At 40.8% G+C, this 534316-nt stretch overlaps 4 protein-coding genes across 13 annotated transcripts in view; 1 reads left to right on the plus strand and 3 right to left on the minus strand.

Moving 5' to 3' along the window:
- Positions 1-100558: 100558 nt before the first annotated feature.
- On the minus strand, positions 100559-127829 carry AXIN2 (axin 2). Of its 2 annotated transcripts, none has more exons than XM_073311627.1 (10): positions 127000-127829; positions 119714-119854; positions 112625-112727; positions 110316-110456; positions 109529-110016; positions 109139-109318; positions 108595-108825; positions 107809-107904; positions 106374-106541; positions 100559-102324 (listed from the first exon to the last, which is right to left on the minus strand). In XM_073311627.1, the coding sequence occupies exons 1-10, from the start codon at positions 127821-127823 to the stop codon at positions 102198-102200; spliced, it is 2499 nt and encodes an 832-aa protein (XP_073167728.1). In that variant the 5' UTR covers positions 127824-127829; the 3' UTR covers positions 100559-102197. The 2 variants fall into 2 exon arrangements, with proteins under 2 accessions (XP_073167728.1, XP_073167727.1); XM_073311626.1 differs by having other exon boundaries at positions 109139-109321.
- Positions 127830-127889: 60 nt separating this feature from the next.
- CEP112 (centrosomal protein 112) lies at positions 127890-485308 on the minus strand. Of its 9 annotated transcripts, XR_012154913.1 has the most exons (28): positions 484852-485306; positions 482854-482972; positions 478833-479023; positions 477160-477329; positions 462701-462797; positions 459854-459928; positions 444473-444520; positions 444266-444343; positions 417507-417593; positions 411564-411663; positions 409607-409725; positions 406713-406856; positions 395195-395349; positions 394704-394833; positions 392645-392737; positions 391525-391584; positions 383715-383794; positions 335370-335505; positions 326929-327036; positions 306510-306692; positions 270271-270501; positions 237019-237081; positions 232091-232240; positions 204051-204140; positions 188182-188283; positions 184570-184634; positions 183081-183135; positions 127891-127977 (listed from the first exon to the last, which is right to left on the minus strand). XR_012154913.1 is itself a non-coding variant. In XM_073311624.1 (27 exons), exons 2-27 carry the CDS (start codon positions 482951-482953, stop codon positions 127950-127952), a joined length of 2883 nt encoding a protein of 960 aa, XP_073167725.1. In that variant the 5' UTR covers positions 482954-482972; positions 484852-484945; the 3' UTR covers positions 127890-127949. The 9 variants fall into 9 exon arrangements, 8 of the variants coding, with proteins under 8 accessions (XP_073167725.1, XP_073167719.1, XP_073167722.1 ...); XM_073311624.1 differs by lacking the exon at positions 183081-183135 and having other exon boundaries at positions 127890-127977; positions 484852-484945; XM_073311617.1 differs by lacking the exon at positions 127891-127977 and having other exon boundaries at positions 182907-183135.
- A 14538-nt stretch (positions 485309-499846) lies between these two features.
- APOH (apolipoprotein H) lies at positions 499847-514321 on the minus strand. Its single transcript, XM_073311392.1, has 8 exons — positions 514261-514321; positions 511578-511754; positions 510650-510746; positions 505332-505408; positions 502976-503164; positions 502106-502285; positions 500886-501083; positions 499847-499911 (listed from the first exon to the last, which is right to left on the minus strand). The coding sequence occupies exons 1-8, from the start codon at positions 514319-514321 to the stop codon at positions 499847-499849; spliced, it is 1044 nt and encodes a 347-aa protein (XP_073167493.1).
- Positions 514322-532792: 18471 nt separating this feature from the next.
- Positions 532793-534316, plus strand: part of PRKCA (protein kinase C alpha) — a 324685-nt gene continuing 323161 nt past the window's right edge. Inside the window, exon 1 of the mRNA XM_073311390.1 lies at positions 532793-532818. Within this exon, the coding sequence (XP_073167491.1) occupies positions 532793-532818 (26 nt within the window). The remainder of the gene's footprint in view (positions 532819-534316) is intronic.

Here is a 534316-nt window from a genome sequence, read left to right on the forward strand (position 1 = left end):
ACCCCTCTGTAGTTGCCTAAATACTTTTGAAAATCTGGTCCAAAATGTCCAGTAAATACAAAGTCTAATCTGCTTGACAGATCAAATGTGCAACACCTTTTTGGTTCAAAAAACCAATTTGATCCACTGTGTAACCCCAGGAATTAGCCAAGTTTTGTTTCAGAATAGAACGCTTTATCCACAAGAGCTGAAAATAAGCTCTTCTGCACTTCCTGAGTGATACCTTCCTGTTTACTAAGGAGTAGATTGTGCTACCCTTATACATGCAGAATAGTAACTTACTTCTTGAGGAATCCCACCAATGTCAATAGGACAACTTGTGGAGCAAGGTACTACTTGATGTGAATAAGAATATCACAATCTGTCCCTAACTTGGCATAAACCCAGATAATGTCTCTGTTTCTTGGGATGTGCACTGGTGAAAATTCTTCTATTCCCAGACTAAACCCTTCATATTTCTTTCAGATCACAAATCTGTAGGAAAATTCCTTTAGACTTGGATTTCCGGCTTTCGTCATGTTACTAAACTGCTAAGCTTGGCTTTGAAAAGGAGACAGCTTCACAGTGTCACTAGCAAACTGTGTGCTCGGGTCCAGACAGCCCCTCTCAAGTTGTGATTTGTGGCTGTCTGATCATTTCATAGCCGCAGCACCAGTGTCCGCACTCTTCCTGAACTGGTGCCATCTCTCCATAGACCTGGACAGGGGCCACTGAGCTCACTGTGAATTTGGAATACTTTCCGGAGAGTTGCTCCTCCCCTTGAAAGCTGGCGGGGAAGTAAATCATCCATGCAATCCAACAAGACTGTATGAAATTCTATGGTATGGTAAAACCTATCACAACCACTGAATTCAACACATTGGCTTGCTTTCTTCCTCTCTTTTTCCATTTTAAAGAATGATTTTGATTTCCATGCTTATGTTTAGAAACATACGTTAGAAAGGCAGGTGTGTTGTCTACATTCAGCTGGAGCCTTTTGCAAGATGGCAATATTGACATCTGCTTCCCTGGATTATACTTGTTGAGAAATCGCCCTGTTCTTGTTTTGCGGGATGGCAGATGACCACTTTCTCCACAGTAATGAATACCGATCTGATACTCAACAGCTGTTTAATCTATCAAAGGAAAAACAAGATCCAGTGGCTGGAAACTAGGAAAGGGTAAGGTGGAAATAAGGTGAAAATGTTTAACCATGAGGGTAACTGATGAGAGAAACAGTTTCCAATGGACGTGGTAGTTTTTTCATCGCTTGGAGTTTTTTTAAATCAAGATTGGATGTCTTTCTAAAATACACAGTCTCGTTCAATGCATTGTTAGCACAGGCACCGACTTGCCCTTCTCCTTGGGGGCCCTTCACCTCTGCTTTGAACCGAGGCCCCAGCCGCACTCCACCCCTTCCCCCAATGTCCTGCCTTGGCTCTGCCTCTTCCTGCCCTCCCTCATCAGCTGAGGAGTGTTGGGTGGGGGGGACATCTGTGGCCGGACCCACTAATTTTTTTCCAGGGGGTGCCTGTGGTTGTTGGGCTTGACGCAGGAATCACTGGATGAAATTCTATGGCCTCTATTACACTGGTCAGACTAGATAATCATAATGGTTCCTTCTGGTATTATTAAATCTATGAAGCATGTACTGGGGACTTTTAGAATACTCCTTCTGCTCGTACATTTTGGGCAACCTGGTCACAGCAGCAATATGCCTGGCTCATGATTTACTAGACATCACTGTCAAGCTTGGCACAGCACCTATGGGCTCCCTTGTGGCTCACCTGCTTTCAAGTCTCCCAATCTGAGCACCCCAGAACTATGAGGCTCCCAGACGAGTCTCCTCTGACAAGACCTGGAGAAAAGCTCTGTGTAAGCCCGAAAGCTTGTCTATCTCACCAACAGAATTTGGCCCGATAAAAGATGTTACCTTCTTGTCCCGCTGATATCTGGGCACCAACACGCCTACAACGACGCTCCATAAGTCCTCTCCAGTCATCTGGCCATGTCTGTTTCAGAGATCTTTCCTCATATTGGCACATGTGCACTGTCTTTGTACCTCATTTTCTCCTGCTATGATGCACGTCTTCCAGGTCCTCTAAACCTAATTCTCGCTTTAGTTCTCAGTCTGCTTATCCAAATAGTCCAACGAGAGTAAGTTGTGCCGATACAGGTTGTGACAGAGAAAATGGATGTTTACTGGAACCTGCGGGGAAAAGTCTGATGCATAGAAAGATCGGGTTGAGTGTGTGGCAGTCTATCTACCAGATTTCTAAATGATTTGAGCTGAAATTATCCACTGTGATTTTTTGGAAACACTTCTAGTGCTTAGGGCACTAGTCTGGAACTTCATAGGGTTGTTGAGAAGATAAATATATTAAAGATTGTGAAGCACTTTGATATCTACCGATGAAAAACGCTAGATAGGTTGTTTATTATTAATTATTATTAATTTAATTTACAGTAGAACCTCCGAGTTCCGAACACCTCGGGAATGGAGGTTGTTCTTAACTCAGAAACGTTCGTAACTCTGAACAAATGTTATGGTGGTTCTTTCAAAAGTTTACAACTGAACGTTGACTTAATACAGCTTTGAAACTTTACTATGCAAAGGAAAAAGGCTGCTTTCCCTTTATTTTTTTTTTAGTAGTTTAACATAGTACTGTACCGTGTTTGCTGTTTTTATTTAATTAGTTAGTTAGTTGTCTCTCCTGCTGCCTGGTTGTGTATTTCTGGTTCCAAATGAGATGTGTGATTGACCAACTGGTCGGTTCTTAACTCTAGTGTTCGTGACTCTGAGGTTCTACAGTATTACTCACGAGCAAAGTGTCCTGGATTTGTTTTGTTTTTCTTCCTCACAACTTCTCTGTTTCTCTAGTGATCCTGTATATTACCTTATAAATGGTGGCGTGCTATGTGCATCCTTCATGCTGTCATTAAGCTTCTCAGGAAGCTCTGCACGAAGGTTGCTCTCCATTTATACATATATTTTTTCCCCTGTTCTCTCAATCCTATTTTGGAGGGCAGCAAATGCCTTCACATCCTGTCATGATTTGACCTTGTATGTCAACATGCATTGGCCGGCCCTGTCTAGCTATAACACGTCTTACTCAGGGGAGATCTGCAATAGGGATTTAGGGGTTAATCTTGCATTCGTGGGGCACCCCAGACTCCTACTGAAGTCAATGAGAGTTTTGGGCACCCATGGAGAGCAGGATTAGAGACCTTCACTTTAAATATCTTAGCTAATGAAGTGCTGCTATGCAGAGGGTGGACCAGGGAGTCTGATACCACAGTGACAGGAATGGTGTAAGAACCAGAACAGACTAGAACAGGGAGGATAAATAGTAAGAGGAGGATGGACCCTGAAGTATCTGGAGAAGGGGCAGCTGAGGCCCTGACTTCATCAGGCAACTACGCTGAATCACAGTGCTTCCTAGGAGAAGAAGGGTGCAGTGATTCGGTCCAGTGTCCCACATTAGCTGGGTCGGATAGATAGGTCCCGAATACATGTAACATAACACATCCAATACAAAGAATACATAAAATAGGAACCAGGGCATCAAGCTCTCTAAATACCAAAAGCTGTTTCTCACAGCATGTGTGGGTCTCTGTGGGTGGTGTCGTCACTTTGTGTGAGTGGGTGTGGTTTCATGTTGCGTGTTGTGCTTGTGCATGTTGTCCTGTCATTTTTTATATGTGTGTGTGGCCATGTGCTTAGCTTGGGTACAAAACCTTTCGCTTGGAGTCAATCTGAAATCCCCAGAAGATTCAGAATGAATCTGTGTGGTCTGGTGATTCAGACCAAGGAACTGGGAGGCAAAGCAGGGAGGGGGGGGGTATGGTGGGGGAAGATTCCTGTTTCTCCTTTGGGCTGAGCCACCAGCTTGCTCTGTAGCCCTGGGCCTGTCACTGACCATTTTGTGTCTCAGAGAACCCCAGCTGGAAAAGTGCATGTCAGGGTAAAAAAAGAAAAAAGAGACTGGAACCTTCTCCCTGGACAGCCAGATGCTGCATCCCAGTGTTGAGCTTTCCCTGGGAAATAACTTACAAAAAGAAACCGAACCAAACAAAGCAACTAAATATCTCAGCCCTGCTGCTTATGTATTTTGTAGGGTTTTCAAACATCTTTGTGATGATTCTGTTCTCCCAGCGCCATGTCGAAACGTTAAATGACTTGAAAGCCCAAAAGTAGGGGGAAAGAAAAGACAAAGGGAGTTGTAGAGATGGCAACCGGGGGAGTGTTGGGGTTTTTTTTTTCCATAGGCCCCAGTAACCACATGAAAGCTCTTAAAAAAAACAACCCTATTCTCCCTAGCAGTTCTAGTGGTGCAGGTAGTAAAGGCTGGTATTAATTATCCGATTGAGCTTATTGCTGCAGGTGGAAGCTGTCAAATGCCAAAGCACCTGGGTGGCCAGTCATGCTGGTTTACACCTCATCAGCCTGGCATCCTTCTTGGTGCCGGGGGACGGGATGCAGAGCAGGACAATTCTGGAGGAGACTGCGCCGGGAAATCTTCAAAAGGAGCCTTGCAATCTAGAGCCACCTGGAACCACATCTATCTATCTATCTAAACCCGTTGGAAAGGGGAAATATTTGTGTGACACAGACACCAGGCCTTTCAAAAGCCAGCACAGTGGGTGCTCCAATTAGCAGTGCCACTAAGACAGACAGACATCGGCAGGGGTCTTAAAATAATGGCTCCTTTTATCTGGTGATTGGCAGAGGTGAGGTGACAAGTACACTCACATTTTTATGTGTGTGTTTGTTTGATTTTGATACACAAACCCCCCACAATACAAGAAATGGAATGTAGTGATTCCACTGAAGAGTGACAGGAGCGTAGCAATCCTTCACCCAACCTGTCTTAGCATAGTTATTAAAGGGCCTCCTTGTTTGCCCCAAGTCTTGACAAGTGAATGGGTCAGCTTCGTTTCCCCAGTCCAGAAGGCAATCTCTGTCTTTATGGACCAAATTTCCCCTGTAGTTACCATGTGGGTGAATCTATTGGCCCTTATGTCTTGGCTACCTAGATGTTAGAGAGGACAGGCAATCTCTGGGTTTATCTGAATGCTCTGGTGTTTAGTGAGAGACCAGCCCTGCCAGGTGTCACTCTCTCCCACGCTGAGCAGTCCTCGGCTGCTTGAGGGTCAAGGTCCTATTCAGCATGTAAAAGGGTAGCAGACGTGGTCCATGATTTTGTCACTTTTCTCTGGCCTGCATGGCTTTTCCAGCACTGGACAGCTTTCCCATAGATAGATCAACCTCTCAGTGGCTCTTGGAGTAGTCTACACTGCAGCAAGGAGCCAGCCACCTGGCCCAGGTAGATAGAATTTGTGTTAGCGGGGCTCATGCTAGTACACTAAAATAGTTGTATGGACAGTGCAACAATGGTGGAGGCTTGGGCTGGACACCCGAACTCAAACACAGGGGTAGGGAGGGTCTAAGCTTGGGTGGCTAGCCCAGCTCCTGCTGGTGCCACAGTGTCCACACAGCTATATTTAGTGCGCTCGCACACGTCTCTCTGCCTGGGCTGGGAGGCTCGCCCCCAGCTGCAATGTAGGCATACCCTTGGTGTCTTGAGAGATGGACTCTGCATTACTGGGTCTCTTGAGAAGTATCTTTAAAAACCTAAATGAAGATAACAGTCCCATGGCTGCTTCCATTGAAGTCAGTGACAAAACTGCCATTGGGATGTCAATGGGAGCATAATGAACTCCAGCGAGAATTCCTAATCCTATTTAGGTCCATATGCTCAAAGGGATTTAGTTGCCGAACTCCCATTTGGGAATTTCCCAGCAGCAAGCCATATGATTCTTTCCTACTTGTTGATCAACTCATCGGGAAAGTTAATTATGCAAATTATTTAAAGGGCCAGTCTTTTAGAATTTGCATGATGTTTGTAGATGGTCTCTTATTGCATTGTGTTATACTTCATATTTATTTTAAAACAGGGGAAAAAATCCTAAATTGTTTTATGTGTTCTTCAGTGATTGCAGGCTATTTACCAGCTGAGCTTAAATATGAGGCCATGAGAGCAAATCATTGTAGCATGCTTAAAATGATGCAGGAAAACATGAAATGCATTTCTCCAGCAGCTATCAAACTTCCTGCTAATCTGTGCTGACACCTTTTGAGCATCAAGGTTAAGAGATGATAAAGAAAATGGAGCAACTGGGATCAAGACAAAAAAGTGAATTAGTGAATTAATGAAGAAAGATCTTGAGAAAAATGTCTTTGATACCTAAAAATAACCAATGGTTCGCATTAGTCTGGAAAGCACATTTACAATGCGGGGATAAGTACACACAGCAGAAAAGAATATATAAGAGGGGAGCTGTACCAGTGAGTGCCTAGGGTGAATTTAACTGACAACAGATCCCCACAGCCTATGCTACTGAGTTTAGAGGGTTAGAAGGTTAAAAATCGTGGCATTTAGTGGAAAATGCTGGCAGAATGCTCAATAATAAGAGATGGGTAGAAAATTACTTACCTGGGAATTTGAACGGAGCATTTTAAGGCTGGATTCTGCAACCCATATTCATATTGAGCAGCACTTATTCAATGGATAGGCCCAAAGGGCCCATGTCTTATTACCAGCATAGCAGGGAGACTTGTAAATCTTGTGGGATGTGACTTCAGTGCGACCAGCGTTCCCTCTAATTTTTGACAGGCTGTGTGCGCAAAAGATTTCTTCTGTGCAAATTGTTGTGCTTCTGTGTAAATTTCTGTGCGTGCGCTGTTTTGCCATGTGTGCGGGGTTCAGGATCTGTGTGCGCACGAACACGCGCACAGCTTAGAGGGAACGGTGGGCGTGACGACTCCTGTGTGTGCTACTCAGCCTGAGTCGGGCTGGCAAAACCTGACCCTTGTCTAGGCAGAGTACAAGAATCAATTTCTTGATGGATGGGTTGAGAGGAGGGGAAGCAAGTCCAAGTTTCCAAGACCTTTCAGTCTTGTTCACAGACAAGTGCATTCCTGGGGGCCATGTTATAAGTAAACAAAATAACATTTTCTCTTCTTGGCCTTGGCACATTTGGCCTTGGCCTGGGCTTTAATGACTACTGTATGTAAGGCACGGTAACTTTGCGCTGTATCTATCAATCTATCTTAGAGTTCTGTATTGCCACACACCACCTGTAGAATCACATAATAGCGACAACAATAGCAAAGTCCCTACTGGACTTCATGGGGTCAAAACTCTGCTTCGGGTAAGTTGTTGTTTTGTTTTTTTGTTTTGTTTTTTTAAATTAGCAAAATCTTTAAAAACATTTTTGGGTAGCGGGTTTAGGAGTAGAAGGGGGTGTCAGTGCTGCATGAGCATCATGGTGGGAAAGCTTTGTGTTGTGCGTATAGCAAATATCACATCCTGTAGCCCGGCAACACACTGGTTACACACAATAGATTTTACTTGTTTGCAGAGCGCGTGTGCATGGGGGAGAGGAGAAGGTAACAGTTTGTGTTTGCAGAGCGCGTGTGCATGGGGGAGAGGAGAAGGTAACAGTTTGTGTTTGCAGAGCGCGTGTGCATGGGGGAGAGGAGAAGGTAACAGTTTGTGTTTGCAGAGCGTGTGTGCATGGGGGAGAGGAGAAGGTAACAGTTTGTGTTTCTTTATTGAAAATTCTTTCCGGGCGGTGACCAGGTTTGGTGTGAGGAGGTACAACTCCATTCATTTCAACAGGTCCCAAAAGGAAGTAGAACCACACAGTTCAGAAAATTCCCTCTCCTCCCTTTTTTAGAGTCTTTAACTCGATCTGGTAACTCACGTGAAAACTACAAACTGCCTTGTCTTGACTAGGATTTTACCTCATGTTAGTAAACTTGAGTCCAGAACACTCCTGTCTTCCTAATGTAGACACAGCCTGTGTGTGTCCTCTGTCAGTCTTCCCTGAACTAAACACAAATAGCTACCTGTCGTCTCTGAAAACAAAAGTTTCAGTACACAGAAAACAAAGGTGTATCAGCTACACAGCTAAATACACAACACATAGCAGTTGGCAACTACTTGAGGCAAACCAAATCCATTTTTAAAATGACTGTGTTGTGATGCTAAAGATCAAGCAACAAATACATGTAAGATAAAGTTTGCTGAGGGTCTTAGTTGTGCATGAAAAATATAGATTGTTGTTTTAAGGAAAGGTTAAAAAAATGCCATCAAATATTTATGATAGAACGTTACAAAATTAAGCAAGAGGGAAGTGGCTTGAAGTCTTCTAAACACATTAAACTTGTATGCTGTTGTTCTAAGGAATGGTTTAAAGAAACTGAGAAAGTAGAGTCGAATCAGGAATGTATTTAGATATGTGTTTGACTGTGTTTTTTGGGAACCAAGAATCTGGTACATAAACCATTTGTAGAGTTAAGCAATAAAGACTGAAAGGGAGGGAAATTCCTAGCAATTTATGACTGAGAAGAGGCATGCATGCCCCCACACTTACCCAAGCAAGGAAGCAGTTAATTCCTAATAGAGGCATGAGATGTCCAGTTTCAGCCCTGACCTGGGGCCACAGGGAGCCTGGACACCAAATGCTTTAGGCCCACCGAAGGGTTATACTTCTCATCAGATATTCTAAGTTAGACTCTGTTGTCTCTCGTTGTTTTGGTTTCTCTTAGGTCAAATGAGCTGGCCTAGGTTTGGCAAGGGAAGACTGGTTCCTACCCCTCTGTAAGCCAGTCAGAGCAAAGAGGGTCCATGCTGAAAAGCATGTGTATTAAAGAGACCATGGCCCAGCCCTGTAAGCTGCTCCATGGCAGAAAGTGGATTTCCCCAGCCATCTATTTCCTCATCACAGGGGGTATCAGGGGCAGTACAGAGATGATGTAACAGCCCAACACCACTACCTCCACATCAGAGCCCCAGCACAGGGTAGCCCATGGGCAGCAGTGGGGCATGTCGGCGGGAGAGGGAAGTGTATCCAATGCGCTCTGGGTTGCGCTATTGGGAGCCCTTTAAGACAGGGTAATTTAGAGCACTCCTGATGGCTGCTCTTCCTTATGCCAGCCAGAATTCAGGAGGCAGAAAAGTGGGGTAAAACCACCTCTGTGCCCTCCTGGGCCATGCCCCTTGTGAGGTGCAGCACAGAATGTGTCTCAACATTTTGTTTCCCCTTTGGTGTGTTTCTACCTCTTTGCAGGTACCCCGTGCTACAGTCTCAGGCCACCAAGAAGCAGAAGAGTCTGAGGCAAAGTTGAAAGCCTTTAAACTAGCCAGTATTTAATTGTCATGGAACTCCTGCCTAGATCACTGTTGTTATTATGTACCATGGAAATACATGAGTATATAGGGAAAAAATGGATGCCTCATGCACAGTTGTTGTTAGCAGGGTTCTGGTGACAGGTGCGGGGCAGGGAGGGGCGTTTCTTTTAGTTTAAGATCAGTGTTCTAACCCTGTGCATCTGAGAACCATGTTAGCAAAACCATAGGCTTTCTTGAGGTGAGGGCCTACAGTATAGTTTTATCACAAGATTCTGAGACAAATCTGGATTGTGCCCAGAACTGGTGTTTATGGAGGGAGTTGGGAGTACAGTAGATGGAGCGTTTCTGTTAAAAAGGAGATGGGCTGGGATTGGGGGAAGAGATCGTTCCAGCTACGACATAGTAAGAGGGGTGGCGTTCTCCAAGGACTCTCCTACTTTCAGTCTCCATAAAACAGCTTGTAGCTCAAACCATTTGCCACTGGAAAATGCACAGTAAACATCACACCGACCCTTCTACCCTTCCATGGTGGAGGAGGTGGTGCCCTTGGGTTCTCGCCCGCTGTGGGCTTGGTAGCATTGCATCAACCTGTCCAGAGACCCCAGGGGTCCTGAATTGCCTTCCCCTACTCTAACTACTGAAAGAAGCACTCCTCCATTCTGAAGCAAATCAATTCAGCAAAGGTTCTCCCACCCTTTGAGAACAGCAATTTGTTCCTTTTTAAAGAAAAATTAATTACAGCACACAGATAAATGCAAGAACTGCAAACAAACTGATGACTCCAACTGGAAAATTTGGCACTTGGAAAACAAACAAGAGCAACAACACTGTTGTGTGTCATGCCAAACTCTGAGAAAGACCTTTGAAATGCCGATTTTTTTCACACTGTGGTCGGCGGAGCGGCGGGAAACAAGTTCTCTGCGTTTTGTTGGTTAGTAATTACATTTTTCATATTTTATTTATTTCCTCAAAAGAAACAAGTAATTATTACACCGTCCTTTCCCCATACCACTTTGGAAGATTTATCAGTTATAATCTAGGAGAACAGCCCCATGTTAGACTTCAAATGCGTCTCATTAAAGATATTTTTTAGGACGATTGGTGGAAAAACAAAGAACTGCTGTGCTGTTGTCTTTTACTTCTCTTTAATGTCGGGTTCAGAAGTAATGACTGGGAACAATCATTCTGCAAGCCTCTCTTTCTCTGTGTTTACTCATTAAACATGAGATCCAGGTGCTCTCATGGGGGGAAAGCTCATTCTAATGTTGGCTTTAGATTGTAAAAGTCTCTTCACTTTTGCTAACGAGCATTGCTTTGCAGGAAAGGGTTTGGGGGGGAAAATGTGGGACCTGCCTTAAAATGAAATTCCTGCAATCCTGCAAATGAGCTCATGGGTGGTGGTCTTGCTCTGGAGAGGCATTCCACTGAAATCAGGTGGATTGCAATGGCATAAGGACTAAGCATTCAATTAAGTGTTGCAAGGCTGGGCCCTCTATGTGCTTGTGCATGTTATCACATACAGCCACAGCTGTGACTGAGTCGGGCCTTGCTCGTTTATAAGAAAGAAAGGGAATCTGGCAGGACATTCTCTCTAAAGCCCCCTCTGCTTTGGAACTTGCTCCATCACTTTGATCCATAATTGCCCTGGTTTATTGACCTTCAGGGCATACTGTAAGCCCCATCCTCTACTCTAGTGTGAAGGCTCTAAGGGCAGATGGTCTGAGTAACTTTCTTCCTTTTATGCTGGATTATTGTTGGTTGTGATGAGAGTGGATTACATGGGATTCCTCGAAAGAGATGGGGCTGTACGATTTGGTCTTTCAGCAGGGTTTGGTCATTTACTGGAGGACTGGTCTTTTTCCATGGCTGTTGTGAGGGAGTACGGGACAGGCACTCCTTTTGAATGGATGTGGGCATAAGTCTAAAAAACCACATTAAAGTAGAGAGGCAGAATGAGGGAGTGGGCAGAGCTCAGGCTTGGGAATCAGGCACTCCAGCCCTGACATGCTGTGTGGCCTTGGGTAAATCGCATCCCCTCTGTGATAATATTGCATCAGCGTGTTGTGAGGCTTAATTAGTTAATGTTTGTACAGTGCTTCCAACATGTCTAGTACTATACTAGTGTTAAGAGTGATTGCCATTATAACTAGAGCTGGCCCACCAAAAAAAAAAAAAAAAATCTTGCTGAAAATTTAAATGAAAAGAAAAACCATTAGTTTTCATCACAGTTTTCAATGGAAAATTATAAATTTTCAGCAAAGAATGAAAACAAAACTTTGAGTTATAGATAGGATGACTCATGGCCTGGGGTCCCTGGCTGGACTACATCTCCCATGGTATTCCCTTTCTGCTGGCTGAACCACTTCCTGCATCATGGGCGATGTAGTCCAGGTGGAGAACCTGGCACATAGCGGATAATAAGGAACCCGAACTTCAATTCACAGGAAGCAGTGCAGCAGCATTTCTGAATAGAATTTTTTTCAGTTTTGGACAAAAACTGAAAACTTTTCAGTCTTCTGGCATTTGATTTCTCAATGAACAGTTGAAATTTTCCAAGGAAAATGGACACTTTTCACAAAATTTTTTATTTAGTCAAAAACCCAATTTTTCCATCAAAAACAGTTTTGACAGAAAATTTTCAGCCAGCCCTAACTAGAACACTGATGCCGGTAAATCTCAGAGGTCTGAGCCTCATTTCATTTACATTGACTTCATACAGGTGTCACTCCATTCATTTCAAGTGGGAGAAGCACCAAATATATTTAGAGGGTGCCAATGAGTCTCTGAGCAGGTGAGAGCATCTGCCAACCCATATCAAAATCCAGGATCGGGACTAGAAAGAATCAGAGTTGCTTAGATACATTGCTTCATTTAGGAGCTGCTCTATTCCCAGGAAAGTCAGTGGCATAACTCTCATTGACTTCACTGCTAAAATACCAAACCCTTAGAGCCATCTGAGGAATCCTACTGACCTAGAGCCGTAGCTTTTTTAGTTAAATATCATGGATACTTGTGACTCACTGTAATGTGTCTAACCCAATTTAACTGAGCCACCTACTTAAACTTTTCCCTCCTCCTTCAAAAAAGGCTCTTGATAGGAAGATATCAAGGGGAGTCATCAGGATCCGATTAACAAGCTGTGTTCTTAATTCTTGGTGTTTTTGGAGGCTGCCTCTTTCCCTTAGCAGTCCCCTTTCATTCTGTTTTTTATAGCTGACCTCATTACTGTTGTTAATACAGTCCCCGCCCCCTTTCTCCTCCCATAGCACTTCTGTAAATGTTTTTGTTCTTTGTTCTACTTCACTGTCCCTTTGAGGTTCCCTCTGATGTCTAGTCAGTGGTATGTTTTCGATAATTCTTCCTTGGCATGTGCATCTTCTCTCCAGGTATCCAAAATCAGGGCAATGTTTATCTGAAGGGACGCTCATTAGAGTAATGTATAATTTGCACTGCCACCTTTGGGACTGAGTAGTGGGTGCATCTGAGTCAACAGATGACCCACATTTAAACAAAGAAGCAGCAGACCTGCACTTTCAGAATGGCAAGGTAAAATCTCAGCCCAGCTGTGTACGGACGGCTTTGGCTGCCATGCGCGCAACAGGGAGAAAGGGCTGGTGTTGCAAGATATTTGTCATTTGGATCCCATTTATGACCTGGTCTTGTACCCACTGCAGTCTAAGTCTCAGTGATTTCAGTGGGAGTAGAAAGAGGCTCCTGGGACGGGGCTGATGCTGCACAATGTGGGTGCGGAGCTGTGCACACAGGTGCAAGGCAAAAAATGATCAGCTGAACAAAATGAGCCACTGCTTTGCCGCAGCTGAGTTACCCCTGAGGTCTGAGAGAGGGGTGCACGGAGCTCAGTGGCTCATCTGCATGCTGATGCTTGCACACAAGTCCATGCCTGCCCAGACATCACCATTTTCCATTCAAACCCCACTCTTGTACTCTTCAGAGGGATCCTCAAGTGCCCAAGGGACATGGGCGGAGTGCAGAGCAGCTGGGGAGGTGAAATCCTCTGGGCTGGAATAGCGGGTGCAGCCCCCATGTACCAGCTGCATGGAATTTTGGGGCCCACAGAGCTTCACAAAGGTATATTTGGAGCCCTGCACTGGGCCCTCTCCCAATATGGGCCTTCTGTGCTGGACTATAGAGGGTCTCTGCAGAACCCCTTTGTGTAAAATGCACAGTGCACAAACCGTTCAGGCAGGGGGCTTTGTGTTGGCCCTCTGCACTGTGGATGTATTTCACTCCCAGCCTGAAGAACATTTCTTGTGTCCATTTCTGCTGGAGGACGCCAGCTTGGTGCTCCTTGTGTGCACCAGGAAAGGACTTGCCAGACTGTCAGATGGCTACACTTGGCCTTTTCGGCAGCACCTGCCACCCAATGCTCTGCAAACTCCTTTACAATGTTAAATGGATGGAAGCTGACAGCATCATTGAAAGGCAGGTAGCATCGTGTTCACTTTTGGAACATGGTGGAACGCAAGGCAGAGGAACGTTAAATGTCTTGGCCAAAATGAGACACAGTCAATGGCCAAACCAGAGCTAGAACTCAGGAATCCTGGCTGCTTTGATCATCTCACGACTGCACAAGAGGCTATGAATGTTTGACAAATTAAAGAAACATTTGCAGCGGGATGGGGGTAAAACGGAGCTAAAAAAGAAGGAAATTAACTGCTTTACTGCTGCCTCATCTGTCTGGTATGTGGGACAAAATACCCTCAGTGCTCCGCCATCTACCAGATAGATCATGTTTGAAGTGTTGATGTCCCAATTGGAGGTTGTTACTGCCATAATCCAGAGTCACACAGAACTGCAGGGCCGGCAACAAAGCAGTTACAATGAGGCACCCTGAAAACAGATCAAACTCCTCATAATTGCTATTTGCTGCTTCATTCTAGAATTCCAACTTACTGCCAAGGACAAACTCTGGAAGTGTTTGCAAGTGTTCTCCTCCAAGTGGTATTAATCTAGCTTGCCGCAACTTGCCCGAGAAAATCAGCGCCTTTCATACCTACCTAAACTGACCTTGCATACCTACCTAATTCACCTTGCATACCTACCTAAATTGACAGAGGTTTTCTCAGTCAAATGTACACATGCGCCGCTTGACATTGAGCCGCATCAGCGATCATGTTGCCTCATAGCTTTAGAAGAGTTTGGCACCAACCAAACATTTTGCAATGAGGAAATTTCATCCATCTTAAAAAATGAAATGCAAAGTAGGAGGTTTGGCCCATCTCTAGTGAGAATCTTCAAAGTGGGACTTCCCCTTCTGTGAAGTGAAGTCTTTCAAGAAGGAATCCCCCCAAGCAATAACAGCTCTCAGAAGGGGTGCCAGCACCCGGGAAAATCAAAGCTTTGAAAATAAGCCTTCCCATTGATAGAAGTCTTTGCAGAAGCCTCCTCCTACCTTCTCTGATGCCTTTCAAGTAACAGCAAGTTGGAGACTATATAAAAGGCTCCTATCAGAAATAGGGCAGAACCCCTTCTGCTGGATCCCGGCTTGAACAGGAGGTCTGGGGTTTGCTTGAGGTTGCCATGCAAGCACCAAGACCAAATCTGAGCTGGCCTTTCGTCTGACTAACACACTAAGACCTTGATCCTTGTACTTGGGTGGGGGAGGAGGAAACACTTATCAATGTTTTCCAGAGGAGGCAAAAAACAGAATCAACTTCTATCACTCCCTCTCCCCAACTTCTAAAGAACAAGAGTGACAATAAATTCTACTTTCCCAGGCACACCCTTTCCAGAATGGTCCAAGCCTTTTTGTTCTTCCACAGATTGCTCTTCCTTAGTACCACGAATTTCCCTCTGCTAGGCAGGATGTCAGACCACAAATTAGTTTTATTTTGATTTGGTTAGGCCCCCCATCTTCATGTATAATTTGCTGAATTAAAAGGAAAATTGTTTCTTGTTCTCCAGTTTCTCTCCTTGTACGTAGGCTTAAATAATTATCTCTACCAAGCAGAAAAAGCTTTCCATGATGAAAAGACCATGAGTGAGAGAAGAGAGAGTGAAACTTCATCTTTCTTGGGTTCCTTTAATGTGGTCAGGTGATGCTACTCAGCTTCCTGTTACCTGTTGTGGAATCTGTCTTGCGGGCTGGATCATCACCATGTCTGCATCATGAAGGAGGTTAAAAATAAATAAAAATCACCCCTGATTTCCTAAGAGATCACCTGAAGAGTGCCAAGCATTGCTCAAATGCTTCTCATGGACTAAGCTCCATGAGCTCCATCCCTTTGTGTCGGAGATCCTCCAGTCCCACTTCAAGTGTCGGACTGAAATGAAATGCCAAAAGGCCATCTCCCATTCCATGTGATGTGTCCCTTTAATCTCAGTCACCCAGAGCGCTGCTTATTCCTGCTCTTTTTGAGGGTGAAATTCACCCCTGTGCTGAGAGTTTCCCCTGGTTCAACAAGGTGCTTAAGCACATGCCTACATTAAAGTATGTGTGGATTAGTTCCATTGGCTACCTAGGCCTAATGCTGAGCTCATGCCTAATTATAAGCACATATTTGTTCCATCAGCTTCAATGGGGCTACTCACCTGTGTAAGGTTAGGCTCAAGCACCTTGCTGAATCAGAGCCATGCTCAGCTTTAGACCTTTGCGCTGCTGACCCTGAGCACGAAGGGGTGAAATTCACATAAGTGCTTTGTCTCTTCTTGCTCTGGAAGATTTGGTCAGAGCCCACCTTGAGCTGCAAGATTGTTACTAGGACCTTCGCCTTCACAACAGCAGCAGTAGCCAAAGCTCTGACAGCGACATGTTTAGCTACGACGGTTCTGTGACAAGGCACCGTGAGTGAAAATCTTGGCCCCATTGAAGTCAATGGGAATTTTACCAGTTAATTCCATGGTGTTTTTGTTTTTGGAAGTGAATGACATTGTGGCTATCTGCATGTTCAATATGTTTCTGGGCCACTTCTTCACAAGATCGTTTATAACTAAAAATGAATGTTTTCCTTGCCTTCAGCCTGTTTTGTAATTCACCTACAGAAAGTGTTAAGGCTCTTACCTGTGGAAATGTAAATTCTTGATTGTTTATGTACCTATTTTGTATTTCTCTATTTGTCGGCAAATCAAGTATTTCTTCTTCTGGCATCCTGCCAGGGTTTTCTGCATTTACGCCAAGTTTATCATCATGAAAATATACTCAGATTCATGGTTTGTATTTGGCGAGGACACAGGATTAAGCAGATCTGGATTCTACTAGCAGCTCTGCCAATATTTTGCACTGTTCCTCAGGGAATTGCCTTATACTCCATGGAAAAATTCCTGCCTTAACTTGTCTGTGCCTCAGTTTTCCCACCTGTTAAATGGGAATAATATATTGACCCACTTTCTCTCTCTATTAATCTCTCTATCTACCGTGTATCTCTGGTATTTATTAGAGCTGGAAGAGAAGTAGTTTTCCTGTCCCAATTCAGGACAAAAAGTCAAAAACTTGAAAAATTTTCTGAATTAAAAATCCAAAAAATAATTTCAGTTTGTGTCAATTTGAAACCATTTCACTTTGTTAATTTTGAAATGTTTTGTTTTAATTTTGACCTTTTAAAATTTTTCTACTACAAATTAAATTAAATTTCTGAGACAAAGTGAACTTTTTGTTTCAAGAATGTCAAATTGAGATGTTTTGACAATTTAATCTTCAATGGGAAATTTATGAGAACTGATAGTCTCCTGCAAAAGGTTTTGGTTTTGAAATATTGGCATTTTTCAACAGGAAAACTTTCTGTCAAGAAATTCCAGACCAACTGTAACATTTAAAGAGGTAAGATGGGATTTTTCAAAGTGGCTTAGCATTGGTCTAACTCTAGTGCTGTTGAATTCCCTGGTAAAACTTACACTAAATTAAATTGGAGTTTGGCCAGTAGGCAAATGTATTGTTTGTAGGTGCCTGAGCACTTTGGAATCTACAGATGAAAAAGCAATGTACATATGCTATTTATTATTATTAAATGCTAAATTGTACAGGAGCTGCATTTATATTTTACACCCCCCTGAACTGGGAAAACCACAACACCCACCTGAGAATAAAGAGGAATTAAAGAGATGGAGTTTAAAAAACAAAGTTTAAGATGCAGTAATTGGCAAGATGACCAGGCTAGAGTAACAATAAAGAAGAGATGGTATCATCACAGAGGGAGATTCATGTGTAGGGCTGAGTTCCCCTTGTTATACTAAAGTTACTTGAGTCCTGAAGATTAACAAATCAGATTGTTATCCACTCTGCAGACACAATGTATAGGAGACTATGTTGTACTGCCAGACTTTAAGCAAAACTCCACAGTATTTCATTAATATGCGCTTACAAATTCTGGCCCAATAAACCCCACAGATGATACATTTTTCTAACCTTTGTAATGAACTTCATTGTTGAAAATGACTCCAGCTTGGACAGTCTGTAACCTGATAAGTTAGCAGGCACCTTTATGACTTTCTCACCCTTATATCACATCTAAATGGGTGATGGTGTTGGCGGTAGGGAAGTGGTTACTAAATATTTGTCATTTGAACCTGATCTGTCATTTCCTCAGACGTATTTCTTTGTAGAAAGATTATTAAGAGTAACACGTCTCCAGTAATGCAATCTGTCACTGAATCAAGGAGCCATATTCTGCAGGTGACTCCTGTGGGGTCAAAGTCTGAGGAACAGGATAAGGGGATAATAATGCATTTATCTAAAAATGCATTTTGGCCTGATTACATAGCCAAATAAAAAATTAACCAGTTTTATCTTGTGTCATCAGATTAACAGTTCTTCCACATCAGCTGGAGAGGCTAGTAGGAAATCTTTAGCCTTCTTAAGACAGGAGCCCTATTAGGGAGTTTCCCATGTCATTTTTATCTGCTAGACTGCTCAGTGGAATCAAACCACTAGTGTATTAAGGCCAGAAATGTTTTCTCAGGATGACATGATCTCATTTGTCTGAAGAACTTCTGACCCAAGACGAAGCATTGTTTGGTGTCTGACACTGAGAACAGAGCAGGTCCCCCACACACTTAATGATACGCATTCTTCCCAGCCACAGTCCTGCAGGGTCTGGTTTCAGCTGCTTGTTGAGTGGTATTTATTTGTCACAGATCCACCTCTACAAACGCATGTGAGAATGAACAGGTACGGGGCCTTTCATCTGGTGTCAGTCCAGCATAGCTCCACTGAGTTCAACATATAATTGACTTCAATGGAGCTACACCGATTTACACCAGCTGAGGATCTGGCTAACAGTTTCTAATCAGCAAATACCGGTTTGATACAGTACAATTTTCAGGGTTTTTTTTGTAATGGAGGAAATCTTGAGGGGAGGGGAAGGTGAAGCGATAATGAGCTACTGCATGATCAACCGCAAAAAAGGTATAACAGATATAGACCATTAGAAAAGAAAAAGGCTTTAAATGCCATCTGATATTTTAGCTGAAAAGGGCTTTATTAAGTTTAAAAAAAAATCTACATTTAACAATATAGAGTACCCAGTCCTGTAGATTTCCACTGCAAACTCCTCTGAAGTAAACTACAAAGGATTGCAATGTTTCTTCTTTCAGACTTTTTTATATGAACTTTTTTTTTTTAAGGCGCCATATCCCAGTGAACTATCCTCCATTTCTTTTTCTTGCTGAAGCTGCAGATGTACATTATGCTAGTGTGAAAAAAGCTAATTAAACTGCATAGACTCTGCAGGAGGCAGAGAAGGCCTGCAGTGCACAGGGGATGATTGATTTGGACTGTCACACAGCTCTGCTGGGTGTCATAACTTAGTGACAAATAAAGGATTACAGTGTCCCAGAGTAACTCTCTCCCTTTTATTGTTCACCAGACATCAAAGCACAAAAACATATTAGCATTTTTAATAAGTAGTTAGGTCAGTCAGGGCTTACAGTTTGGAATTACTTTATGTAAAACTAAAAAATGAAAGAAACCCCAAACTTATTGGTAGATTAAAAAATATAATGCCCACAAGACAGGAATGATTCCTCCATTGCTTTCAATTGCAATTGCATTATTTGCTTCAATGTGTGTTTCCAGATCATTGTCTGTGAGCTAGATTGCTAAAGGGGGGCGGGGGGGGGGGAACTAAAAACAAAAATAAAAGTTGCACACATCGTATTCAATAACAATTACTGAACTTTTAGTTCTAGAGATTTGTGTGGCACGGTATTTGTGCATTGTTCATGAGGAGCATATTGTTTTCCTCTTACAATTTAGTGCTATAAAATATTTTTCAAAAAAAAAATCACCTTATCTTGAATGAACCGATATCCCTAAAAACTTTAAAGTGCAAGTTTTATGTTAAAAAATATGATTTGAAGGTGTTTACCTTAAATAAGCAGATCTTGGATATTAAAATGTAAACCAAGACGGAATAGTGAAGTTCATTTCCTTATCAGTAATATTATTAGCTCAGCATAACTGTTAACGTTTTTCTTTGAAGTGGGCAGAGTCCTTTTTGATCGTGCTGTTCTATTCCACAGAACTAGATGAAATGACCTGATTACAATATCATTTGCATATGGGATGTCAATTCTATACTGGTCTTTTGAAGCACTGTGTATATGTGTGTTGTTATACACAGACATGTAACTATATATCTCCAGGTTTCAGAGTAGCAGCTGTGTTAGTCTGTATCCACAAAAAGAACAGGAGGACTTGTGGCACCTTAGAGACTAACCAATTTATTTGAGCAAAAGCTTTCGTGAGCTACAGCTCACTTGATGCAACTGATGAAGTGAGCTGTAGCTCACAAAAGCTTTTGCTCAAATAAATTGGTTAGTCTCTAAGGTGCCACAAGTCCTCCTGTTCTTTTTATATATCTACAGATGTTTTTTACACACACACACACACACACACACACACACACACACACACACACACTCTTAAAAAGTATAATGGTCGTAATATTAAGACTGAAATAGTGCCTCCATTCTTAAATAGAGATGACCAGCAGCACCACAACTTGCTGCTATCAAAGATCTATCCTTACATTTCCATTATAGACCATGTTCCCAGGAACTCAGACCATAAATGCCATACGAGGCTCAGACTAAATCTTTATATACAAGGTCTTTGGCCAGAAATACCATGCTTTACAGCGCAGTTGATCAAAACAAGTTTCTCAGGGACAGATTGAGAGGTGATGTTTAATGGGGTGTGGTTACTTGTTGTTCAGTAGGTCTATGGGCCTGTTCCCATACACTGAAATAGGCTTGGGATCAGGCTATAAAATGGTGTAATTGATATGCTATGGTGACAGAAAAAGATGTAAATTACAGCAGTTTAGACTCCCATCTGAATCCTCCCCTCTGTAGTTGAGTCATAGAAATGTTGCAAACAAGAGAGGTTGTGTTGTTTAGATACTGCTCTTTCACCTCTAGCACTCAGGCACATCGTTGTTAATGAAATAGGCAGCGGACATATTTTTGTTAATGACTGCAATATTAACTGGTCCCATCTGGCCTTCTGTCTGCCTTCATGACACACCCCAGTTCCTTTGCTTCTGCTTAAAATTTATGCTTCCTTGAAACTGCTCTTATGCAGCGCATACCACCACCAAAGGCAAGGTGCCATCAGAGACATTTCTGAGGACCTGAACTCCCACCTTGTAAATTTAGCTTGCAGGACATTAAAGGATCCCACAGTCACTTCTGCTGCCTGTGCAACAATGGCAGGTTGCAACATGACATGTTACAACAATATTGTATCAACTAGGCCACTGCTACGTCCTGGCGCTGTGAGCTGCGGTTTGGTCCCCGACATACGTGGTACTTTCAACAGCACAGAATTTAAAAGACTCAGCGGCTGAATTCTAGCAGTGGAACCATTTACAGCTCTTTTACAACAACAATTCACTCACTAGTGATTCATCCATTAGATTCAGTAGATGTGGACATTGTCAAGATGTAAGAGCGTCTTAATAGAGTGCTTGTCTTGTGATTGCAAGTGGGAGGAGAGGTGCCCACATAGATCACCTCCCTGCTCATTCATGATTGAATAACATTCTTCTGTCAACTACAGCAACTGCCTACATGGGAAAGTCGTACTAGGAAAGTATTAAGTGCATTTTTAGCTGTCTGTTTATGCAATTGAGCAGCTGGAACTAAGGAAGGGAACCAGCATCATGTGATCAGCCGATGCTGGATCACGAGGCTATATTCCATGGACCACCAGTGGTTCACGATTCGATCTTGGGAACTGCTACAATAACCGTAACAGCTCTAGACCAGATACAGTTTGCACATTATCCTCTTTTTTTAATAATAATTTCCCCTCTTTTTTATAGTAATACCTTTAATATTCTTTAATATGAAATCTTGACTTTTTAGTATGAAATGATTTTAAAACAAATCAGAGGACATCAGGACATTCCATCTGACAAACTGGCACATAGATCCTAGTGTGATAAGCACCTTAAAATTACGTGTGATAAATAAGAGAGAAAAATTGACAAGCAAGCAGCCTTCGGAGTCTGGCTAGCATTTTCAAAGACAGGGAAATTCTTCTGGTTAGAGATGAAACTGGTGTCATTAATCCATCAAGCTGTGTGTACACAGGAAGCACTGTAGCTGTTGCTGGGACTTCCAAACACTGAGTGGTCAGACTTAGTACATCACAAGTCCTAGAGTACCTGGGCAAGGTGGAGAGAGGGTTTTGATGAAGGAATTTCAGACTGAATTTAATTTCCTGTCTGTCTGTGAATCAAATCAGACCTTTCATTTAACTTTAATTAAAAGTTTTGTAGAGATGAACTTAAACGCAAACCCACCAGACTTCAGGGTCTTCAAATCCAGATGAAGGATCATAATTTTGCAGTTTGCCCCCTTGCTAGTGTGTTTTGTTTTGGTATATAACTTGGTGCATGCTCATGCCACAATGCATTTCAATCATTGTAGTACTGTGGGCTACAAAGGCAGGGGAGGATAGTCTTCAACGTTACAGATAAGCTGAAAATCTCAACAGGACACAGGATCTGAATATGGGAGATTCTTAATCTTAGCAGGAGTCAGAAAGTCACTTCTGTGTTTGTAATACAAAAGGCTATTTGCATGAGAGGATTGTCACATGTTTCAAACCTCAATATACTTACTCTGCACAGTTTTTTAACAAATAACAAAACAAACCAGGAGGGAGACAGTGGTGGCAAAGCGAACTGATTCATCTATTAGCAGTGTCAGCATTATTTATGAATGTCACTTTGCATTTTCCAACTTTTTTTTTCCCTTCTTTTTTCATTTTTGGGGCTTTGGAACTCTTTTCGCTCTGCAAAATTGCAGCTGCTGATTTACAGTTGTGATAGTGGAGGTTCTTGGATATTTGAAAATGATGGCTAAATTTGTTTGTTCAAGTTTTTACTGAATCACTTGTTAGTGTACAACTAACATTCCACACCCAGGACTAATGAAAGCTCCTTTCTTCTATGTCAAAGTGATACTATGTCAGAAATTTCCCCACACGCACACCAGTTCCAGTTATCTGATTGATATATTTAGACATCACGCATGAAATATGCCTTTATTCATGTACTTGTGCCTATAAACTGAAGGGGCCCTTTTATTCTGATAGAAGAATCCAGCAGCTCAGTCCTAAACTATAAGATGCCGACCACAGTTAAGCTGGCTATCGGCCAAAAAAAAGTCTTATCTCTTTGAGTGAAATCAATGTAAGAAACCACAATAGTGAATTTTAAAAGCTACATTTTGGAAAGAGCACTGATGATGATATTTTAAAATTGGGACCAACAGCTGACAGTACCCAATGTCTCACACACACTTTTTGTTCTGAGTAGAACCTACATTGGGTGCTTTGTACCATCTGTTAGCCAAATTCTTGGATACATGGTTCCTATAGCTGCCCGCTGGAGAATAAAAGGGCGGAATTTATTTGACCCTAGAAATCATTATTGGAAGGCTCTGCACTTAGGGCCACATGTTTCATTTTTATGCAGCACAGAATGTAGAAGCATGTAATAAGTTACTAGCAAAAGAGAAAGCAAACCTGCTGCACAGGTGAAAAGGGTTTCAGTGGCATGATCCCATCCGGGAGGTGGTGCTGTCTTCCCAGGACCTACAGAGGGCCTGATTTCCAGAAATAGCCTCTGGTGGTTGCAGGTATGTTTTGTGCCGACAAATAATTGTGGTATATTTTTGTGCCCACCATGGGTGGCAGGTTGCATAGGCTGGGGGAGGCTAAACAGCTGAGCATGGCCCCGCCCACTGCTTACCACCGCTCCCTGTGTGCAGCTTCAGTCCTTCAGCCCCCAGTGCTCTGAGCTAGGGGGACTGTGTCCATGGGCTACCCGCCCTCCTGGCGCTCTGGGGCTGGGGGGCTAGCCTGGGGCGGGACTGGGCTGGTGGCTGCCATGGGGGGGGGGCCCTCTGGGCTCCGGCAGGGGGTGGAAGGGGCAGGGCCTCAGGTGGAAGGGGCAGGGCTGGGGGCTAGCCTCCCCCAGCCAGCGGTTCATGTACCACCCATGGTGCCCACAAAGATGGCGGTGATTCTGATGTATTAATGAACACTTACGTTGTGGTAGCACAAAGGAACCTGAACCAGACTGGAGTATCGTCATGCTTGGGCACTTTGCTAACTTGCAGGAAAGGACCATCTCTGTCCCAAAGAGCTTACAACCTACAAGACATAGCAAGTGAATGAGACAAAGAAGTGAGGAGGGAGGTGTCAGGAAAGAATCGTGGCATTAGGTATCTCTGCCTAGGAGGGAAATTGGGCCCATTACCCAGAAAGTTCCTCTGGGAGGTTCCTGTGGGTTAAAAGGTGGGACGAGTAAAACACATTTGCTTCATATGCGACCTTCAGAAAAGCTGCCTAACTTCAGCCAGAAAAAAGGAATGTATATCAGAAATATCCAGCTAGACATGCTGCTGCTTCTGAATGCCAGCGTACTGGCCTCTCCATGCGCCCACTGTCTGTGTGTGTGAGACTTCTTTGTAGAGAACAGCAAAGTACTCAGGATACTTCTTTGGGAACAAGCCTGTGCCCTGACTTCCTACCGCTGGAGCTATCCTGTATGCTAGAGCCAGGGCTAAGCAGCCACTCCACTGGCACGTAGCACTCTTCTCGGTGCTGTAAGTGTGGGGGTTTCAAAACTCTGACGTGACTTAGGAGCTTTGGAAAGTCCACTCAAATAATAAATAACAGGCCTGAAGTCTCTGCCATTTGGGGAATAATTTGACTCTGTATCTTGTTGTATAATAAAATAGTGCCTTTAGCAGGGTATGGGATGGTCTCAGGAGGACAGGGCCTTGGACCCATAAGCCACTGGTCCTAATGTAACATATCTTGGGAGTGCTTAAGAGTTTGGCTGAGGATGCAGGGTCCTGTGTAGCAGAACCAGACTTGGAGTAGTTTGCATCTCGGATCCATTTTATCCCAACAAGGGAGGTTTGGGAAAGTTTTAGATAAAAGGTTCCCATTTTTTCCCACCTCCATAAAAGTCAAACAGGGCAGGCTGCTTTAAGTTTTGATTTTGCAAAATCTTGTGAGTCAAATTTAATCTTGCAAAAGCCTGGGCTGGTTTGGATTTAAGTTTCATTTTAATATAACCCACCAAAGTTTGGAAGGATTCAGTCAAAAGGTTCTAGCTCTGGACAGTCTCAAGTAGCATCTTTACCGGCTGTCACTACTGTTTAGTGACCTCCTGTGTGAAATGCACCGATGGCCTCAGTTTACACATCACAAAACCCTAATCAAAACTGGCACAAACTGGCAGCATTGCAGGCAGGCACTGCAAAGAAGCCAAGGACTGAATACACCATGGAGACCCAACTACCCTTACAACAGTAGGGGTGGTCAGTCCAGGTTCTGGATGAAGCACACTAATGGGTGGGAAAGGGAATTTGTGTTGCTACTGCAAGAGTTGCCCTAGCCGTGTGGATGGAGGATTTCAGTCTTTAGCTTCCATCTGGCTTTCGGTGCTTTAAAATGCCTCCAGCGCTCTAGCTGCTTCAACAGAATGTTCTGCTGGACTATTTTTAGTATTTGCTAAAAGAAATTCAGAAACATTTGTGTTTCCGACACTGTGTGGTTCAGAAGTATTTCGCATCAATGCCCAATGTACAAAGAATAGCTTCTAGCTAGACAGTTCAAGATGAAAATAAACATCTTGATAAGGGGTCTATGAAAGTGTCTAAGCATGATAATGTAATATATACTACAGGAGGTGTAGAAGATAACTAGTGCTTATCAGCAATGGGGGGAGCACATAACAATATCCATGCTTATGTGCTAAGCATATTACAATTTTTTTAAACTGAGTTCAAATGACAAAGAATGGAAAAGCTAAGCAGACTTGGCTCTGTGCTAAACAGACTAGCATGATAGAGTGCTAATTGTACCCAGACTGGTTTCACCCTCAAAAGACACTTTTGTCTCTATGAATTGTCTGCATAACCTACAAATGTGCCATTTCCAAAAAACATTGTTCTGTAGGCAGCAATGCCCAGGTTAATCTCATCTGTCACCATGCTAATTACCTCTCTGAAGGTGTTTCACATCAGCATGGGACATTTCAACACATATGCTGCAAGTGAGTGAAGGGTGGAGCTGGCAGACTTAAATCCACGTTTCCAAGATCTGGTCGGCTTGCATCAGACCTTAGTTAAAAATGCAATTTCTATGTGACTTTAATTACAAATATTGAATCAGTTAGTTAAGATGTTTAAATGATTAAATTAGAGTTAACTGTAAACAGCTTTTGGTGCCCGACTGCTGTTTCAGCCACTTCCTGGTCTGAAGACAATTCCAGCTCACTGGAAAAGTACAAACAATTTATAGGCCAGACCCTCAGCTGGTGTAAAATAGTGTCGCTTTCTTGACTTCAGTGGAACTCAACTGATTTGCATCAGATGAGGATCTAGCTCCTAGGAAGTGCATCCCTTTCTCTTTTGGTGAAACTTGGAGCAAAAACCAAAGAAATTTCCAAACAAAAAACCTTATTAAGAAAGAGTTAAAGTTGGACATTAATGCTTTGGGGAATTATAGTCAACGTGAATGAGTGTTTTTGTATGAGAATTTTTGCGAACATTCATTTGGTAAAGAAGGATGTGAAACATTTTAAAACTTCTGTTGAACCAAGAAATACTATTGCTCTTAAATATATATATATATGTCAGTGTAATGTTCAGTCCAAGAGGTACAGGGTCTGCTCCTGGTGCACTCTACAGTACCTTTTTTGTCTAAATGGGCAACTCGGGATTCTTCTGGCGTAGGGGAAACCCTGGCTGATTCAGAGTCAGAGTAGAGGGTATGTCAGAACAGTTTGGGGCATTGTGTAGAGTGGATGTGAAGGCCAATGATCGTCAGCTGCTACAACAGCCCCTTGGAAACCATTGCCAGCTGGTAAAAGCTATAGTTGTCCTGAGGCCATTCTGACTTGAGCTGGCACTGAAGGAAGTACAAAAAGTCCCCCCCTTATCTTGGGTCCTGCACTGCACAGAGCTCCGCTGGACCTGCAGATTGGTATCACAGAGCCTGATTTTGGTTCTGTTTACACCAGTACAAATCAGGTGTAAATCAGAAGTAGTAACTTCAGTGGAGTCCGTGGAATTGCAAGTCAGCGGCATAAGTGAGAGCAGACTGGTATGCATGGAGAACAGAAAGCTCCGCTTCACAGTGTAGGTGAGATACTGAAGGGAGAAATAGCCTTGTTTTTTGGATTAAGCTACCTTCCCCTCTACAGGGTCAGCTACTGTATCAAAATGAGGAGGCAACACACATTTGCATGAATGGGTGATCGTTCCTGCTTTGCATTGCATGAATAAAGACATAGTCAGTGGGATGTCCAAAGGGGCTCTGACCTTCCCTAATAACTATATGAAAATATATACATTAAAATATTCTGCTGCAAGATCACAGCGACATCTGAAACTTCTTTCAGGCTTTCCTCCCCCCTTCCCTTTTTCTCATCTCTTTTGGTTCTTTGGCCCATATGTTGCTAATTTTCTGTCTTTTCAAAGCACTCTGTTTCATTTAAAGTCAGAATACATTCTATTCATCACCAATGAATACTAGGGGAAAAAAGATCTCACAAAGGCCCGTGTTCCCCTTAATATATAAAATAAATGAGCAAAGCACTGTGGGTTTTTTTCCCCCTTTAGCTTATTACTTTTTCTTAATCCACTTTTTAGCTCTACTGTGTGAGATCACAGGAGGGACTTAAGCAGTCCCTTCTAGAAAGGCTCCCGCAAGAAAGAAGTTCCTCAAAAATGCATGTCTTTGTAGTTAGATCTGCTGTGTCGGACTTCAGCAGAGCTAATTACTGGCCAGCAAGCTGGTGCTTTACAATGGTGACATACAGAAGTACCTCCAAGGACTGGATTTGCCAGGCGACTGTTTTCGTATGTTGCCCATCATGTTTGTGAGAAAACTGTCCTTTCCCTTTTTGCTGGGGTATTGCTTAAAGTCCATTAAAATCAGTGGGTGGAGCAATGGAGAAAGAACCTGGCAGTAATATATGTGAAGTAACAATGTAATGGATCACAGTCAAGTTACAAGTGAAGGATATACTTTAAAAAAATTATAACTCAAATGAACATGTGAGCTGGTATATTTTAAATCATATAACTATTAAAAAACTCTGCTGATGGACGGGGCCTTTAAAAAATAATCACAGTATAAAATTTCTTGACCAGTGTGTTAAAAGATTGACCGTGCAAAGGGTTAATAACAGTCTTGCTTTGTACTTTATCATCTCAGTCTGTTCTCACCTCCCAGTGAGTAACCGAAAATGTTGATCACTCACAAACAGTCAACACCGGAGACAGGTTTGGACCCAAATCCACAACACACCTAGCTGTCCAGATAGACACAGCCAAACCAGGAGCTAGACTTTCATGCCCAGTGAGTCTTTCTTCACAGAACCTCAAAGCGCAGGAAAGTGGCTGGGCTTGTGTTCTGTTATAAACTTGAAACTCAGTTTTCTGAAAAGTTAAATAAGATTCACAATCTGTGGAATGACTCTGAGCCCGAGTTTCAAGCAAACCTGGGGCTGGACTTCATGCTGCCGTGGGACCAAACACCCAGAGAAACAGGGACCAAGTTGCAAATGAAGAAGGGCTGAATCTACCCTGTGCCTGGGGTTCTGGGCGATTGTTTTACTCCAAACCCCATGAAACTCAATGGATTTAATTGAGATTCTGAATTGCCCCAACACTCCACCCAAAATTCAAGCCGGGTGAGAACCATGTGGACGGAAACAATCAAAAAGGTTCCCAAAAACCCTTTTGATGTTAAACTGCTAGTTTCTCTCCCCCAGCTCAGACAGAGCAATGATCTGAGCACAGAATTGGAATTGGGACCCACTGAGTTCTAATCCAGGCTCTGACACTTTCCTTCTCCAGAGATTTGTGTGAGTCACTTGTGTCAGACTCTGCTTCTGCCTTTCAACTGTAAGCTCTTTTTGGGCAGGGACCTGTTATATGTTCACTTAGGGAGCACGTGTGAGACTACATAGCTAATAAATAATCATAATAAAAGTTTCCATCAGCCGTATAGGGTGCCTGTTTTCGTCTGGCAGGACTTCAGAGTTGAACCTTCGTCAGTGTATGAACAATGCCAAGTAATCCTCATATGAGAGAAATTATATTACTATCTGGGGTATTTTCAGCACAAAAGTGAATTCCTGACCAAATAAAAAGGCTTGAAATAGTCTGAACTTTGAGATGTAAATTTGAAAACAACTCTGGTTATTCCCAGCTGACACCACTACCTTTAATGCTGACATGTATTGTCTCACTGTGTCCTTATAAAGAAAAGGAGTACTTGTGGCACCTTAGAGACTAACCAATTTATTAGAGCATAAGCTTTCGTGAGCTACAGCTCACTTGGTTGATCTGCCTATCCATCTGTTGTCTCTTGTCTTATATTTAGATGATAAGTTCATTGGGGCAGGAACCGTCTTTTTGTTCTGTGTTTGTACAGTGCCTTGCACAATGACTAGGACTCCACGGTGCTATGATAATACAGATAATAATACTAATAATGTAGATGCATGTGCCTTCAGAGGAAAGTTTCTTGCTTTGCATCAGTGCATCAGGCAGCCAGAATTAAGATAATGCCTTTGAGAATGGAGATGAGGGGCCCAATACTGATCTTGTTGACGCTGGTGGAAATCAGGAGTATCACCAGCGGAGTTGCACCAGATTCACTGCCTAGGGGTCAGCTAGTAAGCAGATGCTAATACAATAATGCCATTCCACAAAGTGCCCCTCATGTGGGTGGAGCTTCTGTAATGACACCCTCAGAGAGGGAAGGCCGCTCAGAGGGACATGTTCATTAAAAGGTTCTTTCTCAACAACAGGCCCCTAATGTTGCTGGAATGCAAGCCACTGTGTCTCCTAATTACTAATGCAGGGGAGTCTTGGGTCTTGTTCCTGGCTCGGCCACTAATGATGTTTGACCTTGGGCAATTAGCATAGCATCTCTGGGTCTCAATGTACGCCTTTGAAAAATGGGAATAATAACTATCTCCAGGGCCAGTCCAAGGCTTCATCAGTATATGCTGATCAAGTGCTTTGAAACACTTGAGTCAATGTCCCTCAATAAGAACAGCCATGCTGGGTCAGACCAATGGTCCATCTAGCCCAATATCCTGTCTTCTGACAGTGGCCAATGCCAGGTGCTTCAGAGGAAATGAGCAGAAAAGGCAATCACTGAGTGATCCATCCCCTGTCATCAGGGCCAGCTCTACCATTTTTGCCACCCCAGGTAGTGAAAAAAACCTGTCGTCGCCAAATGGTCGCCGCGGAAACTCTGCCACCCCTTTCTGACTGCCGCCCCAAGCACCTGCTTGGAACGCTGGTGCCTGGAGCTGGCCCTGCCTGTTGTCCACTCCCAGCTTCTGGCGGTCAGAGGCTAGGAACGCTCAGAGAATGGTTTTGCATCCCTACCCATCCTGGCTAATAGCTATTGATGGATTTGCCTTCTTTTTTGAACCCCATTATAGTCTTGGCCTTCACAACATCCCCTGGCAAGGAGTTCTGCAGGTTGACTGTGTTTTGTGTGAAAACATACTACTTTTTGTTTGTTTTAAACCTGCTGCCCATTAATTTCATTGTGTGGCCCTTTAGTTCTTGTGTTATGTGAAGTAGTAAATAACACTTTTTTTTTTCTCCACAGCAGTCAAGATTTTATAGACCTCTATCATACCCTCCCCCCCCTTAATCATCTCTTTTCCAAGCTGAAAAGTCCCAGTCTATTTAATCTCTCCTCATCCAGAAGCTGTTCCATGTTTAGGCAGCATTCCCCCTTGATTTCAGAGAGATCTTCTGCTTCCAAACTGATGGGAACACATGCTCACAAATGTGTATTGTTAATAACTCTTATGTTGCTATCAGTATCCCTAAGCAAATGTGCGTTGTCCTAATCGATCTCATTATCACATTCCTCACCTGGTTGCTTCTGATGATGTTTACCCCATTCCTTTTGACCAGAGAGAAACAAAACCACTCTTAACAAAGTACATACACTTAGCAACTGACTCTTCCATTTTGTGCTGCATTCTACACACACGCAATTAATTTAACACCCAGCTGGCAGTAAAATTAGGTGCTTCCTGAGCATTATGCTTTTTAAATTGCTTTTTTAATGCTTTCTGCCATATCAGGGCCATCCTGCTGAGGGAAGGTCTAATATCCTCCCCCAAATGCAACTCTTCCCTCAGCATTGCTGGGACAAGGAGAACAATGTCCCTGTTGTAAATGTTACATTATATCAAAAATTCCCAACAGGCGCTCCAGAATCCTTGTAAATCTTCCATGTCCCGAGGTGGTTTCAGATCCCCAGCTTTTAGATTCTTTAAGCCTTGCATTATATTAACTTTCATCAGAGGTGACTCATGGTGGTGAGGGGGCCATGCAAGGTCAAATCCTCCACCCCAATTTCTGCCAGGGTTTATATGCCCTGCCCTGAACCCCATTGCCTACCACCAGAACCTTTAAACTGTGTCTCTTTCCCCCGCCCCCCATCAACAGTTACACATTGTTGCTGGCTTTAATGGCAACACTGTTCAGAGCTCAGAAAACAAGAGCAAAGGAGTGACCACTCAACCTGTTTGCAGAGACAAACAATGCAACTTTTGGCTTGGCGTGATGTTGCTGTCTTCAAAACAGCTATGGGTTCCATCTCTGTGAGCTGTGAAACAGAAATGGATGGCAGGCATCAGAGTAAACAGAGATATAATAAGCCACCATAGTTTTCTTAACCTACAAGGGAGGTGAAAAAAAGATCCTATAAAAACCATCCCATGTCTGATTTTATTCCATGCATCCATGGCTATTGAGTCTCTGTGATTCCCCTGTTTGAGATTTAGTTGCAACATCCCATTTGTTAAGAGCAGATATGTAAAGTCTCCCTGGTATTCAGGTTCATTTAAAGATTTACATTTCATATTTCCTTGCTCTTTTTCTGACTACATACATAAAACAGAATTGTAAATGTTTAGGAAAATCAAAGCTATTCTTGGATGCCTGCAACTCCGCTAAGTTTGTATTCTCTAATTTGTGCCATGAAAGGGAGAGGAAATCAGGGAGTGAAGCTTGCAGTTTGCTTTTTGAGGTTTTTCCTAACTGCATTTCCATTGAAAGTTGGGGTTCAGTTTCATGTTTCCCAAGGCAATTTGGAAGTTTTGTCCATAACTCTTTCCCTGTTAAATCCAAGACAAAATTACAGGACGCATCTGTAGCCAGCTTCACTATCATTTCACAGAGCCATAGTGGAGAGCTTTAAAGTTAATTGCAGTGGGAACTTGCTTTAATGTATTTTTTTTAAAGATTGCTCTACCTTTTGGTCACTATGTGGCATTGATGATGCACTGGAAAATTCTTCCTAAGTAGCTATTATTGTAAACTGTTCAGGGCAGGGCCTGTCTACTGCTCTGTGTCTGTACAATGCCCCATTCTTGGTTGGTGTTGAGGCACCACTGTAATAAAGATGATTAATAATGCTGTGGGCCTAATTGTCAACCCTTGCTCACACTGGTCACGTGAGTATTACCATTGACTTCAAGGGGCAAAGGCTTCCTAGTCAGTCCCTGTATACACCAGAGAAAAGCTAAAACCAGCATGCAGAACCCCTACAAAGTGTATGTGTGTGGAGAGAGAGAGAGAGAGAGAGAGAGAGAGAGTGTGTGGAGGGAAGGGGTGGGTAGGAAATTAGATGAACCGCTAGGTCAGAACTGAATATGGCTGAGTCCTATTCTTCTAGCTGTTTCTGTTATAGTCAACATCTCCTGAGAATTTAGCCCCATAATTCCAGCACTTGGGTATCAAACGATGAACCAAATTCCAACCTGGAGTAAGAGGAATTTTCAGAGGCCGGTTTCATCATCTCTGAATTTATCTCAGTAATTTTTTGTGCTCCATCTCTGAATTTGAATTGGAAAATTAAAATCTCCCGGAATATCTGGGATTGTTATTAGGCACGTTGAAATCTCCTCCTTTGCCCATGGTTCCCTCTCAGTGAGAAAGGTGTGCTATGCTAATGGAACACTTATAGAAGCAGTATGGCTTAGTGGATAGTGCACTGGACTGGGGTTCAGGAGAAGTGAGGTGTGTCCCTGGCTCTGCCACTGACCTATTGGGGGAACGTGGGCAAGTCAATTCATAACTTGTTTCTCCTAGAGCTGTGCAGGAATCAGAATTTCCATCCTGCAGATAATTTTGTTTCAGATCTGAACAAAACCTCAAATATAGAATAGAAATTTTTGAAAACTTCCATTTTGCAAGAACCAAAAACTGGTTTGAAAATTTCAGGGATGGTGAGATGGCTGTCCTGCCAGGATGTCAAGCCAAACACCTATCCAACAGGTGGTTAGCTTGGGCAGGCAGGCAGCTGGGGAGCCAGCCAGCCAGCTGAGGAGTCATGCAGCCCAGAGAATTGGCCACTGGAGAGCTGGGCAGTCTATCTGCCAGTGGCACCCAGATGGCTGGCATTTCAGCCTGCCTAGTTTCCATAAAAAACATTGGCTGAATCAACACATTTCCTGCAGAACACTTTGAATCTGTCAAATCAGCATTTTCCAATGAGAAACTGTTCCATCAGAAACTTTTTGGTCAGCCCTAGTTTCCCTATGTGTAAAATGGGGCTAGTGATAGCTACCGCCTTTGTAAAGTGCTTTTGAAATCTATGGCTGAAAAGTGCTGTATGTGGGACTAGCTGTTCCTGTAACCAATTATCCTTAGATATTGCTGGGTAACTCTCCTAGTTCTTCATCATTCAGTTTTGTTATCTCACATTTGCCATTTTGAATGAAGCAAAAATATGTGTGTGTTAAGGCTCAACATACTTGAGAAAAGGCATGGCCTTCAAGAGTTTCTATGCTGGTTACACCACGGCCTGCAAAGCACGTACTGGACCATCACTGGCCAGCTGTGCTTAGTGATGGGCATATTGCAGAGCTTGAAAGAAGCCGTCCCCCTGACCAGTTTTTATATAAAAATATGTTGAGTGTCCCCTGTAGTCTAGCTGGCTAAGCCTAGCCAAGTGGGGCAGGCCGCACATCTTGGTAAAGTTAGTGGAATTTGGTATGGTACTTTACCTTTGCAGGTCAGCACTAAAGGAATGCTTTGCACATATGAACTATCTCAAGCTCACCAAACAGCTTATTAGTTTCAGGCAGTGGCCCCTGGATTCTTATGGCCTTGATAACTTTATTAAATTCAGCCCCAGCTTATTCATCCAGCAGAATGGCCTTAACAACTTGTAGATATTTTAAAGTAGCCATCCTTGTGGCGTGATCGCTTCCAGACCTTGCTGAGAGACACGCATGTGTTTGAAATGCCTGCTTTCCTTCTCCATTTCACCATAAAGTAGCCAATTTAATTTTGCACAATACTGGTTGATAACAACCATGTGTGTGTGTCTTCGACATTTATATACTTCAGAGAAGGTCCTGCTTGGTCAGTGTGAGATAATTTCACAAGGAAAAATGGAACCAGATGTTCCTCCTTTTTATTTGGCTTCTCAATCAGACGATCTCATTTCCACTGTCAATCTTCACTCAGGTTTTCCGTTACCTTGAGGAAGGGGATATCTTTACACTTTGTGTTTTCACTTCCAACGTGCCTGACAAGAGCGTGTGGAGCATCTGAGGGAGATGGTTTCAGCTTAGTGCCTCCGAGATCATTATTAAGCTGTAATGACGCTTGAGAGAGACAGAGAGGGGAGGTGTGTGGTTTGGGGGGCGGGGGAGGAATTCCAGAGGAATTACACCTCTCAGAATGAACCTGCCTGCTCCACTGAGTGTGACAAATCAACTCCATCAGCAGCACCCGAAAACAACCATTGTGGCAGCCAGAAATAAACACTTCAGATTTTGAAGTCCCGAGCCAAATATTTGTGGTCCCCTGGCCCATCTGCAACGCAACTGCTGGACAAGGAAATCTTGGGATCAGCCAGGGATATACCAGAGAGAGGGGACGTGCATTTTAGGTGTGATGGCCCCTACCTTGGCTGACACAGCAGTGACTGAACTGGGGATCTTCAGAGTGCAGAGCCTGAGCGGCTGCAGCTTGAGCTAAGCCTCTCTTAGGTTATGGCTACCCTACGAGCCGGGGGTGCGAGTTCCATTTCATGCACACGTACTCACACTAGCTCAACAAGCGAGAGTCTGGGTATAAATAGCATCTGTACGATAGCATGGGTGGAAGCACAGTTTAGCCGTGCCAAGTATGTATCCGCAGGGCTCAGCCGGGTTTATATTCACCCCATGCCACCGCTGCCCCTGCTCCTGGTGTCTATGCGTCTGTTTATACCCACGCTTCCTCTCGGGGAGCAGACACAAATGTCTGAACACAAGCTGGGACTCACACCCCAAGCTCGTAGTGTGGGCGTGGCCTAAGCGAGGGAAGAAGTGGTTCGTGAAGCATTCAATGGTGTGAGTTTCAGTGATACTATGTACCAAGCTGGGGTGCCTGCCGGAGAACATCTCTTCAGACCACAGGCTCCACGCAGTTTGGAACGTCCGTCAGTCACTCCCCGAGACTAGCACAACAGGGGATGCTACTGGTAGGAACTGAGGTGCATTGCCAGAACTGTGGATGGTGGGTGCCTGACACCTGCCCATATCATCTGTCTATGGCATAGAGTCGTGAGGACTGCATGTGTGAGTAAGGGTTGGAGAATCAGGCCCCAAGGAAGGCAGGAAGGTTTCTGCTCTGCAAACTACAATGAAAAGACAAGCAAATCCTTAGATCTTTAGAATAGACATTATTGGATGGGGTTCTACACAGAGATATTGCAGGCTGTGAACTGCTTGCAAACTATTGGAACAGAGGGATATTGGAGTTGCTGAAGTGATAAAACTGGTGGCATTTGCATCAGCTACAGTATTGAGGGAGAAGTGAAGAGACAAGAATGACAGGGAGATTGCAAGCTTTTGGAACAAAGGCTGGTGAAATTGCCGTGGAAGAATGGATGGAAGAAGGGATGGGACTAGGTACTAGAGAGGAAAGACAAGAAGCTCTGTTTGTCCCATGGAATTGTTGGCGATGGGGCATCCAGGAGAGGTGGACCTGGACAGAGGATGGTTGCTCAAGCCAGACAGGGAGACCTTTGAATTGTCAGCTCAGAGATGGTAATTAAAACTGTGTGACTAGATGAGACTGCAGAGTCACAGAGCACAAAGGAGAGGGCTGAGGGCTCCTGGAGAAAGGAGACATCAGCCTTGTTGGAGACAATACATAGATTAAGCAATGGAGAGGAGGCCCTGCAATATGGCCAAGAATGGGTCATTGGTGACTACATTAAGGTCAATTTCAGTGGAGTGGAAGCAGAGATCGGAACACAGGGATCCAGGAGGGATATATGAAAGAGGATGCTGAGATTTCTCCAGGGCCCTACTAGAGCATTGGTGTGCAGTCTGGAATACCTGAACAAGCCATCTTCTCTTTTCCTTTTGAATTGTGAATTTCTGAAGGGTTAGCCTTCATTATTCCTGCCTTTCTGTTGCTGTGTATGACTTACCCTGCAACAGCATAAGCTGTAGTGACTTTACCTGATGAATTTATATGCAATAAGGCCATGTTCGCTTGTTGGTTTGTTTGCTATGTTACATCTAAAGTACATTCCTAGTCCTGCAGGTAGAAGAGAGATCCCACCTACCTCCCATCCAATGGGTGCTACCATCCTGGAAGCTGAATTCCTGGAAATACTGTCCCACAAAGCAGTGCTTGGGGCAGTGACACATCAGCACCAAAATTGCTGTAGCGAGCAAGACTGAACAATGAATAAAATGCAGTAATTGCCCTCCAGCATTCTTGCAAGGCTCTGAAGTTTATATGCTGTCTCATTGAAAGGTGCTTATGCTTTGATACCTGCTGTTATTAAACTCCATTCTGAGAGCAGCACCTCTTCATGATCCTCAAATTACTCACCACCTTGTGACGTATTGGCAGCCTCTTGCGCTTGGCCTGTCTTTCTCTCCCCCGGCAAGCCTGTGAGGCACTTGGAAGGAGGCAGACTCATTGGGCAGGATACACAAAGGTAAAGGCGCCTAAGTCCTGCTTTTAGGCGCCACTGTGATCCACAGAATGCCTGCTTGGCTGCCGCCTCACCCTGTAGACATCTAAAGTCACTCAGCGCCTACGTGTTTGCAATAAAAGTTCTCCAGGTGCCTCGGTTTCTGCCTCTGAGCGTGTGCCTGGCTGCCTCGCTGTCAGGACCCGGGCTAGAGCTGCCAACTCTGGATCCATTCCAGGAGGTTTCATCACATGACGTAATGGCATTAATGTCTGACCTACTCTACTCTAAAACTCATTCACTAGAGAGCCACCATTTTGCCTTTGGTGGAGATAAGGGGCATGGTATGAATCATAATTTCACATTGTAAGCATATTGCATAAATAAACAATATTGCAAAAATCTCCAGCTGTAATGTGAATCTCTTATTTTTAAATAGCGAGATTGGGTTTAGGTTACTTTGCTTATTAAGGCATGTTTAAGTGCTAGTTAATTCCATTATTTAAAAATACAGAAAATAAAATAACGTACCATTAGACAATGGCAGATATAGCAAAAACTCACTGATTAAACTTAAAATCAATTTCCGATGCCATCACTAGATTTTCTTGAAACATGCCCTTTTTTTGTAGTAATAATAATAATAATTAATAATAATCTGAGGTGTTCATTTCTGATTTTTCAGATTCCTTGTGTTTTGTACATTCCACAGGCTGTTAACAGCTTGTCTCCCTTCATGTTTGACAGAAAATGCATTCCGCTGTAAAGTCATTGACTTTGTGAAGCCAGTTTTTGTAGTCAGGGTCTTTACACCAGTTGTCACTGTAACAACAATTGTACTTTTTCTTTTTTACGGTACCTTCGGAGCTGCTTTGTTTTGAAGAGCCTTCACCGTCATCCATGTCTGTGCTTTTCTTTTGAGAGGGCGAGGCGTTGCAGCGTAGCATAGACTGCAGCGACAACACGAACGTGCCTGCGTGTGTGCATATATCAGTTACAGTGCACAGACTTTACGTCATGACATAAAGTTGACGCCACACAAGGTAAAGAAAAATGCAGGCACAGGGCAACTGATGGGTAGGCAAATGCACGTAACCGTGGCATTTTAAACACCAGCTGGACTACTGTATGGATCAAATTCAACATTTCAGAATGCCCTGTGATTTATCTCCAGGGTTGCGCTCAGCAGTTTCCTGCAGATTTATATTTAAATTCTGGAGACTCAAAGGCAATCGTGGAGGGTTGTCAACCCTAGCCTGGGCACCTATCTCCTGCCTAAGCCCAGAGTGATTCACGAACTAGGGAAAGGTAGGTGTTCGGCCCCGTAAATGGCATGCAGAGCCTGATCCAGTAGATCTATCCATAGGCCGCCTAATTCCACACAAAACAGTTGAGGTGGCAGGGGGCAGCCCTGCGATGTATCCTTCAGTCTAGTCGTTAGGGTACTCCGCTGGAACACAGGAGACCTCCAGTTCAAGTCACCCCTGTGCCTGATGAGGAGAAGGAATTTGAACAGCGATCTGCCACCTCTCAGGTGAGGGCCCTAACCACTGGATTATAGAGTCGTTCCAGCTCTTTCTTTGGCCCAATTAATATTTAATTGTTTAATTAAAGTGGAACAACATCAATAGGAGGGACTGAGGGAGCCCCCAGCCCAGGCTGTTTTTTGTGTCGTTAGGTGGCCTCTGAGCAGGCCCCATATGCGATTTCGGCAGCCCGATGCATATATTCCCCAGTTTGTGAATCAAAAGCAGAGATAGGAGCATCCCTGCAGCCTGGACTGAGGTGCTAAATTCCCAGAGGGGGCGAGGCTTGGCATGCAGAACTCTCATTGGCATTTGCCATTGGCTAGCTTAGGTGGCTCCATGTCCAGCATGCTAGCGTTGTAAATCCCATTCTAACAGCAGGTCTACGCTACAGGGCTAAGTCAACCTGAGTTATGCAACTCCAGCTATGTTATTCACGTTGACGTACCCGAGGTCGACTTATTGCGATGTCTACACTGCACTGGGTCGATGGGAGAAACTCTCCCGTCGACTTACCTTATGCTTCTCATTCCGGTGGAGTACCGGAGTCAACAGGAGAGCGGTCAGTGGTCGATTTAGTGGGTCTTCACTAGACCCGCTAAATCAACCCCCAGAGGATCAATCACTGCATGTCGATCCCCTGGTAAGTGGAGACAAGCCCTAAGGTGCCTATGTCTCCCCATTTATTGTATAGGTTTCAGAGTAACAGCCATGTTAGTCTGTATTCGCAAAAAGAAAAGGAGGACTTGTGGCACCTTAGAGACTAACCAATTTATTTGAGCATAAGCTTTCGTGAGCTACAGCTCACTTCATCGGATGCATACTGTGGAAAGTATAGAAGATCTTTTTATACACACAAAGCATGAAAAAAATGGGTGTTTACCACTACAAAAGTTTTTCTCTCCCCCCACCCCACTCTCCTGCTGGTAATTGCTTATCTAAAGTGATCACTCTCCTTACAATGTGTATGATAATCAAGTTGGGCCATTTCCAGCACAAATCCAGGTTTCCCCCCCCCCCCGCCCACACAAACCCACTCTCCTGTTGGTAATACCTTATCTAAAGTGATCACTATCCTTACAATGTGTATGAAAATCAAGGTGGGCCATTTCCAGCAAAAATCCAGGGTTAAACAAGAACGTCTGGGGGGGGGTAGGAAAAAACAAGGGGAAATAGGTTTCAGAGTAACAGCCGTGTTAGTCTGTATTCGCAAAAAGAAAAGGAGTACTTGTGGCACCTTAGAGAGAAAGTGAGCTATAGCTCACGAAAGCTTATGCTCAAATAAATTGGTTAGTCTCTAAGGTGCCACAAGTCCTCCTTTTCTTTAAGAGGAAATAGGTTACCTTGCATAATGACTTAGCCACTCCCAGTCTCTATTCAAGCCTAAATTAATTGTATCCAATTTGCAAATGAATTCCAATTCAACAGTCTCTCGCTGGAGTCTGGTTTTGAAGTTTTTTTGTTGTAATATCGCAACTTTCATGTCTGTAATCGCGTGACCAGAGAGATTGAAGTCTTCTCCGACTGGTTTATAAATGTTATAATTCTTGACATCTTATTTGTGTCCATTTATTTTTTTATGTAGAGACTGTCCAGTTTGACCAATGTACATGGCAGAAGGGCATTGCTGGCACATGATGGCATATATCACATTGGTGGATGTGCAGGTGAACGAGCCTCTGATAGTGTGGCTGATGTATTGTATAGGAGCTTTGGCACCTAACTCAGGCTTTGTGGCTCGCATTGTTGTTCTTATGGTTTTTCTAGGCACTGTAATGCTCAGCATTGCAACTCCTAAGTTCCTTTGTGGATCGGGGCCATGGAGCTCAGCCCCTTGTAAAGAGGGAGTCCCTGGCCTCATTCAACAACTGCCTCTTGGTCTGCTTAAGTAGTGGTGATGATGGGCTTCAAACATGGCCCATGTTCTTCTTGCTTGGAAGGATGAAGGCCTTGGGGTTGGTAGGAGGTTATGGAGATATCCTCAGAAACCTGTCATGGCTCTCGAGGGGAAAAGAAGACATTTGGCTTTGAGGAGGAAGCATGCATTCTGTGTCTTCCTCTTTTGAGTGGAATATGAGCACAACACAAGTATGTCTTTGTACGCAGCGTGTTCGGTTCAATCATTTGGAATGTGCAGGAATCCTGCATACCCAGTAAGCCGATTTTCAGGGTCATGCCTGTTGCCGTAAACACTATCTGACACGTGGCAAAGTACTGGAATGGGACATGTTCTCCAAGCAGCTGGCAAGGGCTACACAAATCCCATTAGTAGATGGCATGTCAGCCAATAAGCAAAGGCCCCTGTATAAAGGAGGCTTGAGGATCACCATTTCCTGTGAATTAATCCAAAATGGCTTCACTCGACATCACCCCTTGCAGGGAAGACAGCAGGAGCTCATGCAGCAATTCCTTCCCAGCATCCTCGTCATCTCTTTTCTCTCTGCGAGCAAAGTTGAAAGTATTTCTAATGAAGATATAGAAACTGCCATCAATTTTTAAAAACTCTCTCTATGCAATTGTCAACTTCCTATCAAGCTGCAATTTTCACAGCCATTAAAATAGTAATAATTTGTCACACCGCGTCCTTTTGATCCCGTAAAAACAGGGAGAAGGCAAATCCTGCCAGAAACAACTGGAGGACCCTGGTCTGAATGCGAAAGAGTGACCTGTCTAATTCTAGCCACCTGCTTATCCTTTCCCAAGACCATCTTTTGGTCCCACCGAAGTCAACAAGAATTTCATCTTTGATTTCAGTGGAACAAGGATGTAGGAACCTTAAGGATAGAATTTGGCCTCTCATGCCCCAGTGCTCCCTGCTCGCTTCTTCTCAACCTGTCTCGCAACTCATCCAGACCAGAAAATATCCAGTGTACTAGGCCAAGATACTGAGGAATATAGGGGAGAAGATGAGAATCCCATAGTGATCTGAGGCTGCAGCTCTAAATGGTCTGTGCTAGGCTGCTAGTGAAAAAGAATGAGCAGAGAAAGGCTTAGTCAGAGCACAAGAATAGTACCCAGGAACTTCTTTCTTTTAATCCTGGCTATGACATGGATTCCCTCCGCGGAACTGGGCTAATTACTTATGTCCTGATCCAGTGCCCATTCCAGACAATGGGAACCTTTCTGTCTGTTTCATTGGGTATTGGATGAGTGCCTTTGGCCAAGGTTTTCCAGCTTGGGTGCCCAAAGTGAAATCTACATAAAGGCACTTAAATAAGGGGCCAGATTTTCAGAAGTGCTGGGCTCCTTCAGCTTCTGTGAGCTTCAGTAGAAGATCTCCTGTGCCACCTATTTTGAGGCCTAGATATAAATTTAGATGCCTAACTGTAGGCAACCAATTTTGGAAAGCATGTCCTTTGCCTCTCTGCCTCCATTCCCTCATAACATGAAGAGAATGAGCCAGGCTCCTGGCTAGAAATCGGCACCGCTTTACCCAAATCACTGCACCCATTTATACTAGCTAGGAAAGACTCTGGCTCCAACTAACTAGTCTATTTACTTTCTTATACCACACAAGCACTGTGCTATCTAAGCTCCTTATTTACTGCTATCTAGTATGAGTGTTGGGAGGGTGTTTGTAACGTATTCTTCAAATGAAAAGCACTAAGTGATGACTGTTGTTCTTGATATATTATTGTGTCTTTTTTATGACTTAGGCTCATATTAAGAGCTTGGTCCAGTGGCCTTTGAAAGACACTCATTGACTTCAAAGAGCCTTGGCTCAGGCCCTAAAAGGTTGTTGTTTCATGAGCTGTGTATTTTCTGAGCATAGCTTTCCATTCCCTGGCAGTGCTCAGGTAATGCGTTAGCAACACCTGGACCAGATCCTTAGCTGATACAAATGTGTCTCTTTGTTGGCTTCAATGGAGCGATGCTGATTTACACCAGCTGAGGATCTGCCCCCTGGTCTTTCCGATTACATGTACAATACATCAAAGCTCTTTTTTTCTAAAAATGAAATATACAGTACAATTTCATTGCAAATGTCTGTAATTAAGCTACCTAGCTGCTACGGCAATAGGCACTATAAAAATAATAAGATAAATATTCCAGCACAGTTTAATTCTGATGAAGCTGAGCTAAAAACCTTTCCATCATTGCTCATTACCGAGGCAGCAAAATGTGCTTAATAGACTATCTTACCGAAATTAGTGAAAACATTAAACTTCCCCAAAAAGCTTTCTTTTGAAAAGTTGTTCTAAGCAAGTTTCTAAAATCTCAGAAGTATTAAATCCTCATTAATAGAAGCTCAATGTATTTATGGTGTCAAAAATGTGTTTTATAAAAGCCAAAAGCGGAGGTGCACAAGTTGCCTCATTATCAATAATCTAGCATCATCCCTTTTATGTGTCATTTCTTTACACAATATACTATCATTTATGACTTTTAGCAAATACATCATGGCAAAGGATTACTCTCATCAGAGGCAGTCTTTGAAAGGGATATGCTAATTTCTAGAGAGCAAGAAAACATCAAAACAGTGCCAGCAAATAGCCAAGGGACTTTCATGTCTTAATATCCCTCAGAAGTGCTTTATCTCCTAGTGCAACGTGTATCATAGTATAAACAGGAAATGAAACAGCCAAGGCATCAAAGAAGCACCAGTGCATGGCTGTAATTTTAGATCAGGTTTAATAAAGGTTATCTACAGCAGGCTAATCAAACAAAAGGGTGTATGTTTTAAAGCGCCATTTGATAATTTTCATTTAAAGCTCCCGATCAAAGAGATCCTAACAATGTCTTACTGACTCTGGATAGATCCTTTGCCTCACTTTTCAAAGTAGCTTAGCTTATTGGCTGTAAAAATTGTTTTGATGTTCTAATTTTTTAGGTGGATGAGAGATCAGAAACTGCTCTGGTTTCATGTACGCCTTAATTTGTAAAGCAACAGAAAGCGAGTTGGAAGCAAAATGAGCGGATGCATCAAAGGTCAGGAGGATCCTGTGAGTCACCTTTGCAAGCTTGATTGAACAGAGTGAAATACACACCACAAAGTTCCCGCCCCCAATCACAGACATGCATGGTTTCTGTAGTTTGGACCAGGCCATTGACTGACTAGTAAGAGTTAAGGTAAAATATCTGGGATGTTAGAGGGATGGGAAAGCAGAATGAACTGGCGGCTGGGACTGATTGATTGAGAAAAGGTCTGTGAGGTCAAACTGGTTCATGGCTCTAAGGATCTGCTTCTTCTGTGGCTTGTACCCATGTCAGTATGGTGTAACTCCACTGGCATTGCTAACACGTGATGTGGTATGCAGCTTTACCAAATACCTGTGTACTTGAAATCCATTGTGGCCTCGGAAGCACAAATGACAGGGCCAAAGACCAAATGTTCATTAGTGGCCACGGATTGTGGGTGCCTCTGCATTTTGGGTGCTCAATCCAAAGCACCCGGGGTCTCATTTTTAGAGATACTGTATAGATTACCACTCCAGTGGAAGCAGCTGGTCTTCAGTATCTCTGAATATCAGGACCAACGTATCCTGAGAAATGGAGACACCCAAAAGTTGAAGACACTTTTGAAAATTTGGGCCTAAATGTCTCCAGACAGCCAAGAAGGGTGAGTGTCTAGTCTCTTGTAATGAGGAGGACTGAGGAAGGATTCTTGGAATCCACTCCCTGCCACTGCAGTGAGCCTAGATGCCTTCCTGTCAACCATTTTCCCATGAGTAAGCTGGGCTGTTGGTTCTGAGAGGATGAAAAGGACTTATGGGTGTAGACTCTGTCTGGAGCTAGAAGGCAATAGGAGGGAGCAGCACTGGAAGCGTCTCCTTTTGTTGTGGTTAGAGGCCAGGTGCTGTGAGAGAGCTTTCCTCGCAGCCCTTAGTATGGTTGGGCTGAAATTTTGGCAGATCTGGGCCCTTTAACTCTTTGTAGTTTGGGTCCTGCCCATTGGAGACACAGTGCAGCAGTTGAGGTCAGCTGACCAGCTCTTGATTTAACTGCAAGGGGGCTGCAGGCAAGGTGATTTCAAAGATCTCTCCACTCTGGAAATAGCTTCCTCCTCTATGCAAGAGAACCCAGATCTGTTGACCTTCTGGTACATCCAGTTCTGAAGAAGTGAGTGGGATACGCGGTAGACATGGGGGTGGATTAGTAATTTCAAGCACAGGGACGATGTGGTCACATGACTCCTTCCAAAAAGCCGTGTGCTGAGGAGTGTTTGTAATTTCATTACTAGGGGGGTTTCTTTTGGTAAGGTTTATTATTTTTCATGCACATGAACCCAAAGCACCTCAGGGAACATTTTTTAAAAAACCAAATAAATAAATACTCCATCCCTGGGTGGACTTATATGAGCCAGCTAGAAATGTGCTGACTACCAAAAGTTCTCATTCCCGTGCATTTCATGAACATCTAGAAAAATATCCCTGATGTACTCATCATGTTGCTTATAAAAATTCCAGACCTTGAATATATACATTCAACCTTGGTTTGTTTGTTTGGGTTTTTTTTATTATTAATCATTCTTATTATTTTTAAATGAATTGTAAATTGCCTAATAAATGCTAGTTGCCACAAAAATCCAATGATCAGACATGAAAACTGACCATTAATAACAAAAACCAGGACCAGTTTCATGAAACGTTCATGGATACTTTTAAATTAAGGATATGCTTCTCCAATAACAAACGGTCACTATTCCATAAAAAGGCGGGGAATGGCTCTTTCTGCATTTTGCAATAGTAGAGTTTTGCCATATTATTTGGCAGAATAGTCTCTATTTTATATATATATATAAAAAGAACCAGAACCTGTTTTCATTTAAAAACAAAAACAAAAACCCCCAAATCACAGGCACTGTACTTAGAATTTCTATCTCAGATACTTAGCGGCTAGATACATGTGATATATCTGGGAACAATACAGATTCTTTCACTTTTCTAGGTACCTGGTTCCAATACAGACCCAGGTAGTGACCAAAATATCAGACACTCTTTTAGTGGCCTGTTTGAAATGATATGATTGGTTCCCAATCCAGCTACTGAAGGACAATAGGCTTCCAGATCATGGGGGGAGGGGAATCCATAACACTTGGTGCAAATTGCCAACCTTCTTGGCAGTCCAGGAGAGATGAAAGTGGAATCTTTCTTCTCATCAGAGCCACGGTCCTCCATAACAGGGATAAGGACAGGAAGAGGTCAGTGTTAGGGAAGTTTGCGTTGTTGCTGCCCATCATGTACCTGTGCTATGAATAAATAGGGCTTTTCAGGGCTGCCAGTGCAGTGATTTTCATGAGGATTGTTTTAGAACAATTTGATTTCTAAAGGTTTCTTTATCAGTCTAGATTGTCTAAGCAGTGGCCCTGCCCCGTGTCTTGTACCCTGTGCTTTTCATTTAGATTAAGAGCCAGCTCCCCTTGATACATGTAGGAAGATGCCCATTGATTTCAAAGGGAAGTTGGATTCCAACCTTAGGGTGACTTTCACCCGTGTGCAGAGGGCCCACGCAGGTCCTATGCACAGCTCAAGTACCACAGAAGCCCTCCAATGTCTTCACCTTTTGTGGATTGTCTGAGCAGCTTGCAATTTCCTGGATTTAGGCCCTGATTCAGCAAGGTACTTCAGCACATATCAAACTTCAAGTGCATAAGTACTCCTATAGACATCAGAGCAGTATCTGTTAAAACAGAGCTGTGTGATATATACATCCAATCCAACCGAAACTTTCTGGATATTGAACACTAGCAACAAACTGCTCACAAATGACCGACCTAGCCCCCCCATCCTGAAAACATGCATGAGTAGCTTGATGGATGTGAGCATGTCCATTGAATTGAATATGAGTATTTGTTTGTGTAGAGTTATTCACCTGTATAAGTATTTGCAGGATTGGGACCTACAATTTATTTGTAGGAATTTTTTGTCCAATAATTTTGTGTGTTTGAATTTAGGGCTTCACCTGAGCAGAGGGATCATCCCACACAGATCCAATTACAGGATCAGGGCCAGAATTAATTACATTGATTACAATTTGTCAGTGATTTATGATTAGCTGAGTACTGTAACTCCGTGAGTGGATGCGTGAAAAATCAGAGCAGGTGGCAAATAAAATATTCTCATCCCCAACCTGCCAGAGCTCAGTAAATAGTGTTCCTAAGTCCTAAAATTATCCACGATGGTCTCCATAATCTTTATGGGGGAAAATTAAGTCTTCAAAGAAGGAAGCAATCTAAACCATCCCTGATTCAAAGCAAATTGCCACATGCCGACAAACATTTCAAATGATAATATTTTGCTAACGCTCCATTAAATCATGGGGTAGTTTTTCTGTATTTCCTTGCCCATTGCTCCCCCATCTACATTCACACAGGGAGTTGAAGGGAGGAGAAATTCCCTGTTGAAAAGGAGAAAAAAAATATTGTTTTTATTTTGTATCATGCTGTAGGGTAGAATTTGGACTCCGTCATCCTATTTCCTACTAAAGCTGTTTCTTCCAGACACCTTCCAATCATTGCTGACTACTAGGATACCTGCAGCTAACCAGGAGCTGTCACCTCTCTAATCAGTCTGTCATCTTACACACTGTAATCAAAAGAATAGTGCAACTGCACTGTGTACCTTAATAGTCTTTTTATGGGGGTGCTGCTGCACCCTTGTATGTTGCTGTGCTAATGTGATTGCTTAGATTACAATTCTACTTGTTACATTTATTTGCCTTAGGCAGCTATCACCTTGGTAACTAAGGCCCAGATCCCCAAAAGGTATTTAAGCTCCTAACTTCCATTGAAATCACTGGAAGTTAGGAGCCTCAGTACTTTTGAGGATCTGGCCCAAAGTGCCAATTGTTGATGGTCTTGGAATAAAAAGATTGTTACTTTACGTTGTGCAGTTTCGCTGGGCTAACTACAGCGTTAGCGATGTCACAGTGTGTGTGTAATATCGCAGGGAAAGTACAGCACAATAATAATTCTTCACCAATGAAACTTGTCACACCACTAGGTTGGGGCATGATCAGTACATTATTGTCAATCATTTACTGTTTATCTTTTACAGAAATTTCTTTCAACACCTGAATGACACTTGTGCTCATGGGTGGGAGGAGAGGAGGAGAGGCTAAGTCTGGGAAGTTTAAAAATTAAACCATTCTGAGTTATTTGAATGTACAGTAAAGAGACCTGATATTTTTGAAGATTTTTTTTTTCATGCTCATGTCATTCAGAAACAGCTGGGCTAAGTTTTGTAGAGCTTTCACTAGACCAATCAATCAATAAAGTAAGTTTGAGGGCTGATAGTATGAGAAATTCCAGGCCAAGTGGATGGTTTTTTAAAAAGTTGCAACTCAGATGTTTGGAAGTGAATGGATCTTTGAACTTGTATTTAATGGTGGTCCTGTGGCCACATCTTGTAGTAGAGGAAACATAAGCTAGGTTAATTCCTGCAGCCTGAGAACCCATTGAAATCACAAAGGGTGGCATTCTGGCCCCAGAGAGGCTAATGGCAAAACTTCCACTGAGTTCATTGGGGCCAGGATTTCATCCTACATATGTATTTGTCTCTGGAATTCTGCAGCTCAGGATCTGAGGGACCTAGCAACATCTACAATTGTGTTAAAACCCCACGCTGATTGCTTTTCTGAACAGCATCTATGGAACTTCTGTCCTTGGGTGGACCCTTGCAGACGGGGGTTTTATTTCAACCCTTTGCAGGATGCCTTTAAGAAAGCTTCACTGCAAAACCTGGTACACTGGGGTAGGGAGGATGCAATGCTTTTGTCTTTAAGTGGGGTATGGTGGGATTCTTGACTCTGCTATCTAATATCGCTATTATCAAGGAACTTAACTTCAGTGTTAGGCTTGGAGAAGGGCAGATGTAAGTCCTGCCTTTGTTCTAGCTGTAGTTAGTCCCAACAATGACACACAAGGTCTAGGATGGTAAAAGTGCCATGGAGCTATTTTATAGGTGTTTACTCAAGTCTAGCTCTGTTTCCTTTTTAATCAGCCAGTTGCAATGTGAGCGATTCAATGCAGCCCTGATTAACTCCGCTCCACTTAACCAAAATGCCTTTTTAGCTGTGGGTGTAGTATGGCCCTAGCTGGCATCTTGTCACCATGCTGGGTCTCCACAGTGGGCCCTGTGTCTCTCTCTTCCAGACACATCAATACTTAAGAATGTAACTGGTACCCTGCTCCAAGCTTGAAGGACTCAGTGTAGAGACTTGCCAAAACCCGCTGCCTGGGCAAACCAGCTCCCTAAAGTTTTTCTGAAGATCTTCCCTGTCCTGTGGATTCACACATGGCTGGATCCTCTCCCACATCTTCAGAGCCAGGACCCATGGGAGAACGAGCAGGACAAGCGACACACCATCTAGTGTAGCAGAGCCAGGAGAAATGGAACATGCTTAGAGAGATTCCCAGTGCTCGCTATGGCAAATAGAAAGGAAACAGCTCTGGGGCCTCACCAGACACAGTGAAGAGAAAATGAATTCTGAACAAAGTAATTCAAGTCCCCCTTCTATCCTCCACATCCAGTCTGTCCACTTTGCCCACCCCCAGTTCTGTGCTGGTTTTTGAGCCATCTGGTCTATGTGGGACATCTTCACAATTAATGTTTGCAAAGTGCTCTTGCTTTTGCACCTCACTGACTGCCACATGTCATGCGACGCCTACATCCAATAACATTCCTTGTCCATTATTTGCACCTACAAGACAGGAATTTTACATTTGTTTATTAATTAACAAGCGCTACATTTAAACCAGAACACAAGACTCAAACCTCCTTGAACTTTTGGGGAGTTGGAGTCCAATTCAGATCCAAACTTCACAGCTCGATCCCATATCTGTAACATGGATTCAAAACCATATCTAGGAATTTCCAGTGATCCATCTAGCCCAGTATTCTGACTCTGACAGTAGGCAGTACTACCTGCTTCAGAGGTAGATATAAGAAACCCTGCAGTTAAAGGATAACCTGACCAACTGAAAGTTTCTTCCTGACCCCCGTCCTCCCCCCACACACACATTAATTAGAGTCTGGTTTATGCCCTGATGCATGAGGGTTTTATCCTTTCCAGAACCATAGGTAAATCCAGATCTAGATTTTACTCTTGGGCCCAAATTTCATAGTATAGGCCAATTTCTAATTTTAACTGCCGTGAAGACTGGCATATATCTATGCCACTAGATAAAACATACACTGTAAATATTTTCCCGTGCAATTATAAAATTAACAACAATGATAGAAGAGCTTTCACATCAGTCCAACAAATTCTACCATGCACAGCGACATATAGAGACATTCAATCATAGGACTCAGCTCCTACCCTGCAGTTTCATCCAGTAGTGAAACCCAAAAGGGGCTTAACTACTTTAGCAGTGTATATGACATTAAGCGGTTGAAGAACAGAAATGGCTCAGGAAAGATCAAAATACATATGTGTCGCTACCGTAACTCCTTTAAATGTGCATCATGTTAAAGTAACCTCAAAACAAAAAGAAATGGTTAGGTTCAAAGTTAATTTCAAAATAGGTTTACTTGAGGAGGAGGGGTCATCAGTATTTTATTGATTATCATTTATTAAGGGACAACAGACCCTGCCATTCAATAGACCCAAAGAAAACAAAACATTATCTGCTTGAGCAAGCCAGTTGCCGTTTTTTAATGTGTGTCAGTTTGCTTATTATTTGTGCCCTCAAACTCCCATCACCAGTCAGTCCATCCTTTGGGCAGAATTGGGCTTGAATTCAAAATGTGGATTCAAACACCTCTGAACTTGGGGCATGGGCGAGAGAGGTCAGATCTGCATCCAAACTTTGCACTAGGCCTGGCCTCTGTAATGTGCTGAACAAAATCCCTGAGCTAAACATCCCTCTCAAACGTAGCGAGTATTTGGAGCTGGAGCTGAGCTTTGTTGCTGTCAGTCCATCACTGGCCATACATGAAGCTTGGTGTTATATTGTACAGAGCTGTTTGAAATGTTCGTAACAAAGCTCAAAACCACCTGAAATGATAGGGGATCTACTCTAGTTCAGCTTTAGATCAGCTTTCTGTGTAAAGCTTGACTCTAAGTGCTCTAAAATCCACATGGTTACCCAGATTGCTTTGAAATGTGGTGGGCCATGGTTGTGGAAAGGTTCATTAAATTACCCAGAACTTCTGGGCAGATTTGTGGGGTTTGCATCAAAATCCCGTAACATCTGCCATTCTCGCTGGTACTGACACCTGGCTAAAACTCAGAAGTTCCAACACAGTTTTGCTTTCGGAGGTTAGGTTTGTTGGTTTTAAGGGGTGCAAAGCTACCTGGATGGAAGCCAAAGGCAATTTGGTGTGAATCCCTGCAAAGCGTGACTACCCCCACCACGAGTTCTGTACAACTGAATTGTGTTACATTTTATTTCATATAATGTCACCGATCTTTCTGGGTGACAGACACGGTGTAATTAATATGGCCCCTATGACAACAAAGAAACACTTCCTTTTCCCTTTCCATGCAGCTCAGCAGCTTCTCATTTCTTCGGGATTTCTCTTTTAAATCCAAACTTTATCCATTTATTTTTAGAATCTGAGTATCAATAGATCCTGAACTGGCTCCAGATCCAAACACCAGGGCTGTTTGGGTTTGTTGCTCTGTATCTAATTCTGGAACCAAATGTCCATGAAGTTTGACTCCCAGACCTAACCATCGTCCTGCCCCTGAGCATAGGGAGTAACTTCAAAGGAAACAGAAAAGGAGTACTTGTGGCACCTTACAGACGAACAAATTTATTTGAGCATAAGCTTTCGTGAGCTACAGCTCACTTCATCGGATGCATTCAGTTATGCTCAAATAAATTTGTTCATCTCTAAGGTGCCACAAGTCGTCCTTTTCTTTTTGTGAATACAGACTAACACGGCTGCTACTCTGAAACCTGTCATTATTCAAAGGAAACGACAGCTCTCCATTCTGCCAATCCCCACTTTCCCCGCCCCCCATCCCCCAGGTCCAACTGTGCAGGAGGCTTTGGGCTGGTGTTCTCGTTTGTGCACATCTCAGTTTTTTCAGCAAACTCAGAGAAATCCACATCTCACTCCTCACTGGCTAATGGTTTCCTTAACACTGTAACTTCAAGCCCCGACAGCGGTCCATAGGAATCTAGCACTGCTAACTGTCCAAGTAATGATTAGCCAGAGAGACAATGATCTAATACCGATTGATGTGGAGGCCAAGATAATGTAATTGAAAAACTGAGTCAAAGGTGCCGCAGTATTTCCCCTGGTGCTAAACAGCATCTTTTGGAAGACAGTCTGTTCTGACTGTGACAGGCATGCATAGAATTCCAGAAAGAAAATCCCTCTTCTCCAACAGAAGGGTAAGCATTGTATTTCCAAGCTGCTTTCTTCCAGCACTTCTAACCAGCAAGGGCTGAGATCAATTAACTTACACTATGTTTTCTGGCCAAACTTCTCAGCTGTTACGGTGCTGTGCAGTCTACAAAGTGTGTGTGTGTGTGGAGGGGGGGGGGGATATACAAGTTCTGTCGGGATAGGAGAAATGGTTCTGAAAAGAAATAAATCTGACCCAAGTCTTCACCCAAACCTGAAACCCAAGCCACTTTCTCTGGAAATCAAGGAACCATCCAGAGGCATTGTGCCCATATGATAGCTCCTCCACCACCTCCTGTTCCAGGCTCCAGTGGAAGGGGAATGCCCAACAGAAAGGGTGTGTGGCTGGGGTAGCCCTACATACTGGCAATCCCCGTATAGCCAGGTGTGACGTAGTACTGCCCTGACGCTACCCTGCTGGAGACTGGAGACTGCTTCAGCACTTGGATTGGCCCCAACCCTGAGGTGTGGAGGGGCCTGTAGTGGTGGCTTACAGCTACTCTTGCATCTTCCTCTAGCTCCTGCCATAAACACAGCTCCGAGGGATCAGAGAAGGTCCTTATTCCTGGCTAGGATAGGATGAAGAACAATGATGGGTTTAGGTCAACATTTTTGGGGCAGGATAAAACTCACCTTAGCTGCAAGTGTGTTCAGTTTTCTGCTGCGGCTGCTGTGGCTTTGGGGCTCCCTAGTGGAAGCCCCATATGTGTTCCCTACTGTCTGGGGCTTCAGACAGCTGACCCTGCATGCAGCCTGCATCTGACAGAGCTAGGCTGGCACCTGAGCAGGGATTTTTGAAAGTAAACCCAGTTATATTCAGAGTTTGTTCTCTCATTTTGTGGAATGGGGCAGACTGGACCTGAGGGGCCATTTTAGCTGATTCACTGAGTTGACAGTGCAGTGGAATTACCAGCTGACAGTGGGAAAAGCTGCTCCTGATGTATTTCTAACCTGGGTGGATGTCGGAGGTACTAGGAAGCTCGTAAGGGAGCCGTTTTTTGTGAGCATTCCAGCCCAGTTGTGCAACCACTAGAGGTTTGGGTTGATGATGACTGTAACTTGGTGCTTTCAGTTTGCTACAGAGGTTCATTCAAATACTTTCAGCAGTTTGGACCTACATGGATGGCAGAAGCTCCAGAGTTTTACAATAACAATAAGGCAGAAGGGAGCATGTTGAATGGTTTTGATACAGAGCCATAAACCAATCCCAGGGTCCACTTCACACCAGCCCCAAGGTTCACTCAGAATATTCACAACCCTCAGCAAGTCTTTCAGTGAATCTGGATGAAGCTTCAAGTTTGTAATGAAACCCAACATTTTGCATGGCTTGATTGCTACATTGCCAACATTTTTGCACAAGTCTTGCTTGGATAAATGTCTGAAACTTTTACCGTCGTATTAGCACTGGCTTTTGAAGTTCACTCTCAGGCAGATTAATTCAAGATGCTTGGGATCTGGATGCAATGGGTTGGATGGGGCTCAGATGCAGCAGTGAGAAAAGACCAGTTTGGGAGATATCAAGAGAGAGAGGTGTGCTCTTCTCTATCTTGTTCATTGAGAAAGAACATGGAGCAACAACCCATCTGTCCTGGATGGACTGGGCAGTTTGGGTTAGAAAGACCAATACATCTTCCAAGGGCAGCCCTGTGTGTAGCAATAAGATCTAGGAGTCCATGGGACAGGGCTGAATGGAAAAATCTATTCAAGGGGATTAAAATGCTTTGAAGTTTTAGTAGATCAGGGCTATGTTTTGGTTTAATTCAATTCACCCTTAAATTTGCCCCTAACTGATATAAAATAAAACCAAGAAACCCACCTGTGGTATGTACGAATCAGCTGAGAAGAGATTATATATATATATTTTTTTCACAGCCTTGACCTTCTTTAGTGTGTGTGCTTATTTGTACTGCTGAGCAGAACCATACAATAACAAATATAACAACATGAAGGGGGCATTTCTGAATGGTTAGCAACATCTGCAGCCTTGCAGGAATGTGTCAGAGAGTTAATTATTGTGTTCAACTGTAATTCTATCATCCCTGAACATAAAGTAGTTTGTTTGGGGTTTTTTTTCCCCCTTGCTGAAGATAAAGGAGTTAAGTTTAATCATTAAATCTCCATCTTATTCCATGTAGGTCAGGCACTGAACCTAAGTCAGACATTATAGCATTTAGCAACCTTATCTCCTTTACAATAAAGAGCAAGCAGGAAGCTGACTGTGTTGTATACTTTATATATATAAAATTTATTTAAAGAAAAGCCATCTTAAAAATGGCTGGGAAGGAAGGAGATCCTCCAAACAGCTGCTTCGGTAAACAGGATGAAATCAGATAAAGAAATTACTGTACAAATATTGCCTCATCTCCAAAGCTCAGAACTTTTTTTTTTTTTTTTGCTTTTGCTCTTTTTTATCTTTGAGAAAGATAATGAAAGAGGAAGCTTGAAACCACATTTCCATTGATGTTTGAATACACAACTGCTGGATTTAAGAACTGGAGGAGATCAAAGAGAATGGTTTTCATTCCGATAAAATTATACCAGTTCTGGTACAGGGTGATGGGCTCATTTATGAACTCTGAGTCAAACAGTTGTTAAGGAACCTTTTTCTACGTTTTTTCTTCTTTCCTTTGCTAAGCACTAAATGAAAAATGCCTGGAATTCCTAAGAATTAATTAGGAGTGTAGCTAATAATGTTATAATAGATACATAGTAACATTGTTCATCTCTTTTAGAATACTGTCTCGGAGAACAAAACATCTGTACAATCGAAGGGGAATAGGAATGTCTGTTCTTTTGCTACTGTGTGTTACAGTTCACATGATATGAAAAGTTAAACAGTACTCTATTATAAAAGTATATATTCTGAAACCATGCTGCAGTGATTTAATTTTTTATTAACACATAATCTTACATTGCCAAAAATATGGTAAGGTTTAAACTAATCAAAATGCTTTCTCTTTTTTTGGTTCCACAGCAAATGTGTTTATTATTGAATGTTTAAAAAAAAATCTCAGTTAAGATCTATATAGTATGCAAAAATGACATATCCATGGTGGAATGGGAATTTTAAGAGCCTCCTCTAATATTAAACAGGCAGATATCCCACGCCTGTGCAAGGCTTTGTTGGCTGCAATGGAACCCCGTACAGACATGGGCCTTTGTCAGCATGGAGTTCATTGTACAACTGGGGAGTAAGTCTTATATCGGGGTCCCTTATATTGCAGTCAAGGTAAAGTGTCATTTTGATCGAAAGCCTCCTTTATAATAACTTCACATTCGTATGTCCTTAAGGATCTGGAAGTGCATTAAGAGCTTTGCTTACTCAGGAATGACTTCACCCACCACTGCAATGCAGCCACCTTTGGAGTGGAGTTGGTAAGTGTGACGCTACCAATCAACTTAAGAAAAGTAAAGAAGATTACCCATATACAATTTTACCCATATACAGTTTTAAAATATAGGGAGAATTGAAGAAGGCAGCTTATTATTACTTGAATTTGACCAAAATTCTCAGTTTTTCTACAATTGCACTATTACTGGAAGAGTACATACCTCCAGAATGCCCCCTGTAAATTACAAGACAATCAGCCTTGCCCAGGGTTAAGCTGCTCATGAATGTGGCCCACAATATTGGTGATGATATATTCCTAATATGAGATTTATTTAGAATATGTATAAAAATACATGGACATAACTTTAAACATGAATCAGAGTGGAGACTATGTGAAGCTCTTACCTCTTTGTCATGGGGTTCTGTGTAGAGTGTCCCTCTACTGAATGTTGACATTGCTAGCAGGAGCAGCAGAATCCTATACTGGGCTCTGGTAACTTGAATGGTTTAGGTTTCTCCTTCAAAGTAGCAAAATAAAAGTCCAGAGATGATTGGGAGGGGGTGAGATAATATCTTGTGGAAATTTTCTTTCTCCCTTCTTCTTAAATTTCAAAATATGAAATTTCATAAAAACGTCAAGCAGCTCTATAGCTGGTCAAAAAAGTAGGGGGAGGGAGACTGAGAATTTCAGTACAATTTTTCTAAACTTTGACATTTCATCTGGGTTTTAAAATTAAAAAAATTTTGACTGGATCCTATGAAAGGTAAAATGAAGAAGGAACCTGGTGCTAAAATGTGAAGATCTGAGGGATCTGTCTATGTACAGCTTATGAATTCTGGTTCATTTCATGAAATTGCTGTATCATTGAATGCCTCAATGTCTAGTAAGTCAACCATGGGCTGACAAGGTCTCTGTCCAGTGTCACACTAGAAGAACCTACGGCACTAACAAAAGAAATTGTTAACCTTAAAGCTTGTGCTCTGGCAAGGCAATGGATATGCTAAGGATAATGTGGTTTCAAGAGGAACAAACGCACAGGCTTTTGGAGGGAGACGGAACTTTTTTCACTGTGGGACCAGTCAAAGTCAAAGGAAACTGGCTGGAAGAGAGCAAGCGAGAGAGAGAGAGAGAGAGAGAGAGAACAGACTCATGTTCCAGAGGAGAAGCGTCCGAGACGGGGGACTTGCAATCCTGAAAGGATGCTAACCCAAATCCTGAGGAACACTCCAGATTGGTGAGGAAGATAAGGTAGGGAATGACATATAGATGTTCTATTGCTTTCTCTAGAGCTGTACGTTTCTTCTTTGTCTGAAGTAAAGAGTGATCTATTTGGGAACCCTGTTAGCAAAGTCTGTGGATTATGTGCTTCAACTATCCCGTGTCCCCGGAGAGGTTAACTGTAACCCAGAGTGCCCTGGGAAAACATGTGATTAAGCTACTGAGGAGTCTGGGGGAGCTGGCACTAGTTTCAGGATCCAGGCAGTTGGTCCCTGAGGTCTCAGCTCTCAGAAATGGGGGGCTAGACAGGGGATCTGCACCACAGGAATGTGCTTAGAGCGGGATTCAGCTCAGACTCAGGAAGCTTAAAGCATACGGGTCCAGCATATTGGGACCCATACACAGCAGTCTGGTAAGAGTCCGGAAGGGGAACTCGACTAGAACTGTGACATAAGCCTTTCTCTTCTAGGTCACTACTTCAGAGCCAGCCTAGGTCTGGAGTCAACTGTTTTGTCCACTGAATGTCTGTTCAAAGGCTTGTGTGAAGTGAATTAGTGGTCTTCACTCTGTATCAAAATGTGCCATAAGCAATCAGCACCCTGGTAGACTCAGAGAGGCAAAGGGCTGAAATGGGCCATGGAGAAGGAATATCCTCTTACCTTTCGAGGATCTGAATTAAAGAACATTCCCAATTATATCAGTTAGGATGTAAATGTATAGAGATATAATGTCTGATGCCTGAGGGTGTAAACTGACTACTAAATGTTTATGATTCGGAAGAAACTTCTTCAATGAGCACTTTCTGACGCATCTGGCATTGGCCACTGTCCTTGACAGAACACTAAACCAGATAGACTTGAGTCTGAACCTGTCTGGCAATTCATGTTTCTATGTCCCTCTAATGCAGGGTTAAGGAAGAGATGCAGGGAAAAATTTGTGCTCGCCTACCTGTTTCTGTGAATAAACAGGGCATTTTCTTACATTAACTTTAAATTTTCTTGATGTTCCATTGTGGAGAATCTGGTAAAAAATACCCTGTAGATGCCGCCCTGCTGGTCTGAGCACCTTCCTTTAGTTTTTCTGTTAGTTTTTTTTTAATTAAAATCTTAAACAGAATTTGTTTCTTGCAGTTTTGCTGCTGCCAAGATACTTACCAGATGTGGCATATGCCTCAAAGGAGCTCAGAACTGGGTAAGCTCCTAACCCAAATTATTTTACTTGCCATTTCCTTTCTTGGCAAAGGGCCCCATATGAGAGCATCTTAAACCGTCCACTAGAAAGGAAAATGTTATATAGCTTTAAAAATAGTTTGTGTCTGGGCTGGGCATGGAGGGCAGCTAGTGTAATTATAAATGGTGATTAACAAGATCATGCCTGCTCAAGTCACTTGTGACTTGCTGAATTCAAGTTAATGACCATGAAATGCATTATTAATAATACTCGGGCCAGCTGCTAGTACTATGAGTGACATATTTAAAGTAGCCAATGGAAGCCAGTAAATAGTATCATATGTTAACAGTTAAGAGCTTAAGCCCTTCGTTGAAAACTTTACCCCCATGGTGAGTGTTTGAAGTTTGCATTCTGCCTTTTTAATGTTTTTAGAGGCTTCTTGCATTCAGCTCTTTATAGCTTCAACTTCCCAGCTTATTTTTGGAGCTTCAGACCAAGAACTGGGATTTGGAAATAGCGTTTGAGCCTGTGTGCAGTGACCATTTTAAATGGCAGATGGGTACATTCATTTTGCCTAACTTGGGAGCCAATTGAAAACTGTGACTCAAACTTGGACCTGACTAGGCTTGGATTCCGCTCAATAGAAGGTGAAGAAAAGAGCAGCAAAGTGATAAAAATTAAATGGGAAAACAATTTGGCTGAAAAAGCTGACAGAATGAAAAATCAACAAAATGTGTGGAGCAAGTACAATTCATATCATATGTTAAGACACCACCTAACAAATCCATCAGGCGGTTACATTACAGGTGGGAAAAGATTCACAAGCTAGAGTTTTGCAAAAAATTAATTTGAAAGGTTTGCAGAAAGCTCTGACTTCACAAGATTCACCTCGCCCTAATTGAGCTTGTGTCTTCAATGACCTACTACTGTTTCTATCTCCATGTATATCATTTTAATGTCTGTTTCTTCAGTTCTCCCACATCTTCTTGAAGGTTTTTGTCCTTCTCCTTCCTTTGTGTTCATGCAGCTCTCTTTGTTTCCCGGCTTACGTGGATCAGAAGTACCAAAGCATCAGGAGAACGCTTATTAATGAGACCTTTCTAGCTTGATTTTCCTTTTAGCAATGCATCTGAACTTCAGAGTTTAATCTGAACCAAAGTGCCCCCAGCTGAGGGTTGTCCATCATCACTATCCTGGCCAACACCTGAGTTCTAAGGGACCCTATCTAAAGCAATGCATGTGGCATCCCATCCAGCTCCCTCCCTCTTTTGAGCATGTCCAAACATCTCCAACTATCCATGAGCCTGACACTGCCCTTCTCTCCACTCCACATCACCTGTTAGGCTGCAGTGAAACACACTTGCCCGCACCCTTTTTGTGAGGCCCTAGAGTGCCCTACATGGAGACAGCAGGTGCTCGGATGTCATGACGGATAGATGAAAGACAAGGTGAGTGAGGTAATGTCTTTTATTGGACCAGCTTCTGTAGGGGAGAGAAACAAGCTTTCACACTCACACAGAGCTCTTCTTCAGCTCTCAGTGGGTGGACAGATAGCAGGTGGAGCTGAAACCCAAATTTCCAAGGGCAAGAAAGGACAGTTGGTGTCTGCAATGGCCTGCTATTATCATTGTATTGCAGCCAGCCAAGATTAGGGTCCCATTATGCTAGGTGCTGTAAACCTCGTAAGAGACAGCCACTGTCTCACACGTTAACAGACAATGGGCAGGATTGGAGGGAAAGAGGTATCGTGACTCATCCCATGTCACACAACAAATCAATGGCGGAGACAGAATTAGAGCCTAGGTGTTTTGTCTCCCAGTCCTGTACACTATCCACTGAATCATGATTCCTCTCAGAACCCCCTTCAGGCTATGGCTGACTGGCTTGGCTGTAGAATCTGCAGGGTAAGAGAGAAAGAAAGAGTAGATCCCTCCCTCTGATAAGTGCTATACTTTCATCTTCTCTTTTTCCTTTTCCTCACATTCTCTCCTATTCCTTTCTTCTCTCTGCCTTCCTCTTCACTCCTTCATCTCCCCTTCCCTCGTGACCACATTATTCATTCCCTCTGTCACCACCTCTCTCAGTGATCTGCCTTCCTTTTGTTAAGGCCAGTCCTGTGCAGAATTTCACTGGACTGCTTATTCTATGCAATGCAGAATCACGCAGGATGCAGTGTAAAATATAGATGCACAAGTGGACAGATTAATTCTGGTGAGCAACTCGACATGAATGCTACAGAGAAGCTTCATAAGTCTGTGGACCCGTTTGTTCTTACTAATGGTCCATCCTGGTTCACAGCTCTTGTATAAGCTGTTGTTAATGGTAAGAGCTTAGCTCTGAGAATGAAGGAGACTCAGTCGATTGCCAGCTATGTGCCAATGAGCATAGACTAACACAGTGAGAATTTCCTGGACCTCTAGCTTCTGTTGTGGCCCCATTGCCAGCTACCATCCCTGATTTTGACCTATTGCTGGCTGTCGTCTTGTCTGGAAGGCTAGTTCTTTGGAAGCAATGATGAATCAACAACATGGGTAATTTTCTGGAGCTGTTACAGCTCATGAAAAGATATTGACCTTCCAGTTGTGCACATTATGATCACTTGCCAGAGAATGCAAAATACAGTCCCTCTGAAATTCAGTATGAGCTCATCAACATTAATGTTGCATGAGTTTGCAAGCAGATGGCAGGGGACATTCAACTAGTTGGAATGTACTCTATAGTAGTAGACCAAACTTGCATGTGGCAAACAGCTGAGCTTTGGCCTGAGGTAGGGGATACCACTCCCAACTTAACAGCACATAAAGAATGTGTTTACATCCACGGCTATAACTGAACATGACTCAGCCCCACTCTGCAATGACGTAGGTCAAGAGCTAACTTTTTGGGGACTGTAAAACTGTATAATATTAACATCTATAACAAACACCGTATTTTTACATTCATGATAGCACTTTTCATCTTGAAGGATCCCAAAGAGCTTTACAAACTGTCCAGCGATATACATTATTACATATAGTACTGTGTATACAATATTGTTGAAGGGTGATAGCCACTTAGTTAAGAGTGCAACCAGCCTCCATTATATACCATTATTTTAGCCCCCTCTTTGTCCTCACCCCCTCCAACTATGGCTTGGGAAATTTGTTTGACGTGAAAATTGTCATTTTCTACTTTGAAGGTGAAAAATAATTTTTCTACAAAGTTTGAGGAAAATCTGTCAAGCCATTTTTGAGTTATTGGTCATTTTAAAATACCCTGATTTTGACTATTCATTACCGCTTCTGTAGTGTCTCTGTGTCTCCTCCTTGCTCAGAAATGCCCCACTACCACTTCAAACTTTGCATATAGTGAAATCTTTCCTTATAATTATGTATTTAAAGAAACTGGGTTGCACCTGAGCAGTTATTCGTTACGCTTGTTGTGGCTGGTATTGTGATGAAATACGCATTTCCTTGCACTTGATAAGAATGTGCCTGTGTTTATTATGTAGGCCAGCGGCTCTCAACCTTTCCAGACGACTGTCCCCTTTCAGGAGTCTGATTCGTCTGGTGTACCCTCAAGTTTCATCTCACTTAAAAATGACTTGCTCCCAAAATCAGACCTAAAAATACAAAAGTGTCACAGCCACACTGTTACTGATAAATTGCTGACTCTCTCCTTTTTACCTTATAATTATAAAATGAAACAATCGGAATATAAATATTGTACTTTCATTTCAGTGTATAGTATACAGAGCAGTATAAACAAGACATTGTCTGTATGAAATTTTAGTTTGTACTGACTTCGGTCCTGCTTTTTATTAGCCTGTTGTAAAACTAGACAAATATCTAGATGAGTTGATGTACCCCCTGGAAGAGCTCTGTGTACCCCTAGGGGTACTCGTTCCCCTGGTTGAGAACCACTGAATTAGGCAGTGTAATTGCTCACTTCTTTGCTTATAAGAGTTGGGTTTTGTAGTTGATACAGTAGATAGATGATGTAGTAAATAAACACTTAGCAACCTTAACTGGTTGTCGCATTGGTAGCTTTCATTTTTGGAAGGCATGTACTGCATATATTCATCATAAGGTAAAATGCGATCTTGGGCAGAACGCTAGCACAAGGACTGTATGTACTGTATGCATTTATACATGTCCATATAAAAATCACATTGAAGTGCAGCCACCTCTGGGGTGGAACAGAGCAGCTATTCAGCCTCGCAACATTGCACAGCAGTTTAGGGCACAGAGTAAAGAAGATTGTGGTATTCCATTGAAGTTGCAAACAGGATTGTAAATGGATAGCTACTCCGCGGGGTATTATCATTGACCCATTTAGTTTATGGTAGCACCAAGAGCCCTCATAAGGCCTGTACCAACAGATAGTAAGACATTAAACTCCTACCTAATGCAGAACTATTTTAACCCAGAATGTCTGGACATTTGCTTTACGTCTCAAGCACCATTATTTTCACGGGCCCCCTAACACCAGACTGAGCTTTTGGTTCACTACCAGCACAAGTGGAGGAGTGTCACCTACAGTTCTGAATCACCAACACCATTTCCTTTGCCCCTTCTCCACCCTATCCCTCCCCCGCCCCCCGAATATTTCTTGGAAGTCTCCCAGTCATGCTCCCAATGCAGCTGTTCAAGGGAGCGCTAGGCTGGAATCCTGCCCAGCTGACGCATAGCTGCACAAGGAACTGGAGTGGGGAAGAGAGCCCCCTCCCCCATCGTATACCATTTCCACTGGACAATATAGTGCAAGACTTTCCCCTCTAAGTCTAGCTGGCAATGCCCTTTGCAGGGGCATCATTTGCTTTGGGGCAAGAGGGGCAGTTGCCCTCTGCAACCTTGGTTTGCACCATCCCACCAGATTTTTCATAGGTCTATATGGTCCATTATGTTATCCACTCCTCCCCCTTCCTCCCCCCCAACGTTGGGGGATATAATATAACCACATTAATGTTCTATATGCTGACACAGTCCCCCTCCGCCCAGAATTTTTCTAGGACGTGAGCCCTGCCCCTGTGCCATCCAGTGAAGTGGTATTTCTGAGCTTGCCCAATATCCTTACTGGCCAACCCCCATGTTAGCAAACAAGGGATGCATGAGCCACAGCTTCATCTCCCCTTCTCACCATCTTCTTCCCAACAAAGGGACGGGGGGGACTCATTTCCTTCTATCAGCAAACGCCTCCAAAAATTCATTGCAAGGGGGAAAACATCAGACAACTTGCCCATTCTTAGCCTTGTCACCCCCCCTCCCTGACCCCCTTCTATATCAAACACATTCCAGCCATGCCTGTCTGCTGCTACAAAGCCGGCCAGCTTAATAATTAATAGCATGGAGGGTTTACAATAATTAGCCACTGGGATGTTTGCAGTACAAAAGGGGGACCAAAGGCAGCATGGGTTCCTGCAGCGTCACAGATGCCATGGTGACGGGTGCAGTATAAAGATATAGATGGAATAGAATAGCCTTGGAGAGGGGCATGCCAAGAGCACAGCCATGGGACACATGCACAGCACAAATTCATGCAGGAGGGGAGCAGATGTCCACTGTTCCCCACCTCAAACCCAGCACTAGTTGGACACAGGCGCCTCTGGAACTGGGCTCAGACCTTGCATCCAGGTTGGGCATGAGGAATCCATTCCTCACATCTCCCTCACAGTTTCTGTGGGACTTGGCCTTCCGGTCCAGGCTCAGGACTGGGTTATATATTATTATTTTACCAGGCTTGGCACCTCCCGGCTCTCACCAGATATAGGGCCTTAGGCTCAGGAGCACAAGAAACAACATGGACATTTTGTTACATTCCTTGGGTTTGCCTCAAGCTCGAGTAGAAGCGGTGCTTGGCACGGCAGCATGCTCTTGCTTTCTGAGTCTAGTTGGGACGAGTTGGTCATTGACGCATTGGGGGAGGAGCAGGAAGCCAAAACCGTTTGTAGGCAAATGGCAACTTAGATGACGTTTGAGAAGCACTGAGCTTGATTCGCCCCATGTTGCTTGGTTTAAGTGCAGTTACACCAGAGTAACGCTGAAGTCACGGTGGCGAGTCAGACCCACTGTTTCCATGGAAGCCCAAAAGCATGGTAAGACTACACAAAAATAGAGGTTATCAGTATCACCATGGTTTGGATTAGTTCCTGTCATCACTTCTGTGTCCCCTATTTCAATGAACCAAGACTCCTTCCAACCACCGATGCTCCAACAGTCCTTATGTCACCCCTGATCCCAGCTGCTTTTTATCCAGCTGGTTAATAAATAGGACAATCTTAACATTTCATTTATTTTAAAATTATTTGAAAGGTTGCCCTCGCTGTGGGAGAAGAGGCCCAGATGTCCTCAGTACAGGCTCTTCCAAACCTCTTAAAGACAAAAAAAAAATAAAAGTGTATGCCAAGTGAGCCTCATTAAAGTACAGACCTTGTCCTGTTTAGTATGGATCTTACCATTCTCATTTACTCCCTTACTGTATGCTGGTCTTCACCTGCTCTTCCCTGTCCTCCAAAGACCTAATGTTCCCCGCACCAACTATCCCATCGAGTATCAATGTCAGATCACCATTGTGAAATCAGATAGCGCTATCCACACCATGACTCTGAATAAGCCCCTCATGGGGAAGAGATGTACAACATTGTTAATGTTAAGAGAGGCTCAGCCCCTTGCCTGTAATCCCTTTATTATTATAGATTAGTCTTGAAATACTTACCATGACTCTTAGAACATGGATTCTCTACCTGAATGTCTCAGAGCTCTTTGGAAGCGTTAATTAAGCCTCATTCTATGAGGCAAGTCAGTAATGTTTTGCATATGGGTAAATTGAGGGCACAGTTCAAAAGGTCAGTCCAAGATAACACAATATGTCTGTGGCCGAGTCAGGGAACAGAATATAGGAGTGCTAATTTCTCTAGACAATGTTTCCTCCTAAAAGAAGAGAGACCAGTTCTAAAAATCAAGAACCAAAAAACAGCTCAGAAAAGAGGAAATAAAGTTTAGAAAATGACACCTTGAACAAGCTATTTGGAAACAAAGCACAACAGTTAGTTTAAAATTAAAATCTGCTGGTAGGGATACGTGGAATAGGTTCTGTTTCAAACAATGGAGTTTGAAATGAGGGTTAGCACTCAATGTTAAAAATGACCAGAAGGATTTTCAGTGCAAAATTATAATCACCAAAGGTCACAGAGCATAAATAGAAAGACTGTAGAAAACATAAGAGAGGGGATGAGGAAAGGGCACTTAGAAAGGGTGTTGGCTGTGTGGATGCCGATCCGCAGCCGTACTCCGAAAACAAGTTTTGTTTAGTTAAGCCCCAAGCCTAACAAAGCTGAAGGTTCAGGGTTTTGCCAGTTCCAGGTTAAATTGTGACCATGTCACTATTGCCCATGCAAAGCGTGACTGGGTTTCAGAACTACTGGGAAGCAAAAGGATGAATCTGGCTCCAGTGAATGAAAAAACGCAGCCTAAGCTGGGAATGAAGCTGCTAACCTAAATGCACCAATACTTACCTACAATAAACAATGTCACCCAAGGCCCCTCTCTCTAAACAAAAGATGGTGTTTTTCTTTCTTTCCACACTTCTTTTCTCTCCTGTTGATCTGTCCCGTTCCACCGGGTTTCCCAATAAGCCCAAAAATTTAGGGAAGGAATGTGATCTGTCTATGAACTAAAGACCAATTGATGTAACTGATTGTTTTGATGAGGAACGCACACGCTTTGAAGTGGAATCTCTGCATGCGGATTTGTAATCCGCTCTTCTTCACTGAGTAGCTTGGGGGCTACGGATGGGGAGAGCTGCAGAAAGAGAAGTGTGTTTAAAACAAAGTGGAGTCATCCTCTTCCAGAAAAATGAGAAATCTTCAAGACCCAGGCAACAAAGTTGTAGCACTGAGGGAAAATAACGTGGCAACTGGCAATGGTGAGAACCAGGAAAACAGGGTAGTCCACCAGTAAGGTTTAAATAATTACTTTCAGGAGATAGGAGACCTAAGGGCATGGAGGAAAAAGAGGAGTTGGTAAAGGTCTGGAGTGAACCACGGGGCTTTGGAGCAGAGGGGACAGGGATGCATTGGGAATCTAAAAAGAGAGAGAGATTATGGGCCTCAGTAGCAAAATAAGTGCTTATTTCATGGCACTGGCTTTTTGTTCCCTCACAGAAATCTAATTATCTCTCACACCAACATGCTTAATGAATGAACTTGTACTCAGGTTGCTAACCTGTGTTGAAGCCCATAACACCACATCTACGCTGCTATTGTTACCCGAGCTAGCTAGATTAAAGCTACAATCACACTGACAATGTGGATGTAGACTCTGGTTGGGAGCAGGGAACTTTGACTAGCTTCTCTAAGGTGCCATACACAACTACAACCCATTACGCCTACTGAGCTTAAGGTACTTATTAACCCTTCAAAAAACCGAGATGCGCCCCAACCAAAACCCAAGATGTGACCACCCCTGATTTTGCATCTTAGGGTCTCTTCTTAAAGGAGATAGGAGAGAAAAACAAAGACATGAAAATCCTAGACAGTGTGAAATATCCTTGGGTAAGAAAAAGGGGTTGGGTGGAATACCTGTCAGCAGCCAAGCAGGGCTTTTTATCCCACTTCACTGCTTCTTGGTTATGTAGGAGCCTGAGTGTACAGATACCAGTGAGCACATGTCTATATGTGAGTGGTCTATTGACTGACTCTTGCCTATTTACACTATTGTAGTACCACCCTAAAACGCTGCTGGTGGGAGTCGTATATTTCCAAGCGTAAGAACAATAATAACCATTTTGTATTTCTTTAACTACTTTAGGGCTACCCTTGCACAGTTACCACTCTCATTGAGTTCAGGGACTGCATAAGGGCAGAGTTTAGCTCTTGGAATTAAGGGCAGCTGTGCAACCCTTTGATTGTTGTTTAAAATTGAGTGAACAGGCATTATAGGAAGGAATGCTTTGAGTAAATGAGTATTTTGATCTGTATTGTAATGATGATGCCAGCACAGGCACTAAATACCTGACTGGCCCCAAAATTACCATCACCTTCCAGACTTAATTTTTAAGAACATCGTGACTTTTATAACTCCCTCCCAAAATATATGTCCACTGAAATCACACCAATAATGGTGGATTACAGGGGTGTGACTATAGATAATTCATGTCCCAAGAAAGCTAGTTCTACTGATATTGTTCAGAAATGGTTCATTTCCTTAGCTAAAAAAAAAGGGAGGGGTGTGTGTGGAAAGAAAGCAGTAATTGAAAGTCGAGCCCATTTAAAATAGCTTAGATCAAAATCGAAGAATTGAAGCTTTTTTTCCATTGCAGAAATGATTTGGCCTTGAACCATGCAGACCTTGCTTGCTATTCTGCAATTGAAAAGAGTCTTTTGTGAGGATTTTTTAAAGTAATTACTACAAAACACTTCAAGTGGAATTCTGATTGTTGTCTCTTTCTCATTTCATGCTTTCATGACACTTTTGTTCAAGGATGAATCTTTTATGAAATGTCTGTTTTAGGTTACACCCTCCAGAACCTTATTATTTGCGTTAAAAAAAAAAACATTTATTTATAAGGTTTATGAGACATGTTTACATTTGGGCCATTCGGAACAGCCCTCCGAGTTGATTGCAGTTTCAGCTGATGTTCAGCTGGATTTGCATCACCAAGCTGTATGCGCAAACAGCAGTGAGTGAATACATGGGCTTGTTCACTAGATTTCCAACCCTGAGTGACCTGCTCATGACAGCACTAATTAAGAAGCAGTTGACTCTCTCTTTCAAAGTGAAAATGCTGTCAGCAGGAAGAGGAGAAATATCTTTCCTCTGGTAGACAGGTGGTTAGCAGGACAACTGCTGGACAAAAGCTGGAGGAGAACACAAAGCACACAGACTGCCTCTTTACATAAAATGAGACACAGATCTTTGAAATGTAAAAGTTACGCAGCGATCACCTTCTGCAATGAGTGGCAGAAAAATGCCTTTAAGACAGAACCAAATCACACTTCTCTGATTTTTCTGAGGCGGCTTAAGGATCTTTTGATCTCACCGAGGTATTTATTATCATAGTCTATTTGTTACGAATTGTGGCGTTGTTGAGAGCCAAAGTGAATTAACTTTGTACTAAAGGCTTTATAACAGAAAGCCTTTTGGCTTTGTAGCATATAGTGCCTGGGAATGCAATCTCTCATCAGAAGGGGTAAAAAGGAAGTAGGATCATAAACTTGGGAAGAGTCACACCTCCTTAACAATGCCTCAGAAGAACCCAGTACCTAAATAATGCAGCTTTGGCTAATCCATTTATAAAGGTGTAATCAGCAAATTAGTTTTTGGTGCCAGTCACAGCAGTGGCTTCTTTTAGACAATGTTTCTTAGCTACTGGCTGTGATCTGATTCCCTCCATCCCCGTTTTTCACACCCACACACCATCTCCTTTCAACCCACCACTGACCCACAATAAAACGGGGGAATTGGTCTGGCTCCACCTCAAGAAATGCTGACTATGGGGCAGGGAACGCAGGGCAAAATTCTCCCTTTGAATCTGCATTGGTTCAATGGATAGGATGCAGCAAGCACATACCACGCGTACACACTCACACTCACATCTTTGTGTTCAACTCAATGGGTTCCATTGACTTTGTGTGCAACTCCCCCCACCCCCGCCCCTCCTACATCTCTATACACAGAACTTCAATGAGAGTTTCAGGAAGCTGGCAGAATATGCCCTTGAGAGCTGCAGTGTGGCTTGGAGAGGAGAGTCTGGCACACGTATAGGGCTGTGCAAACTCTGCAGGGTTCAGTTCACAAAAGGGTTCGGCCAAATGACCTCTGCGATTTGGGTCTGCAGGGGCTGGACGCGTGACGTATCTTTGCATCTTCACCTGGCGGCTCCAAGATCAGTTCAATCCAAACTTCAAGGGGAGCTCTTCAACAGCTAGCCCTGCTTTATCCTTTTCCCGCCGCAGCCAACCGTCAGCAAGGCCCAGGACCCACCCTTTTTCTTAAATATCTTGATGGGGCTGGTTGCTGGGGGAACCATTTGACGCTTGGGGAGGGGAGGGGGAGAGAAGATGGCTGAGGGAAGGTTCACTGGGTCCCCAGTAGTGGGGGCAGTTGCCCTCAGTCTGTTTTCACTGAGCGGGGGCCGAGGTTCAGGCGTGTGTCAGAGCTGGAGCCCCTGACGCGGCTCCACACCGCTCCAGCCCCAGGAGGCCCGTGTGGAACGAGTGGGTGGCTTCAGTGCCTCCTGGATACGCCACTCGGTCATCGGTGCTGGGGGCCAAGTGCGACATACAAGGGGGTGCGGAGGCTTCTGCCAGAGTCCATGACCTAGGTAACATGCCCAAGGAAGTAGGAGGCTTGGGCGTTGGTGTGCGGGAAGGGATGTCAGGCTGGGATGCTTGCCGTGAGGGGCATGTGGGAGATTATGGCAGCTGGGTGGTGGTATCAAGGATCTTGTCACTTCTGAGGGGTCAGGAAAAATTAAAAGAGGAGGTGCCACCTCCAGGCAGCTAGGCCCAAATCAGTCTTCCACAGCGAGTGTGTCGCCAGAAGAGGAGCGGACTGGAGGCGTAATGGGCATGCGATGGGAAAGGGAGGAAGCTGACTGAGCTTGGCCCACTGTAGGAACCCATTTGGCACATGCAAAGGACTATATCTGCTGGGGGTGCCCATCACGAACACCGTTGTCCCCTCTAGCAGAGCAGAAAGAAGGAAGGGCTCCTGCTCTGGTGAAGGCTCTGCAGCGTGGGTGTTGTCCATCCAGCTTAGTCAGGTGCAGTGTGATCTGGTCCTGTAAACTGATTCTGAGCACACGTCTGGGTCAGTTTTACTGACTTGTTTTCCTGGGTCACCTGCCTCCACTGCTCTGCTGTGAAGCAGCACCAAGCCTCCCACTAAATCACAAAAGAGAAATAATAACTTTCTGTACTAACACAATTTAACTTCGGCCTTCAGTGGCAAGTAGTCTTCAGTGGCAAGAGTTGAGGCAGTGTATTCTAGTGGCTAGATCAGAGGTGGGCAAACTATGACCCACAGGCCACATCTGGCCCACAGGACCATCCTGCCCGGCCCCTGAGCTCCCAGCCAGGGAGGCTAGCCCCCGGCCCCTCCCCTGCAGCCTCAGCGCATGGCCAGCACTCTGGCCTGCCTCTCCTGCTGGGCCGTGTGGGCGGTGTGGCTGACTCCGGTGGGCGGCGGGGCTGCAAACTCCTGCTGCTCTGAGCAGCATGGTAAGGGGACAGGGGTGGGTTGGATAAGGGGCAGCAGGTCCCGGGGGGCAGGGAGAAGGGGGCGGTTGCATAGGGTGGAGGTTCTGCGGGGGGGGGGGGGCAGTCAGGGGATGGGGAACAGGACGCATTGGATAGGCATGGGAATCCCGGGGGGGCGCGGCTGTCAGGGGGCTGGGAGCAGGGCGGGTTGGATAGGGGGTGGGGTCCTGGGGGGCGGTTAGGGGCAGGGGTCCCAGGAGGGGGCAGTCAGGGGACAAGGAGCAGGGGGGGTTGGATGGGTCAGGAGTTCTGAGGGGGGCAGGCAGGGGGTAGGAAGTGGGAGGGGGCAGATAGGGGGCGGGGCCAGGCTGTTTGGGGAGGCACAGCCTTCTCTACCTGGCCCTCCATCCAGTTTCTCAACACCGATGTGGCCCTCGGGTGAAAAAGTTTGCCCACCCCTGGACTAGATCATGGTACTCAGGAGACATCAGTTTTCCCCCAGCTCTGTTACTGACCTTCTGCAATTCACTCCATCTCTGTGTGCAACTGTTTCCTCTTCTGTCATGTCTATTTAGATTGCAAACTCTTCATGGCAGGCATGAGTATGTACAATGCAGCATCTCTAGGGCTAATGTAATATAGCCAACATATAAATAATATTAAACAACATAAGGATCTCAAATGAGTTCGTTCTGTTCTATTAACTGATTCCTGCTTTTAACACATTAATTAATAAATGTTGGTCCAGATTCTGCTCTCACTTACACCAATGTAAATCTGGAGTGATGCCAATGGCCTGCATGGGGTGATTCCAGATTTACACTGGCGCAAAATCTGGTTCATCAGCTCTGTTATTTGGACCTTAAATGCAAAAGTTTTTTCCCTGAGCTCACTAGATGGGCCCCTCGGCTGTCTTTAAAATGGCACAGGCGTGACTGCATTCTTTGCATTTTTTCATTTAGTTTACAACACATTGTTATTAGAATAGTGGTTATTTCCTAATACCCTGCTCAGAATTGTGAAATTTAAAGTGATTACATATTTGCACTTGCCAACTATGCAGTAGCATCTTATGTGAAATGTTTCCTAGTCACTGTCTGCTGCTATGTTAGAACGGGGAAGGGGGGAGGAGGGGAAAGGGTAGAGGGGGAAGCAATTGGGGTGGGGGAAGAAGGGGGAGCTAGTGCAAGCAATTGCTAAACTAGGAACAGGGTCACAATATGCAATATATCCATGTACATCTCGGGTGGGGTTTAAATGGTGCCTAAGGGAGTTAGGCACTTATACCCACATTCCCCAAGGTATTCAGGAGTTGCTCCATCAGTGTTGCAAGGCCTAATGACAATATTTTTCAAGGTATTTAGATGCCTCAAGCTGAAGACAGGCACCTCATCTTTCAGGACCTAAATACCTGTACAAATCTGGCCCTAAGTCTCTTACGTGGCTACGGCCCATTTCCAAAAATGACAAAAGCACTTAGTGGGACTTAGGTGTCTCTCAATGAGACTTGGACTCCTAAGGCCTATGTCCTCAAAGGCATTTAGGTGCCTAAGTCCCACTGAAATATTTTGGAGGATCCGGGCTTTAGGGCTTACAGTGCCGAGTGAAGCAATGGCTAAATACTTTTTAAAACCTGGGCCTTAAAATCCTTAGGCTCCTTTCAAAATCCCAGCCCTAGAGGGTACAGTCTTGGGAATTTCCTTACAATAATTCTCCCAGGTGTATATAGCCCACTTTGACTCTGAGCCCCGTAACCCCTGTCTAGTTATGTTTTGGGTCCTGACCCTCCAGTCCCACAGGAGTAGTGATTACTCACATGGAGCCCAGGTCTGTCACCCATACTTACTGAGTTTCCCTTTGGAAAGAAGAGGCACAAATTCCTCCCAGGGCTTTATGGAGTGCAGCACATTCCCCGCTGCATGGCTAGCGTGTAGAGGTGGTGGAGCCATTGCTCTGCCTATCCCTTCCCTGCCGGCTGTCTGACACTGTTGGTCTCAGAAGGCATGTCTACACTGCAATGCAAGCCTGGGCTCAGACTCAGGCATGAGGCTAAACCTCCCCATTCTGTTTACACACCAAGTCTCTCAGACTTGGGCTTGGATCAAGGGCCCTAGCACCTTGTGAGGCTGGATGGTTTGAGCCAAAGTCAGACTGGGACCCAAAGTTCAAGCCCTATTGCTTTGCATGATACACACAACCCCCATACCCTCGACACAGGTCCTGGTCATTCCCCAAAAGTATCCCACAATCCCGTGGGCCAACTTCCTTTGTCCACTCTATCCCAAGAATATCCCGTCGACTTCAGGGAAATGGAAGCAGCCTGCCGTGGTATAATACAGCAGCTCAGTGAGTCAGTGTTTAACCCTCTCAGAGTCTTCTGAACACCCAGCTGCAAACACACCCCCATCAGAGAACCATCTGTGTTTGCAATGGAGACTGGACAGAAGAAGACTTTTGCAAAGCACGTAGCTTCATGGACAGGGAGCACAGCCAGATTTTGGTAAATCTCTGGTGCAAGGTCAACAAAACAGTGGACTTTAGTAAACATACCAGAAATGACCATGTTTGTGTACCAGCACATAGCGAAGAAGCTGGCAGCACTGCAAATTTACCAGACCGGTGACCAGTTCAGGGAGCAGATTAAGCAGTTCAAGACTATGTACAGGAAGACCTGGGGCCAGAACCTCACCTCAGTGGGTGGCGCATAAGGACCTGATCAGCCGGACTGGCACCTTGCTGGCCCTAGAAACCAGCACGGGGCCTGATGGGAGCTAGCAGCAGGCTCCGTGTGAGGACAGTGAAGTCACTCTGTTGCTGAAATTGGTCCCAGAGGTGGCTTTGGAGCAAAAGCAGTAGGGGCTGTTTGATGCTCCCCCTGATGCGGTTCCTGAAGAAGAAACAGAAGGGGCAGCAGCCAGGCCTAAGCCTAGTAAGTTTCTGGCTCCATTTTAATGTTTATTAATACGGTATTGGGAGGACTGTATGCCACCAGCAACTTGACTCCCCCGTCACCTCCCCACCCCCACCATGTGAAGTTGACAATGGTGACTAGGAAATGCAAACAGTAAAAACACCTGGAAAGTGAATTTTTAGTTGAGAACGCACAGGTTTTTGCTATGGCATTCCTTAAAAATAATGACCTTACGTTGCCGTGCCTGTAAGGATGCTGCTTTTTAATCACTCAATGGAGTAATGAGCTACCTGGAAACAGTGAACTGAGTGGGAGAGGGAAATGCTCTCCATTTAAGAATCTTGTCCATTTCAGTTAAAGGCAGTCCATGCAGTCCATAGGTGACAAAATCATTTGTGCCAAGTTTGACTGGGGTTTGAAATTTTGTCCAGAAGTGACTGGAGAGGCGGGCAGATGATGGAGAGGAGGAGAAGGGGGGTAAGGAGGATGGCTGTTGCGTTCTGTATGTTTGCATGTAGCCATAACAGACCATGTGATTTCTTCATGAATTCTGACCCAATCCCAGGTGCTGATAGCTGCAGGGCTTTCCTGATGTTGGAGTTCCTGATAGGTAGTCAGATTTCGGGGAAAGGCGTATTTCCCCCGGCAGCCTCGGTGGCTGATCAGCCCATTCCACTCACAGACGTGCTGTTCAAGTTACTATACGGTGGAATACTTCAGCTGCATACGCTGCAGGTTTCCCACTGGCAGCTTGGAATAACATCTCGCTTTGCCAATCGGACACCACGAGAACTGTTATGTCCCCCAAAAGGAGGAAGGCCTGAAGTGATAGAAAAAGCTTTGGTAGCATGGGAACTGATGGCACTCCCTCTCTTCCCTCCCGCAACCCAAGAAGTTCTGCAATTTTTAGAAAACAAAAAACTGCTTTGAATGTATAACAGACCGTTGTCTCAGCACGTCTTTCACTGTGATTAACCAGGCTGTGTCCAGGGAGTTTCTGTGGTTTGTAACATCTCTCTCACAATATACTGAAGTTCAGTTTGGAAAAGCAACATTTTGTGTCCTTGAAATTCCACAAGGATTTTTTCTGTGCTCCTGCACTGCACTATTGGAGACAATAACCCTCCGTGTCTTGTCCTGTTCCAGGCCCCTCTGCCTCTACTGGCTGCAGTACCTCTAGAGCTCACCCATACTGCAGCAGAAGCCTGGACCAACATACTTTCATGGACCAACCCAAGAGGAAGCGTTTCCATGATGAACTTATGTTTGAAGTTCTGGTCAAGGCCAACAAGCAGGTCCAGAACCAAAGACAGAGGACTTACAGATGGAGGAAAGGCTGAGGCTGGCTGCACAGCCTGAGATCAGGGTTTCAGGCACTTGTTTTGCAGTTCCTGGAATAGGAATGGTGGCCAAGGGAGGAGGACAGAGTTCAGCAGAAAGAACTGTCTGAGCTAATCTCACCAACAGCTGCAACAATACCAGCTCCTGCTGCATCACTCACGCCACAGCCTGAGTCCCCTGTGCAGTACCCTGGGATGCAGTCCAGAAACAGCTTGGCAAACTCCATGGCAGCTTGGCCCATATAGTTGGGCCCCCTGAGGGGCCAGACAGGGTAACTTTGCCCCATGCAGCCCTCCATATCGACCTCCTCTGTGGATGCCTCCACCCTCTGCTCCTGGTGCCAAATGTGCAGCAAATGGGGAAGGAAAGGGAAGGAAAATGGAGGGCCAGGAGACGTGCAATGATAGAATGTTTCTGTCTCGTACGTGGTTTCACTGTTTGCACTTGTTCATGCACATGCCTGATTGCCTCAGAAACCTCTGCCGCCCCTTTACCCACAGTCAAATTTCCAGCACCAAACTGGTGGGCAATGGACTGGTAGCAGTCTGGGGGAGCCAGATACCAGACAGTTATAACAACCCGCTTCTGGACTGGGATGGCTGCCCTAGTGTGTATTGCTTTAAGCTGGAGGGTCAGGGCAAGCTGCTCACAAAACTTGAGAACTGTAGCTTTCTTCATGCTAAACATCTGGGCCAACTGCTGGTCTGCATGAAAATGTGGTCCCACCAGTCTGTGCTTGTGACCCTGCTCCAGAAGTGCCGGCCCACATAGGAGGCATCGGCGGATGTACTGGCTGTCACAAACAGCATCAGCCAGGTCAAGACTGCTGTGTCTGTGTTCTCCTCATCCTCTTCCTCCTGATCCATAATAAACTCTGTCAGTTGCCTTTGGAAATGCCACTGAAATGCCCACCAGCATCTTCCAGACGCTCTGCCCATTTCCTGACACAGGAGTGAAAGCACAAGCAAAAGACGTTCTTCAAAAGAACTGCACGGAGTGTTCCCGGTGTGGGCATACGGTGGATTTATAGTGGCATTATGGTATTTACTGTCTTATTACCTATCCCTTTGCCAATGGTTCCTAAGGCTATATCTACACTACACACCTTTTAACATCACAGCTGTGCCGCTAACAGGCACACAGTGCAGCCACTGTTTGTCGGAGAGAGCCCTGCCGCCGATAAAAAAACTTCCACCCCCAACGAGCCGTAGTAGCTTGGTCGGCAGGAGAGTTCTCCCACCCACAAAGCGCTGGTCACACGGGCGCTTTTCATCGGTAAAACTTTCGTCGTTCGGGGGGGGGAGGGAAGTGTTTTTTTCACACTCCTGAATGACAAAAGTTTTACCAACAAAACTCCAGTGTAGACAAAGCCTAACATTGTTAGCTTTTTTTGACTGCCGCTGCACATTGAGTAGATGTTTTGAGAGAACTATCCACGTTGACTCCAAGATCTTTTTCTTGAGTGGTAGCAGCTAATTTAGACCTCATCCTTTTATACGTATATAGTTGGGATTATTTTTTCCAATTTGCATTACTTTGCATTTATCCACATTGAATTTCCTCTGCCATTTTGTTGCCCAGTCATCCAGTTTTGTGAGATCCCTTTGTAACTCTTCACAGTCTGCTTTGGACTTAGCTAGCTTGGAAACATGCTGGAAACTTTTACTCGTTCATTAGCCCAAGTGAAGTTAGTGGCCTACTAGTGTGAATCAGCACTACTCTCATTGGTAAGGATTGTAGAAGCAAGGCCCAGGCTGCTAAAAATGACTGAAGCTAATTGGAGTAAGCCTATTGTTTTAACTTTGCAATGATACTGCCCCATTGGTGAGACTTCCTCTGAAATACCCATTCCCCGGGTAGCTAAATACCAGAACAATGTCAACAAATTGGACAAGATTCAGAGAAGAGCAATAACAATGGTGAAAGGGCTAGATTGATTTATGAGGAAGGATTAAAAGAGCTACATATGTTTATCTTGGCTAAATGATGACTAAGGATGGGATATAATAATCATCGGCAAGCATGTGAAGGTATAAACACTAAAGGGGGAGAGGAATTATTGAGAATGGTTCAAAATGGTGTGGGGAAGGGGGGTGATAATGAGGAGTAATTGGATTAAATAAAGGAAAGGATCTTTGTGGCTGAAGAGTTGGAAAAAATTCTTCACGGTTCCATCTATTTGTTGTGGAATAGTCTCCTAGGAGAAGCAGTGGAAGCCCCCTGACTTGAGTCATTGCAAACTAGACAGGAGGACCCAGTACTGGGGAATGTAATGCAGGGAACAGACATGGGGGATTTCCAGCTTTAATTTCTATGCTTCCAAATATGCCATAAAAGAATATTTAGAACATTTGTATCCAGTAATTAAATGACTCTTTGATGTGGGGAAAAATAAGGGGGGAAATCATAATTGTACAAATTATCTACATGCAAAAATTAGGAGGCAAGAAATAGAAACCATTCAACAAAGCTTCCCAAGGAAAATCGTTATGGAGCCCTCAAAGATTGTCATGAAATCCCTTTTCATGCAGCAGGAGCATGAAGCATAATATAACTGACCTTGTGCATATGATACTGCTTATGAGTCACAATCTCTACTCCCTTCATGACTAACAGTGGCTCAGGATTTAGTGGGAATCAAAACAAAGCAATTAGCAGATTTCTTGTTGCCCTAATAGCCTATTATTTGTATGACACGTTCTCTAACAATAATTTATACAAAAAAAAGTTTTCTCCATCATAATTGTGAAAGAAAAAAATCATAGCAATCATATTCCGCTCTGAGGAAGCTCATAGTAGGAAGGTGATATGGAAGGGGGGGGTTCAGCTGTTGTGACCTGCACTGGATGTGCCATGTTTGTCTTTCTTCCACAGGACAGAAGCGACTTTGTCTGTACAAAGTGCAAGCTGGTCTCCATATTGGAAGAGAAGATTGAAGGTCTGGAGCAACAGATAACAACCCTGCGTTGCATACGGGAAACTGAGGATTTCCTGGACGAAACTCAGGATAGGCTTCTAGGGGCACAAAGCTCTACAGATATAGAGCAGGTTGCACAGAGGAGCCAAGAGACCAGTGAAGAAGCTTGGCAACATGTGACCTCCAGAAGAGGTAAGCGGAATGTCCGGGTTCCAGTAACACAGACACAGGTAACTAACCGCTTTCATGTTCTCTCCACAGGTATCGTTGCGGAGAGTGGACCAGATGATATGTCTGGGGCGAGAAAGCAGAAGGAGACTCCGCTGGTTGGAAGGCATGAGATGCGCTGTCCTGAGGTTGGGGGTTCCACGACCACCACCCCCAAGAGGAGAAGGCGGGTGGTGGTGGTCGGGGACTCTCTCCTCCGGGGGACTGAGTCATCTATCTGCCGCCCTGACCGGGAAAACCGAGAAGTCTGCTGCTTGCCAGGGGCTAAGATTCGTGATGTGACGGAGAGACTGCCGAGACTCATCAAGCCCTCGGATCGCTACCCCTTCCTGCTTCTCCACGTGGGCACCAATGATACTGCCAAGAATGACCTTGAGTGGATCACTGCGGACTATGTGGCTCTAGGAAGAAGAATAAAGGAGTTGGAGGCGCAAGTGGTGTTCTCGTCCATCCTCCCCGTGGAAGGAAAAGGCCTAGGTAGGGAGCGTCGAATCGTGGAAGTCAACGAATGGCTACGCAGATGGTGTCGGAGAGAAGGCTTTGGTTTCTTTGACCATGGGATGGTGTTCCATGAAGGAGGAGTGCTGGGTAGAGACGGGCTCCATCTTACGAAGAGAGGGAAGAGCATCTTTGCCAGCAGGCTGGCTAACCTAGTGAGGAGGGCTTTAAACTAGGTTCACCGGGGGAAGGAGACCAAAGCCCTGAGGTAAGTGGGAAAGCGGGATACCGGGAGGAAGCACAGGCAGGAATGTCTGTGAGGGGAGGGCTCCTGCCTCATACTGGCAATGAGGGGCGATCAACAGGTTATCTCAAGTGCTTATATACAAATGCACAAAGCCTTGGAAACAAGCAGGGAGAACTGGAGGTCCTGGTGATGTCAAGGAACTATGACGTGATCGGAATAACAGAGACTTGGTGGGATAACTCATATGACTGGAGTACTGTCATGGATGGTTATAAACTGTTCAGGAAGGACAGGCAGGGCAGAAAAGGTGGGGGAGTAGCACTGTATGTAAGGGAGCAGTATGACTGCTCAGAGCTCCGGTACGAAACTGCAGAAAAACCTGAGTGTCTCTGGATTAAGTTTAGAAGTGTGTGCAACAAGAGTGATGTAGTGGTGGGAGTCTGCTATAGACCACCGGACCAGGGGGATGAGGTGGATGAGGCTTTCTTCCGGCAGCTCACGGAAGCTACTAGATCGCATGCCCTGATTCTCATGGGTGACTTTAATTTTCCTGATATCTGCTGGGAGAGCAATACAGCGGTGCATAGACAATCCAGGAAGTTTTTGGAAAGCGTAGGGGACAATTTCCTGGCGCAAGTGCTAGAGGAGCCAACTAGGGGGGGTGCTTTTCTTGACCTGCTGCTCACAAACCGGGTAGAATTAGTGGGGGAAGCAAAAGTGGATGGGAATCTGGGAGGCAGTGACCATGAGTTGGTTGAGTTCAGGATCCTGACGCAGGGAACAAAGGTAAGCAGCAGGATACGGACCCTGGACTTCAGGAAAGCAGACTTCGACTCCCTCAGGGAACGGATGGTCAGGATCCCCTGGGGGACTAACTTGAAGGGGAAAGGAGTCCAGGAGAGCTGGCTGTATTTCAAGGAATCCCTGTTGAGGTTACAGGGACAAACCATCCCGATGAGTCGAAAGAATAGTAAATATGGCAGGCGACCAACTTGGCTTAATGGTGAAATCCTAGCGGATCTTAAACATAAAAAAGAAGCTTACAAGAAGTGGAAGGTTGGACATATGACCAGGGAAGAGTATAAAAATATTGCTCGGGCATGTAGGAATGTTATCAGGAGGGCCAAATCGCACCTGGAGCTGCAGCTAGCCAGAGATGTCAAGAGTAACAAGAAGGGTTTCTTCAGGTATGTTGGCAACAAGAAGAAAGCCAAGGAATGTGTGGGCCCCTTACTGAATGAGGGAGGCAACCTAGTGACAGAGGATGTGGAAAAAGCTAATGTACTCAATGCTTTTTTTGCCTCTGTTTTCACTAACAAGGTCAGCTCCCAGACTGCTGCGCTGGGCATCACAAAATGCGGAAGAGATGGCCAGCCCTCTGTGGAGATAGAGGCGGTTAGGGACTATTTAGAAAAGCTGGACGTGCACAAGTCCATGGGGCCGGACGAGTTGCATCCGAGAGTGCTGAAGGAATTGGCGGCTGTGATTGCAGAGCCACTGGCCATTATCTTTGAAAACTCGTGGCGAACCGGGGAAGTCCCGGATGACTGGAAAAAGGCTAATGTAGTGCCAATCTTTAAAAAAGGGAAGAAGGAAGATCCTGGGAACTACAGGCCAGTCAGCCTCACCTCAGTCCCTGGAAAAATCATGGAGCAGGTCCTCAAAGAATCAATCCTGAAGCACTTGCATGAGAGGAAAGTGATCAGGAACAGCCAGCATGGATTCACCAAGGGAAGGTCATGCCTGACTAATCTAATCGCCTTTTATGATGAGATTACTGGTTCTGTGGATGAAGGGAAAGCAGTGGATGTATTGTTTCTTGACTTTAGCAAAGCTTTTGACACGGTCTCCCATAGTATTCTTGTCAGCAAGTTAAGGAAGTATGGGCTGGATGAATGCACTATAAGGTGGGTAGAAAGCTGGCTAAATTGTCGGGCTCAACGGGTAGTGATCAATGGCTCCATGTCTAGTTGGCAGCCGGTATCAAGTGGAGTGCCCCAAGGGTCGGTCCTGGGGCCGGTTTTATTCAATATCTTCATAAATGATCTGGAGGATGGTGTGGATTGCACTCTCAGCAAATTTGCGGATGATACTAAACTGGGAGGAGTGGTAGATACGCTGGAGGGGAGGGATAGGATACAGAAGGACCTAGACCAATTGGAAGATTGGGCCAAAAGGAATCTGATGAGGTTCAATAAGGATAAGTGCAGGGTCCTGCACTTAGGACGGAAGAACCCAATGCACAGCTACAGACTAGGGACCGAATGGCTAGGCAGCAGTTCTGCAGAAAAGGACCTAGGGGTGACAGTGGACGAGAAGCTGGATATGAGTCAGCAGTGTGCCCTTGTTGCCAAGAAGGCCAATGGCATTTTGGGATGTATAAGTAGGGGCATAGCGAGCAGATCGAGGGACGTGATCGTTCCCCTCTATTCGACATTGGTGAGGCCTCATCTGGAGTATTGTGTCCAGTTTTGGGCCCCACACTTCAAGAAGGATGTGGATAAATTGGAGAGAGTCCAGCGAAGGGCAACAAAAATGATTAGGGGACTGGAACACATGAGTTATGAGGAGAGGCTGAGGGAGCTGGGATTGTTTAGCCTGCAGAAGAGAAGAATGAGGGGGGATTTGATAGCTGTTTTCAACTACCTGAAAGGGGGTTCCAAAGAGGATGGCTCTAGACTGTTCTCAATGGTAGCAGATGACAGAACGAGGAGTAATGGTCTCAAGTTGCAGTGGGGGAGGTTTAGATTGGATATTAGGAAAAACTTTTTCACTAAGAGGGTGGTGAAACACTGGAATGCGTTACCTAGGGAGGTGGTAGAATCTCCTTCCTTAGAGGTTTTTAAGGTCAGGCTTGACAAAGCCCTGGCTGGGATGATTTAACTGGGAATTGGTCCTGCTTTGAGCAGGGGGTTGGACTAGATGACCTTCTGGGGTCCCTTCCAACCCTGATATTCTATGATTCTATGATTCTATGATTCTATGATTCTATATGAAGAGCGCAACTCCACATTACAAACAAGAACCATATGTTGACTTATCATGGGAAATATGTAAATACAAGCCTGAGCTGATCCGGAGCACATGTTGTTAGTCATGAAGCAGCTATTTAAAATTCCACGGCTGGATCATTAGCTTCACAGTATCCTTTGTAGAAGACAACAGAGAGCAAGTAATCAGAGTGGCACTGGAAATATTCTCCTCCAAAGACATTACATTTAACTGTGTTTTATGGGATCCATCATTTTTGTGATCCATCAGCTGAGTCAGACTGAGGTGTCCTCTGCCTTGGTTAGCAAGATGAGTTTCATACCTTCTGAGCCATGGAGTAAGAATGAAAGCCCTGGATCAGAAAACCAAATGCTCTGTGGGTGATTAGATTTTTAAGAACAGCCAGCCCCGCTTGAGTGTGTAACTGGGGGAATGGGCTAATTCAGGGAATTGGTAATAGGCCTTTGACCTCTAGCTCATCAGTTCAAATCAAGCCTACATGAAATAATGTGGTGACTCTGAGTACAGGCTCAGAGGCAGGATGGTCCAGTGTTCGAGCACTAGCCTCCGACTTGGGTTTACATCCCTGCTCTATCACTTAGCCTTGCTGTGCCATATTTCCCCATCGTCCAACTGGGGAGAACAGCATGTCCCTTCTTCCCGGGGTGTTGTGAGGATAAATGCATTAAAGATTCTGAGTCACTCAGATGCTGTGGCCGTGGAGGCCATGCAAGCTGATCAATAAAACCATTCACCTCTATTCACAGCTAGCTTCTTTGTGGACAAGATTCCACTTTACAAGCTCTAACTGGCACCATGGTTGCCTGTCTCAGCCAAGTAAAAGGGCCACAGAAGCTGTGTTGCCCTTCACCCCCAGAGATGAGGTCGGGGCTGAGACCTGTTCGCTGAGTGGCGTGAGGGCACTTTTGCTGCTGCTGCTGTCTGTGTGCTGCATGAACTGAGGCCGCCAGTCTCCAGATCTGTCCGTCTAGCATCTCTCCCCAATATGGAATTCCCTTTTGAAAGATCTCGGGGGCAGTTCAGATTTTACAGCCCATAAGCGGACATCAGTGAAGCAGGCGAGCAATCTGTGTCTGAGGCTAGGGAGATTTGCTGTGTGACAGCTAGTGGTAGAGTGAGTCACTGTCATTTTTTAAGAAAAACTCGTATTTTTTGTTTTCAGACTTTTTTCACCAAGTCAAAATGTGAACACAATTCACTTGAGTCCAGATCCTCCAAGGTATTTAGGCTCCTAACTCTCATTGATTTCACTGGGAGTCAGGCACCTTTTGAGGGTCTGGGCCTTGGTCCAAAGATCAATTAAGTAGAACCCCACTCACCCACTTTCTCTCCCTCCCCACTCGCAGGACACAAAGTTGAGGATGACGGAGGGGGAAACTACTGCCAACAGCTCAAACCTCGGAGAGGAACTTCAGAGCAATCATTCTGACATGCTGAGCCCCTGAACATTAACAAGGCACTCAACTGATGACCTCTTCTCTAAGGCACAATCCTGCTCACCTTACTCTCAAGCAAGTGGTGCTATTAAAGTCAGCAAGCCAAGTTCAGTCCTGGTATAAGTGGGCGTAACTCCATTGAATTCAATGGCCTGGATAATCTCCCTGGGATCCAAGCACGAAGCCTCACGCTGGGTGAGTCCTACCTCCATAGCACTTTCTCCACCATCTTGAGTATAAGGCAGAGGGCCCTCTGTCGTGGCGCCCTGAGTGCAGGGCCAGGGCTCACTTTGTTCTGTGCCACCGGCACTATTCCCCCTGAAAAACAAAAAAAGAGTTGGGGAGAATCGAGATTATCAAAATCTTGTCGGAAAGAGTGAGAGCTAGGAAGAAGCTTAAAGGAAGCCATTGCTATTGATTTGGGGAGATAACAGAAGGTTGACGGCCATATGAAAGGGGGAGAGAAAATCACAACTCTAAGTACAATAACCAGTGAGAACGAAGGGAGCAGCTCTTATGTTCACACCACAGGCCAGATCCTCAGCTGGTGTAAATCAAGGCAGCAGTGACTGAAATTCTGAACTTTGAAGTCAATTAAATGGTATAATTTACACCTTCTGCAGGTGCGACCCACAGATTGTAGTGGGCTATTTGGCAGATAAGGAGCGCGCCTGCAATTTCCTCTCTTCCATCATCAGCTAATTGTTCTTTCTACTGTTCTTCTTTGTTATTTGTATTGCAGTAGTGTCCCCTATATCACAGAATCATAGAATATCAGGGTTGGAAGGGATTTCAGAAGGTCATCTAGTCCAACTCCCTGCTCAAAGCAGGACCAGTCCCCAGTTTTTGCCCCAGATCCCTAAATGGCCTCCTCAAGGATTGAACTCACAACCCTGGGTTTAGCAGGCTAATGCTCAAACCATTGAGCAGATGCTGTCCAAATGCACAGCTCCTGCCACAAAGAGCTCACTGACTAAGCAATAGATGAAAAGTGTGGTGGAGAGAGAGGAATAAAAGATACAATTGAAGACTATTTATTTATGGAAAGTATCAACTATCTTCAACTGGCTCTTGATCCAGACATCAGCCATTGGCAATTCCTTGTAGGCCTCCTCGCAGAAGAGGATTTTGAGGAGGGGGCAGTGGCACTGGGGTCTAGCTCAAAGAAACCATCAGGCATAATGGAGAGCATAGAAGAGAACAGTAAAAAGTTCCAGGTTTAGTTTGGGGCACTCTTGGCAAATTTTCTCGTAAATACGGGGAGATCTTCTTGGGTTTGGTTTTTAACAGAATGATCTTTTAAGAATTATTCAAACCAAAGGACAGCGAGAGTGTAAAGTGTGTGTGTGGTATTGATACTTGAATTTATTAAGCATCAATAGCATGCTCAATGCTTTAAAAAGAGAAGGTACGGGCACGGTCTCTAGCCCAAAGAGCTCGCACTTTAAGGCCTGATCCCGCAAACACTTACACATGCGTTTAATCGAGATGCCGTTCAAGTTTAATCTTTTATTTTCTTTCCAAATTTGTTATTGTGCTTGTCTTGTTTTTTTTTGTTTTTCTTTTCCCTAATATTGATCTTGTTTGTTATTCAGTCTTGTAATTTATCACGAGTCAATGAGTACAGCTTTATAGTCTTTTTTTTAATTATTGCTTTATAGTGTTTTACAGGGTTAGAGCTGATCAGACAATGTAAAGCTTGGTATAATTGCTGATTCATCATTTGTATTATTACATACAAAAGAATTATGCTAAAAGAATGTTATTTAGGTTGTGAAGTCAACCACCTGAAAAATATGAAATGCCTAGTTTACAGTTCCTGTGCAAACTTAACTTTGTCCCCTTCTGTGTTCATTCTGTGCCTGTTGGTCCCATGAAAAAACTAGCATGTGATCATGTAATTAAAAACTGTATCATAAGGTATATGAACAAGGGGCAAAATTAATACTGATCTGGCCACTGCAAATCTGGGAGCTGCTAACTTTCAAGTGCTTGACTTTGCCATTGAAATAATATCCTTTTAACATTTTTTGTATGTCATTTCCTAGGTTTTTGTTTGTTTGTTTGTTTGTTTGTTTGTTTTAAGAAAAGACTAATTATATTCTGTACAACCCTCTCATTGTGAACCCTTAGTACTGCAGTATCGACTGCTACTACTTGAGATGCAAACATTAGTGGACACCAGGAAAAGGATGCTATCCCAGAGGGGAAGATGGGCCCTTGGTGCCGTATGCTGGGGTGGGGGTCCAGTTCTCTCTCTACCAGGAAGCAGAAGCTCCTGTCCCATGTGGTATTTCAAGAGTCGGGGATGGGCTGCTGGGGCCATGTGCCAAGTCTGCAGAAGGGAGTGATCAGGGTATGAGGGACCTTGGGTGGCCTCTCCCCACCCACACATACCTGTGTTGCTACACCTGATCCAGCAACTCCCAGGCATTCCTAGTGCAGTGGGCTGATGCTGCTTTAGTGGCATAATGGGCCTCCTTAAACTGTCCATATTCAGGTATTATTTTATCATGTTGCCAACATTTCATGAGGAATGCAAGCAAGAGAAGGGAAATGGTATTTGTAATAGTCTATAACTCAGTCAAAGGAGAGGGCAATTTCATAGGACAAAGAAAAGGCATTTGTCTGGCCCCAGGGCTTTCTTCCTGCAGAATTTCAAAGGCCAGTTGCAAACAAGGGAGGTGTTAGAGCTTCTCATAAAAAGGTCATAAGAATCTTTTATAAAGGGAAATGTTAGGAAACCTACATCTGGGGGTTGTTGCCAGCTCCCCTTATAATTGTGACCGCTCCGTTAATCCTGAAATGCCTTGCTCATGTCTGTGTGGGTTTTTTAAATTCTATTTTAATGTCATTTGCTTTGAAGAGAAAAACAATGTCATTCTGAGTGAAGAAGTAATTCACACTGTCTTCAAACTAGCAAAAGCAATTAATCTAACCAGACCCTTAATTCATGTAGACAGAATGGTGTCAATAGTGCTCCATATGGCCTAAAGCAATAGCACCTCAGGCTGAGCTCCCCAGCTAATTAGGGTTGGGTGTGGCCAGTACTTGGATGGGAGACTGCCAATGGAAGCTCTGTAGAAAGTGGTGGTGACTCAGTAGTTGATACTCTGCCTTCTGAACCAGCTGCGTTCCACCCAGAGGTAGCTGCATGACCCTAGAAGAAGTGATGTGAGAGAGTATCTGTGTGTTTGTCTATATATATATATGTATGTGTGTGTCTGTGTATACATGTGTGTATATTTATTTATATATATATATGTGTACACACACACAAAAACACCTATATTCACCTCTAAATTTACCCACTGACTTCAGTGGGGCTGGTCCACCCTCACCATTCTCTTTGTAAGATTGGGCCATAAACTCTGAGATGCACACACCTGTATATCAGTGTTCAGTGGCCTTTATATTAATTGTAGAAAACAGAGAATTTGAAAATAAATGGTTGAAACTGATCTCTTTTTGATAAGAACAATATATTTGTTTAAACTTTCATGTTTTCTATTGAGAGGAAATAATCTTAGTTCTTTCTTTTTTCCCCTCCCTTTTTCTTCTTCCATGTTGACAGCTTTGTTTCACCAGAGAATGTTGTAAGGAACATTGTTTAATTTTACTTTATTTATTTGCATTTTAAACAACCACAATAAAACCTAAATGCTCCCTGGAAAGCTTTATATTGCATGCCATCCAGTCCCATGACATATGAAATGCTGGGGGAGTTTTGCTTGTACAAAAAAAGCAGGAGTGAACCCTTAGTGAGAAGCAACAAATGTTCCTGGGGTTTAAAAGTAAAAGGTTATTAATAACAAATTTAATTTGGCCCATTCTCAGTTGGGGTGGAGGATAGGAGACACTGATTATGCTTTTTAAGTACAACAGGTATTTGGAGACACTAAGAAATATAGCTCTCCAGATCACCAAGAGTTTTTCTAGAATCTGTTGTTTAAATATCTTTGACAAACTGAACTACAAAACCAAAAATCTGTGTGCAGATGAAAGATACCTGTTCTATTCAGGTTTCAGAGGAACAGCCGTGTTAGTCTGATTTCTGTGTGTATATAAAGTCTGCTGCAGTTTCCACGGTAAACATCTGATGAAGTGAGCTGTAGCTCACGAAAGCTCATGCTCAAATAAATTGGTTAGTCTCTAAGGTGCCACAAGTCCTCCTTTTCTTTTTGTTCTATTCAAGTAGACTTGCTTTGTGCACTGCCCACTACAATACCACCACTGTTGTATAATTTTAGAAATATCTCCGTTTCTTTCCTATTTGATTATCACATTTGTTAAATGTTTAAAAAGAAAAATACCCATCTTCATTAAAGAAATGCACTTGGGGAAATCCCTTAAACTCCCCCACCTCACCACTCTGGCATTTGAGAGTTTCTACTATCTGATCTGATCATACAACAAAGGGAGAGGGGCTAACCTTTGCAATTAGCATGTGTCTGCCTCATTTACTGATTTGCCTTATGCTGTTCCAATTTCAGTCTTGTGATGATTATAAAGAGCGGGTGGATGTGGGAAAGGAAAGGTGTCTCTTGCTAGGTTCACAAAGACAGATCTCCAACCCTCAGTCTCCATTTATGACAAACTTGTGCCTGCATTTTGCAGGTACAAATACTTCCATGAGCAACATTTAAATAATCTAATTCCTGCTCATGCACAAGTGTTAACATTTGAAGCCACAGTCCCACTAAATCTGGCAAATTTTGTGCTAACCCTTGCCAATGTACTGGCATCAGACTGTTTAAAGAGTATGCACAAGTGTTAGAATTCTGAGAAGGTGTTTGTGCTGGCTATATCCATGCAGTCCCCCAGCAGAAGATGTCCCCTAGAAAGTCATTCTGTCATCAATATTCATGTGGCTCGGTGTATTCTGAATTATAGACAGAATTGCCACTCCAAAGTGAGAGGCCTTTTCCCATAGTAACTATTTTAACAAAGAAGCAAGTCAAAAGTTTAATAATGCAGAAAGTGAAGCAACTCAAATTGTATCCAGAAAAAAATCCCTGATTTATTGAAACATCATTGAAATGATTTATTAAAACATCATTTTTCCTCTTGATTGATATTTAAGGGGATCAGAAACAGGATTTCAAGGCGGTATTTAAAATCAGCCTGACTGCTAGCTTAATATATTAGTGCACCTGTGTTTCTCATCAAACGTGCTACCAAAAGATCTGGTTAAAAGGACTTTGATCTGACTTTAAATATCCCCAAACATCAGGAACTGGAGGTATTTTAATCTGATTTTACTGGAGCTGCACTGTTTTAGGGAAAACAGAACCCAAAATTAAGTTCATATTTTTCCATCAATCCCTCCCTGCAGTTTCAGTGCTTTTTTTTTTTTTTTTTTCTTCCCTGAAGTGGGGCTGGCAAAGAGCAATCTCTTCAGCTCTTCTGCTCACACAGCATCAGGTGGGGAGGTGACAGTGAGCACGGGGCATCTCTGGAACACAGTCCTGCCATTAAGGCATAGGTCAGAATAATAACTTTAATTGAAAAGGATACCATTTTACCTACACATACAAAGGTTCATGTTGTAGCCTTCCGTCCTTTCTTAGTCTTTATGTATTTTCTGCTCAGCTTGTTAATTCTTTGGGGAAGGAGCCTGCCTTCCTATGTGATTATAAAGCTCCTAAAACACTTTCATTGTGCACTCTTTCTCTATCCACATTGATGTAAATAAACAATATTAATCGTTGTTAGCTGGTCAACAGAACAACATTATACCACTCTCCAATTCTGGGTCTTTGCCTTCTGTGCTAAATCTTGAGTATATAGGGTCGGATCTCACTTGAACCAGTTTTACACCATTATAGTTGCATTGGCTTCTCCTGACTTACTCCTGATTTATATGGTGTAAGAGAAATCAGAACCTGGCCTCAGTACTCCCCTCCCCTCCTCTGCCCCGCCGCCAACTAGCTTAAATAGAAGTCACAGAAGTGGAGAGACCTTCACAGATAGATCACTGTTTCTTAAACAATATAAATGCTTGCAAGCTATCGTCACAATGAAATTGAGTAGAACTGAACCCAGTTTGATTCAAACTAACATCTGTTCCCTTATTTCCACTGTATTCTCTTATCTCTTTGTTATGCTTACACAAGGGAAGATTGGATTCTGATGCTACCTTATTATCAGCACTTTCTCCTACACATTGTTTAGACAATGACCAGGCCAGAGCCTCAGCTGGGGTAGCTCCAGTGATTCAGGGTTGAGAATTTGGCCTTGAGAACAGACCTCATGTTACCAATGCTACCTGGTCAGCAGATGTTTCAATTTGTTTTGGTTTTTATGTGTACTCTGATTCTTTTCCTAATACACCTTTTAAATCTCTCCTGACATGATTTTTAGGCCTATGCTGGGTGGATGGCAGCCTCTGTCATTAAAGACAACGTTTGGGTGGCTCTGAGCCTTGTTACCTCCAAATATATTCAGTTAGGCTTAAGAATTCTGTGTAACATGTACAACTTGTAAGCTTGTTTTCCAGGACAATGCAGGATATTACCAGGTGCTCATATGACCCCCAGTGTTCAGATACTATAGTGATAGCTAGCTAATTAGATACTCCTTTCACTGGTATAACTCCATTGACCTCTTGGTTAAATAACTTTAACTCATACTATTTGGGTTGAATATAGCTACCATATAGAAGGTCTAGTTGATGCCACAGTCACAACCCTAGCTCTTAAGCAACCAAAGCCACCATAATCGTATTACACTGGTGCACGGCAAACTCCATTGCCCCCTTTGTCCATTTCCAATCTGAATGAAAAGCCCTGGATTTCATGGAGGGCTTTTTGAGCTAATCAGATTGGCTAAATCAGTGGATGCCAGATACAAGTAGATAATAAGAGGAAAGAGGTGCCTACATATTACAGTGATGAGACAAGATAGGCTGAATGATCAATTCCCACCAGAGACATGGCAATCTTTTCTTTTCCCCATGTCCCATTGTTTGATGAGACATTAATCAACAGTTTTGTTGTCAGGGAAGGAGGGAGGGTAGATAGTGACAGCAAAAGGTGTTGTTATGCCAACAGAATTGTCAGTTCATTATTGAAGGTAATGTTGATGTCATCCAAATGTTTGTGTCTCTTGAGAACTTGTAGTGAATTCTTACCAGTGTTTTGTTTAAAAAAAAAAAAGGCAATACTGGGAGTAAAAAACCATATTCCAGGCCTGTTCTCTTCCTGAAACCCTGCTCAGCCATCTCTTGGATATTGTGCTATACTTTTGAAAGTGATAAAAAAAACCCAAAAGATAAAGTATATAGGTAGAAATCAATAGAGCCTTTAAACATTGCACAGGAAAAAAACCTGCACTTTTCTGTTTTCTTTCTGAACTCTGTGAAATGCTGGGAAACTGTTTTTAATAAACAAGAGTTCAAACAGTGGGGCTCCATAGCCAACAGTCACGCCTTAAACTCTAAACTTTACATGAAAACTCTCAGATCCCTTTGAACTTTTTTTTTCTCTTCTCGCTGGCAGAGGACTCCAGTGTTTATGCATTTTTTTGAGATTGCTGGTGGGATCATGAGGAGGGTTTTAATATTTTTTTAAACAATCTCCTGCCTTCAGAAACCATTAATGCCCACTAAGAAACATCAAGGCATCGCTTTGAAGTGCCTTCTGGCTACAGCCCTCTTACACTCTTTGGTTACTGTGCAATCAAATAATTAAATGGAGTCTAAAAAAAAAAAATTCTTTTACCTGGTAATTAAACACCCCATGTTGGACAGTTGTGAAGGTTTTTAAAGGCAGTGCAAATCTACAAAGACTCTAAACACAAAGGCTGTACATGCTACAATAAGTGACTAGTTGCTTTTGCCTTATTTTGGCAGTCTCACATAGGGAAGAAAAGTCCCAAATGACTTCTCCTTCATCCCCCAATGATGACCAGCTCACTGTAGTAACTCTCAAAGAATACAGACAGACAGACCAATTCATAGTCCCAAATTAACAATAATGAACTTTAAAAAAACACATTTTCATCAGTTTGTTTTAGGGCTGTCAATTAATCGTAGTTAACTCACGCGATTAACTCAGAAAAATGAATTGTGATTAAAATAATTAATCGCTATTAATCTCACTGTTACATTTCTATTGGCGTTCTATTGTTTATTAAATATTCTTGCTGTTTTTCTACATTTTCAAATATATTGATTTATATTACAACACAGAATACAAAGTGTACAGTGCTCACTTTATATTTTTTTTTTACAAATATTTGCACTTTAAAAATGATAAACAAAAGAAATAGTATTTTGCAATTCACCTCATACAAGTACCATGGTGCAATCTCTTTATCGTGAAAGTATAACTTGCAAATGTAGATTATTTTTGTTACATAGCTGCACTCAAAATCAAAACAATGTAAAACTACAGAGCCTAAAGTCCACTCAGTCCTACTTCTTGTTCAGCCAATCGCTAAGACAAACAAGTTTGTTTACATTTATGGGAGATACTGCTGCCAGCTTCTTATTTACAGTGTCACCTAAAAGTGAGAACAGGTGTTCGCATGGCACTTTTGTAGCCGCGTTGCAAGGTATTTACGTGCCAGATATGCTAAACATTTGTATGCCCCTTCATGCTTTGGCCACCATTCCAGAGGCCATGCTTCCATACTGATGATAGTCATTAAGAAAATAATGTGTTAATTAAATTTGTGACTGAACTCCATGGGGGAGAAATGTATTTCTCCTGCTCTGTTTTAGCTGCATTCTGCCATATATTTCATGTTATAGCAGTCTTGGATGATGACCCAGCACATGCTGTTTGTTTTAAGAACACTTTTGCTGCAGATTTGACAAAACGCAAAGAAGGTACCAGTGTGAGATTTCTAAAGATAGTTACGGCACTCAACCCAAGGTTTAAGAATCTGAAGTTCCTTCCAAAATCTGAGAGGGATGAGGTATGGTGCATGCTTTCAGAAGTCTTAAAAGAGCAACATACTGATGTGGAAACTACAAATCCCGAACCACCAAAAAAGAAAATCAACCTTCTGCTGGTGGCGTCTGACTCAGATGATGAAAATGAACATTTGTTGGTCTGCTCTGCTTTGGACTGTTATCAAGCAGAACCCATCATCAGCTTGGACACTTGGACATTCTTCTGGAATGGTGGTTGAAGCATGAAGGGACATATGAATCTTTAGTGCCTCTGGCACATAAATATCTTGTGACACCGGCTACAACAGTGCCATGCGAACTCCTGTTCTCACTTTCAGGTGACATTGTAAAGAAAAAGTGGGCAGCATTATCTCCTGCAAATTGTAACCAAACTTATTTGTCTAAGGGATTGGTTGAAGTAGGAATGGGTGGACTTGTAGGCTCTAAAGTTTGATGTTGTTTTATTTTTGAATGCAGTTTTTTTTGTACATAATTCTACATTTGTAAGTTCAATTTTCATGATAAAGAGATTGCACTACAGTACTTGTTTGTGGTGTATTGAAAAATACTAGTTCTTTTGTTTTTTACAGTGAAATATTAGTAATAAAAAATAAATATAAAGTGAGCACTGTACACTTTGTATTCTGTGTTGTAACTGAAATCTATATATTTGAAAATGTAGAAAACATCCAAAAATATTTAAATAAATGGTATTCTATTGTTTAACAGCAAGATTAATCGTGATTAATTTTTTTTAATCACACGATTAATCGCAATTATTTTTTTAAATCATTTGACAGCCCTATTTTGTTTGTTTTAAAATAAACAGTAAGGAAGAAAAACGTGGAGATGTGATTTGGCTGTTTTGTCATCTGGGTCATTCCTGCTAGAGCTGGGTCCAAGCCCATCTTGAAAAGCAATGAAGTATAGATCTGGATGTGAATTATCTCCTAACATTTAAGGTGGGTGACTTAATACATTAGAGAGACTACCATGAAATCCTGCATATGAATGTCACCAAAGTTTGATGGTGATAGGATCAAGCCTATTTGTTTAGGCCCATCTCTTTCTAAAGGGCATGAAAGAACTGAAAAGGAATTAAATGACAGGTCCAAAAGATACTGGGGAATGTCAAATATAGAGGGTGTGTTGCTATTTAGAAGGCGTCCAGTAATAGGGGCCTTTCAGGGTGAAAGAGATTCATCAGGAAAATTATTTCTCTTCACATTACCCGTTGAATTAAGCTTTATGAAATTTGCTGGTTTAACTTCCCAGGAGTTTGCTGAGAACATTTTCTCTAGTTCTAGTCTAAACTGGCAAGTTCCTCCCTGAGTTCTGCTTTGGGCTGTGAGTGAATCTTAACACAAAACTCAATCAAAATGTTCATACCTGCTTTTCTGCTTCTGTACCACAAACGCTGCCCAGTTTAACCATTTAATCACATATTCTGAAGTTGAATACCCTCGCCACATAGACAATGGCCTCTCAAAACCTTTTATTATCTTCGCCCTCTTCCATGCACCTGCCAGTTTTTCAGTATTCGTCCTGTAAAAATGATGGTGCACAAGAATATGTGGTTACTCGGTTTGTATCCTACAAACCGAGTAACCACATATTCTTGTGCACCATCTACTAGCACTGTATCTATTTACATATATACATCTATAGAATAATCCTATAAAGTAAATTTCCTTTTCTCCTCCTCTGGTATTTTTCTTAATCAGATTTTTGTAATGAAGTTACACTTCTTGTCCCCTGTGTTATTTCTTTAGGATTGTTCATTTCCACTTTCACTGTGTTCAGTTTCGTAAATGAAGTTGATAAGTAAATTCAAATGAAAAGGTAGCCCACGGCTATCTTAAGCATTTCCAACAAAAATGGACTCAAAAAGGGCTGGACATTTGTATAGATAACAAAGAAAATCCAAAGCTACAACAGTACGGATTTTTTTAAAGGCCACATTTTTGGAAGCATTATAAACCTTATGGACATAAGCCATAAGTGACAAGGATTAGGAAGAAACTTTCTCTGTGAGCTAGTTATTCAATAGCCACCTACTCCCAGGCATACTCTTATGAAGCATCTGGTACTAGCCACTGTTTTGGACTATACGCCCATGAGTCTGATCCAGTCTGGCAATTCCATGTTCTTTAACAAAGCAGGCTAAGCATAAGGGATGAGCATGGTCTGAAGAATTCTGGGTGACAAGAGCAAATCTAGGGAATTTAGCACAGTGCCACAGCTGATCTCAAATGCTGTGGTAGCACGTGGGCAAAGAGGCCGTCTTTAAAGCAGCTGGGGGCCTACGCCATAGAAGCTTTATTGACCAATTTCAACCTTGCTCCCGGGAGTCTTTAGAATCTTGCTGTAATGGTGTCATAGATGCCTAGAAGCTCACATTATCATACAGGTGGGCAGCTGCCCTCTGTGCTAGCTGTATCTTCAAGGGTAGCTCTAAAAGACACTGCTGTATGGGTATCTGGGGCACACTTGCCCACTGAGAGGTACGATAATATGTGTCTCACCCCCCGTAGATAAAAAATCCACTTCTGGCCACCAATAGCATCAAGGAATCCAAGAGCAATCCAAGGTCTAAAAAGCTCCCACAGATAGAGAACCCCTTCAACAGCAATGAAAGGCACCATGCCCAACTTATCATAAAAGTTTTCCCCTTACATACAAGATCTCTATCTCACTTGAGCTGAGCTCCAGCAAGCTTGTTCTGCTTTGGCCGGGCATTGAGAGAGCAGGATACACCATGCTGCCAGCCAGGGCAAGATGGCAAGCAGCCATAGAGCTGCTTCTCAGCTGCATAATGTCTGCATCATAGGCCAAACCGTCTCAATATCTCCCACAGCAGCCTCACTGATGGGGTGTCCAAGAGACGAGAGATTCACCTGAGGCAGAGGAGCAATAGTGCAAAAATCAAAATTCCCCAAGAGTTAATTAGCTCCCCGCCCTACCCCAGGCAGCTCAGCAAAACCTCATGAGCAGCTGCGTGACCAGTTGCTGACAGATCTGAAAGAATCAGCATGGATGCCTAACCTATGTCTATCGCTAGGAAGAACTCATCGACCACTGAGAATAGTACAGTCTGTGTGCTATATTATTTATGGGGGCCACATAGACATAGATATAAAATAAAGATCAGGATCAAAGAAATCAGAAGATGCCAGATGACAAAGATGCTGCCCTGCAACCTTCATCAAAAGGAAAAGAGATCAACAGAATCAAGCCTTGGTTTCTTCAGCATAGACCTAGCCCATCACTGATTTGAGGGACAATGGCTCCTCTCCTTCAAGGTAGAGATATTAACGATATCTACCAAAAATGGGCCCAGTGCCTCCTGCCCTGGCTTTACTAGTCAAGAGGGCCAGTTGTCCATTTCTCCCTGCACTTCTAGAACCTCTCTGAAAGAAAACGACCAAAACATAGTGAGCAGGGTTAAAAGGCCATGAAAGGATGGAAAACTCTCTGCCCAGCCGGAGATAATGTATGTTTCATTTAACCTCTTCCAAAGACAGATCCACCACAGCCAGTCAATCTGCCCAGAATCTTCCTGGCATTGTCCCCAAAGTAGATTGAAGACTCTGCTCAGTGAGAAATTGTTCATCTCGCCTGCCAAGAGAAAGCAGTCCAGATTCTCCAAACACTACACTGCCTGGAACAGGTCTGCTGACAGGGTCCTCACCAGCTGTGGCACTGGAGGATTTTAGCAGCCGATCTCCCTGTACAGCAGCCAATCTGGTTGCCACCACAAGTGGTCTAACTGCCTTCCCATATTCTTCTTCCTCCAAATATACCAAGGTTGCTTCAGAGGATGAGACCACACATTGAGTCATTGCACCAGTGACTGAAGACAATGATTATTATAATGTCCTACTAGGCCTCTAAGGTATCATCCCATAGAGGACTCTGAAACCCAGTTGGCTTCATTAACCTCCTTGAGTGTAACAATTAAATAGGACCTTTGCCCTAATCAGAGAGGGTGCCCATGACCTCGTTTTGGAAGGAACAACAGCTATAGATGATCTAGTAAGGTGCTGTTGCTATCTGCGGAAGCAAGTAGCTAAAAGTGTTCTGACTACAGATTAGAAGGATGAACTGGTAGCATGTACATTATGAGTGAACCTGTGGCTCTCTCAAAGATGAATGAACTGTAGGGTTCAGAAGCATTCCAGACTCCTGCAGGGCCCAAGACAAATGTTGAAAGCTAGAAATCCCAGAGGTTCTTTCTGTTTTCTGAAAAATTTCTTCCCATCAAATCTTATCAAGTAGAACCACTGAAACTATGGAAGGTGAGAGCTAATGGACTGCCTTGCCAATAAATAGATTCTCTTGTGAAGGAGAAGAGGTACATTGCCCAGGGAGGTCAGCACAGACTGTCTTAAACTATGCAACTACTTCAACCTGGTGTCCAAAATTAACATCCTCTCACTACATGATTTCTAGATCCCTACAGCCTAAATGTATCAGAGTGTTCACATAATCTCACAGGGGAGTGTGTAATTTTAACAGCGCATGTAGTTTAAAGGTGAGGAAATGCAGGTCAGGCCTTTTTAAACCATTATTATTAATGCCCTAATGAAATAAAGTGTAAAGGAAGAAATGTCTGGGGAGCCAAGGAGTACAATGCTGCCTAGGACAAGAAGCAGTCAGTGCCCACATATTCATCAATGAAATCACTCACAGAAATCGAGGCCATCACCAGTGCCCTGTGGAATTCAAAGAACCCAAACTAGGGCTGATTTCAATACCCATAACTACTCTGATCTTTTTTTTTCTTTTTTTTTCTGAGGGTTGGAGGATGGTGGGGTGGGGGGGAAGAGAGAAAGGCTTTGCTTTAAATAGTTCTTCAACCAGTCAGATCCTCCTTTGTGTGGGTGTTTCCTGGGCTATATGATTAATAGAGAAAATGTTTGAGAGCGCTGGAATATGATTCTTATTTTAAAGACACAATATCCCTGGTATTTTTCTAAAATGAATCCAGGGTTTCTACTGTTGTGAAATGGATGGATGTGTGTGTTTGATTTAGATTCATTAATGTGATTTTAATGGAAAGTGAAAGAACAGAAAATGAAGCTCCTTGCACAAGCCAAGCAAAATGTGAACACAATAGCTTTCCTTAGCCTAATCCAGGGATACATCTGAATCATAACTTGACGGGAATAAACGGCTTTAGAAAAAGACTTAATGAAGGGGCGGAAAAAGAAGGGTGAAGGGTGGGGAGAGTTGCAATGTTATTGGTGGCGGGGGAGGAAATTTCCACAGTTAGCGATAGCCTCCAGCCTGATAGTTGCCCATGAAAACGCAGGCAAATTAACCGTTACACGCATGGAACTTGCCTATGGGAAGTGGGAGGATAAAGTGAGGAAACCCCCATGCTCTGGGTCATTTTAAATAGGGAAAGGATGCGCTTGTGCGTAAAGCATAGGACAGAAGGCTTGGGAGGTCTTGGTTCGTCTATTCCAGACTCGACTACAGAGTGGTGGCAGGACATTGGGCAGGGCACGTACCCAAGCTGGGCTTCAGTTACATGCCTCAACAAATGGAGTTAGTACTGATCTACCACACAGGGGAGAACTGTGAAGCTTAATTCAAGGGCCTCTGAGAGCGGCCAGTGGATGGTACTGTGGAAAGCCTCTAGTGAATGTCCTGCTCCTCCACCTCCCCCTGCTGCCTGCATGATGCTGAACGGCTGATCGGCGACAGGCTGGAGGTGCTGCCGGGGAGGGGGAAGGAGCTGATTGGTGGGGCCACAAGTGGGTGCTGAGCACCCACTATTTTTTTCCTGTGGGTGCTCCAGCCCAAGAGCACCCATGGTGTCGGCGCCTATGCTCCAGAGCTAAAAGCATGCACTCCAGTTGAGCTAGCGAGCCAATGCTATTGAGGTGAGGGGGCGGTAACAACTCATAGCCTATGTGGGGTCAGCACAGAGGGAAACCTGTAACACACAGTCACCAGTGGGCTACATAGCCACCTAAAAATACATGCTATTTGCACACGGCAGAACAGATTGGAACACGCGTTTAAATTATACATAGGCACAGCTCAAAGAAAAGCCTGGTTACTCACACTGGAAATACTGTCTAAAGCAGTGATCCTCAACCATCTCGAACGAAAGCATCACAGACCAAGGTGTTACCATGTTTGTAATGGTGTTGCACTATCATGGGTCAGTTTCATGTGCTGATTTTCTGCTGCAAAGCAACGCGCTGGATCATGATTATTTTATATTTGGCTAGTGCATGTTCGATCCTAGCTGCTGGAAGAGCATCAGAAGTTTTTCCCTCCTTGCCCCTTCGAGGCAGGGATGCTACATTTTTTTCACTGCTTTGCTTCCTGTGTCAAACAGAATGGAGAGCGCTCAGCTTTACTGTTTATCTGGGCCTGCAAGGGAAGGAGCACCTGTCTAATGTGTGAGGCCGTTCATGACCTGCCGGACCATCTATCTCATGGCTGATCATTATCAGCAGCGGTTGCCATTGTCACGCACCTGAAAAAGCAGGCTTCATTGCCAGAGGATCCAAGGAACATTATGCCATCAGTGAGAACATGCCCCCTGTGACCAAAAGCCACTGTCCCAGCATCAACTGACCTTCTTGAAGGGTAACTCCCCACACTACAACCACAAGAGAAGAAAATGGCGAGGCAACACAACTTAAATGGGTAGTGTGGAAAGGCCTTTAACTGTGTTTTAGTACCAGATTAAAGCCTGGAAGCACATAAAGCCTAGGATCATAACTTGGTTATTTAGCTCAGCTATTGGAGACCGTTATGGTTCTATCTACACATTTTAATTAGGTTGTAACCAAGTTCCTTATTGTTGTTGGAACACAAACCGCCTTACAGCAGGATCATAACTCCCTTTGAAGTGCTCTTGAGCTACAGACTGGGACAGTTGCCCTGGCCACACCACCAATTATAAACCACACTGTAGTTTAGCACGTTCTGGTTTTACCTACTTCACTGGGGTGTCACAAGGTTTAATGAATGTTTAATTCTGGCATGTGCTAAAACAGAAAAAAGCTCAGTGAGTTCTAAGTATTAACAGGGTTTTAGGTTGTAGACCAGTTGTGTCTGCACCATGTATTCTGTTGGCACCATATCTGGGGGATTGTGTTTGCAGAAAAATGTTTCAGACTAGACGCTACCCCTTTGGGAACAACCCCACCCCTCCGCCCCCACAAAAAAATCTGGCCATGGAGGGTGGCTATAGTAAAACAGTTTGGCTAACGAGCATCAATGACTTTTCAAACCAGCCCAGCACCTACTTTGGACTGGCCTTCGGCAGGAGCTTGTCGGATCAGTTTACCAGTCAAATACATTTAAGAATAAGGGCTTTTCTACACAAGAAAGCTGCAATGGCATAACTTGAAACTGCATTTAAACTGATATTGTTAAACTGCAGAAGAAACCCCTACTTCAGTAAGAGCAGCTTATTTTGATTGAGTTAAACCTGTTCTTAATAGCCTTCTTAAGCTAAACCAATGTAAGCCACTCTTATATCCTGAGAGCATCTGTCTTTGGTATGTCTATAAATCAGAGGTGCGCCTGCAACATGGGTAGGCAGCCCCATACTAGCTCTACTGGTACTAACATAGCTAAAAATAACAGTGTTTACAGCAACATGAGGTGTACACACCCACCCGGACCCTAGGTACATACTGGTATTGATCGTCCACATCTTCACTGCTGTAGTTAACCATGATAGCTAGTTTAAAGCTAGCATGCAGAGGCCAACCTGAGTTGCAATCACAGCTTTGAAGGCAGCACAGACAAGGATGGATGGTTCCATCATTAGGGCACTACCCTAGGACTTGGGAAGGTTCGGTCCCTGCTCTGCCACAGACGTCCTGTGTGATCTGAGGCAAGTCACGTGGCACCTAAATACCGTTAAAAATCTGGCTCTTGTCAGTGCCCCCTCTGTGCCATGGGAATAGCATTTCCGTACTTCTCAGTGGTGTGGTGAGGTAAAGCTTGTATGGCACCCAGCGGCCAGTTTAATGAGATTGACTTAATTTCACCCATTAAGTTAGAGCAGTGCAACTTTCTCATGTAGACAGCCATGTCTCATGCTGGTCTCTCATTTCATGGTCACCTTTGCGGCTTGGTTCTCTGCACCCCATGACAAGTTAAAACAAGGTTTCTGAGCAAGTCAAAGTAGCTGAACACTTTCAAAGTGTCACATTAAGGTGGTGTCTAATGATCTCCACATCCCACTTATAATTGAAACAGAAGAGTGTTCACTTTTCATTCATTTTTAAAAGACTATTCAAATACCCTTTCATCTCCGCTAAACAGCCTGCCATGTATTTGAAGCCATTTTATTTTTTGTGCCTACAGACATCTGGAAAAAAAAAAACGGAGGTGAGTATTTTGGAACATTGATAAAAAGATGCAAAGGCTTGTATGGCAGTGAATGACTTCAAGCAGCCTCAAACACATTTATCTTCCCGAGAAGAATTAGGCACAGTGTGATTCATTTTAATAGCAGAAGAAAAATATTACTGTACCATGCTTAAGTTCCTAACTTTTGATGGTAGAATGGGGAAGGGGAAGGAAAAAAAAAACCCCATCTTTCTTCCCCTATGTCGCTGAAGTCTCCCTACCCATCCGTTATGTCCAGCTTATCAATTAAGATGAACCCCATGAACTTCAAAAAGGTGTTTAATATAAAAGACACCATGCCTTTAAATGTGCAACACCACCTGCAGCTTTTTGATTTTTTTAACTGAAAGATTCAGTTCTTAGTTCTGTGTACTCGGTATGAAGTTGAGCCCTTTGATAGAAGTTTTACTGATGTTTTAAATGAAGTCTTTTCATACACACAAAATAACCCAGATACTTTAAACTACATGGGAGAAAAAAAAAAAAAAAAAAGAGGGTGGGGGGAAAAGCAATAGGTGCCCCAGGTATATCAAAAAGAAAAAGATTAACACAACGGACCGAAGGCATTCCCATGATCACTCTTCAAGAGTTACTTGTGTGAGACTCTGAGGCCTGTCGGTGATTGCTTGGAGTTAGATTCATCCTTGGTGTAACACGACTGAAGCCAGTAACTTCCACCAGGGATGATGAATAGGGCCTAATGAGGCTTGTTCATCCCTAAAACAAGTTTCTGCACCATAACGTTAGAGAAGAGGAGCTTGTGGTTAAAGCATCAGACAGGCACCCAGGCAATCTGGATTCAGTTCCTGGCTGTCATAGGCTTCTTGTGGGAACATGGGTCAACTCCCTTGGGCTCCTAAATCACTGAGTGAAAAATCTGTAGGATTTAGGCAATGAGATTTACCTGGAGGAGGATTAAGTTACAGCAATCTAAGGCCACTTTACTCCTGAATGAGACATCTACACAGGGGATTAATAGGCTTTAATTGATGCAGGTTGACTTCACACCTTTAGTTGATTTGCCTTAACTTTCTGGAGTGTCCTCCCCTCTCCCCCCATAGACATGTCCTTAGACTCCTAAGTGCTCATGTTACTTTTGAAAATGGGACTGTGTGTGTGAAAATTTTAGCCTTTAGCTCTTACTGCATCTCTCATAAGAGTAATAGTTCCTCTCCCTGACTCTTTGTCTGTCTTGTCTATTTAGATCGCAGCTATTCAGGGCAGAGATAGCCCATAAATACAATGGGGATCAGAGCTCAGGCAGAATGGTAGAAGATGCTACCATCATTCAAAACCATAAACCTAATACATTACAAATCAGACAATATTAATTTGAAAAATATAAAATTTTAATAAAGGCTACATCTCTTAATTACAATAATTATTGTACCAAGTAATTTTCTTTAAATGAAACTCTTTATAATGCATAATTTACAGTATAAGTAGAACAAAATGCCATCGCAAAAGTCATGAGTACAGGACTTGTAATAAAAGGCATAAAATATATTTATACATAAACCCCTTAAACAAACAAGGGAAAGCTTGAACCCTGAATATAGGGCAACACATGGCAAAGTAACACCATGCAGGCACAGGTACTGTACTGAATAAATTTTAAAACACTAGAGATAGTGTATTATTATTTCTTCGACCATACATTTTCTACAATATATACAGACGTATTATACAAAATAGCAATGGCAAACAGAATGCACAGATTAAGTTAATCAACACAAAACCCAAATGTAGAAATGCAAAGTCTTTCTTGGAAAAGGGTTGCTTTGTCCCAACACACACACACCCACTCACACGTGCACACCCACTCACACACGAGGAAGCTTTTCAAAGTGTTGCAAGGAGCTTAGCCCACAACTCCCATTGGCTTGAAAGGGTGTCATTTAGGTAAGACGGAAAAAAACCGCATCGGAAAATTCACCGTCATATGTGAATGTAGTTTAAATACAAGATGTCCTATCATTGAAGTAGAATACCAACAAACAAAAAGATAGCTAGCTATGTGGAATACACATCTGGGTTTTAACCTGGCTTTTGCAATGTGTCCTTTTGGTGTGTTAACACGTAAATGAAAACTGTCTGGCTTCTCTTACAGCTTTCCTCCTAGGTTTGGGATTTGCTACAGTCTGCCTTGCAAAAGATAGGCACTGGACATAACATGGAGTCCCACACAATGAGAGTAACAAAAAGAAAAAAACCTCACCCCCCAGGGACAGAAACCAATCGCGGTTACTATATTGCATCTAACATATTTACCACTTAAAGACCTTTATTACAAATTAGAGCAGCTTGGATTAAAAATGCACCAAATCTCTAAATGAGTGAATGGCAGGACAAATTTTTTAAAAATTATTTCTTTAGAAAAGGAATTTTATCTTCAGTTGGAGAAATACTGGGCACAGTATAATTCCCCCACCCGACTCCCTTTAAAGTGGTAGGAATTATTAATGCGCTCCTATCGCCGAACTCCCAAGTTGGAGCTACTGGGACATAAAAAATTAACCCCTTCAACACTTTCCCCTTCTCCCCCCCACATCCCCTCTTTTCACCATTGTTAAAGCAGCATATCCATAAACTGGACTTAAGGGAAAACAGACTGTTCAATAAATATCAGTAAGGATTACTGGTAAGGTAAGCTATACACCGTTTCTCTTAGTCCATAGATTTCAGATCCCCAGGAAGTCATATATTATGTATGGAAGTCTCTCAAACGTGGGCTGCATCTTCAATAGCCAACAGTGGTCATGTTTTTAATAAATAGTTCAGGGTTTGTTTTTTTTTAAATCATCTCAGTACCCAACTCACGAATAACAAATGCCATTTCCCGCCCCCCCGCCAAGGCTAATTTGGCAAAATCTTCATAGGCCTCACTTTTTCTTCTTCATTGGTTCAAAACTTTCCTTCAAAAGTTTTTGTTGCTGTTGCTGCTGCTATTGTTGTGTGTCCAAAGACATCTTTAGCTTAGGGTTGTGTCAAGGAAACACAGTTGCCATCAATCAATCCTCTCTACTTTCCCAAGAATCCTTCCTTCATACATGGGCAGAATTGTGTCGTCTTCCCAAATTTCTTCAAAAACTGCACCACAGTCAAATTCGTCGCTTGCTTTTTTGAAATAATACCTGAGGGAGAAGGGGGGAGGGGGGGAAGCAGTTTAAATAATGAAGTGTTACTTTATAATTCTTTTTAGATAAGAGCAGCAAACATTTCCAAAGGGTCCGATTCTCCTTTCACATGAGTGTAACAAGATAACTGACAAAGAAAACCGGGTCCAATACCATTAAAACCCTCCATAACTCACAAGTGATCTGTTCGCATGCATCTGCCAGTATTCGATTTAGAATGGATGCAACTACAGCCAGCCAAGCAGCTCTGAAGAAGAGCAAAGGAATGGAGTATACTGCTTAATAAAATAGGGCACCACAGGGACAGTGCCTTGAACAAGTTATACGTGTTGGCAGCAGATATTTTTAACAAGAGAAAATAAAAAGAGAAAATAAAAATTCTGGAGCACAGTATGGCACTGAGAAGCTTTTATTAAAAAAGGCTTTTTAGGAAAAAAAACCACAAAAAAAACGGTAGCTCAAAGTTTGTAACGTGCTTTCTCCAAAACAAGACTATGTATGTGGCATTTCTCCCTTAGTCCAGTTTGTGAAACAGGGCACCTTGCATTTAACAAAACTAAAACCATGCTTCCACTTTTAAGTTACAGATATGGCTGTGTTTGTTCTCTGATGCTTCGTGCTGGTCGCATGCAAAGAGCAATCTTGGTCAAGCTTGCAATATTTGACACTGGAAGGTCAAGTAGAAGTGTCCTGCATTCCTTCTCTTTTGCTCTGGGTCGTTAGATCATGAAGCCAGTGCTCACCCAGACAAAAAGCGCCCCCACCCCTCTTGTGTCAAACAGTAAGGACCCCTCTATTATCCCGAATTAGACCGTTCAGCTTCTTGATTAAAGGTTCCTTTTATCCCTTTTCTAGCATTCTTCCTTCTAAGGCTGCTTAATTGCATATGCACAAATGAAGGGCTTCCATTCAGAAGGTTAGCATTTAAGGAGCCTGCCCGTCTGCTACCACACACCTCCTCCGATCTGCCCTGCTCTCCAGATCACAAAGTGCTTTTTAAAGAGAGCGTATCGCCAGCAAAAGAAAATCCTCCTCAGATAAGATTTAAAAAAAAAAAAAAAAAAATCCCCTGCTCTGTAATTTTTCAAACAAGGTGTTGAAGGGTTAAAGGTCATAAAACTTTTATAGGAGGATCCCCCAAAAATTTGAACTTGGATTTTTCACTTTATTAAAAACATGGATTGGGCAGTTTTAGAATAATGAGTTTGCTATAAAAATAATATTTAAAAACTAAATACCCAGTAACAATACGTTTTTAATTTATTTTTTAAGGTGAGCTAATCAGGTAGGGAGAGAAGAGGGGTGAGTGAAACAGCTATATTTAGTCAAGGTACATTTACTTTTCAGTCATTCCCAGTTGGATTGATGTACAGCATTGTGTTTTTAATGGTTCGGTCATGAAAATGGTTCTTATTTAAGTTCTTCATATACAGCTTGAACCTACACTCACTAAAGTCAATGGCAAAGCTCGCACTGACTTCAATGGTGCAGGTCAGGGCTGTAATTCCATGAGCCAGTAAGCCCAAAACAAAACCAAAAGGCAAAAACTGTGAATGAGTTTTGAGGACTTTCTCCTGGCTTTCCCCATCCCCACCCCTCTTTCAGAGGGCAGCCTGCTTTCCCAATAACTTCCTCCACAAACAAACTCTGCTGGTGTTTACTAATTTTTTTTTCTTTGAACACTGCATCTTTATTTAAGAAAACAGGCTATGACCTTTTACATAATTACAACCTTATTTCAGAGACAGAAAGAGAGAAGGGGAAGAGAGAGAAGCAAAGCAATATCCTCCCCCACATCATCTTCAAACAAGTTGCTCTGCCCTTATTTGCTCACAGAAATGGGCTTTCCATTCAAACATGTTTTATGTGGCAAGCTTTGCTTCTTTTTCCCCCCTGACATCTGGCACCAATAGAATCAAGTAGGCCTGTGTTGCTGTTCTGAACTGCGGCCATGTTGAGATTACCCGACACCACCCAGTTTGCGTGTGTGTTTGTTTTTTGTTAACGCCATCAGTATTATATTTATTTGATTTTATTTATTTATTTTTAAGAAAAAGACTGAAACAATGTGCTGGGTGAATATCCCGCTGCATAGTCGGACATATGACTTTGGCATTGAAAAGGGAGCAATAATAGAGCTCTTAGGTACCCATGTTGCAAACTGATTCAATCAATAAAGAATTTTGAGAGTCGACCATTTATGCACGTCTTTGTGCATTAAATGAAAGGCAAAAGCTTCAAAGACATGCTTATTAAGTGTGCCTTAAAAAGAAATCAATGCCAGATGTGACCAAAGCAGTCTACTTACTGACTCCCCAGCACAGAGACACACACACTACTCTGGGTAGTACGGCCCTCTTCCCTGAAGGTCACCTGCAGTTTCACTCAAAGTCCAGCCAAAAGTCAAAGCTTAGATCAAAATGATTCCCTGGAGGTACACACATTTGTGTAATTAGTTTCACCTTGTGTCTGTGCAAGATAAAATACTGGGCACCTACCCAAGTTCCTTTTATAAATTTCTGAATTGTCTTTACCCAGGTGTAAAGGGGAGAGATCTAAGCAAAACATTGTTTCATCCTTGTCAGTCACTTAAAAACATTTTCTAAAGTAATTACAGTCTGACAAGGCACAAATAATTGCACCTGCAGGGGCTTTAAGGCCACAGAAGTTTTAATATCATATTCAAGCACCCTAGCATCACAAGAAAGAATTTCATAGGAAACCGAATGAGATGTTCTGGAGGCACTAAATGGCTGCTGAGAGAACGGGGGTAATAGGAGAGACATCCTTTGCACTGCTTGGTTGCCAGTTCACATCCAGTTGGTAGCAATTACAAGCTGTTGCCATCTGATGGCAGTTGGGAGGGATGGGGAATATGGATGTCTCAAAACCCCAGCACCACTGGACAAGCATCCACATAAAACAGAAAGCCACCAGGTTGAAGATTCACTGGTGAAGCCACCTGGGGAAAGTTGTTGTATTTTGACATTTCTGTGACTTCTGTCTCCAAAGGGCGCCCTCTGGCACCTTGGAGGAGTGCCGAATTCAAAACAAAGTTTAAAAATACTTAAACCTGGCTGTTTCCTTTGTAGAGATGAAAGAGTCTCATTGACCAACAGGACATGGTCAGTTAATTGCTGATCAGATCCATTTGGCTAGTACAGTAAAAATAACTGAGGACAAAGCCACTGCAATTGGAATGAACGTTACAAGAAGGCAGCAAACGGGAAACCGGCTTCTAAGCTGCAGATACCAGACACAATCTTAGACCATTAGAATTCCTTATATCCATATGGATGGCTATAAGGAGGAGCGGGAAGATAGGGTTTTTTTAAGTGTCATTCAATGGAATTCATCCTCCAAGGCTTGGTATTTCTAGCTGAAAGGAGTTTAGAAACAGGCCAAGAGCATCTGCAGGTTGTTAACTAGGTTGAAAAGAAAATTCCTGAAAGCAACTCACATCCCCAACCCCAGAATGAATCTACCTTACTTATATGGATGTTCTGCCAAAGGAGGCCAAGTATCTCACAAATATTAATGCCCCTGTGAAGCTGAGAAGTGCCATTACCCCCATTTTACAGGTGGGGAATGGAGGAACTGAGAGATTAAGCTCAAGGTCCGGCAGGAAATCAGAGGTAGAGGGAACTGAACCTAGATCTCTCAGAGTCCCAGTCCAGCCCCTTAACCACAAGAGCATCTTTCCTCTTTGTGGGAGTCAGCATGCAGGCAATAGCTGCCTATGACCAATCAGTGTTCTCTTATGCAGTTCTTGGGGGACAAACGTCGGGGGGAACATCAGCCAAGCTGACTGATCCATGAGACAAGGCCAAGTTCAGGCAACATAGTACCCAAGCCTGCCTCTCTAAGCCACCCTGGCTTTGGTGGGGGAGTTGGAAAAGGACAGAAGAGAGTTCAGTGAGCCAGTGCAGCCAACCTCCCGGAAAAGGTGCTGCAACTTTTCCCTTGTGGGCGGGTTTACAGAAACATATTTGCTGGTTATTTTGGTTCATAGTCTCAGCAGACAAAAGAAACCACGAGATTCTTACCTATAATTTCCCTTTTTGCTCAGCTGCTCTTTAAAGTGCCCAAGTGTCAGGCTCTGGGCCTTTAACATCCTCCTGTAGGGTATTTCTTCTCCACAGAAAAAATAAGTGACAACCAACTCGCTGGACTGGGAGGCGTGAACCACTGGGAGTTTCTTTGGCTCTTTGTGACTGCAACAAAAAACAAAGCATGTTTCTCATTTGGAAACAAAGACATCACAGCTGTCCAATATTTCTACTATAGACAATGGCAACCAGATTGATGCCGGGATCAATTTGAAAGTCCGATGCAACGAAATCAAACGTATGTGCCATGTTTGTATAGCACTTAACACAACAGGGTCCTGGTCCACTTCTAGGCGCCACGCTAATACAAATAATAAGAGGATCTCTAAGCAGCTGAGGCACATTCATGAAATATGCCGCAGAGCACACCTGTGCAGTAGGGAACTGTTTCCATTTTATGGATGAGGGGCAGCGATGACATGGTCTGATGAGGATCAAACAGTAACCCCCAGTGCTTAGGGCTCTAACCATTATGCTAAACACATTTCCATTAAGCCAAATTAACTATTTGCATGTCTGGTCTTCGAAGGTCACAAAGACAACTCGCACCATTTTCATTCATGCAAACTATATGGCAGAGAACAACAGTTTAGTATTTTGCTCCAGGTATACACTCGTTAATGGGTGTTGTTGGAATTTCAAAGCCTGCCATTCAAAAACTGCTCAAAGCACTAAGATTACTTGTCCTGAATGCACAGGTAGCATTACTGTAGCTGGGAACAACCAGGCAAAAATAAAGTGGACCTTGTCACTTGAAATGAGGAACACCTAAGAAATAATAAAAAAATACTACATAACAAAATAGCAACAGAGCAGTGAATGCCAAGGAGCTAAATCCAGAACTACTTCTGAGGCAATGTATACTTGGCATGTCAAAAGGTCACAAAGTGTTAGTCCACAGTAATGTAGTCCTCCTAATTTGTTCTAAGTCTTTGTAGAGTGGCTTCAGAAAAAAAGCTCCTAGCAAAGACAGCTGGTGGATTTAAGGTCAACCAATTAAAAATGAAAGAAAGACTCTAGTCAGGTGGCTTAGTCTGGACTTCAAACATTGCTCATTGCTTAAGATGAAGAGGGTAAAAAAGAAAATTTTAATTATTTAGACCTCTCTGTAGCAGATTTCTTGTTAAAAGAACCATCCTGTAATTAGACTAATCCAATCTTTGTCCACTTTACAGGAACGCAAGTTAAAAAGAATCAGAAACAAGATTTGAAAATATCTTTTTTTTTTTTTATAAGAGAGAACAAAAGTATGTTTGAAAGACTAAACTTCAGATATAAAGATGTCTTCTATTTTCAAAGTGCCATCCATTTAATGCAAGTATAATTAAAGGCCATGGAAATACATGTAATGTGTATATATATATGTACGTACTCTTCTGTAGTTAGACTTGCATTGCAAAAAGGGGCATTTCCCCCCTGAACAGCAGATGTGTGGTTTCGATCCCTCTGCTGATTTGAGGTTGAACATCTGAAGTTGGGGGATAAACAAACAAAAAAAATTAAGTTAAAATACATCTTCTTAATTGAAGTCTTCTGGGGCATTAAGTTTCCTCTTTGCATCAAAACACAATCAAAGGAAGAGTTAAGAATGCTATGGAATAATTTACCCTTCCATATCCAAATGCATGATAAACAACCTAATTCAACACTTGGTATGTAGCTGAGTTAGTTCTAGACAACAAATTAGATCCATTATGATAGTGAGAGGCAGAACGTGGAATTCAAACTATTGAGGACTGGGAAAAAAAAGGTCACTTTTGGGGCTTAGTTACGTTTTGTTGCAATGCGCCTTCCCCACCTCCCATTACAAATCTGGAGCTCTTCCTACACTGGAAGGCAAGGCTACATGCACATCACATAAAATTTCTAGCCACCTGGATGTCTACTGTTAGCTTGCTACGTTCACGTGCCCACCAGCCAGTAATGCCCCTTGGGAGATGGCGAGGAGCCTGAGGGAAGAAGGAAACAAGCAGCCTGAAAGAAGGCTCCTCCATTCCATTCCTAAAGAAAGCCATATTGGCGATTCACACCCATTCCCAGCAGGGGGCGTCTGCCTATCAGAGAGAACCAATAAAATGAGGCACTCAGGGCTGGAAAAGTTCAGGAGACTTCTCACTCTCACTCCCCCGCCCCCCTGCCATTCCCCTTTGTAAGTTACCTTTGTTTCTGAGGCTTGGACACTTCCGCTAGCCTGCGGCAGGCTTCCTCCAGCTGGGCGAGAGTGTTGGGCGGGGTCAGCGGAGGCATGGTGGGATCCTGGACGAACGGGTGGGCAGGCTGTGCCCCGCGTGGGTGACTGTTGTTCCCCCAGAGGTGGTGGCGGGCCATGCGCTCACTGGGGATCCCTTTGGTGGACTCCAAATTGTAGGCCTTCTTTGTGCTTTGTGTGCTGGGGGGCGGAGTGGGGTAGGGGAAAAAGAAGAGAAGAGGAAAGGAACCGGCTTATGAAAGCTGGAAAATATGACTTCAATAGCAGCTCCTATTCTGCTCACTCCCTCCCCAAAGTCTGTCATAACATGAAAAGGGTTTACTGCCAAAAACATGACATTTTTGTGGTTTTTCTGGTTCTGCAGAATGGCTTTTATATTAAACCGGAGGAGCAAAGAGTCTCATTTGTTTTTAGCGATTGTAAAAATAGACAGCCTATGTAATATATAAATATTTACCGGGAGCGATATTGCTGTAGACAGCTGTATATTTACCTATGAGGCTTGTGCTTATTTTGTCTCTCGCTCTCCAGCATCCACTGCCAGACGTTCTGTGACCGATCTGCCTCGCCCCCAGGTAGCTGGAGCCCGGGCATTACGGATAGCCCTGCTTCCCCGGCCGGCAGGGCGACGCCATCCATTACTTTGCCATTCCTCTTCGTCAGCGAGCCGGTTCTGCTAAGGATGAGACACCAGGGACAGGATTCCCCACCCCCAGCAGGCATCGTTAATATCCTGCACTCGTGTCATGACCACACTTCCCAATGGCCCTGTTTTTAAGGGGCTAATTCCACATGGTTTTCTGCATCCATCCCACCTCCCTCTTACTGAGAAATACATTTTGAAAGGACAAGTAGCTCCTATGGAGAAACTCCTGTAACTTACCCAAACTGCTCCAGCGGAAGCTCTGTCCCTTTTGAGTGGCTCTTGCATTTTGAATGGCAGTTGTAGTCGCTGCCCCCAGGACAGAAGCACTGGACCCGCTGTGCTGCCTCGGCTTCTATCTGCTCTTTAGTCTTGGGGATGGTGTGGTGGTGGATGTAGTGGTGGTGGACGTGCTTGGTGGTCTGCTTGGTGATGAATCCTTTACTGATGAGGCTGCAGGCAGCTGGCGAGGCCGCGCTTGGCTGTGGCTTGCCCCCTGGGAGGCGTTCCGGGGAGTGGGAGCGGGGGCTGTGTCGTCCCATGCCGGGTGACTGGCAGCCGGGAGTCTTCAGCACTCGTGACAGATGGTCATCCAGGATCGCCTGCGGGTCCTCCTCATAGCTGCCGGATGGCAGGAGAGTGAGTGGGTGCTGCTGATGCGGAGTGGCTGCTGCCTCCCGATTGGTCTGTGTGTTGGCAGGTAGCTCTGATCCCTCCTTCTCTTCTTCCTTGAAGGTGCAACATTAGTAAGAAATAAATAAAAAGCACGGGGTGCCGGCTGCCCTGGAGCGGGGGCTCTTCCCACTAGGTTAGCAGGGAAAGCAGAGCTTGCATTGCTGCTAGACAGTAGACACACAGGTACTAAGGACAGACCATTAAAGCATGCAACATACAGCTTGCAAAGGAAAGCGGTTTCCCCTTACACGAAGTGCAGGCAGGCCATGCCACTCCCTCCCAACCCCAAGAAAGATGTTGGATCAGCAAGCTACAAGCACCACACAGGCTCCAGAGGGCTTAATCCTCCTACCTCTTTGATTTGCTGTAGCCTCTCCTCCAGACTATCCATCATTTCTTGCTCTTGCTTCAGCTTTTCCAACCGGGATATCAGTTCAGCAGCAAAGGTAGCTGGTTCCACAGGGGTCATTTCCTTCGGAAGACGGTGGGTTCTCTACACAGAGCGGGGACAAAAGGGATAAACCATGTTTCGCAGGCAGTGCAAGCTGCAGAAGCTTAGCTGGAGCAGCATTTCTGGCCCCGCTATGCTTGCTGTGTCTCCATGTTTGAATGAAGAGACTAGCGCAAGTAGGCATAGCCTGCTCTGGATTTTTATGAGCTAGTGCTGTGGTCTCATGGAGTGACATCCTTCCCACTAGCGTTCGCCTTCGGCGGGAGCAGTTGGTCGCACTCCGAGGAACCCCGCTTGTTCTCTCTGTAGTACAACCAGCCCATCAGTAGCTACTCTGAAGTAGAAAATCTTCAAAGACTGTTGTCAAACATCAAATAAAAAAAAAAAACCCTCTGAGGTGGGAGGGAGAGCCTTTAACTGAAGGAATAAAGTGAGTATAAACAGAAAGGAGTTGGAAATTAAAAAAAAATAAGATGGGGGAGAAAAAGGGAGAAAAAAAGTCAAACGGTTGCAGATCAGAGAAGTGCTGGTAATTTATTTCCTGGCTACACACTGGGCACCTTTGAGGTAGTGTTGTCTCAACAGTGTCCTAGATCTCCCTTCCCACCCACCCCCCCCAATCTCTTTGTACAGAAAATGAAGAAAGCTGCTGCAGGCGAGTAGTGCTACACTGCTGAGCTTGGCTGCCTCAAGCAGCTCTATCAAGGGAAAAAGGGAACATCTCCAAATCAAGTGCAGAATACAAAAAGGCAAATGAGAATTTCTGCCAAAAGAAGCAAACATGGGAGAAAAGAGAGAGAGAGAGAAAAACCACCCACCAGAGTTCTTCCTCCTCCTTCCTGTCATCTTCTCCCCCAAAACACACCCCACTCTTCACCCTCACCCCTAGTTTCCCTCTGCCCTTTTTTTTCGGGGGGGCGGGGGAAGGAGGGAAGAAGAGCAGAAAGCTGAACTGCAACTCTTTCACATACTACCCACCAGATGAGGCAGGGCCTCTCTCCGACAACCACTTAGCTCCAGAAATGATGTGAGGGTAGAAAAAGGCCACTCTGCTGGAAATTGTCACTCTTACACAAGCAGGCTCTATTCAGTCCCTGATCAAAGCACTGCCTTACAGAGAAAGTCGATTTGCACGCCCTGGGACAAAATAATCTAATTTACAAGCTCAGGCTACAGAACTTCCTTTATAGAAGGGGGTGAAGAATACCCTCCCCCCCAAAAAATAAAATCCCCATTCAATCCAACATACCCCCCCACACACCAGAAACACTATCTAAAATGTCTTGCTGCTTAAGAAAGAAGAATTTTGGAATATTAATCTCAAGACAAGATATGTTTCTACTTGTCTGTGTAAACAGTTTATTCACTGCAAGAACCAGCAGCACCTTCCTGAAGTCTGCACTGAATTAACAAGTCAATGAGTTAGTTTTCAGGAGCAACACAACTAAAAGAACTGGATTTCCTCAAAACCAAGGCACAAAGTTGTTTTTTTATTATTATTATTATTATTAGAAGGCACATACTGGCTACCAATGTTTCTCTTTTGGGAAACCAGTAAATCCTATTAACTGCCAACTGTGTTTTTGAAGTCTTGGGGCAGTACAGAAAAAGCAAAGCACAACCGTCATCAGAGCACAGAAGGTGTGAAAGTGGTCCGTGTGTGTGTGTGAGTGTGAGAGAGAGAGTGTGTGTTAGGGGGGTGGGGAGGGGAGAAAGTACCCAAGCAGCCATGTCCATGTCTGTACAATCAACCAGATGGGACGTTCCCAGCTTGAACCTAGAAAGTGAGCTCTACTCAATAATCCAGAGAAATGCAAAAAACCTTACACACAACCCACCCAGTGACCTATGCAAGCAAACTTTTCAGGAGTGTTTTAAGCTGATGTTTGGGTTTATATGTTTACAGAATAAGCCCAAAGACCTCAAGCCAATGGCAGTAAGAATAATAAACCAGGTCCCTCTCCATTTCTGTAGCTCTGTTGACTCCAGCTGAAGAGCTGACCCATCTATTAGCTTCTCTTCTTGAGGCTGTCAATCTTTGTATTCAGAGACAAAAGGATGCAACAAGCTGATGAGAAGGAAGTCATTTTCCGGTCTTCCCTGTAAACCCGCAATGATTTCTCCCAGACTCTTCCAGGTGTTGCAATGTCTAGCATTATTAGAGGGCCTTCTCTCCAGCCATTTCTCAGAGGACTCTGCATCAAACTTACCGGAAAATGAGGTAGAGAAACTTGACCATTGGCCTTAACGCTACGATGCATTTCCCTCTGGAGCTGCTTCTTGCTCCCAAGTCTATAAGGAGGGATTCCATCTCTGCAAATGGAAAGATAAGTCACAGTCAACCAGGATATCCTAGGCTTATTTATTTCAACTTATTATTCTGTAAGTCAATGGACCATTGCAAGTACTTTCCAAAACAGAAGACAGAATGCAAAATTATCTGATCATTTTACTGTTCCCAGCAAGCCCCCTCCATGTTCTTTGAAATAGTCTAAACAGACTGAGGGGCCTGATTTTCAGAAGTCCTGAGCACTGAGGATGCCAACTGAAGTCAATAAGTCTATGGATGTTTAATGCCTCTGAAAAAAGAAATCAAGCCTAAGTCACTCGGCCTGGATGTTCAGTAGCTGGGCAAGAGTTGCAGAGCAAGCTACGGCCCCAGTCATGTAGGCAGCTGAATGTGGACAGATCCCTGCAGTCCCACTGACTTCAACAGAGCTCTGCCTGTACACAGACTGTACCGGACTGGGGCCTTACAGTAATAGGTTTCACACACTCATTACACTTGTTCTGTATGTCACCATAGATTGTAGGCAGTTTTGGGGGAGCTTCTTAGGTCTAAAGCACTTCATAGATTGGCAGCATTCTGCAGATAAAAAATTATTGGTCACAAAGGGCTTCCCCCCACGGGTGGGACCCAAGATGCCTCTTCTAACTTCGGGGTGTCATGCACAACCCAGTAAAGTCATTACAAGGTGCAACAACAGAACACAGGCCCCTAAAGCTATGGGACATCATTCTTCTTCTTGGCTATATCAGCCCATTGGGATAAAGCAATAAAAAAAACCCCAGAACACAAAAAAATACCAGACAAAGTGAGAAGAGCTATGAAAATTGCCATCAAGACAACAAACAATTTTTCCTCTAGCAATGAGGTATGCTGTCATCCAGCCATGCAAAGATTTACCCACATTAGTATTAAGAGTATAAAAACAGCCATACTGGGTCAGACCAATGGTCCATCTAGCCCAGTATCCTGTCTTCCGACAGTGGCCAATACCGGGTGCTTCCGAGGGAATGAACAAAACAGGTAATCACCAAGTGATCCATCTCCTGCCACCCATTCCCAGCTTTTGGGAAGGGGTGTTTAGGGACACTTCAGAGCATGGTTTTGCATCCCTGCCCATCCTGGCTAATAGCCATTGATGGACTTATCCTCCATGAATTAATGAACTTTGAACCGGGATAGTCCAATGGCTGAAAAGCATGGCTGCTAATCATGAGTTTCTAGTTTCAGATTTCCCACAAATTTGAGGAGCAACCATAGTTTTTGTGCTCCAGTCTCTCCACCCCCTCAAATCCATAAGAGATAATACCTCCCTATCCAACACGGTACTGTAACACTTAAGTATTAATATTTGTAGAGTGCTCTGAAGTCCTTGGATGTAAGGCCTTATGGAAGGGTAGACTATAAGCTCCACTCAAAACCAGTTGAGAAGACTACACTCCAGAGTGCTATTATGCACTTCTCCCGTTCTGTACCATCTCCCCTCCCACACAACCACTCTTTTCCTCCCCCCCAAAAAAAACCCAAACCCTCATATCTCTCTCACACACACACACCCCATTTTAAGATCTACCACCATTATGGTAGCATGGCACTTCCCACTCTCACAACAGTGAAAGGACTAAGGCCAAGATTTTTCCAAAAAGTGACCAGTGATTCTTTTCGTATGCAGGTGCATGCTTCAATTTGAAGGGGCCAAATTTTCAGAAAGTGCCAAGCATCTACCCACAAGGGGATGGGGGGGAGGGGGGACACGACATGGTGGAAATCAGGCCCCATTACAGTTTCTTTAGTTGAGTACCCAAATGTTGAGGTGCACAACCCCATGTCATCTGTGAAAGTCTTGGCCTAGTGCTTTCTAAGTTTCCATTACAAAGCGACTAATTCACAAGCGATATGGAGTAGCAAAGACTGAAGAAAAAGGTCAAACCAGTTTATTGTTTGAAACTTTGGAAAATCCAGACAGAACAGAGCATTGGTCAAGGGAAGAGACGTTTGGGGCAATGATTTAACAGGGTGGACAATCATCACTGGAGACGGTTATGTCACAAGCAAAGTGAGTTTAGAGTGCTCCGTTCAGTTCCTAATGAAAATCTGCCCTCAATTCTGCCTCAGGTAGGTCTCGAAAGAAGAGCAGCAGCTCAGGCACACAGCCCCATTTGGGAACACACTCTGAAGAATCACGCATAGCATCTGTCTGCACAGTTCCGTACCACGACCAGGGTTATCAGTCATTATCGCAAGCAGTAAACGTTTATGCTCATGATTAAAGAAGGGGCAATAAAACTATGAAAATATCTATTGAACTTGGCTTGGAGGCCCTCCCCCTCGCAACAACACATGAGTACGGGTTGGGTTGTAGCCAGGTTGAGCAGCAGTTATGGGGGCAGATGGGGAAGGATGGGAGAAAATAAAAACCCAGGTCAATGCTCGTCACCTGGATTGGATGAGAGGGATTTTGTTTTTTTGAAGGTTACCAAGGTGAGGATGTTTTAAATGAGACTTTCCATCCAGAGGAATTAAAGACCCCTGCACCTTTTCCATCAGGGTAAAACCGTCTGCCTTCGTATTATTAAGCAGCATGTCAGGTATCCACCTGCCTGGGCTAGTACTGTACATAACACACACACGGAAGCCTCCACAAACACTAACCCAAATGCAACAAAATGGATGGAGGCGAGCTGGGGTGGGGTAGGATAGGGTAGGGTAGAAGATAAGCCTGCCCTGCAACATCCCTGCCTGAAGTCCACGAGTTCAGGGCTCCAATGACAGAGGAGATAGCCGAGGAAGGGAACGGACCCACTGTCTATAGTATTGTTCCCCTCCAAAATCAGCAGAAACATGCAACCAGAACTGCTCACCCCAGTCCTGCTTATCTTGGCCACGGCACTCTGTGGCAAGGGCTAGAAGGACAGCTCCACTGCCATGTCTGACCGATCCCTCCAAACGCTCAGTGCTCCGGTTTGGGGACTACAGCCTTTAAAGGCCAGACCTCCAGCTCCAGCCCTGGGGGCAGTAATGGGAGGATGTGATGGAAAGCCAGTTGGAATTTGCTTCCCTTGGGAACGTAGCTCCTACCAAACTGGGATGATTTGCCTCATAGTAAACAGGCATCTCTCACTTATCAGCCACAAAAGGGGACTGTAGAGCAGAATTTCCATCTACATTTAGACGTGCCTGGTTTGAGTTGGTTTAAAGTTAACCGCTTTTGAGTCGTGTCATGGAAGACTTTTGAGCCAGCACCATTTTCAGTCAATAAGCAGCCAGGACTTTCCGAGCATGGTACCTTTGTTCTTTAAGAGCAGCCCAGGCAGCTGTCAGACAACGGACAACAGTGGCTTGGAAACGAGCATACAAACACCTGTCTAGCCACTGTCAGGCTCGTTCAGAGCCGCAATGAGATAGCTGCAGGTGGAAGGCAACAAAGGGGCGGAGGGTGGGGTGTATACGGCATGGGTAACTCCAGAAAAGGTACGGAAAAGAGGACACCAACATGGACTAGGGAGAAGGGGGCCTGATTCTCTCTTCAATGCAGTTGCATGAGTCAGGATCAGCTCCTTGCTCACTACTGTAAACACAACTCATCAGGAGAATTTTACAGCTTGTAACAAGGTGCAAGATACAGTTTTTAAAAAAGGAAAGACATTTCACTGAGATGGTAAGGTTTCTTAGCAGCCTTGGGAGAATCAGGCCTTCTAAAGAAGGAAGAGAGACAATTTTGTAGTTGGTTTGATGTCTACTTTTAAAATGTAGGCCTTCCACATACAATGGGGAACAGGGGACGATGCCAGGTTTAAGGGGGAAACAAGAATGGGCAATCACTTATTACAGGCAAGATATGCAGCTGGAGTTGGGAGTTTACAGCCAGCTTGGGTGCAGTAAGAAAAAGATATTACAGAAAAATCTGAAGCTGAAATGTGTATAGACCACAGTGACAACTAGAAAGTGCCTTTTATTTTAAAGGGTTAGGCTTTGCCAGAGGTTACAGTGCATAGCACAGGGTTACTATTTGGAGCGAGGAGGGGGTGTTTTGTTTTGTTTTTAAAAACAGAGTTCCTCAGATAGGTCATTTCAATATAACCTTCTCTTCCTCCAGCAGTAAACATTTGCACTCACATTTCTTGGCTACTAAAAGCTGTGGGCTGAGGAGCTACAGAGTTTAGGCACTAAATAGTATAAACATTTCAGCTCCCCAGCCTGGTGCTAAGCCAATCTCTTTCTGGGGGAAACACTAGTTTGAAATCTTCTTTCCAGTCAGCTGCCATTTAAACTGAGCCAATTATCTTAGCCTTTTGACTCAGATGTGCCTGGCCTAACCTGAATGTAGTTTTACTGCTGCTTTGAAATATCAGACTCATGCGCATATGCATTCACTCCCATCTTCATTTGGCAACGGCTCTGAAACAAGCCTCTGATCTTGCCAACATCAAAAGCCTGGTTTGTAAGATAAGGTAATATTTGAAGTTCGCTCAGCAGCATTCCCCTGTGTCCAAAGTAAATCCATAAATAAGATATAAGCAAATAAAAAGAAAAAAAATCCCTTTCCTCTTCCCCTCCCCCAATCAAGAAAGGGAAATTTGCATGATGCTTTGTGGCTATTACAAAATTAGATTTATACTTGACATTTAAAAAACAAAACTAAAACACACAGGGTGTGTATTGTTTGGTAATTTTACCTCTAGTTGCAATTCAATAGAAGATTTTTTATAAAATTAATACCTCACTTTACTGGAATGACTGACATAGGCTTTATGGGACAAATTCTGCTCTTATCAGTATAAACAGGGAGTAACTCAACTAGGAGCTAATTTACATTTTCACTGGTTTAATAGTAAAAGTGAGCCATGTGTTAAAGAGGGAGAGCTACACACTTGCAGCAAGAAAAAACCACCAAGTCACAGCTTGGGACAATGATGGTAATTCACCCAGCAGAACTTTTTAGAAAGACTTCAGAATCTCTAGCAAGGTCTGTTTTCTACATAATCCCCGGCAGAGAAGAGAACTAATCCCAGACACTTTATGCATGTTACATTACAATATTGGCAATAGTTGCTGAAGTTTCTGTAGAGGCAGCTTTACTTACATCAGGCCTTAGCTATGGTAATTTTGTAAGGTTAGCTATTCTACCTCCCTGCGCATGCACACACTTGAGAGAAAAATTAAACACCCCCCACACACCACCACTTCCAGTAGTCGGGCCATTCCCACCCCCACAGAGTAAGTATGGCTAGAGGGAGTCTTGCACTTTCAAAGGTTCAGGGACTGGCTCAGTTTGTAGCAGAAACTATTACTTTTCTAGGTTTGTCTCGTAACACCATGTAAACCTGCATTCTATTGAAATCCACACATGCCCCCTCTACTCTCATTCTCCCCCCGCCCCAAAAAAAACCCCTTGAAGCTCCCAGCAGTTTAATCAGCCAAGCTTCCCCAAGCTCCTCACAGTCTGCACTGGCTATTGTTATGGCAGGAAAAAACAGCCAGGCTCCTTTCATGCACTGCTTTATGGGGAGCTCCTATTCACTTGTTCAAGTAAATTTCAAAGCGGCCTGCTACCCTCTTATCCCCTCTAAGCTCCCCTAGACTAACAATAGGCTGAAAGCGATTCAGTTAAGCCTTTCATCCACCATGCACTTTATTTCTCACTCAGTGCTCTCATCTGTATAAGGCCTACAATTGGCATTGCTGTGAAGAGAGGGTATAATCCTAGCCCTGTGAATCCCAAGTGACCCTACATTGGTCCAGAAATGACTAACCCAATGAATGCTCTGTTGACACATGATCACATACAACTAGAGCCAGTAAGATGAAATAAAGAAGTCACCCTATGATTCAGCTCTTTTATTTAATGCCAATATTGTTCAATAAGAGAATCCGGTGGGACAACAAGCTATTTCTTCCATATCATCAGTTCAAAACACACATGTGCGTTTAAAAAAAACAGCACATTTGTTTGTGCATCTAGGATGTTTTGTAAAAAATCTGCTCTGGTTTCCATTAAAGCGTGTGTACATCATCAGGCAGCAGACTGGTGATTTAAAAAGCCAGCAAGCAGGTCGGGGGGGGGGGGGGAATATACACTCTACTCATCCAACAGAGACATTGAAGGAGTTGCATTTATGAGATTAAGGCCTTGAACACACTATTTTATTTAACAAACACCTTTTCCAGAGGACTTGGTCCATTTCGGTGGCGTGACCTGCACTTCATTATATTGCCTTTCATTAAAGGATCTCAAAGTGCTTTACAGATATTAATGAATTAAGTCTCAGTACACCCCCATGAGGAAGGAAAAGTATCATTATCCCCATTTGAGAAGTTAAGCAACTTGTCCAAGGTTATACAGCAAGTTGTGGCAGAGCCCAGATCTCATGATTCTCAAGCTTGGTTTTTAGCCACAGGACCATCCTTCCTCTCCTCCACAGGCTCTTAAAACTCTTGACATTTTAATCCATAAAGCTCCATTCAAACAATTCTCTGAAAGATCGTAATGTGCAGCTATTGTCCCTGGAGGTCAGTAACCCTGTTAGTGTTGATTCTGACATTACTGGTGAACCCTAATTACAGAAAGCAATTCCTGTAGAAAGTTTTGTGTTTTTGGTTTTTTTTTAAAAATGACAATGGTTTGGCCTTCAAATAAAAGGTGTGAATGAAATATAAATACATTCCATGTGTTAGCAGCAGTATTTCTATTCTATTCTTTCATCATATGGGAGAACACACATTTGCTCAGTTGAGGATTAAAATGAGAATTGTTGCAAAGTGGCAACAAACAAAAAGGGAAGAACTACCCACCACTGTTACTGCACCCAATATCTGGGACAACCGAGTAAATAGAGTGATCAGCAATACTTCTGGATGACTTAAGATGCCTTCCAGTGATTTCATCCAATGGAAAAAGTGGAAACAGTATTAAAATGATAGAACCGTCATGCTGGCAAGTCATTGTGGCACATCAGCAGTTAAGTTTTCGAGAGGTAAATTCCAAAGGACTTTGCTAAAGTGGAATACTTACACGCTACTGTCCGTCATTGACATGGAATCATCAGTCAGGGCATCACTAGATATTTCGCTATCATTTGCGCTAGTTGCGGGGGCAAAAACATAGCCAGAATTCACATGGTATGGGTTAATAGGATCGTTCCTCTTGAATGACCTAGGGACAAGCAAAATAGGGGTTGCGTTATTTTTACATCTGAAAAAAGTACAGGTTAGCATCATACTCATGGTTAGTGTGCATGTAAGACACAATGAATGTCTTTAAAAGCTATCCATCCGCTGTTTTACGTCCAGTAGACGCTCGGAATGCTTGGGTTCTCACAGTCCACAAGAAGTTTATCTTGACAGCTAACACAGAGTTAAGACTGACCAAGAACTACACAGTCACCAACCATTCTCTACATAAAACACTAACATCAAGCAGGTGGCTGAGCACTCTGGACAAGATTTTCAAACGCACCTAAGGGATTTGGGACTCTAAGGGTACATCTACACTGTAGTAAAAAGCCCCAGCACTGAGTCTCAGGGGCTTTGGCTGCAGGAATAAAAATAGCAGAGCAGACATTCAGGCTTGCGCTGTAGCCCGAGCTCCGAGACTCCATCCCCTTTGTAGTGTTTCAGAGCCTAGGCGGCATGCCATCCGTCTACACTGCAATTTTTAGCTCCGAAGTCCCACAAGCCCAAATCAGCTGACACAGGCCAGCCTCAGCCATGCTGCAGGTCTTTTTTTGCTGTGTAGACATACACAACATCCCATTTTCAGAAGCAATTTGAGGCCTGATTTTTAAAGGTATTTGGTGCCAAAAGATATAGTTAAGCACCTAGTGGGATTTTCAAAAGAGTGCTTCTGAAAATCTCAGAAGCACCAAAATACCCTTAAAAATCTGGCCCTTAGAGCACAGAAAGTCATTAGGGCTTGAACCACTAAATACCCAAGACTCTTCCAAAAATAGGATTTAGGTGCTTTTGAAAATGTTACCACCTCTTCTTTCAGGCATCGTAGATAACTGACTGGAACCATTGACATCAGACCAGCTTTAGAATTACTAATAAATAATAGGAGTACTTGTGGCACCTTAGAGACTAACCAATTTATTTGAGCATGAGCTTTCGTGAGCTACAGCTCACTTCATCAGATGTTTACCGTGGAAACTGCAGCAGACTTTATATACACACAGAAATCATGAAACAATACCTCCTCCCACCCCACTGTCCTGCTGGTAATAGCTTATCTAAAGTGATCAACAGGTGGGCCATTTCCAGCACAAATCCAGGTTTTCTCACCCTCCACCCCCCCACACAAATTTACTCTCCTGTTGGTGCTAGCCCATCCAAAGTGACAACTTTGTCACTTTGGATGGACTAGCACCAACAGGAGAGTAAATTTGTGTGGGGGGGTGGAGGGTGAGAAAACCTGGATTTGTGCTGGAAATGGCCCACCTGTTGATCACTTTAGATAAGCTATTACCAGCAGGACAGTGGGGTGGGAGGAGGTATTGTTTCATGATTTCTGTGTGTATATAAAGTCTGCTGCAGTTTCCACGGTAAACATCTGATGAAGTGAGCTGTAGCTCACGAAAGCTCATGCTCAAATAAATTGGTTAGTCTCTAAGGTGCCACAAGTACTCCTTTTCTTTTTGCGAATACAGACTAACACGGCTGTTCCTCTGAAACCTGTTAATAAATAATAAGCACTTATACAAGCCATCTTAACAATATGATCTCAAACTGCTTTTACAAAAGGTGAGTGGCCTGGTGCCCCCTTTACAAAAAGGGAAACTACAAAGCCAGTTTTCAAGGAGTACTCTAACTTTTGGTGACACCTCGAGGTGCCTAGGAGTTCTGAGTGCTTAGTGCCAATTAAAATCAGTGCACCATTGGGGAGGGATAAAAAACAAACAAATAGCCTTGGGTGTCTCAAGTTGGGTATCCAAAAATGGAGAAATCAAGAATTAGCAGACACTTCCGTAAAGTCTGACCTAACACATCTGAGGTCACAGTATTGCAAAGCTAGGTGGAGAACCCAGGTGCCCTGATCACCTAATCACTGGACAATGTTTAGGTCAAAATGATTCCAACTTTTAAGAGTTTAAATTCAGTTACAAACTTTTCAATCTGTGGTAAGTGGTCTGTGCCAAGGGGTTTTCAGACGTATATTTGTTTATATATAAATGCAGGTCTTGGCTGTTAAGCTTTTGAGTTTGTGTATCAAAGCAGAACCTCATTATCTGATAAGGTCTACTGATTTTAATAATTAGGGTCACTTACACAGCACTTGGGGGCCTCAGGAACAGGATAGCATGCTCTGCAGGTTTTTAAATGGTCTTTCAAACTCCCCACCCCCACCCCAACGCTTCTGGGATTGGATGAGGCCAGCTTGATTTAAGTGAGCAGCCCAGCTGCCTTAATGGAAAGCAGCACTTCCCCTCCTGCTAGTATCTCTAGTCCCTTTGTTTCATTTGCCCCAGTTACACACTTTCGACCTCTTCAGTGGTCTTAACTCAGTTCTCTCACAAACAACAAGTTTTCCCTACTCCCCTGCTGTGTTGCATTCCTCTGTTTCACTAGCAAGGGGAAAACATGAGCCTCTGCAAAGGCTTAAGCAAAGGGGTGGGGGGGAGAAGATGGGCCTCTTTGGTATGAGAGCCCTACTGCAAACAGCATGACTGAAGTTCTAGGCCCCGGTTTCAGGCTTGAGCTTTGCAGGAGGCCTTGTTGCAAAGAGTCAGGTATTTAAGCACAGCTGGGATTACATTCTTTTCCAAAGCATGCTAAGTCATTTCAATGGGAAGATCAAGACACTTTTTTCTTAAGTGAAAAAAAAAAAAAAAAATAGAAGATAGTAAGGAATGCCACAGGAAAGAAGTCAAGTCTTAAAGATAAATTAATTCCACATGCTGTGAAAGCCAAGTTATCCTACCACCACCACCACAAAAAAAAAAAGAAAAAAAAAGAAAAAGAAAAAAAGTGTCCTTTTAAAATAATACAACCCCCTTGCTAATACAAGTCAGCTTGTAAGGTTCCAGTGACGTTCTTTAGGCCGCTGCTAGTCTTTGGTAGCTCACAGAAAGGCTGAAGGCTCTACTTTTTATCACTCTACTGGAAACTGTTTAATGTCTTGCTTCTACAAAACCCAGACCCATTAGGCTTATTATTGTAAAGTATTCGGTTTCAAGATGCTCACCATATGTACTGAAGCAATCCTGCTTTTAAGTGAGTCTTAAGTACCGTCCTTTTATTTCATGTTCAGTGTCGCTATTTAATCATGCTAATACAGAAGCAATTAATCATTATGCTGCAACCCTATTAAAAATCAGTAGTGCTATCTAATCACTTAATAGAAAGATGGTTCAGTGTGTGTGTGTGTAAAAGCCCTTCTTCATCTCTCTAAAGTCAGCTTTTAATCTACCCTATGTGAATAAAGTTTAACTCATTGATGAGTACTCCAAAACCAACCCCTCCTCCCCCCACAGACATACTGAACCGCTGTGCAAGTATAATTAAGAATGTCACCTTTCAGAACTTGGTTAACACACACATATACTTTTACTTAGTCTTTAATCATCTTATTAAAAAAAGGCAGAAAAAGATTCAGAATAGCTCCATATAGAAATTCCCATATACTTTAAGAAAACTGATTAGGGCGTTTTTTTTACGCTTAACTTTTTAAAAACTTGACCACACTACAGTAATTGCACCCATATGCATCAAGTTGCCTTCAAGGATTTTAAATTCCTCTGGAAAGTGGAGTTCTCTGATGCAGATTCTGCACATACACAAAAATCTTCAAACTCAATATGCAAAGTGTTTTCAGCTGTCAGGTAGCAGTTGCTCTGGAGCATCAAGGAGAACGACTGATGTTTCTCAGTCTATTCTTATCTCTTATCTTGATGAGATGACACACAGCATGTAGCTCTCTATACATTATGTTAGGCAATGGGTGAAAATCACAGAGGGATTACAATGCGACTAGACTTTATGGGGCTCTTTTCTGGATCCCCTGTTAGAACAATGCAATTTAGGAGCACTTTTGGCTTAGGTGCTGGAACTAGGGGTACTGCAGCACACCCTGGATTGCAGTGGTTTCCATCATATACAGGGTTTACAGTTTGGTTTAATGGTGCTCAGCACCCCCACTATACACATTGTTCCAGCACCCCTGATTTTTGGTGAGCACACACACAGTCAACCTATGGCTCTCAGAAATAAAAAGCAGCCTGGCAGTTTAAACCAAAGACTTACACACAGAAAAAACACTCAAGCAGTGGTTTTTCAAGGCAAGACTGAATCTTACTAAATATTTTACTGAGACACAAGCATCACGGCACAACAGGGGTACAAAACCCCTTAAAAATATACATATTAGCAAAACAACGTTAATCACAGCTTCCATGCTCTAACTGTAGAATACTGCTTCAAACATAAGCTTTACAATGGCATCATTTACTTTGATAATTGAAGCCAAACTTGGTTCCAATAACTTCACACAAAATGAGCTCCATCAGCGAGTTCTTTCAAAGGACAGGAAGCACTTTGAGCCAGCAGAGGGCCATCTGCGAGCCCAAACTTATTTAAAGCAAGGCCAGTCTCACTGATGTTAGAACAGAGAACTTAATGGGAGGCAGATGAGTCCACCTTGGATTGAATAAAAATACATTATAAAGGCAGCACTCTAAAGTTCCATGTACGTAAAACATATGCATGATAAATTCAGAACCAAATACAAATAATGGTCAGATTCCATCTTACATTCCTGGGTCCAACACAAACTCAATGGTTTGAGGGTTGCAGTCGCACAAAAACCATTAGACACACATCTAATACTTTTACAAAGTAGTGCTTCAGGGGAGGGGGAAATTTGAAACAAGCTCAAAGTATTTATTATACATCAGGAGCCCACATACATAACCAATACTTAATACACACCAAATTCCCTTTTTTTTTCCAGACTCTAATCCTATATTTTGTCTTATTATTTATACTTAAATTAAAATTTATTAGGAGATAGTGGCAGATGTAGGCAGTTACACAGGATTCAAAGCACTACCCAGAATGTCCCGCTCCAGGATGGAGGTGTGGTTTGGCCACCACTCAGTGAAGACTCTTCTTTACCAAGCTCAAGTTCCAATCCTAAATGCAGTGAATAGTGATACACAACTCATCCATGCACCCCAGAGCTACCAGCTGGCAAGCCGCGCACACACCCACACCTTTGAACAAGGATAACTTGGAGAAGGGGAAGGAAACAGGTTTCCTGGCCTTTGGATTGGGAAGAATCTCAGCTTGACCTCCCCCTCTGCGTTCTCCATGTAGTCAAGAGATCTTGATTCAAAAGCTATTGAAAATGCAAGAGAAGGTGATCAAAGCAGATAGCATCACCTCACCTCCGGGGGCAGATTTGACATCTAAGTAGCAAAAAATATGCTTCACTTGAAAGAGCTGCAATCTCAAGGCATGATGGCCATCAGTACTCCTGGCCAGGAAGGCAACACTAGTCATGGTTATGAAAAAGTTCTTGAGCCAGAAGCAACTGGTAGAATGTTAAATCCATTCCCAACCAGTCACTGAATTCCAGTGAAGACCAAAAGATAACAGAACATCACAACTCAGCACACTTTAGTCCTGGAGAACAGTAGATGCGGAGCTATGACACTTGGGCAAGAGGGCGAGGCTCTCAGCACTTTTATGTCCCCACAAATAGGCTGCCAGTTAGGCTCTCAGAGCAGCAAACTCCCTCAAATGGAAGAGCACTACAGCCCCCTTCCCTCAAAAAGGACAGGTTTCAGAATAGCAGCATTGTTAGTGTTAGTCTGTATTCGCAAAAAGAAAAGGAGGACTTGTGGCATCTTAGAGACTAGTCTGTAAGGTGCCACAAGTACTTCTTTTCTTTTTCCCTCAAAAAGCTGGTCTCAAGAAGAGACAAGGGGCCAAATACTGCTCTCAGTCAAACTGATGTAAGATGGAGGATAACTCCATAGATCACAGAGGAGTCGCTCCAAACGTACACAGGTGTAAGAGAAGAATTAACCCCCCAGTCCCTGGATCCACTTTGATCACCACAGCCAGGCTGCTGCAGCCTCTCTGAAGGGCAGGAAAGGAACAGAGAGATGCCCTACAACCACCCTCAGAATACAACTGAAATAGAAGCCTGAAGCCCTTTGATGTCCATGAATCACAGAAACTGCTCTCAACATTCCTGTAAACCAGATGTCAAACACTTACCACACTGAAAAACAAACTCCTTGCATCTGTGCTAGCAGACAGAGCATACAACTGAAAACAGATCACTTTGCCCCAGATCTTTATTCAATAGTTCACATTAATGGAAAGGGTGGGGGGAGGGAAAATAAGTTTTCAGAAGACAATTTTAGTCATTTGGAATATGATCATGGTCATTTTGTAAGGGGCTACTTGCCTCTCACTCCACCTTTTCAACAAAGCATACAGCAAAACGAAGGGCTCAGTATCACAGAAATCTCTCTGCCTAAGTGCATAATGAAGACTTTGCCTCTGGTATCGCATAACAGACACTACACACTCTGAACTTGGCATTAAGACACAGATCCAGCTTTTAATAAATTTAACTTCAAGCACACTGCCAATAAGAGAATACCAGACCTACTATAACCCTATTCCTGGAATGGCTACATGATGCTAAGATCTTATGCTCTTGTATACAACTGACTCAAAGCCATCTGGAACGGCTTTGACATGATACCAGTAATGAATGTGATGAGAGAGAGATTTTATATTACATATACAAACTTTACATGTATTTTACTAGGTAGTAAGTGCATACATTTCCTGCTCCATTCCTACACAATTGCATTCCATGTAACCAATCAACTTAAGTACCGGTTAGTGGTGAAGTTGGTGAACTAAGGTTTCATTTTTCATATGCCTGTACAGATGCTCTTTACCGTTACACATCATATGTTTGATAGTTGCTGCAATAATTAATGCATCTAGTTGCTATGAAGTTTTTGGTGTATAAGAACTGAAAGAGCCAATAAGCTTTAACAGCACAATACAGTGTTTCTTCTGTTCAGAAGAGCAACAAAAAACCAAATACCTGAATATTTAAGGTTGAGATAAGCATCTATGTTGAATCTACCAATGGCATGCTTAACTAATAGGATTTCTGGACCATTTTTAAACCTTTTTTTTTTGCTTATGTTGCTAGCTTTCTGTTTTAAAACCATCTAAGACTGAACACCCACTTCTCAAACCTTTTAAAGAATAATAGTCTCAAAGTAATTAAAATCAAAACAAAAGGAGATTTCTGACATAGCGTTTTCTTACCTGTATCCATTCTCAGCCGTTTCTGTAGCTCTGACACTTGCTGTAACCCTCAAAGTCTTGCTGGATAGCCCAACTACAGAAGGCAAGATTTTGTTTTTAAAGTCCACACAGCTCCATTCTTCTTCTTCATTCAAGGTTGGGAGATAGCCACAGACAACTTTTAAGCTCCCCAGTCCATTGCTGTTAATATAAGCAGGATTCTCTCCCCCACTCCTTACATATTCGAGGTATATATCAGAAGTTAAAAACATCTGGTAAGCATTTTCCTCCATCACACTCTGAATTTCAGTCTGTGCCTGATCAAACATTATAGAATCTATCTGCTGCTTCTTGATACTATCTCTTATATAGGTCTTAGTGGCAGGCTTGAGCTGCTTGGAGACAATGCTGTTGTTCTCAATGTACCTTTTGTATATAGCTTTGGCTACTCTTAAAGTTTTGGTATCCTTAAGGTCCATCTGCCTGAAGCCATTGCAGGCAAACCAGAAGTCTAAGGTATCCACACATTTCTCTCTTTCCAGGAAGGTCCGAAAAAGATAGGCACCATCTTGATCCCCCAACAAGGAATGCAGGGATTTGGTCCATCTTGCCAGAGGGGAGTCTGGAGATGCACTGCCTTCCGGCTCTCCAAGACCATCCTCATTCCTCCTTGGGTTGGAAGAAATTGACATGGCCTTGAAGCTTTGGTTTTTCATGACAAACGAGCTTGCAGGCTGTTGGCATGGTGTCTCTCCTTCCTCGCCTGGCACAGGGGGGCGGGGGGCGTCTTCCCTGAAGCTGCTGCTGGGGTCTGGAAGGTGAGTCAGCAACACAGCACTGCTCATGGCTCCACGAGTTCTTCTGGTAGGGTTTTTCCGCCCCCCTCCCCCTGAAGTTCCTCAGCAATCTGCCTCTGTCTCTGTGTGTGTGAGTGTGTGTGTGTGAGTGTGAGTGTGCGCCTCTCTCTCAAGTCAGCAGGAGATCCTCTGAGCCTCCTTTCTGGAAAAAAAAAAAAGAAAAGAAAAGAGTATTGATCTAATCAAAACCAGATCCACCCAACATCAAAGACAAAAAGTAAACAGGCTTTTCAACTCTTCAGTCAAAAAAAAAAAAAAGGCAACGCAGCTATCTACAGTGTTAATCAAAAGTATCAGATATGCTTTTCTGAACTCCCAGCGCACTTTTAACTTCGGGGGGGGGGGGGGGGCTGGAAAGGAAAAGAATTAACCCTTCACTTACACTGCATATCTAATCACAATTTACAAAACCCGTCTCCAGGGAAGACACCCCTCTTTACAAAACTACAGGTCACCTTCTCCCCTCTCAGTGATAGCATCAGACACACAAACTTGGCTCTGTTCTGCTGTCTGCAGGGTAAACCAGTTTTGCGCACACACAAATCCCCCCCCCCCCATTTTGCCTCTTTTTTGTAGATAACTCAAGGCAGGGAACAAGACGTGCCTTTCTCGGCATCTGGTTTCCATTTTACCCCCCTCTCCTCTCACTCCTTAAAAATTTAGATTATGATCACCAGAAGCCCTTCTAGCACAATGCTGAATGCTGTTTTGGAACGGCACGTTCAGAAAGACTTTTTTGGGGGGAAAAAATCACTACAATGTTTCATTTTAAAAACAGTTCTGACTCATTTCAGAAGTTAACTAAAACCTTCCAAAAAAAAAAAAAAAAAAACCAACCACACACCTCCCATGGATTTGGAGAAGTTAAGCATATGCACTTGTTAAAAGTTTGAAAGAGAGAAGAAAAAAAAATCACCAACCCATTTGCCTCCAAAGGCTGACTCACTAGTGACTTTTTTTATTAGAACAAGTTTCCATCATTAGAAGGTAAATGTGAAATTAACTAAATCTGGCTATAGGTTTCACAAAAAAAAAAGATCAATAAAAAGTAAACACTCACTACACGGTTGCAGAATGATTTTTAAAAGCTTCTCTACAGTTTTAATAAAACCTGCTTCCATCCAATAAAAAGCTGGTTTAATAAGCATGTGAAAGGCTCTCAAACTAATCAGAAAGCGTGAACTGAGTTCCTGGCTTTTTTCTTTGCTGCACAAACCCAAGCAGAAATTCACACACACATAAACAAGCAGTTCAATATGTCACCCCTATTATCATCAGTCTTGCAATATCGAGTCCCGTTTGCAGAAAAGGAGGAGGAAGAGAGAGAGAGAGAGAGCCTCCTCCTTGTCTATAATGTACCTGATTGCTGCAGGCATCCCGTGCCTGGGCTCTCATCTCCTCCAAGCTCAGCCCCCTGCTCCCCACCTTAAAGCAAAAATAAATACACCCAACCACCCCTCCTGCAACCAAAAAAAAAAAAAAAGAAAAGAAAAAAAAGAGACCCTCCAAAAATAAAAACTAAAGCAGGGAAGAAACAAATCCAGGAGGCGCCAAGCCCACAAAGGACAATCCTGCCAAATAATAATAAAAAAAACCTGCTCCAGAAATGGCGACGGGCAGAGAAATGAGAGGTTGGAAAGAGATCTTAGAGAGAGAGAGAGTCCTAAGCTACTTGCTTCCTCCGAGTCCTGTGCAACAACTGACCCCTAACTAAGCGTGCAGCGCCTCTTTGGAGTTCACAGGGGGTGCGGAGGGGGTGTGGGAGGGGTATGGAGAAGGAGGGGGGGGAAGAGGAGAGAGAGATCTCATTCTCACCACATCCACCTTTAACAAAAATGCATCCTACTATGTCTGCCTCCCTTTCCCCACCATGCCCATAAAATAAAAGCTTCGCCCCTCTGGCAGATAAAAAGGCACCGAGATCTCGATTTTTGCGACATCATTCAAAAACAAAATAAAACCCACTCCGGTGTCAGCCCAGCCCAGCCCGGCTTGCCCATAGCTAGCACATAAATAGCTTTCCTTAAAACTTCAAAGCCCCAGCGAAGAGCACATCAAAGCGCCCCGGAGAGGGAGCAGAGCGCGGGGGGGCCGCGCGAGGATCACACATACATTCTTTTGCAACTTACCATTGATCCCCGTAGTTCTCTCCGCGCCGCCGCCGCTCCGTTCCTCCTTAAAACAACCCCCCGCCCGCCCCCCTGCCCTTTCCCACCAAAAGTAGCCGCAATGTTGCGCCGCTTGCCCCCCCCCCCCACTCCCCCCTATATTTTCTTCTTCCTCCTCCTCCTCTCCGGCTTTGCAATAGCATCTGAGAGCATTGGCAGAAGCGGGCTGCACGGAATGTGTGAGTAAAAGCAAAAAGAGTTCAGTGCGATCCTCTCCTTCTACCAACCCCCCCCCTTTAAAAAAATACAAAAGATCTGATCCCTCCCTCCTTCTCCTGACCCCCCCCCCTTCTTTCAACTCAGGTCCTGTTTCAAGCAGTCATTCCATGCACCAAATGTCCTCCAGGCTATTCCAACAAACACTGAGCTGTGGGTTTAACTGTGCACATCAAAGTGAAGAACCGAGAGAACGGTCCTGCAAGGGAGATAAGCGCCTTTCTGCAACACCTCCCCCCTCCCCACCACCGAAAAAAAAAAACCCAACAACCCCACCTCACCCACCCCATACACGCCTCAGCTTCCTGTTGCACCATTGCGCCAGGGACTCCCGGGGCAGCCTGGCACACAGCCGGAGATCATTCTTTCCCAAAGGAGGATTTTATTTTATTTTTTTTATTATTATGTTGCGCTTTTTTTTTTTTTTTAAATGAAAGCTTTTAGACTTGGAATTATTTTTTTTTTCCCCCCCATCTCTTGAGTTGTTACTAAGTTGCCAGGACCTTATCAAAGGGAAACAATCTCCAGCCAACTCCCCCAGGCTTTGGAACGTCAGAAGTAAGTGATCCTGCCGCCCCAATCGTGTTATCCCTGCAATGCTGCCGGAGCCTTAAAGGGACAGGCAACCCCCCTTCACCACGGCGGCTGCCGGCTTTAACCCGTTCAACGCTCCCTCAGCCTGTGCCTGCCCCCCCCCCGCGCTGCGTCTCTGCTTTGCCACCAGTCAGACAGGTATCGGTTGTTCTTGAACTCTCGCCCCCTTGGACAATGTCAACCAACAGCTTATTGCATTTATTTTCCTGGTCACCTTTAGTTCGGGAGGAAACGAAATTTGAAATTTTTCTGCGGTATATATATATGTGTGTGTGTATATATATAAACTTAAAAAAAAAACAAAAAAAAACCCCCTGTTTCTGTTAAGAGAAAATGGGTCCCTTTTAATCATCCAAAATGCCTGTTTTCAGGCCGCATCCTAATTAAGCAATATCTGATTGTAATATAACTGGCACATAAACTGAACTCTGGCTTAAGCTGTGTTCACATCCCTCCCTCCGCATATGTGAAATATTAAACAGACACAGAATGGGTTTTTTTAACTTTATACAAAAGGCTTCAATTAGAGATTGGACCCCAAACCCGTATTCCTCATCCAGTCCCCCTTCTCTCCCCCAGGCTTAGCTCTTGCATGACACTTCATCAGGAGGTCTCAACACACTTTATAAAGGGAGGTCAAGTAAATCACCACCCTCATTTTGCAGATGGGGAAAGTAAAACGTACAGGGAGGTAAAGGGACTCACCTAAGGTCACCCAGCAGGCCAGGGATAGAGCTGGGATTAGAACTCACGTCACCTGAGTCCCACATTATAGGCTACACTGACTCCTTTCCCCCCTTACTCAGATATGTTTATTTTGGGGGGAAGGGCAGAACCAGAACACCCCTGTCCTAAGTGGAAGGGCCAGTCCCATTTTCAATGTGAACTTTATTGTTGCAGCTTTTAATGTATTGAAAAAATTTTCCTGTCCCCATCTAGGTAACACAGAATGCATATTTTAGATTTTTTTTAAGGGAATGAACAAAAGCAGGCAAAACTTCCCTCTGCATGGCCAAAACAAGGCAACTGGTGGTTTTTCCTTGAGGGCATGAAGAAACTTTGTAATCAGATTTTCCTTGTTATTTTTTAGATTATGATTCAGCCCAGAGGCCCCAAACAGGTTCACTCACAGTGCTTTGTCCCAGTACACACAAAGGCAGAGTCCCTGCCCAAAGAGTATATGATGTAAAGTCCTCATCCTTCAAATATTTATGCATGTAAGTAACTTTACTCACGTGGGTAGGCTCAATAGGACTATTCATGTGCACTGAGTTGCATGCATTATTACATGTACTTATTTATTTACAGCAGTGCCCCAGCTCTTAAAAAGGACAGTCCAAGGAGCTCACAATCTAAGGAAAATATGTTATGGTCAGAACGTTCCTATATGCATCAAGGGCTGAATTTTGAAAAGTGCTCAGCCCCCATTTGTTCTCAGTGGAAAAGGCTGAACATCAGACCACTGGATTTAGATGCCAACATTTTTGAAAATGCACGTGTGCAGAGAAGTCAGTGTCTAGAATGGTGACTGCTGCAGGGCAGGGCTGGCACTGCAAGGCAATTAAAAACAGCACATGGGCTATGCTTTTCAAACACCAGCTTCTTTTTTGTGAATGTAATTTATGACAATCCCTTGGAAATGCAAAAGCTACATGCAACCTGTTATTAGCCTTTCAAACTAACTTTTAACTACAAGACTTGCATCTCTCTCTGCTCTGCATACATTCCCCCTCTCCTCCCCAAAGTATACATAGTGGAGGCAAGGCAAATAGCAATTATGTAGAATTTCCATCAGCCTGTCTCCAGTACCCGGAGTCTGGAGCAGTCTTTCTCGTTTGTTCACCATCAGTGAAGGCCACTGGCCAGATGTAAACAGTAACTGGTGCATTTTTGGTTAGGTTTGGGAGTAAGTGGGGGAAATACGATGGAAACAATGCTGCTAATACAGAAACGTACTTTGTCCCTGGAGGGTTCTTTCTTCAAAACGACCTTGGGCTGGATGCCCAGCTAGTGCATATCCACTGAAGACAATGGGGCCAGATCCCCACGGATGTTAGTTGGCATAGCTTCCTTGAAATCAATGGGGCCAGATCCTCAGCTGGTAGCTCCATTGAAGTCAAGAGCCACACCCCCAGCTGGTATAAACAGGGAGCCTCCTGGATGTGTGCCAATGTATACCTCCTGAGGATCTGGCCGCTTATTTCTGTAAAATCAAAGCTAACCAACGAAGCGTGTCATTGAAGTGCCACCACTAGGCTTTATGGGCCAGGGGAAAGATTTACATTTCATGCCCTGGTGGGAAAGTTGGTGGAACCCTTAAGTTGTCTCTAATGTTTGGGTTTAATTTACAGACCTGAAGTACCAAGTGCAAGGGGCAAGAAAACATTATAGGCAGGGGACTAGTCAGTGGTGCATATTTTGGGGGCTACAATCAACACGTGGCACTGGGGTATTTGGGGGGATAATCAGCCTGAGGAGCTCGGGCATTTTCTGTGCGGGGAATAATCAGTGAGTGGGGTGGAGGAATGGGGGTGCCATAAGCGCCAGACGGTGGGGGTGGGGGGGGAGGAATAATTGTTTTGTGGAGGGGGGGGGCGTTTATTTCTGAGTGGGGAATGGATGATTACACACACACACCCCTCCCCTCCGTGCCCGTGCATGATACTTTGTCTTAGTGCCTCTCTGCAGGTCCGAGGGTGTCAAAGAAAAAACCCTGGGGAGGAGCGATCTCTCCCAGGGGGCATGAGGTTTGACAGCTCCAGTTCGATCAGGCAGCTGGTGTGTGTCCCTCGGACACTTCCCATTGGCCCCTCGCCCTCCCCCGGCTTCTCTGATTGGACAGTCAGCGGGGCGAGAGCCACATGCCGGCGATTGATACATTTGCAGTCGGGCGTGCGGGGGAGGCGCTGCCTTTCATGAATGAGTCTGCTCCTGGCAGGTGGGGGGAGGCAGGAAGAGGGTGGGTGCTGGGCGATCCCTTGCGATCGGCGGGGAAACGCAAAGGTCAGCCGCTATAAGCAAAGCGTAAGGTCTGGGTGGGTGGGACCTGGAGGGGCAGAAGTATATATGGGAATCCTGCTCTTCTCTGCAGCCCTGTTGCAGGAGGAGTCCCAGGGGAAGGTGTGTGTGTGTCCCTGGTTTTAAACATCAAAGAGGCACTGCCCCTTTCATCCGTTTAAAAAAAAAAAAAAAAGAAGAAGTAGTAGTAAAGACTGGGAAGCAGTTTGAAATAGTGCACCTACCCCTATGCTCCCCTGTCAATTCTACAATCACACCTGTTTCTTTAAGGACCTGAGAGAGGTGATATCTTTCATTGGACCAACGTCCATCGGTAAAGCTTCTGAGCTCCACCAAGCTCTGCTTCAGGTGTGGGAAGGGTAAGGAGTATCACAGCTAAATGCAAGGTGGAACAGATTGTTCCTTACGGGCCTGGTTTTCAGAAGTGCTGGGCACCTGACAGCTCCCACTGCCTTCAGCTGGACTTGAGGATGCTCATCGTCTGAAATCAGGCCCTGTGTTAAATATCCCGCACAAACAATGAAGAAACGGGCAAAGGGCCCAGGCCTGCAAGCACTTACATATATGAGTCGTCCTGTGGAAGACAGCTGCTCTACTCCGCTAAGTTACCTATGTGCTTATGAGTTCACAGCCCCAGGCCCTAACTGATTATACAGGGGAACCTGAGAAAATTATAACAAGCGTGGTCAAGCCGCAGAGCAAACTGGAGGGAAAAAAAACAAAAGAAATAAATATTTTTTTCTCTAATCTCTTTCACTTAATATTAGATGATAGTTGTGACAATAGTAAGTTAAATTATGCTCATTAAAGTGAGAGTGTCCCTGTAAGAATCTTCCCAGACAAGGCCTGCATCTTTTCCTCTTCCCTTTTATACACTTTAAAAACACATTTTAGGTTTGCAATATCTGTAACTAATTGTATTGCTAAACAAGCTATTTCCCTTGACCTGTGGTTTTGAGACCTTTGCATGGCTTCCTCCCAGCCCTGACCACCACCTCTTGGAAGATTACAAATAAGTCAATGAAGAGCCCGTGTTCCAGTGGCCCTAGGCCTGAGCTATAGGTCCAAGGTACTAAGAGATTGGTGCCTCTTGAAGAGCGCATTTGTTGATTAGCTATCTGCTGGCTGAATCTTGAATAGCACAGGAACCGGGTATCTAACACAGTCACATATTAATATATGCATCTCCTGGGCATCATGGGAGGTTGTTGGTGTCATTTCAGTTGAAAACAAAATAAAATTTAAGGGGATTTCCAGTTTTTCCACCCTGGAAGTTGGAGTTCTTCTATCCACAGGGGAGGTACAGTAAGCTTCTCTATGGCTGCCCCACTGTTGTGCTTCAACTCTGAGCTGGAGGAACTCTCTCTACAAGACATGTGGTATTATTATTATTTGTTGTGGTTAGTGCTGAGTCATGGATCAAGGCCCCATTGTGCCAGGCACTACAAGCATATAATAAAAAGATGGCCCCTTCCCTGAATCGTTTACAACTCTTATCTCATTGTCCATTCCAGTGGTGAGATTTTCGATGGGGACACCTGTTGATTAGGGATTAGACTGAGATCACCAAAGTCTTTTCACATAAGACACCAAACAACCATCAGAAGGTAATAAGTAGCTTCTAGATACCTATCTCCTGGACTGACTTTGAACCAGAAATTCGGACATAAAAAGCTCTCTCTCCTATTTACTAACTCTTGTGGTTAAATCATTCACAGGGGAAGAACTGGAGCTCTAAGGTCGTACATGGGTAACATCCATTTAATTATCCAGACTATATACTCTAGTCTGATTGGCTGAAACAGCATCATGTGCTGTACTAGAATTCTGTTCTAGTGGGTTCGAAGCATTACAAACATGTGTGAGACAAGACACGCCCCCTTTCAAAGAATTCTCCAGGCATCATTTTCACAGTTTAGCTTCTCAAAAATGCAATTTTTGTAAAAGTGTATTTTAAACAAATAGTGGCCATTTTGGCAGACAGCCCTCATGTAATAACGCTGCCCTTGCCCTGGAAATGATACCTGGAGGGTGACACAGCACAGGGGCCAATATACAGTAACACAGACTTGGGTTTTTGTTTTTTTTAATATCACTTAGCGCTACTTGACCATCATTGTCCTCCAAAACAGTCACCGTGGGCCACATTTGCAAAGAGACAAGCACACTTTTATGCATGCCCAGTTAGGGACTCAGTTCCCCTCCAACCTCAAGCTGGAATTGGGCTAGATGGGCCAGGTAACTTGGGAAACTCTGAAAGGTTTTACAAACATCTTAGTTCCCACATCCCTCTCCCCCTAAAACCTGGACAGTTGGACTCATCATAAAGAAGGTAGCTTGGTGTTAAGGACAAGCCAGAATATTGGAACCTGGGAACAATCCTGCATGAGTCATGCATGATTTGCCACTGTTGGGTAATGTGAACATCCCCAAGTCATGTCGATGAAAACTTTGTAACCTTATAATAAAATATTCTCTCATTATCATCTGTGATGTGTAAACATGCTGGGTACATATACTGCTAGCGTATACTTAGAACTAGACTGATTAAATAAATAGGCAATGATGGGTACAAGTAGAAAACTTCGAGAGTTTCCTTCATCTTTACCAGTATCTGGCATTGTGGAAATCCTTGTTTATAGCCTACAGGAAAGCTTCAATGTTCAGGTAGCTACTACAGCTACCAAGGAAACTGGATATCTTTGATTTTTCCTGTGATTCACCAACCTACAGTTGAATCTGAATTCCCACACTGAACAGATAGCAAAATTAACAATTTATATTCACTTCATAGCACCTTACGTCCTGCATTTTATATAACGCCACAGTGAAAGTGTCATAAAGTGACAAAAAGGGCTGTTTAAGCAGTGGCAGCCAAACATGCTAACCCCCTCTGACATTATGGACATGGCATTTACATCTAGGGCAAAGAGCTTGAAATCAGCTTATGGGAAAAAAGGGAATTTTTCCAGGAAGCCTCCTTGGAGCAGAGGGGAAAAAATTTTGTAGGGAAAAATATTGTACTTTTTTAGGAACTCAAGTAGTTGATCAAATCAGGTTTCTTCATCTCTGCTTTCAGTGGTTCTGTGTAATGCTAGCAATGAGGCCAAACAACAGTCAGAGGGCCCATTATAACACAAAAATGTTCTAAACCATTGTGTAAACTTTCCCTAGTTAACTTTCAGACATTTGCTCCATCAATGTCTTCTCTGCCCACAAGGCAGTTGCTTCGTTGGCGTCTCACTCTGAAAGAGATGTCTCCAGGTAGTTGCCTTCCCGCATAAAAGTAGGTCAAATGCCACTAATGCTGAATCTCAAAAGACTACACCAGTGCAGTTCTGGTCAGCTCTCCTAACCATAGTTATTTATGGGTATAATCAAACTAAGAGATCTAAATTTGGTCGTTTTAAAAAACTGTTTTCACCTTGGAATATCCCTGTCTGTGATGACATATTTGATCAAGCTGCTTCTGGCCTCCTAGAATTTCTAATGCCTTGTTGCATTTCTCAGCTCAAACCTAGCTGAAGCTGTGCACCTGCTCAAGGACAACTTGATTAGTTGTGACACCTCCCAGTATCGTTGGGAGGAGCAGTTTTGTGGATGTTTCGCAAGATGCTAAATTAGACCCTAGCTCTGATTTTCACAAAAGCAATAGAGGACAAATTATTAGCCAGACCTTCATCTGGTTTAAATTGTGTCATTCCGTGATTTACACCGGCTGAGGATCTGGCTCATTTTTGTTTAGAAGAAAACACATAACCAGCATCCTAAGCAATTGCCTTTTATGGCCAGCATTCGTTTTAAGTGTTCTGCACCTTGTGCTTCCTGGAAAGAACAATGATGTGAAGAGCACCACTGCACAATCACATCTTAAGGCTTTGAGAAATAATAATACCTAGGTCTTATATAGCACTTTTCATCCATAGAGCTCAAACTGCTTCGCAAAGGAAGTCAGTGTGAGAAATATGGCAGCTTCCTGCAATATCTTGGACAACTCTTACTGAATTCAGTTCAACCTTATTGAATTAAGTTTACATACCATTGTGGGCCAGTGATTGTACATAATTCCCTGGAGGATGGAAACCACAGCTTCTCCAGGAATTAAGACCAGTGGAGGGGTGATTAGGCAAATTCACTCAGGTTGTAACACCTCTACAAAGGTACCATCTCCTAGGGAAGCTTGCCTAGACTAGTTCAAACTGGATTCTCCAGAGGCCAACAGACAAAGGGCTTTTGGATAAATAGCCTGAGTTTAAATCATCTCAGGGCTTGCTTTCTGATCCAGTAAACGAAGGAGACCTTCTGTTCAAAAGGGGCCCCAATCATTCTGGGAAAGACTTGGAAAAACTTGATCTATTCATGTGGATGCTTGTTCTGATCTAACAGAAAATGAGTCAAAGGGGGCTGGCAGTTCATAAAAGATGTAATCCTGGAGGCTCAACATGAGACTATTCCAAGGCAGAGGCACAGGAGGCCAATGTGGCTGCCCAAAGGAGCATATTTGAGCTATCTAAAAACCAAAAGGGATACATACAGGGCATAGAAGTAGGGGCATGTCACCAAGGAAGGTGGGACATAATATACCGGGACTTCAGCAAGGCTTTTGACACAGTCCCACAGGACATTCTGATAAGTTAGCTGGAGAAACGCGGGCTTGGCAGAACTACTATTAAGTGGACACATAATTGGTTAAACAACCGCAAACAAAGAGTAACCATTAATGGAATGATGTCAGATTGGAGGGAGGTCTCAAGTGGGGCTCCACAGGGATCTGTTCGGGGTCCGGTGTTGCGTAACATCTTTATTAATGACCTGGATGGAGGACTAGAGATCAACTTTGCAGAGGTCACAAAGCTAGGGGGCTTACCAACACTTTGGTGGCTAGAGCTAAAATTCAGATTCTGATAAATGGGAGAACTGGGATATACATGATAAAATTAAATTAAACGAAGACAAATGGAAGGCGCTGCACTTCAGGAAGACAAACCAAATGCAGAATGGGGGATAACTGACTTGGCAGCACCACTGCAAGGATCTGGGAGTTGTGGTGGATCCCAACCTCAACATGAGTCAGCTATATGATGCTTTTGCAAAAAAAAGCAAATACAATTTTAGGTTGCATTAACAGAGGCATAGCATGCTCTACTTGGTGCTGGTTAGGCCTCAGCTGGAGTACTGGGTCCAATTTTGGTCACCAATGTTTAGAAAGGAGGTAGAGAAACTGGAAAGGATCCAGAGGCGAGTGACAAAGATGATCAAAGGGATGGAATGCAAGCCATATGAGCAAAGGCTGGAGGAACTGGGTATGTTTAGTTTGAAAAAGATGAGATTAAGGGACAACATGATAGCGGTTTTCAAATACTTGAAAGGCTGCTATAAAAAGATGGAGAAAAGTTGTTCTCTCTTGCCACAGGGGGCGGGAGGGACAAGAGGCACTGGGTTCAAACTACAGCATAGCAGATTTAGATTATATCTCAGGAAACACTTCCTAACTGTAAGAACAGTAGAGCAATGGAACAGACTGCCTTGGGAAGTCGTGGCAGCTTCTTCACTGGAGGTTTTCAAAAGGAGGCTGTATAGCCATCTGTCTTCAATGGTTTAGACACATCAAATCCTGCATCTTTGCAGTGGGTTAGACTAGATGATCCTCGTGGTCCCTTCTAATCCTCTGAGTCTAACAGCTGTTATGAACTTGTGACCACAGAAGGACTGACCACTGTCCAGGCCCTTATTGGAGTTGGGCTGATCTCTGTTAAGCTACGTAGCATGTGTGCAGGTTTTTTCTTTGTTTTAGTATGTTTTCTCTGTAATGCTTTCACCCTAAGAATAAATGTGCTTGCTTAGGAAAAGCTGCATGATAATTTACATCTAATGGATAATTATGCCATTTATAGCCTCTGAGGAGAAGGCAGAGCAGGCCTGACTGTGTAGTCAGACTTGCAGGGGAACTCACGGTGTGGGGGGGCGGGGTGCTGCACAGCCTGGAAGAATCCATCAGGAGTAAGAGAGATGCATGTCTCCATCCAAAAGAGGTGACGGCTGAGGAACAGGAAGCCTTCAAGCATGTGCCCTTGCTGGATAGAGGGGGAATATTGGAGCAGTTGCCCTATGCACTGTTGCAAAAAAAGCAAACATCATTCTGGGATGTATTAACAGAAGCATTGTAAGCAATACACGAGAAGTAATTCTTCTGCTCTACTCCATGCTGATTAGGCCTCAACTGGAGTATCGTGTCTAGTTCTGGAAGCCACATTTCAGGAAAGATGTGGACAAATTGGAGAAAGTCCAGAAAAGAGCAACAAAAATTATTAAAGGTCTAGAAAACATGACCTATGTAGGAAGATTGGAAAAACTGTGTTTGTTTAGTTTGGAGAAGAGAAGACTGAGGGGGACATAACAGTTTTCAAGTACATACAAGGAGGAGGGAGAAGAATTGTTCTTCTTAATCTCTGAGGATAGGACAAGGAGCAATGGCTTTAAATTGCAGCAAGGGAGGTTTAGGTTGGACATTAGGAAAAACTTCCTGTCAGGGTGGTTAAACACTAGAATAAATTGCCTAGGGAGGTTGTGGAGTCTCCATCATTGGAGATTTTTAAGAGCAGGTTAGACAAACACCTATCAGGGATGGTCTACTCTAGATAATACTTAGTCCTGCCACGAGTACAGGGGACTGGACTAGATGACCTCTCAAGTTTCCTTCCAGTCCTATGATTCTATGAACTGTGACAGTGAGTATCATTATCCCCATTTACAGATGGGGAAACTGGGCCACAGGGAGGGTAAGTCACTTGCCCAAGGTCATCCAGCAAAACAATGGTAGTCAAGACTTGAACCAAGGTCTCCTGCATCATAGTCAAGTGGCCATCCACTAGACTACTTCTTCCACCTTAACAGGGTTTTTAAGCCTAGTTCTACTCACGATATTTTATTAAATTTATATTTTATTGATTCCCCCCCACTAAAAATAAGGAGAGAACAAACAAAAAAGACTAAAAGAACAAAAATGGAAAGGGAGGGAAAGGAAATGAAGTAAGTGGGGCAAGAGAGTGGGAAGGACAGTGATATCTTGGTTTCCATCCACTAGGAATTAACCAAAGATTTCTAAACAGTTGTACCAAATGTTTTCAAATTTGCCTGAGGTCCCTTTTCTCTGAAACATTACCTGCTCTTTAGCTGCCAAGTCAGCCAGCTTACTCTACCAAGCTTCTATCCATGGAGGCAGTCTGCTCTTCCAACTAAGCTATATAAGTCATTTAGTTACAAGCCCTGCTCTAGAGAAGTAACTCCATTATCAAAAACAAAGAATGATCGAAGTGAGTGTGTGAAACCAAGCAATGAAACTTGTCCCTACTTGGTATATTTTGTGGGTGTATACAACATAGATAGCTATTATTTCACCATGGAATTTGGTGCTATGTATTTTCTACTAATGAAAAATATTGAAAAGTTGGAGTATATCTATAGCAGCTGTTTTTCTTCCCCTGAAAATGCCTTCTGTTATCCCTGTTGAAGAAGGTGTGATGGGGAGTTCACTCTACATCAGCCTCTGAAGGGGTTAAGATGGCTAGGTGCACTGGGAAGACAGCCAGACCTAACTGAACAAGAAGCACAGAGGAGTAGGAGTAGGCTAGATTATAAATCCAGGAAGTTTGCTGCAGAAAGAGTCTGCAGTTGCTCTCTGGGCATTGTAGGGAGAGGGAGTATAAGCCCTCTGCACCGCAGAGGAGCTGTGGGGAAAGAAAGCCTGAGAGGACCAGGTAGGAAGAAGCCCAGGGAAATAGCAGCCCAGGGTAGGACTATGCAAACCTTGGCTGCTTGTTGGGCTGGAAGGGAACCCAGTGTAGAGGGTTGGCCTGGGTTTCCCTGTGAGGTAGGGAAAGTGGCAAAGGAGTGTTGGAGACCCCAACTGGACAGCTGAACTGGAAAGACTTTGTTACCCTCGAAGGGAACGACTATATAGTGATGTGGCCGGAGGGCTGAGTTGTGAAGAGAGCGAGAGAAGGGTCACAGCTTGAATAACTGACAGAAGAGGGCACCAGACTGGTTGAGAGCTGATCCTTAGATCAGCCCTAAGGAGGTACCACCTGCAGGACATGAATCAATTCACAGAAGGGCATAGGCTGTGGACAATATAGCTGCACTGTTTGTTGTAAAGTTCATCTTGTTAAGAGAGAAGTAGTTTGGCCTTCCAAGTTCTGCAGTAAACTCAGCACTCCAGCCCTTCATCAAAACACATGAGAGACATAAAGTGCCTGGCACGTCCATCAATCACCAGGTCATTTTATTCTCTATTTAATTAAGTCAAAATCTCTGGAATCAGTTTATGTGTTGTAAATAACCAGTGCCTGGGTTAGACAGGCAGCCACCTGGGGCTGCAGACTCAGAAAGAGCAGCAAAATGAAAGCATCTCCCACCCCACCAAAAAGCCACCAGCACAGGTGCTGGCTTATGGAGTCCTTGCTCTGTCCCCTGTGTGACTCCCCCTTGACCTTTCTCTCCATGATGCCTCCTCTAACCACCTGAAATACTGAGACAGGGCACAGATGCCTCTGCTGAGCCCCAGGGCTAATAGCATGCCACCTGCTTCCATCGTGTAACATTGAGCATGTTTGCTACCACAGTACATATTGGAAAATTTTAAGCGCACTCTCCTGCCTCTTACTAGCTGGTATGCACAATTACATCCAGCAGCAGGGGGCACAACAGGGAAACTAAGCCTCAGCAGAGGCAAATGCCCCCCAGTTGGGTCATTTCATTGTGCATGTATCTGGAAAGAGTGTGCGACAGAGGGGCATGTGGGAAGGAGAGATGCTCTTCACGAGAGCTGTTTGCATGGCTGCGAGGAGTGTCTACCCTGTTAGGTCAAGGAGAAATGCAGTTGCCTGCCTAGTGAGCTAAAGTCTCTGTTTAGGATGAGAAGTTTTGAGGCTGGAAGGGGAAAGATGAGTGTGCTCCTAGCTGCTGACTGTCTCAGATCCTGTCCATCCTCAGCTCTCTAAACCCTTGTCACCTCGCCTCCAGTGGTGACAAGTATCCTGGCTTTCCTAGGTCCCATAAGGCAGGTCAAAACGCTCCTGCACAATCCCATTTGTGCCAAGCTTCTCTGTACCTTGTTGTCCCCACCTGACAGAGAGAGAGAGAATGTGTGGGTGTGTGAAAAGGGTAGAACTATTTACTCTTCCCACTTTTGTGAAGTGTATCGGGATCTCTGGATGAAAAAGTGCAGGGTGTGAACCATTATTAAAGAATGGTACATTTCTGCATGAGACTAAAGGAAAAAGAGCAGCCCAGGGAAGAAAAATGACAGTAAAATCTAAACCGAAAAGCTGTGTTATTCACACATGATGTCATATGCACTGTCATATGCTATGCAAGCTTCAGTATTCTGACTGGTGGTCATGTTGATAAAAAGATCAAAGGCCTGCAAGTAGTTCAACAGAAGTGTTGGGAACAGACTTGATCAAAATAAGAGGAAGGCCATGTATATAGAAGACATGAGGTTTGCATCGCACATGTGAGCTAATACCTTTGAAGTTATTCCTTCCTTCCTTCCTTCCTTTTTTTTTTGGGGGGGGGGTTAGTTTCACATCATTAGTTTAATAAGTGCAAACCTGATTATCTGTATGTATACTCTCTCTTTCTCTCTCTCTCTCTAAAGCAGTCAGTTTACAAGTGAAGAGCATTATACATGCAGATAGACATTTACAGCAGAGGAAAAAGGATTATGAAAGAGACTCAAATATAAGAGAAGGAAACACACAACTAGATTTATGGGATTTGAAGTTTGTTTCATAAGCGAACATACCTTTGTTACTGAGTCCTACCAGATAGGTCTGATACATTTTTCTCTTACTATAATCCTTTTAACACTTCCAGCCCCCAACACAGAGACATTTTCCTTGACGTTTTGTTGAAAACATTCCCTGCTATCTGCTCACTCTTGGCCGCATTTTTAGACTTAAAAGGGGCACCGTATCATCATTAAACATTCTATAGCAGCTGATAAAGCACACAAGCCCTTTGCTATCTATTAACATTTTTGAACTGTTTCCTTCACCTGTGTGGAATATTGATTGGAAATGAGGTTTGGGGACAGAATGGGGAACGAAGACATTTGTGACCAAGTTTCCATGATTCATTCATTCATTCATTCATGTACTCCTCCCCCGACACAGACTAGCTATTTAATACACTTAACCCATTTAACTAGCTTCTTATTTTACAAGTAACTACTATAAGATGAATTCTTCAACCCTTATGACAAACACCACTCAAGTTTTGGCTTCAGTAGGACTATTTGCATAGGTAAGTGCTACTCCATTGGAGAAAGGGGTGCAGAATCGGGCTCTATGCTAATACTAGCTAGCTATGCTACATACTTTCTGTTCACAAGGTAACAACCAGTGACTGAACTCTCCATCTTGGGGCCAAATTTTGCCCTTGAGCGTGTCCACTTGGGTTCCATTGAAGTGATGTGCTCCACATGCATATCCAAGAGCAGAATTTGTTGCTCGCCTGACGTGACCCAAAGGCCTTTGAAGCCAGTGAAAAGATACCCATTGACTTCAACGGGCTTTGGATCAGGCCATATGGCTGCAATGGCAGAGTGGTATCCAGTGATTCTGTTCAACAGGATAAATAACTGAGTCTTGCCTAATTGGTGGCAGGTACTATGAGTTAAACCTTTGGAGACTACAGACATTCCTGGCCACTTTAATTCCTGGAGGATCTTCACTGGCTCCAGTGTATTCCCATGAGGCATAAATTTGGCTCTTTGGGTACAGATGTGCAAAGGAGACTGTCTCTTTGAGTCTGGATCCAGAACAGTTTTAAGCTGGGTTATTGGTTAGGGTTCAGTGCCCACCAAAACCTCACAAGTTGTTTTGGAGAGATTACAGCCCCAACTGGCAACTAGATCATTAGGCCGGGCATCTCGAGTGGAGGAAATCTCATGTAATCAGCGCTTGTGAAATTTCCATCATGTTATGAGGGCTAAAATCATCTGTCTTTGTTAGGTTTCCGATGTATTCAGAACCAGAAAATAGATCCCTAGCTATCTGGATCTGACCTGAAACAAAACCATGAGCACAGTTTCAAATCTGAGGTTTCCCCTTGATATTCAAAGGCGTTTAGATCCACATACCCTGTTCTAACAAGAGGACACCGGATTTTCTGCTATTAAAAATTAATAAATTTTTTAAATAAATCTGTGTTCCCATTTTATCCTGACTTAATGGAGCACTTCATGAAACAGCGAGAATTTGGCAAGAGAATTGCAGTAGGAGAGCAATGGCAAGTCTAAAGATCAGAAGGTAAAGGGAATGCCATTGCCAATGAGGGGCAGGAAGGGACTAAGGTAACATTCCATCCTGTTTGTTCATGGAAACAGGAACATATTTTCCATGCATGTTAAGGGAAAGTGTTCTTATGTGCATAGTGCAAACAGAGGCCTGGCTTTCCTTCTGAAAGGGCTGGACACCCTGCCTTATGGAAGGGTGAATTTGTTCTGTTTGGTAACAAGAAGGGTCTGATGAGATCTTGGCAAGATTATGGAGGAAGCGAAATATATGATGTGTTACTAGCCTTAACTGATGTGATTTGATGCTGCACTATAATCCCTTTTGTTTGCCGGCTGGCTTCTATAGCTGTGTAAAAAATGGTTACTTAAAAATTCAGCTAAGTCTTACTGAAAATCACAGAAAGGAAAGGAAATCCAAATGTTTTGAGTTTAACTATTAAACATAGTTTCCAGCTCGTGTGCTCAGAACTTGAAATTAAACAAATGAAAGAAACATGTTCCAATGGTTTTATGTAGGCAATAATGTCATTAACAGGAAATAAAGAAATTGGGCTTTGCAGTTGCAGCATAAAACTTAACCCTTCCTGTGCTGGAACGGGTGTGTTCACTGGAAAGAATCAAGAGGCCTTTTTTGATCATGAATAGTACTTCTTTAGCACCATCCATCAAAGTCTTTTACAGGCATTAGGGCAAATTTCACGCCTGTGCAAAGGACCAGCACAATGCCTATCCTCTACTTAAGTGCACAAAATAGGGCAAAAGTGGGGTTTAATGGGTCCATAGACCTGTGCGGACCCTCTTCACAGGGTGAACTTCACCCATCATATGATTTCGATCTCATAGCATCCAGATACGATAGGTAATCCTTTGTAGACAGGAAAACACACACTGGGAGGATAAGTAACTTGGCTCAAAGACATGCAGCCAGTCATTTAGAATTGGGAATGGAATCTAGGCCACCTAGGATGCAAGTGCTATGCTTTAACCATTACGCCATGCTCTCTGCATCTTTGGGCCTAGGCATCCGGCAAAAAGGCGTGAATGAGATGTAGCTGCGCAAATTGTCTTCATTTCAGTAAGTTTCAGTTTCCAGTTGACTGTTTGATCATTTAAAAGCTCCTTGATTAACTGTGAACCTCACCAAATGATGGCGAGCTCCTGCATGGGTTTTGTAAATTATTGTTTTTCATGATTGAACCATCCAGGTACATTAGCAATGGTCACTGACATTCAGGAATAATTAATAAATAAAATGGAGAAATAGTAAGCCTGCTGAATTTGTTTAGAATGATGATGGTGAGCTAGCTCTGGCCAGTCTACACAAGACTTGTGCTGATACACTGAGGCGGTCATATGATGGGGCTGATATTTGGTACAGGAAAGCCAGCAACTTGAAAAATTGTGAGGATTTCTAAACGTGCTGGCGCATATCCCATTTTGACTAACTTCTGCCAATGGGCCTCCCAGGTGAGTGCCAAAGAAGATGGAAATTGAAGCATATCTGGACAAACAGGATCCTGACAGCCAAAGGATGATATTGGAAAGATATTGAAAAGATGAGGGGCCAACCATCAAGTTCTATCTAACAGATTTTACTGACTGCAGGAAGACTTCTGGATGTTAAGGAAAGACCTTTGCACGGTTGTTTGTAGGGACCCTATCAAATCTCAGAACCCTAAAATTATACCTGCTGTCTGTGTTTTGTTTTGTTTCTTCTTATCTATTCAATTATTGTTAGCTGATATGATATGGAAATGTACAAGGCACCAGCCTGGAGAGCGCCTCAGAGTGCTGGAGTCTTGTCTGATTCCAATAATCTGCCTTCTCACAAGCCAGACCAGCAAGGCATCATTAAGATTTTTTTTTTTTAAATTAGGCTGTAATTTTCACTTACTAAGTATAAAAAGGAGTGAGTAGATGACCACTGCAGAAGCAAATCCTCCAAGTGGTTCCACAGAGCAGACCACTGCATGGAGCCCGTTGTACATAGCTAGTTGCAAGATCAGCACCTTTATCTGGAACAAAGCATGTGCTGTTGGAGAGATCACCAGGAGGAATATCACGGGCACCTCTCAATTGAAGGAAGTGCCAGGAGAGCTAAGAGGACCTCCAGCCCCCCGCCCCAAAAAAATAAAAGATAGTGGTTGGATAGTCCTGAAAAAATGAGCTGGTAAAATACAAAGTGAACAAACATGAACAGAGAGTATCATATTGCCAAAGGGCAGGTTCTCCCACCGTTGAGGAGAACACGTGAAATGTGCTGAGTTCAGGAATTCTGTAGGCCTGATCCTGGAATCAGAAATATCTTGGCTAATCCTGCTTGCGCTCCATAGAAGTTGAATCTACTAAACACCTCTTGGAATCTAACCTCTTGTGGCTGATGCTATAAATAATTCACCTGGACAGTCTGCCTTAGAAACAATGGGATGACAGCAGCGACCCTGAGTCTGTGTAGACCAGTATCAGTTAGTAGGAGATTATTGCTGACCCGCAGCCGGCGTGTGCCTTACATAGTATGTGAGAATGTAGTAAAGTTCCACACTAACCAACAGAGGATGGCTTGATTCCACCATCACAAAATGTGTCACTGGCAGGTAAACCAAAGTGGATTAAATATTATCTCTTCTCTACTTATACTTGGAGCCGAGGGAGGGTCCCTAACTACTGTAAAAACAAAGGCGGACTCTTTTGGATAACTGGCCACTGTTGATGATAGAATTTGTGTTGTAAAAATCTGACACACATACACCCCTCTCCCCCCCCCGAATCAAAAGGAGATGGGGGTCGGGCTAACGAACCTCATTTAACCTAAATCATCACTCATTCTGGTTTCTAAATTTGCATCTTCAGACAGAATGAACTTGGTTAGATCCTGGGGTTAAAATCCTAGCCCTGTGGAAGTCAAAGTAAGTTTTGCCATTGACTTCAATGGGGCTAGGATTTCATCCTGGACCTCTAGGGTCAGAAAACTGTGCTGGCCTTTCATGGCAGTGGAAACATGCTGCTGTGGGGCCAGCTGACCTACTTCACAGGTGCAACAAGGTCTGGGGACTCAGTTATAAAGCTGCTGTCTCCCAACGGTTACAACATGATGCCATTTTGCTTTCACTCACTACTTGAAATGAGGATAGTCTTACTGACTTCAGTGGCAGTTTTGCCTGAGTAAGAATGGCAGGATTGGGCCCATTGTCAGCACTAGACAGTTCCTTCCATGTCGAAGGACTGCAAAATGGTAACAAAAGGTTGCACAGCACTGGGGTTGCATTTCCCCCACGACCACCCCAGTTTATCTCAATTCTTCATTAATTTCTTACATGGCCAATGCCCTCCCTGCCAAAGCCCTATTGATTATACAGAAGGTATGTTCTTCCCCTGCGGAAAACCTTCACTAAAGTCCTTAAAAGCGAGGTTAAATAATTAACATTGGCACTTTTGTTTCACCTTTTCAGTAAAGCTAGGGGAAGCTTGGTAAGTGTTGAGTCGATATATCCCCAGACAGGACACACAGATTGCTGTTTGGACATATCTTTTGTTAAGAATCATCGATTTTTTTTTTTAGTGCAAACCATAATATTGAGAGGGAGAGAGCATCCAAAAATTGTTTTAATACCTTCTTTACTGCCTATGATTTCTAATACATTCTTACAAGGCTGGAAATCATTAACCCTCTGTAGCTGTTCTCATGTGGCAGGAGATTGGGGACTTGATTCTCCTTTGTTACAGACTACAGTAATGTAAATCAGGAGTAACTCCATTGAAGTCAATGGGCCACACACCAACTGGACTGAAGTGATGTAATTCCATTAAAGTCCATGAAGCTACATTGATTTACAGCATCTTAGGATCTGGCACAATAGTGTTACATTAGGGGTAAAACTACAGAAAAATCAGACTCTGGGTTTCTCATCCCTGTGTTTTGAATGGAGTTGAAATTAATACGCCTTTTGTTTTCTTTAAGAGCAAATTTAACCTATGTCTCTTGTTATCTTGCCCAAATAATCATTGTGCTTTGGCATCATTGCTAATACCACCGTCACCACCTTGGAAACCACCAACTAAATGTTCCTGCAGCATTTCAAAGTAGAATCAAATAGGTGTTCCTGTAGGGCCTATAGTAACTTTAAAAACAAACATTCCCAGACTTGGAGTGGTAGATTTTAATTTAAAACCAGATATTTGGAACATGGAGGATCCCCCCCCCCCCCGACATGGTTTATTTTAACTAGATCTGACCCAGTTTTGATCACAACAACATGCATTTAAAAGGTAGTTTAGCCCTCGCTCACATTGGCTGGTCAAGCAATGTTCTACATTATTTTTTGCTGCAACCGCATTTAAGGTTTTTTTTAAAAATGTGATTGTACGGCATTGAAATCGTAAAATGAGGTCTAGTGGTGAAAGCACAGGACTGTGACTCAGAAGATATCTGGTTTATATTCTAGGTTGGACCATTGACTTGCACTGCAACCTCTGTGTGCCTCACTTCCTTCCTCTGTGCAATGGGGATAACAATAATAATCTCAATCTTAATGGTTGAAAAATGCCCTCAGGCCACCAGACAGAAGGTGCTATGGTCATGCAAAGCTTTATTATTAATTATCGTTCTATTCTGCTATTGTAGGTATTACCAGTACAGGACATGGGAATTTAAGCTCATCTATTTATAGCCACTAGGTGCTTAACCACAGCTTGCTAGAATATTCTGAGCAATCCAGATGCAAAGAGCTTTGGTAGATCGAGCAAGTGACATATTTGAAAAGGTTGCAAGAAGGGAAACATTTGAAGGTTCGTCTCATTTGCACAGTTTGCGGGCACAATGAATGCATCAAAGACTAGAAAGACTCTTAACATTAATAATAAATTAGTATGTATTTGTGTTGTGGTAGCATCTAGGAGCTCCAGTCATGCATCAGGCCCCCACTGTGCTAGGTGCTGTACAAACAACAAAAAGATGGTCCTTACACAAAAGATTTTACAATCTAATCCCCCCACCACCCAGCAAACCCTTGCTACCTACACAGAGTTTACTACCGTGAATAGTTCCACTGAAACCTATAGTAGTAATGTTCTGTAGATGCCAACAGCTGTGTCTACACCAGCCTTCATTGTGAAAAGCTTCCCACCAGTAGTAGCAGTGGTGAGAGTGCTAGTGTAGACAGGACTTCAATTGGCAGCTGTGGAACTAAGCACCATAAAATCTAAACTGGCTCCACGTAGGTCTATGTGACAGAGTGGTTGAAAGGACTGACACTTGGTCCCACCATTAGTAAAGCTGCACCAGTGTTAGAAATGGAAGGGTGGTGGGAAAGAGGGTTCTTTAGATAAAAGCCTAGTGTAAAAAAGTCTGAGCCTATTCATAAGAGTAATGAAGGCCCCTTCCAGGCTCCCTAAAACCACCCTTTACCCTCCCCAGATCCCTCCAGTTTCCTTAGTTTGTACACTATGTAAAATGTTCTCTTGATGGTTTTTAGACACTGGAAAAGCTCTTACGGTGCTTGTTACAAAGGCAAATTCTAATATACGCTCTCCCTCACGCCCACCCCAAAAAAGGTGTTCCTATAAACTGTTCAGTTAATTAGTAATTACTAATTAGAAACGGTTAGATAATACAGTGATGGGCACTGTAGAAAACCCTACAACAGAGGGATAGAAGATGTAACCTCCTAGATCCTAACTGTGAATTTTATTTCTGCAATTTTCTCTTACTGAGAGGCATTTGTTTTGAGAAATGATCATTTATATTTGGGGTATCTCTGTCTTCTAAAAAGCACCAATAGCTAAAACCCTGTTATAAGTAACACCAGGAGCCAGCACCGGAGAGGAACAGAATAATGCAGAGCCTAGGGGCTGGAACTATGGGTGCTGGGAGTGCTGCCGCACCCCTTGGCTTGAAGTGGTTTCCGTTATATACAGTGTTTACAGTTTGGTTCATTGGCTCTCAGCAGCCCCGCTGTACAAATTGTTCCAGCCCCCCTGCAGCAGAGGTGGTGTAAATCTAAACTATAATCCAAACGGCAGTTCTCAAGGTTATATTAGTGATACATTTATGGGCTTGTTTTCCTCTGGCTGCACATATAACTTCCATTAATGTTAATGAGAGTTATGCACGCAATTCCCATGCACACTGAAAAGAGAATGCTCTATTGTCTTTATCATGCATGAAAGCTTTAGCTTGAAAATTATGGAAATATAGGTTTCCAACAGTGGAGAAGACGAATGGCCCTTTTCTCATGTCATTTGCACCCCATGTATTGAGGTTTTGCGGTCAATTAAATGAGAGCTGTGTAATATGTCTGTCATTCAAATGACATGGAGTTGTTCTTCTCTGGAAAAGCTAGTGCATCTCAGGTCAGACAAGCAAGGTGGTGGCAGTGGGATATACGTGGTCCTTTGGGGTGGGGAATCCTGGATGTCTTGCACCAAACTGAGTAAGCAACCAAAGTTACAGGCACTGTAATTTTCCAAAAGAACTATATTTTGTGCAAATCTAAATTTGCAAGTCAGGGCTTGCTGTGGGCATCTCCTAACATATCTTTTAATGTTGGGTCTGGTTCATTTCCCCCCATCTGTGTAACTGACAATAGACTCATTAAAAGCACACTAGAAATGCTAAAATCACTGCTTATTATTCCAGATGTAACTTTAGACAACAACAAAAATTCCATGGACTTAAGCAATGTGCCATTGTCCTGTCATTACACAAACATGTACCTAACATCAGAATACAGAGCAGCTTATATGAACCTGTTTCCAGTTAATAAAGAATGCACTATTGGTACAGATTAAAGACTAAGGCCTTGTTTACACTCTGGGTGCTACAGGGACACAGCTATGCTGCTGTAACCCCACAGTGTAGATGCAGACTATGGTGATAGAAGGGCTTTTTCCATTTCTGCAGGAATGCCACCTCTCCCTGAGCAATGGTAGCCAGGTTAATGGAAGCATTCTTCCATCAACCAAGCTACATCTGCAGTAGGCATTATGTCTGCATAGCTGTGGTGCTCCCAGATGGGACATAGGTACTATGGTGCACACCCTGGAGCACCGTCACTATGTCAGCCTAAGGCAATGTCTACACTGGCAACTGAACGACAAAACTTTTCTCTTTCAGAAGTGTTAAATCCCCCCTCCCCCGAAAGACAACGCAAATGCCGCTCGTTGGGGGTGGACGTTTTTTGTCGGCAGGAGAGCTGCCAAACAGCGGCTACACTGCGCGACTTTTAGCTGCAAGGCTGTAACAACACAGTCGTGTCGCTGTGTAGTGTAGACATAGCCAATGTTTTAAGGGTAGATCAAGTCTAAGTTCTTAAAATATATTTCAAAGTACGTCGTTTCCACAGTTCCTACAAGTTCATATCTGCCATTGAAGTACATTATAATGACACTCCATGTGAGATGTCTCACATCAGACCACCAATCAATTGTTGATGTGTCAGAGATGATTGTTAGTAAAATGGGCCAGATCTTTATCTGGTGTAAATCTGAATGGTTTCATTGACATCAGTGACACAGAGGTACAGTAATTTATACCAGATGAGTATTAGGTCTGTATTTTCAAGCCAGAATGGTCATAGTATGACTAACAACAATGAATACGATATTAGGTCAGTAGAAATATTAACTAGAACAATTGTGGCCATTTATCCTGGAATGTGCTGAATAAGAATCTATGCAAAATATGTACTGGGCCTGATTCTTCTTTCTGGTACCTTGGTGAAAATCAGGAAGTAAAATTCATTAACATCAGTAGAGTTACATCAACGCAAAACCAGTGAGAGAAGAGATTTTTAAGGCCTAATCCAAAGCTGCCAAAGTCAAAGGACATCTTTCCACTGATTTTTCATGGGCTTTGAACCATAGGCTCTTGGTGTTCCATCATGACAACATAAGGTGCAAATCTTGAAATCTGTGCCCAACTGCAACAAACCCAGTATAGGCAACCACTGGGTGCCATTGGGCAAGTCTTGAAATCTGTGCTAAACTGCAACAAACCCAGTGTAGGCAACCACTGGGTGCCGTTGGGCAAGTCAGTTTATCTCTTGTCTCAGTCACCCCCATCTGTAAAATAGGGATAATGACTCTGACCTCCTTTGTAAAGCCCTTTGAGATCTATGAATGAAAAGTGCTATATGAGCTAAGGTTTGGTTGGGTCTCTTTTTTGTTTGTTTTTTAAATGATAGAGATGGATTTTCTACAGGGCTGATCCCTTCACACTGTTCCGAATGGTTGGGCCAGCCTTCTTTTAAACACCTCAAGCAATGGAGGAGTGTTATCACAGTGCTACATTCTAAACTTCCAGAGGACAGAAGAATGAGCCAACTGGGTTGGTGACAACATTCATAAGAAACATCATTCACCTCAGTAGAAAAGCTTTTTAAAATGTGGATGAACGTGGTTGGAATAATACAAATACTTTTTTCTTCTTGTTTTGGTGTCTGAAGTAATCCAAAAGAAGTCAAGTCTTTGATCTTCTCTTGGCAATATTTTTCTTTTTTAAATCTAGGATCTTACAGTTTGAGAAGAGCTGCGGTATACTCACAACAGAGCCTATCAATACGATGTGGGTCTGAACAAAAAAAATTGGTGTCAGGTTCTCCATTTGGAGTGTTACCTTAAGCTTTGAAGTTTGTAATGATTCAAAAGCATCTAGAGCTGCTACAAATGTTAATAAAATTAAAGCCATCTGAAAGTGAGGCTTGCATGGGCCTTTGAAAGCAGGTCTGTGATCAGTTATTACCCTCAATTACCTTGTTGTCCACTCTTTTAGCTTGAGGTTAAACTCTTAACACCTCTCTTTGAAGTGGTTATCCTTTTATCTATGACCAGACTGAGGAATTTTAAGGGCAATAATCAATGAGAGCTTCATGAGAATAGGAGAGACAAGGCAAAAGAAAATAGAAAATAGGTGTGAATGTCTCTTTAATGGCTTGCTGGAGCTTTTGGGGGGAGTTGAGGAGTGGACATTGTTCTCTGTGATATGATCTTTCTTTCTTTTTTTTTTTTATATAAAGGGGGCCCAGCAATTTCCAAATCACCACTAAAAATAAAGCAAAAGCAATAATTGGGCGGGGGGAGAACAGAGGTGAAGACCTCATCAAAGGAAAGGGGGAAAAGTAATGAAGCACAAAGATACAATTAAAGTATTGGCTTAATCAGGGCTTTGATGTCCGACATGGTACATAATTCTGTTAAAGGGGGCAGAGAGAGCAGCCTGATTCTCCACTCACTCACGGCAGTTTAAGGGCCCAATTCAGCAGCACATCTTTATTCAGCAAGGCACTTAAGGAAGTGCTAGGGTCCCAATGACAAATAAAATGCTTTGCTGAAGAGAAATGGACTTAAACGTACAAGCTTTACTGAACCAGCGCCTAAATAAGGAGTAACAATTGAAATCAATGAAGTTATACCAGTGATCATTCTGAAGTGAGTCATTGGAGCATCAAGCTATTGAGACAAGAAAAAGAGAAATGAGAAAGATCTGTCCCCAGAAGAGGTAGTTTGCATCTTTCTTCCTGGGCCCAACTCGGCCATAGAAGAAAGCCAGTTAGCTAGAGAAGAACAACATACAAACAGGTTTCAGAGTAACAGCCGTGTTAGTCTGTATTCGCAAAAAGAAAGGGAGGACTTGTGGCACCTTAGAGACTAACCAATTTATTTGAGCATAAGCTTTCGTGAGCTACAGCTCACTTCATCGGATGCATACCGTGGAAACTGCAGAAGACATTATATACACAGAGACCATGAAACATACAAACAGACTCCACACTGTCTCACAAGGGCCCTGCGGATCTGGCAGAAGGACCTTCTTGTGCGCATTATGCTGTTTAGGAAAGAAAAGAAAGCAGCTAACTAATGGTTACACGTTTCATTTTTTAGCCCCTTTTCCTTTAATCCCATTTTGAATGCCTGCCTACATCGAAAAGATTAAAACACAGAGGGAAATATCTGTAGAGCTTGCACAGATTTCCCCCTCTAAACCCCAGCAAGATTTATTGAATGATCTGTTTTAACTTAAAAGAGGAGGGGGGAGGGAGGAAGAGCCAGCAGCAGCACTAAATAGGAAGGGGTTTGTGTTTGAAGCATGCTGCTCGCTAGCACAGTGAATCCATTTTGTTGTACTTTTGTCCCCTTGATGAGTGCAGATATTATTACTAATAATACTGGACGAGAGAGATCACATTTTGCTTTTGTTGCTACATCATTATAAAACATTTGTATCACTGTAGCCCCTAAAGGCCAGACCCAGGGACTAAATGACAATCCCTGCCCCAAAGAGCTCATAGTTTAAAGGACAAGATATAACAGGTGGGCGAGTAAGCTGGGGAACAGGGTAACAAATATAAGGGGATGTTGGCAGTTCTCATTCATACAATAGCAATGATCACAACGAGCCACCTTCCTAGCCGTTGTCCCTCCACCAACTCTGTTCTAGTTTCCTCTTTGTCTCAGAGTGGCAACATCCCCCTGTACAACATTTTCAGCTAAACCTCCCATCTCCTAAAATATGTCATGAAGCTGCAGTGGTGCTAGGAATACACCTTTCTGAAGCAGAAGAGCTCATGGAACAAAGATCAGACACATAACTTTGATACTTTTTTTTTCTTTTTTTTCTTGCCTGTGCGTTTTTCAGTTATTAATTCTGTTTCCAGCAATGTACATTTTCCCGGTTTTCAGTGAATGATTTTTATAGTGAGTAGGCAGTGATCTGTTAGGTCAAAAAGACAGGCAGAATCTCAGTTTGGTTCATTCTCCCTATGGAGGAGAATGTTCCAGGGCTTGGCCCTATAACAAAAAGCATTCTGGGAAAATTAGCTTCCTCATGTGGGACTGAGAGTGTAGGGTGGAGGCAGGAACTCTGGAGACTCTCCAGAGTCTGGAGAAAATGACTGAGTGACCTGCTGGGAGGGTCTTGGCCATCAAGCCCTGGCCTAGGGAGTCATGTGGGGAGTGGCCTGGTGAAAGAGTAAAGTGAGTCTGGGGTAGAGAGGACATGCTGCTTCATAGTTAAGGGTCTCCAGGTTGGAAACCTCCACCTCCAGGGAGACCAGTGAGGGGCAGATGGGATTACTGAGCCCGGAGAGAGAACAGTAAGAGACTGAGTACTTGGGTTGCTCCCTATGGATGTGTTTTGCTTATTCCCTAGATGGGGAACGACTGTAATATGGGGTTTGGCCGGAGGGCTAAGCCTTAACTCACCCATCTGCCAGGGGGAAGTGACAGACTGTCAACTGGAAGAGGGTAAGCTGAATCATGTCCAGAGAGGTAAGAGACCTGTTTACACAGTCCAAACAGAGTTCTCTGAAAGGAATGTGCATGCTGCAGGCTCCAGCAGCCATTTTGCTTTTCAGGAAGCTACACGTGTATTGTCATTTGCTACCAGATTTTACCAGGCAACAACCTATTAGAGTTGAGGAAAAGCATTTTAAAACTGTAGTAAATATGAGCCCAATCCTGCAGCCCTTATTCACCAGAGCACTCTCATCGCAGGTGAAATTCACTCCTGGTTAGAGGGCCTGCAGGTCTACATGCCGCTTAAACCCAACGCGGATGAAGAGGGATTTAAGTGGTGCACAGGCCTTGTGCTGGCAGTAGAGCGTGTTGACAATGTTGTGCTGAGACTCTTTTCTGACAGGAAATGTCCATTTGACAAAATGGATTTTTATGTGAAAATATTTCCATTTTTGTGGATAATTTGAGGGGGAGGGGTTGTAAAACAACCAAACTACGTTCTTGGGGGGGTTTTTCCACAAAAACAATTGTAGAAACATTTAGACAAACTGCAAGTTTTTGCTTTAGTTGATGTTTTTCACAGGGGGAAGAAATCATTTCCTGACCAGCTGTAGCCAGCGCTCTACAGAGGGGTGAATTTCCCCCCACCCCGTGTGTGTAAGGGCTTTTTGCCTGAGTGAAGGCTGCAGGCTCAGGCTCTCCATCAATATAGGGTGTCTCACTGTACAACACATCTGCTCCAAGTTAGAGTTAACGCTACAAAACCCCAAACTTTTTAAAAACAAGTTAATTATTTTACATACATAAAAACTGCTTTATAATGTGATTATAATGCCCCTGGGGGGACATAGAACAGAACTGTATGGTCCTCATCTACATTCCTGTTAGCAATCTTGCTATTCAGCTTTGCTTTTTTGATACGAAAAAAATATGGTTTTAAAAAAACACAACCCATAGGTTAAAAAACAAAATGAGAAAGTAATTGTAATGTGTCCTTTATACAGAAATGGTTTTGATACATTTAAATAACTGTGTTTCTTGTATTTGCAAGTGAAAATGGTTGATATTTAGGGTGTTTATGACTGAAGGAGGCCTTAAAATATTGTAATTATTTTTAGATTTTGATAATTTTTTAAATCTTTGACATGTCCCTACATGGCCTTTTGCTTGTGGAGAAGGAATCTATGGGGCACAGATTCCCCTCTATTCTGAGCAAACACAAGTGATTGATTGATTGATTTTTAAGACTAGAAGAGACCTTTGTGATCATCTAGCTATTAACACAGGCAGCAGAATTTCACCCAGTAATTGCTGCATCAAGCCCAGTATTGTCGCAAACACAAGCCTTGGGATTGGTGTGGAGAGAAAAGGCTGGCAATCCCTCCAAGGGACTAAAATGAGGTTGTGTTGAAACATGACCTTGCGGAGTGGTGTTATTGAGCATGATGTTAAATACAATTTAGAAGCCAGTGTAGACAGGGGCTGTAGTGTTTGGTTTTAAACATCATGTCTAGAGTGGTCTAGAAAATGGGGGAGGAGAGAGAGTGTTCCCCCAGAAAATTTGGAGTTTTCTGTGAAAAATTCAAAAACATTTCAATTCTGACATGTTGACACGTTGCCTAATGGGAGCTGTAGTCTGGACACGTCATGCTCCCATTCTCCTCTATAGCCAGGCTACCTAATTGGACTACATCTTCCATGATACACCACTGTCTCTCATCTTGGTAAGGAGGGGTCTAGGTCTCCATGTTGCTGAAACTCCCTTCCCTCTTCAGGAGCTGTTTTCAACATGGCTCAGCCAGTGCACATTAGGGTGGGGGTGGGGATGGGGCAGAATCTCTGGCCCAGATTCTCAACAGTGCTTAGGCATTGATCTGCTCTGCACCATGTTGCAACAACTAATGTGACCAGCTGTCTAGTGAGAGTTGGTGCCTAAGAAGGGGATCCAATTCCCCAGAAGCCAGCAAGCTGAGAGGCACTGCCTAAGCTAGCCAGGTGTGAAATGCTGAGGAGAGGCACCTGAGTGACTGATGGGCCCAGGGATAGATACTGCCCTTTGCTTAAGATCCTCAGCTGTGAACCCTCTCCTGGAGTTAGGTACTTAAGCCAAGCCAGCTGCTTGTTCACTGTGGAGAAGCATCAGGGCTTTGGTGGCTTTGCTGAATGCCAACTGGTGGAAACTGAGACATCTAGGGGACTTAGGCTCCACCGACATTTTCAAAGCTGCCACTCAGCAGCCACCTAACCCTGTAGGCACCTAAGCGGTGGACATATGTGCCTAAAGAGGCAGATAGGCACCTAAGTACCTTTGAGGATCTGGGCCTACAACAGACTCTGTAAGATCCAGGCAGATTTTAAGGTGATCTGTCAGGTTGTGGGGCCAAACCCCTGATTCTTTCAAGGGGGAAGAAAGCCATGCCACTCCACTGAGAGAGAGGGAATCATGAGGGGAAGCTTACAGAACTTAAGGTGCAGCCATGGGTTTTCCCATGAGATGCGGTGAGGCAATCTGAGCCCTAACGTCAGTATACTTCATTCCCATGCGTCTCAGCATCAGACACACTTAACACTTACCCCAAGTCACGTCTCACTGAAAGAGGGAGAGCTCCATTACACGCCAGGAATCGCACAGCCAGACAGGAGCCGCAGGCTAATGAAGCTCAATCCCTTTCCTTTGAGGTTAGCTTCTTTTTCTCCCCACCCAAAATAAATGGTCTTTTCCTGGGTCTTTCCTTAATGGTTCCCTGACCCCCCAGCACACACACACTTTCCATAAGGCATGTGATATATCTTTTTTTCTTCTTCCACTTGATTTAAAATAAGAGCGATGGAGAGAGAAATCCTTACAATTTGCCTCGGGTGTTCATCTCTGAAATAAATAATCCCGTTCATATCACACCCATACTACAATACCCATTTCCCTCCTTAAGACAGAGTCAGTCTTGCTCAGTTGACAACATCTTTACCTCTAGGTCAAATGAGTGTGAGTTCAAGACTGAACTGACCCAGTAGCCAATACAATTCTAGAGGGCAGGTGCCAGGAGATCATCTTAGCCCCAAGTTGCCTCTTGCAGCTCACAAGCACTTGTTCTTTATGGGTTTTATCCCATTTATGTTTTAAAACATCTCTGGGAACGCTGTCTCATTTACCTATTCAGGCAGGTCATTCCACTCTCAAGTTACTCTTGTAACTCTGATATCTGATCCATCAAAGATGCTGCCATTTGGATGAGATGTTTAAACGGAATCCTACTCCTATGACGTCTGTCCTTCTTTTAAAAGAACAGAGGAAGAGGGTGCCAGCCTCCTGAGAAACACCCTGCCTCTCCCAGAGGGATAAGATCTAATGTCCAGGGCTACAGACCACATTAGCTATTACTGAGCATTTGTCACATATTTGCCTCAGCACTCCTTTTGTGAAGGGCTTTGGGATGCCATTCAGGCCCCTCCATTAGGAAGGGAAGATGCATTCATTCTCATGCACCCTCAGCCTTCACCTTGTTCTCAGGATCTGCATAAAGCCTAGGGCCAGCAGGGAAAAACATTCCGCATGTTTCTGACCAGCTCTGATCAAGGATGAATGCAAGAAACTTACCAAGCTCAGGGGCAGTGGCAGCCTGGCACGTCCTGCATCCTGTTGATGCTGAGCATCCCCCTTCCACCGGCGTCTTCCTCTGGGAAGTGTATTGAGGGAATGAGGAATATTCCTGCTGGTGCCACAGCTCTTGCTGACTAAGGAGATCTTTTCCAGGGGAATGGGAATCCCCTCCTCTCTGGAAGCAGTGCTACCCACTGAAGATGTGGAGTGCTGCACATGCAGCTGCATGATTATAACAGTAACTAGCAGCATGGGGTGTGTGCCTCCATTGATAAGTGTGCTGCTGCGCAGCCAAGTTACTCAGGCTGGTGGTGAGAGTGAAGCCTACGAACGACATGCGGAGGTAAGCACGGCACTGGCGTGATGGGAAGAATAACAAGAAGGTGCACATGGGGCTTGGGATCTGCTTCCACCCAGAGCTCAATGGGCTAGTGCTTACAGTACTTATTGCCACAGGGCACCTCCACTTTCACTTGTGCTGGAGTACAGGGCAACTCTGCTGTGCCCCAGGCGAGAACTTGGGGGGTTCGGGGGAGGCTTCTGCGGATGGCGCTGAAATAATGCTGTCCATTAACAGGACACAATCTTGCTCCTGGTCTGTTCCATGTTGTGCTTCTCGTGCCCTCACCTTGTCACTGTTCACTACACACAGGATGCCAATCAGCACTACCAATAAACAGTGGTCCCCAAGAACTGGTGTCTCCATGTGGTATCACTGAAAACTATGCAGATAAATTATACCCATTCGTACCAGCTGGAGCTTTGAAGCAGGAGGATGGTGTTACTCGAAGCAGGGGAGTGTGGTGGCACATCCCAGAAGTGGCTGCATGGGAAAAATGTTTTTTGTTTGTGACCAGCTCTAATAAAGGACGAATGCAAGAAACTTTGGGTGAAGTGATCCTGGTGGCAGCTTGACTTTCAGGGTCTGATCCAGTTCCCATCGAAGTCGATAAAAAATTCCTATATCTAACTTGTTTGGGCCCTCAGTTTGTAATGCTCTTTGACATGATGAAAGCTGCTCTGTTAATAGTGAACACAGAGCATCAGGTTTACTACATTGAGAATCAGAATGTACTTTTGGCCTTACCAAGAGTGCAGCAGGGATGGAGCCATAGTTAATAGTCAGAACACAGTCAGGAGTTCTGTTCCTGGTTCTGCCATAGATCCACTGTGCCCTGATCCAACGGACGTCAAATGGGCTTGGCTCAGAGCCCGTGACTTTGGGCAACTCACTTAGGCACCAATTCACAAAAATATTTAAGCATGTACTTAAATGCTGTCTTGGGTAGAGATACTTTCCTGGACCCAAACTTCCATCCTTTATGGGTAGTTCCATTGAATTAATCGGAGTAAGTGTAGGAAACTCAACCTTCATTTTCCCATCTGTTAAAACAGGGGTGTGTGATATAATATTACTTTGCAGGGCGGTTGTGAGGTTTAGCGACTGTAAAGTGTTTGGGGATCCCTGAATATGGGGGGGAAACATGCTCATAATTGATCATACAAAAATTGTGTTGTGGAATATTTTTAAATGGAAGTGCCAGCTGCTCCTTAGCCAAACTGTGCTACACTGATTCCCCAAGGACACTCTTCTGAGGCTGGGGATAGAAAAGAAAATCAGATGTCATAAATGTAACCATTTCCCCCCCCATGGGTGGGTTTTCAAGGGGGGCCCCAGGACCTGAATTAAAGAAACCTCCTTAACAGGCTATTCATAATAGCCACAGTGGAAACAGCACAGCTGCAGCCCTGAACTGAGAACATAACCCTAAGAACACAACTAGTGATATGTCAGTGTAGCAACTGGGAGAAGAAGGGGAAAGAAGGTGGTGATGTTGATAAAATACTTTGTTAGAGAGAAAATTGGATTAGTGGTGGTAGTCTGGCCATGAGGTTCTTTGGGATGGTGGAAAACAAATCTTGTTCATTTGCCCCCTTTCCCCCCAGCCCAAAGAAGGCCTTGCAGCCAAAACATCAGTCCCTCTAATCTTATTTTCTTTTTTCTAGCATTTATTTTATTAACCCCTTTTCTTATTTAACTGCTATGAATAGCTCAGTGGGTAGCATCCTTCTTAGAAAGTGAAAAACCTCCTTGGAGATGCAGTGCAAGAACAGAAATGCAGACAAACTTCCAGCTCCAGCGCTTAAAAGAAAAGCCCTTTCTGTAATCCTGTCTGGTGAATCCTGACATTGTACACCAAGGTAGCCATGATTTCCAGGTCCCCTTTTTAAAACACGTACAATCAAGGAACTTACCGGCCGACACGCTAGGGAACTGTTCCAGCTTCTTTTAAGCTCCCGTGGGCACACAGAGGAGATTTAACAACAACAAAAGAAAATCTGTGCTTTTTGATGGAAGAGCAAAGTGTCAGCTTAACTACAGTCCCACTACAGAATCCATGCACTGTAGTATGTCACCATCACTGAAATGTGATGCTATGGGCCAGATCCTCCAGCAATCTCAATTAATGCTATACTGAGCTCAATAGAGCTATGCTGATTTACACCAGTAGAGGATCTGTCTCTCATGTCTGATGCTGCATTCCTTGAAGTTCATGGGAGTTTTGGGGTGGTCAGAATTGGTCCCTAAATACATGAGCACTTCTACCTTCCCCCCTCCCCCCTGCACAAACGCACACCTGTTCCGGCAGTCCGAGCCAACAATCAGCATATCAGGCTATTTTATTATTTACATAGCACTGTATAGCAGTGCTGAATGAGGATGTCCTTTTCCATGATGGCTTCCCTCTGGCATACGTAGAAGATTATATAATAAGATTGCACACGGTAAAGCCAACTCTCTGCAGGCCTTATTCTGCTTTAATACAGGGGATGACCCATTGTGTACTAAGACCTAAGTGTTCTCACTGAAGTCAATGGTAGTTGTGGCTACAACATGCTTTATCTATTCATGTCAGACTAAAATTATACTTGAAACATTCTCCCCGGTTGTACATATTTGACAATGGTGTGCCATTTATAAGACACAAATGAACATGTTTAGGATTGTACATATCCAAGGGCATTTATGGGACAGATTCTGGACTCTGCTGCAATGGTGTAAATCCAGAGAAACCCCCATTGGCCACTGTGGAGTTACATATGATCTATGCTGGTACGAACAAGAGCAGGCATTTGGCCCTCTGCTAAAGTATCAGGTACAGTGGCCCCGGATCCTGCTTCCATTGAAGTGAATGGCAAACCTGCCCTTGAGTTGAGTGGGAACAGGATCCAGCCCTCTGTGACATTTGTGTGTTTTTCCTGCCAGCTGTGGTGCAGTGGTAAGTGCATGTTTAATTCAGTCACCATTCATGGTGTAAGGAGAACAATGAATGCGTCTGAGAGAATAATTGCCTCACTGCAGGAAGCTGGAGAGTTCAAGTTGGTTGGCACCTGGACGTTGAATCAGGCCTAGCTCCGATTGGCTATTGCCAGCTCCACAATGGTACTGAGCTGCCGGGGAGAGGGGTGCTTTCAAAGTCACACAGCATGTTAATGCTGCCCACTGGAAAAGCCTTTTGCCAGGAATTGCTACAGCAAGCTTGAAACCCTGAGATCCAGGGGTTGGATCCCAGCATCCTTACTCCTGAAGGGCTGGCCGGAGTGAAAACTAAGGCCCTAATCCTGTGAGAGGCTGAGTACTTTCTGTGAAAATGTTAATCCTTCCCCTACTTTCATTTACAGCCGAGCATGCTCCCCGCCCATCCATTTCCCTTATCCAGGGCCCCATTCTACCCCCTGGAAAGAGATTCCCCTTTACAAGGTGCAGGGAAACGCCACGTTTCCACAGGCTGAGTTTACCCAGCCTCCTTTTGTCAGAGAGGGTGGGATCTTGCTCCCATCTGGGGGGCAGACATTGAATTTGACTCACTAAAATGACCTCAGAGCTGCATGGAATTTGGGAGGCCCTCAGAGGGCGGGAGCATCCATATGGAGGGTCCAGGATCTTGGCATAACTCCCAACTGCCTTGTGGTCCCTGCTGGCAGCTGTACTGAAATCCCACCCCCTCCACCACCACCGGACAAAAATGTGAGTGGTATAGGCCACATCTGCAATATATAAAAGGCTGCACCCAGAGAAGGAACCATATTTCGCCCCAAACTTTGTGCACATTACTAATTATTTGTTAACCTAGTACCAGATATCACATGGTCGACCACATGATCGTTCATGCAGGGCTCGGATGGGGCCAGACTTTGAGCCACAATAAAGAGATGCCGACAAACCCGTTGCTCAAGTCCTGGCCTATGCTGTGTAAGGTCTATAATAACCTCCTACAGCTCATGCCTCTCGGCATCGAGTGGAAATGCAGATCTATTTTTTGAAATAGGCATTTCAAAGCACTAGCAGCCGATCTTCATGCCATAAACATAATCTAAGGAGATGATCTCTCAAGACAGAGCTCTCTTAGACAGTGCATCTTGAGGGGCCAGGAGAAGCAGACAATTAGGTTTGTAAAAGGCTTTGAGAGTCGCAGCTGGAAGGTGCCGTATAAGCACAGAGGGCTGTTGTTAATTATTATGCTAATATATTGTGGGGTCAGGGCTTCTGAACTACACTATACACCAGTGTGTCTCAATCTTTTCCACACCGGGGACCCCCCCCCCCGCAGTATCCTTTTCCCATCTTGTCAGGATCTAGCTGGAACTCTGCTCCCCTTTAGTAATATGGGAAAGGCAGGGTGATCAAGACCTCCACCTTAATCACCTCTGCTATAGACTCTTCCTTACACAGAGCTCCACCAAATTCACTAGACATGGTTATAACACCATCGGTAGCTGTGTTTAGTATGGATGAAAATTTTGCTATAATATTGTTTGGAAAGTGTTTTTAGGAAGTGATACTGTACTATGCTGGCAACAGCAAGGTGGTAAACTCATCTCAACACAACCAGGTTGACAAACGGTTAATAGTATCTTCCTTTAAGGCCTGGGGCGGGGGGGGGAAATGATCAAAAGGACCTAAGTCCAATTTCACAAGTGACATAGGAGCCTAAATCTCATTGAAAGTCACTGTGACTAAGGCATTTTTGAAAGTATACTCACTGTCCGCACAACAGAAATAACGATGGATTTGAAATACAAGTCTGAGCAAAACATGATAGAATGCAGACAGCTCTTGGCTGTGTAGGCAAAAATAAATATATAAAATAAAGTAAAATAAAATAAAAATTGTAGTCATGTCAGAGAATTCTGTTTTAGCCTAAATATCTGCCAGGCTTGAGCCATGGTTCTCTGATATACTTATAACAGTTTGTTTTTCCTATCTACATAAGCAATAAAACATGGTTTGGCAGGAAAAAAAATGAATTACCATGGGGTGAATTGCTAGTGAGGAGCAGCTTGCATGGTGTGGAATGGCTGTTAATCTTATCTGTGTGTACAGTTTATATGAACGTTAAAGAACCAAAGCAGAGGGCACCAGCTGTTGCATTGTCTCACAAATACTCAGTCCCAGCATGGTGCTCTCTCTAAACTCTACGCTCTCACGTTAAACACAAATACTTTTCTGTGGATAGGCATAAAAAACGAACTGAAACATCAAGTGATCACTGATAGAAAGACCTAGCCTTAAGACACAGTTTTCTCCTATCTATCCAATGTCAGGCAAAATAGACTGACGTAGAGATTGGATGTAGAGATCGAGCTATAAAATTTGGATCTGGATCCAGATTTTGAAATCCCTTCCTGCCTTTGATTCAGGAGTTTTGGCTTATTCCATTTGAGAGGGACAGAGTCAGTCATGAAATTCATATCTCGAGTCCACACGCCACAAAGCATTTGCCTAGGTACTTCCCTGAACTGAGGCCAAAAGTTCAGGAGAATTCAGACCTGGGGTCTGGGTTCAGTCCCTTCTCTCCTACTTAGATGTACCAAGAACCATCCAGCTGACAGGTTTTGTTTGTTTGGATCGTTACCCATCTCACCATTCATACTTGCACTCACTTAATTACTCAAGGTGTTTGGATTTGCAGGAGAACATTAAGTTGTGAAGAGTTTCTATCAAAGAGGCCTTAGGGCATTCAAATCTGAGAGCTAAAAGTACCCAACAGGCATCAAAACCTGTAGCTGTTTTGAAAACACAGCTTCAAACGCACACTGGGTAGGGGAAAGGCTTTAACCTGACTGACTGGTCAACAATGCCCTCTCTGAAAGAATTCACTGTTACAAAGCCAGGCTGGGTGCAAGGTCAAGGACTGTGACCTTTCAGAGCATAAACAACAGAAGGAGCTGCAGGAAGTCCCTTGGCTGACATTTACAATGTAAGGTGATTTCAAGACTATTTTAACCACAGTTTTTGGGTTGACACCATGGAATTACTCACCATACTTTGAACTAGTTCCAGAGAGAAATTCTTCCCCTACAATATGCTTTATGGTCTGATCTCCAATCTAGTTTTAATTGTCCCGAGCAATGGAATAGTATATACACCTGATGCTTTAAAATGGCCAAAACTGGAAACAATTATGAGACAAATCAGCTGGGAGAAATAATCAAAACTCAAATATGTGAAAGATAATTGGGAACTGTTTAGGAACATTTTACTAGATACCGAAAAGCAACAATTTCACAATGTAGATAGAAGGTTACACTGATTATAAAACAGCCCACTTTAAACTCAATGTGAAAGCAGCAATAAGGTTTTGTGGATATATATGTATTATATATATATATATATATACACACACACACGCACGATAGCAATGAATATAAATTAGAAGGTAAAGGTAGAAAATTGACGAGGGAAGAAGGAGAACACAAGGAGAAATCTACAAGTAAGAGGGAGTTTTTTAAGTATATCAGTAACAAAAAGAGCCTTAACAATGGTATTGGTCGATTACTAGATGGAAATGGTAGAATTGTTAATAATAATGCAGAAAATAAGTACTCAGTAAACATTTCTGTTATGTGTGTGGGGAAAAAACACACTGCACTGGTGCAGCTTTGCCGCTGTAATGCTTCAGTGAAGATGCTACTACATCAACGGGAGAGCTTCTCCCATCGGCGTAGTTAATACATGCCCACGAAAGGTTATAGCTATGTCGACAGGAGAAGCCCTCCCATCAGCAGAGTGCTCTCTACGCTAGGGCTAGGTCGGTATTACTACTTAACTGTTTCAGAGTAGCAGCCGTGTTAGTCTGTATTCGCAAAAAGAAAAGGAGGACTTGTGGCACCTTAGAGACTAACACATTTATTTGAACATAAGCTTTCGTGAGCTACACGACAAAGTATCTGTCCCAAGGGACTACAATCTAAGGGATTTACCATCAGCAGCTGAGGAGGCAGGACATCTGGATCCTATTCTACAGTGCCAGTGACTTGATACATGGTCTCGGAGAAGTCACTTCCATCTTCTATACAATGGGGTTCATATTTACCCGCCTTTGTGAAAAGCTTTGAGGTGTATGGGTACAAAATGCTATGCAAGTGCAAAGTATTATCACTTGCACAAGAGAAATCTCATTGTGTATGGCTGAGGGCTGCAGAATCAAGATTAAAAGATGCTTCCTGGAAATTTGTGATGCAACCAGCATTTACTGTTGTAAGTTGATAGTGTAGGTCTGGCCTAAGGAGGATGCAAAACAGCAGCTGCTAAAATTAGTCATCTTTAAATCAACAGGTCCAGATAATTTACATCCAAAGAGCTGGCTGAGGAGGTCTGTGGACCAATAATGTTGAATTTTAAGGAGTCTTGGAACACAGGGGAAGTTCCAAAGGAGTAGAAGAAAGCTAATGTGCCAATATTTAAAAAGGGTAGACAGGTTGACTTGAGTAGTATCCCAAATTTGATCCTAGACAAAATAATGAAATGGCCGATACAGGACTCCATTAATTAACATTTAAAGGAGGGTAATATAATAACTCAATCAGCATGGGCTTGTGGAAAACAGATCTTGTCAAATCAATTTTATATAATCTTTTGTGAGATGACAAGTAATGGTGTTGATATAATAAATTAAGACGTCTGTAAGGCTTTTGAGTTGGAACTGAATGACATTTTGACTAAAAAAACTAGAATAATGCAAAATCTATATGGTACATATTAGATGGCTTAAAATGGAGACATATCAAAATGCAACTGTGAATGGGGAATCAAATGGAAGAAAACATAATTACTCCAAGTTGGCAGATGACGCAAAGAGTGGGGGAGTGGTAAATAATGAAGAGGACTTGTCATGGATACAGTCCAACATGGATCACTTGGTAAGCGGGGTGCAAGCAAACAACCTGTGTTTCAGTATGGCCAAATGTAAGGCCATACATCTAGGACCAAAGAATGTAGGGCATCCAAACAGAATGGGGAACTCTATCCTGGGAAACAGTGACTGAAAGAGACTTGCGGGGGAGGGCTGTCATGGTAGATAATCAGCTGAACATGAGCACCACTCCCCCATGTGAGGATGTGGCTAAAAGGGCTGATCATAGAATATCAGGGTCTGAAGGGACCTCAGGAGGTCATCTAATCCAACCCGCTGCTCAAAGCAGGACCAATCCCCAGTTTTTGCCCCAGATCCCTAAATGGCCCCCTCAAGGATTGAACTTGTGACCCTTGGTTTAGCAGGCCAATGTTCAAACCACTGAACTATGAACGTATAAATAGGAAGATTGAGTAAGAGTAGAGAAGTTATATTACCTTTGTATTTCATAGAATTGTAGGACTGCAAGGGGCCTTGAGAGGTCATCTAGTCCAGTCCCCTGCACTCATGGCAGGACTATTATCTAGACCATCCCCTGAAAGGTGTTTGTCTAACCTGCTCTAAAAAATCTCCAATGATGGTCAATTTATTCCAGTGCTTAACCACCTTGATAGGAAGTTTTTCCTAATGTACAACCTAAACTGCCCTTGCTGCAATTTAAGCCAATTGCTGCTTATTCTACCCTCAGAGGTTAAGGAGAACAATTTTTCTCCCTTGTCCTTGTAACAACCTTTTATGTACTTGAAAACTGTTAGCATGTCCCCGCTCAGTCTTCTCTTCTCCAGACTAAACAAACCCAATTTTTTCCATCTTCCCTCATAGATCATGTTTTCAAAATTTTTAATAATTTTTGTTGCTCTTCTCTGGACTTTCTCCAATTTGTCCCCCTCTTTCCTGAAATGTGGTGCCCAGAACTGGACACAATAGTCCTGCTGATGCCTAATCAGTGCGGAGTAGAGTGGAAGAATTACTTCTCGTGTCTTGCTTACAACACTCCTGCTAATACATCCCAGAATGATGTTTGCTTTTTTTTGCAACACCATTACATCGACACTGGTGTGACTGCTCCTGGAATTTGGTGGTCAGTTCTGGTAGCCACAATGCAAGGAAGATGTTGAAAAACTAGGAAGATTTCAGAGAAGAGCCACCAGTATAATTAAAAGATTGGAAAGCATGTTTTATATAGTGAGAGACTTGAGGAGCTCATTCTAGTTAGTTTATCAAAGGTAATGTTAAGGGATGATTTGATCACAGTCTATAAGAACCTACAGAGGGATCAGAAATTTAACAATAGAGGGCTCGTCAACATAGCAGACAAAGGTATAACAAAATCCAATGGCTGGAAGTTGAAGCTAGACAAATTCAGACTAGAAATAAGGTGCACATTTTCAACCATGAGGGTAATTAACCATTAAAACAATTTAGCGGGAGTTGTGGTGGATTCTCCATCACTAGCAATTTAAAAATCAAGATGTGATGTTTTTTCTAAAATATACACTCTAGTTCAACTACAGATATTGGACTTGAAACAGGAATTAATTCAGGAAAGTTCTATGCCCTGCGTTATGCAGGTCAGCCTAGATGTTCACAATGGTCCCTTTTTGGTTTAAAAATCTGTGAATCTAAGCTTCCATCACTTCCCTTGGGGGATATTCCACTGTCTTTATATATATGAAATTCAGGTTACCATTCTAAATTACTTAGGGATTTATTGTTGTAAATTAAAAGAAAGTTGAAGACCTGTACTTCCAGTCCACTCTGCAGACAGCACTCTGAAAGCGCCTACTCCTTGCATTTCAAAATAAGGTTTTCAATTTCAGTTTGGCATTTCTCAAACTTGTTCCACACAATGACCATCTGGCTGAAAACCAGCATCTTCTCCAACAGCAGCAGTGTGAGGCAGGGGCCCTACAGCTCCAAATCCTCTGGCAGTTTGCATCCTGCTCTAATACAGGTTTAATAACCAAGTGAATACTTTTCAGTAAAAATCTGCACCTTTCAGAGACTGAACCAGACCAGAGAACTTTCCTTCCCCAGCTGAAGGAGCTAGCTTTTAAGTCTGAAAAGCAATCCAGCCCAGAGATGAATTAGGGATGGCACAACCCTGTATCCTTAGGCATGTCAGCCTAGGGTGGGCAGCCATTTGGACATTTCCAGATGGGAATCCTACCCCTAACGAACACATTTAATGCTCACACATGGTCTCTGGCTGCTCAAACCCATCTGTTAAGATGGCATCATGCCAACTTGCTAGTTGTTTGGATCTTTTCAGTCGGGGTAATGTGCCAGGAAGTGATGGGTTTAGTCAATCTGCTTAACACCGTGAGCGCTGCCTCAGTGGTCCCATCTACACTACAGTTTCAACTGTCTGTGGGCCACACATTACAAGATTGCGTGCATCAAATTTATAACAGGGTTTGGTGTTGCCTGCGGAGATGTGACCGAGCCATACAACAGGTATGTTAGGGAGGATGTGCTACAGCCCTTATTGATTCCCTATAAAAAGTTAAACACAGTTTGAGCCCATCAGCGTACAGGCAAAACCAAACCATGAGTCCAGTCCTAGCAATACATGTCTATGTGATGTTGTTCCCACCTGTGCAGCCTCCCCTTGACTGGTTGCAGGATTGGGCCTCAACTGTGGGAAAACCCTGGGCATCCCAACACTACATTCCATTTATAACAGATGGGATCTTTGAGGAGGGGCCTTGTCGTGGGGTAAATACATCCCATTTCCCCCCTTTTGGGAGGGTAAAGGGGGGTTATAGCCCTACAGCTAAGTCCACCTGACCATCTGTAGCCTCAGGGCAGTACGGCCTAGTGGCCAGAGTCAATATGACTGCCATTCCTCACAGGGCTGTGTGGCCTAATGCCAAAATCAATATGGTTGCCCTCTCTCACCAGACTGTTGGCCTAATGGATGGGCCAAGGGTGGTGATGTCCAGGGTAGGGGGACTGGGCCCTCCTTACTCCACTGAGTCCCAGTCCAGGGTCATGTCAGCAGCAAGCATACTCACGACTGGGTCAGTGGGGATCCGACGGAACACACTGACCTAGTTCATGGTCCTACAACCAGATCACTCCCTAGTCCCCCTGGGTTGCTTCCTACTCCATCTTCCAGTGGTGCAGTCCACCATTCTCTGGGGCTCTCCCAGGGTCTCCGGCCCGTGAAGCTTCCGATGGTTCTGACACCTCCGGGGGCTGTCCATAAGTAGCCAGGTAGCTGCCCAGATCTCAGTGGACTTGATCCCTGCAGTCTGTATGTATATAGGTTGCGATGTGCTTTAGGATCTCCCAGGAGGGAAGGTGCTATAGACATGCAGAATGTGGTTATTTGGAGGAGGATTCATTTAACTTTGAGAGAGAAATGTTGGGGCATATACAGGCTCTGGTTTATCCTCATATAAAGGCAGAGTGCCAGTCATGAAATTCAGCACTAGATTCAGAGCCCCTCTCAGGTCCCAGTTCAGCAAAGCACTTAAGCACATAGCTAAGAGCTTTGCCGAATAGGGATGGATTTATGCACAGGCTTAAGGTTAAGCATGTGGATAAGTGCTTTGCTGAATTGGGGGCCAAAGGTGCCCCATTAGATTCAAGCCAGCTCATCCTGCTCTCTTTTGTTTCCTGGCTGCCAAACAGCTAGTCCCCACTTTTATTGTTACAGGGTGGGGGAGAGGGAGAGCCCATGATTCTGCAGGTGCTTATTGTTTTTATAACCCCCAAAGTATTTGTATTACAAACTGTAACAACACTGCTGATTAATGGGATAGTTTATGCCTCCAAAAGAGCTGTCAGGAAGTATCATGTAAAAGATCTGCAGAATGGCTCCAAAGGAGGTGCCAGGGGACACTCTAGCCATAATGAATGGCTTAAAAAATGTGGAAATGGGTGTTTTGTGAAAATTGTTTATAAAATAGAAGTGCTGAGGCTGATGGCCCTGGAGACTGAGGTACAGCATGGACAGAGGCCGTGTAAGCGTCCTCACAGGGCCCTGCTCTGTGGCTCAGAGGGTAGTTCAGTTTCAATCACCCATTCAAATCTCCATTCTCTGAGATTTCAATAACCGGAGGGCTGGTTTGTGCCAACTGTGGTGATGGGTTCCATGACACGGACACTTGTCCAGTAAGGACTGGACCAGCCAGGCACGTCTGTAACAGCTTAGAGCAGAAGGAGTGGTTGTATATTGTTCCATGACCGTTTTCTCTTGTGTGTGGTTTTTTTGGTCCCCTGGTTTTAATGCAGTTTAAATACAGCCACAAAAGAGATGCCACTATGGGGCATATGTGACTCCCAGCTAAACAGAAAGCCATGTTGTTATAGGGGTGTGCATTCCTGTGTCTGATACCAGCCAAAAGGGTTGGCCTACGACCTTATGTTTGAAAAGCTAATCTTATAAGAGAGTTAGAGGTGCATGTGCTTAAAACAGAAAGCAGCAGGCTAGATTTGATGAACACTGGAGTGAAATACATGCCATTGAACTAAGTTTCAGTGAATTTGCTTTTCTTCTTTGGAGTGAATGGTGAAAGGATCAGCCTGGCATGAAGGAAATGTCAGCATCACCTTGGTCTTGTGTGACGAGGAGCGGAGGGTTGTAAATACGATTCCGTGGTACAGACTCTGTGCAACACACCGCGTTTGTGTGACTTTTATGACAGAATATCGTCACAGCACGAAAGTGAGAATGAAACCAAACAAAGAGGACAAGAAGGGAGATTGCATGGTATGTCCAGTGTGTATATCCACAAAGCGCATACAGTCCTGGGGCCTTAACATTTTAATTATACATTTTACAAGGGCTCAGTATTGTTCACTGGAAATCACGCTGCTGGAGAGGTGACCTTTTAAAGTTAGAAGGATAGTTTTAAGCAGCCTCAGGCCAGGTCTACATTACAATATTTTGTTGGCACAAAATATGCTATGTCTGTGAGGGATGTGAAAACCCTCCCCCCCCCCCCCCCCAGCGGTCACAGATACACAAACCTCCTCAATGTAGACACAGCTATGTTGATGGAAGAGTGCTTCTGTGGCATAGCTAATGATGTTTGGGGAAGAGGTGTTACTATGCTGACAGAAAAACTCCATCTGTTGGCATGAGCTGCGTCTACACTAGGGGGCTCTGCTGGTATAGCTATACTAGCAAAGCATTTGTAGTGTAGACAAAGCCATTATCTGCAGCTCCTCTCTCTTCCAGAGCGAACTTCAACTGTCCACTACTGGGCTCAGAAATTTTTTTTGTATTAAAGCTAATGTTAAAAAAATTATGTTAATACATAGGTTGAGAAAAGAGCGTCTGTACATCTGGGTATAGTGCTTATATTATCCACAAATACAGAGTTTGTTTTTAAAAGTCATAAGATACATAGAGTACATAATCAGCAATAACCCAAATTTAGGTGAATAAATTTAAGAATACAGTTTAGATATTAGCATCCAAGTATTCGGGTGCGTCACTCATGAGAAGTTGTACAGAGATTTGGTTGTGAGTATCGATGACTGGAGATTGTCCCTCATTAATTGAGAATTAGGGTAGGGTGTCCATTTGAATTGAGCTGTAGCTCATGAAAGCTTATGCTCAAATAAATTGGTTAGTCTCTAAGGTGCCACAAGTACTCCTTTTCTTTTTGCAAATACAGACTAACATGGCTGTTACTCTGAAACCAATCTATCAAATAGGGCAGTAGTCCAATCCCTGAATTGGGAGTGACTTCTTCAATAAACTGGACTGTCCCCTTTGACGAATTTTCTTCCCAAACCAAATTAACTCTTGAGGCCTGATCCAAAGCCCATTTAAGTCAATGGAAAGTGTCTAATTGACTTCACAGAGTTGACGAAAGCAGATAAGATATAAACAAGAGACACAGGGTGACCAGATAGCAAGTGTGAAAAATCAGGACACAGGGTGGGGGTAACAGACGCCTAAATAAGACAAAGTCCCAAATATCTGGACTGTTCCTATAAAATCAGGACATCCTGTCACCCTAAAGAGAGCAGATGGAGTGGAGGGGAGTGAGACATTAAATGTGTGGATACAATTGGCTTCCTCTACCCTGCTTCACATCGGAAGAGATAGGGTAGAGAAAGAAAAAAAAAAAAATGAAATCAAACTTTCACTCCATGGAGTTCCCAGGGATAGTTTGCAAAAACTGTTGATTAATTTGGCTTCTCTGGGTATGTTGCAAATTGGTGCTGACTGCACTATCAGTGGAGGACTGGAATTTCAAAACCATTTCCTTGAGAGTTCCCAAAAGACTCATGACAAGGCTGTCAGGCTTGCTCTGCTGGCTACTATCAGTGCTCCATCTTTGTGGTGAGATTTCATGTCTGACTAATGGGACCCACCTCGCAACTTTCATACTGTTAATTGGAATTAAAAAAGAGGAAAAGCACACACTGCACAGTTACCTGACAATGAGGTTCTTGGCCCTCTAATTCTGCCATTTTTGAGTGCTCTTTGTAGCTGCTTTTACCACCTCATTACCTTGTAGCTGGGGTGGAGCATTTCATTTAATCTTTCCGTAACTTCTGTTTCCTTTTGGGAAATCTTTAGTTGTGCAGAACTGTCTACTGTTTGTATCCTAATTGGTGCTGGGTTTTTGATGCTTTGTGCTCAGAGTCATGGAACTTCAGACCAAAGTTGCTCAGAGTTTCTGAGAATTGACTCTACAGACCTGACAGCTGAGAAAACGGAAGACTGTTCTTTCATTATTTCTGGCCTAGGCACACATGGGATGTGCTGGGAATCATTCAAAAAGGCCTGATTTTGTGAAAATTCCACTCAGATTTGGACTCTGTGTGGGGTTTGGATAAATCCACATAAGCTTTGGTGAAGCCTTTGAACTCAATCATAGAAGTTTTTGAACTTCATCCATAGCTACTTTTAACTAGTGGTGTCATTGCAACTATATACTAAATTAACAGGGGCTTTGAAACCCTAAAATACTAACTCCTTAACACAGATTAACAGTTTTGAGCTATTACAGGCAATCATGCTAGAAGAAATAAATTATCAGTGCGTGGCGCTTTCGGAAGATATGTCTACACTGCATTTTAAAACCCATGGCAGCAAGTCTCAAAACCCAGGTCCTACTGACCCAACCCCTTCCCTGGGCTTCAGAGTCGGAGCCTGAACATCTACACAGCTGTTTTTAGTGCTGCAGTGGGAGCCATGCGTGCTGGAGGGTAAAGAGTCGGGCTGTCAGAGTCACTCCTTTTAAAATGTAGTGTCGACATACCCTGAGCGTTTTATCTGATTTAAAAAAAAGAAAAGGAGTACTTATGGCACCTTAGAGACTAACCAATTTATTTGAGCATAAGCTTTTGTGAGCTACAGCTCACTTCATCGGATGCATACTGTGGAAACTGCAGAAGAGATACCGTGCCCTCAATGACCTTTATCTTTCGAGGAGCCAACTGAGGATCAGGTTTCTAACAATGTAGCAAGCCATTCTGTAGTTAAATTTTTTGGTGATTTACCTCCTTTGGTGTTCAGAACACTTAGAAGAAGACATGAAGAAGGCATTTAGCTGAAACATTTGTCTACAGATTTGCTTCATTCATTCGTTTTTAAAATTCACATGGTGGCAGTTTAGTATTTATTTATCTGAACACTGAACACAGGTGTGAATGTCCGCAACTCCCCAGTGAGGTAGCGCAGATGCTATTATCCCCAATGTACAGAGGGGAAACTGAGGCACAGAGTACACTAGACCTCATGCATGTGTATGTATTACAAAAGTGAACAGGTGGTTGAGCTCAGCTTGAACAGTAAGAAAATAAAAATGGCCATACTGGGTCAGACCAAGGGTCCATCTAGCCCAGTATCCTGTCTTCCGACAGTGGCCAGTGCTAGATGCTTCAGAGGGAGTGACAGAACAGGACAATTCATCAAGTGATCCATTCCCTGTTGTCCAGTTGCAGCTTCTGGCAGTCAGAGGTTTAGGGACACCCAGAACATGGGGTTGCGTCCCTGACCACTGTGGCTAATAGCCATTGATAGACCTAGCATCCAGGAACTTATCTAAATCTTTTTTAAACCCAGTTATACTTTTGGCCTTCACAACATCCCCTGGCAACAAGTTCCACAAGTTGTGACTATGCATTGTGTGAAGAAGTACTTCCTTATGTTTGTTTTAAGCCTGCTGCCTATTAATTTCACTGGGTGACTCTTGGTTCTTGTGTTATTTACCCATTCAGAAATAACTTCCCTATTTGCTTTCTCCATACCATTTGTGATTTTATAGACTTCTATCCTATTCCCCCTTAGTCGTCTCTTTTCTAAGCTGAATAGTCCCAGTTTTTATACTCTTTCATCAGATGGAAGTTGTTCCATGCCCCAATCATGCTCTGTATGTTTCTGAATTCTAATATATCTTTTTCGAGATGGGACAACCAGATCTCCATGCAGAATTCAAGGTGTGGGCATAACATGGATTTATATGGTGGCATTATGATATTTTCTGTCTTATATCTATCCTTTTCCTGATGGTTCCAAATATTCTCTTAGCTTTTTTGACTGCTGCTGCACATTGAGCAGGTGTTTCAGAAAACTATCCACAATGACTTTCTGAATGGTAACAGCTAATTTAGACCCAATCCTTTGTATGTATATTATGTTTTCCATTTTGTTGCCCAGTCACCCAGTTTTGTGAGATCCCTTTGTAATTCTTCACAATCAGCTTTGGACTTAACTATCTTGAGTAATTTTGTATCATCTGCAAACTTTGCCACATTGCTAATTACCTGAACAGCACTGGTCCCACTACAGATCCTTCCTGCTATTTACCTCTCCACTGTGAAAACTGACCATTTATTCCTTCCTTTGTTTCCTATCTTTTAACCAGCTACTGATCCATGAGATCCCTCTATTAGTCAGGGGCATGAGGCATTCTTAGTGGAGGGCACCCTGAAACTTACTATCCCCCTTTAGAGCACATGGCAAAACCTGTCTAAAAGTCTTCTTCGTTAGGAGAGGAGTGAGGTGAGGTGAGGTGTGGTGGGGGAAGGGAGATCTCAGGCTTTGTGGGCTGGAGAGCACTTTAATGTTGGCACTGGATCAAAGGGAGTTTGTAATCTTTGAAAGCACAGTATTACATTCTTTATGCACTCAAAGCTTGGGATAGGAGCAGTGATTATGCTAATTTATTTACATATGTAAGTGCACACACACATGTACAATTTAGCACTTCTATCTTCTTTCCATCTGAAGATCTCATTGTGCTTTATAAACATTACTTTAGCCTCTCAATCTCTTGGAAGAGGCGACTGTTCTCATGTTTAAACAACATGCCGACTGAGTCTGTGGCAGTTCGGAACAGGATCCTGCTCTCCCAGTTCTGTGCCTTAAACACAAGACCACCCCTACCTATAAAACCAACTATGGAAAAGTGTTCAGAGTAACAGCCGTGTTAGTCTGTATTCGCAAAAAGAAAAGGAGGACTTGTGCCACAAGTACTCCTTTTCTTTTTATGGAAAAGTGAAGTACCATCTACTATACTGGGGGGAAGCCCAGTCTTACGTATATATTTGAGAGAGGCCTGTGTGGAATATGTTTCCACTGACCTATACATCCACGTCTGTACTGAAATGTCAGCTCATTCAACACCAGTGAAGCAAATTAGTAGAAGACAAGTCAGCGTACCAAATAAATGCCAAGAGATGTAAGGATATTCCTGAATACAATTAAACACAGCCCGCATAAAGATTCAGGCTCCAACTTTTTTGAGGGTGTGTGTTCATGAAATACTAACGGGGCCATTAACTTAACAAACATGAGCCGCCCCAATCATTCTCTTATAAATCCTCTGGCTTATTTCCTTGTTCCAGGAAGCCCTATTTGAAGAAAGGGACTTTATTCCATTTTATGCAGAAAAAATGGGTGTCAGGGTCAAGAGAACAAACCGGTCAGTTACGAAGTCCAATTTGTGTGTTGTAGGTTTTGCTCCTTGGTCCACTGACGTTCATATTAAAACTCTTATGGGTCTTCAGCTGGGCCAAGCTTTTGCCCTTCAGAGCAACCATCAATCAATCAGTCCAGTTACCGTGCTGTTTGGAATCCTTAGTATATGCAGCCCCAAAGGCACTGAAGGGATTGTACAAGTACAACTAGAGTATATAGGAAAACTTTACCCTAATGCATAATCTTGAATGATTTCCTTGGTCCTTGAGATACAAATGTGAGTATCTGCAATGTAGCCGCTGTGCTGTGTTGTTGATTTTAAGTATTAGAGCACACCCTGTTGTAACCCTGTGCATTTTACATTGCATTTTGCTGGGCAGAGGATTTCCCGCCTGTTGAAGTAGTGGTGGAGACATTTTAAATTTATATTCTTCCCCTCCCACTGAGCTCTAGGTCTCTAGAACATATGGAATAATGATGAGTCAGCCTAAGAAGGGGCCCTTTTATATACATGATATTGTTTCAGGCTAGCATTTTCAAGTGTCTAAATCTCACTGAAAATCAATGTGGTTTGGCCCCTCACCTCCCTTTGAAAATCCCAGCTTTAATGTTAAATATATATTGGTCCGTGAGAACAGAAACTCCTGGTACTATCAACAATAAAAAGTTCAACAGATGTTGGGAAGTGGAGAGGTAGGAAGGCTAAGCAGTTTATAATGCTGAAGTGTAACTAATGAAGGCCTCAGGCCTGATTCTGATACAGTTTACACTAACACCATTTTAATTCAAGTGTAGCTCCACTGTCTTTTACAGAGTTACTTCTTTACTTTACTACTAGAGTAAATTCTGATTTACACTAGAGTAAGAGAGATAAGAACCAGGCCCCACGCCTCTAATGCCAGTGGCTAAACAACTGATCAGCATGTGCTATCATAGTGTACAATGCGGCACTTATTGGCAGAGATTGGTTCATTAATGGCTATTGGTAGAAATAAATTGATCTGTCTGATGGTTTACCACCACCTGTTCTCTGATTGTTAATATCCCTTTGATTATTTCAAAGATTTTGAGTATAAACGTGTCAAATGAAAATTCAAGTTCCTTTGCTGTGAATAACAGAATTATGAGAAGTCACACAAAATTCTCCATTCCCCCATATTTTATCAGTGTCCCTTTGAAGCAAGAAAAGCACGCAAAATCTGGTAACCAAGCATAGCAGTTCATAGGGTAAAACCTGCATCAAGAGAAAGATGGGGATCTGAAATACTCACAAATGGTAAAGCAGGTGCAGTACACAAGACCTGCACTCCTTTATGTTATGGTTCGCTATAATGAAACATATTGATCATGTTGTGGCAACAAATGGTAAAAAAAAAAAAAAGACATTTTGAAATGCAGACTTGGTGGTCCAGCTTATACATTACTCCAAATTCTCAAACTTCACATATAACGACTGTGTAATTGCTCTGTAAGAGACTGATCCTACAAAGTTATCTGCGTGCTCTCATGTGAGAGCACGTTTGCAGGATTGGGCCCTTAATCAGTCCCCTCAATGCTTATCATCCATAAAAGTAATTTCAAATGTAGGAAAAAAAGTTTTACTTAATTATCTTCTTTTCCTGGTTTGAACTGACCAACTTTGTGTCTTTCACGGGCTTTATCAAAGAAGCCGCCAGCACAAGAGTACATTTCATTTTAAGTGGGCTTTAGTTGGTGGATTTAAAACTGATCATGCATTTTAGTTTCAGTAACTTGCAATTTCTGCACTCTTTGATAATGCACTTTAAAGAAAAAACCTTCTTTAATGACAAGGTTTAAAAGAAATGACATTTCTGAACAAAATATCAAAGCTGAGAAAAGACCGTTCTTTTTTTTAAAAAAAGAAAGTATGAATTAAAATGACCTTGTGTTCTGAAACTTTTTCATATGATACTTGATGTTCTATCTTCTCTTTCTACCATCAGAATGAGACCTAGTAAAATTCATTAGCGCCTAGTGCCTTCAGTGAATTGTGATTTGCATTAAGATAATTTTAAAAATCAAATTCCTGCTACATTCTCTATTAAGACTGCTTATCACTGTGGCTGTATATGTTTTTTTTTAAAAAAGAGATCACTGTAACTTTTAACACTACAGATATTAGTGACCACAGATATTTTCTTCCGGTCATAGTAAGTCTTCTCTGTTAGGAGCACAGCCACTTCTCAGTTTGAAACAGCATGAAACATTGAAGTTGTTTGCATAGGATATAGGCAAGTAGCAGAAGAGCTTCCGTTATGCTGGGGGAAAACAAAACAAACCCTTACAACTAAAGCTCTGTTGTAGAACAAAGCAAAGGGGTTTGATGGTGCGTGGGGGTTCTATCCCTTTTCTTCCAACTTTAAGAGAAATAAACATTTGTTACATGTATCAGAAGAACTGTAAGCGGCAGTGAAACAAAGTTTCACCCTGATAAGGGCAAGGACTCCCTCACCACTGGTGAATGATTTGATGTCTTTTTTTTTTAAATTATTTGTGTGATTTTTACACAGAATTAAACAATCATCTTTTCTACTGAAAAAAATCAGTAAAATAATAATGCACAAATACAGCCGTAATCAAGCCACAAAGAAGCCTGTTTACTGTGTTGTAATGAAATCAGCCACTTTCAGCTGACAACTCTTTTGCTAGAAAGTGAACCTCGGGTAAAGGGCCTTGACTAGCCAGTCAGCAGTAAGAGTTACAAGCCGTGAAACCAACTGTTACCTGATAGTTAATTACATCCCGGTGTGATACTTCTTGATCATGTACCAATTACAGGGAAGGCACAAACCTCAACTTTTTTTAAATGTAAGAAATGTTTAAAAAAATTATAGCAATTCATTTTATGGGGTGAACCCCAGGACCTGGTTTAGTTTACCGCTGGCCTCCATAGTACTTTCTCCATAAGGGGAGATCATCTCAATTCTGAAACACTCAAATTGACCACGTTCTGCTTTTCTCCCTCATTCTTAAACTGTTTGTTGAGATCATCACTGATGTTAGCAACCCATTTCCTTAGTACATAATGAAATTCAGATATGCATTCAGTTAGTCTACTCAGGGATCCATGTGCAACGGAGGTTATGTGCATTAGTTTCGCTACTCCACTGATTTCAAGAGCCCTATAACCACTCTGATAGGTGCAAAAATATTAGCAGCATGCTAATCATCACTCATCTCATTTCACTTGTGCTTGGGAAAAGAGGTTTCATCACAATAGATGCTTCTATCTCAGATCCAACACAAAGCAATTTACAAAAGCTAATCCACTCAGTTCAGAATCTGCAACTCAGTGAACTCTTGAAATTTCTTCTGAAGAGCTGAATTAATGTTGCCATATGTCTTTCTGAGTAAACAGTTTTTAATTTTTCTACCCACAACAAATTAAATGTATCTTGGCACATCACTCCTAGTAAAACACACCATCGCCCAAGGCAGCGCTTAGTGGCACCTGCTGCATCACTTCTCTGATGATCTGAGAGCTCTGAAGAACCTTTATCCATAAGCAATGGGATCACTAATTGATTCAGAGAAGGTAGAAAACCTATAGCTCAGCCACGGATGGGCACAGGCCAGGACCAGCCTCACAATTAACAAAGCACCAAGCAAAGGTGGAGAGGTGATGTGTGGAACGGGAGGGTGAAATCTGGCAGAAAGTTGCCTCTCCCAATGGTCCTGCTGCCAAGAGGTGAGGCTGGGTGTAATCTGGTCTGCCAACAAGTTTCCTCCCTCATTTATCTAGATGCCAGAAGGGAGATGATACTGGAGCAGCCTGTGAGCTGAGGGCTCAGCATGTATGCCACAGTGCCCCTAGAGGTCAGTTGCATGGCTGTTGCTTAACAACACAGCCCTTTTCATCATCAAATCTCTTTACAAATAGCAATACATTAATGCTCACACCACCCTTCTGAGGAAGGTATCCAAGGATTATCATCACCATTTATCACTGACAGGGAGAAGTTCAATAACTTGCCCAAGGCCATTGTCAGTAAATTCTTGTCTCCATATCCTGTGTCCAGACCACTAACTGTGTCATGTTTGCCAGAGATACACAGAGGGAAAAACAGCTGGTTTCTTATATTCCCCACTTTTCAGTTTGTGGATTAAAACCAGCTAGTAATGGCCATTCTTGAACAATATGAACAACAGAAAAGAAGAACCCAAGTTTACAAGCTGATGAGTGCCTCCAGGTAGGTGCTGTGTGCTCTCAGCTTCCATTACTTTCAATGTCTCAGAGCCTATAAGCACTTAGGCACCTGCTAAGGTTTAAGCACATAAGTAGCCCCAGTGACTTCAATGGGACTACTAAGATACTTAAAGTTAAGCACATATGTTTTTGCAGAATAGGGGCCCTTATTTGCCTCTCTTTTCAAAATACACCACATAATTCAATGCATTTTCATAGAAAAGAACCCTGTCCTGTGGCTGCCTAGCCTGTGTCATGCCTACTGATGGCCATTAATCAGAAGAGTGACTAAAGGCAGCACTTGTGACGTTTCCATAGTTGGAACAGGATTTTTCCCTGTGAACACATCACGGTATGTAAAACCCTCACAAACATCATGACTACTTCAGCAAATGAAATGTTCAGGGACCACAAACAATGTCAAAACAAAAAAGTACAAAAGAATATTTTAATATTATGTAAACATATGAACATGAAAACAATGTAAAATATGTTTTTAAAATATACTGAATAATAATAATAATAGAAACATGATTTTATCATGTATAAAATTGAATAAAAATGATATTAGGAAGTGATAGCAAAACCAATAGTCGAGGGAATTTAGTTTCGCAGTAAGTAAATTGAGCACAGACACAAACACAATATATCAAAATTGTAAATCTGTAATAAGATAATGGTAAAAAATAATTCAAGTAAGATACAACTCAAAAAACTCTAGCATGAATGATGAATGTGCTTTCATGAGCTTAATTACATTTTCTGTGCTAACAAAACAGCCACTGATCTCACAGTTTAATTTACAAGATCCAAATCTTCAAACCTGCTGAAAGAAGTCCATTTGTCACTTGAACAATTTCCTCTGCTCCAGCAGTTACCTAAAATTAAAATGTTCTCCTTAGTTATATCTTACTATTATTTGTATTAGAAAGTGCTCACAGGCATGAATCAGGATCAGGCCTGTTTATGCTACACATTGAACACATATATATATTACATTCAGTCCCTGCACTGAACAGCTTATCAAGTATCCTCAAACACTGCACAACATTAACAAAAAAGGGTCTGCTAATGAATCAGTGTGAAGATAATACTTCCCTCTGCTCCCCCTTGACTCCCTCCAAATGACCATGAATTTAGTCTTGTGAAAGATTCTGGCCTGATTCTCTGTTAACCACAGAATAGGCTGTAGCAGTACAAACTTCTCCAAACTAGGCTGCCAATGTGGTTTAACCTTAGGTATAGCCATTGGAATACAATAGTAAAGTTAATTTTCCTACCCTTCTCCTCTATTAAGAATGGCACTAAAGTCATTACACACAAGCCACATTCAAATGTGTTATTCAACTTTTGGTCAGTAGTGCCCTGGATCTAAACCTATGACTGGATCTATAAACCATTACCAACCTTTTAGCCAGCTAGTACTCTGTGTGAAAGCACTGACTGGCTGTCTCAGTGGAAACTTTTGGGCCAAAAGCATTGCTGTGTAATTCCATTGCTCGCAAAAAAATACACTGAATCAATGTTTATCTGACAATGGCTCCTATAATACCAGGTACAGAACCAAAAATCTCAGGGAAACAATGTGAACACACACACACACACACCTGTACATATTTTATCATCAGTCTCAACTATAAATATCCAGAATGTTAAGAAGTCCTTTTAACATTCATATTTTTAGACTAGTTTTTATATCTTACATGGTTTTCATTAAAATATCTGCTATTTATATGTGCACATCCTGTTCTTTGCAGAAATCCTGCTGTGAGATATACAATTATCAATGAACCCTATAAGGCCAAAAAAACCTCAATGACCTTGCTTGGAAGTTTCCTTTTTCCCAATCATCCATGTGAATCATTTACTGTAAGGGCACAGAGAATCTTTTTATTGTTGTTGCAACACTTGTAGTCATTTATTTTGGATGGTGTACATGTCTGAAACAAAGCTAAAGATCCTGTACTTTGAAGCTGTAAGCTGTAATATTCAGAACTGCATCATCGTTTTCTATCTTTAAAAGAAGGCAGCATCACCGCAGACCTGCAGCTGTGCACTGTTTCATCATGAACATGGAGGCAAGGCCCAGACTTGTATTGCACCTGCAAGTTCTCTAATCTTGCTCTAATAGCACTGACTAAGCATTGTGGTTAGAAGAGCTGAGTAACTTCTCAAAGAGAGCTTGTTTACTGAAAATAAGGTTCTTTTTAAAGTGCAACCATACTTAAGCATTTTAATTAAGTGGTAAAACTTCAATAGCTGAGACCCACAGGTGTGAAATGGTACAAATTGAGGAGAAGACACTCATTTACCTTCTGGTGTGGTACACATTCAGTTCTTCTTGTAGGACAGATGCTCTCTTCTGCAGAAAGTTTACCTACAAAATACATCCCATATGAAAGAGGAGTATAAAATCTTAATGAATCAATTGGTACTTATTTCACAGAGGCTGACTTTACTGTCTAAAGCCCAGTTTATGCTGGCGAGAGAAATCTCAATAGCACCTTAGTCATGAGCTGGATTTAAGCAATGATGCTTGACCGAAAGTTGCTAGTGTGGTTTCCCTGGCCTGTGTACTCACAGCATTAATCCTGCACCCTATACACTCAGTCAGAAGCCAAAACAGCCACGATAACTTTTTGGACTCAGAGCTATACTGGATAATGTAGCATGTGGACTAAACATGGGACTGAGAATCTGAGTTTTAATCCCAGCTCTGACGCTAAGTCAGTTCACTTCTCTACCTCAGTTTCCTTATCTGAAATATTGTGAAAACAACATTCCACTTTCTCACAGGGTGTGTGAGAGAATTAATGCTTATATTATGTAGCACTATCATGTTAGGACAACTTACAAAGAGCTCATGGGGGTGGGCAGTGAACAATTGTGCAATGCATTTTAAACTTTACTAAAGTTTTAGAAAACTTTGCTGAGCAGTGAATATTTGTTCATTTTTAACAGTTCTTGGTTTGTCACCCCCCCAGGAACAATTAATAATCCTGACAGGTGTAAGGATTCCACTGCCGTTCTCCTCTGATGTTTTCAGACTGGAATTTCAACAATTTTCAAAGACAAGGACACCTGTGCTTTAGAAGAGAACCCTGCTTACTGAATGGTTTGTGACTACTGTATACTGCTGCAGATGAAGCCAGCAGCTACGTGTTTGTGCGTTAACACCCAGTTTTAGGAGTCTGGAGTTACTTTTAGTCCTTTGAAATGCTGCTGATCCTAAAAGAAGCCCTGCAGGTGTATATCAGTTTCAATTTTAAAAAACAATACTCACTGTAAAGTGAAGTATTCTTATATCTGTTCCAATGGAATGCTTCCTACCAGACAAAGTTAACAGTAAACTAAACTTTTAATTGGCCTTTTACTATCAACTGGAAATAGATCATCCTGGTAGATCCTTAACCCTTTATTGGTCTGCAATGACTTTAATCAGATTAAATATCAGTACCACTGGAAATTCCTTTACATGCAATAAATAAATATCTGCAATTGACTATTAACTTGTGCCACCTTTAGCATGTGGGACTATAAAGCTCTCTCTTATGGAAATGTCATATTTCTGTTAAAGACAGACATTGCCAAGGGAAATTCCCATGCATAGCAAAAAATGTTACAAACTAACTTTTATAAACAGAGAATGTAAGTAAATTAAACTAACAACCATTTCCAGGGAGAGAGATGGACGATGTGGTTCTATTTAATATCTTATGTAAAACTATAAGCGGTTTTATGATTTTAAGTAACGACCTCATTTCAAACAACATTTTACCAAATAAATCCAAGCCAAAAAAAGTTGACTTCTGCACACAAAAAACTCGCTTAACAACTCAGATAACAGTTTAACCTTTCATTCCCCCCCCCCCCAACCTTTGGCATTTCATGAACATATGCATGTCTTCGCATTTCAAATGATTCCACGTGGATTATGAATGGCTCCTGAAGGATTCTGCTATCCAGAGTGGAGTTTGTACATCACATCACCACCATACACAGCGTACCCTTATAAACTCAAAGAAATGTAGGGTGGAAAGGATCTAGAAATCATCTAGTCCACCCCCGCGCTTAGGCAGGACCTAGTGTACCTAGACCATCCCTGACAGTTTTTTGTCTAACCTGCTCTTAAAAACCTCCAAGATTTGAGATCCACCATCTTCCTTTGTACCCTATTCCAGTATTTAGGATGTTTTTCTTAATATCTAACCTAAATCTCCCTTGCTGCAGATTAAGTCCACTACTTCTTGTCCTGTCTCCAGTGGACACGGAGAACAATTGATCACAGTCTTCTTTATAACGACCCTTAACATGTTTGAAGACTTATCTGGTCCCCCCCTCAGTCTTCTTTTCTCAAGACTAAACATGCCCAGTTTTTAAAATCTTTCCTCAAAGGTCAGGTTTTCTAAACCTTTTATCATTTTCATTGCTCTCTCTGGACTCTCCTCAGTTTGTCCATGTGTTTCCTAAAGTGCGGCACCCAGAATTGGATACTACTCCAGCTGAGGCTTCACTGGCGCCTAGTGGAGTGGAACAATTACCTCCCATGTCTTACCTACAACATTCCTATGAATACAGCCCAGAATATCAGCCTTATTTGCAACTGCATTACATCAGTGACTCATACTCAATTTGTCATCCACTATAACCTCCAGGTCCTTATCAGCGGTACTACTTCCTAGCCAGCTACTGTGCATTTTCCTTCCTCAAGGCAGTACTTTGCACTTGTCTTTATTGAATTTCATCTTGTTTCATTTGTTACGATAATTTTGAAATCTAATCCTGTTCTCCAAAGTGCTAGCAACCTCTCCCACCTTGGTGTCATCCACAAATTTCATATGTATATTCTCCACTCCACTGACCAAGTCATTAATGAAAATATTGAATTCTGCTGGACCCAAGATTGACCCCTGCGGGACTGCACTAGATACACCCTCCCCTGTAGACAGTGAACCATCATTAATTGTGCTGATTATGGTCGTTCAACCAGTTCTGCATACTCCTTATAGTAATTTCATCTAGATCGCATTTCTCTTATTTGCTTATGAGAATGTCATATGGGGCTGTGTCAAAAGCCTGGCTGAAATCAAGATACATCACATCTGCTTCCTAACTATCCACTACCCAGTAGCCCTTCCAAAGGGGTAAGGGTTTTTTTTTTGTTTTTTTTTTAAACATGATCAGTCATTGGTTTAAAAAAATGACATTTAACAGTTTGTCTTCATCTTTACTATTCTTACTTCTAGGGCTGCCATTCAGATTAATTTACAGTTTCATATATTTTAAGACAAGAAGGAACCATCTAGTTTTATCTAACACATAACACAGGTCTTAGAATTTCCTGAGTTAATTCCTGCTGCAAATCCAAACTAAAATGCTGTGTGTACCAAATCAAATGTCTTTGACAAGATATTATATCAACGCTATTACCTTTATCAACCAAACTTGGAATTAATTCAATGGACTTTTGAGGCAGTACCTAAAAAAGCAAAGGGCTGCTTTATTATACAGGCTGCAAAGGAAACAAAGAGTCCCCCAGGGCATGGCGAACAGAGTTTCTTCTGAAGAAACACTGATAATAGATAGTTGCTAACCATACTCTGTCTTCAGCAGCATATTCTTGGGAAAGAAAAAAAGGTAACAGTTGCAACATCATTGCTGACTTTATTTTCTACTTTCAGCTGGCATTTGAGGTAAATCCCTTGGATCAAGAGAGATGACTCTTTCACTAGTGAGATGAGGGAGATGGGGAGAGGGAGATCCTAGCAGAAAGGTGACGGTGTGATAAGCATCTGACTCTTGCCAGTTTATCACTGACCTCAATCCAATATTGCCAAATTTAATGCATTCATAGTTTCCTTTATAAAAGAGATGAGTGTTATTTAAACCCTAGAATTGGAGACAATTGAGTACTGATATTTTACCTGAGATTTTAAAGATGCAATGGTGTCTTCCAGTTCCTTTCTCAAAGATGCTGGCATCAGACCTTTGAGTTTGGTTTCATATTCTTGTCGTATGTATGTCACCTGAAATTGAATAAAGAGATTTAAATGACACATAACCAATTTGGGGGGAGGAGAGAATCTTCACAGCCAACTTCTTCTTAGACCAGTGTTTCCCAATTTGGAGGCCAGAACAAGACTAATTGGGGGTGGGGGGCAAGGGAGGGTGAGGACACAGAGGAAGAAAGCTGTAAGAACGCAGACCCAGCATTGCACACAGACACTGCAAGCATGCTGCCACCTTTGCAGGTCAAGTGGTAGGCAGCTCCTTAATGTCACCAACCTTCCCTCTCTGCTTCTGCTGTGCCCTTTATGCAACCAGCTGTAGTTCTCATTACTCAGCTCAGCCTTGTATGGCACCAGTTACCATCCCCAGGGCCATGCAGAATTCTGGTGAGTGGAAGAACAGGGAGCGGGTTCTGGGGGGTGGGTGGGGCAGCACGGAGAGGAGAAAGTGTCCCCAAAACACATAAAAGAGCAAAAGAGAAGAAAGAAGAAAAGAAGTAGAGAGAAAAGAAAACAAGAAGAAAAAAGAGGGTTATAGAAAAGGAGTGAGGAAAAAATGGGCAGAAAAAGGAGACATAGTAGGGGCTCTGTTAAGAACTGGTGTGAGAGGACAAAGGAAGGGCCATGTGGCTATCTCCCTCTAATCCGTCCCTGGGAAGCTTTAACGAAAGCACGGCTGGGGACTGGGCAGAGGGCCTCATGCAGTAGCCACTGAAATCAATGAGAGCCTTCCTGTTGACTTCAGTGGGCGTTAGCTCAGGCATTGCTTGTGTCTCACTCCTAATATATGAGACAAAATAACTCTGCATACAGAATTTTTTAAAAAACACTTCGAAGTTAGAAAGTTTTGTAAGGAGCAACATTTTGTGTCTATGGATGTAACTATGTTTTATTTACAGCTTGGCATTTCTTGGACTTCATTCCAGGACTATTAATGCCCTCCAGCTAAGTGATGCACTCAGAATAGTTTAATGACTTGTCAATCCCCATCTAGATATTTTGAGGATCTTGTCTTACTTATTATTACACGGAAAATTTGCAAGACATTCCTTGCACTCTTCACAGCTCATTTTTCAGTCAAATTCATTGCAGCAGAATCAAAATTGTTGATCTACTATTCTTCTAACCAAGCTCTAAAAGTATTAAATTGAGTAGCACCAAAACCTGTCTCCTGAAATGATTATTCTTTTTTAAAGTAATTTCTAGGCACATTATCTGACACTACAGCAATCTCCATATGCTTTTGCTTTCTGCTTGACCTTTCCCTTTTGGCTGCAATGAATTCAAGACTCTGCTGGAGATTCAAATGCTCAAAGAGATTTCTAAAATGTTTGGACTTGGAATGACTCTGTGAGCATCTTCAAAAGACCAATGTGTGATCTCCTTACACATGATTTTGGGTATATATATCAAGGAAATATTACCACCCTAGCAGCTTATCCCAGTATACTTAAAAATATCACTATAAAGTTATGTCTCCATTCGAACCATATAGAGAATCATGAATTGATTTTTGTCTACATAAATGATCACCAGTCACTGAGGGATGGATTCAATACCCATTGAAATCAACAGAAGAACTCCTTATTGGCTTCAGTGGGCATTGTATCAGGCCCTTTAAATATGAAAGGGTGTGTAACTCCCCAAAAGAAATAGCTGCAAGAGTGAAAAAAAGAACTTTCAAAAAGAAAGTGTGATGAATAAAGGCTGAAGTAAAGGAGTTCCATACTATTTCGTTTGGGGTTTCTGACATAGATATGCATTGCTACCATGACATCTTTGGTACCTACCAGCAGTGCCCATAACTATGTCATATGCACTTTAGGACTAATTTATACAAGTTAAGGAAAGAGCAGAACCAGCTGCAGTCATCATTTTCTAATTATTTATACTTAATTTCCCCCTCCTTTTAATTATAAAGTATTATAAACAATCTCCCACCGAAAACTGACTGGGAAAGGGCATTTCAAGAAGCTTGGTTGTAAGCAAAGAATGCAGGAGACCCATGTCTCTCATTGCCTAGGGCATGCTGCCCTGGTGCATTGTTTACATAATACTCTTGAGTCTCAGGGGAGTTTGGTTGATGATTGTTTTATTCAATAGTTTTGGATCATTCGTACTTAAAGACCATGCAACTGGATGGAGGATTACAGCAAGATATCTTTGCAGATGTCTACAATAAGAAGAAAAGTTTCAGGTGAATATAAATAATCACAGAATCTTAGAATCATAGAACTGGAAGGAACCTCGAGAGGAAACTTATCTGAATATCTGCTTTTTTGGATAGGTACCTACGTGTCTAATTCGGATCACATATGTCTATTGTGAATTTAACACATTACACTAGCCAGTCTGATAGTGAACTTCCTCTAATCTTTTGTTTGGGATTTAGCAATCACATTAAGCTGGGGGAAATGTAAGTTTACTGTGTTGCTGTACTGCTATCTAATACAGAGTGTTCATAATAGTCAACTGGCTAACGATGGCTGACTAACAAGAAGTCTATGTCATGACACATATTACATGGTCTCAGCACCAAAAGTAAAATTAAGTCTTTTCCCATAAACTGGATGTTCTTCTTCATGCACCTAACCAGATGAACTTGGAAGGGAATGTATCAAATATGGAGAAGGTGAGTGGACTCTTTAAAATATATGGGAATGCAATAAGGAGTATCTAGGTTAGGCAAACTGCAATGCTCATTCCCACTGCAGTGATTAGGAAAACAGACCTAAGAGATTTAGAACACATTCCTGTTTGAAGATGGGGAAATGGAAAATATTTGAACATTACTGCACTCAAAAGTGAAATATCATAGTGGAGCACCACATGTACATTTGCAAACAGAAAGTAAATGACCCATGGGCTCATTTTATTACAGGGTGGTAGACATTTAAAAAAATGGACATGGTTGTTGTAGAGATGTTACAATTTAGGATTTTTGGGCATGAAAATGATAATTTCTTAAGCACAAGGACTTGTTAATAATCAGCCACCTTTATTCAATGACATCATCACTAAGTGATATTATATCAACATAGATCAACTGGGAGTAGGATTGGGCCTTATATTTTCCCACTATTGTTGTATTCACTAACATCCTAATGTAGCAAAGCACTTAGACCCTGATTCAGCTTGGTCCTTGAGCATGTGATTAGTCGCACTAATCAATTCAACAGGACTACTCACAACTTTAATTACCTTGCTGAATCAGGGCCTTAAGTCTGTGCTTAATTTTCAACATGTCAATAGTTCCACGGACTCCAATGGGACTAGCCACCTGCTTAAAGTTAAGCAAGTGCTCAAGTGCTTTGATGGATTTGGGGCTGACTTCACCAGTGATGGATAAGGGGAAGTTCACTGCCAGACTGACTTCAAAATTTTCAAATGGAACTTCCTTACTGTGCGTTCACACACCAACACACTTCACACTACTCATGTTTTAGCAACAAAATGCTTTAAATTTGCCAGGAAGTTTTGCCATCAGGACCACAAATCAGATTTTACTTTATTTGAAACTGAGATAAGTTTTGACTTCCAGCTTATTTGCAAAGAACACACATGTTTAAACACTTGATGACTAGATATAAATTAAGGCTCACTTAAAGCACCGATTTTCTTTCTTTCTTTCTTCCTTTTTTTTTTCCTTTGGAAAAAGCAAGTCTTGTCAAATATGTATTATACATAATATAACTATCAGTAGAAGGGAATAAAATAGATCTTATGAAAGTTTAGGAGAATTCTGTGCAGAAATGCTTCTCACGTACCAGCAAACGAAGAGACCCCCGCAAAGCCCTTATGTACATAGACAAATAAAAGTTTTTCTTGTGAACTAATTGTAATCTATAGTGTCATGCAAATATAAAGAAATAAAAGAATTGTTTGATATGTTTGTGTGTGTGTGAGAGATCAAGATTTGTATTTTTTAAAAATAAAATAATAGCATAAGTGTATCTAAGTTATTTCTGTGAGTGCTTTAAACATTATGAGGTATATGTACTTTGCCAGGATAAATATCCTTTGAGCCAAGAGCTGATTTAGGGTGGAGTTCTGGATGCAGCAGAACATGCATATTTGTGTTCATCTAACATGTGTTAGACATGTTCTTGGTGAGAGAGGAGAAGAAACAGACAGCTAGAACTGCTAAATGTTTTTATTTTTGGAAGTTAAGAAAAAATAAAAGCTATATTTCACCAATCAGGCAGATTGTGCTGGACAGCTTTTCTAACTCCATATCTAAAGATAATATAATAACGGTGAAATTCATGCACAAAGCTTGTAAAATTGGGGATGCAAGGTCCAGGGAAAGGAATCCCATGGCCCCCACTCTGCAAACAAACCGTGGGATGCCAGTCCAGTCCTTCTGTTACCATCATTTCAGCCTATGGGAATAGTGGCTGCAGAACCTCTATGTCATTCACGAGAAAATTCCTGGTCACTAGATCCATGCAAGTATGGCTACCCAGTTCTATTGCCAGTAGCCTTTTGCCACACTTGCATATTCAGAGACACCCTTCCATTGTGTGCAGGCCCCATTGCAGTCTCCCTCTCCCATCTGCATTGCCACACCATAGATATATAGTGTTGTGACTGGTCTTGCACTAGCCCATGGTGGGGTAAATTTCACCGTACTGATTGCTGGCAGAAATTATGGTCAAATTCTGCGACAGGCCTCTTCCAACCTGCTTATTTTTTACCAGTATAATCTTCAAGTGCAATCTAACTGCATGTTTTCACAAAACGGTTATTCACTTTTCACACTGTAATCCAGCAAAGGCTGAAGAGAGCTGTTCCCTTCTGAGGAAGATAATTCTTTGAAAGTCACAAAGAAATAGGTACCATGCTTTAGAATCCAGATACACATTACTAAGTTGGCTGGAAGGAAATTCTTGAGTACTATTTAAAAAAAGAGAGCGAGACAGACAAAGAAAGAAACAATCCCTGGTAGCTGAAGGATTGTTTGGGGCTGATTCTTAGAATGATATCTTTCTGGACTTCAGTGAGAAGGTGTATGCACCATTTTGCAGTGAAAACTGATCTGCAAAATATTAGACCCTAATATCATGGTGAAGAGGATCTCCCAATAAATTCATTGCTAAGATAGTTTGTCGAAAGTATATTACTTTCAACTATATTCATTAATAATTGCACAATGGGATGAAAATAAGATCCCAGCTGTTTCCTGTCACATTGTGCTAAACATGCTAATAGCTGTTGGCTGAAGTTACTAACAAGATTTACTGACCCAAGAGATTTAAATAGATCATGGTGAAAGTCTAAATTACTTCTTTATAACTAACAGACAACATATAGCTGAGTTTGGTGTACTAATTTTGATGGGGGGGGTGTCTATATTTTTAACATTTATTTTAGACCATGGAAAAAGGACTGAAGAGTGTTTTTTTTTTTTGTTTGGTTTGGTTTTTTGTCCCTAAAGATTTGTCTTTTATTTTATTGACTTGAGTTGCTTACCTAGGACCCACCAAAGCTCTGTCTCCTCTATACCCTTAAAAGATTTTTAAAATTACAATTCTTCATCCCTCAGGAGGGCTTTTACTCTGTTGGATGGGACAGCTCCGTTTTATTTGGTGTTGTGCTAGGTTTACTTTAGTCATGAGAAAGCCCTTTTTCTTGTTCATTTCGATGAGCTGATTTAATCTTTGATGTCAACAGAAGCAATTAAAAGCTATATTTGCCACAGATAGATAAAGTAACCTTTGGTTGGCCACACAACAAGTTAAGAAAAACATAAGAGCTGAACCATCCCCACACTCTCCAATATGAAATATAGGAAATGCTGAATTGCATGGCATAAAATGATGCATTGTCATAATGAGTCAAGACAAACGTCACAGGAGATAGACATTTTGTTAGGCTGTGTATGTGAATTATCCAAAACTAAGCCCTTCATCCTATTCCAAACCCAGCAACTCTTTTTCTACCCCATGTGACTGCCCACCTCCGACAGACTACACTTAGCTCTTCAGTATCTAAGTGTTGTTATTACAATGCAGCCCCAATTTGCAAAATCCTGGATATGTGAAACTCACAATTAATCACAGGTTGGTCACCTCCTCCCTGGCTGTAGTGACCGATTTTCTGTTCTTGCAGGGAACAAGCTCTGAGGGAAACAAAGCTGCTGTGCGGTGAAGCTGCTCAGAGTCTCAGTCAGCTTCGGGGAACCCTGCTAGCTCTCTACAATCAGAGGCACCCGATTATCCAGACGCCCGATTTCATTCAGGTTTCAGGTGTCCTCCGACTCTAAAAAGATCTTAATAGAATCTAGGGTCGATTGCAGATGACGATCCCAAATTGCTTGTCTTGGACCTGGGTTGGAGAGTGCCAAATTCTGGGCTACTCAAGGCACTTTTGGACCCAGAGCCAGACCTGATTCACAATGCACTAGAGTACAAACATTCTTCCCTATTTGGTTCACATACTCTCCTATTCCAGGGATAGGAGGTTGGAGTTACTACCTTCATTGTGAAATGCATGCTGAAATGTGGTTCCTACAGATTTAAAGAAACACGACGATATCATTTGACGACACTATTCTTAAGTTTTCGTTAGTAATAAGCATTAACAATTGCATAAATTCAATTCAACGGAAAATAGTAGAGCAAGATCAGACAGTCCTGTTTTTTTGGCAAATATGCACCATGTTGTTCTATGACAGTAAAATAAATTCAGCTACAGAACCTACCCGGCTCTCACAATTTCAATAAAGCATAAGGTGATGGCATAGCCAACCTTTGTGTTTTTCTCTCTTTAGCTAGTAAATCATTTGAGAGTCCAAAACATCTTTTGCCTCTCTGTTTTACTAACCCTTAAGGACCACCAGTTATGATGTACTGCTCAATGCACAATCTAAGCTTTCTGCTCTAAATCAGTTTCTTTCAACCTGCATCCAAGAGACCCTATTACTTCAGCGGCTTATATTTCAATATCTTTCTGTTCTTACCCCAGATCCCCCACCTGGAAAATCCTCTGTTTGTAGTTAAGCACTAAAGGTCTATATAATTCATAACTGCAAAGGAAGAGAAGCTAGGCAAAACTTTAAAAAACAGCCAGCTGCATATGTCAAGAACAGCATTCTTGAGATTACATGAGCTGGATAGGAATAAAAGCTTTTGCTGTCAACACCACAGAATAACAAGGAATGCTGTGGTTAACAAACTCCCTCCACTGCCCCCCCTCCAGCAGGGGGCCTCCATTGTCTCTGTTGGAATGTTCATGATCCCCAATTCCTTAACCCCTCATCCAAAGGACTCTCACTCTGGCAGAGGACTGTTCCCTTCAGCTCACGTCCATGCTGTTCCATAAACTGGCTGGAGAAGTCACTGTTACGTGTAAGGGGGAAGCCTCAGCAGTGCTTCCAACACCCGCTGATCCGGGGAGCAGACAAATAGAAGTCGAAACTAGCTCATCTTCCGCGCTACTGACCAGCACCACTGGTCCAGCCCTACAAACAAACACCATTAATTCCTGGTTTTGTTAATAGCAAAGAATTTCTAAAACATTATCAAGGTAATTACTCTGAAATGCAGTTTGAATAAGATTCTCTGACACCACCACTGGAATTTATTCATGTGTTACAGCTTTACTTTCCATCTTGTGTTACCTGCTGCATAGTGCTTGCCAGTGTGGAACAATTCAATGGTTTAAGCGTTTGAGCTTGCAAAGCACGGAGAGCCCTCAGGCCTCACTGATGTCAGCTGGAGCTGAGGATGTTCAGCAACATGCAGGATCAGGCTCTATATCTGCAGACTGCCTAAAACTTTCTGGCAAGGCCTTTGTAGATAGTAATCAGAAATTACTTCTACAATCACAATTTCCTCGCCTTTAAGGAGCTCGGTTTTTACAAGCAAACATATTGCCTGTTCTTCAAAGCATCACCGTTGGTAAGATTCTGGTTCTTACCTACCTCAAACATTTCACCATTTCTGCTTAAATTCCATGGTCAGTAGAGAAGGTAAAAATTGCTATACTTGTTCTATTTCTCACAAAGGAGACTGATTAAAAAGGAAACAGCGTACGAGGGTAAAAATGTAGTAATATTGAAGGCCAGCTTATGGCTAGTATCTTGTCAATACCAGCCTTTATCAAACATCGGAAATATGAATCTGTACTGCGTTAAACTCCAACCAGGCAGCCCCATCCCCTTGAAGGAAGGCAGACAAACCTTACTAACCTACCACACAACTCTGGGTTCCTACCCTCTTCTAACCACTGGATAGGCTCAGAGGTGTTTCTCCTCACTTCTTTCCTTCTTCTGAACCTAAGCTCATTTCTGCAAGAAATACCATTTCCCCTTTTACTTCCCCTCATTTGACTATTTGCCTTACCATGGAACCTCTAATCTGCTTTCTCTGAAAGAACACAATTCCTTCATTTATTTCTATTCAAGCAATCATCTAAATCACATAAAATAACGTACTTTCCCCACAAAAGGGAAGGTCTCCCTTTGACTCATCATTATTTAACATGCAAGATGCCAGTAACTGACATTTTCAAATACTGTATGTATTTCTTGCATCTGAGCGCAAATGTTGCTACTGTTGGTAAAAATTCTGTCTCCTTTCAACTATTGACACTCATCTCCTATTTCTCTTTTCAGCAGCTCACTTCATTCCAATAGTCTCACTGCCATGGAGTGTACATGCCTTTGTACTTTTCTGGGAGACTGTACTTTTTACCAGAGTTAATACCTGATTATTAACCTCCCCACATATACCATCAGCTTCCCCTTTTCCTTTCCAGAAATGGCACTGTTGGTGCAAGAACCTCCTCCCCTGCAACTTTTGCCATATGAAACAAGTTTCCTGTATCTTTCAACCCCATCGATATACCATCTTCTTTCAAATCCCACCTCTAAGTCTGTTTTCCTGTGCCTAAACTTCACTTTCTTCCCCTTCTGCTCTATAGATATTATGTATAACAGCATAATTTGATAATATTACTATTATCCAATACTTAATTCTGTAATAATTTAACCTGTAAAGTATTTTATGAAACACTGTTATGGAAGATGCTATATAAAATAAGTTTATTATTTGTTCATATACCAAGTTATTTCTTACAATTGTCTGGGGAGTCATTACAAAATTCAGGACCTGACTCATTTTGAGCAGACTCTGACTCATGCTGGGTCTTTGACTGCTGCTGAGAGTCTAGGAAACAATGGATGGCAAGAGTACTGATCAACTGCAATTAGCAAAGAAGTTGCATCTTTTACTTTTAAACACAAAACTCGCCATGGTAATCTATAGCTGTGTCACCTTGAGTTTAGATTACTTCAGCATGCTCTATGTAGGGCTATTCCTTAAGAACATTTGGAAATTCAAGGTTCAGTTTTGACCTATAGAGTTCTAAATAGTTTGTATCTGCCATCTACCCAAGGGACCTCTCCCTTCATAGAGTACCAGGACTACTGCAATCATCTGAGGCACTGACAGGTGAGTCTACACTCTGATCACTAAAGCCTCAATTAGTTTCCCCAGTGACAGCTGATTGAGTAAATAGGGAGGATGTAGCTAATCAGACAGGGAAACAGGGTGAGTTAAAGAATTAACTGGCCCACCATCCGACTATCTTGATAAAAGGGAGGAAAGAAGCACTAGGGGGAGGAGGACAGGATTATGGTGCCCAGACTGAAGGAGATCCCAAGGAAGAGAGATCTCTTTTCCTCCTAGGGCCCGATGAAGAGAAGCTGAAGATCAAAGGGATTAGCTGTTGTGTTGCACTGTACAGGTGCTGGTGGACGGGACTTGAATAAATTATAGAGTTGACACTAAAAAATGAGAGTCTGAGCAAAACCTGGGCAGGCCAAGGATGGGCGGGGGGGATGTGAACCCCGTCAGACTGACCCTTCATACGATCACACAGGAGACAAAAAGATGAGGTGATGAACGAAAAAGCTGAGTCTTCTCTAGATAAAATGCCAAGCACAGTCTCAGCTCTAACTTGCAAAGTCACTGTTCATCTGCATTTGAATGTGGTTTAGGAAAGAACACTGGTAAGTAAATCATTTGGGTATCGTGAAACTGAAACCACTTTTGACAAAAATTCTGGATGTGGCAACGTTGCCTTTGAAAAACTGCCTATATGGGAACTCTGCCATTAAGATGTGCAGTTCACTTACTCTTCTTGGGCATGTTATAGCAACAAGGAAGGCTGTCTTCTGGGACAGAGAACAGGCTGCCAGGGGCTCAAATGGAGACCCTCTTAGGGTACGTCTTCACTACCCACTGGCTAGGCGGATAGTGATCGATCTCTCAGGGATCGATTTATCGCATCTCGTCTAGACACAATAAATCAATCCCCAAATCAACGCTTGTACTCCACCTCGGCAGGAGGAGTAAGTGGAGTCGACGGGGGAGCCGCTGTGGTCGATTTGCCACCGTGAGGACAGCCAGGTAACTCGAACTAAGATATTCAACTTCAGGTACGCGAATAGCGTAGTGGAAGTTGCGTATCTTAGTTCGAAACGCCCCTCCCCCCCCAGTGTAGCCCAGGCCTCAGAAATCTCACTACCATGAAGTTTGAGAAAGATTTTCTTCTCTTGGATGAGAGGATGAAATGCCAAGATCGCTGCTAAGTGGACCCTCAACGAACTGAGTGACATAAAAAATGTCCTGAATGCAGGCTAGCATTGGTTGAATTCTGTGAGCTAGCAACCAAACTGAAAATCACTTCCACTCGGCCAAATGAATGAACCTAGTAGACTGTTTCCTACTATTAAGTAGCACGGGTCGAACAGCTTATGAACATTGTTCCTCCTTGTCATCTAGCCACACAGCACACTTGCTATGCCAAGGACCGTGGTGCTGAGTCAGTAGGTCAGGATAAAGAGGAAGAGATATGGGAGGTCAATCCAACAGATTAAGGAGGCCAGAGAACCAACACTGTCACAGTCAAGGCACTCCATAAGGTGCTGCTTGAGGTGTAAGTCCCTCACCACCTGAACATATGCAGATGGTGCACCTTTCTTTAGTGCGCCCTTTTGCCAGGCACAACGAACACCACATCTGGGAATCACTACTGAGGACAGCAACCCATGCAATGGAAAATGTTTAAACTGTTTAAATGTGGTGATGGCATCATACCAGGATAACTATCGATCATAGCTGACTTCTACTAACTAAAACTAAGGATACTACTAAACTATCTAACTATTAACTATACACAATAAAATTCCAGAAAGACTGAAACAGAGACGCGTAAGGTAAAATACCACACAGAACGCTACAATCTAGTCCTGGGCAGTGAGAAGGAACCAAGGTGGGTTAGGGGTGCTGCCCTTAAACAGCTAGGGGAGGGGCTATGGGGCCAAAGTGTGTGAGCGCTGACCCCACCCCCCACAGGTACTGCTAAGCTTTGGTGCACTGGGCATGTGCACATCTGAGTGGGATACACGTCTGCAACCACTTGAAGAACCAACATTTCAGAATGGTGCATAATAGCATTGTCTGCGAACAAATACATTAAGTTGGCATGGCAACTGAATGTGGTAAATATCCAGCAGTCATAAAATTAACCAAGTCAGAATAATAAACATTAAACATGAAAAATTCAATAAATGCTGTTGAATCACAGCTCTCAATGATCACTTCTGTTTTCATTTTGTAATTTGGAATAAAATGAAGCAGCTTTGTTTTGTTGAACAGATTTCACTCCAAATACCTCCAACACAACCCTAACTCATCTCATTTCCCTCTGCCTTTATTTTAATCAATTTGAGAAAATGGTAATTAAAGGCTTGGAAATCTGTACTGGCACTCACCCTGACTCCCCTTAATAATATTCATGAATTGTACATAATTGATTTTCTGTCTGAACAGCATCTCTCTCCTTTAAGGCTCTTTTTGCAACATGATTGATGCTTTTACCCTTGAGGATGATTGCTATGGTTTAAACATCTTCAGTGTTGTACAGTAACCGCTGTACTATAGTGCTCACGTAATTGTGAGCATAAGGTGATCTTTTTAAGTTTTTCTTCCTCCTTCCTGGGGTACAAACTTCGCCCAATGTCCTTCCCACTCCAAAATCTTTGGGAGTCCTTTCAAAATGAAAAAGTAAACGGGAGCAACACTCTGAAATGGTTTCTGAGGTAGGGTTCCCATGGGAGAACTTCTCAGAGGTCAGTCTACTATAAGCTTTTTGTATATTTTGCAGTGTGGCGGTTGCCTTTTTAACTTTTTTTTGAAGAAGTGCAGATATTCAAGCCAGAATGTGACTGGGATATCTACCATAGATATTTACATAGGCCCCAATTCAGCAAAAACACTTAAGCACATGCTTACGTCCACCCATATTTAGCAAAGCATTTAAGCATGTGCTTAACTTGAAGTATATGCTTCATTCTCATTGAAGTCAATGGGATTTGAGCATGTGCTTACATCCCTTGCTGAACTGAGGTCATACAAACGATATAGGGACGGCTGCAATAATGATTCAGCTGCCACCTTTATAGAAGCAGTGCGATACAAGAAACAGAATACTTCTCCAGTAAAGTGAAGGATGCAGATCTTCCCATTAGAGAGCTTGAATGTATAGGACAATGTTGAAACTATGCATTTATCAAAGACAATTAAATGCTGCAACACAGAACAGACAATATGGGAAACTAATCTAAAATCAGAAGTCCACATATTACTGGGAAGCAAGAAACTTAGAGCCCTGTTTTAGGAAGTGGTTCTAGTTATTTCCTACATTGGAATGCTTCCTGGATTTCCCAAGAACTTCTCTAGGGTTGTTTTAACGGTGCAGGCACTCCTATGAGGAAACCTAGTATCTCCAATATTCTGAGTCAAATTCTACTGACCTCTCATTACTTGCCCACCAGGAATAAAATTTTAAAATGTCTCAAGTGGTTGGGAAACTTATATTTGGAATAAATGTTCAATATTTCAACAACACAAAAGGTTAGGCATGAGGTGCCCCAAGGTTGCACACGAGAACTAGTGTTTCTTAATGTATTTCTCTGTGAACTGGAAAATGAGGTGAATGACAAAATTTATAGATGATGCAAAATTTCGATTAGTCAAGATTTAAAGAAGACTGAAAACTTTCAAGGAATTTAATAAAAGTAGAGAAATGGGCAACATGTCAGCAGGTGAGAGACTCAGTGTTGAGAAATGCAAGGTAATGTACACTGGAAAGAATAAACTGAAACATTCAGCCACATTGTTGAGTTCTAAATTAAATGTAACCACTTAGGAAAAAGACAAAGACAGTGCATGACAACCTCTGTTCAGTATGCAGTGGTGGTCAAATGCACAAACAAAATGTTATGGTGCACAAAGACTAGGACAGAAAACAATATGGAAAATATTATAGCACTTTAAACAAATCAATAGCTTACCCTCTACTGGGATATTGCATTCAGTTCTAGTTGCCTTAGTACTTTGCAACTGTAATCATCTTTTTACAGCTTTTTTGTGTGGAATGTGTGTGTAAATATTGTATCTGTCTTGACCAATCTAATAAGGAACAGGTTCATTCTTTGTAAGGAACAAAGGGTAAGCTTAGTGAATTCGTCACTCACTTCTGGAGACTGCAGAGTTATAAGGATGTCCCTACTGAAATAAGACAAACACGGAGCACTAAAATGCCACCCAACAAGCCATAACAAGAACCAGCTTTTCATTTTTAATTAAAAGCACAACAAAGTATTTGTTTCATGTCTCATTCACTTATTTGTTGTTGTTATAGAATCAAAACACAGAATTTTCCCTTTTAATGAAAAACAGAAGCCGTTTAACCCCCACCCACTTCCTCCTATTATTTTTTTTAAAGGAGACATGTAATAGCCCAGAAAACTGCCCTTTGTAATGGTGCCAAGGCAAATTTCAACCCTTTATGCAATGCGGCATCGAGACAAGAATATTTGGTAAGCGTAGGAAGAAAGTTCCAAGTAAGGGCCTTGAATATCTCAACTGCCTAACTGGCTGATCCTAGGCTGTATACCGTTATTGCCCCTTCTCTGAACATGTTTATGGGTAGTCTGGCCAAGGAATGACAATGAAAAATATATCAAGATATCCATGTTACCATTGAGTTTCTTGGGAGAAAGACTAAATTAAAAAATTAAAAGGAAAGACTCAAAAAAACATTGTAAGATGAGCAACCTTGTAAGATTGAACTCATTCAACAAAGTCTCAATTGTTGATTAACTTACTGGGGCTAAGAATCAGCATCTTCCAATGCTAATATATTAACAAGTTGCAGAAGCAGCTCTGGACTTGACGGTGCAAAAGTCAATGGGAATTTGGCTTCTACCTCAGGTCTGAAAATGGGACTTAGGATCCCATTTCAGACATTTCTGAACATTACCCAATGCTTAGAAGAACAAGTACAATTTTGGGGAACTCTTTTACAAGGAAGATATAAAAGAATTAGAAAAGGAATGGAAGTTAAGAGTGGACATTACTGAGGTGTAAAGTAGAAGATAAATACTGAAGGTGAATGCCATAAAAACTGCTAGAAAGGTATAAACTGAAACTAAGAAAGGAACAGGTATTAAGGAAGTTCCTAAAAAACTTTTTATTCAGGAGGACATGTGTGGAATGAACTAACAAAGGCACCAACAGAAACTGCAACTATAAAGATATTAATACGTTAAAAATGAGTGAAAAACATACTGGAAGAAAAAAACAGCTTAGGGTAGAAGACTAGGCAAACAGTTTGACACATCTAGAAGAGATGCTTGAAAACACTATTTAATAGTCGGAGAGGGACCTAGGACTCAAAAGAGCTGGGTTCTGTTCCAGACTCTGCCACTCTCACTATACCACAGTGGTCAAGTCACCATAGGTCTGTGTCTCAATGGACCAGTCCCCCATTTGTAAATAGAACAATAATACTTGCTAATCATTATGAATTTTTTGAGATATTCTGATGATGATTATCCCGAAATGTGACTATGCTAGGAAGTACAGATATGGGAACAGAAAGAATGAGCCATAGGCACTTTGGTACTAAATCAGGATCTGAAACACTGCACATGTGTTTACAAGTCAGTACAGAAAAAGCAATAGAGACAAAGGGAGATTCTACAAACTCATCTCTCCTTACATCAGGTCAGTATTCTTTGTGTGAGCACATGATCAAAGACTGGGATATGTGGATTTGTGCAATCTCTACTACTTCTGTATTTTCCTTCATATTTCAATTTACAACATGGTTCTAATGCAGGCACATCACTTTACATTTCAGTGATAATTTTATGTAACAATTCTGATAACAGTATTAGATTAATTTTCCCAATCTGTACATTACAAATAGTGAGCTTTGCTATGGAGCAGACTGAGGAAAAATGAACATTAGGAATCTCTGATTTCACTGACCATGTCCAGAATAACCTTAGCAATGCTAATCATATGGAATCATTTACGTACAATACTCTAACCAGTGAATGCATAAGATCTGCAATAAACATTATATTTATCCCAAGTATTGTCAAATTATAACTCTCTTAACAGAAGTCATGAAATAACAGGTTATAGTAATACCAGAAACCTCCATTCAAAACAATATTATTGCCTAAAAAGCATAATTTAACAGGTAAAGTAGTTGAAATAACATCTTGAAACAAAGAGCATTGGATAAATATTTGCTCCTGGGGTTCAGACAGTTTAATTCTCTTTTATTAACAAAAACAAAAAAGAAAGCTAGAGGAAAATATGGTAGGATAAGATATGCTTTTCTCTTGCAGCAAGATATTAATGTCAAATGTAGAGTCTGTTTGCCCAAGGAAAGAAATCTAGTAGGACAGTACTGTTTACCTGTTCCTGTGTCTCCAACTCCTTGTGCTGCAGCTTCTTTTCTGTAGATCGTACCTGATTGCAATAATTTTCCATTTCATCTTGTAAAGCCTGAAACAATATCAATCAATACAACACACACATTAAAAATTAGAAGATGGAAGGAAAAAACCCCATATAATTGTGTTCAGTTGGTAGCAAAAGTCATGGGTATTGTATACTCTTCAATCTTAGTTTTCAACACTATCAAGAGAGCCACTGACAAACTTATTCGGCCACCCTGACTCTCACTTAGTGCCTTCCTACACAGGTAGTTCCACCGATTACAACAGGACTACCAATGTAGGAGTAAGGGTAGCAGAACTGAGCTCTCTCATCTATTTACAAGTATTGCTAATGTTCATCAAGTTCCCCTTATTCTTTGATTCGTACAACCTGTGTTTTGTTTGTAATGATTTCATGGTGCACCAGCACTTTGACTTAAGTAAAAAAAAAAAAAAAAAAATCTGCTGTCTCAGGAACCATGTCTTGCATCTGCAGTGGAAATGGATTCAACGTTATCTGAACTGTAAGCTCCTTGAGACAAGGCTTTACCTGCTAGTAAAGCAGACAGCGCATATACAGACAAATGAGAAATACAAATCCAATAAATAATTATTGCTAATAACAATGCTAATTTAACTGATCTTTGTCTCGCTCTTAAATTATCACAATTTTTAATAAAATCAGATGAGACACATTCATTATTTAAAAATTTATTATTTATTTGTATTGCTGGACCTCAGGACCCAACTCTTAGACCAAGGCTCCAAAGTGCTAGATGATATAGGAACACACAAAAAGACAGTTCATGTTCTAAGGAGGTTATAATCAAAATATGATAATTCCAACAACTAAACAATTAACAAAAAGGTTTGTTAACGTTATCATTAAATGTTTCAATGCACACTGAATATTTACTTACTAAAGCTTAATTATAGGCACCTGTTTGAACCTGGGCATTGGTACCTCAAGAGTCGACTTGAAGCAAAGTGCACAATGCTTATGCTAGAGAGACACCTTCACAGAGGTGGTGATGGGAGTGGGAGAGAAGCATTTAGGGTTATCTGTAGAAGACTAGGAAATGGGTACACAGCTAGTGTATCAACTGAAAAGTATAGAGCAGGGTCAGGACTGTCTCTGAAAATGGAAATTTAGATCTGACGACACATAATAAATATAATTATATTGACTTTTAAAAATCTAAACAGCATGGACATGCTACTCTAAAGTCTGTAGTAAAAGAGAGATCAGCAAACTTGTGTTCCCTTAATGCATTTTGCAGAGCATGTGGTATGGTATCACATGCTACTCAACACGGAATACCGATAAATAAATGGGAATAATTAAAGGTACTTGCAGTACCAAAGATTTAACAGAAAAAAACTCTCTCTCTTTTCCACAGCACTGAAATACTGTAGTTTCAAATAATTTACAGGATAAAATTGCTATTCAGATAAGATAAGAGGACTACTTATGATAGATCTTGCATTGTTTTGAAGTGATGCCAGGCGTTAACTTTAAAGTATTAAAGCTATAAGACCATTACATATTCTGATGCCAAAAAGTTTAACCAGACCCAGGAATGAACTTTAAGCCTGCCCAGTGGCTTTTACACTATCATTTTTGCTAGATGATGTTGAAAACCAGTCTTTGTAGCCAGTCTTCTGTGCTAAACAGGTCTTGGAGTACAATATATATACATTAATATCCTGAAAAAAATTATTCATGTAAGGTGTGGTTTGTTTTTGTATTTCTGATATGGCAATTTAAAAATAGAGCTATAACTTACGATTTAAAAAAACAAAAAATTATGTCATACTATTACACGAATTTACTGCAAAAAGAAGGGGGTATTTTCATGTACTAGAAAATCAACCGAGACAGGCCATGAACAGGCAATGAACTTAATGAGTATTGTTATTGATTTCAATGGGATTGAGCATATAGAGAAATTTGTTTCCCTTTTCACTAAAATCTGGAATGTCCAATAGCCATATCTGTATTAGCTGTCTGATATCCTACGTACAGGATTCTACCACCATTTTCAATTGAGCAACTAATATCATCCATCTAGCATGTCATGGTGAAAAAGAGAATTAGGGAATTGTTTGTACACTGGAAGGGATCCTCAGCTGTGCTGATGCCACCCACTCACCACATGTATTTCCTTCACTCAGAGCTGCCAACCTTTCTCTAAATGGAAAGTTTCATTCGTTTGGTTTCTGTGGTGTAAAACAGCATGTGCGTGCGTGTGTGCATTGCTTTATTTTATTTTAGTCTTTGAGAAAAATACATCTTTCCATTGGATTCCACTAGGAAAGTCTGGAGCAAATAAATACATCCACCAAGACCGTACTTATAGCAAACACAGCAAAACGTTGGCACCATAGAAGAGAACTTGTAAAGTGCCATCTCATCCATCAATTTCCCCCTTTAGACTTTGTTATTTTTTTTTTAAATGCACACCAATATATTGTGCAGAGGGCATACAGTGAAAAGTGCATGACAATCTGAGGATATGTGGGTTTAACTAGCATACATTTGCTTCTTAAAATGTTGTAAATTCTATTCTACTCTAGATAAAATTACCATTAAACAATTATCCAACATAGAATGTATTGTGTGAGTTTACTGACCATTCCCATTATCTATTGTAACTGTCAGCCCTTAACATGCTTGGGTGTTGGAGAGACATTTAGCTCCTCTGTGAGAGTCCGGTGAATTCATCTATCACTTAAGGTTTTTGAGTGGGGTAGAGTGCGAGCCAACTCCAATACTGGTCACTTCACAGCAGCCATTGTTGTGGAGCAAGGCTGCTCTCTGAATGATTCCGTTAGTTCCCCACATTGCATGGGAAGTGAAGCATCCAGAAGGAAACACCAGATCAAGATAATCAGCATTATTTCAAAGCCCATCCAAAAAAATTAAAAAAGTGTGGGGTTGGAGGAGCGAGATCCTTGCATACCAATATCTCCAGAGAATAAGAATGACAGATAAATAACTTCCTTGTGCAAGATTCTCATTCCTACAGAGTAAGAACCTTGATGGATATCCCCCCAAAAAACGGAGTGTAAAGCTGCATAAAGGGTCAATGAAAAGGACACTTCCAACAGCATAGACAAGGAGGCTTTTATATCTACTCTTACTTTCCTATGCCAAAGGGAGATGTCTCCAACAATGTTACTCTTGGACTATAGTTAATAAGATTTTTGAGACACGAACACTTCAAAATGCAGACTATCGATGCTAGAGACTTGAAGCCGTATCACCTTCTGATTACCTCATTGTTGTGAACTATAAAATGTTTGGTTTGATAACTGGCAAGGCGACTTTTGTTAAAGTATATACTCAGATATATGCTGCTCCCAAATGAGAGTAATGTCCCTCCTCCTCTGATATTTAGTAATTACACTCAAAATTCCTTTGAATGTCTAAAACCTCATATTTAATGAGAACAGCTTGGATGCAATGTCTGCTATTCAGTGCTGCCAAGTTTGTATTGAATTTTGAAGCCAGCCTGACTGAGTCACAAGGAAGTTAAAAAAAAAAAAGGGGGGGGAGGAGGAGGACTATCCAAAGTTTTACTGAGTGTGCGACTCAGAGTAGCTATGAATCCAGGGCTCACAAAGCTCTTCAATCTACCTCGCCTCATGCAGGATGCACTTAAAATGTATTAAACAGTTGACAGCTTATCCTGGGAGCACTGTATAACCTCTCTTTTGGAAAATTAAACACAGGATTAGGGTTCAAAAGTCATTATTCAGCCAAAAATATAGCTGTAGTGCACTCACCCCAGTTACTCAGCAACACAACGAGGGATTTGTTTTATGGAAGTATAAACTTTTATGTTACATCTTCAAAATGCAAAATTCTACCCATGGAATACCGATGCCTACGTTTAATGAAAAAAATCCAGTCTTAAGTTTTGAATCACAAAGGCACTTTCCATTTTTTCCAAATGGAAAACAAAAGCATAACAAATTAGGATTTGTCTGGACACATAAAGTTTGCTGCAAACTCGGGTGTGACTCTACCCCACACTAGCCTGCCATGGACTAACTGTCCATGTGGACTCTGTTGACATGCGTTAACAGTTTGTTAATCAGTTAAACTGTTCAAGGTACAAAATTCATCCCCTTCTCAGCTTTTCTGAGTTGGCTTACATCACTGCTGTAAAGACAGTATTTTTTCAGTTATACTGGCTTTCAAATGTAATGTAAACATGTTTGCTGTTGAAAGTCTACACCATACCTGACCTTGGAAGTGCTTTCTGTTGGCCTGAGAACAAAGAAATGAAATGTTTTGCTTTCCAACCCAGATATCCTACACTTTGAAAAGCACTTAAAAATGTAAATGAGATAATAAGCTCTACTGCAACAATGTGGGTGAACTACAGCTGCGGAAAAAGGCACATATATTAGATTTATTGATAAAAATGGGGAAAAAAAACTATATATTGCAAATGTTTTTGATTGTTAATTAACTGTTCATAAGATGCAAAGAACACGCTAAATTGATAGTCATGGGCCTGATGGAAGAGAGGAGGGACTGTTTTGTGGTTAAGGTGCTGATCTAGGCCTCAGAAGATCAGGGTTTAATTCCTGGCTCTGGCAAGTCGCTCAGTGTCTCCGTAGCTCAGTTCTCCACCAGCTGTAAAATGGGGATATTAACACTGCTTTCACTAATACCTGTGAGACACTCAGATACGATAGGGATATAAGCAGATAGATGGAACGTGAACAGAATATTATGGCTTGGAAAGGCTTTTTTATTTTTAACCCCCACGAACATGGCAGAGCCAGCACAGCTCTGAGCTGGATTACACTGTGGCTTGCATGTCACCAACAAAACTTTTAACTAAATTTTCATTTGGAAGACCAAATTCACTCTTGGTAACTGAGAACCGAGTTTGGAGACAATAGGATTACCAATGTGAAAGTAAGAGCAGCACTTGGCCTACTGGTGGGTGACATTTGAGACCAGAAAAATCCAATGACTTAAATCAGAGGTTGCAATGGTGACAGAATTTGCTGGTTTTTTTTAACTTGTAAACCATATAGTTTTGACTTGGAGTCACAGACATAAATATGGATGCCAGTTCTACAAAGTCACTTTTCAGACAGAAACACACAGTGAGGCATTAGTTACAAGGTTTAGTTGGAAAAATAATAAAAAAAAAAGACCAGGAAGGATCAAATGAACAAGCATACAATGATGATACAAGGAGGTTTTGGTTTTTTTTTCTTCATTTTTAATACATGAAAAAATGTTCTGCTCGTACTTTAACTATAGGAAATAGTTAAAGAGAAAAAACTGTGCATAAAAACACAGTCTTGGAAGAACTGAACAGGCAGAAACCAAAACTGTTTTGACCTATTTTTGCATAATGCAAACTATTGGGGATTTAACTGCTGCAAAACTATTGTATTTTCTTCAGAAACCTTCAACGAAAATTATTTCCTCCTTTATGTACGTTACTGAGCACACAGGCCTTCTTCTTGCTCCAACTAAAGTCAATGGCAAAACTCAATGATTTCAGTGGTACAGAATTGGTCACAGTGAACATGGTATGTGCTGTTCCTCCTCTTCAATATAATTAGTTGAATAAATAAGGAGAGAGGCTTGCAGGGAAGGGAAGACTTTTAAAATGTTCTCCATGCAAGACCTGCTGGTATTCTAATCTTGAAGAGCAGGGTGTTAAACTCAAAAGTCATTGTTCATCAAGATCAGATTAAGCCTGGTAGGGGCATATTCTCTTTTTGATATACATGCATAACTCTTATTGGCTGTAATAGCAGCTATGCATGCACATCAAGAAGAGAACAGACCTCAGTTCTTATGATCAGTGTAGAGTAATACTAATAATAGGGGTAATCATAGTTAGTCCTTTTCATCTTCAAAGGGCTTCACGTACATTACCCAATTAATATAATTAGTTAATGAAAGATGCAGTAATAAAGACTACTGTAATTACCTACTGTTGTCTTAATTATCTCACTAACAATGCCCACAGAAGAGTGCTTCTACTTTACACCCTCAAAATCTGTGCCAACAACAATACTGGAGTACAGGCCTCCTTTTGAATATCTTTAATTCAGATTAAAATCATTTATGGCTTTTCTCTCCACTAACGTGTGAAGAAAAGCCTAACTCTGGAAGCTTGTGGAAAATCTATACAAACATGAACACAAACTACACAGCATTTTGTTCCAGAACTACAAATGTACTTGTAAACTATCTAAAACTGTGACAAAATAGCAATGACCCAACCCTGAGCCCTGTCATCTGTATGTAGAGTGGTAGGTCAGGGACAGTCTAAAGATCACACAGGCAAGAATTCATCTTCTAAGTTGGGTGGTTTCTCTATTTATTTATAGAGGCCAACCGCAACTCCTAGTTGAAAAATAGGTCGAGTTTATCATCACAAGTAATCTCAGGTACTCTCCAACTAAACTTCTGCCCCATCTCTCCTTTTAAGTAATTTTAGTCTTTGTTAAAATATTCCCTGATTAAATAAAATTATGTGATTCTGTGGGTGATATTACATTACAGCAGGAGTTATCAGACTTCATTGCACTGCGACCCCCTTCTGACAACAAAAATTACTACATGACCCCAGGAGGGGAGAGTGAAGCCTGAGCCCTGACGCCTCAGGTGGGGAGGCCAAAGCTGAAGCCAGAGCCCCGCTGCCCTGGGTGTGTGTGTGTGTGTGGGGGGAGGCAGACAAAGCCCAAGCCCAAGGGCCTAGGCCCCGAGCGGGGGGCCTGTAGCCTGAGCCCCGCTGCCCAGGGCTGAAGCCTGTGGGCTTCAGCTTTGGCCCCGAGCAGTCAGGCTCAGGCTTTGGTTTCAGCCCCGTGCCCAGGAAAGTCTAATGCCAGCCCTGGCAACCCTATTAAAATGGGGTCGTGACCCACTTTGGGGTCCCGATCCACAGTTTGAGAACTGCTGCATTAAAGGCGGCTGGGCTTATTATTATTAAAAAAAAACTTGGGAAAATGTCATTACAGGGACCACTGCTGTGCTTCTTGGGTCACAAAAGTATAGCATTTTTTTTTAAAGGGACAAGGATTGAGATTTGGGTCAGATTTTCTGCTGGTGCAAAATTGATGCAGCTCCATTGATTTCAATAGAGTTTTTCCCATTTACACCACCAAAGAATTTGGACCTTGGTTTTTCCCCCTATTGTTCTGCATTCCAGTGCATGATCGTTTCAAAACCTCTGTGCTCAATTTCTGTCTTGTTTTTGGTGTAAAGGAAAGGAAATCTTATGGTTTTAACCTAATACATATGTATGCTGTTCACATATGGCAAAATTCCTTTCTGGTGGGAACTTTTTAGTTGTTGTTGCAACACACCATATATCTAAGAAATTCTGCTTTGATGTTGAACTATTGCTACACTACTCATTAGGCTACTGATTCAAAATGAAAGGCAACATTTCTGTGGTCTGTATAAAAATAATAGCTTTGTTTTCACAAACAAAGCTTCCCCCTCACCCTATATCCAGTGGTTAATATTATTGCAACTGAAAAAGAAAAAAAATTCATATTATTCTGCTCTGAAAATAGTTTGTAGGTTTAATCACTTAAGTTATTCTTACAGACCCAGATTTTTAGAAATATTTAGGCTTTGTGGCGCTCAGCGTTGCAATACCTAATTGAGTTAGAAATCTAAACCCCTTTTGAAAATGAGATTTAGGCACCTACATCACTTAGCTGTTGCAACACGACCACAGCAACACCTAAATACCTTTAAGAATCTGAGCCATAGTCTATAAATAAAATTTGAATTACTATTATGTCTATACAGATAGCTCTGATGATTTATTGTACACCAGGGATAAATATTAAAACATCTGAAACAATATTTTACATTTACATAACACCTTTCTTCCATGGTTCTCTCAGCCTTTTATGAGCAATTAAGCCTCATCACCAATGTAAGATAGACAAGGATTACATACCCTTTACAGATAGGGAATTGAGGCATCGGGAGTAACTGACTTTCCCAGGTCCTGCAAGACAGCCGCAGAGCCGTGAATAGACTCCTGGAATCCTGATATCTAATCTCTTGTGCAAACTACTAACTAATACGGCTTCTCACTGATCAGACATCAATCACACCATGGAATGAAAACACAAGTGTTAACCAGTTAATCTATTTTTTTCAAAAATATGCTCTCCATAGTCTTATATGCCTATAAAAGACCCCCAACATATTTTCTCAGTCTCTGCTACCACCATGAAAAACAAATTTCTTTGGTCAAGAATTAGACAGATTTTCAAAAGAGCTCTGGATTCAGCAGCTCCCACTGAGAACAATGGCTAGATTCTGAGCAAATCTGAAAATCTGGCCCCTTTGCTGATGTGCCAACGTGGAAGCGGAGAGTGCTTGGAAATCTGGTCTTAGCTGTGACTCTTGAATGCTTTTTAAAATTAGGCAAGGGCTCTTTTCTGAGCTTGTCAATACTGCTTCTTACATTTGCCCACAGGAATTGCTGTTGTGTAATGCAAGATTCCTCCCCCTCCACTTGATCATACCACTAGTGTGCAGGGAGGGAAAATAATAAGAGCAACGGCGTCCAAGATCATGCTTGTTCTCTGTAGTAGCAGTGAACGGTGAACACCAAACCACCCATGAAAGAGAGAGATTGTTTACTCTAAGTTTTCTTGAATTTCTAAGACCACCCTGTTTTTATGTTTCAAGACTTATATACAAGTCATGGAAAGGAGGAGAAGGGATGTATCAACAATACACTATATACTTTGGCTGTTGCGCAGCTCAGTCCATCCTTCAAATTTCATCTGGGAATCCAAAGCGGTGTCTTCCAGAGTACTCTGAATACTCTTGATCAAGATTTTCAACATTGTTGGTTCTAATGATGCAAACTCATGTACCATCGCATTCTCTCTCTCAGATCCTGGTTTGTGTATTTTCAGCATTTTCTGGAAACTTTTTGGTTTTGCTTGCACAACTTTTTAGGCCCTGTTTCAGCAAGGTATTTAAGCATGAACCTAATTCTAAACATGCAAGCAGTCCCAGTGAAGTCAACAGGACCACTGGTACTCTTAAAGTTAGGCATGTGCTTTAAGTACCTTGCTAAACTGGGGCCTTAGAGCGTTTCATGCTCAAGGGAATCAGCTTGGAACGTCCAGGGTGAAATAAGGTAAAATACGTCCAGGAAAGGTATGAACTCAAAACAGTAACATAAAACAAGATTTTTTGAGGTGGTGGTGGTGGGGAATGACAGGGAGATTCAAAGAGCAATAATAAACTGGCTTTTACATGTCCTTCTCACTGACCTACAAAAAGCAACAAACAGTGGTATTATCATGTGAAAACACCATTTTGTCTATTACCAGAACGCATTAGAGTTGTCATGATTAAGATATTCGGAATGCTTGTCAGCGATCAGACTCCAGTTACTGCAGTATTTCTACAGGAATATCTTGTTTGTATGCTTTAAAGCAAGTCTTTCCCAAGCTGCATTAGGATCATGGTCAAGAGTACTCTGGGAGAGTTTGGAGGTCAGAGGTCACTGAAAGGAAAGTCAACTACTTAATTTCTTTTCTGCTTTCATTTTGAGGGATGTAGGAGGAAAACACATGGTTTTTCATATATTCTAGATAAAATAGATCTTTTAAACCCAAAGATACCATGACATCCTTAGCATACACTTATGAAGAAAAAGTTCAAAACTTCCAATTTAAACCACTTAGAATGAGAGGATTTACCAAGATTCTGTCGAATGTTCAGCTGACGCATTGTCAAAAACATTTATCACATAACCTTTTGAAGTTTCTTAGCTTCCCTCTAGTTATTAAAGCTTGAATTGCAGAGTTCGTTATCAACCTCAGAGCACACATGCAAAGGTATTTTTTAAAATCAGCCTTTCAGTTTGATTTCAGGACTATTAAACAAAATAAAAGTGTTCCAATCACGCTAAATGTCTAATAAACTATTTTTTATGCTGAATGTGCATAAAGGTAATGTGTGACTGATCCACTAGATAATTTTTTTTTCATTAAAATCATATAAGTAAAGGAAGCTGCAAGGAGTCTGTCATTTTCATAGCAGATTTTCTGTGAAGCCCCGAAGTTAATTGTAAGCTTTTGGTATATGTCAACCTATGCCATAAGCATACCTGGAATATAGCATCATTGGATATATATCAGTGGAACATTACTATTGAGAATGTTCATTAATAACTAACACTATCATGAGATGTTTCAGCACACGTTGGATTTCTCCTAATATAATTCAAAAAGAGCATATATCAGGCTCCTATCAATGGTTCTGAGGTGCTCCTGCCTTATGATAAAGCATATTTATATACCACTTGCTAAATAATTCATTCTTTAGACAGTGGAACCTGATCTTGCAATATATTGAAGATCCTCAACTTCAACTGATTATAATGGAAGTTTGTGGTACTTAGCAGCTTACACATGGCAATCAGCATGTTGCACTGGCCGCAATGTTCTTTACAACCTTCTTTTAAAAAAGTATTCTCTGCTGTAGATTCATGAAGCCCTGATGTTTCAGAAATTTTCAGGAAGCATCTTATGATGTTTTGCTCCTTTTCTAGTCAATATTAAAGGTTCAGGAATTTCTAATCAATGGGCTAATTTGCTTCTTTGTAAGTATAAAATTAAAATGTGGTACTCTGTGGGGCAGATTATTAAACTATCAATTACCACTTTCATTGTCCCTGTAGCCATAGGAGCAGTATTTGTTGGATAAAATAACACTAGGTTCCACTGCACACACAAAAAGATGAAAGTATGAGCTGAATAATGTTTTTACACCTTTCAAAGTAACCTTAATCAACTACATTAAGTTGCAAGGCAAGCGGCTGCTTTTTGAACTGAACAAGAGCTAGCTTGAATCAACTGAGCCTGCACCTTCAATATATGCTCTGGGATGTGAAAGGCAGCAAAGTAATACCTTTTAAAAATTATATCTTTAAGCCAAACCTGCAATAGTTCTTGGCAGCGTAGGATATACAGGAGTTTAACTCAGAAACTCTTTTCTTCAAAGTCTTTAATGAGACCCAGCCCTATTACATTTGTAACCACACTTGATAATGCAATTGCTCCTATTTAAATAAATGGGTGGAAACAGAGCATTCTAAAGTTTAATTTTTTTTAAATCAGGTTGAGATGAAACTCATTTACTTAAAAAGAAAAAGAAAAAATGAAAAAGGTAAAAAGGTGGCCCTCTGCAGCTGGTCAAATAGATTACTATTATCTAATCTTATTAGCCTGAGGAAAAAGAAAACTGTTTTTCAAGAATATACTTTAGAGAGCATTGGCCGTCAAAATATTTTTTAAGACATACTAACATATTGATTGGAAGTAAGCTTGTCCCCAAATCTGTCTGATCTAGTTAGTAACACAAAGTTATGGCAGAGATGATTGTCAGCATAAATTATATGGGCAAGTACATCTGCATTTCAAAATCCTTTTTTGGGGGATTTACGTAAAAAAATTAAATGAAGGGGAAAAAAATCTACTACAGATTTTTTAGATTTCTTTCCCAGTATTTCAGCGATATAGAATATTTGCTGCAAAATAAAATAAAAGAAACAAAGAACAAGCCCCCATGAAACGGATACTTTTAAAGGTCCATCTTTACACGGCTTACATCCTAAATATAATTGTGCATAAATTCCAAATTTCCTGTATAATTCCTTTTTTGAAATTTGCCACACCAATGCCAAAAGTATATTTCATTTCTTGACTCTAACCTATCCTTTTTGGGTGAGGTTATTAAGAAGGTTGTAGCAAAGCAAATTTGGTGTCACTGGGGTCCTAATAATGTTTTAAAAGTCTTTGCTGATCTGGCTCTGAGCTGCACAAAAACTGCACTAGTTTCATTAGCTGATCTTCTCCTACTGATGGACAAAACTCTGTGTCCTTGCTTATTTGCTTAGATCCATCAGCAGCTTCTGATACCACTGACCACACAGCTTTGCTGACTTCCTTGTAGACCCTGACTGGAATCGACAGGACATCTCTTCAGTGTTTTGTTCTTTCCTTTTAAAGAGTTCCCACAAGGTGGCAATGAGACAATTGAGCAGTTGCCTAAAGGCTTTCTTATGTGAGGTTGTGCAGGGACCTTTTCACTCATACGTCATTCAATATATATGTAAGGTGAGGTGATGTAGGCAGCACTACTTTATCACTGAACTAAGGTGTGGTGTGGTCTATTTGCTGTGCCAGTGCTTGGCTGGCATAAGGACTTGCAGTTCAGCCAGCTTGCTGTCATCCAACTTCAAGCAGACAGAAATGATACTGGCAAGACGAAGGAAGCATTTTGAAGGCATGGTGGAAATCGTGTCTTTTCACATTATTGACGTGATTCAGACTCCTTTAGTCCAAGAGATCTGCTGTCTGCGTGTGTTTCTGTGTCCCCAACTGGTGGACAAAACCACCTTTTTAATTTGTATCTATTGTGACCATTTCATAGAACAATAGAATATTAGGGTTGGAAGGGACCTCAGGAGGTCATCTAGTCCAACCCGCTGCTCAAAGCAGGACCAATCCCCAATTAAATCATCCCAGCCAGGGCTTTCTCAAGCCTGACCTTAAAAACTTCAAAGGAAAGAGATTCCACCACCTCCCTAGGTAATGCATTCCAGTGTTTCACCACCCTCCTAGTGAAAAAGTTTTTCCTAATATCCAACCTAAACCTCCCCCACTGCAACTTGAGACCATTACTCCTCGTTCTGTCATCTGCTACCACTGAGAACAGTCTTGAGCCATCCTCTTTGGAACCCTCTTTCAGGTAGTTGAAAGAAGCTATCAAATCCCCCCTCATTCTTCTCTTCTGTAGATTGAACATCCCCAGTTCCCTCAGCCTCTCCTCATAAGTCATGTGTTCCAGTCCCCTAATCATTTTTGTTGCCCTCTGCTGGATGCTTTCCAATTTTTCCACCTCCTTCTTGTAGTGTGGGGCCCAAAACTGGACACAGTACTCCAGATGTGGCCTCACCAATGTCGAATAGAGGGGAACGATCATGTCCCTCGATCTGCTGGCAATGCCCCTACTTATACAGCCCCAAATGCCATTGGCCTTCTTGGCAACAACGGCACACTGTTGACTCATATGCAGCTTCTCGTCCACTGTAACCCCTGGGTCCTTTTCTGCAGAACTGCTGCCTAGCCATTCGGTCCCTAGTATGTAGCGGTGCATGGGATTCTTCCGTCCTAAGTGCAGGACTCTGCACTTGTCCTTGTTGAACCTCATCAGATTTCTTTTGGCCCAATCCTCTAATTTGTCTAGGTCCCTCTGTATCCTATCCCTACCCTCCAGCATATCTACCTCTCCTCCCAGTTTAGTGTCATCTGCAAACTTGCTGAGGGTGCAATCCAAGCCATCCTCCAGATCATTAATGAAGATATTGAACAAAACCGGCCCCAAGACCGACTCTTGGGGCACTCCACTTGATACCTGCTGCCAACTTGACATGGAGCCATTGATCACTACCCGTTGAGCCCGATGATCTAGCCAGCTTTCTATCCACCTTATAGTCCATTCATCCAGCCCATACTTCTTTAACTTGCTGGCAAGAATACTGTGGGAGACCGTGTCAAAAGCTTTGCTAAAGTCAAGGAATAACACGTCCACTGCTTTCTCCTCATCCACAGAGCCAGTTATCTCATCATAGAAGGCAATTAGATTAGTCAGGCATGACTTGCCCTTGGTGAATCCATGCTGACTGTTCCTGATCATTTTCCTCTCCTCTAAGTGCTTCAGAATTGATTCCTTGAGGACCTGCTCCATGATTTTTCCAGGGACTGAGGTGAGGCTGACTGGCCTGTAGTTTCCAGGATCCTCCTTCTTCCTTTTTTTAAAGATGGGCACTACATTAGCCTTTTTCCAGTCGTCCGGGACCTCCCCCGATTGCCATGAGTTTTCAAAGATAATGGCCAATGGCTCTGCAATCACACCTGCTGTCCTTTAGCACTCTTGGATGCAGCGCATCCGGTCCCATGGACTTGTGCTTGTCCAGCTTTTCTAAATAGTCCCGAATCACTTCTTTCTCCACAGAGGGCTGGTCACCTCCTCCCCATGCTGTGCTCCCCAGTGCAGTAGTCTGGGAGCTGACCTTGTTTGTGAAGACAGAGGCAAAAAAAGCATTGAGTACATTAGCTTTTTGCACATCCTCTGTCACGAGGTTGCCTCCCTCATTCAGTAAGGGCCCCACACTTTCCTTGATTTTCTTCTTGTTGCCAACATACCTGAAGAAACCCTTCTTATTACTCTAACGTCTCTTGCTAGCTGCAACTCCAGGTGTGATTTGGCCTTCCTGATTTCACTCCTGCATGCCCGAGCAATATTTTTATATTCTTCCCTGGTCATTTGTCCAATCTTCCACTTCTTGTAAGCTTCTTTTTTGTGTTTAAGATCAGCAAGGATTTCTCTGTTAAGCCAAGCTGGTCGCCTGCCATATTTACTATTCTTTCTACACATCAGGATGGTTTGTCCCTGTAACCTCAATAAGGATTCTTTAAAATACAGCCAGCTGTCCTGGACTCCTTTCCCCCTCATGTTATTCTCCCAGGGGATCCTGTCCATCAGTTCCCTGAGGTTGTCAAAGTCTGCTTTTCTGAAGTCCAGGGTCTGTATTCTGCTGCTCTCCTTTCTTCTTTGTGTCAGGATCCTGAACTCAACCATCTCATGGTCACTGCCTCCCAGGTTCCCATCCACTTTTGCGTCCCCTACTAATTCTTCCCGGTTTGTGAGCAGCAGGTCAAAAAGGGCTCTGCCCCCAGTTGGTTCCTCCAGCACTTGCACCAGGAAATTGTCCCCTACACTTTCCAAAAACTTCCTGGATTGTCTGTGCACAGCTGTATTGCTCTCCCAGCAGATGATTGAAGGGTGATTGAAGTCTCCCATAAGAACCAGGGCCTGCAATCTAGTAACTTCCATTAGTTGCTGGAAGAAAGCCTCGTCCACCTCATCCCCCTGGTCCGGTGGTATATAGCAGACTCCCACCATCACATCACCCTTGTTGCTCACACTTCTAAACTTAATCCAGAGACTCTCAGGTTTTTCTGCAGTTTCATAGCGGAGCTCTGAGCAGTCATACTGCTCTCTTACATACAATGCAACTCCCCCACCTTTAATGCCCTGCCTGTCCTTCCTGAACAGTTTATATCCATCCATGACAGTACTCCAGTCATGTGAGTTACCCCACCAAGTCCCTGTTATTCCAATCACATCATAATTCCTTGACTGTGCAAGGACTTCCAGTTCCAAGTTTCCAAGCCAGCGTCTTCACAAAGGTAGAAAATGTTACAGAGGTTAGAATGTTTGAACAATGTTGGATCAATGCTAAGTGAATTACTGCGAAACCTACTTAGCACATATTAAGCAAAACAGGCCCTTTTAATTTTCTCTTACTTTTTATGTATGTATAGTACCAAATATCTCTGAGATATAGATGACATTTTTTAAATGCAAAAGCATTAAGAACAACAGAACAGGTCAAGTGCTTAAGCCCCACCAGTTTTTCATTTGTGCAATTACATTTCATAGGCAACTTTTTAAAGAAACAGAAGGCAAAACTGCAACTAAAGAAGCCAATAAAGTTTCAGATCATTAGAGACGTGTGCTGGCAAAGCTGAACTCACAACATGGCCAAACTCCACTTGCAAATGTGAATTTTATAGTATACAGGAAGGAGAGGTGGTTTTTGGGTAGAGGGCAACAGGAATGAAAAAACAGTATATAAAATAAATGGAAGAAAACACTTAAAGTGAAGAACATTAAGACTGACAACTCAGACCGCACTATAATCTCTGCGCATCCATCTCCTTCTGTTTTCCAGTGTCTTTTTCTGGTTTGCAAGCATTACACTACTGTGGGTAAAGGCTATATGGGTATTCTGGTAGAGCTGAGGAAACACATAATACCAAGGGGTGAGCTGACTATGGCTGTTTGGCAAATAGTCGTGGTCAAGGGTGTTACCAGGTATGCAGACAATTAGAACCCGCTGATATGATTCAAATTATTACATAGCCTCTCGTAATTACTGCTTTTACTCTGGTGAATTGCAAGTGCTAAACTGTAAAGGATATGAATTATATTAACTTTAGAAACAAAAATATAAGGAATCTAAATATATCCCTATAAGGACAATCTGTCACTTCCCCCCCCCCCCCCAAGGCTAGAGGAAACCATTACATTTCCCAGCTTCTCCCGCAAACCATCTCTTAAAGTTTGGACTGTTCCATAGTGTACAAAGGTTCCAACAGGTGTCTAACATTTGGTGATCTGAATTTTTACTTTACAATTTCATTCAGCTTCTCCCTTACCTGTTAAGAAGCATCAAATGAATTTACTTTTCATATTTTCTCTCATTTGTATTTCTATCTGATCTTCAACATATTATCTTGGAAGTAAACACTAGGCCAGATAGTGCCTGGTGTCTCTTGGCACAGAATCGATGGGGGGCAGTCAATTCCGGGGTATCCTCCTCCTCTCAGTAGGGACACTTCCCTTCATGAGACTTTGCAGGGATGAAAACTGCATGTGGAGAGGGGGTGGAGACAGGGTGAGGCTGTCCTTGCATACTTTTTTCCTTGCAAGTACTGTACTATAATTTGGAAAGTGCCTTTATTCTAAACTCCACTCACATGAGAAAGTGGAAGATATATGGCAGCTAAGGCTGCTCTCTTTTAGTATTTCCTTGTAACTAATCCTTTAATGCTAACGGGACTATATGTATTTCCATTCTGTATAGAAAACAGAGCTATATTTATAAAAATAAAGGCAGTGCCTTCCAGGAATGACAAGACAGTGATACTGGCCACTCACTGCTGATATTAATGTTACGTCTTAAAGTACAATGGTCACCATTAAAAATTTACCATTGGTCAACAGTTACCACTCAGTGGCATTACAGATGCAACAGTTCCCCGATCTATACTTAAAAAAAAAAGAAATTAGCATAATAAACAATAAATATTCATGTTAATAAGGATCATTCTATTCTTCTATGTATTTATCATTTCAAGAAGAATGGTTTGTTCTCTTTTGTCATGTTTTTTGTTTTTTAGTAAGTTGCGACTAAATTCACGAGAACTTTGCATGCACAGAAAAGCCTGCTGTAATACTAGATTTGGTATGTTTCCTGCCCCTTCCTACTAGATCTATTTGAGGTTCAGAATCATAAGCAGAACTATTGTGCCAGCAGAAAATGCTAAAAGGGAATCTGAATATTCCTAAAATCAATAAAAACTTTAGCAAGACATTTTTCATGTATGAAGTTGAAGTCCTCGGTGACCCTCCTCTGCTGATATGCATTCATCGGATACCATCATGATTAGTCAACAAAGGATCACAGCCTATATTACTATGAAAAAGCTTGCAAATAATTTGTTACACAAAATAACATTGTAAATTGTGCATGTGTGTTGCATGTCTGTTTCTCTTTTGGAATACTCCAGTGTAATATGGTATTAGTTTATCTCACCCTTAGGCGGGTACAGTTTGTATATATAAAAAAGTATTGAAGTATATGTTGATAACTAAACCTGGCCCGTATGTTAATTTGCCAAAACCTATAACTTGTGTTATTGTGCCAAGCTTTCAAATGTACCTATGGAGTAATAAATGTTTGTGACCTTATGGAAAGTTTGCTTTGAAGATGTTTATTTGCTTCAGCAATCTTTTGCTGGTGAGTATACAGTTCATGCATATTGTGTTTCCACCTACACTGCCGGAAGAGCCTCCAAGTTGAGGCAGTTCCAGAAGAGAGAAGGAAGAAGGCAGGATTCCAAAAAGTAATTGGAAATGGAATAAAGAACAACCTTTGGAAAGTCAACAGAGTGCTATGCACAGACTGTTTTACAGGTACCTAGCATTTGGAGAACATTATATACTTTATCTTTTTTTTTGTAAGCAAAGTCACAGACTTTTGAGCAAGAGTTCTTCCTCTCAGTACCTATTCCTGATACAAAGGCTGTCTGAAACATGGTTTCTGGGTTCCCCCCTCAATTCTTTCTTTCCAAACCTAGCATTCTCCCCAGCATGTGTGTCCCAGTGCTCTGTGGGAGAGCAGATCCTCTCTGAAATGCAGGGAACAGACAATTGACCATTCTATTATTTTCCCCTGAGTGGCAGCTTTTAAGAAACTAATTTCCTTATATCACAATTTTTAAAACACTTTTTTTCTACCCTTCTTTACTGGTTCATTGGTTAAACTGTTACATGTATCTCAAGCATATTATTTTAGTTAGTAGCCATACGATGACTTTTTATTCACATACTGCTAATAGCTTAGGGCCAAAGGCACTCCAATGGTTACACTAAAGGTGAGTTTGGACCACAATATTTAAATCTTATGGTTTTAACTACTAAAAGCAGTGACCTTCTGGGTTCTTTTACCTTTCTTTTCCCATTCTTCCATGGTACAATTAGAGTGTACTAAGCCATTAACTAAAACTGCAACACTAGCTAGGCAGAATTTTATATTTATAGGTCTTTTTCTTATCTTTCATAATCCTTGCACTGGTAGATACAATTTTGGGTCCTCCCCTCCCGGAACTGGCAATGAATGAAGAGAACTTCATGTCATGCAGTAGGAAAAGCAAAACATTGAAGACGACAACAATAATGCAAGAGAAAGTGAAAATACAACTTCAAGAGCTGCTGGAGAATAGTGGAGTGCAGTTCAGATAGTAGGCAAGTACCAGTTCTAGCCTTTGGTAAAACTTGTAAGTATTATTTCGCTGTTGGCCATGATAAGTTTTTCAATGTGTTGAGACATGAAAAGTCAAGAGAAATGCCAGAGAGCAAAGCTAGCTGCAGGAAAAAAAGATGACTCAGTTCTTTGTCTCAGAAAGCATGTCAATGACATTATAAAGTGCTTACAGATGCTCAGCAATTCAGATTGCCTGATTGGCTGTACATTTGAAACCATGTCATTCTGAAGAGAAGATACTGTGCTGCATGCAATGGAACGTTTTCTTTAACAGGAATGTGTATTACTGTGAAAGGGAACAGGGAATTTTTTTAAATTAAAATGTCAATTAAATTAGATAATTGTGCTTTAAAGTGAACTTTTATGTCAACCTGAAAGAACCTGTGTTTTCACTCTGACACGAATCACAGAATTATAGAATCATAGAATGGTAGGACTGGAAGGGACCCTGAGAAGTCTTCTAGTCCAATCCCCTGCACTCAAGGCAGGACTAAGTATTATTTAGACCATCCCTGACAGGTGTTTGTCTAACTTGCTTTTTAAATATCTCCAATGATGGAGATTCCACCAATCTCCACAGGCAATTTATTCCAGTGCTTAACCACTCTCACAGTTAGGAATTTTTTCCTAATGTTCAACCTAAACTGCCCTAGCTGCAATTTAAGCTCATTGCTTCTTGTCCTATCCTCTCAGGTTAGAGAGAACAATTTTTCTCCTTCCTACTTGTAACAACCCTTTATGTGCCAAGACAGGCTTTTAAGACACCCAAGACAATAGACTCAAGGCAGTTGCATAGCTGAAAGATAGTTCATTCTCCCAAAAACAATAAGCTTAGGCCAAATCCTTAAGTCCACACTCAGGCAAAACTATTACTTATGTAAATGAAAATATTGACTGAGGAAAGACTTCAAAATGTGGCCCATCATAAAGGCGAAAACAGAAAATCCTTGGGATACTCAATAAAAACCTTTTAAATTTTACTCACCACTCCATAGGGGATGAATAACTTTCTTTGCTGGGAAAAATATCACTGGGTCTTTTTCTCATGATGTTTTGAAGGATGATGATCACAGGTGAGCAGCAGATAATGTGACTGAGCTGGTAAATTTTCAGGACAATTTTATAAGGCTGAGGTTCAAGATTTGATGGTTTTGGGCTTGCAGTCTGTTCAAATACTATATTCCTTGCTTAAAAAACACTGCAATGGTATTATTATTAAAAGACTGAAGTTACAAATTTAGAAATACAGTTCCAGAAAATGATGTGTTATGACTAATAAATATCCTGTACAACTATATGGGGCTCTATGTCAAATTGCTCATTAGGGCAATGTTTAGCTACAAACGTAATTTAAATGGACTTGAGACTCCTTTAGATAATCTTATTGCATATTCATCTCAGAAAGAGACTTCTGATGATTGACAGAATTTGGCATGTTTGTGGATGTAGAACCACTAAAAACAATAAAACATATTCTAGCCAGATGGCTTACAGAAAGGAAATCAGTGTTGACTGCAGCAGATGAATTGTTGATCTTTTCTTATGGGTAAAGATAACAGAAACAACAACATTAGCTAACTTACAAAAATCACAGTAAACTTTACACACAAAAATAATTATGAATAAAGTGGTTTCTCATTGGATGAAGAACAGAACAGGTATGTTATGTAGGATACTCAAAACACAGATACTCAACAACATTACAATCCTACTGCATCAACGCACATCAGATAAGAAGGCAACTCAATACTCATTTGACATAAAAGAAGTCATAGGGTACAAAAAGCTGTGATCAATGTTTTCATTTTTGCACTAAACATTGCTTGCATTTAGTAATTCTTTCATAGCTTGCCAGTTACATCATCGTCACAACATTCTGAACCAATGACCATGACATTTTCATCTCCTTAGGCACAAAGAGCATCAGAGGGAATGGTGAACATGTACAGTGTTCCAGTGTTCCCAACGACATTTTAAAAAAACAAACAAACAAACCAACCACAGTTGGCAAACTTGTTGGCATACTTAACGAAGGGACAAAGAATTGAACTCGATGAAGATTCAACTACCTTCTCACTGCTGATGGTAGACTCACCAAAATAAGTTTGAATCACATTGCAAGTTTCCCCATACAGCTCCAACATTAACCTGAAGAAGGGCTCTGAGAAACATAAAAGCTTGTCTCTCTCACCAGCAGAAGCTGGTGCAATAAAAGACATTACTTCATCCACTTTGTCTCTCTAATTGTTGGTAACTGTGCTTTATCTGTTTTCTGGGCTATTGAATGAGCACCTTTCATGGCTACCTACAGTTCCTTGGCAGAAAAATTTGTGGACAACTGACTGCAGTTCCGATAAAAGTTTTCTCTTAAAAATAAAATGTTCAGACAATCAACCAACTTTTAAAAATAAAAACAGTCATTTTGTGAAAGGAGTAATTTGAGTATGAAGCAAGGAAAGAGTCCTCCTAAATGAGTCTCTCAAAAGTGGCACAGTGCACAAGTGTAAATCTACTTTACTAATATCCTCCCAAACCTGATGAGTTTGTCCTCTTTGTTATTGATCATTTGGTATTCTGGAAATAAAATCACTGAAACAGAACAAAGCCAGAGGATAAATGTCCTTCAGCTTTAAAACAGAAAACAGCTCAGCTTACCCTGCCTGAAAGTTTTCTTTCGATAAATGCCTGTTTCACCTCAGCATTTATGTAGCAGCAGGAGATCATTATTCAGACACACCATTTGCTTCCATGGGCTTTCTTACAAAATTAAGCAAAATACTTTGAAAATTTCTTGTTCCTTAACTGTGCTTCCGACATCTAATTTTCAGGGAAAACTTCCAATAGTAGATAACAATTAGTGCTACAGGTGACAAATGTGGCTAACTAATGAATCAACACTTGCGAAACCACTTGGCAGATTATATGATAGAGCAGAAATAGTTATGGCTTCCAAAGTACCCCTCTCAAAACATACAACATAATGCAACCTAGCAGCCTCCTTTCTGAGACACATTAATCGTGTAGTAAACGACCTTGAATATTTTTCCTTTTCCAACCACTGAAGTTGTCACAATTCTCCATTAAGTTTGACTAGATCTACTAGAATTTTGGAATGTGTATATGTTGTTGATTTTATATATTTTTTCTGTTAAAAGGATCCTGACGGTTTCCAAACTCATTCCAATGACAGGACACTACATGTAGATTTAGTGTTGCTTGGTTCCTGAAACTTGCCTCATAGAGGCGAAGAATGCTCTTGGGGTTAAGGCACTGAACTGGAACTCCAGAGATCTGGGTTCATCCCTAATACTGCCACAAACTCACTGTGTATCTTTGGGCAAATCACTAAATTTCACTGTACCAGTTCCCCAAAGCATTAACACTTTCTTTCTCCCATGCTTTATCTTGTCAATTTAGATTGTAAGCTGTTTGGGGTAAAAAACATCTCTCTGTGTTCATGCACTGTCTATCACAATGGGATGCCAGTTTTGGTTGCAACCTCCAGACACTATCTGGAATATAAAGAAACACACAAACACACACTGGCTTGCCCTGAACCTCTGACATTACAGAGTGCTACAGTGAAATTCTAAGATGTATGCAGAAGACAAATGGACAGAATGGTTTAGGAGGGTTTTCCATAGCTCACCGAGGAGCTTAGACATGTTTCTTATAAAAACGTGAAACATTATTTACTTAGCATGGCTGATAAGAAAACAGAACTACAGGAAAAATTAGCATATTCAAGAGGTTTTAAAAAGCATGGCTGTTCCAACGTTCAGTATTTGTGACAGGTTTGTAAATACTACAGGTACATTTTTGCCAACTATGTTCTGGAAATAAGGTGTCAGGCGCCCTAACAAAAATATTCTGAATGCTTTAAATACCCTAAGGCTTAAAATAATTTGTTTTATTTTAAGAAGGAACCAAACATGAAAGGGCAAAGGAGAAGGGAGGATTATCCAAATAAAAAAAGAAGGGCATACAGCCAGCCATGCAGCCCTGTTGCAGAATGTTATAAGATGTGCAGGAGTCTTGGGCTAGAAGGCAGACTCGGAATCCAAGTGCTAAGCCCACAGACTCAGGGCTTGTCTACATGGGGAAATGTCCGGCATAGCTATATTGGAATAATTATTCCACTATAATTTTACCAATATAAATCCCTCAAATAAAAGTGAACAGTGTCCGCTCAGGGACCTATATCAGTATAACTATAGCAAAGTAATTATTCTGGTATGCCTGGAAATTTTCCTGTATAGACATGCCCTCAGACTAACATATGCATCAGAGACAATTCTTTTCCTGTCCCCAGATGTGACAACACCCAGGAAATAAATGGTAGTGATGCAAACAATATATAAGGTGCACAGAGGTACATACTATTTTTTAAAAACGCTACTGTGTTCTAAGTACAACCATTTCTGTCTTGGCCCCATATTTATAACTAAAATATGCTTCTGCATTTTTTTTTCCTTAAAGTAGTTAAGAGACACTGAAGGAAAATGGTCTTTTACAATTATTGAAACGAAAAGATAACGCCATAAGACATTATTTCTTAGAAAACCCTGGAGTCCCATTTATTAACAGACAGCAATTTGGTGCTAAATGGGGTAAAATACAAACTGAGTGTTGCCCTGAAATATTTTGCCAACAGATCACAACATGCTAATGAGATTTTGCCCAACCTTATGAATATTAATTCAGGTGGACAGAGTTCTCAACAGAAACCCTGAGTCAGTGACAAAAATCTACATAAAATAAACGTTCCTCCTTATAAGGAAAACAGAATATATTTTTTATTCAATTCTACCTTTCCCACTTTGTGCTTTCCAGTCTTAATGTATGTTTAGAGCCAATTTTGTGATGTGGAGACTCCACCTAATCATTAATTGCCCCCCCTAAAATCCTTGAAAAACAATTTTGCAGCTCTAAAGCACTTTCCTTAAAAGGTTCCCAGAGCATTTCACAAAACATAAGGAATTAAGGCTCAAATTTCAGAAGTAGCCTAAGAAAATAAGGTGCCCAAATCCCACTGAAATTCAGTAGGAGTTAGGTGCTTAACTCCCTTAGGCACATTCTGAAATCCCAGCTTAAAGCCTCACAAAAACCTTTGCAAGGTCAGCATTATCCCAATATATATCTGAGCATAAGCTTTCGTGGTGTTTGTAACTCTAGAATTCAATTTCTTCGTTAATCTGCCAGAGCCCAAACTAACTGACTTTAAGGGCACAGTGCTTAGGTTTTTTGGGTTGGATTTTTTTTTTTTAGTTTTAGCAAGGGGTGGGTTAGGAATAAGAGTGGTCCTAGGGGAGTATCTGTGTTTTATTAAAAAGAAAAGGAGTACTTGTGGCACCTTAGAGACTAATAAATTTATTTGAGCATGAGCTTTCGTGAGCTACATCCGATGAAGTGAGCTGTAGCTCACGAAAGCTCATGCTCAAATAAATTGGTTAGTCTCTAAGGTGCCACAAGTACTCCTTTTCTTTTTGCAAATACAGACTAACACGGCTGTTACTCTGAAACCTGTGTTTTATTAATGGCAATCCATTTTTTGGATTGGTATTAACATATGATTCAAGCAACTGGTGATTTTCCCAGTTTGTATATTTTTATATAGTACCTAGAATTATTAGGATGGAAGGCTTTTATACCTCATGTGATATACACAACACACATCCACACAGGCTGGGATCTTCAAAAGGGCATAGGGGGAAAAATACAAGCGCATACACCTATATAAAATGCATACAATCCCTTATACATGTAAAGATACATACACAAAGTTATCATTGAGGAGATAAAAACACGACAAAACACAAATCACAAAAGACAGTAAATGTTTTATGTGCAGACTGAATTTAAGTTCTTTGCACAATAAAGCATCAACAGATCTTTGATGAAGCTATTTATGTCAAAGTTTAGGCCAAAATTAGGCCAATACATCGATAATTAGTCACCTAAATATATAGTCCCTATTTCTCAGATATTCAATATCTTATCAGGCCCCTTTCATTCAGGTACTTAATGTTAGACACTGAATTCTGAAAATGTTAGCTTAATGAACTTGATTACCCTACAAATCATAGGATGTGAACATGACCTTGTAACAAGCTGGCCAAAGGACTCTCTGCGACACCCAGAATCTCTTTACTGGCAGTCGATTTCCCAGTATAGGCAAAACAAACAAACAAACAGTTCCTCGGTCTACTTTGGCTTACAGCTCCCAGGGTCTTCCTCCCCCTTTTTACCTCTTCTCACTGCTCCTGGTTCTTGCAGCTCTCAGGCTCTGAGGAGTCTCTTTCTTCCCCTCTAGGGCCAAGTGCCCTCTTTTAACCCTAACTGGGATCAGCAGACCAGGCACACGGTGCACAGGTTCTGCTTCCTCTGAAAGGGCCAGTGGCACCCTGTGACAGACCTAAAGGTGAATTGCGCTACTATGTTGATGGTATAAAGAAAAGAAGATTGATTAGATGGATATATTTATAAAATAAGGATATTTTGGTAGAAACTTGGTAGGATAGTAGACAATCTAGAATTTAAGGAGAAATGCAGAATCACTCCATAAAAACCTTTTGTTTTTTAGACTGTGGGGAAGGTACATATAAAACTTTACTTTTAATGACGGGAAATGTTTTCTCTTTCTCTGTCAATTTCACTAAATTTCTTATTTTGTGTGTCTGACCGAAGGTTTTGTCATCATCACTGGAAGCAAATTCATCTACTGTGACATCCCCATTTGGAAATCACTCAAGTGATCACTCAAGAAACATCTCAGAGCAACTCAGACTCTCTTCAAGAATGTTTTTCCTTTAAAAGGTAATAGTAATTGAAAGGTCTCATGAGATGTCACCTAATTCCGATAAAGGAGATTGCAATATGTCTGTTCCTCAATGTTTGTTTCAATCAACAATGCTATTTGTAGCAAATACCCCTGTTTCTGACAAGTCTTCTGAAAAATTTATTTCATATCATCTATAAAATGCTTCTTTATCTCTCAAGCTCTTCTACCTCACTATATATTATAATGCAGGTGAAGTGACAAAGGCTAGATTTCTAAGAGACCTACTTTCGCAAATGAGCAACTTTATGCTCTAAACACAAATTGGGGGCTAGGGCCTTTATCCAGCAGAACACTTGAGCACATGCTTAACCCTAAGCATATGAATAGTTCTGAAATGTGCTTAAGTGATCAGTGCTTTAAAAGCCTCTTTTCTATGTCTCCAGGCATGTTTAAAAGCAGGTCTCCTTGATAAGAAGTCTCTGTTTGGACATCTGCCCTCATGATAAGGCTCCTTCAGTACAAGGGCTTTAAAAGAAGGACTTGTTTCCAGTGCAGTATTAGTAATGCTAAAACAGACCTACAGAACTCTTGGTAACACCTGGAAACTTTTCTCGCAAACCAAAGGACTCTCATGGAATATGCTCGCAGTGTGAGATCCAAAAAGTTCCTGAGGACCCAGTGCTGCAGCACAGTGCAGAACTCCCCTTTGGCCCCTTTTGGTTACATTATCCATACTTTTCTCATTGTATATTTTTTGCTCATGAGGATGAAACATGAAATATATGATAAATGCACACACAGTAAAGGATTCACATTAAGAAGGTCATACAATTATTCAATTATTAATGTTTGATATTTAGTAGCCACTCAATTATTTCCCATCCTTCCATTTTTACTAGATTGGTAAAATAAATTACTTGATCTTGCCATAAGTTTAACAGTGTAATTTGCTGAAAAGTAACAGATCCTCAGAAGAAAATAGATAAGCATTTTGGGAGACTTTTTTTTTTTTTTTTCAACATATGCCATTCTAGGGCACATAATACATGAGAATTGTTTAATATATGCATATTTCTGATGATTTAGAGCACCCTTTGAAGTCACAAGGTTTCTTGTATATTCAAAAAGTCACTTTTAAGATGAGAGATTCTTGATTAGACTACTACTAATACATAGTTTTCTTCATTTAAAAATAAATTATGTTCCAAAAAATTGTAACATGTGCCTTAACTATATTTGGTTTGGGGGTCACTGAGCTAATAAGAGCTACTTGTAATAATCAGATTTACGTAAGAGATTACAATCAACATCTATATACTAACACCATTAACAGAAGAGACTAGAGAATGATAGCAAAGAAAACTTTCCTCCCTTTACACAAACATACAGGAAAAATATCATGAAACAATTTATGAAAACAAAGTGAAAGGGAACATTGTGTAGACAAGATAGCAATGTCAATGAGAATTTCATTACACAAATTGTTAAAATATGGAGTACAAGATCAGCTGTAGCCTGGTTCTGATAAAGTAAACTTCTGTAGAGCTCTCTCATATAGCCCAAGCCCCTTCCCCTAGCAAAACAGCTTTTTTGTTTAATACAAACAAAAGCCTTTCTTACAAACATAGGAAGAAGAGGTTTCTCCTTTTAAACTATGTTTATTTATGAATTTTAGGTGCAGACCCTCACAGATTAAATGTTGCTAGGTTCAGAAACTCATCTGCTGTACTCTGTTCTAAGGGGAGGAAAATGCTTTAACTAGAAACTTCCTACCATCTGAGCATCAAAAACCAGGAAAAATGCACTTCTGCTTATGTAAACATAATTTCTGAAGTCACTGGGAATAAGGCTATGTCTCAAGATCAGATTTTCAAAGCTTAAAAAAGAAAAGATAAAAGACTGGAGAATTTAACTATTATTTTTATATTATGCAGAAATATAATGAAAGAGTTTGGTACAAAAGAATATATATTTAAAGATGTGCTTAATTCCATTCCTATTCAACAAACCCCTTAAGCATGTGCTGAATTTGGCAATGGATATGTTGCTGAACCAAGGCACTAATTCAGAAGTTGAGCAAGTGGGCCAGATTCTGAGCTAGTGCAAACTAGTATAGCTCTTCTGAAGTCACTGGGGCAGTGCTGATTTACAGCAGCTGTAGATCCGGACCATTTATAAATGCATACAGAATCATGCTGAAAACATGCTTAAATATATGAATGAGTTTATATGAGAATATCTTAAACTAGGTCTCCAAGAAAAAGAACAGGGTAGTTTCAAACATTTGCTTCATGTAAATGGATTGGACTTGCCAAAAAGTGACTTTTTATGCAGGCATATGAACTGCTAGAGGAAAGTTAGATTGAGTCACTGGATACATCAAAGTCAAAGTCCAGTGAATGTAATTACTGAATGCTGTATGAACAAGAATGATACCTGCATTCATTTGCCTACTGCCATGATTTCAAATTTTAATTACACAAAAACAGCTACTAGCATCAGTGACTGAACTCCGCAGATTACCTTGATTGCTCTGTCATTATCTCTAATCATCTGCTGCTTCTCATCTTCAAACTTTTGTACAACATCCTGGAGCCGCCTTTCTGCAGCAAGCTGCTGCCGGCTGCTCTCCTCTGTCAGAGAGGAAATGGTTGTCTTAAGTTCAGCTACAATCTAAAAAGAAAACAGCATGCTAAAACTCCTTGTTCAGTGAGAGGTATGTATTTTGCATGTATTTATACTTGACACAAGAATGGAGTTGGCAAACTCCACTGTGCAAACTAAATATTTTAAATTAACATATTACACACTGGCAAGCATGAAATTCCACACAGAGGAAAGGAATATAATAAAACTGTGAATGGCATAAAACTGCTGAACACAAAATATTTGGAAGAGTTTTCCACTATAACATTCCATAATATTTACTCATCAGAACAAAGCACATCTGTGATCTCAAACATATAAGATGTTTCCAGTTTTCCACTTCATTGAAATGACTTGTTGGGATTTTTAGCAGGGCTTCAGAACTTTCTACAATAACAATATAAATAACAATATAACAATCAAAGAACACTGAAATAAACATGCTAATAGCTCTTTGTCTGTTTGAAAGGTATATCATAGTTGATACTGTAGATAAGAAAAAGTTGTACTTTACATACTTCACTGAAATGTTAAACTCGACAGGGCATCCCTGTGTTGTTGGGAGTAATGTATTTTATTTAACAATAAATTTGAGGTCTGGTTCAATGCCCATGGACTTTTTACATGAAACACCCATGATTTGTTGACTATCTGAAATCTAGTTGTTTTACCCTTTTTATCACTGTAGAAAGCCATATTAAGCCACACTTTGGGGGCATATATTATAGAAAGCTATGCTTAGACACAAGTGGCCTGATCCAGCAAAGCAGTTAAGCACATGCTTAACTTTAAGCATGAGAGCGGTCCCATTGACATCAATGCAACTACTGATGTGATTAAAGATAAACTGCTCTATTAGGGCCATAGAGTCCAATCCTGAAAACACTTAAGCATATGAATAGTCCAGTGATAATATGGTCCAGTAGTACTGTACTACTCACACATGCTTCAGTGTTTGCAGGACTGGGCCCCTAGACTGTGAAGAGACACAACTATTTTAAGGCCACACTATTTAATTTATTTAGGAGAAAAACGGGAGCTTTCAGATGTATATCTGATAGGATTATAAATAATGTTATAAAATATTTTTAAATAAAAATATTGGAATCCTGGGGAGAGGCGAAGGGAAGTAATTTTTTGAATGAACGTATTGTGAATTCATTTCCCTACAGTTTGCTAATGGATGAAAACCAGGAAGTGAGATAGACTATAAATAAAAAGTGAAACTGATCCTGCCCGTTTCAGTCACAGTGGACAGAAATGCCAAAATATACAAATGACAAACTGCAAAATTAACACTTCTTATCTTGTTAATAATCTAAACTTTTATCAGTATCCAGTTTCATATGGACAGTATCCCTTTGAACCCTTATTTAAGTGACAACTGATTAGACTTAATGCTTTCATAATTTTTAAGGGGCAAACTAACTTGTCCGGAAAAACATAAGGGCACAGATATTGGAGGAATCTCTAATTCCTGCATCTACATGAGCAGGGAACATTATGGGGTATAAATATCAGTAACTTCTGTAAAATACAAATGTAAATTAAGAGAAAGGCAATATCTATCAAGAATGATAAATGATCAAAAATGTTCTCCTTTATGTGGAAAATTAAGTTTTACATTATTTGGGTATTATTAGGTGCCTGCAGTAACAAGGAAATTATCTTTGAAAAGGTAAAAAAAGATTATAAATGACCAGATGATATGGAGCAATATAAGAACCTACATAAGAACTTGCTATCCAGTCCTTTAGAAATGTTCAATTCTATATTTAAATACTGAGAGAACGTTTTCTACCAGTAAAACCAATGGGCACAAATGTAGAGCTAATTTGAGCAAATACAACTCCACTAAAAGTTTACAGTCTGAATTCAGCAGCAATATAAATGGTAGAGTGGGTCAGAAAATTAGCACCAAACTGGCATTTACGGGGTATTTAAAATGGAAGAAGAAGAGGGTGGTAACAAATGTAAATTGCACTCGTTTGACAGAAAATACCAAATAAGTATAAATTATATTACTTTGCCATTTACAACCAATGGGTAGTTATATCACTATGGATCTGCTGAATTTTGTCCATTTTATTTTGGGTAACAAAAAATAATAAGTTGGTTAAAATGCAGCAGTAGGAGAGGAAAGCACTGACATACTGGTAGACTTCCTCTACTAGAAGTTTACTGGATTAAGAACCTGGACATACATAAACATTTTAAAAATGTTTTAAGAAAATCTTGACAAAAGTTGACAGACAAGGAATGGCTTTGGGCAGTAATTCTCAGGGAAAAAAATCTAATTGTTTATTCTGTATAAACTTCAGAGAGAATTTCCGGGAATATCCTCTTTGTGTGGGTGTTAAAAGTGAATATTCCAAGAGGCCACAGAGAGTAAAATTAGGCTGATGTCAGCAACATAACCAAATGAAAGTTACAAATGACCTATTATTAACGTTAAGCTACAAAAAATATATTCAAACAACACTAAGGGTCTGATTCAAACCCACAAAAGTAAAGGAATTCAGAATGAAATCCCATCTTTAATTCTACCATTGTGTCAAATAACTGTAGCATACAATGTATGGTCTGTAAAATCAGACACTGTTTAGAAACCCCTTACAATGGTTGTCACAGAATCACCAAAAGTAGAAATGTAAAAGATTGATTAGGTCATCTAGTCCAACTCCCTGTAATAAAGGACATTCCTTATAGTATATTTGTTAATGCAATGTCCAGTCTCATTAAATGGGTCTCAAACCACTTCTCTTGGGAGACTATTCCATAGCCTAATAAATTTCATTACTATGAAGTTTGTCCTGATCTTCAGTTTAAATTTTCATTATCTTAGTTTCACAGTTTTATTCCTTATTACTCATATACTCTCTTTGTAACATCCTAAGCTATTTCTCTCCCTCCTTGATGTTTATACCTTTACATATTCAGAGCTGTTTAGATATCCCCCACCTGCCATAGACATAGCAACGTATTACAGAGTTAGTAGCTAATGGAACTTTAAACTCAGGCCTGAATTTCTTTACATTGATGTCAAACTTTCTGGATTATATCTATCTATTTTTGAGGTTTTCTTTTTATTTCTCTTCGTGGTGACATAACAAATGCAAGAGGATTTTATAAAAAGACTCTTAAGGAAGTTTTTAAAGTTGGCATTCTAGTCATTCATCCCACTTTCATGTAAATGCATGCACAGGAAATATGCATTTAGATTATTTTAGAAATGCATATTATTTATCTAGACATAACTATATAAAACATATTTACAAAGTTTTTTGATAAATGTATAGTGCCCTAAGTTTTTAGTGCAGCAGACGTGAGAGTCCTATCATATCCCACCACGGTATTTATGTCCACAGTTTTGGTGATGTTACTTTGAAAAGAAAGACTTTTGAAGGTAAAAATTCAGACTCATTATTATTAATAAACTGCAACATGTTTCTGGCTTAACAGTAAAAGAGATTATTTGAAACTTCCATGTTACTGCCTAGTATGTGGAACCTTGAAACATTCTTTATATTTGTTGGCATTAAGGGAATATTTGACCAATATTACTTTTGCTGAGAATAAACCTTTATAACGAAACAAGTCTTCATTTGTGGTTGTGAGACTCTTGCTTCTCAGAGAAGAACGATGGCTACATGCAAATCCTCATGACAGTTTTTACACTATTAAAATTTTAACCTTCAATTGCATCTACATATTCTATCATTGTCTAAAACCATGCACTAGGAGCATTTTACTGGTATGCTGTACCAATATACTACACTGGCTAAGTGCTCCTACTGTTGGCGCAGCTTATACGGACAAAGCTGTGCTTTTCCTGGTATAGTTTATTCTACCACTACCTCCTCCTGCACCAAGCAAAGGAAGCTATACCAGTAAAAGCGCAGTTTTGACTCTGTAACTGCATCTACACTAGAGGGTTTTGCTGGACTAGCTATCTCAGTCATGGGTCACACCTCTTCACTCCCCCGATCAACCTAGCTGGTCCAGCAGAAGTCTGCAATGTAGATGTAGCCTAGGTTTCAATTCCATGCACAAGTTAAAATGAAGGTTTAAAGTACTCAAAAGCAATTGTGAAGAATTGCTTACGACCGCCATTTTTTTGATTGACTTTAACTGTAAGGGTAAATTGAATATACATTTTCAGTTCCCACGTCAAGGGTCATCAAAAAACCATTTTACATTAATGAACAAAAACTCCCTCCATTAAGAAAAAGCAGTTAGCTTTTATGTCATGATGTAATCTAGAATTCTTTTAAAATGTTTTGGATGTTAAAAAGCTGTGTCAGCATTCAGCAAAATGATTGGATTGGTTAAAGCCCTACAAACGGTGAACATCAAAACTGCATAGTTGGGCTCAAATCCTGTCATCAGATATGTGGCCAAGAACCACCTTGTAATAGCCTATACACTTTATGATTATGCAAGCAACCTTTGCTGTTTTTACAAGATGCATGTTATGCAGGCCTGCATACAGGGCCAATTTTGCCTGAGTTCTCATTAACTGGCAGTGGGAGTCAATGGTGCTCATGCTCCCGGCAGGATCTGACTCCCAATAGCTAAGAAACAGCAAGCTTAAAAAAAAGGCTTAAACTGATCCATTTAATTTTCTGTTTTTTTTTTTAAGTAATAAAATTTGGGAAAGGCAATTGATATTTGATTTTGGGGGAGTAGCAGGGAGTTTTGGACATAAGAAAAATGAAGTTCCAGAATAGAAGTAAATACATTTTTCATTTTAAGTTTCCAAACCAAGCTTACTAATTTGAGGTTTTTGTTTTCATGTTGCCTACCTGTGAAGATTTGGCCAACTTCTGACTGTATTCCTTTTCAATCTGCTTCAACCTGCTGTTGGCCTGAAATAGACACACACACACAAAAGGAAACCAGATTAGCTCAGATGAAGAATGTGTACAGACACTTTGCCACTGACCCCTACGCTTGGCACCTCATCTACATGCCTATCACTAAGCAGCTGGGATCTGTGCCAATTCCAACGCCCTTTTGTGGCAGCCAGAAAACCACAAGGGCTTGTCTTTGATCTAGGGCCAACTATTCATCACTTAAAAGAGAGGAAAAATTGTACCTCTGCTGCCAATTATTAGAAAAACATAAAGGCTTCTACGGATAAAAAAAAAAGGAGGGGGAGAAAGAGAGAGAAGTTTATCAGGATGACTTCATCTCTGTTTGAGGAAAAAAGGGAAGAAAAAAGCCACAAGTTCCAGTGGAAGCTGTGAGGGTTCAGTGTGACATGTATTATATGATTTCATGTGCCAGCTGATGTCTGCAAGCTCCTTTTGTCAAATCTTACATTCTTTTTTAAGACTGCTGCTATTAAACTGAAAATCAAACCCAAGATGCATCAGAACCATTTGGGCCCTCTGACACACAGCTCTTTCCACCTTCTGGCATATCTTTCATATCTCAAAGATAAGGAATAAAACAAAATTGGAAACAAGGCCACTCTTTTATCACAGGTAATTGAGAAGCAGGTGTAACTGTAATCTAATGAAAAAAAAACACAGCTTTTAAATTCACTAAGGACACAATTCTGAAATGGGTTGGAGTTTTAAAAGCCATTGCTGTACTATATCCAATAGACCTGTCTCAAAATGTTTCCTCATAAATGTTCTGTTAATGGTTCTAGTATTCTGGGTTCTAAAATCTGAGGCTAAACATCTGAGAAAAATGTATCTTTCAGTAAAAGAGTACTCTGAAAGCTGAGTTTTGAAGCAAGACTACAGTGAGCAGCCTTTCAAAGTGATCTTATGCAAAAAGCTCTGTTCACAACACGACAGAGGACAGAATCCATCACAAAGCCTTAATGCAGCAGCTGGCTCTGTGCAGGCAGACCCCAGTGTCAATGTGGAGCACTGCTGAAGCCAATAGGGCTCTGTATGGGCATAGGGGCCCTGTGTGGAGCCAGTTGCAAGACTGGGATTTAAGGCTCCAAATCCTGTGAATGCATATGCATGTATCTTTACTCAAGTGAATTGTCTGATTTACTTCAATGTGACTACACATGCTTAAAGTTGCAGACATGCGTAAGTCTGCAAGATCAGAGTCTTAATGAATATACATTAAAATAGTACAGAAAATGTGAAACAGTTATTCTAGTAGAATATGAAACCTTTAAAATCAATGCCCTTCTAAATGCTATTTTTAATGTAAAATATATTAGTCAGTTAAGAAAATTTATATTTCACCAAAATATTTCATTTTTAAATCCCAAATTTCTTCCGATTTAACTAGTTCAAAGTTCTAAGATGCATAGATGTTTCCATATTTAACTATTGCATGGTATGAAATATCACTGCTCTAAAGGACCATCAGAAACACTTTTCTAGTGAATGAGTATAATTTTTAAGTCCAAGGGAGATGAGAATGTTACCATTTAATTGAAGGACTAATCAAGTATTCTATATCATGATTGGATACGCTACCTCTACATCTGTGCCTAAGATCCTATTAATTTCTCTAAATACTGTACTGTGTTCCTGAAGTGAAGTAAACTAAGATTCTGAAATAACAGGTGAATTACATTTAAAAGTAATCTGTTTATCTAATTTAGGTCATCTACTGAATATGGGGTCCACTCAGTCCTAGTCAATATATGACATAGTCATAGGTTAATTGTAGAAGAATTTGTTGTGTGGAAGCATCTACATCATACAGTTTGTTCCAATCTACACTTTTTTCTGTATTTAACACTTTTTTCCTTAATAGTCTTCTGGTTTCAGATCACTTATTGCCACCACTGTGCATCATAAAATTATTGTAACTGGCTGTTTATCTTTAGGGCAAATTAAAAAAAATACTTACAGTAGCAGAAAGATTAAGTTACTTTTTACTCTCAAAGATTTTTCATACATACATATAGATAGATAGTGTGTGTGTGTGCGCGTAGAGAGAGAGAGAGGTGTTAGCAAGACAGTGCAAAGAGTGTCACATTAGTCTTGTGTTCACTCTTAATCAGCCTGAGACTGGAGGACTTCATCTCTCATACAGTCAACTTTATAACCTCTTGAACCCAAAGAAGAAATCTTAATAAACAACACACACAGCCACACATACCCATAACCTTCACAAACATATTAGAACTTGTTAGTCCACACTGAACCGAGCTGGGGCAGCCAGTTTGACAAACAATGACCAAAAAGATCTGAAAAAGAAACTTGCTAAATGTCAAGGCTTTACTCCTAGCAGAGTAAACCTCTATAATACTGTTTATAGTAACCTGATTTAAAATTAACTCTTGTATTTAATTTTTTAAAACTAAAGACATCCTAACAGCTTTAATAAGATGGAATCAGAAGTGAAAACCAACCCTTAGTAGCTCATTTACTGCTTTTCTTTAAATTCATCAATTTACCCCACATTTTTATATCCATGTTCAAGCCTAAACTTTCTCTGAGTTTTCCATGTTGAAGCCTAAACGTTATATCACACTGGTCAATCAAACTGATTTTTTAAAAAAAACTTATGGTGACACACTGGGGATCCACTTCAATTATCTTATGTTAGTCCAGAATATATGACACAACCCCATGTTGCACAGAACCTGCACCCATACTCATTTGAGATCTTTGACTATGGGATGTTGCTTTGTAGCCTGGGAACGCAAATCTATCCCTTGCCAACACATGGAACATGGCTGTGCAAAAGCGCTTTTACTTAGGCTTTGTGCAGGGTAATTTTACTATGAAGTGCTTACATATAACTATATGTAGAGAATATAGTTTAGGATTTAAATTAAATGTATTGTGACAAATGAGGACACTAAAAATGGAATGGTGAAAACAAGCATCAGTTTTCACGGATTGTTTCAAAACTGGGTCCAATTGCCATAATAGCCCAGTTCTATCGTGTACTATGTGAAACATAAGCTGCTTCTGTATTTAGCATATTTTCTCACTTTCAGGTGATATATATTTCAGAAACAATGATGAAGAGGAATCAAACTGGGTAACAACCCTTTGGACGGTCAGACTGTATTCATTAAGGTCTAACTTCACAGCAATGGACAACAGGGTCAATGCAGTTAATGGCCCTAAAACCTAAGTTTTTATGTGCTTTATGTAACTTCTGTAATTCACATCTGGCTGAAACATCAGCTATTATGTGCATTTTCATAGTAAAAGGGCTTAAATTCAATAAGCCATGGTAGTTTTTGTTTAGTTTCACATGTTTTAAGACAAACTTTAGTTAAAAATGACTTTATTATGAAAATGTTATATGCACTTAGTTTATATTACCAGTGTAGAGTCTTGCAGTAAAACAAAATATTTTATGGCCTTGTTATAGTTTTTCAGCTTTAAAAAGCAACTGTAGGTTTGTAACAAGTTTTCATACATCTATAATCCATACTGTTTATATCCAAACTATAGATGCTACGTAAACCTGTACTGACTTCAATGGAACATCGAATACAAACAATTTAATAGTATTAGAACCACAGCCTCCATTATACGATGTTTAAAATATTGGATACTATGTGAATGAAAACTGAATTTTATTTTATTTTCATGAAATACAATAGTACTATTAAAAATAAAGGAACTTAAAACGTAGCAACCAATTATGGGAACATACTCCAGAAAAGTCCAAAAAACACTGTGCGTTACCAAAATCTTTCATCTACTTTTCAGTAATATCATTGCTGATAAACAAGATATTTGTGTGTAAAGAGAAAACAACTTTTAATCATTCCATTCTTCCTGCATAACTCACTCAATAGAACTATGGTCCTGTTTTAGTGGCATTATAACCACTTACCTTGTGGTCCATTCTGATTAGACCTAGGTGGACTTTTTATTTTTTTCGCAAATAAATGAGAGAATGAGAATGAGAAAATAAAAAGAGTGAGACACTACAGCCTGACAGTTATGGCACTCACCTAAGATGTAGGAGACCCAAGTCCCTGCTCCAATAACAATTTAATTATTTATAAAATGTGGTACAGCTTCAACAGGAGAGATTGACAAAGACTCACACCAAAATATCCTATAGATTGTGTGGCTTGGACACTCTTATGCAATATAGTAAATCCAAGTTCAAATCTCTTCTCCATATTAGGCAAAAGGGGGGGACTGAATCTGTGTCTACCACATTCCAGGATAGAACCCTAACCATTGGGCAAAAGGTTATAAAGGAGGTCCCCGTCCCAGAATTTTATGAATTATTCCTTTGCTTTCGTAAGAATGTCAGTTCAAAAAGAAACGTTTTGACCTAACTTGATATTGTTTTTTAATTCACCAAAACAGTTAGAAAAAAATGTTTGTCATTTGATCCAAAATGAAGCTTTTTGCCTATATTTTGGCATTAGCAGCAAACCAAAAAATCCATTATTTGCCAGCTCTAGTTCTGACATCATAAACACTAGATTATAACTCTCCTGAATGAGTCAGCAACAGAAAGTTACATATGTATGTCAAAGTTTCTATTTATAAACAAATACGTTAATGAGCAAAAGCGGAGAAGAAAGATAATAACAAGTAGAATTGGTTCTGGTAAAATATATCTTTTAGTTTTCAAATGTGGCAGGGTTTCTATGAAATGTTAAGGCTCCTACCTCTGCCTATAACAGCAAGAAATTCCAAGTTTATGATTTTGTCCTTAACTCACCCTGTTTTGCCTGGTTACTGCAGAACATATGGCATTCAAAATCTCCCACTCTTTGGAGACATCAACAAACCATATGCAAAACAAGGTCGGTTAACGATCAAAAGATAAGGTATACAGGTGTAGCGTGCATACTTAGGGTCATATACTGCCTTCAATCCATGGAAGTCATACTGATGCCAGTGAGAGTGGCACAAACACATTAAGGGATATATATTGCCTACAGGTTTCAGAGTAGCAGCCATGTTAGTCTGTATTCGCAAAAAGAAAAGGAGTACTTGTGGCACCTTAGAGACGAACACATTTATTTGAGCATAAGCTTTCGTGAGAATGCATCTGATGAAGTTAGCTGTAGCTCACGAAAGCTTATGCTCAAATAAATTTGTTAGTCTCTAAAGTGCCACAAGTACTCCTTTTCATATTGCCTACAGTTTTTTCCTTCATCCTCACAGATCCAAAGATTCTACTTCTAGGCAAAGAAAATGAGGTGGATAAACACTGGTTTGTTTACTGCTAACATGGCTAAGTTATTCAATCATCACTCAGATAATATTTCAATGGTGGAATAAAGTGCAGGACCTCACTGCATATCTGTCTGCTTTTTAAAATCTATTTTCATCCTCCTTTAAGATTCCTGTGCCATGCAGCAGGTGATAGTGTCTGGGATCATCTACACTAGCAACTCTAGCTTTTTAGCTCTGAAATTGATCTTCCCCATGATGGCATGTGAAGACTGGCTGTAAGCACCCAGCCCTGCCGCCAGAATGTTCAGATTGTCACCAGCAGAAGACAAGCAGCAGCTTTTAGAGCAATCAGAAGAGGCAACATAAGCATTAGCAAAAGCAAACTGCATTGAGGCAATTCTCTTGCATTAAACTATTAAATCAATCACTTATTACATCGAACATTACAGGGATTTATTACTATATTGAGCGATCCTATTCCTCTGTTACAAACTCCACTATGAAGTACATTTATGGGCCCTAATTTTCCATTGTAGCTAAGGAGCTCTTGATGCAAGATTGGTGGGGGCAAAGGAGAAGGCACTGGGGATGCAAAGACCACCCTGTCACCTTTGCACTCCCTCATTCTTTCTTTCCCCTCATCCCCAATCCTACGGCTGAAGATTACTCAAATTTATGTGGACTGCCAATGAACCCCAGGGATCATTTCAGAACCTGTGGACCTGCTGAGAATAAGGGAACCCAACTAGATTCCCCAAGTCAGCAGCTGGGAGGGTGAAGAAGAAGCCACTCTAGCAGCCACAGAATTCCCATATCCAGTAAGAAACCTTCGCTAGGGCTGCTTTGCACCAGTACAACTGTGCAAAGCAGCCCCAATGTAGCACTATGACATTCGATTAGATAACAAATAATTGGGGCGGATGGGGCAGAGACAGCAAAAGGCTATTTGGTGAGAGCTTAGTATTTATATTTGAAATACACATTTTTCTAATTGTGCAAAAAATCCTATCCAAACATTAATGCGTTGTCATCTGTTTAGAGCAGTGTTTCTCATATGTGGCCACAAGGGGCTTTTCGTGTGGCCACAGCCTCCTGGGCAGTGATGGGGGCGGCGAGGAAGCAGTGTTAACAAACATAAAAATATCACTTTTCACAGAAACAGACTTACTACCTAGCAAGTCTTTAAAAAAAAAAAAAAGCCACCCAAAAGCACAAGAAACAACAACAAAGAAGACAAGAACATGCAAAGCACATTATTTGTTTATATTCTGTTTAGGTCCAGCAAAGAACAAAGACAACTGTACGTTATTTTTATTATTGAGTCTGCAATAAAAACTTACATAAGAAAATTACAATGATTTGGACATGTATATTGCATGTTTTTTGTTTTTCCTAAAGTTAATGAAGTATTTTAGGAAAAATTGTCAGAGCGGCCATCAGCAAGAATTGGTGGCCACACTCTAAGGGCTCCAAAAAAATTCTTGAAACACCCCTTGGTTTAGATGGTCTTGAGGAAGTTACAATGTGGACTATCCTAAGGGAAAGGGAGTCATTACTTCAGATAACAGGGACTACAGCCTTAAATATTATCGCCTTAACAGTAGGACTAAAGTAAAATTCCTTTGTAAAGTTGCCTGTAGCTTTATAGTATTCGAAATGTAAGTAGTATGAATATAACCAAATAGACTTTCATCCTATTAATTTTCACCTATCATCATGGTCACCTACTAACTGCTTCAGTCTGCCAAATACTGTTTACTGGAATGACATGACAGAAATCTGCCATTCATTTGCTGTTCTTTGTAGCTTGTAAATCTGGTCACTTGTAAATATAGTCTAATTTGTACATGAAGACAAAAGTATTATTTGAAATGGTCTCTACACAAAGAAAATCTGAAATAATTGGCCCACTCCTTCTCTTACTTGAGTGTAAAGTAAGAGTAACATCACCGATGTCAAGAGAGTTACACAGACATGAATCTCACGTGAGACAATCTGACCTCAAAACTGTATTTAGTAAATACATGGCACTTGGCATCTTCACAGAGCTTTCTGAATACTAACTAACTGATCCAAACCCACATGCTTTCCCCAATTTATAAACCTGGAAACTGGACAAGAAGGTAAGTGCCCCAAGGCCATGGAGTGAATCAACGTCCGTAAGCATCTTTAGGTGCTTCAATACCTTTATAAATCTGCCCCTAGATCTCAATAGCTCCTGGCTTCCACTCCTAGACTATGCTTCCAGCATCTATTTTACAATATCTCTTTACAAAACAAATTATAGCTAGATAAAAGTGAAGTAAAAAAAAGGGCTATGCAAATGACTATCAGTTAAGTCACCTGTTGGTTTTCATTTAACTATTAATGACTCAAAATCCATATGTTATTGCTTTTATGAAGCATATTTCATTTAATAATTTTCATTGCCTAACTTTTACTTTTTTAGTCACTGCCAGCAGAGCAACTGGTATCTTTCTATGAAGAGAAATAGATGTCAATTAATTGATTGGCTGACATACCATCAAATTATTACAAGTCACTATTACACCAAGTCAGACATAAGAACAGCCCATTTTCTTTAATTCTTCCCACTCCATAAGTTTTCTTGTGGACATCCATACCAAGAGGTGCCAGTTTCCTGGGATTTGATTTTCTAGCATTCTGCAGAGTGGTCTGTCATTAATGAATGCACTGTAGACAATCAGAGTACAGAATCTGTCAGAAATTGGCCTTTTCCAAGGTATAAGGATATCGCATTCAACCGTACAAGCAATTTCGGCAACACCTACAATTAAGAACAAATAATGAACTGCTGCTAAAATAATAATTTGCTTTATGCTAGTATTTCCTATTTACTTTTATGAAGAGTATGATAAACCACAACTTCCCAGTGGTTATGGGCTCAAGGAACTCAGTGAATTCTGTAGGGGCTGAGCACCTTCAACTTCCACTGAAGACTATATGAGCTGAGAGCACATAGCACCTACAGGACTTGATGGAACACATTGCAGAATCAATGTATGTTAGAGCAATGATTTTTTTGAATTAATAAAAAAGAGGTCAGATAGGCGTAAACAATATCAATGCAAATCTTTCAGCCTTCAAATAGTGACTTCCAGATAAAAAAATAGTGGTATATAACTGAAGTTTTAATTACTGTAAGTAAATTTAATGGAAAACAAATTAGTTGCTGCAGTAAAAATAAATACGATGGCTAAGAGGTTATGATATTTAAAGATTTAGGGTGAAATCCTGCCCCTCTTGAAATACATGGGAGTTTTGCCATTAATCTGGGCAAAGATTTCATCCTTAGTCTCTCTTTAAAATACAGATGATTTAAAAAGAAAAGGAGGACTTGTGGCACCTTGTGTGGGGGGGGTGGAGGGTGAGAAAACCTGGATTTGTGCTGGAAATCACTTTAGATAAGCTATTACCAGCAGGACAGTGGGGTGGGAATAGGTATTGTTTCATATTCTCTGTGTATATATAAAGCCTGCTGCAGTTTCCACGATATGCATCTGAGGAAGTGAGCTGTAGCTCACGAAAGCTTATGCTCTAATAAATTGGTTAGTCTCTAAGGTGCCACAAGTCCTCCTTTTCTTTTTGCAAATACAGACTAACACGGCTGTTACTCTGAAACAGATGATTTAAAAGGACAGCTCCCCTGAACTCTAGAGGGTGTTTTATGTATATATATCCCAGTGCACTGACAGAGAAACAGGTTTAATAAACTAGCTTAGAACTAATCACTTTTCAAAAACTAGTCAAATAATGGTCACATACAAGTTGATGCTCACTAATTAGCTTGACAGAAGTGTAAGCAAACTTAAAACAAGAAAAAAGAAGTGGGGGAAGGGAGGAAGGGGAGAGAGAAAATGAAAACTTGCTTCAGGGAAGAAGCAACTGTTCTCTGATGTGCAGCAAAGAATTTAACATCAAAGAACTAATGTAAATGGGGCCCATTTACTTAAAAAAACCCCTCCACCTTCTGGAATATTTCTATGAGTCTGACAGCTCTATGCTTTATACCAAAATTCTATATTGCATAATTTGACAGACGTTGAGGGAAAATGACCCTATGATTGGTCAACTCAAGCAATTTTGGTTGCTATTAAGTATATTAAAACACTTTGTACATGATCTGTTTAACTTTTAGAGATTAGCAGATCAGCTCTCAAATTCATCTCACTTGTATGTAAAACTTTACTTCAGTTTCAAACATTGGAAAATATATTCTCTCAAGTGTTTTAGTTGTTATAGTAGATTATTTTCTACACTAATTTGCGTTTCCTTTTTACTCCTCTTTCCACCAATCAGATAACATATGATATGGAAAACTGAACATCTGTGTAAAAGTGAAGATAGCAGACCCAGTTCAAATATGTAATTTGAGCTACCAAAAAGACCATTAAAATTGTTCAATATCCAAAACGATGTTAACAGAGTAATTAGTCAAGTACCAAATGACCTCAAGAGCTCTGAAAGTGAATGATAGAAATCCCAATCTGTCATACCCACAAATCCTATTAATATTCTACTGTAATTCCACGTTAGCAGATCTATAAATCCTATGGCATTTTCTTAATATATTTATGGAAGGAAAAACCCCCTCTCGTTCATGTGCTAAGCACTTTTCATGAGGAAAAAACAAGAATGAACAGAAAAGAATTTGACATTCTACCTTTTCTATGAAGAAATGCCTTTCTGCACCAAACTACAGTTCCACATTTAATGGGGGTCAACTAAAAAAACAAAAAACCTAGTGCAATTTGTGCTTAATGAAAACTCAACTTCCTCTACTGAATTCTTTCCAGTGCTTTATGCCTGAAGAGTCTATCTGACCCAACAGAGTATTTCTAACCGTTATGCAATTAGAGGGGGAAAAATAGACATTGAACCCTTTCCTAATGCTCATGAATTACACGCTTCTACCACAGTCCAAATGCTTCAGGTATATGAAACCAAGTTAATATGGTCACCGGAGTTTATTACAGACTGATCCCCCAAAATTAAATGCTGTACTGCTAAAATGAGAATACTATGTCCAAAATTTTTGCTTTTTTTCATTTTTTTTTTTAGAATAGTTAAAGAATCATTCATCAAAAAAATCACAATTTTATAGACCATTCTCCGCCTTGAATCTGAATAGTAAATACTGTAATATACACCTTCTTAAGCTTCTAAGATTTCCTTTAAACACAGTAGAACTGAAAAGTAAGGAGAGGACATTTTCCTAATTTTTCCTGAGAACAGAATACAATCAAACAAATCAACAGTTCAATGACAATGCCATTAGTTCTTTAGGAAGTTGGCATCCATACGAGTTAATCTTGTCACCTCCATTTACATGAGTTGTCACATGGACTTTGATTTGACTCCTTGAATGAGTAAGCAGCACATCTCATGAATAAGAACTAAAGGACTGGATCTAAGTTCTAAGCAGTTTTAAATGAAAAAATGTTTTTTGGTATATTCAGAGTTGTGCAATTTTAATGAGAAATTCAATCCCATCAACTCTCTGGGCCTCTCGGAATTGATGAAGCTGATTCTGATTCAGTCTGACATTGCTAGCTTGTTCACTTACCTGATTCAAACATGCCTTCTTTATAATAATACCCTAAATTAGTCAACAACTGCCACATATTTACTTGACACAACAAAACAATACCCAGCATGTCTATATAAGCAATTTAGTGAGCAAACAGCAAATTACATTTACCTGAATCATTTGAAAGACACGATCTTCTATAACTAGACTGTGCCAAAAATGTTATGGAGGTGGTTTGTGCATTATAAAATACTTTCCCTTCTTCTCGCCAATATCCAAATAAGATGAATGGTCAAACAATTTGGCTTCTTCCTCACTCTTCAATGAGTGACAATAAATCAGGAACTGCCAGGAAAATAATTCCATCGCCATGCTAGAATTGTACTAGTATATTCTGAAAAAATGGACAATAGCAGGAGCCTAGGGCATGACGTCCCTTTATAAAATGGGACATCAGATGTGGGTGGTAGTACTTTAATTGCAGACACAGAAACATCTTTCCCAATGCTTACCAGTGAAACGACCCTTAGATGACACCCCCAGAAGATTGACAGATTTCACAGTTACTTTACCTACCACTGAAAGACCCTGAAACAGAAAAGAAACCTATATAGGGAAGTCCAAGGCCCTTTATCATCCATAGCCCCCCAAAATAGGTAAAATAAATGTCCAAGCTCTCCCTACCATATTGAAAGGCAAACCCCTGTGCCTGTTCTAGTTTATGGAGTATACCAGGGGGGTTAACCTGAGCCTGAGAAGGAACCAGAATTTATCAATATATATTGCCAAAGAGCCACAGTAATACATCAGCAACCCCCGATCAGCTCCCCCACCCCGCTCCCAGCACCTCCCATGCACTGGCAGCCCCGCCAATCAGCGCCTCCCTTCCCGCACCTCACGATCAGCTGTTTCGTGGCATGCAGGAGGCTCGGAAGGCGGGGAGGAGCGAGGGCACAGCAGGCTCAGAGGAGGGGGCGGGAAGGGGTGGAGAGGGGGCAGGGCCTGTGGCAAAGCCAGGGGTTGAGCAGTGAGCACCCCCCAGCACACTGGAAAGCTGGCGCCTGTAGCTCCAGCCCCGGAGTCGGTGCCTATACAAGAAGCTGCATATTAACTTCTGAAGAGCCGCATGTGGCTCTGAAGCTACAGGTTGGCCACCCCTGGAGTATACTATCAAACTACTCTTCCTCAGATCTTTATTCACCATTTCACAGGATAAGCCTGTAACATGCCAAGGTCCTTAGCAACTGAGAGCATGGAATGCTTTGGCAACAGATTGTAAAATATGGTGAAACTGTACTGAACTGGAGTCAAGTTTGGAAGGGAAGGATTATTATTTTTATTTTTAAGAGTTTGGGGTTTGTTTTCACTGAATAAACTGTGAGAGAATTAGAGACTGAAGTGGCTGTCTACCTGAAGTCACTGCTGCGTATCTTAACTGTACCTAAATCTCGTACAGTACAGTTAGTGTTTTCTTACTTTATTCATCTCTTGTTGTAGACTATCTAGACTCTAGTAGAAGTATAAGAGAGTTTACAGATAGTATGGTATGTTTTCTATTTGAAAGTTTTAAAATAGGGCTGTCGATTAATCGGTTAACTCACACGATTAACTAAAAAAAGTTAATCGTGATTAAAAAAATTAATCGCGATTAATCGCAGTTTTAATCGCACTCTTAAACAATACAATACCAATTGAAATTTATTAAATATTTGCGGATGTTTTTCTACATTTTCAAATTTATTGATTTAAATTACAATGCAGAATGCAAAAAAAGTGTACACTCCTCACTTTATATTATTTTTGATTACAAATATTTGCACTGTAAAAATGATAAATAAAAGAAACAGTGTTTTTCAATTCACCTCATACAAGTACTGGAGTGCACTCTCTTTATCGTGAAAGTGCAATTTACAAATGTAGATTATTTTTTGTTATATAACTACACTCAAAAATAAAACAACGCAAAACTTTAGCACCTACAAGCCCCCTCAGTCCTACTTCTCGTTCAGCCAATCGCTAAGACAAACAAGTTTGTTTACATTTATGGGAGATAATGCTGCCCACTTCTTATTTACAATGTCACCAGAAAGTGAGAACAGGCATTCGCATGGCACTTTTATAGCCAGCATTGCAAGGTATTTACGTGCCAGATATGCTAAACATTCGTATGCCCCTTCATGCTTCGGCCACGATTCCAGAACACATGCTTCCATGCTGATGACTCTCGTTAAAAAAAATGTGTTAATTAAAATTGTGACTGAACTCCGTGGGGGAAAACTGTATACCTCCTGCTCTGTTTTACCTGCATTCTGCCATATATTTCATGTTATAGCAGTCTTGGATGATGACTCAGCACACGTTCATTTTAAGAACATTTTCGCTGCAGATTTGACAAAACGCAAAGAAGGTACCAATGTGAGATTTCTGAAGATAGCTAAAGCACTTGACCCAAGGTTTAAGAATCTGAAGTTCCTCCCAAAATCTGGGAGGGATGAGGTGTGGAGCATGCTTTCAGAAGTCTTAAAAGAGCAACACTCCGATGTGGAAACTACAAAACCTGAACCACCAAAAAAGAAAATCAACCTTTTGCTGGTGGCATCTGACTCAGATGATGAAAATTAGCATGAGTCGGTCCACACTGCTTTGGATAGTTATCAAGCAAAACTCGTCATCAGCATGGACGCATGTACTCTGGAATGGTGGTTGAAGTATGAAGGGACATGAATCTTTAGGGTATCTAGCATTTAAATATCTTGCAACACCAGCTACAAGAGTGCCATGAGAACACCTGTTCTCACTTTCAAGTGACACTGCGAACAAGAAGCGGGCACATTATTTCCTGCAAAGGTAAACAAACTGAACAAGAAATCAGGACTGAGTGGACTTGTAGTTGCTGAAGTTTTACATTGTTTTATTTTTGAATGCAGTTTTTCTTTTTACATAATTCTACATTTGTAAATTCAACTTTCATGATAAAGAGATTGCACTACAGTATTTGTATTAGGTGAATTTATTTAATCGTGCGATTAATCACAATTAATTTTTTTAATCGCTTGATAGACCTATTTTAAAACATTTTGGTATGTAACCTATTGCTTAAATCAGCCTCTGTACCAGATGATTGGAGGATAGCTAATGTAACTCAATTTTTAAAAAAGGCTCCAGAGACAATCCTGGCAATTACAGGCCAATAAGCTAACTTCACTACCAGGCAAATTGGTTGAAACTATAGTAAAGAACAGAATCGTCAGACATGTAAATGAACCAATATATTGAGGGAAGAGTCAACATGAGTTTGTAAAGGGAAATCATGCCTCACCGATCTATTAGAATTCTTTGAAGGAGTCAAAAAAGCATGTGGACAGACATGATTCAGTTGATATAATGTACCCGGACCTTCAGAAAGCCTTTCATAAGGTCCCACACCAAGGCTCTTAAGCAAAGTAAACAGTCATGGGCTAAGAGGGGATGGATGGATCAGTAACTGGTTAAAAGACAGGAAGCAAAGGCCAGGAATAACTGATCAGATTTTACAATGGAGAGAGCTAAGTAGCCGAGTCCCCCAAGGATCTGTACTGGGACCTGTGCTGTTCAACATACTCATAAATCATGTGGAAAAGGGGGTGAACAGTGAAGTGGCAAAATCTTCAGATGATATAAAATTACTCAAGATATTTAAGTCCAAAGCTAACTGTGAAGAGTTACAAAGGGATCTCACAAAACTGGGTGACTGGACAACAAAATGGCAGATGAAATTCAATACTGATAAGTACAAAGCAATAAACTCTGGAAAAACATAATCCCAACGACATATACAAAATGAAGGCGGTATAAATTAGCCGTTACCACTCAGGAAAGAGATCTTGGAGTCATCATGGATAGTTCTCTGAAAACATCTGCTCAATGCACAGCAACAGTCAAAAAAGCTGACAATGTTAGGAACCAGTAAGAAAAGGATAGATAATACGACAGAAAATCTAATCATGACACTACATAAATCCACGGTATTCCCACACTTTAAATACTGCATGCAGTTCTGCTGCTCCATCTCAAAAAAGATATATTAGAACTGAAAAAGGTATAGAGAACGGCAACAAGAATAATTAGGGGTATGGAACATATGAGGAGACAGTAAAAAATAATTGGGACTGTTCAGCTCAGAAAAGAGACAAATAAGAGGGGATATGATAAAGGCCTACAAAATCATGAATGGTGTGAAGAAAGTGGATAGGGAAGTATTATTTTCCCCTTTCCATAGCACGATAACCAGGGGCCACCTAATGAAATTAATAGGCAGCAGGTTTAAACCAAACCTGGGGAACTTGTTGGCAGATGATGCTGTGAAGGCCAAAAGTACAAATTAGATAAGTTCCTGGAGGACAGGTCCATCAATGGCTATTATCCAAAATGGTTGGGGATCCAACTGCATGTTCTGGGTGTCCTCTAAACCTTCAATATGCCAGAAGCTGTAACTGGATGACAGAGGATGGATCACTTAATAGTTGCCCTGTTCTGCTCATTCCCTTTGAAGCCTCCGGTACTGGCCACTGTCAAAAGACAGAATATAGGGCTGGATGGACCACTGCTCTGACCCAGTATGGCCATTCTTTTGTTCTTATATTAATCTTTATGACTTTATAAACACATGCTATCTGTGCATACTCTTAGAGCTTCCCAAAAAGATTCTAAGTATCTTTATTAATGCGAAGTGTGAGAAAACCTAAATATAAGGGTCACTGCCAGCTCCACTTATACCACCAACACATTTCTAGAGTGAATAAAGTCACTAGCTCAAGTCGTTTTCTTAAATACTACATGTTAACACTAGGTAGTAATGTCATTCAAATAAATGAAGCCCATCACTGGCTCATCTAAAAGCTAACCTGGTATGAGTTCTACAGTAGGCAGAATCTGTCAGAATTTGGGGACACATACTCAGCTGAGATAAGCTGCCATAGCCACACTGACATCAATGAAGCTATACAATTTACATCAGCTAAGAATCTGACCGTTGGTCTTTATTAACATATGGTACATGAGTGAAAGGCTATTGGAGAGAGTACAGAAAGATTACAATATGTTTTCTAGATGAGTGTGACAGACTCTCACTTTCAGCTACGTTTTGAGGCAATAAAAAGCAACTTTTAACTAGAAGATAATGATTAAAATAAAAAATCACAAGTCTGCATCATTCTGAGAGGGGTTTTTATTACATGAACTGTAAGTATTAAGAAAGCGGGGTTTGATGTCACAGTGTAACAACAGGTTTCAGAGTAACAGCCGTGTTAGTCTGTATTCGCAAAAAGAAAAGGTGTACTTGTGGCACCTTAGAGACTAATCAATTTATTTGAGCATGAGCTTTCGTGAGCTACAGCTCACTTCATCGGATGCATACCGTGGAAACTGCAGCAGATATTATATACACACAGAGATCATGAAACAATTCCTCCTCCCACCCCACCAGCAGGACAGTGGGGTGGGAGGAGGTATTGTTTCATGATCTCTGTGTGTATATAATATCTGCTGCAGTTTCCACGGTATGCATCCGATGAAGTGAGCTGTAGCTCACGAAAGCTCATGCTCAAATAAATTGGTTAGTCTCTAAGGTGCCACAAGTACACCTTTTCTTTTTACAGTGTAATAAATAGCCAAGTAGAAAAGCCCTACGGTTGGGAAGCAGAGCCAAAACCCCCCAATGCCCATGATCTGAAGTAACCAGTGTTCCTTAGTGAGATTACCTTGGATTACTTTTAATAGTTTCAGATAAAACAAAAGCCTACAAAAAAGAACAGTAAAACTTCATGAGCCAGAAAGTGCTGCACATGTTTAGTCATTGGGGCTGTAAGTCCAGCAAAATCCTAATTAAAAGTAGACTGGAATACATTGCTCAATCATGAAAGCAATTAAAAAACACAAACAAGACTTTTGGAGACATTCTCAATGTTTAATTATTTATCTGTGTTCCGTTCTGCAGCTCTAGGTCAAAATTAACTCCTCTGAACTAAATACTAAAAAGAAAACTCTTTTGGGGATTTGTACCTCATTCATTTTCAATCAAACACCCAAATTCATTTCAAATTCACACAAGAACTGCAACAGTTTCACCTAAATCAGATTTTCTACAAGTTAAACACCCCTCCTACACTCAGATGTGATTGTGAAACTACTTTGATCTCTATTCCCAAATTTATTGCTCTGTGTAATCCATGACAAAATATAACGTGATTTACTGTATCTCTATATGACAGCCCAGCAGCTGAGAGAACTTAGTAATTTAGCATAAGAAAAAAAACCTTCTGGCACCAAAATATACAAATCATAATTGAGTCACTTTAGTATCATATTACAATGAAGCATATGCAGGCTGATCATAAGAACTTCAAAACAATTATAATTCTTTCTCACCCATTTAATAACGGTGGTTTTTATTCCGTGACATGTTCTGCAGCTGCAAGCAAGTCATTTTGGAACACTTTTGTTTTTTCACATTAAAGACTATGTAGGGCTAATAACATCATTTTACCCACTCCCTATTTCTCAACCATCCGCTTCCCATCCTCCCGCTTCTAAAAACAAAAAACTGCAAAATTTCTCAAGTTAATTCCAAAGAAATGAAGGATATCAGTGACAGTGGAGACAATGCATACAAATGCTGCACAAATATAAATGTATGGGGCAAACAGATGCTTTGCATTAGTGTTCACTATTAAATAGAAAACTATATTAAAAAGAAAACCACAGTGAATAATTTAGATAGCCAAATGAATATTTACCAAGCAAGAACATATTGTACAAATTCCATATGATAAAATGAAGAGTTATTTGTTAAACATCAAATGCAGAAAGCCTAAAAGATTAGTGTGCCTGCTACATTACTCTATGGAGTAAAGGCAGCACTCAAGAAGAATAGAGAGATTGCAGAAAAGCTAAATGACATGTGGGTTCACTGAAGTTTTGTTGCAGCCATGTTGACCCTAGGATATTAGAGAGACAAGGTAGGTTAGGTAATACCTTTTATTGGATCAATGTCTGCTGGTGAAAGGACCTGAAGAAGCTTGAAAGTGTGTCTCTTTCACAAACAGACATTGGTCCAATAAAAGATGTTACTTCACCTACCTTGTGTGTTTATCGTAGAGGATGTTGGGGAGATATCTACCCAGACTTATTTATTCCACGTAATAAAGATGAAAGATTGTCAGATGGTGAGATGTCAAAAGAAGAGATGCTGAAGCAAAATGATAATTTACCATCAGATCAGATCTTGCAAATGAATACACTGAAATCTGTGTGGCTCCATACAAGCATGGGGTCCACTCACAAGGAAGAAGTTACAGGACCTGTCCTCTAAATTACACTACCATCAGTTGGTATTCATTCAACAATTTTGAAGGAATTTAAGAATGAACTGGCTGAGCTGCTAAAAAGAACAATCTTGCATCTCAATCAGCTACTACACTGGAGAGTAGCCAATGTTGTCCTTATCTTTATAAAAAGAACTAGGGTGATCCTGGGAATTACAGACCAGTAAACCAGGCAAATTACCTGAAATAATATATTATAAATAGAGAAAAATGGCAAGACAGGGTCAAATCACCACAGCTTCTGTAGATGAAAACTGCACCTCTCCAAACCCTCAGACTTCTTTGAAGGAGACAACAAAATAGTGAATAAAGGAGAAGTTACAGAAATAATTTATTTGGACATTTTAAAAGACTTTGATAAAGTCCTTGATAAGAGACTCTAAAGGAAGTCAAATAGTCATAGAATGCCAGGTAAAGTTAGTGTATTAGAGATACTGGTTAAGTAGGAAAGGAAAAAGACACAGGAAAAAGTAGGCATAAATAGTCATTCTGCAATATGAAATTATTAATTGAAAATCAGCAGTGTAATTTGTGATTAGAAAGGTCAAGATTCATATATCAACCCTAATATTTTCTGAACTGAAGTGCTTACCGATATATGTAAAGGATGGAGTTTTGAAATTTCAGACTAGATTTCCAGAAAGGGCACCATAGGAAGCGTGTAAAGATAATGCAAAGAATTGTGAAGAATGTGTTCCATGATCTTAATATTAACAAATCAACAAATTTAGACCAGGTTGCTACTTGTTGAGAACCCCACCCTCCCAAAACCAAACAAGTTGAGTAATATGAGATGGAGTATATTTAAGCATGTTGAGAGAAAGGTCCTATGATAAAGTCATAAGGCTATGTTCAGAAGTGAAGCATAAGGTAGTGCAAGTTAAATTCCCGTTAACACTTGCTTAGACTTAATTATAATCTGTTGCTCTGCAAGTGAGTTTTAGGCTTTGTCTACACTACCACTTTTGTCAGTACAATTTTGTTGGTCAGGGGTGTGAAAAAACACACCCCCATGACATAAGTTTCATTGGCGAAAGTGCTGGTGTGCACAGCGCTATGTCAGCAGGAGAGTGGCTACACGGGAGACCTTACAGGAGCGCAGTTGCAGTGGTACAGCTGTGCCGCTGTAAGGTCCGTAATGTAGACATACTGGCACAGGACTTCTTGAAGTGTATCTTTTTGGCTTAAATATTCTCTCATACTTGTTCATTTAGTCTTACTGTTCTTTTTCTTGCTTCTTCCTTTTTTCCTTAGGGGTAGATATGTCTCTTGAGATGCCAGTATGGTAGCTTAAGTGGTTTCATTCTCGTTCTAATTATTTCATTTCTTCTAGGGTACTATTTGGCTTCCTTTTTATTTTTTTAAATCACCCTTCCTAAAATTTAGCACCATAATGCTAGCTTTTGGCACAACTCTTCTCACATGGGTATCATAACTGTGGGGTGGTCTAAGGGCTCAACTTCTTGAACAAATTCTTGTGTGTGCATTTTAGAAATAAGTAAAGAGAGCCTCTCCTTGTGCGCTCCACACACAGGAAACATCCACTGAAATTAATTTAAATGTTATTTGCTTATTCCCATTATTGTTAATTACACCTCCTTGTAGTACCCTAAACAAGTAAATGCTTTACATCGACAGAAATGAAACCTTATAACTGTCAACAGTTCCTCCATCTAGCAGCACGTTTTTGACAATGGTCCAGACAGAATATAACAAAGTCCCAGAACATCAGTGTAATTTTCAGTGCTGTGGTATCATTTGTGAATTTAATTAAAGTGCTGTTTGTCCTCCTGCCTAGATCAGTAATGACTATGTTCAATAAAACTGGCCCTAAAGCTGATCACACAGTACCCTAGCAAACAACCCAAATATAAATGATTACAAATGACATTTATATCATTACTCTTTGTTAATAGCTCTCCAGCCAGTTTTAAATCCATGTGGCAGCGTGAAGTACGGGCAAAAAATGATTTTTTTTAAAAAAAAGAGAAGAAGGTATTGAAAGCACAATCCCACTATGCATGAACAAACAAGACTACTGCTCTGAAATATCTCCAGTAAGTCTTTGGGACAGCGCCATAAATGTTGTTTAGTCTCACTTGAGTCAAGTACCACTGAGAGATTATTCTCTAATATTATTTTTGAAGTTTGGTGCAGATTGAAGACTTTTCCAAATGGCTTCCCTATGGTATGATGTAATTTCATTTTTAACAAACTTTTTTCCCCTAGGTCTTTTAAGTTTTGGAAAAGACACTTTCCCATCAAAGCCAAAGCTTCATGCTCACTTTTGGTAGTATAAATGTGTTAATTCATGAATCACTAAGCTAGTATGTTGGAATTGCTCCAAGGCCATATTTAAGTAAACATACACGGATTGTGCAACACAACTAAAACAAGAAAGTTATTGCTCAGAAACAGTAAGGCAGACAAAAAGAAGTGATGTACTCAAGAGATATTACATGTTACAGAACAACAAAACAATAGGGTTATACCCAACTCCCTTTGGTAAGAGTTACAGAACATTTAAATTCCATATGGACAGACGCAGGCAACAGCATCTATACAATGCAGAACCACTTCAATACTTCACTATATTGAGAGAGAATATATATATCTTCAAGTTATGTGACTGATGTAATTGCCCCCAAGAGTAAAATCAGGGTGTCAGTGCAATGAATGGTTAATTTGGTTACTCATATCAAGGGAGATTCACACTACATCTTCATTATGGTCACCAGTGTTTCATATATAAAATTCCTTATATAACAGTCTACTGATCTTAAGGCCACTCACTGTAGATGATGCCATCTCTAGTCTCTGCCGAAGCCACACTGCTCTGATTTGGTTGCTTGGAGATGCCCCTCCCTGAGAGCGAATGGTAAAAGAAATGGGAAGGTAGGAGGGCTATAAACCCTATTTTCGCTAATACTCTAACAAGTTCTATCACATAATATCAAACGACATATATCCATTTCTAAAAATCTTTTTGCTAAAAGGTATTAAAGGAGCTATTTAAACATAAATTTTGCCAATGATAGATAAACTGCAGCAGAAAAATACCTAGGTTACTTAACAGTAGCAGTTTATGATTATATTGCCTATGCAGATCTATGCTAAATAACAGCTGTTAAAAGCAGTTACCCCGAGATAAATCAGCATATGCACCAATGCTTGCACCATCTAGTGAAAAAACTGCTTTTATAAAGGAGGTACAATGCCCCATCCTCAAGAAAGTCCTGTCCAGCATGCAGTCTCTGAATAACAGGGACTGGTTGAGTGGCGGTGTGCAGGCAATATATTTGGGGAGCTTCACTCATTGGAAAGCAAACCTATTTTTCTCCTCCAAGAAATTGCGTCTAAGTATCCTTATTCTTGGAGGCTAAATTAATCTGGGGAGAAGGAATGCTGGAGATGCAGAGATTATCTGGAGATGTACCTGTTCATTGTCTAACTCATACATAATTGTGGCAATGAACTGGCTCTTAGGCAGCTCCAAGCATTTCTCCTTAGAAGACTCAAGGTTGTGCTAGAGTGCTGGAGAAGATGAATAAGCCACGTTAGGTTGCTCATTGCCTAGATGAGGGACAGCTGAAAAATATCAGAAAATGGCTACCGAAGGCGATGAAAGAAACAACCAAGGACAAGCCTGGCAGAGGTTAATGGCTGCAGGACCATAGCCTCACTATGCTAAAAAGGAAAATCCCATCAGTCACTGCAGATTTTAGAGGTGTCCAGATAATAATATGGCTCAGAGAGGAAGTTCACGAATTTTTTGGTGGCTTATGGATGCTTTGAAGTTTGCCCAGAGTAAAATCTCATCCTTCTTTTTGCCTAATAATTACTAATCACACCAAAACAGAGAGGTATCATGCTTCATTAAGAAGTAATGGAAGAGATGCCAATGACATAAATATTTGACAGGGAGAAGTAAACACCAGAGAAAAAATATCCATAGCAGAATGTCAAGAAGTTAATGCTAAAGCAAATAATGACAGCAAATGCTTATACTACTGTTCTCCAGTACCTCCCAGTGCAGAAGGGGCATAAGGTACTGGAGGGCCATCATCAGGTTGGCCAAGAGATGTCTATGAGAGATGCAGTACTCATGGGTATTGTGGTCTCCCTCTGGCTGGTACCCTACAAAACTGTTCACCAAGGTGACCCCAGGGATGCCAGTAAGCCCATTGAGGGGATGGATTGGGAAGGGTCCCCATGGATACGCATAACTCCTGGATATAGGGCATCTGGTGCGGTCTGGAAGATCCTCTTCAGAATACTGACTTAGCGGGGTGTGATGGTATGGTGCCAAAAAGAGCCCTGTATCCCGCTGAACCAGTATTCTGAAAAGGATCTTCCAGACCCCACCAGATGCCCTATATCCAGGAGTTATGCGTATCCGTGGGGACCCTTCCTCATCCTGGGCTGAAAGGGGGAACATCAGCTGTAGGCTAGATGCCAGAGGTCCAGTCAGGGTTCAGTCCTGGAGGACTCTGGTTGCAAGGTGTCTGACCTGTACCAAGGAAGGGGCTTTCACAGAGGTCTGTAACAGGGGAAATGCTAGTTCCTCTGGAACGAAAAGGTCCTCTGGGGAAGAAACCTGGATGGAGCTGGAGAGCTGTGGTATCCAGAAGCCTGAGTTCTCAGGACTGGAGTCTGGAGAAAGGGTCAGTGCTGAGATGTTGAGCACTGTACGGGAGAGGCGTGTAGAGGAACTTCTCTGACCTCAGAGCATGTGTGCATCTCGGTGCCAAAAGGTGTCAGTTGGTACTGAGTTAGACAACTCCTTGTGCAGTGTATTAAAATACCTCTCTGCATGCTACTTCTTGTGCAGTACTGGTGGCTCAGTACCAGAATTGGGTGGTGCCTCAGATATACCTCTTAAGGGATGTGAGGTCTCCTTAGGGTGGGATTTAAGTGGTGACTTACTCCTCTTCCTTGCTTCGCTAGTAGGGGAAAGAGGCTTCTTTTTTTTTTAAGCTGTCCTAGCCTCTGAAGGTGCTCCTGGAGCTGCAATAGCCATCAGACTGACCTGGGATGTTGAGGCCAACATATGGGGAGGGAGAGAGGAAGTGGACCTCACTAGGGCTAGTGAGCATTCCATTAGAAGGAGCTTCAGTCTAGCCTCTCTCTCTTTCTGAGACCTGCCTTTAAATCCCATATAGACCTTCCATTTTGACAGTAGTGGGTGTCTCTAAGGCAGTGGAGGAAGCTCAAATGCCTGTCACTACAGGGAAAAGACCTGTGGCAGGTCTGGCATGTCTTAAACCCTGGGGTTTTTGGCATAACCTGGAGTGCTAATACACCAATAACAGAACTGAAAGAAAAAAGGGAGGGGGTAACGCCCGTTCTAAACACAACTGTGTAAAACTAAGAGAGAAATAAAATAACTGAACAAAATGCAGGAAAAACTAAGAATAAATCATTATATTAAGGAAGGTGGAAAGCTGAGATTCAGTGGACACACAATTGCTCTGTCTCAAACCACAGGCAGTTGAGAAAAAAAATGAACGCTGGCAGGTCCACTTCTCCTTATATGCTGTCGTTTGGGGCATGAGGTGCTGCTCTCCGCAGGCACAGGCCCACAGACACTGCTTTGCATTCCCCAGTCAAGAACACACAGGTGCATGTAAGCCCCATTGTGAAGCACCCTTAGGGACTTATATATACTCGAAGAAAAAACAAGAGCTGCCATTCCATGAAAGTTTTTTTCATCAATGACGCAATGTTTTTGGAAAAGGACCTTAAAATACAAATATCATTTTTGTTTGAACTTTAAAAAGAGAATGGGGGAGGATGCTGATGGGGGGAGCTTCTCTCTGCCCAGAATTCCCTTCTCAAGGATCAGAGAGCTGGAGGAGCAACGGGGGAAGAGATCTTTGCTCTCTCTGACCCCCACATTAGGGAGCAGCAGCAGCAGGAGGGCAGCAGAGTAGGGCAGCAGATTGTTCATTTCCTGTGATACCTTGCAGGAGCAGCAAAAGGTCAACTGAGAAGCAGAGGAGGAAGCAGGTTGCAGTAGAAGGGGCAGGGTTGGGGATTTTCACTGCCTAGGGCTTGCTCAATTGGGGCTAGGGGTTAGCAGCAGGAGGCACAAGGGTGTAGGAAGGTTCTGCTGGTTCCATCTGGTTCTGCTGATCCCAAACTACTGTGCTGATGCATTTTTCCCCACCATCCAGCAGATTTCAGGAGAGACCAGTCCAGTGGCCATTAGAAGATTTCATGGCCAGCAAACCAAGGTGACATTCCCTCTTCAGTGAGCCATTTACGGTCTGGGGGAGGAATAGCTCAGTGGTTTGAGCATTGGCCTGCTAAACCCAGGGTTGTGAGTTCAATCCTTGAGGGGGCCATTTAGGGATCTGGGGCAAAAATTGGGGATTGGTCCTGCTTTGAGCAGGGGGTTGGACTAGATGACCTCCTGAGGTCCCTTCTAACCCTGATATTCTATGACTCTATGCTGGACCAGGGTTCCCTCTTGAGGAACTCCTAGGATCTGCAAGAGCAGAATTTGTCTCCATTACACATTAAGGCAACTAAAAGGAAAGGAAATTCCAACGCAAAAACTTTTGTTAAGGTTGAAATTATATATCTGTTTTGAATGCATATTACCTTAAAAGATTAGTGCTTAAAAATAATTCTAAATTTCCTGAGTATCTAAGTTTAAACATACATAAAATCCAAACATTTGAAAGTATGGAAATTCAATAAAATTTCCAAAACTATCTTAAATGCATCCCATTAGCAATGCTCTGAAGAAATCAGAAAGGCAGTGTACACTATCCACCATATACAGTTTCATTTTGTCATTGACCACATCGGCATACTTTAATCATAATGTTTATACCAACTATGGCCTTTTTTATGGTCGGATACACTCCACAGGAAAACACTGATGTACAAATTCTGTATTAGACAAATGGCATATTCCATGGCAAGGATTTCTCTTTCCATATAAATGGGACAATCCTGTAAGGTGATGAAGGTGCTCAGTACCCAATTGGATTTGGCTTTACAACTGAATGTGCGAACCCAATGATCCAAGTGTCATTAAATACAGAGCTAATAAGTTAACAAATAGAGAGATGAAACCATTTATCTGTGGTGCACATTTCTGAAACTCCACCTGCAAATTAAACTGCACAGGAGCAGAAGCTGTTCAAAATGTAAACAGCACGCTGTACACCTCAAAGTTCTTAGAGAAAGTCCTTTTTTCAAAAACAGCATGTTACAAAATAATTATAAAAGAACACAAAGAGAAGATCGGAAATGGCCATCTCTAGGGACAGAGTTAAGTAAGTATGGCATCTTAGATGAATTTACATATGTTCAATGTTTGTGTTTCTTGTAAGCTTAACCTTATCTCTGAATTTCCTGGGTATCTAACTTTTATTTAAACTCTACCATTCTTGACAGATAATATGAACTCAGAACACTGATATGTGCCTACATCCTGAACTTCATCTTAACATAGTTTACAGAGTTAATCCTGTTGGAGGTATATTTCATGATTGTAATAGCTATAAAATACAGGACTTTATAAGCGTACAAAAGAAAAAAAATTCCAAACAACTGTTACATCATTTAAATCAATAAAACTGAATTGTGCTGCTTTGGCTGAGTTACCTGCCAGCTCACATGCCCAGCTCCACAAACTGAACTGTTTCATAACTGTATTGAAATTATAGCTTTGGTGCGAGAACCAAGCAAAACATATCTCTGTTTTTCCTGTGCTTTTCTAACAGACTACTATAAAGCAAGCATCCTTGAGGCATAATTACATCTGATTTTAATGAAGATACATGTTCCTGCCTCATGATATCTATCAAGTAAACAAAAAGTAACTGTGAATAAGGATACATATTTCACCAGATCCTCAAGATACATATAACCAACCATCTGTCATCCGTGAAATCTATTTACTTAACTACTCACAATTGCCCCCAGCAGTGTAGTATCTGAATGGCTCACTATTTTTAATTTATTTACCCTGCAAGGTAGGGATGTGCTCTTATCCCTTTTTACAGCTGAAGAACTCAGACACGGAAGCCCACATTTTAAAAGGTATTTAGGCATTGCTCTGCTCAGCATTGCCAGGTCTAAGTGACTTAGACCCCTATCCCCCATTTTCAAAAGTGAATTAGGCTTTTAGGAGCTGACGTTGCATTGATTTTCACTTTCTCCAGAGTCCCAGGCTAGCACTTTACTGGACTATTCTCTCTCTTCGTGGCTCTAACTTCATCTTATCATTTTAACTATCATATGTGTTACACAGGGTGTGTGCACACAGACACATACTTCCATTCTGGAATGAAAGTAGCAGTGAGAAAGAAACAGATAGACAGTCCTTAAACCTGAATACATACTTGATAAAAGGAACCAAAATGTCTATTAGACTCTAGGAACGCAGTCAACAAAAATCTCAAGATGGAAATTATTCAAATGCAGGGGGAAAAAACCCTTCAACTCCACACTATATGTATTTGTATGTGTATCAAACATATAAATGTTTTATGAGTTAGGTTCAGTGTTCCAAGGTTGTTTCCTTAGAGTATTGTTAGCATGTCTACTGGTCTGTTAGGGTCATGCTTTCTGAATGCTCATTTTCTTTGCCAAGAAAATACCACAGATGAACGTTACAAACAGCTGTGTTAGCCAAAATTCACATCTGCACGCACTTAGAAATGCAGCTTGCCTCTTTCTTTTAATAATTTCTGGCAAACTTGAAAATACACACAAGCTTTCAATAGTATGTTACACCTGGCTGACTAGTGTTTATGCCATAAGTGTTGTTGATACAACCTATAACATCTGTCACCCTATTGCTGAAATTAGTCATTAGTGCAGCCCACACAACGGTAGTAAGCATCTCTAATGTATTTATTTTTAAACACCCCATGTCGAATATTTTTCATATGTGGGTGTAATTTACAATGCAAAACAGTCATCATATACTATAATAATATAATGAACTGACACATAAAATATGTTCAAGAGGAAGCAAATAAAATCTGTACCTTAAAACTGTGTCTGCTGGGTGGCGGAGCTGTTTAATTTTTTAATCAAATCAGTACAATTGAAATGGTCCACTTCCCAGAAACAATCTTTCATTACTTTTGATTACAGAAATTTGGGTAATCTTTAATGTTGTGTTATGTTTGAGTGTAACAATGGATGTCATGAAAATAAACGAAGCCACAAGGACATGACAAGCAAGTGACCATTTCAGCTCTCCATGCTAATGTCTTGGACTCCTTGCCTGATTTATGTGTAACATGGCTATTCAGATTCTAACTGCAGTAACACTTTCTGTCCTGAACTATTATGGTGGTGTTGTGCACTGCGATAAATGGCTGCCACCTTTCCCCTCAGAGGTGGCTGAATTTCAGTAATCCATTATGTGTATGGTTAGATTGTGCCTATTATGCAAAGGCCTGTGTTAGAGGTGCCCCAACAGAAGCTACTGGGAAGCTCACCTGCTTCAGTCCCCCTTTAGGAAGGAACAGTGTGAGCCTACGCCTGGTCCTTTTTGCATGGTTACACTCATGCTCTCAGGATAGTAAGGGACTGAACTCATGACTGCTCCTACTCACACAGCGGGAAGGGGACGAGACTAGCTGAGCAGAAGTTCATGTGTCCTCCCCTTAACTTGTGCAGCTCTGCAATGATCAACCGCAGTTTAACCCCTGCAGCGAACAGGACTTTCAGAATCTTGTGGGGAAAAGGCCCATATAACTAAGTGCTCAAGCCTGAAAATCTATTTTTACACCATTGTCTTCAATATTACTACTTGTCTGAGTAAGGGTTCACAGGATCAGATCCCAAATTAGCAAGAGCACAAAAAGGTATTAAAAATCTCTTTTCAATTTAATAGAATAAAAGTAAATTACATAATTAAAATATTTTAGAGCATCTTCAGGCAAGAATAAATATAACAAAAGAGCCTCAGAAAGGGCCTGATTCTGACCAGCTACTCCACAGGTGTGCGCAAGCAGAGGGGATACAAGTTGCTACTCCTCCTCCTCTTACTGTGCTGGGGTTTTACAAATTTAGGCCACGTCTACACTACCTGCCGGATCGGTGGGTAGTGATCGCTCTATCGGGGATCGTCTAGTGTAGATGCGATAAATCGATCCCTGATTGCTCTGCCGTTGACTCTGGAACTCCACCAGGGTGAGAGGCGGAAGCGGAGTCGACGGGGGAGCGGCGGCCGTCGATCCCGCGCCGCAAGGATGCAAAGTAAGTGATTCTAAGTCTATCTAAGATATGTCGACTTCAGCTATGCTATTCTCGACTCCTTCACAATGATCAGTAGAACGAGCCAGTTATAGAGGAAGGAGCAGAGATGGAGGGTGCTGCAGCAGACACACTGACAGGAAACCCCAGGCAATTCAAAGCACCCTATTCAGTGCTTTTAATAGTGCATAGAGCAGAATTTCCCCCAAAGAGAACAGGCATGGAAATGTCAAACAGAGCTGTGATTTCTCTGGGATAGAGATGGTAAGCCAGTTCCAAAACATTTACATCTCTAGTAGCTCAGGTTTCGGAAAAACACCTCACAGCAGGGTTACATGAAAATAATGCCAGCTACAGAGTAAGGTCAGTGGAAAATTATGGACTTTTTTTTCCTTTTTGTTCCATAACAGGTGACTTGTTTCTTTTCTTTACAATGTGGGTTACACAGTTTCATCTGGCTGCCGATAAGGACTTTTTCCAGGAAGCACAATATTTTATCCTTCCTATTGATTAATCTAATTTTAAGATGAAATAATTATAAACAGATAGTTACTGTCAGCTTCCCACATTTAAAATTTCACTTAAGTACTATTCCTGAGCAACCTTATAGTCATCAGTGGCTAAAATACTCTAATCATGAATTAAATACTTCTAAAATACACTGAAATTAAAATATTAATTTCTTTATCTTGGAAGGTAAGATGAGACTGTATGTGACTCTGAGTAATAGAAATACCAAAATCTATACAGCCCGAACAAACTAAAACATGTTTACTTAATTATAGAGGGCATCATTTAAAAAAAAACACATAATCAGAATTACATATAAGGGCCTGCCATGTACAAACTAATATAATCTGTATTTAGACCTTCCCTATGCTAATAAAGTGCCATCATCACCCCCCATTTAATCAATACAGAGAAACTGGCAAAATTGGAAACTGGCAAAATCCCCTGCTTGTTTAAGTTTACCATCCATGTCTGGTTTGAACAGTAACATCTCATTAATTCCCAGCCTGGCAATTTGCAATACAAAGTTCAATGGACCTTAAGTATCAATTAATCATCCATCCGCAAGAGGAGCCTGAAAAATAAAGAACGTAACATCTCTTCTACATGAAAATCTTCCTGGTAGCAAGCAACATCAAATTAATCCCACATGTTTCATTACAAGGGATCACATCTGTTCATTCTCATGAGCAGGGTGCTATCAATAAAACTTATTCTCTTAGACCCTTTTTTCCCCATTCTGCATCATTGTTACTGAGAAAGCAAAAGTATGTGAATGAAATGCCTCGATAAATTCTCTTTCTTCTTTAAGGTCTTCTTCACTGAAATTTTACAAAACTTTTCCTATTGTGATCCTGATCAGGTGAGTGCCAATCCATAAACCCCTGAAACCAACACACAGAGAAATCAATATTGCACAGTACATAAGGCCACATGGGAATGAATACCTTCACCTAGAAAAGGAATGAGCCTCTGACAGTTTGGATGTTCATATGATCTTTTCCAAACCAAAACCAGACCCACGAAACCTTCTGAGGTTCACCTAGCAGTTCCTGGCACCATATATAATCAAGTAAATGGAAGAACATAAACCTTAGAAGACAAAACATGAACAAAAACAAACAAACTTTCCTTTCATTTTCTTCCATAACAACTTAAAGGTAACAAGAATTTGCTAAAAAATTCAAAACCTCAGAAGAAAAGTTACTTTTTAAAAGAAGCAGCATGTGGGCTATTATTAAAGTTGTTTTTCTTTTCTTTTATAAAAAGATCTCCAATCCCAAAACCCCACTTGACTTCAATTGTGTCAAAATTTCATTTCAGTTCAGTAAACACTATCATTTTCACTTTTCAGCTGAAAATGGAGATCTCCTCCAAACTCCTTTGGGACCTGGTGGCCTCTTTGCAGAGCCCTGAGCTTGGGAGATGTGCAAAGAGGTGAAATAGGGTAAGAATGAGTAGAGGTAGTTCATGGTTGCTTGCACAGGAATATGCAAAACTTCTTTTCCTCAAAAAATAATTTTGGTCTTTGTTTCCCCCCGCCCCAAGCACATTATCTCCTGATCATAAATTAGAAATGAAGAAAATAGGCTAAATGATAAAAATATTCCCTTAAAATTTAATGCCATCTAATGTAAATTAAAATTAGAAACGTCTACATGTAATTTTATTTGGAAAATGAAAAAAATTCAACTGAAAGTTTAAAAAGAATATTTTTGACAGTAATGGTGATTCAAGACTATTAAATATATTTTCCTCTGAAGTGTTTAAGGATTATTTGTAACTTTAATTTGGGAATGTAAAGAAGTTAACTTTTTTTCTTTTGCTATACTATTAATGTAAAACAAGATCAAAGAAAGAAAATAATTGAGATTCAAATTCCATTTTTAAGCAAAAATGACAACGTCTTCATGAGTTAATATTAATCCTTTAATTATGAATTTCAAAGGTTTAAATACTTTCTGTGACCTTGGCTTTAAATAATTATGCCAAGTGGAGCTTTCCTTAAATTCAAAAAAAGATTCTGAATTGTTGATCATAGCCATTTAATGGCTTCAGGCTGGCAGATTTCCAACATAATCCTCAGAATGCTGTTTAAAATTACAGACCAAGAACCTGATGCAGGTAAATGAAATGTCAATATAACAAAAAGACTGTTTGAACGGTATATGCATAGTCTTATTTTTTGTTGCTGCATATCATTTTGTAATAAAATGTGGAATTTATCACACTAATACATGTTAAAATATTTAAAACAACTGTATGCTTACATACACAAATGGCCTATTTTAAACTTCAAGTAGTTTTCATTTTAGTTTAGCACAATGTTTAAACATGTCCTTTGATGACAATTCTTTTCTTTTCTAAGGAACTGAAAATATTATAAAATAAAATTTAAAGGCTGGTGATCTTTTCTAGATAACTGTATGCTGATTACTCCATTAAAAGCTGCAGCAGCCTAGGTAAGAATTTATTCCTACTAAATAAGAATCCAATAATGGTGATATTTTTAAAACAATAAAAAAACAAACCTCATTACAGAATAAGACTCATCTTGCAAACCCTTATCAACAAGCTTAACAATACTACCACAAATAAGTGACAATTTAGTGAGATTACTCACAGCAGAAAAGTTAAGCACATACACAAGTGTTTAAAGGAACAGAGCCATAGTTATTTAAAAGGCCAGGCTCATTAGTTACTACTCCATCTGCATTAAACACTTAATCCTACAAACATGCACATGAATAACTTTAATCATATGAATAGTCAGATTGACTGCAATGGACCTGAATGAAGTTACTCACATGCGTAACTGTTTGCAGGATCAGGCTCTATATTTAGGCTGGGATGTGTGAAGGAGCTTAAAGAAGCTAGTCACCCATATCCCATTGAAACTTGGTCACCTAGCTTCTCTCCTTTGAAAATTTCAGACTTCAATGTTACTGCTATGTATACTTAAATATCTAGCAATATATATTTTCTGACTTGGTTCTTATGACTACATACTGGCAAAAGATATGAAAGATTCTGCTTTAATTTGGAAGTACAGTCACCAGTACTGTGAACTGAGTATCTTCAAGATTTGTGATTCAGTCTGTGCAGCACCAAACAAACTGGACCACTCCCATGAACAGTCTAGATTTCACCCAGGACATAGAGGTTGGATCCAATCTCAGATGAGTAAATGGATACAAGGAAAGCTGAAATATGTATATGTAAGTTCCTTAGTGCCAACGAACCAACATCCTAAGGGAAATGGTGATGATAACTGACAACACTGGTAAGCGATCACATAAATACGTCCAAAGGACAGGAAATAGAGAAACGTACATAGCAATTTTAAAAAGAATTTGTAAAAATGATATTGAGGAAATTCAAAATACCATCTTTTTAAGCATTACATTATTTAAAATGTCCAGAGATTGTTGAATACAGTTTTCTAAAATATTAGTATCATAACATATAATTAACCATTTTTATTTCTAAATCACATAGCCGTGAGGTTTTCACACTTCTATCAGATTCCATTTCTGTGTGTTCCTTTCCTTAAGTATTCCAAATCTTGCTGATTTGTATCAAAAACACCTACCCAATGCTGAATGAAAGTGAACCCTATAAAAAGGAGTCAACCTTCAGCCAAAAACATCCATACACTGAGTCATACTGTGAATGAACTGGTTGAGCATAAGGTGGGAGAAAGCACCAGTGTGTTTTAAAACATTAATCCACATACTTAAACATTTCATGCACCTCTACCCAACCTTCCCTCCTCCCCACCCCACAAAATTGATCTCCCCTTAAACTGTATTTTGACAGAGCAAAGTACATGGATTAATAAAGTAGGATCTCCCTTGTCAACCCCGTCCTAATCAAGGAGAAGTGATAAACCCCATCCTGGATTGAAGCTGCATTTCAAATCATGCTGTTATTCTGGTCTACCATTTCCCTCTCCATAAACTACTGTATACTAGATTGGTGTTCTGACCCTACTGCTACTTCTGTTAGAGTGTGACACTCTGCTGGGGAAGAAGTCTAGTCAAAATAATAGTAATTATCCTCATGAAATCAGCATTTTGTTATCATAGAAGCCTTTCATTCAAGGACCTCAAAACTCTGAGCCCCTCCAGCCCTAAATGCCACAGGACTTGACAAATTCTGATCGGTAGCAGTTTCCTTTATTTAAGTGACATCACAACTGTTATTGATCTGTATAATTTGTTATAGAGTGTGTCACTTCGGATACATTGTCCCTCACTTGCTATGACCTAACCAGGTTTGTGTAGTAACAGCATGTGAATCTCTTACCTTTTCCAATGTCATCTCTGTCTCTGCAGCATGTGTCCTTTTCAGCTCTAAGGCCATCTTTTCCGACTCTGCTTTAAGCTTATTCACTGCAGTCTCGTGATCCCGAGCAGCCCGCTGCTTTTCTTCTTCCCGCAGAAGACTAAGCTCTACCAACTGTTGCTTCCGCTGAGCATTTACCTGAATAAGCTCTTCTCTCAGCTTGTGGATTTGGGCCTCCATATCATGGATAATCTTAAATTAAAAAAAAATAATGGAAAAACACTTCTCGTATGACTTCTTTGATCAGACTGTCAGCTAGGATAGGGAACAAGCTAGTAGAATTCCCTTTCTCCTCTCCCCTCCCATCAGCATTCATCTGCACTTTAGCATTCTCTTTCTCTCTTTTACCCTGCCTTTGCCTTCACACACAAATGGGAAAAGCTTCCTTCTGGCCAAAGTTTGGATGGAGGCAACAATGCCACAGCAGCCAGCAAGAAAAGCCTGCTTGAGGGCCAAGGTAGAGTTCCAAACTTAGTATCCACTCGCCCTCCCTTTCACTCCACCAGAGAATCAACTTTACCATTCATTTTGTTCATTCTTCCAATCCTGGCTTTGCATCTTCTCTTATACTATTTCCTCTCAATCTCAGTGTGCCAAGCTCCTGCCCTCTCCTTATTAAAATCCCTCCTTAAGACACTTCTTCAGTAAAGTCTGCACACACAGGATGCAGCTCCAGGGCTAGCTAACACTGTTTGTGAACCTGTCAGGCAGCTAGAGGATACAAACATGTGATGCCCAAGGCAATTTTTTTTAGTGTATTGAAAAAAAGATTTTTCTGTATTAACAGGATTTGGGTCAACCAGTACTTCACCCACCATAAATGAAAATCACTTATAGCTGATAGCTGCTGAGTGTAAACCATATTCCTGGCTAGGGTAGAGCATCTAAAAGTGACAATAACTTGTATCAATTTGAAACTGACAGTCTTTGGCAAGGAAATTGTAGGAAGATGGACCTGGATAGTATTCTAGATTTAGTTATGATCTGATAAAGTGCTCATGACAAAGGTTAGCAAGGGCAGCACAATTAATAGAAAAATACTGAACTCAAAACTAAATATAACAGTCCTACCATTCATAAAACCACCCTCATTAAAGACATCCAATCCAAGACAAGAAGAAGAACAAAAAAAGGTAGATATCAAAAACAAAGTAACGCTCAGTCAAAATCATGACTGACCAAAGCAGCTTTGGTGTATGATATGAAGCTTGGTAAATTTGAGTTCTGATGAAAAGTAAGTTTGAAAAAGGAGCATCAACTGTGAGAACTCTGCCACTGATTTCCAGGCACTGAGAGGCAAGACAACCCAACAGACCCCAATTGTCATGAAAGAACACAGACACTTAAACAACAGGGCTCTAGCCCTTCTAAGACTTACAGCATGGTCATCAAGGCCTAAAACTGAAATGAACAGGTAGACAGTGCAGACAATGTAGCTAAGTATATTGACTTTCCTGAATTTGAAGACAAGCCATTGTGTTCTGAACAAGATGAAGCACCTAAAGGTTCCTCAAGGGCCACATACAAGAGAGTGCATTATTGTAACTCAGCCTGGAGATGGCAAAGACAGGGGTCTGCATTTGAGAGGAAAAATGACTGTCCCCCTGACCAACTGCTAATAGAAGACGACACTATACAGGACCATCATTATCTACATACCAAGAAGCCATGAAGAATTTAACAAAACTCCAAGGCTCAGAACTACATTGATAAAGGTGCAGGTGCAGTCTTTCTTTTCTCTGTGAATTCCCCAAACTAGCAGCAACACTTCCATCATGGCCAGATTCATTCCCAGCCAATTCATTCCCATGCATCTCCAAATCTTGGTTAGACTTTAAGAATGCACAACAACAGATGACAGAGGTTGATGAACTGCCAAGACTCTTCTAACCATGTCTCAGGCAAAGGATAACTTTTTCAAAAGTAGCAGAGTGTCTTAGGAGTCTAAGTCCTATTAGGTGCATTTGAAAATTTTACAGAAGAAAGGTCCTCAGATACAATAACAGACTACCCTGATTATAACACAGTCCTTACAGCCCAGGATTTAGGCTTTGCGCAGCTCTGGCATTCAGAAGATGGAAATTACAAAGCCATAGTACTAACAGTCTTGTAGTATTTACTGGGAGGCATTTAATATGCACCTCTTATACGTAAAAAGAAAAGGAGTACTTGTGGCACCTTAGAGACTAACCAATTTATTTGAGCATAAGCTTTCATGAGCTACAGCTCACATCGGATGCATCCGATGAAGTGAGCTGTAGCTCACGAAAGCTTATGCTCAAATAAATTGGTTAGTCTCTAAGGTGCCACAAGTAATCCTTTTCTTTTTGCGAATACCGACTAACACGGCTGTTACTCTGAAACCTTATACGTAACTTATTTAACTAATGTTTGGGGTCAAATTCAGATGTGACATACAAAGGGTGCAGGTTACATGTCTGTAAGTAGGCTTTAGGGGTCTAAATTGTTCTAACTTACACTTGGGAGTGGCTGAAGGTATAAGTTACGGTAGGAGTTGCTACTTTAGATTTACAATTTCTTACACATTCTTCAGTTGTTTTTTCAACAATCCTACTCTTTCCCAGCCCCTCAGAATGTAAGAATGTATATTACTATGATTTTTCAGTGTGAAAAGTACAAATAGACTTACTGTAATCATCTTGAAATTATCTATTTGAATTCAAGATTCTACAGCTAAAGTTTGGTGAGAAGCTTCATAACAAGATTGTATTATAAACTGTCCAAACAAATTCTGAATGGCATGGACTGCAAGTTATTTCTTTTAGATCTCTATTACTTTTCAAATACTTCATTCCCAAAAGGTGTGTGTATGTTGCATGTTTATTCTGTAGTATCTACAATCATCTAAATAAATTATGATTAACATTCTTTCATAATATCTGAGCTCTATGTTAGCATGTAACAAACTCTGAAGAAAAAGGAAATGCTTCATTCACAAAAGTACTAGACAATCTAAGTACATTTCTATCCAAAGTTGATAATTACATCGTAAATACTGCATTGTGCATTGGTGTACGCCCCCAAATTCATTATGCTAATATAAGTATTAACCTTTCTTGGAAAGTTGCTATTCAAGACCGTTTTTTGTTTACACACTTTCTTGATTATTCATTGAATTATTCCATATGTCAAAGTTATAAATTTTCTGTGCATGTGTGGAGAGAGAAAATACATCGCGCACGCGCGCGTGTGTGTAGAAAGTACTTATCTGTGTGCAAAAATATGACCTACTAGCTACACGTTAACTACATCAGCATTATTTCAAACACATGATCAATATAATGCAATCTGCATCCTTTTCTGTTCTTTTCCTCTGTACATGGTTAACTTTTTAAAATTAAATTTGTATACATACTAAAACAGTGTACAATCTATCATATGCCATTTATAATTATTTCAGAAAATCATTATGGCTTTGAGCTAAAGCTAAATTTTAACAGAGTACCTGGCTTTTATTTGAATTAAGAAATGTTACATTGACCAAAATAGATGGTTTTCATTTCTATAGGATTTTGGTCTTTGAGTTCTTGATAGACATATGCAATGTTTATTTTTAAATGCACTGCTCTATTATAAGGCCTGCCTGGAATTTTATTGATTATCTCAATGTATTACTTTTTTCCCCTTAAAAACAAACAAAGAAAAACCTTTAAAACATTACATCTTTCAAACAGCTCCTAAAAAACAAGAAAGTGTGTAGGATTAGAAGCCAAGGCTAACCTGGAGGATTCCAATGAAAATATATTCATAAAACATACTGGGAGCCAAAATGGAGGCCTGGCGAGTTCCAGTGTCATGTGTGATTGTTCCCTGTACCACGCGGTCCTATATCCGATCATTCGGAAATAAAGGCATCAGCCAACTTAGTGGCACAAACCAAACTTTTTGTTCTACAGGGAAAGTAATGGTAGTTAATATGCGAAGGAGCATTAACGTTGGATCGAAGAGATGACAAAAGCAGATTTGGGTCTAGCAGCATAAAAAACTGGAGACGGGGATGAGGCAGAGAAATTAATTAGATTAGAGGAGATTTTTGGTGCAGTGTCACTACTAGTAAGATGATTTAAAGCAACATCTAATCTCTCCAAACTGACTCAAAAATCTTAGATTGACAAGAACTGTCTGTGTTCCCCCAGTTGCCTTAAAGCAACCCACATCCTCAAGCTGGGGCTCTCTCTCTCTCACATCAACAAAGTCACTGGCAGTACTGGATTACAAGAGAACCACTTGCTATGAGAGAGAGAGAGAGACACTCATGTAAACACACAGATCTTAAAACTATCGCAGGAAATGAATGCAAAATTTTACAGCTTTAAGAAACATTTAGCTATGGTTTGATCAACTATTATCAAATATTAAGCATAAGAAGATTAGCCAAAGTTAATAGAAGCAAGAAAACTAAAATGACAGAGAAAGGTATCTCCAGCATTTTCTGCATTCAAAAGACCATGAAGGGGAAAAATTCACACAGCGCAATCAGCTCACTTCGGCAACAGCAGAAAAACAACAACAGTGCAATTATAAAATCTTACCCCTCAAAACTAAAATCTGAAGCCACACGGTTTTCTCTCTTGGTTTGCCTATAAGATTTAGTTGTGGTTGGTCCTGCTTTGAGCAGGGGGTTGGACTAGATGACCTCCTGAGGTCTCTTCCAACCCTAATCTTCTATGAGTCTATGATTCTAAGATCAAATCCTATATTCTGAGTACCGAATTTCTAAACTATTAGCCTAGATGGTCAGGCCTATGTCCATCAACTGTGCCTACAGAATTATTTGCAAGGCTCAAACTGTAAAGAGGATGTAGTTAGAACTCCTATCAGAACTACAACAATTAAGATATACCATTTATTTAAATATTTTTGGATGTTTTCTACATTTTCAAATATTTTGATTTCAATTACAATACAGAATACAAAGTGTACAGTGCTCACTTTAGATTTATTTTTGATTACAAATATTTGCACTGTAAAAAACAAAAGAAACAGTATTTTTCAATTCACCTAATATAAGTATTGTAGTGCAACCTCTTTATCATGAAAGTTGAACTTGCAAATGTAGAATTATGTACAAAAAACTCTGCATTTAAAAATAAAACCATGTAAAATTTAGAGCCTACAAGTCCAATCAGTCCTACTTCTTGTTCAGCCAGACAAACAAGTTTGTTTACATTTGAAGAAGATAATGCTGCCTGCTTCTTGTCTACAACGTCACCTGAAAGCGAGAACAGGCGTTCACATGGCACTGTTGAAGCCAGCGTCACAAGATATTTACATGCCAGATGAGCTAAAGATTCATATGTCCCTGGATGTTTCAACCACCATTCCATAGGACATGTGTCCATGCTGAAGACGGGTTCTGCCTGATAACAATCCAAAGCAGCGTGGACTGATGCATGTTCATTTTCATCATGTGAGTCATATGCCACCAGCAGAAAGCTGATTATCTTTTTTGGTGGTTTGTGTTCTGTAGTTTAGGCAACAGAGTGTTGCTCTTTTAAGACTTCTGAAAGCATGGTCCACACCTCATACCTTTAAGATTTTGGATGGCACTTCAGATTCTTAAACCTTGGGTCGAGTGCTGTAACTACCTTTACAAATTTCACATTGGTATCCTCTTTGCATTTTGTCAAATTTGCAGTGAAAGTGTTCTTAAAAGGAAAAACATGTGGTGGGTCATCATCCGAGACTGCTATAACATGAAATATATGGCAGAATGCGGGTAAAACAGAGCAGGATAGATACAATTCTCCCCCAAGGAGGTCAGTCACAAATTTAATTAAAGCCTTTTTTTTAAACCAGCATCATCAGCATGGAAGCATGTCCATGGTGGTTGACGAATGAAGGGACATATGAATCTTTAGTGCGTCTGGCACATAAATATCTTGTGATGCCAGCTACAACAGTGCCATGCGAACGCCTGTTCTCACTTTCAGGAGACACTGTAATTAAGAAGTGGGCAGCATTATCTCCCATAATCTAAACAAACTTGTTTCTCTTAGCAAGTGGCTGAACAAGAAGTAGGATTGAGTGGATTTGTAGGCTCTAAAATTTTACATTGTTTTGTTTTTGAGTGCAGTTAAGTAATAAAAAAACGACATTTGTAAGTTACACTTTCATGATAAAGAGATTGGACTACAGTATTTGTATGAGGTGAATTGAAAAATACTGTTTCATTGGTTTATAATTTTTACAGTGAACATATTTGTAAAGAAATATGGTATAAAGCAAGCACTGTACACTTTGTATTCTGTGTTGTAATTGAAATAGATATATTTGAAAATGTAGAAAAACATTCAAAATATTTAATAAATTTCAATTGGTATTCTATTGTTTAAACAGTGCAATTAATCACAATTAATTTTTTTAACTACAATTAATTTTTTGAGTTAATCACGTGAGTTAACTGTGATAAATCAACAGCCCTAATAAGGCCATTATGCTTCTGTTTAAACTCTGCTCAAGGAAGGAGAGAACACGAAGTAAACGTGTAAAACATCTGGAAATATATAGCATGATCTTCTTAAAAGAGTGGAAGTTTTACCATTAACTTCAATAGGAGAAGAGTCAAGTCAATGCAGAACACTTTTGCAAAATCTTACATAGAAAACCTAAAAGATGTTGTGATGTACCTGTATACACGGTATGTAATGTATCTCTTTCAAAATACTATATTATTTCAATGGCCTGATCAAAGAGCAATGAAATACATTATTAGTTTGCAATTTCATCATCAAGGAATTGAAGAGTACTCTACATATCCATTAGTATATTCTACATTATCTATAAATATTGGAAGTTTTTTTTTGTTCGAGGATTATGAGACGTGACTGATTTGGTCTTGTAAAAAGTGTACAGAGAGCCTTCAGTGCTTAAGCAGAGTATTTGTCACATCGGCAAAGAGTCCTGTGGCACCTTATAGACTAACAGACATATTGGAGCATAAGCTTTAGTGGGTGAATACCCACTTCGTCAGATGTATGACATGCCAGAAACGTTCACAGTAATAATTAGAAAATATCTTGGAAAAATTATCAATAACTTTTGAAGTTAAATCAACCCTACTGATAAAGGCTCTGTGTTTCATGTCATTTAATGTATTCCAAAAAACATCAACTTTGAACATATTCAGCCCTTTCTTTATCCGCTTACTAGAAGGGAAGGCAATATAAAAAAAACACAAGCAGCTATTACATAGAGTAGGTTAGCACATCATACCACAATATAAAAGACTCCAGTTCAGAACTGACATCTGAAATTCTGTAACCTCACTAGGTCTTAGCACAAGGGGTGGAAAGAGAGAAAATAATGATTTGCAACTCTAGAAACTGCTGCTACTGTGTCTATGACTATCTCACAGAGACTTTGCTTGCCTTCTCCTGGTCAGATGTTAAACATGTTGTCAATTCATCTTAATTAATGGCCTCTGTTTCAGAGCATCCTAGAATCAAAAGAGCGATAGTATTACTGGCCAGAAGTGAGGAATGCCACAGAGTTGTTTGTGTATAACCCAACTCGCTGAAACATTGCATGCATAGTTTCTTCCTCTTTGTGTCTGTTCCTGCTCAGTGCTGTATCACTTGGAAGAAAATTAAAATTCACTTATTCATTAAAACAATTCAATATACGAATTGTCAGCTGACTCTGTAAGGAGGTATTTCATTTGTTTCTACAGCATTGTTAAGGTGCTCTGATACACAGCGACAGATGTGGTAGACAGAGTGCTGCTCATCACACAGTAGATTGTTTGTAAAAGGCATAGCAAACATGGCCAAAGAAAAGAAGGTCTGAGGTCAAAACAACCCTGAGTAAAGAAGTGGAATATAATACATACCATAGGACCAAAGTCACAGGCTGTAATCTGACAGAGAAAATGTCAGTAATCGATGTACTAATGATGCTGCTCTAATGCACATAACTGCACAGGGTACATCCACTGACAGGACAACATTCTTCTAGAGGAACATGGAATAGTCTGTCCTGGTCAATGTACCAAACCATAAGATATTTAGTGCTAAATATCCCAGAAATGACTTCAGTTGAAAATAGGAGTTTACAATGACAAGTTGAATGGCCTCAATTTGCTTTATTAAGTACTGAGATATAGTTAGACATCGTAACATTGTTCTCAACTACCACCAAAAAACACGCAATGTATCAGGCACAAGAGAACTTTTAAAAAAAGAAAACAAAATGCCATTTGTTTGCAGCTATCGGTAAATACAGAGTATATCCATAACAACTTCAAATGCAATCACTTTGGTTTGTGTTTAAACCAAAATTGGTTTATATAAAGCAAGTCTTATCACTACGGTTATCACTCATCATTCTGGGTTCACTAAGTGATGCTAAAAAGACTAAAAATCTTATTCCTGTTGCATGGACTCTACCTAAATAAGGACCTTTGGAACCAGGCCAATGAGCCCAATCCTTGAATCCTGCTGAACTCCATTCAGTACTTCAGGGGCTAAGGGCAAAGGCGACTTTATACTATCTTTGCGACTCCTTGATCTTACAGCCACCTGAAAGCCATTTGGCCTTGGTGCAACTTAGAGCAGCTTCAGGGCTGCTCTAAAGTGCATCCAGCTGTCCATAGTCTCAATGGATAATGCCACAGTAGCTGTCCAGGCACATCAGCTACCCTGGGGCTGCAACAATAGGTGCAAGGGTGATCACTGCTGTTTTATAACACTTGCACTTTCCCATGTGCCAGAGAAATCTTCCATGGTCTGGTTAAGCTAAGTTTGTGGCCTCTTTGTACCATGAGAGTGACACAAAGGGGCTGCAGTAAGGCTGAGGATCTGAACATACATGTTTAAACTACACTCTGTTTCTGTTCTGAAAACGCACGACTTCTCAAACTCCAGATCATTTGGTTTAAACAATTTTGAATTAATAATAGTTAAATGATTAAACTTAAAGAACTGATTTGAATGCCATATTTTAAATATGGCTTCATAATTAACTTATTATCTCCATTTTAATCGATGGTGTTTAAAAGACTTTCTATGCTAAGTTAATAAAACTTCCACATATTTTAATTGAAATTATCTACTTTTACTTGTGACTGGTAAAATTAGAAACTTGTCAATAGGACGAGCCCTTTAATACAGTTATGTATCCTGAAGCTTCTTATCTATCTATGAGAGATTGTACTCTTCAGTTATGATGGTACTAAATAACCTATCAAAGCAACAACAAATGAAAACCAGGTGGAAGGAGTTGATGGCCCAAGAGACAGCCTTGACCATTAACCTCAGCCACTCAACATAATTCCAAGGAAATTTTGTGTCAGGTTAGTTCAGGCATGGGCAATCATTTTCAAAGGGGGGCCACTCCATGAATTTTAGTACATCATCACGGGCCGCACATTTCTACTACATTAACGGAGGGGATGAAGGGTCTGGGAGTGGGCTTGGGTGCAGGAGGGAGCTCCGGGCTGGTGCAGAGTGTTGCAGTGCAGGAGAGGGTGAGGGCTCTGGGCGGGAGTTTGGTGTAGGAGGGGACTCCGGGATGGGTATTGGGGTGCAAGGTCTTTGAGGGAGTTTGGGTGCAGGAGGGGGTTCTAACCTGGGGTTGGGGTGCGGGAGGGGGTGCAAGGTGCAGGCTCTGGCCAGGAGGTGCTTACCACAGATGGTTCCCGGCCAGCAGCGCAGCAGAGGTTGGAGGGAGGGGGCTTGTGGGTCTCCGTGAGCTGCCCGTGCCTGCTAGGACCACACCTGCAGCTCCCATTGGCTGGTTTCCAGCCAATGAGAGCTGTGAGGGCAGTGCTGGGGGTGGGGGCAGTGAACGGAACCGACTCCCCACCCACCAGGGTCGCGCAGAGACATGCCAGCAGCAGCCAGCCGCAGCCACTTCTGGGTTAGCATGGGGCCATGGCAGGCAGGCAGCCTGCTTGAGCCCTGCTGCGCCACTGGCCGGGAACCGCCTGTGGTAAGCACCTCCCGGCCTGAGCCTGCACCTGGGGCCACGGCAGGCAGGCAACCTGCCTGAGTGCCCCGCTGCACTGCAGGACTTTTAGCAGCCCAGAGATTGTGAGGGGGCAGCCAAAGAGCCTGGCGGGCTGGACGGAAATGTTAGGCGGGCCGAATCCGGCCAGCAGGCCGTATATTGCCCACCCCTGGGTTAGTTACTGATAATATAAAATGAAAAGGGGAGAGCGAAAGGGGAAGGAAAAGAAAACAGGGATATGGATTTTTTAAAATTGGTGATAAAGTTTCTGTTGCATATTTAGAAGATATACCCACAATATAATGCCCAGGTAAATGAACCCGATTTCTTGAATAGACATTTGACTTCCCATTTCAGTAATAAGATATGTCTCATTGTAGAGCTGACAGGCTCTTTGCAAAGGAGTGTAGTCTCCCATAGATAAAAGTAATCTAACTCCTAATCATTAAAGGTGAATACAAATAAGATGGTGACCTGAATGAAGTGCAAATGCACAACAATTTAAGGTCAAATAGATTCATTTTAGCTCCTAATAAGAACAGCCATTCTGACCATACTGGGTCAGACCAATGGTCTATCCAGGCTAGTGTCTTCTGACAGTGGTAGGTGCCAGATGCTTCATAGTGTATAAACAGAACAGGGCATTTTCGAGTGATCTAACCCCTGTCATCCAGTCCCAGCTTCTGGAAGTTGGAGGTTTAGGGACACTTGGTGCATAGGTTTCAGAGTATGGTTGCATCCCTGACCATCTTGGTTAATAGCCATTGATGGACCTATCCTCCAGGAACTTATCTAATTCTTTTTTGAACCCAGTTATACTTTTGGCCTTCAAAACATCCGATGGCAATGAGTTCCATAGGTTGACTAAGCGTTGTGTGAAGAAATATTTCTTTTTGTTTGTTTAAAATCTGTAGCCTATTAATTTTATTGGGTGACCCCTTGTTCTTATGTTATGTGAAAGGGTAAATAACACTTTCCTATTCACTTTCTCCATAACATTCATGATTTTATAGATCATATACTCTCTTAATCATCTCTTTTCTAAGCTGAACAGTCCCAGTTTTTTACTTTCTCCTTGTATAGATGCTGTTCCATGCATCTAATCCTTTTTGTTGCCCTTCTCTATAACTTTTCCATTTCTAATATATCTGTTTTGAGATAGGGCAACCAGACCTGCACACATGGATGCTGACTAAAATTACCAAGAAAGCCGTGGCTTCTATAGAATATTATCTTTCACTGTCATCTAGGTTCTTCAGGACTAAATCGTTTAGGATTTTCACCAACACTGCCAATAAAAATGGCATGACCAATACCAACTGTTCCCTAGCAGTACCAGTTCCAGTGAGTACTACCACAATCTGATCCTTCCAAGAAAACAGTGAAGTATAACCAGAGGTGAATAGTGACTAAAACTCCATTACAGAAACACAAGCAGGGAACGCATGTAAAGCACCACATAAAGTTAAAAAAACCCAAACCCTACAGAAAATGCTGCTTGTCAGTGATACAGTCAGAAAACCACAGGAACACTTTTTCCTTCCTTCCCATGCCTAGAATGAAACTCTCTCTACCATATAGAGAAATTCCAGTGCAAACAAACAAAAAAAAATGCTTAATTGTGTATTGAATTTCAGAACAGAAGATCTTAGCCAAATTTCTGTTCCATAACTCATTACTTTATTCAGTAACGTGTAGAAGTGCTACAGAGAAAGACTCTGACGGAAGTCCACTATGTCACTCAACTTTCATTTACCAAACTTATCAGGAAGCAGGGTTGTTAAGACTCAGAAGGAACAGAAGTATGTTGGCCAAGAAAGATGGCCTTGAGGAATGTAAAGTGGAAGAAAATAGGATTCAGAAGGAGTGAGGGGATAGAGATATGCTAATCTACAGGTATTTTGTATACGTATACAGAAGGCAGTAATAATAGTTGGCATTTACATAATGCCTTTGATTGAAGCGTCAGGCCCCTAAGAGAACATGAACAAACCAATCTATCCAACTTTACATACTAACTTCTGATGTGTGATGAGATGGTGGGCCAATTCAATAAAATCAGTTAATATCTTTATCACAGCAGCTTAGACATGTCTCTTCCTTCTCAGCTCACCAACTCAATTATAGCAAGTATTTAGGAAACATGGTAACACTTTTTAAAAAAATGAAACATACAAAATGCTCTTTAGTAAAAAATGTCGATAAATTGTTTCTATGTTGGGGGGAGTGGTAGCATGACAGAGTAGTAGTATCAAGAGGGAAAAACATAGTAGTATTGTGCTAGATAATACCATATAGAGGGATGAAGTCCTGTATCTTATTGTATATAGTAATCAAAATATCCAAATTCTCCTCCTAAAATTATCATCAGGTTAACAGTTTATGAGTTTTCAGCAGCAGTTCAGTCCTTGTCGATCCAAGCAATAAGGACAGAAATGTTCTTGCAGGAATGAACTCAGTGATCACTGAAGGACCCTAAAATCCCAAAGACACTCTTGCTAGAGGAATTTATTTTCACCTGAAAAAATGTGAAACTACGCTGTCTATTCAGCTTTTTGGTCCACAGTTATTGCTAATCCTAACAACACAGAGACTGTGTGTCCTCACTGTCCAATGCAGAGAATATTTTCCTATATTGTGCTCTTATCCCTCTCCTCCTGTCCTTCACCACCAGCAGGAACTACATTCCTCCTTCACCAGAGACCACGGCCCTAACTCCCCAGTCAAACACTGGAAAAGTCCTTTCCCCTTTCAGTGCAGACAAAAGACTTCCCAACCCCCCAAACACACCTTGCTACTACTAATTCTTCTCCATTCCTGTCCTGACTTCCCGATGCAACCCATCTCCCTACTGGTAGTTCAAAACATAAGGGACTAACTCAGAACTGGGTGTTGTGGGAGAGTATGAGTCACCATCCTGGGGCGGAGGTTTAAAAGCATTTCAGAAGCTGGACAAGTTTTTTTCTCATTCACTTTAAAATAGCTTATAGATACATCTTAATCTATTAAGCTATTCTTCTTTGGACGTTTTAACGATGCTTTCATTGAAGTCAATAAAGCTTTGCCATGAATGTCAAGGAGAATAGAAGCAGGCTGTAAGCTTGTAAGCATAGCAGCATTTGTGACATCAAGAATACCACTGAATACTGTTAGACAGGTATTCAAAAAGTCATTTTATTATTTAGCCTGAGTTTGTCTTCAAGAACTTCTTCAGCCTTTTCCAAACAATCAATTGCCTTTAACAGACAAAATCGCTTTTGCCCAGTATTTGTGCTCATGTAAATGTACTTTTCTTTGGAGTTTCACCAAGAGAAAACGCAACTGTTGCACAATGTTTTTGCTTTAGCATATGTGTGGTTAACAGTAGCTATATTTTACCGTAGAGGTGGTTACTTTTCAGTGGAGGGATGCAGTAATTCAGATGTTCACAAAACAGTGTTCATAGTTTATAAATCAGTTTGTATAATGTAAAGCAAAGCCATGCTGATTAATCTCGATGGTGTAACAGAAGTGTGACAGGTTCTCTACAATCACAATCACTGCTGCCCCCCCCCCGCCTCCCCCCCAAAAAAGTTATGTCAAAATAGGACAAATTGCAACCATATTTTGGCAAACACTTTGTTATTAGCATTTAGCTTTAGTGTTCGGATAAGAGGGAAGATCCTCTCATGGATCAATAACTGCTTAAAAGACAGTAAACAAAGGGTAGGAATAAATGGTTAGTTTTCAGATTGGAGAGAGTAAACCATGGGGCTTCCAGGGACCAGTGCTGTTCAACATATTCATAAATGATCTGGAAATAGGGGTAAACAATGAGATGGCAAAGTTTGTGGATGACACAAAATTACTCAAGACAGTAAAGTCCAAAACTGACTGTGAAAAGTTACAAAGGGATCTCACAAAACCGGGGGACTGGGCAACAAAATGGCATATGAATCAATGTGAATAAATGCAAGGTAATGCACACTGGAAAAGATAATCCCAACTATACATACAAAATGATGGGATCTAAATTCACTGTTACCACTCAAGAAAGAAACCTTGGATTCATTGTGGATAGTTCTCTGAAAACATTTGCTCAATGTGCAGTGGCAATCAAAAAAGCTAACAATGTTAGGAATCAGCAGAAAAGGGATAATAAATATCATTATGCCATGGTATGCCCACACTTCGAATACTGTGTGCAGTTCTGGTTGTCCCATCTCAAAAGATAGTAGAAATGAAAAAGGTATAGAGAAGGGCAACAAAAATGATTAAGGGGATGGAACAGATTCCATGTGAAGAGAGATTAAAAAGATTGGGACATTTCAACTTGGAAAAGGCAACTAAGGAGGGATATGACTGAGGTCGACAACATCATGAATGGTGTAGAGAAAGTGATTAAGGAAGTATTATTTACTCCTTCATATAATATAGGAACCGGGGGTCACCCAATGACATTAACAGGCAGCTGGTTTAAAACAAACAGAAGGAAGTACTTTTTCACTTAACACAGAGTCAGCCTATGGAAGTCATTGTTAGGAGATGTTGTGAAGGCCAAAAGTATAACTGGGATAAGTTCCTGGAGGATAGGTCCATCAATGGTTACTAGCCATGATGGTCAGGAATGCAACCCAGTGCTCTGGGTGTCCCTTGCCTCTGACTGCCAGAAGCTGGGAATGGATGTAGGGGATGGATCACATAATTACCCTGTTCTGTTCATCCCCTCTGAAGCACCTGGCATTGGCTGCTGTCAGAAGACAGGTTACTTGGCTAGATGGACCATTGGTCTAACCCAGTATGGCAATTCTGATGTTCTAGCAAAATCCCAACTCCCAGTGCAGGGGTTAATACAGAGGCATTTCAATTATCTCTCAACATGATCTTAGTTTTTTTCACCTTTGCAAATGTCTCTCTGACATCTCTTTTAAAAATGTCTGGTGGGACTTGTAAAGTAACGTGTTTTGATGCTAACTTACATATTTCCTCCATTAATTTTAATAGTATTAAGCTGCTTACAAATGTCAAAGCTCTTCCGTGAGATACTTTAAATTGACTGCTTGGAAATTGTATATGCTCCAAAGACTGTTTAACTACTTGTTGTGAATTTGTTAAAGGTGCATCCATAACTTCTATAACACGTCGTCTGTTGTATATCATCTTTAGGGCTGTCAGTTTTTTACCATCCTACACAGTGAACAGAAATTTACCCCTAAGTAACTCTCTCTTCTTTTGTTTCTCTTCTCTTGCATTTTATACATAGACCCAAGAAAGGGCTATACAACTATATACATACACAGAGAGAGAGATGCACATGCTGCATCTTGTCTTCCCTTGCTCTGCACCTTAAGCATTTTCTTGAAATGTGATTGAACCGTTGACAAATGAAGAGCAGTAAAGAGAAGTCATCACCTGCTTAGCTCCCTCTCTTTTCAATTCATGGAAGAAACTATCCAAAGCATACCTGTAATGAAACCTTCTTTCAGAACATTTTAATAAATAATTTACATTCTAATCTGTTTACTAGCTCTACTTTATATACCTGAGTGTCAAGTTTCCTTTTTATGATAGTGATACTTTATTTCCTCTTTTCAATAACACCTTTAAAGATGAACACCTATTTGCCACAAAAGAGCCCAATAACCAAGTTGTCAGTTAATTACTAAAATTAAGACCTTTATCCAGCAATACATCAATATTCTTCAGTCACCTCCACATAAGATACATCTATCTTAAAATTAGTCTAGATTCTTATTAAAACTTTTAAAAACATCTTGGATTATCTATTATCACAGTTAAAGCCATATTATTCTTCACATTTTAATGTTTTCTCACAGAACAGCAATGAAGCAGCACTGGGAGTATGCATTTTAGAAAAGGAGCCTGCGAGTTTCTATTTGTAACTGTTTTTTTTAATACTTTTGTTCTCCATTAAAAGTCAAAAATATACAGATTGACTCTGCCAGCTACTTTGTTTTATTAGTTTTTAAATGTGCTTTACAATTCATTCTAATATTCTATTTGAAGCTCTCACGTACAGTAAAGCTCAGTTAACATCTCTGGCTCAGTTTCTCCATCTCTAAAATGGGAAGTTGATGACTAGCTTCTTTGCTAGTAAAGTATGTTGTTATAGCAAGTGAGCATACTTTTCTCTCTGAAGGTGATAGGGAATTAATGCTCAGATGTTCCTAACGATTTCAGGCCAAGATTTCACATAAGGAGGCATATAAATAGACACAAAGCTATTTTCAAATATTCCAACATACTGCATGTTTGTGCTGCTTCCCTTTCCAACCGGACCTCTAAAATGTTGATTTATTAGATTTTGTAAATTTGCTGTAAATATAGAATTCACAGATTTAAATACCATGGATTTGGAGATTACTACAGGACCTTCATTGGAGTGAGCCAGCACAGATTAAACATATTGCTAAATATAAGTTGTGTTTGGCCCTGAGAGAGGGCACTGGTTATACTGCCTGTGAGAAACCAGCTTTCCTTCCTTGCCATTGGCTAATGACAAAGTAGTACTGTCAGCTATACTAAAGGAAAAAACATACCCTACCCATTTATCCACTTAGCTGCGGAAAAGTTGCTTAATGGCGGACTGGAAGACAAAAAGATAAATGGATGTAAAATGGCAAATTCTTGAACGTTTTAAAAAGGAAGGACACCCTGGGACTTCTGCTTCAAAAGAAATAAAAAGTACAGACAGCTAAAGGGCTTTGGTGTCATCTTTTTTGTGCTGTAAATCATTTAATCAAGAGGGACATACTCTCTTTTTGACAATAATGTAAGCAGGTGGATGTGAAACTGACTAATTAAATATTTTGGGACTGCTCTCCCTAGTTAGACATTAGATCCAGAAGCCACAGCAAGGGAGCAGTTTTCCATCAGTACATGAACAATTCCAGATAGGAGACTTACATATCTCAGTGATGGTAGTATTTCTAAGACATTCAATAAACGCTTCTTTTGACCAGGAAATATGCCCCATAAGATTTCCGGGGACTGACACACCTGCAAGGTTATAACAAGTTCGCATAAAAAAATTGATTGAATTAGACTGAGGCTATTCAAGCTGTTCTGTTGAAGATTACGCAGTCTTTAACCAAGCATGGAAGCCTCATTCTGAGTCTGGTGAATGGTGTTACAGATGTGCAAAAAGCCGTTTAGTCTCAGTGGAGAAGCCTTTATTCCATCCTGGTTCCTACACCTGCTGGGGGCATCAGTTGGTGGCTCCTTTATGGTTCTGTGAGCACAGGTGTTCTGCTGGCAGAGTTCACAGACTCTCTCACACATTGACCTTAAGTGTGCCAGGCTGTGGCCTCTCTTCCACCTTTTCTGGAACCTGCTCTTCAAGTTTTGGCTGCTCTTCTCCCCTCACCTTTTTATTTGTGGTCCTCCTATCTGTGGATACACTAAGTCCAGAGATTTCCTCATAAACCTCTTTCTGGCACTTGTCAAGCAGGGCATATATGAAGAGTCCAGCAGAAGCACCTCAATCACAGGGATACTCTCTGCGACTGTAGTGCCATTTCCATTGGACTCATATGTACAAACATCCAGACAGAATTCTACTGCACAGCATCTACCAATGCACTACTGTTCTTGCACTCTTTGATTTATTCCGTGTATTCAGTCAACTCCCATTACATTTTCTAATTGATGGGTGGATCTTTGTGTCCTTGAGCAGACGCGTCTTCGGAGGGCCTGTCTACTGAACTAGAAGTCAAATAGATCCACTCTAGTTAGAATAGAAATAATTTTTTTGTATATTGTATTTATTTTACTATAGCCTGACTACTCCTGAGCAGATGGCCAAAAAGTTGTGGTCAGATGTTTGGAATAGTGTATTATCCCTCATTTAATTCTTCGTTTCGAGATGACCAGGGAGCTGAATGAGCAGTTGGGGGAGTGCTTGGAAGAAAAACACTGGTGGGAGTTGGTATGTCAAACAGAACCAACGCTTTTCTGTACTTAAAATAAAACTATGGTCCGTTGAGGGTGTGTCCATTTGTGGTCTTTTGACCTTCAAAAACGTACTGCTGCTAATTTTCTGAACAGCTCCCAAGCCCTGGATAGACACTTCATCAATATGAGCAAATAAAATAAACAATGAGAAGTATGTACCATATTTGTACATATTTATATCCAAAGGCATCTGTAGAGAACAAAAATATTGCTGAATACAGTTTTCAGATAAAAAATGCAACAGGGAAAAATGGTGATATCTCAGATACCACTCCGTGGTTTATGTTGGCAAATGGCAACCAATGCATTTATTTTTTATAAAGAGATTTCATATCTCTCCATAAGCATGCATAATTTCTGCCTTAACAAAAGCCACTGTTATAAAGAAATAGCCACGATTCTGTCAGTTGGAAGCTCTGTGAAACTGGAGTACAGAAAAACGAATGTAGTCTTCCATACAGATTACGTCACTAGAAGCTAGGACTGATTAATGCTTCATAATTTTTTCCTCTCAATCTCCAACACAGAAGGAATCCAAAGAAATATTATTTATCAAAACTAAAAGTTTGTTTTAAAATGCTACTTGCACAATTTTACAAAAGATACCAATCTACTAAGTACCTTAGCACAGTAGTCAGGTAATGCTGGTACTAATTAATTGGCACCATTTTTTTCTTCTCCTCCTCCTCCTCCTCCTTCTCAGAATCTCAGATGATGAAACTGTTTTTTTCTTTTATTGAACCAGCTTGGCCTAGACTAGCTTGTCCCGCAGTGACATGTATATTGAATACAAATCAGACAGCATAGCTTTAAATCTGTGTTGCAGCTCTCATTTCCAATTCGAGAACTGTACTATAATCATAAGCTTCTGGTGGATGAAAGGAAATCAGCTCTCTGAATATTAGCTAATGCCACATTTGCAAGTCCTGAAGAGATCTGTGCTGTTTAAAAAAAAATAGATCATTTCTCGTGAACCTATATATATGAATCGCTTTGTACTGCTCGACTGATAGAAGCGATGCCTGTGCTGGGATTAAACCCTTTTCATCATAAAACCTCATCTGGTTCGGAGTCCAAGTCCATCAACCCTTTTCCCTTTAAAGTCCCGCCTTTGATTCTACATCAATTTATTCAAACCGCAGCTGGGTGGCTGAAAACGAAAGGACAGCATCATTTAAACCAACCATGTTCCCAACTTGAAAGAAGGGCTATAATTAAAAAAATGGGCATAAAAGAATGGAAATGGGATAATATTTTTTAATGGTAGTTCAAAGGCCGACAGATGTCAGAGCCTTTGAAGATGTCAGTACACTGAGCAAGAAGTTGCCATTAAATAGTTTGCCTGAGAGGTGAAGCAGCTTTTTAATGACTAAAAAAGCCCTTGCAGACACATCCTTGTGTTTTTAATTTGTCAGAGTTTCTGCAGTATTTTCTGATTAATGACATATGATTATAACTGCATAGCATACATATTTTTATACTTGGTTAAATGAATACTTTATTCCACATTCCTCTAGAGCTAGATAAGAATAGGGAAGCTATACTAGAGAGTCCAAAACTATTCGGATTGCTTCAAATATTTATGGTAATTTGATGGGACTGGCCAAATACAGTTACTGTGTGTTGCCAGCTTTTGTTCTTTAATGGTGATATTACTAATTCTATCATAATTTGCATATGTTAGATGGGATGTGACTACACTTTTATACCCTTCATGTGCACTTAACCATGTGTGCCTTCAAAATTAATTGATGAACTAAATTATGTCAAATCAAAACAATGTTTGAAAACCTCTTCAACTTACCCTAAAAATGCAAGAGCTGTCAGAGTCCTCAGAAAAGGGAACGTTATTTAGGAAAAAATAGTATTTCTAGCAAGCCACTTATTCCTTCCTATTCAAAAAGAAACAACTATTTTAATTAATGTTGATAAAATCCTCCGCTTGGGTGGAGAACAAGCTATTGAAATATCTTTCATCTCCCTTAACATGTGCATATCATTCATGCTGTAGAATTACCTTAATAACCATTGATAACTGTAGCTCATTATATCTGCACACAAAATAGGAACACTTCCCTCCACTCCCAAGTGTAAACTGACATCTTTAGTGCACTAGTACTTTTGTATTAGTCTGCCATTCTGTTTTTGAGTAGCTATGTGTTTGAGAGTAGGACATCAGGAAGCATAAGCAAATATAGCACTGCACTGCGTCTCACCCTACAGCAGTTATTCAGCAAGTAAAATAAAGATATCATATCGGGGCAAAGTTAATTCACTGTCCTTTCTCCTCTAAAGACCCAAATTCAAATAATGAATTAAATCACAAATACATAAGAATATGATGACTCATATTACTTAATGGATATCTGTTTAGATCACAGAAGCACAATGTCAAGACTGAAACACTGGTACAGTTGTGTGACATCTCTGTGTGTATGTGTGTGGGGGGGTATTAAACCAGCCCCTCGCTTTCATAACAACATTTAAGGTATTTCATAAATTAACATGAGTATTTATATTATATCAAATCTGTACCCCTTTAGGAACTTCCCAGTAATCACTACACTGTTGAACCTGGCCACTACAAACTTCACAGCAATAGTGGAGATAGGTCTTAGCTACTCCTGCTCAGAAGGCACAAGTATATACACTATTAAAGCTAAGGAAAGCTGTTAGCAGTACATACCCTGTTACAAATCAAAACAATGTTAAGAGAAAGTGAGGTTTGTAAAGCTAAGTATGGAAATTTGGAAATACCAGATTTATGTTTTCCTGAGCAACCTTATGTCTGACCCCTTGTGCATCCCACCTGTGCACTGAATGAGACAAGGGTCTTGTGAGAAAAACAACATGTGATCATGTTAAAAAGTATACCATAATGCATATGGACAAGGAGGCAGAATTAAGGTACAAGCATCTGTAAATCTGAGATTTTTTACCTTCTGAGTGCTTGACTTTGCAACCTAAGGATCTGCCTTCTGATAGCACTTTTTAAAATGTAATTTCCAAAGTGCTGTAGTTTTTTAAGGGAAAAGTAAATTCTGTTATGTACCATTATAACACCCCCTCCCCCAAAAATCATGAATCACCAGCAGTGTTTGAACCCTACTCTCTACCACTTGAGCTACAGGACAAAATACATTAGCTGGCAACTGACACAAGGTTGTTATACCAGGCAGAGTAAAAATGGGCTACTGGGACCATCTGCTGGGGCGTGTGCGCGCACAACACACACAGCCTCATGAGAGCTTGGGGAGCTCCTGCCCATGTGCTTCCCCCAAAGGGAGGGTTGGGACTATGAAGCAATGTACCCCACCATATGGGTGTGGTTAAGAGAGTGGAGCCAGGCACAGCTCCCTCCCACACTGACTGCTAGTGCTGATCTGGCAGCTCCCAGCTGTTCCCAGTGTGGTGTGCGCTGTTGCTTCGGTGACTCTTTACCACATACATGAGCAATTATAATTTTTGCCAGCATCTCAAAATATTCTCAGGAACATGTGTGAGGGAATGGAAATGGCAATTTTTACCAGTTTATAATCCATCTGACCCTGAAAGGAATTTCACAACAAACAAAAAAAACTACTTCTCTAGCTATAGGGCTTTCTCCCTGTTGAATTTCAAAGATGTGCTACAAACATCCACGGTATTACAGCTTCTTACAAAAAAAAGGTTGCAAGAATCTTTGTAATAGGGACCGAATGGCTAGGCAGCAGTTCTGCGGAAAAGGACCCAGGGGTTACAGTGGACGAGAAGCTAGATATGAGTCAACAGTGTGCCCTTGTTGCCAAGAAGGCCAATGGCATTTTGGGCTGTATAAGTAGGGGCATTGCCAGCAGATGTTGGAACCTGATCATTCCCCTCTATTCGACACTGGTGAGGCCACAGCTGGAGTACTGTGTCCAGTTTTGGGCCCCACACTACAAGAAGAAGGTGGAAAAATTGGAAAGAGTCCAGCGGACAAAAATGACTAGGGGACTGGAACACATGACTTATGAGGAGAGGCTGAGGGAACTGGAATTGTTTAGTCTGCGGAAGAGAAGAATGAGGGGGGATTTGATAGCTGCTTTCAACTACCTGAAAGGGGGTTCCAAAGAGGATGGATCTAGACTGTTCTCAGTGGTGGCAGATGACAGAACGAGGAGTAATGGTCTCAAGTTGCAATCGGGGAGGTTTAGGTTGGATATTAGGAAAAACTTTTTCGCTAGGAGGGTGGTGAAACACTGGAATGCATTACCTAGGGAGGTGGTGGAATCTCCTTCCTTAGAAGTTTTTAAGATCAGGCTTGAGAAAGCCCTGGATGGGATGATTTACTTGGGGATTGGTCCTGCTTTGAGCAGGGGGTTGGACTAGATGACCTACTGAAGTCCCTTCCAACCCTGATATTCTATGATTCTATGATAATGGAAAGCATTAAGCAATCTAGAGGTAGGGTTTGACCACCAGATCCCCCTATAATGAATTGATTCCTTCCATTAAGGGGCAGTGGTACACATACACCAGCCACTTCATTACAACAGTATGAATTAAATTCACAGTATGGAAAATTACAAATTTTGCCATCATAGATATTAAGGTCAGAAGGGACAATTATGATCATCTAGTCTGACCTCCTGTACAACGCAGGCACAGAATTTCACCCACCCACGCCTGCGAAAAACCTCTCATCTATGTCTGAGCTATTGAAGTCCTCAAATCGTGGTTTAAAGAGTTCAAGAAGCAGAGAATCCTCCAGCAAGTGACCCGTGCCCCATGCTACAGAGGAAGGCGAAAAACCTCCAGGGCCTCTTCCAATCTGCCCTGGAGGAAAATTCCTTCCCGACCCCAAATATGGCCATTAGCTAAACCCTGAGCATAAGGGCAAGATTCACCAGCCAGATACTATAGAAAATTCTTTCCTGGGTAACTCAGATCCCACCCCACCTAATATCCCATTACAGGCCATTGGGCCTATTTACCATGAATATTTAATTACTAAAACCATGTTAACCCATCATACCATCTCCTCCATAAACTTATTGAGTTTAATCTTAAAGCCAGATAGATCTTTTGCCCCCACTGCTTCCCTTGGAAGGCTACTCCAAAACTTCACTCCTCTGATGGTTAGAAACCTTCGTCTAATTTCAAGTCTAAACTTCCTGGTGGCCAGTTTATATCCATTTGTTCTTGTGTCCACATTGGTACTGAGCTTAAATAATTCCTCTCTTTCTCCAGTATTTATCCCTCTGATATATTTATAGAGAGCAATCGTATCTCCCCTCAACCTTCTTTTAGTTAGGCTAAACAAGCCAAGCTCCTTGAGTCTCCTTTCATAAGGCAAGTTTTCCATTCCTTGGATCATCCTAGTAGCCCTTCTCTGTACCTGTTCCAGTTTGAATTCATCCAATTTCATCATCATCAATGGCAAACTGATATCCCACCCCACACAGAAGTTCAGTATCAATAGAACACTATACCAGCCTCTGATAGAAAATATTCTCCTTTAAATAGGATTTTAAGCATGTGAATCAATAATGATAATTTTCTTCAGAAGGCTCACATTTAGCTGCACTGAAATGAAATACAGAAGTTTAAATGTATTGAAAAACTAGTGTTTATGAAAACATTATAAGGGATCTCAAACTTTTTCACAGTATGTACCACAGTTTAATAGAAAATGTCTTGCATGCACCTGTCTTTAAAAAAAAAAAAAAGATGACATCACAAACCCTGCTTTTGACAGCAAAAGGAATTGCTGAGATGGAAAGTATTTAATGTATATTTAGTGTCTTTTGATTAGATTTGGCACACAGAAATCAGGAGGAGGAGAAGCCAGTAACAAGTTACCAACAGAACTATAAGAGCTAACCAGCTCATGTGCCATGAATACTGCTCATTATACTAATCATCATTTCCTCATTGTTACCATGTGTTCCCACCATGTACTTATTGTATCCACCTGTTATGTCTTATCATACACTCATACTATAAGCTCATTGGGGCAAGGACTGTCTTATAGTTAAGTGTTTGTACACTGCCTAACACAATGGTCCTCGATCCTTGAGAGGGCCACTATTATTTGAATTTTTGTAGTGCTTAATCACCAGCAGTCCATAGACCACAGCTTGCAAACATCTGATTATTGCTAGAAATTACAATAAAAACCAGAAAGCCTATGTAAGTCACATAATGACCAATGATTCCTATATTTGATATGTTTTTATATTCTTTCACAAGGGTTGATCTTTGTTTTATTACAAAATAGCAATTCAGTTAATTTTAACGAACAGATGGTCAACTGCTATCAAAGTTAGATAAACACTACGTTTGTACTATCCATTAAGTCTACCATAAAACTAGAATTTAACTTATGAATCCATATTTGCCTCTAGAGCAACATAAAGTTGATGACTAGCTTGTTTGTTAGTAAAGTATTGTATTATAGCTAGTGAACATACTTTTCTCTCTGAAGGTGATAGGAAGTTAATGCTCAGAAGTTCCAAACAATTTCAGGTCCAGATTTCATATAAAGGAGCATATAAATAGACAGTTATTTTCAAATATTCCAACTGCTTGCCTTTCCAAGTGCATGCTTTCTCTCTTTCTCTCTTCTATATTCACTTTACAGATGTCAATACACCAGAAAGCACAGACTACAAAGGAATTCAAGCTGTCAGAAAAAACTTTAAAAGAACCACATCACCAGTATAAAAGAGTGGAGTTCACTGTTCCTGGAATTTTCAGATCTGTTTCAAGTAAAAACACTGCATCAGGTTTTCTGACTAAATCGCAGCTGTTTTTATAAACTCTGTAGAACTCTTTTAAAGGCCTAAAATGAAATATTTGCAATCAGGCCAATTCTTTTTGGCCCCTAAAGTTCCCTCTTAAATGTAATATTTCAGGAGGGCTTTCATAAATATAAATACAAGTGACTATGAAATACATTATTTTAGTTTGAAATATATTGTTTTCCTCCTTAAACAGAAGTCTACAGTCCTCTTGACATCAATTTCTGTCATTTTGTCATGAAAAACACTCAGGTATTAAATATCTTTCACATCAGGCATCCAGGCATGATTCCAATTAGTGCTGAATAGAAGACAAAATGTCAGCCTAATAAGCTTCAATTTGCAAACTCTTTGAGCATTTGATGATATCAACACTTAGCCAACCACAGCTTGCATTGGCTTCTTCTTCACATCACCTTCCTTGTCACAAAAAAGTCTTTCACATCTACGTCAACTGCAGACATTAACAATGTCAGTCATTGGTCTGATTGAGCTAAAAGATCCAAAAATGACTCCCCAGTACATCAAGGGAGAATTGTGATGTGCACAATATTTCCTCAAAGCTAATTTGCTGCCAACATGTATAGTAATGGGGGAAGGGGGCAGTCCACTTTAAAGTCACACTGTGGAAAAAAATGTTTTTTTATTTTTTCTTATGAACTCTACACCAAAAATGTTAAATCACTGCCAGTGTCTCTGACATTTTTTCAGAAGAAAAGAAACATTAATTATTAAAGGAACCAATAAATGACAATCACTTCTTTAAAGGTGAGTGGACCAAGATGCGGCTCTACAGTTTAGTTCATAGTGCAACTATTCATTATCTTATTTTAAGACAATGCATTTTTATAAGTCCCTAATTATTGATAAAATGCTTTCCTGGATACAGAAAAGACTTACGAAACAAGTATACATGAATCAGCCAACTTGAACACATATGTCTAACACAAAATGCTTCTCCAGCCCAAAGGCACTGAATCCCAGACAGAAAACATATGGAATGTTCTTTGCAAGATATTTTCCTTTTGCAGAGCACAAGAGCCCCATCTCATAAGGTCAAGACTCTGATCATGGTGAAGGGGAAGAGAAACAGAAGACAGTGACTGAAAAAAAGAGGGGATGAATCTGACTGAAAACTGGGGTAGCGATGGAACGGTATGCATAGAAGCTGATCTTGGGTCGGAAAAGAAGATGGTTAGCTAATGAACAGGGAATGTAAGGATGGGCAGGGATGTCCTGAGGCTAGGAGGATAGAGCTGAGTCAGCACCACCCATTACAGGTGGCATTTGCTTGAGCAGAGGTGCCAAAGTAGGGAGGTGGCTTTGGATATCTGTCCAGCTGACAGTGGTAGAGTTGCTAAACGTGAGGCAGAAATTGGACCTTTTAGGGAGTTGCTAAAACATGCAGGAGTGTGGTCAGTGGACAAGTAACTGTAAAAAGGATCAACAGTAAGTTATTGGGACTGACATCTGTGCCAGCAGCATCTTCTTCAGAAACACTTAACACCAGTCACACCATCTTTGCCTTAGCTTCTCCCAATGAGGTGGAAAGAGAGTAAACTGGACACTAGGTTTCCCCCTGGGCTGAAGCAGGATGCTGCCTGAACAAAGGATTGCTGAGGTTCCCACCATAGTGAAGTGTGCCATCAGCATCTCAGTTGTAATTTGTTGCTGGTTTTCCACTTGCAGCTTTCTCTATAATACTTTAATGTGGGATTGTGTAGAGCCTTATGCAAGATCTCATATTTCCCAACTGACATATCTTCAGCCAAACTGTGTCAGCTACAGGAGAAGGCAAGACTTTTCATTGGTTTTGTGGTTTCTCTCTCCCCGCATCTTGAACCACATAAAAGAGAAATATAAATAATTGTACCTCTAAAATGTCTATTTATTACCTCATCGTAAAAGTGCCTATTGGACCCACCAGTGATACTGAGTAATAATAGAACCACTTTATGATCTAAGTCCTATTTATTACTTGAAATTAGGAAAATTAGCATTCATATGGATCCTATTGTCTTAAGACAGTGACACTGCCAGAAGAAGTGATGTTAACATTCTAAACTATAGATTGTCATTATTTCTGTCTTGGTGTTTTACTCTTTCATTTGGTCTTTAAAATACCTTCGATTTAGGGTACTGTCATACAAAGCCTTTAATTGGGAGATTATTGGTTCAAATTTGATCTATGGTAGTAGTGAGTGAACGTTATTAATATCTGGCGATCTAAATGGACAATGTTAAAATGATTTCCAGGCTCAGTCCAGTTTTTAGTGAACAAAAGAAAAACCACAAAAAGAACAGGAGGACTTGTGGCACCTTAGAGACTAACAAATTTATTTGAGCATAAGCTTTTGTGAGCTACAGCTCTCTTCGTCGGATAAAAGAAAAACCAGAGTTCAAAGAAAAGTGCCACTGACACTAGCATGTCCCCTATTTGACTATCACAGTAGATAGTGCAGGACTTCAACATGAATCTTGGTCTGCACCCTCTCATCTACAGACAGTTCTCTCCAGGCATTCAGTGGAGCTGCTTGGAGAAGCTTCCATTGCTGCTTCCCATATTGCTGTAGCTGTTCCCTGAATTAGCAAAGGATTTAAACATCTCTCTGCCCAACACCTTCCATTAGTACTAAAGTTCACAATTTAAAAAAAAAGAAAACAAGCCTTTGTCCTGGTTATATTCACTGAAAAAGTACATTTTCAAAAAAAATTAACATAGAACTTCACAAAACTGCCAAACATTTCTGCTTAAGCAACTTTCTTTGCCCAACAAAAAAGTGTTTACTAAACCAGTAACCCTTATAATCCTTTGGAAATGTCAAGTTCCTATCATCAAGCAAGCAGTATTTACAACATACAAAAATAACAGCTTCTAACATGGTCTTCATTAAAAATAACATCCATAATGCAACGTTACGGCCTGATCCTGACAACTGCTGAACTAATGAGAGCTGAGACTTTATGGTACCTCAAGACTGAGGCTACAAAACTGCAATTTGACTGTTTCCTGTGTATTAGCTACTTTTGCTCTCAGATCTCATTCTCTGGCGTACACTTTGGACTACACAGGGGTTCCATTAACAAACTGACAAGCTACCATATGCCAGTAAAATTTGCTTTACCACAATGTTTTTGGCATTCCTACAATTAAAAAGCACTTAGAAACTGCAAAAGTGTAGCAGCATATCATAAATATTGTAGTAATTACCAATTTTTTGTGATGACTACTATACCTGACCACTGAGAAAACATGCTGCACAATGGAACACAGTTTGAAGAGAAAAAATATTTAATATTTATATAGCAGCGTAAGACAGCCTCCATCACAAACAGCCTATAATCTATTATTATTATTTATCTGTATTACCACAGCACCTAGGAGCCATAGTTATGGACCAGACGTGCTAGATGCTGTACCACAACCAAAAAGACTGTCAAGGGCTTACAATCTAAGTATAAGACAAGAGACAACAAATGCAGACAGACAGATAGGGAGGTACAAGGAACAATGAGATAATATCATCAGCATGATAGGCAGTAGTCTCAGCACACCAAACGCTGACCTCATGTTTTTTTGAAGGCAAAGAAGAGTTTTAAAGAAAGATTTGGAGGGTAATGCGTTAGAATGAAAGCAGCAAGTGAGACCATGCCACCGATTTATATAATTGTAACATTTTCCATATAATTCTTCGTTCTATTCTTTGTACATTCAAACACAGTTTGTTGTTTTTGGTTTTTTGACTGCCACTTGTACATTCGGAAGAGGTCTTCACTAAATTGTCCATAGTGATGCCCAGGCCTTTTTTCCTAAGCTGATACAGTTAACTTAGAACCCAACAAATTGTATGGGTAATTCACATAATCCTATCTGATGTATGTATTACTTTGCATTTGTCAATGCAAACAAAAGAATGAAAATGACAGAACAGAACGTGTAGAGGAGGGAAGATGAACATTATAATAAAGGGAGATAATGTGGTGATTATGTTGCATATGAAGTTTGACATTACTATTTTCATTTATTTGGGGCTTTTTAAATTTCAGGACACGATAGGAAGAAAGAGACATAGCAGATAGTACTGTAAAAAAAGCTCAGCCTTGGAAAGGTGAGTGAAAGTAAAACTAAAGGATGGCTTTGAAGGAGGAAAAGGTGTATGGTACACCAGAAGAGGATAGTTACTCCAAGTGCGGGGGACAACATAAAAAATTTATGAAGAGTCATTTGAACTGAGACATAACAATCTTGTATACAAAAGCCATGTCTATTTGCATGCAGTAGAGATAATGAGAATAATTGGAATATATAATGAAACTTTGTCCAGCTGATGGATAATATGGAGCTCATGTTTTAAAACTGGGAACCTAGACTAATCAGGTTTTATGCAAGAAATAATAATTTCTTCCCCATTGGATGTATTGAGTAGATAAAAGAACTACCCACGTGATGTACTTTACCTACTACACTCTTTGCACTCCCTAATTCTCAAATGCAATTTTATATTCCATCTTAATAATTTAACTACACATATAATTTTTTTTATAAAAAAAGACAAATATTTTACAAAATAACAATTATGGTCCAATAAAAACTAGCCAATTTACATCTCTTCAAGTTCACATGATATAAATAGGAAGTCCATTATTATGTAAAGAACTCCAGCTCAGGATCAAGGTACATATAATGTGATGTACTAGTTTCTATGGCAACTACTTTCCTTTTTCTACATATTGTGGATACAATACTAAGTACAGTGAATTCTTTTGTAAGCCAGTTTAACATTTTTAATGAGCAAATTGTAATTTACACATTTTGTTGCTTTTCAAAATTTTCTTTAGTAAAGTATAATAATTATTAAAGTTAATTTTGAGCACCAAAAAGTGTGCTATTTGCTACAGCAGGTAAAATCACTGTTCCTGCCCTGAACATATCATAGTCTAAATTCAGACATGATGTAACAGGTAATGGTCATAAATAGACCAAAAATGGGGAAGGGGAAAGTAAACAACAAGCTGACAATCATAAGACTGCACAGTCACTTATTAAGGCACACACACATTCTGATGGTTCCATCAAATAAGGGTGGAGAGGATTGTTTGTAGCATGTTGAACAGATTTTGGGAGGACACCTAATAAATAGGGGGTAGCCTAGAAGAAGGTACAGAGACAAGAAGGATAGAAAAGTAACTGATGTTGCAAAACTGGTTTCATTTGAGGAGTAAAGAGGGGCAGTACATGGGAGACTAAGGCCCTGATCCTGCAACAAATGCCCCGTGGGCAGATCCCTGATCCTGAGCTAAGGCTCACTGGCTTCAATGGGGCTCCATGTAGCTGCAGCTCTCACACAGAGCTCATTGAAGGATTGAGGCCTAAATTTGAACTCTTATCTCTGTTCAACAGTAGAGGCTTATTGTTAGATCTTTTGTCTGTGCCAATAATCTCCATCCAAACTTCAGCCCTCAGCCTAGAGTGATACACATCAGGAGAAAATTTGTGTGCGTCCTGGAACAAAAACTGGTGAAGTATCTAAATTAGCATTAACAATCATGTTAGTCAAAACATGGTAAATGGCAATCAATTAACACATGGTACCATGTAGCCAAAAACTTTAGTTTTAGAAGATGCCTAAACGACAGCTATTTGGTGCTGAGCTCTTTTGAAAATCTGGCCCTGAGCCTCCATGCAACAGCCAACGTAAGTGGAACAAACATATATATGAATTCAGCCTGAGACCCCACCTGCCTCATTGTCTGCAGGACAAGGTACATATATGTAAGGCAAAGAACAAATCTTCTCATATCTAAGATGTTTTCTGATTACAGAGGAGCACAGAGAATCTAGAAAAAGAGCCAATTATCTAAATTATCTGCTCAAAACAGTTTTATAGCAGTGATTCTCACTCTTTCTCACAGAGTTTAAGGTGAGAATGGATCACCAGATCATCCAGTTGAGTTCCTGTATGCTTTGGGACACCAACACCCGCACACCAAACCCAACAGTGGAAATGAGACTAAAGTAAATGAGACCCACAAGAGACTAAGCTACTATATGCCACAGACAGAGAACAAGACAGGGAGACCAGTGATCAAAGCCCCTGCAATGCAGGGCAATGATTAAATGGGATATACCCATTTGCAGTCCACATTTTAATGTAGGGATTGTCCTGTGAACCAGACGTCCTCCAAGATATAACTGTGTGAACCACCTCCCATCATATGGACAATGGAAAAAAATCCCTGAGCAAACTATAGTAATTATTTACATTAAAAAGAAATAGATTGGGAAATATTTGATTATTTTTGCCTTCTTTTAATGAAATTTAGTAGGAGAAAGGAAACAGAAAGAGCAGTCAGCACCTATATGCAGACTACCAGCAAGTGCTCCACGTACCAAAGTCTGAGAATCCCTGGTTTACAGCATGAGACTCTCTCACTTCTTTTCTTTTTCATTTGAAGTATAAATCTGGTTCTTATACTTAAGGGATTATTACTATAGCACCGGAGAGTTATCAGTCTATTCATATATATGTTCATGTAGTTTTCTTTTTTAATTCAGGCTACAAAACAGAATTTTCTATCTTTTCTCTAGCTGATAAAAGGCCTTCATCATATAATAATGTTATTTCAGGAAGGCTGCGTACATTGGAAGAGACAATATTTTTGGGGGAGGGAGGATCCTTTATTTAAGTTATTATTTATACAGCACCCTAAATGAGATATAAAATAATCATGTTGTCAGGCTCAAAAAACATACAGCCTAACTCAGAAAAAAATAAATGCAGAGCAACAGTTTCAGCATGGGAGAGAATTGAAAGATCATTTGTTCAGAGTCCAATGTAGGAATAATTTAGGAGAGAAGTGGCTTTAAAGGAAAGAAACAGAGAAAGAGCTCAGAAGACAAGAAGTGGGAGGCTGCCCCATATGTAGGAGGACACCACAAAAGGCCATGTAAATCTGCAAATGGCAAAATGGGACAAAGGGAGGAGTAAGGACAGGCACTGGGAAAAGTGCAGAAAGCAACAGAGGGAGTGGGAAGAAGTAGAAACAGAGATTTAGGCAGAGGTGAAATATCTTAGTCATTCTTCCTGACCACCCTAGCCCATTTCTGCTTTTATAATGTCTTTCATATATGGTGTGTTTAGACTTACATACCTACAGAACTAATCTGTTATTCTTTTTTCCTGGCAACTGATGGGCTGGAGACTAACAAACCTCTAAATTATGGCTACATTAATTTTATTGCAACTCAGTGTTTTGAATAATTTTAATATACTATTTTATTGTATTTAAATTACTATTACAGTGATCAATGGTGATGAATTGTGCTTCAGTGTTTGAATTGTTCTTGACCCAGTTAAAAATGGAAGAAAATGGTGGACTTGCACATTATCACCTGGCAACAGAAAGTGGAAAAAGACATCAGTTTCTTCAGCCCCCTTTTTACAACATGACAGTAAAGCAAAGCATTCAGTTTGAAATTAAGTGGGGATGTTCCTTTTCTCCCTACCCAAAAGGTCAAATAGCCAAGGAACAAGCATTAACATTATATAACTTTATACAGCAGCTGGAACTCTGCAATGTTAGAGATGGTAAGGGTATATGTCATAAGATGGGGAAAGAGTGACATTAATTTGATCAAAGAAGATTGTGCAGTTGGTATATCAATGGTACCTTGGTTAGGACTAGATATTAAGATTACTAACCTCATAATCCAATCTGGCCTACTGAGGTGGAAGATAGCATAGAACATTTTCTGTTGTTAGAAACAATTTATTTCTATGAAATATGATTTATTATTTTCTACTATCAGAAGAGTTTTGTTTCTGAAAATCTCATTTTCTACCAAGAATTAATACAATGTGTTGTGAAAGAAAATATACATTTAAAAAAAATATTCAGTGAACTACCATAAACCACATTTTGGAAAATTTACTTAAGGTATCTGTAAGGAACTTCTGAACAATATCCAGAATCAAAGATAAAATTGAAATGCTAAACTAAAAACACAATTTTAATTATATATATACACAATAATGTTTTCCCTTAAAAATACAGAACTTTGGATTTAAAAATATCTATATAACAACATTTTTTGCAGCTCACAGAAAATAGAGGATTTAAAGAAAAAGATTATAAGAACACAGGATGGTACACAAGCCTTCAGATTCTTTTGACTTTTATTGACCCATATGACAGGTTTCAGAGTAACAGCCGTGTTAGTCTGTATTCGCAAAAAGAAAAGGAGTACTTGTGGCACCTTAGAGACTAACCAATTTATTTGAGCATAAGCTTTCGGGAGTTTCCACAGCATGCATCCGATGAAGTGAGCTGTAGCTCACAAAAGCTTATGCTCAAATAAATTGGTTAGTCTCTAAGGTGCCACAAGTACTCCTTTTCTTTTTATTGACCCATAAGTCATTTTACTCCTCCTCAAGCATTACAACCCTAGGTGAAAAGAGCAAAGAAACCCTTCTTAAAAGATATTATTTGAATACTAAAATGGAATATAAATGCCACATAAAAATGAAGGGAACTGACCAACAATATAAAACATGCTATCCCTTTAAATCAAGATGCTTTACCCAATACCATGCTGAATTTATAATACAAGAACCAAACGTTATAATTTTCTTCTTAATTAGAATCTAGAGACCCACCTAAAATCTTAACTAATTCTGGAGACAACGCTTTTTATTGACCAGTAAAGTGTTAATATAGGTTCACATCTAAAATTGTATCTCTCTTTTGTATAGTTATCTTTCACCATAGCTGAAGATCTGACTGAACTTAGACACCTTGGAAATGCAATAAAAATAGAAAAAATCTTTTCAGTAATTTTGCAGAATACATTCTTTTCCAGAGATCCATCAAACTGTCAGTCACTGATGATGTGGTAAAAGCATCTATTTCAAAAATATGCCTCTTTACATAAGGAAAACTGGTACTTTTATACAACCCAGCAATCATGAAACAACTAGGTTCTCCAGACGAAAAGATTCAAGAGATTACCAATTTTTGGATATTCTGATTATAAAACTATATGAAACATCTAGCAGTTGCACTTTTTGTTTAGCTAAAGAAAATGGCCTCTTCTGCTGTGTTGAAGCAGGTTCATACTAACGTAGAGAAACTAAAGACATATCAATCCAGAAATATGATGCCATTTTACAATTATATAATTTACTTATCCCCGTAGCATTTTTGTTTAGAAGTGTTTCATAAAGATGCTGTACATCAGTCCCATAATAGTCCAAAAACATGTATTTTGGGAGCAAAAACGGAGTGCTGGAAAAATACAATAAATGGCAGGATTCAAAATTCCACTGAAGACACCGGGAAGTAATTTTAAATACATATTATCCCCACCGAAAGGTCAAATGTAAATTTTAAATACCTATGTATTTTATAGATGAAGGCATTAACATTTATCAAATTAACATTTGATTTATTCACCAAACTAAATAAATGTATCTTTAAAAGTGGTAACAATTATCAGACAGATGATTATTCTGTGTTTGATTAGAAACAGCTGCCCTAGTCAAGGCAAATGTATTTTCTCTCTTTACTAATACTGCCATGACAGCAGCACTCATATTGTAGAGATATTCAAAAGAAAAAACTTTTAAAAGACTAATTTTTTTGCCATTACTATCTCAACTCTCCATCGTTTAACATATCACTTGTGATAGCATCAGCATTTCATTTTAAATAACAAGCACTCCCAAACTCCATGGTGCCAACCTTTGCCACGAGTGAGCCACAATCTAACTAAATAGGTAGGACAAACATATAGGACATCTCAAGATTCTTTCGGAATTTATTATTCAAGGGTTACAGTCCCATCGTATCTACACACAATAGTACAATGGTAATGAATTACTGTAGGTACATTACATAATCCTGCATATTTATAAAACTGATTTTTATACTTAGTGATATTGAACACATCCTGTATTCACAGTAAGTACTGAACTTCTTGGTATTCCGGCAAATGCCACTGCTTGAGAATACAGTGTTAGGGGTCCAACTGAGAGAATGATATAACTTCGAAGGGATACTTGCAAAGTAACTATATAGTTAAGTGCCAAAAGACTGGTTCCTTTAATTACTTAAGTTTTTTATCCATCATCAAAATAAGTGGAAAAAAGGATAACGTTTAATTCTACTGCAGTCTTCTGAATTTCCTGTTACTGAGCATGCCCACAAAGTCCCTCCCTGTTTTACATAGAAAACAATAATGGTACAAATGGAATAAATCAATATTGTTTCTGTAAGATATTTTCCCCCATAGACTGTTGTTTATCAGATATATTTATATTTACTCAGTTGTTGATTGTATGGATAATGAATCTTTCAAATATAAAAAAAGAAATTAAGAATTAAATCCATAATTTCATTTAGTTACAATATATAGTAAAGGTCAGAAAGAAATATGAGCAATCCTAACACAAATTAAAATGAAAAGGACTTATTGCCAGGATCTTATATCATGTGGGGAAGAAGCTGATGCGCGGAGACCATATGGTGGTTATACCTTCCATACAAAAAAGCCCATTTTGGTATAAAATAATCAATTAATGATAAGTAATTCTAATGCAGACCAGTAAAGTAAAAATTACTTTCCCTTTATTCATTTAAATAAATGTTCTACTCTGAATTTTTAAATGTATTCACTGCAGGCCTTTTATAACATATAGTCTTAGAAAAATACACCACACACACACTCACCCATAAACACACCCTCACAAAATAAACTGAAGCCCCCCACATACATCCAATAAGATTTTTTGAACTGAAACTAATAAAGATCATTTTTCATGCTGACAGTGCACATTTCATCCATAAGTTTGAAGAGTCAAATGCTACCACAGCTGGGGGTTATTCTGCCAAATGGCTTCCAACAGTGACCATAGAGATGGAGAATGGGAGGGGTGCGTATGTGTGTGTGTAGGGAAATAGCAAACCTGATGGGAAGCAAACCAAAACCCAAATCATCTTATCACTGATTATCTGACATATGCAATCAAACATACAATGCAAACATGGAATACAAAATTATTGAGAAATAAAGTCAAATCTTGAAAACAAGAAATTTGTGGGTTACCTGCAGAGATTTAAACAAAAAAGCATATGAATGAATCAGATATATTTCATACGGATTTATCCAGGGAGGAGGAAAGGAGGGGTGAGTGTGGGGGTTGGAGGGGAATAGATACCTTTTTTCTTAAACAAATCCATCATGAAAGAAAATGAGACAAGATTATAAATAAGAGGCCGAGTTATAGCGCACCATGGGATTTTTAATCTGGCTACCTGTGGTTTTCGCAGTTAAAGCTTTATTCAGCAGTGGAGGGGGGGGGGGGGTGAAAAAAGAAAAAAAATCACATTTATATGTCAGTTTCGCAAATGATCAAACAGCGAGCATTAACAACAATGCTGGAAAACGGAAAACGCTGATTATTATATATATATTTTTAATAAGCATACAGCTTTTCAAATGTTATTGATCATTACCTGTGCATCTCGTTTCCGGCATTCTTGAGTTTTATTCTCGTGCTCCGTCATGGCAGCGCGGAGCTGTTTTTCCAGTTTTTCAATTTCCCGTTCGTGATCTCGGACCAGGCAATCCTTCTCTGTGTTGTGCTGCTGGAATAGGTGCGTCTTCTCCTGTTCATGCTCCAGCTTCAGCTCTACTATCTGATTGGACAATGAGGAGTACAGTTCATCAATAGAACATCCTTGTCGTCATGACAACTCGTCTACAGCTTAATTTCCCCCCCTAATTTCATCAAGTTGGCAATTGTATTTTTACGTCATTATTACCTCACCTTTTTAAAACTACATTTGGCTTGAAAGAATTTCTCCAAATAATTTTAATATTCAAGACAACTAAGCAAATCCAGTGCATCCTTAACCAATTTGTTGGTACAAATGAGGGAAGGTTTAAAAAAAAAAAATCATTCTCGCATTCTGTGTATGTTCCCCAAGTATCCTGCTGTTGCTAATCAGCAGTAGTAAGGATTATAAATGGTTAATAATCAGTCTGCTCTCCTCTTCATTTAAGTATACACACAGACAAAAAAAAGCAGCAATTAAATCTTTTCAAGATTTCTTTATGATTTCCAAAATCAAAGCTCAATAATCATCTGGGTTATTGTATATACAGTTGTCTTTTTAAAACAATTATAAAAAAAGCAAAGCTCTATTATCTCGTTGTCAGCTATGGTATACCAACATAAACAGATGTATGTGTTCCAGAAGGGGACCTGCTGTGCAGCAAGCTTGCGCCATGATTTCATAAAAAGCATTCTATTCTCAGGATCCTTTCCCAGTCCACACCACACTGGATACTGTGACCTTGGCCAGTCTTAGCCTCTCTGTGCTAGACTGAATGGCAGCCCGAGACCAAGGGCCTGGTTGCCGCAGCTTTGATACTAATCCTCCCAGACTGTGCACAATGGCACCCTACCTGGCCTGCAAACTATAGCCAGCTAGGCTGCCTTTGAAGCAGGTGATGAATAGGGGACTGCAGGAAGCCAGCTTCCCTAGTGAACTCCAGGCCACACAGCTGCTAAGAACAGTCACTTGGATTTTTCTTCAGTTTTGGTGGATTTCAGGAAGGGAAAAAAACGCCGTTATCAAGAATATGTTGGGTTATTTTCAGCGTGAGAATCCTCCTTCAAAAAAGCTAACAGTAGGAGTCTGCTCAAAATCGATCTTGTTTGTGTATGGAAAGCGCCCAGGCACCTGATCTTAAAGCTACAGCATTCAATTCTGGAAACATGCATTCTGCATCAACGTTAGCTGTTCCGTGATTTTTGTTTTGTTTTATTTTTGTTCAGTTTCAAAACCATTCTTGCAAATTGCTCATCAGTGTATTATGAATTTAAAATTTAAAACCTGTTTTCAACTCTGGAGCTCTCTGATATATCCTGGGGTGTGTTTCATTATCAGAAAAGGCACAAGCAAAAGTGATATTTTAATATTTTAAATGTGTCTGCATCTTTTAGTAAAAAATAAAGAGCTCATTTACCCATGGGTGCAATCCCAGAAGGAGTTTAAAAAAACATTAAGAATATATTATGTGTACTTGACTTGGAATCATTATACAAAGTGCTTTAAGTCAGCCTTGTGTCAGAAGTTTGTGTACATGCTATTTTCTTTTCAAACATTGTGAATATCTATGCCCTTGGTCTCTTTAAATGATAGTTATTCTTACTTCCTAAAATTTATCACTATCCAAATTTTGTCTGAATTTTAGAAAAATGAAGTTTTTACATTTTAAAAGTTCTGCAAATACAAAACTAATACCTGATGAGAAATTACACTTGCAAGAGAGACCTTTATATGTCTATTCACCGTGTATATAAATCTCCTGACTGTATTTTCCACTGAATGCATCCGATGAAGTGAGCTGTAGTTCACGAAAGCTTATGCTCAAATAAATTGGTTAGTCTCTAAGGTGCCACTAGTACTCCTTTTCTTTCTCTTTTCCTTTATTACTTCTGGATTTCTCAGATAATCAATTAATTTAGCCTTTTTGGTTTTGTTTTTTCCACTTCTCCAACCAAGCCACAGAAATAGATGGTCACATCCCCATTTGTGATTGTATTAAAATGGTAACTATAACAAAATCAGTTTTTCCCCCCAAAACCACACATTTCTCGATTTACTATATTTATATTATGCCTGTAAGATCCTTTTAAAAAAAATTAGAAAGGACTGTCCCTCATATTTACAGTAGGGGTGCCCTGGAGCAATAATACAGTTTTAGATATAGAAACAATGTGAGTGTGAGGAGAGTCATTTTATAAAAAGCAATTTGGTTGCCGAAAACTTCCAAGAGCAAACAACTCCCTGTAATTCTGATTTTTATTTATTTTTTTAAAAAGCTTAAAACTGTAGGAAGTTCTCATATCTACCTAATAACCTTTAATAAATAATAATAATTATTGCATACTTGCAAGGAAATATAAGTTTCATTAGCAACTAAAGGTACTTCCTTGTAGTTTGTTTTGATTATGATTTATAATATGAAGTGAATAACTGAACAGCTATTTTACTGCACAAGTGGATCCTCCTTGATCACCCTGTTCTCCTGAACATATTAAGACTTTGGTTACACTACAAGTGCTACTCCATTCCTCCTCCCTTCTTATCTCTCTTTTTTAATTTTGATGTTTTTATTCATAAAAATGGAGATTTAATCTATACCAGCAAGAACAAGAACACCATGCTGTTTTTCAGCAATAACCCAACTCCCTCACCAAGATAAACTGCTTGGAAACTGTATTAATGCTTCATAAACCAGCATGGGGTTCCTACCACTATGTACTTCATCTCAGTAGAAGCAGATCTTTATTTTTCTTCTTTCTAATATTGGGTCCTTTCCTTCGAGGCACTGAGCACATCCTATGAAGGGTACAGCACAGTCAAGTCCTTCAGAAGTTCTACGGGTGTTGAGGGGCCTCTGCACCTCAAAGGAAGTGTTCCACATTTAAGGGTTTTGAACCCTGAGTGCAATATAAAGGCAGGTCAAAGCATGAACAACAATTAACTGGTAATTTTAACAGACTGTTCTTTTTACAAAATATTCTGACAATTGATTAAAGGGTACGGAGCTGATGATGCCATGCACTGCAGATAAACAAGCAACAGAGAATGACACAAAAACTATAGAAGTGGACATCACCTGAAGAAAGACTGTAACATGAGAAAAATCAGAGGCTAAGGGAAACATGCCAGGGATCACAAATGTCTAGAGGAGACTGACTATAGGAATTGAGGAACTGAGGTAAGTGCCCTATCACCGCATTCATATTTAATTACATTACATACATATTGCACAGACGCTTCCCTATTTCCCCCCAAAATTATCATCACACTACATTACTTGCTAGTAACTGGAGTTCTCTGAATAAATGGTTTCTACGCTTCTGAATTCTTACTCTGTGACACATAGTTTTCATTTAATAACTTCCAATTGTTGGCATGTTAAACACTGGAGGTGTGAAATCCTGGCCCCATTGTAGTCAGTGGCAAAACTCAAAATGATTTCACCCTATATTTTAAAATCTTTGTTCACTGGTTGAAATTTAATAGTACTTCCCTATCCCAACTTGTCAGAGAAGGGGAAGGGAGAAAAAAGGAAGCAATTCTTAAGTACCAGCCTGTTACTAAAAAAGAAAAGGAGTACTAGTGGCACCTTAGAGACTAACCAATTTATTTGAGCATAAGCTTTTGTGAGCATCCGATGAAGTGAGCTGTAGCTCACGAAAGCTTATGCTCAAATAAATTGGTTAGTCTATAAGGTGCCACTAGTCCTTTTCTTTTTGCAAATACAGACTAGCACGGCTGCTACTCTGAAACCACCCTGTTACTAAAGATTAATCTAGTAACTGTGACAAGTCATCCATTGATCAGTGAAATAAAAAATTATTGCTAACCCTAAAACATAGTATGTGACCATCTTAGGCAACAATGCATGGCATTGACAAACACTGCTACTTATCAGAGGTGGCCTAATACAGTGGATGAGAACTGTACTCATGACATTTGGGGATATTGTGGTACAGTCTCTTAAGAGGAGAGTTTGCCTAATAAAGGTAATTTCTTGGAGTTTGTCTACACTAGGCACATTTTTGAAAAAACTCCCACAAATGCTAGCACTCATTCAACTGAACTGGTCTCATCAAGCTTAGGTAGACAGCCTGCTGGCTGCAGAAAATGTTTTCAGCATTATATACATTGGAAATCAGAAGTCACAGAGCTCCTACTGCCACTACCAATTGTGGATGTTTAAAAAAAAAATCTCTAGTGCAAACAAGATCTTCTACAGGTGTTGTTTTGACGACTCAAACTGTACTTGGTTTTTCCCAGAAAAGTTAAGCTCATGAAGAAGTGGGAACTGTAAAATGATTTTCAAAACCACATTGGGAGGGACCTGGAGTAAGTTACCTATTTAAGTGCCCCTTTGAAAACCTATTGCTGTCACAATAAAGATTTCACACTGAAGTATGAAAATTCACTTAAATCTACAGATCACAACTGAGGAAATAATAAAATATATCATGATCTGTCTATATATAAAATAGGATTTTTCTAACTATTGTAAATATATTAACTTTATTTGTGAGCTTGTCTCTCCCTAAAATAAAAATAAAAGTTAGTGGTATTTGGCACATCCATAGAGTTTCCCATGAGGTTCTCAAGGTGCAACACAAACATAGAAGAATTCAGCTTTACAACTAGTACCTGAGGTAAGTATAATTACCCTCATATTACTGAATATGGAAAATGAGGCACAAGGTCATACAGGTAGTCTGTGACAGATCCAGACTCAGACATCAATGGTGGTAGTGAAACCCCACACCTCTGAAACACAGGCCATTAGTTTAGGTACCTAAATAGGGATTTTCTTAAAATCTATTTTTTAAAATATATATATATATATATATATATATATATATATATATATATATATATATATATATATACATACATATATTATATATATATGCTTCACTATACACATGAAGTGTGATAATATCTCAAAAGCTGTACACCCTTTGTATGTTGTTTGTGTGCCTGTGTGTAGGTGTACACACACTCATTTATATCAAATAGTCACATAAACATGTACCGTCTGAGTGGGTACATACATGATGGTTTGGTGTGTTACAAAGATTTTATCAGTAGGCGTTTCAGATGGTTGCATTTTGTAGGGCCAGGGAATCCGACAGTGAGTTATAAAGGCATCCTAAACTAGTGACAGCAAAGTCTTTATATAAAACTGCATCATCATGTAGTGTGCATGTAGCACACACAAGCTCTGTAGTCACTCTTACGAAAGTTTTAGAGACTTAAAATATTTTATTAGGGGTTTCTTTTTAATTCCTTAATTTGTAAATCAAGTGCCTTACGTACCATGACTTCAATTGTACAGGGCTCTGAAGGTCTTTGATATAGAACACCATTTAATCTCTAATACCTTCTGGCTTGTACACATAGAAACAAGTACTGTGTGTTTCACTAGAAAGCTAGGAATTTCAGCTTTCTAATGATACAAAGCTCCCATTTTTAATCCAACAAGATGCCAGATATTGGACTTTAAACCTGTCACTGGTGGAGGACTGAATAATGCTCCTCATGGACTCTCACTCGGTATAACTTTTTTTGTTTGGGATAGGTGTCTGTATGTGTGGAGGGGAGAATTCTTCATTTGCGGGGGGAAATAGTTACACTTTTGTAGCAGATGAGTTTAAAGATAAAAATAGGGTCTTTTAACACCGCTCAAAGGTTAGGAATCTGGATGGGCAATTTCCCAGGAAAAAATAATTTCAGACAGGGCATTGATAAATACTGGTTTAAACCCAGCATAAACCAGGAAACTGGGAAAAATAAAATTATTATTAGAAGATCCGAATGAAAATTACTGAGAAATATTTAGCAATTCGATAATAGTTTTGTAGAATATCTCATTTAAATAATATTGAAAACTGAAATATGAGTTCTGACACGAATAACTTCCTTGAGAAAATACCAAACCACAAGATATACAGACATTCCAATGTTTGGTATTATATTACATATATTAGAATTACCCCATATTGCAGTTTTACTTTTTGCAACCCAAAATTAATCTCCAAATCTACTGCCTTATGTAACCACAATTTGAACTAAACTAAACCTAAATGTAATGTGGTGTACATTAACTAAACAATTTTTAACATAGAAAATGCCTTAAACTGGGATTAACCATGATTTTACTTAGTAAAAGCCACCTCTGGTAAATACCATGCCATCCTTGTTTGGAATGTTAGGAATAAGGAGGGGAGATGAACTTAGTGGGCAGAGGGCAAATGAGGCAGTAAAAAAAAGCATGATTATAGAACCCTATGATAAATAAATATCAGTTGGTTCTGGAATATATTACACAGCAGCCTCGCCATGACCACATACATACATCACGTATAACACAAACACACAGTTGTTACGTTTTACCTAACATTTTACTGCAGTGCCCAGCTGTCTAATCAACACTACCCAGTTTTCCTGTATTTTCCCCTATGAAGTACAGGAGGAAATAATCTACTGCCAGGTAGAGGTATTTTCTAAAAAATATCAGCTGTTCTGTATAGGTGCACTTCAGATGAACTAAACTGCACGACACCATCATGTACAGTCTGTGTGGGTACGTACATGAACTGTCATGAAGGCCATCAGTTGCCCACGGCACACAGCAGAATCATTTGCCCCTCATTTCACATTTAGGCTGCTGAAGCCACCTTGTTAAACGGTATACCTACAGAAATGCAATGTTGTTGCAGCCATGCTGGTTCCAGGATATTAGGGACACAAGATGAGTGACTTAATATCTTTTATTGGACCAACTTCTGATGGAGAAAGAGACAAGTTTTCGAATTACACAGAGCTCTTTTTCCAGACCTACTGCAATGCCTGTCTCTTTCACCAACAGAAGTTAGTCCAATAAAAGATATTACCTCACTCATCTTGTCTCTCTAACAGCTAAAGAGACACATTTTTATTCACAAAGACTCTTCAGAAATCAGCTATAGGTTTTTTAATATACTTTTCTGCCTGCCTGCCTTGATGTCCTCCTGTGGGGAGTGAATTTCCAAAACTGGTTTCATTCCCCAGTGAATTGGTCAGGCCATGGGTATTGAAGCTGTCTCTCCCTGTGTTACATTACATCAATATAATGCTGTGTTGAAGTTCAAAGAGGCCACATACACCCTCTGCCTCAAACCCAGTTTGCTGCTGCCCAAAGACAGTCGATGCAGCCATGCAGTCTGTGAACAGAAATCCTGGTTGTTGCCTTTGAAACACTGTACACTGACCTACTGAAACTCTCTGTACTTAGAATGTTGCTGTACCGAACTTACTATGCACATTTGCACTATCCTTGTTTAGAAGCTGAGTTGGAGATCTTGCCAGAGCACTGAGAGAATTGGACTGGCTTCACTATGTTACTGTCTAAATTATTAATATTCATACAAAGATTGATTGAATACAAGGAGGTGCCCTCCACTCGCTCCTTAGCTTGATGTTAACTTAATGTCTATTAGTCCTGTCTGTGAAGTTGAGCTATATTATGAGGCCAAGTATAAAGCTGATATTTATTCTTGAAGAAATTATTCCTGAATGTAGTCTGGACAGCTGTCATTCATATGTTAGTTAGGATGGCTTAAAGGGAGAGTTTGTGTTTCCTGGATGAATTTATTAACTGCAAATTTATGCAGCTTATTGCTGATGACAAGAAAAAATTGCAAGTCTTTGCTAACTCTTTCACTGAGTCCCTGTAAGGCACTGAACTATGCTTTAATGCTTATGCTTTAATTCTGTAGATAAGGAGGAAGGAACAAAGCTGATTACACAGTGACAAGACCAACACAGCCACATACAACCCCTAAGACCACCACCATATAACAGGAAAAACATTATGCATGCACTAGTAACCAGTGGATTTCAAATTACTATAAATAAATGGAGTGTTCTGCGTATAATGTACAGTTCACACAATGACTAAAACGTTAGCGTGCTTGGAGGATAGCATATTTCAAAGAGGCCTTTGCCAATGTTTTCCCCACTCACGACTAGATAGCAGAGACCATTAAAAAAGGAGCAAAAGGGAACAAAAAGCAGAAGGGAGCTCAGGAGGGGGTGCATATTCTATGCTGTAGAAAATCGTAAGGTCTAATTTTGAACTCATCTAAAAAACAGCTGGTATGCCTTTCGTGCCCAGACTTTAAACTTTTTTCCTGCAGCCTTGCTCTAAATTATAGTACTATAACAGACAGCAAATCCTGAGTATGTTTAAATCCTCCTGGTGACCCACGGACATATAGGCCTGCTTAGCCACTGCAAAGCCACAGGAGTAATGTTTGTGTCCAAGAGGCCTTCACCAAGGTTTTCCTCATTTGTTACACCATAGGTAAACACTTGAAGGAACTGAGAATTACTGCATTACATAATGATGGATTCCAATTAAATACACACAATTCATGTAAAGCACGTTAATCAATGTTACTGCAGAAAGTACAATTTAGTCCATAAAACAGCTCAGTGCAAATACTGGAACCACATAAACAGGTGTGGTCAGACCTGTTCACAATGAGGGCCGAGTGGGGAAAAGGTGTTGCCAGTCTTAGCACGGGATCGATGCCTCCTGGAACACAAAGGTACAGGTCTCAGAGATCTGCTAAGACATGGTCCACCGGTCTCAGTTTGCAAAGCACTAGATTGCATGTTTTCCAACTACTTAATAAAGAATATCCATTTGTAATAGGAAGGGTTCGTTGTGCTTTATGTTTAGCATTGTATGTTAATGAGCTCCGTAATCTGGATTTTCTTTGTGCTTTTTTAAAAAAACATGAATAGACAAATCTACATTTGATGAGAGCAGCCAGTGGGCAGACGCAATCCAGTTGGCCCCAGTGAGTACATACAGTCCAAGCCAACTCCCAATTCTGCCTCTGTGGCATGCATGATAGTCCTCCCCACGCAACAGAGATACCAGAGAGACGACAATGCTTGGGGAAGCTTGTGGCAATAGTGTGTGTGTGTGGAGGAGGCTGCGTTCATAAATTTAATAGCTTTAATCTACATATAATTTTGAATTAAATTACAAATTGCTCTGAATTCTCCTTTTATTTTTCAGATTTTCTTCAGCACATACCTCTTCCCACACAAGCTGCCAGAGGAACCGCAAGTAAGTAATGTAAACTAATGGTTACCTCTCTCTCCCCCCACCTGTTTACTCTTCTTCACATTTATTCCTCTACAATAAAAGTTCCTCAAAAGTGTTCATGTCTGGTTTTTAATTTTATAACACAAATTTTAATTTGTGTTCTGAATATGTGAGCACATAGTACGGCATTTTTTGCAGCAAAATTATTGGTACTGTTTCTCATCTCTCTCTGCCTGTAAGATAGGTGCTATAGTTCCCAGGAATCGAACCATAAAGAGCTTAAATGAAAATCACCGTGTAAGAGCTAGGGATAATATATTATTATTAATAATAGAGAGAGAAGGGAAAAACTATAACTAGAAAGTATAAAACTTTCAGGATTTAACTAAAATAGCTTTTCTATAAATAAAAAGTCATGATATTATAGCTACTTCAGCCCCCTCCAGGTTTAGAGCGAAATCCCAGATAGATAAATTAGTGGGGCAGTTGATGCAGTCATAGGCATATGATACATTTATTTACCATTTGCTTTCCCACCACATTACTTTTACATGCACATTTACACATCCACATAATATATTATAAATTATGTATATTACAAACAAAAAATTACATTAAAAAGAACATTATTAAGATTGAAAAGTCAAGCCCTCAAAATTTAGGAAATGTCTGACTTAAGGTTGACTGTGCAACTTTAATTAGCATCCCCCTTGGACATAAGCATGATGATACAGTCTTTAATTACATGTTCAGAGATTATTTTTCCATAGAACCCCTGCCTCATTCAATGCACAGGTGAGACCTACCCTGGGGATGAATCACGGTTGTGTCATAAAGGAGACCTGCTCATTTGTTACAGAAGTTGGAAGACATGCAGTGCATGAGGTATGGGATTGCAGGAAAAGAAAGGATGGTCTCATGGTCAAGAAAGTTGAATGCTACCCTAGGAATTGGATTCTATCCCTGCCTCTGGCAAAGTTCCTGTGTGATACTAAGCAAGTCACTTAAACCAAACTTTTGACAGGTGGTCACTAAAAGCGTGTTCCTCATTTTCTGGGTGCCCAACCTTAGACCGTGGGGTCTGACTGCCAGAAGTGCTAAGCACACGCAGCCAGGGGCTCCAGAATAGGGAGAACCAGGGGGCCATGGCCCTCCCACTTTTTGAAAGTGGACAGGCCTAGCTCGTACACTTCTCGCAAGGCCCCCCCCCATCCTTGCACCTCCTCTTCCCCTGAGCCCCCCCCCCCACGGGCAGGTTGGCAGCTGGAGCCCAACTGGGGAGCCCAGGAACGATGGGGTGCCATGCCATGCACTCTCCACCTGCTCGGGGTGGGGGAGACCAAGAGCAGCCCCCAGCCTGTGTCCCTGCCCTCCAGCCCCTCCACCCTGGGCAGATGGTGTGTCTGTGGCTCCTCACAGCTGTCTGGCCACTCAGCTCTTTCCATGCCCAGGCTGAGGCTCTGAGGCTCCCATTCCCCGGCTAGAGCCCGGTCGGGGTAAGAGCCGCACAGACAGCTATGGGGAGCCACGGACCAGCCACCTGCCCTGGACGGAGGGCTTAAAGGGCAGGGACACGGGCCGAGGCTGCTCTCAGTCCCCTCACCTTGGGCAAGTGGAAGGTCCATGGTTCCTGGCCTGCTCTGGCTTCCAGCTTGGCTGAGGGCTGGACGGAAGGGGCAGGGCCATGAAGGGTGGGGGCCCCTTGCCCCCCCCCACTTTTGTGCAGGCTCCACTGCCCCTGCTCGCAGCTGCAACTAAAGTCATCAGGAGCTATTCTTAAATATATGAGTGCTATATAATGTGAAGTACTCTGAAAAATCTGGTCCTAGTAATCTCAACTGGACTCCCAAAATCAGTAGAAACATTTGACTGTAACCTCTTGTGACGTCATCAACTTGACAGGCCTGTTGTGAAGCTAAATTAATGTTTCTGAAGCATTCAGATACTGTAGTGATGAGTACCATACAAAAGCCTATGAGGAAATTAATAATTCTATCTTCAGAGTAGGCTGTTAATAATTTGTAGTAAATAATGCCTAGGGTCACACATTGAATAGTCAGGAAAAAACAAAATATTGAAAAGCTGCTCATTAAATTAGCACCGCCCATCCTGTGCACTGAATGAGACAGGGTTCCTGTGGGAAAAATAGTATGTGACCATGTAATTAAAGACTATCCTAATGCATATGCACTGACACTTCTTTAAAACTCCTTTTTACTAGCTTAATCAGCACTTCTCTGCATCCCTCTCTCTAATTTATCTAACTTACGCAAGTTAATGTCATGCCTTTTAGTGAGAGAATGCACCTCATTTATTTAAACTCAACCTACTCCTTTGACTTTCTGCACATTTTAAAGTAAGGAATGTTCATGGGCTGGCAAAATTCTTTTACAGATGTCTTGAACATGCTACGTGTGTACACATGTACACACGCGCGTGCACACACACAATTATATAGCAAAGCTTTCATCAAGATGTCCTGTTTCTTTCCTGTCTGACTAAATGGAACAAAAAGACAATTCTAATTATTCCTTCAAAAGTTCTATAGAAGTCAGAAACCAACAACAAAAGTAGCATGAAAGGATTTCCTGAAATACGAAGAGATTCTTTAACAATCAGGTAATACTTTTTCTTGCTTTCCACTTTACTACAGAAGTGTGAAACTCTTACCATTATAGAATGGTTCCAGAGCGGTTAAAAAAAAAAAAAGACAAATACTGTTCAAAATAACCACGCAGAGGGTGTCCAAATGTACAAATGACTCCATTTCACTATGGCAACAGGTCTCAAAACTTTTTCACAGTATGGTCCACATTTTAAAAGAAAGATTGTGAATGGGAGAGAAAAAGTCCATGAAACAAACCACATAACATCCAGCTGGCAACTACAATAGTTAAACAATTGCTTTACACTGAAAAGTAAAAGTCTGTGATATACTGTATTCAGTTTCTAGTATTGCAATCGGACAACTGGGAAAAAAGGTTGCTCACACATTGTTGTGTGACCAACCAGACCTCCAAGGACCACCAATCAGTGTTCTATGGACGAGCAGAGGCCCAGGCACCACAGTTGTGAAATGCTGCCCTGTAGAAAGCCTCGGAGTGAAAGCTGCCCCTGTGCACAAGGTCTCTGCACCACTTAAGGCCTATTTTGAGGAACAGTGGGACATAAGTGCCGCACAGGACTTGAGTTGTCTCTTTGCACAGGAGTAAGTTTCACCTTATATGCACTGCCTTTATGATGTGGCAGTTAATTAAAATATGACAGACTGAAGTGCAAAAGACTAGGTGGGTCTATGTAAAATTCAGAAAACTAGCTGGAAAATACACTGGAGTGGGAAGACATAGATAAGGTAAGAAAACTTACAAGCAATTTTGATCTGGGAGAAGCAAATCCACAACATGAAATAATAATTTAGAGCCTCCACAGATCAATATGTCAAAGGAGAACCTGTTTTTACCTATTTTTTATTTTCATTATTATTTATATTGAGAGAAATCTTTTGAGAGGTGTAAGATCCTTGGGTAAAATGAAAGGGGAAATTATTCTTTAAATGAAGAGACAGTGAAGCAATGTAATTAAAAACTATCAATAAAGATACGAGTACGAACTAATTTTACACTGCATCTGTTTTTTGCCAAAAGTTATAAAGGTTAGGCATGGTCCTCAGGTTTTCTGGCAAGTTAACTACATGGCCCATGCTGTTGTAAAGTTTGGGCAAGTCTGCTTTCAAGTATCTGTGGCTCATACTGAAGATGCTTTCAGCAAAGACAACAGGTAGTTAAATATGCTTTAACTCTAGTTTTTTTTTGTTTTTGTTTTTTTTTTTAAAGAAAAAGCTTCTTTCCTGTGCTGAAGGTCCCTTGAAGCCTGACCATGGACACTGCAACCATTTCAAAGGCAGGAAAGGCTGTGGTCTTCTCTGTGGTGTCCAGTGCCTTTGAAGTACCCATGACAGCTGCTCCCAACAGATAAGAACTTGGGGGTGGGGGGAGGGGGGGATTAATATACTTTAAAATACACCAGCTGTAAGTAGAACAAAGCTGAGCTAAAGTATATTTCTTTAAAAAACCACCAATTTCTCTCTACTGAGAGTTCCCTCAACAGATACTTCAAAAGAGAGTACTTGTGGCACCTTAGAGACTAACAAATTTATTTGAGCATAAGCTTTCGTGAGCTACAGCTCACTTCATCGGATGCATTCATTTTCCACTGCATGCATTCGATGAAGTGAGCTGTAGCTCACGAAAGCTTATGCTCACATAAATTTGTTAGTCTCTAAGGTGCCACAAGTACTCCTTTTCTTTTTGCGAATACAGACTAACATGGCTGCTACTCTGAAACCTGTTAAAAGAGAGTGACGCTGTGAATCAGCTGAAGCTGAAATCAAGAATGATGTGTGGCCGACACTAAACATTGCAGGTTCCTAGGATTTCTCCTAAATTCTTTATTAATTTTAAGTAAATTAAACTGAATTAAAAATTAAATAAAACATGCAGGTATTATTTTTAAATTACTACAAATTACATTCCAAATCCAAAAAGGAAAGAATTAATCATCCCCAAATTGGAAACCTTTCTTTTGTACGTAAAATTAAAAACTACAGAGTACGCAAATTCTAGGAGATACTAGCATATCCCATATACGGGAAAACTGGGCTTTCAGCCTCAAGCCTCAGTAAGAGGCAGATCTTTACACATTTGTGTTGTCCTTACTCACAGTACTAGTCTCTTTGAAATCAATAATCAATGGGATTACTTGTAGAAGTAAGGACCACTACTCATTTAAGATAAAGTTGCAAGACCAGGCCCTATGTGCTCAAGTTGCTAGACAGTCAAAATGTATATTTTTCTTTCCATGTATCAATTCCATTTTACAATAGCAATCAGACACTTGAGGCACAACATTTCAAAGCAATTATTTCATTTTTCAGATACTTAAGTTATTCATACTTTGGCCTGTTATCTTATTACATGACCTGAGGCATGCTATAATCATCCAAAAATGCATTACCTGTTGTATCTTATTGCTCAATTAAACAGTCAACTTTAATCAATATTTTGAAATATAGCTATTTATCCCTAAACAATGACAAAAGATATATGTCCAATAAAACAAGGCAAGGGGAAGGCTGCTTTCAAAAACGGTATAGAATCTCTCCTGATTATAAATAAAGAACAACGCAGAGGAGCGACACAAGCTATGGTAGAGATCACCAATTGTTCATGTTTGCGTGGTTTTAAGGAATATTTACGTGAAATCTGAACAGATATAACAGAGAAAGCTAGTAGGGGATAAAAATGATACATTTGAATATTCTACTGATGTTCTAGTAGCTTGATGCTTAATACTCTTTCCTTAGGTTTCAGTGATGTTACATAAAACGTAGATGTTCTTTTGATACAACAAAAGTGGTAGCGAGCCAAAACAAAATGAAACCACACAAGACCTCCTCCTACAGGATAATATTCAACTTGGTGTTTACCCTAATACTGGTATTGCTAAAGAAAGTCATTTAAAATATTAACTAGAAAATAGGTTTAAATACTGAACTTACTTCTTGTAAGTTTTTCTTCTTTTAACTTTAGCTTTTACTTTTGTGACCCAGATATCCAGGAGCCCTGAATATTGGAAGCACCAAGGTACAAGAGAAAAAATTGCTCACTGGTTTTTCAAGCCATGACATTTTAAAGAATTACTGTTTTCCTTTGAAGTATGACAAATACAGTCAAGGATTTGTCAGGGAAGCATATTTACGCCTTTGGTATTTCCAACCGTGTACATCAAGAGAAAAAATTACCACTGGTCTCAAGTAACAGTAATGTGGTAACATCAGTTTAACTTTTGGCAAACTGCAGACTAGCGTACAGTACTACAGATTACATTCTTAAAGCTATGGAAATACAATCTGTGTGAGCATTAAATGCATATTTTCCTTGCAACTTTTAAGAATCATGCACAGTGGGAGTCTGGAGAATTACATATGGCAGAGTCCACCAAGCATGTAACACTAAACTGATAGGAATGAAGCGTAAAAGAAAACTGCACCAATTTTTGCTAAGCACAATGTTCTGAAAGGCCACATGCTAAGAAGCATCTACCCTACATCTAAAATGCAAAAAAATTTCACTCCAGCTCCTTTATGTCACTCTGATGGTGTAAAGAGGTCATTATAACTGCTGAAACCATCCCCAAAGAATATTCATGTCCTACTTGAGCAGACCTACTGGAAAGGATCTATACCAAACACCTGCAGCAATCACACCTGATGTAAGAAGGATGCTGGGGAGAAGATAGCATAGTTATTCTTGGCTGAGCATAAGTTGGAGCAGTTAGTCCTCACACTTCCCTATTCCCAATTTACACTGGTGGCCAGGCAGGTCCCTTGGACAGATTGCAAAGGTGGAGAGAAACAATAGGGGGATTAAAGCCACCTTTGGCCCTTACTCCATTCCTGCGACGAGCAGAGCTGTGGATGAACATAAAATCTGTCCCAAAATCTTCATTTCAAAATGAACTTTTTCAAGTATCTTTGGCATTTCTGAGCCACTTTACTGAAGAGCAATTTACTAACACTAGCATATCAGAATCCAATGTATGGGATTGTGAACTAATTCCCCCCATTTTAATATGAGCTTTAAAATGAAATCTAAAGAACAATTTAAATTAGTGAATGATTAATTAATGATCTGATTGCTAAGCCAGTATGAAAGCAAGATAAACTCTGGTCTGCAGTTTCTGAAACTGTACTCCAATATTACTACTGCGGAAATTAATGTTGCCTTTTACCAAGATGTCACACAGCAGGTGTTAGGCTACATAATGAAAAGAGTAAAAAATGGGATACCCACTATGGAACACTTACTGCTGAGCATAGCGCTGTTTACTTGAAGAAACCACCATGCTCAGCAATGCAGGATTAGTTCCAAAACTTCTAGAGTCAAATGTGACAACTGATTAAGCAGTGCCCAGCAACATCACACAACTAGTTAAAGACGGAAAGTGATCACAGACTTCAAGTAACGAGGTATAACAGTCCCTCCCGTTTTTATGACATACTATCTTGGTCTATAAAGGTGAAGTAGTAAAAATAATCTTCACACTAGTCAAAAACAAAACCTATTCAACTGGGAAACACAGAGCTTTGAGATTTTGTTTTGACTTTTAGATCAAGGGTTATAAGATCTTCAGACTGTTCTTAGAGTTGACTTAGAACTCTGTCATAATAGAAAAGTAGCCATTTAAAGTCAGCAGACCAACAGTCATTGCCACCCAACTGTACCAGTGGGCACGGAAACCTCATGTTAGTTCATCTTACAAAAGGCAAAGTATGTACCTTAAACAGATACCAAGATGAAGTAAAGCCTTCACTCTCCCAGGATGACTCTACTATAGATGGAGCACAGTAGCAATAACTATCTAATCATAATTGAAAAGTTAGATAAGGCATCCAGATTACAATATGTCAAACTACCACATAACACCAAAGCTGTACAGAGTTTCATCTTAGTCTATATACACTAATTTACTCCATCCCTAGGCTTTGGTTGCATGCAACTTCCTTGCTATCTTATTTGTCTCTGTAACCTCCTTAATCATCAGATCAAGCTTTTCCCCACTAATGCAAGTAACCTCTGCAATGGTCTCTGCATGTGTAAGAAACAAAAACTTATTCCCATGCTCTACTAGCAATAGGGTAAACACATCAGTGCTCCCTATCCATTTACTACAGGTAGCTTTTAATTGTGATGGACAGGAATTGTGACTATGCTTTTACTGATGAGCTCTGTACAAACAGGAGTCCAACTGTGACACAAAATTTGAATTAAAAAAAAAGTGGAACCCTGACTATTCCTTAACCATTGGTAAAATAAAAATGAGAGAATCATAGGTATTTATAGCTATAATTGTTCCAATGTGACAATATAAAGCCGTCATACCTGCATGTTACTACAGTTACATTATATGTGAGTCAAACCCTTCACAGTATACAGTGACATCATGACTGGTAACCATGACAATTCTGTCTGGGGATGTGTCAGACTCTGATTTGAAACCATCTAGTCTCTTTAATTCAATTTACCATCAAAGTGACATATCAGAAGCATTATTGTTCCACCCAAGCTCTGGACAGGACCCTCCTTCAGGACCTAGTAAAGCTATCCCATCCCTGAACTGCTCAACCCAGAGACCCTTCTTGATATAGTGAGGCAACCCAAATGTCACAGAATCATAGAACTGGAAGGGACCTCGAGAGGTCATCTAGTCCAGTCCCCTGCACTCATGGCAGGACTAAGTATTATCTAGACCATCCCTGACAGGTGTTTGTCTAACCCGCTCTTAAAAATCTCCAATGATGGAGATTCCACAACCTCCCTAGGCAATTTATTCCAGTGCTTAACCACCCTGACAGTTGGGAAGTTTTTCCTAATGTTGAACGTAAACCTCCCTTGCTGCAATTTAAGCCCATTGCTTCTTGTTCTATCCTCAGAGGTTAAGAACAACAATTTTTCTCCCTCCTCCTTGTAACAACCTTTTACGTACTTGAAAACTGCTATGTCCCGCCTCAGTCTTCTCTTTTCCAGACTGAACAAACCCATTTTTTTCAATGTTTTCTAGACCTTTAATCATTTTTGTCACTCTTCGCTGGATTCTCTTCAATTTGTCCACATCCTTCCTGAAACGTGACACCCAGACTGGACACAATACTACAGTTGAGGCCTAATCAGCGCAGAGTAAAGCGGAAGAATTAATCCTTGTGTCTTGCTTACTCCTGGCTCCTTACTCCAGCAGGATGTTCGCTTTCTTTGCAACAGCATTACACTGTTGACTCACATTTAGCTTGTGGTCCACTATGACCCCCAGATCCCTTTCCGGAGTACTCCTTCCTAGGCAGTCATTTCCCATTTTGTATCTGTGCAACTGATTGTTCCTTCCTAAGTGGAGTACTTTGCATTTGTCCTTATTGAATGTCATCCTATTTACTTCAGACCATTTCTCCAGTTTGTCCAGATCATTTTGAATTTTAATCCTACTCTCCAAAGCAGTTGCAACCTCTCTCAGCTTGGTATCATCCGCAAACTGTACAAGCGTACTGCCATTATCTAAATCACTGATGAAGATATTGAACAGAACCGGACCCAGAACCTATCCCTGCGGGATCCCACTTGTTACGTCCTTTCAGCATGACTGTGAACCACTGATAACTACTTTCTGGGAATGGTTTTCCAACCAGTTTTGCACTCACCTTATAGTAGTTCCATCTAGGTTGTATTTCCCTCATTTGTTTAAAAGAAGGTCATGCAAGACTGTATCAAAAGCTCTACTAAAGTCAAGATATACCATGTCTACCGCTCCCCCTATCCACAAGGCTTGTTACCTTGTCAAAGAAAGCTATCAGGTTGGTTTGATACGATTTGTTTTTGACAAATCCATGCGGTCATTTATCACTGTATTATCTTCTAGGTGTTTGCAAACTGATTGCTTCATTATTTTCTCCATTATCTTTCCGGGTACAGAAGATAAGCTGACTGGTCTGTAATTCCCCGGGTTGTACTTATTTCCCTATATTTGGCACTATATTTGCCCCTTTCCAGTCGTCTAGAATCTCTCCAGTCTTCCATGACTTTTCAAAGATAATCGTTAATGGCTCAGATATCTCCTCAGTCAGCTCCTTGAGTATTCTAGGATGCATTTCATGAGGCCCTGGTGACTTGAAGACATCTAATTTGTCTAAGTAATTTTTAACTTGTTCTTCCCCTATTTTAGCCTCTTCTGATCCTACCTCATTTTCACTGGTATTCACTATGTTAGACGTCCGATCACCACCAACCTTCTTGGTGAAAACCAAAACAAAGAAGTCATTAAGCACCTCAGCCATTTCCACATTTTCTGTTATTATTTCCCCCCCTCATTGAGTAACGGGGCCTACCCTGTCCTTGGTCTTCCTATTGCTTCTAATGTACTTGTAAAATGTTTTCTTATTACTCTTTATGTCTCGAGCTAGTTTGATCTGGTTTTGTGCCTTGGCCATTCTAGTTTTGTCCTTACATACGTGTGTTAATTCTTTATATTCAGCCTTTGTAATTTGACCTAGTTTCTACTTTTTGTAGGACTCTTTTTTGATTTTTAGATCATTGAAGATCTCCTGGTTAAGCTAGGGTGGTCTCTTCTCATACTTCTGAGGGCTGAATGTGTTGCCTCTGCAATACGTCCTACTCATGCCAGCCTGGAAACACAAACCTGGGCAGGGAACGGAATCTAGGTTTCCCTCATGGAAATACAAATTTGTATTAGCCCAAAAATCTAGATAATGGATTACCTGCAGCTTATGGAGCTATCATATCATTGCTGTAAATCAGAAAGAAGTCCTTTATTTAGAAGATAATAATGCTGCTGCAGCCCATAAAATGGCTCAATCCTCTCAGCCCCCAAAAGGTTTTACTGAAGAGCCAGAGTAGTTGTGAAAGGGAAAGGAACAGAAAAATAAGAAGCTTCCTACAATAAGCAGAAGCAAGCTATTACATCCTGTAAGCCAGAGAGTTACTGTAACTGCCTATCAAAATTAGGCATTGGAAAGGCTTATTACATCTTTAAAATGATAATCTATCAAAACCACTTAAATAAGAATCTTTTCTAAAAACATAGCTCGTGCCAAAAAATGAATAAAAATATTAAAAACAAGACTAGACTAAAACTAAATTATCTAATTTTTTGATAAGAGAAAAAATAGACAGGGGCAGTCAAGCCATTTTATTTTTTTTATAAATGCATTTTTTATTTTTGTAGGGCTGGGAATCCTTTAGGAAACAGTCAGTGCCCAGAGATAGAAAAATAGATGTAGAGGAAACAAGGAGCTTTTGTATTTAATGCATGGCTTTGCAAACAGAGTAGCCAGCTTTGACAGAAAGGAAAGAATGCCAACATAATGAGCGAGTCAGACCAAGAGTAGGCTGGACGCTGGAACTGACTACATAGAAAAGACAAATGCCACCAAATAAAAACGTAGCTGTGTTGGTCCCAGGATACTGGAGAGACAAAGTGGGTGAGATAATATCTTTTATTGGACTTGGATATTGGATAATAACTTTTGTTGGTGAAAGAGACACGCTTTCTTCAGCTATTTGTAGCTCAAATGCTTGTCTCTTTCACCCACACTAGTTGGTACAATAAAAAATATTACCTCACCCACCTTGTCTCACCAAATAAAAATGGCAGACTGACCTGTTGCTCATATCTTTGTTTGAGTTCTTCAAACTGCCAAGAGAATTCTTTTGACTGCTTTTCACGGAGAGATTTTGATCTGCTTAGATCTGATTCCACCTTTTCCATCTACAAGGTAAACAAAGGGAATATTTAGTTTTTAAATGCAGAGCTTCAAAAACATTTTGACACATTTTTGATAGATGATGGTTAATCAAAGACGTAAAGATAAAAGTCAATAATAAAAAATCCCCATTTGTAAGGAAATGAACATATCAGTATGTTGAGGATCATTATTTAATTACACAAATATATCACCTATATCACCAGTTTCTGATTAGCATGCAAGGTCTTATTTTTCATTCAATAGTTGTAACATCCCACAAAAATCAACTGAATATTATATATACATGACTAAAAATACTTTATTTAAAAATATACTGCTTGTTGAAAATTTAGTGAAAGTAATGCTCTGAGTTGGATGCACAAACTATACATTTAAAATACATTTATCTTAAAATCAGTAAAGAACTTTAAACGAGAATTATTTGGCAGCAAGTTCTCTGAAAACAGTCATTGCCTATGAATAATGAGTCACAGATTCCCCTATATGGTAATAAAGGAAGCAATTTCATAACTCAGTTAACAAAGGCTTTTGTATCAAAAGCACAACTATCATCTCTGTGTCACGTGTCCAAGGTTTATGTACATACAATACGATACCGCACTTCTTACCCACCAATTCCTTTTAGATCTAGTTCCTAACCTAAGTAGCAGTACCTCCCTAAAGGGGGCAGAAGAGAGAAGGGGAATATAGCTATCAGGAATCCACTTTCTGCTGCAAGTCCATCAGCTATACCGGAAGAAAAACAACAATGAATTTCTGTACCCCAAGCTAAAATTCCTATTTGGCCTAAAAGAGTGCCCATAGATGTATTTGTCACTGGGCTCAAATCCCACTTCTAAGCCAGATAAGGAGGAGGAAAGTGATCACTAACAATGGGGAAGCCATTTTAATTAAAAGTTATCTCAAGTAAAGGGAAAGATGCATGGCCAGGAATTGTTTTCCCAGATATAGGAAGGGGACAAACTGCAGCACTGAGGGTGAACAGAGGTCACTAGGCTGCAGGCGGAGCACAAACAGCAAGGCCTCTCTTCCATGTCCCCCGAGTAAGCCCTTAAAAAAGGAACCTCGGTTGCTATCACCACCTTCTCTCTCCTCCCTATCCAGTTTAGACCCATCCTTGTAGCCCATTATTTCCCCATCTCACACATCAAAGAAAGGGAGGCCCCTTAGTTTTCCCCAACTAAACTTTACAAAAATGAAAAACTAAAGCAAAATAAAGTCCAAAATATTAACAGAATCATCTTTTTAATATGAAAAGGTTATAAAAATTGACACAGAAAGTATATACAAATAAAGTAATATATTAGATAAACTCTACAAATAAAACAATATGTTTCTGTTATTTAATCTCTAGCACAGAGTATGCATATTGGCCACAAGTGCAATGAGGTTTTTTGATTCTCATTTGCCAATCCCAACAAATACTAGAGCCAAAATATTGTCACAAATTCTGTTTATTCATTTTTTGGCAGTTACTATTTGGCTTTGTAAATACTTTTCTTTTGTGAGTGATGTGTATACAGTGCTTTTAATCTAGACTTCTATAAACCAGTCTGATTTTTCTCCCTTTGTCTTTGATGTAGCATGCAATGTATGCTATTAAAATCAATTGGCTAACACTTGAAGAAGCATGTATGAAAATATCAGTTATATTTATACCCACATAAACACCAATAAATGAAGTTTTGTCACAGGACAGCCACCTAGATCAGGAAAAAACAAAGCTGAGTTTAAAGTTGAAATTGTTTCAGTCACCCATCTAATGGACATCAGATGACTTAATAACCATGAGCTTATTGAAAAATAAGAAGCAGACTGCAAGTAATTTCACAAAGTCATAAATTACATGAATAAATAAACCAAATATCAATTATACTAACTGATAATACCAGACCCCACTCCATTTGTTACTTCCTTAATTAACATAATGAAAAGAGGATTTCCTAAGTTTAATATTTACAGTAACTATTTTCAGAATCCAGTGTTGCTATAGTTACTACAGATTTCATTTTATGATGTCGGTAGGTCATTCTATGCTCTATCCAACTAGGAGAAAGCAATAGCATTTGCTCCAATATTATATCACTTTGTCTTTGGAAGAACGTATGTAGCTTATTTGAGAATTGGGTGCATGTGTGGAGGGGAAATGAGAAAGGACGGGTGAAAAGAGAGCTTCAGTATTGTTTCTCTGAAGTACTACTTGAAGCTTAGTCACTGTAGCATAGTTTCCTACGTCTTACATTATCATTTGCTCTTTATGAACTTGACCCCAAGAGGTTCATAACCTGCAAGCCTCACTGAAGTCAATGAGAGTTTGAAGAGTTCAGTACCTCTCAAAAACAGTCCCTATATTCTGAACTGCTTGATAACTTAGAAGTTTAGAAGGCATGACTGCCACATGCTATCAACATTTACAACATGGTTTGACATGTCTTAGCTGAAAAAAAATAGCCTTGAAATACTTGTTATACAGAAAATTGTGCTACATGCTTAATAAACTGATTTTCTCTGTCAAGAAGGAATGTTCAATTGACATCTGAGTTTTCCAGGTTTACAGGATGAACATATAGGGCCCAATTCTGCCACACTTGTCACACTGGGTAGTACAGTACCTTATTCTGAAAGGAGCCCCACTGAAAGTAAAGGAATTAGTCAACTTGTGTAAATTTGGTATAATTAATCCCACAGAGCTATGTTAGAAACCTAGGGGTAGACTGTGCTACTTGAGCACCTCAGAGTAAGTGGTGGCATTGTGTTTCAGAGCGACCAGACCGCAGCAGCAAGCCTCCCAGCCAGGGTTGACAAACTCAGGATCACACTACTGCACTACAAATAACTGTGTAAACCATGCTGGAGGCTTGTGCTCAAGCTCTGAAGCCTACGGAAGGGGGTAGTCTTCAAAGCCCAAGTTCTAGCCCAAGATGCAACTTCAAAGTGCCATCTACATAGTTATTTTTAAAGAGGTAGCTCAAACCCCGCAAGCCAAGTCTGTTGACCTGGGCTGGGAGGCTCACTGCCAGGCTTGCAGCAGGCTGTGTACATGTACCCAAGAGACTGGAGAGTAATTTGTGACACCCTTTTGTGGGGTGCACCATAATCCTCTCCAAGTGGCCAGTCAGATCCACTGGCTGGAGCTTGCATAGGAAAAATCATTGCTCCATCTATTGTCCGTTCCCTCTCTGCTCTGAAGGGAAGCATTTGGCACATAGCCCTTTGTTCTCCCCCCTAGTGCCAGAGCTGCAATTCAGGCAGATCTTAAGTGGCCATGCAAGGGAAAGGGGGACTCTTACTTGCTTCTACTCCTCTATATGGTCACAAAAAGCTTGGCACGAGGCTCTCATTAAACAGTAAATCCAAAGAAGATCATTCTTAGTAGATGCAACGTCCATTTAATATTCTCCACCAAAACTCTCAAAAATACTCTAATTTTTTTCTGCTATTAGAGACTACTTTCTAAGTAATATCATGATCCTTTGAAATATGCCCATATACTTTGCTACTTTCACTTCAATTCATTTCAATCCTTCACAGACAAATCACCAATGGTAAATGGGCACTTGTGTTAAGGATTTTTTTTTCACAATCATTAATTAAAAAAAAGCACATTGAAAATGTCAGCGTTAAACCAGAAATTGTCAAGGTATTTCAAGGCAAAACTGTATTATCAATCTAATTCTTACCAATAAAGTACAAGAAATAAACAGACATTCTACTGTGCCTAATTAAGCATTTCAAAAGCAAATGGGCACCATTTGGGGAGGTGCGGGGAGCTAGTTAGATGGCTGGAAATTTGCTTGAATCAAAGAGTTGCCAAAATGCTGATTCTCCCAAAAAGGTCAAGTTTTACCACAACAATCATGTGGATCAAGTGTTAATAAATGATGTCCAGATGCAGACGTATTTCTGTTGTACTGTAAGCAAAGTAAGGTTAGACCATACATTAATGGAATTCCTATTATATTATCAACAGTGTAAGTTCTACACATAAAAAAAATTCCTTTGTCAAAAATCTTCTCCTAAACCACTACATAAACATTTACTCAGACAAGCACAGCACAGCTCTCACATATCAAATAATTTGCATAATACTAAAATTTTATAATAGACATCAACAATCAATAGACTACCTCCACATAAGGTAATACTTATCAGCTCTAAATGTACCTATTTGTTCATTGTGTGCCTGATATCCATAGGTGTTGATAACCTACAGCTCTCACAAAATCAATGGGAGTAAAAGGTGGGTAGCACAACCTCCCCCTTTGCCCACTCTACTGGCCCCAAATGGTTCCTATAGTTGAGGTTCAATGGAGTCAGTCCAGATTTACACTGGTTTAATTGAGTGGAGAATTTGCCTCAATACATTTAATTTTTAACATTAAGGACCATATTCTGATGCTCTTATTCATGTTGAATAGTACCTTACTACTTACAGAAGTCACAGACTACTCATGCTGTAAAACTACTCAGAATTCTGCCTTAAATGAATAATATCTGAAATATTCATACAGACAAAATGTTTAACAGTTGGTCAGTTCAAACAATAAAAATGTGAAGTTTTACTGCCTATCTAGTTCAAAAAAGAACTAGATAAATTCATGAAGGATAGGTCCATCAATGGCTATTAGCCAGGATGGGCAGGGATGGTGTCCCTAGTCTCCATTTACCAGAAGCTTGGAATGGGTGACAGAGGATGGATCACTTCATGATTACCTGCTCTATTCATTCCCTCTGGGGCACCTGGCATTGGCCACTGTCGGAAGACAGGATACTGGGCGAGATGGACCTTTGATCTGACCCAGTGTTGCTGTTCTTATGTTAAAAAAAGAAATTCTCAGCTATGAACAAATTTCTTTAAATTAGCGTATCATTTTACACAGTGTTTCACTATTACAGTTTTTCATTGCTTAACCGTAGCGTGTTGAGTGTCTATGAAACTACAATATAATACCCCGATGAGGGAAACAACAATCCAAGTCAGTATGCAAAACACACAAAAATTAAACAAAGACTCTGATACAAACCAATAAGATCATGGAGATTAAAAATTATGGCTATTGCTTAATTCATTTTCCCAGGCCTAAGTACAACAGCACATAGTAAATTACATCTCATACTGCACTGGAACTCCTGTAATAACCAAGCACACCGATAAGCCAAATAAAGAATGTCGTGTAAGCATTTGTTCTGCAGTTCCTCACTTGTGATGGATTTCTCTCATCATTATGTCATTTAACAACCTTGCTAATGTCTTACATATCAGGTGGATAATGCCGTAGGTGGTGGTGGTTTTATATACCAGACACAGGGAATTCTTCCATTTTTTCTCTCTCTCTGTCCCCAAAGTTCCATCTTGTTGTGAGTGTGTCTCAGGTGAGGAGAACTTCCTCCAAAATAGGTCTACACTGACAGCATTATTACAGCGAAACAGCAGTAGCTAGCACTAGACTAGTGACACTTCCTAAGTTATACGTCAAATGCAGTTATCTAAGGCAGAGAATTAAAAGGATTTGGTCTTTGAGTCATTCTTTCTTTGTCAGTAAAAATCAGTTCAATACTGAGCAGAAGCCATTATCTGCATGCCCCAAACTGTAAACTCCCCAGAACAAGGCAGGGTTTTCCTATGTATTTATTCAACTGCTAATACAGAGAGCCCCAATTCTGTTTCAGCTCTCTGGGCGAAACCATAATACAAATAATAAAGAAAGAGAAGATCACAATGACGACAACAACTAGGGCAGCCTGCTATAGTGAAGAGGATATACAGTCAAATTTTCAATGAGGCATCCTAAACTACTCATTTTAAAACTAGCAACTGCAGAAAATAGAGGGTAAATGCATGCAGGTGAGACTATTTGCCTACATGAATATAGGGTTTTGCAGCACCAGTCAGAAAGCTCCTCTGACAATTTGGCCATTAACATTTTCTCTCTTTGGTGAATTAAAATAAATCACAAATATTTTACTGTCTTAGATAGCTTCTATATTTCTTTCTCTACCGTTGTTTCACACCATGATATCTGTTTAAGAACAAAAACAGTCAATTGTTGAGCACTACCCACCAGTTCCATTCAGTAAGATCACAGAAACCACTGTTTGTCATAAGGCAGTCTCTCACTACAATTCAATAAGAATATAAAAACTGCCATACTGGGTCAGACCAATGGTCTATCAGCCCACTATCCTATCTTCACAGTAGCCAGTTCCAGGCGCTTCAGAGGGAATGAACAGAACAGGTAATCATCAAGTGATCCATCCCCTGTCACCCATTCCCAGCTTCTGGCAGACAAAGGCAAGGGACACTCAGGTTTTGCATCTCTGCCCACCCAATACTTTGGATGAAGCTGAAGGTATTATGAACCTGGACTGAGGAGGCATCAGTGAATGAAGCCGAAAGAAAGACCAGTTTGGTTATCTTAAATACATTTTCTCTTTCTGTATTTAACATACAAATGGAATGGTATTCAGCACATAGAAAATGAAAAAAATACATGGCAATTTTATGGAATTCAGTAAAATGTATTTTTAAATTTCCTGGAGCATTTCAATTTTTTGTTTCTTTTTTTTTTTAAAGGAAATTAAAAAAAACTTGTCAAATGTCTTCATGATGAATATATTTTCAGGATTATTTTGGGAAAACTTTTTCTTGAAAACAAGTAAATTTCTGGCTCAATGAAACCATATCTTCAATAAGAATTAAAATACATTTCTCACTTGGAGCAGAAGTAAAAATTTATTTATTTAAGTAATCTTGGAGGAACTAAAGGAGAGATTCAGATTAGAGAAAAATGTAGGACAGTGACTTTGAAATTTTAGGGCCAGTTTTATTGCCCTCATGGGTCTAGTTTGCAAAATAAAAGTTGCCCTTTCAAAACAGACTCACGGCTTTTTTATTTCATAATTCCATTATCGGCTCTCCGTACAAGACTTTTAAAACAGAAGATGCCTTACAGCTCTGCTGCTTTTACACTGAAGACTTTGCAAGAAGCAAAACCAGCATTTCACAACAACAAAAACAAATGTTCAAAATATAGGCTGCATGCAAAGCACTACTGCTTTGTTTCTCACCCATATTTGGTACATATCACACCACTAATATGAATTTAAAAGTTAATGATTTCTGAATAACATATATATATCTGAATAGTATTTATCTCAATTATGTTTATGCTACATTTCATTTCAGTTATCGGTAATTATTTGTAAAATGTTTACTCCTTTTCCATCATTTTACCAAATCAATTTCATACTGAAACAATACAGTAAACAAAAAAAACTTCTCACATAAGAATCTCTCTGCGCTGTACATGGATTATGCAGAAGCAATCCCTTTAAGCAGTTGTAAAATGTTGATTCTTATAGTATCATACATTCGTACAGCTCCTTTCATCCCAAACAATACTGAAGCACAAATAATATTTTACAGAGATCTACTGATGGCCAGAAGTGGCAACTGCAACAAGACCACATCTTCCACTATTTCTGTTGCTCTCCAATGCAAGAGGAAAGCCTCAGAACTGAAACAATCTCTATTTTATAGAAGTGTTCACCAGGATGCTTTACCACCAGTTGCCCCTTAAATCCATTCTAAGTCTCATGCTACATCATCCTGTAATAAGAAACAAGTGGATTTTCCCATTAAAGAGGCAAGTTGCAAGGCAGAATGGATCAGATCAATTCACTAGACTGAGATACCATAAGCATTTTTATGACATTAGTAGGCCACTCCATGTACCTGTGTCTCCCTTTATTTCTCATCCCTTCCCACTCTACTGTTCCTCCTAGCTCCTTCGGGCTAATACATTAATCTAGTTTGTTCTGTAAAATGACTAGCACACTAAGTAGTATGTAAATAAATTATCATTAATAGTAATTTTCAAGTGGGGAAAAACGCTTTTGTTGTCATCTGCTCATCAGTGACCACCATCAGAATGAGCCTGGGTCTGTTCTTATTGAAACCATTGCAAAATTCCCATTAATAGGAGAATGACATGTCCCTAAAAGAATAGCCAGAGAGACAAAGTTGAAAAAGTGGGAAAGTATAGACTTTGTTCCATAAAAGTATATAAACTAACACATTTTACTCTGAATCCTGGAAAAGCTCTAATCAGTAATACAACTGTAGACAGCCATGTAACAATGACAATCCTGGCTTTCTTATAAAGATGAATCAACTGCTAACAGCCCCCTCTGACTTGCTAGCAAAGTCACTACATTGTGAAAGATTTTGATGTAGCACTATCAAGTGAAACATGTTTCTGGCATTATAAGATCAGAATATGCTACCCTACTGAGACAGAGAGTTTCAGAAAGGCTGGCATTGTGACCTTCTCACCTGCTGTTTCATTTCAGCATAGACTTTTTCTGAGTTCAACTCCACCTGCCGCTTAAACTCCTCCAGGGCAGCATCTGCCTGCTGGGCCTGCAGCTTCTGTACCTCTGTCACCCGAGTCAGCTGCTCCTCCTTCTCCCTAGAAAGTCACAGAAAATTTTCAGAGTTCAAGTATCAAATAAAAGAACAAGTGTGCTGGTGTAAAAGAAAGGCCTTTAACCCTATCAGTTTAAAATAGTATTCAGGTTTCAATTTCCTGTCCCAGCTTATGCCAAACTTTCCTCAGTAATACTTTGAAGAACAGAACAGTAACCTGGGTAAGAAGTCTAGAATTATTTTTCACTTTCTCTTATTGGATTTAGCAAGCCTGTACATAGTACGGATATCATGAAAGCAACACCACCTTCAAAGCCCTCAACTAAGTCATGACAGCTTAAATAATACAGCTTTATTGTGCCACATATAAACTCTTTCTTTAATCTTTCCTTCAATAACTATAATGTATCTTCCACTGATATTTAAATGAAAAAAATGCTTTACAGTAAGACTATATTGTTCCATTAACTGACCACGATCATGTCCCCTGTACATCTCTGCCAAGGGAGACAGGATTATTCAACTGCCTGGCATAAAATGTTAGTATCGAGAACATGAGGCACATGGTACCTGCATAGTCAAATCTAGTGAAAACCCTTAATACTATGTTTTAGAGTAGCAGCCATGTTAGTCTGTATTCACAAAAAGAAAAGGAGGACTTTTGGCACCTTAGAGACAAACAAATTTATTTGAGCATAAGCTTTCAGGGGCTATAGCTCACTTCATCGGATACATCAATACTATGATACCTATTCAGCCTTTACAGAAGTGACAGGAGTTAAATTTCCAAGTCTTATTATCCCAAGGCACTATATCTTAATATATCAAAGAATGAATTACTATTTTTAGGAGTCTGTACACATATTTGCATTGTTGTTTTTAAAATATTTACAAATTATCAAGATGTAACAAAACTATCAAGATATACATATGTAAATATATGTATATAAGCAAAAAATCATATGCATCTGCCACTGTACTGACATATCACTGTCCTAATTAGTAAATAATTTTTACACATTTTGATGCAAACTTTTAAAAGGAAGAAAAATAAGTTAATCAGAAATGTTTAAGGATACTACATTTTAAATATCAAAGGCTAGATCATAGAAACACCTTTTAGCACACATAGGCATAGCATGGTGGCATAAATGGCAACAGAAAAATAGTTAAAACAAGGCCTGGATCGAATAGTGGTTCTGGTTGACATTTTCATTTTATACACAGGGATAGCTCCTTATGGTGAATATCCCATTTCTTGACTCAAATGATTGCCATTAAAATCAGACATGTTAGAAATGGAAAAGACCAACTAAGTTATCTAACCCATCACCCTGCCAGCACTGAGCTCACTATACACCAACAAGGAATCTTTTAATAAAGGTCTGGGAACTGCCAATTCTGATATGCTGGAAGTTGTTGCATTCACATCCGCTTCTACTGCTTTCATAACACACTTTGACAAAGAAAGCATCCTAAATCTTCGCAAGTTGGAGGACCAGAAGAGGATTCTATCCTCCAAAAGATCAAATAACTTTTGTAGATTATGGCTAAATACACACAGAAAACTAAATGGTGATGTAACACAAAAATATATTTGAAAAAATACCCTACATTTCTGCTGACCTGTACCACCGTAAGAGAACTCAGACGTAAGGAGACTGGGAATTCTCTAATATAGAGCATACCTATTTTTCCCCCCTCCATGTAAAAAAGGAACTGGGGACAACAAAAAGACACACATGCTAATTTTAATTATGATGTTTAGTTGGATTTTCTCACAAAATACATTGGAAATATCCTGGTGAAAACAGTTCTGCCATTTTTCTTTGTCAACCACCTTAGCCTTTTCATGCTCTCGCCGTAATATTGTTAGCTGGTAATATATAACCCTTAGGCAAACATTCTTTATGCTCAATGCCAAAACATTTCCATTTTCTAGTTTCCTTTTATGGACTGCGTAAAGATGCAATCCTCTACATGAATTTAATGCACCACATTTCCAACCCACTTACATACCAGTAGCTTGTTCTTTTCACAAACAAGCAGTACCAGCTGTTTTTTCTTTATATAAAACATTGTTTTATTTCTGTAACAGTCCCTTAATTTAACCTATGAAAATTAAATATTGCTTCTTGGTTACTTTTAAAACTATGTACATATTAAGTTGGCTCAACCTCCTTTGCATTCCCTATGATCTTGTCTGAACAATGTAGGTCTCCCCGTATTCTTTTACACTAGCACACTTTTCTCATGTTTCATTAAGCCAAAGTTCTTTGGAGTGATATATACTTAATGGCATTTCCTTTGTTTTGTCATGTTTCACACTTTAAGCAGAAAAATAATAATGATGATTCATAACATTTGGCAATTCTATGGTAGCTTCCACCCAAGATTCTCAAAACACTTTACAAACATTATTGGATTACTCTCAAAATATTGCTGTGAGGAAGGCAGGGAGCACCATTTTTCTGATAGGAAACCTGAGGCACAGCAAGGTTAGGCAACTCGTCCAATGACACAGCAAGACAGTGACTGAGCCAGGAACAGACCTCAGAACTCCTGACTCCTAGTTCTATGCTTGAACTACTAAACCATTCTCCCTTTTAAAAGATTACACACAGATAAGTGGCACAAAACCAATATATGGTTTTATCTCTCTGTAGATTCAATGTGCAGAGGGAACTTCTAGGTTTTAATTTGTATCATACCATATGATAGTCAGGAGCTATGGGTTTAATGATATTTGATACAGTTTACAATTACAAAAACACAGGCAAATTTCTCAGAACTTATGTACTGAGTATAGCTCAATTGCCAAGAATCCTCCTGCACTATCACATGACAGTTGAGTCATGCATTGAGCCAGACACTTTACCTTCATATCTAGACCCAATCATCCCCCTGAAATCCATGCACTGACAGGGGGCATCTGCATGTAGAAATTGGGGAAGGAGAAGGTTCAAAGCAGAGATAAGAAGAACATGTATCATTCCCCCCTCTTCCAGCCCCATTGGGATTCTACAAGAAAATTAATGCAGCATAGGTTGAATTAATTTTCCGCTGGGTCCCTGTATGCTGTAGAACCTCTTTAAAGTGAGGCAACAAAAGCAGACAAACTGGAGAGATCCTAGCAGAATGCCACCAGTAAGGTGCTGCTCAGGAGAACTAATTTAGAGGAAACATGGCAAGGGGAATCTCAATGTCTTTGTAATCCTCCCCAAGGCCCCTACCGTAGGTAACTCAATCCTGGGAGACAATTTACTCTTCCTGTCCATCTGAAGCCTTAGCATCAATTCCAGATAAAAAGTAAACTCAAACATGCAGCCTATTCAAACATATCCCCACTGATAATTGACAAGAGACAATGGAATTAATTGTCTAGCCAATAACGTGATAAAGTTAAATTTAAAAGGAGGTGTCAGCAGGGCCAGCTCCAGATTTTTTGCCATCCCAAGCGGCAGGAGGGGGGTGGGGGTCGTGAGGGGAGACAACCCTGATTGAGCTGCTGCCGAAGTGGAAGGGAGGGAATTAAGGACCTGCCACCGAATTGACGCTGAAGACCTGGACATGCTGCCCCAATAACTGATGGAGTGTTGCCCCTTTCTATTGGCCGCCCCAGGCACCTGCTTCCTTCGCTGGTACCTAGAGCTGGCCCTGGGTGTCAGTCTTCATGCTATTAAAGAACTTCCTAATTGGTTTTCATGCATCCACTTTCTTGAAGACTAGAGTTTCATAGTGAAATATTATGAAATAAATGCAATGAACTCTACTTAACCTTTAGAAATCTGATTTTATGTACGCACCTTCCTTTCCTTCAAGGATTTAATCCCATGAACTGATACAACATGCTCATTATAATCAGGAATAAGACTTCATTTTTTTCAAGGGTGTGGGCGTCAGTACTGTCTACTTGTTATGCATTTAAGATTTATATTGGAGCTTAGAAAACATGTACAACAATGGACTGTGGTTCACAAATGTAAGAGCAGCTTTATTTTTTCCCCCAGACATTGAGCAGTGTGCCTTGCATGAAGCACTAAAATATTCACTTTGAAGATTATTTTTTCTGTTGTACTAGTTGTGGGGCCCAGTACAATGCACTTACATCACTCAAATCCCCTAAAGCTGAGCTGGCATGAATATAAAAAAAAAAAAAGGGTGAATTTACTCTTTGGCCCCAATTTATTTATAAAAAAGCAGCAAATTCCCCTTGTGTCAGTGTATAAAGGGTAAGGCAACAGAATTAGCAGTCTTACACAAGCACAAATTATCACAGTTAAAGTTGACTATGAAGACTAGGATGGCAATTTGAGAAAGAAGCACTGTGAAGTGTATTTATAAATGGAGTATAAAATGTTTTTATTTACTTTTCCTTACTGCTTCATCATAATCATTTCCCTCGGCTTCTAGAATGTCTTCCTGGAGAAGATAATCAAATGCAGTAAGCTATTACAGTATTACAAATCATATCAATGGAAAACAGGGGTGGTCCAGTGATTTACATGAGATAGAATAACCCCGAGAGGCTCTCTCAGATGTAGTATGAACCAGTATTATTGTGAGTAAGGTTCCCAAGGGCCTTTGGATGCCTACCACAATAAAATAAATACATAAATAAATAAAGGCAACACTGGCAGAATGGTAACCTAGGGTAGGGAAGATAAGCCAATCTATAAACCAGCCATTCCCAGCATAAAGAACCCACCAAGCACAAGTCTTCCATTCATTATGACATTTCAAAATTCTCTCTCTCTCTCTCTCACACACACACACACACTTAGATATGTATAAACACTTACAAAACATTCCTGGGTGATTAATTTTATTCCCTACCCCCACTGCTCAGCACACACACAATCTGTAATTTCTAGGGGTTTTCAGTAATATTGAAAATTTGTAGGTCATAACAGTCCTTAATGTTTTCTTGTTAAAATGATACCAGTCAGTCAGATTCATGACTATGTAAGCTCTTTGCCAAGTCCTCTTATATTTCTGGCAGCTGTGGAAACCCACTTACAGGGACTCAGCGGCCTAATGCTTATAAAGTTTGGTGAAACCTATAAAAGGAGATGAAGTAATCACTTTGACAAAGATTTATTTTACAGAAGAGTACGTTTTCCTGCAGCCTAATGGCACGGGCACAGAAGACAAGAGTCTGAAATATCCAGTTTATGAGCAAGGTGTATGTACTAAAATTCAGCATGAAACATGCCACAGTAAGGCAAAATTGCTCTCCCTTTCCATGCTTTCTATGCCAAAAATATTTGTGAAGACAGTATTAACATAGATGGCTTCATTTACAATCCTGAGATTTGTCATGTGCCAGCCACTTCAACTTCCTTAAAAATAAAGAAAAAGAATTTTTAAAAGGAACACATTAGCATAGTCTACCTTCTGCTAAGTATTCCTGCCATTTAAAATTGATGTATTTGGCTAACCTAGGCATTTGGCAACTACTGAAATCACTGAAAGCTTTTTCTATGGAAGCTAGAATAATGCCCATTATGTTAATTTTGGGATCAGATTCTGACTTGGATTATGTGCCTGTTTAAGGGCATAAGAGTGGATTAAGAACCCAATTTCTTTCCCAGTGTGTGATACCATGACTTTAGGTTCATGCCACTAGGTGTAGGCAAGGCTATTCACCCATTTACACTATCCCTGGAGCAGCTGAGTGAGGACTAAATGGAGATTCCCACTCACTGTCATTGGAGCAGATATAGTGCAGGTGAGTAATAATTTACCGATGGTGTAGGCCAGAAGAATATTACTACTCCCCAGCAGCTAGGAAGATGCAGAGGATGGACTGTTAGTCAGAAGTATGACACCTGAGTCACAGTGCCTCCTAGGGCTGTTCCTGGAAGGTGAGGGCTTAGGAGCCATCCGTTTGCTTAGGGCCACAATCTAGCCCTTAGTTACTGATAGTCACACCAGCTACAATATGGATAATGACAGGAACATTTCATCATTATTAGTTTCTGAGAGTGGCATGCTGACCGCAAGCCGTAACAGCTTCACAATCCCAGGGTAGTTAAAAAGAAAAAAAAATTTAAAAATGGTCACAAGAAAAGAAAACAATGTAATTTATAATGCCCAGGTATCATTGTGGAGTTGCACTGAAGCAAGGGAGATTTAGGTTACGTATTAAGAAAAACTTCCTAACTATAAGGATAGCTAAGTACTGGAACAGGCTTCCAAGGGAGATTGTGGAATTCCTATCATTAGAGATTTTAAAGAACAAATGAGACCAGTGGTTCTCAAACTTTTTTTTCATGGACCACTTGAAAATTGCCGAGGGTCTCGGCAGACCACTTAATGATCTTTCCAAATGTTGTTTGTACCGGTAGCTAACTATTGTAAAGCTAACTTTGGATAAAAGCACTATATTAAAACACCCTTAATAATAATTTATATTTTTTTGTTCTACAAATAAAAGCACACAACTCATATTTTCATATCAGCAGTCTTACCTTTCTAATGTGATCGATGTGCCCTCTCTCCCCCGCCGCAGCAGCCCCTGAGCTGGAGCTGGGAAGGAGGGGGGAGGTATCTCCCTCTTACCCCCACTGCAGCAGCCCCTGAACTGGGGCTGAGAAGGAGGGGGGTATCTCCCCACGACAGCAGCCACAGAGCTGAGGCTGGGAAGGAGAGCCGTCTGTCCCCGGCAGCTGCAGCCCTGGAGGTGGGGAAAGTCACCTCTTTCTCTGGTCGCCGCAGCCCTGCACATCCCAAATTCCCTCCCACCTACCTCCTATTCCCCGCAAGGCCACCATCTCACTTTTCACGTGTGTCTTCTCCAGGGTCAAGGCACTTAATTAATGGAGCCATGCCTGTGCGGATTCACTAATTAGGTGGATGGCCCCTCATTCTCTCATGTGCGACCGCCCAGATGCACACCTTAGAAGGAACTATCTGCGGACCACCTTTAAATGGAGCTTATGGACCACTGGTGGTCCACAGACCAGTTTGAGAACCTCTAGATTAGATGAATACCTATCTGGGATGGTCTAGGTATACTTGGCCCTGAATCATCATAAAGAACTGGATTAGATGACTGCTCAAGATTCCTTCCAGACCTATGAATTTGTTATTCTTTTCAATGCAATTGTCCTCATGATTTAAAATGTCTTTCCTACCAGAAGAATAAAGAGAATTTCAGACGGGTAGTAAATACTCAATAGTTCATTCATTAAAGTGTATAAAAAGATTGCATTTAATATATATTTGGTTTCTAACATATCTCAAATACTTTTGGAAACTTAATGCCTTTTTGTTTCAAATTTTCTTGTTTTTCCCCCTATATGTATTAAAAAATAATGCAACTTAAACAGCTCTGGGATACCACCACTATAAAACCTACTGTTTCCAGTTTGAGTTATCTTACCCCAGTATCAACTATCTAGAAAGATCTCCTCTATCACCCCCACCCTTTTGTCTTGTGCAGTGTGGTCTAAAATGGCCGGGGATGGGTGGGTGGGGGGGGGAGGAACTGCCTAAAACCTATTGTTCAACTGCTATGTCACACACTTCAGTGCCATCCAGGTGCAGAAAAACAGCTCAGCTAGACGGAGAGGGGAAAAATTGCCTCAAGTTCAAATACAGCACTCCCCTCAAAACAAAAGGAACTTCTCAGTTAAAGTTCCCAAGCGGTTTCCTAACCACCTTAACTCTGCCTAGGCTCTCACTGAGCTGTAACAGCATCGGGCAAATACAAATTTGGCTTTTGTGGCAGATATTTAAGAGCCCTCTTTAGAAGAAGTCTCGTTGTTATGTAATAAGCATTATGCAAACAATGTGCACTTAATTGGGTACTTAACGGAAGCACCCCGTATGTAATAAGTCTTCCCATGCAGCTACCCATTTTACGTTCAACTATATATTAGCTTCTGTTCATTCCCTCTGAAGTACCTGGCATTGGCCACTGTTGGCAGACAGAATACTGGGTTAGATGGACCTTTGGTCTGACCCAGTATGGCCGTTCTTATTTAGGTGGCCATGAGCAGCAGATCTAGGGGGGAATTCTCCACTTTCCCTCACCACTCTACCTCTGAGTGGCCAAGCAGCCAGAAAAAAACATGCAAAGCTATTTTTGAAGAGTATATTGGGTGTGAGATGAACACCATAAACACAGAGCAATATGGTTACTTGCACAGAGAAAAATTTGGCTGTGCTGAAAGGAGGTCGATTTACAACTGTCTAATGAGATAATGAAAACCATGGACTGCAAGCACTGTGTGCAAACACTGACTGCCCCACTTGTTAAAATCCATTTGATATAAAGCTTAAGTACATTTGTAAGGAGAAGTAGATTTTAAAAATGAATCCTATTTCTCTCTCTCACCTAAAACACTCAACCCATATACAAAGTCCACATCTGCTAAACCTGTGGTGGCATAACACATGTCATTTATACATGTATCTACCTATCTCTTCCTATGACATACATTCGAAGAACATGGGTGATAGCTATATTAATTTTTATGAATGTTATATTTATATAATCTGTGGGTTTGATGTTTGATGGTTTGCTTGTTAAGTATGAAGTCAGTTAACTTCGTTCCTGCAAACAAAGCTAATGACTCTAGACAACTCTAATTGCCTTGTGCTCAAATGGACAATATAGGAAATCCAGGGTTGGAAAATTATCTCTGATCCCCTCTGGAGAAATTCACAAACCACTATGGACCAGGTTCTGGGAACTCTGAAATGGTTAAAAGACAGCCTGTGAATTCAGAGAGAGCCTCTAACAGAGAGCGGGTCTGCAGAGATGCAGGCTGAACCTCAGACTCAGCAGGGGTGACTGGGAAAAGTGGAACCTGCCTAAATGGGCAAGGAAAGGATAAGGTTAAGAGGCATGTAGATTCTTTTTACTTTTAACCCTTTTCTCTCTACTTGTGATGTTCCTATGGATGGATAAATCATAATTTATTTTGAACAAGCTGTTTTCTGCCACTGCTGTTACCAGCCTGGGTCACAGGTCCTGGAGAGGATTCCATCACAGGGGGGAAAACCAGCTGGATCTGCTGTAAGTAAATACAGGTGGTAAACATGAGGTTCTGTCGCCTGTTGATACAGTCTAAAACTGAGATGAACCAAGGGGCTCTACTCAGAGAGGTGCAGAAGTAGGCCTGTAACCTGAAAGAAGTGCCCCCAGAGAGACTTTCTCTATCCTTATTCTACAGCTAATTCATAGAATATCAGGGTTGGAAGGGACCTCAGGAGGTCATCTAGTCCAACGCCCTGCTGAAAGCAGGACCAATCCCCAATTTTTGCCCCAGTTCCCTAAATGGCCCCCTCAAGGATTGAACTCACAACCCTGGGTTTAGCAGGCCAATGCTCAAACCACTGAGCTATCATCCCTCCAAATTTGCATATAACAATTTAACTGGATGTATGAGGGAGACTGCACAAATGGGTGGACTATTTTGCCAACTGCTGCCCTCACAAATCAACACAAATCTCCCAGCACAATCTCCCAGACACAAATCATCACAACACTGCAACCAGCATTCACAATTACCCCAAACACATAAGCACAGCACACACACCTCTCATTCACCATCTACACAACTCTCCCCACACAACACAATCCACACACAAATCAAAATAACCACCCACACAACACCACACACAACACTCACTATAAACTCCCAACAGCACTCTGAAGCCTAGAATGTTGCGTCAGTGGGAAGCAACAGAAACTGCTACAAGCATGGTTGACAGGTCCTTTTGCTTGGAATATCATCAGGTTCATTCATCACTGGGCTTCACAGTTTGTTACCATGCAATTTTTAAGTTCTCAAACATTTTTTTTTAATCACTTGACTTTACACCAGTGTGACAGCACAGATTTTCAGCTACTAGTAGATATATAATGACGTATCCTGTCAATGAATGCAGGGTCAACGTTAAAGTGACTGTGGCCCTCTGTGGGAGAATAGTGAGAACTGAATTTTTAAGTAAGAATTGCCTGAATTTTTTTTTTTAACATGTAAATTCTCAAGGACTGAGTACAAACATTTAAAAACATCACGACTCTTCTGTGAAATAGATACCATTATCCCCATTTTACAGATAGGGAAAATGAAAAAGCACAGAGGTTAAGTAACTTGCCCAATATCACACAGATAACAATTAGCTAAAAAAAAAAACCTTCTCTCTTTTTTAAAAACAACTGGATAACGCTTCCTTGACAATGGACAAAACCTTTATGAGTCCCACTGTCAGGTATCAGGGTATGCATGATTGTGGGTTTATGGAGGGTACAGCTGTGGAAAGAGCTTTAAAATTTAATTGCATCCATTTTCTTCCGTTTGTAAAAACAAAGGTATTTTAGTTGTGCATAAGATTACGAAGAAATCAACGACTCAAATAATAATAAAATAAGTAATTAAAAGAGCAGAATATCCTAGTTTCAAGAACTTATTCCTTAACATTGTAAGTTTCTGCTGCAGCAAAGGCCATCCAATAGAACTCAAGTCTCCTTTGCAAGTCTCAATAGACTATGCAGGCATTTAATATGGAGATTTACACTTAATTACAAACTTACAAATGCAGTCACTAAAGTCTTAAAGCATACCTGAATTCCCAAAACATCACTTATGATCTCAGACAGTAAAAAAACTGTGCAAGATAATGGTTCTTCTAAATACATACTCTCCACGGTGCCATTCTCAAATATAATCTGTACTTTCTTCAAAAGGCAGAAGTTAAAAGCCTTACTGTGTGATATTATCAGCTCTGGTATTTACGGCATAAAATATTGAAACATATGAAATTACCAAATACAAGTCCACCCACTGCTTACTACATACTTGCTCCCCAGCAGACAAGTATTCTATACACTCTAGCTAGTAACCCCAATGTCCTGTTCAAATTCTAACTTGAGTAGTTAGACTCAGGTGCAGTATTTGTTTGAAACTCTATTCTTGCTCACCTTCTGTCCTAAATTGCATTGCTGTACACTGTTAAACCAATGCTTTCATATTCCCCGGAGAATATAGTTCCATGTATATAGTTAAAAGTTTGAAGTGTTTTGGGATCTTTTAAAATGAAAAGCACTATTGAATGCAAGATATTGTAGGCAGGTTGATATTTTTATTGTTAAAAATATTAGCTTCCATCCTGAGTCACTTGTTTAAACCAGTTCATCATTTTACTGTATATTTTCTAGTTTATTTAAAGGGTGCCAGTTTTTGGAATGAGTGACAATATTGCTATATTTGTGGTCACTAACATTTCCAGGCATATTTCCTAAGGTGTTGTATCTAGTTAAGTATGAAAGTGGGTAACGAGAATTGACTTTAAATGCCTTCTATAGCTTCAACGGGATCCATTCTTTATTGTCTATCCAGTGCTACAGTGCCATTGGTTCAGAGCTGTTAAACAGTCACCTTGGTCCACCTCCTGGGTAAGAAATAGCTACTAACCTTTGTTCTTTGATATGTGTTGCACGTGTCCATTCCACTGTAGGTGTGTGCACATCCAATGCACAGATTGTGACAAAGTGGCACTGTTCTTAATGTTTCCTCTGAATAGTGTGGGGGTGCCTCAGTTTCCCCATGGCAGTTCTTAAGTATCTAGGGGGCGGGGTAAGGGTGTATGATCATTGCAGAGCCCTAGAGGGCAGGTGTGTGCAGGGGTCTGGACACAGAGAATGGCCGACACCCTGTTTCCTGGCAACTGATGGCCTGGGCCCTTCCCCCCTGCGAGGTGAGAGCTAAAGGGTTGGAGAACTAAGGAATCAGGTGACCTCATGGCCCGGGAAAGGGACAAAGCCCAGAGAAGGAGGGGCTGGAGGGAGTTTCAGTTTGGGGCTGGCCGGGACATGGAGTGAAGTGCAGACGTGGTTGTCTGGCTCACTGCCCCCCAAAATGGACCCAGCTGAGGGGTCCTGTTCTCTGCACCTGCAAGCTCTGTGTTAGACCATGTTCCTGTCGTCTAATAAACCTGTTTTACTGGCTGGCTGAGAGTCCCGTCTGACTGCGAAGTTGGGGGGCAGAACCCTCTGGCTTCCACAGGTGCCCCGCCTGAGCGGACTCGCTGTGGGAAGCGCACGGAGGGGCAGAGGAGGCTGAGTGCTCCGAGGTCAGACCCAGGAAGGTGGAAGCTGTGTGAGCAGTGTGTCCTGAAGACAGGCTGCTCCCAGAAAGGAGACTTCCCCAGAGTCCTGCCTGGCTTCATGGGGAGCAGTTCCAGAGCATCGCCCGGGGACGCCGTGACACAGATGTCAGAGATTTTTTCCCCAGTGGTACCTTTCAGGACGGTCCAAGTGCCCCCTGCTGCCTCTCACCACTGGGCACAGGTGTAGAGAGGAGCCACCCCAACCCCCTCAGTTCCTTCTTACTGGATAGACTCCGGTAGAAAGGGGAACGAGGGTGGGTCACAGAATGGACATGTGTAACACATCTTATGAAAAATCGTTACAGAAAGATTAGCAACCATTTCTTCTTCTTCGAGTGATTGCACAGATCCATTCCACTGTAGGTGACTGACAAGCAGTTCGTTCTGGAGGAAGGCTCGGAGTCTACCTGAACAGGAACTAGAGGACCACACACCCAAATCTGGCATTGTCTCTAGATTCAGCGGAGATGGCCTAGTGTGAGGCAAAAGTAGGGACTGTGGACCAAGTTGCCGCCTTGCAGATGTCCGAGATGGGCACGTGAGTGTGAAAGCCTACAAAAATGTCATGAGACCTGGTTGAATAGGCTAATACCCTCTTCAGGGGAGTCATGTTAGTCAAGTGGTAGCATGAAATCTAAGAATAGAAAATCCAAGAATAGATTCTTTGGGAGGACGCAGGATTGCCCTTCATTCTGTCTGCAATCGCGCTGAACAGCTGCAATGTTGACCTAAATGTCTTAGTCTGATACAGATAAAAAGCCAAAGCTCTTCTAATGACCAGAGAATGGATCTTTTCTTTGTCTTTATGTGTATGAGGCTTTGGAAAGAAAGTTGGTAAGTAAATTGCTTGATTAATGTGTGTGGCACTTTGCACCTCAAAGCAGCACCCTGGAAGCCCCATATTCACCCCGTCATGTAATTATCTCTCTCATACAAAGCATGCCATGTTAGATATCATACAAAAAGTCATGATCTGCTGAAACCCATTGTTCTGTCAAAATACGTATATTGTTAGTGAATATGAAGTTGAGACTTTTCTGTATGATTATTACTGATTATAATATGTTGTACGTTTGAGAGCCTCCATTGCTAGTTCTCCAGTGACAACAAAGGAGGTAACCCACTCCCAGGAGGGTGTTAAACAACCATTAATCAGCAGGGGAGTTGTAATCAAGGGATTTACAATGCTGTAAAAGGTCTGCGCAAGCATCACACAATGGGAGATTGCTCAACTCTCTGAATCAGCAAAGTCCACTAGCCCAGACATGTCCTGGTGTTTTCCAGGCACATGGACTGAGGATATAAAATAGGGGACAGTGCTTCTTCCTCAGCGCTAGTGAATGGGAACAGTGCCAAGAGACCTGTGCTGACAGAAGCACTCCACACCACTGCCATGTCCGACTAACGTTGCTCCAACTCTGGTCTGAATGCGGCTTCCATCAACCTGAACCTTAGCTTAGCCTCCCTGTCCTTTTTCGTACGAGACTTGAGCTGGCGACAGATCTGGCAATGCTCTTGTACCTGAGCCTGAGCCACTAATTCCTCCAAGGCAAGATCTCAAAAGAGAACTTCTTGCTTGGTTCTAGTACGAGGGGAAGGTAGCTGGTGACTCTGGAGCAGATTTTTATGATGCTTATCCAAAAAAAGGCAGATTATGGTGGATGTGAGGATGACCTGGAAGCTGGTGGAAAACCCCAAGGGTTCCAGAAGGGCCACTGGTACTGGACTGGGACCCAATTATGCCCAGGCCAGCAATCTTTATGTGACTGCCAACGCTGGGGATGAAATGGTGTGTGATTGTTTCACTCCTTCCCCTGTGAGTACTGAACCAATGTCCCAGCAGAGTTTTACAGGGTCTCCACCTAAAATTCCAGCTCCCCCTCCCCACATCATGCTGAATTATACATAGAATTCTGTACTGTTTCTTTTTCTCGGGCAATATTAAATGGCTACATTTCACCCAAGAAGTGTCTGTGTTTTAAAGATGGATACAATGTTTTGATAAATTAGGCATGTGTTTAAGTACTTAGCTAAATCAGGGTGATAATGCCCAAAGGAGAGATGAAAAGGACCCAACACTTGGATCGCCAAAGGAAAGATTTACACCATTTCAGTGATTCAGGGCATGAGACTGTTCCCATTAAAGCCACTCGCAAAACTCCCACTGATGTCAATGGAACAAGGATCAGGCCATAGTTTTGTTTTATTCTTTACTATCAGCGGTAAAGCCCACTTGGAAGAATGCAAGATCAGAGTCAAACATGAAGATGTAACAGAGATCATAAAGCACAGAATGTTAAGTAGCTGTAAAATCCCAAATTTAAAATTTACCCTGCTCAAAAATTTTGAAATTATCCAAAAGAAAAACATAGAATTTCAAGGTAGAAGATATTCCAAAATCTGCTGTAAATATTTTCTTGTCTATAAACAATATATGCACAAAATAACCATTAGAAGATTCACATGTATCACCATCTACCACAGATAGCTGATATTTTATCGTATTTTTCTGAACGAAAAATAGAAAGTAAGGCCCTAATCCGGCCATCTGATCTGCATGGGAATACCCTTTTGCCCTCATGGAATCCCATTAATATTAATGGAGATCCATGTAAGTGCAGGAGTTCCCCAACATGTATCCAACTGCAGGATCAAGGACCAACCAGTATTTCAGATTGTAGGGGTGGAGTAACTGTTGGAAAATAAAGATCTCTTAATGATGGTAACTTTATAGACCAGCTTCTCTTTAATTCAATCTTTAAAGATGCAGACTTTTCAGCTGCATAAAATAATAAATACTTAGGATATCATATGCCTTTAGAATTGAGGGGGTTAACATTCTGTACTGTTTATTGTAAAAAAATAATTCTTTATTTTTATGAAGAATTCTCTGAAACACAAAAATACAATTTTACTTTTCATGCTTTATTACATTTAATAAACTGTAATAATGAAATAATAGCTTTTTATATAAATTATACATTAGGTTTAAAAAGCTTGCATCTTATATGTGGTCAAATATCTTCTTTTAGAGGCAGTTATTACCAGCAAACAATGAGGAAACTATGGCTATCTTTTACAATGACAAAGCTCAAACATGTGGAATATATGCAGAACCACTTCTTTTTGGTGTGGAGAGAAAGACAGACAGTGTGAAGTCATTCAAGCGGAATGATAACTAAACCAAAGCCGGATCAAAGGAATGAAGAAGAAAGGCTGAAATGTGAAGCTGAAATATTTATTGACTTCAAAACATCATCCCTGTCCTGTCCCTGGGCACTTTAATATTTTGAAGCTGCTAGAAAGCATTCTAACTTGTATTCTAACTTGAAGAGAAATAAAATAAAAATATGAAGTAGACAATCTTATTTTTTTATTCTGATTTTAAGTATATATGGGCTTGTCTAGCTGAGGAAAGCATGAATCCCACGTATAAAATGTTTACAGTTTGCATAATTTGGGATGTTAACATCAAAAAGCTAGTCTGCATTCTTTCAAGTATGCTGTGACAAATGAATGATATTTAGAATACAATTATTTTAAATGCTTTTTTCATAAACTGCATGTACTTGTTTTACATAAATCATGAGGTGATATTAACTAAACCTCTATATAAAGCCATTAATGTATTTAGAATAAATATTTCATATGTGTAGAAACACAGTTATGAGAAAGAACAGAAATACAATTTAGTTATGTTCAGCAGAAATGCCTTGTAGATTAATTAAGGAGATCATGATTAAATATAATTACTACTATTATTATTTGTATTACCACAGTACCTAGAAGACATAGCCATGGTCCAAGGGGCAGTCACTGTGCAGGAAGGCTATACAAACACAGAACATAAACACACTCCCTGCCCCAAAGAGTTTACAATCTAAGTATAAGAAAAGGGACAGCAGATAGATACCAACAGACAAGGGAGTAAAAGGTAACAATGAGTGAATATTAGTCAGTATGATAAGCAGTGGTCTCAGCACTAGGAATGTAAATACCGTTAAAAGTTAACCGTTCAGATGATTAAAAATATGTCATTTAAACTGTTAAGCAGCTGGGACCGATCCTGCTGGGAGGCACTGCTCTGGCAGGGTGGTGGGGCAGTGTAGCTGGACCCGCACCGGCAACCGCGGGGCCGCAGGTGTTGGCAAGCCAGTCAGCGCAGGGCTGCTGGGGTCAGCCTGGAGTTAACTGTTAAAGAGGGTTAACCAGTAAGAATATTGTTCACCAGTTAACCTTTTACATCCCTACTCAACACACCAGCAGCCTAAGCGTTGTCAAGATTTTTGTAGGCATCACAGCAAAGGAGAGTTTTAATAAATCTTTTGAAGAGGAGTAATGAGGAAGCTGTGCAGATTTTTACATGGAGCTACTCCCAAGTATTAGGAGCAGCATGGAAAAAAGCACAAAGGTGGTTGTTTGAAAATTTAACAAGTAAGCAAGAGAGGCTGGCATCATGGGCTGACTGGAGGCGGGAATCAACATCTCGATAGTGAAAGAGATAAAAGGGAGAGCGAGGATAGACCATGAAGGCCTTGAAAGTGAACTCAAGAAGCTTATATTTGAGAAACAGAGAAAAGAGAGCTAGTAAATGGTCAAGGCTACAGGCTAGGCAAATGGTATTTGCAGCAGCATTCTGCATCGATATGAACAGAGCAAAATTGCATTTGTCAAGTCCAGACACACGGTGGTTACAGTAATTGAGAGACAAGATGATGAAAGCCTGGATGAGAGAGTTAGCTATGCGGATGGATAGGAAATGCCATATTACTCAGATGTTATGCCAAAAGAATCTGCAAGATTTAATCATAGGTTGAATGTGAGGACCTAGAGAGAGGTCCAAGTTGAAGCTGATGCCCAGGTTACAGCTGAGTGACAGGCAGGATGGGAATGCTGTCCATAGGTGATCAAGAAAGGAGACTGCGGGGAGGGCTGAGTTGGGGGCAAGATTAAGAGCTTTTAGCCATATTGAGCTAGATCTGACAGATGGACATTCACAACAAGATGTCAGAGAGCCAGGCTGTGTTTTCAGTTTGGACAGGAGACAGGTCTGGAGCAGAGAGGGAGATCTGAGAATCACAGGCATTTGAGACGGTAGTTGAATTTGTATTAGTGGATGAGATAAAATGTAGATAGAGAAAAGAAAGGCACCAATGACACTGTCTTAAATCACTGGAATCCAAGGACTGGTTCCTTTTCATCTCTTGCCTTTGGATATCATAGCCTCAATTCAGCAAGTTATTTAAGCACATGCCTAACCGCAAGCACATGAGTAGCCCCACTGATGTCAATAGACTACTTTCATGCTTAAATCAGCAACTTTTAAAACCCAGCACAATTTATATCATCATCCCAAATTCCAGTCATGTAATGGTATAAAATACATAATCTGTGCACTTGTAAACAGTGTGATGTTAGAAACCTTAATGGGACAGTGTATTTGGGAAAATTATATTAAAAAGTATATTAAACAATATATCATAAAAGGTGAATCCCTTTGAACTCCCCAGACACTGCCACATTTGTTCATGGTGAGTTTTCACATGGTTAACTCCATGGGACAGATCCTCAGCTGGTATAAAATTATCCTACCTCCATTCATATCAATGGAGCTAGGACAATTTACACCAGCTGAGGATCTGTCCCAGGGGGAGTAAGAGCTGCAGAACCCGGCTAAATATTTTCAGTTTGTTACTCTGATGTTGCAAAATGTCTTTCAAAGTACACTACTCCTAGTGTATTATTTGACCAAGAGGTGGGAGGAAGAAATTGGAAGAAGTTCAAAAACTAGAAATATAGTAAATTAAGGAAACTGGATACTTTCGTTAGACTGGTTTTCATTGCTATCCGACTGTTATAACACTACGACACATTCAGACCCCACACATTATAAGGCAATATTTTAATTTTAGGCTTCAAGTGACATACAATGCTTCTTATGCTTCACTCTTGTAGTCACTACTGTCATTTCACAAATTTGATGTGCCATATTTTGTAATCATGCCGTTGTGTTATATATGGACAAAAGATGAAAAATGCATGTCTTCTGAAAAAAGTGTCATACTAGAGTTTTCCTTTGAATACAAAATTCACTGGTACTAACAGGCCACTGGAAGATATGGGAGAGAAAATGACCAGCTACAAATAGTTAATAGGACTTTTTTTTCTTTTAAGCTAAGACTGTTAAATAAGGTTACCACATATTTTCTGTCCTCTGCTCATACTTTACATTGTGCCCCCTAGAGTGAGGGTTATGTCAGCATGTTCACTATAGCTAAAGGAATGTTTACAATATGCTGGAAACTTTGACTGATTCTGTGCTAAATGGTTTCAGATGCTCTAGCAGAGGACAGAGTGAGGAACAGCTTGTTGTTTTTCTATTGATTCTTTGGGTGGGGGAAAAGCTGTTTTAAAAGAGAACATTATATTCAAAATGTTCAGCCATAGGTTTTAAACCACAAGGATTATTTTTCTCAACATAATACAAATATTTATGCCAACACAACAGTAAGTAATTTTTAATCAACAAAAGCAGATGATTAACTGGATGAACATGAATACAAATTCTTAACAATGCTCCTTATTGCAACATTTGGAATGAAAGACAATGCCCTCTCATATTTCTTTAATTATTTCCTGCTTTAAATATACTAATAGTTTTTCCATTCCTACAGGAATTCCTCCAAACACACATGAATTCCTCATTTTCAAGTAAAAATGGAATTAACTACAGGAAAGCAGTGACATTTTGAGCAATTATTTTGAAAAATATTAAAACAAAAAATATAAAGCAAATATTTAGTCTGGATTTAACTAAGAAGAAAACTCCCAATTAAAGTTACAACTCCATTTACACCTAGCTACCACTTTATACCTAGTTGCTGTGCTGCTGTCCCTCTGAATAGCTGATTTTACACAGCACGTGCTATTGTACCTAGGTACAACTGGAAGCCACCACTTTGGAAAACTAAACTATATTTCCAAAAATTATTCTTCCATGTCACAATGGAATTACTCAGGTTTTTCATTTTTAAAGGATGTTTATTCATTTTTAATCCGTTCTATCTCATATCTTATCTGCAGCCATAATTATTTCATTATGACATCACAACAATCTTCACAACCACCAACTGTGATATCATGGAGACAACGATGGATTGCAATTTGGGAATATGTACCAGTGCCAGAATGTTTTTTGTTCTTTTTTATTGACTGTTTTGGTTCCTATATTATGTTGATTTAAACCACTTGGGACAAACAAATTCCTAAGACTCCCTGCAAAACATAGTTGCCCTAAAGTTACCATTTTTATACACAACGAAAGGCTAATTTTGGTAGTCCATGTCTAAACTTAACCGTCAAGACAAAATTATGTAATAACTGTCTGAACTAAAGAAAAATAGCTTGGATTATCACTATATTTCTTCACCCCTTCTTCTTTCTATCTTCTTCCATCATCCTTTTTCTTCTTTGTGTATACGTGTTTTTCTTTTTCCTTGCTTTCAAGCTATTTCTCTCTTTTCAACTCAGGGGTGTGTGCTCTATTTCTCTCGGGAGGCATCAGCTTTATGTGCCCCTCATCATTTTCATTATATGTATTTATCAGGACAAGACTAAAGAAAGGCATGTAGTGGATGACTGTGGAGCTCTGTAGGAGAACAGTCAACGCAAAAGATGGAAGACCCTAGGTAGAATTTCTAACGTCTATATTTGACAGAAGTTTTTCTGAATCTGAAGTGAAGAGCAAGAATGCCTTTCAAATAAAGCAACATTTTAGCCTACTCTTTTTAATTGAAAGAAAGCCATGTAGCCAAGCATGATTCCTGAGAGTCACTGCTGACACCAAAGAAAGATAGGTTACACACACACAAAACCTTAATTTTTTGAGAGTTTTGTCTCTGCCTACTTCTGTCTGTGCCCCCACTGCACCAACTGAGCAGAGCATTAACAAACCTCAGGAAATCAGTGCCTGTTGGGGCCATGCTAGCACAGCATCGAGTGTTCAGAGCTGGGTCTATAAAATGATCACACAGGCCCAACCACCTTTGTGCCTTCTGTTAAGCCACAGAGTCCCAAAAGACAAACTCTGTAGGAGATGGGAAAGAGAGGAAGCAGTCAGAATACCTTTAGTATTATCATACTAGCTAACGTGTAACATGTCCCAACAGACAGCTTCATCCATTTAGACAGGCACTGAATGGAAATAGCATTCCCTTTACAGTGGTCCCCAAAGGCTACAAGTAGTCTAGCTGACTTTTTAAAAGCACTAGCCCTATTCACATAAAAGCTCAAAGCCCACTTGATATCTTGGGGATTCTAGTTTGCCATGGGTCAGAGTGTAGTTTCAGGAAGAATACCCATGGTCTCATTTCGGAATAACTCAGACACCACTTTTGGCAACAATTTAGGTTGAAGATCCAGAATAACTGAAATGAGGAATAAACTATTAAAGCTTACAACTGACTGACACTTCTTGCAGATATTACTGCAACTAAAATTCTGGTTTTAGTTTCAGCTGGAATAAAGAACACTCTCTCAGGGGTTCAAAAGATGAGTCCTTCAATCTTGTCCATACTAAGTTGGGGATTGTCCATATTTAGTTGGGGATTGATCCTGCTTTGAGCAGGGGGTTGGACTAGATGACCTCCTGAAGTCCCTTCCAACCCTGATATTCTATGATTCTAAGTTAAAGTCCTATGTCAGAACAGGCTTGCTAGGAAATTATAAATCAGTCCTTTCAGATATCTTGTGACAGTGTGGGATGATTCAAGATAGTATTCAAGATTTATTACCCACTGGTAAATAGCATGCTGAGCTGCGAGGCAAGTACAGTTTGATACAGGAAAAGGCAAAGCTAAGAGACAAAGTATAGTAAATAACACAAAACAGATATACCGAAGTATGAAGTGGAGACAGATTGTTATTTGCTGATCACAGAAACACCTTTTCCACTTCTTATGTAATATATCAGGACTAAAACGGACTCTGTTGCACTTCTACAAGAGCACCAACAACACCTTGTGATTCAAGCTTTGAGGTGAAGTGACTTCAGAGTGGAATACATGATATGATCAACTTCTTGTGCTAGCAGGCCCAATGATACTGGTAGGAGATATGCTCCCCACCCCCATGATTTAAGAAATCCGTATACCAATACCATCTGTTCCATGTGAGGGCAACCAGTATGATCCCAGATGAGATTTCCTGTTTCTACTAAAATTACAATGTCTCAGTAAAATTGGTGGAAAGATGAAGAAATTCCTTGCTTCAGCACAGCAGAATGAGACAGTGACAGTACCTTACAGTATATGAATGACTGTATATGAATACAGTATATGAATGACCTACTCTCACATTCTTTTTGGGTGCTGGATGTAGAGGTATAGAAAGCACTTGATGATCAGGGTACCAATCCACTGTCTCCCAAACTAGAGGTTGGGATCACTTTGTCTGCTGATGTAATACATGGCTTATTTGATGTCTGTCAGCAATTAAACATCAAGTCATTGATCAATCACAGAAAAGCTTTTAGAGTGCAACTTACACATCAGCTCTTAATTTCAGACTATTTATGTGGAGTTTGGTCTTCCACAATTCATCATTCATAAACTGCCAGATTCTGGAGATGGGCTCCCAGCCCAGACTGGATACATCTATGATGATCACAAAAGATCGATATAGTGGACTGAAACAAACTTCCTTCAATACATTATCTAAGAGTTCCCACTGACAAGGTTTCCAGAGAATATTTGGAGGAATTCTCAGAAGTACTCCCATTTTATCCACAGATGAAGTAAAATTTATTGCCAACTAAACCAGTGTTGTAAGGGTCTCATTCATTGTGAGCACTGTCAGGGTTACTCCGTTAGCGCCCTGCTATCCCTTCTTGGGGTTTCACTGAGTGCACTCTCACTGGTGTTAGACCTCTGGCTTTTACCTCTCCTGGGGTGGAATTGTGAAATTCGCCCTCTCTTAGACCAGGACCTGGGTTACTGCCCTCTGGATATCAATCATACTTATTTCAGAAGACCCAAGTAAGGTTTGGACCCTGCTGTTGACTTCTATCCAGGAGCCATGATCACTGGTTAGTACACAGGGACCCCACAGACTTCTCAAGCAGTATTACTTAATAGTAACAGGAGGCATGCAGTATTCAGAGACATTGGTTAGAAATAACGCAAGAAGAGACCTAGCCTTATGGGTCTTACTGAACCCTTTAGCTGCTCCTGCCCTAAATACTTAGGCCCCGCCCAGAAACAGCCAGCCAGCCAGCCTTGTAGTGTCTACCTCTCTCTCCCATCTTTGCATCAGTCTCGTGGCAATCTGACCACTTCCCTCTTTGCTTTCTGCCAGTGGCACCTTTTAACCATATCTTTTAATGGGTCAGGCTCTTTTGATACATACGCAATTTAGAATTTCCTGATGATAGCCCCACTGTTCACCTAGCTCTCCAAAGCCTGAGATGTCTTATCTCCTAGTGTTTGTTTTGTTTCCCGCAGCTCTGATCTAACAGCCCTTTAAGTTCAAATAGGTAGCAATACAAAACTGCACAAGAAAACCAGAGTCAAACAATATTCATAAGAATAATGCAAATATCTCCCAGTTCATCACAATTAGCTACAGGTTTAGAATCTCCCTGAATTTAGAGGATTATTCCTCAGGAGGACAGTTTGGCAAATATCCATAGGAGAAAATGCTTTGTCCATGCCAGAAACAATAAAGGAAATTAGCTAGGTTGGTACAAGAGTAGGTTGGTCCCAGTTTATGTAGAGCTAGGTACTGAAACTGTGCATATGCAGTGGTGAATGACTATTCCAAAGCCTAGTGAGACAGAGCCTCAATTCACCAAGTCAGCTAATACAGGAATCTATGAACGCCTTGATACCCGAGTCTGTCTATCCCCTTTGCAAGGTACTTCCTAAATAGCCTTGGGGATTCAGAAAGGCTTAAGGACAAAACCTTGTATTGGTAATAGCTATCCCCAACACAAAAGCAGAAGTAATGCTCTGAGAGCCATTCTGAAAACAACATGAAAGTAGCAACCTTTAAGATGAGAACACTGAACAACACTCGACAGAAAATTGTAGAAATGATGGATGCTCATGTCAGCATGTGGAAGTTAAAGACTGTAACGAGGCTACCATAATGGGACACAGGTCATCTCTCTTTTTCAGTAGAAGGAAGCACCATGAAGTGAAAGAAACCTTTTCTTCTGTACTGCTGAGACATTTCCATTGCCTCATCCTTAAAAGAATCACTTCTGCTCTTACCAGAGTCTCATTGGAAGGATAGCTAAAAAATAAAAAATTATACATATGGCGTGGGCTGGAAGTTGGCAGGAACAGAACTGGATTCTATATCCAAGCTGAACAATCTCTAGTGCTCAGCTATCAAATAACCTAAATTGCCAACCAATTAATATTTGTTTTAACTATATTTTTATACAGGCTACCTGTTAGTTCCAACATTTTTAATCATATTCTATAAATCAGGAAAATACTGATACCATCAAAAGACCAATTAATTTTGTTAGAAAAAATACCTCTTTATAGACCCTGAAACATTAGCAATACTGAACTTTTAGTTTAGATAGCAAAGTGTATATGAAAATGAATCTCATCATAACTAAAGATGAAACAAGGATGCAGTGTTCTGTTCTATCAGATCAATTTTAAAGTCAGATTCAAGGCTACATCAGGAATGAGTTTGGATTTGACAGAGCTGAAATTTCACAGGCAATTTTCATCAGATTTTGAACAAAACCTCAACAGAAAAATCTTTTTCTGATTTTGGAGCCAACCTACAACCAAAACCAATTAGCCAGGGTCCCGATCCATGGATTCTTATCAGAAGTGCAGTCCTAAAATTCAACGAGGTTCAGACTGGTCAGAAGTTCTGAGCTTTAACCACGCCCTACTGTTAATTAAGAAATATAACCTCCTGCATTTCTACATGAAATTTTCAAAAATCCAACTTTTGCAAAAGTCATATGTTTTATGCAAAATGTATAATCAACATACAATACTACAGTTTCTGAATTATCACTTAAGAAAAAAGAATTAAAAACATATTGCACAAAATTTACTTCTCTATTATGCTGATGAAAATCCAAAGTGCAAATCTCAAAGTCAGTGTAGTTATTCTAGATTTAGCCCAGTATAAAATGGAATAGAATTTTGTCCAGAAACTCCAAAACATAAACAACAAATATCTGAACAGTACAGGTTAAAAATTTAAATATAAAATTAACAATGATTAAATATTTATTGGAATTTCCATGGCCATGTCCCCTCAGTTTTTTGGGGGAAATAATATTGACTGAAAGAATGTGAGGATATTCTGGTATGTCATCTGAAACAGATCACAAAAAAAGTTACAACAGTATCAGCATGTTTTAGTAACTGCTGTTTAAAAATGCAAGCCTGTCTGTAGATGGGCTTTGTCAGTTTCTGGAAAGTATAGCCCCCAAAACAGTGACATTATACAAAGCTCTTAGTTTTAAACAAGATTGGATGAAGACTAGACAGGCAACAGAGAAAAGAGGTGTTGCTAGTTTCTTGTGTAAACAAACAATTTTATGGAGTGAATTTAAATGAGCCAGCTGGTGAACATTTGCTCTGTATCATCAGCACTTGCAAAGTGCTTAGCCTTGGCTCTCCAGACAGGTAAAAAAAAAAGGGAAGAAAAAGACAGAGTAAAGAATGTCATGAAGCACTTAACTAGACCACTTGCATGTATTCTTTTGACAGTTGAAAAAATGGTTACCTACCTTTCATAACTGATGTTCTTCGAGATGTGTTGCTCATGTCCATTCCATTCTAGGTGCGCGCACGCGCCCATGTGCACAGTTGTTGGAGAGTTTTGCCATACAGGTATCCATAGGGCCGGCTGTGGCGCCCTCTTGAGTGCCGCGCTCATGAGTAGGTATATAAGGCACCACCAGCCCTACACCCTCTCAGTTCCTTCTTGCCAGCAACTACAACAGAGGGGCAGGAGGGCAGGTAATGGAATGGACATGAGCAACACATCTTGAAGAACAACAGTTACAAAAAGGTAGGTAACCGTTTTTCTTCTTCAAATTCTTGCTTACGTTGATTCCATTCTAGATGGCTCACAAGCAGTATCAATGGACGTGCGCTCGGAGTTCACGGTCTTTCAGCTTGCAGCACTGCTCTGCCAAAGCCAGCATCGTCTCGAGCTTGCTGGGTAAGCGCATAATTGAGACGCGAACGTGTGGACAGGTGACCAGGTAGCAGCCTGACAGATTTCCTGGACCGGCATCTGCACCAGGAAGGCCACTGACAATGCTTGTGTCCTAGTCGAGTGTGCTGCCACAGTCGCCGGCAGAGGCACCTTCGCCAGCTCATAGCCGTAGCAGATGCAGGCAGTGATCCAGGATGAAATCCTCTGAGCAGAAACTAGGCAACCTTTCATTCTGTCTGCCACTGCAAAAGACAACTGCATTGACTTACGGAATGGCTTTGCGCTATCTATGTAGAAGGCCAGTGCCCTCCTGATGTCCAGGGTATGCAGCCTGCGCTCCTCATTTGACGCATGAGGCTTTGGAAAGAAGACGGGTAAGTGTATTTCCTGGCCAGCATGAAACTGGGCAACAACCTTGGGAAGAAACACTGGGTGCAGTCGCAGCTGGAGCTTATCCTCGTAGAAAACCATACAGAGCGGCTCCGAAGTAAGCACCCTGATCTCGGACACCCTGCTTGCTGACATCGCAACCAGGAATGAAACCTTCCAGGAGAGAAGCAGGAGAGAGCAGGGGGCCCCCATGAACCTCGACAGCACAAGCTTCAGGTCTCAGTGAGGGACAGGATCCCGGACGTGCGGGGAGAGATGCTCCAGACCTTTCAAAAACCATGCCATCATGTCGAGAGCAAAGATCAACCTGCTTTGGAATGGATGATAGAAGCCGAGATTGCAGCCAGGTGGACCTTGATCGATGACAGGGACAAACCTTGGCGTTTGAGGTGCAGCAGATAATCCAGGATCTCCTGCAGTGGGGCCTGCTCGGCCCAGATACACTGTTCCGAGGCTCAACACGTGAACCTTTTCCATTCGGCCAGGTAAGTTCCTCTGTTGGAGGGTTTCCTGCTACCCAAAAAGACCTGCTGAACACGGGACGAGCACACCGTTCGTCCATACTTAGCCATGCAGTTGCCAAGCCATCAAGTGCAGTGCCACCAGGTTCGGGTGCAAAAGGCTGCTGTGGCTCTGGGACAGCAGACCTGGCCAGAGGGGCAGCTGCAGCGGGACAGCTACCGAAAGGCTCAGCAACTTGCCAAACCAGTGCTGGCAAGGCCACGCGGGGGCCACTAGAATAATTCTCTTCCTGTCTTGCTTGATCTTCACAAGGGTCCTGTGAATCAACAGCACTGGCGGGAAGGCAAACATCAGCGCCCCCGACCATGGAATGAGAAAGGTGTCTGATAGGGAGCTCCTGTCCATCCCCTGGATTGAACAGAACATGTGGCATTTTCTGTTCTGCCTGGACACAAAAAGGTCCGTCTGGACAGTCCCCCCCACCACCACCTCTGGAAGATTATGCTGGCCGTCAATGCCTGCGTCTGCCTGCTGATGGTCGCCGTTGGAGACCGGTGTTCGGAGTGGTAGGATCGGTGCTGGTATCAAGGGGACTGGTGCTGGGGCCGGGGAGACCGGATTCACAATGGAGAGTGCTCTCATGGGGCAGGCGACCAAGATCTGAGCCAAGAGGATGACCGGTGGAAGGGTGAATGGTGCCAGTAGCACAGAGACCGGCAATCTGTGTCAAGATGGCGGGTACCGTAATCGCAGTGCCGGTGACTGAAGGCGAGGCCCAGAGGATCTAGGCTGCAACACTGAGATGTAGAGCGCTGCCTTGAGGGGTCTCAGCAGTTGGCTTGCCCTTTGCAGTTTCCAGGGGCACAGACAAAAGCCTCTGCGCTCTCAGCACCGGGAGAGCTTGGGAAGGCGTCGATGCTGCCAGAAGTTTGGATCCCCTATCGCTCCCGGGATTTGGTGGTGGATCCTTCAAGTGACTGAGGGCCACGACCAGGGAGGCATGTCCACATGGTTCCGGAGTGGCAATGCAGCCCAACCTGGGTCCTTTGCCCAATGCCCCCTGGACCTTCTTGCCCAGTACCGGGTAGCCGTGCCTCTTCATTTTCTTTCTGGACACAGCCCGGTACTGGGGGTGTGCTGTGCACCAAGGCCAAGGTACTAAGCAAGACTTGGTGGGACGGCTTGGAAACTGGACGAAGGGCAGCCTCCATAAGGAGAGCCCACAAACAAATACCCCATTCTTTCCGAGTCCTGGGTCAAATATTTGTACAAATACGACACTTGTCCTTCACATCTAATTCCCTCAAGCTCTTAAGGCAGCTGCTGTGGTGGTCACTTACAGGCATAGGCCTGTTACAGACCACACAGGACTTAAATCCCAGAGACCGGGGCACATCCCGCCTGGAGTGAAGTCCCTGCTGGGACTCCAACTTCTAACTACACTTAACAAGTGCTTAACACTAACTACTATAAACAACTATTTACAAGACCCTAAGGCTCAAAGTCAGAAGACACGAAACCGCTAGTCCTTGCTATGCGAGGATAGGTACTCAACTAACCACCACGGGCAGAAAGAAGGAACTGAGAGGACATAGGGCCAGCGGCGCCTGATATACCGATGCATGAGCATGGCTCTCAAGGGGGCGCCACAGCCGGCCCTATGGATACCGCTAAGGCAAAAATCTCCGACCACTATGCACAAGGGTCCATGCACATGCGCACATACCTAGAATGGAACTGACATGAGCAAGCACTCAAAAAAGAATGTGTAGTTGCAAAGATTGTACCTGTAGAGGCAATGTTACAATACTCTGCTTCTCCCGTGTCATTTCTTTCAAATTTGTTTTCTTCAACCATGTATATTTGTAAGATCAGAAGAAGTGAAAAATTGTAGGAACATTATGATTTGAGTGGTACAAAGAAAATAATGTTAATTGGTTCATCAGGCACTCAGTGGAAGAGTGGAAAAGTGGAAAAGTTTTGGATCAGGACCCATGACTGTTTCTGGGGCATGTAAGTAACCACCACTATATTCTGTTCATGAGGGAAGCAGCTACAGTACAAAAGTTGGCAATGCCAAAATTACACTGTGAAGAGAGAAGGTATGAAGTCTAAATTTAAGGTTCTTATTTCCACACTTTCATACACACCTATAAAATAGTACATAGAGACTCTCTCAAGGTGAAAGTCCTATGTGGCTGTGCAATCACAAGCATATTCTGGATTCCAGACTATTATTGCAACTCGTAGATCTGATCCCTGGTTAGAAGATGATCTCAAGATATGCTTTGTTTAGATCTTGAAAAGGCAGCATAAATACTAGCTCCATGGTTTATATAACCCACTCCACCTTATTCTTTCCTTTCACCCCTAGTTATGTAAATATACTTGCAGTAATTATGGGCCTGGAGAAGAACAAATATCTGGAAAAATGTCCTTCAAGGCAATTGCCTTCATACAGACTCAGAATGCTCCCCTTTAGTACTCAAAGAATTGGAGCTCATATCATTGATATTGCTTCTCACCTTTATTCTTCTGATGTCTTTACAGCAGAGGTTTTCAAACTTCATTGCACCGCGACCCCCTTCTGACAACAAAAATTACTACACGACCCCAGGAGGGGGTACCGAAACCTGAGCCCACCCAAGCCCCGCTGCCCGGGGTGGTGGGGCCAAAGCTGAAGACTGAGCCTTGCCGCCCCAGCTAGGGGGTGGGAAGGGGAAAAGCCAAAACACAAGGGCTTCAGCTCCAGGCAGGGGGCCTGTAACCTGAGCCCCACTGCCCAGGGCTGAAGCCAAAGCCTGAGCCCCACAGCCTGGAGCCAAAGACCTTGGACTTTGGTCCCGGGCGGTGGGGCTCAGGCTTTGGCTTTGGGCCCAGGCAGTGGAGCTTAGGCTTGGGTCCTGGGCCCCAGCAAGTTGAACGCCAGCCTTGGCAATCCCATTAAAACAGGGTCATGACCCACACTGGGGTCCGGACCCATAGTTTGAGAACTGCTAGTTTACAGAATATGGATAATATCAGCATTCCAATGTCATACCCTGTGGTGTATCCCCATTCTGCTACTTCCATTTACACTTCATAGATTTAATTTCACTTTCCTCTTTGAAGCCTCGTGTCCATTTTTAAGCTGTATTTTGTATGCCAGTATGGACTGATGCCAACCCTTGAAGTACGTTCATTTTTACTGGCAGAAAGTGAATAATTGGCACTGGACAAAAGTAATTTTAATGTGAAATCCTTGGCATAGCATTGGTTATAGATCCTACCCTAACATCAAATTGTCAATATTTGAATTTTGAATATAACTACGTATTTATCAACCACGAGAATTGTATTTTTATACTGAACATACAACACCTCTGGAGTTCCGAGAAAATACTGTGCCTACCTCATTTTAATCAGTTTCAATAAAATTCTTAATTAGGGTTCAGTTTTTTAAAGAAGTTCTTGCAGTCAGGAAATTTTTTTTCCTTAAATGACTACTTCACACAAATTTTTTTTACAAGACTGGGAACATAATGGTCTGGAGTTTACCATGGTATTTAGCACCAAGAGAAACAGTACAAAGGAAGGGTAACAGTTTAGTGACATTTTATGGTTACAGGAATATAGTTCATCTTGCTCTTTATTGTGAGTAACACACTGTTGATCTTGACAGGTTCTTAGTAAGTATACCCCATCCTGGAAAGAATAAGTAACATTTCCAACGGACGCATCAAAAGGACTAAAGCATTCAGTATTTTGGCATTTTTGATCAAAAATCATTTGCACATCAGAAGTTATTTTTGTAAATAAATTTTTTGCTAGAAATATAACAAATGGACATATTTTCTCCTACCAGCCAAGGCAAAATAGTTTAAAATACTGTAAAGTTCATATAAGAACGTAAGAATCGCCATACCGGGTCAGACCAAAGGTACATCCAGCCCAGTATTCTGTCTGCCAACAGTGGCCAATGGCAGGTGTCCCAGAGGGAATGAACCTAACAGGTAATGATCTAGTGATCTCTCTCCTGCCATCCATCTCCACCCTCTGACAAACAGAGGCTAGGGACACCATTCCTTACCTATCCTGGCTAATAGCCATTAATGGACGTAACCTCCATGAATTTATCCAGTTCTCTTTTAAACCCTGTTATAGTCCTAGCCTTCACAACCTCCTCAGGCAAGGAGTTCCACAGGTTGACTGTGCACTGAGTGAAGAAGAACGTCCTTTTATTTGTTTTAAACCTGCTGTCCATTAATTTTATTTGGCAGCTCCTAGTTCTTATATTATGGGAACAAGTAAATAACTTTTCCTTATTGACTTTCTCCACACCACTCATGATTTTATATACCTCTATCATATCCCCCCTCAGTCTCCTCTTTTCCAAGCTGAAAAGTCCTAGCCTCTTTAATCTCTCCTCATATGGGACCTGTTCCAAACGGCTAATCATTTTAGTTGCCCTTTTCTGAACCTTTTCTAATGCCAGTAATCTTTTTTGAGATGAGGGGACCACATATAAATAAGACAAGTAGAATAAATGTATTATAATAATGTGTGTAAAAAGGAAAGATTCAGTTTCAGAAAAAAAATTAGAATGTGTATATTATAACATTAAGGAAATGAAGCATAGTCATATTGAGTAGCAAAGATTAGGAAACTACTTGATACTGTATTTCTTTATGAACAATAACTGCTGATTATTTCTCTTAGTTTAAGGCAGGGGTCGGCAACCTATGGCACGCATGCCAAACACGAAACACGAGCCAATTTTTAATGGCACGCTGCTGTGTGCCCGGGTGCTCATGCTAGGGAGGGGGAGAGGTAAAAGCAGAGCCGCAGCGTGCTCTCTGCTCTGGGAAACTTGGGGAAGGGGGTGAAATCAGGGCATATCCCATCCAGCCCCGGGCCGTGAGACACTCAGGGCAAGGGGCTGGGAGCACCCCCACGACCCCAGCCCACACCCCCAGCCCTCTGCCCTGACTCCTGCACCCCCTTCACAAACCCCCAGTCCTCTGCCCTCACCCCTGCACCCCCCCCACACCCCAGCCCCATTCCTTGACCCCTGCACCCCCCCACACCCCCAGCCCTCTGCCCTCACCCCTCCTCACACACACCCAGCCCCATGCCCTGACCCCTGCACTCACACCCCCAACCCCAGCCCTGACTCTGGCACCCCCCACACATAACCAGCCCCCCACACCCTGACTCTTGCACCCCCCACATCCCCACTCACACCCTGAGCACCAAACAGGAGCTCCAGAACACACACACACACACACAGCCCATTCCTACCTGCATCCCTCGAACCAAATGGGAGCTGCCCAAGTAAGCGCTCCACACCCAAACCTCCTGCCCCAACCCTGTGCCCCCTCCCTCATTCTAACTCCTGACCACCCACAACACCCCACCCCCAGCCTGCTCCTTCACCCCCAGCCCTGTTCTCAGTGCACTCCCACCCTCACCTCAGTGCAGAGAGAGGAAGAGAATGGCTAGAACCAGGGAGAAGGTAGGTACCTACTCTATGTGGACAGGGCCGGGACTCCAGACCAGCAGCGGGCAGAGCGGGGCCTGTAGCCGGGACCCTGGCTGGCAGGAGCCGGTGGACAGAACCCCAGATCGACAGCGGGCTGAGCCGCTCAGTCCACTGCCAGTCTGGGGTCCCGGCCGCCGGCCCCTTGCCAGCCAGGGTCCCGGCCACAGGCCCCGCTCAGCCCGCTGCCGGCCTAGGTGAACGGAAGCCCAGGTCGGCAACGGGTGAGCGGGCTGGCAGTGTAAGAGCAGCATTTTAATTTAATTTTAAATGAAGCTTCTTAAACATTTTGAAAACCTTGTTTACTTTACATACGGCAATAGTTTAGTTATATAATATATACACTTATAGAGAGAGACCATCTAAAAAACGTTAAAATGTATTATAGGCACGCGAAACCTTAAATTAAAGTGAACAAACGAAGACTCGGCACACCACTTCTAAAAGGTTGCTGATCCCTGGTTTAAGGAAAAAACTTAACTCATTTAACAAAACTCAGCAACACCACTTACAGGCTAAGGAGTACTCTTCACTAAAAAATTGGATTTAAACAAAATTATTCATTTTTAAATCTAAATAGGCCACCCCTAGCCTGAGAAGTTCGACCGTAACCAAAAGCATTATTTTATATATGGTGATGGTAATCATTTATATAGTGCCGTAAATTTACATGGAGCTTTGAACACAGTCTCCGCCCAAATGATTTTATAATCTAAGACAAGTGGCAAAATTTTCAAAAACACGTAAGAGTCATAGGAGCCTAAGTCCCACTGATTTTCAACAACATTTAGGAGAGTAAGTGCCTAAGCACTTGTCAAAGTTGGAGGTACTTTTGAAAAATTTACCAAAAAGACCAAATAAAACAAAAGAAGATCCTCCACAACCATACAGGAAAGAGCATAGGCACAGGAACAAAGGTTGCAGGGGGTACTGCAGCACCCCCCAGGTTTTACACACCTTGGATCCCGCACCCTGGGTCCTGCACCTTGCTGCTGGCCCCGCATCTAGGGCTGTTCTCCCAGCCCCATGTCCAGGGCTCTGCACGCACTCCCAGCTGTGGCTCCAGCCTCAGCCCTCTTACCCCTGACTGAGCCACCTGCCTTCGAGAGCCACGACCCTGCTCCCAGCCACAGCTCTGGGGTGAGGGGCGGGTTTTGCGGACAGGAGTGGGGGGGACACAAGGTAAAAAGTTTTGGGACCACTGCTTTACAGTTTTGTTGGCTTTCAGCACCCCCGCTATAAAAATTATTCCAGCGCTGGGAAAGGGAAGAGAGATTGTTTGATGTGCGCTTATAAAAGACAATGGTAAGAGGTCAGAGAGGTTGCTTGACAGATGAAGCAAACTAGGGAAATGTGGTCTAGATGAAATTACTGTAAGATGGGTGCACAACTGGTTGAAAGACTGAACACAAAGAGTAGGGAATAACTAGATAGGTGGTAGTACTGCTTAAAAGGATCTGGGGGTTATAGTGGATCACAAATCGAATATAATCCAACAATGAGATGTAGCTGCAAAAAAAGCTAATATTTTGGGGTGCGTAAACAGGAGGATTGTACATAAGACACTGGAGATAATTGTCCCACTCTACTCAGCACTGGTGAGGTCTCAGTTAGAGTACTGTGTTTAATTCTGGATGCCACGCTTTAGGAAAGATGTGGACAAACTGGGAAGACTCCAGAGGAGATCAACAGAAACCATAAAAGGCTTAGAAAACCTGACCTATGAGGAAAGGTGAAAAAAACTGCATGTTTAGTCTTGAGAAAAGAAAACCAAGGAGAGACCTGATAACAAGTCCTCAAATATGTTAAGGGCTATTATAAAAAGGATGGTGATCAATTGCTCTCCATGTCTACTAAATGTAGGACGAGAAGTAATGGGCTTAATCTGCAGCAAGGGAGATTCAGGTTAGATATTTGGAAAAACTTTCTAACTATAAGGATAGTTAAGCTCCGGCATAGACTTCCATTACTGGAGGCTTTAAAAGCAGGCTGACTTAACCCCTCTAACAGATGGTGTAGGTTTATTTGGTCCTGCCACAGTGCAGGAAGCTGGACTTGATGATGTCTTAAGGTACTTTCCAGCCCTATATTTCTATGATTCTATGAAGAAAGGACATATACTTAGAAAAACTTTCTGACATGCTACTGAAAGGTGATTCCACCACTATACTGCAATGTACTGTAACAACCAGAGTATCACTTGTGGTAGTGTGCATGTTACATATAAAAATTACTTTGCAGGATAACAATAATAAGGATTACAAACAAGCTTGATAGTCCTCAGGCCTTTGTCATGAACACTAACTAGCTGTATGTCTTGGGGAAAGAATCCTTAAATTCTCTCCTAGGCTTAATTCTGGCCAATGATTTCCTCTCTAACCACTTTTCTGAAGTTGCAAAGACTCGAACAGAGTTATACAAATAAATTAATGGGAGTTGGGTGCCTGAATACCTGTAAATATCACTCCCAAAGTGCTTTAAAAATTGTCAAACAATGGCCACAGCAGAAAGAAGGCACATACCAAATTAACAGTAACAGTAGTCCTTGCAATCTTTCTCACACTTACCAATCCATAATTGGCCTCCTAGACCTCTATCATAACAGTTCAGGCCCTCCCATATCCGGTCAAGCCTCTACCAGCTGCAGTAGGCCAGCTATTTTGAAATCCATAAGAGTACTGAATGCTCCCTAACACATTAAGATTAGTGCTTTAACTGGCCCCCTTGCAAGGGTTCCCTGCATCACCCCACAAACTTAGAAGGTGTACTGACATGATTACAGATAGGAAAAAACTGAGTAGAACAAATCAATGTAAATATAGAAACCAACAACCCTATGCAAATATATAGCAAATAGCACAGTAATATCAGTCAACAACGACAAGTAACCTAGAAGGTCCCTAACTACCTTGTACCGTGCCTTGACAGAAAGACAGAGTGGACTGGAAAAACATACAGGGGTAAGACAGGGCAAGAATCAGTACCTCTATTTTGAGCCTGATCTTATGGACACTAGGGGGATCAGCCACTCGGTGATGCTGACCTGCATACTGATCAAGAAAGGAAAACTGGTACAGTGCTGCTGCTGTAGCCCCTTCTACTCTCACTACTCAGGAGAAAAAAAAACGAGGAGTACTTGTGGCACCTTAGAGACTAACAAATTTATTTGGGCATAAGCTTTCAGGGGCTATAACCTTCATCGGATGCATGCAGTGGAAAATACACTAGGAAGATACATATACACAGAGAACATGAAAAAATGGGTGTTGTCATATCAACTGTAACAAAACTAATCAATTAAGGTGGGCTATTATCAGCATGAAAAAAAAACCTTGTAGTGATAATCAGGACAGCCCATTTCAAGCAGTTGACAAGAAGGCGTGTGTAACAGTAGGGGAAAAATTAGCATGGGGAAATAGTTTTTACTTTGTGTAATGAGCCATCCACTATAATCAGTAGGCTACACTGCATCATTTCATTTATCCTAATCTTCTAAAACTCGTGAAATACTATAGTCAGCTTTATTTAGCATTTTGGCAGTTGGAAGAGATCATCTGCAAATATTAGTATAGTTTTTCTGTTTGATTTTGGGCCTGATCCTAAACTTCCATTAACTTCCACTTTGGATTAGACTCATAATACATTGTTCCCTTTATGTTTGCTACCCTCCTTACTTCCAATCTTCAGAAGCACTTTTGGGTAACAAAGTTTTAAAATTTCTTCAATCTGAATTTCCAATTTTACCATAGATTTTTAGGATACTTGTGTTTTTTAGTTAATAGTTTTAATTGTGTTATCAGGATATTTGGCATTGGGAATTAGAAGGAACTAAACTGAATTGTTTTTACTATAAAAGCTAATAAGCTAATGCACTAATGCAGTTTTAGTCATGAGATGGGAAATAGTGATGACAATGCAATGCACCAAGACTATCAGGTCTAGGGGCATCCTTTACTGACAGAGTTTGGCCAGAAAGAAACCCATGGCAGACAGAGTGTGCTCCAACTCTACAGTGGGGTTGGATTTTGTGCGGGAAGAACTTCCTATAAAACCTGGGGCAAGACGCTTAGTCTATCATCTCTGCCTCAGTTCACCATCTGTAAAACTCCCCTATATCACAAGGATGTTGTGTGAAGATAAGTTCATTAAAAGATGATGAGTTGCTCAGATGTTATGGTGATGGAGGCCATACAAGTATTTTAGATCAACAGGTGTCCAGATTATCAGTGGAGAGACAGAGCAGGGCATTAGACTGTTATGAGAAACTATTCAGGAGACAGTTTAGTGTTACATGAAGATAAGTAAAGCAAATTTTCTATTTCTCATAGGGTTTTTTTCCCTTGCATATAAGGCATTTTCATTAGTAACAAATGTATAGAGCATTTTTCTTCCTTTTTAAACGTCTGTGCTTACTTGGCCCATAGCTTAGAATGTTATAAATAGTAATAATACCTTTTCTCTTATTTCCCCTGACATTATTCACAGTAAAAATAACTAGAACCATGAGGCTTTAGCCTATTAACACCCACCTCCAATAACATACTATTATGACGCAATCAGCATAAACAGACCAAGAAAACAGTCCCTTTACCTAAATAATTAAACAGATACTAAGGTTTTGGCTATAGAACAAACAAATTTACATGACCTTGTAGAAAAAAACCCTATCAATTTCAGCTAGAAGGAGATGGCTAAGAAGTAGAGCCTGTATTACATATAAATTAAGATTACCAGGACACTTGTAGCAGTTTTAAATATTACAGAGCAAACCGTTAGCTAATGTATGTTTCTGACCTCAGGTATTTAGCATAAATCCATGAAAACAACTTGAGTGAAGTATGATCTAAATTTGAACTCAGTAGAAAACTGCATTAAAACTACGGCAGCCTTATTTAAAGTGTACTATATCTTTAGATTTGCAGAAGCTTACTACTCCACACTCAGTCTCAAATCACTTTTACCATGAATTTACCTGGATGTATTTGAAGCTCTGCAACAACACTGCCTGCTGTCACACCACTAAAAGTTTCCCCAAATGCCTACCATTTCCTTTTCTATGCATTTCCAGTTGACTAGCGACTTAAGATGTAATCCTGTGGCCACTTCAGAATCAAAGTGCATCCAGATCAAAGAACTCTATGAGAAAACACTGACACACCTTGTGTGTTCTGAGCTGCAATCCCACAAGGCATGGTTTCTATTGAAGAGAGTGAAATATTTTTTTTCCTGTCTCAAGGGGAGATAGGGTTGTTTTATAAAGGTTTACTCTCTCTCTCTTTTAAGGGACTAGCTTGTAATTATTTACTTTCATCCCAAAAATACTCAAAGAAACACAGCAAAACAAAACATTTCTCATATAGAAATCTAACATAACAGTTGGATCTTGCTGATTTGTACTGAGAGCTGGGACACCCTATTGTAAGTTACTGATTTTTACAAAAGCGGCAAAGAGTCCTGTAGCACCTTATAGACTAACAGACATATTGTAGCATAAGCTTTCATGGGTGAATACATGCATCTGACGAAGTGGGTATTCACCCACGAAAGCTTATGCTCCAAAACGTCTGTTAGTCTATAAGGTGCCACAGGACTCTTTGCCACTTTTACAGATCCAGCCTAACACAGCTACCCCTCTGATACTTGATTTTTACAAATGATCGCGTAAACATAAGGAAAAGACTCTCTGGCAGTTGTAGAAAAAGATTCACACTTCCTAATATTTTAAAATATCTAAAAATAAAATTATGTCAGATATCGAGAGTCAAGGAGTGGCTTTAATTTGTGGAAGTGGAGTACTCACTGAGCCTTGCAGAGTTAACAATGAATGAGCTTTCCTCAATTCAGGGCATGTGCTCAATCTATCCCCACCACTCACTCTCATGGGCACTTGCTCCTCCAGAAATATACTGAAGCCTGAGTACTGGATCATAACAAGAGTCATGATACGTGTTTTACACCTCTTACTTGTATGTTATCCAACCACAGTTTCACACCATCTTTCATACCTATTACCACAGGCTATCTATAGACACAAGACAACACAATAGTTTCCAAAGCTATACCTTTCAACCATAAGAGCTTTGTAGCTCTTTATGTTATCCAGTAAATGAGGGGCCATATGGGAACACCTTCACAGGCAGTATGAAAACCAGAGGTTGTGCACCACAACCAGAATTAAAGCTAGAAATATTTATGTAGGCAGAAAGTAGATATTCATATTGGACGTAGGCAAGGACACTACACTGTTGTGAAAAGTGTATTTGAATCTTTAAAGACCGAAAGCATTCAGTAGCATTTTTCACCATTTTATCTTCATCCAAAAGCACCTTCAGAAACAAGTGTTACACTTCATGTTGATATCTATTCAATGACAAAATCACTACCATTCACTTTAAATTAATCCTAAACAACAGCTCCCTCTCTTCTGACCTTCAGCAGGACCTTGTGTACAAGCAGGAATGCATACAGCAGGTGCCTCTTTCAAGGGCGGAGAAAGGTGAGTGCGAGCAAGTCCAGGCTGTGATTCAGGAAAGAACAGAATTACTGACACTTCCTGTTGTGCCATGTTGCGAACAAGTCTATCTGGGGTAATCCCCACCTTTGGAAGATGTTGATCATGACATCCGGGCAGAGGGACCACTTGTGGTTGTGAAAGGACCTGCTAAGATGATGGGCCAGTTAGTTCTGAGATCCCGGAAGGTATCAAGTGAGCAATGCAGAAGTCCCACAGCTTGAGGGCTTCCCAGCACAAGGGACAGGGGTGAGTACCACCCTGTCTGTATATATAGAACATAGCTGTTGTGTTGTCGGTCAATACTGATACACATCTGCCCTCCAGATGTCAAGCAAAGCGAACCACTCTTAGCTCCCTGACGTTGATGTGCAGCGACAGTTCTGTCTGGGACCAGAGAACTTGAGTCCCGAGTCTTCTGAGGTGCGCCCCCCATCCCATCACTGACACATCCGTGACTAGAGACAGCGAGGGTTGGGTCCTGGAGAAGGGCAGTCCCATGCACACTGCTTGTGTGTCAAGCCACCATAGGAGGGAATCAATAGCTGGAGGAGTAAGTGTGACTATCTTGTCTAGGAAGTCTCAGTTTGGCCTGTATACCAAGGCCAGCCAAACTTGAAGGGATTGGAGCTGCAGCCCGGTGTGCTGTATTACACACATACAAGTGGCCATATGGCCAAGCAGCTTCAGGCAATTTCACACTGTAGTAGTGTGGTATCGTCTTAAGTTCTCTATGATGGTGTCCACGGCCAGAAAGAGGGTTTCCAGAAGGAATGCTCTGGCTTGGTCGGAGTCTAGGAGAGCACCGATGAACTCTATCCTCTGAGTTGGGGCTAGAGTTGACTTTGCCACATTCAGGATCAGGCCGATCCTGTTCAATGTCAACAGAACTAGGCTCACGTGGTCCTCCATTTGTGCCCTGGAGTGGCCCTTGATTAGCTAGTCGTCTAAGTATGGGAATACCTGCACCTGCCACCTCCACAGGAAGGCGGCTAGGACTGAACACCCAAGGGGCCGCCAAGAGGCTGAAGGGGAGAATCGTAAACTGATAGTGGGTGTTGTTGACCACGAAGTGGAGGAACCACCTGTGGGGCAGAACTATAGACACATGAAAGTATGCATCCTTCAAGTTGCGGGTGGCGTACTAGTCCCCAAGATCCAGGGAGGGAATAATGGAAACCAGGGAGACCATGTGGAACTTCATCTTCTTTATGACTCTGTTGAGGTTTCACAGGTCTAAAATAGGCCTGAGCCCACCCTTGGCCTTCGGGATGAGGAAATAGCAGGAATAGAACCCCTTACCACTGAACTCCGGAGTTGCAGGAGCATTTGCCCCTCCCGCATGAGGAGTTGCTCATGAGAAGGGTCACTGAAGAGGGACAAAAAAGGCAGGAGGGAACAGAACTGGAGAGAATATCCCAATTCTAGCATGTTCAAGACCCATTGGTCTGAGGTGATTTGCGACCAGGCATGGTAGAAATGGGATAGATGATTCACGAAAGGGCGGGGAAGGATTCAGGATCTGGTCTGGTGCATCACCCCCGGGCGCACCCTCAAAAGTTTTGCTTAGGGGTTGAGGACTGCCTCGCCAAGCCCTGGCCCTGGTTAGAGGAGGACTGAGGAGGTCTCCGGTGATTATTCCTGCCCTGCTTCCTGCTGTAATCCTGCCTAGGATGAGCACGATAGAAGTGAGGGGTAGGCTGCAGCTTAAAATGTTTCCTTTGAGGGGCTTGTGTATGAAGCCCCAGAGACTTCAATGTTGCCTGTGAGTCTTTCAGGCTGTGAAGCTTAGAGTCTGTTTGCTCCAAGAAAAGCTCTGAGCCATTAAAGGGCAAGTCCTGAATTGTCTGCTGAACCTTGTGTGCGAGGCCTGAAGCCATGAGCTCCTTCTCATGGCTATGGCTGTTGACATCATCCAGGTTGCAGAGTCAGCAGAAACCAGAGAGGCCTGCAAGGAGGTCCTCGCAATGACCTCTCCCTCTTCGAGAATGGCAGCAAACTCTGATCCTGAGTCAGACGGAAGCAGCTCCTAGAACTTGGACAGTGTATTCCACGAGTTAAAAGCTGTAATTGCTGAGTACCACCTGCTGGTTGGTGGTGCGAAGCTGAAGCCCCCCTGGTAGAATACACCTTCCTGCCAGAGAGATCCAGCTTCTTTTCTTCTTTGGACTTGGGAGTCAATCCCAGTTGCCGCTGCCTCTCCTTCTTGTTCACAGACACCACAACCAATGTGCCCGGCTGAGGGTGTGTGAAAAGGAATTCATAGCCTTTTGAAGGCAGAATGTACTTCCTTTCCACCCTTTGGCAGTAAGGGAAAGAGGCGGGCATTTGACACAGTGTTTTGGTAGTATTTTGAATTATCTTAATGAGGGGCAAAGCTACCTCGAGGGACCTTCAGGCACCAGAAAGTCAATTGTAGGGTCGGTCTCCTCCGACACCTCCTATATCTGCATGCCCAAATTTTGAGCCACCTTTCTGAGCAACTCCTGGTGAGCTCTGTTGCCCGTGGCCAATAGTGTGGTAGATGTGCCAGCCACTGCCTCATCAGGGGAGGATGAGGAGGATGCCCATGGGGGCACTGGGTCCTCCTGTCCCTCTGGCTCGTGGAGATCATCCTGCACGATGCATCTTCCGCAGCGCCAGGAGAGGCACCGGCTTCCGGCCCCATGCTGGTCACCACTTCAGCCTCTGTGCTGGCCAGGGCACCAGTCTCATGGCTTTGCATAGGCTCCTGGTCTACATGTGATGATGGAGCGGCCTGTGCCTCTCATACAACTGATAGTGATCTGGACCCTGGACCCTGGACATGGTGGCAGGCCCACGGGGTCCAAAAGGGCCGTTGAGCCGGCACCTGCCACTGCGGTGGCCACGGCATCATAGGCAATGGCTGCCCCTCCTCCTGTCTCAATCTGTGCTGAGAGCAGTGAGGGTTCTGCGTAGATTCATATGATTCCACCTCTGAGTCCGATGATGATTCCAACGTTGGTGACCAAAGCAGTGCAGAGCGAGACAGTGCCAGGGAGTGGTGCCAAAGCGAGGGCAAATGGTGCTGCATCATAGATGGCTTGCCCTTGTAAGGCACAATGCTTCTTTGTGGTGCCAGGGGACTGTGTTTTCATAGCTATAGGGTCCCTGGACACCTCAAAGGTGTCCGGGGTGGAGGGAAGATCCAACTCTTCCACCTGAATCTCCCGCACTGGGGATTCCACAAGAACCGGACTCGACAGACCTCCTGCAAGGCCGGAGTTGATGGTGCCAGCTTTGTTGAGCCGGAGCAGGGTGTCTCCGTGCAGGATGCATCCCGTTAGCAACTCCTCGCTCCACTGCTCTAGTGGGAGAGCGACCTCTGTCAGTCTTCTTCTTGTTAGACACCAGTATATGGGAGCAGTGCCAGGCACTCGCACTGGAGGTGGTCTTCGGCGCCGGGGAGTGGCGGTGCCAAGGGTCTCCGGAGCCCAAGTCCTTTCTCAGCGCTGCAACCTCTCTTACACAGGTGGCATGCTCTGCACCTAAGTGCTGGGCTTGGGGTCAGACGGTGCCTGTGTCGGCTGGGGGTGGAGGGCTGACTCTATGAAGAGCAATTTTAGCCTGAAGTCCCGATTCTTTTTAGTTCTTTGGAGGAAGCCTCTACAGATTTTACACTTCTCAGAATTTACACTTCATACAGGAGTCGGGTGGGTCTCCTCTGGGCATAGGCTTTTGACAGGACCGACACGGTTTGAACCCGAGACCCAGGCATACCCCGGTCCCTGGGAGGGGATGAATGTGGGGGGGAGGGGAATCCCCAAGTGAAACTTATCTTAACTAACTATAAAACTACTGAAACCTAACTAATCCTAAGTTAACTATTTACAGATACAACAAGAGAAAGTCCAGTAGGGGATCGCTTGCCATAGCAAGAGAAGAGAGCAGCTCCATTGACCGTAAGACTGGCAGTAAGAAGGAACTGAAGAGACAGGGACCTACCTACACCACCATGAAGCGCAACTACAGGGGGCTCCACAGCCAATCTGAAGGGTACCACTAGGGGGAAAACCTTTCAACGACTGTGCACGCGGCATGCACACACCAACTTGGAATCGCCATGAGCAAGCGCTCGAAGAAGAAACAATTTCATTGCAATACATTTAGGTGAAAATAGTTACAGTGAATGTGCTCCCCACACAAATACAAAAAGATATAGAGTATAGACAACCGAAAGCTTGGAAGTTCTAGTTTAATAATGTATTGAGCATTTTGAACTATTCCCTGTTTATTTCAAATACTTAAGGGATTATCTAAATAAAGATGTATAGACTTCTGCTTTGTGCCTATTCTTACTGTATAAAATTGACCGTGCAGTTTTTAGTAAAAAACTTCTGGTTTGTTTCAGAATAATCTTTGCTTTTTTAAGAAAATTATTTCTGTAACTTTGAAATAGTTAGGCAAAAAATAAATTGGGCTAAAACATATGGAAATAGTATTCTACATAATCAAAAGAGGAAGAAGCAAAACTTGTCACAATTGCATCTGCTGTGTGTAAATCATTCATACACCCAGAAAATACTGGGTTTGTTGTAAATTGAAAATTTGATCAAGATGAAAACTCAATTCACAACTTAGTTGGTGCAATGTATCTCTTTTCAGTGCAGTGTGTGCCAATTCTCTACACTATTTCAGTTACCTTTGAAAAAAGGAGAAAGAAAGATTACTTACTATTAACTGTAGTTCCTCGAGAGAGATGCCACTGCACATTCACACTAGTAGGATGCACTCCTGGCACCAGTAAGCTTCAAAAACTTTCTAAAGCAGTGTCCCCACTGAAACTATAAAAGCACCACCTCACAGAGCCAAGTATTTGGAGATGAGGTTTCTAGAGGCCATGTGGTCCCCTACTGCCTCATTTCCTTCTGTTAAACCCCAGAGTCCTTTGGAGAGTAAAACTCTGAGGAAAAGAGGAAAGTGGACATAACATGAATATATACAGGCAACACTCAGAAAAAAAAATGGTTACCTACCTTTCGAAACTGTTCGTCAAGATATGTTGCTCATGTCCATTCCATTGTACGTGGGCACGCGTCCACATGCACTAATGATGCCTGCGCCGATGATGCCTGAGCCCTAGTCGAGTGAGCCATCACGATCGCTGGCAGGGGCACTTTCGCCAGCTCATACCAGCAGCAGATGCAAACCATGATTCAGGATGAGATTCTCTGGGTAGACACTAGGCAACCCTTCATCCGGTCCACGACAGCAACACGTGAACCGCTTCCACTTAGCCGCATAGGTAGCCCTAGTGGAGGGTTTCCTGCTGCCCAGCAGGACCTGCTGGACACCGGTGGAACACTGCCGTTCTTTCCCGCTCAGCCACACGGAAACAAGGCCATCAAGTAAAGCGCTGCCAAGTTCAGATGCAGCAGGGTCACATGGTTCTGAGACAGTAGACCCAGCCTTAGAGGAAGCTGCAACTGGGTGGCTCTGTCCTGCTTCACCTTGAGCAGGACTCTGTGGATTAACAGCACTGGCAGGAAGGCGTACATCAATGCTCCTGACCACAGAATCAGGAAGGCATCCGACACGGAGCCCTTGTCCCTGCCCAGCAGAGAACAGAACACATGGCACTTCCTGTTCTGTCTGGATGTTAACAGGTCCACCTGGGGAGTTCCTCACCTGCGGAAAATTAGGCTGACCACCTCCAGATGGAGTGAGCATTCATGGAGAGACAAGAAGGATCTGCCAAGGCGATCCACCAGAATGTTCTTGGTTCCGGGCAGGTGTGCAGCCCGTAAATGAATGGCATGCCACAAACAAAAGTCCCAGAGGCTAAGTGCTTCCCTACAAAGGGCCAAAGACCCAGCACCGCCCTGCATGTTGATGTAGCACATTGCAGCAGTATTGCCCGTCAGGACCTGCACCACCAGGCGAACTGCTCTGAGCTTCCGGACATTGATTTGAAGGGTTAGGTCGTGTTGCAACCAACGGCCCTGGGTATTGAGCTTGTTCAGATGGGCTCCCCAGCCCAGATCAGATGTGTCTGAGATCAAAGTGAGCAGGGGGGCCTGGGGTGACGAAGGGGACTCCCTGCAGCACTGACTTGGGATCTCATCACTAGTCCAGAGACGCGAGGACATGGCTCAGCACCGCAACCACTCAGTCCAGGGGGTGCCTGCTGGGAACGTAAACCGAGGCCAGCCACATTTGCAGGGCCCTCAGATGAAGCCAGGCACGGCTTACCATGTAGGTGCATGCGGCCGTGTGGCCCATCAGTCGCAGGCACATGTGGGCCATGGTGAGCAGTTGGCTCTAAGTCTGACATGACCTGACATTTTTAACTGTAAATGTCTTCAGCAACAGGTTAAATTAAAAAGCACTCTCCCAGTTATTCAAAAGGAACATCCATTAACTTTGTCACCTCCAAGATCCCAGATCAGGACAGGTTTTCTGACTAGTGGAGATATCTTAACTAGTCCTTTGAGGAATCTTATAATAGTGGAATGGCTGAAGAATTTTCAATTGCCAACCGAAAACAGTACGTTGAGATGTCGATAGATCACTTTGAATGGTGACAAGGAAAAGCTCAGACTTCAGGTATAATACATAGTCCAGAATAGATAAAATTGGGGCACACCTGGGGACAGGTTATCTGTTGCCCAGAGATAAGTTCTTTTCCATTGCTCAGGAAAAAAAAGTTACTAAACTTTTCGGTAACCTACTCTTTGAGATGTTTTCTACATGTCTATTATACTGTAGGGGTGTGTGCCTCTAGCTCAGTTGTCAGAATTTTTCTCCCCCCATGGTACTCTTTGGGGCAGCTCACACTGCATGCAGGTATAAAGAGTGGAGTCACCTCCAACCACCACCAGGTCCTTTTAGACAGAAAACTCCAATGCAGAGGGGTAGGAGGGCGGGTTGTGGAGTGGACATTTGCAACACATCTTGAACAACAACAGTTATGGAACAGGTCGGTAACCATTTTTTCTGCTTTGAGTGATTGCACATGTGCATTCCACTCCTAGTGACTCACAAGTCATGAAAACAGATGATGGGATCAGAGCCTTTCTAAACAGGGACTGAAGGACAACTCATCCAAATCTTGCACCATGTCTAGCTTGCAAACAGGAAAACAAGTCCAAAATCTTTTTTTTTTTTTTTTTTAAACACAACTAAAACTTACTATCCTAATATACTGAAGACTAATCTAACTATATAAACACACACTATATTTACAAACGCTGGGAGAGAGAGAACTGTTTTGGTACTGAACAGAGTTCTGACGACCGTCACAGGCAGTAAGAAGGAAATGAGGGGTCTTAGGGGAGGCTTTGCCCTTTACACCTTCATGCAGTGATGCACGGCAGCAATGGGAGCTTGAGCCACCAAATGGATACAGATGAGGGAAAAAGTTTTCAATGACCCTGTGCTGGGCTCACCAACACCAAGACTGGAATGCACATGTATAGTCACTTGAAGAAGAACTGTGCGTTAGGAGGTCAGGTGACACTGTTATATGATGATTTAGATTGTAAACTCTCTGGAGCAGGGACTGTCTCTTATCTATGTTTGTGCAAGTCCAAAACAATGGATCTCCGGTCCTAACTGGGGATCTTTGGGTGTCAATATAAATTATATATATAAAATGATATGGGGGCTTTCTCATGACAGCTCCAGAAGATCTCAATACCATCCCCTGCCTGTTAAATCTAGAGTACTCAGAAGGATACTGGCCTAATCTGATTTTTCTGATCACCAATAAAAATAATGTAACTAGTAGAGAAGTATGAAGGAGATCTTTGCTTCAGTCCAATAGAATGCATCAGATACAGTCTCTGTCCATCTCACTCTGAAGCAAAACTGAGGATGCTTTGCAATGAAAGATTTCAAATTTATCCAGTTCTTTCTCTTTTAAATCAATAGGATTATTTATAGATTAAGGTACTACTCAACACTATTAAGAATGACTGGCCCTAAATTAACATTACATGTCAACATTTTCAAAAGTGGATGTCTCAATATGCTGGAATGTTCCAATGACCACTTAAGAACATAAATAGCTCTTTTATTACACCTAAGTGTTGATTTGAGAATCCAGTTATCAGATTTAAACAGCCAATTAAATAGCTCAATTTGGAAAAATCGTCGCCCACATTAAAATCTAAACTCAGATGTACAGCATGTCTCTTCACGTAGCTTGAAAAATTCACTACTGAATTAGCATGGCAGTGAATTTTCAAGACACATAGCATTTCAAAGTACACATCAAAGATTAGAATCCAGGCCTCTGACTTTAATTTTGGCCCCCTGTGCTTAGACTCAGATACTACACTTTAGATCAGACACTACAAAAGGTTTACTCCACATTAAATGAGGTAGTCTACTTTGTTCATTAATCATTGACACAATGGGCTACTTAGACTGTGAAAAGCTGTCATACCAGATGTATTATGTCAAAACAATTGAAATGTAGGTTTTAAACCCAGATTCTGCCTTCAGATACAAGGGACAAATCCTGGAAAATCACTTACTAGATGCAATATGACACACAAAATGAGCTCAAATACAGCATCTTAGATCCCAATCAGCCTTTTTAAATCTAAGTGATACAATTTCTTATGATTCTTTCCTGAAAATAATGTTAGTGTGCATTTCCAGTAGTCACTTTTTAGTGAAATAAAACGGATAAGTTAACCTGTGCCTTCTTCCTGCATAACACCTCTAAGATCTGGTCTTTATTCTCAGTCCATACAGCTAAAATGCTCATCCAGGTCCTCATCATCTTGACTACTGCAACCTCCTTCTCTCTGGCCGTGACAAATTCCATCTTGACCGCTTACATCCTTCCAAAATGGTGCTGCACAAATTATTTTCCTGGGCCATTGCTTTGACTAACCCTCTACTGGCTCTCCATCCTCCACCATATCTAACACATATGATCTGTCTTCATTTTAAGGATTTCATGGCATATCCCTGCCCTACTTATAATATCTTATACAGTATCAAGATGTCAATCCCTGGACCCACTGTGCAACTGATGCCTACCTTGCCCACCAATTTGTAAAATTTTCCAACAAGCACCTTCACACTTTCTCCCATGATCCCCCTTTTTGAACGGGAGGAGCTCCATATAGAAATGTGCAAAGGTACCACATTTTCCTTCTTCAAATCCCTCCTTCCAACTCTCCTCTATCATAATGCCTACTACAAACTCAACAACGGAACAGAAGATGTGTGTCATGATGGCTGCTATCATGCAGATTGGTATTGTTCCTCAAACTCCCCGAGTCTATTTGTTGTATCCACCTGTTGTCTTTCATTTTATACTTAGATTGTAATCTCTTTGGGACAGGAACTGTCTCTTTTTTATATCTTTCGATCTTATATACTTATATAATGCCCCTCACTGCAATATCTGAGCACTTCCCAATCATTAATATATTTATACTCACAAGAGATCTGAAGCATAAGGAAATACCGTGGGGGGTACTATTATCCCCATTTTACAAATGGGGAACTGAGGCACAGAAACTAGGTGACTTGCTCAAGGTCACAAAGGAAATCTGTAATGGTACAGGGAATTGAACCCACGTCTTCTGAGTCTCAAGCTAGCATCTTAACCACTGAATCCTGTTTGTACAGTACCTAGGAACTTTAGGAACTACCACAATATAAATAAACAACAACAATACATGAACATTTCAATTGTAACCTGATCCCCCTAATAAATGTACACAACAACTAATCTTCAGTAAGGAATATGGTCTGCAAACATGTCAGTTCTAAACTGAAGCTGGTTTGAGTTACTTAAGGGGAATAGAGCATCTGAAACCACTAAGTTCTATTTTGTTACATTCCTATCACTTAAAACCAGATGAACTGATTTTTTTTTTTTTAATTTTTACAGCTGACTAATAAAACCCTAAAAATAAGGTTTTATAATGGAAAGCTGACCCAAACTAAACTATAGGAGTGTTGTTATAAAACACAAAGCATATGGTCTACTTACTGAATTTGAATAAAAACAGAGACATTTAAAGAAAAAAATTATTCTTTATCACGTCTCACTTACTTCAAAGCCTCTTCCAGTTTGCGAATTTTCTTTTGAGCATCCTCTCTCTCTTTATCAAGGTCATTTTGGAAGCCATGAATCTACCATTTCAAAGAAAAAATTTACATTTCAGCTACTACAGCATGTGATCAACAGAATGATTAAACATTATTTCAATTTTGAACTTAACAAATTAGTTTCATATAGGTTTAGATAAGAAGTTGTTGAAATATAATCAACATATGTAACGTGATGTTTCCACAGTTCAAACAAAGTTTGGGGACAAAATTAGCAGCAGGCTGAAACTATCAGAATATAACCTTCTCTACTAGTGTGATTTTTCTTCCTGTCCAAAGAAATGTTAAACTTCTAGTGTTAAAAATACAGTAACTGTATTAAAAAGAACTAGTTTTTTCTTTAGTATCAATTGCCATATGAGGATACTGAGAGATCATGAAATAAAGGGTAGATAATGAGAGAGAGATTTGTCTGAACCATATCTTTGCCTAATAGCCTAGACAGAAGTTCCTACTCATTGACTTGTTTTGAATTTAAACTTACAATGGATTTCTATAAAGATGATTTTTTCACAAAGCATTTTTTTAAAATATGATTAAATGGGTTAACAAAGTTACTTAAGCATACTGGCCACAGTATAACATACATTCAGATACTATGGCATCCAAGAGCAGTTGCCCCGGGGAAAGAAAAGATACAGAGGAAGAAGAGAACTGCACTACTCTAGAATTCTTCACCCTCATTGAAATAAAAAGTGAGAGTGATTCAACAAGCATGTGAGAAAGACTGCATATACTCTCAGCCACATTCTTCAACAAGCACAAGGTAAATCAAGGTTTATTAATCTGTTCTCATTTTGAAATTCTTGGGTACTGTAATTTTGCAGCGTATGTGAACTGTGCATCTCACCTAAACACCCAAACAAATGCACACCCATTATAGTTTACAGAATCTTTAACATAAATATAACTCCCTCAGTCAGCCAATATATGTATATATTTTTACACACACACACACACACACACACACACACCTTTCCTCCTGTCACATGTACAGATTCCAAAAGATGTGTACAGACACACATGCTTACTCTATCTTACAGGCCCCATTTCTTCTAATTTCGTCTTTTTTCTCTTTTTTAAAATCTATTTAGATTATAAACTCTTTGAAGCAAGGACTGCTTTAAATGTTTGCACAGCACCCAGCACATTTTGGGTGCTATTATAATACAAGTAGTAAATAATAATGATTTTTTAAAAAGATTACTGACTTCTGGGAGCAACCAAGCTGACAATTTTGTTCTTTTAAGGCCTTACATGGTATAGATCCTAGCTATCTGAGATCACCTCTCTCCCTGTAAACCATTTCTGAGCTCCTAGGCTTTTTCTAACATGCCCTACCTTTTAGTGTCAGGTGGCTAGTAGCAAATTTTAATCCATGGAGGGTTCTTTACTCTGATTCTGTTGGACCAACAGGGAGAAGTGAGTTTCAGTGTTTGTCAACCTTCCAGGCATGGTACAAAGCACATCTGTTCACATTGGTTTTTGCCTAAGGCAGGTTAGGTGTCAAGGTTTTGGTTTGGATTTTTTTTGTTTTTTGGTTTTTTTAGCATTGCTGAGGTAACAGTGTAGAGATCTTTGTGACAAAAATCGTAGTAAATTTAGGGGCTGTTCTTCTAGCACCCAATTATTTGCAGCATGATGTTTGATTAATATGAATATTCTCAGAGGCTCAGGAAATAGGTGCACAATTTTATGCATACCTAATTGAAGAGATTGCATGGTTCTGCATAAATTATTATATTTATTGATAGTATATAAGAATTGATATTAGGATAAAGTGGGCATTAAATATTTGTTAATTTCAAAGTAATGAGTGTGATGAAATTACATCAGAGAGAAAAAGAACAGATGGAGCAAACAAATAAAATTTGGTTTATGAAGTACAGAAGTCTAGAGTGGCATTGAGAACATTTAGAAGCAATACATGTGCCATCAACTAAAAAGTGAACATGTACAAATGATGGGAAGTCACAGCTCTGATTCCACAAAGCACCTCTGAAGTTCAACAGAAGCCTCACGGGGAAAAAAAGAAAATTCAATCAACCCCCACACCCTATAAACGTCTACAATATGAACCACAAGAATCCAGTACATTTTAGCTGATTACATATTGCAAAAGTATTTGCACAATATGATCAGAAATCATATCTCTAGAAAATATCTAGGCAAGAATCTGTGTTAGTATCAATGACCTTGAATGTCTGTAACAAGATGCAACTGACACACTCCAACACAGCATACTGATATCTCAGATGAAAAACAAGGAAGGAAAAACACAGTTAAAAAGACTCACTAATAGAAAGTTGCAGTACAGAAGCTAACTGTGTGGAAGTCTGAGTATTTAGCTGGTTTGGAACATTCTCAGAGACAGAAGGATTTTCCATTAGGGTGATCGGAAGTCAGTATTTACTGTCCTAGCATATTATATATGTATAACAGCTGTCTCAAGAACTGCTCTTGATAATATTGTATCACAGTTACTACACTTAGCTGCCTGTTTGGAATACAAGCAGATTATTTGTAAAAAGCAGGTGTTTCCTTTACTTGTAAAACCATTTAGCCTAACCGGTTCCTGATTTAGTAGATTAGTATCCTTAATCAAACAGTGACATTTAGGTTTATTACCTATTATTTGTTTGATGTTCAAGGATCTTAACAGGGAATAGTCACCATAGATCAATAAAGGTTATTAGATAGTGGTTATGTATTTAAGCCAACAGATTATACCTGATAATGCATGCTTCCTTTACTCAAAAACAGGCTATTGTTTTTAGAATTTTATAGCCGAATCTGCCCTCCATTTTATGGGCATATGTAAATAACATGGTTCACATGTATTTTTTTGTCTCATCTCAAAGATTTTCACAGTACACAGTTACATTAAGGCTTCTGAACATGTGAACACCTGTACTGATCTCTATCAAAACAAAAAAGTTTTACCCATGTTGTTTATCATCACACAGTTGTATAATCCATCCTGAAATAAGCTTTATTGTATCTATTTCAGGAGTCAAAGGGCATATTCTCTAAGGGATGGGATGACAATAGTTGTTCTTGACCTGAAGCTCTCAAGAGATATCACAGAGATAGAAAGACAAAAGAAAGCTGAACTGAAGAGACAGTAAAAAATATGAACATGCTAGGAAGTAATAATTCCAACTCAAATGTGTATATATATGTATATGTGCGCACATATATTTTGACCTGGTTCTACATCAGTTTAGATTTGAATTTTTCTTGTAGCAATGACAATTGTTTTGGTAATCATTAATAATTTTAAAAGAAAATTGTGTGTGCCATTTAAAAATAAGACTCGTTTATTACATGTAAATAACTTCATTAATATATTATTAACGTTGCAAAGTCACACATTCAAAAGTTAGGCCATTCTAGTAACACCACCCACCCGCCACAACAGGCGGGGGAACTTGATAGGGCCAGCGGTGAAGAGGGCCAGCCCCACAGCGAGAGAGAGAGAAACACACTCATTGAAGCTCTTCCCACCCTCTTGGAGTCTTCTGGCACCCACTGGCCAGTTGTGGGAGAGTGGTGCTGATTGGGCCATATCTCCTAGCTCTAGGGATTTTATCTGGAGCCCAGGCCATGTGGAGCCTCTTCCAGCTCCATTCCTTAGAATTAAGGTTGCCTGGGATGAGACACTTTGCCAGTGGGTTTCCAGACATATTTGCTGACAACAGTGGAATGCTGAGACTCAGGGAACTTGGGCTCCATTACAGGCTCATCTACCCTTTCCTCCTAAGCTTGATCCCTTCTGCCCCATCCCCTCTAACCAGTCCCAGTCCATATTACTCCACTGGCTCCTCGTCCTACTCCCATTCTCCTCACCTAGCCAGGCTCAGTCTCCATTGTTCAGGCTTTTGATCCAACTGCCAGTCTATTTGCTCAGCAAGTCTTAGTCCACCCCTGCAAGCCCCCGTCCCCATCTCCTCCTCTCCCATTTGCTATCGCCAGTCCTCCCCAACCCACTCCTTGTTTCCAGTTTCTTCATGTCCAGCCAATCCCAGTTCCCTCCCTGACTTCTCCATTCTGGCTCTCCCCCTGCCCACAGTCCCTTTCCCCATCTCCCTCCACAGGCTTTTCATCCAATCTCTGTGTCATCTTCTCACCCCACACCTCCAGGTTCCTTAACCCAGTCTCTTTGCCCAGCCAGTACCAGTTCTCCCTGACATCCCAGCTCCTTCTCTCCTCTTCTCCCACCCTATCGGTTCCTAGTCCCAGTGCCCCCCTTAGCTCCTCATCCAACCTGTTTCTCCAAAACCACTGGCTCTCCGGTTCCCCAGTCTTTTCCCTCCCTAGCTCCCACACATTGCCTTGCCAGTCCCAGTCTCCATCCCCAGCTCCCAATCTCTGTCTCCCTGCCAGCCTCCAATGCCAGTCTTAACTTTCCCCCCTCCCCCAGGCTCCATGTTCCAATCTTTTCCCTTAGCCCTCCCACACAATGCCCTAAATCCAGGTCTTGTACCCTCTGAATTTGAATCATACAACTTTCTCCTCCATACTGCCTTGCAGGGGGGATAAGAGCACAGAAGAGACAGACTCCCTGCTCTCAGTTCTGGTGCCCAGACCTATCCCTTACAGGAAAAGTTCAGCTTTGCCGCTGTAGCCCTGAGCAATATGCTCAGTCACCTTTTAGGGATGGCATAGTCCTGTTCTGTCACACACAGGAGCTGAGAGTGGATTGAGCGTGCTCAGTCACTCTGTGGGGATAATGCATGACCAGTCTAGTTAGCACTACAAGAGGTTTGAGCATACTCAGTCAGGATGGAATCTCTAGATTAGGTTACACAGAGAAAAAATATAGATCCAACATGGCTACTCCTCTCACAATGAAATCTTGTTTATCACTCTCAGACTCTCACTCTCCCCTACTGGAAGGAATTATCCAGTGCAGCCAAAGACTTGTAATTCCAGCATAAATATTCTGTAGCCAGATACTGTCCAAATTATGCCAACCCACCTCGATTTTGACCTTCAACATTCTCATTATTAAATTCTTGGGTCTTTCTTGATGAGCTAACTTTACCAGACTGAATTATGGGGTTTTTGCACATGCAAATAGAGTCTAGAATAACACTGAAACATTTCCACTTGTGATGCAAGACAGGATTTGAATTTTGGGCATGTCTATGTAAGCGGGGGAATAGTCCCACTATTCTGGGGAACCTTCCTGGCTTCTATACTACCCCAGTGAAGTGAGCTAGTGAAAGGATTTGAGTCCTCACTCCCACTTCCTTTACCCAGTGGCCTCCCTGCCCTTGAGGACTCCCCTTCCACTCTCCTGTCTGGCAGAGTCCTCGTAACCCCAACAAGGATGGGCCCAAGATTCCTGGGGGGCTTGACCCCCAACCCTGCTGTGGTCACTTAGGACAGGGGCTAGGGTGTCCCCACTCCGGGGTACTCTCTCTGCACTGGGAATCTCTCTGACCAACTGACCATTACATACAATTTAAAGCAAATGCAAGTTATTTAATCAACAATTAATTTTAAAAAGGATAAGGAAAAATGGGAAAGGTTAAAGGAAACACATCACCCCGCTCTGTGGCAAGGAACATCACAAACAGTGTCTCTGGAACGTCAGGGCAGTTCACAGTCTGTTCCTTGTAAGTCCCAGGCCTTCTCAGGGCCTGGCTGTGCTGTAGGGATGCTGTGAGTTGGACACTTGTTCTGGTGGTGGCCACACGCTCTCAGGCTCTAAGTGTTAGGACCCTTCTTCCCAGTGTCACCCCCGCCCTGTCAGGGTTACGATCCAAGCCTGGCCTGCAGAGCCGCTTGGCTGAGGCGTCTCCCTGTGCTGGGCCCGCTGCCCAGGGTCCCCCTTGGTCTCCCCCGCTGCTCACCGCACCCAGCTCCAGACTGCTCCTGCCCCAGCTGCACCACTCTGTCTCTGCACTACTGCTGCTGCTCTGCCTCCAGCTCCCTGGGCTGCTTCTTTGGCCCCTCTGCCTCTGGTTGCTGCAGCTCGGCTTCAGGACAGGTATGTTCTGCAGGCTGCTTCTGTGACTCTGCTCCCAGCACTGACCTGCTTCCTGGGCTGCTTTTCTGGCCCCTCTGGCTCTGGTTGCTGCAGCTCTCCTCCCAGGGCAAGTCTCCTCTCTCTGGGCTGTGCCTCTGGCTTTGGGGCTGCAGCTCTGCTCCCAGGACACGGTCTGCTCTCTCTGGGCTGCTTTTCTGGTCCCTCTGGATCTGGCACAGCTCTGCTCCACAGCTCAGCTTGGGCCCCTGCTTTCTCCTTAGCTCGGCCCCACTCTGTCTGACCCAGGCAATTCCAGCTCACACGAAGAACGGGACCTCCCTGGCCTCCTGACTTTCTGATTAGCCTGCCCACCCTGTCATTCAGGCTGACCTGGAGCACTGGCCTCTCCCCATTGTTCCTGGGGGCTGTCAGTCTCAGGTTCCTGATTCCCCATCAACCGTTCCCCCTTTTTAGTACTGGGAGCTAGCAACTAAAACACCCCCACTGAATGTTAGTAAGGGGGCAACAGTCCCCTACATAGTCCCACAGTCTGGACTACAGGGGCATTAGGACTAGCTTAACGCAAACTAGGTGTGAATTAAAAAGTATCTATTTTGCATTAATGTAGTCCTAAAAGGGGGAGCACCTTTTAGGACTATGTTAACACAAACAAGGTATGTTTTAGTCACATCCCCACAGGGTCTGCACATTGCAGTTACAACACAACATGCTACTGCACACTGCAATTCGCACCTCTGCACTGAATTGTAGGGCTGTGAAGATAAGCCCTAGTGTCACTGTAGGTTTCAGAGTAGCAGCCGTGTTAGTCCGTATTCACAAAAAGAAAAGGAGGACTTGTGGCACCTTAGAGACTAACCAATTTATTTGAGCATAAGCTTTCGTGAGCTACAGCTCACTTCGTCGGATGATCTAGCAAACAATGCATCATTTAGATCCACTGTTCCTTTTGTTATAAGTAAATGAAGAGTAGTTCATTTGTAGCTGTTTTTCAATTCATTCACAGTATGAGTTTGCCACTGATGCTTAAAAAATAAGCCATGGAAGTCATGGAAGTACACGTTTATACATACATTCTGTTATTAATCACTACAATAGCCAAACACTTAAAGAAAAGTCACTTAAAAACAAAGTCATGTGGAATAATTAACTCTTGCAATGAATGATTGTTTCATGTCAGCAGCACCTTTGATATTTAAGTACAAAAATTTGTACATATTGGCAAAGTGCTGCAAGATTAAATATGCTCTGTAAGTATTAAGCACTTTCTTTTTTTTTTAATTTCTGCTCCCAAAACACTACCTCTGGAAGATGATAGAGCATATGTATGGGTACAGGTAAAATGTACAGTAAGTATTTGTTAGGAAAAATGATAAAATATCAATAGCAATTTCAAACTCCCTCTCTCTTCTACTAAAGCAATAGCAGAGAGTGAAAAATCACAGTAAGAACAAAAGTAGTACCTAATAGGGCCCTGTCTGCATCCTCTTCACTGGGGTGAATTTCACCCTAAGTGAATTAAATACCAGGCATTAATATGTTTCAAACCACAGACATTATACTTCTGGAAAACATTTTAACAGCTTAAACCTTGTTTAAAAGCTGCTTATTACTAGACAAGCTTTTAGGTTTCATCAGTTACATACCCCCTTTCTGCCCAATATTCACCTTTTTATGGATTTGTGGATTTAAATCATTAGCTGCTGCCTAAGACATCTGCAAGTACACATAACATTTTCATTTTTCCTTCAAACTTTACCTTTTTTTCATGAATCCGCTCTAAATGAAGTTTTTCCTGTTGAAATTTGTGTTCTTGATCCTGCAAATTGAGGAAATTATTTTTAATAAGGAATCACTACTACTTTAAACAGATTACTATAATTCAAAAGCAGCCCTTACCTAGACAAAATCTGGACATTTTACTAGAGAGCAGTATGGTCTATATCAACCAAAGTGTCCAACTTTATTTCATAATTAAACATTAATCTACAAACAATTTTAAGATGTTTTATTTTAGTTCAAAAAATTACACAGCATTACTACTAATACTTGATTAGCATGGGGTGTCTCCAGACTACCAGGAAGACGACACAGGTTCAGCTACAGGTCTCAGGGCTTGTCCACACGGCCATTTAGAGCACAGCAACCTAATATGATGAAGATTTACACACTGGCTTGCTAAACAGTAAGTATTTGTGTAGTCAAGCCCTTAGTCCCTAGCTTCCCAGACTAAAATAAGATGGGAGGCAATGAAGTTAGACCTTGATGAGTGCAAGAGGGGAGAAAGAGTGCTTTCTCCTTGCTTTACAACAATTCACACTATCAGATAAAAATGTTGAAAGATTCCAAAGACAGTAGTACATAGTCATCCTGTGCCATCAAAATGACTACTCTTCCCCAAGTAAGGGTAGAACATGATGATATGTGGGGAAAAGGAGATACCCAGGGCTCCAACAGGGATGCACTGTAGGTGCAGGGAAGCAATAGTCTGAGTATCTATGAGAAGATAGAAAATGTAACTGAATTGTTTCACAATTGTTACAGTTCAACAAGTTTATGCTAACTTTTACAAACAGATACTGCTATTAAAGACAGAGACAGGGATTTCTTTCAACTTTGTATTTCTCTATAATCCATTGATACACATTTTTATATCAGTTCAACACACAGGAAAACAAGACAAATAGCCACAAAGTTCCTTTAAAAGACTTAGCCAAAAGAATAAGAACAAGTTCTACTCTGTTAAGTGTAGAGGGATTGGCTCCTCTGATTTCCAAGAACTCCAAAATATATCTTAGTCTGGCATTCTATTCATACAAATCTTAGGAACAATTAAAAAGGACTCTTCATTTTTCCTGAGTGAAAAATTCAGGGCTCACCCTCAGCTGTTGCTGCCTTTGATGTTCTGATTCTTGTAACTGTTGTTTTAATTCAGACACCCTCTGTTCTAATTCTTCAATCACATCAGATGCCTGTAGGGATTTAATAGAAAAGTGAACGTTTGTCTTGTAGTCTTTATTTGCGCTATAGAAATAACTTACTCTTTCCCTTTTCAAAGTTGCATTAAAAAAGTAGAAAAAAGATAAATTTGGAAAAGACAATCTTTTTCAACACAAGTCATATGTAGTTCATTTCTATTTGTCCTTAAAAGTGCAGATGGGACTATAGTCCAAAATTATAAAACAAAAATAAAAAACAAAACAAACAGGCTGCTGATTCAAGAAAGAAATTTGAAAATAAAATGGAGACAGTCATTTAGCATTTCCTTATCATAGATCTTAGCATTCCAGTATTTCAGACCAAAATCTGGACGTCATGTTTGCTCTAGGTTAATCAATAGTTTAGGTTTCAGAGTGATAAACACTCATTTTTTCATGATCTGGGTGCATATAAATCTCCTCACTGTATTTTCCACTTTATGCATCCGATGAAGTGAGCTATAGCTCACGAAAGCTTATGCTCAAATAAATTGGTTAGTCTCTAAGGTGTCAATAGTTTAGAATACTCTACAGTTTTTGAAATTCGCTATGTTTTTATAATATATATTTGATGTGAATATGATGTAGGCTAGATAACCGATCACAAAGGCTACTTATAAAAAACTATTTTCTTACATTTTTGTGCTGATTATTTAAAAGGTTATTATTTAAAAGGTTATTAAAAGGCTGATTATTTCAAAGATGTATGCAACAAAATGTTTCATGAATAAAGACAGGACAATATTTTAATGTGTACCTGAAGAAAAATATTTTTCTTTATAACTCTTTTGGTAACAAATTTCCAAAGTGGCCTCATCCAACTCTCTAAGCTTTGTGTCAAAATTTGCATGTCCAAGTTTTTCAGCACCTAAAACCTTACATTCATACATCCAAAACGAGAGCTCAGCTAAATGGTTTACCATTTAACTCTCTCAGAAGGAATGTGGCAATTTTGAAGTATATTACACACAGAGACATCTTGCACAGAAGTCTTGCATATTACTTCTCTTTTGTGTAGTTATATAATGCACAAGAGTACAGATCGCATACAAAACAATACATATCCTAACCCACAATGCCCTTTGTTAGTTCATCCTTCCCTTGGGAGTCCCTGGAGGCCATCTGGGCTCACAAAGGCAGGCAGGCAGGATGTACTCCCTCATACAGGCCCCCACACTGCATTACTTCTCCTTCATGAAGTCTTCTTCCCCAGCTTGCCTTCTCTCCTCTTAGCTGTGCTCTTCCTCTCTTTATATGCCTCCCTTTCCAACACCTGGCTTTCTTTGTTCTATATTTTGGTTATTTTCCATTGCTCCTATTTTTCCACCTCCCTGCAGAGGGGTAGGATAAAACTAGTTTTCCTAAGCTTGAGTCCACCCAGTGTTCCAAGTTGTTTTCACCTGAAGAGAGGTCACTGAGTTCTAACAACCCTGCACTGTATATGGTCTAGGAGGATGCGACATGGTCATACATGAAGGGGTGGAATCCACTTACATATTGAGGCATTCAAAAAATACAGCAATTTCATAGCACAACTTCACAATATCAACCGTTTCAGAGTAGCAGCCGTGTTAGTCTGTATTCGCAAAAAGAAAAGGAGGACTTGTGGCACCTTAGAGACTAACCAATTTATTAGAGCATAAGCTTTCGTGAGCTACAGCTCACTTGAGCTGTAGCTCACGAAAGCTTATGCTCTAATAAATTGGTTAGTCTCTAAGGTGCCACAAGTCCTCCTTTTCTTTTTACAATATCAACCAAATTTCATAAGTTCTACAGACAGACCCCCCAAGCCATCAAGAAAGTGAGTAGCTCCTTTGAGTAAAGTTATTCACGTGTCTTAATATTTGCACGATTGAAGCCTTACAGACCATTTTGAAAATTTGTCCCCTTATGTACATAATTGACAGGCAAGCATTTTTATACCCATTATTCCTGGGAGGTTGTAAGTCTGTAAACATACCTTAGCTGCAGAGAGAGCATGTTCCTGTTTCATAAAACTTATGTCAATATCATATTTGTTTTGTTGTTGTTGAATATTCTGTTCATAATCTTGTATAATGCGATCCTTCTCTTTCTGAAAGGAGTTACATCTACAAGTATTAATAAAGGAAAAATAAAATGGAAATTTTGGCACTTTATTTGCTTTATGTAATTTTTGAAGCTTTATGTAATTTTGCTTTATGTAATTTTTCAAGCTTCTGCAAAATTCTACTTATCCACCTAGTCCTCTCAATTGATAAAGTGTAAAATAAAATTGTACAATGTAAAATATATTTGTTTTTTTCATGATCATCATCTTGGTGAGTATCGAACAGTGGTTTTTGCACCTGGGTCGCTAAATTTTCATGACAATTTCCAAAGGCTGAATTACTGAGCACTGGTTTTCTTGTAGACAGAGAGTGATGTTTAGTTTTGGAATTGCTTTGGTTTGAACTCTATTTTATTAATTACCTTGATTTCATCTCTTGCAGTTCAGTGCATACTGCTTGGTAGCATTGCTCTAGATCAGTCTTTTCTTGAGATAATTTCTGACGCTGTAAATTACTATTTTCAGCCTCTACAGTCAGCTGCTGGACACGGGCCTCCAGTTCTTTGACCATCTGGTTCTAAAAGAATAGGTCATTGTTAAGAATAAATTAGTGCACACCCCTGTTGTTATTCAACAGCCTAGAGCAACTGTGGTTCTCTGGTGGTCCAGAGAAACAAGAGTTATAAAAGCAAAGCTGTCATCAATCAGGACAGTAAATCAGGACAGCTTTCAAAATATACATGTTTCAAACAAAGTAAAGTGTAACCTCTGCCCCCAGACCCAAACTGGAACAATACTTGCACTAGATTTCTATAGATTAAAGTTTTTATAATATGAAGCAAAACAAACAGTTTAAAGAAAAAATTTCTATTAAGGATAATGTATCTTGAGCTATCTTGACCTGTCAGAAACAAACACCACTATGATCAACGACAATATAGCCTGCATGTAAAACCAAGCCCCCCCCAAAAAACTTGCAAGACTAATATCAGTAAACATATATATATTTTCTTTATTTGTAGTCCCTTTCAAAAACAAACAAGTCAGTTGGTCAGATAAAGCCTTTATTGTGTTGTTATGGAATCCAATTCATTTAATTTGTACATTATATTGGCACCAAATGTTTACTGTAATAAAATACTTATTCAGTTACTAAAATGAAATCATGGCTAATGCCTGTTCCCAATAAATATACTGAGAGACCAAAGAATTGAAGAATTCAGGAGTTGTTCATTATTTGCAGTCAGTCTCTTTTAGTGTCACATCCAAGAGATTGCAAAAACAACATGATATAGCAGCTGATAAAAGACATTTTCCATACATAAAATACTGTTTCTTTGTATATCTGAGTGTGCTCACATATGCGTATGACATACTTTGAGATATACTGATAAGTGTGGCATAAGGGGGCTATTAAGAGGATGGTTATGATATACATATTACAATATTCAATAATGCTTGACACATTTTTAGTAAGTCTTCATATCAATTTACAAATATTAACAAATACCATTCACAAATACAATCATCACCCCATGAGGTAGGTGGTATTATCCCCATTTAAAAAATGGGAAATTGGAAGCACAGAGAGACACACACCCTGGCTCCAAGGGACGCAGCAATCAGGATCTGCCCTAGAACAAAGGCATTCCAAATTCCCTGCCTGCTTCCCTCTATGTTTACCTCTCCTTATAATGAATCCCTTTTCAATAAATTATAAATGTACACTGAATATTTTTGTGTTAAACACAATTTCATGACATTCAGCATTTAAAATAAAAATATCTGAGAATTCCAAAGAATATATATTTTTTCTCTTCTCCATTCTTTCCTAAAGTAACCTTAGTGTATAAGGAAATGAGAATAGAATTCCTGAGAAGGCAGAGGTGGGAAAATAAGACACAGCTGCCTTTTCAGGATGTTCAAATCAAAGTTATTTTTATATTAACAAAGGTTTGGAGGTGGGGGAAGGGAGAGGAAGTGGAAGAATATTTTCACCCTCTGTTAAAGGAAAGTAAAAACTCAAACATCTGTCAACTCCATTCAAGTTTTGTAGTATATTTAAATATACCTGGAGACATTTCTGACACACTCATGCAATCAGAACAGCATTACTCAAGCTTTGCAAAACAGTCTAAAACACACCAAACTTAACCATACACTTGTATTGCATTTTAAAAAGACTCTTTCCATCAATGCAAAGCCAGCTGCAGGGTCTGGTTTGTTTAGACAACAAAGAAAGTCAAGTATATTTTACTTTTAAGTTACAGGATTTGTCATGTAGCTAGTGGAGATTACTATCTTGTTTTTGACAAAAAGCAGCTTTCAGACATCCTGTACCCAATAGATTGAACTATATGATAAAATAAGGAGGATATCCCACTTTGCCAGCTGGGGGAAATTTGGCAAGAAAAAAGTTATCAACTTAATTGCCAATGAGAACAGTGCCTTCAAAGATAACTTAAGATGTCAAGTGGGGCAGAACAAAGCCAATCCCCTAAGAAGCTTGTAGCATGCAATGAAACTATGTTACAATGAACATGGAAAATCTGCATTGATGACTAAGTTTTAGAACAAGATACAGTAGTAGTTTCAAATCAGGGTAATATCTTTTATAAATTGCATGAAAACAGTTGGCACTTTTTATTATGTACATGTAGTATTAATAAGAGCGGCTTTCCTTCATCTAGTCTGTATTTTGGCCAATATGCACCTTAATGAAGAGCACATTTAAGAATATTCCTGAATCCTCTACTGTGGCTGATAAGCTGTTCAATGTACTGTGGGCATTCCCCCATAATCCAGCAGCTGTTGGATACAGTATGGGTCACTAGAGCTCCTGGACAACACGGATGTTGCATCTTGAGGCTGCGCATAGGGAGTCTAATGCAAGATCAGGACCTAAAACAGTTGTCAAAGAAGCAGCTACATCAGAGCTCAGAATTTGGCCCTTTAAGCAGAAGACTATATTAAACTCCGTCCAATCAATTTTGATTGCTTTCACAATCTAGATTTGTGCACTAATCTAATCACCATGGGTATTCATATTATACCCCATGGTGGATTTCACACTCAATTTCCAATCAAGAATCATTAAGGATCTTCCAAACTATTAACTTGTTTTGGCCCTCCTTAGTTTTTTCTACAGATTTATAATTTGAAATTACTGTCACCCATTCCTAAGGAATTCCCTCTTTCTCCTTGCATTCTCACTTATGAAACCTGTCCATCCTCAAAACATTTTTAACATGACAAACACTAAACCATGTCATTGTAGAAAATGCTATCACCCAAATGTTTAAAAAGAAGACACAAAAGCTCTAAATCAGAGCCTTCCTCTGGGTCTCTCAATGCATTTTGAATTATCCATTTAATTTACACTATAAACTCCTCAGGGTAGGGACTGTGAGTTCCTCTGGATCTTAACAAAAATTAATAAAAAAAAAAACTCAGTCAAGATTAAGCATCAATATTCACCCAAAATATTATTTAAAATGTTAGGAGGTGAAGATGCCTTTTAGCAGCACAGCATATTTCTTACTACGAAATATCACAAATTATGAGATGCAACTATTAAGGGCCTTTTACCATAAATAGTCACAGTCTAGTAAAATATACAGCATGAGAGTTCTGGGGGGAAGAATTTAAGGAGCAACACTATGCTTTCAACTCTTTGAAGTGGCTGGTTGTATTACACAGGTGATATTCAGCTTCTAGAAGAAGACCTCACTCTTCAGGACCTCAAGTTGGCTGACTCATATTACATACCCCCAAACTCCTCCCCCAAACATTCTTCTCTGAGTTGCACAGATGTAAGTCCAGAATGACTCCACTGATTTTGATGATTTAGACCATTAACTCATCTTTCAACTAATCACTTGCACGGTGTGCACACATTCCCAGCCCCTTCTCTTTTTCCCAGATATCCTCCTACATATACACTTACCACAGGACAACTGCTATGGATAATGGTAAACTAAGGTCTATGGCAGAGATGGCTGAAAATATGAGCGAAATGGCTACTTATGTAATAAAACTAATGCCAAGAACTCCTTTACATAAAGCTTTCATAAAATGCTTCCATAGCTAGTAATCCATTGTTGCTTCAGTGTTTTATAATTGATGCTAAATCACACACACACTTCATAACCATTGCTATCTGCACTAAAGTATATATTTTTTTCCAATAAATAAATGTTTCCCCCACTGAAACAAACACTTGTATTATAACATTGACAAGAGTTGTATCATTCAGCCAATTCACTTGTTCACAATAAATGGCACTCCTGATGATATGAAACGCCATGAAAAATGAAAAAAAAGTCTAAAATAACAAAAAAAGAGAAACTAATTTTCAGTGACAGTCTAGTCTTTCATCTTAAGCCATGCCTTGAACTCTACCTTGTTTAATTATTAAATCAGGAGCTGCTCAGCAAGATCTGTCTGCTTTTGATGGTTCTTAAATTCAATCCTGATGACAGACTGTGTCCATTTTTCTCCGTATTTACTGTTGCCTATGACAAGGTCTGAATGCTAATTTTTCAATTCAACATTCATTAATGACACAATAAAGTGTATTTGACATTGCCCTTTAGCTCATTCAAACTATCAATTTTCTTTAATGTCTCATCTTGATGACAAAAGTACAAGATACTTCTTTGAAAGCGACTTGTTGATTTTTGCTAACTAATATTTACTTTATAAACTGTGTAGTGTACAATACAGTTCACACTTGACTTTCAAATTACACACCTGCCTTTTAGTATTTTAACAATACACAATGTGTTCCCCTGAGGTTTTTAAGAATTTATGTGGAATTCGAATGAACTCTTTTCTTCTCCAAGTGTGTTAGAACACATCTAGACAAAGGTTAGTTGCCTACTGCTTCTTTTCTTGGAGGATTGTCTACCACTGCTAGACTGAGCAAAGAAAGGTTACCCCCAGTAACTGCTGGTGTTCCAATACACTGCCTGTATAATTCCACACTTGTGGGTGGGGACTATCCTTAATGACAAAATTAGTACCCTCTCAAAAGCAGCAACTATTGCTTCCACACACATACTCCCCCATGGAGCTGAACATTTGAGGCATGGTTATAAAAACTACCACCCCCAAACGTATAGTTCCTTCTACATACTCAAAATCTATAACCAAAGGCTCTAAAGAAGCTGCCTCTTTCTTTGTGTATTGCCTGTACAGACCTACACTTCCAGAAGATTAAGTAATAGTACGTACAGTACTCCAAGCCCAGATTCTCCCAGCCCACCAGCTAAGCCAGCTATATGGGCCATTTGACTTTAGCAAAGCTTTTGATATGGTCTCCCACAGTACTCTTGCCAGCAAGTTAAGGAAGTATGGATTGGATGAATGGACTATAAAGTGGACAGAGAGCTAGCTAGATCGTCGGGCTCAATGGGTAGTGATCAACGACTCGATGTCTAGTTGACAGCCAGGTATCAAGGGGAGTGTCCCAGGGGTCAGTCCTGGGGCCAGTTTCGTTCAACGTCTACATTAATGATCTAGATGATGGAATGGATTGCACCCTCAGCAAGTTCGCAGATGACACAAAGTTGCGGGGAGAGGTAGATACGCTGGAGGGTAGGGATAGGGTCCCATGCACTACTATAGGCTGGGGTCCAACTGCTAAGTGGCAGATCGGCAGAAAAGGACCTGGGGATTACAGTGGACGAGAAGCTGGATATGAGTCAACAGTGTGCCCTTGTTGCCAAGGTGGCTAAAGGCATATTGGGCTGCATTAACAGGAGCACTGCCAGCAGATCAAGGGAAGTGATTATTCCCCTCCATTCAGCACTGGTGAGGCCACATCTGGGGTACTGCATCCAGTTTTGGGCCCCCCCACTACAGTAAGGATGTGGACAAATTAGAGAGAGTCCAGTGAAGGGCAACAAAAAGTATTAGGGGGCTGGGGCACATGATTTATGAGGAGAGGCTGAGGGAACTGGGCTTATTTAGTCTGCAGAAGAGATGAGAGAGGGGGGATTTGATAGCAGACTTCAACTACCTGAAGGCGGGGTTCCAAAGAGGATGGAGCTAGGCTATTCTCAGTGGTGGCAGATGACAAAACAAGGAGCAATGGTGTCAAGTTGCAGTGGAGGAGGTCTAGGTTGCATATTAGGAAAACCTATTTCACTAGGAGGGTGGTAACCTAGGGAGGTGGTGGAATCTCCATCCTTGGAGGTTTTCAAGGCCCTGCTGGGATGATTTAGTTGGAGTTGGTCCTGCTTTGAGCCGGGAGTTGGACTAGATGCCCTCCTGAGGTCTCTTCCAACCCTAATTTTCTTTGATTCTCTGAGCTCTCCACCTCTCGTTGGTCAGCCAGGAGCTGACTGGCCCTCGCTTTAAACCCTTTCCTGGTGTTTGGAGGCTTCTTTCCCCCTTTAGCTGCCTTACCCTGCCCTCCCTCCCTGTTGTCATAGTTTAGGAGCCATATTTTCAGGATCCTGTGGGTCTCATCGATTGCCTGTCCTGTGATCAGAAGGAACTTTTTCCCATTGGACCAAATTGGCACAGGCCTAGTGGGCCTTTTTGCCTTCCTCACAGCATCACAGAGGCACAGTTAAAAAGAATAGGACTTTGGAATTTAATATTAAGAATTTATAAGAAGAAATTTTAGTTTTGTCACAACTTGCAGCTCATCTCCAAAGTGGAGAAAGGCTAAAAGGGTCAGCTCCCATTTCGCTGGGGAATCTTGTGTCTCTGCGAGAAGAGGAGACCTCAAGTCTTCACAGACCGAGGTCCCCCTCTGGGACTCTCTACCCTGTTTGCCCCCTGGATGATGGACAGCAATAAATGTGGCAAGCTTCTTCAGAAGTTAAACTGCTTCCTGACAAGACAATAAACCACATCCCCCACCCTGTTGATGAAATGCAACATGTCACAGTGGTATTGTCCATCAACACGTGGACCACTTTTCCATTAGGTGAGGAAGGAAAGCCTTGAAAGCCAAGTAAATTGCTCTGAGCTATAACTTTTCTATATTCATATTTTTACAAATTTCCATAGACATTGCTGATCCAGGTGACTGAGAAGGAACAATATAAATGGATGAGAGAATGGAATTTTAAAGAGGATGGCACAAAGTGGGAACTGGATGCAATAGTCTTTTTCTATGTCTCAAAAACTCACTGATTTGAAGGAGTTCAACTCCATGTCACTAAGAAAAATGACAGAGCTGTTCCCAAGAGGTGGAAATTGAGGGCTCATCAGTATATCCTTTAAGGTGTTGTTTAGCTGAGAAGGAGGCAAGGGATGTGCTAGCGGAAGAAAGACTTTCTGAAGCTTCCTAGAAATGTTTGTCTATGGGAGTTTCCAAGCATAAACTTTAGGAAGATGACTCGGTTTGGAAACAGTAGCTCAATGAAAATAAGCCTTATATGCTACTGGACAAAAGCTTTAAAAGGGGCGGGGAGGCAAGTGACTATTTCAGCACCTAGTGGTAGGGCCATTCAGGAAGTCCCTGTCTGACTCTCTTATCCGAGTTTCACGTTCTCTGACCAACATTCTGCTTCTGAATTCCAATCGAATTATAGTGGTTACATGCTCTTATATTTTATGTTTAGTATGAAGAAAAAGTGAAGTGCAGTCGGTATCTGCTTCCCAGAGGCCACTCCAGCTACAAAGAAGGCGCCCCCTGGTATGCGACAGGGATGGCCTGGGAATCCTCCATTGAGATCTCCAGGACACCTTTTCATGGAGGTACTCGGCAATCCTTTGCAGAAGGTTTCTGCCTTATTTCTTCCAGCACAGTAGAACACTTTCCCATGCCACTCCAGTATTAACTCTGCTGGCATCAGTTCAGTACACAGCATAGCCGCATAAGGACCAGATCTGTACCCACATGGTTGCAGCATCTGCTCCCTTGCCTCCTCAGCTACAGATAGGGTCACCTGGGAAGACAGGGGACCTTTTCATTACAACTGCTTGTACCGCAAACAATAGAGCATGTGATCCCCCACCCATGGTGATTTCCAGGTCCCTCAATCACAGTTTCCCTAACGTGCCAGTGGTTTGAGTGGCAGAAACAGGAGTTCATCTCAGAATCTGAAAGCCTAGGGTGACTGCTACCAGCAGCATTAAGGGAAAGAGGGATGGGCTTCCTGTGTTCTCTTGTGGCCACAACCCCCATCCCCAAGAGCTGCCTTGCACAAAGACCACAATTTGGGAGGCTTAACATGGTCCCTGGTCTCAAAGCAACATCTATGTTGCTGAGGGGAGAAGGAATTGTCCACCTGCACTCCCAACAAGGGTTCCCACAAGTTGCAGCACAAGACTTGTCGCCCATACCACTGGGCCATACTCACCATGGCTGGAACACCTGAATAGCTACTGGTTCTGATTAGGTTCTGGCTTGCACTTGAGTGTAATAAGGGGAGTGACTTTTAAATAGCAACCTTGTACCAGACCCAGAGAATGCACTGACAATGGTTGCCTTGTGCTTTCCATGCCTTCAGAACATCCTCCACACCAGCGGAGAGGCTTTCCCAGATTAAAAGACAGAAAAGGAGAATGCATGATGACATGTTCAATGAGATAATGAATGCCTCCAGGACAGCTGATACAGAGCTCAGAGCCAAGAGGATTTCATGGTCGGAAAAACTGGATATGGAGAGCATCCCAGGAGCAGGAGTGTGCCACACAGGATGAGATGCTGTGGATTATGAAGGACCAGTCAGACATGTTGAGGCATCTGGTTGAGCTTCAGAAAAACAGCTTGAGGCTACACTCCCCCTGCAGCCCCTGCACAATGGCCTGCAAATATTGACCGGGTCCCAATCCCCCTCCCACAAACATTCTAAGAAGCGGGTGGGGAGGAAGGTGCAGTATCCCCTCCACTCAACACTGGGGGAGTGTACTAAGAACAAAAGGTGGCCATTCAAAGACCTCTGATGGGTAAGACTTCTGTGCTTTCACAGACAAGCTGACCTGGTTTCTCCCCTCCCAGTTTTATCACACTGTTTACCCAAGGTTAAATTATTTTCCTGTTCTTTCAGTTTTTTCATGTTTGTGCAATAAAAGTCAAATTTTCAAGAATGAAATACTGTTTGTTTATTCCTAGCATTCGGGTAGAGGGAGGGGAACAGGGAAATACAGGAAAACTGATGCAATTGAGGAGATGGTATGGGAAGGCACAATGCAGATAAGCAGCGAACATTATTGTGGCTCATTACTAGAATGGGTTTCAAAGCCTCCCGGAGATGCAGCGCTCCTTGCTGAGCTCTTCTTATTGCCCTGCTATCTGGCGGCTCAAAATTAGCTGCCAGCCTATCCACTTCCATGCCCCACCTGTGCAGAAACTTCTCTCCCTTTGCCTCATAGTTACTATGGAGCACACAGCAGGCAGCGATAGCAATGGGGATACTGCTTCCAGGTCCAGTAAGCAAACTGCTTCAGCGACCCTTTAAACGTCCAAAGTCATATTCCATCACCATTCTGCACTTGCTCAGCCTATTGTTGAACCGCTCCTTACTGCTGTCCAGGTGGCTGGTGTACAGCTTCACGAGCCATGGGAGCAAGGGGCAGGCTGGATCTCCCAGGATCACTACTGGCATTTTAACATCATCAATGGTTATTTTGCAATCTGGAAATAAAAGTCCATGATTGCAGCTTTCTGAACCAATCTATGTTCCTAAAAATGCGTGCACCTTTCCTGACCATGCCATGTCGGTGAAAGGCCCCCTGTGATTCACCAGTGCTTACAACACCACTGGAAAATATCCCTTTCGGTTTATGTATTCTTTGGCAAGGCAGTCTGGTGCCAAGATAGGGACATGCGTGCCATCTATTGTCCCACCGCAATTAGGGCACCCCATCGCAGCAAAACCATCCACTATGTCCTGAACGTTGCTTCTCCACTGTCAGAGCAATTCTCATTTTAGTGCTGCTGTGCTTCAGGGCTGAGGAAAGCACTGCACTAAGTTCCTGGAAAGTGCCCTTCCACATTCAAAAGTTCAGGAGCCACTGCTCATTATCCCATAGCTGCATAACGATCGCACCAGTCAGCGCTTGTTTCCTGGGATCAGATATGGTGCTCCACCATGTTCAGCTGCTGTGTGGCTATCAGCAGCAACCTGGCACTGTTCTGCTCTATGGCTTGCATCAGGGCTGCATGAATAACATTGCAATGTTCTGAGCGGCAGCTCCTGTCTCAGCTCTGGAAATACTGCCAGATAAGGCGCGAGGTGTTTGTAATGCTCACAACAAGAGTGCACAGCTGAGCGAGGTCCATGCTCCTGGGGCTATGAAATACATGTGCCTAAGCCAGACTTTCAAAAAAAGGTGTGAAAAAACATGGGTTGTTTGCCATTGATATCATGGGAGAGAGGAAGGGAGGAAACTGCATCGAGGGAGCTCGAAGCTATGGTCCCACCCTCTCCCCATGACAATGATTTGGTCTCATGCGGCATTGCAAGCCCATCCCAAAACCCCATTTGGCTAGTTGAACTGTGGAATAGCTACCCACAGTGTAATGCTCTGGGCATCAATGCAAGTGCCGCTAGTGAGGATGCACTCCACCAATACAATGTATGGGGTGTGGACACACCCAACCGACTTAATTACTGCGGCGGATGAATTTCGACTTAATTTAAGTCGACTTAACTTTGTAATGTAGACATGCCCTTAGAAGTACCCACTTACATCTCTTAGCATATTTATGAGGTAGCTGCATTAATGGATTTCAGTGAGTTTCGCCCAGGCTTTACATTGAAAAGATAACTGTGATGGTGGATCTCTAAAGATGAGCAATTACAAGGAGATGTGTGATGACTTCTGGAATATCTACCCTTAAAAGATGTACCCTGAAAAAGGATCATGCTATTTCTATACTCGCTGCGTTATATGGGCTCATTACGCTAACTGAAAAAAATAGGTAATGTCAAAATGGAAGCTTTTCATTTAACGTTTGTTCTAATGGAGTAATTCTTAAAAATACTTTTAAGGACCACACATACAAAATCCCTGACATAAAGCACTAATAAAATGCCTTGGACACATTAAGCATTATCAAACAACAACAACAGATTACGGTTAGGCTTATATGACAACCGGAGTAGCTGAGCCAAATGAGTGTCAACCACCTTTTTGGGTGTAAACCAAAAGACCTGGAAAATAATAGGAAAAGTTCAGCTTCATGAACAGGGAGAAGCAGTAGATAGGAGGAGGAATGGTGAGAAAGTAAAATTAATAATAGGAAACATTTTCCTAAAGCATTTACAGTGTGTACTCAGACTTTTTTTTCCAGTTAAAGAAAAGAAAGTTGGTTGCTTACTGTAATGAAAGGGCGCTCTCAGTCACATTCCTTATAAATGAATAACTTCAACTAACAACCTCCATCACAAAAAACACAATTGTTATTAGTCTCAGCAGATAAACCAAGGACTAAATAAAGATGGAGACTGAATCATCTTCATTCCTAAAGATTATCCTCCCTCCAGATCAAAGGCACATTAATGGTTAAGTCTGAAGAATTTTCCATTGGAACTGTCCCCACTCCACTGGATTTTAGCTTCCAGTGCTACCAATCCAGCACCTTTCAGAAACCCTAGAATTCACAACTTTACTTTTGTTAAAAGAAGTAGGGAAGTGAGATTCAAGCATCTCTAATCCGATTCTGTTGAAAAAAATACCTGCCTAGGCATTTGAAATGAAATAGTGTTACTTCTACTATCTCTTTGATGAAGCAATGTCACAGCATTGCAGCATGGTCGTGCAGGGCTGTCAAAAATGTTTTTCAGCCCCACAGTTTCTATGCACCCTTTTGTGGAGGGACAAAATAAAAATAATTCTTATCTGACCTCTTTTCCCAATACTTTCTGATACACTATGCCTTAAGAAAAATGAGCATTCCAAAATGCACAGGTGCACAAAACCTGAAGATTGCAATTCATATTTGTGGTCATGATCTAGATATTAAAAACTTACAGTTGCTTTGGTCTGTGCCAAGTACTCTGTCTCCATTTTACTAAGACGTGCATTTGTGTCCTCAAGCAGTTCTTGGATATTTTCTGTGTGTTTCTTCTGAAGATCAAATTTTTCCTTTTCCATTTCTGCCACAGCGTTGTGGAGCTATATTTAAAAAAAAAAATATCACCAGGCTATTCAGTGACTTATAAAACTGTACAGCTGACTTTTCTGACCTTTAGAATAAAAATCTTATCATTTCCCCCCTTATTAATACATGATAAGGTTTTCTGGATCACTGCTCCAGAACTAAAAAAGGAAAGAATCTTGAGAATGTATACACCAACCAATTTATATTTACCTTTTACAGAATATTGAAAATATATTTGCAGTTTTTGCCATTAATTTTGTTGATCCTGTACTCATTTTAATATTGAAATTGAACCACTTACTAACCTACAAACTTTGTAAATTTTCTACTGTACAAATAATATGCTCTCCACAACTACTTTCCTTCTTCTAACAGTACGTCTCAAAATGTATGAGACTGGGGACCCTGGAAACAAAACTATCCACTTACCTGAATTAGAGAGTGTTATCTGTGACACCAGTCTGAGCTACCACACTATACTTCCCAACACATTACTTCCATTCTAACAGTAAGTGCACCCCTTTCTGGATTAAGAGCTTGAGCCCAGATTTGTAAAGGTATTAAGGAGTTGCTGCCCTCAGCAGTGCAACACCCAACTGATTTAAAAGCCAAAAATCTCATCTTAAAAAGGACTTCAATAGGATTTGGCACCTAAATATATTTAAAAATTTGGACCTTCAAATCTAAATTGATTAACAAGTCACCTTGTTGCTCAGGTTTCAAACATGCCCATTTCACTCACAATAATGACCTAAAGAACGCAATGTCACACAAATGTGGGTAATGACACTAAAATCTGTTAAAACCATATTAATTTATACATATTTATTTTTTAAATAAAAACACCACAGCAGTGGTCAGTCTCCTTGTCAGGTGCCTGAAACATACTGGAAATGCTGATCTTATGATTTTTATGCAAATGTACACAGTGATGCTATTCATCAGGACCACCTCTTCATAGAGTCTACTGTGAAAGTGATAATGTAAGTCTTCCCCAGAACTGCCAGAATGAAAATTGAAACTATATAGAGGGGGAAAGTAGGTGCTGGAAAAATCAATCTATTTTTCATTTGCAGGAAACTTGATTGTGGTTAGCATGCTTTAAAAAATAATCTGAAAATAGAAATTATAAAGTACCAATCCTTACAGACAGGAATATGAAAATGACCACCAAAGTTAAGTAAACTAATGGATACCCATTATAGGACAGTCCTTGTAACAGTTACTCAAAAAAACTTCTTACCCAAACAATGCATGGAACTCCACATAATGAAAGCAACTAACATGATTTTATCATTAGCTCAATATTTATTACTGGGAGAAAAAGAACTTTATTTTACGGCTATCTAGGTCTTCTTTATTAAAAATTTGGGACAGATGAAAAAAGGCCTTTTCAGTAAGCACAAAATCAGAGAATACCTGATTACACTTTTTTTAAAGTAAATGTTACATGAAGCAACATGTTTTTTTGACTCTAAATCATGCTGGAAACACAGCCCCTAGTTTGTTCTACAAGGCTACATCAGCAAAATATGCTGAGTCTCCCATCAACAACTTGACTCCTTACACAACAAAGGACAGTAATGACATGACTTTGCAAAGGTCAACGTCTATTCAAAGGGAAAAAAGGACCTAAGAAGGACAAGATGAAATAACTTTCATATACACTATAAAAATATTCTACCTATCCATCTTTATTGTATTGTCTTGGAACACTGAACTCTCACTTTTTTTCCCCATGGGGTAAATGGTGCCTTTACACCACTCCTGTGTTTTTAGTGGATATAAAATTAACATAGCATTTTTGTTTGCATCCTTGTTTGTGTACTTGTATCATTGATGACAATGACAGCTTTGGGAATAGCACTTGCTAGTTAACTGTCCATGCAGAGCAAGTATGATGAACTCAGGGTCAAAATACTGTTTTTGTAAGAAACAAAACATTGAGCGTTCTTGCCTCAGGTTCTTTGCTATCGGGAAAAACAATGTTTATGAGCAAGTTTTCTTCCAAAGCAAGAAGAAAAACTAACAAGGCCTTTGGCTCATATGTCCAGGTGCCAAGACATAAAATTAAACACATCGTCTCTGGGAAGGGAGGCACCTTGACTTTGGGGCGACCTTCCTCCCACTCCAGTGGGTTAGCAGCACACTGTCTCAACAATACTGTGGCAAGGCTGGAGCTGTACTGTGATACATCTGTCTCAGCACACACTGATGCTGCCTTAAGCCTAAAAGTAAATAAAACTTTTATTGAACAATTTAAGTGTCACTGCACAAATAGCTGTTCAAAAGAGTCATTGTGGTGTGGGCAGCCACAGTTCAACAGATAAAAAATCCACATCAGGTAAATTGTCACCAGAAGAATGTGATGGGACACCTTCCTTGTATGCTCAGACAAATGGATTTGTCAAAAGGAAAAGACAGGGCTTGCAGATAGCCTCCAAAGAAAGACTGGGATTTGCTCGTATGTTTTGGAGGACTAGGTGTAGTGATGGTGGTGGATACAAATTAAAATGGCAAAATTTTGTAGTAGGTCAAATTTACAAAGATCTATTTTAGGTGAAAAATATATTAAGAAAAACTGGCAACATTACTCTAAAAGTGATCACAGAGAATGCAGAAAAATAATTTCAGAAGTAGCATGTGTCCCTTTTAATTTTTTAAAATTAATCGTTATCAGTATGATGAATTGTTCATTTGATCTTTCCACATTTCTATTGAATGAAGACTTCAGACTTAAAGCAAATAAAGTGTTATCCATTACCCTTTTCTCCCAGTCATTGTTCAAAGAATCTGTGCTTTGCTCACACAACTTCTTTAACTCCATAATCTGCTTTTCCTTGGTCTCTCGGACAACTTGTGACTCACGAACAAGGGTCTGAACTGTCAAAAAATAACAAAATAAACCAATTCAAGAGATGCCCCCTTCCAATACTGGCAACAATGCAATTAGATAACTCCAGTCTTCCTTTCTGGTATCACTTTCTGATATCTTTGTGCTTTTAAAAAATGATTTTGATTGTGTGATAACGTCCTTACAAATGTAACACTTAAATTCAAAGCCATAAAACTGGATATTTAAACCAATATGGGATGCTCTCTTTCCACTGTGGTTTTGTTTACTTATAAAATATTTCCTGATGACTTTTTTTTCTCTCTGTGAAAATATGAATATACAGAATTCTGTAAAACCTTCAGTAAGTATATAACATAAGCAAATTAAATACCTAAGGAAAATATAAAAACATTCCAACTCTAAATACCTTGCATCAAGATTTTATGCACTGCCAATTATTCTTAAATGTACCAGAACAACAGAAAAACAGTAGCAGTTTACATGGAATTCTCTCAGAATTTTCAAAAGTGTCTAGGGATTTTGAGTGCCCAACTAAAGCACCTGAAAAGATCCTGATTTTCAAAAGAAGCTGGGCATCTACCCTCTGAAAATCAGGCCCCATAAAGATATGTCACATTTGGCTCCAAAATATTGAGGCACTCAAAATCATAGAATCGTAGAATATCAGGGTTGGAAGGGACCTCAGAAGGTCATCTAGTCCAACCCCCTGCTCAAAGCAGGACCGATCTCCAATTAAATCATCCCAGCCAGGGCTTTCTCAAGCCTGACCTTAAAAATTTCCAGGGAAGGAGATTCTACCACCTCCCTAGGTAACGCATTCCAGTGTTTCACCACCCTCCTCGTGAAAAAGTTTTTCCTAATATCCAACCTAAACCTCCCCCACTGCAACTTGAGACCATTACTCCTTGTCCTGTCCTCTTCCACCACTGAGAATAGTCTAGAACCCTCCTCTCTGGAACCACCTCTCAGGTAGTTGAAAGCAGCTATCAAATCCCCCCTCATTCTTCTCTTCTGTAGATTGAACATCCCCAGTTCCCTCAGTCTCTCCTCATAAGTCGCGTGTTCCAGTCCCCTAATCATTTTTGTTGCCCTTCGCTGGACTCTTTCCAATTTTTCCACCACCTTCTTGTAGTGTGGGGCCAAAAACTGGACACAGTACTCCAGATGAGGCCTCACCAATGTCGAATAGAGGGGAACGATCACGTCCCTCAATCTGCTGGCAATGCCCCTACTTATACAGCCCAAAATGCCACTGTTGCCACTTGGCAACAAGGGCACACTGTTGACTCATATCCAACTTCTCATCCACTGTAACCCCACTAGTCACTCGTCACTTTTCAAAATTCTTGACATAAAGATTTAAATAAACCATAAAGTAGGGCTGGACTAAATGCACTGAATAACTAAATTGCTCAATTCTCCACCCAGAGCTTAAAACTAATCTTGAACTTGTTACACAGTTCCAAATTGATTATTTTCAATTAGTTTTAGAATTCATGTGCCACTGAACCTTCTACTTCTGATTGGGATTTGAGATATCAAAGTATTTCTATCACAAGAAACACTGCTTATGTGGTATTTTAAGCCCCTCAAAAACCAGTAAGCACTAAACCTAACAAGAACTTGCTGTCTCTTGAAAAATGTAGTATGGAAAATGGAGCGCAAAGAGAATCCAATGAGCATCTTAGTCAAATGACAAATTATGGCCACTCTTTGCCAGCAAACTTATGCACACAACTCCTACTGCAATTCAACAGGAGTTGAACATGTGCACCTAAAGGTAAAATGCGGCCCTTAGTCATTAATGTATATAGTACCACTACACAAAAATAGAAAGCAAAAAAAAAAATTCTCATAGTATCACCTTTCTTCTCTAGCTTCCTAATAGTCTCCTCAGCTTCATTCTGTTTAGTTTTGTAGAGGGTCTTCAATACCTCAGTTTCATTATTCTTTCTATCCAAAATCTGTAGTAGAAATTCACAACACTTTAACAAACCTGTGCTTGCAAAGAAAAATATAACCCACAACCAAAGAACAATATCATATATGTGGATATATAACAGTGGAAGAGTTTTGCGCAGTCAAGAGATGCTCTGGCCTCATGGAAGTAAGGAAAAGTGTGACATTATCATTTCCACAGTAACCAACTGCAATGGTTATAAACAGAGGATGAATTCAGATGGGAAGCAGGCAACAGCAGGATATGAACTTCTCAGGAACAAAAATACTATTTTATTGTAAATGTCCTTATTAACAAAGAAAAAGTAAACAAAGAGAAAATGTTACACAGACAAGTAACTGATTCTGAAAAAGAATGATCTTCACAATGCATCAAGATTTCACAGGTCTTGAACCTTGGTCCACAGGGTTCCCAATTGATTATCACCTGCCTGCTCCCACCCAGTGGCTCACGACTAACCAACTGAGCAGAAAAGACCATGAAACCTGAAGTTATATCAGAGAGGGTTTCCCTGGGTCTGACTGGAGGAACACACTGAGCTCTGATTGACATGCCTATTTAAATCCAGAGGAAGTTGTCCATACAACTGGGTTCTACCTGGCTGCTGCACTGGACCCTGCCTTCTTGCCTGACTCCTGAATCCTGCCTTCTAACCTTGGCCCTGGTTCCTGCTTCCTGGACCTGTTCCTGTTCCTGTCATCTTGTTCTGTTCTTGATTCTTGCCCCCAGTCTCTGAATCTGGCTCTGACACTTGGCTTAATACTCCAACTCCTTGGCTTGATTCTCGGACTCTAGCACAGAGAGGAGCAAACTATGGCCCATGGGCCACATCCGGCCCACAGGACCCTTCCCTCTGGCCCTTGAGCTCCTGCCAGGGAGCGGGGTTAGGACAGGCTTGCAGAGGAGCCAGCCGAACTCCCCGGCAGCGTGGTGACCGGGGCTAAGGCTAGCCCCTTGCCCCTCCTCTTTTGCTCCCCTCCCACCCTGCCTCCCTCACAGTCACAGTTCCCCAAGCACCTGGGCAGCGTGGCTGCAGCTCCGGCCAGGTGGCACGGCTATAGCACTGCCAGACCTGGTGCTCCAGGGCGGTGCTGTCAGGGGGAGTTCCAAGGCAGGGGGGACAGGAGGGGGAGGCGAGGAGCAGGGGAGGTTGCAGGGGGATGGTCAAGGGGCCTGGGCCCTGCTGCCAGGGACAGGGGCAGAGCAAACCATGGCCCCACTCCACCTCCAGCATGCTTAGCCCCTATCCCCAGCAGCCAAGCCCAGACAGGGAGCGAGTCCTGCCTGACTGCCAGGGAGAGCAGCCAAACGAGCAGGGGAAATGCAAAGGGAAAGGACTGAGCCCCCTATTCCCCCACCCCACAGGTAACGTGGGGCGGGGAGAGCAGGGAGGGTTGGATAGGGGGCAGGGAGGCCCCAGGGTAGCGGTCAGGGGGTGGGGAGCAGGGGAGATTGGATGGGGTGGGGGTCCCAGGGGTGGTCAAGGGGTGGGGAGCAGGGGAAATTGGATAGGGGATGGGCATCCCAGGGGGATGGTCGGGGGCAGAGGTGTTTGGATAGGATGCAGGAGTCCCGGGGGGCAGTCAGGAGTGGGGAGCGGGGGGGGGTTGGATAGGAGTGGGGGCCAGGCCACGCCTCGATGTTTGGGGAGGAATAGCCTCCCCCAGCCTTCCCTACCCAGCCCTCCATACAATTTCTGTACCCAATGTGGCCCTGGGGCCAAAAAGTTTGCCCACTCCTGCTCTAGCGAAAACCTTTAGCTCTGACTCTGGCTCCGACCCTTGGGTTGACTCCCCAACTCTTACTCCTGCTTCAACCACTAGACCCAGCATCTTTCATAGAATCATAGAATATCAGGGTTGGAAGGGACCTCAGGAGGTCATCTAGTCCAATCCCCTGCTCAAAGCAGGACCTATCCCCCATTAAATCATCCCAGCCAGGGCTTTCTCAAGCCTGACCTTAAAAACTTCTAAGAAAGGAGATTCCACCACCTCCCTAGGTAACGCATTCCAGTGTTTCACCACCCTCCTAGTGAAAAAGTTTTTCCTAATATCCAACCTAAATCTCCCCCACTGCAACTTGAGACCATTACTCCTCGTTCTGTCATCTGCTACCACTGAAAACAGCCTAGAGCCATCCTCTTTGGAACCCCCTTTCAGGTAGTGGTAAGCAGCTATCAAATCCCCCCTCATTCTTCTCTTCTGCAGACTAAACAATCCCAGCTCCCTCAGCCTCTCCTCATAAGTCATGTGTTCCAGTCCCCTAATCATTTTTGTTGCCCTCCGCTGGACTCTTTCCAATTTTTCCACCTCCTTCTTGTAGTGTGGGGCCCAAAACTGGACACAGTACTAAGATGAGGCCTCACCAGTGTCGAATAGAGGGGAACGATCACGTCCCTCGATCTGCTGGCAATGCCCCTACTTATACAGCCCAAAATGCCATTGGCCTTCTTGGCAACAAGGGCACACTGTTGACTCATATCCAGCTTCTCGTCCACTGTAACCCCTAGGTCCTTTTCTGCAAAACTGCTGCCTAGCCATTCGGTCCCTAGTCTGTAGCGGTGCATGGGATTCTTCCGTCCTAAGTGCAGGACTCTGCGCTTGTCCTTGTTGAACCTCATCAGATTTCTTTTGGCCCAACCGTCTAATTTGTCTAGGGCCCTCTGTATCCTATCCCTACCCTCCAGTGTATCTATCTCTTCTCCCAGTTTAGTGTCATCTGCAAACTTGCCGAGGGTGCAATCCACACCATCCTCCAGATCATTTATGAAGATATTGAACAAAACCGGCCCCAGGACCGACCCTTGGGGCATTCCGCTTGATACCGGCTGCCAACTAGACATGGAGCCATTGATCACAACCCGTTGAGCCCGACAATCTAGCCAGCTTTCTATCCACCTTATAGTCCATTCATCCAGCCCATACGTCTTTAACTTGTTGGCAAGAATACTGTGGGAGGCAGTGTCAAAAGCTTCGCTAAAGTCAAGGAACAACACGTCCACTGCTTTCCCTTCATCCACAGAACCAGTTATCTTGTCATAGAAGGCAATTAGATTAGTCAGGCATGACTTGCCCTTGGTGAATCCATGCTGACTGTTCCTTTGTCTCAGCCCCAACACAATATAATGTAACAGTAAATTTAATAGTGTTGAAGACAATCCAAGAATGTAAGCATAAATTTTATTGATAAACGCTCAATAATCCCCTCTGGGATCCCACCAAGGAAAGACCACAAACACAGGGAAGAAAAAGTAAGATGCAATGTTTTCTTTATAAAAGAATTAACACTTTGGCATTCAGTGGGTAAACAATTTTTCTCTTTTATTTTAAAATACTGTAAGACATTGTCCCAAGTGACCCCGCTGTGTCACTCAAAAAAAATATAATTGGTTATTCCAAAAGTAAAAGCAAGGGTAGCATTTTTGGGCCTTACCCTGTCTTCTGGTAGTACTACATTCTCTATGGGGATATAGTGTGCACACTGATGACCCACTCCAACTTCCTCTCCATGTCTGATACCTTTAATAGCATTCAGTTGTTTTCTTTTTCACTCCCAGCAATACATCTGCCTGTACCCTAAATATCACATTAAAAACTCCCTCTCCCCATTATCTTACCTCTGAAACTATTTATATATTTGCTTGCAATTCCTTTACTATGTTTTGTGGGTCCTTCCAAAGACAGTACGCTCTAATGGAGATTTACTATGGTGTTCTATGTACACTGGAATCTACAATCCAAAGGCAAAGACAACTTTTTGTCTATCTTCATTGTCCATAACCAGTATTTGGTTATACATAAACATTATATCTCTATACTCTGATCCTTCAGAAAATCACCAGTTCTCTCTGTCCAGTCAAGTACTTTGATCCTATCAGACTCATTAGCATAATTTGCTTTCTCAGTCCCACCTTTGCTGATCTTTACTCCTTGCACTGATATCTCAACCTTCTTCCCTGCCTCCACTGAATGAATCTGGCCATCCCAAGAGAGCACTACTGTTGGAGGCAAGCCACAGAAGGAAAGCAACAGATATGTAGGGATATGGAAGCCTCTCATCTGGACTTCCTTCCTTTCCTTAAACCATCAAGACTATTTTTAAAAAAAATTTTACTCTTTTTTTCTTTCCACATTCTCATAAAAAAGATTTAAACTTTAGTTGTCTTGATATGTTGACAGCAAAAGACAATCCTATATAGGTATTTGTATTTATAAAAATACAAACACCTCTGTATTTATAAAAATATACTTATCATTGAAATTGTACAGGCAAACTAAATTTATAGTACTGTCTAATCTGAATATTAAAATAAAAAGATGTATATTTATGTAAGTTCTCATGCTTCTGGATGCAGTTTAAGACACTATTTTAATGAATATTATAAACTGAACGTTAAACTTAACATTTATGTTTCAGTTAACGTTAAAACATTTTATAGTAATCCTAAAAACCTCACATCAAGCAGAACATTGCCACCCCAAAACAGAATGTTACTCTCTCCTACATTAAATAATCTTGTGATTAAAGAATTAATGCAACACTATTGAACTTCTTCTGAAACATATCCAACATGATAAAACAACTTCAAAAGATGGAACCTTGACAGCAGTTTGAAAAAAACAACAACTAAGGAGATGAGAAAGCATCTCAACTATTCCTTATTCTTACAAAGCTGTTTCCTTTAGACTCTCATCTTCACTAGCTGGTTACACTTACAAGCTTTCAGAACAGATGAGTCAAATATGCACCTGACCAAATATTAACATCCTTTATGGGAGTCTTTGATGTGTCATAGTGTTGTGTCAACTGACTTCCTCCAAGCCTGTGACTCAGTTTTGAAAAACAAAACTGAGACACTCAGTAATGCTAAGCCTAAATTTGGATAAGGCCCCACGAATCTCATCCTGTGAGGTACTGAGCTCTCAACTCCCATTAACTCCTTGGAAATTAAGGGCGATCAGCACCTTGGAAGAAGCACTGAGTATCTCAGAGGCTGTGACCTTATGTATAAAAAGCACGATACTGAGATAAACAATAGAGGCGATGACAGTCTTTTTAAATCATTTGCAAAGTGATGCTTTGCAACACAGTCAGAAGAAACCCTACATAGCGCAAAGTCACCATTATTAGGTGACAGTTTATTGCGGTGCAGAATCAAAAGTAAAACAAAAGTTTGATGAATTAAGGGTGAGCTGAAGTGTGAGCGTGTTCAACAGGTTGCCACTCTTCTTATTAAACCAGCCTACTTTTTCAAGCACAGCGTCAAAAATAAAACAGGGAAACCAAGGTCCGGTTACCGTGCGGATAAACAAATGCATTTGGGAGACTCATTTAAACAATTAAAACGAAAAGAAAATGTTCAAGGGACACTGAACTTTACACTAAAACCAATAAAAGCCAAGGGATACAAATTTACAAACACAATGCTAGAGTTAAAGCTGGAGCTTCCAGAACAATAATCCGAAGGCGGTCTTGGTTAATGATAAAATCATAGGGTTTCCAGCTTCACTATCAGATGAAGCCGCAAAAGTTGCTGGGTTGTGAAGCAAAAAAATGTTCTTCAAACCCCCATATTTGCAGTATCATCACATAGCACATACAATAACTTTTCACAGAGACATTTTCCTTTTCCAAGTTCATACCAGTATTGGAGATCTCCCTTTCAAATCAATTTTTGCAAACTGCAACAAACAACAAAATCTTATTTTAAAGGAAAATGAATGTTAATCTGAAAAAGCTAAAGAAATTAAATTCAGCTCTGAATTATTTATTATTAGGAGCATATTCGATAGTATACAGATTCATGAACTCTACATCCCTCAGAAGTAACATCCAAACATTTCTTACCTTCTGAACATCAGCATCATGCTTCTGCTGTAATTTAAGCTTTTCTTCATGAAATTTAGCTTCCATTATTTTTGTTTTCATTTCCAGCTTTAAAGGAAAAAGTATCTCATAGTTATTAATTGACTTTCAGAATAAAATTATATTAAGGCCCTTCAGTGATTATTTACTTTCCATAATTAGAAAACTAGTCTTTTGCTTGGGGGGCAGAGGGTTTGCTACTCGATAAACGATACAAAAAAATTCAGGTACAGTTTTTTAAGTGTTTTCATACCATTTATTTCATACAAACATTAACAGTTTCAATCTGCACCCACTGTTTAAAAAAATTGTAGAAGATTTTAGCTGGTGAAAGAAACGACAATCACTGTCCAAAAAGCTAAAATTATATTTTTAAACAAAACAGTGTGAAAAGAAAGTTTTAATATTTGTGATAATACACATAAATCATGCTAAAAGCTCGTATTTATTAGGCAGGTGTTTCTCCAATTTATACAACGGATTTCCTTCATCTCTCACTCATGTTTATTTTTGTAGGTTTCTATTATTCACAGATCTTATATTCCGTACACACTTCCTTTTTTAAAGATTCTTTTACTTACAAAATCATTAAGATTATTGCTGGAAAATCAGCAAGCTGGAAATATCTTGTTTTTGCCTTTTTATTTGTTTATTATAGTTTATTTAAAAGCTTGCATGTAACATACCAATGATATTGCTGTTCATTGTAAACAGGCCAAGTTGTTCACGTAAGACGACAACATGATAATTTAAATCTCTCATACAATTCTGACAATGCTTCTCAAAGGCCATAATAAAAATGTATCTCCATATATCATAGCTCTTTACCAAAAATCTTTCTAAAATGACCAATGATACTTTGGACCATACTATAGCTCTCCCACTTAAAACTAGTTACTTCTGCTGCTCAGGGAGTGATGCAGCCAGAAAGCTTCCCCCAGCATAATCAACCCTACAACCTCCTTTGTTCATAAGTGACACATCAGGATGGGGTATGGGTGACAATGGCTGGCCAGCAGAATGTTCTCTACTGGACTGTTCCCACTAGCACGCCTTAGACCAACATTTAAGCTGTTCTAAGAGATGGTGAATTGCCACCACTCTCCTCAGACAGCTGAATACAGGATCCCAGCCACCTTCCCTCCACCCTCAGCTCCTGCACAGCTTGGCTGGACCAAAGATCTGGCCTCTTGTGTTTCACTAAGACATGATGGATAAACTGTATTATATACAAGAATATGATTGAGATCCCACACGAGCCTTCAAGAGCAGAATTGGGCCAGGTGTGCCCAATCAGCTAATTAGGCTTTAAACAGGGAGTCTTTTGGCTGGAGGCAGCTAATTAGGAACAAGCTCATCTGTGCAGCAACAGGTGGGACCTATAAAGCCAGGAAGGTAGCTACAGACTGGGTCAGCTGCTGAGAAAAGGCAGTCACTCCCTGGGGAGAGGGTTCTTGGAGCTGGTACAACCAGACACAGAAGGGGAACCAGAGCGTAGAAAGCAGTCCAGGGAAGGAGCATTGAGGGCAGAGAAAGGAAGCCCAGAACTGTTGAGCTGAAGGTCCCTGGACAGGAACCTGGAGCAGAGGGCAGGCCCAAGTTTCCCCACCAGCCACTGAGGGAGTGGCACTGGGGCAGTGAATGGGAAGACTGCCTAGGACTGTTGATGGACAGATCCCAGAATGGGAACACTGAGTGACCAAGCCAAAGGGCTAAGTGACAAAGAAGATGCTGCAGGTCCTGGAGTGAGAGGAGCTGCAGACCAGAGTGATGGCGTGCAAACTGCAGATGGGGCACTGGCCTCAAGAGCTAATCCCAGAGTGATCAGGAGGAGGCACCATATTGGCAGCGAGTGGAGCACCCCGTGACAAAGAATCAAATTCATTATTCATTAAATTTATTTTTCTGTATTTTCTTTGGTTTATATAAACACAGTATTTCAAGAATTGATCTAATTTATTTTACGTATACAAACATACATGTTTAATACAAACACATTGCTATCAGTTCACTATAACACATAGCTATATCAATATAGATATTTTTAAACATCCACATGCCAAAAGATCACAACTTTACTGCACTGAACTTAACAAGAAAACCCTATGGGCAATAGATCCTGTCAACAGTTGAAAGTAGGAGAGGCAAGGGCAGTAAGCCCTTCCATCAAGGACTCTCCACATTTAAGTACCAATACATCTAACTGTACTATGCCTAAGCAGGACATTTAACCCAAAGCCCAAAATAGGTCTGCAGTCCTATATAAGCTACTATGCCAGAAAACATCTCCAAGTCTTTTGCCAGCAGATCCAACTCTTTTCAACACAGATGGGTGGACTGATATCTAATCCAAAGGAAAGGAAATCTATTCCCCTCATTTTCCAAGTATCACAGACTCTTGTATTCTCAAGATAATCAAATGCTAGACATTTCATAATATGCACTTGTACCACATGTATGTTAAATATGCCCTCTCACTGGCAGCCAGTTTTCTCCAATTAGCAAGAGTGCATTGTAGCTCAATGTATGAATTCCAGCGGAGTTTCCTTTCAAGTATAAAAGGACCTGGCACTTCTTTGCAGAAAAGGATTCTAAACTTCATCTGGAGAGGACTAGTGAAGAATGTATCCAGATATATGGTATGAAAAACTCTGAAAATGCTTGCTCAAAATAAGAGAGAGAAGGCTCATTACTCAAGGACAGAAACACTATGCTGACAGCTTGTGCCACACACTATCAAAGAAAATGCGGAACCACCTGATCAACATCCTCTAAAGCAAACAAGGAAAGATTAAGAATGAGCTCTCAAAACTAGATACTCTCATAAAAAAACCAACCTTCCACACAAACTTCCTCATGGCTGAACTTTACAAAAACTAGACAAGTCATTTACAACACACACTTTGCTTCTCTACAAAAGAAAAAGGACACTAAACTACCTAAACTACTACATGCCACAAGGGGCCACAACAGTTGTTCCCTTAACCCTCCCAGCAATATTGTTAATCTATTGAACTATACCCTTAGCCCAGCAGAAGAATCTGTCCTATCTCAGGGCCTCTCCTTCTGCCCCTTCACCCCCACGAACACGATACAGTTCTGTGGTGACCTAGAATCCTATTTTCAACATCTCCGACTCAAAGAATATTTCCAGCACACCTCTGAACAACATACTAACCCACAGAGACCTTCCTACCAACCCTACAAAAAGAAGGATCTGGGTGGACTTCTCCTGAAGGTGGAAACAACAGACTGGACTTCTACACAGAGTGCTTCCGCCGACATGCACGGGCTGAAATTGTGGAAAAGCAACATCACTTGCCCCATAACCTCAGCCGTGCAGAACACAATGCCATCCACAGCCTCAGAGACAACTCTGACATCATAATCAAAAAGGCTGACAAAGGAGGTGCTGTCGTCATCATGAATAGGTCGGAATATGAACAAGAGGCTGCTCGGCAGCTCTCCAACACCACTTTCTACAAGCCATTACCCTCTGATCCCACTGAGGGTTACCAAAAGAAACTACACCATCTGCTCAAGAAACTCCCTGAAAAAGCACAAGAACAAATCTGCACAGACACACCCCTGGAACCCCAACCTGGGGTATGCTATCTGCTACCCAAGATCCATAAACCTGGAAATCCTGGACGCCCCATCATCTCAGGCACTGGCACCCTGACAGCAGGATTATCTGGCTATGTAGGCTCCCTCCTCAGGCCCTACGCTACCAACACTCCCAGCTATCTTCAAGACACCACTGACTTTCTGAGGAAACTACAATCCATCGGTGAACTTCCTGAAAACACCATCCTGACCACTATGGATGTAGAAGCCCTCTACACCAACATTTCACACACAGATGGACTACAAGCCATCAGGAACAGTATCCCCGATAATGTCACAGCAAACCTGGTGGCTGAACTTTGTGACTTTGTCCTCACCCATAACTATTTCACATTTGGGGACAATGTATACCTTCAAATCAGCAGCACTGCTATGGGTACCCGCATGGCCCCATAGTATGCCAACATTTTTATGGCTGACTTAGAATGCTTCCTCAGCTCCCGTCCTCTAATGCCTCTACTCTACTTGCACTACATTGATGACATCATCATCATCTGGACCCATGGAAAAGAAGCCCTTGAGAAATTCCACCACGATTTCAACAATTTCCATCCCACCATCAACCTCAGCCTGGACCAGACCACACAAGAGATCCACTTCCTGGACACTACGGTGCTAATAAGCGATGGTCACACGAACACCATCCTATACCGGAAACCTACTGACCGCTATACTTACCTACATGCCTCCTGCTTTCATCCAGACCACACCACATGATCCACTGTCTACAGCAAAGTTCTACAACACAACCGCAAATGCTCCAACCCCTCAGACAGAGACAAACACCTACAAGATGTCTATCAAGTATTCTTATAACTACAATACCCACCTGCTGAAGTGAAGAAACAGATTGACAGAGCCAGAAGAGTACCCAGAAGTTACCTACGACAGGACAGGCCCAACAAAGAAAATAACAGAACGCCACTAGCCAATCACCTTCAGCCCCCAACTAAAACCTCTCCAACGCATCATCAAGGATCTACAACCTATCCTGAAGGACGACCCATCACTCTCACAGATCTTGGGAGACAGGCCAGTCCTTGCTTACAGACAGCCCCCCAACCTGAAGCAAATACTCACCAGCAACCACACACCACACAACAGAACCACTGACCCAGGAACCTATCTTTGCAACAAAGCCCGTTGCCAACTGTGTCCATATATCTATTCAGGGGACACCATCATAGGGCCTAATCACATCAGCCACACATTCACCTGCACATCTACCAATGTGATATATGCCATCATGTGCCAACAATGCCCCTCTGCCATGTACAGTGGCCAAACTGGACAGTCTCTACATAAAAGAATAAATGGACACAAATCAGACGTCAAGAATTATAACATTCAAAAACCAGTCGGAGAACACTTCAATTTCTTTGGTCACTCAATTACAGACCTAAAAGTGGCAATTCTTCAACAGACTCCAACGAGAGACTGCTGAATTGGAATTAATTTGCAAACTGGATACAATTAACTTAGGCTTCAATAAAGACTGGGAGTGGATGCGTCATTACACAAAGTAAAACTACTTCCCCTCCTACTGTTCTTGTAAAGTGCTGGAAATGGCCCACCTTGATTATCACTACAAAAGGTTCCCCCCCCCCGACCCCACGCTCTCCTGCTGGTAATAGCTCACCTTTCCTGATCACTCTTGTTACAGTCTGTATGGTAACACCCATTGTTTCATGTTCTCTGTGTATATAAAATCTCCCCACTATATTTTCCACTGTATGTATCCGATGAAGTGAGCTGTAGCTCACGAAAGCTTATGCTCTAATAAATGTGTTCATCTCTAACGTGCCACAAGTACTCCTTTTCTTTTTATAGAAACACTTAAATTACCTTAGGTAGACTAAAGTTTCCAAATCCTTTTCCATTTTAGACAAAATGGTTAAACTATTCTTCCCTGACAAGTCCCAAATACTCAGCTTTCTCCATTTCATTTACAACATTAGCCAAACAGTGCAGAGAAGGTGGAATTTTCAAAAATTAGATGCCCAACTCGCATTGGCAGAAGGGTGCCTGACTTCATTAGGTGCTTTTTAAAATTCCAGTGTTTTTCTGACTTGCCTGCTCTGCTGACAACATGTGTGATGTCGTCACCCGATACTGGGGAACTCCACATCAGACACAAAAGTAAAATAGGGAACCTATGTTTCAAATATTCAATTACCAAGTTTTTAAGGTGCAATATATTTTAATAATTAGGAGTATCAAGATTTTATTTTGTCAGGGAAGGGTGGTTTTATTTTTAAGTTTATCTTTGAAGTGAGACTAATCCTGCATTCATACTGACTTGTTGGAAAAATTGTGGTAATAATATTTAAGATTATGAGTTTGATATTCAGTTCTATGTCCATGAGGCATAAGTACAGCTGTCTTATCTTCCACAGCCATTTTGAAACCATTAACTCAACTGTTTAATGTGATAAACATATCTCAGTAAAAATCTCAGTAAAAATATTAAAATTTTAGAATTACTGCCAGCTTTTCACTTACATAGAGCTGCACAGTGGGCCAGTACAAAGACTATACACCACTTAAGTCCTTCGTATGTCCTATTCTAAGGGCTTGAATAGGATTTTAAATTGTGTATATGCCTGGGGCAAGCCTTAAAGCAGGGATGAACTTTTACCCCTGACACACTTTTATCAACGATTTGGTAAATATAAAATTTAAGGATGACACAAAGATTGGCATAATGGCATACAGGTCAGTCATATAGATAGGTTTGGCAGGATTCAATTTATATTTGTTGGCAAACCTCTATTTTGCCACAACATTGAAATCAACCAGAGAAAAAATCAATTGGTAACAGGTGTCATGCAGCCTCCCCCACACCTTGCACCTGAGGGATTGGGTGTCACTAGCCCTGCAGTCATAGCAATGAGGGAGAGGGAAAATGAGAGCAGAGCTGCAGAGGGCTCCCTGTGTTGCCACAGGGCCAGTAACACCCGATTCCAGCAGGCGCAAACTGCAGGGAAGGCTGAGACCCCGGGGAGGCAGAGCAGACACCTCTGGCCAGGACTACAGAGAGTAGGAGGAGTCCCTGGGTACAGGGAGACGAACCCGCTGCTGAATGACTCGGTCCATGAGAACAAGCTGTTCAGCAGCAGGGTCTGTGCTCAGACCTCCCCACACCTTGCACCTGCAGAGGTTGGTTGTCACCAGCCCCACAACCACACAGGAAGCCCTCTGCAGCTCTGCTGTCACGGCCCTGCTGTTTCACTCACCAGCCAGGAATGTGGAACCATCCATGGTAAGTTTCAGAGTAGCAGCTGTGTTAGTCTGCATCCGCAAAAAGAAAAGGAGTACTTGTGGCACCTTGGAGACTAAACAAATTTATTTGAGCATAAGCTTTCGTGAGCTACAGCTCACTTCATTGGATGCATCCGATGAAGTGAGCTGTAGCTCACGAAAGCTTATGCTCAAATAAATTTGTTAGTCTCCAAGGTGCATCCATGGTAAGGAACTGTTCAGAGACACCTTCTGGACAGGGCTCATCCTCCTCTTTGCAGTCCTGGCCATGAGTCTCTGCTATGCAGGGCCAGGACCTGAACCTTCCCTGCAGCTTGCATCCCAGTGTCTTGGGTCCCTGGCCTAAGCGTGCATGAGGCAGGTGGGAGCAAGAGAAGAGGCTTTTCCCCTAAATTTCAAATACTCTTATCTACTTAAAGAAAGGAATATCTCTGAAATTTAAAATGTGCTTAAATGAGTCAAGTTAACTGCAACGTTTACTTACTAGCATGTTCATCTCCTATCACTAAATTAAACTTAACTTCCTGGTGATAGCTGACTGTATTTCCGTGCCAGCTCCTCTCATCTACCATCAGTTTCTGTGTCTTAAATTGTGTTATACTTTATAGGTTTAATATATATTGCAAACACAAAATATTATACAAACAATGTCATGGTAACCCTTTCATGTGTTTCAGAAAGAAAGCAGATGAAAATAATTTAGACCTCAGTGCATTCATCTTCATCAGAAAAGCAATTGTTGGTTTATGTACTGATGTCCATGTACACTAACAGCTTACTTATGAATTCATCTCCTTATTCCTAATTAAGAGATAGCTTAGAACAGAAAGTACATGATGCACTATCCCTGAGATAGAAAAATAACTTAATTTTTGAGTAGATATTTATCCATAGCTGAAAAGTTTGCAATGAAGTGTGAAATTTATCCATTGCCATAGCCTGAGTATCATTCCTTTGGGTTTCTGTCATTGTTTATTCTCCTCACAGAGACTATGAAGCAATTAAACCCTAAGGCCATGTAAACATTACTGATGTCAAACATCTGTGCTGCCCCTGTTATTTAAAGCCATGGAGGGTGATACCAACAGAACAGCTTTTAAGTGCCTAGGCAGACTTTCCTTTCTTCCTATTTTCAAAAACTCATCAACAGCAAACAATTATGTCATCACACCACCGTAAAGCATTTTCAGAAATGTAGGAGTTATGTGTAAGCTTGAAAGCTGGTGTCTCTTACCAACAGAAGCTGGTCCAATAAAAGATGTTACCTCACCCACCTTGTCTCTCCATTTTCAGAAAGGCAGTTTCAGAAATCTGAAGTAATGCAGTTCATAATGTAAACCTCTTAGTGGCCATCCTATTACTGCCATAAGTATCAGTTATCTAGGTGCTTCCCAAATTTTTCACGTCACAATCCCAGCATTTATCCTGCCACTATTTTTTTTTCACATGAATTTGCAGAAGTAGTACAATCTGTTATATCTGTTTAATTATCCGATATATAAACATATCACTGTGCAGATCAGCCATGTTATTTTGTGCCTGGGGATCAGAGACACTTTGAACTCCTATTGATCACAGTTTGCTTGTCGTCACTGGACTAATCACCTTCAGGCCAGAGGTGGCATCTTGAAGGTTTAATGTACATCAGTGTTTTTGGGATATTTGCCAAAACCTCTATGTTCACTTGCCAGATTTTTTTCAGTGAGTGTGTGTGTGGGGATGGGTGGGGTGAGGGGTAAACTGTAAATTCTAACTTCAAAGTTAGAACAAATAAAGTAGGGCAACTTATTTTTTTCTCAAGACAAAATTTTCAACACCTGCATAACACCAAGACAAAAAAGGAATTATTAATCCACAATGATTAATAATCATATAAAAAGAAACATAACAAAACTTAATTCTTTACCATGTAATTAGTAAACTTCCTACTGAATGCCATTTACTCAACTCTTAATACATGGGGTTAAGTAATAATAAACAATAATTCTTTGCACATATAGTGTTTCATCTGGATAACTGAAGTGCTGAATCACTGTAGAAGTACTGCACTGCACTTGGTTCTCTTGAACAACAGATTTTATCTTTTTAAGTTATAGACGATTGGAAGTCTCCATTATTTAGTATTAGATACTATTTTCACACTTTTAAAATTATGCCTCCGAACAGTTTAATATCATGTACAGTAGTTATTACATTCCATTTTTCGCTTCTTGTGGAAGACTGATGCCCCACCAATCTCAAAATCTATGCTGCTGCCCACCTCATCTTTTTGTGTTCATGAAATGGAAAGAAAGGAACAATTACCATATATTAAGAAAACTAGGGCTGAAATCCTAGCGCCACTGAAGTCAACAGCAAAACTCCTGTTGATTTCAGTGGGGACATGATTTCATCCTAAGAACTTTAAACTTGTGCATGTATCTCATAGAAGACACAGTACAGTGAAGGAAGTAAACAAGAATCTGTTTCCTACAGAGCCTGTAGGGAAGAATGTCCAGAGGTTGTAATATCCTATGGGGAAATTCAATTATAATACATTTTCTGCGGCAATTCATTACCTACTCTCCTTAGCTATTATGACTGTGTGTAACAAACATATATGGCAAAATTGGTTTAAACATGAACTGATGCCAGCAACAAAAGGTCAAACTTTTTTTGCACCCAATTATCAAGTATTATTAGGTGTATTATATATTTATTAAACTACTGTCTGCCCATTCGGAAACACTTTCACATTTTCAAGGTTTTATTATTTTTTTGTTTAATTTTATATTTATAAAATAAGTTTGTACCCCACTCCCTTATTTTTAAACAACGAAGATGAGTAAGGATAATTGTCCTCATTTTATTCCCAAAAATAAACTGAGGCAGGACAGAATGACTGACCTGCCAAAAGTCACACAGAAAGCCACTGGCAGAAAAAGGAAACTGATAAAACCTTTATTTATACTGGTTTATTTATCCGTAATTTATACAATTAGAGTATAGTTTATTGATGCATGAATTTCTCTTAAATTCTTAGTACTGAACTGTTGACATTACAAAATAGTTATCTACTCTGCTTCCATAACTATGCACTCATAAAATACATGAGAATAGCAGAATAAAGTTCCTCATTTTCAAATTAATCACATATCCTTTCTTATAACCCAGTATGTGTGTCTGTGAGATAATATATACATGAATAATGACTTAAAAGGAAGGATATAGATAGATAAAATGTTTTTTATATAAAGCAAGAGCTAAGACCATCCTTTTTCACTGGTAAGTAAAGGATTTTGTAGCGCAGTACTGCCACTTAAACCTAAAGGGATTTCAAGCAGAAAATACACATTAATGGTCTTTATGGGGGAAAAAGGGGGATAGGGGATTATTTTGGTGTGGCATACACTTTTTCCCCTTCTAACAAAATACCTCCTTTTTTGGCATAAGTTTATTTATCACTCTGACTGTATTCTTTCCAATAGAAATACAAGACCTGAAACATCCTGAAGCCTAAAAGAGGCAAGACATATTAACAGAAAAATTTCCTGCAACACAAAGAACTGCAGTGAAAGTGAGACTCGTGTATGTCAAGAACAAAATCTCAACCATGACCACAGCACAGACCTTAGCTTAAAGTGCAGTGGAGCTGACTTCTTTGCAACTCCAGCATGGCGCTCTAAGGGTGCTTTGTACATGACAGCTGACTGATCTTTAGGCCTTAAGCAAAAAAAAAGCTACTCTCTGCAAGAGCTGTAAGAAGGTCCACAGCCTGTATCCTTTGCCTAAACTATTTAGGATAAAGCTGTCTGAAGGATAACAGGAGACAATCTCAAGATTTAAAGAGGGGGGCTGCTTCAATGTAGATGATTTTACATATAATATCATGTTAAAATTCCTGTGAGGTTAAAAACTACAGTATGTCTAAGGTTTCAGAGTAGCAGCCGTGTTAGTCTGTAACGGCAAAAAGAAAAGGAGTATGTCTAAGCTGCACCAGCAGTGGAATGAATGACTACAGTAAAGCTTACATTGCCACACCAAACTACTCTGCAAATAATTTATCAAGGAACAAGATGAAGGTATCCTTGACAAAGTTGATACTCTGTTGGAAAGTCAGGTTTCCTTCACAGCTAAAGACTTAAGGAGAAGTCCTTGACTTTGTGTAACAGGCTGATCAAGCCAAATCATACCATATCTTTTCCTCCTGGGCCCACAGAGTATCTAATCACTAACCTACTGGTGCACCTCTCAGAGGTTTGACTCATTCCATTTGATGAATCTGTGTTTCTATATAAACAAACAAGCCATCTGAGTTTAGCATATAGATTGTTTTTTGCTATATGCAAAACTAATTTTTTTCCTGTGTTGAGGGTACTGTGCTTCTCCATTGTTGTAAATTTTTGAATTTTCCAAAAATGATTCTTTTAGAGAGCACAGATTTTTTTTGCCTATATTTCTACTTGTTTTAAATTTATAAAACTATCAGATTTTCAAACACATTCTACAAATTAAAGGTAGCCATAAATAATATTCTTCCTAATAGAATATAATGCACAATAAAAGCAGCTTTTCCATCTGGAATTTGCATTAACCTGGGGCATTTTTCTTATAGAATCATAGATACTAAGGTCAGAAGGGACCATTATGATCATCTAATCCGACCTCCTGCACTACGCAGGCCACAGAATCTTGATGTTTTTCAAGTGATATCAGAAAGTATCAGTACAATTAAAAAAACCTCTACACATTATTTCATTTACTGACAGAACTCACATGGTACTATAACGTTAGATATAGGAAGATATTAAAATTAAATTACTTAAAATACATATTTCTGTTATAGAAATAATTTTTGGCAATTGTCATTTTGAAATCATAGCTATCTAGTTTTGGGCTTAACCCTACAATTCTATCTGCACAGACAGAAAAGCTTCACAGATCTAACGGGTCTACCTCAGTGGTTCTCAACCTATTTACCATTGTGGGCCACATCCAATACTACCTGTATGGTCCTGAGGATGTCACATGGGCCGCAGCTGTGTGCTGACTGGGCCGCAAGTGGCCCACAGGCCACATGTTGAGAACCACTGGTTCTACCTACATGGATGGGACAACTCATCAAGTTAAGTATATGTGTCAGTTTTTGCAAGACTGGTGCCATACCTCAGCAAAAATAAAACTGCTATTAAGCAATTTTAACTACATTCCAAAATCACAATAAAAAGAGCTGCTTGGTATGCAACTCCTTTTCCATATAATTGCATTTTAATAATTTATAGTTTTCACCAGGAAATTAAAAGAAGAAAATTAAAATTTCACTAGGAAAATTTTGGAAGGTTTAAAATTTTCATTGTCAATTCAAAAAGTAAGGGCCTCATATATTCATTATTTATATGGCAGCATATGGATGTTTTTCATTTTTAAAATTTTTGTAAAGGACATGTTTATACAATACGCAATGTGATAGCCACTCAAATTATGAATTAACCAGACATGATTTTTAAATGTCCCAAAATAAAAATGTTTGCTCTAAAGTTGATGTTTTCAATCTGCCATTATTTTCCCAAACAAGAAAGTATCTAGTATATTTCTCCAAACCAATGCCAAAGGGATTTTACATCTTTTTTGTACTTATAAATTAATTAAAAATTTAGAGCCATTGTCGCTTCATAATTTACATGGAGAGCTGTTTCATGTCTTTCAAAAAAGAAAATGCCATCTAAAGTTTTTGTTTTAATTTTTAATATTGTCAGATTTCCACTTTAAGGGACATTTTTTTGAAGTCAATGATTAGTTTTGTCCCTGATCAAATTTAGTCATTTAAAATAATTGTATTCACAACAGCACATCATATTAAATATTTTAAGAAATTCTTAAATGCTGCAGTAAAAGAACATTCAATAGTTTTATTTGGAGTGACAACTGTCCTACTTCTTATACATCATGAACATTCTCTGCCACTTGTAGCGAAGACACTTGAGGATCAGTAAGTGCCAAAAAGCCTGAAATGTTTAACGGTCAAAGTTCACATACAGTAGCAAATCTTGATAAACAGAAAAAAAAATAGAGTTCTAAAATGCAACAAATTGCATCCTCTTTAGTGCTTAAGGTTCCAATCCTGAAAGTTGATCATGCAGGTGGAATCTTGTGCCCACACAGAATTTTATTGGCTTCAAAGGGTGACAGAGGGAAAAATCAGTCCAGATTGCAGGATCAGGGCCTAAGTGAAAGTTCCTATTGTATTCAATTCTGCCAAGTCCTGAGTTCCCTCAACTCCCATTGAAGTGAGTAGCATTTGTGTGTGCTCAGCCCCCTGCAGGATCAAAGCCATAGTGAGTAGAGGAGTAAGCAGACAATTATCCCTCTGCCTAAATCAAGTTATTTGACAGTTCATCTGTCACCCCAAACACTAATTAAGCAACAGAAATCCCAATGATTCATCGATGTAGCAGAAATTAGAAAAACTATAATAACCCAGTTTCTATGCACCAAATATACATACAACTGAAACCCACAAATTTGCTTTTCATTGTTTTCTAATGTGTATTCCATCCATCTCTGAGTCTTTGTTCCATTTCATCCATATCGGTATCTACTAAAACATCCAACTATTGTCACTACATTCATTTTTCACAGTTTCCACATTTTGACCATTATATTGCAATTTCTTTTTTTTAAAAGTGAAACCAAACAATTTATTTGTGCTAAATGAATGGAAAGAATGTATTCAGAATACATTTTTTTATACATTGTACCAGCTTAGGCTGCTAAATAAGCATTCATTAGTGCTATGTTGTGCTACTTTCTCTGTACTCTGTTTTGTTTCTACCAAGCAATACAACATTTTTGGCTGTTATGCCAATATATTCCTATAATATTCATCTTATACCATATTCTCTAATAGTCTTTTGAACATTTAAAATAGTTATTCAAACTAGGTTTTAGGGAAAATCACAATTCATCTCAGAATTTCCACTCTATTTTTTTTATTATAGAAAAATTATATTGATCTGGAAAGTAAATGTCACTTACGTGGCACATACAGCATTGTTAAAAATCTATTACCAGCAGTATCAATATTAGTAAATTATAGAAGTTAGAAAGTCAGTTTGGAAAAATGTTTCTCATCCTGGCTGTACATTGCCTGTAGCTCTATTATTTCTGTGCCATTCCAATCTAATACTAAAATAAGTTTTTGGCTTTACTAAGATCAACACTGAAGGGTTAAAGCACATAAAAATGAGATTTCAGTGACTTTGAAGTCAATAGGACTACTTTTGTAAGTAAAGTTTTGTGGAAACTTAGTGGATCAGAAATCACATGAACAAGAGATATGGTTTTGTAAAGGGAAATCATGCCTCCCTAATCTATCTGAATTCTTTGAGGGTGTCAGCAAGCATATGGACAAAGGTGATCTAATTGATATAGCGAACTTGGACTTTCAGAAAGCTTTTGAGAAGATTCCTCACCAAAAGGCTCTTAAGCAAAGTTAACAGTCATGGGATAAGAGGGAAGATACTTTCATGCATCAGTAACTGGCTAAAAGATAGGAAACAAAGGGTAGGAATAAATGGTCAATTTTTACAGTGGAAAGAGGTTAATAGTGGAGTCACACAAGAATTTGTCGTGGGCCTGCAATGTTCAACATTTTCATCAGTGATCTGGAAAAGAGGGTAAACAGTGAGGTGGCAAAGTTTGCAGACAATACAAAATTGCTCGAGATGGTTAAGTCCAAAGCTGACTGCAAAGAGTTACAAAATGATCTCATAAAACTGGGTGACCGAGCAACAAAATGGCAGATGAAATTCAATATTAATACGTGCAAAGTAATGCACATTGGAAAAAATAAAGACCAACCTATACATAAGCCGTAACAGGCTTTGTGAGGTCCATCACAACTCCTTCCCTCCCACTCTTTTTACTAGACTCAGCGGAATTGGACAAGCCTACATATGATCATCAGCCGCATTAAATGCCTAAATAGGAGTCCATAATTTATTGATTCTGCATGTCAGAAATTCTAAAAAAGGGCACCGAGCCATGCATATACTTTTTATGTACTTTGGCCTTGTCTGCTCACACTCTTGTATGAATTTAAAATAAACTAGTTTAGTTGAAGTAGTAGAAACCCTATATACACATTTTTATTTTGGTGTACATTATTTAGTCCTAATTAAATGTAAGGTAAACGTAAGGGTTGCTCTACTTTACGTGATTAGGTCGATGTATGCTGAGTTGCATCTAGGTAGCTGTGAAAGTGTCTTCATTTAAATCTGGCTCCTGCCAATGTAAGTGCTTCTCTATGCCAATGTAGTAACACCACCTCTCCCACTTGTGTAGAGTCACAGTAAATATAATTATGTCGACGCAGTGTCAGTGGACACACCACTTATGTCAACTGTTACAGGCTTTCAGGAGCCATCCCACAATACCCCAAACTGACAATACAATTGATACAAGTACTCCTGGTGAGAACGTGCACTGCTGACACAAGGAGCCAAGTGTTCACACACGCAAGCAATTTAATAACTGTGGTGGCTGTATGCCAACGTAAGTTAGGTTGACATAATTTTGTAGTGTAGACATGGCCTAAAGAAGCCTGGTTTAAATTGAAATAAAAGTGTCCACACAGCCTTTTTCACTGGTTTAACTAAGAGTTTAAAATAACGTCTTAATTTAAACCAGTACAACGCCACATGTAGACAAGTCCTAAAAAAAATACATCATAAGAACAGCAATTTAATATAACCCACCACAAATCCCCTGCTCTTCAAAAAATTCCCCACCCCTGAAATCACAATTCCACCCATACCATTTTCAGGTGCTGGTGGAAAAGGATGAGCCTCACAGTGAGCCCTCTCAATCTTTGGATTTGTGCTATTTTGGATTAAAAACCAAAATGAATTCGAAAGCCAGGGGTCAAACTATTCAATTTAGGTATGTCTGGAATAAGCAAGCTTCCTAAACCTTTCATAGAAGGTGGCCCCTGAAGAGCACTCTAATGGGCTAGAGAGGGCCCCTTCAACAAATTCCTAAAGCTCATCAAGAGACTGAGGCACTCACCCTACTCCTGTACATTTCATAAGGTCTGCAGGAGTGAGGCACCTGTCATGCGGATACTGTGAAGAGACACAGGAATATGTTACTTTCTGCAATCCTCAAGCTTTTCCCACCCACAGGTGAAACAGTAGTATTCAATAATAGAGATTAAAACGTGTGTATGTAAGTCACAGCATAATGATTCTCCTAATTTGAATGTCCATGTATGAGGAAAGAACAATACAGCAACAAAGATCAGCTTAAACCTTTTCGCCCAGGCTTCAGGCTCTTAAGGTTCCGCATGTGTGTTGTGTGTTTTATTTTTATTCTATATAACTTTATTCTTTGCTCATTTATTCTATATGAACAAAACACACACACACACACACACCCTATTATAATGCTCAGGAAAACAATGCTGACAGAGTTTATAACATTCTTGGCAAAAATGACAAAAATATCTATTTTTAATTAAGAGAAAAATGTTTACTCTGTGATGTAGCCCAAAGCATAGCAATTTTAATTCTACATTTTTAAAAGCTCAAGTTAATTACAAGAGTCATCCTTTAGAATGCTGTCACCAAATTAGTTTTTATTAATTGCTCTTAATCAAGTATGCATTAAATGTCTAATTCGTATGTTTAAATATTTTCCCATGGAATAAAGCTATTAAGAGGAAGAATCAAAATCTTTAAAAAGTTCATTCACACTGACCACTTCATAAAACTAATGAAAGGAGAAGCCAGTCTGGTGAGTCAAACTGCCAGACTTAAGACCATATCTCGGTCCTCCAGCCAGCCTTCCACTGCTTGATGCATTTTTTTCCTTCACTCTTGTTCAATGTCCATATCCACTGAATTATTTTTCTATCATTTTCATCTTTCTAAAATGCTTTGTTCATTTTTCTTCTATAATTCTCTCGCTTCGTTAACTTCACATTTTTCTTATCATTGTTCTCTTTAATCTGAGTCTCAGTTTCTGTAGCCCTCCATTTCTACTCACCTGTCAACCCATTTCTTCTCTCTCCCTCTTGAATGAGGGATGGACTCTACATTTGCTAATCCTCAAAATGCAGGTCAAAGTGTCCACAAGGTGACAGAGTTACTCCATTTTCAACATCTCAGAACCTGTAGACATTTAACTATAAAAATGTCACAGAAGCATGGTTTTTATACCTAGATGCAGATGAATCATTTTTTATATTACGGTAGTACCAAAAATGTGCTAGGCTCTGAAGAGAAACAAAGAAAGTCCCTGCAATAAGGAGCTTATAATTAGGGCCCTAACAAATTCATGGCCATGAGAAACACATCACAGACTGTGAACTTTGGTCTTTTGTGAGCTTTTACCCTATACTGTATAGATTTCATGGGGGAGACCAAACTGTGGGTCTTGATCCAAAAGGGAGTTGCAGGGGGGTCACAAGGTTATTTTAGGGGATATTGCCACCCCCCTTACTTCTGTGCTGCCTTCAGAGCTGGGCAGCCGGAGAGCAGCAGCAGCACGGAGGTAATACCATACCATGCCATCCTTCCTTCTGCGCTGCTGCCTTCAGAGCTGGACAGCCGCAGCGTGGCAGCTGCTGACTGAGGGCCCAGCTCTGCAGGCAGAAGCTCAGAAGGGTGGCAATACCATACTGTGCCATCCTTACATCAGCGCTGCTGCTGCTGCTGGCGGCGGCTCTGCCTTCAGAGCTGGGCTCCCGGGAAGCAGCCACCACTTTCCAGCTGCTCAGCTCTGAAGGCAGCAACACCGCCAGAAGCGGCGCAGAAGTAAAGGTAGCAGTACCACAACCCCTGCTACAATAACCTTGCGACACCCACACACACACACACACAAACACAACTCCTTTTTGGGTTAGGATCCCTACAATTACAACTCGGTGAAATTTCAGATTTAAATAGTTGAAATCATGAAATTTACGATTTTTTAAATCCTATGATCATTAAATTGATCAAAATGGACCGTGAATTTGGTAGGGCCCTACTTATAATCCAATTGTACATATGATACAACAAGTGAGATCTACCATATGCCAACGGAGAAATCAGAGGATGATTGTTACAAAAATAAGTTCACATAGTCACTTAGTTGAAAAAGGGCCATTTCTTGTACAGAATACATTCCCCAATAGGTACAAAATTCTCCCCCATCACCATCCTCCAATTTCTAACCATTAAAATCCCCTTCCAGGGAAAAAGTTCCCCTTCACCCAATCCTCCATGGCTGTACAACTACCCACCCATTCTTCAGCTCTCCTCTCTCCTCACCATGAACTCTCTCACCATTCACCCCACATGGCAAACCAGGGTAAGTTACCCAGCAAACATTCCATACCTCCCAAGGAAAATTACCCACTGCCCTCAACACAAGTTCCTCTCATCACCACATCATTTCTGGATATCAGAGCCCCCAGACCTCTGTATTCCCCACCACACTCACCCACACCCACCAGCCAAGCTGCCTACATGAACAGACAAACTGACAGTATCTCACAGGCAGAGCCAAAACACAGTAGGTGGGGAAGACACCTGCGTGGTCCTTTTTAAGCCCAGCACGGCACACAACAAAAAGTTTAGCACAGGAGTCCAAGATCAAAACATGAAATGTCAGAACTACAACCATAATCAAATGACAAACTGTAAAAACTGAACTTTTCTTTACTTAGAGAGACAAAGGTGGATCAGGTAATATCTTTTATTGGACCAACTTCTGTTGGTGAGAGAGAGAGAAGCTTTTGAGCTACACAGAGCTCTTCCTCCAGTCTGAAAAAGGAACGACCAGCATCATCGCAAACTGTAAGGTGGAACAGATTGTTTAGCATAAGTAGTTAGCATATATTGTAAGGGATCCTTCAAGGTAAAGTGGCCCATTAACACCTCTGCAGCCATAGGCCTTTGTGTGGATCAAAAGCTTGCCTCTCTCACCAACAGAAGTTGGTCCAATAAAAGATATTACATCGTCCACCTTGTCTCTCTAAGGCCTGGTCTACACTGGGGGCGGGGATCGATCTAAGTTACGCAACTTCAGCCACATACTGAATAACGTAGCTGAAGTCGACGTACTTAGATCTACTCACCGTGGTGTCTTCACTGCGGTAAGTCGACAGCTGACGCTCCCCCGTCAACTCCGCCTGCAGCTCTCGCTCCGGTGGAGTACCGGAGTCAAAGGGAGAGCGCTTGGCCATCGAGTTATCGCATCTAGACTAGACGCGATAAATCGACCCCCGCTGCATTGATCGCTGCCCATTGATCCTGTGGGTAATGTAGACAAGCCCTTAGGCTTTGTCTACACTGGTACTTTCATCATTAAAACTTTTGTTGCTCAGGGGTGTGAAACAGCAGCCCCTGAATGACAAAAGTTTTAACTACGAAAAGTGCTGGTGTGGATAGCGCTTCGTCAGCGGGAGCTGTGCTCCTGGCGTCCGCCCGAAGTGGTTTTATTTGTCACCGGGAGAGCTCTCTCCCGGCAATAAAGAGCAGCGACACAGTGTAACTTATAACGGCGCAGTTGCAGAAGCAGAGACGCATTTTTGTGAGGTGCACAGTGTCGATGTAGCTTTTATATCCTGGAACCAACATGGCTACAACTACACTGCATACTTCCCTTCCTTGTCTCACAAGTCACATATCAAGCTTCATAACATAATTGTTACACCCAACATAGCCTTCAATAATTGCCTCATCTACAATCGAGTAAGCAGCACTATAGAGAATATAATGAGACTACCTTCACAAGCCCTGTAAATACTCTTACAGTAGAATTCGTGGTTATACTATAATAACCTTTAGATTAAAAGAATAAATAAATAAAAGTTTGTCTCTTGACAAATTTTTTTATTGCAAGTTATTTGCATTCTAGTAACATTAGAAAAGCAGAATGTTAAGTGACTTAAAATATGCTTGCTTCAGATCTGCTGAGCATGTACTGAGTTTAGATACCTTGCTTACTGGGGGAAAAAATTCTGTTGTAGAGAGATAATAAAGACAACAAAGATAAAAAATGTTCTAGCAAAGAATAAAAAATGTGAAACTGAAAAAATATGGAATAGAAGAAATAATTAAAGAAACAATTAAAAAAAACACAAAGTAGTTCCAAAATGAAGTATTTTATGTCAAGTAAATTGATTGGGGGTTACCAACAACCACTAAAATAATAGTAGATTCATATAAATAGATTTGTTTTCTACTCCACAAGAGGTTCAAAATCAAATTTTAGCAACATAATCAGTTTTGTGTTTTTGAAAAACATAAATAAGGACTTCACTCCTTTTTTCACTCTACGGGTGAGTGGCATTCAGGATGGGTGGAGGTGAAGTTCAAAGGGAGCTTGCCTATTTCTCAAGATAAACCATTCCTGCCATCTGTTCTCAGTTGCTCTGAACTGCTGAAAACTGATCTGCCCTTGTTTTGTTGCCTCTTCCTTGTCTGAATCCAAGATTTTTCAGTGATGACAGTTTCCCAAATGGTTTAATCCATGTCAGAAGCATTGGGGAAAAAACTACTACAAACCACTGCCTGATGATGCTCACATTTGAACAACTCTGTGATGTGGTTATCATTGAAAACGGCCATGTGTTTGGCATTAGAGAGTTAAAACAGGTGCAGGGAAGGTTTATGAATGAAGGGCTAAAGGTTAAAAACAAAAAGCCACAGTTATTTTATTTAATGCTCTCCCCTTTTACCACAAAGAAGTTGAAAAAAAGCTAAAACTTTAGAAAAACTTTCCTTCGTACAGCTGTACAGCACTTTTCTGTTAATATATTCCCATACTCTAAATGAAAAGGCCTCACTTTTAATTGAGCTTCACAGTCAAACTAAGAAGAAAACACATTTAAGCCTCCTGGTTAATAGTAAGCATATGGTGATTGTGAAATACTTTCAAGTTAAAAATAGTCCACAGTACAGTACCATAAGCAAAAGGGACTGGATCCCCCACTGTGTGGTTTGCAGGAGACTTTGCAATTTCAACAGAATCACTTGTTGAGTGTTTTACAGAGGCTCTTAGTGTGAATTCCTGATATTTGCATGAGTTCACAATATTATTCAGCTGACATAAGTGTGCTTCTGATTATTATTATTATTTTCTATTCCACTTTTAATGAAACCCTGTCTTACCATGTCCTGGCACAACTGGTGGTTTTGAATACTGCCAATCCAAAGGACTAGGCAATACCAAAGCAAGGCAGGAAAAGTGACGTCTACACAAGCCTGCTCAGTGTGATCGAGTATCAAGTTGGACTAGTAGTTGTTGATAGGGAGCAGCTTTTCAGATTAATTCCCTCATTAGTCATGGAAGTGTAGCCACCCAGTCTTGCTCTTCCTCATGTCTAGGCCAAAGGTTTTTTTTTCTACTGATTGTTTTAGGATTAGCCATCATGTACATATAAAGTTAAGCATCAGAGGGTAGCCGTGTTAATCTGTATCCACAAAAACAACAAGGAGTCTGGTGGCACCTTAAAGACTAACAGATTTATCTGAGCATAAGCTTTCGTGGGTAAAAACCTCACTTCTTCAGATGCATGAAGTGAAAGTTATAGATGCAGACATAAATATACTGACACATGAAGAGAAGGGTTACCTCACAAATGGAGAACCAGTGTTGACCGGGCCAATTCGATCAGGGTGGATGTAGTCCACTCCCAACAGTAGATGAGGAGGTGTCAATTCCAGGAGAGACAAAGCTGCTTCTATAATGAGCCAGCCGTTCCCAGCCCCTATTCAAGCCCAAATTAATGGTGTTAAATTTGCAAATTAATTTTAGTTCTGCTGTTTCTCTTTGAAGTCTGCTTCTGAAGTTTTTTTGTTCAATTATAGCTATTTTCAAATCTGTAACAGAATGTCCAGGGAGACTGAAGTGTTCTCCCACTGGCTTGTGTGTGTTACCATTCCTGATGTCCGATTTGTGTCCATTTATTCTTTTACATAGGGACTGTCCGGTTTGGCCAGTGTACATGGCATTAATTAGGGCTTGAATAAGGGCTGGGAGTGGCTGGCTCATTACAGAAGCAGCTTTGCCTCTCCTGGAATTGACACCTCCTCATCTACTGTTGGGAGTGGACTACATCCACCCTGATCGAATTGGCCCAGTCAACACTGGTTCTCCATTTGTGAGGTAACTCCCTTCTCTTCATGTGTCAGTATATTTATGTCTGCATCTGTAATTTTCACTCCATGCATCTGAAGAAGTGAGGTTTTTACCCACGAAAGTTTATGCTCAAATAAATATATAAAGTTAAGACATTTCTAAGTTTTATTGTTCTTATAAACATCCAGTATCAAAAGGCAGTAGAACTGATGGTTTGCAGATGATGGCCCTATCCTTTCCAACTCTGGCTAATAGATTTGGAGTTCTATGCAGTTCTAAGTATTTATGGATAGTTTACTGAATTACGTACTTGTGCTTTAAACTTTCAGCAGTGTAGTTTATAGATTTAAAATTAAGTATGTGTAAATCTTTTTTTGTTTTCCATTTTTTAAATATGTCATGGAATTTGCTTTCCCCCAACTTGGTCCACTGGCTCTGGAGTCATTAACTTTCTGGACAATGTGCAAGGCCCATCTTTTTACTTATGAATTTGGAGAAGGACTGCTGAATGGGGGCAATTTGTTTCATTATATTTACTGTTTTTGTCTGATGCTCATGTAATTATTATGGTGAGCTGAGCAGCTTGCTATAAAATACAAGGTATTTATTTTATATAGACAATCTTTACACGAGAGAGCCCAGAGCATAGAGTAGACTGATATTTTATAAACTCAAAATAAATGAATAAAATATAATAACATCAATAGGACTACTAAGATTTGTTGAGAAAAGCAGGATTTGGCATATTAAGGTAAAATAAATACAACATGAATTTTTAAAAGGGGGTGAGGGAAGAAAAACATTTTATAAGAAAAAACCTATCAAGTACGAATGTGCAGATTTTTAAAAGCTAACCTAGTTCACCTCACATTTACAAGGGAATTTATTTTAGTCAGATGAAAGTGGTGTTCTCAAATTTTAATACGTTGCTTTGAAAAAAAAATTGTATATGCAGAATAGGTTTCATGTCCATCATTCTAGTCATATAATAAGAGTTCTGCTGTACTGTTTGTAAGGAACATTACTGCATGGAGGGGTGGAGGAGCGGGTATCACAAAACAATTATCATTGGGTTATTAAGCAAAACAGTCCATTCTTTTTTGGGCCAGGATGTTTACAGGACACATTTCAAGCTACACACCAACTCACAATGTATTTTCAAACTTCTTAGAGAAGCCACAAAAAATTAAGGCATTCCATGTAGAGCACACACACACAAACCCAGGGTGTGGAAACACATAGAACCACAAAAAAATTCAAAATGAATCTTAGATGCAATAAATGAACAGGTTCACAGCTTTCTCCCTCTTTCAGGGCTCAAACATGGTAGTAATCAGATGTTTATTCCAGTACCAGAATGTCATCTTAAAAAGCAAAGATCTCATTACATGCAAGACCTACCCAAAAGTGACCATTTCCTCTTAATTATTCACAAACATATTCTAAAGAAAAAATTACTAGAACAGCATCCAATAATAAACGTTCAAAAATAATATGGAATCAAAACTGGAGCAAAAAGCAGGTGGATCTAACATATGCAAACAACAAAGGCATTGTTTTTCCTTTGATATAACCTGAAAAGATCTGGACATGGATACAAAACATCTATCATCTCAAAAAATGCCAACCATTTCTGATGAAGGATAATAAAAGAAACATAGTTAAGAAAAACTGGATTTATACTAGCTAAGGTTCTAGACATCACTGGTTAACAATCAATATCCTATTTATTATAGTGTCATTAAGAACTACCCCCTCCACCAAACAAGGGGTGAGGTTTTCTGTTGGACCAGCAGGAGATGGACACAGTAGAGCTCTTTTCAGGTTTTGGAGGGTGGGGGCACATAGAAAGTATGCCTTCCTGGGCACACAGGAAAAGCATGAACAAGGGTAGGTGATTATGACCAAGGACCTCTTGATGGCAACTGGCAGAGGGAACAGGGGTGCATAAAGTTTACAGGCATCCCCTGGGTCTGGTATTTACATTCTAGTTCACCAAAGTGTGTCATGGAAGATTTCTCCTGAAAGCCTGTGTCACAGTGGTCATCAAAATTTTTGAGAAATGTATGCATGGATAATATGTAAGGAGATCATGTATATGTATATTCAGTGTGCTTATTGTCTTGTATTGTAAGACACAATACACAATGGTTAGCTAGAGAGAAATGTTTCCTTCCTCCTGGTGGAGTCTGTGGGTCACCTGTCTTATATATGTGTATGTATGTGTATTACAATACAAGACAATAAGCACACTGAATCAAAGGCTGGTAAAGAACCTCAGGGGACTTCAGAAGGAAAATTAACAGGAATAGGTAAACAGCAGGGTGACAATCCTGTTTGATAAGTGAAGAAAAAAAGGACTGGTCTGATCTATCTGGGGTGCAGAAAGATGCTCTGGCATCCTTGATTCTATCCTTCATCTGGGAAGGCAAGTTGCCAGTGGGCTAATCTCATGAAAAGAATCTCAGCCATCCTGAAAAATGCTCTGAGAAAGACTTTGAGATAACTAGTACCTTATTAGACAAGAGGACATCTTGTTAGTTTAGGCTCTAAAATGTAATTTCTGGTACTACATATCACCCTGTTTCCAATGTTTCTGTTTCCTATCATTTGACTCTGTTCTTTGTTAAATAAACTTGGTCTTGTTTTTACTATACACATATCTAAGTGCTGTGTGTTAAGCAGAGATGGGGTCTAAGGTATAGCTAGTAAGCTGTACTGCACTGTTCCTTTGTGAGCAGGTGTAATAATTCTGTGAGTGTTCAGTGGATAAGGAGCTGGACAAGACAGGGTGATGCTCAGAGGACTCAGGGGTTGCAGTGTTCCTATTGCTAGCCTGCATGAGGGACAGCAGAGCCCACATGGTCTGAGAGGGGAGCACCTGTGTTGCGTGTGACTGGGACAGTCAGGGAGCTGACCCCTGGCAGATACAGACAAGGCTTCCCTAAGTTAAGGAGAGGTGGTAGCAAGGTGCCTGAGTATCCATGGGCAGTATTGCAGTGATACCTCTCAAGCTCTGATTGACCTGTTCAGAGTAGGTAGGAGCGGCTGACTGGTTCATGCAGCTCCTCCTTCTTGGGGAATAAGAGGCCTTCTCCTGAGTGTGAGCTACAAGCCAGCACACAAAGCATGCACTCACCGAAACTCACCCTGTTTTGTAGTTGTCTGGCTAGAATTCCCTGGTCCACCATGGGCCTAGCCAGATTGCCTTTTCAGGGTCAGGAAGAGGAAGGGATTTTCCCATTGTGTAAAATAGGCCAATATCCAAGAGAGTGGAAGGGGAGGTTATTTGTTTGCTTTTTAAAACTCTCCCATGCCAGCCTGAGGACCTGTTTGGTTAGTTACAATTTAAAATGGAAAATTATAAAAATGTTTCAACTAGCAGTGAGCATCCAGTGCAAGCACATCCAAGCACAGCAACCAGGAAGCCAATGGCATCTGACACAGTTGGTCTCAGGGCAGTGGGTAATTGAGTCTCACATAGACTGAGTCACCTCTATCTGCATTTCTCATCCCACACACAAATGGTCTCAAGCATCAAATTCCCAGTTACAGGCCATCCAGGGGTTAGGCATAGGATCAGCAAACTCAACTATCCCACACTGGACTCAAATAATTGCCTGATAGCTCGAGGGCAAAGGGGTAGGGTAGGGGAGACAGTTGCCCTCCCACGCACTCCAGTCTGTTACTGAAATAAATAAAATTTGCAGCCTGCTACTTTTATCCCACACACCATGTATATCATCTGATGCATGGCCTGATTAATAAAAATTGAATACTGTAACCTGCCACAAACAAAACAACAACACGAAAACAGAACTGTGGGATATTTAGGCTGATGTAATGTACAAGTTTTATGGATCTCAACTCTTAGCTGAAGGTTTGGAAGTTTAACCCTCAGAACACTAATAGTTTCAAGTTGCTAGTCTAGCAGCTTCTTAGGCTGACAGAGCATAATAAAATGCACAGTATGTGCCCACAGTCTCCAAGTCGCTAACATGCATCAGTGAAATAGAATATGTACAGATGGAATGGCAAAGATGTCACAATAATATAGATATAAGCATGTCATAAAAAGATTTCCCTGTTACAGTATTAAAGGATTTGGTTTTATAGTACAAGGAATAATGTGCCCCACATTGTACATAATAAGACTGTAAATTCCATCCAGGAGCTCTGGTGAAGATATCAGCCATATCAATCAGCTTCAATCAGCTTGAGTGCTTTGTTCATCTCACCAGAATCCATTATACCCCTAATTTATGTTCATAGGAAGTGGTACATTATTTAATACATTACAGATTTTCAGAAATAATTCTCACAGCCTGAAGTCTCTTGTCCACCTCCCACATCCCATGACACCTTCCTCAGATTCTAGTAATTGGACTAATCACGTGGGGAAAGTTAATGATCCGTAAGTCTTTGCAGGACCAAAGGAAATTAACTGACATTTTTAAGGGCTACCAATGTACAATTTTTCTTTAAATATTGAAGGTGTCATTTTTTCCTAAATTGTTATAAAATAATTTATTTGCTTAGCACAAACTCAGTGACCTTGAAGTAGATTGTCTTAAGCAAGATTTCCAGCATATCCATAGTTACATTGGTATACATATACTGTTTTTATCACATACCCTTTCTTCTTAGAAAGAACAGAGATTGCTGATCAAAACATCACTTATTTCACTAGAATGAATTTTTTTTTTAGGACATTTAAAGATCCAGATATTTGAGAAGTATCTTACCTCTTTTTCATGCATGCGAAACAGGGACTGTTCATCACGAAAAGTGCTAATTTTTCCCAAGCCTATTTTGGGTGTCATCTATTGAATGAGAAAGTTCATATTTAAAAGTTCAAAGCATTACCTTGAGGAGAATCATTCTCAAGTGAAAAATATAAAAGGCAACATACAGTCTACCTCCAAAAATCATCAAGGGAATATAACACCTACCAGAGACAGAGGTATGGGCTTCTCTCGCAAATATCTTGGATTTTCTAGCTGGAAAACAAGACATCGTACAACAGCAGCTTACTGACCACATGACATAGCTTTTCATCATTATTTCTTATAAAATAACTTTAAAAAACTATGGCCAAAGATTTACAAAAGTAGATGTAAATACAAATATACTTTGTTAGGTTCAGTGGAGTTAATCTGGCTTTCCACTGGTTAAACAGAGAGAAAAATTCAATGTAGTGTTTTTTCCAAAAAACATAATTGACTATGACTACACAAACAACGATCATACATGGAACTCACTGTAAAAAGAAAAATTCATTAAAAGTACTGTATAATTACAGCAGCCCTTTCAATCACAAACTTTAAGAACTGCATTTGAAACACTGTGCACTAACCACTTCCTCTATCAGACAGCTATATCTCACTTCATTTTCTCTAATTATGAGATTCAAACATCATATCACACAGAATGCATAACATCCAGGAAATGCTTTCAAGAATATAAATCTGTCAAATGTGGTATGAAGATTTGGAATGAAAATGTGATTGCAATACACATCTTACAACATTAAGTCCTTTATTTTTAGAGAAGATTAAACTGATCTATCAGGCATGGCAAATACGAAATATATCAAGAGTGCTTGCCACTTTTTTGAATTTATAAATGAAAGAAGGAGACTTAATCTCTCTGTAATTTCAATCTGACACAGTATTCTTCATTTCCTGTCCTAAAGTATTATGTTGTATTCTTATGTGCTGCTGAAGAGTTGTCATATATCACCCCAGAGGTGGCTATAGTTCAAAGATGCACAATGTGAACATATTTTACACACACAGTAATGTTTTTAAACTTTCTAGGTTCCATTTGGATGAAAAGTGCTATATACATTCAAGATCATCACTATAGCCAAGCCAATAGTTTAAAACATTTAAGCTTTTTTCTAAATAACCCATCACTATTTACCTTGCAGGAATTTATTATAGCAGACCAACCAGACCTTCTTTTAAACAAAAAGTTACCTGTATTATTTAATGTGCATCACTGTATTTCAACGTTCAACTTTTTACAATGACCACATTCACTTATTAAAATGAGGACATTATTTCCTTGCTATTCATTTTCATCATAAAAACAGTGATTGTACATTTAAATAAGTGCAGTAAGGGCTTTCCAAAAATATTCCAGCATAGTGGAATTGAAGGGACATCATCATCTTAAAAATTACCAAGGAAGTTACCGATTCACATTGGGTTGACAGCAGATATGAACAGACAAAGGTGAACAAAAGAGACCATCGTATCCTTGGTGTAAGGAAAGGAGATAAAATGAAATTAGTGTGGTAGAGAAAGTGAGAGGAAACAAGGGAGAAAGAAAAGGAAAGCAGGAGTAGACTGAAGGATGAGGAGAAAAGAAAAAAGAGCAAGCATAGAAGTTAAAAAAAATAGGCACCTAACAGAAGGAGCAGGAGAGGGAGAGACAAAAGCTGCAGCTCCATAATTCTCTACTAATGTCTTGTCCCTACCCATAACCTCACCCTGCCAAATCCTTCCCACCAGCATGGATCTACGATTGAGCAGAGAGCCCTCCATAGATTCAAAGGGAGAAGGCACTCTTTGGCCCCCTAGCTACTTTCTGGGGGCTGAACCTACCTACTCTAAGCCTCAATTAACCTCAAGGAAAGTTATGTGGAAACTAGGAATGCAGGATCCGGCTTCAAGGGTGTAAATGCTTTTTAAATGTCCCACACTTTGCACATAAATTGTAAACAATTTTTCTTAGCTTTTTAAAGATAAAAGTTGTTAAAGATTTACAGCCAATTGACATAATTTATTTGGGCATGGAACGCAATAATTTTCAGCCTTGCTTAATTTCAGCACCACTTTAAATAAGTAAGGTATATTCTAGTTGTTTATAAAAGGGGGGGGGAAATGTGGCTCTAATACGTTCTATGGCTTAAGTCTTAACATTTTCTGATTTTGTAACAGCAGCCAGATGTGCTTTGAAGTTAAATGTTCCCATTTTGTTACTTGCTGTGGATTATATCCACTTAAAATGATCTGTAAACATTTAATGTTTCAACATTCATTCCTTTCATGCTAGTCTTCTGCAAAACTTCTTGTTCTCAAAATTATACCACATTAAAGGAGGAATATCACAGTGAAGAGTGGAGGAAAAACTTGTATTTGTGAGAAACATGCAGATTTAAAAATAATAAGTCAAAGGTCAAAGACAAATCAAAATACATATGTATGATGCAGAAGGTTTACCGTGTGTCAAATAGTAAATCACATGACAAAGTTTTTTGGGTATGAAGCAAGTAAAATACATCTTTATTTGACATACAGTTGAACTCTCATTTGCAAATACCCTTAGTACAAATTGAATTTTCAGACATTTTTTGTAGAAAAGGTTTTGGATCTCTTCTATTCTGTCCATTAGTCAGTCAAACAATAATACAGGCAACATATCATGTTTCGTTTTGTGAAGGTTGGTATTGTCACTTTAAAACACTTGAGCCCTCATAAGCCAACAGTTCGATGGTGGGAAAGCTAAGGGGGCACCCGTTTAAAAAACACTCAGAACAAAGGGGGGGGTGGAAATTATGGAAACTATCCCCTTTTTCAAAATTAGTAGAGCTGCGGGGCACAGCAGAAAGTCAGCACCTCAGCAAGAAAGAGCAATTCAGTCAAACACTTTCAGCTCTATTTCCGCCAATACCTTTCATTTAAAGCAACCGTTAAAACGTCAACACACTTGATTAAAAAGGTTATTTTCTGTTTGATCAGCTGATAAAGATAATCCACTTTACCTCGTTGTGCGCTATCACACTACAGTCCATGACCTTAAGAAAGATATGGTCTGTATTTCATTGGGTATTAAAATTACTTTTTATCCTTCTATAAACAAAAGACACGTTAAATCTGGTAAAAGCTTTCCATGGCATGTTTCATCTATTTACTAAAACGTGTTTCTACACCTCTTAATATATTAGTGACATACTACCTATGGTCCTGAACCAAACCCACTTAACATTAAAAAAAAAAAACAGGGGGCTTCCACTCACTGATTCCACTGAATCAGGCCCCAATTACCTTATACAAACCAACATTCTCATTACCAAATATTGTTCTAAACTGGACACTGTTGTCAAAAGGTCAATATAGAGAGACGCTGTATCAGCTATACTGTGAAACCTTACTCATCCTTTTTAAGTCATCAATATGACAAAGCACAGAGAACCACAGCTGCAAATAAACCCTACATAAAACCAGATGACGCTGTTCAGTGTTTTTACTAAATATTTGTATACCAACATGTACATAAATAGTGACATTTTTATTTTTATTTTTTACTTCCTATTGCAAGATACTGTTGTATAAAAAACACCAAAGTACGTATTTAATTTGGGTTTTGCTCTGGAATTTTTATTTAATGCCTGAAATATTATCCCACCCTAGCTCGGTCACGCAGGACAGTAAGATGAAGTAAACACACGTGCGTATACACATACTACATTACCGCAAGCATGTGCGTCCAGTAGTCCTCCACTTCCCACTACCTCAAGCAGGTGAGTAGGAAAGGGAAAGACAGTGGATGGAACCAAGGCTCCATCTCTGTAATGCATTAGCCAACAGAGTGGAGCTGGCATGATGGAAGAACTAAACTGCACTAAGGAGATTTCCCCCAAAAGCAAAGAGGAAGCGGGAAAGGAAATTGTGATTTTGAATATTGGCTCCTTGCACAGGGCTTCTCCTGGGTACGCACAGCTGCACACCATTCCTTATACTTAGTTTAGCATAAGGCTCAATCTAACCCTAAATATATAAAATTATAACCAGGGTCCCTATTCCTCTTAAAAAGCAAATATCACAGAAATGGCTACATATCAGGACTCAATCTTCCCACTCCTCCCTTGCATCATATTTTGTTTTTTGGAAGCTACTTATTAAGCAATACTTTGAAAACTAAAATAATACAGGATTTATTGCAGTTCAATACTAGAGTTGAAAGGCATCTTTTTAGATTTAGGAAAAAACATTTGGAACAGCAAGCTTGCCACACATTTCCCTGTAAGCCTCTTCAAAGAGAAAAACATGTTTGGTTTTCAAAACAAAGATGGAAAAACACACATGAAAGAGTTAAGAACACTTAAGATTTTGAAATGGTAAACAGCTAAACTGAACCTTGACCGGAGTTCTTACTTTAATCTAACAAACCCAGTCAGCCAGCATGTTTGCTACAGAAACAAATGCTGAATAGTTTCAGGAAATTTAAGTATGGATATTCTTATCTAACATTGTGATTTGTAGTGACGTACACTTTAAATTGCTGCTGGACTTGAAAACGGTTTGTCAGCATGAAAGTTGAATTTATTTTTTGAAGTCACACCACCACTTGTAGTGCACTGTGGGAAAGTTTTTACAGGGGTGCTGCCCTCCGACACCACAATATATATAGTAGGTATGTTTACAATAAGCAACAGAGAGAAACTACGAAAACCAAACAAAAGAAAGGACATGGCTTGTATAGAAATGTTGAGTTTAACTGGAACAGAGAGACAAGAAGGAAGATCTGAGCCAAGTACCCAAGAAACTTCAGGTATACATTGCACTATTGCTGAAACCACCCAAGAATTCACCATAATTTTATCTACTTTAAACCTGTAGGACAGCTATATTCCTTCTGGACAAAGATAGATAGATCTTTGATGCATAGATCTTCTTTGGCAGCCAGTCATTCCTGCCCCTCTATCACAGCCAGAAGAGCCTCTAGAGAAAGAGATACACAGTGCCCTTGCCCCCAAACTCCCAGGACTAAGCGCATTCAGCCCAAATTACCCCTTCTACAAGAGGGTGCAAGTGCAATGGACTTGAACAGAAATTGTGTCCACATTCGGCAGGGCTGACTTTGATCCACTGTTTCTACAGTCCTGCCCAGATGGAAAGCAAGAGATTATGGATCAGGTTTTACATAAGACTGGTTAGACTAAAGGTCCATCTAGCTCAGTATCCTGTCTTCCGACAGTGGCCAATGCCAGATACTCCAGAAGGAAGGAACAGAACAGGTAATAATAAAGTGATCCATCCCCTGTCGCCTATTCCCAGCTTCTGGCAAACAGAGGCTAGGGACACAATCCCTGCCCATCCTGGCTAATGATAGACCTTTAGATTTTCAAAATTGATTTTGAGTGCCCAATTTCATACACCTTAAAGGGGCATACTTTTCAGAAAATGCAGAGCTCCCACTTCTGAAAATAAGGACACTTTCAGACTTCTCTATTTGGGCACTCAAAACCTGGGACAACCAAAACCACTACATATTTTGGAAAATCTCGGCCCAGATCTTTGAAAATATGAAGAAATATAAAATGTATTCAAGTAAAGAAATTATTAAACATTCGTCCAGCTATTACAGAATTTAATGGATGGTTCTCCTACCAGAGGACTTCATTTTACTGATCAGACTAGGCACTTTATAATGTGGGTTTACACATGCTGTAAAGCAGCAAGAACATTTCATTTTAGATGTGTTTCCTGAAAGATGCAATGCACTAACATTTTAGCATAAATTTCAAAAGAAAATTATGTTAATCACTTAATTATAAGACCTATTGTACTCTATATACATAGTATAATAATTATATTTATAATTATTTCAAATATAAAACAATTACACTAGTCCTCTACACCAAATGCTGCCCCACCAAGAACACCGGCTTAATTATGAGCTCTATAAGCATTGTAGAGAAACACATTTATCCACAGGAAAAATGAAAAGCCTCACATTGCTTTCCAGCTAATTACTTTGAGGAACCTAGGAAACAGTCTTGCTGGACTCACAAACAATTTATGTTTAGTTTCTTCAAGAAGAAAAAAAATTAAGCAGTGAATCCTAAGTCATTTTTCTATCCCTTTCTTCCACCGTCCAACCTAAGAAAATTTAATGTAAATCACTGACCAAAGAATTTCTTAGGCAGGAGTCCTTTTTAATTCTTTATCACAAGAGAGTCTTCCACATGAGAAATTCTTTGGGATAAGACTTAAAATCAAGGTCCTGAGCACTTTTTATTAAACATCCCACAGCATAGCACTTTTGATAAAAGTTGGGAGTTAATCCATTTTTAGTTGGATAAATTCCAATGCCAAAAAAAAAAAAAAAAATCAAATCATACCTTGCCTCACTAAAATTCTCTTCCAATTTCAATTGGATACAATATTTGTGTGCATTTCCTTTCCTGAACTATTGTGTTGTATTTCCATCACACATTACAGAGCCACCATAGCATACTTTAGAATTGGCACCACTCAGTGATAGATGAAATGCTATCTCAGGGATATGGTAAAGCCTATTTCAGTGTTTACAAATTGCCTTGCAGGCTCTGGATGAAAGACGTTACAAAAGTATCCACTTGTTAATATTAGTTCAGTTCTACTGTATAAATATTATTTCTCACATTGATGTTTTATTCTCCATATAGATTCTCTCACACAGGAATTCTTTTCACTCTAGAAAGTTAACCAACAACTTTGCTTACATCAGAGAAAAGCAATAAAATTTTTTCCAAAGGTAATATAAACAGTTACTTTATATAGCAAACTTCTTTTCCTTTAAATTTGTTTTACTCTCAATCAATAAGCAATTTTTCTGAAACAAAACTAAAAACAAGGTCTGATCATTCACAATTTATATTAAAAATTGAGATAGAATACCTACGGTCTTTAGGCTGCTGTATACTTTAGACTTAAAACAATATTTTTAACAGATTCTAAAATAAGTTACAAATGACAAAACGAGTTCAAAGTAGCTGCAACATAATTGGAGATTTGAACTCAACTAATCTTACAGAAGGAAAACTTTTTTCCTTCAAAACAGCAATACAGTAGATTTTTTTTGTCTGCATTACTAATTCAACTTCAAGGCAGCAAAACTTAATCAAGGACAGTCCCATATCAATTTAGATAAAACTCAATAAAGGCTCAGAAAGAGACTATTATAATGTATTTAAAAGTCATTTTATATTAGTGTTCCATTTATGAAAGGCAAAATTTATCAAGATCAAAAGCCTACTTTTCAAATGTGTCCAAACATGACTAGAATCTAAAGAGCTAAAATAATATGTTTGATAGGGATATTAAAGTATGCTCTAAGACAAATGGGGCAATAGCGTTACTAGCAAGAAGCAGCAAAATGGTTAAGCTAAGCAATGTGACAGTTTTTGATACAATAGACGTTTAAATATTTTTCTTGTAGAGGAAGACATTGTTGATATCATAAATATACTTTGAAGCTTTCATATCATAACACTTGTTAAGCATTAACCTCTCCATTTGGTTCAGAAATCATAAACACTGACTTCCCTAAACAAAGCATTTTATGATAGTTCTGATAAGAAGCAATATTCTGCAATAAAAACACATAACCACATGTTAAAAAATAAAAGTAGAGTCAATCAGGCCCAGGAATCAAAAACATACAAGACAATATTTGGAAGCAGTGTTAAATTTCAGATCTGACTTTTTAAATGTACAATTGCAAACACAATCTAAATTCCATATTCTTCCCTCATAACTAGACAACAACAAATAAAATGGCAAATCTGCTAAAACTGTACGAACAGTCAAACTCTAGAAAGTTTAGTCAACTTTCTTGTGCAGTCTAAGGTGTTTGTTATGTTCTGCAAAACCATAAATGGTCTGGGTTCCAGTTACTTAAGGGATAACCTGTGTGCGTGTGTGTGCGTGTGTCCTGAAATGGGAATTATTTTCTGGGTCATTCTCTTTGTCAGCTCATTAAGTTAAACTCTTTGTGGAAGGCAGCAGGGTGCTTCTAACACCTCTGGAACCTATTCCTTCAAGTGGTCTGGCAGAGCCAAAGTGTAGTTAGATTCAGGGCACAGTGTAACATTTTGCTTGTTGGTGCCTAGATGGCACAGAGATGGCAGCAGTGGAAATAGGAATCATTTCATTTCAACCCTCCCAAGAACTGAGCATGCTACTCTTGGAGGTCTCCTAGCCTGTGGAACAGAGAACATGCTCAGGATCAGAACTCTGATTGCTCAGTATAATGCCACTAAACAAGCATGCTGGCCCTGGGTAGTAGCGTTTATACAAACACAGATGACTGGTAGTTACTTATTTGTAAATTGACCTGATAAAGGAAGAGTAATATTCAAACTTCTCTAAAAGAAATATCGAGCATAGGGAAATGAATTTCATAAAGCATTTGAAAGTATTTTCTATCAAGATAATTTAAGGTGAAGGAGGATTTAGAATAGAAAATACACTATGTACACTAAAGCAAAAGTTTTGGAAAGCTTCCAGTAGTCTCACTCTTCTTCTCAAGCTACAGTTGCAAGCCAAAACACATTGCCAGTTCTGGCAAGCCAATGATTTCTTGCTTTTCTCCCACCAGACATTTAAGAATACAAAGTGGTGTCCATTATGCTTCCTGACTGCCACCTCATGAAAGTCATTTAAATCTGTTTTGGTACTGAAGTGCCATAAAGCACTCTTGACTTGTGGATCTATCTTAAAGAGAGACATTCAGAGAAAGATTATTTCAGAGGACATATAAATTTAAGCGCATTGAATATTGTAATATTTATTTATTTAGGCCCTACTTAAAAACCCCATAAGAATGAGAAAAAGCAAAGGCAGGCCGTTATCCACCTGTAACTTCTCAAATGTTTTACAGAGGAGTATTATACTTTTGAGTAAAGAAAATGTATACAATCTTTCAAGAGCCAACCGAAGGGAAATGTTAGATTTCATGAATAAACAGAATAAGACTTGGATTGTATATAGGGCCTCATACTCAGGGTATCCTTAAAACATGTAATAAAAGAATGTCAGGGTACCAATAGTGCAATGGCTGTGTGGTCAAATTCCTCAACTTGTGACTACCACTCAATAGTTCTTTATTATCTGTATTTTTCTTTAAATAGAAATGGAGTATATTAGCCAGTTACGTCTTTGAAATCTCTTATTTCACGTACAGAACCATAAGAGCTCAAAAGAAGGAACCTGCCTCATTCAAAAGATGACATTTCCAGTACTGCAGCATCTTCTGTACTGACCCGCATGCCATGACTGCGTAAGAACAAATATGCTAATCTATTTGTGGAGAAATTAAATATGTTCTCATATATTAGAGTTAGAGAATGAGATGGTCTGTGCATCATTATGTTGTTGTTGTGTTTTTCTTTGTTTGTTCACTCTTCTTCTTATGTTGCCAGGGTTAGAAATGTTAGAAAGCCTGTATGAAACCATATGAAATAAGAAGTCTTTTAAATATCTTTTCGGAAACATGTATTATAATATTTAGCACTTCTACACACTTTATATTTTAAAAGCATTTTACGAATATCAAATAATCCTCACAACAGCCCTGAACGGTAAATGTATTTAAATGTAAGTTGTATATATAATGTCTGCCACTATTACATTACTTCCTTTTGATAAGTCCTAGAACAGTGGTCCCCAACCTTTCTTGTGGGAATAGTCTGTTGCAGAAGACAAAAAACTGCGGCAGACACCCTGCCGCTGAAATGCCACTGCCGAGAAGCGGCAGCGGCAAGAAGCGTTGCCGCCAAAATGCTGCTGGGAAACGGCAAAGCTTCTCGGTGGCATTTCAGCAGCGGGGTGTCCTGCAGGTGCACAAAAATGCCCCGGCGGCCACCATGGCACACATGGGCGCCACCGCGTCGTGGGCGCCGTGTTGGGGACCCCTGTCCTAAACCAATAATCCTCCCTTTTACACTCAGAATTCCCAGAAATTCCTTTGCTTTGGTATCAATCTTATTGTCAGTGTTATAACTGAATCTGCAATTAGAAATTAGTTAGCATATCAAATTAAACAAACTTTCCAGGAAATCTTCTGTCTTTAGCACTGTCCAGTCCTTCAGTTAATACGAATTTCCACCTCCCCACCACAAAGAAAAGATTATTAAATTATATTCCTACAGGTTTACGTGGAGGGAATATTTAGTTTTGAATTTACAGTGGTGCCTAGAGGTTAAAAAAATATATTAAAACTACATTCTGCCCCTAGTTAGTATCAGAAAGTATGATTATAACTAGGGCTGTCAAGCGCTTTAAAAAATTAATTGCAATTAATCACACTGTTAAAATATAATGGAATACTATTTATTTAAATATTTTTGGATGTTTTCTACATTTCAAATATATTGATTTCAATTACAACACAGAATACAAAGTGCTCACTTAATATTTATTTTTGATTACAAGTATTTGCACTGTAAAAAAAACTACAAGTATTGTAGTGCAAGCTCTTTATCATGAAAGTTTAACTTACAAATGTGGAATTATGTACAAAATAAACCGCTTTCAAAAATAAAACAATGTAAAATTTTAGAGCCTGAAAGTCCACTCAGACCTACTTCTTGTTCAGACAATCGCTCAGACAAACAAGTTTGTTTACATTTGCAGGATATAATGCTGCCCACTTCTTATTTACTATGTCACCTGAAAGTGAGAACAGGTGCTCTCATGGCACGGTCGTAGCCGGCGTCGCAAGGTATATACGTGCCAAATGTGCTAAAGATTCAGATGTCCCTTCATGCTTCAACCACCATTCCAGGGCACATGCATCCATGCTGATGATGAGTTCTACTCGATAACAATCCAAAGCAGTGTGGACCGACGCATGTTCATTTTCATTATCTGAGTCAGATGCCAATAGCAGAAGGTTGATTTTCTTTTTTGGTGGTTCGGGTTCTGTAGTTTCCGCATCAGAGTGTTGCTCTTTTAAGATTTCTGAAAGCATGCTCCACATCCCATCCCAATCAGATTTTGAAAGGCACTTGAGATTCTTAAATCTTGGGTTGAGTGCTGTAGCTATCTTTAGAAATCTCACATTGGTACCTTCTTTGTGTTTTGTCAAATCTGCAGTGAACGTGTTCTTAAAATGAATCATGTGTGCTGGGTCATCATCCGAGACTGCTATAACATGCAATATATGGCAGAACGCGGGTAAAACAGAGCACGGGATATACAATTCTCCCCCAAGGAGTTCAGTCACAAATTTAATTAACGCATTATTTTTTTTAACGAGTGTTATCAGCATGGAAATATGCAGTCTGGAATGGTGGCTGAAGCATAAAGGGCCAAACGAATGTTTAGCATAACTGGCACATAAATACCTTGCAATGCCGGCTACAATAGTAGGAGCGTTGCCAGCAGATCAAGGGAAGTGATTATTTCCCTCTATTCGGCACTGGTAAGGCCGCATCTGGAGTACTGCATCCAGTTTTGGGCTCCCCACTACAGAAAGCATATGGACAAAATGGAGAGAGTCCAGCAGAGGGCAACGAAAATTATTAGGGGGCTGGGACACATGACTTATGAGGGGAGGCTGAGGAAACTGGGCTTATTTAGTCTGCAGAAGAGAAGAGTAAGGGGAGATTTTATAGCAGCCTTTAACTACCTGAAGGGGGGTTCCAAAGAGGATGGAGCTAGGCTGTTCTCAGTGATGGCAGATGACAGAACAAGGAGCAATGGTCTCAAGTTGCAGTGGGGAAGGTCTAGGTTGGATATTAGGAAAAACTATTTCACTAGAAGGGTGGTGGAGCACTGGAACGTGTTACCTAGGGAATTGGTGGAATTTCCAACTTTAGAGGTTTTAAAGGGCCGGCTTGACAAAGCCCTGCCTAGGATGATTTGGCTGGGGTTGGACTAGATGACCTCCTGAGGTCTCTTCCAACCCTAATCTTCTATGATTCTAAGAGTTCAGCATTATCTCTTTGTAGGCTCTGAAGTTTTACATTGTTTTGTTTTTGTACACTTTTTTAGTTCAATTACAACACAGAATACAATATATATGAAAATGTAGAAAAAATCCAAAATATTTAATAAATTTCAGTTGGTATTCTATTGTTTAACAGTGCGGTTAAAATTGCGATTAATCATGATTAATTTTTTTGAGTTAATCACGTGAGTTAACTGCGATTGACAGCCCTAATTATAACTTGTTAAACATCCAGAGACTGAAGTTCCCCAACTATTGGCTTAAAGGTGTATGTTTTCTCATCTAATCTATCTAGATATTCATACAATGAACTTCTCAATAGTCTTCAAATGCCTGTTAAGTTCTTGTTATTGTTCCCTGCAAGGAATTTCTTGTATAGCATCAACTACTACTGAAAAGGCTGTCTGGAAGTTTAGTATTCAGGTAATTGCATGTTGTGTAATTTGGAATCTTTTAAAAATGTATTTTTCAGAGAAGTCTTAAAATGGTAGAAATTGATCTTTTATCGCTGTATAAAAGTTGAGTTGCTCTCAGGGCCATGAAAGTGCATTTAGGATCCTTTCGTTGATATCCCTTTCAGATTTGGAACAAGCAGACAGCTAGTGAACTGGCTCAAGGTCAAGTTTTTCCTCTTCTAGGAAGAAGAAAAGCAAGTGTGCAATTTGAATTTAGAATGTCAACAGGCACCAAAGCATGAGAGATAATACTGTGAAAAAGAAGCAAAAAAACAGAAGTTCTCTGTTATCAGTTACATTTTTACTGAAGAGAACTATACACCATGAATGCAAAACACTGGCCAAGATTTTTAAATACGGTTATGTCCATCCGTGCTGGACACAGCATAAGAAAAATAAGCAGCATTCAGACATTTGACCAAATGGAAGGTAGACTAGAAAAACGTTATCTGAACTCAAATAAACAATATTTTAAACAAAGAGTTCAGGTTGAAAGTGTGTTACAGCTGAACCCTTAAAGGGGCCTTATTTTCAGAGGGTGGTGCTTGGTACTTTATGAAAATCAGGCCCCTTTAAGGTGTTGTGGCAAAATACCTTGTTCGCCTCAGTAGGCTCAGTTCTTTTTAGCCTTGGAGACTCAGGTTTGGGGCAAGGCGAATCCTTATAGGTGGCACAGGGTCCTGCTACTCCTCTCCTCCATCAGTCCCTTGTGCTTGTTTTCCTTCCCTTCTGAGGAGCAAGTGCAGCCTCCCTACTGAGAAGTTTTGGTGTCTTGCTGCAAACAGCCTACTGGCAGCTTCCCTGCTCCTCTCACTCCCTCACCCTCCTCCTCCTTCCAGCCAGCAGAGGGTTTAAAAAGGTCCCAAGTAGTTGGAGTCAGCTGAACCTAATTGGTTCCCTAGCAACCCCTTTTCCAGCTGAACCTTATTGCCCCCTGGTTATCTCTCCTCAGTGGATAGGGAGGGGCCTTTTAACCCTCTGGGACTAAATACTACCCCCCTTTTGTAGCTGTTTGTCCTGGGTTTACCACAGTGTCTCAAGTTGGGCAGCCAAGAACAGACACCAAAAATCACCAGTCACTTCTGAACATCTTGGCCATAATTTTTTTACATGAGTAATGATCTGATGTTATAGTAATATTGGAAATGGATCTCTTAATAGGAAGCATATTGCCTGTGCCTCTGCCAGTCACTTGCAGTTCAGTGTTCGCTCTCCCCTGTTCCCCTTTTATGCCCTTTTTCTATTCCCTAGCCCTCCATGCACTTCTTCATCCCATCTCCATACATCCAACAGTCTCCCACTCCCTCCTCCATCACTTTCCCAGTCATTCCCACACCTCTTGCTCAGCCTAGCCTGCTGTAGCAAAGCCTGGAGTTAGTGAAAGGTCCATTTTATATTAGCAACTTTTGAATTTTTATACTTTTTTTTAAATATTGCACTGTACACACCCAAACAGCTCTTATATCTTCGTTGTTCCTGAAATAATCCCAAACTCCTCAAAAAAAAAAAATTAGAATTGCAAATGGCACCCTGAGCAAGGCCAAACACATTTATAGCAGTTTTGAAGATACAAGTAAAAAAATATTAGAAAACTTTTTGAAAACTGAATGACAGAAAAATTCTTCAAACATTGTAACTATAACATTCCTTTCCCAATTTCTTCCAAACTCTCTAGGAAAACTCTACTCTGGGATGAGATAACACATAGGAAATTTCAGGGGGATGGACTTCTCTTTTGGTAAAGTCATGGGTTTATATGAAGAAGCTTCAGTATTAAGTGTGGAGTGCCCATCACCACTACAGAACACTGAACCCAATCCTCAAATCCTTACTCAGACAAAACCTATACACTAATTATACTTCTGTCCAATAAGTACTCAAACAATCTTCTGAGAATCTGTCTCCACAGAAATAAATACAAAGTGGAAAAACTGACAAAAAAAGGAAAGGGTGGGGGGGGGGAACTCAAGTGGATGAAAACTGGATGATTCCAGGTCCACTAGACTAGATCCATAATCCTAATCAAATTGGAGAAGGGTTAGACAAAATATCATGGGAGAATATTGCTATAAAGAGTAGGGACTTTATCAAATCCCTGCTGTTCAGGGATGAGTGATGAGATAGTGAGGAGTGTAACTGAAGGAATGAAGAGAAAAAAACCTCAATATGGTAGCTATCTTAAATCAAAGTGGAATCTAAACGTGTTCAAGTCTAGAAAACTTGAATTCATTGCTAAAGATTAACAGAAAAAGATCAAACCTGACGTGCTAAATCCGTATGCACACAAATGTACAAAAAATACAGAATATTTTAAATACAATATTGAATTGATTTTAACAAACAACTCCTTACATCCTATTTATAAGAAATACATTAATTGTCTAATTGTATTTGCCTCATGTATATTGTAATGCCAAAAATATACAGCACGTTAAAAAACTATTAAAAATATGTCTGTGTCCTAAGGAGAGATGACAGACTGAAAATATACTGGCTGGAATATTTTGAAGTGTTAATGTCCTATCTAAATGTTTTAAGCCCAATTAAAGTCCTCCTAATGGTAAAAGTGGAAATAAAGCACAGAGAGCCCTATCATCTATTACTGCCAACATCCAATAAATACATATGCTGAGGTGGTCTGTGGAACTTGGTGGAGAGAGATCTCCATCTGGCCTCATTTTCAGAATGAGGTATTCTCTTTCACAGATTTCATTTATGTGATGAAAGATGATTTATCTCACAAGCTAAAGTAACATCTGTCATCATTCAATGTTGTAACAAAGTACAGTATTTACAAATATGGTAGGAAGCCACGACTGAACAGGAATATCGGCCTCAATACTGCAGGCTGCTTTACAAGGTATTTACGCAAATCACTAGATTTACATCAAGGTAGAGGAGCTGAGCCTATGCCAGCTTCCCTTAAAAAAAAAATCTACAGAGAGGTGTTGTTTAACAGTTTCTTCTCTAAATGACATTTATTCGTGATTTATCATTCAAAGTGTCATGATTGCTTCCAAGTTGTTTCCATCTCTAAAAGGACTGGCCAAGTTATTGTTTACTATTTCAAAAACTGAGACTAAATTACCAGATAGCTTTCATTTGAAGCCAATAAATAAATAAATAAATAAAATACACTGTATATTTTACCCCAAGATTCCAACTATTGAGACGAGCTTCAAGATCACTGTCATCCAAAGAAATGGTTTTTTTGTGTTGAACTTCCTGGAATATGAAAATGGAGATATTAGAAGAGCAGACAGATATACAATTTCAAGAAACTTTTAGTTTAACTATACTGCCCTCAAAGGAAAAAAAAAATATATGGTCCCATATCAAAAAGAAGAGTTTTGGTCCCCCTTGAAAACTCACTTTCCCCTTTTGAAACCATCCGTCTGGAATTGGGCTGCTGCTGTTCTTGGCTTCAATTCAGGTAGCTCCACCACCTACCTGTTGCTAGATAATTTGTGCCTAATGCTGCTCCCTTTCCATATTCTCAGAAGGTAACAAAACAACAAATATAACTGCATTACAAAAGCAGAAAGAACACACCCCGCCAAGCTGGCGGGGAATTTTTCAATACACTTTTCTGTCAAATTAGCATTTTCTGTCAAAACTGAAACTTTTGATGGAAACTTATCCATTTGCACTAAACTTTTGTTGGGATGGTTTCTCAGGTCCAGAATGGAATTTTTAATCAACATCAGAGAGATAGCAAAAACCCATCCCAGAATAGCTAATAGCCTAATGGTGAGGGGGACACACCTGAAACATGCAGGTTCAAGTCCCTGCTCTATCTGATTCAGATCAGTGACTTGAACCTGAATCTTCCACCTCCCAGGTGAACGCCCAGTTACTGGGATATTCCTGTGCTGGGGGGGTGTGAGTTTTTCTCTCAGTTTTCAGTAAAAGTTTCAAAAGGTCTCAGTTTCGTTCCATGGTGGATGGGAAACAAAATGTCAGAACCTCAGAATTTTTCATGGAACATAATTTTTTTCCCTGTCTGCCTTAGTGATGATCTCCTTCACAGGGAGTGAATTTACAAGATGAGACCAAAATCCACCTTTCCGCAAGGAACTGAGGTATGCCTAGCAATACCCCAAAACAGAGCTAGGTGGGACTAACTCTGATGGGGAACAAAGCACACTGACCAGCCACAAAGTAGAGGAAGACTGAAGACAGTGAACTGTAGTATAGAAGAGAGTGGTGATACTGGGCAGAGCAGCCCAGGAACAGAGCCAAGAGGAGCAGCAGACCAGCTCCAGACCAGAAAAGCAGTTTCCAACACTGAGCAATGACTGGTGATTACTGTTGCTTTAGGCTACAAATGTCTTTCACAATGGGTTTCATTGTAGCACAACAGTAACTAATTATTTTATTTAATGCATTAAAAAGACTTCAAAAAAATTATTCCAGACATTTCTATTTTAGTTCTATAATAGAAGTTTAATTGTAGTAAACTACAGTAGTTCGAAAAACAATGCACGGAAGCACGAATTATGATGTCTCATTTGGTTTTGTTAACTAGAAGTTTTTTAAGATCGCATGCAAGCTTCTCTTTGTTCAAAAACGTGTTCTCATTCAGACACCATAACCATGTAGAGATGTGAGCTTTTAGTTCAAGGAATGAACACACAATTGAGGGAGTTCTTTACTTCTTAAGTAAACTCCCTGATTCCTCTACCTGGGACTGAATTATGCCAGAACATCTGCACATCATAGACAATAACATGCTGTTTGTTCCAGGCAGCCAAAACAACCAAACTGTTTGGCAAAGCTAAAAAGAATTATTTTATTTATAGGCTTTTCTATGGCACTCATCACAGAGGTATCTGAAGGCTTGGCTACACAGAGCTTTAGTCACACGAGAGGTGTAAATTCAGTCTGCACTAGCATGTTGCACACTGGCCCACATTCTGGTGTGCACTAAAAGTTCCCTAGTGCACACTAACATAGTACTGTTTGAAACTGGACTACATTAACACGCACCAAAGGAACTTTTAGTGCGCACCAGCAGGGTTCACAAAGGCCAGTTAGCATGCAACATGTTAGCGCAGACTAAAATTTGCACCACTTTTGTGCAAACTAAGGCACTGTGTAGACAACCCCGAGATAACGAAGGAAAGCAAAATGAGATGGCGTGACTTGCTGTGCCACCAGCTTCCTGTGGGACTTTTGGCTAGGCACAGGATCGAGACCTCCTAAATCCCAGCCCAGAGTCTTCAATGTAAGACCATCCTTTTCTTTTATAAAATAGTGTTTCATATTAAACACTTATGTTGCTTCAAATAAAGCAAATACTGGGCAATAAGACACTTTTTTTCAAGTGTCTAGCACCTCTACTAAATTGAAAAACATGTCAATTACATATGGAATATGATATCACCTACAGTCTAGAGATATCACATTTATGAAGGGAAACAGCATACATATTGACAACTGTATAGTTTCTTAGCAAGAATTTTTGTTTTTAAATTGCTTGTAATTGACATATCATCAAATATTTAGGACTATAAAAGATTCTATATAAAGTCTGTTTAGTCTCTTTCGTTAAGCCATAGTGCTGGTTGTCTAATACTGGATAAAACAATCAGTCCAAAATTAAGTCCTTCAAAAGGTCAACTATCATTAAATGCAGCCAAAAAAGCCTCAACAGTTTTCTTTAATCTATTATTGAAAAATACAAGATGACATCAACAGCAGTTAATTTGCCAAATTGTTTAATGGGAACAAGGCAGCTGACCAGCCTTGTTCTTCACTAAATCAGGGTCATCCACCTAGGACAAAGTGCAAGTAATCAGTGTGCATTTTTTTTCTGCAATTGCAGAGCACCTACTTTGGTGAGCTTCAGTCCTTCCCACTGCTGTTTGCTACGTTTCTCTGCCCACACACAGGGATGATTTTTACAATTAGAAATGACAATTTAAAAGGGCTACATAAAAATAATTCACTGAAACAAGATCAAATTTATTACAAAAAAGTAAAAAAGCATCTTACAGGTGTCTGCACAGCATGGTTGTCCTCATCTGACCGGTGAGGTGGACTCACAGAATGTGACCTTAATGCTAGCTTCCCATTATACTTGTATCTTTCCCTGTCGTCACAAAACAGTAACAACCAAAATATAAAGAATTCACATCTAATACCATACTGGACAGATATCTTGATCTCAAAATATTTTTAAAGTAATAGATACAAGAGAAAATACTATGTGAGGTTATACAGATTAAAAATAAATTGGTTAACCGAATAAGAGGGAAAATTGTGTTTTTGTAGCATCTAAATTGAAGCATTTTAAAAACAGTGGATTTGGAATGAATTTCTCAAATACTCTTCAAAAATAAATTCACAATATTTAACACATCATGTAATGCTGTGTTATTGCAACATGTTTTCTTTGTTTTTCCTTGTTACATAAATATGGATGTTGGGTAATACGACAATTATTAATTTAGCTAGAATTTTATTCTTCACAATTGTGTACATTTTAATCCATTTACTCCTAAAGAAGATTTGCACTGGCTCAATACTGTTAGGTTTTATTTTGTCATATTAAAAGATTGCATTTTCTAAAAATACCCAGATTTTGCTCCAGGGATAGTGTTTTTAACATCAGAAGACATAGCCTAAAGTTGGTGGGGAAAAAACTTATTTGGAAGTGAATTGTTGATAATATAGAACATCAGAATTCTAACATCATGCACACAACTTCAATTAGACTTGTGATCCTAATTCCCTAGGTGCTTTTTGAAAATCCCACCCTAAACTGATAATTACATTGTGCATTGAAGATACCTACCAAATTCCTGGGTCTCTACATGTTATACAAAGTAATAACTTTGGAACAATTTCCTAAGTTCAAGGAAAAAAATAAGAAAAGGCTCCACATAATTAATGATAACTAAAACATTTATGGCAGTGGAATAATATTCAGAAACAGAAAGGCTATATTATGAAGCAGCTTGTACTATTGGTGAGATAATTTTCAATTGGTGTCACGAGTAGGGTCACAGTGATATGACAATTATCTTCCATTTATAGCACATTTTATCAGAAGGATCAAAGGGCTTGATAAAACTATACATAGAAATCACTTCATCCAACATGGAAGGGAAATTACACACCATCAGTTATTCTTCTTTGAAGGTATCATTTGATTGGATCCCTGCTCTTTGGTCTCAGATCTCTTACATGAGACAGGTTAGAGTTCTGCTAGTTCTTCAAGATTTTTAACTCCTTATGGCACTGGTAGTTCAGCTCTATTCAGAGCCCAACAGCTGGTAATTCAGTGCCTCAAGAACACTGTTTCAGTTCTTTGATGAGCAGGAAGCACAGAGTTCCCCAAACCCAAATGTTAAATGTGATAGCTGACAAAAGAATATTTATGCTGTTCAGACAACCACTTGGGACAGGGATGGGACATTCTGCCAGTGGGTTTCACAGATATTTGCTGACAGCAAAGGAATGGTGAGACTCAGAAGTCTTGGATTCTATTCCAGGCTCTGGAAGTCTTGTGGTACAGACTTTTCTACCTGCTATCAGTTACCCCTTTAGCTCACGTGGGAGAGGTATGTGTGGTGGAGCTAAAGATTCCAACCCTGCAGATTACCCATGTGGTTGCTAATATGATGCCACTTGATGGAATTTGTATGTTCAGTTTCCTCTTTCAAAAACCTAGGAAATTACATACAAAAAAATTCTTTAAAAAGAATATTACTATGGTTGCAAAGTCAAGCACTCAAAAGCTAGGAAATGCCAGAATTAAGGTTGCCTGAAACCCATCTGATGAGAAGGGACATAAATGTGAAGACTAAATTCCAAATCTTAAAATCTTACATTTGGTCTGTGTTAAATTACAGCTATGGAAACATGGACATCCAAAATATTGATAATAAAGCAATTACAATCCTTTGAATTATGGGGTTATAGAAGAAGTCTGAAAAGATCATGGATAGACGAAGTCACCAACAAAAGGGTATTGGAGATGACTGGAACTCAGCAAATGCTAGTCAGAAATGTTATGAAAAGAAAGATTCAATTTGCAGGGCAAATTTTAAGAAGTTCAGCAGTTGATACATGTTATGGGCACTGGAAGAGAAAGCGGACGACAGAAGAACACTAAGCAGAAAAAGATGATCTTGGTCAGATGAGGTGGTATAAATGATGGATCAAAAGGATTATTTATCCACAAATTGATTAGCAGAGGATCACACAGAATGGGCTACCATGGTTGCAAACCTCCAGTAATGGAGATGCCACATAAGAGGAAGAAGAGTGTAAGCTTAATTCAGCTCCCTATGTGTGTGCTTTATGATACAGTCTTTAATTACATGATCGCATACTAATTTTTCCACAGGACCCCTGCTTCATTCAGTGTGAATGATGGACCTTCTCTGGAGCTGAATAAGGGCTGTCTTGTCTGTAGGATCCCTACCTGATTTGTTACAGAAGCTCGGAAGGTATGCAGTGAATGAGGCAAGGGTCTGCAGGAAGAGAAAGGGCAGTCTTATGATAAAGACAGTGGAATGCTGCCCTGGAGAACTGACTTCTTTTCTTGCTTCTGCCACAGAGTTCCTACATGATGCCAATCAAGTCACTTAAGACAAACTTTTCAGAGGTGGTCATTAATTGTGTATGCCTCACATACTGGATGCGCAACTTGACATCCTGCAATCTGATTGACAAAAGGGCCGAGCACTCACAACTGCAAATAAAGTCAATGGCAGCTACCCTCTGATCATATGAAGTGCTATATAATGCTAAGTACTCCAAAAAATTAGATCCAAGGTGTCTTTTTACCTTAATATCTCTTAGCCTCAGTTCTCCTTCTGTGAAATGGAGATAAACAATACCGTCTCATCTCACAGGGGTCTTGTGAAAACAGATTCATTACTGTTTATGAAGCACTCAGATAATATAGTGGAGAATGCCACAGAAAAGTCCATGAGGAAATTAATAATTCTGTGTTCAGAGCACCCTATGAGGCAAGAGTCCTCTGGAAAAAAAATTGTATGTGTTAATTTAATTAAAACTATCACAATGTATATGCACAAGGGGGCTGAATTAAGGTTGCATGGCAGCTTAATTAACATTTGGGAAGTCTTCCGAGACCCTAAAATGAAACTGCTTGTGAAATTCTTCCCTCTTACCCTTCCCCCTCCCCCGCGGTTCAGAAGGCCTGTGCAACACTTAAGACTTCTTAAAAGAAGTGGTACACTGGGCCGTTGCATGTCTTTTACATAGAGTTTTCTATGATAATTGCAGTGTATTACTGTTACTCCTGCAAAGAGTAGCATGGCATTTTTAACAACACAGTCAGTATCTCTATACAAGAAAGACAGAATACTAAGCAACTGAGGGCCCACTAACAGCAGTCAGACACTAATTCATCACTAACCAAGAAAAGATGCACACCCCATACTTATTCATTACCATCATTTCCTGCAGTACAATATGAAGCAGAAGCCAAAAAAGACAAATCGAACTTTTGAACTACAACCAACACTCACAACAAACATTGTCCTTTTTCTGAAACTATTACACATCAAATTCTTCTGCCCCAGACAAGTTATTAGGGTAATCAAAATATTTTAATTGTGCCCCTAACATTTGTTAAACCATATTTTTTCATAACATTTTACCAAGCTGCTAGAATCATAATAGTTAGAATTGAAATGCCCAGTTTTATAATTTGTCATTTCTTTGCACAAAAATGTAGTGCTTACACATTTGTGTTTCTTAATTATGATTCAAGAGTTATAAATATGGTAAAAAAAGACTTAATTATATCATGCAAGATAAAAATGTTCCTGTTTTAGTCATCTAGCAGTATGAACGTTCAAAAGGTGAAAAAAACAGTCAAATTTATTTGAAAAGAGAGACTTTAAATCACAGTTGCTGTCTGAACCTTATACATAATGGAGACCAAAAACATCATTTATGACGCTTGCATTATGGAAGCCCTTCATAGAGAGCTGTAGGCAAAATTTCTATCCTGTTTTAATAATGTATTAAAAACAACAAAAACCCCTTTGTTTAAAAATTAAACATTATTTAAATATTAAACATTCGATTTTCTTTTAATTGTTAAACAGATTACGAAAACAAGTTAGAAATGTATGTACTGTCTATTACACAGAGCTCCCATAAGGCCCATGTCACAAATGATGTCAGCTTAAAGTAACAATATCCTCTGCTTTTTTAAAAGCATACAACCCAACTTCCACAGCTCATGACTTCTTGCCATAGGAATGCCTAGAGTATCAATACAGATCTTGTATGTGGTGCTGAAATAAATGTTGCTCTTTCAAAGGTTATTATACTAGGAAAAACCTACAAAACAATGTGCTGCAGTGTTCTTATCACTGTAAGATCAAATACATGGACTATAGATTGGGAGAAAAAAATATAAACAGAAAATTAGGAAAAAGACACACAGAGAAAAAACTCTCCTTTAAAACCGTACGTATATTTCCAGGATAAGGTCTAAATACCACAGGAAGGAATAACCTTTTGATATTGCAGTAGTGCCCAGAGGCTGCAATCAAGATCAGGACCCCACTGTGATAGGTAATGTATGAACACAAAGGGAGAAGCAATCCCTACCCCAAAGAGCTTACAATCTTGTTTTATTTCTTACTATCACTGAAGATGAATGAATCCATAAGATGGAACTCTGCCTGAATGACTATTTCTAGGCCCTAGCACTAGCCCTGGCCACACCAAAGAACTATGGCAGCTCACAAATAAACACACAGAATAGAACATTTAAATTCAAGTGAGAGCCACAGAGAAGGCACGAGGGCAAAGGAAGAAAAAAGGTGAAAATAGCAAGAACAGTGGTTATACACCAAGGATTGTGGAAATTTTAAGGGCTCTTATCTTTCCTCCTCTTTATTTCTCATAGACAAGACAACAGACGTAAGATTTTAGAATAGACCCAAATGCCGCGAAGTAGGTTATTTGGTAAACAGTTTTGAGACAGGCATTCTAAACATAAAGGGTAGCACAGAATCAGGTATGGGAACTGTAAGAGAAGAAAAAGAAACAAGCATTGAGACTGGCATCACTAAGGAGCATAAGAGCGGAGGAAAAGCTACAAGAGAGAGGGTCAGAAACACAAGCACATGCTGACCATTGTAAGATCTAGAAGGCAAGGACAAGAAGTTTGAAATTAACGTTAAGTTTCATGGGGAAGCAGTAATTTAAAAGGGTAGGAGTGGAGAGTAACATGGTCAAAGCAATGGGCCAGAAATGTGTTTCACCAGTTTCAGTTCATGTCAGCCTCATTTACTGGAGGGGGTAGGGACAGTCCTGAAAAGGACAAGAGTGCAGTATTTAAGCAAGAAGATGATTAGGGCATTGACAAGAACTTTGTCCACCAGAGAAAAAAAAGACAGGGTGTATTTTTAGAACAAATCCGTGGAGTAAAAAGTGTCAGAATTGAGTCACAACCTGTATATGTGAAGGAATGGGAGAGATGAAGCTAAGTCTCATGTTATGGGCTCGAGTCCCAGGCAGAATGGCTATAATCTATATCATAATGGAGAATGGAAGTAAAGAATGGAGGATCTGGGAGAAAAAATTATAAGGCTGGCTTTGGCCATGTTACGTTTGAGGTTATAGAGAAGAATCTTTCTATGTACAGCACAAATCCATTCACATAAAGATAAAAATATATCCCCTTAATCAACGTACCTACTAACAAGTGGCCACGTACTATTTAAGTCAAGTTAGATTATTAAAATACCTTACATTCTTTACCTCCCAGCAAAAAATTCAGCTGTGAGTTATGCCAAGAGATGCTGAGATGAATTAAGAGTTTATGAAGAGAGAGACAATTGTTGGATGTACAGTATAAATTAGTCACTTCTATGAAAACTGAAACACAAACCAACTTTCCATGAGGAAAACAGTCCCAGCTTTCATCTAAGCAGCAAGGAACATTGAAATGTACCAACTGGAGCGTACCTTTCTTCTGGCATCAGTAAATATCAATAAAGTGTGAGGATAAACAATAGCAATTGCAGTGCACTGAATGGTTTGGATAAACAAAAGCTAGGAGGAAAAAGAACAAAAGGAATATAAAAATGCAAAGACTGTCTCCAGTGATTCATAACATTCCTACCCTTAACAGAATTTTATTCTGCCAGGATTTATTTTATATTGCAAGACAACAAATCTTTGTGTGTATGTAAATCTATATTTTATCTCAATACAGGCTGTTTCTTTTCAGGTTATGTGATGGCTAGATAAAGCTTCAGGTTAAAAAAAAAAAAAACCCAGATGTCATGTTCAATCTTAGCCACAAAAGATTACTCAAGTATTTTAAAACTGGAAAAATGTGTTTAGATATACTTTAGGCACCTCTTAGCTATTTTAAGTGGACCTTTAAAAAGAAGCAGCATTGCTCTGTTTTAGAAGTAGAAGCTTTAAAAAGGGCTCTCTCTAAGTGGGACTGTTGCTTAGCCTTAATCAAACCATACAGGACATAAGGGGGAGTCCCTTTGCAGTTTTCCCTGTTCACCTCTGGAAGTAGTAGACAAGGATGCCATTTCCCCCTTCTCTGTCAATGCAGGTGGACAGGGAGTGGCCACAGCCTTGATTCCAACCTCATCACCCCAAGCCAGCCAGGACAGTGGACTGGCATGGGAAGAGGAAGTAATTTTCTACTGATAAAGGAGAGTAGCAAATGATTTCCTACTAGGAACCAGGTGGGAGAACATATGGGTTCCTCCTAGAGTGCTGCAACACAACAGCACTGGGTTTAAGGCATAATCTAGACATCTATAAACAAATAAAATCTACTAATTCAGTTTGAAAGGTCAGATTTCTATTAAAATCTAACCATGCAATACTAGTTTAAATCTACCTTCCCAATTTTTGAAATGAAAACCTTTTTTGTCCCATCGAGTCCAGCATTACACAATCCCACTCTGGCGGGAAAAAAAAAATCTGACAATCTGCATTTATTTTACAAGTGTAACAGGTAAGTAGGCTCCTACGAAAAACAGCCATTTCCATAAGCAAAATAGCATATACACACAGAGTACAAAAACAACAGAGTACGGCAGGCCAACAAGTGCTCTTTTACTCTGATTTTTAAAAGGGAGGTGGTAATCTTGGGTTATGTTACTCAAACCGGAGTTTTAGTTGCTCTCAAAACCATAATTCATAAACATATTTCTTTGACATAAATGGCTTATTTTTTAAAATGTCTTCAGAAACTTCTACATTCTACCTGGAAGAATTAAATTACCAATAGTAGGATAACAGAATATTCATCAAAGCTAAAACATACTGCTTATCCACATAGGTCACATTAATAAACATTCTCTAGTACAAAGAAAAGGAGGTTTTGCTTTATGACATAGAATGGAACAAGCTCGCCATCTGCTGGCCATTACAATAAATTGCAGAGGCACTAAGAAACACTGAAAAAGGTTCACACTTTTAATATTTATTTACTGAGGACTGACAGCATGTTCACCACTGTAAAAACAAAGGAAGACATGGTCCCTGCCCCCAAAGAGCTAACAAAGAAATACAGACACATTTTACGTCAACTATTCCCATGAAATATTGTTTCTTTTTACAGATAAGGAAACTCCATTTGGCCCTTCCTTACCCCTTGCATAGCTCAAATGTTTTAAATATTTTCTCTTTTGTATTCAGTTTATGTGAAGTGGAAACTCCCTCTTTATGAATTTAACACGTAACTCAGAAGAAATGCCAAGTGTAAAAGTAACCCAGGTTTTCTCCTCCATTTTTTTCGTCTTCAAAAATTTAATGAACAAATTAAAGTTTTTCCCCCGCACACAACACAGATGTGTTCTTTCAATGACTACCCATTTCTAGAAGTTAGTATCTTGTGCTCTTGATTGCCTGCTAGCCACTAGCTGCAGACTAACACTACACTGCCAAAGAACACTGTCCTGCTTTACAGGACAACATGGTTTTAAAGCACTTGGAAGAGAGGAAGGTGATCAGGAACAGTCAACATGGATTCACCAAGGGCAAGTCATGCCTGACCAACCTGACTGCCTTCTATGATGAGATAACTGGCTCTGTGGATATGTGGGAAAGCGGTGGACGTGATATACCTTGACTTTAGCAAAGCTTTTGATATGATCTCCCGCAGTGTTGGGGACCCCAGGGCATAGCCACTAGTTAAGTCGAGGGGATGGAAGGCCATAAGGGTCGAGGAAGTCTCCCTGCTCTAGGCCTAAGGGCTTCTTGTCAACCCCCCTTAACAGAACTCAGGCCTAGCTGGTTTGAGTAAGCCCTTTTGCTCTTAAAACAACGTTGCAGCCACAGATAACACCTTATAGTATAAGGTTTGCTGACGCCAAGTTAACAGGAGGAGACAGCTTCAAGGCCAGACAGGATGTGCTGGTTGTTTAAGTTGCTAGGAATGCTTGTTAGAGGTTGCAGGAAATAAACATTGTTGTAACCCATATAAGGAAGGCAGAGTATTTGTGCAAAGCTTTGATTGGCTGATGTGTAGTGCAGCAGCATTAAGGAATATAAAGTGTGTGTAATGACCTGCTCTAATGTGCAGGATTTGAGATTTCTTTCCCTGTACCTTTCCTTGGAATTCCAAATAAACTTTTCTACTTCTCCACCCCGTTGTGATTATTGGGTAACGCACACCGGGCAATGAACCCCTGCTGTTGCTTGCCTCAGGCACGCTGTGCTGGCAACAGCACTATTCTTGCCAGCTAGTTAAAGAAGTATGGACTGGATGAATGGACTACCAGGTGGATAGAAAGCTGGCTAGACTGTCGGGCTCAACGGGTAGTGATCAACAGCTCGACGTCTAGCTGACACCCAGTATCAAGCTGAGTGCCCCAGAAGTCGGTCCTGGGGCCGGTTTTGTTCAACATCTTCATTAATGATCTAGATGATGGGATGGATTGGACCCTTCAGGAAGTTCACAGGTGACACTAAGCTGGAGGGAGAGGTAGATACGCTGGAGGGTAGGGAGAGGATCCAGAGTGGTGATGAGGTTCAACAAGGACAAGTGCAGAATACTGCACTTAGGATGGAAGACTCCCATGCACTGCTACAGGCTGGGGTCCAACTGGCTAAGTAGCAGTTCAGCAGAAAAGGACCTGGGGATTACAGTGGACAAGAAGCTGGATACTCAGTGGTTTGAGCATTGGCCTGCTAAACCCAGGGTTGTGAGTTCAATCCTTGAGGGGGCCATTTAGGGATCTGGTGCAAAAATTGGGGATTGGTCCTGCTTCAAGCAAGGGGTTGGACTAGATGACCTCCTGAGGTCCCTTCCAACACTAACCTTCTATGATTCTATGAGTCAATAGCGTGCCCTCATTGCCAAGAAGGCTAAAGGCATATTGGGCTGCATTAGGAGGAGCATTGCCAGCAGATGGAGGGAAGTGATTATTTCCCTCTATTCAGCACTGGTAAGGCCACATCTGGAGTATTGGGTCCAGTTTTGGGGCCCTCACTACAGAAAGGATGTGGACAAACTGGAAAAAGTCCAGTGGAAGGCAACGAAAATGATTAGGGGGCTGGGACACATGACTTATGAGGAGAGGCTGAGGGAACTGGTCTTATTTAATCTGCATAAGAGAAAAGTGAGGGGGGGATTTGATAGCAGCCTTCAACTACCTGAAGGGGGGGTTCCAAAAAGGATGGAGCTAGGTTGTTCTCAGTGGTGGCAGATGACAGAACAAGGAGCAATGGTCTCAAGTTGCAGCGGGGGAGGTCTAAATTGGATATTAGGAAAAACTATTTCACTAAGAGGGTGGTGAAGCACTGGGATGGGTTACCTAGGGAGATGGTGGAATCTCCTTCCTTTATGGTTTTTAAGGCCCGGCTTGACAAAGCCCTGGCTGGGATGTTTTAGTTGGGGTTGGTCCTGCTTTGAGCAGGGGGTTGTACTAGATGACCTCTTGATGTCTCTTCTAACCCTAATCTATGATTCTATGAAAAGTGCAGTTCTACTCTGAAAAGTGGCTTTGAAAAAAAATGTCATAATGGAGTTCCACATTTACTGTCACAATTAATATTTAATTTGCTCAGTTTAGAAGTAGAATGAGGCTTATTTAATTACCATCATGGGAAACACAGATTGAGATCTGAAACTTATGTTATGCTCTTTTTGCATCATGTATCTTCACTTGCTATAAAGATTACGAGGCCAAATGCTGCTCTTTACTTACACCCATGAAACCCTGTTGTCCTCGGAGGGTATCCTCAGTGTCGTCTGTGCAACTCTGTTCTCTGTGGTTGCACAGGCTTAACTAGATGTGTAATCTGGGCAGATGGCCTGGCACTTAGAATTTAGTTAACAATTCTTCTGCTGATGTGAAAGTCAGAAAAAGCAACAGTTTCATAATGCCTGAACTGGGTTGATTCTACAGGGAGAACATTAGTAAAAGGTTTCCTCCCTCTCCCCTCTAAAGTTAGCAGATATAGTAAGTAAGTAAGCAAGCAGATACCTGAATACACACAGAGACCAGCTCTAATGAGTAAAGGGGGGTCATTTTTACAATCACTGAACAGACTATTTGGAACTTTAGAGGGATTCTCAGGTACCAGATGCAACCACAACAGCTGCCAACTATGGTCTAGAAATATATCTTAGTGTTATGTAGCCAAACAGGAAAGTAAGTGAGGTAAAGACTCTCCACCACCACACATCCCCGTGCAGTTGCATAGGACCTATCTGGATCTTGGGTACAGATAGGGGTAGAGAGAAGGGGTTGCGCTCCCTGATATTTCTCCCTGCAAGCAAGTTGGAGGAAAGAGAAAAGGAAGGCTGAAAGTAGATGGAGGTATGGGCTCCAGCCACATCACCCACAAGTTGAATACCAGAGTTGGTTGGATGCAAGAGAGGAGGAGTATGCTGCATCTTGTACAGTGCTAACGAAACCTGTTTCAACACCTATTCAGCCCCACTCTCAGAACAAAAGGGGAGCTACAGAGGAATCGTGTCTCAGACGGGCATCTCTAAAGCACAAAGCCTTTCTGGTTCTATTTTTAGGGTGGCACAGCCACACACCTCCCCATATTCAAGGGTGGCCAAGCCTAAAAGTTAATCTAGCCATATGTATTTTATTTTCCTTTGCTATTTAGACATTTCTTTTTGGGAAGACGTGTCAAGATGTTTGATCAAACCTAGAGGAGTAACATGGTAGTGCCGGGACTCTCATGGCAACTGCTGATATTCTAACTCTGTGCTTGGCATCTACACTCAAGATAAGAAATCCATATCAGTGAGCATGAGTGAAGGCAACTGAAAGACCAACTAAGAGTATCAAATGTGATACACGTGTTATCTCAGGTTTAATGGACATTAAGACATACCCAAATTTTAAGTCACTGTTAGAAGGAAGTGAAGCCATCTGGTAAAATGTTTAGCCCCTAAGTGACTGACTTAGGAGCCAAAAAATCACGTTTACTTTTCTATAGACTTTCAATAAGACTTCTGAAAGTTTTACTCCTCACCTATCAAATTATGCCTGGGTTAAAAAAAAATGTAGCCTCCACAGGCAAAAACATTTGAGTAAGATGAGAGAAAAATAATGGATTTAAAAACCAAAGGCCCAGTGTTGTGCAAATGAATGAGAGGTAAAATACTGAAATCTTCTAGCAAAAATGTCAGATTCGACTGTGGCTAGCATTGAGCACCTAAATCAACAGTTAATCATCTAAATAAAAATGATGTGGGTGCTCAGTGCCTTTGAAAATTGGGTATCTAGGGTGAAATCATGGCCCTACTGAAATCAGTGGCAAAACACCCACTGAAATCAATGGAGCCAGGATTTCACTCCTAATTGTAGCAGTTAGTTAGTAATTTGTTAGTCTCTAAGGTGCCACAAGTACTCCTTTTCTTTTTACTCCTAATTGTAAGTATCCAGACTTGAAAATTTTGGCCAATCTTTGCTATCAGAGCACAGCCCACCTTTGAACTACTGCACTGATAGAAAATGTCTGCTAGCAGAACACAGGAGGATGTTCCACAGTCTTACACAGGATTTATACACAAAAGAGCTGCTTAACAGAGCCCCAAGAAAAAGACTTCAAAAAGACTGCATCTTTAATAATAAAAAATAAAAAAGGGCTAGCACACAAACAGCATAATCTAAAATGTCATTAGAAATGCCTCACATACAAAAAGGTCTAAGTAAAGGAAGATTTTATAAAGTGATCAAAAACACACTAAGGGGGAAAAATCTTTTAAGATTAAAAGAGGTTTTTCAAAGGACAAGTAGAAGTGGTTGTAAAATTTATGAGGCAGCATTAAACTTCAGTTCCAATTTGCAATAAATTATTCACCATAAAAATACACATGTGAAATAAAAGTTTCTTGTGCACTTTTCTGTTTGTTTAGCAGGTTGTATATTTATTAATTTGTGCTGGATCAACTGGAAGTGATAAAACTACACCAGCTGACATCTCAAATATTACCTCACCCTCATATGTATGGTTAGAGGAAGAGCTACAGATTTAGGGACAACTGCAGAAGAATTTGCAGTTTGCAGAAGAACACAGGCCAGGACAGCATGCTTCCTTACATGCATGAATTAAATATTTAATATTAAATAAATAAGGGAGACTTAAGTAAATATATCTTTCTAACAAAGAACATATCAATAAAACAAATCCAAATGGCATTTCTAGTCAAAACATCACATTTGCCAAGGTAACCAATTTGCTAAAAGAGGAACGTAAGTTTTATATTTAGTTCATTAAGGAAAGTCAGGTTAGGCACCCAGAGATCTGACAGCTGATCAATACTCTCAGCAACTGCAAGTGTCAATCTGGAGACCTCACTGTAATTCAGAGAGCTGTTCCCAAAGCTCCTAAAGTGATTATATTAAAAAGTTTCCTGCAGAAGTCAACTCATCAACTGTTTTTCCATATTACTAGAGTATCCCTCACATCAATAGATGATTTGTTCCTTTTTCACTTCCATTATTTAGTTAAAACTATTTTCCAGTGTCATGGACAAAAGAGATTTCACACAATAATAAAGAGGTCTATTACTAAATTATATGTCAAAAAGCTTGGAGCACAAAACAAACTGAAGACAGAAGTAAGATCAACACAATATACACATCTTGTTAAATTTAACATAATGTCATAAGATGATTCTTGTTCTAAACCATGTATTTTGATCAGTAATGTCCTAAATAATTGCCCAGAACCAGTGTATTCCCCAAGATCCCGAATCTTGGGAGACCTGCAAGAGAAACTGCACTGATTTCAAGGCCTCTCCTTGACTCTGCCTGTGTGACTCCACTGGATCTGCCTACTTCCACCCTAAGTCCTAATCAAGGCATCCAAAGTTAACTCCCTCTGAGGCCTTGGATTTTTCGGTTCAGTGTACCTATCTGTCAAATGATGTAAAATATTCACTTACACTCATCACAAGAGTGTTGTGAGGATTTTCTGATCTCTAAAGGGTTTGAAGAATGCACTTATCAGAAGTGGAGTAGGCACCCTCCACCTATAGTTAAGGTTGACCAACACTTTCTATTAAAAGACCCTGCTTTCAGTTGCTTATAAAAAACTTTGTCAAACTTTAACCATTCAGGCTGAAATTTTCCTTGCTGGCTATCTGCTTTAGGTTGAAGGTTTTGTTTTTGTTTTTTTAACTTCAGCAAAAACCATTCAACTGTTTCTCAGAGCAAGACTAGGAAAAACAAATTGTTCTGCCCATGGGAATAAAAATTCTTACAATCATTTTGCTGAGAAGTTCTAGCACCTCCATGCTTTGGATCAGGGACTTAAAATTGGCAGAGAGGACACACTGGAGTGAGGGATGTACCTTTTGCCATTTCTGTGATCTCCATCAAACTGCCCAAACATAGCCAAATTATAAGCTTCCCAAAATTTTCAGTTTGCACATGCTCAGTAGAGACTTGTTAGAGTTTGGCTGCTAAATTTCCTAAGAGTCTGCACTGAGCATGCTCCGAGTCCGGGCTCCTCCGGAGGGTAGGCTTTTCCCTGCAATTGCTCTTCTTGGCTGTGGAAGGCCACTGTGGAGCCAGGCACAGGAACCGAAAACAAGGAGACTCTCTCTTGTGCTTCTCAATGCTCAGGGTACAAGGAGTAAGAGGAAACAGAATGATTTGAATACCTGGCAAAGGGAGGTAAGGGAAGAAGAAGGAGGATTGTAAAAGCCAGAGAGTGGGAGAGAGGAAAGGGCAGGAAGACTGAATTGGAGCAGTGGGGGAGAGGGGAATAGTTTGTGATCATGTAATTAAAGACTATCATGGTGCTTACTCACAAAGGGCCAAATTCACATTGTATAGGCAACCTTAATTCTGACATTTCCAAACTTTTGAGTGATTGACTTTGCAACCTTAACGTTCTTTTAACATATTGTTATTATACACAAAAAACTAGCACTTTACAGTAAGATTATGTTCAATTCAACATGTTAATAAGCATTATTTAAAGTTCAGATTTTTAATTCTTACCTATGGGCAAGTGGTGATGCTACCAAAGCTGACTCCTCTCTAGAAGAGAATTTCCACGATTCCTCCAGTTTCGATTCACTTGTTCCTAGTTCTCCCATGACCCAGTCAGGTAAAGTTTCTGGGCTCCCACTCTGTGCTCTCGTTGAATTTGGTTCATCAAAATAGATTGACTATATTTAAAAAAAATTAAAGATCCAGTAAATCGGAAAAGATTAACATTGTAAGATCTAGACTTTTAAAAAAAACAGGAATATATGAACCCTTCTTTATCATTATCATCACTTGCTTGTGGTTTGGTAGCAGCATAAAGAATGCAATTCCATTTCCACTACAGTCAAAGGGAGTTTGCCAGTAAGTTCAATGAGTGCATGAATGGATGCTTAAAATAGGGGGCCAAGAATATTGAGTCCCGGATATAAGGGAAAATAGTTATAAGTTTACATAGCACTTATTACCACAGAACATCTTTGCACAGCCTGTATTACTGATAGCTAACAAAACTGTTCTATGAACAGTGTCATAAATTGCTAACTAACTCTGAAGAGCAGAACCAGGCTTAGTTACATACCATGTTAGTGACCAACCTTCCTGCACTAATCCAGCACCTTATGATCCAGACCCGATTGCCTCTTCCAGTAGTAAGGTTCACAGCCCAATCCTCCAACCCCAGCATTCCCATTACCTTGGGGCCCTGCTCAACATGAAGCCATCCTCAACACACACAGAGAACATTGTTCTAAAACATTAATTATTTTTAGGTTTTGACATTCAAGTTGGGGAGGGAAGAGGAAAGAACAAACAAGGAAAAAAAAATCTTTGGATGGCCTAAGAGATCAGAGATGGTTAGTTTAGTATAGAAAATCATCAATATTTTCTCAATCCAATAATCAATTTATTATTGTTTAACCCAAACATATATCAAATCAAAGAACACTTCAAAACCAAAAATTGGGTCGCAATACCGCTGCAGTAACGCCTTTCATCCAATAAGCTAAATGCATTTTACAATACTAATAAATTAAAGTACTGATTTTCCAAAGTGCTGAAGTTAATGGGAGCGGCAGAAATTTCAGAATTTCTAAAAGTCAGGCCCTACCCTTCACAATGCCCATGTGAACCATTATCCCCACACACACTTTTTTTTTTTTTAAACATAGATGTAGAGTATTTAATTGATTTACCCATCTAAGTCTGCAACAAAGCCAGGAATACACCAGGACATCAGATTTCTGAGCCCTATGCTTCAAGCAGAAAACTCTTTCCTTTCACAATACCAATTTGAAGTTCAAGTCTAGCTTTGAAAATACTGACTGTGTCCCTTTAAACACATTTTATGTTATCTGTAAATATCAGTTAGCAACTAATCAGATACAATCAAAAGGGCATCTTTCAACACTTTCTGAACTTCTGTTTCATTTGAAGAAGAAACAAAACAGGTCACATAAAAAAAATTCACAAAGACCTAGAAATCTGTTTGCCAACTGCAGTTATAAATTATTAAGGGACCTATGGTACAAGTGGTAGGCCAACACTCACTCCTTGCAATTCCACTGAAATCACTGCAGAATTTGATTCCGTCTGTAAACAAAAGTGAATACTTAAATATATAATTTTTAAACTACATTTATGAACTAGCCAAGTTTGTTCTCCATAAAAATGAAATAAATACCCACCATATATGAAGGCAAGGTTTTCAGTATTCCGGGTTCAGGTTTATGTGTAAAAGGGCCTTCTAGAACTCCTCGTTTCAGCATATGCAGCAACAATTTTGCATACAAGTTCCGATTCTTTCTACCCATAATTCCTGCACCTGCTCCTGAGGGCTCACAGAGTTTTTTAATCCAGAGTGCACATCTCTGACGTTCTAGAAAAATACATTCCATTACAATAGACTTTATCAGAAAACAGAACAAACTTAAGAACAGCAGAAGTTAAAGAACCACAGCATAATTTTGTAGATGTCTCTCTCTTCAACCAAGAATTTAAGTTTTGCACAAAGGAAGTTTTAAGGTAGAACATGAAATTTTACAAGGATGAGTATATTTTTCATAGAAAGGAACTTCAGGTCAAATAAAGCACAAACGGAAAAACATAATTTATCCACTAGAAAAATCACAGAAAAACAAAATTGAATTCCGTACTAACTTTAAGAGGAGTGCCATAGAAATACTTCCATGCTATACAGCTCAAAACATACATTTTAAATTCAGTTTGGAAACTTATAGAGAGCCTGTGCAGTCAGATCATGAACAACTAGTGTTATGTACTCCCAGAGAACTACATCACTTAATAGTTTATGTTGCTTTCTGAACCAGCTTCAGTTTCTGAGTTGACTTAGGGTACAGTCCCATGTACACTGCAGTAATCTAATCTTTCTATGATCAAAGTAGTAAGGTTCACATCCAAAAGAGAGTCTCAATCTCCTAGTCTGTCATATAGGAGTTAAAACCCTCCTCAACACTGTGGTTTGTGATATTCTAATATCAGCTTGCTACCCAACAACATCCCAAACATGCACACTCTAGCTACAAATAGCAGGCACATATCCTCAAACAAATATAATCTTCACCATGATTTCTATTTGCTTACCCCCAACATTACCAGCAGCATCTCAGTTTCATCCCCACTGAGTTTCAACTAGCTAGTTGTCATCCATGCCCCCAATTCATCCAAGTGAGACTCTGAGCCAAGTGTTTGGCAGCACTAGCTGGGTTATGCACAATAGAAAAGTTGAGTATCAGCTGTGTACTAAAAATACTGCAAGCCATACCTCCCAATGTCCCCATGTACATGCTGAACACGAAGGGAGAAAAGATTGAACTCTGTGAAACTCTATATAATAGCATGCTTTAGGTACCACTCTCTCAAGGTGGCCAGCAAGGAAAAAATGGATTCACCCAAAAGCAGCCTTGCATTCTCCCGTGCAATCCATAGGCAAACCAAAAACAGCTCACAACTGAGGACAACTGAATCATCCAGCAGTATCAACATACACACACACTTGGTATTCATCCATCACTAAGAGGTTATCTTCTACCAACTCAATTCATTACCTGTTCCCAGAAATGTACAAAAATGACAAGTGTCAAGGAAATCTGATGCTTCTGGATTATCACAGCTCTTCCCATACGCTACCAAATATGGAAGATTAAATACTAAATGATAACCAGACTGCCAGGATCAAACGTTGCCTTCTTGAGCAAAGACTACAGACTAACCTCCTTAAGAGAAGATGGCACCCTGCCCTCCCTCTACCAACAATGAGCTTCGTTCTTCCCTGATGACATCTGCCAGTCAGGAACAAGGAGCCAAAGAAAAAAGTTCTCCCAACACCTTCAGTCTCTCTCAGTAAGCCAAATGTAAGGTCACATCTGAGAACAAAGAACGTAAGCTATTCTTACAGGATAGGGGATGCTATCCAGGAAGCAGTGATGGACAAAGACTTGGGTCATGGTGGATAATCAGTTAAACAGGAGTTCCCAGCATAACATTGTGGCCAAAAGGGGTATATAATCTTTCAATGTATAAGCAAGGGAATATTGAGAAGAAGTGGTGAGGTTATACGACCTCTGTATTTGGCACTATTGCACTGCTACTGGAATACTGCATCCAGTTCTGGTGTCCACAATTCAAGAAGGGTGTTAATAAATTGGAGAGGGTTCAGAGAAGAGCCTTATAGTGAGAGACTCAACAAACTCAACCTATTTAGCTTATCAAAAAGAAATTTAATGGGTGACTTAGTCACTGTCTAGAAGTATCTACATGAGGAAAATATTTGATAATAGAGGGCTCTTCAATCTAGCAGACAAAGGTATGGCCAATGGCTGGAAGTTGAAGCTAGACACATTCAGACTAGAAAGAAAGCATAAAATTTTAACAGTGAAGATACTTTATCATTGGAGCAACTTCCCAAGTGCTGTGGTGGATTCTCTAACACTGAGAAGTTTTAAATCAAGACTGGATAGTTTTCTAAAAGATTCTAGTTCAACATGGCTATTGGACTTGAATCGGGAGTTAACACAGGGAAGTCATATGGCCTGTGTTATGCAGGTCAGACTAGACGATCACAATTGTCCCTTCTGGCTGTAAACATCTATGAAACATCATTGGCCTAAAGTCATCCATATAAAATTTATCATTCATTCCTTCCAAATCCAGCCCCCATCCCAAAATCCTCTCATTTTTCTGTCACCAGAAGTTTCTTTGCAGAGGTACGCGAGTCAGCCAAGACATGAAGCCAGTTTGTTTAATTAAGATGTATATCACCCAAAACAAAAAGTGTAAAATAATTCACAAAATTATTTATGACTGTTAAGTAGCTTCAACCAAGACCTCCCCCCGCCCCCCCAACTGCCCTAGCAGTTTTCCCCTCCTGCTTAATCAACCAAAGCAGCCTGTGAGGGCAAAGCTGGAGAAGAAGGCTCCTAGCACCCTTTATTGATTGCTGAAGATAAGAGATTATTAATACATACTATCAAACCCTAGTAGGAACAATATTTTCCCTCAGGACTTTCCAGAAGAGTTCTGCTTCCATTAGCCTTTTCAGGACAAACCATCAAAACAACCCTTCACCTAAAAGGAAAGGTGTGTGCCAGCCTCAGAACATGAGATAATGGTGGATCCATGAAAACGGTTTAATTTTCAAATGGACAAAAAGAAACACATTCCAGAACTAATTTCTGTAGATTCATATTTATGCTTAGTTTACAGGGTTCTATTATTATATAAACAATTTTAAGTATTAGTTAGTCTCAATTCCAGAGAAGAATATTGCCTCTAATGTCTGCTTCAGAGGTAAAATAAAAATTGTTGTATTGAAAGTAATCTGATTAGAGCGTCATTATTTTGAAATGCTATGAAAACCTACTTCTGATCATGTCAGATCCTGCAAGGTACTGAGCATCCTCAACTTCTATTAAACTCAATGCGAGCTGAGGACTGTCAGTACCTTCAGAATCATGCCCTCAGTTGCAAAATACAGTTTGCATGAGCATTAATATTTTATCATCCAATTTAAAAGCCTGAGACAGTAGCCTTACTTAAACAAATCCTTCCATGGAAGACAAGACAACCTGTGGAATTCAGAACCATTAGTGTAAACAAAGGTTTGCAGAATCAGGCCCTTAATTTGAAGATTATAAATCAACTACATATTATTAACAGGAAGTAATCACTTAGCTCATAAAACATCACTCATTAGCTGACACTTGTACTATTAGTTTAAAAAGTTCCAGCGCTGGATTTATTTATTTTATGAACATAATTGGATCTTGACAGATTGGTCTCTAAAAAAATGCTTGCAATTTTATAAATGGCATAATCTCCAAGTCAAAGCCTATTTTAATTTTAATTTCCACTGAATTCATTAATTGGAAAATACAGGAATTAATATATTTATGCAAAAGTACATTTACATCATCAAAATAAGAAGGACGAGCTTGAATAAATAGTATTAACAAAAGGCGCTTAAAAGATAACCTAAAAATCAACTTTAAAACTTGCACACATATGATGATGCACTCTGCAACATTAGGTTTGTGGTACTTAATTTGTTATTTAGCAGACTGCATTACATGTGCATACAGATGTCATTATTTTACACTCGAGATTCATAATATACCAAGATTCTGTAATAAAACTAGAGTATTTCTGATTGTTATGTTTATTTACATGCAAATTTGTAGCACAGTTTACCTGATTTATGTGGTAATTTTAGCACAAACGGCTTCATATCTACAACATAGTGATCAAATTCCGCATCCAACTTCTCCCATGTTTCCTCTTCACTACTCATTGTGCACTTAACAGCCAACCTGCAAGATTTAAATTGAAACAGAGAAATTATATAAAACCTCACTGTTCTATAGATTAATATTAATGTACTTAATGTCTAAATGTAAATACTCACTTTTTGAGCTACTTAAAAAAAACAAAACAATATGGCTATTTCATTAGCACTAAATTCATTCACACACATACAAAACAGCAGATCTCTGCAAAGTGCTAACACTCAGGATAAGTTTTTCAAACAATATGTTTGTTTGATTTTGGAATGCTTATTGGAGGGAGAACAATAACCACACATAAAAAAAGCATTTGGCAAGATACAGGTCATAAATAAACCCATCTTATTACTCCCTAAAAGCTATTAAACAAGATAATATTCATCCAAAAAATAGCTTTTCTTGCTTGGAAGTCAGTGACAAGATACCACTTACAAATGAAAACAGCGTGGAAAGCAGGAAGAACAACGTTACAAATAATATTTTGATTAAAAGTTATTTGGGAACAGAAGATATAGCTAAAATACAACACTCAGTTGTACATTTTTAAAAACACTGATTTACTTGGGGGTTAGGAGAGAGCCATACAAATGTCTTTCCTCCAAATTATCTATCCCATGATTTATAAATTCACTGGTTTCCCATTCAGGAGATTGCATTTTACACCATCTCTATATATTTTAGGCTGCCGTTACCATGATCATTGCTAAATGTAGGTGTTTGTAGAATTGAGGCCTATGTACATACTTAACTTTAGACACACCAACAAGTCCCACTAGCCTTTGGGTCCATTGACAGTGAATAAACTTAAGTACATGCACAGATATCTTTGGAGAATCAGGGTTTTATAATCCAATTCACTATTTACATCTTCAGCTGAGAGGGAAAGTCTCCTCCCTTATATACTATGTATCTCCCGGCGCTAACATTCAATAACATTCCATATCAAGAGGAAAATGGATTTTTCCTCTTTCTTTTCCTTCAACTATTTTTATGAAACATATACCATCATGTAACATTCTAATCTGATATTCCATTTGTGCTGAACTGAAATTTGTAAATGCATATACTAAGGTTGGTATTGCATTTAAACTGAACTGAAATTTGGAAATGCAGTGAGCCAAGGATTCCTGTTATAGTTAATTTCTACCTCAATTTTAAAATAATAAAAATGTTCTACATTACACTGTGAGATTATGCTAATTGCAGTGTTTTACAGGTAGTCCATGGCTTGCTGTTCCCACTCGAAATTACACAAATAAATCACTATATATAATCAATTCAGCTTCTTATACCACACCCATCAGTGATATGCGAGACCCTTTGCCTTACTCAACATTCAATAATTTTCCATCCAAGAGTGGGTTGCCTCCATTTCCTCATCTATATGTTCTATCATTTAAGTCTCGTTATACCACATATATGACAACTCTGAACTATTTGCCTCATACTAAACAGCTTCCCAACCTTTGTTAGCAGTTGGACAGATAAATCACGATACTTATCTTACTCAGCCCGTCAACTTTACAGCCACAGGAACAGGTTTCCTTTGCTACCTCTTCCACACATCCCCAGTTTGCATGATCACTTGAAGCAACGTGGCACCTTCTGGCAACCTGTGCCCACCTTCCCGCCCGCTGCTCAGAACTTTGCGACCTAGCCGCCATGCCCAACCCTGGAAGGTGGCAGCAAGGAAAGGAGCGATGCTATTTCCCCCCTCTCCTCTCAGATTTATTTTTCCTACAGTTTGCAGCGGGTGCCATGACGACGTGTGATTCCCCCCACGATTTCGAGAGCTTTCACCCCCTTCGGACCCCGCTGCTGGGATTTCGCCCGTGGGGGAAGGCAATTTCCCTCCATCGCTCCCCTCCATCCGCCTGCTGGGCCACGACCACGCGGCGCCATTTACCTCACGGTCCACGACGTCGAGGCTTGGGCCCAGCCCCCGCCGCGCTCTGGGGGGGTCTCGCCAGGGGGCTCCCAACGGGGGAGCTGCTGCAGCAGGAGGGGCGCTCAAGGCCTGTTCTAGGGGGCCCCTATGCTGGTCTGGGGGGAGTCTCAGGCTGGCGGGCCCCCTGCTCAGGCCCCCCCAGTCCAAGGGGATGGAGCGACCCTCTCCCAGGCACTGCTGGGCCTGGCCCCCCCTGTCGCGGAGAGGACGCGACCGCTGCCAGCCTAGGACCCAGGCTAAGCAGCCAACGGTTCAAACCAGCCCCACCCCGCCGCTCCCGGCTGCCCTGAGTGGCAGGGCCCCGGGCCCGGCTTCCGTTTCCGTAGGCCGGGCTAGGCCGCGGGGGTTGCCATAGCTGCGACGCTGCCGGGGCGAGCAAGGCCCCGGCTGGGCCGCGAGCGCGCTGGGCTCTGCCGCAGGGGGAGGGGAGGCTTTGCGGGAGGAAGCGGCCCGGGGAGGGGAGGACGTTGGGGGGGTAGTTTGGCGCGGCTGTGTTGGGGAGCGGTGGTTTACGGAAATGCCGGGGCCGGGCTGGGGGCGCTGTCTGGGAGGAAGGCTGTAATGGCGGGGGCGGTTTGCGGGGCTGGCTCGGGGTGGGGCAGTGCTTCATCGGTGCCAGGGCTGAGCCCCGCCACCTCGCGGCTCGGCAGCTCCGAGCCCTGGTACCTCTGGGCTTGTGCCTCCGTTCGGAACGTAAAAAAATGCCTTGAGCTCTGGCACCCCTTTCCTTACAAATTAAGCATTGGGTGGGGCGCTGTGGTGGGGGGGAGGGATGAAGTGGGGGGGCTGTGTCAGGGAGGGATGGTTGTGGGGGGACAAAGCTGTTTAGGGAGTTATCTTGAAAAGTTTCAGAGTAGCAGCCGTGTTAGTCTGTATTCGCAAAAAGAAAAGGAGGACTTGGGGCACCTTAGAGACTAACCAATTTATTAGAGCATGAGCTTTCGTGAGCTACGAAAGCTTATGCTCTAATAAATTGGTTAGTCTCTAAGGTGCCCCAAGTACTCCTTATCTTGAAAAGTGTGTTTTGTGGGGGCCAGAAGAAGGGGTTTGGGGGGCATGGAGTGGCATTGCTCGGCAGGGAGCCCTATGAAAGGGTTTAATTGAAGGGTGTGTGAGGAGAATTATTTCGTTTTGATTTATGTTGGGATTTGTGCACAAAACACATCTTTTAGGCTTTATGTGTCTGAATAAATCTCTTTAAGATGACTTAAGTAATACATTGTTTAAACACAATTAAAATGGCATACCAAACACATGTACCATTTTGAGGGGGCCTTGTTTGTAGTGAAGCTGTTTTGTGCTTGTGAATGCCTTGAGGGAGGTTTCAGTTGGGTTTTGTTGTTTTTTCGCTGTTTTCATTCTGCCACATATACGTACTATGGTTTCATCTGAGGTCTTGATGAGTACAGCTCTCCCCAAGTAGCTCCATTTGGGTGTAAAACCCCACTCCTGTAAACATACACAACACTAATCCAATTTAAGTCAGTGAAACCACTCACTTGATTTTAGTTTTGTACATGTGTAATCATTTGTAAGAATCCATATATTGTATTTGAGGATTTTTGAGCAGTGGGAGGAATTAGTTTAAAGGTTGAAAAGTTATTTACACGGTTACTTTATTTTTTGAATATTGTTGTGGGGGCTTGATTAGAATCTTCCATAGGTAGGTGAATCCTGTCTCACCATCCTTAAGAATGTTGCAAAACCTTCTTTGATGAAGCCTTTCTATCAAAAGTGACACTCATAATACTAATTACTACTTCTATTCCCAATTCCGTAGCAACCTATTCTCCCCCTGAAACAACAAACAAATAATACATTTTTTTTTAAAAAAAACCTCGCAGAGCAGAATTTTGACGGCAGAAAGGAAGAAATGCCAGAGACTCCAGCCTCCAGGAAGTCCAGTAAGATCTTCAGTACTGTGACTGATTTTATTGACTGGTACTCATACTATGGTAATGGGCAGAAGAATGAAACCTTAAGGCTTGGTCTGCACTACAGACTTACGTTGGTATAACTACATCGCTCAGGTTTATGGATAATCCCCCCTGAGAGGTTGGTATAACTGCATCAAACCCCCAGCGTAGACAGTGCTATGTCAACAGGAGGTTTTCTCCCATCAACATAGCTACCGCCTCTTGGGGAGGTGGAGTACTTAAACTGATGTGAGAGGCTATCCCGTCTGCATAGGTAGCGTCTTCACTAAGCGCTTCACCACTATATGTGTAGACAAGCCCGATAGATAGATAAAAGGTCTGAGAGAGAAGTTGTAGAGTCTCTTGGTTGGGTGGATGATAGCTGGGGTTTTGTTTTTTGTTTGCTTTATTGAGCAATATCTTGATAACTATCAATAATGGGGGGAAATAGTTTTTCTGTGTCATTTTGAAATTGAAGGTCAACGAAAAATAGATTTGGCTTTCGGCAATAACAAACTATTTCTGGCAATTCTCCATTAAATGTCAACATTGCTGAACATTGTTTAATTGCAAGTAGTGACTAGAACAAACAAGCTTCTTATATGCTGTTGAATACTGTTGCTTTTGGTCAACACTTCCAGTTAAACTGCATTCATATATTTGAGTTAGCTGTAGAATTCCCTTTCTGAAGACTTTAGGTCCTCGAATAGGCAGTGTTTGTGTTCTCCAATGGATAGTCTCTAAGGCTACACCTCCAGTTTGGTGAACTGGTATCACCAAAAGTAGTAAGTGGTGTATGGAACTACTGTAATTGGGAAAAAAAATCTTATTTTTTGCCAATAAGATTGGCAAATCTTATTATTTTATTTCTATTTTTCTTCCTAAAATTCCCCCCCTCTGACCTTGCCATACACAAAGCAGCTAAAATATTTTTTGTCTAGAGTGAGTAAACACTTTCAGATCATGACTAATCCTGATCCATATGCACCAATACAGAAAAGAAGAATTTCTTAAAATACTGTAGCAAATTTTTCTCGTTGATTTCTCAGTTAATCTTCAGAGGAAATAATTCTGGATTAAGGTTCATTCAAAGATAGCTATGGTAACTACACTAGTTACCTTGATAGATTGACTGTAACTCCTTAGAAAATTGCATTCACATATTTGCATAGTGGCAGTGCAAAAAACACTGATGGAGTCCATCTACCCAGGCTTCATCTCTTGGTGCAATCTCATGAGCAGACTACAAAAGACTTATACTCTTTAATAAAATGATTTTTTTAATTCTGACTTTAAAATAATTATAATGACAATTATTAATCTTTTTATATTTTAAAATAATGGACTTGTACTTTACAGAAATAGTGTTGGTGAACTGGTTGGCCAAAGTGATCAAATCAAATGTAGAGACTTTAGACTCCACATTTAGAGACTATTTAGAAAAGCTGGACGTGCACAAGTCCATGGGGCCGGACGAGTTGCATCCGAGAGTGCTGAAGGAATTGGCGGCTGTGATTGCAGAGCCATTGGCTATTACCTTTGAAAACTCGTGGCGAACCGGGGAAGTCCCGGATGACTGGAAAAAGGCTAATGTAGTGCCAATCTTTAAAAAAGGGAAGAAGGAGGATCCTGGGAACTACAGGCCAGTCAGCCTCACCTCAGTCCCTGGAAAAATCATGGAGCAGGTCCTCAAAGAATCAATCCTGAAGCACTTGCATGAGAGGAAAGTGATCAGGAACAGCCAGCATGGATTCACCAAGGGAAGGTCATGCCTGACTAATCTAATCGCCTTCTATGATGAGATTACTGGTTCTGTGGATGAAGGGAAAGCAGTGGATGTATTGTTTCTTGACTTTAGCAAAGCTTTTGACACGGTCTCCCACAGTATTCTTGTCAGCAAATTAAGGAAGTATGGGCTGGATGAATGCACTATAAGGTGGGTAGAAAGCTGGCTAGATTGTCGGGCTCAACGGGTAGTGATCAATGGCTCCATGTCTAGTTGGCAGCCGGTATCGAGTGGAGTGCCCCAGGGGTCGGTCCTGGGGCCGGTTTTGTTCAATATCTTCATAAATGATCTGGAGGATGGTGTGGATTGCACTCTCAGCAAATTTGCAGATGATACTAAACTGGGAGGAGTGGTAGATACGCTGGAGGGGAGGGATAGGATACAGAAGGACCTAGACAAATTGGAGGATTGGGCCAAAAGAAATCTGATGAGGTTCAGTAAGGATAAGTGCAGGGTCCTGCACTTAGGATGGAAGAACCCAATGCACAGCTACAGACTAGGGACCAAATGGCTAGGCAGCAGTTCTGTGGAAAAAGACCTAGGGGTGACAGTGGACAAGAAGCTCAATATGAGTCAGCAGTGTGCCCTTGTTGCCAAGAAGGCCAATGGCATTTTGGGATGTATAAGTAGGGGCATAGCGAGCAGATCGAGGGACGTGATCGTTCCCCTCTATTCGACATTGGTGAGGCCTCATCTGGAGTACTGTGTCCAGTTTTGGGCCCCACACTTCAAGAAGGATGTGGATAAATTGGAGAGAGTCCAGCGAAGGGCAACAAAAATTATTAGGGGTCTAGAACACATGACTTATGAGGAGAGGCTGAGGGAGCTGGGATTGTTTAGCCTGCAGAAGAGAAGAATGAGGGGGGATTTGATAGCTGCTTTCAACTACCTGGAAGGGGGTTCCAAAGAGGATGGCTCTAGACTGTTCTCAATGGTAGCAGATGACAGAACGAGGAGTAATGGTCTCAAGTTGCAGTGGGGGAGGTTTAGATTGGATATTAGGAAAAACTTTTTCACTAAGAGGGTGGTGAAACACTGGAATGCGTTACCTAGGGAGGTGGTAGAATCTCCTTCCTTAGAGGTTTTTAAGGTCAGGCTTGACAAAGCCCTGGCTGGGATGATTTAACTGGGAATTGGTCCTGCTTCGAGCAGGGGGTTGGACTAGATGACCTTCTGGGGTCCCTTCCAACCCTGATATTCTAAGATTCTATGATTCTATGACTTTCATCTCTGAATCACCTGTTGAAAGCCCAGATTTGTAATGGCAAGATATGAAATTGATTGGTCCAAGTCAATTCAATGCTTAGGTGACAAATAGCAATAAGAATCCTTGTTGGCAGTCTAAGGAGAAAAGCCAAAGGCTCAGTCGACCAAATGATGACAAACGTGTAACCCGAGAGCTGGTTCTTCCAGGACAGGGTTGAAGCACGCTGACATGGGAGCATGGGGAAGCTTGCACTGCCATTGATAATACTGTACCAGTTTTGTTGACAAATTGAGAACTTCAAGCTCCAGATCTGTCAAGCAAGCTAACCTGTTTTGCGAACAAGCTACCTGCATTTGGCTTTTACATATGGGCCACATTCTACTTGTATTTTGCCCACTACTGAGCTTCTTGAATTACAGAATGTACTAGTAGTCTGAGGGGCAAATGTAAACATGTGGATGTGTATCATTTAGAGGGTCACTTAAAAGATTCATGGAGGAAGCAGGACCAGTAATGAATCTACCAGTCCTGTCCAGGAGAAATGTCCTGAGAGAACAGATCCACTTTGTTAGTATGTTCAGCGTTTGTTTAACAAGGTTGAGTGATGGAGGGCACCAAAAAGGGAAAGAGTCTTCTCTAGTAGAGAGTGTATGCAGTGAATTCACAATTACATAACTTCTATCCAAGAGAGAGAAATGTTCATAAAACTACCACAGCTGTCTCCTGCAGAAGTTACTGATCTGAACAAGTTAGTTGATATGTGTTGATGTTTGCTGGCCCTCCAGAGGAAATAATTCTAGAAGTACAGTTGTAGAATACATAAAAATCCCCAGAGTGAATACAGAACAAAATCACAATTTGAATTGTAAAATGCGTTCATTTACATAAAATGCAATTCAGTGTATTTTCATCTAATTTTACCATGCTATCTTGTCTCTGTAATAGTGTCAGCAGGTTACCGCAAATAACATAAGCACAGCTTAAGGCGTTCTTTCAGTTATCTGTAAAGAAAATGGCAGGCTTCACTCACTCATTCCAGGCTTCTTGGAAACATCTTCTAGTTGCACTCCGTTTTTTTAAAGTCTTCTGTGCAAACCTTTCATGTCTGAAATGTTGTGACTCACAAAACATTTCACCATTTCAAAGACTTATCAGATCACATTATTTTTTTCTTTGAGGAGAATGGTTAATAAGTACAAAAACATGAATATAACTCTTAAGGACAATGCTTATGCATACTCTGCTACAGTGGTTTTCAGCCTGTGGTCCATGGACCCCTGGGTGTTTGCAGACTATGTGTCTGCACATCCATTCAAAATTTTTAGGGCCTGCAAACAAAAAAGGTTTAAAACCATTGCTCTAATATATCCATCTTGAGAGCAGAAAGGGAGGCAGGTGATGTGATCAGGATTCCCACACTGAAGGGGTAAGTAGAATTCAGGAAACTGAAACATTTATTAACAGTGCTTAGAAAAAACATTATGACCCAGGAGGAAAAGGAGTGCTGCTGATGTGTAAAGTACAAAGAAACTGGGAGGAAACAAAGTAGTGTTTCATGGCAGCCCAGCAAACTAGTCTCTAACCATATTCCAACTTTGCAACCTTTTAGCTGCTGAAAAGTTTATATTAAACTGTCAGCATCTGTGCTAAAGCTCTTTCCCAAGTTTTGTCTACAAAACATCCAGACCAGATTTTCAAATAAGGTGGGTGTTTGCCAAATAACATAGATGCCAAATTAAAATGATTTTGAATATTTTGTCCTGTGACTCTAGAAGCAGTATAAGATGGTATAACATTACATACACACACATACATACAAACTCTGTTATATTTATGGAAGGTTGAATAATATTATTTCATGATAACTGCCCCATTACGTATAAAGGAAGACAGGAACTGTGTAATCACAGATCACAATAAGAAATGTATCTGATGTATAATATTGAATGGTAAAAGCTTATAAAAAGAATTCATGTCCTGATGTATAAAGGTTTTTTTTAAAACTAGAGTTCTGTAGGTTGGCTGTAATGTATCTTTTAATATTAAAATGAATCTAGTATGATGTTAGTTGGGTTTATAAGACTTTACTGGTCTATAAAGTTCTAGAGTAATTTAATTGCTGAGTGTTTCTTTTTCACAGACACAGACCAGACATTTCTTGTTACTCTTCATAGGAAATCACATATGCTTCAGCACAGTTAACTGCACATATACCATCAATATTATCCATCATGTTTAATATGCTGAAATTCTAATTATTTTCTCTGGATGGGGACATAGGAATCATTGTATTGGATCAAACCCATGATCCATATAGCCCAGTATCTTCTCTCCGAGAAATCCTACAGTAGCTAAATGTGGGGTGATCTGCCCCTTCCCCATGAAAGTCTTATTCTACTCCCTAATTGTTAGTGTCTTAAATATCTTCCAAATTTTTTTGTTAACAATAAGTATTATAACTGGATATTCCCGTTACATGTTCTGGGTGCATATAGATGCATCTGTAGTTGTGGATTTGGCAAATTCTAAATTTGCCACAAAAACAGATCACAAAACAACCCTTGAATATATTCTGTAGGTAAATTTGTAGTGGAACAATTATCATGATCTTCAGAAGAGCTGTGTTTTCTCCTGTTTGGATATTTTTTTGCCATATTAAGTCAACGCCTAATTTAGTATAGATCAGATAAATTTCTAAACATGCCTATGTAAGCTGATGGAAGGAAAAATAAAAGTCCCAAGTATAGGTCACTTTGCATTCCTTTCTTCAGGGATTGCTTTATTTTCAAAAACAAAATTCAAACCAAAACAAATGTTTCAAACTACCAGATTAATAACCCCTTGAGGATTTTCCAGCTTCAGCCAAGTGGGAGAAGCTAAGACATGCCCTTTCCCTGTGATAGCCTTCTTTGGAACAGCTTCTTTTCATTTATACCCCAGCAAGATGTGATAGGCAGGAAACCGGTAACCCCTGATATGCGAGAGCACCTTTACACTTGTCACAGCCTATCTTTCCATAACTCATATGAAGTACAAAGAAAATTGAAGGTACCATTTTCACAGAGTATAGTGTGTTCAGAGTACAGTTTCTTTATTTTCTAGCAAGACTCTCTCATAATATCCACTGGTTTATAATACATCTGCATATTGTAATTATGATGTTTCTTTACAAATAAGAGCCTTGTCAATTTCTGTTGTTTGTAGTTTGTGCATTAGAACTTATCTTCACTGTGCTTCTTATCCTCTGAGAGTTAATTATACAGTTTCTGGAAAAAAATTATACAAAACTATCTTATTTTAAAAGTTTCCATTTACCTGTAGCTGAAACATTATTCACAAGTTCAGTATTTCTGTGGAATATGTCCATCTTTCTCCTTTTCTCAGAAACAATTGAAATGCATAGGGGGTTTTTTTTTTCAAAAAATATCATAAGTTGTTTGTAAATTTGGGATTGGGATGTGGTATAAATAACTTTAGCAAACAACTAAACTGTAGTAAGATTTATAGAGAGATTTTTCAAATAGGAGTTTAGTTACCTAAATATTCTGTGGATAAGGTGAAATAAACTATGTCCAGTAGTTAAGTTCACACACACTAGGACATCTTATTTGGGTAATTTAGACATAATTATTCTTAGTTTAAAATTGTCAAGTAGTTTGGGACATTCTCACATCTAACTATGTATACACTCTTCTGAAAGGTTGAGAAATGAATGGATCAAAGTGACAATGTGTGAAAGCTAACGTTCAAATAATGTGATACTAGTGATATAATCAGCACTGTTGCTAATGTATTGGACTATCAGAGCATATTCTGTTGTGGTGTATGAAAGTGCAGTTCCTTTGATTTCAGTGGAGTTCTGTCCTATTACAACAAGGCAGAATTTGCTCATAGGTGCATGTAACAGGAGATAGGATATGTTGTAATAATTGGGGCCTGACAGGCCTGCTGCAATTGAGTTCAGCTGTAGGGAAGTATATAAAAGTGTATAAAATGTTCCAGTCACTGGTAACAAATGTGAATGGGGAAAGGTACAGAAGAGACAGAGAAAGACTGGGTTCGTCTAAACAAAAAGGCCTACAAGGACTGTGTTGAGATCATGTCAGTAAACAGAAAGAGTGTGGGATGGGAAATCAATGGATCAAAATTGGTGTATTGGAAATTAGACCTAATTAGTAAGCCAGATAATGACGGGGTGACCTATTGTGCCCATCACTCTCTTTGTGTCAGAAACAAACAAACTCTTTGGAGGAGAATCAAGCTGGCAGGCTGTGAGACAGGTGGACCAGAAGGAGAGAGCTTTACTACCATGGCTGACATGCTCACTGTCCCCTGGCATCCCTGAATTCACCATGACACCACTGGTCCTTGATTGTCCTGATCTTGAGTGACAACCTGTGTGGAATGGGCCAGACAGAAGAACCCAGATGACATCACCAGCTCCAGTTAATTCCCAAAGACCAGCTGGGATGAGAGACTTGTTTCTCCACCACCCAACTTCTCTTCCTTCTCTCTCTCCTCTTGCCCTCTGTTTTGTAAGAGTCTGGCTTAGCCAGTCAAGACTGCATCTTTTGCAACACGGCTGTGAGCCTTAGACAGCTTGATGCTGCCAGGAGTTGGAGAAACTGTCCCTATGTTTCTCTAGCAGCAAGGTTGCAAGTAAGAATCAGCACAAGAGACAGAAGCTGAGTTTTCTATCTTTGCTGGCCTTTTTTTCTCCCCTTTTTTGTGTGTCTTTTTCATCTTCTAGGAAATGGATTTGGACTTGAACAACAACAGCAGCAGCACTTCAACTAACCTTTTCTCTTTTCCCCCAAAAGGGCTGTTACAACCCTCTTTAATAACATCTAAAAGACAGTAAAGCGGGCTTTTCCTTTATAAAAAAAAAATCCTACAACTAAAGGAGAAGGGAATAAAGAGCATATTTAAAATAAGTCTTACTTCATGCTTTATATTTCAAATGCTTTCACTGTTTTTCCTTTTTTCTATATCTTTAATAAAAGCTGGAAAAGGTTTTTAGTGGTGCATTTGCCATGAAACTAAGTGAGCCAAGGTCTCTGTGCTCAAAATCCTGACCCATGTTTAACTGTTTAGTGTTGTACAGTAACAGGGTCATGTTAACACCGTGGGTTCTCTGGACCTATCTATTCCATGAAAATTAACACAACAGACACATGACCTCACCTAGTGCTGCAGAGCTCTTCTGTCAGTCCACCTGTTGGCAAGAGTTGTTGTCTTGCATAAAACAGCGAAGTAAAGCTGCTGGCATTGCAAGGAAGGCACAGCTTGTTACTTCCACCAAGATACGAGAGAGAGAGGCTTTTGCTTTTGGTCAGAGGAATCTGGAGAAAGACCGTGTTCTGCAGGAAAGCCTAGGAACAGCGAGGGCGAAAGAGAAAGCTTAGGCTGGGTTTTATGTTCTGGTGATTTTGTTTGAGCTGCTAGTACGGTCAATCCCAAGAAGAGATTCATTGTCATCTTATGTAGTATGCATAACCTTTATTTGGAGGACAATGGGAACATCCAGCTCTTACCTGCAGTGCCATAGTCTGTACCATGTTATACAAAAGGGTTTTGAGTCACATGCTACCATTAATAAATCTCTTCTGACAGCTCAGTAAGACTTTAATTCTCATGTCTACCACTTGAAATAGGGATAGAAAACAATAGTCTTTACGTGGATTGATCTGTCCATCTACTCAATTACAAATATATCTGTTCCCTGCTGAAAGTGGTCAGAACTGCTCTGGTATGTTGCTGTTGTCCTAATAATACTCTGTATTTCTTTCATAGACTGAGACTTATTGTAGGTAATTAACAGTGGTGCACACAGAGATGTTTTCCAGTTGCTTAAAATACTTTGCTGCCACTTGCATCTGTATAGTGTTGAAAATGTTTGTATTAAAAATTAATAGCACTATACAAGGAAGATATAGTTATAAGAACAGTCTTCCCACTCTCTGCATATCATAGTCAAATTTGCCTGGGCCCACTTGATACTACACCCACAGGGTTTTCCCATTGTATCTTAATAGAAGTTGGCACAGATCTCAGATGAGCTCAAAATACTTTATTTAAAAAATTATTTCTATTACACATCATAAATTACATAAGGCAATCCCGTTTGTAATTAAAAATACCATCCTTTCTTCTCCAAGTCGTACAAGTTTAACAAGACAAGAAGAATGACATTTCCACTGCACAGAGCAGGTGTTATATGATAATTTGGTGCCCAGGTATACGTAGGCATGTGCTTGTGTGCACACACATTTTGTAAGTATGTTTGAATATTTTCCTTGTTTGCTGGTACATATCTAAGAGTTAAATGAATACTGGTTGGTATCCTATGTAATCAAGAGTTTCATCAGCTTAGCTACATGAAATGTTCAGTGGATTTCACCAGAACTGCTATTGATCTTGTTACTGTCCTGCACTGTATCGTAAGCTGGATGGAGTATATAGTCTACTAAAAAACCAGACTAGAGACCAGAAATCATAATCTTTACTTAACTTGTTTATGTAAGAATTTTTTTAAGGCAGACATTGTGTAATTAGTTGCAGTGTTAAAAATTAACTATTGCATAAAACAGAATCAATAAGATAAATCAATGTAGAATATTTGTTTCAGTTGTATACCAGGTAAAAGCTAAATGGTTTTCTGATTTTTAATGTTGGGGTTTTCAGAAGCGTCTAAGAAAGCAATACACCCAAATCGTGTGGAAATTTAGGAACTCCTTTTAGTTTCTTTTGAAAATTGTAGCCTACGTGTGTGTACTGTACAGCCCTGGGAAATGAACACTTCCAATCATCATGCAGACTGCTTGCTACTGAATAGCACTGAGTTCCTGTAATATACTTTCTCTTACAGGGCAGGTGGAGTTTTAAGACTCCAGAACTATGTGCAACAGAGTAAGAAGAGCATTACACGTTCTCACCATGAAAATAAGAAAAGAATAAGAAGTTGTGAGATAGTTACTAGCCTTTGGAAACCAAATAAACTCCTTATGTAACAGAAAATGTATTTTTACAGGAAGTCTCTTCAAAACAATTTGCATTAGATTCTTCTAGGACAAATACTAGAGTGACATGTTTACACATGACCATTTTCTTTCCTAAAGATTCACTTGCTACAGCAACTGAGGCTGGAAAGTTTAAGTATCTCATTCTGCCACCATTGTAAAAGAGCTCCAAGTAAGCTCGAAAGCCTGTGTCTCGCCAACTGAAGTTGGTCTAATAAAAGATATTAACTCACCCACCTTATCTCTCCAATATTGTGGGACCGACACAGCTCCAACAACACTACATACCATTATGAGAAGTACCACAGCATGCTAGTTTCTCATTCATTTTCCATAGCACAGATCATCTCTGTGACATGTCAATCCATATCCTTTATGAAAATATGCTTATGATATGAATGACATAACTGAGATATACTTTATGGAAGATGGCTCATGTGAGATATCATTGGAAAGGTGCAATTATCCTATTTGTATGCTTGGATCGTTTCTGTATCTGAAGTTAGGAATATTGACTATGTATCTGTATTTCAACTATCTACTTTGGGTTATGCCCACTGATAACACTTCAGGTACAACAATGGAAAAGCCAGACATGGGCGGATGGCCTGTCAGCGAGGACAATGGACTGTGAAAAGTTTGACCTTCCTGTGGCCGCTCCATATTGCCACTGATTCATGGATGCTGTGATCCTACAGAGTCAGGTGGTCTTGTCACCTGATACTAAAACATTACCTGGGACTTCTTGTAATTTTCCACTGTAAGGGAAGAGGGGACAAACTGGGAAACAAAGGATTCCTGCCTTAGGTAAATCCTATTTAAGGGTGGGAAGGAAGGCAAACAGTACTCCTCCTCTCCAGGGGTTCTAGTCTGAAAAGGAATATAACTGGAACTCTGAACCATAGAAACTTTGCAAACTGCCTGCAACATTATCTAGGTAAGAAATACTATTTGTAACCAATTTCTTTAGTGAAACTACCTTAGTTTGATTGTTTGATTTCATTTGCTTAGTAATCTGATTTGTTCTGTTTGTTACCCCTTTTACCACTTAAAATCTGCCTTTTATAGTTAATAAATTGTGTTTAGTTTATTATTAACCCCAGTTTCTGTAATTTCTAATGGGGGAGGGGGGACCAGACAAGAAGTGTGTACACCTCTTTCCACATTGAGAGAATGGGTGAATTTCATAATATATTTTGGGTCTGCGCTCCAAGGAAGTGGACATCCGAGTGCTGGAGCAAGTCCCTTACACTGAGTCTTCCCAGAGCTGATCAGCAGCTGGGTGTGGCCCTGCCTGTCTGTGTGTTAGTGGCGGCTTTAATAGCCTGGCTCAGCAAGACAGGTTAAAGGGGGCTTGTGCTGGCAGAACAGGTAGACTCAGAGGTTATTCAGCACAACAGGTGGCTTCCCAGGGGGTCCAACCCATCACAATCTCAACCCTTGAAAATCAATATGGGTAAAGCTTTGGAGGAAAAAACATTATTTCCTCAGAGAGTTTATCCCTTATAATTTTGTCAGGAACCTGCTTTTACCTCCCTATCCCCACACTGGATCACTGGAGACTGGGTCACTGGGCCTGCCCAGAAATATTGAGGATCCCGGGGAAGCTGTGGGAGGTTAGAGCTATCTGCAAAGATGCCAGGTGCCGCTGCACTTTTTCTGGCTCCTGATGCTACTCCTGCTCCCTACCACCAGAAACTGTAGAAAGGGTAGTCCAGTCCCAAGCTGTATCATCTTAGCCAGAAGAATCTCTGCAGGGCCAGAAGGGGGATGATGGATATCATCCCTGTAGATCCTGCCCTAGCCCAATCAGTGTCTACCCTCTTCCCCGCTATGGACCCTGAAGCTGCAAAGAACTCTTTCTCTGCCTCAAGGGAAGGACATGTTTCCGTAGGAGTGTCTGACACATTTATGTGATCTGCACAGAGGGGGCCTTCTTTCATGGGCTCATCTGGGGTGAAAGAATCCAGGCCAATTAGAGTATGTGCAGAGAAACATACTACAAGCACATGTCAGAGATGTCTAGGTATATTTTGTCCTGCCTCAGTGCTGGGGACTAGACTAAATGATCTCTCAAGTTCTCTTCCAGTCTTATACTTCTGTCATTCTACTCAACATGAATAAGGATACTATGGATAGTCAGGGGCGGAACTAGACAGAGTCCTGACTGCCAGTTTTCTCTAGCCCCTGGTCAAGGGCCTCCCTTTTTACTAAGCACTGTCCCTCCTCATTTGAATTTTCAGACTACTGCTACAGATTAGAAAAGGGAGGGATGGTTTTATACATGTTTGCTTTGAAATCAGAATGTAAAATGAGTAACTTGAGAAGGTTGTTTTCATACTTAAATTTCTCATGTTTAGTTAAAAAGGCACAATAAGGAAATAAGAATATCAATGCCACAATATCAGAGGGGTAGCCCTGTTAGTCTGTATCCACAAAAACAATGAGGAGTCCAGTGGCACCTTAAAGACGAACAGATTTATTGGAGAATAAGCTTTCATGGGTAAAAAAACCACTTCTTCAGATGCAATGCCACCATTACCATTCAAAGACACTTTATGAGGAAAGGTACAATACTGTGTAGATACAGTTAAAACTGACTGTAAACGATAAAAAGGAAAGAGCTAGAGAATTTGATTAATGACCAGGTAATATTAAAAGAAATAAGTATCCACTACAGCTTTACTGAAAAGTGACTACATTGGTGTATGGCCAGAGATGTGAGAACAAATTACAAGTACATGAAAGAGTGTAAACACCAAAGGAGAGGTATTGCTTCAGATGGTCTGAAAGGGACTTGCAAATAAGTGGGAGAGGAAAGTGAGCAAAGGAACACATCAGCTATATATCAGGAGAGAATTTGTAACAACATTTTATCTTAGACTATGAAATAGACTGGCAATGAGAGTATACTGTTTGTAGGGGCAGGGAGGAATAAACTCCTTGGGACCTCCTTTCCACTTTTACAATTTTGTTATCATAAAACATTTAGTTAACAGAACTATGTTGTTATTTTGAATTCACTTCAGGCATCACATGGTGTCAAATCTGCTGGATCCGTTTTCCAAAGAGATTCAAAACGACCAATTTCTGTCAAAAACATGAAGTCACAAATCTAGATGAGATTCTTTAAAATATATAAACAACTGAAATAAGTTACAATCCTGAGGCATACTATGTAGTAAATTTTAGCAGTACTTTATTGGAGCCATAGAAAGATACCTTTCGAGGGCCCGTTTCAGCAACAGCTGCATCCATCATCTGATGCTAATGCAAGCCATGCAAAATATGAGAGCAGGCATTTCCACACTGAGCATATGGTGGGGTTCTCTCTCTCCCCACATTTTCAAATGACATGAAGCTTTAAAGAGGAACTTTTTGTGGGGGGAAATTTAATACAAGAATAACTTAAAAACAAAGCACTTCCTCTTGCCACCAAACTGCCATATTTCCCTGACTGCTAATAAAGTTAGCAGCCAGAATCTTTCAAACTATTTCTGTTTGAAATATTTTGCATTTGCAGCTCAGCTTCTGCAGCCTCGATTCTACAGTGAAGCCATTGATCACTTTGTGATCCTGATGTCAAAAATTCATAACTGGATTACCAGCCCGTGATCCCTCCTCCCCACAGTTCCATGCAAATCCTGAATAAATAGATCCAGCATAAGTGACTGCAAGGATGGCATTCTTCCCCAGGAATGAATACAATGTTCCAGGGTCTCAAACCCATAAAGATGGTCCCTACAATCCTCCTCTATGGAGAGTTTTGACCAGTCGACTCATGAAGTCACAGATTCACTGGCCATGGCCCTGTTAGTTTTTTATCCCACCCAAATCCTAGACAGCCCTGCTACAGACAAAGCTGCCACAGAGCACTTCCCTGACATAGAAGACTTTTGCTGGGCATACTCTCCATAGCTGGGACCACTTCTCCCACTGAAACCTTCCACTACTCTTCTCCAAGCCAAAATACTTTAGCCCTCAAGTGAAAACACCACCCATATCATCAAGGTCTTATCACTCTCCCAAGCTGGAAGCTCTTGTGCAATTAGCCTGGTTCATACCTTTGAAACAGGAAGGGACTGTGAGTTGGCCATTTATACACTGAGTGGGTATGGTATAGCCACACTTTTCCTCTTTATTTTTGCAGAAAAAGAAAATAGTTTCAGCATGCTGTATTCCTTCCTTGAGGTCTTGCTGAACTTTTATCTTCCGGCCATTGTATAACACTGTGGCTTTGTTAACTGGTATTTTACACGGTGCTGAAAAACAATTAATTTGTAAGTGGTACTTCTGAATAATAAGAGCTCTATTTAAAAACTGAATGGGCCAGGTCTTTTGAAGAAGATACAAAAATAACATTTGGAGGTAAACCACCACCATGTGGCCCATGCAGGTCTGTCCACTTGCCTAGCTAGGTGGAGTTCAGACCCTGTGTGGGATATTCGATAGTGGGCTAAGTGACTTTGAAGCATGCTTAGGTGTTTTTGAAAATCCCGCCCTGTGACTTATTGCAGTATGCTGGTTTAGATGAATACGTGTACTTGATTAATGTGGTTAATTGCCTGGTTTCCATAGGTCAGTTGTGAGTGTCTCTTTACTTCGGAACATCCAAATAAACGGCATCTTTGACCCTTTTCATAATTTAGAAGTGTGAATATGTTTCAAATGGTCTAAATATTGATGGAAAACAAATTAAGTGACATAATCACAGAACATGTTACTTCTGATCACAGTAAATGGGGGACACTAGTGAGGCCAGGTCTACACTAGAAAAGGTTTACTGGTGTAATTATACTGGCAAACCCTTCTAGTGCAGGTACAGTTTACTCCACCATAAAACATGCTTTTGGTGATATAGCTTTTACATTGAGGTTTTTGCCAGTATAAAAACGTTTCTTTAAAAAAGGTGGTGGGGGAGGGGGAAGTGCCCCTAAGCAACAGTGCAACACCAGCAAAAGTTTCTAATGTAGGCCTGACCAGAGTACAATGTTTTCATTCAGTTATGAGAAAGATGAGGGGAAAGAGAAAATTCAGATGTAGTGGAAATAGGTGCATGATCACTGAAGTCTATTCAGTTGTATCCTCTTACACGAGGTCAGATTTTGAAGCAGATAATCATTTCATGTTTTATTACAGACCCCAGTTTGAAATGTTTGTACTTTCTGCCTTGTAACAGTGGCCCATCTCAAAACAAAGACATCTCCCATGATGGACAGCTACACTTTTAACACAATACAGGTCAATAGATGGGTTTTAATACAGAGTATATATATATTCATACCTTTACATGATGGCTTGGTGGACCAGCGACCTGTTTTTTCACACCTTGATTCCCTTGGTCCATCTAGCACATAATGAGGCTGGCAGCCATAATCGACGCTCTCCATATAATGATAGGTTCTGCGGACGGCAAAATTTACGAATCCATTTTCTATCCCTGTTGGATGTGGACATTGTACATCTGTTGCAGAAAAAACAAAGCTGCATCTGTTGTGGAAGTTTAAGACATGTTGTATAGTGTGGAAAACATGGTAACCTTGAAACTTTCCTTGGTTCCTCTTTCACACAGATACACCATGAGAGAAGGTGAAAATGTTGGAAAGAAAAAATATTATTTTGTTTAGAAATATTTTCATTATAATCTATGGATCAGATCCTAAAATAGTGGAATTTGGCACAGGTCCACTGAAGTCAATGGAGTTATGCGAATGGGGTTACCAACTGGAGTTACTAACTGACAGTCTAGTCCTTTATTTCTTAAATTGATGAAATAGTTCACCTCTAGTGCTTGGTTAGTGCAATATGTTCATGAGCCAGATTTTGCTTTCATACCAGTGGAAGTTGCTCTTGATTTGCATAAACTTAACATCATAAGTTATAGTTACCTTGGAGCAGCGTTTTGTTCTACAAAATGTGCCATCTTGAGGTCATTATCAGCACTCTGCTTTCATTCACGATTCTGCCTTTCAGAATAGGGTGAATTTTAGTCTATCCAATGTATGAGTTAACAGGTTGGTATCTTTTTAAGATAGCCCATTTTAAAAAAAATTATTGTTCATGCTATTTCATACATGTTATTCTAAGAAGCTTTTAAAATAATAAAATAATAATAATAATAATAAAGTAAATTAGTGATAATATATTTACTTACACCTGCATTCTGGGATATCACTCCAGCTCCCATTGGCCATACAAGTAGCGGTTTCATTTCCAAACAACGCAAAAGATGGTAAGCATTCAAAACGGATAATATCTTGGAAGACAGACTCATTTCCAGGCGTTAGCTTATGGTAAGAAATAACTCCGAATTCAGGAAGTGAGGGAGGAGGACATGTCACAGCTGGAAAAAACAGAGCATCATTATTCCACATATGTTATAAATCTAGCTCAGTGATACTCAGACTGAAGCTCCAGAGCTGCAAGTGGCTCTTTAATGTGCCTCCTGCAGCTCTTTGCAGCACACATTAAAACACTGTGTGATTTAATTATTAACCAGTCTAGGTTATTAACCAATTGTTGTTGATAAAATAATAATACTTGGTCAGTTATTTTGCTGTGAGAAATAAATAAAAAATATATATACACACACATGCACAGATACACACACACAGTAAATATTTCCCATCATACTGTTTAAATATGAATATATAGTACTATAGTATATGAAACGATGAATTCACACTACGGTGGCTCTTTTGGGTAATGCTGATAGCTAATTTGGCTCCTGAACCACTGAGGTCTGAGAATCACTGACCTAGCTGTTACCGCTGCCTTGAGGAACATCACACAGAACGAGCACTATGCCCATCATGGAATTATGTACAACATCGCAGAGAAATATATTTGCCAAAGCAATAAGATTAAAAGGCTTAGTGGCATCAACATTTGTTATTCATGGATTGCTGTAAAATTTTACAGATTATATAAAAATACATAGACCATTACAGCATATTGTTAGGATATAGATATTCAGGCCTGTCTGCAAAGGCCTGTACTTTAAGAATTTAGGTGTATTCTTATCACTTGGCTAGTTCCAGAGGTATAAAAGAAAGAATCAAAACCACTGTCTGCCAGTGTAAGGGCCTTCTCTTACTGTGACAGTTTGTGGCCCTGTGCTTAGGCTCAGGCCTTTGGCTAAGCAGCAGAGGCAGCCATAAGCTGGGAAGCGAACGGTCACATCCTCACATTCCAAACTAGTCACACTGAAATAAGGTGCTATTCGGCTGTTAGGAATACAATCCTGTCCTGATAGTTCCTATCACCTCCAGAGAAAGGGAAGTGCCTAGAAAATGTAAAAGGAAACTTAGTTTGATAGCATCCTGTCTGGCAAGAACTCACTTATCAATAGCTGGGATGTGAAATCCTCACTTCTGTGTTGTCTTGTCATTGTAGTTCCCACTTTGCTATTGTTTGTCTGTATAATCTCTGTCTGCTTCTGTGATTGTTCCTGTCTGCTGTATAATTAATTTTGCTGGGTGTAAACTAATTAAGGTGGTGGGATATAATTGGTTACATAATCATGTTACAATATGTTAGGATTGGTTAGTTAAATTTCAGGAAAATGATTGGTTAAGGTATAGCTAAGCAGAACTCAAGTTTTACTATATAATCTGTAGTCAATGAGGAAGTGACTGGGTGGGGGTGGGCATGTGGGTGTGGGTGGGCATGTGGGTGTGGGAAATGGGAGCAGGGAATGGGGGTAAGAAAATTGGAATCATGTTTTGCTAAAGGGGGAAATGGGAACAGGGAATTGGAGTAAGGAAGTTGGAATCATGTTTGGCTAAGGGTAGGAATGGGAACAGGGACACAGGTGTAAGGCTCTGTGGTGTCAGAGCTGGGAAGGAGGATACTAAGGAAGGAAACTGGAATCATGCTTGCTGGAAGTTCACCCCAATAAACATCGAATTGTTTGCACCTTTGGACTTCGGGTATTGTTGCTCTCTGTTCATGCGAGAAGGACCAGGGAAGTAAGTGGGTGAAGGAATAAGCCCCCTAACACATATTTGTACTTCTCTCATCAAAGTGTTCTATGTCTATGAAGGGTCAATTATGGCAAAACAACACCTACACCAGAGTCGCAGGGTTTCCCGAATATCCTAATTTTAGAGAGAGGGAGACTGAAGCAAAGAGGATAAGTGACCTGCCCACTCCCCAGGGAATCAACATCATCTCCGCTCTAGTATTAGAATTCAGGAGTCCCAGACTCCCATTCTATTAAACAGATTATTAAACTACCCTTCTCTTACAATGCACACATCAAAAAAAAAGAAGAAGAAGAAGAAGAAGATCCCACCATTATTTCTCTCCATGTCAAAGACAGAAGGTCTGATTCTTATTTACACTGAGTTCCTCTACACTGCTCTGGCACTGCTAAGAAGCCTTGGAGTGGATGTAAATATATTTATGCCCACTTTACGCGTCTTTAAAAGGCCAAAACAACATAAAGAAGTCTTGACTGTAAATAAGAATAAGGCCCAGAGAATTTCTTTTATATATGGGACACGTACGTTGGCATTCAGGTAGTTTTCCACTCCACTGTCCATCTGCCATGCACTGGCTAGTGTTTGCTCCATAGAGAATGTATCTAAAGAGAAAGAGACCCATTTATAAGCAAGCTTTGAGACCATTTGCATGTAGCAGAATTGAAATAATCTTTACAAGAGGGACTGGTACTTCTCTAAAAGAAACCTAGCAAGCAGATATGCACTGCACCGTATGGTCCAAATCCTGGAATCCTTCCCTAGTTCAAACACCCATTGACTTTAATGGGAATTTTGATTAAAACCTGAAAAAATTGGCTCTATACTAACACTGCAAGTTTCCAAAAGGCATGGTTTCACAATAGGAGAAAACGAATATGAGGCCGATGCCTTCCACATTCAACTATATATAGTATTTGACAAATTGGTTTATATAATTGATTAATACGGTGTATACATGCAAGTAAAGAATATTGATTTGTCATTAATACAGTGGATGGTACAATAAATGGTTTCTGGGGAGCAATGCTCAGTTATCTATGACAAGTACATTGATTCTGTTTGTCTAAAATCAGATACTTCAGGGTAGACACCATAGACACCAGTTAGACACCAGTTAGCCCAGTTTAATTCTCATGAACATTCCCTCTAATGTCCTTATCTCCAGACTTCCATGATTATATTGGTGAAAGTACTTACACTGAGTTTTAATGAAATGCTCATCCTGTTTCTGTCATTTCTATATTACACAGCTGGAAATCAGCAAATTATCATTAGCAAAATGAAGTCCATCAATCAAATCCCATTATTATACTGAATGTCAGAGTTGCCTTTATTTATTGCTTGTTATACTGTGTTTCTCAGAGGAGCAGCTTGAATGAAATCATTTACACTAGTGCTTAATTTGTAATGAAAGGTGCCGGGGTTCAAGCAATTAGCTGCCAGGGCTCAAGAATTTTTTTTTACATTCATAACTGATGCAGCAGGCCCAGAGGTGCCGGGGCTATGAACTGTCAAGCCCAGAGGTGCCAGGGCTCAGCCCTGGCACAAATTAAGCCCTGATTTACACATAGAAATGAATTCCAGGCTGTGCTTCAGCCGTGAATGTCACAGGTGAAAAATATTTGCTAATGAATTATTCCAGTGGAATGAACAAATGAGGTGAGTCACATGTTTGTCTGACTATTGTCCAGATATCTTTGTATCTGTAGTCTTAGATGGATACCTTACAAAGAAGTGATACCTTTATGCTGTACTAGTGTTATGGTGATACAAGAAACAGTGTGTCCATCAAAGTAACAGCCATGTGACAGCTACAACTCCCCAGGCTACTTTCCCATGGCCTCTTCCCAACACCTTCTTTATCCTCACCACAGGACCTTCTTCCTGATGCCAGATAGCATTTATACTCCTCAGTCCTCCAGCGGCATGCCCATGCCCACACCCATGCCCATGCCCACGCCCACACCCACACCCACTCACTCACTCTCACTCTCAGCTCTTTGCACACTCTTGCTCCCAGCTCCTTGCACACACCTTACGAACTGAAGTGAGTCCTTTTTAAAACCAGGTGCCCTGATTAGCCTGCCTGTCCTAATTGATTCTGGTAGCTTCTTAATTGGCTCCAGGTGTCCTAATTAGCCTGCCTCAATTGGTTCCAGCAACTTCCTGATTGTTCTGGAACAGCCCATTATCTTACTCAGTGAAAAGGGACCTGCTTAATCTGGGGCTAATATATCTACCTTCGATCATTCCCAGAGGCTGGGGTGGGGAGGCTTCTGCCCACCCACTTCCTGGATCCCAATAGGATCACTCTCCTGTAGCCATCTGGCCTGACCCTGTCACAATACACACACGGCTATGCAGAGCTCCATCCAGCCTGCCCACATTTTGGTTCTCATTTCCTCCTATGCCCCCTTCTTATATCATAGATTCCACAGAATCCTCTCAGCTTTCAGCTCTTATGTTTCATTCCACACTCAGCTTCATGCCTTTCTCATGTTGCTCCCTCCTGCAGAAGAGTGACTGTCCTATCCATCTCCAAGTCTATCCCCAAAACTTACTTGTTTCATTTGGATACTGATCTTAGACACCTGTTCAACACTATTCTCCCCTCTGACTCTCTCTCTCTTTCTCTCTCTCTCTCTCTCTCTCTTTTTCCACTGAATGCATCCAATGAAGTGAGCTGTAGTGCACGAAAACTTATGCTCAAATAAATTTGTTAGTGTCTAAGGTGCCACAAGTACTCCTTTTCTCTTTCTTCTGATACTTTTAGGCTTTAAGCTGTTTAGGGAAGGATCTCTTATTTCCATGTGGGTTTTTTTTCCATTGTCAAGTATACTGTAATGGGGGCCATCACCCCAAAATCACCCAGGTGACTTGGTGCAGCATTGCCATTGTGTCTGCCTCAGTTTCCCTGAGTGAGGGTTTTAATAAGGCCAGTGAGGCTTGTACATTGAACAGCACCCCTTCAGGGGTCTAGTTTATTCAACCCCAAAGACCGAACCATCATGTAAATAGGCCTCCCCCTCAGTATCTGTAGCAGGACAGGGAGGAGGCTGAGTCAGCCTTTGTCTGTCAACGCTAATTATGTCCAAGGTTCCTTATCTGTGAGGCCTTTGTGACCCAGAACTCTTTTCTGGAGTCAGGGCTGTCTTGTCATTAGCTGGGGGAGGGTCTCTCCTATTGCATCAAACTTCCCACAGAGGCTGACCCTCCCCAGGATAACATAAAATTCCTCTTTTCCCCAGGCTTTTGTTGCCCAGTGAACACTTTCAAAGTAGCGAGGTTTCTCTGAGATTTGTCATTCATAGTCCCTTCTTGTCACAACTACTCCCACCCAGGAGCATTTTTATTTGGTTTTCTTTGCTGGTGACCTCCATCACCAGCTTCCCCTGAGAAGCCTTCTCCATAGACATGTTCTCCTACTTTCTGGGAACTGTTCCTCTCCCCAGGAGCCTCTGTTCCCCTAGCTAGCCACCACCAGGCATAGCTTCCTTTTATCGCACCAGAGTGCTCCCCTCTGGTGTAATTAACTGCCTCTCAGAACCTCTCAGAGGTCAGCACAACTCCTGACCACTTCGGGGGACAGCTGCCCTCTGGCACACACCCTAAGGTGCTATGCAAATAATAAAAACATTGGATACAAAGTGCGCTGATGACATACTAATGATGCAGCACGCACTGAACAGCCTATTTTGTGTGTTGTTTATTTTAGAGCCAGACATTCAGCAGGCCTCCTTAGCTGAATCCACAAAAATTGTGAGTGGATTCACTGTGCAGTCACAACATATAACTACATACTTCAACAGGTTGCTTGATGGGTGACTGCTCATTTGCACATTGAAAGCGTGGTTAGGTATATTTTGTTAGGATATTTCTTTTAAATTTTGTCTACCTACATTTTTTTTTCACGCAAGTGATTTGTTTCTACAGATTTCTTCCATGTTTTAATGTAACGCGACAGCACTTCAAAACACGGGAACGGCTCTCGCTGAAACACCATTTTATGTTTCGCTCAAAGTGCTGTTATCAAACGTCTGTCTCTGTATTTTCCTTAGCCAATTCCTTTGAATTTATTCTAATCTCCAAAACCGGCAGCACTTTTTCAAACCGGACAACCCTGGGTAAAAGTGTATTGCACTGCTGCATAGGGAGACCAAATTAGGGTTAACCTCGAGTTTTCATTCACTGTTCAGGGAAAGACATAGAAGCAATATTGTCAACCCCCAAGAGCCTAGATTGTTATGGAGCGGTCTCTGATGCAGGAGTTCATCTCATGCTGTATGAAGGGGATTTACAAAGGGGGGAGAAGGTGGCACAGAATTTTTTTTTTTTTGCATAAAATCAGCCCTGCCATTTGGACTGGTTCCATTTCTGTGAGTCATTCTCTTGGGAGTAGCAAAAGCCCCCGCTAAGCTATGGCCAAGGTTAAACAGGGTGTGAGTGAGAGAGAGAGAGAGAAAGAGACCTGTCCTCCACACCAATTCTTGACTATTTGGGGCACCTACCAAGTGAAGAATTTTTTTAATCAGTTGTTCAGCAGCTCCAAAAGCTCTGACACAGTCATTTCCATATGACCTTGTTTCCCACATTCTCAATCTGAGTGACGCTGTCTGGAGATCACTTTGTTGATTTGAATTGAATATCGTACTAACATGGGGACTGAAATCTGCCCTATTTCTTTGTCAGCTCAATTCATGGGGTCTCAATGTCCACTCTAGCTGTCATCCCCCTAATTGTATCTTCCCCAGTTTCACTAAGGTGGAAGATACAATCCTCATCCCATGGAAATCCAGGGGAATTTCAGCATGGACTAACAAAAACAAGAATTGTTCTTAATGATCCAATCCAACATCCATTGAAGTCCATGGGCAGACTCAGTGGGAACAGGTGGCCCCTAAGTGATCATGTACATCATTCTGTGTTATTCTGGTGGAATCATCAGTCATTCTGAAATTTTTTGCCATTATTCTCAATCCTTTCATTGATTTTTCAGTTTTCCAAGGCTATTGCAGATTTCTTATTAATTAGGGGCTCACAGTTTTCTTGTTTTAATTTTTTAATCCAGCTTGCAGTTTCACTGGCTTTCGCTTATATTTGTGCATTTTAAATTGAGTTATTTATCCTTCCCATGAGCAGAGATCCCTGTAGGTGCACTGATTGTCAGGATGAGTTGGGGACACTCCAAGGAATGGATGATGACTGCTTTGGGGCCTGAATTTTTCAATAATGCAGACCACATTTCTCAGTAGCTTCCTTATAACTTGGAAACACTGCTTTGATCTTCCTTTGCCTTAAACTTGCTGCTTGGGTTTAGCCTGATCATCTTATATAGCATGCAAGGTGGAATTATTCTCCATCACATAACTCCTCTATGTTATCCAGACTTGGAGATAACAAGAAAGCTGAATAAGATGGATGTCTATGGGAACCAATATTGGGGATTTTGAGAATAATAAAACCAAGACACTGTGTTTCTAGAAATACTTTATGTGGAAAGTGCAGAACAATTTCCTGGTTTAGTTCTTTAAAAGTATGTTCGTTTTATTTACTATGTATTTTAAATACTATCACATTCCATAACAAAGTAACTCTGTCAATGTCCACAATGGGTGTTTAACAATTTCCTCTGAAATTTCTGCTAGTGGCTTCAGTGATAGGCTACCTAACTACATGGATCATTGGTCTAATCCAGTATAGCAATACCTATGTTCACCATCATAATATATGAAATGGATCATTTTTATTTCTGTAGCTTTTCTCAATTAATAAAACCAGAGGATCTAGTTTATTACCTTTCTATGTTGAAGTTATTTTTAACAGCATGGTGAGTGAGAACTTACCCTGGTTCACATGAAAAGTGTATCAAACTTTGATAGTTCAAGTCTATAAAATGAACTATTCCATTTCTCATGGGTTCAGGAGAGGGACATTTCTTTGCTGTTGTTTAAAGATGAGAGGATAATATTATTTCATGATATATAAAATAAAGCAGTCACAGTATTTAGAGCATTTAATGACCAGTGTCATTCAAGTTTCTTCACTTCTTTGTACACATTTTCATCACTCTATACATTTTATATTTGAAATCAAAACACATTTAAGATAGTTTCAAAGTTCTTAGTAATTAAATTAGCTCTGACAATTGATTAAGGGCTATGCAAAGCATGTGATATAAATAACTTGTCTGTGATTGAAGTCAATAAAGATTAAAGTTGTCAGGGTCCATTTAAGTATAATGGAATTTTGTAAACAAAAATATATTTCTATAGATGTCATTAAACTCAAAACCATCAATATTTTACTTACACGCTTTAAAACAATAGAATAAATGAACGTTCCAATTTTAAGGATGAAACAGCTGAGTTTAAATTTTGGTTATAAATATCATAAATAGTTACAGTTTTCAATGTATAAAGAACAACTCCACATAATTTCAATCTAAACACCTTTTATTTTGGATTAAGGGAATCAACAACAAGAAACAACAAAAGTAAAGCTCTCAATAGAGAGTGAAGTGTGCAACTCCTATCTAACAGCAGCAACCCCGAGAACAAAATGGCTGCTTACTTTACAATCTAAGAACTCAACTTTGCGCTCAGTTCTTAGAATGTAAAGGCAAGAACACAGAAAATAAAGGCATCACAGCTTTGTAGCTAGATATATCACATGAACCATAAAAAAGCCTGTCAAACCAATGCACAGTCTATCAGCAGCAGAATATAACATCTAGGTTATATTTATGTATTTAAGTATTTATGATTTACTTACGTATACATCTCATTGTATTGATAGGCCATTTACCAGACCAAGGGCAAGTATACTTCCTTGAGCCACTCTGATGGCTATAACCAGGATCACAGGTGTACATAATTTCTTCACCTCTCTCATATATTCTCTTGTCTACATCAATTGTAGCAAATGGCACTTCACGGGGCTTGGGGCAAACTGGAAGAAAGGAAGCACTTTACAATAAAAGGCTTTAGTTATATATATAAAATCCTGGGCAGAGGATTTTTGTTTGTACAATTCAGAAAACTCAAGCACAGAGGTCTTCTACTCAGCTCAAAGGCATTTCTCCAGTTGTCTTTCTGTAACTGTTCATAGATCAAAGAACCACGTGATGGCACCCAGTGACACCTTTCAAAATAACAACACCCCCATCTTCGCTCTGCTGATCCTCCCAAGATAGTTTTAAGATGACAACACCCTGAATAATTTATCTCCCAGACAGAAAGAAAAGAAATAAGAACTGGGGGGCGGGAAGAGGGGTGCACACAGGGCCGGCTCTACAGTTTTGGCCGCCCCAAGCAGTGAAAAAAACTGCCACCGCAGCCCCAAAGGGGAGAAGCTGCTGCCGATTTGCCACCCCTTTGGAACTGCCCCCCAAGCACCCGCTTGGAATGCTGGTGCCTGGAGCTGGCCCTGGGTGCACACAGAACCCCTGGCATGGGCGGGAAGAATGGAGGACCCTGGGAAGGGGGGCTCACCCAGAACCCCTGCCACGGATGGAAAAAGGGCGACAATTGTATGGGGGAGTTGTTGGGCATACAAATTTACCCTAATTGTGAGCTCAACTGTGAAAAGCAAGTGAAAGTTCATAAAATGTCACAATAACCTACAACAACAAATGTTGATAGGAAAAGACGCAAAAAAGAGACAGACTGAATTAGTCCGAACAAAAAGACCTCCTGATATAACTACCAGGCATGATCTTAACACGGGCCTTGAAACAGGAAAAGTGTGGAACCAGAAATCAAAGAACCAAAATTGGTGTGTCGGGTATTAGACCTAATCGGTAGACAAAATAATAAGAGGCTGGACTATTCCTCCCCGTCATTTTTAAGAGTCGTACAAAGAAAACACTTTGGAGAGAAAAATTGGCTACTGGTGCAAGTTTCACCATCATGGTTGCCACCCCCACCATCTTCTGGAACCCAGTCCCTTTTTTCATCCTGACCCTGAAAGAGGTCCTGACCAGACATGGCCAGAGAAAGGAACACAGATGACATTGCCACCTCAACCAGCTGAATCCCAACCATCACCTGGGATGTGAGACTTTGTTTGTGTGTGTGTGTGTGTCTGCCTGTCTGTCTGTCACACAAACACCTTTGTGTGGTCTTGTCCTTGTCTCACCCCCTTGTGTGTTCTTTCCTTGTTTCTCACACCCACTCTTGTTCGGCTTTTCCTTCCCCACATTATTTCTTCAGTTTCCTAGCTCTCGCCTTTTTCCTTCTAATGAGAGTCTGGTTTTGCTGGCCAAGACTGCATATTTTGTAAAACTGCTGTAAGCTGTGACCCGAAAAAGACACCCAAAAGCAATGCCCAAAAGAGCCCGAATGCTTGTCCAAGTTTGTCAGGGCTCAGGGTGGCTGATAAGATCATGTGCTGTGCCAGTGTTTTTCCAGCAGCGAGGTTGCAAGTGGGAGTCAACACCAGAGACAGATGCTGCATTTTCTACCCTCTCTATTCGTTTCTCTCCCTTTGAGTGTGGGTTGGTCTTGTTTTATCTTCTGAGAAATGGGCTCAGACTTTAACAGCAGCAATCATACAGTTCCAGCCTATCTCAATTAACTTCTCTTTTCCACCCATAGGACAGTTACCATCTACGAGACTTTCAGATAAAGGGGGGTTTCTGTCTAAAGGAAGTGGAAACAAGGGATGTTATAATGAAAGTCATATTTAATACTTTACATTTCAAACGCCTTAATGGTTTTAACCTTTTATTAAAGATACAAAAAAGGAAAAGATTTTTAATGGTGTGTTTGCCATGGTACTAAGCAAGCTGAGGTATCTGTATACAAAACCCTAAACCTTGTCTAAAACTCTGTAATGTTTAACTCTTTAGGTCCTTTATTCTGTCTAAATTAACACAACAGATGGGACATACAGTGCCCCTGACATGTGGCAGAAGGTGAAATGGGGGGCCCACCCAGAACCCCTGCCATGGTGGGAAGGCAGGGGTATGCGGAGGAAAGAAGGAATAGGGGCCCACACCAAACCCCTGGAAAGGGGGAGTATAGGGGACAATGGTATTGGGGAATGGGAGACAGGAGATACACAGAGCTCCTGGCGTGTTGTGAGGAGAATGGAAGATCCTGGTATGGGGGTGGAGGGATGCTATGAGGACACAGAGAAGGGGGGAGTGGGATGGTTGCAGGGAGTCCCTGAAATAGAGAATGATGGTAGGATGGCACACAGGAAGCTGGGGAGTCGGGGGAACAGTGAAATACAAGGAGCCCCTGATATGTGCAATGCCATACGCTCAGCCTACAGAAGCAGTACAAGGTGATAGCATTTTTCTTGAAAACTAATATTTTGGCCAGACTTTTCCAACTGCTTGAGAACACCCAGAGATTCCGCAAAACCCTCCTCACCACCAAGGTGCTCCCATCCTCACCGTCTATCTACAACACAGAACGTTATTTGCTATGCAAAAGTCAAAGATACTTACCATGTTCTGCAAGAGCACCGTGTGCTAGAGTAACAATCCACAAGAACAGCACAGTGGGCATTGCTGCGAGTTCACAAGCCTCCAAAATGACTCTAAACTAGCTGTTTCTTCTCTTAAACAAAGCAGACAACCACAAGGTTTGTAAATATTAACTCTTCATGTTTACTCTGATCTAGTAAATAGAAGATAGAAGATTGCTGGCAATACAGGCAGAAATGTTCCTCTCCTGCTTGTTGTTCATGTATTACAGGAATTCAGACAGTGATCGATTCTGAAGGTCACTCATCTCTGCCTGATGGTTCCCCCGGATTTTGTCCTCTTGAATTTGCATTTTCAAGAAAGTAGGCACCAACTAAGTCATCTCCAAATCTTTCAGGGCCAGTTCCTTATCAGGTGTAAATTGATGTAGCTCCATTCAACAGTGAGGAAGCTGATTTACACAGGCTGAAAAAAAAAATCTGGGTGATACTGGCTGACCAGGTCATGCTAGAGAGTATTCAGGTCAATTCACTTGTGTATTAGATCAAAGTAATTGTAAACGTACTTTTGGGTGTTTAAACTTCATAAAACTAATGGGATGTTACTTGTATTGTTTTTGCTTCTCTATTCCTGTCATAATGTAATAGGAAACATTTACTGGGAAAATACTCGTGTAACTAAATTACACATTGAAGAAATCTTGTGAAATGCTCATGAAGGACTCTATGGTAAGACTGGTACAGTGATCCAGGAATTCACATTTGTTACTGCCTTGGGGAAATCTAATTACAGAATATATCACCAGTTGGGCGGGGGGGTCTTCCTGGTTTTCTGACAGTCTGACCTGAGACTGGCACTCACAGTTGTGAGCCACTCCAGACAGCTTGACAATCTGGCCCTCAGACTTTTACTCTGCATGGGAGAGGGTAGCCCTCTGTAACAGAACAGCTTGCCCTGTGGGCTGGAGAACCTCGGGTTAAGCCAATCCTGATTATGGAATGAGCCCACTTTGCGGGGAATCAAGCAATTCCCTATAAAAAACAGAAGGTGGCTGCAGTGAACGGGGGAAGCTCAGGGAGCTGCAGTGATGCTGGTGAACACTGTGGTTGCTGAAGAAGAAAGGAGCTGGGACAGGATGATTCCTGAAGGACCATAACACCAGTGAGCTTGGAGAGTAAAGTGGTGAGTGGTGGTTCACAGAAGACAGGGAAGAAACCCTGACTGTGTTTGGGAATGGACATAAGAACCCAAGCAGGGAGGAGTGATTGGGAGACTTAGACTGGAATGGAAGAAGAGCCCTGGGAATGAGAGAAAATCCCAGAACAAAGTATGGAATTTTTTTGTGTTGGACTGAACTCCAGTTTAGGACTCTGGTTTGTTGCATATTTGTTCTGGTATTAAACTAGTCCCAGACAGGGGTACTATTAACCAGAGAGCCTCTGAGTTTTTAAAGGGGCCTGAAGAGAGAAAAAAGAGAAGCTGGGAGTCTGCAGAGACAATCCCGCTCCCCTGGCCAGGAGGGAGTGCTAAATAAGCAGCAGTCCTGTTATATCATCCTACTGCATATGGTGGTCATGCCAGCCAGACACCACTGCTAGTAGCCAGCATAGTTCTTCCTTTCCTGTGCAATAACCATCTTTTGCCCCACAAAGGCCTAAGAGAAGCTCAGAATGGGAACACAATGGAACAAACACTGTAAGACAAGAATCTTAAAATGGTGGTGGTGGAGTGGGCTAACTTATTCAATATACAGTGATCACAGATCAATTGCCAAATTCTCAGCAGGTGTAAATCACGGTCGCTCCTCTGATTGTGGAGCAGAGGATCAGTGACTCCAGAGCTACACTGATTTACACCAGGTGAGGAGCAAGCTCAATAAACTTCTGGTGTAGAAGTTTTAGCTAGTTCTCTCTTGAGGCAACCTCTCTTCAGCTGGTGGAAACTTTTCAAGTGCAACCGAAATAACACTGTAATCTCTTTCACGCGTTGACATTTCTAATCTAAGAAAAGTCCTCACCCCTAGCAGCAGCCTGACTCACTTTGTGCGGGGGAGCATGGGGCCACAGACAATTGCCCTGCTTGCTACCCCCTAACGCCGGCCCTGGCTTTTATATGCAGAAAAACAGTTCTTGTGGCATAGATGGGCCATGGAGTTTTTATAGCCTGCTGGGGGGGGGAGGGGGCTTAAAAAGAAAAAGGTTTAGAACCCCTAGTATAAGGCAGGATTTGAACACTCCGCTGGTGGTGGCTTTGCCCACCTGTTTGGGGAAGGTATTTCACACATACAGAGTAGCCTGGTCACAACTGTAGGACAAGTAGACAGATGGAGCATGGAGTCTGGCATCAATGGCATGCTGGAGTATCTTTGGGTGTGATGTTGTGTGGGGCTGGGCTGGGTCTATACACACACTCTAACCAATGTCCGTTCTTAAACCGTTTAGCCTTTGTTTTTAAAAAGCGTCTGTTTGCATTTAAAATATAAACTTTGACCAGAATATTAAATAATCAGAAACATGCGAATCTCTTCAGATTGAAAGTGTTTTTAACAGTTTCTGTGCTTTGGCTCTGAGTGCCTTGCACAAAATATTTACCAAACTCACACAGTCAAAGGACAAAGTGCAGCTTTTCAACCTCTAACAAAACTTGACTCCCATGAGTCTTTTCTCCTATTTACATTATTTATTAGTCACAGTTTTTCTATTCCTTTTAAAAAAATATTGACAAAACATCTTTACCCTTGCCAAGACCTATGGGAAGATGAGATGAGCTCTAAACTTTTCCTTTTTGGCTTAACACCTTGCCAGGCTCTAGCTACTATTGATGTTACATTCTGACCTATGTTTTAAAACAACACAGGAACACAAAGGCCCAACTTGCCTGAGTCAAGAGATTTCACCATTAGTCAATCTCCATGTGAGCATTTCCCATAATGATCACCAGATGGCATAATGTACTCTATTGTGTATCACACCGCTATAAGCATGAGCTGAAAAGCTTTATATGCTGCTTTAAGACAAAAGATGCAACAGAAAAACAATGGATTGAATAAGTTTCAGGTTAACTGGTATCTTCATAGATATTTGAACATCCACACCCAATGGTCCCATTTCCTATTTATAAATAGATCATTCCCATTTACCATTCATTTACCATTTACCATTCCCCTGCATATCAAACTGAATGCAAAATGTGAGAATGCAGTCAATTCCATAACAACTACTGATACTCACTTCTGAAGCTCTTATTTAGCTTTTTATTTTGCAGCAGCAAAGAAATGTTAGAACGCATGCATGTCACACACAGGAATATTTTCTTCCAGTCCATGGGAATGAATAGTTAAGGAATAAATATTGGGGTCGGGCTTACATGGCTCCTCTTGGCATAGAATCAGCAAGCCAATCAAGCTAAAGAAAAACTTTTTTCTCTCTGCATGTGGAGGATAGTCTTTAATTATACATGTCATCTAAAGCCCTGATCTTTCTTGCCATCCCTTTAGCACATAAATAACTTTATGGACATGAACATGAACAGCAATTTACTTCATGTGCACAAGTATTTACAGCATGCGAGCCTAAATTAAAGACAGCATGCCTGCCACAAAACGAACAGGGGAATATGCTTCCTCAAAGAAAGAGCAACTTGTTTTCCCCTTTTGGCAGATGCCTAGGGACTGAATACTTCCTTGCTATTTGTTTTATGCATCTTTTGTGAGCAGGTCCATTCTCAAGGTTATGTTGATCTCTTTGTCGAAGTGGGCTTTCAGTTTCTCAGGGAGAGAAACAAAACCAGGATTCAATCCAGACCACGAGTGTAATTTTCCTGAAAAGGTAAAAATGAAATTAAGTCGAGAATTCAGGAGATTTAAGAGGGTAAAACGGTCCCTTTTGGAAACTGTAGAGCTGGTGTTTAGTGGTTCTTCAGTTGTTGTTTGATCCCTCCAGTTCATAGGTATATTCATTTTTACACGTGAACATAAGAAGATATTGAGCTCAATAAAATCTTGTGCAGGGGTTTGTTTGGTTTCCTTTTCTTGAAATAAACACAAAGGGCCAGGTCGCAACCCCTTTCCCCAGGCTGCCAGAGGAAGAGAACTTCAGAAAGTTCCAGTGTCCTGTGCAGGAATGGTGAGATCCAAGGCCTGGTCTCTGTAGTGAGCACAGGGTACAGTGCACCCCAGTTATTAGCATTACTCATCATTAGGGCTCCATGTCTGTCCCGGAGGTTGTGGAAGTCACAGATTCTGTGACTTTCTGCGACCTCTGTGACTTCTGCAGCAGCCAGCGGCTGACCACAGGGCTGCCCAAGCAGCTAGCTCCAGCATCAGTTACTCAGGTGGCCTTGGGGACAGCCACACTGGCTGCTGCTCAGGCAGCCACTCCCCAGGGACCATCCACAGCTGAGGCTGCTGGCCCTGGCCTCCCCAGCAGTGCCTCCCCCTTGGGGTGCCCCTCCCCAAGATTTAGTCCAGGGTATTTATAGTATAAGTCAAGGGCAGGTCATGGGCAGTGAATTTTTGTTTATTGGCCGTGACTTGTCCATGACTTTTACTGAAGATACCTGTGACTAAATCGTAGTCTTACTCATCATAACTCTTTCTAGTTACTGTTCCAGCCTGTTTTAGGAGCATTGTAGATAGCAAAGATATTTATGGGAGAGGTGTCCCATCAGGAGCCTAAATAGCATACCCAACCTGAAAATGCAACTGGGAAAGGGGGAGGGAGAACTGAACTGTGATGTGACAGTTCCTGCTATCTATGAACTTTTCACAAGAATGTCTGAGTTTCTATAATCTGTGTCTCCTTCTCAATGGTCACTATATTACAGAGTGTGCTATGCCTCCGACCCTTCCAGTCTTTCTTGGCGTGCACTTCTCTTAGTGATAGGCCCTGGCCCTCCATTTTGCTCAAGGGGAGCCCCACAACTGTGATACTGGGCCCCTGACTTCAGCACCTCTGTTTCTCACCATTGCTTCTTCATCAGGTCCAAAAGAGCTTGGAACCGCATTGGAGAATTCCCCTTCTGGGAGCTATGCAACCAGCAAGTGTTTGCAGTGACACAGACAGCCTTTTCAAAACAAGACATTATTAATCAGTGGGAATGCAGTGCTCAGGGATATTGGGTTAAAATGGTAAAGAAATGTCAAACCACATAACCAAGCCAAGGGAAGCAGGCAGGTTAGGTGAAAGTTAAGCGGGTCCCTCTTTGCACTGGCCTGGAAGACAAACGGTATGCCTGCAGCAAGCCTCCCTGAACCTCCCAATCCGGGAGATCATGTTCCTTATAAAAGACCCTTCACACCTATGTCCTTTGTTTCAAGTACCAGTCACACTTTTCACATATGTTGCCCCAACCCCCAGTTCATATAGAGGAGAGGTTGTGGGCAATTGCCTACCCGTATTCCAAAAAGTCCCATTAGCCAGTCATCATTAAAAGTTAATGGTCTGGTCTTTGGTCTTCATTCTATCTCTAAGGCAACGTTAGTCATATGTTGACAATTTGTGATACTTCATTCATGTCAACCCAGACATGTCTCAGTGACCCACATCCAGTCCATGAAACACTTAGGAGAGTGTCTCTGGAAGGAAATTAATCCCTCATGACCAAGTTGGTAGCAATATGAAAGTGCTTGTGTAAAAGAATTATATATTGACAAATATATGGACATTTCCCTTGTTCTATACAATAATTAAAAATAAACTCACTCAATTCTGTACCAATTAGGACTAGTCCCATTTTCTAAGCATCAGCCATCATTTAATACATAGCTTGACACCAATTGGTCCAAATTTGTACATTAACTATCTTCAACTTCTGCAGCTAGGCAAAAGTCAAGTCGTGCAAAAGTCAAGTCGTGCTTGTTCAGTGAAGATCTCTTTCATTTCTTGGGTGAGTGTTTAAACCAAACATGCAGTAACTAGCACTGACCTGACAGTTTTTTACTTCATTGGTGACATACAAATAGGGTCTGTCTATTTCATAAGTGGCACTAAAGGAAATGTTCTCATTAGCAGCATAATTTAGGGGCAAATTCTGCTCTGGGTTACACCACTGTCATTCCCGAGTGGTCTTGTTGAAGTTATTCCACCCTTCCAGTTGTGTAAGTCACTCCAGAATTTATGAGTTCAGCCTTACATCACTTCAGGCAGCCTCTGTTCAACCAAAAGTGTAGAACCAAAGAGACCAATTATTTTACCCTTTGGCCTGTGGTGTAAAGGGGCTGTAAAAACAGCGCAGGCAACCACCGGTGTCAAGAGATTCCCTGGGTGGCATAGAGCTCGCACAATAATGTTATGGTGCTTGCAAGCATGAGGCTGTTCTGTTCTGCACTGTGGCCAGACCCACAGTATGGGGAGGCACAAAGCCACTTTTCTCCCTCCCTCCTCTACCCTGTAATAACTCTATAAAGCAGTGAGATGTGAAAGGATGAGAACAGAAAGAGATACAAGGACAATGGAAGAGGAGAGAGAGAGAGAGAGAGAGAGGTTAAAGCACTTGTTTGGGTTTGCGGGTGGAGAAGCACCACATCAGCTCTAAACTTGGCTCTTCTTTGCCCCTCAGACAAGACTAAAAACCTGACAACATGCTCAAGATTCCCTTCATGGTTCGGCACCTGCTCCCAATGACGTCAGCGGGATAAATTTCATTGATTTCAATGAGAGCAGCATCTGGCCCTACCTGTATGTATTGTATCATGCTACAGCCTTGTCAGCACACTGAACCAATACAGGGATCAGATCTGGCCAGCAAGTTCTCCAAGGAAAACACAGTGCTGCAGGAATGCACTTTACAGTTGCAGTTTTGGCTTTTGACCACTTTGTGGACCAGTGGCACCTGACATATTGGTTTTTGTCCGAGTTTCTAGATCACCTAGAAAAAGGGTTCGATTGGCAAATAAAAGCACTGGAAAAAACAGAGATGCAAAGTGTCAGTCGTGCTCAGAACTGATACATGTAACTATTTGCTCATCTTCACCTTGACATAGGGAGATGATTTCACATGAACATTGATATCTCGGTTCTCTCTCTCCCCAATAAATAGATAGCTAGGCTTTATAGTACTAGGATTTAGTGCTGCTCTTTTATTAAATTTCTTTGTGCCAGAATTGTTAGTTTTTGTTTTTCCCCAGTAACAATTGTTTTTGAGTTTTTTATGTTGGCTACTTGTTAAATTTTAAGATACTGCCCACAGCTGACTTGGCAAATGGCCAAAATATCACAACAGCATCCAGCTTGCAGTACATTTACTCACTGTTATTCTTTGGTTTTCCCAAAATGGGTGGATTATTATTTTAAAAATCAGTAGCTGAGTTGTTGTTTGACTTATTCACCCCAGTTAAGAACATCAGCAAAAGTCCATGTGTCAGAAGGCAGCCTATAATCATTGCTATTTGGCTGTGTCAGAAGCCTCTCTTAGTATCAGCAGCTAAGTCTATGTAGATGGAAGCCGTTGATTTAAGATCTCTGTTAGCCTCTGGGTATTATCTGTTATATTATTTCTGGGCACAACTCCAGAGTAATCTAGGTCAATAAATCTGCCCTCTGTATCATTCAGTCTCTGTGCTTCTGACAAAGCACAGTGATATCGAAGACCTGATTCTGCTCTCCCTCTAGGCCAGGGCCTGATCCCAGACCCGCAGAAGTCAATGGAAGCCTTTCCAGTGGCTTCCTCTGAGTTTTGGATCTGCCTCATACAGCGCGTCTACACAAGTGTGCTCCATTAACTTTAATGGTATTACTCCTTATTTACAATCGATGGGAGATGAAACATGCCCCAAATCTTTATGATCAGCACAAATAGAAATGTAATTGTGATTTTTGTCTTGTGTCTTAACCTCATTTTAAATGACAGGTTTCAGAGTAACAGCCGTGTTAGTCTGTATTCGCCAAAAGAAAAGGAGTACTTGTGGCACCTTAGAGACTAACCAATTTATTAGAGCATGAGCTTCCGTGAGCTACAGCTCACTTCATCGGATGCATGGGAAACCAGTGTAAGGTCTCTGGGCCAGATCTTCAGCTGGTTTAGACTGGCATGACTCCACTGACTTCAGTGAAGCTACACTGTTTTATACCAGCTGAAGATATGGATCTATGCAATTAGATCATGTTCCCTGAGTGACTTACCATGTGAGATTTACCCAGGCAAGCAGTCACCTGGATGGATAACCTTGGGGAAAAAAGCATATGAAACCTCTTCGGCTGCAGGCATTTCATAGTAGTCCAATTTGCAGGAGCAAAAGTCCACAGAATCAACTCATTAAGGATCTAAGGAGAATATGCTTAGTGCTCTGAAGAAGGCTTATTTCTAACCCAAATTTTCTCATAAGGCAAAATTGCAGAACAATTCAAAAGTTTCATATTATTTCTTCTCCCCCTCCCACCTCCAGAATGTGACGGAGGTTACCAAGGAGGGACCTCAGTCCATTAAGACTTCAGATCTCCTCTTTTCCTATAGGTACAAGGTCCACCAGTGAAATCCCATGGCTCATTTTCCTCTGGCCCTTTCAGCCTTACATGCTCTGAATGTCTGGGGTCACTGAAGTTTTTTGCTAGTCCTTAAGCTTTCATGAAACCTGGCTCCATATCTGGTGAGGCATTGCCTGAAGGTCTCAGTTGGTGAACGCCACGCACTCCCGGAATCTGTCCTCCTGAAATCAAGCTTCAGATTCACCAATGTCATTATCGACACCAGGAACAGGTTGTCATGGTTCAGGAAATCTAATACAACTTCTGAGTCATGTGTGAGATCATGAACCCTGTCTGTGTCTTTATCAAGCTGCAAACTCCATTTCCAATGTGACACTTGTTTGCCTTCACTGTTGTCCTTTTACCTCCATGTTGGTCAGGAATTCCAAGAGGTAGCAGTCGAGGGTTAACAACAGAGTCATTACATCTGGATGGTCCTCTGTTCAAAAAGAAGCACTATAGACAATAGGCTGCCTTCTACTCATGAGAACTAATTTATCAGGTAAGCAATTGCCTGGCAATTAAGTCAGTTGGTAGGGTCTGTGGTCATCTGTTGAGGCTGATCACGGAGTCACCTGACAGAGTGTTAAAGAATATGTAAAGAAAGACCAGGCATTCCATATTTTGGATAAGAAGCCATGTGCAGGAAGGCAGAGTGGAAAAGAAGGATCCTGGACACCTTGGAGGACTCTAGCCAATACCCAAGGAACTCTCCAGAGATCTGTTCCTTGGGGCCTGTGGTTCTCAGTCATTGCTTCTCTGGCCTATAGAGTCTCTCCCTCTGCTCAGGGGTTTTGCTGCCCTCCTCCTTGGGACCTGTGGCTGTCAATTCTGGGAATTTCTCTCAATTGGGAGAGCTTCTTTATCTATGAGCACTTCCCTGTAATTGTGCCCTAGTGGTCTTTTATCAGGCCCAGGTGCTTATGATTCAATTATCAGCCAAGACAGACTCCTTAAATTAACTTGTTATGGGTAGTCTGGGCCCACTCCCAGACTTCAGTTAAGTGAATTCAGAGCTAAATGGAGAACAGGTCTGAATTGTAATAGTACAAATAAAATACAGAAAACTCTTATTTATTAACATCCATGATGGAGGCAAAACTGAAGACAGCAAGATTGTACTGGGCTCCATATCAGATGACAAAAAGCTGACACAAATACCACTGGCAGATAAAGAACTCTCTGAAGTGCTGGCAATTCAGCACTATCAGTTCAAATGAAAATCATGTTATAAAAAACCATCTAAGTAAGTTCAAACATTTAACTGACTGAAAATTTATCAAGTCCGATTAGAAAATAAACTGGTCTCTTATCAAGCAGCTAACAGACCATCCATACCAGGGAGGGAGGAAAGCTTATTTAAAAATAAATGGATACTGGTGATATTTTACTGTATTTAAAAAATGGCATTTTCCTGAAATGAAGCCAGGTAATGGAAACACAGATAAGATTACCTCCAAATAAAGAAACACTCTTCTTTCCATCAGCATATCTGATTCTGATCATTTGAGAGGTATTTGAACACCAGAGACTAATTTGGCCTGCTCTAATTTATTTCAAAAAATTTCCTAGCAGACTGCTATTCTTGGTAGGTGTTAGACCTTCTTTCATAAGCTGAAATTCTTCTACTGGGGAAGCTATGAAAGTTCTAAATCAACCTCTCACTTAAGGAGATTGAAAAAGTGATCTCAGAACTGAAACCTTAATAAAGCACCAAGTCCTGGTGGATGTGCCAATGACTCTTAAAAACAGACAATATTGCTGCTTGACTGTTTTAATATTTCCCCTTTGGAAAGGCTTTTGGGTGAATTTCTTTGAATTTTGTGCACAACAGAAATTCTTTTTTTTAATGCATTTAAGAGTTTTAGTAGGTGATTTTAGCGCGAATGATGAGAGTGAAAGGTTAATTTGACTTGAGTCAGGCGTGCTACTGGAAAGTCATGGTGCTATGCAAGCTCACACGATGTAGTTCATATCTGTTCAGTACAGTAGAACCTCAGAGTTATGAACACCAGAGTTATGAACTGACCAGTCAGCCACACACCTCATTTGGAACCAGAAATATGCAATCAGGCAGCAGCAGAGACATAAATAAATAAATAAATAAATAAATATAGTGCAGTATTGTGTCAAACATAAACTATTAAAAATTAAGGGAAAGCAGCATTTTTCTTCTGCATAGTAAAGTTTCAAAGCTTTATTAAGTCAATGTTCAGCTGTAAACTTTTGAAAGAACGACCATGTTTTGTTCAGAGTTATGAACATTTCAGAGTTACGAACAACCTCCATTCCCAAGATGTTTATAACTCTGAGGTTCTACTGTATTCCATTACTAGATTATTGCTGAACAACCTCATAATTGTGCCTAGCAGCATGGTACTGTTGTAGTGTGGACAAAGGGGGAGTAGGAAGCTATGCCAGTAAACTCATTCCAGTTTGTAACAATCACAAATCTGTCATTTCAGTCTAGTTGTGGTGGTAGAGTTTTTTGTGCTGTTCAATCAAAACTATATAAGCAGATTTAATTCCAGGTTGCCTCAGAAGTACGTGAGTGTTTTTGGAGGAGGTGCAGATTTGAGGTCCACTTCAGACACCTCTGATTACTGAGGAAGAGAGGGTATGTTCCTTCCTTAGAACTATGATGTTCAGAGATCAATCTAGAGCCAGATTTTCAAAAAAAGCTCTGGACCAGATTTTGAAAAGCTCATAAATGGAGTCAGATTTTCAAAAGACCTCCGATCCTATTGAGGCACTAGAGCCAATTTTCAAAAGTGCTCAGCACATAACATGTATTAAGTCTTTCTGAAAATCCAGTCAATTATTTTGATACCTAAATGGGAACAAAGGTCTTCTGAAAATATAACCCACTTGTTGGTTCTCAGCCTTTCTGAAAATTCTGACCCTTATGTCTAACCCATCTCACCACCTAACCACATGTTTGCTGTAATTTTTCATATAAATAAAATGTTTTGAAAAAGATGTGTGATGTACTATAGGTCTGTTATCTTATCCAGACTTTGTTCACAGTACATATAGATGCTAAAATGCTGTCAACATTTTAGCAAACAGAATGTACAGTAATAATATTCTGCAGTAGTTCTGATTTTGACAAGAATAGTTGTCAGCAAGATTATTGTAAATTTAGTTTTGCGGGCTGCACAGTACAAAAAAAAAAGCAGACATAAGCACTTTGGGAAGAGCAGGTGATGATATATGCTCGTATGTGCACGCTAGTCATAATATGTAAAACTACTCAGAATTCACGTGTGTATTTTTGCTGGTAGATTATTTTACTTTATATTTTCTTTGCATTTATGGAAATGGACTAATTTTTCGACTAATTTCTGCAATAAACAGAATCCTTTTAGTTTACATGGACACTAGCAGAAAATCAGGCTGAATAAGAGTCTACTGGATGGAAATACAGAAAAAATCTATGTTGTAAGATCCAGGATAGGTGCAAAACTAAAATAAATATAGCTCTTGGCTTATAAAAGGTGCCACAGTACTTCTGGAACAAAATCAGTTGGCAAGTGACTATGAGACATCCTCTTTTTTGCTTATTAGAAGATGTGTCTAAAATGTATGCTTTTCAAATTATGCTCATGTTTTCTGGAAAAAAAATATTTTAAAGACATATTTTATGTGGGAAGAAAGTCTGTAGCTTGGAGCACTGTGTTTTATTTTCTGGTAAATGGCAATTATTGTTTGCTAAAGTTTCTTCGAAGGCTGAGTGGTAGGGATATTTCCTTTGTTATGATGCACATTAACCTACTAACTATTTCTCAGGTTTAATCCATAATACTATACATTTATTCAAAGGACAGAAATAGTTTCAAAGGTTTTCAGGATATTTATTTCTGTTCTCCAGGAACCTCAAGATATGGTAGGGGCAGGAATGCCAGAAATGGCTTTTTAAAGTTGAAAATACTCCAACAGGGAAAAAAACTTATTTCAAAACTTAAATTTAGCAAAGTTATAGCATCACTAATCAGCTAAAGATCTTTATGTAAAGAAAGCTTTGAGGTCACAGTAAATAGAAGTAATAAATGATTCAGCTTCTAGATAGGCAGAAAACTGATAGTCAATCATTTTCACTGTGATATTAATGATGATGAGGACCACTCAGTCATGAACCTAGTTTAGGGCAGCAATGTCTCTCTCACGCTTTCTCTCCACAGAACAAGTGTGTGCATGTGTTGGCTAAGGACTTAGTAGACACCTTGTGCTCATTTTCTAATTTGCCACTTCATGATTTGGTTGCAGTGTTATTGTAGCTGTGTTGGCCCCACAATCTTAGAGAGACAAGGAGGGTGAGGTAATGTTTTTTATTGGACCAACATCTGTTGGTGAAATAGGCAAGCTACATGGAGCTCTTCTTCAGGTTTCTGATTTATAACTTTGGACCAGTCAGTAGTTGCCCTAATCCAGATTTAAGTGGCCCAGTTTTCCTACTGAGTGAAGACAGTCCTAGTTGTGCACCTCTTAAACAGGATTTACGGATCTAACTTTAAGCATCCAGATTTGGAAATGTAATTTGGCATGAACCAGGGGCTCAGTTTCCTCATCTGTAAGATGGGAATAATATTTTCCTATGTACCACGGGTCCTGTGTGTGGCTTACGCATCAAAGGGTGAGATTCACCCAAGTGCAGGTCAACATAAGGCAGCATGTAGTAATTCCCACTTAAGTCTTCCAAAAAGGATGTAAAGGGGATTTAATGGATACATATGCCTCGGGCTGCCCCTGTGTATCTTTATGATGGTGTATTTCTACTGAAGTCAGTAGAATTACACTAGCATAAGTCTACAGCGATGGAGTGGTGAATTAGGCCCAGGATGTGAACTGCAGCCTAAGGTTTGTAAAGAATTTTGAGATCCTTGAATGAAAGCAGCAAAAGGAGTGCACAGTAGATTTTTTTTTAATATTATTCCATTAAGCCAGAAGAGTTTTCACCTTTCATTTTAACCTACCCATATTTAAAATACAAAACTAAGTTTCTTAAATAAATAGGGTAACCCCTGTTTTGTGGTTCTGCATTCCTCTCCTCCCCCTTTTGATTCTTCTAAAACAAATATTTTAAGACTGCATTTGTCCATCCAGACCCCTGTCATGTCCATTATTTGTGTTTCCATGAGTATAAACAGTTGTGTAGGCCAGATAAAGGAGGATCATGTGGTCACAGCTGGAAATGGCACTGGGTCTAATTCAATAACCATGCAGCATTTTTCCTACATCTTCTTATCTGCAGTATAATGGTAGCACAGGAAGTGAAACAATGCACTCTAGATATTTGCAAAACCGCCACTGATTTCATTTTTGTCATGTACTTCTTCTCCAGAATAAACAAAAAGACATACAACTGGCACAAGCTTTTATTTGAAAATTAACACATTCAGCTGTTAAAAGTGATCATTTGAACTATAATTTATTTAATGTCTGTTTATACATTATAGTTGTAGGGCAAAATCCTGCTCACTTATGCATGCAAAAGTGCTACTGCTTTCAACAGATTTGTGTAAATAAGGCAAATAGGATTTCATGCCTGATTCTGCTGATGTTGAATTTAGTGGAAAGTTTTCACTTACTTTGGTGTGAAGAAAAAAAAATCAGGTCCTTGGCCTATATATAGTACACTGAATATTCTTCTGCTACAGTTACAATAGCAGCTGAATGCTAGCGAGACACTCAGTTTTAATGAAAAGGAGTACTTGTGGCACCTTAGAGACTAACCAATTTATTTGAGCATGAGCTTTCGTGAGCTACAGCTCACTTCATCAGATGTTTACCGTGGAAACTGCAGCAGACTTTATATACACACAGAAATCATGAAACAATACCTCCTCCCACCCCACTGTCCTGCTGGTAATAGCTTATCTAAAGTGATCAACAGGTGGGCCATTTCCAGCACAAATCCAGGTTTTCTCACCCTCCACCCCCCCACACAAATTCACTCTCCTGCTGGTGCTAGCCCATCCAAAGTGACAACTCTTTACATAATCAAGTCGGGCTATTTCCTGCATAGATCAAGGTTTTCTCACATCCCCCCCACCCCCATACACACACAAACTCACTCTCCTGCTGGTAATAGCTCATCTAAACTGACCATTCTCCAGGTTTAAATCCAAGTTAAACCAGAACATCTGGGGGGGGGGGGGGTAGGAAAAAACAAGAGGAAACAGGCTACCTTGCATAATGACTTAGCCACTCCCAGTCTCTATTTAAGCCTAAATTAATAGTATCCAATTTGCAAATGAATTCCAATTCAGCAGTTTCTCGCTGGAGTCTGGATTTGAAGTTTTTTTGTTTTAAGATAGCGACCTTCATGTCTGTGATTGCGTGACCAGAGAGATTGAAGTGTTCTCCGACTGGTTTATGAATGTTATAATTCTTGACATCTGATTTGTGTCCATTTATTCTTTTACGTAGAGACTGTCCAGTTTGACCAATGTACATGGCAGAGGGGCATTGCTGGCACATGATGGCATAGATCACATTGGTGGATGTGCAGGTGAACGAGCCTCTGATAGTGTGGCTGATGTTATTAGGCCCTGTGATGGTGTCCCCTGAATAGATATGTGGGCACAATTGGCAACGGGCTTTGTTGCAAGGATAAGTTCCTGGGTTAGTGGTTCTGTTGTGTGGTATGTGGTTGTTGGTGAGTATTTGCTTCAGGTTGCGGGGCTGTCTGTAGGCAAGGACTGGCCTGTCTCCCAAGACTTGTGAGAGTGTTGGGTCATCCTTTAGGATAGGTTGTAGATCCTTAATAATGCGTTGGAGGGGTTTTAGTTTGGGGGCTGAAGGTGACGGCTAGTGGCGTTCTGTTATTTTCTTTGTAGGCCTGTCCTGTAGTAGGTGACTTCTGGGAACTCTTCTGGCTCTATCAATCTGTTTCTTTACTTCTGCAGGTGGGTATTGTAGTTGTAAGAAAGCTTGACAGAGATCTTGTAGGTGTTTGTCTCTGTCTGAGGGGTTGGAGCAAATGCGGTTGTATCGCAGAGCTTGGCTGTAGACGATGGATCGTGTGGTGTGGTCAGGGTGAAAGCTGGAGGCATGCAGGTAGGAATAGCGGTCAGTAGGTTTACGGTATAGGGTGGTGTTTATGTGGCCATTGTTTATTAGCACTGTAGTGTCCAGGAAGTGGATCTCTTGTGTGGACTGGACCAGGCTGAGGTTGGTGGTGGGATGGAAATTGTTGAAATCATGGTGGAATTCCTCAAGGGCTTCTTTTCCATGGTCCAGATGATGAAGATGTCATCAATATAGCGCAAGTAGAGTAGGGGCTTTAGGGGACGAGAGCTGAGGAAGCGTTGTTCTAAATCAGCCATAAAAATGTTGGCATACTGTGGGGCCATGCGGGTACCCATAGCAGTGCCGCTGATCTGAAGGTATACATTGTCCCCAAATGTGAAATAGTTATGGGTAAGGACAAAGTCACAAAGTTCAGCCACCAGGTTAGCCGTGACATTATCGGGGATAGTGTTCTTGACGGCTTGTAGTCCATCTTTGTGTGGAATGTTGGTGTAGAGGGCTTCTACATCCATAGTAGCCAGGATGTGTTATCAGGAAGATCACCGATGGATTGAAGTTTCCTCAGGAAGTCAGTGGTGTCTCGAAGGTAGCTGGGAGTGCTGGTAGCGTAGGGCCTGAGGAGGGAGTCTACATAGCCAGACAATCCTGCTGTCAGGGTGCCAATGCCTGAGATGATGGGGCGCCCAGGATTTCCAGGTTTATGGATCTTGGGTAGTAGATAGAATATCCCAGGTCGGGGTTCCAGGGGTGTGTCTGTGCGGATTTGATCTTGTGCTTTTTCAGGAAGTTTCTTGAGCAAATGCTGTAGTTGCTTTTGGTAACTCTCAGTGGGATCATAGGTAATGGCTTGTAGAAACTCGTGTTGGAGAGCTGCCGAGCAGCCTCTTGTTCATATTCCGACCTATTCATGATGACAACAGCACCTCCTTTGTCAGCCTTTTTGATTATGATGTCAGAGTTGTTTCTGAGGCTGTGGATGGCATTGCGTTCCGCATGGCTGAGGTTATGGGGCAAGTGATGCTGCTTTTCCACAATTTCAGCCCGTGCACGTCGGCGGAAGCACTCTATGTAGAAGTCCAGTCTGCTGTTTCGACTTCAGGAGGAGTCCATCTAGAATCCCTCTTTCTGTAGTGTTGGCAGGGAGACCTCTGTGGATTAGTATGTTGTTCAGAGGTATTTTGGAAATATTCCTTGAGACGGAGACGTCGAAAATAGGATTCTAGGTCACCACAGAACTGTATCATGTTCGTGGGGGTGGAGGGGCAGAAGGAGAGGCCCCGAGATAGAACAGCTGCTTCTGCTGGGCTGAGAGTATAGTTGGATAGGTAACAATATTGCTAGGTGGGGTGAGGGAACCATTGCTGTGGCCCCTTGTAGCATGTAGTAGTTTAGAAAGTTTAGTGTTTTTTTTCTTTTGTAGAGAAGCAAAGTGTGCGTTGTAAATGGCTTGTCTAGTTTTAGTAAAATCCAGCCACGAGGAAGTTTGTGTGGAAGGTTGGTTCTTTATGAGAGTATCCATTTTTGAGAGCTCATTCTTAATCTTTCCCTGTTTGCTGTAGAGGATCTTGATCAGGTGATTCCGCAGTTTCTTTGAGAGCGTGAGGCACAAGCTGTCAGCATAGTCTGTGTGGAATGTAGATTGTAATGGTTTTAATGCTGCTGCTTTACAGCAAACACACAATATAAAATGCATAGTCTCTCCTTGCATGTGTAAATAGAGCATGCCATTAAGCACGTGTTAAGCTTTAGAGAGAAGGCTTCAAATAGCAGTGAGATGACTTCGTAACCTGTTCTGAACAGGTCTTCAAGGAGTCCCAGTAGAGAGCATCTAAGCCCCTGTAACTGCCAACAGAGCCTATGCTAAAGATCTCTAGGTACCTTAACATCTTAACAAACCTAACTAAAAACCAAATGAGAATGCATCAAAATTATACAACAAATTAAAAAAACCTACAGCCAAACCCACCATATCCCATCCAATTATGTACCAAACTTAAAGTCACAAAGACTCCCTTTCTTTCCTTCTTCCTAGTTTTCTTCTTTAATTCATTTCACATGCTTTGATATAATGTAATTTTCCATGTAAACTGATAAATTATTTTGGTTCATTACTTCAGGGAAAGTTACACTTACTCTATGGATGCAAGGTCACATGCCAGATTAGGAACAATAGGAAAACTTGACAAGGGAAGACCTAGGCCCAGATTTTTAAAGGTATTTAGTTACTGCTTTGCTCAGCAATGCCGAATTGATTTCAGAGCCTAAATCGTATTTCAAAAGGGATGTAGGTACTTACAAGCCAAAATCCCAAAAATGATATTTAGGCTTCTAAATCAGTTTTACACTGTAATGCCGAGTACATCAACACCTAACTACCTTATAAATCTGGTCTCTTACCTATTATTTGCAGAAAAGTCTAGATAAACTGTTTTGTGAAAGTCTAGATAAACTGATAAAGGTAATTAAATGTTTAGCTGAAGATAAAACTTCCAGAAAAAAGGTGATGGATTTGCTGTGCTGTTCCTACAATGAAATACAGTATTAACATTAAATGTACAAAAGACTGTTAGATGTCTATTCCCCTTCTTCTCATTTCTTCATATTCTGGCCTCAACTTTTATCAGGCTTTCTTCTCTCTGAATCTAGTTTTTTATTGTTACAGTATACATTAAGGCAAGGTATTTAAACAAGTGAGTAGGCCCATGGGATTCAGCAAGGTATTTAAACGAGTAGTCCCATGACAAACCTCACAGTGACTGCTGTCAGTGAGCAATCTTTAAACATATTTTAAAACCTAAACAAGTTTCTCAACAAAAGCTTCACTGACCTGCATGGAAGGGTGGAAGAATCTTTCAGGTTATTTAACACAAACAAACAAACCCATATCTTAAAAGAACACTGTACATAAATGTTAGGAACCCTGGAAATTCCAAGATAAGATTAAAATTTACGATAAATAAACAAGAAAAAATGAATATTTAAATACACAACTAATAGCTACCCATGAACCTCAGCTTTGCCCCTGTAGTGCCACAAACTAGGTACAGTACAATAAGAGTATGCGCCTGATTGCAAGAGGTTCAGAGTACTTGCAGATCCCTGCTTCTACACATGGAAGGAGCGTTCACCAATTCAGAAATCAGGCCCTACTGCATTAATATTTTTGTGGTCATTAATGAGATAATTTTAGGTAATGGATTAAAAAATTATCCCCAGTTTCTGGTTGTCAAGATTCATGCATTTGTTTACTTTCTCGTCTGTTTGTATTTTTCTAGTGGTGGTGTTTTGCTTCATAAAGTGGAACCTTAACTTGGAATTTCAGAGCTTTCTAAAGCTTGTAGTTTTGGAGAAAGATATAACTTCCTCTTATTTCAGTTTATTTATTTTTTTGCCAGAGGTAACTAGAAGATTCTTTCAATCTTAACTCCACATAACTAAAGTATCTGCCTGAGAATATATATTACACATATTTGTAAATGTTTATATATACCTGTATTGGACTGGGATAATACATATTACACACATTCACAAAAATATATATATGCACGTACATGAAAGACTCAGAAGCATTTGTACACAGTATAAATATGATTTAGGTCTTTGGCATTGATCGGGTGTTTGATATATGCTATGTGCACACATATGGGTGTAGATGTGCCTTGTGAGTGCGCACAGAGGTGCTCTATTGGGAATATTTGAGTGTCCAGGTATTTTGGTGGTGTTTTGTGTATGTTATAGTTGGAGCTGTGTGTTGTGCAGGGTTTTTGTTGTGTGTTGGGGTGTTGTATTGCTTGGTTGTGTGGTGTCTTTGTTAGGAGCATTATCAGAGGTGTCCTGCTGTGTGTTAAGCATATTGTAGGGAGGTGTTGTGTTGTGTGGTGCACTGTGGGTATATGGTGGGTGCTGGCTGCACTCTATATATGTGTGTGTTACATGATTGATGGTGTGCGCTGTGTATGTTCTTGTTCTAAGAGGTAGTGGGTCCCATCTGCACCGTGTGTTTGTTGGGGGGGGGTGTTTTAGTGGAGGTGGGGTCATGTGTTGTGAGAGGCAGCAGATACTGGCTGCACTCTGTGTTTGTTGTAGTAGTGAGGATAGTGTGTGTAATATAGTGTGTATATGTACTTTAGTAGAAGTGGGCGTTCTGTGTGACGAAAGGCAGCAAGTACTGGATGTACTCTGTGTATGTGTTTACTGTGTGTGTGTTGTGTGTGGTTAGAAGCAGGTTCCACCTGCAGTCTGTGTGTGTGTTTGTTGTAGCAGTGGGGGGTTATGGGTGTGTATCTGTGGGGGGGGGGGTGGTGTGGGGTATTGTAGTGTGGGGCACATTGTCAGTTGCACTGTTTGCTGTGTGGGTTAGTGATGGATGGTTATATGTGCGTGGTGAGAGGTAGCAAACACTGGCTGTACTGTTTTTTGTGCGCATATGTTTTGTGGTGGGGAGGTTGTGGGTGTGAGGTGGTGGAGGAAGTTGTGATGTGCGGTACCAATTGCACTCTGTGTGTATATTTGTGTGTTGTGCTGGTGATGGGGTATTGTGTGGTTGCACTTTGTATATGTTGTGCGACTCTGAGATAGCGCGT

Source organism: Lepidochelys kempii, chromosome 14, assembly GCF_965140265.1.
Source record: "Lepidochelys kempii isolate rLepKem1 chromosome 14, rLepKem1.hap2, whole genome shotgun sequence".
Taxonomy (NCBI): Eukaryota; Metazoa; Chordata; order Testudines; family Cheloniidae; genus Lepidochelys; species Lepidochelys kempii.

Excerpts from the sequence above, each read along its gene's own strand:
- AXIN2 (XM_073311626.1), bottom strand. The coding sequence starts at position 127,823 with ATGAGCAGTGCTGTGTTGCTGACTCACCTTCCAGACCCCAGCAGCAGC. Across the intron at positions 119,855-126,999 it reads ACGGCTGAGAATGGATACAG|GTCATTCAAGAGGAACGATC; the intron begins GTAAGAAAACGC and ends GCTTGTCCCTAG. Across the intron at positions 108,826-109,138 it reads AATAAGCACAAGCCTCATAG|CACACAAAGCACAAAGAAGG; the intron begins GTAAATATACAG and ends TCCGCCCCCCAG.
- CEP112 (XM_073311624.1), bottom strand. The coding sequence starts at position 482,953 with ATGAGTAGTGAAGAGGAAACATGGGAGAAGTTGGATGCGGAATTTGAT. Across the intron at positions 204,141-232,090 it reads ATAATGACAGAGCAATCAAG|GCTTTACAAGATGAAATGGA; the intron begins GTAATCTGCGGA and ends ATATTGTTTCAG. Across the intron at positions 184,635-188,181 it reads TTGCATCTTTAAAATCTCAG|GTAAACTTTCTGCAGAAGAG; the intron begins GTAAAATATCAG and ends TGTATTTTGTAG.
- APOH (XM_073311392.1), bottom strand. The coding sequence starts at position 514,321 with ATGCCCACTGTGCTGTTCTTGTGGATTGTTACTCTAGCACACGGTGCT. Across the intron at positions 502,286-502,975 it reads TGATATCCCAGAATGCAGGT|ATGTACAATGTCCACATCCA; the intron begins GTAAGTAAATAT and ends TTTCTGCAACAG. Across the intron at positions 501,084-502,105 it reads CACCAAGCCATCATGTAAAG|CACCGTGTAAAATACCAGTT; the intron begins GTATGAATATAT and ends ATTGTTTTTCAG.